This window comes from Haliotis rufescens, unplaced genomic scaffold, assembly GCF_023055435.1.
Source record: "Haliotis rufescens isolate VD_foot unplaced genomic scaffold, xgHalRufe1.0.p SCAF_21, whole genome shotgun sequence".
Lineage (NCBI taxonomy): Eukaryota > Metazoa > Mollusca > Gastropoda > Lepetellida > Haliotidae > Haliotis > Haliotis rufescens.
The window spans coordinates 8,811,645-9,388,360 of NW_025963902.1; the positions used below are offsets into that span (position 1 = coordinate 8,811,645).

At 41.5% G+C, this 576,716-nt stretch overlaps 11 protein-coding genes across 17 annotated transcripts; 7 read left to right on the plus strand and 4 right to left on the minus strand.

Annotated features, from left to right (window-relative positions):
- Positions 1-31,979: 31,979 nt before the first annotated feature.
- Positions 31,980-32,627, minus strand: LOC125382952. Its single transcript, XM_048401330.1, has one exon. The coding sequence runs from the start codon at positions 32,625-32,627 to the stop codon at positions 31,980-31,982; it is 648 nt and encodes a 215-aa protein (XP_048257287.1).
- Positions 32,628-39,077: 6,450 nt separating this feature from the next.
- Positions 39,078-58,845, plus strand: LOC125382953 (neurofibromin-like). The gene is made up of 11 exons (XM_048401331.1): positions 39,078-39,180; positions 39,946-40,041; positions 50,041-50,133; positions 53,085-53,252; positions 53,701-53,824; positions 55,079-55,225; positions 56,287-56,451; positions 56,876-56,977; positions 57,541-57,678; positions 58,367-58,429; positions 58,708-58,845. Exons 2-11 carry the CDS (start codon positions 40,025-40,027, stop codon positions 58,843-58,845), a joined length of 1,155 nt encoding a protein of 384 aa, XP_048257288.1. The 5' UTR covers positions 39,078-39,180; positions 39,946-40,024.
- LOC125382920 (neurofibromin-like) lies at positions 57,545-86,640 on the plus strand. 4 transcript variants are annotated; one of them, XM_048401224.1, is made up of 23 exons: positions 57,545-57,678; positions 58,367-58,429; positions 58,708-58,825; positions 59,180-59,363; positions 60,649-60,736; positions 61,058-61,144; positions 61,835-61,954; positions 62,445-62,562; positions 63,439-63,579; positions 64,885-65,141; positions 65,961-66,022; positions 67,461-67,575; positions 68,344-68,463; positions 71,171-71,251; positions 72,084-72,224; positions 72,837-72,963; positions 73,447-73,578; positions 74,240-74,538; positions 80,338-80,580; positions 82,708-82,808; positions 83,587-83,726; positions 84,213-84,259; positions 86,198-86,640. In XM_048401224.1, exons 4-23 carry the CDS (start codon positions 59,311-59,313, stop codon positions 86,525-86,527), a joined length of 2,802 nt encoding a protein of 933 aa, XP_048257181.1. In that variant the 5' UTR covers positions 57,545-57,678; positions 58,367-58,429; positions 58,708-58,825; positions 59,180-59,310; the 3' UTR covers positions 86,528-86,640. The 4 variants fall into 4 exon arrangements, with proteins under 4 accessions (XP_048257181.1, XP_048257183.1, XP_048257184.1 ...); XM_048401226.1 differs by having other exon boundaries at positions 80,356-80,580; XM_048401227.1 differs by having other exon boundaries at positions 64,921-65,141.
- Positions 86,641-137,369: 50,729 nt separating this feature from the next.
- Positions 137,370-155,374, plus strand: LOC124150801 (sodium-dependent glucose transporter 1-like). Its single transcript, XM_048401332.1, has 6 exons — positions 137,370-137,574; positions 138,453-138,505; positions 149,608-149,685; positions 150,912-151,197; positions 152,516-153,103; positions 155,364-155,374. The coding sequence occupies exons 1-6, from the start codon at positions 137,370-137,372 to the stop codon at positions 155,372-155,374; spliced, it is 1,221 nt and encodes a 406-aa protein (XP_048257289.1).
- An 8,107-nt stretch (positions 155,375-163,481) lies between these two features.
- Positions 163,482-167,887, plus strand: LOC124150807 (major facilitator superfamily domain-containing protein 4B-like). Its single transcript, XM_046522879.2, has 3 exons — positions 163,482-163,555; positions 164,752-165,037; positions 166,412-167,887. The coding sequence occupies exons 1-3, from the start codon at positions 163,484-163,486 to the stop codon at positions 167,437-167,439; spliced, it is 1,386 nt and encodes a 461-aa protein (XP_046378835.1). The 5' UTR covers positions 163,482-163,483; the 3' UTR covers positions 167,440-167,887.
- Positions 167,888-175,944: 8,057 nt separating this feature from the next.
- On the plus strand, positions 175,945-190,015 carry LOC124150806. Its single transcript, XM_046522877.2, has 6 exons — positions 175,945-176,355; positions 180,703-180,888; positions 184,087-184,203; positions 184,785-184,908; positions 187,205-187,340; positions 189,569-190,015. Exons 1-6 carry the CDS (start codon positions 176,182-176,184, stop codon positions 189,999-190,001), a joined length of 1,170 nt encoding a protein of 389 aa, XP_046378833.2. The 5' UTR covers positions 175,945-176,181; the 3' UTR covers positions 190,002-190,015.
- Positions 190,016-194,507: 4,492 nt separating this feature from the next.
- Positions 194,508-200,561, plus strand: LOC124150805. The gene is made up of 6 exons (XM_046522876.2): positions 194,508-194,678; positions 196,468-196,668; positions 197,379-197,489; positions 198,097-198,223; positions 198,592-198,742; positions 199,684-200,561. The coding sequence occupies exons 1-6, from the start codon at positions 194,520-194,522 to the stop codon at positions 200,525-200,527; spliced, it is 1,593 nt and encodes a 530-aa protein (XP_046378832.1). The 5' UTR covers positions 194,508-194,519; the 3' UTR covers positions 200,528-200,561.
- Positions 200,562-208,507: 7,946 nt separating this feature from the next.
- On the minus strand, positions 208,508-465,581 carry LOC124150822 (nitric oxide synthase, brain-like). Of its 4 annotated transcripts, XM_046522901.2 has the most exons (28): positions 465,295-465,581; positions 354,178-354,545; positions 262,505-263,807; positions 258,073-258,215; positions 254,584-254,746; positions 251,791-251,882; positions 250,093-250,234; positions 248,008-248,147; positions 240,653-240,827; positions 231,065-231,166; positions 228,869-229,063; positions 227,874-227,974; positions 227,360-227,504; positions 226,371-226,475; positions 224,983-225,032; positions 223,874-224,011; positions 222,676-222,850; positions 221,841-221,985; positions 221,192-221,270; positions 219,965-220,158; positions 218,872-219,041; positions 217,571-217,781; positions 216,702-216,789; positions 215,594-215,727; positions 214,076-214,233; positions 212,203-212,394; positions 210,880-211,050; positions 208,508-209,571 (listed from the first exon to the last, which is right to left on the minus strand). In XM_046522901.2, the coding sequence occupies exons 3-28, from the start codon at positions 263,696-263,698 to the stop codon at positions 209,458-209,460; spliced, it is 4,716 nt and encodes a 1,571-aa protein (XP_046378857.1). In that variant the 5' UTR covers positions 263,699-263,807; positions 354,178-354,545; positions 465,295-465,581; the 3' UTR covers positions 208,508-209,457. The 4 variants fall into 4 exon arrangements, with proteins under 4 accessions (XP_046378857.1, XP_046378858.1, XP_046378859.1 ...); XM_046522902.2 differs by lacking the exons at positions 354,178-354,545; positions 465,295-465,581 and adding an exon at positions 315,951-316,269; XM_046522903.2 differs by lacking the exons at positions 354,178-354,545; positions 465,295-465,581 and adding an exon at positions 282,655-282,868.
- LOC125382954 (agglutinin-like protein 3) lies at positions 278,697-280,643 on the minus strand. Its single transcript, XM_048401333.1, has one exon. It carries the CDS (start codon positions 280,641-280,643, stop codon positions 278,697-278,699), a length of 1,947 nt encoding a protein of 648 aa, XP_048257290.1.
- Positions 318,355-319,101, plus strand: LOC124150800 (glycine-rich cell wall structural protein 1.0-like). Its single transcript, XM_048401334.1, has 2 exons — positions 318,355-318,535; positions 318,851-319,101. The coding sequence occupies exons 1-2, from the start codon at positions 318,355-318,357 to the stop codon at positions 319,099-319,101; spliced, it is 432 nt and encodes a 143-aa protein (XP_048257291.1).
- Positions 442,948-445,638, minus strand: LOC124150798 (extensin-like). The gene has a single exon (XM_046522870.2). The coding sequence runs from the start codon at positions 445,636-445,638 to the stop codon at positions 442,948-442,950; it is 2,691 nt and encodes an 896-aa protein (XP_046378826.2).
- Positions 465,582-576,716: the final 111,135 nt, after the last annotated feature.

Consider the following 576,716-nt stretch of genomic DNA (forward strand, 5'->3'; position numbering starts at 1 on the left):
GGAGTGTGATATTTATATTAAAAATATTTCAAAGTGGCATTAGACCCAACTCACTCACTCACTAAATGAAAAATCATAAGTAACTCCCCTTTCTGTGCAGATTTCAACAACAAAAATACTGCTTAAATTTGGTAACACAATGGTAAGAAAATGTGTACTTGTTTGATTCCATTTCACATTTCTGAAGTTTCGATGTGTAAACCATGTAATTAATACAAGCAATGCCTTCAGGTGGTGATACTGTGGGAGTTATCTTAATGCAGTGGTGATTGACACCACTGCTCAAACAGTTACGTTGCTAATGACTGTTGGAAATGAAGGTTATAGAAACATTTGCTCACCAAGTAAATAGCAATATTATGACGGAGCATCTGGTGACCATAATCAAAATAGTTATTAAATAGGTAGATGTGTAATATTTTTGTTAACATTTCTGTAAAAGAGCTCTGTAATGAAATGGAGTCCGTTCTGAATTATTAGGAGTTATCAGCAGAGACACTAGCAACTGCCATGGATGCAGAGAGCCTGGGTCATCGTCAGTTTTAATATTACAGTCACCATGGAAACTGTTACTGCCATTTGTATGTCTGTGGAACTCCTGTTGTTATTTGTTATAGTGTTTACCATTATGCTTTTGTTTGCTGCGTTGTGAAATTAGTGTTATGCCATGTGACAGGCCGTGTTATGTCTGTGGTTCTGTTGAAACAATGATATCAGTGGTATGGGTGTATTGTCCATTTGGCAACTTTGTTGACCATGGAAAGTCAGTGAGAAGTAAGTACCAGTGTTATCAGAGTGAGGGCGTTGTGATATCAGTGTTGAGACATGTGATATCAGTGTTAAGACACAGTGATATCAGTGTTAAGACATGGTGATATCAGAGGACATGTTGATATCAGTGTTAAGACAGTGATATCAGTGTTAAGACATGGTCATATCAGAGGACATGTTGATATCAGTGTTAAGACATGAAGATATCAGTGTTAAGACATGGTGATATCAGTGTTAAGACATTGTGATATCAGTGTTGAGTCATAGAGATGTCAGTGTTCAGACATGGAGATATCAGCGTTAAAAACAGTGATATCACTGTTTGATAAGACATTGTGATATCAGTGTTAAGACAGTGATATCACTGTTAAGACATGGTGATATCAGTGTCAAAGCATGTGATATCGGTGTAAAGACATGGTGATATCATTGTTACGACATGTTGATATCAGTGTTAAGACATGGTGATATATGTGTTAAGACACAGTGATATCAGTGTTTTAAGAGATACTGTGATATCAGTGTTATGACATGATGATATCAGTGTTATGACATGATGATATCAGTGTTATGACATGATGATATCAGTGTTAAGACATGATAGCAGTGTAAAGAAATGGTGTTACTATTGCTGGTGATACATCATGTTTATATCATTGTTATACCATGTTTATATCATTGTTATACCGTGGTAATATCAGTGTTATTTCATGTTGAAATCAGTGGCGCTTCACGTATTCAGACAAGCTGTATCATGGTGCAACAAAGTTGTTTTAATATCAGCATAATGCCGTGGTGAGATCAATCTTATACCATTTTGGTTTCCATATATACCATGTTTTAAACCTCAAATTGGATGGCTCAAAAGCATTAAGTCAGATGTTATGGATACATATATCACGTGTAAGTACATACTTTTTCAAATACTGTTAGGGGAAGTTACAAACAAACAGGACAGATGAGACCAACATATTAGCATGGTAATTGCATTTGTGTTCAATATCAATATGTAAATGTCAAAATGTAATAGAGAAAGGAGAGTCGTAGATGCATGGTTTGCTACATTAATGTTGATATCTTTTGGAAAAAAACATGCAGGCTATTTGTTTCATCTGAAAGATAACAGTTGGTAATAAGCCAGGGACAGGGATTCCCAGCTAAGTGCCCTTGCCAGGAAATTTTCAAATAAAATATTGTTACTTTGCTCAAATTGGTCAGTGAAAGACAAGTCGTGTACAAAGCCATAGCATGAGTTATTACTACAATAACATAAGATCTTGGTGCTTGCAACAGCATTACAAAAATCTGAGGACATCCCATTTCGGGTCATGTCAGAACAACCTTTCACAAACTTTGATCGACCAGTGAAATGGACTGCCTCCGTGGTCTAGTTGTAGGACATCTGCCTGGAGAGCGGAAATGTCCGGTTTTCGATCCCCTGCTGTGTCATTCCAAAGATGGTACTTGTTGTTACCCTGCCTGGCGCTTGGCATGATGGCGCTAAAACATTGACTGATTGGCTCAGAGTCAGTATACCGTGTCTGAGTGGAGTATTCATCTTAAACTGCGGCATGGTATCTCAGTGGGCTAGTACTATATAATTGGCATCAGTCCGTTCTAGTACAAGCAGCCACACACACACACACGTGCATGCACGTCGCTATATAAGTGCAATAATCTTGGACGCGACTTTAAACCCAATTTCACCTCACCTCACCTCACCTCAAAAACGTGCATGCACGTCACTATGAAAGAGAATCATCTTGGACGTGATGCTAAACCCCATTTCAACTCACCTCACCAGTGAAATGACGAACAGTTATTCAACATAAGCCAATCAGAAAGCAGCTTTAGAGCCCAAGTTTCAAAATGGTTCCTTCCATTCCATTATGCTCTGAATAATAATTTTACAAAGTTGTGGATTCAAAATTTAGAAGTGAACAAAAGAAAATTCTGAAATGTTTAATATGTGGCCAAGAGTGTATGGTTATTCTGACAATACCTGTAATTGGGTGTCCTCAGATCTTTGCGAGCTGTAGTGAGTACTAAGATCCGATTTCCACTACTGCAGTGTGTTCACATCACTGATTAATAAAGAACTGTATTAACAGTGAAGACGCTGTGAAATATTAACTAATCGATAGAGGATAAGGGACAGTACTTTATCAGCATGTGACGTTACGGCTGTGAGAGGATAAGAGACAGTACTTTTTCGGCATGTGATGGTACGACTGTGAGAGGATAAGGGACAGTACTTTATCGGCATGTGACAGTACGGCTGTGAGAGGATAAGGGACAGTACTTTATCGGCATGTGACGGTACGGCTGTGAGAGGATAAGGGACAGTACTTTATCTGCATGTGACGGTACGGCTGTGAGAGGATAAGGGACAGTACTTTATCTGCATGTGACGGTACGGCTGTGAGAGGATAAGGGACAGTACTTTATCTGCATGTGACGGTACGGCTGTGAGAGGATAAGGGACAGTACTTTATCGGCATGTGACGGTACGTCTGTTGGAGGATAAGGGACAGTACTTTATCGGCATGTGACGGTACGGCTGTGAGAGGGTAAGGGACAGTACTTTATCGGCATGTGACGGTACGGCTGTGAGAGGATAAGGGACAGTACTTTATCGGCATGTGACGGTATGGCTGTGAGAACAAAGTCCTTTCCAACTGTTCCTGTTTGTCCTGATAAAGTACTGTGATGAGTCCTCTGTCTGTCTTGGGGTACAGGGGCCCAGTTGTCTTAGTTGGCCTGCTTCTCTGTGCAGAGTTGCGTCCCTTGGAAATGCCAGAAACCTTTGATTGTGGGTTCGAATCCCGGTTCGCCCCGATTATGTTTCTAGGTTTGTCAGCACCATACCCGTGCTCGTGGATTTCACTGAAGTGGTAAACGTCTGCGACCTGCATCACTTCAGGCTTTCCTCCCACATTAAGCTGACATGCCGCAATATAACTTGAATACTGTTAAAAGCGTCATTAAAACCCAACTCACTCACTCACTCTGTCCGACTTAGAGCACAGCCAAATACTTGAGTTCCAGAGATAACATATGAGCATATGTAGTCAACAGCAGTGATAGACACAGCCCCTAGTCCCTCCGTCCGAGACCAGTGAACATCAAGAGGGACTAGTTGTTATCTCCCCAAACCTAGTTATTTTGCATGAACAACTTGTCTGAAATGAGCTAGGACGAGTTGGATATGACCAACCCCTGGAACAGCTTGCACAAACAACACTTTTTGCTTTCCACTCAAGTCCACAGACAGGTGGCCCAAGTGTGTGTGTAAGTCTTTATGTCCATGCAGCTTGAGTAACATTGACATTAAAATAAAAAGAATGTCGATGACAGAAAATAACAAGTCTCGATTATCAACCAAAACAGATTCCATTGGGTGTAAATCCAAAGTAGCGCTGAAGACTATGTGAATAGATCATTGAAAACCAGTGATGACCTCACAAAGGGTATGGAAAGCCATTATTGGGATATGATTGTACCACACCAGACCACAGGATGAATGCCAATAGGCACAGTCTTTAGTGGTGCTTTTAAGTCCAAGATGTTCACTGTAACAATAGCTCATGTCTCAGAGAGACTATGCATTGCAGTACCTGTCATATCTTCAAAGGGCATTTCCTTATTTTGTTCCAGACTATTAGTGTTTATAACAATGGGATTTGAATAGTATGAAAGGCGATTTTTCTATTATTTAGATACTAACTTCATTGCATATTAATAACATCTCATTGGATTGATCTAAGGATGAAACATCAGCGCCAGAGAACAGTCAGTCTTGGTTATCTGCAATAACAGATTCATTTCGACGTAAATGTGAAAATAGTGATGAAAAATCTGTAAATTGATCCTTGAAAATCAGTGATGACACAAGGAGCTTGCGAAAAGGGTAAGCATGCCCGGAAGTACCTGCCACTCACAAAATTTGCATGAGAAGGTAAGAGTTTGTTGCCTTACGCGACAGGCGTATATCTATAAACAGGGTTTTGATATGATTTTGAAGTTTTGAAGATCTCTTTAATCTGAGACAGCTATCATGCACATTACTTAAGTGTTCTGTTTGGTTACTTAACATTGGTATACTTATGACTGGTTATGATGAGTTACACTGCAGTTGTATGTGCTGGTGGGGACATTGTTCCAAGGCCTCAACATATCACCTTAAGCATAGGAAGTCTTCTGTATGGTAATCAATACTGTATTCAGTTTCTGTCTTTACTGATGTCTTCGCTTTTGTCCTTAGTTCTCAGGGACCGATCATCTTATATTCAGAGGCGGGCTGTTGGGTAGCCTCGTGGTTAAAGTGTTTGCTCGTCACGCTGAAGACCAGAGTTAGATTTTCGACATGGCTATAATGTGTCAAGTTCATTTCTGGTATCCCCCCGCTGTGCTATTGGTGGAATGCTGCTAAAAGCAGCGTAAAACCACTTGCTGATATTCGGAAGGGGAGCGGGGAGTGGTGTGAGGGTACAGAGACTGTTCACTAGTTTGACACAGCTGTGTTCACAGATATCAAATAACAGTTCCCGAGGCAAACGTCTTGCAACAAATGGCTTCTGTTGCAACTATTGTCTTAGTTTATTTTGTGTTCTTTTAGATGACTTACAAATGTGGTCCAGTTCTTTCAAGTGACTACATGATACACCACCTTCTTTTGAATTATTTAATTCTGCATTGTTCTGTCCTTTGTTTATGGCTTAACTGTAAATGGACTTGTTCATGTCCTTTAAGTGGCTTAATTGTACACAACTGTTTTTTTGTGTGCTATGAGAAGGCTTAACAGTAGAACGTCCTGTTCTTTTAGGTTTCTTATCTGTAGAGGGCCCTGTTTGTTTAGGTGGCTTGTCTATACCTTGTCCTTTGCTTTTAGCTGTCTGAACAAGATCATGATCGTTTAGGTGGCTTATGTCTGCAAGGTCCTGTTCTTGTAAGTGCTTCATCTGTACAAGGCCTTGTTCATTTACGTGACTCGTTTGTGCAAGGTCCTATTCTTGTAAGTGGCTAATCTGTACAAGGTACTGTTCTTTTGGTCGCTTATCGGTACATGGTTCTATCCTTTTAAGTGGCTAATCTGTACAAGGTACTGTTCTTTTGGTCGCTTATCGGTACATGGTCCTATTCTTGTAAGTGGCTTATCTGTACAAGAACTGTTCTTTTGGGTCGCTCACAGTACATGGACCTATTCTTGTAAGTGGCTTATCTGTACAAGGTATTGTTCTTTTGGGTCGCTGAGCGGTACGTGGTTTTGTTCTGTTAAGTGGCTTATCTGTACAAGGTACTGTTCTTTTGGGTCGCTGAGCGGTACATGGTCTTGTTCTGTTAAGTGGCTTATCTGTACAAGGTACTGTCCTTTTGGTCGCTTATCGGTACATGGTCCTCTTCTTGTAAGTGGCTTATCTGTACAAGAACTGTTCTTTTGGGTCGCTTAGCGGTACATGGTCTTGTTCTTTTAAGTGGATTATCTGTGGAAGGTCCTGTTCTTTTTGGGTGGCTAATCAGTACAAGATCCAACGGTCTTTCTTTCATGTTATTAAGAATTCATCATGTGAGGGACGTTGTATATTAGTCTTACAATGGTTTTCTTGTGTTCTTTGAAGAAACTTTCACGTTGAACATATTGTTATACATTTAACATATTTTGTCAGACATTTTCAAAATCAAATAATATCATGTCCTTTTAACTGTGTTACCATGGTGATATGCTGTTGTTCATTATCAGGAGATATGCCTACATTTTCACTTAACCTTTTTTCAAATGCTCTCATTTGATCCACGTTTTTCACAAACACTATTGCCATGACAACCAGGCTGTAGATATGGTTGGTTTAACCAAGCAGTCAACCAGAATGGGTTTTATAAATGAGACTGTAGATGTATTAAGTTATAGGAGCTTTCTAGTGCAACACCTCCCAATACCCAATACTTCTTCGAGCTGATTAGTTAAGAATTGATGTTGATGAAGGTATCCAAGTAAAAAGGCAGTGTGCAGGCTGTGTGAAGTGTCCACACTGTTTTTTAACTTTATAACTCCAAAAACGCAAACAACATATAGAAATCAATTCTTATAAATAAATATACCAACAATATTAACTTTTCGTCACACCAAAAAGCTGTAGCCAATACGAAATCAGTGACATCCTTCTGAGCAATAATGCAACACAAGCTCCGCCCATTCTATTATCATCCAATCAGGAAACAGTACGTAAGTGGAAATGTGTCTGGAAACATAAGTGCACAAAAGAAATCCCTTGGTTTGCCAATCAAATGCCACGGAATCACTTGAAATGTATTTACTGATGTTCAGGCAGTGACCAGCTGCTGGTGTGTTGTCCAGCCCCAGTGGTGCCCATGCGTTCAAACCACAGGTTTACCACACTCTGGATTGTTTACCGGCCACCCACGTATGGCTGACTTCGTCATAAAGCAACATTCACTCTCCCACTCTTGCAGTAGGCCACTAGCTGTTAGGTGTTAGTATGGGCAGAATGTCAGTCGTTGTTAGGTGTTAGAATGGTGACGTTACAGGTTGGTGATTCTGTGACTTCCTTTTGATTTAGGGGTCAGCCATTCAGGTGTGCTGGTGAGTATTGTTGCCAAAGAGATATGATCAAAAGAACACTTTGCAAACATAAGCCAGCCACAATATTCTAAATACAATTGTTTTTGTTTGTTTATGAGACCCTCCCAAGTATTATATTTCAGGTTCCCTGCGTCCTTTACTGTTTTCCGGATGTTGAACCAAGGGCAGGTAAATCGAGCCTGCTTTCCAAAACACACTGTACATAGGGCACGGTGCCTCTCGTGTCTTCGCAGGTTGTCCGTTTGGGAAGATTATATCGCCTTGTGGAGTTTAGACATCACTCCGTTGAACTTTTATGGATCACTGTGAAAAGAGCATTTAATACTGAAGACGACTACGTTTGTGCTCCATGCGAATGAGCTTGTCAAAAGAAGCTGTGTTGTGTCATTTTAGGTCAAACCAAAAAGACCAGAAACATAATACCCTTTTCGGGGACCGTGTTGTTATTGAACATATTGCATTTGTTCGTGGAGGGAATGACCATTTGACATTCTAGGCAGGAGGGTTGGGACTTGTTGAAAATAGTAATGTGATATTGTTTTCCTCAAGTCTTGCACAGACATGCAGAACTGTTCTCTGGAGATGCTTGATGTACAGGACAAACTGCGTTGTAACAAAATGTTCACCCCCTTTCTGGGGAAAATACTTATATTGTTTGAAGCACTGACAAAAGATCCCATGTCATTCCCTGAATATTGAATGGTTCGCCCCCTAAGTTGTTAATTTGTAATTTGCCAAGAAACGTTTAACGAACGTATATGTAGACTGGGAATAGTATCAGTTCCAGCCAGATTTTAGAACAGTCAACTTTTTCGGGCAATCTGGTTGGCTGTTGGTTTTTGTCATGTGACAATCTTCTGCAGCCTGACTGGTTGGTTACATTGTTGGTCATCGCATGTCTGATTGGTGCATAATGATATGTTGTTCTTGTCAATGATGTCCTGTCATCATTATTTCATTGTGATCAATACTGATCAATAGGGACATTGTCGAAGTAAACCACTCAAGTCACTGGCAGCTTCTGTTATTTCTTTACCTTCATCAATTCCCAGCAAAGAATGCACATTGACTACTCCTGCAAATTCATGTGCTACCCATCTCGATTCATCAGTGAAAAGTACTGGAGACCAGTCCAGGTCCGTCCAATTGATGTGATCTTCAGCCAATCCAAAACATGCCCGCCTGTAATGTCGGGTCAGTGGGATGCGAATGCTTGCCTACCGTACACCAGCATCACGGTGATGACTACGCACCGCCTGATTTTGAACGGTAACGCCACTGGCATTCCGCAGGACATTTCTGAGTGTGGTGACCACCTGCATGTGGCTGGGAAGCTGATCCATACGGTATCAATTCCATGCCCTACTGATCACACGTTGGCTGACACCAAAGACGTTGGCAACGTGACGTTGTGTTGACCCAGTTTCAAGCATGTAAATGCATCTGCCAAATGTTGTGCTCTCTGATAATGATGTACAATGATTCGTAATACATCCAATCACAGGTTTTTATTGCTTGATGTTGGAGCACAAAGGCTGCCAGAAAAACAGATTTTCACAACCACACTGCAACATAACAAACAATACTATATTATAAACAATATACTCATGAAACAAACATAAGACTTGTCAAGATCCGGGTAGGAAATAGTTTTCTGCAACCAATGCTTGTCGTAAGAGGCGACTAACGGGATCGGTTAATGCATGTCATCGTATCCAAATTGCGTAGATCGAAGATGTCAATCACTGGATTGTCTGGTTCAGTCTCGATTATTTACAGACCACCGCCATAGAGCTGGAACATTGCTGAGTGCGGCGTTAAACAACAAACATGAAACAGCTCAAATTGGTGGAAATTTTGGTTTTCTTCTTGTACATATACACAAAGAAAAAGGTTAAGCTCCCCCTGTATATTTTACATGGATTGGTCCTGAAATGTTGGCACTGAAACCCTGATAACATAACCTCGGAAAAATGAATGTGGCTTGCAAGAAGACACCTCTGACAATAAGAAAACATTAAAAGCTTATCCTGTTTTGAGATTTTAATCATGATTCAAACAACAATTCAGAGGCACTGTATTTGTGCAAAATCTGTAGCCACAATAAGTATGTAGACGCAGTGTCAGGAACACAATTCCGCATCATGACTGATGATGAAAAATGTCATATTCAGTCCAAAGATGACATTCATGAAACAAATCATCAATAGCGGGTAAACACACCACATGCCCGGACAACAGCTTCCACTCTTCCATGCCTCCAGTAAGTTGTCTGACCTGCTGAATGGGCAACTGGAGTAATTCCCGACGAAGAGCTGCTTCCAATTGCAGCAGAGTCAATTGGTCGACGCCCAAAGAAGTCGCATAAATGGGTACATGCCAGTTTAATATAGAGAAGGTACAGGCTAGGCGCAGGCTGGGTACAGGCTAGGTACAGGGAAGTTACAGGCTAGGAACAGGCTAGTTACATGCTAGGTAAAGGCTAGGTACAGTCTATTTACAGGCTACGTACAGGATAGTAACAGGCTATATACAGACTAGTTACAGGCTAGGAACAGGCTAGGTAAAGGCTAGGTACAGTCTAGTTACAGGCTAGTTACACTCTTGTTTAATAATACGAGGTACAAGCTAGGAACAGGCTAATTACCGGCTATTTTAATACAGGTTTGTTACAGGCAAGTTACAGCCTAGTTACAGGCCTGTTACAGGCTAGGTACAGGAAAGGTACAGGCTAGGTACAGATTAGTTACAGGCTAGGTAGAAGCTAGTTTAATATAGGCTAGGTACAGCTAGTTACAGGCAAGTTATAGACCAGGTAAAGGCCAGGTACAGGCTAGATGCAGGCTAGGTGGATGCAACTTAATATAGGCTAGGTAGAAGGCTAGTTAAATGCTAGTTACAGGCGAATTACAGGCAAGGTACATGCTAGTTTAATATGAGCTAGATACAGTATAGATAGACGCTTGTTACATACTAAATGCATGCTAGTTTAATATAAGCTAGGTACAGGCTAGGTGCAAGCTAGGTACAGATTAGGTACAGGCTACGTACAGGCTAGTTACAAGCTAGTTGAATAAAGGCTCGGCACATACTAGGCACAGGCTAGTTACGGGCTAGGTTCAGGCTAGGTAGAGGCTAGGTACATGCTAGTTCAATATGGGCCAGGCACAGGCTAGGTACAGGCTATGCAGAGGCTAGGTTCATGCTAGATGTATATCGGCTAGGTACAGGCTAGCTACAGTCTAAGTACATGTACATGTTAGTGAGAGAGAAGTTACAGGCTAGGTCCAGGCGACGTACATGCTAGGTACATGCGAGTTTAATATGGGCTAGGCACAGGCTAGGTACAGGCTATGTAGAGGCTAGATGCATGCTAGATTTATATCGGCTAGGTACAGGCTAGGTTCATGCTAGGTACATGATAGGTACATGCTAGATGAATATAGGCTAGGCACAGGCAAGGTACATGCTAGTTACAGGCTAGGTACAGGCTAGGTACGTGCTAGGTACATGCTAGTTGAACATAGGTTAGTCACAGGCTATGTGCTTGCTGGATACGGGTTTGGTTCAGGCTAGGTACATGCTATTTTAATAAAAGCTAGGGACAGGCTAGGTATAGGCTAGGTACAGTCTAGTTACAGCCTAGTTACAGGCTAGGTGCAGGGTAGTTACAGGCTAGGTACAGGGTAGTTACAGGCTAGGTCCAGGCTAATTACTGTCTAGGTACATGTACATGTTAGTTAGAGGGAAGTTACAGGCTAGGTCCAGGCTACGTACACGCTAGGTACATGCTAGTTTAATATGGGCTAGGCAGAGGCTAAGTACAGGATATGTATAGGCTAGGTACAGGCTAGGTACAGGCTAGTTACAGATTAGGTACACGCTAGTTACAAGCTAGTTGAATAAAGGCTAGGCACATACTAGGTACAGGCTAGTTACGGGCTACATGTAGGTTCAGGCTAGGTAGAGGCTAGGTACATCCTTGTTTGATACAGGCTAGGTACAGGCTAGGTCCAGGCGACGTACATGTTAGTTTAATATGGGCTAGGCACAGGCTAGGTACAGGCTATGTAGAGGCTAGGTATAGGCAAGGTACATGCTAGTTACAGGCTAGGTACATGCTAGGTACATGCTAGTTGAATATAGGCTAGGTACAGGCAAGGTACATGCTAGTTACAAGCTAGGTACAGGCTAGGTACGTGCTAGGTACATGCTAGGTACATGCTAGTTGAACATAGGCTAGACACAGGCTAGGTAAAGGCTAGATAACAGTTAGGTTCAGGCTAGGCACATGCTAGTTTAATATAAGCTAGGGACAGGCTAGGTACAGGGTAGTTACAGGCTATGTACACGTTAGTTACAGGCAAGTTACCGGCTATTTTCATAAAGGCTTGTTGCAGGCAAGTTACAGGCAAGTTCCAGGCTATTTACAGGAATGTAACAGGCTAGGAACAGGCTAGTTACAGGCTAGGTACATGCTTGTTTCAAGCTTGGTAGAGGCTAGTGTAGTACATGCTAGTTACAGGCTAGGTACAGGCAAGTTACAGCCTATTTACAGGAATGTTACAGGCTAGGAACAGGCTAGTTACAGGCTAGGTACATGCTTGTTTCAAGCTTGGTAGAGGCTAGTGTAGTACATGCTAGTTACAGGCTAGGTACAGGCTAGTTTAATACAGGCTAGTTACAGGCTTGTTACAGGCTAGTTACAAAGGAAACATTGGAATAAACATACACTAGTGGTTAATATATAATGTGGATACAACCATGCATCATAACGTTTCGTTAACACTCTGTATTAAACTGGTATTTAACGATCAGAGTCTGCTTGAGGGTGTAACATATTGAGCAGAGATTATTAACTGCTTTCTTTCTCTTATCACAATTTCATTGTATTCATGTAGGCAAATTGTGGCAACCAGCGTTGAATTGACTTACAATAACTGATATTCAATTTCCCCCCACCTCTCGAATATTGAATGTCATCCCATTACTGCTCATAAGATCTCACTGTTGACAATGCCCCCCGTGGTGTTGCTGGACGTAATGACGACGTATCTCTTCCAGTCACGGAGTAGCAACATGCCCGAAGGACAGAGGGACCCGACACGGATCAGAAGACGGAACCGAACTGAAAAGTGACTTTTCATTATGAAAGGAAAGTGTCATTCGTGTCAGTGTAAATCAATCTCGTAGGAGGTAACTAATGTTATGTTTGGGATAATACTGTCACAGTACAAAGTTTGTACTTTTTCGGTTTCTGTCCGGGATTCAAACCCACACTGCCAGAGTGATGCATTAACCCGCCAGCACACAAAGCCAGCGATCTCACCCACTCAGCCACCGAGGCTTCCACAAAATTTAGATTGCTGACTTTGTGTGCTGGCGATTTGTTTCCAATCAAGGGCAGATAACTCGGAAGACCATAGCGTTGAGCTATGACAGTTCTGAAAGTTTTGTGTTTTTAAATTGTCAACTTACACTATGTTTATTCAGCGAAATGTATATATTTTCGTTTACGGTTTATGGGGATTGCTTTGTTCTGAAGATCTTAGATAAACACATACAACTCACACCTAACTTCTTTGAGTGGCATTTAGAAGTTGGAATGAGCAATAAAGAAGTTGCTCATTCATAACAATTTTGTATTAGTTAAACTCACACATATTAACACTGCTACAGCACCTACTTCCGTTACTACTACTACTACTACTACTACTGCTACTACTACTACTACTACTACTACTACTACTGCTTCTACTACTACTACCACTACTACTTCTGCTACTACCGCTACTACTACTGCTACTGCTGCTGCTACTACTACTTCTACTGCTAGCACTGCTGCTGCTACTACTACTGCTGCTACTTCTATCCATACTACTACTGCTGCTGTTGCTACTATAGAGTTGGCCTTTTATAAGTTAAGATGTGCCGAATGAAGAGACAGGCTCCCAACAGCACAACAAAAAATGGTAGCTTCTGTTGGGAAAGGATATTTACTTTTGGGTAAATGAGAATTTCCTGTAAAATATAATTACTTTTTTTATGTCAAGATGTGAGGTGAAGAGTACCAAACCACACTGCGTGCCAAAATGCCTACTTTGAGTGAAGTTGTGTCGAATTAGAAGGGTGGGCTGTGTGCGGTTCTCCAAAAAGCACAGCAATAACTGTTAACATCTGTTGGGAAAGGAACTTCGTTTTTGTTTTAAATGGGTTTGCTTCACCAATATTATTTAGGATATTAGTTTTCAAGATGTAAAGTGGATACTGCCAAAACCAATTTCAAGTCAAATTGGCCTATTTTCAGTGAAGATGTGCCGAATTAGAAAGGTGGGCTGTGTGCGGTTCTCCAAAAAGCACAGCAATAACTGCTAACATCTGTTGGGAAAGGATCTACTCTATTGCTTGAAATGAGTTTGCTTCAGCAATAGTGTTTTGGATATTAGTTATGAAGAAGTAACGTGGATACTGTGAAAACCCATTTCCAGCCAAATTGGCCTATTTTCAGGGAAGATGTGCCGAATAAGAAAGGTGGGCTGTGTGCGGTTCTCCAAAAATCACAGCAATAACTGTTAACATCTGTTGGGAAAGGATCTACTCTTTTGCTTGAAATGAGTTTGCTTCAGCAATAGTGTTTTGGATATTAGTTATCAAGAAGTAATGTGGATACTGCGAAAACCCATTTCGAGCCAAATTGGCCTATTTTCAGTGAAGATGTGGCGAATTAGAAAGGTGGGCTGTGTGCGGTTCTCCAAAAAGCACAGCAATAAGTGCTAAGATCTGTTGGGAAAGGATCTACTCTTTTGCTTGAAATGAGTTTGCTTCAGCAATAGTGTTTTGGATATTAGTTATCAAGAAGTAACGTGGATACTGTGAAAACCCATTTCGAGCCAAATTGGCCTATTTTCAGTGAAGATGTGGCGAATTAGAAAGGTGGGCTGTGTGCGGTTATCCAAAAATCACAGCAATAAGTGCTAACATCTGTTGGGAAAGGATCTACTCTTTGGCTTGAAATGTGTTTGCTTCAGCAATAGTGTTTTGGATATTAGTTATCAAGAAGTAATGTGGATACTGCGAAAACCCATTTCGAGCCAAATTGGCCTATTTTCAGTGAAGGTGTGGCGAATTAGAAAGGTGGGCTGTGTGCGGTTCTCCAAAAAGCACAGCAATAACTGCTAACATCTGTTGGGAAAGGATCTACTCTTTTGTTTGAAATGAGTTTGCTTCAGCAATAGTGTTTTGGATATTAGTTATCAAGAAGTAACGTGGATACTGCCAAAACCCATTTCGAGCCAAATTGGCCTATTTTCAGTGAAGATGTGCCGAATAAGAAAGGTGGGCTGTGTGCGGTTATCCAAAAAGCACGGCAATAACTGTTAACATCTGTTGGGAAAGGATCTACTCTTTTGCTTGAAATGAGTTTGTTTCAGCAATAGTGTTTTGGATATTAGTTATCAAGAAGTAACGTGGATACTGCGAAAACCCATTTCGAGCCAAATTGGCCTATTTTCAGTGAAGATGTGGCGAATTAGAAAGGTGGGCTGTGTGCGGTTCTCCAAAAAGCACAGCAATAAGTGCTAAGATCTGTTGGGAAAGGATCTACTCTTTTGCTTGAAATGAGTTTGCTTCAGCAATAGTGTTTTGGATATTAGTTATCAAGAAGTAACGTGGATACTGTGAAAACCCATTTCGAGCCAAATTGGCCTATTTTCAGTGAAGATGTGGCGAATTAGAAAGGTGGGCTGTGTGCGGTTATCCAAAAATCACAGCAATAAGTGCTAACATCTGTTGGGAAAGGATCTACTCTTTTGCTTGAAATGTGTTTGCTTCAGCAATAGTGTTTTGGATATTAGTTATCAAGAAGTAATGTGGATACTGCGAAAACCCATTTCGAGCCAAATTGGCCTATTTTCAGTGAAGGTGTGGCGAATTAGAAAGGTGGGCTGTGTGCGGTTCTCCAAAAAGCACAGCAATAACTGCTAACATCTGTTGGGAAAGGATCTACTCTTTTGTTTGAAATGAGTTTGCTTCAGCAATAGTGTTTTGGATATTAGTTATCAAGAAGTAACGTGGATACTGCCAAAACCCATTTCGAGCCAAATTGGCCTATTTTCAGTGAAGATGTGCCGAATAAGAAAGGTGGGCTGTGTGCGGTTCTCCAAAAAGCACGGCAATAACTGTTAACATCTGTTGGGAAAGGATCTACTCTTTTGTTTGAAATGAGTTTGCTTCAGCAATAGTGTTTTGGATATTAGTTATCAAGAAGTAACGTGGATACTGCGAAAAACCCATTTCGAGCCAAATTGGCCTATTTTCAGTGAAGATGTGCCGAATTAGAAAGGTGGGATGTGTGCGGTTCTCCAAAAAGCACAGGAATAAGTGCTAACATCTGTTGGGAAAGGATCTACTCTTTTGCTTGAAATGAGTTTGCTTCAGCAATAGTGTTTTGGATATTAGTTATCAAGAAGTAACGTGGATACTGCGAAAACCCATTTCGAGCCAAATTGGCCTATTTTCAGTGAAGATGTGGCGAATTAGAAAGGTGGGCTGTGTGAGGTTCTCCAAAAAGCACGGCAATAACTGTTAACATCTGTTGGGAAAGGATCTACTCTTTTGCTTGAAATGAGTTTGCTTCAGCAATAGTGTTTTGGATATTAGTTATCAAGAAGTAACGTGGATACTGCCAAAACCCATTTCGAGCCAAATTGGCCTATTTTCAGTGAAGATGTGGCGAATTAGAAAGGTGGGCTGTGTGCGGTTCTCCAAAAAGCACAGCAATAACTGTTAACATCTGTTGGGAAAGGATCTACTCTTTTGCTTGAAATGAGTTTGCTTCAACAACAGTGTTTTGGATATTAGTTATCAAGAAGTAATGTGGATCCTGCAAAAACCCATTTCGAGCCAAATTGGCCTATTTTCAGTGAAGATGTGGCGAATTAGAAAGGTGGGCTGTGTGCGGTTCTCCAAAAAGCACAGCAATAACTGTTAACATCTGTTGGGAAAGGATCTACTCTTTTGCTTGAAATGAGTTTGCTTCAGCAATAGTGTTTTGGATATTAGTTATCAAGAAGTAACGTGGATACTGCGAAAAACCCATTTCGAGCCAAATTGGCCTATTTTCAGTGAAGATGTGGCGAATTAGAAAGGTGGGCTGTGTGCGGTTCTCCAAAAAGCACAGCAATAACTGTTAACATCTGTTGGGAAAGGATCTACTCTTTTGCTTGAAATGAGTTTGCTTCAGCAATAGTGTTTTGGATATTAGTTATCAAGAAGTAACGTGGAGATGGTGAAAACCCATTTTGAGCCAGATTGGCCTATTTTCAGTGAAGATGTGCCGAATTAGAAAGGTGGGCTGTGTGCGGTTCTCCAAAAAGCAGAGCAATAACTGTTAACATCTGTTGGGAAAGGATCTACTCTTTTGCTTGAAATGAGTTTGCTTCAACAACAGTGTTTTGGATATTAGTTATCAAGAAGTAATGTGGATACTGCAAAAACCCATTTCGAGCCAAATTGGCCTATTTTCAGTGAAGATGTGGCGAATTAGAAAGGTGGGCTGTGTGCGGTTCTCCAAAAAGCACAGCAATAACTGTTAACATCTGTTGGGAAAGGATCTACTCTTTTGCTTGAAATGAGTTTGCTTCAGCAATAGTGTTTTGGATATTAGTTATCAAGAAGTAACGTGGATACTGCGAAAAACCCATTTCGAGCCAAATTGGCCTATTTTCAGTGAAGATGTGGCGAATTAGAAAGGTGGGCTGTGTGCGGTTCTCCAAAAAGCACGGCAATAACTGTTAACATCTGTTGGGAAAGGATCTACTCTTTTGCTTGAAATGAGTTTGCTTCAGCAATAGTGTTTTGGATATTAGTTATCAAGAAGTAACGTGGATACTGTGAAAAACCCATTTCGAGCCAAATTGGCCTATTTTCAGTGAAGATGTGCCGAATTAGAAAGGTGGGATGTGTGCAGTTCTCCAAAAAGCACAGCAATAACTGTTAACATCTGTTGGGAAAGGATCTACTCTTTTGCTTGAAATGAGTTTGCTTCAACAACAGTGTTTTGGATATTAGTTATCAAGAAGTAATGTGGATACTGCAAAAACCCATTTCGAGCCAAATTGGCCTATTTTCAGTGAAGATGTGGCGAATTAGAAAGGTGGGCTGTGTGCGGTTCTCCAAAAAGCACAGCAATAACTGTTAACATCTGTTGGGAAAGGATCTACTCTTTTGCTTGAAATGAGTTTGCTTCAGCAATAGTGTTTTGGATATTAGTTATCAAGAAGTAACGTGGATACTGCGAAAAACCCATTTCGAGCCAAATTGGCCTATTTTCAGTGAAGATGTGGCGAATTAGAAAGGTGGGCTGTGTGCGGTTCTCCAAAAAGCACGGCAATAACTGTTAACATCTGTTGGGAAAGGATCTACTCTTTTGCTTGAAATGAGTTTGCTTCAGCAATAGTGTTTTGGATATTAGTTATCAAGAAGTAACGTGGATACTGTGAAAAACCCATTTCGAGCCAAATTGGCCTATTTTCAGTGAAGATGTGCCGAATTAGAAAGGTGGGATGTGTGCAGTTCTCCAAAAAGCACAGCAATAACTGTTAACATCTGTTGGGAAAGGATCTACTCTTTTGCTTGAAATGAGTTTGCTTCAACAACAGTGTTTTGGATATTAGTTATCAAGAAGTAATGTGGATACTGCAAAAACCCATTTCGAGCCAAATTGGCCTATTTTCAGTGAAGATGTGGCGAATTAGAAAGGTGGGCTGTGTGCGGTTCTCCAAAAAGCACAGCAATAAATGCTAACATCCGTTGGGAAAGGATCTACTCTTTTGCTTGAAATGAGTTTGCCTCAGCAATAGTGTTTTGGATATTAGTTATCAAGAAGTAACGTGGATACTGCGAAAACCCATTTCGAGCCAAATTGGCCTATTTTCAGTGAAGATGTGGCGAATTAGAAAGGTGGGCTGTGTGCGGTTCTCCAAAAAGCACAGCAATAAGTGCTAAGATCTGTTGGGAAAGGATCTACTCTTTTGCTTGAAATGAGTTTGCTTCAGCAATAGTGTTTTGGATATTAGTTATCAAGAAGTAACGTGGATACTGTGAAAACCCATTTCGAGCCAAATTGGCCTATTTTCAGTGAAGATGTGGCGAATTAGAAAGGTGGGCTGTGTGCGGTTATCCAAAAATCACAGCAATAAGTGCTAACATCTGTTGGGAAAGGATCTACTCTTTTGCTTGAAATGTGTTTGCTTCAGCAATAGTGTTTTGGATATTAGTTATCAAGAAGTAATGTGGATACTGCGAAAACCCATTTCGAGCCAAATTGGCCTATTTTCAGTGAAGGTGTGGCGAATTAGAAAGGTGGGCTGTGTGCGGTTCTCCAAAAAGCACAGCAATAACTGCTAACATCTGTTGGGAAAGGATCTACTCTTTTGTTTGAAATGAGTTTGCTTCAGCAATAGTGTTTTGGATATTAGTTATCAAGAAGTAACGTGGATACTGCGAAAAACCCATTTCGAGCCAAATTGGCCTATTTTCAGTGAAGATGTGCCGAATTAGAAAGGTGGGATGTGTGCGGTTCTCCAAAAAGCACAGGAATAAGTGCTAACATCTGTTGGGAAAGGATCTACTCTTTTGCTTGAAATGAGTTTGCTTCAGCAATAGTGTTTTGGATATTAGTTATCAAGAAGTAACGTTGATACTGCGAAAACCCATTTCGAGCCAAATTGGCCTATTTTCAGTGAAGATGTGGCGAATTAGAAAGGTGGGCTGTGTGCGGTTCTCCAAAAAGCACGGCAATAACTGTTAACATCTGTTGGGAAAGGATCTACTCTTTTGCTTGAAATGAGTTTGCTTCAGCAATAGTGTTTTGGATATTAGTTATCAAGAAGTAACGTGGATACTGCCAAAACCCATTTCGAGCCAAATTGGCCTATTTTCAGTGAAGATGTGGCGAATTAGAAAGGTGGGCTGTGTGCGGTTCTCCAAAAAGCACAGCAATAACTGTTAACATCTGTTGGGAAAGGATCTACTCTTTTGCTTGAAATGAGTTTGCTTCAACAACAGTGTTTTGGATATTAGTTATCAAGAAGTAATGTGGATACTGCAAAAACCCATTTCGAGCCAAATTGGCCTATTTTCAGTGAAGATGTGGCGAATTAGAAAGGTGGGCTGTGTGCGGTTCTCCAAAAAGCACAGCAATAACTGTTAACATCTGTTGGGAAAGGATCTACTCTTTTGCTTGAAATGAGTTTGCTTCAGCAATAGTGTTTTGGATATTAGTTATCAAGAAGTAACGTGGATACTGCGAAAAACCCATTTCGAGCCAAATTGGCCTATTTTCAGTGAAGATGTGGCGAATTAGAAAGGTGGGCTGTGTGCGGTTCTCCAAAAAGCACAGCAATAACTGTTAACATCTGTTGGGAAAGGATCTACTCTTTTGCTTGAAATGAGTTTGCTTCAGCAATAGTGTTTTGGATATTAGTTATCAAGAAGTAACGTGGAGATGGTGAAAACCCATTTTGAGCCAGATTGGCCTATTTTCAGTGAAGATGTGCCGAATTAGAAAGGTGGGCTGTGTGCGGTTCTCCAAAAAGCAGAGCAATAACTGTTAACATCTGTTGGGAAAGGATCTACTCTTTTGCTTGAAATGAGTTTGCTTCAACAACAGTGTTTTGGATATTAGTTATCAAGAAGTAATGTGGATACTGCAAAAACCCATTTCGAGCCAAATTGGCCTATTTTCAGTGAAGATGTGGCGAATTAGAAAGGTGGGCTGTGTGCGGTTCTCCAAAAAGCACAGCAATAACTGTTAACATCTGTTGGGAAAGGATCTACTCTTTTGCTTGAAATGAGTTTGCTTCAGCAATAGTGTTTTGGATATTAGTTATCAAGAAGTAACGTGGATACTGCGAAAAACCCATTTCGAGCCAAATTGGCCTATTTTCAGTGAAGATGTGGCGAATTAGAAAGGTGGGCTGTGTGCGGTTCTCCAAAAAGCACGGCAATAACTGTTAACATCTGTTGGGAAAGGATCTACTCTTTTGCTTGAAATGAGTTTGCTTCAGCAATAGTGTTTTGGATATTAGTTATCAAGAAGTAACGTGGATACTGTGAAAAACCCATTTCGAGCCAAATTGGCCTATTTTCAGTGAAGATGTGCCGAATTAGAAAGGTGGGATGTGTGCAGTTCTCCAAAAAGCACAGCAATAACTGTTAACATCTGTTGGGAAAGGATCTACTCTTTTGCTTGAAATGAGTTTGCTTCAACAACAGTGTTTTGGATATTAGTTATCAAGAAGTAATGTGGATACTGCAAAAACCCATTTCGAGCCAAATTGGCCTATTTTCAGTGAAGATGTGGCGAATTAGAAAGGTGGGCTGTGTGCGGTTATCCAAAAATCACAGCAATAAGTGCTAACATCTGTTGGGAAAGGATCTACTCTTTTGCTTGAAATGAGTTTGCTTCAGCAATAGTGTTTTGGATATTAGTTATCAAGAAGTAATGTGGATACTGCGAAAACCCATTTCGAGCCAAATTGGCCTATTTTCAGTGAAGATGTGGCGAATTAGAAAGGTGGGCTGTGTGCGGTTCTCCAAAAAGCACAGCAATAACTGCTAACATCTGTTGGGAAAGGATCTACTCTTTTGTTTGAAATGAGTTTGCTTCAGCAATAGTGTTTTGGATATTAGTTATCAAGAAGTAACGTGGATACTGCCAAAACCCATTTCGAGCCAAATTGGCCTATTTTCAGTGAAGATGTGCCGAATAAGAAAGGTGGGATGTGTGCGGTTCTCCAAAAAGCACGGCAATAACTGTTAACATCTGTTGGGAAAGGATCTACTCTTTTGTTTGAAATGAGTTTGCTTCAGCAATAGTGTTTTGGATATTAGTTATCAAGAAGTAACGTGGATACTGCGAAAAACCCATTTCGAGCCAAATTGGCCTATTTTCAGTGAAGATGTGCTGAATTAGAAAGGTGGGATGTGTGCGGTTCTCCAAAAAGCACAGGAATAAGTGCTAACATCTGTTGGGAAAGGATCTACTCTTTTGCTTGAAATGAGTTTGCTTCAGCAATAGTGTTTTGGATATTAGTTATCAAGAAGTAACGTGGATACTGCGAAAACCCATTTCGAGCCAAATTGGCCTATTTTCAGTGAAGATGTGGCGAATTAGAAAGGTGGGCTGTGTGCGGTTCTCCAAAAAGCACGGCAATAACTGTTAACATCTGTTGGGAAAGGATCTACTCTTTTGCTTGAAATGAGTTTGCTTCAGCAATAGTGTTTTGGATATTAGTTATCAAGAAGTAACGTGGACACTGTGAAAACCCATTTTGAGCCAAATTGGCCTATTTTCAGTGAAGATGTGGCGAATTAGAAAGGTGGGCTGTGTGCGGTTATCCAAAAATCACAGCAATAAGTGCTAACATCTGTTGGGAAAGGATCTACTCTTTTGCTTGAAATGAGTTTGCTTCAGCAATAGTGTTTTGGATATTAGTTATCAAGAAGTAACGTGGATACTGCCAAAACCCATTTCGAGCCAAATTGGCCTATTTTCAGTGAAGATGTGCCGAATTAGAAAGGTGGGCTGTGTGCGGTTCTCCAAAAAGCACAGCAATAACTGTTAACATCTGTTGGGAAAGGATCTACTCTTTTGCTTGAAATGAGTTTGCTTCAACAACAGTGTTTTGGATATTAGTTATCAAGAAGTAATGTGGATACTGCGAAAACCCATTTCGAGCCAAATTGGCCTATTTTCAGTGAAGATGTGGCGAATTAGAAAGGTGGGCTGTGTGCGGTTCTCCAAAAATCACAGCAATAACTGTTAACATCTGTTGGGAAAGGATCTACTCTTTTGCTTGAAATGAGTTTGCTTCAGCAATAGTGTTTTGGATATTAGTTATCAAGAAGTAACGTGGATACTGCCAAAACCCATTTCGAGCCAAATTGGCCTATTTTCAGTGAAGATGTGGCGAATTAGAAAGGTGGGCTGTGTGCGGTTCTCCAAAAAGCACGGCAATAAGTGCTAAGATCTGTTGGGAAAGGATCTACTCTTTTGCTTGAAATGAGTTTGCTTCAGCAATAGTGTTTTGGATATTAGTTATCAAGAAGTAACGTGGATACTGTGAAAACCCATTTCGAGCCAAATTGGCCTATTTTCAGTGAAGATGTGCCGAATTAGAAAGGTGGGCTGTGTGCGGTTATCCAAAAATCACAGCAATAAGTGCTAACATCTGTTGGGAAAGGATCTACTCTTTTGCTTGAAATGAGTTTGCTTCAGCAATAGTGTTTTGGATATTAGTTATCAAGAAGTAATGTGGATACTGCGAAAACCCATTTCGAGCCAAATTGGCCTATTTTCAGTGAAGATGTGGCGAATTAGAAAGGTGGGCTGTGTGCGGTTCTCCAAAAAGCACAGCAATAACTGCTAACATCTGTTGGGAAAGGATCTACTCTTTTGTTTGAAATGAGTTTGCTTCAGCAATAGTGTTTTGGATATTAGTTATCAAGAAGTAACGTGGATACTGCCAAAACCCATTTCGAGCCAAATTGGCCTATTTTCAGTGAAGATGTGCCGAATAAGAAAGGTGGGATGTGTGCGGTTCTCCAAAAAGCACGGCAATAACTGTTAACATCTGTTGGGAAAGGATCTACTCTTTTGTTTGAAATGAGTTTGCTTCAGCAATAGTGTTTTGGATATTAGTTATCAAGAAGTAACGTGGATACTGCGAAAAACCCATTTCGAGCCAAATTGGCCTATTTTCAGTGAAGATGTGCTGAATTAGAAAGGTGGGATGTGTGCGGTTCTCCAAAAAGCACAGGAATAAGTGCTAACATCTGTTGGGAAAGGATCTACTCTTTTGCTTGAAATGAGTTTGCTTCAGCAATAGTGTTTTGGATATTAGTTATCAAGAAGTAACGTGGATACTGCGAAAACCCATTTCGAGCCAAATTGGCCTATTTTCAGTGAAGATGTGGCGAATTAGAAAGGTGGGCTGTGTGCGGTTCTCCAAAAAGCACAGCAATAACTGTTAACATCTGTTGGGAAAGGATCTACTCTTTTGCTTGAAATGAGTTTGCTTCAGCAATAGTGTTTTGGATATTAGTTATCAAGAAGTAACGTGGATACTGCGAAAACCCATTTCGAGCCAAATTGGCCTATTTTCAGTGAAGATGTGGCAAATTAGAAAGGTGGGCTGTGTGCGGTTCTCCAAAAAGCACAGCAATAACTGTTAACATCTGTTGGGAAAGGATCTACTCTTTTGCTTGAAATGAGTTTGCTTCAACAACAGTGTTTTGGATATTAGTTATCAAGAAGTAATGTGGATCCTGCAAAAACCCATTTCGAGCCAAATTGGCCTATTTTCAGTGAAGATGTGCCGAATTAGAAAGGTGGGCTGTGTGCGGTTCTCCAAAAAGCACGGCAATAACTGTTAACATCTGTTGGGAAAGGATCTACTCTTTTGTTTGAAATGAGTTTGCTTCAGCAATAGTGTTTTGGATATTAGTTATCAAGAAGTAACGTGGATACTGCGAAAAACCCATTTCGAGCCAAATTGGCCTATTTTCAGTGAAGATGTGCTGAATTAGAAAGGTGGGATGTGTGCGGTTCTCCAAAAAGCACAGGAATAAGTGCTAACATCTGTTGGGAAAGGATCTACTCTTTTGCTTGAAATGAGTTTGCTTCAGCAATAGTGTTTTGGATATTAGTTATCAAGAAGTAACGTGGATACTGCGAAAACCCATTTCGAGCCAAATTGGCCTATTTTCAGTGAAGATGTGGCGAATTAGAAAGGTGGGCTGTGTGCGGTTCTCCAAAAAGCACGGCAATAACTGTTAACATCTGTTGGGAAAGGATCTACTCTTTTGCTTGAAATGAGTTTGCTTCAGCAATAGTGTTTTGGATATTAGTTATCAAGAAGTAACGTGGATACTGCGAAAACCCATTTCGAGCCAAATTGGCCTATTTTCAGTGAAGATGTGGCAAATTAGAAAGGTGGGCTGTGTGCGGTTCTCCAAAAAGCACAGCAATAACTGTTAACATCTGTTGGGAAAGGATCTACTCTTTTGCTTGAAATGAGTTTGCTTCAACAACAGTGTTTTGGATATTAGTTATCAAGAAGTAATGTGGATCCTGCAAAAACCCATTTCGAGCCAAATTGGCCTATTTTCAGTGAAGATGTGCCGAATTAGAAAGGTGGGCTGTGTGCGGTTCTCCAAAAAGCACAGCAATAACTGTTAACATCTGTTGGGAAAGGATCTACTCTTTTGCTTGAAATGAGTTTGCTTCAGCAATAGTGTTTTGGATATTAGTTATCAAGAAGTAACGTGGATACTGCGAAAAACCCATTTCGAGCCAAATTGGCCTATTTTCAGTGAAGATGTGGCGAATTAGAAAGGTGGGCTGTGTGCGGTTCTCCAAAAAGCACGGCAATAACTGTTAACATCTGTTGGGAAAGGATCTACTCTTTTGCTTGAAATGAGTTTGCTTCAGCAATAGTGTTTTGGATATTAGTTATCAAGAAGTAACGTGGAGATGGTGAAAACCCATTTTGAGCCAGATTGGCCTATTTTCAGTGAAGATGTGGCGAATTAGAAAGGTGGGCTGTGTGCGGTTCTCCAAAAAGCACAGCAATAACTGTTAACATCTGTTGGGAAAGGATCTACTCTTTTGCTTGAAATGAGTTTGCTTCAACAACAGTGTTTTGGATATTAGTTATCAAGAAGTAATGTGGATACTGCAAAAACCCATTTCGAGCCAAATTGGCCTATTTTCAGTGAAGATGTGGCGAATTAGAAAGGTGGGCTGTGTGCGGTTCTCCAAAAAGCACGGCAATAACTGTTAACATCTGTTGGGAAAGGATCTACTCTTTTGCTTGAAATGAGTTTGCTTCAGCAATAGTGTTTTGGATATTAGTTATCAAGAAGTAACGTGGATACTGCGAAAAACCCATTTCGAGCCAAATTGGCCTATTTTCAGTGAAGATGTGGCGAATTAGAAAGGTGGGCTGTGTGCGGTTCTCCAAAAAGCACGGCAATAACTGTTAACATCTGTTGGGAAAGGATCTACTCTTTTGCTTGAAATGAGTTTGCTTCAGCAATAGTGTTTTGGATATTAGTTATCAAGAAGTAACGTGGATACTGTGAAAAACCCATTTCGAGCCAAATTGGCCTATTTTCAGTGAAGATGTGGCGAATTAGAAAGGTGGGCTGTGTGCGGTTATCCAAAAATCACAGCAATAAGTGCTAACATCTGTTGGGAAAGGATCTACTCTTTTGCTTGAAATGAGTTTGCTTCAGCAATAGTGTTTTGGATATTAGTTATCAAGAAGTAACGTGGATACTGCCAAAACCCATTTCGAGCCAAATTGGCCTATTTTCAGTGAAGATGTGCCGAATTAGAAAGGTGGGCTGTGTGCGGTTCTCCAAAAAGCACAGCAATAACTGTTAACATCTGTTGGGAAAGGATCTACTCTTTTGCTTGAAATGAGTTTGCTTCAACAACAGTGTTTTGGATATTAGTTATCAAGAAGTAACGTGGATACTGCAAAAACCCATTTCGAGCCAAATTGGCCTATTTTCAGTGAAGATGTGGCGAATTAGAAAGGTGGGCTGTGTGCGGTTCTCCAAAAAGCACAGCAATAACTGCTAACATCTGTTGGGAAAGTATCTACTCTTTTTTTCTTGAAATGAGTTTGCTTCAGCAATAGTGTTTTGGATATTAGTTATCAAGAAGTAACGTGGATACTGCGAAAACCCATTTCGAGCCAAATTGGCCTATTTTCAGTGAAGATGTGGCGAATTAGAAAGGTGGGATGTGTGCGGTTCTCCAAAAAGCATTGCAATAACTGTTAACATCTGTTGGGAAAGGATCTACTCTTTTGGTTAGCATGGGTTGACTTCACAAATATCATTTAAGACATTAGTTTTCCAGATGTGAAGTAGATACTGCGAAAACCCATTTCGAGCCAAATTGGCCTATTTTCAGTGAATATGTGCCGAATTAGAAAGGTGGGCTGTGTGCGGTTCTCCAAAAAGCACAGCAATAACTGTTAACATCTGTTGGGAAAGGATCTACTCTTTTGCTTGAAATGAGTTTGCTTCAGCAATAGTGTTTTGGATATTAGTTATCAAGAAGTAACGTGGATACTGCGAAAACCCATTTCGAGCGAAATTGGCCTATTTTCAGTGAAGATGTGCCGAATTAGAAAGGTGGGATGTGTGCGGTTCTCCAAAAAGCACGGCAATAACTGTTAACATCTGTTGGGAAAGGATCTACTCTTTTGCTTGAAATGAGTTTGCTTCAGCAATAGTGTTTTGGATATTAGTTATCAAGAAGTAACGTGGAGATGGTGAAACCCATTTTGAGCCAGATTGGCCTATTTTCAGTGAAGATGTGCCGAATTAGAAAGGTGGGCTGTGTGCGGTTCTCCAAAAAGCACAGCAATAACTGTTAACATCTGTTGGGAAAGGATCTACTCTTTTGCTTGAAATGAGTTTGCTTCAACAACAGTGTTTTGGATATTAGTTATCAAGAAGTAATGTGGATACTGCCAAAACCCGTTTCGAGCCAAATTGGCTGATTTTGGTCAAGGTGTGCCGAATTAGAAAGGTGGTCTGTGTGCGGTTCTCCAAAAAGCACAGCAATAACTGCTAACATCTTATGGGAAAGGAACTTCGTTTTTGGTTTAAATGGGTTTGCTTCACCAATAATATTTTGGATATTAGCTTTCAAGATGTGAAGTGGATACTGCGAAAACCGTTTTGAAGCCAAATTGGCTGATTTTGAGTCAAGGTGTGCCGAATTAGAAAGGTGGGCTGAGTGCGGTTCTCCCAAAAGCACAGCAATAACTGCTAACATCTGTTGGGAAAGGGAACCTGAGCAAGGATAATGAACCTCTTTAAGGGTTTTAGTGAGGGGGTACTCAAGAAAAGGAAAAGCACCCCTTTTAGTGTCTTAGGGCTAGGGAACCTGTGCAAGGTAGATCACTCCTTTACATGTCTTAGAGTTAGGGAACCCGAGCAAGGATAAGGAACCCCTTTAAGTGTTTTAGGGTTTGGAAACCCGAGGAAATGTAGAACACCCCTTTAAGCGTCTTAGGGTTAGGGAACCTGAACAAGGAAGATCACTCCCTTATGTATCTTAGAGTAAGGGAACCCGAGCAAGGATAAGGTTGTTGGGTTGTGTTTAACGTCGCTTTTAACAGTATTCCAGTCATATCACGGCGTGTCAGCTTAATGTGGTCGGAAAGCCCGAAGTGATGCAGGTCTGAGGCGTTTACCACTTTGGTGAAACCCACGAGCATGGGTGCTGACAAACCTAGAAACATAATCGGGGCGAACCGGGATTCGAACCCACAATCATAGGTTTCTGGTGTGCCCAAGGGACGCAACTCTGCACAGCGAATCGCCGCGCCTTAGACGACTGGGCCAACCGCGCCCCCAGCAAGGATAAAGAACCCCTTTAAATGTTTTAGGGTTTGGAAACCTGAGCAGGGGTAGAGCACCTCTTTAAGTGTTTTGGGATATCTGAGCAGGGACAAAGAAGCTCTTTAAGTGTCTTAGGGTTAGGGAACTCGAGCAAAGGTAAGGCACCCCTTCAAGTGTCTTAGGGTTAGGGTACCTGAACAAGGGTAAAGCACCCTTTCAAGTGTCTAAGGGTTAGGGTACCTGAGCAAGGATAAGGAACCCCTTTACGTATTTCAGGGTTTGGTAACCTGAGCAAGGGTACAGCACCCCTTTAAGTGGCCTAGGGTTAGGCAACCTGAGCGAGGATAGGAACCCCTTTAAATGTCTTAGGGTTTTTGAACCTGAACACGGTTATTGAACCCCTTTAAGTGTTTTCGGGTTAGGGTGCCCAAGCAAGGATAGAGCACCCCTTTAAGTGTCTTAGGGTTAGGAAAGGGTTGGCTTCCATTTTAGGGTCTTCGGGTTAGGAAACCAGGTACAATGCCCCCCTTTTTTTCTTAGGGTTAGGTCACCAGGGCAAGGGTAGGACACCCCTTATATAGTCTTAGGGTTAGGTCACCAGGGCAAGGGTAGGACACCCCTTATATAGTCTTAGGGTTAGGTCACCAGGGCAAGGGTAGGACACCCCTTATATAGTCTTAGGGTTAGGTCACCAGGGCAAGGGTAGGACACCCCTTATATAGTCTTAGGGTTAGGTCACCAGGGCAAGGGTAGGACACCCCTTATATAGTCTTAGGGTTAGGTCACCAGGGCAAGGGTAGGACACCCCTTATATAGTCTTAGGGTTAGGTCACCAGGGCAAGGGTAGGACACCCCTTATATAGTCTTAGGGTTAGGTAACCAGGGCAAGGGTAGGACACCCCATTTTGGAACCAGTTCACGGCAAGGGAACCCCTTTTTAGTGTCCCGGAATAGATCCTGAGTGATCACTGTCCAAAAGTTATGTTCTTATATTAGAGTCAGCTGTTTTTTGTTTTGTTTTTATGCATGATTACCAATGCGTGATTAGCAATATTGACACAGTAACACAGGCACTCGGTCATTGTGAAGGATGTATTTGGGTTTACCTCAGTTTTGAACACCATATAGTATCTGGCACCTCAGACGAGCTGACCCTGGCAAGTCTTTGTATCCTGCACATCTTTGGCATTCTGGATCTCTGGGCCACTTAAATATGACAGAATCTGTTGCTTTGAATTTTGTCTGATGATGAATCGTGTTTGTTATTTTCATAATTATACTACTCAAAAGAAGTTAAGGATCACCCCCATTCTTTCATATTGGTAATGTTAATCTGTCATGGCGTGAGAGATTAACTATTGTAATATGAAAGAATCAGGTGATCCTTAACTTCTTTTGAGTAGTATATATCTTATTTCATATATATACTCACACGCAAAAGAAACGCAAGTGGTTTTAAGCAAATAGGTAACAAACATGGAACCATTAATTGATACGAGTTTTAGCATGTAGTGAAGCCTGATGGTGTTATCAATATTTTTGGTTGCATTTTGGAAGCCTCGAGTAAAAACGCAACATAAAAAACGAATCGCCAAAACGCACCATTTTAATGAATATGTGGGTATCATGCACCCATTTCTCGCGAAAACGAACTGTCACGAACTGTGGTGGGTATAAAACTGTGGCCGATTCTTGGACCCACCACTCTTTGGTCAACAATGCCACGCCTAACTCAAATTCAGAGAAACCAGGCTATCGGACGTTTGGAAGCTGGAGAGTCTGTCCAAGATGTTGCCCGTCATTTCAACGTTAACATAACCACAATTTACCGTCTCCTGCATCGATACAATGCTACTCAGACCACAGATGTCCTTCCTCGGAGCGGTCGTCCTAGGGTAGCACACCTCGACAAGATCGGCAGATTACCCGTCAACACCAGCGACATCCGTTCCTTACTGCAAGTGAAAGTGCTCGACAGACCATAGGAACATAGGAACCGTTCAAACAACCTCAGATGTCACCGACCAGCACGTCGTTCTGTTCTCCAACCACGGCATCACCAAGCACGACTTCAGTGGGCACAGGGTCATCGCAATTGGCGTCATCGTGAGTGGAGGCGTGTCATCTTCTCTGATGAAAGTCGCTTTTGTGTCTCCCATGCAGACGGAAGAGTCAAAATTTGGCGGCGTCGAGGTGATCGTTTCGCTGACAGAAACGTTGTGGAAAGGGATCCATGGGGTGGACCTAGCCTCATGATATGGGCAGGGATTGGACTTAATGCGAGACTTGGACCCATGTGCTTTCTGAATGTTGGTCAAGGTCGGGGACACGGCGTCACTGCTCAGCGGTATATCGACCAAGTGATCAGACCCCACGTTGTTCCATTTTTTGCAAAACATCAACAACACATTTTCCAGCAGGATAACGCTCGCCCCCATGTTGCCAGAGCTACCATGGCCTTTCTGCAACAACACAACATCCGTGTTCTACCGTGCCCAGCCATCAGCCCTGATCTGAACCCCATCGAGCACTTGTGGGATGAGGTTCAAAGGCGTCTGCACAATGTGCGCCCAGTCCCTACAACTGCTGATGAACTACGCACAGCTGCTCTGGACCCCTAGGGCCTTCACAAATCGTCTGATCCACTCAATGTACAGGAGATGTGTGGCAGTGATCAATGCTAATTTTGGTCACACCAGGTATTGACCGACATTTTGGGTATTGACCCAAAACTGTGTAAGCCCTTAACATTTGAAAAAAACCAATTATGCCATCTGCCTTTTAATCCATTAAACTGCCTTCAGTCAAATTTTTGTCAATCTTGCCCTATTAGTATTTCTTGTCTTTACTGTTGAAAATAAATACCATGTTTACTGCATTCTCTACTTGCGTTTCTTTTGCGTGTGAGTATATATATATATATATATATATATATATATATATATATATATTTAGTTATTTGTTTTGAAAGGTGTACCGAAATTGCCCTGATTATCTTAAGTGAAATTTGTCAAGTGATGGTATTTCAAATAACTATGAGAACCCCGTATGTCTGCATCCAGTCATACAAATCAACAAATATTAAACAATTTTGCAAGTTTATTTCATCTAAGTTTTATTTATTTCCTTTTGTTGTATTTTAGACAATAACGGGGTCATTTTAAATAGTGTCATAAATATTTCAAATCAGTGCTCCAGAGTATTGGAGTATTTACTCACGTGTTATCATTCACTTAGGCGTTGATGGTTTTCTTTGGGTATTCAATATGTGATTGCTCTCTTGGGTCAAGTCTACATCGTGTATTTGTAAACCATTAAGCAGTCTTTTCAAAAATAATTCTGCTAAAATGCTTTATGTGACTTCTTATGTCATGCATGAGTTGCCAAGTCACCTGTCAAGCTCATGCCTGTCTACTTCAGCAACCCCTGCTTGCCATAAAACTATGCTTTTCGTATGAGGCAACTAACGGGGTTGGATGGTCTGCCTGCACGTGACATGTAAAAACATGGCATGGTTCACAGTGGCTGACAGTGTCAATATCAGATAAACCCATGAATTGATAACCTGTGTAACACTGTATGCATTTGACCAAATCTTAAAACTGTCCAAATTACAGATGTGTTTGTCATTTGTGACTGTGTGTGTAACTGTATGAATAGTTACATTTTGATATATATCAATGTTATAACTACTGGCAGCTCGTATGGGGCCCGGGTTAGAACAGATCCCCAGTAACCCATGCTTGTCGTAAGAGGCGACGATCCCCAGTAACCCATGCTTGTTGTAAGAGGCGACGAAATAGATCGGGTGGTCACGCTATAAAAAGATAAATACTGAGGACATTCTAGATGTTTCAATGTATATAACATAGGGGTAAACACATCATTGTTGAAGTCAATGAAAAGGGACGAATAAGAATTGATTCTAATCAAACAAGTATGTTTTTCCCATACTGATATTTTTGTATTTACAAGTTTGACAGTGTGTACAAATCAAATTCTCGTTTCAGTTTCAGTTCTTGCCTGATGTGCAGTTCAGGTGTACCTGAAGTCCACTTCCAGTGTGCCCTATGTCCATTTCCGGTGTGCCCGATGTCCCCTTCTGGTGTGTCTGTTGTCTACTTCTGGTGTGTCTGATGTTTATTTCCGGTGTGCCTGATGTCGCTTCCGGTGTGTCTTAAGTCCACTTCTGGTGTGTCTGTTGTCCGCTTCCGGTGTGTATGAAGTCCACTTCTTGTGTTCCTGAAGTCCACTTCCGGTGTGTCTGATGTCCATTTCCGGTGTGCCTTATGTCCGCTTCCGGTGTGTCTGTTATCCGCTTCCGGTGTGTATGAAGTCCACTTCTTGTGTGCCTGAAGTCCACTTCCGGTGTTTCTGATGCCCATTTACGGTGTGCCTTATGTCCGCTTCCGGTGTGCCTGATATCCCCTTCTGGTGTGTCTGTTGTCCACTTCTGGTGTGTCTGATGTCCATTTCCAGTGTGCCTGATGTCCCCTTCCGGTGTGTCTGAAGTCCACTTCTGGTGTGTCTGTTGTCTGCTTCCGGTGTGTCTGAAGTCCACTTCTGGTGTGTCTGATGTCCATTTCCAGTGTGCCTGATGTCCCCTTCCGGTGTGTCTGAAGTCCACTTCTGGTGTGTCTGTTGTCTGCTTCCGGTGTGTCTGAAGTCCACTTCTGGTGTGCCTGATGTCCTCTTCCGGTGTGTCTGAAGTCCCCTTCTGGTGTGCCTGATGTCCCCTTCCGGTGTGTCTGAAGTCCCCTTCTGGTATGTCTGTTGTCTGCTTCCCGTGTGTTTGAAGTCCACTTCCGGTGTGTCTGATGTCCATTAACGGTGTGCCTGATGTCTGTTCCCGGTGTGTCTGATGTTCGCTCCGATTTGTCTGATGTCCATTTACAGTGTGCCTGATGTCCACTTCTGGTGTGTCTGAAGTCCATTTACGGTGTGCCTGATGTCTTCTTCTGGTGTGTCTGAAGTCCATTTACGGTGTGCCTGATGTCTGCTTACGGTGTGCCTGATGTCTGCTTCCGGTGTGTCTGAAGTCCAGTTCCAGTGTGCCTGATGTCCGCTTCCAGTGTGTCTGAAGTCCATTTACGGTGTGCCTGATGTCTGCTTACGGTGTGCCTGATGTCTGCTTCCGGTGTGTCTGAAGTCCAGTTCCAGTGTGCCTGATGTCCGCTTCCGGTGTGTCTGAAGTCCATTTACGGTGTGCCTGATGTCTGCTTCTGGTGTGTCTGAAGTCCATTTACAGTGTGCCTGATGTCTGCTTCCGATGTGTCTGATGTCCATTTACAGTGTGCCTGATGTCCACTTCTGGTGTGTCTGAAGTCCATTTACGGTGTGCCTGATGTCTGCTTCCGGTGTGTCTGAAGTCCAGTTCCAGTGTGCCTGATGTCTGTTCACGGTGTGTCTGATGTTCGCTCGGATGTGTCTGATGTCCATTTACAGTGTCCCTGAAGTCCAATTCCAGTGTGCCTGAAGTCCAGTTCCAGCATGGCTGATGTCATGTACATGGTGTGGCGTGGCGTGGCGTGGCGTGGCGTGGCGTGGCGAGGTGTGGTGTGGTGTGGCGTGGTGTGGCATGGTGTGGCGTGGCGTGGCGTGGTGTGGTGTGGTGTGGTGTGGTGTGGTGTGGTGTGGTGTGGTGTGGTGTGGTGTGGTGTGGTGTGGTGTCCATTCTCAAAACAACAGAAAATGAAATGCAGTTGCAAGTAAATGTTAAGACGATATTATATTCTCATAACAGTAGGAAAGCTATAGTTGAAAAAGTGGCTTTGTAATGTACATCATTTGCATGATATGCATTCGTGATACATTATAAAGATAGAATTTCAAGTCAAGGTGTTATTCTGTATGGCAAAGTTCACCTGAGTTACAGAAAAACAATACACTAGGACTAGGCAGGATGTGATGTGTCAGCATCTTTCACAATTTGTGATAACCAAACAAAGATAATTTGGATATACAATTACATCTGGTACCTCTTGGGCCTTCGGACTGCAATCTCTGCAGGGCCTGTTAGTCCATAGCTATAGTACCTCAAGAGAGGCTAATCCCACAATTGTGCGTGCGTGCGTGCGTGCGTGCGTGCGTGCGTGCGTGCGTGCGTGCGTGCGTGCGTGCGTGCGTGCGTGCGTGCGTGCGTGCGTGCGTGCGTGCGTGCGTGCGTGCGTGCGTGCGTGCGTGCGTGCGTAAGAGAACTGCCAATATGTCCGTGAGCTCCATTTCCTCTTTTAAGTAACAACAAATTTATTGTTTGGTAGATTTATTTTCAGGAGAAATTCGTGAACAGTTTTATCTTTATTGTCCATCAAATCCAAACAATTCATTTGTTGTCGCCTTACAGAGTCTAGCAGCATGCTTTGATTTGTGAAACAACCAGATTCTAATTAAAAGCGATTTTATTTAAAGGTGACAGGTAACAAAACTGTTCATTACTTGAGATTACATTATCTAGTATCATTTTATTCAATGGAGTGGACACTGTATGTTTACATATCGTAAATTCATGTTAGTTCTATTTTCTCTGTAAGCATTGCCATGTGTAAGCATTGCCATGACGAGCGCACCAAAACAGGTGTCTGCCTGACGAAATGGTGTAGCCTACGTTTCACATTAATGGAGTCCTGTGTCTCCTGTGAGCTACATTATGGAAAGCGTTAAAAATCAAAGACATGACCAAAGTGAGCACTATAATATTTTGTGATTGCAAAACGTATTTAAATTTCATTCAGAAATAAAAGCATTAAAGTATTTGTTTTTGAGGTGTCAACAAGGCGATGGACACCACTGTCAAATTTTTACCTGATATTTACACAAACCTTTGTATTAAAGATATCACTTGAAGCCAGGCTGTCGATGTAAACAATAAATATTCAACACACGGAGTATTTCCTTGAAGAATATGGTGGTGAATATAGAGTCACGAATTTACTGTGCGTTTTACTCTTGGGGTACCTCGGGTGACCTTAACAATGACATGCGTTTCCCTTTAACTTTATACCACTTATTTGCAATATAGGCTAAACTCCGGAAAAATAATTATCTACTAAGGATTGTTATATCTGAAGTCCTTCTGACACATTGCTCAATTATTTCTTGTGCTTGAAATAAGAGAAAGCAATTAAAGGCAAAGACAAAGTTGCCCACAGACCAATGTAAATTTGAAAAGTGCAGAATTTGTGTTTGTTTTTTAGTCCAGTAACTGTCCCGTCTCCCTCAGACTGTTATGGCGGAGGTCACGTGACGTTACAGGTTATCAAAGAAACTCTTTCTTTGGCTCCTGTTACAAAAAAAGTTCCTTGTCCGTATTAATACGTGTAAATTAGGAGTATAATTATGGCACTTCTTTCATTCCAAAACATGTCACACAAACTGACGCATTGGGCACCAAACGTCCTCTCAGTTGTCTGGCCGAAATCATAAATCATCTTTTGACGGATCCAAAGTTTAGTGCCTCGCATAAATTGTGGCAGAAAGACAAAATCCTTATTTTATACTGGCTCGCATTATCCTGATTATTGACCATGTACATTTATAATTTATATGGATGCTATGTGCACTGTTCACACCTTTTGTTCATTCATTCATTCATTCATTCATTCATTCATTCATTCATTCATTTATCTATTTATTCATTCATCCAAACATTCATCCAAACATTTATTCATCCAAACATTCATTCATCCAAACATTTATTAATATTTTCTCAATCATACAAAGATCAACATATTTACTTATATATTTACTCACTCTGTTGAATCTCTTCACTTTTCTGAAACATTGTTTTAGGGTTAGTTTTAACATTTATACATAGGCCTATAGATACACACATATTACCGTGACTGTTTTGTTTTTATTGAACAAATAGTAATTTTGAAGCTGCCTCGGTATATGCAAGGCGAGGGGCGCAAAATGTATGTACTATTACCGAATGAATGTGTGTGTGTGTGTGTGTGTGTGTGTGTGTGTGTGTGTGTGTGTGTGTGTGTGTGTGTGTGTGTGTGTGTGTGTGTGTACTATAACTACATTTTAACATTTAGCATTTTTAGTTTTGTCTTTTGACAGGTCTATCGTGAATATTCTGAATCGAGGTTTTAACAGATCACCCCCTCCGCCCCCACCCCCGCCCCAAACAGATCGCGACAAGCATACTCTCAACAGCAGTGGTAACGAAAGCAAACTGTCACAATTTGTATATTCCAGTGCATTGCCGCGCTTAGGCATGACTAGGAAAATTGCAAAAGCTTTTAAAGCTGTGGTTTCAGCACAGTCGATAGCTCGTCGCATTTAAAAAATGAAAATTCATAAGTTCGAACTTGCCGTGTCGCATTTTGTTTTTTAAATGATCTTTATATAGAAATAAACGTGCACAGCTGAATGAATCGTTTACCGTGTCGTATGCATGAATAGTGCTTGTGGAAAACAAAAGTAATGTAAATTATTTGTTTGCTAGACCTCACACATAGATTCAGGCTTGAAGCCGCAATGTCAAATTTGGTCTATTTGTCAGATATTTTTCTGCCGCTTCACTCAGTTAGCAACCCATCTTATGACAAGCACAGGCTGTTGCTGGGGACGGTAAACGTCTGTTTTTAATATATTTCTTTGCCACAAATCAGTCAGTGAGACGATGAATATACCTGTCGACGCAATAACATCGTCCCAGAAAACAGCCCAGCCCAGCCCAGCCCAGTTTAAAAAGTTCTCTCAGGCACAGGATAAACGCCGCGCGTGCACCTGTCTCATATTGTCTTAACACAACCCGGGTGGTGTTATCAGGATTGAGCTTGCTGTCACCGGATCCACACCTTGGTGCATGGAAGTTGTATTTGATCAAATTTACGTCAGGATTTCACCATTAACGCAGTTCCCGTTTTTCCGCACATCTGAGCTTTAGTATAACAGCTAAAACCGTTTTACCTTTACTGTATGATATCGATAGAATCACATAATATTTCAGAATTAAGTTCAGTTAAGTAAAATGTCATCTTTTCATTTTTATCTTGTCTGGTAACCACAGGTATGACATATCAAGGCCACCAAATGCAATGACACAATGTGTGTGTGTGTGTGTGTGTGTGTGTGTGTGTGTGTGTGTGTGTGCGTGCGTGCGTGCGTGCGTGCGTGCGTGCTTGCGTGCGTGTGTGTGTTGGGGGGGGGGGGGGGGGGGGGGGGGGGGACCGGACCATTAAAGTTGCATATCCACTTTCAGAACAAAGTGAGCATGTTTTCTTCCATATTCAGTCAGTCAGTCAGTCAGTCAGTCAGTCAGTCAGTCAGTAAGTAAGTATGGTTTTACGCCGCTTTTAGCAATATTCCAGCAATATCACGGCGGGGGACACCAGAAATGGGCTTCACACATTGTACCCATGTCGGGAATCGAACCCGGGTCTTCGGCGTGACGATCGAACGCTTTAACCACTAGGCTACCCGACCCGACCGCCCCATCTTCCATATTGAAGCAGGCAATCAATACATTAAGCACATTTAATATAAGAGGCTTCTGCTGAATGATCTGAAAATGAATGAACTTTAGTGGCTATGATACCATGTCCAACATTGTGCAACATTGTTCAACATTAGAGCAAAACGGCCAATTTAGCCTCCCAACACCACACTATATGAGTTTTGGTCAACCCTTCCATTAATACAAGTTAAATACGGAGAAAGAGTATACAGCAATGTGTTTCAATGTGACATTCTGAGAGAAATGGGTCTTTCATCAGTTAGGTACTCTATTTATACAACGTGTAGTGTTGCTAATAGGTTGACATCCAACACATCAGCGCTTTCCTCACCAACAGCAAGCACAGCACATGGGAACACTTTCGTACAAATGATTCTCGAGTTTTATATCGAGTTTTATAGGATTTCAAGTAAAACGGTTCAATCAAAATTGCTAATAAAACGCAATTACTAATTTATAGTTCAAAAAGTGCGCTGGGAAATGGTACCATCTATATAAATATAACGTATGATATTCCTCAAAAATTATTCATACCCATCAAAATAAATGTTGTTCTTTCTGTTTTCGAATTGATTAATAGTATCTGTCTTTGTGGTTTGGGCATCTTTGGCGTATTTATAAAACTTGAAATACTACGCAACGTTTGGAGTCCAAAAAAGGCCCCAGGGAGAAACCCTTCACTGGTGGTTGATGGGGGATGTTGCGAGCTTATAAGCTACACATAAAATATCCCCGGGCCAGATAAGCCAGAATGTATCATTTCACAGCGCTAATGTGGCCACCAGTAGTCTTGCTAATCTCGCGTTATATCCGAACCTTTATTAATAGAAAGGGTGTTTTCCAGACAATTTACACCCGTCTGAAAATGCACTTTGGGGTACTTTGGGATCCATTTGGAAGTACTTGTGCCTCCAGGTACAGTCGGCAGTCTCGTGGCATCGCTCACTTTGGCCCAGGGGCACCTTGAGTGGGTGCAAACCCCCTTATCAGTAAGAACTCTTTTTTTAAGGAACTTCTTACAACCTACATGAACCCCAAACTCAACTCTCACCCCTCAACTCTCGCCAATCAAATCCATCCCTTTTCACCGACCGACTAATCGCTTTGCTCCCTTTCTATTCTTTGGCCCCGATTACCCGGGCTCCGCTTTTACCCCGCTTCTGCCCCGTTTTAACCCGCTCCTTCCCTGCTTTCACCTAGCATTATGGCTTCGTTTTCAAACACAATTAACTTGTCTTTCATTTCATCACTTTTATGTCAAACAAAATCACTTCAACCAAATTAAAAAAATAAAATATTTCTTTAAGGCAATACATAATTAAGTCTACTTCTAGTCATTTTACTTCTTGCACGTGCATGGCGTATTAATCTTTGCTTTTCTTGCCATTTGCTGTTGTTGCCCTTCAATGCAGCTTTAACTCTCTTTCCAATTGTCAGCATTTATTTCACAACTCGTCTTCAGGTTTTATACTGTTAATTACTTCACCTTCACATCTTCGGTTGTCTGTAAAACAAATTATTGCATTATTATGCTTTATTTTTCGCAGTAACAAATAAAGGAAATATCTTTTCTTTTATTCATTATACATGCAGTTCCATTTTAGCCAACTTCTTTCCACTTTTCACACAAATCCACCACGTGACTGCACCGGTTACACCGAGAGCATCTGGTCTTTGCACCGAACGCCAAAAAACGCAGTTTAGCCAGCCGGCACCAAGCCACCCGGAAGCAGGCAGCAAAGCACCAATCACAAGCGAGGTAACTAATGCCAAGGCCGTGATTAACCTAAGCTGACCATGGCGGCGAAAGTATCTGATTGTCGGTGGCTGGCATCACCACACCCAAGCCTGCTCGCTCGGCCTCGTCGCATCTCTATCGATGGAGACGACCATTATGCACATGCATCTCAAGGTAAGTTCAGTCGTATATTTCACTGCACATCTTTTATTTCTCGCACAGAGCGGCCAGTGTTGTCAAACAGGGACGAAGCATGTTCCAAACCTTGCCCTCCCTTGGCCAATTGCCAACTGTTTTTGCCGCTCTCTGATGCACGTTGCAAGTGTTTCCGTGGCGATGAAGCAGGCAGCGTGCTTCCTGTATTCTTGTATGTATGATAAATGCGTACCTTCACACACTGACCACGCCCTCTCACAGTCTATACGACTACGGTATTTCTTCCCACAAACCAACTGCACTTTATTATCATTAATCAATATGCACCATTCGTTGATCCATTTGTTTGTCTTTATTCCATTGCTGCTGTACAGGCCTGCCGAACCGATGTCACACGACCCCACCCCACCCCACCCCACCCCACCCCACCCCCTGGCTCCCCCTCCCAATCATGCTGCATAAAAATGCAAAAATAAATTAATTGTGTCATCCAATATTACTCCTTTAACATCATTTCTTTAAAAAAACCTAACGATTGTTAATTGACATTGTTCTATTCGTGTTACCACTTGATTGTAACCATGGTAACAGTTCTGTAATTATTTCAGTATCATGAACCAGGAAAAGTGACATTCATTGAAACCTTTACATCTAAATTTCCATGAAATTTATTTTTGTTGTTGGTTTCCAAGGTATCAGAGTATTAAGATTTGTAGTGTCATTATGATTAATCTTGTTTTGGCTGTGAATCACTTGTGCTCATTGTGTTGGACATTGTTGCAGACCCTCACCAAGATGGCTCTGTTGCCGCCGACACAATCACCTGACACAACTTACCACAGCCCCTGATATTTTCTTCTTTATGGAACATTGTGAAAGGTAGGTTATTTTATACCTAGGTCTCATTGTACTCAATAATATTTGTCATGTGGTGTACTGTATTTGCAGTATGAAGCACCCTGCTCCTACAATAGCAAGGATGTATCTAGAATTCCAAACAAGCTGCTCTTGCCAGGCAATTTTGGGGAAAAATTGTGATATTGTTCAAAATTTGATTTTTGTAATGTAACATTTTTGTTCTTTCTGAGGAATTGTGAAATTTTAATTGGGAATTTGTACAGTCATTTGCTGCAGACTTGGGGCTGAATATAGGCCTCTGGGCATGTCTTGATAACCCCGAAATAGATTTACATGACAGGTCCGTTTTGTGTGAATATGACAGCAATGGTGATGGAGTGACTGTCAGCAATGCAGTTTACTTGTCCCAGCTTAGTTAGCGCTAATTGGCTCAGGCTGTCGATTGTGGCTCTCATTTCACATTTCACAGGTATGTGTTCCTCTTCAATCCTCAGGGCAAGTTGTGTTTGTGTTAGGCTAGGTTAACCACAACTCTCTATTAAACCCTTTCCCATGAAGTAGCCCTTTATGATCATTAGGGTTAGGTACCCCTTTATGATCATTAGTGTGGGGTACCCCATCATCAACATGATCAAGCAGCCCTTTATGATCATTAGGGTTAGGTACCCCTTTACGATCATTAGTGTGGGGTACCCCATTCCAATCAACATGATCAAGCACCCCTTTATCATCATTAGGGTTAGGTACCCCTTTCCGATCAAGAACCCCTCTACTATCATTAGGGTTAGGTACCCGGTTTCCATCAAGCACCCCTATACAATCCTTAGGGTTAGGTACCCGGTTTCCATCAAGCACCCCTATACAATCCTTAGGGTTAGTTATGTGAAAGGGCATGGGTTAGCTATCTCTTTTACTTGATCCAAAGTAATTAATGCAAAATCTTTACCATTATTTTCAAGTTTCGAGCACCGCAACATCTCTGACAACAAATGTAACTTGTGGTTGGTTTCAATAAACTTTGTCAATTTGCCAAACTTCCGGGGCGTTTACTACGGCTAACATTTAGTCCTATGTTATGTTTTTTGTTTCAATTGTCTTGCAAACATGGCAAGATATCATACAAAGGATTCCAGAGAATCACTTCATTTTCAGGAGAAATGTAGATTTGCCATAGTTTCGTAGACTTGCTTGGGAGCTTTCTGATATTTCTTCTTCAGTGTCTGTAGGAGAGACGAGTGCTGTTGTTCCTGATTAAGTATGACACCAAGTGTTTCAGCACTACTTGTCCATATACCATGTCAATATACCATGTCCATTTACCATGTCCATTTACCATGTCCATTTACAATGTCCTAGACTTGATTATGTACTGCCGTGGTGAGGCTGGAATATTGCCGAAACTTTCATTCACTCACACACATGCTTACAAGACCGGCAGAGTGGAAGGTCGATGGTTCAATCCCCAGGTGGTCGTTTCATTCCAAAAGATGGTAAAGGATGGTACTTGTTGTGAGGGTTAGGGTTAGGGAAACCTCAACGATGGTTTATGTGGCTGTGTTATGTTGGTTACATACCGAGGTCCAGTTCATCAAGAACTTGTCTGTGGTTGCTTTCAGTCTTGTTATGAGTCTATGTGGTATGGGTGGCACAGTTGGTTGCTTTTTCAATTCAACTGTGCAGAGTTGTGTCCCTTAGGCATGCCTGCCAGGGAGAGAAAAGTTGGTGGTTCGAAATAATCTTGTCTCTCTTTAAGACCCCAGATCATATAAAATCACCCCCATTCTGTTCCACCCCTCATCCCTTCTCAGCTCCATTGGAGAGTACTCATCCCCTTCTCAGCTCTATCAGCCTGTAAGACATCATTCTCTCTATGACATCATTCCCACTATGATGTCATGCCCTCTATGACATTGTTGCCTCTATGACATCATTCTCCCTATGACAACATTCCTATTATGACATCATTTCCATTATGACATCAAACTCTATGACATCGTTCCCTCTATGACATTGTTCCGTCTATGATATCATTTTCTCTATGACAACATTCTCCCTATGACATCATACTTAATATGACATCATTCTCTCAATGACATCATCCCCTCTCTGCCATGTTGGTGATGAGAGGGAGGGATGGATGGAAATGGTGAGCCATTTCAGAACAAACTCTGGCTGTGAATGGGCCCAGGGTATATAACAGAATAAAAAGGAGATAACATACACTGGGTAATTGGGGGAGTTGAATATAGGCTTGTTTTGTAAATCCATTTTATTTAGAAACTGAACATGTGTTGGTACAACATGCATGGTGTATGAATGTGATGTGGTAAATATGCAACTCCTGTTTAAATATAAATATAGATATAATTCTTTTCAATTTGGGGATGAAAAAGATTTTTTTGAAAACTTGCTTTTCAGTTGTAAGGATGTTCATTAAGTTTAAACATTTCTTGTTTTATGTGCAAACATTGATTGGAAATGTGGATGTTAAGCATTATTCAGATGAATAGAAGTATCACGTGAATAAATTATAGATCTTAGATGTTTTGGTTTTCTAAAGATCACCAAAATGTGCCAATCTCATTAAAATCAGATCTTAGTGCTCGCTACACAAAGATCTGAAGACATCCCATTACAGGTCATGTCGGAATGAGCTTTTGCGAACTTTGACCCAACAATGAAGTGACTAACAAGAAGTTGACATTAGCCAATCAGAAAGCAGAATTCTGAAGCTTTACAGCACTAGTATCAAACTGACAATTTCTGTTCCAGACTGCGCTTCAAAAATATCGATTCAAAATTTGAAAAGTGAATGAATGAAAATTCTGGAATGTCTAATAGATGGCTAAGATGTTATGGCATGGGCTGTGAAAAGTCCCTTGTTTCAATTGTTTATCCCATTGAAGCGAAAGACGGACGATGATTTTGAAGGAATCCTTCGTACAGCCCGTAACTGTCATTTCGGAATAAGCCATGTTAACCTTCTCAAAGCAGCATGATTAAAACAATGTTCTGACTGTCACTGTACCAGTCTGGTAAACGACACTTTGATTGGTCAGATGAAATGTGGTTCTGACGTGTCCCATAATGGATGTCCTCAGATCTTCGCTTAGCGGCAGATCTTCTTTTAATGAGAATTTGATAAATCTGCTGAAAGAGCGGTAGTGTAAGTTTTACTCCTGTTACAGATCATGTGTTAGTGTATTTGTTGTTTACATATGAATATGGATATTGAGTTTTTGGGACATCACAGCTTGTTAGGGATGTTTCCTGTTGCATGGAACCCTGCTATTCTTGCATGACACTTGGCAATACTTTTCTTTTTTGAGCATAGGGGGAAAAAAATTGTTTGGGTAAATTATTTTCACTTCAGATATTTGTGATGAAAATTAATGTAAAAAAAGTTATAGAGGATGTTCAGATCATTTAAGAAACTTATGTTTAAAATAAAAAAATAAAAGTTAATTTTATTTTGAAAATGTAAATATATATTTTGACTTTAGATAATAAATATTTAATAACATACACTACTGTACACAGTATCAAAATATTCAATTTTGTTTCTGTTTGATGTGAAATTGTTCTGTATTTTCCATTAAGGCTAAACAAAGATTTTGGGTCCTCAGGATGTAATTTACAACAGATTGTTTTTTCGTTTGAAAAGAAATACTCCTAACATCATCCATTTGTCTTGAAGTAGAACAAAGACCTCTCATGATGGTGATGGATGCAGATTTTAAATGTCTTGGGAACCAAGAATAGAATTTTTAAGGAAGTCCAGCATGCAAGCACGCTGTGGTTTTAGATGTGCATGATGTCTATGTCTGTTTTCTGTGTGCAGAGTTAGGGCCTTGAGTGTTTGCGTACTATTAACAAATCACAATGAAGTCAGATGCTACTTGTCAGAAAACCACTGTTGAGTTAGTTTTATGTTCTAGCATCAGTCCTGTGGACACCACTAGAATCTCCATTCGTTACGTACCTGTGTTCATGGTGTACAATGTCGTGGTAGCATGTTTACATATTTTGCTGTCGTGCAAAGTATCATAAATGTGACCTATATTTTGATAACAATCATAATAATTTTTACATTTTTATATCCAAGTTTAAAAATTGAAATCATTACTATTAATCATCCATGTTCTTCCACAACCAGTATCAGTAAGATCAATTTGATCAAATTTTCTCTACATGATCAAGTGGCAGTTGAAATTTTGAAAGTTTTCATCTCATCAACATTTTATAGTTTAACATTATGTGTGATCTACCCAATTTTGCCGGTTCATCTAGAGTTGCAGCAGCATCATTGCATCATGTACTACATCCAGGATGTTTGTTTCCGTCACTAGCCATCTGTAAGCTTTCTCCAGCGGCCATTTTGAAAGTGTAACTATCTGTTGTAGTCTGGAGGTTCACACGGAGAATTACGTATGTGAGGCTGGGGACGGCCCGGCTCGCCTGTATGTATGCTAACATCATCTTGCTCTAACCCCTGCCTTCCTCTCAGCCTAGCCCCTTTCACTGCCTTTGTGTACCTGGCCATCTGTTAAAGTGCTGACTGTTGCGTTGTACCTGCTCCTGATATTAACCTGGGCCCTGTTCCACAAAGAAGGGTTAGAAATGAATTTATTTTCATTTATTTTTTAAAGTGATCTGGTCCGGAGTTGCTATTTACCTATTGGTTAAAGTGGTAGTCCACAAGGAAATGTCACTTGTCCTTCCTATATTTTACTCACCCTGTACTTCTGTACTTACCGGCATGTTCATTTCAAACCCTTCAAGGTGTTCGTAGTGATAAACTATTGTAGCTCTTTTGATTAACACTGACTTATGGGTGTATTACAGCTACGAACACTTTGTGGATTGGGGCCCTAATATTCAAGTAGTAAGAATTCAGTGGTCAACGTCATGGTTTGGAAAATGTTACAATATCCTTTTTCAGTGTCCAAAATGTATGATTAAAGTCCAGGTGTCCTTGTCATGACACTTTAAATTACAGATTTAGTGGGTCCTGAGAAATTTGTTTGTGAGCAGTAAACCACAAGGACCCAATAGCCCCCCTTGTCTAACTCTGTGAGTGGAAATTTTGAATTTTCAGTTTGATTGCCTCTGGTATTTCTATAAGTATTAAGTTTCCAAGAATGGAAATATGATAATCTTTAAGAATCATGTTTGATCAGTCAGGTCTCTAGACTGCCTCCGTGCTCTCGTGGTAGAGCGTCCGCCTGGAGAGCGGATGGTTGGGGGTTCCATCTCCTGCCGCGTCTTACCAAAGGATGTTGAAAGATGGTACTTGTTGTTTCCCTGCCTGGCACTCTGCATTAAGGGGCTAAAACAAGGACTGGTCAGCTCAGTCAGTAAACTGTGTCTGAGTGGGGTATTCATGTTAAACTGTGGCATGGTACCTCAGTGGCCTAGCACTATAAACTCGGCATTGGTCCCGTACCTAGTAACCCCCCCTCCCATATGCATGCACGTTGCTTTATAAGTGCAATAATCTTGGACGCAACGTTAAACCCCACTTCGTCTCACCTCACCTAGTATAGTTACTACCCAACTGAGAACATAAGACAACAAAATGAATGAGGGCTTGTGCAAAGAAAGTCTGTGACTTTAGCCACTAAATTTATTTTGGTCTGGTAAGCTTTGCTGATAAAGTCCATTCATTAACACTAAAATCTACTGAAAATGATGTCATGAGACAAATTCAGACCAGCAGACTCACACGTTTTTGGAACAGGTCGCAAAAATCTGGATAATTTTCATAGAATGTGTTATTGTAAAGAACTTGAATTTATATTCAGCACAGTGCTGACTGCATGTATGACTAGTTTTTGGGGAAAGACTTTGGTAATTGTTGAGCCTAGGACAAAGGCCTGGAGGGGCAGAGTGCATGTTCCCTGTAGTCGTGCATCCTGACCCTGGACTCACTGGGATGTAACCAGGCATCCAAGCATACGTAGAAGTATACCATATTTTACCCCAAAATTGTTACCAACCCCTTTGTTTATCTGCCTAATGTCAACGTGATCTATTTGTGCTGACCTATGTGATAGAGCTTTAAAGAGCTTTTAGCTTTGGGTTTGGTGTTAACATCGCTTTGAACAATATTCCAGTTATATATCCCGACATGTCAGCTTTGGAGGAAAGCCCGAAGTGATGCAGGTCTTAGACGTTTACCACTTTGGTGAAACCCACGAGCACGGGTATGGTGCTGACAAACCTCGAAACTTTATTGATGTGAACCGGGATTCGAACCCACAATCAAAGGTTTCTGGCATGTCCAAGGGATGCAACTCTTCACATCAGGCTGACACACCGTGATGTAACTGGAATACTGTTTAAAGCGGCATTAAACCCAACTCACTCTCTCACTCGGATTGTGCAGGTGATAACATGACAGCAGCAGTTGTATACAATGTTATGATAGTGAGGAGTCATTCAGTTTTGGAAGGAACCATTCTGGACAATGATGGAGGCATAGGCAACACAGTCATCTAAGGTGCCGCAAATTGCTATGCAGAGTTGCATCCCTTAGTTGTGCCAGAATCTAATGATCGTATGTTCAAATTCCAGATTTCCTTTTATCGTTTTTATTTTGTCAGCACCACTCTCATGAGTTTCACACAAGTCTTTGAATGGAGTTTAGAAGTGAAACACATAAGGAGAGAATTTATGGATGTCAACTTCTTCATTATGAGGAACACAATGTTTTGGAGTATATACTTACCCCTTCATCAGGTGAATAAATTCTATGAAGCAGAGTTTTATATGTACCTGTAAGATCAAGTCTCTAGCTAATCACCTATCAATTAGCTGTTGGCTTCCCTTGTTAAGTTTCCACCTTTGTAATGTTATTACTTTTGTTGTTCTTACAGGTACATATATATGTTCTCTGCATTTATTTACCTGATGAAGGAGTAAGTATATACTCAGAAATGTAGTGTGCCTCATAATAAAGATGTTGACATAAAAAGCAGCGAATTGCGGCTCCTTAGGCGACTGGGCCACTTGGCCCCCGGGTATGTTCAGAGCCTGCTGCACCCTGGGCTTTCCTCCCACATCAAGAGACCCGTGAAGATCTTGGTTAGAATTGGTCTTCAGCAACCCACGCTTGTCATTAGAGGCGACTAACAGGATTGTGTGGTCAGGCTTGCTGACTTGGTTGATGCATGCTCATGATGTCAATAGCTGGATTGTCTTGTCCAGACACGATTATATAACGACTGCTGTCATATAACCGGAATATTGCTGAGTGCGGCGTGAAGCAACAAACAAAACGAAAACAAAAACAAAATCACATGTCAAGCTTACCTGGCTTGATATTACAAATGTATCGTTCACAGCAGGGTACTGTGTTATAGTTATGGTGTGGACTATTGCTCACTTTCTTCGGAGCTAGAACTGAGCAACGGTTCAACCAGCTGGGATGGGGCCATGAGCAACAAATACTTTTCAGTCACATTTCGTCTACTTGAGGATCATTCCAGAAAGAAATGCTGACATTAGACGTTCGACTGAGACTCATGTTCCCAGGCAAGTGTGTCCACTAGCCTATATCAAATCCTAGTTTCTACAAGACTTTGATAAAAAGGCTAGTGGACGAACACTCTTGCCTCGGGAAGATAACTGAGACTTGACAGAATTTACTTTGAATTGGAAAGAAACTGGTGATTTTGAGACCCTCTGAAGTTCCTGGCGTGCTTGTTGTTCCTGTGGAGCTACTCTCTCTCTCACTTCATTACCCCTACAGCTGTTGTGTGCTTCTCACTCTCCTCTGCATGTGTGTAGGACTCAGATCTACGGCTCGTCTCTAATCCATGGCAGTTTGGCTAATACATGGCAGAAATATACAATATGCAAATATACTCATTGTCATATGACTTCAAGAAGATGTCAGTTCCTGCATGTCATTCCTTCTATGATGTCATTTCCAATATGCCGACCATGACATCATGCCCTTTATGACATCATACACTCTGACATCATGCCCTCTATGACATCATGCACTCTGACATCATGCCCTTTATGACATCATGCACTCTGACATCATGCCCTTTACGACATCATTCCATCTAAGACATCATTCTCTCCCTGACAACATTCCCACTATGACATAATTCTTTCTGACACCATTCACACTATGACATCATTCCTACTATGACATCATGCTCTCTATGACATCATTCCCACTTTGATGTCAAGTCCTCTATGACATCGTTCACTCTATGACATTGTTCCCTGTATGACATCATTCCCACTATAACATTCTCTCTGACATCATTCCCACTATGACATCATTCTCTCTGACATAACTCCTACTATGACATCAGTCCCACTATGACATCATTCTCTCTATGACATCATTCCCACTATGATGTCGTGCCCTCTATGACATCGTTGCCTCTATGACATCATTTTCTCTGTGACAACATTCCCACTGTGACATCATTCTCCCTATGACAACATTTCTATTATGACATCATTTCCATTATGACATCAAACTCTATGACATCATTCCCTCTATGACATTACCACTATGACAACATTCCTTCTGTGACATCAAACTCTCTTTAACAAAATTCCCACTATGACAACATTCCCTCTATGACATCATTCTCTCTATGACATCATTCCCACTATGATGTTGTGCCCTCTATGACATTGTTGCCTCTATGACATCATTTTCTCTGTGACAACATTCCCACTGTGACATCATTCTGCCTATGACAACATTCCTATTATGACATCATTTCCATTATGACATCAAACTCTCTATGACATCATTCCCTCTATGACATTACCACTATGACAACATTCCTTCTGTGACATCAAACTCTCTGTAACAAAATTCCCACTATGACAACATTCCCTCTATGACATCATTCTCTCTATGACAACATTCCCTCTATGACATCATTCCCTCTATGACATCAAACTCTCTATGACAACATTCCCACTATGATGTTATGCCCTCTATGACATCGTTCCCGCTTTGACATTGTTCCGTCTATGACATCACTTTCTCTATGACAACATTCCCACTATGACATTTTCCCTGTGACATCATACTTAATATGACAACATTCTTTCTATGACATCATTCTCTCTATGACAACATTCCCACTATGACATCATTCCCACTATGACTATGACATTCCATCTGTGACAGGCCCACTATGATGTAATTCCTTTTGTGACATCATTCTCTTAATGACATCCTTCCCTCTGTGACATCCTTCCCACTATTATATCCTTTCTTCTATGATGTCATTTCCACTATGACATCACTCCCTGCATGACATCATGCCCTCTGTACCATCATTCCCATATTAACCTTACTCCCACATGATATGATAGAGGGGATGACATCATAGTGATGCACCATTATCAAGGGATGCAGCATCGGTTTTCTGGTTCAGATTCTATCTTGTTTCTCCTATTCTACCTTACACCTGTCACCTTAACTCTCACTTAATATTTTAGAGTTAAGAAGTCGATATATATATACAACGTACATCTTCATCATTCATGAGGATTGTAGCCATGCAAATAAGTTCTGCCAAATATGAAAAAAATGTTCCATAATTCTCAGAATCCCCTGTGGATCCGAGTCCCTCGTAGATCTGAGTCTTTCACACCTGATCTAGCACTCCTCAGTGTAGTTTGCATATAGCCCTAGTCTCGACAGTAGCCTGTGTCTAGTTGCCCTGATTTAGTCCAGTAACCACTTTAGTTTGCAATTCAAAGTACCATCATGCTTTTATATTTTAGTTTGACACTGTTAAGAATTTGAAGTGATAATAATTTTCCTATTCAGGGAGCATTTGGATGTCTGTAGTAGAAGACACCTGTTCTCTCAGTCTCCGAGACAGTTTATCAGTATTGAGCAATTTGAACAAAAAGATATCATTGATGCCAATTAGAGACTTTGATGTCAAATTGGAGCCATTGTTGTAGATTGCTGTGAGTGAGACATACAAACCCAAATGCTCCCTGAGTTAGACAAGTTTATTTCAGGGATCACAAGGCTGTGGGAAGACGACCATTTGACAAAATGGCAACACTGTTGGCGTATCTGGGCCCCCCAGAGCATCGGCCCCTAGACTCTCAGTGAGTGAACTGTCTCCTTTGTAACAATGTTTCCTCCAAATAATGTCAAGTGCCAGCATATTGAGTGTATGCAGAGTGGATACCGAATTTTTAGAAGATGTGGTACACATGACCATATCACCATAATGTATGATAAGAAGGGTGTATTTGGGTGTTGGGTGGGTGGGTTTGGGTGTCGTGTGGGTGGGTTTGGGTGTCGTGTGGGTGGGTTTGGGTTACGGTGGGTGGGTTTGGGTTACGGTGGGTTTGGGTGTCGGGTGGGTGGGTTTGGGTGTCGTGTGGGTGGGTTTGGGTTACGGTGGGTGGGTTTGGGTGTCATGTGGGTTTGGATGTCACGGTTGGTCTTCTTTCTCCTTCATGAGTCTGAGAAGTGTCAGCAACACTTCAAAATCAGGTTTTACATCCATGAATCTAAGTTTAGTTGGAAACCCAATACTATTCCAAGGAGACGGTGTGAAGCTCATTTCTCGTGTACCCCCCTCCTGCGATATGGCTGGAATATTGCTGCATATGATGTCAAAGATCATTCACTCTGGTGCCACCCGTGACGATCCGGGATAGAATTGGTCTTCAGCATGGTCTTCCATGCTTGTCAGAAGAGGCGACTATCGGGATCGGTTGGTCAGGCTCGCTGACTTGGTTGATGCATGTCATCAGATTCCAATTAATTATTTACAGACTGTTGTCATGTAGCTGGAATATTGCTGAGTTAAACAACAAACAAACAAACAAACAAACACTCAGGTGCCATCATATCCATATGGCATCGATGAATGCTGACACACCTTTCTGCCACTGGTGTACTAGCAATGCAGAAGACCCTCATTTCCTCTTGAAGACCTGGGCCCACTTGCACAAATTAATCTTAGCGCTAAGACTATCGTAAGCCTATGTTAAAGTATGGGAGTTATGGTCATCTTAGCACTAAGATAGCTTTGTGCAAGTGGACCCAGAACAGTAGTGTTGTTACAAGGAAATAGAACTGTTCGCTAGATGTGTTTCTGCAGGTTTGGGATCTAGCTTGCTTCTCATTGCTTATGTAGCCCACATCTTAACATTAGTTATCAAACAGTCCCCATGTCTCACAGAAAACTAAATAGAGTCATTATATCATCATCATCATCATCATCATCATCATCATCATCATCATCCTACATACACCTGTTGGGATTCCAGTGCCCACTTGCACAAATCACTCTTAGCGCTAAGACCAACGTAAGCCTATGTTAAAGCATGGGAGTTTCGATCATCTTAGCACTAAGATCGCTTTGTACAAGTGGGTCCAGGTAAGAACACAGGTCCCCAGTAACCTATGCTTGTCGTTGAAGGCGATCGGGTGGCCGGGCTCTGTGGCTTGGTTGATTGCATGTCATTGTATCTCTTTGTTGTGTGGATCGATGCTCATGATACCAATCACTGCATTGTCTGGTCCAGACTCGATTATTTACAGACAATCTATAGCAGATATATTGTGGAGTACAACCAAACAACAAACAACAATCTTTGAGCTTTTAGTAGGCTAGGGGATAAAGTGTTCATCATGGCAAAGTCTTGGGTTGGATTCTGCCACACTAGTAATGTGTGAAGCCGATTATTGCTGTTGCCATCCATGATATGGCTGGAACATGGCTGAAAGTGTTATAAAACTCAGTGTATTTCAAAGAGCTAATAAGGAAGTGAACACATACCAATTTTCTTTGTATGTTCTTGTAGACAATATATTGATGTGTGGTCGCAGGGATGAACGTTACATTAATTTATTAAGGCAGTATCATCAAAATAGAATTCAGCACATGGAAAGGTCATATAGATTTTGGTTACATTTAAATAAGTGGTTTAAAATCCGTGATATAATTGGTCTTCAGCAACCCTTGCTTGTCATAAGGGGCGACTAATGGTCAGGTTCTCTGACTTGTTGCTGTATATCATTGTGTCCAGTGTGATCAATTCTCATGATATCAATCACTGGATTGTCCAGACTCAATTATTTACAGACCTATGTAATTTCATGGAATATTGCTGAGTGCAGTGTTATACAAGAAACTAACAAAACGAACAGTGGGAATAACGGAGGTTTTGTTTCAGTCTTAGGTTCGTAAGGGACACAGCTACACATTGAACCCCTGTGGAATCTGGATCAGAGAATGTCCTCAGCAACCTATCGTTGGTCATAAGAGGTGACATGATAGTTGGCTGGGGGAGGGGGCACTTATTGGAGCTGGGTGCTTTTAATGCACAGTCAAATAGTTACAGCCCTTCTCATATTGTCCTATAACTTTATTATATTTATATATTAATTGGTTAGTGTTGGCAGGAGAAAAGTGTTCAAAACATTTCTTCTTTTCCAAATTTGTAAAATCTTGGGTTGAATGAACGGTAGACCAAGCTCTTAAAAAGGAAACAAGCAACAGAGACTGGAAATGTGAGGTTTCTGCTGATGATAAATGTCAGGCATTTACAATAGATGGACACTACTTTTTGTCTTTTTTTATATTTTTAAGTTTTTTTCCTCAAATTCTTCTTCTTGATTTCCTCAAAATGTTAAGTAGTTTTTAAGATAAATTTTCAATAGGTTTTAATGATAGTATTTGAAATATTTTATTTAGTTTGATAGCGACTTATTTTGATACATTTTACTTATTTCAGGTCAGAAGAATTAAGAAACCCATTGCATTTCAATTTTATTTTTTTCACATTTCAGTTTTTCGAGTCGGTGGATTCGTAATCCAAGTTTGAAAAATGTCTGGCCCTAGTAAGGTTGCCAATAATGTATCGCTGTAGGGGTGGTTGGGTAGATTTGTGGTCATAGTGTTGGTTCAGCACACCAAAGGCCTGGGTTCAACTCGCCACCTGGGTATAATGTGTAACACCTTTGATATGGCTGGAATAATGGTAAAACTTTCTCACTTGTATAACTGCTACATGTATTTCCTTCCCTTGTCTGCCACAAGGTGGAGCAGTATGGACATGACAAGCACCAAGTTTGAGGAGATCATGTCCAAGCACAACATGCACGAGAAGGATGAGTTCAAGTCTCTGAAGAACCAACACATCTTCTATCAGGCAGGAACGAGCAAGGGAGGAAATCCTGTCTTCTACTACATCGCCAGGAGATACAAGTCAGTAACTGCTTGGGTCACCAGTTTAAAATTGGAAACTTAGAATACTCATTTCTACTGGGTATTTACCAGCGGTGTTCATGTATTCATGTTTTGTGATCTTTTGACTTTCTATCCATCTGTAAAACATCTGGTGTTGCCAATGTTGCTTCTTCCTTCAAAGACTGGGGTGTGGCGGGTGGCGGGGGCAGTCGCCTAAGGTGACACAATTTGCTGTGTAAAGATTTCATTTGTACCTTGGGCACACCAGAAACCTATGATGGTGGGTTAGAATGCTGGTTCGCCCTGATAGTGTTTCTAGGTCAGTACCATCGCCATGCTCGTGGGCTTCGCCAAAGTGGTAAAAGTGTGAGACCTGCTTTCCTCCCACATCAAGCTGACACGCTGTGATATAACAGGAATAGTGTTCAAAGGGACTCTAAAACCAACTCCCTCACTCCTGTTTCAGAGTGGGTGAAATTAATGGAGATCTTCTGATCTACCATGTGCTGCTCACTCTCAAGCCCTTCTACCACAAGCCCTTCGAGCTGGTCATAGACTTCACCCACACATGCTCTGAGAATCGATTCAGGGTAAGTATGGTATGTTCCACTGTTTATTCTCCTGCATGATCTTCTCTGCATGATTGGTGGTGAGTGCTGCTCTGCATGACTGGTGAGTGTTGCTCTGCATGATTGGTGAGTGCTGCTCTGCATGATTGGTGAGTGTTTCTCTGCATGCTTGGTGAGTTCTGCTCAGAATGATTGGTGAGTTCTGCTCTGCATGATTGGTGAGTGCTGCTCTGCATGACTGGTGAGTGTTTCTCTGCATGATTGGTGAGTTCTGCTCAGAATGATTGGTGATTGCTGCTCTACATGATTGGTGAGTTCTGCTCTGCATGATTGGCGAGTGCTGCTCTGCATGATTGGTGAGTGCTGCTCTGGATGATTGGTGAGTTCTGCTCTGCATGATTGGTGAGTGTTGCTCTGCATGATTGGTGAGTGCTGCTCTGCATGATTGGCGAGTGCTGCTCTGGGTGATTGGTGAGTGCTGCTATGCATGATTGGCGAGTGTTGCTCTGCATGATTGGTGAGTTCTGCTCTGCATGATTGGCGAGTGCTTCTCTGCATGATTAGTGAGTTCTGTTCTGCATGATTAGTGAGCTCTGCTCTGCATGATTGGTGAGTGCTTCTCTGCATGATTAGTGAGCTCTGCTCTGCATGATTGGTGAGTGCTGCTCTGCATGATTAGTGTGCTCTGCTCTGCATGATTGGTGAGTGCTTCTCTGCATGATTAGTGAGTTCTGTTCTGCCTGATTGGTGAGTGTTGCTATGCATGATTGGTGAGTGCTGCTCTGCATGAATAGTGAGCTCTGCTCTGCATGATTGGTGAGTGCTGCTCTGCTTGTATGTCTGGTGAAGGTTCCTCCAGAGTATTGTAATATCTGGTAAGCTTAATGCTATATTCTGGTCTTAGTGTGATGGTGACTGGATTTTGTATGAATGCAATGTACCCTGTATGCTAACAAACTAAATATTTGTCTGCTTCTTGCTAACATTCTCACCAAGTAAAGCATCAAGTGACAGAATAACTATAGTAATATGAAAGAACTGAGTGACAGAATAACTATAGTAATATGAAAAAGTATTCTTGAGTGTTCTTTAACTTCTTTGAGTAGTATATTATGTAATGTGCAAATGTTCTTTTCATTATTCTTTCATTTTGTCCTATCAATCAAACTGTAATTTTGATCACCTTCCATTTAAATGTTTTGACTGATGAGGCACTGTGGTACCGTGCCCAGGTTCAAGGGTTGTGTGAGTCTGTCTACTTGTTGTTTGTTTCAGACCGACTTCCTGTCAAAGTGGTTTGTGGTGATGCCAGAGAACGTGTACCAGAACATCGTCGCCGCCTACATCTACAACTGCAACTCCTGGGTACGCGAATACACCAAGTATCACGATCGCATCCTCGCACCTCTTCGCGTCAACTATGTAAGTAGATTAACACTTGTAACATTTGTTTAGTTTGTTTATTCTTTTACTCCGCACTCAGCAATATTCTAGCTGTATGACAGCGGTCTGTGATTGATATCATGAGCATCAATTTGGGTACGATGACATGCATCAACCAAGTCAACAAGCCGGGCCACCCGATCCTATTAGTCGGCTCTTACATCAGGCATGGGTTGCTGAAAACCTGTTCGAACCCAAATCTTGACAGGTTTGTAACATTGTTCGTTAGGGATATTACAGTTGGAAGGTGGTGTGTCAAAGTTTTGTTTTTGTCAAGCTTGTTGGCTGCTTCCGGTGAATTCACTCAACCTTTTGTTATGGCACATGTTAATTGACCTCTGCAATAATCTTGAACGTGGTGGTAAACCATTTCACCTTTTTTCACCATTTCATCTCAATTTTTTGTCCAAAATGGCGGCCTAATTTGATCAAATAATGTGGCTTGTTGACCCAAAAGGTGTGATGTGTTGCTCATGATGTCAACCACTGTTTTTGTCTTACCTAGATTTGATTACCTTTAGGATGCTGTGACATTGTTGGAATATTGCTGACTGCACTGTTAAACAACAGTCAAACTGAATTGAGCACTTTACTTTTATTTGATATACTAAAACACTGAGTGGTGTTAAATCCAGGTTCCTCAGTCTTATAACACTCACTCTGAAACGAATTATAAATGTCTACTTCCTTTGAACACCCTACCTCAATTACATCATTGCCATAAGTTCATATTTTGGCTGTCAATCACACTATACATCAATTTAAATTGTCAACAGACGTCCTCTTTGCTGTCAATCTATCTATATAGTTGTGAGGTAAGTCCTATCCCTGACAGGAAACGCAACTGCGCATGCGCAGGGCGGGAATCCATCACTTCTTTCCTGTGCGTCCAGATGTAAACAAGCAGAGAAACATTGCTGATCACATCTGAACAATTGGTTACAATCTCACTATACATCTTCAAGTTTGACTATTACTACATCGTACAGTAGCAGCTGCACTTCAAGGGGGTATAAGAATATAAGCGTCTTTCTTGACAGAACAACCGGAAGCTTAACTTCATCGATCATCCGGCCAAGTTGAACGAATACATCGACCCTGACCAGCAGAAGTTGCCAGGGACAACTGTCTCCCTGGAGGAGGATCTCAGAGTGTTCAACAATGCTCTCAAGCTTTCCCATAAAGACACTAAGGTTGCCATAAAGGTAAACTTTCATTAAATGACTCCGATGCCAACATAGCTGGACTTTTGTAAGATTCTTTTCAAAATGATCAAAGGCACTGAAGATATTTTATCCTACAATAAAGAATACTTTTTGAGTGATGTCATAATGGGGTGATGTCGTGATGCTGTTAAATTTTTAAATATAGAAATAAAAACAAAACATGTGGCAGACCTTATAATGATGCGAGCAGTGCCAAGACTATTATTTTTTTAGCCTTAGTCTTGTCAAGTAATTAGTTGTTATTTCCTGAGAAGAAGTATGGCAGGGGGTTGTCAACCAACTCCTATGCTGCAGTGTTAGATAAGTTTTGAAATAAACTTGTAAAATAAATGGTATCTGACCGCCACTGTTGATGTAAGCTCTATGTACCCTCACACTTGTTTGTGTTGCATGTGTATTCCAGGTTGGTCCAAATGCCATCCAGGTGACGTCCTCGGAGAAGAGCAGAGTGTTGGGACACCAGGTTCTCCTTAATGATGTCTACTATGCTGCGGAAATAGAGGAGGTGAGACTGCCACTGTCCATGCTGGGAGACGGCAATGTCTTTGTGTTAACCCACAATTTAGCTTTGTGGTCGGGTTTGTAGAGCCTCTGCCTGCAGAGCAGGTCAGTTTGATATCCAGCTGTATCATTGCAAAAGATGTTAAAAGACTTGTTTTGTTACCTGCCTGGAGCTTGGCATTAAGGGGATAAAATAAGGACCTGTTCCAATATACTGTGTCTGAGTGGGGTATCCATGTTAAACTGAATTCAATCACTGGAAAGTGTGGTCCAGACTCAATTTACTGGCTGCTGTCATAGCTAGAATATTGATAAGTGTTGCATTAAAAAGCAAACAAACAAACAAATCATAATATGAATCACTGGTTTGTCTGGTCCAGACTTGATTATGAACATGCAGCCTTGATACACGTGGATTATTGCTGACGGCGAAATTACACACTGACATTGGAACAGTTATGACAGCATTCAGCACTACCCAGCTATTGCTTGTGGATTTATATTCAAAGGTTTGTGAAATGGCAGCGATTTATCATGTCCTAACACAGTACTCATATTGTCTTCCAGGTGTGTCTAGTAGACGACAATCAGTTCACACTGACTATCGCCAATGAGAGTGGCCCTTTGTCTTTCATACACAATGACTGTGATAACATTGTCCAAGCCATCATACATATCAGGACTCGCTGGGAACTCTCACAGCCGGTAAGATCTAAGTACATCCAGATAGGTTAACCAACATTTACTTGTGTTATGCTATATTGAATATCTAAATTTGGGCGCATTTTTACATTGCATACAATGCAATAGTGTAAAACTAAGCTTTAAAGCATCTTCATTCCTCTTCATTGGTCCTGTGGGGCGGTTGGGTAGCATAGTGGTTAAAGCGTTCGCTTGTTACGGTAAAGATCAGAGTTCAATTCCCGACATGGGTACAATGTGTGAAGCGCATTTCTGGTGTCCCCCACCGTGATATTGCTGGAATATTGCCAAAAGCGGTGTAAAACCATACTCACTCACTCATTGGTCCTGTTGTTGGTAAAGTACAAGTCTCTACAAAGCCAGTGTAAAAAAAATCCCCAAAACGTCATTCAGACACCCAGACTGGCAACTTTGCAAATTTACCAGATGAAATACTGCCAGTCTAGAATTTTATTACACTAATGAGCACAAGTTATAAAAGGGTAAACATAAGAATAGTACTGTTTAATGTAACTTCCAAAAAAATACTAATATGGTGGATTGTCAAGTTAGTAACTTTAACTCTTGACCATCAGGCGTGCAACTTTTCAAAACGGACCCTCTGTCATCAAAATAGACTGTCATGGACTGTTGGGCAGGCGGGAGGGGCTGTTATTTGCAACTCTGTTGATTTGTGTGTTTTCCTCCTCAGGACACTGTGGCAGTTCATACAAAGATCCGCCCTAAGGATGTGCCCGGAACGCTACTGAACGTGGTGAGTAAACGTTCACGATATATATCACAGAAACGCTCTTTCACTTTGAATCCTAAAATTTGTTGCTTTTGTGGTCACATCATTGTGAGAACATCTGGTAGTAATCACTCTGTATTGTCTGACTGCTATTCTATTTTAGGGGCCATGGGGTAGGCTAATGGTTAAAGCATTCACTCGTCATGCTGAAGGCCTGGGTTCCATTCCCCACATGGGTGGTTCAATGTGTGAAGCCCATTCTGGTCACTCACTCACTCTTTGCTTTGTTTGCTTGTGTCCAGGCTCTCCTGAATCTGGGCAGCTCGGACCCCAGTCTCCGGTCAGCTGCCTACAACCTGCTGTGTGCTCTCACCCAGACCTTCGACCTGAAGATAGAAGGTCAACTACTAGAGACCAATGGTAAGAGTGACCTCCCTTAGATAGAAGGTCAACTACTAGAGACCAATGGTAAGAGTGACCTCCCTTAGTAATCATTATTGCAAGCTCCTTACAGCAAGTCTCTATTCTATTGATCATCAGAGTTACCTCAATAGAGTTACCTGCAGACTCATTCATTTACAGACTGCCATCATCTTGCTGGAATATTGCTGAGAGCGGAGTTAAGCAACAAAACAAACACTGTTTGATCGTCAGCTGACCCAGGTCATTGACTATTAACAGATTATTGACACGCTGCTGAGACATTGCTGAATTGTTTCTGACTGTTGTGTACGATGCATTTACTCACTTTCTCCTCTACCTTTGTGTGTGCAGGTCTGTGTATTCCTGCCAACAACACCATCTTCATCAAGTCCATCAGTGAGAAGCTGGCTGAGAAGGAGCCGCACCTGACGCTGGAGTTCTTGGAAGAGTGTATCCAGGGCTTTGGGAACTCCAACATTGAGATGAAGCACTTGTGTCTGGAGTACATCACACCCTGGCTGCCCAACTTGACCAGGTATAGTCACAACAGATGCCCTGGTGGGGATTGGGGTTAGGATAGTTCCCCAGCAACCAAACTTGACCAGGTATAGTCACAGCAGATGCCCTGGTGGGGATTTGGGTTAGGATAGGTCCCCAGCAACCCAACTTGACCAGGTATAGTCACAACAGATGTCCTTGTGGGGATTTGGGTTAGAGTAGGTCCCCAGCAACCCAACTTGACCAGGTATAGTCACAGCAGATGTCCTTGTGGGGATTTGGGTTAGGATAGTTCCTCAGCAACCCAACTTGACCAGGTATAGTCACAAAAGTCCTTGTGGGAATTTGGGTTAGAATAGGTCCCCAGCAACCCAACTTGACCAGGTATAGTCACAACAGATGCCCTTGTGGGGATTTGGGTTAGAGTAGGTCCCCAGCAACCCAACTTGACCAGGTAGAGTCACAAAAGTCCTTGTGGGGATTGGGGTTAGAATAGGTCCCCAGCAACCCAACTTGACCAGGTATAGTCACAACAGATGCCCTTGTGGGGATTTGGGTTAGAATCGGTCCCTAGGAACCTATGCCGGTCGCAAGAGGTGATGAAGTAGAGCGTAGAGACTTGGTTGATAGTGTGTCCTTGTACCCTGATTGCATAGGTCGTTGCTCACAATATTGGTCACTGGGCTGCCATCATATAGGTGGAATATTGCTGAGTGGGGAGGTAAACAAACAAGTAAAACAGAACTCTTGTCATAAAAGCAGAATAACATTAGGATTTCACCTGTAAAGATCCGGGTGAGAATAGGTCTTCAGCAACCCATGCTTGCCATATTCTGCGACTACTCTTATCGTAAGAGGCAACTAACGGGATCGGGTGGTCAGGCTCGCTGACTTGGTTGATGCATGTCATCGTATCCCAATCACATGGATCGATGTTCATGATGTCAATCACTGGATTGTCTGGTCCAGACTCGATTATTTACAGACTGCCATCATATAGCTGAAATATTGCTGAGTGCGGCGTTAAACAACAAACATCATCATCATCATCATTATCATCATCATCATCATCATGTTAAACTACGGCATGGTATCTCAGTGAGAAGCACTATAATAAAATGTCTGGATTGATACAAGAAACCACATATACACGTTCACTTTGCTGTGAAAAAATAAAAGTGCAATAATCTTGACATGACATTAAATCCAATTTCCCACCTTACGTAAGCTGTGGATGTCTTTGTAATCACAGGTGTGTTGTTTGTGTCAGGTTCTGTAAGCAGTGGATGTCTTTGTAATCACGGTTGTGTTGTTTGTGTCAGGTTCTGTAAGCAGTGTGATGAAAACAAGAGGCAGAAGGTGGCGCTCATACTTGACAAACTCATCACCATGACGATAGAGGAAGAAGAGGTGAGCAATGGCAGTCCTGAAGCCAGTCTCATGTTTGTCTTGTGCAAACTGGAAATCATAAATCAGTTTTCTGATTGAACAGATTTTGTATATCAATATGAAGGATGCAAAATGATGTTTGATTATAATTTTTTTAAATAATGTTTCAAAATCGTTCCAGTAAACATATAAATCAATAGATACTAAATTTCTACTCAAGCAGAGGAACAATTTTGTAGACAAAAATGACATTTGTCCCAGTGCCCAGTGCTTGCCATAATTACACTTAGTACATGTCATATGTGTTTGAGCTGTGTTATATGTGACCCTCTTCCCCGCCAGATGTACCCATCCATCCAGGCCAAGATCTGGGGCAACATCGGTCAGATCGGGGACCTCCTCGACATGGTGCTAGACAGCTTCATCAAGGTATGGAAAACCAGCAGCACTTCACATCCTGGGATTCAAGGTTGAATATGTCCCAGTGCCCCTTGCTTGTCTTAAGGGTTGACAAAGGCTGACCTGGGTATTCAAGGTTGAATATGTCCCTTGTCATAAGGGTTGACAAAGGCTGATATGGGTATTCAAGGTTGAATATGTCCCAGTACCCCTTGCTTGTCATAAGGGTTGACAAAGGCTGATATGGGTATTCAAGGTTGAATATGTCCCAGTACCCCTTGCTTGTCATAAGGGTTGACAAAGGCTGATATGGGTATTCAAGGTTGAATATGTCCCAGTACCCCTTGCTTGTCATAAGGGTTGACAAAGGCTGATATGGGTATTCAAGGTTGAATATGTCCTAGTGCCCCTTGCTTGTCATAAGGTTTGTCTAAGGAAAATGGAGTTGTTACAAGGTGTAACCTGGCTCATTATGTGCTCAAATTATTCGTTCATAAAAAATGCCGCGGCGTTATTCGATATCCATTCAGTCACTCCTTACCCAAACTGATCTGTATGATATTTCACAGGTGAGGATCGATCCAATTCTGAAATGTTTCACCTTGCACCTTGATTGTATTTATCTTGTCTAGAATGTCAGTGTAAGTTTATTTTGTGACCTCAATTGTTGAATGAGATATGGATTTGACAGACATTTTATGCTGATTGATTTGTTTTCAGAGAAGTGTCACGGGTGGTTTGGGGTCCATACAGGCGGAGATAATGGCGGACACAGCAGTGGCACTCACCTCTGCCAATGTCCAGCTGGTGTCTCGGAAGGTCATCGGTCGCCTCTGCAGGGTCAGTCTCGGTTGTTATACAGCAGGCCTGTAACCAGTGACTACATGGGACTAGATACTTTAGTGTTGTGTGATTAGAGGTTAATTTGAATCTGAATAGTTCATGCGAATATCCTACCTCGATTACATCGCTGCCTAACCCTGTATTTTGTTGTCACCACATGATAAAAATCTTTAGATTTTCAACAGAAGTCCTCTTCACTGTCAACTATCCATTAACAGTTGTGCAGACAATAGTGTCCTACTGCTAAGTGCTCTTGCAAGCGCAAGGCGGGAAATAACTTCTTTCCTGTGTGTGCTATGTTAATTTGAATTTGAATTTCTTTTTAAATGATTGCATAATAGCTTTTTGTGTTGGAATAATAGCTGTTAAGAGGTTATATATGTTTTGCTTGAATAACTGACTTTAGCGAAAGCTTCTTGTATCTTGTAGTTGTAAAAGAGCATTATGAGCAGGCCCACCCTTATGCCGGTATTTTTTGTCTCTGCAGCTGATAGACAAGACATGCACGTCACCCACACCTACACTGGAGCAGCATCTGATGTGGGACGACATCGCCATCCTGGCTCGCTACCTCCTCATGTTGTCTTTCAATAACTCACTTGATGGTAAGCAGGGCCTACAAAACCGTCTGAGACCTAAGTGGATAACACTCCCATACTTGACTGTTGGCTTCAGGGCCTCATTCCACAGAGTGATCTTAGATCTAAGAGGATAACACTCCCATACTTTACTACTGGCTTCACCTAGGGCCTCATTCCACAGAGTGATCTTAGATCTAAGTGGATAACACTCCCATACTTTACTGTTGGCTTCAGGGCCTCATTCCACAGAGTGATCTTAGACCTAAGAGGATAACACTCCCATACTTTACTATTGGCGTCACCTAGGGCCTCATTCCACAGAGTGATCTTAGATCTAAGTGGATAACACTCCCATACTTTACTGTTGGCTTCAGGGCCTCATTCCACAGAGTGATCTTAGATCTAAGAGGATAACACTCCCATACTTTACTATTGGAGTCACCTAGGGCCTCATTCCACAGAGTGATCTTAGATCTAAGTGGATAACACTCCCATACTTTACTGTTGGCTTCAGGGCCTCATTCCACAGAGTGATCTTAGATCTAAGAGGATAACACTCCCATACTTGACTGTTGGCTTCAGGGCCTCATTCCACACAGTGATCTTAGACCTAAGAGGATAACACTCCCATACTTGACTGTTGGCTTCAGAGCCTCATTCCACACAGTGATCTTAGATCTAAGAAGATAACACTCCCATACTTTACTCTCGGCTTCATGGCCTCATTCCACAGAGTGATCTTGTCAGATCAGAAACCCCCTAATTTTGGTAACAGACAATATGTTTTAAAAAAAGATCCCAGCCCAAGGATCAACTGATCTGTCAACGTGTATTTTCCAGTTCCTCCTCATGTTGGTAAGATTTGTGTCCATCAATGAGCCTGCCTATCTTCTGTTTCAGTTGCTAGTCACCTCCCATTCCTCTTCCACATCGTTACTCTGCTAGTCTCCACGGGACCGCTGTCGTTGCGGGCGTCCACGCACGGCCTCGTCATCAACATCATCCACTCACTCTGCACATGTTCACAACTACACTTTGGGGGTGAGTTCAGACCTGTGTCAATTGTGCAAGTTGTTGTTTAACTGCTTGTTTCCATTAGGCTATAAAAAATAATGAAAGAATTGGTTCTCAGGCAATGGCTCTTGAAAATATAATGTGGGTGGGCGTGTTTTGGTTTCTTTTTGGTCGTTCCAAATAATGTGACCAAATAAACAGTTATGTAACCAAATAAACAGTTATGTACAACCCACCTGGGAAAGGGTCTTCCTATATGAACGTATTCCTTGATGAGTATTCCTTGATAGTGGAATACAGAATTTGGCTACCGTTGGTCTGGAATATTTAAGTACTTATTTGAATTTTTAAAAAGGAAATAAAAACGAAACCTGTGGCGAACTTTATGTTGATGCGGGGGTGCCTGAGAACCAAGACTATTTTTTGGCCTTACAATTCTTTCTGTAGCAATTGTTTCAATACTAGCAAATGGTACATGGAATAATCTCTGGCTAAGTATCTATATTAATGAGCTGCCAGTATGAGCTTTATGACTATTCATTAACATCATACAAAATCTCCAATAAGGGAGTTTGTGATTCAGGATTCATACAAATTTTATTATGCTTTTACAATAGTATATGTTTGCTTGTCTCAAACTATGGATGATATTGCAGGGATTTATCTGAGATTCCAATATAAGTACCTCTGTCAGGCAAGGAAAAAAAATCGGTATTTTGTTCACAAGTGGGATTTTCTAAACATTACTATTTTCTTAAAGTTTGATGTACATGTGTAAAATTGATTTTGAATGAAATATCAAAACCTAAGCATTAAAGCCCCTTGCTCATTGTATGTCCTGTTGCCAGGGTAATACAAGTTACCGCTGTAAAGAGATACCATTTTAGATACAACTACTCATATTATAACTTTTATTCCAATTTGGAGGGGCGGTCGGATAGCCTAGTGGTTAAAGAGTTCGCTCGTCACGCTGAAGGTCCGGGTTCGATTTCCAACATGAGTACAATGTGTGAAGCCCATTTCTGGTGTCCCCCCGCAGTGATATTGCTAGAACATTGCTAAAAGCGGCGTTAAAACGCACTCACTCCAATTTGGGTACCTCTACTGGCATTTCTGCACATTTAGGGCCAAATGTAAGCCTCAGAGAAGTTCTAGATAAATCCCTGCATTACATTATTAGCAGGAATATGTGATTAAATCATCCTCATCACTAAAAGAGCTTCTATACTTGTGTTAGATACCCATGTCAAGGAATCACATCGCTACATGATCTGATTCCGCCAAACGCCATGCTTTTCCTGTCTTTAACAAGTATCAATATTCCACACACAGAGAGCCCAAATTCAGACAATCGATCTCTCTCCCCAGAGAGCACCCTCCAGGTACTCAAGCTGAGTCTGGCGGAGTTTTCACTCCCTAAGTTTTACCAGCTGTTTGGGATCAGCAAAGTTAAGTCAGCGGCCGTCAGTGCCTTCAGGACCAGTTACCGCCCGGGGGATAGATCATTCACCATGTCGCCGCCCGAGAATGAGAAGATGCCTCTAAGTTCTCTCGAGGCCATCGCCGACGCCTTGCTGGAGATCATGGAGGTAGGGATGTCATGGATGAAGCAGGGAGTTACAGGAGGGCCGGGGATAGTGACATCCTCTATATCTCCAGTGCTTCGGTAAACCTACACTCAGCCCTGGTTCCATTCCCGTGGTTCTCGCGATCTGAAATTATCTGCCCTTGATTTTCGTTAGCTTATTTGATTTGCTTCGCGACTTAGTCCAGTCAGAATGCAAGTTACAAACTAGCCTTAAGTTGGGCTGGCAACATCAACAACATGGTGTCCAGTCCCATGTTTACAATAGAGTTTGCGAGAAGTTCAACATTAAAAAACAGACTGACACACAAAAGAAGTGGTTATTTTATGTCCATCTCCCTTTCCCATTTTGTTCCCTTATTGTGACGTTTGATTGGTCGGTAAAATAGTAACAACAATCAAGATTTAAGATGACGAGAACCACGGGAATGGATCCAGGGGTCAAGTGTAGATTTACTGAAAGGTGAGCCCTGGAGATTCAGAAGCTGGAACGGTGGGGGGTGATGTATGATGTGTCCAAGATCTGATCTATTCCAGAGCAATCATATATATACACTGCTATTTCCACAGACTTGTATGATGTATTCAATATCTGACCTATTCCAATTTTGACCGTTATTCCCCACAGACTTTTGTGATGTGTCCACTGTAACACCTACTCCAGTGCCCTATTTTACACTATTTCTACAGTCCTGTATTATGTTTTCAAAATCCTGACCTATTCCAATGGCGTAATATTGACCGTTATTCCCAAAAGGCTTGTATGATGGGTCCACCATAATACCTATTCCAGTGCTCTAATATACACTGTTATTCCCCACAGGCCTGTATGAAGGATATCCCCAGCTGTGAGTGGTTACAGCAGTGGACAGACCTAGCCAAGAGGTGAGTAGAGCAGAGGCATTAGTGTTAGATGTTGCCTTGCCAGTATGCTGTGAGAAAGTATTGAGACTTGCTTCAGATTTAAGTCAGCCTTGTCATCATGTTTGTTGTTAGCCTGGCACATTATAGGTGCCCTGTAGTCCAGGGGAATCCAGTGGCCACGATAGCTGTTGATACCTTGGCTCAGAATGGGTCATCAGTACCCCAGGGGAATCAGATGGCCACAATGGCTGTTGGTACCCGGGCACAGAATGGGTCATCAGTAACCCAGGGGAATCCAGTGACCACAATGGCTGTTGATACCTTGGCACAGAATGGGTCATCAGTACCCCAGGGGAATCAGATGGCCACAATGGCTGTTGGTACCTTGGCACAGAATGGGTCATCAGTTCCCCAGGGGAATCAGATGGCCACAATGGCTGTTGGTACCTTGGCACAGAATGGGTCATCAGTTCCCCAGGGGAATCAGATGGCCACAATGGCTGTTGGTACCCGGGCACAGAATGGGTCATCAGTACCCCAGGGGAATCCGGTGGCCACAATGGCTGTTGGTACCCGGGCACAGAATGGGTCATCAGTACCCCAGGGGAATCAGATGACCACAATGGCTGTTGATACCTTGGCACAGAATGGGTCATCAGTACCCCAGGGGAATCCAGTGGCCACGATGGCTGTTGGTACCTTGGCACAGAATGGGTCATCAGTACCCCAGGGGAATCCAGTTGCCACAATGGCTGTTGGTACCTTGGCACAGAATGGGTTATCAGTACCCCAGGGGAATCCGGTGGCCATGATGGCTGTTGGTACCCGGGCACAGAATGGGTCATCAGTACCCCAGGGGAATCCGGTGGCCACGATGGCTGTTGGTACCCGGGCACAGAATGGGTCATCAGTACCCCAGGGGAATCAGATGGCCACAATGGCTGTTGGTACCCGGGCACAGAATGGGTCATCAGTACCCCAGGGGAATCCAGTGGCCACGATGGCTGTTGATACCTTTGCACAGAATGGGTCATCAGTACCCCAGGGGAATCAGATGGCCACAATGGCTGTTGGTACCTTAGCACAGAATGGGTCATCAGTACCCCAGGGGAATCCGGTGGCCACGATGGCTGTTGGTACCCGGGCACAGAATGGGTCATCAGTACCCCAGGGGAATCCAGTGGCCACGATGGCTGTTGATACCTTGGCACAGAATGGGTCATCAGTACCCCAGGGGAATCAGATGGCCACAATGGCAGTTGATTGTGTACATATTTGTAAGGGGATCATTTGGTCAGACCAACTTTGAGAGATCTTTCCTGTACAGATTAGGTCTAATATCGTGATTATTATTGTGATGTTCATTTACTTCTTTCATCCTAATGTGACTACACATTGGCATCCATGATGTAGGTTAAATGGATACCACTTCAACATATTGATGCTTTCCTTTTTTCAGATTTGCATTCCAGTATAACCCAGCCTTGCAGCCAAGGGCCATCATTGTGTTCGGGTGCATCAGTAAGTCTGTGACTGACTCTGAGGTGAAGCAGCTCCTTAAGATCATGATGAAGGTAAGTCTAGAAGCATCCTCTCACCTGTGTACAGGGGACCTGCCCTTCTGGGGATCCCTGGCTACATTTGGTCCCCAGCAACCTATGCTGGTCGAAAGAGGTGACTTAAAGAGTCCTGTGGTCAGGCTCAGTGACTTGGTTGATAACATGTCATCATACCCCAGTGGTGTGGATCATTGCTCCCAAGACCTGTGAAGATCTGGGGTAGTTTAGGTCTTCAGCATCCCGTGCTTGCCTTAACAGGCGATTAATGGGATCGGGTGGTCAGGCTCAGTGACTTGGTTGATGACATGTTATCATACCCCAGTGGTGTGGATCATTGCTCCCAAGACCCGTGAAGATCCGGGGTAGTTTAGGTCTTCAGCATCCCATGCTTGCCTTAACAGGCGACTAAGCTTGTTATAAGAGGCGACTAATGGGATCGAGTGGTCATGCTTGCTGACTTGGTTGATGCATGTGATCGTATCCAATTTCATGCATCGATGCTCATGGTGTCAGTCACCGGATTGTCTGGTCCAGACTCGATTATATACGGATCAGGTGACTTGGGTGATGACGTGTCATCATACCCCAGTGCTCACGATGTCAATCACTGGATTGCCTGGTCTAGACTCGATTATTTACCAATAGCTGGAATATTGCTGAGAGCTGCGTTAAACAACAAACAAACAAAACATGATGACACAGATGAACAGTAGTTGTGATAAGATGAGTTATGACACAAGGCCCTGGCCCTGATAACCCCGACCTGATTGCTCCCTTCTTCAGGGCCGTCCTCCCTATTCCTTGACCTTCACCCACACCTGTACTCTGCAAAGTTTCGGCGAGAAGTCGGACTCCCTACAGGACCAAATGGGCCCCCGACGAACCCAGCCATCTTGCATTGAGGTACACTGTTATCATGGGCTGTATCGTCATGGTCTAATACATGCTTTTGTTTCTCTTTCTATTGCAGGTGTTCAAACCTTTTAATTTTCAAAATACATGGAGCTTCCCATGTCCGGTAATCCTTGCTGCAATTCTGATAGTTCTGAACCTGATCCCTTGCTCTCCTGTTGTTCTTTCTGTTCCCCTGCTTAAGAATGACTTTCATTTTAGCTTAACATTTTGATTAATTTTTGGCTGCACTGCTCTGTGGGACCAGTAGAGCATCCGGAATCTTGTACTGTCCCTCATCCCTCCTGTCCCTTGGCAAATAGTGTGATGGAAATATGGTGTCTAGAAAATGTGTTGAAAGTTCAGTGAGACCTTATTTTGTCATACAACTCAAAAGAAGATAAAGGACACCACATTTATATCCCCCGCCAAAAAGTGGAAGAGGGATATCTATAGGAATTGGTGCTGTCCATCCATCCTTTCATCCATCCATCATGATTCCTTTCCGGAGCAGAACTCCAAAACCATGAGACATATCTTAACCAAACTTTGTACATACATAGGTCTAGTGGTGAACTGGTGCTTTTTGATGGTTTGGGATTTAAAAAAATTGTTTTCTAGCTTCCATGGCAACAACTTTGACTTAATCTGTCATGGCTGGTGGGTATTGCAACACAGCCTTCCAATTGTGGGTGTTCTTTTACTTGTTTTGAGTAGTATATAATAGGAATAAAATAAATACACCCCCATCCCCCGATATATGATAATTATGATGGCGAAACACACACGGCTAATAATCTCAATTCACATTTTGTGGGACTAATTTTAATCTATTTTTGTCAGACTAAGATCAACAAAATTAATAATAAGTAGCATATCTGGCTCATGGAAATATCGGTTTGACAGGTTAGTCAAAAAGATAATCATGTTTTTGACAAGGAAAGCTATATATTCTCTTTAGTATAGTTTACGCCGGGGCATGGCTGGCCCAGTCGTCTAAGGCGCCGCGATTCGCTGTGCAGAGTTGCGTCCCTTGGGCACGCCAGAAACCTATGATTGTGGGTTCAAATCCGGGTTCGCCCAGATTTCTTTTCTAGGTTTGTCAGTACCATACCCGTGCTTTTGAGTTTCACTGAAGTGGTAAACGTCTGAGACCTGCATCACTTCGGGCTTTCCTCCCACATTAAGCTGACACGCCCTGATATAACTGGAATACTGTTAAAAGTGACGTAAAACCCAACTCACTCACTCACTAGTATAGTTTATAATGAACTAAAGTTAAGGCAGACTCATTATCAACACTTGGTCCAATATCATCGCTCCACTTGTCTGAACATATGTTATATGTTTAATATGTTATGCAGGGGTTTAAAAGTCATACAGCTGGATTATTGCCGAGTGCAGCATTAAACGACAAACAAACGAATACCAAACCAGACTTTGTCATGTATAAATGTTGTGGGATTCATTATATGTTGTGCATGTGTTGTCAAGAATGATCAGTCAATAATGTGAGCTGCAGTGCCTCAATTAAACACTTTTTTATAGTATGGTGACATCAGCGCTACAGATAAGCTGCGTATTTGCGTAAGATACCCCCCCAAAATATAACAACCCTATTCCTTTCAACTAACTTGCGTACAGAAACACAGGTATGACAGGAAAAACTTAAATGTATAAAAACAGCACGCGTAAATACCCAACGAAGCTTTTTCAGCATGCGTACAATGGAGGTTATTTCTGAAACACAAATACGAGCTAATTTACTTTCCGAGTCAAGCCTATATTGAGAACTGTTACCTATATACATCTAAAACATTATTTCATTTTTTTTAAATCTCAAAATGTTTTCTCAGTTTAGGGAAAACCCAGAAGAGTGATGAATAGACGAGTGAAAAAATATTGGTTACCCAATGAAAATGTAATAAGCCAATTAAAATAGAAACCGTCGAGTAAAAACTCAATTGCTCGAAAAGTTATCTGGAGCTCTGTTACATGTTGAAGTATTTAGGGGTGTTTCGGTTAACATAGAAAGTGAGGCAATAGTCATTATAAAACCAGTTGCGCACAGTCCCACTTTAGAGTGATTTGTGCAACAAGATGTGTAGAGCTATCACAAGTAGTTCATACCTGTTTGCTGTTGTACTGTGGCTTCAGTAGTGTGGTTTGCTGTTGTGTGGTCTGGAGCTGTGTTTAGTTTCACAGCCTGTTGCCTGTATAGTAGCATTGTTTATAAAAAAACTTTGGAAGAAATGTCATCACAAGCCCTATATGACACTAATAATCCATGCTTTTCATTTAATGTTTTGGGCAAAATATGCATGTAAACTTTGAAATAAGTGTCAAAATGTAAAACCAGCTGATTACTTTGTTCACTTGAATCTCTCTCTCTCTCTCTCTCTCTCTCTCTCTCTCTCTCTCTCTCTCTCTCTGTGTCTCTCTCTTACTCACTCTCTCTCTCTCTCTCTCTCTCTCTCTCTCTCTCTCTCTCTCTTTCTCTCATTTGTATATCACGGATACCAGTACCAATAAAGAGGAAGATACTTTTGTACTTGGTTTTACATTGTTACTGAAGATTCAGCGTTAAAATACCTCAGAATTTAGGTAAATAGGTTTAAGCAGAGAGATATATTTGAACAAAATGTTGATTCTTTTTCCCAGTTTGCCTACAATGAGCACTAGCCTAAAGTCGTACATGAGTCAATGGTTTGGTTTGCAGGCCCTGGAGTCCTACACCGACCTGACGTTGATCGAGGCTGTCGTCATGTGTCTCACCAGGCTACAACCCATGCTGAAGGCGGTAAGTAACGCAATAATGTCCATCTCCTTGGTGACTGACCACTACAACCCATGCTGAAGGCGGTGAGTAACGCAATAATGTCCATCTCCTTGGTGACTGACCGCCACCGTGGTCTAGTGGATAGGGCGACTGCCTGGAGATGTGAAGGTTGGGAATTTGATCCCCTGCTATGTCATATCAAAAGAAGTTGATATGTGGTACTTGTTGTTACCCTGCCTGGCATTCGGCATTAAGGGGCTAAAACAAGGACTGGTCGGCTCGGGAGTCAGTGTGCTGTGTCTGAGTGGGTCATTCGAGTAGACTGAGGAATGGTATCTGAGTAGGCAAGGAATATTAAAAAGGCATTAGTCTGGACAGTCTCTCTCTCTTTCTCTCTTCAGTCACTCACTCACTCACACACAGCTATATGAGTGCAATATTCTTGAACATGATGTTAAGCCCCCCTCACCTCACCTCACCTCACCTCACCTCACCTCAACTGCTTGTCCATGTACATCCCCCTTGTTTATATATAACGCTTAGGGACTGTCAATTCGTTACTCTCAGGGAAACTTGGATTCTTTTGAATGGATGATTTCTTCATTCTTGAAAATAGTGAAAATGTAATGTTGCCTCATATACACAGTTGACAGACAAGCTCCATTCCCTCCCACCTCACCCTCCCCTCAGAATATTGAATTAGTAATTTACTATAAATGTTGGCGTCATGTTTCAAAGGTACATCAATGATAGGTTAAGTTAAATTTGATACTTCTTATCAGTTTAAAAAAACAAAGAAATTTTATTCTGCGATCAGACAAGGAGATTGGTATACTTGTGTCACATATTTCAGGAGTCTCCAATCCACAAGTTCCTGTTCTGGGTGGCAATCTCAGTACTGCAGCTGGATGAAGTGTCATTGTACGCGGCGGGACTTGCCCTGCTGGAGCAGAACCTACACACGCTGGACAACATGGGGCTGTTCGAGAAGAAGGTAGGTCGGGGAGGACAACTGAATAGGTGGGTTATGTGTGGGTGGTTGGCTGGGGAGGAGAACAGAATAGCTGGATTTGTATGTTGCTGTTAAAAGTGGAGCACATGTAAGGAGCTGTAAACTGGGGAGTAGAACAGAATAGCTGGGTTGTATGTTGGTGGGTTTTTTAAAGTGGAGGACCTGGGAACAGGTGGTAGGTTGGGGAGGAGAACAGAATAGCTGGATTGTGTGTTGGTGGTAGGTTGGGGAGGACAACAGAATAGCTGAATTGTATGGTTCTTTTATTTTTGAAACGTGGAGGATCTTTAGGGACAGGTACTTGGCTGGGGAGAACAGAATAGATGGTTTTTGTGTTGGTCGTGGGTTGGGTAGGAGAACACAATAACGAGGTTGTTTGTTGTGTGTTATTTTAAGTGGAGAACCTGTAAACAAAGGTAGGTTGGGGAGGAGAACAGAATAGCTGCTGTAGGAGAGGAGAACAGAATAGCTGTGATAGGTGATAACAGCATGATGGTGTTAAACAATGGTACACCCGTGTCGTGTTCATGTCAACGTTCATGTCATGCTTGTCATGTTCATGTCAACATTCATGTCATGCTTGTCATTTTGCAGTCCCTGGAGAAGATCATGATGGAGACGCGGGAGCCCCTGGAGTGGCACTTCAAGCAGCTGGACCACTACATGGGCCTCAGCTTCCAGTTCAACTTCAACTTTGCTCTGGTTGGACATTTACTCAAAGGTGGGGATTCTGTAATATCTTGTAGCTGAGAATTGTCATCTTGCGTGTTGCCATGATTATGAACAGGCCTGGGTGGCCCAGTCATCTAAGGCTCCGCAATGCGCTGTGCAGAGTTGCATCCCTTGGGCACATCAGAAACCTATGATTGTGGGATCGAATCCCTGTTTGACATGATAATGTTTCTTGGTTTGTCAGCAACATAACCACGCTTGTGATTTCACCAAAGTAGTAGATGTCTGAGACCTATGTCACCCCGGTCTTGCCTCCCACATAAAACTAACACGCCTCGTTATAACTCGAATACTGTTCAAAACAGCATTAAACCAAACTGACTCTGAACCAGTCGTCCTGTTTTCAAGTATATTGTGATTTGATGATGTAGCTGGCCTGTATCCCAGGTGAGACCATTTCAGGTTTGTTTTTTTGTATTTGGATCTGGATTTGACTGATTGGTCATGTAATGCACTTTTTTCTCTGTGTCAGGATTCCGACATCCATCCCCCACGACTGTGTCCCGGACAATCCGCGTCTTGCATCAGCTTCTCAGTATTACAGTGAAACCAAGTGTCAGGGACAAGTTTGAGGTGACCACACAGACTGTGGCATACCTTGCAGGTGGGTAGTACTGTGTTGTTTGTGTTGACTGGAATAATCTAGCAATATGATTCTTTGACCTTTTTAAAAAACATTTGGAACACAGATCTGCTGACCCTATTTTCCTCAAACTTTGGAAAGAAATAAAAATCCAAATTTATAAATACTTTTTCTGTCGAAACGTTGCACTCACAAAATTATTTTGAGATTACTCAGTGTTTAAAAAAAATGATCAGATGTAGAACATATGTTGCTCAATTTGACATACATATTCGGCCAACTTGTTCAGTCAAGAAATTCTTTGCATAATATGTCTAGAGTTATGTCCCTTGTGCTTGATACACAGACTTGCCGAAATTAATTCCCTTTTTCTTCCGAAATAAAAGATATTGTTATGCTCAAGTATGTTTCATAAATTGTTTTTAAATATAGCTTTGCATAAATAACTACATTGTGAATATATTAACTTGGTCTCGTCGCTATATGGCTGAAATACTGACGATGCGACCTTAATTTTAACTCACTCACACTCCAAAATAAAACAACAAAAAACAAATCTTCCAGGTGACAATGGCGCTAAAGATTGCAATTTCAATTATTTTTTTCTGCTCGTACAGGTAATATTTGTTGAAATTTTTTGTGATCCAGTTTTGAAAAATAAACATTTGATGTCTTGCTTCAGCCTTAGTGTCGGTGTCAGAAGAGGTCCGCAGTCGGTGTCATCTGAAACATCGGACAGCCAACTATATGATATCGGAGTCCCCATCAACAGAGAGTCTGAATACTGAGCTGTCCTCTTCCCAGGGGGTGTCCCCCTCTGCTCCCCCTCCCACCACCACTGTAGTCACACCCCCTCAGAATGCCCCGCCCACGACTGCCTCCACCCCTCTCCCACGGAGACAAAAGAGCTGTGACCTTCTGGACCAGAATGCAATGACGGCAGCGCGTATGGGGAAGAATGTGCAGCTCACGCAGAGTCAGGTAGGTGGCGCTGTGTTGCTGTGGCTTGCTTGCTGCTTGCTAGACTAAGCTAGTCATGTAGATATCGTAGAAAGGAAGCATGATCTATCAGCATCACGGGCAGATTGAGTAGAGCTAGAATGTACTACACAATGTAGTGTGGGCTTGGATTGAATAGCAGGCTAGATAGTGAAGGTTAGTGATGGTAGAACACAATGTGAGAGCATGGCCTGAATCTAAAGGCTAGATAATGTCTAGTATGGATCTAAAGGCTAGATAGTGGAGGTGATTGATGCTAGACCATATTGTTAGAGCTTGGCCTCAATCTAGTGGCTAGATAGTGTGGCTGAGTGATGCTAGACCATAGTTAGGGCATGGCCTCAATCTAATGGCTAGATAGTGTGGCTGAGTGATGCTAGGCCATATTGTGAGAGCTTAGCCTCAATCTAATGGCTAGATAGTGTGGCTTATTGATGCTAGACCATCATTAGAGCATGACCTCAATCTAATGGCTAGATAGTGAGGCTGATTGATGCTAGGCCATAGTTACAGCATGGCCTCAAGCTAATGGCTATATACTGAGGCTGATGATGCTAGACCATAGTTAGAGCATGGCCCCAGTCTAATGGCTAGATAGTGAGGCTGATTGATGCTAGACCATAGTTAGGGCATGGCCTCAATCTAATGGCTAGATAGTGTGGCTGATTGATGCTAGACCATAGAGCATGGCCTCAATCTAATGGCTAGATAGTGAGGCTGATTGATGCTAGACCATAGAGCATGGCCTCAATCTATCTGCTAGATAGTGTGGCTGAGTGATGCTAGACCATCGTTAGAGCATGACCTCAATCTAATGGCTAGATAGTGAGGCTGATTGATGCTAGACCATAGAGCATGGCCTCAATCTATCTGCTAGATAGTGGGGCTGATTGATGCTAGACCATCGTTAGAGCATGACCTCAATTTAATGGCTAGATAGTGTGGCTGATTGATGCTAGACCATATTGTGAGAGCATGGCCTCAATCTAATGGCTAGATAGTGGGGCTGTATGATGCTAGACCATATTGTGAGACCTTGGCCTCAATCTAATGGCTAGATAGTGTGGCTGACTGATGCTAGACCGTAGAGCATGGCCTGGAACTAAGGCTAGATAGTGTGTCCGACTAGGGCTAGACAACTCTTGTGGGCATGACCTGGAATAACAGGTTAGATAGTGTGTCCGACTAGGGCTAGACAACTCTTGTGGGCATGACCTGGAATAACAGGTTAGATAGTGTGTCTGACTAGGGCTAGACAACTCTTGTGGGCATGACCTGGAATAACAGGTTAGATAGTGTGGCTGACTAGGGCTAGACAACTCTTGTGGGCATGACCTGGAATAACAGGTTAGATAGTGTGTCCGACTAGGGCTAGACAACTCTTGTGGGCATGACCTGGAATAACAGGTTAGATGGTGTGTCCGACTAGGGCTAGACAACTCTTGTGGGCATGACCTGGAATAACAGGTTAGATAGTGTGTCTGACTAGGGCTAGACAACTCTTGTGGGCATGACCTGGAATAACAGGTTAGATAGTGTGTCTGACTAGGGCTAGACAACTCTTGTGGGCATGACCTGGAATAACAGGTTAGATGGTGTGTCCGACTAGGGCTAGACAACTCTTGTGGGCATGACCTGGAATAACAGGTTAGATGGTGTGTCTGACTAGGGCTAGACAACTCTTGTGGGCATGACCTGGAATAACAGGCTAGATGGTGTGTCCGACTAGGGCTAGACAACTCTTGTGGGCATGACCTGGAATAACAGGTTAGATAGTGTGTCCGACTAGGGCTAGACAACTCTTGTGGGCATGACCTGGAATAACAGGTTAGATAGTGTGGCTGACTGATGCTGGAGCAGAGAATGAAAACCGAGGACACACAGATCCGTTGACTGGATTTATAAGAATGTAGCACTTTGAGCATGCCTGTGTAGTGTGGATTTAGATCAATGCCAGTACTTTGAGAGTTGCCACGAAGATTGTAGAGGTCTTTCAGTACCTCAGTTTATCAACATGGTGAAACTGTTGTGCATTTCTCGATGATAAAACAGTGTAATTTCGACCCTGTGAAAGTAGGACTTTTTCTATAAATGAGTGAGTGAGTGAGTTGGGTTTGATGCTGCTTTAAACAGTATTCCAGTCATATCACGGCATGTCAGCTTAATGTGGGAGGAAAGCCCGAAGTGATGCAGGTCTCAGACGTTTACCACTTCAGTGAAACCCACGAGGACGGGTATGGTGCTGACAAACCTAGAAACATAATCGAGGCTAACCGGGATTCAGGTACAGGTAATATTTGTTGAAATTTTTTGTGATCCAGTTTTGAAAAATAAACATTTGATGTCTTGCTTCAGCCTTAGTGTCGGTGTCAGAAGAGGTCCGCAGTCGGTGTCATCTGAAACATCGGACAGCCAACTATATGATATCGGAGTCCCCATCAACAGAGAGTCTGAATACTGAGCTGTCCTCTTCCCAGGGGGTGTCCCCCTCTGCTCCCCCTCCCACCACCACTGTAGTCACACCCCCTCAGAATGCCCCGCCCACGACTGCCTCCACCCCTCTCCCACGGAGACAAAAGAGCTGTGACCTTCTGGACCAGAATGCAATGACGGCAGCGCGTATGGGGAAGAATGTGCAGCTCACGCAGAGTCAGGTAGGTGGCGCTGTGTTGCTGTGGCTTGCTTGCTGCTTGCTAGACTAAGCTAGTCATGTAGATATCGTAGAAAGGAAGCATGATCTATCAGCATCACGGGCAGATTGAGTAGAGCTAGAATGTACTACACAATGTAGTGTGGGCTTGGATTGAATAGCAGGCTAGATAGTGAAGGTTAGTGATGGTAGAACACAATGTGAGAGCATGGCCTGAATCTAAAGGCTAGATAATGTCTAGTATGGATCTAAAGGCTAGATAGTGGAGGTGATTGATGCTAGACCATATTGTTAGAGCTTGGCCTCAATCTAGTGGCTAGATAGTGTGGCTGAGTGATGCTAGACCATAGTTAGGGCATGGCCTCAATCTAATGGCTAGATAGTGTGGCTGAGTGATGCTAGGCCATATTGTGAGAGCTTGGCCTCAATCTAATGGCTAGATAGTGTGGCTTATTGATGCTAGACCATCATTAGAGCATGACCTCAATCTAATGGCTAGATAGTGAGGCTGATTGATGCTAGGCCATAGTTACAGCATGGCCTCAAGCTAATGGCTATATACTGAGGCTGATGATGCTAGACCATAGTTAGAGCATGGCCCCAATCTAATGGCTAGATAGTGAGGCTGATTGATGCTAGACCATAGTTAGGGCATGGCCTCAATCTAATGGCTAGATAGTGTGGCTGATTGATGCTAGACCATAGAGCATGGCCTCAATCTAATGGCTAGATAGTGAGGCTGATTGATGCTAGACCATAGAGCATGGCCTCAATCTATCTGCTAGATAGTGTGGCTGAGTGATGCTAGACCATCGTTAGAGCATGACCTCAATCTAATGGCTAGATAGTGAGGCTGATTGATGCTAGACCATAGAGCATGGCCTCAATCTATCTGCTAGATAGTGGGGCTGATTGATGCTAGACCATCGTTAGAGCATGACCTCAATTTAATGGCTAGATAGTGTGGCTGATTGATGCTAGACCATATTGTGAGAGCATGGCCTCAATCTAATGGCTAGATAGTGGGGCTGTATGATGCTAGACCATATTGTGAGACCTTGGCCTCAATCTAATGGCTAGATAGTGTGGCTGACTGATGCTAGACCGTAGAGCATGGCCTGGAACTAAGGCTAGATAGTGTGTCCGACTAGGGCTAGACAACTCTTGTGGGCATGACCTGGAATAACAGGTTAGATAGTGTGTCCGACTAGGGCTAGACAACTCTTGTGGGCATGACCTGGAATAACAGGTTAGATAGTGTGTCTGACTAGGGCTAGACAACTCTTGTGGGCATGACCTGGAATAACAGGTTAGATAGTGTGGCTGACTAGGGCTAGACAACTCTTGTGGGCATGACCTGGAATAACAGGTTAGATAGTGTGTCCGACTAGGGCTAGACAACTCTTGTGGGCATGACCTGGAATAACAGGTTAGATGGTGTGTCCGACTAGGGCTAGACAACTCTTGTGGGCATGACCTGGAATAACAGGTTAGATAGTGTGTCTGACTAGGGCTAGACAACTCTTGTGGGCATGACCTGGAATAACAGGTTAGATAGTGTGTCTGACTAGGGCTAGACAACTCTTGTGGGCATGACCTGGAATAACAGGTTAGATGGTGTGTCCGACTAGGGCTAGACAACTCTTGTGGGCATGACCTGGAATAACAGGTTAGATGGTGTGTCTGACTAGGGCTAGACAACTCTTGTGGGCATGACCTGGAATAACAGGCTAGATGGTGTGTCCGACTAGGGCTAGACAACTCTTGTGGGCATGACCTGGAATAACAGGTTAGATAGTGTGTCCGACTAGGGCTAGACAACTCTTGTGGGCATGACCTGGAATAACAGGTTAGATAGTGTGGCTGACTGATGCTGGAGCAGAGAATGAAAACCGAGGACACACAGATCCGTTGACTGGATTTATAAGAATGTAGCACTTTGAGCATGCCTGTGTAGTGTGGATTTAGATCAATGCCAGTACTTTGAGAGTTGCCACGAAGATTGTAGAGGTCTTTCAGTACCTCAGTTTATCAACATGGTGAAACTGTTGTGCATTTCTCGATGATAAAACAGTGTAATTTCGACCCTGTGAAAGTAGGACTTTTTCTATAAATGAGTGAGTGAGTGAGTTGGGTTTGATGCTGCTTTAAACAGTATTCCAGTCATATCACGGCATGTCAGCTTAATGTGGGAGGAAAGCCCGAAGTGATGCAGGTCTCAGACGTTTACCACTTCAGTGAAACCCACGAGGACGGGTATGGTGCTGACAAACCTAGAAACATAATCGAGGCTAACCGGGATTCAAACCCACAATCATAGGTTTCTGGCGTGCCCAAGGGACGCAACTCTGCACAGCGTGCCCCCCTTCTATAAATGAAGTAATACATACAGGTTCATACATACGTATTTGAGTGTCAGATCACCAGCTGATTATTATGAGATTTAGTTCATGAGGATCATTTTTTGCCTACGTCTATACTGAACACAAAGAAGTGAGGGATAATGAAATATTTTTATATACCGTACACATTTAAAGAAACTCAGTTTCCCCACAAACATCCCAAGAAATATTCATGATCCCCAATTAAGTTTGTTCAGTATGTCGGCATAGATCTGTCGATTGTTGCAAAATTATTGTCATCAGATCTCTAGATATTACTTTTAATAGCAATTAGCCCTAGGTAAATGAGAAATGTGAAAACACAGTTCTTACCTGTATTGTTGAATGTATTTGTTGCTACAGCTGTCAGTTAAGCCATAGGACAGCCGATTCAATATGAGCGAGGCTTTCGTCTTTGTCATGGTCTCATTTAAGTAATAAATAGACCTGTGAAGACCTGGGCTAGAATAGGTCTTCTGCAACCCATGCTTGTTGTATGAAGCGACGAACGGGATCGAGTGGTCAGACTTGGTGACTTTGTTGATGCATGTCGTCGTATCTCAATTACGTATGTCGATGCTCATGATGTCATGATGGTCCTGACTTGAGTGCGGTGTTAAACTACAAGCAAACAAAGTAATAAATAAAAGGAGAAACATGACTTACCTTTAAGAAACTTCAAGTTACTGCTGCAGAAAAATTTCTTTTTCTGCTACCAGTGAAATGAATGACATTTTCATCTCAGCAAAGTTCAAACACCTGTTGCAGGGCAAGAGCGTCAGCCTTGACCTTGATCAAAATTCACGGCCGCCGCTGACGAAGTTCCGCAGCAGTTCCATGCCAACGCCAGGCAGCAACAAGCTGGAGTCCTCCAAATCAGCAATCCAGCAGCCGCGCAGTGGGCGGAGCTCCGTGTCCAATGAGAACAACGTCCTCCTGGATCCGGACATCCTCATGGACTACCCCACACAGGCTCTTGTCCTCACGGTCCTGGTAAGTCTCTGTCTGGATGGCGCTGGGGTTAAACAGGGTGCACACAGATTTTAGAAGAGCTTTAATTTAACCATGTCCGATGAAAAGTGCTTGATTCTGACATTATAAATGAAAGTGCTGGAATTTTATTTTTGACAGTTGTTGAAAAGTGCTGGAATGTGAATAAAATCTATAACAAATTTGCTACTGAACATCATTACCGTTCAAGTTTCAATGCATTGTTTGCTTCCTGTCGCTTAAGAAAGACTTATTCTGTCAGTTATAGGTTATGTAGGTAAATTCCATTGCGCAATGTATTCCTAGGTAAAGTTAAATTAACTTGAGCGGCACTTGAAACTCTAGACTGGTTCCCAACCTGCAGCAGACCAAGAGGAGGTTCCGTGAACCTGTCATTGTGTTTTAGTCATGGGAAAGTGTGTTTTTGATTGCGGTTGCATTTTAAAGTACCAATGGGTCTATGAAACAAGGCATTGTGTTAATGCTGCAAGAAGGAAATTGATGTTGATACAATGGGGGAAAGTGCAGAATTTGGGCATTGTTAAGTGATAAAAGAGCCCTTGAAAACAAATGTTATATCTTGCCACGATACACATAACTGATTCTCATCAATGTCAAGTGTATATTTAAGTTTATCTGACATAGGTCTGATTATCCCTATCACATGTTGAGTAGTATAGAATGTGGTTTACTACATGTGTTGAAAACCAATGTTATATCTTGCCACGATACACAAAACTGATTGTCATCAATGTCAAGTGTATATTTAAGTTTATCTGACATAGGTCTGATTATCCCTATCACATGTTGAGTAGTATAGAATGTGGTTTACTACACGTGTTGAAAACAAATGTTATATCTTGCCACGATACACAAAACTGATTGTCATCAATGTCAAGTGCATATTTAAGTTTATCTGACATAGGTCTGATTATCCCTATCACATGTTGAGTAGTATAGAATGTGGTTTACTACATGTGTTGAAAACCAATGTTATATCTTGCCACGATACACAAAACTGATTGTCATCAATGTCAAGTGTATATTTAAGTTTATCTGACATAGGTCTGATTATCCCTATCACATGTTGAGTAGTATAGAATGTGGTTTACTACATGTGTTGAAAACCAATGTTATATCTTGCCACGATACACAAAACTGATTGAATCTCATCAATGTCAAGTGCATATTTAAGTTTATCTGACATAAGTCTGATTATCCCTATCACATGTTGAGTAGTATAGAATGTGGTTTACTACATGTGTTGAAAACCAATGTTATATCTTGCCACGATACACAAAACTGATTGTCATCAATGTCAAGTGTATATTTAAGTTTATCTGACATAGGTCTTATTATCCCTATCACATGCTGAGTAGTATAGAATGTGGTTTACTACATGTGTTGAAAACCAATGTTATATCTTGCCACGATACACAAAACTGATTGTCATCAATGTCAAGTGCATATTTAAGTTTATCTGACATATATCTGATTATCCCTATCACATGTTGAGTAGTATAGAATGTGGTTTACTACGTGTGTTGAAAACCAATGTTATATCTTGCCACGATACACAAAACTGATTGTCATCAATGTCAAGTGCATATTTAAGTTTATCTGACATATATCTGATTATCCCTATCACATGTTGAGTAGTATAGAATGTGGTTTACTACATGTGTTGAAAACCAATGTTATATCTTGCCACGATACACAAAACTGATTGAATCTCATCAATGTCAAGTGTATATTTAAGTTTATCTGACATATATCTGATTATCCCTATCACATGTTGAGTAGTATAGAATGTGGTTTACTACATGTGTTGAAAACCAATCTTATATCTTGCCACGATACACAAAACTGATTGTCATCAATGTCAAGTGTATATTTAAGTTTATCCGACAAAGGTCTGATTATCCCTATCACATGTTGAGTAGTATAGAATGTGGTTTACTACATGTGTTGAAAAACAATGTTATATCTTGCCACGATACACAAAACTGATTGTCATCAATGTCAAGTGTATATTTAAGTTTATCCGACAAAGGTCTGATTATCCCTATCACATGTTGAGTAGTATAGAATGTGGTTTACTACACGTGTTGATTGTTTTCCCTGTTTCAGGCAACACTTGTTCGGAACACAACAGATGAGAACGAGACTAGAATATTGTACGAGTATCTAGCTGAAGCCTCAGTCGTATTCCCTAAAGTCTTTCCTGTAATGTAAGTTGCAGCTGCTGTTTAATCGAGTACATTAGTTGGTAGAGGTTAACATTAGGGCTGGGACAGTTCCAAATTTACTACCGGGTACCCATCCCCCTATTACCCTGATACCCGCTGTAGGTCTCAAGAGGTAGGTACAAACTGTCCGATTGAGAAAAGTTTGACCGTAACCCTGGCAAAAGGTGTTTAGGTACACTTATAAAACAATCTGATGTATACACTGAAGAAGACTGAAGTTTTATTTTTATTGAAACATATTAAAGTCAGAAGGAATGGACTTCGTAGTCGGAAACATAAGTGACTTGTAGTTTAAACGTACAGTTCTAGTTAATTTTGTCTTTAAACAATATATCATGTGTCTAACCACGGGTCCGGGTAGTCCTGTGGGTACCCAGGTCCTACTCATTACGCACCCTACCCGAGTTACCCGAGTTACCCGTCCCAGCCCAAGTTAACATGATTTAAAATACTAATGAATATGTATCACAATATGTTTGGAAAGAACTGGTATATTGCATATTTTAAAATCATTCATGTTGTCATATTGTTGGCAAAGTTGAGATAAGTGACAAGACGACTTAAAATTCCCAAATTGAATTAAAAAATTACTAATTTCTCAGAATTTACAAAAATAACAGCATTACAAAAATCGAATTTTGAATTATATCACGACTTTTTCCAGTATGCCTGCCAAAGGAACATAGTTTGAAATCCTAGATAAATCCCAGCTCCAACAGTCGAGAATGTAGACTTAATCACAGTCTTCCATTTGTTACAGTCACAGTCTCCTTGACGCAAAGATAAACAATGTTCTGTCACTGTGCCACGACCAGGCCATCCTCAATGCAGTCCAGAGCATCATCCAGAACATGATCGCCTGTGAGGATGCCTCCCAACAGCAGCTGTCCTACCTCCAGAGTAAGTGTTGTCATGGTGATTGTGGGTTTGAATCCCGGTTTGTCCCGATTATGTTTCTAGGTTAGTCAGGTTTGTGCTGGTGGGTTTCACCAAAGTGGTAGATGTCTGTGATCGGCATCACTTTGGACTTTCTGTCCGACAATAAGTCTTTTCCATTTAGCTATACCAAAAAGGTGTGCCCATCACCCCAGTGGATCAGCACCTATAAGCAGGATCTCTGTTTCACTGTGGACCCATGAACACCTGTTGTAGAATAGGTCTTCAGCAACCCATGCTTGGCATAAAAGGCAACTATGCTTGTCGTAAGAGGCAACAAACAGGATTGTGTGGTCAGCTTCGCTGACTTGGTTGATGCATGTCATCGAATCCCAATTGCGTGGATCGATACTCATGATGTCAATAACTGGATTTTTTGTCAGACTGGAATTTAACAACAAAGAAACAAACAAACAAATATGGTGACTAATTGCGCACGTCTTGTTTCAGGTATTGGTTTTGGAGGTTTATGGAGGTTCGCTGGTACATTCACAAAGGTGAGCTGACATCGTTCATGATGTTCTGGACAAACGTTATGACAATGTGTTCAAAGGAAAGCAACAGGCTTGAAAATTTCGTGTTTAATGTACATCTTAAAATAATTTGAAAATTCATTAAATGTCCTTTATTAATGGCAAGATGGCTTTCCTGGGAGAGCTGGTTGTCAGTACCCCCTGCTTGATGTATGACGCGACACAATTGATTGGGTAGTCAGGATCAGTGACTTAGTTGATTGAATGTCATCCTACTCCAATGGCGTGAATTTGTGCTCAGGATACCAATCACTGGTTTGTCTGGTTCAGACTGACCCATGAAGATTCCGGGGTAGAATAGGTCTTCAGCAACCCATGCTTGCCATAAAAGGTGACTATGCTTGTCGTAAAAGGCAACTAACGGGATCGGGTGGTCAGGCTCGCTGACTTGGTTGATACATGTCATCGATCCCAATTTCGTGGATCGATGCTCATGATATCAATCACTGGATTGTCCGGTCCAGACTCGATTATTTACAGACCGCCATCATATAGCTGGAATATTGCTGAGTGCGGCGTTAAACAACAAACCAACCAACCAATCTGGTTCAGACTAAAGTAAAGATATGGAAATTTTCCTATATTCTGTAAAACCCTGATCGAGTTGCACAACGTCGTCATATAGCTGGAATATTTCTGAGTGCGGCGTTAAACAACAATCAACAACATCCAGTTGCACGAAATAGTGTTGGTCCTTTGACAATTGAAAATAAGTGTCATAGTCCTGGTGGTTTGATTGGTTTGTGCTGGTGGGCCCTGGCTGAAAGTGTTTTTTCAACCCAGGCACTTATATCTCATACCTTATTAGCAAGTTGCTGCTTAATAAGAAGAATAAGAAAAAGTGCTCTTGATCATTGGGAGGGTTCACGGGTGGCCCAGTCGTCTAAGGCACCGCGATTCGTTGTGCAGAGTTGCTTCCCTTGGCCACGCCAGAAACCTATGATTGTGGGTTCGAATCCCGGTTCGCCATGATTATGTTTCCAGGTATGTCATCACCATACCCTGTGCTCGTGGGTTTCACTGAAGTGGTAAAGGTCTGAGGCTTTCCTCCCACATTCAGCTGACATGCTGTGATATAACTGGAATACTGTTTAAAGCGGCATTAAGCTCACCTGACTCACTCACTCACACTGTACCATTGTCGAAATAAACTGAATGAGGACTTAGAACCCTATTAGTTTGGACCCTGTTGTTGCAGAAACCTGTCTTTCTGGTTGGTTACTGACACGGCGTGATATAACTGGAATAATGTTAAAAGAGGCGTTAAACCCAACTCACTCACTCACTCACTCACTCACTCACTCACTCACTCACTCACTCACTCGATCGATCATTGGCTGTCAGAAACAGATGAGATTTGAACTGTGATCTGAAGTGTTGATAGCTGTAATACTCCTACATGCGGTCCAAAGCATGTGTTCAGTTACCCATTGTTTTCTTTAGTAAAAAATCATCTATAAAACTTTGGAGCATGGGTAACCTATTTATCTATAGTACCACAACTTGCTGCACAGAGTTGCTTCCCTTTGGCTTGTGATCTCAGCACCATAACCATGCTCGTGGGTTTCTCCCGATCAGTGAACATTTACAACCTGTATGAATGGTGGCTTGTGTTAAATTTCCTCCGAACCATTTAATGATTCCCATCCAGCTGATAATGTCCAGACCCGTGAAGATCCGGGTCAGAATAGGTCTTCAGCAACCCATGCTTGCCATAAGAGACGACTAATGGGATCAGGTGGCCTGGCTCGCTGACTTGGGGGATGCATGTCATCATATCCAAATTGCGTAGATCGATGCTCATGATGTCAATCACTGGATTGTCTGAGTGCAGCGTTAAATAACAAATAATGATGTCCAGTTAATGATGTCGACTAAATGATGTCCATTTGTCTTTTTCAGTCCTCGGGCAGCAGTGACACAGCGGAACTATTTGTGAATTGTTTAGAAAAGGCAATGATGGTTGAATCGTGTCTCCCTGGTGATGACCTTGACATTCTCAATCCTTACCCAAGCTCTCTGGGAATATCCTCCAATCTGAATCTGTCTAGTTCCATGTCAAGTCTCAGTGTGGGGAGCATGCACTCCCCGACGGACAAGGACATTGTAGACAAAAACGGCACCAACGGCGGAAGGATACGCCATGCCTCTGCAAACAATCTGCCAACCAAAAATAGAGCAGGGAGTTTTAAACAGAAAGAAAAGAAAAAATTAATGGAACCAATTGAATGAGATGTTGATAAACACTGAGGTTGACTGTGATTGGCTGATGGCCACTGATGTATATGAAGTGTAGTTGTAGACAGGATATGTGAGTTGTTCATTGGTTGATGGAAGTCATGTGACATTAATCATGAATTATGATGAGCTTCTGACAGTGAGGTGGGATGATTCAGAGGCTGTGATTGGCCAAAAGCTAGTCATGTGACTTGTGGACGCTGTGTAAGGTATCTGAAGGTTACCGCGACTGCCATTGTACGCGAACTGTCGGAGGTAGCACGTTACCTGTCGTGGAAATCCGATTCTTGGGACCAGAGGGATGTGGCGAGAGATCCATAGCGATATTTTAGCTGAATGAGTTTCGAGAATATTTATGTGGGGAGTGTGTGGAGAGAGTTTTATGTACAGTTTATCAATTTTATTTTTGATTGCAGATCTGTTGCCATTGCCCATGTAGAAAGTAGATCACAGCAACCAACATATTCATAACCTGGACATAACACATGTACATTCATTGTCAATCAGCCATCGGAAACTATGCTATCATATGTGCTGCTTTACATCAGTCAGTAAATGTTATCTGTTAAACATTTTTTGGGTTATTCCTATAACTTTTACCAAAAAGAGATTTCAGTTGAGTTTTAATCAATTTAAGATGAACTTTTATCCAGTCCTTTTATTAGTCCGAAAATGGTATTGATACATATCTCTGTTTTTAAACCATGGAACAGGATAGTGATTGTTCACCTCCTCTCATAGATGTCTGTACAGTTATGATCTATTTTAAGAGATTAACTATATTTTGAAATGAAAGATATCTGTGATATTTAAACACAATGCTAATTCTTCCAGTTTCGAAATTCTATAGAATATAGGCTATTGAGGGGGCTCGAAATCCTGAAACCTACATCGATGCTATGAGAAACAACTATTGATACAGGGTTAGACACGGACACTCGTCCGAGACAAATGAAAATCCAGATGCACAAATTGTTGTCTTTCAAAAACTAGATAATTTGCATTGAACACTTGTCTGAAATAAGCTGCTTACTGGTTGCATATAACAAATGGCTTCTACCTCTGTGATGCATCAACTCTAACACATGCTGTTCAAAGTCAGATCCAGAGGGGGGTGTCCAGGGGGTCCGCACTCCCCCCTTTTCTTTTATGAAAACCAATATAGTACATGTATGTTGTAAGCAGTAACATTATCCGAGAGAGGTTTTTGATATTTTGGACCACTCCCTTTTTAAAATTCTGATCCGCCCATGCTGGTGGAATAAGAATCCTTTATGTGCACAAATTTGAAAGTTAAATGAACACGTTTTATTTTTCCCCAAAAAATAATTCTATAAAGACACCTGCTTGTTTTTGATGTATTTTAAAGAAATAATTAATGTAGATTTCAGGAATTCTGCATCTGGTGAGTATCTGATGCGGAGGCTGGTCTTGCTGGTTTTACTTGGTTTATTTATCTAATCCAAAAGAATGGGTGTAAAAGAAACTAACTAAAAGTTAACACAAAAAATATACTTTTTTGAAATTTTAGGTCAAAAGTATTGTGAGTTGGAATAAATTAAGACAAAGAAACTTATGGCTTGGAGTGTGATATTTATATTAAAAATATTTCAAAGTGGCATTAGACCCAACTCACTCACTCACTAAATGAAAAATCATAAGTAACTCCCCTTTCTGTGCAGATTTCAACAACAAAAATACTGCTTAAATTTGGTAACACAATGGTAAGAAAATGTGTACTTGTTTGATTCCATTTCACATTTCTGAAGTTTCGATGTGTAAACCATGTAATTAATACAAGCAATGCCTTCAGGTGGTGATACTGTGGGAGTTATCTTAATGCAGTGGTGATCGACACCACTGCTCAAACAGTTACGTTGTTAATGACTGTTGGAAATGAAGGTTATAGAAACATTTGCTCACCAAGTAAATAGCAATATTATGACGGAGCATCTGGTGACCATAATCAAAATAGTTATTAAATAGGTAGATGTGTAATATTTTTGTTAACATTTCTGTAAAAGAGCTCTGTAATGAAATGGAGTCCGTTCTGAATTATTAGGAGTTATCAGCAGAGACACTAGCAACTGCCATGGATGCAGAGAGCCTGGGTCATCTTCAGTTTTAATATTACAGTCACCATGGAAACTGTTACTGCCATTTGTATGTCTGTGGAACTCCTGTTGTTATTTGTTATAGTGTTTACCATTATGCTTTTGTTTGCTGCGTTGTGAAATTAGTGTTATGCCATGTGACAGGCCGTGTTATGTCTGTGGTTCTGTTGAAACAATGATATCAGTGGTATGGGTGTATTGTCCATTTGGCAACTTTGTTGACCATGGAAAGTCAGTGAGAAGTAAGTACCAGTGTTATCAGAGTGAGGGCGTTGTGATATCAGTGTTGAGACATGTGATATCAGTGTTAAGACACAGTGATATCAGTGTTAAGACATGGTGATATCAGAGGACATGTTGATATCAGTGTTAAGATATGAAGATATCAGTGTTAAGACATGGTGATATCAGTGTTAAGACATTGTGATATCAGTGTTAAGTCATTGAGATATCAGTGTTCAGACATGGAAATATCAGCGTTAAAAACAGTGATATCACTGTTTGATAAGACATTGTGATATCAGTGTTAAGACATGGTGATATCAGTGTTAAGACATGGTGATATCAGTGTTAAGACATGGTGATATCAGCATTAAAAACAGTGATATCACTGTTTGATAAGACATTGTGATATCAGTGTTAAGACATTGTGATATCAGTGTTAAGACATGGTAATATCAGTGTTAAGACAGTGATATCACTGTTAAGACATGGTGATATCAGTGTCAAAGCATCTGATATCGGTGTAAAGACATGGTGATATCATTGTTACGACATGTTGACATCAGTGTTAAGACATGGTGATATATGTGTTAAGACACAGTGATATCAGTGTTTTAAAAGATACTGTGATATCAGTGTTATGACATGATGATATCAGTGTTATGACATGATGATATCAGTGTTAAGACATGATAGCAGTGTAAAGAAATGGTGTTACTATTGATGGTGATACATCATGTTTATATCATTGTTATACCATGTTTATATCATTGTTATACCGTGGTAATATCAGTGTTATTTCATGTTGAAATCAGTGGCGCTTCACGTATTCAGACAAGCTGTATCATGGTGCAACAAAGTTGTTTTAATATCAGCATAATGCCATGGTGAGATCAATCTTATACCATTTTGGTTTCCATATATACCATGTTTTAAACCTCAGATTGGATGGCTCAAAAGCATTAAGTCAGATGTTATGGATACATATATCACGTGTAAGTACATACTTTTTCAAATACTGTTAGGGGAAGTTACAAACAAACAGGACAGATGAGACCAACATATTAGCATGGTAATTGCATTTGTGTTCAATATCAACATGTAAATGTCAAAATGTAATAGAGAAAGGAGAGTCATAGATGCATGGTTTGCTACATTAATGTTGATATCTTTTGGAAAAAAACATGCAGGCTATTTGTTTCATCTGAAAGATAACAGTTGGTAATAAGCCAGGGACAGGGATTCCCAGCTAAGTGCCCTTGCCAGGAAATTTTCAAATAAAATATTGTTACTTTGCTCAAATTGGTCAGTGAAAGACAAGTCGTGTACAAAGCCATAGCATGAGTTATTACTACAATAACATAAGATCTTGGTGCTCGCAACAGCATTACAAAAATCTGAGGACATCACATTTCGGGTCATGTCAGAACAACCTTTCACAAACTTTGATTGACCAGTGAAATGGACTGCCTCCATGGTCTAGTTGTAGGACATCCGCCCGGCGAGCGGAAATGTCCGGGGTTCGATCCGCGGCTGTGTCATTCCAAAGATGTTACTTGTTGTTACCCAGCCTGGCGCTCGGCATCATGGTGCTAAAACAAGGACTGATAGGCTCAGAGTCAATATACCGTGTCTGAGTGGAATATTCATGTTAAACTGTGGCATGGTATATCTGTGAGCTAGTACTATATAATTGGCATTAGTCAGGACTAGTACAAGCAGCCAAACGCTCACAAATGTGCATGCACGTCACTATGAAAGTGCAATCATCTTGGACGTGACGTTAAACCCCATTTCACCTCACCTCACCAGTGAAATGACGAACAGTTATTCAACATAAGCCAATCAGAAAGCAGCTTTAGAGCACAAGTTTCAAAATGGTGCCTTCCATTCCATTATGCTTTGAATAATATTTTTACAAAGTTGTGAATTCAAAATTTCGAAATGAACAAAACAAAATGTTTAATATGTGGCCAAGAGTGTATGGTTATTCTGACATTACCTGTAATGGGGTGTCCTCAGATCTTTGCGAGCTGTAGCAAGTACTAAGATCCGATTTCCACTACTCGATATTTACTAATCGATAGAGGATAAGGGACAGTACTTTATCGGCATGTGACGGTACGGCTGTGAGAACAAAGGACAAGGCAAAGCAGAGTCCTTTCCAACTGTTCCTGTTTGTCCTGATAAAGTATGGGGTCTTGGGGCACGGGGGGCCCACTCGTCTTAGGTGGCCTGCTTCGCTGTGCAGAGTTGCGACCCTTGGAAACACCAGAAACCTATGATTGTGGGTTCAAATCCCGGTTCGCCCCGATTATGTTTCTAGGTTTGTCAGCACCATACCCATGCTCGTGGATTTCACCGAAGTGGTAAACGTCTGAGACCTGCATCACTTCGGGCTTTCCTCCCACATTAAGCTGACATGCCGCAATATAACTGGAATACTGTTAAAAGCGTCATTAAAACCCAACTCACTCACTCACTCTGTCCGACTTAGAGCACAGCAAAATACTTGAGTTCCAGGGATAACATATGAGCATATGTAGTCAACAGCAGTGATAGACACAGCCCCTAGTCCCTCCTAGTCCCTCCTAGTCCCTCCGTCTGAGACCTGTGGACATCAAGAGGGACTTGTTGTTATCTCCCAAAACCTAGTTATTTTGCATGAAGAACTTGTCTGAAATGAGCTAGGTCGAAATGGATATGACCAACCCCTGGAACAGCTTGCACAAACAACACTTTTTGCTTTCCACAAAAGTCCACAGACAGGTACCCAAGTGGGTTAGTAAGTCTTGATGTCCATGCAGCTTGAGTAACATTGACATTAAAATAAAAAGAACGTCGACGACAGAAAATAACAAGTCTCGATTATCAGCCAAAACAGATTCCCTTGGGTGTAAATCCAAAGTAGTGCTGAAAACTATGTGAATAGATCATTGAAAACCAGTGATGACCTCACAAAGGGTAAGGAAGGACATTATTGGGATATGATTGTACCACACCTGACCACAGAATGAATGCCAATAGGCACAGTCTTTAGTTGTGTTTAAGTCCAAGATGTTCACTGTGACAATAGCTCATGTCTCAGAGAGACTATGCATTGCAGTACCTGTCTTATCTTCAAAGGGCATTTCCTTATTTTGTTCCAGACTATTAGTGTTTATAACAATGGGATTTGAATAGTATGAAAGGCGATTTTTCTATTATTTAGATACTAACTTCATTGCATATTAATTACATCTCATTGGATTGATCTAAGAATGAAACATCAGCGCCAGGGAACAGTCAGTCTTGGTTATCTGCAATTACAGATTCATTTCGACGTAAATGTGAAAATAGTGATGAAAAATCTGTAAATTGATCCTTGAAAATCAGTGATGACACAAGGAGCTTGCGAAAAGGGTTAGCATGCCCGGAAGTACCTGCCACTCACAAAATTTGCATGAGAAGGTAAGAGTTTGTTGCCTTACGAGACAGGCGTATGTCTATAAACAGGGTTTTGATATGATTTTGAAGATTTGAAGATCTCTTTAATCTGAGACAGCTATCATGCACATTACTTAAGTGTTCTGTTTGTTTACTTAACATTGGTATACTTATGACTGGTTATGATGAGTTACGCTGCAGTTGTATGTGCTGGCGGGGACATTGTTCCAAGGCCTCAACATATCACCTTAAGCATAGGAAGTCTTCTGTATGGTAATCCATACTGTATTCAGTTTCTGTCTTTACTAATGTCGCCGCTTTTGTCCTTAGTTCTCAGGGAACGACCATCTTATATTCAGAGGCGGGCTGTTGGGTAGCCTCGTGGTTAAAGTGTTTGCTCGTCACGCTGAAGACCAGAGTTAGATTTTCGACATGGCTATAATGTGTCAAGTTCATTTCTGGTATCCCCCCGCTGTGCTATTGGTGGAATACTGCTAAAAGCAGCGTAAAACCACTCGCTGATATTTGGAAGGGGAGCGGGGAGTGGTGTGAGGGTACAGAGACTGTTCACTAGTTTGACACAGCTGTGTTCACAGATATCAAATAACAGTTCCCGAAGCAAACGTCTTGCATCAAATGGCTTCTGTTGCAACTATTGTCTTAGTTTATTTTGTGTTCTTTTAGATGACTTACAAATGTGGTCCAGTTCTTTCAAGTGACTACATGATACACCACCTTCTTTTGAATTATTTAATTCTGCATTGTTCTGTCCTTTGTTTATGGCTTAACTGTAAATGGACTTGTTCATGTCCTTTAAGTGGCTCAATTGTACACAACTGTTTTTGTGTGTGCTATGAGAAGGCTTAACAGTAGAATGTCCTGTTCTTTTAGGTTTCTTATCTGTAGAGGGCCCTGTTTGTTTAGGTGGCTTGTCTATACCTTGTCCTTTTCTTTTAGCTGTCTGAACAAGATCATGATCGTTTAGGTGGCTTATGTCTGCAAGGTCCTGTTCTTGTAAGTGCTTCATCTGTACAAGGCCTTGTTCATTTACGTGACTCGTTTGTGCAAGGTCCTATTCTTGTAAGTGGCTTATCTGTACAAGGTACTGTTCTTTTGGTCGCTTATCGGTACATGGTCCTATTCTTGTAAGTGGCTTATCTGTACAAGGTACTGTTCTTTTGGTCGCTAATCGGTACATGGTCCTATCCTTTTAAGTGGCTTACCTGTACAAGGTACTGTTCTTTTGGGTCGCTTATCGGTACATGGTCTTGTTCTGTTAAGTGGCTTATCTGTACAAGGTACTGTTCTTTTGGTCGCTTATCGGTACATGGTCCTATTCTTGTAAGTGGCTTATCTGTACAAGAACTGTTCTTTTGGGTCGCTTATCAGTACATGGACCTATTCTTGTAAGTGGCTTATCTGTACAAGGTACTGTTCTTTTTGGTCGCTGAGCGGTACATGGTCTTGTTCTGTTAAGTGGCTTATCTGTACAAGAACTGTTCTTTTGGGTCGCTTATCAGTACATGGACCTATTCTTGTAAGTGGCTTATCTGTACAAGGTACTGTTCTTTTGGGTCGCTTATCAGTACATGGACCTATTCTTGTAAGTGGCTTATCTGTACAAGGTACTGTTCTTTTTGGTCGCTGAGTGGTACATGGTCTTGTTCTGTTAAGTGGCTTATCTGTACAAGGTACTGTTCTTTTGGTCGCTTATCGGTACATGGTCCTATTCTTGTAAGTGGCTTATCTGTACAAGGTACTGTTCTTTTGGGTCGCTGAGTGGTACATGGTCTTGTTCTGTTAAGTGGCTTATCTGTACAAGGTACTGTTCTTTTGGTCGCTTATCGGTACATGGTCCTATTCTTGTAAGTGGCTTATCTGTACAAGAACTGTTCTTTTGGGTCGCTTAGCGGTACATGGTCTTGTTCTTTTAAGTGGATTATCTGTGGAAGGTCCTGTTCTTTTTGGGTGGCTAATCGGTACAAGATCCAACGGTCTTTCTTTCATGTTAAGAATTCCTCATGTGAGAGACGTTGTATATTAGTCTTACAATGGTTTTCTTGTGTTCTTTGAAGAAACTTTCACGTTGAACATATTGTTATACATTTAACATATTTTGTCAGACATTTTCAAAATCAAATAATATCATGTCCTTTTAACTGTGTTACCATGGTGATATGCTGTTGTTCATTATCAGGAGATATGCCTACATTTTCACTTAACCTTTTTTCAAATGCTCTCATTTGATCCACGTTTTTCACAAACACTATTGCCTTGACAACCAGGCTGTAGATATGGTGGGTTTAACCAAGCAGTCAACCAGAATGGGTTTTATAAATGAGACTGTAGATGTATTAAGTTATAGGAGCTTTCTAGTGCAACACCTCCCAATACCCAATACTTCTTCGAGCTGATTAGTTAAGAATTGATGTTGATGAAGGTATCCAAGTAAAAAGGCAGTGTGCAGGCTGTGTGAAGTGTCCACACTGTTTTTTTTAACTTTATAACTCCAAAAACGCAAACAACATATAGAAATCAATTCTTATAAATAAATATACCAACAATAATAACTTTTCGTCACACCAAAAAGCTGTAGCCAATACGAAATCAGTGACATCCTTCTGAGCAATAATGCAACACAAGCTCCGCCCATTCTATTATCATCCAATCAGGAAACAGTACGTAAGTGGAAGTGTGTCTGGAAACATAAGTGCACAAAAGAAATCCCTTGGTTTGCCAATCAAATGCCACGGAATCACTTGAAATGTATTTACTGATGTTCAGGCAGTGACCAGCTGCTGGTGTGTTGTCCAGCCCCAGTGGTGCCCATGCGTTCAAACCACAGGTTTACCACACTCTGGATTGTTTACCGGCCACCCACGTATGGCTGACTTCGTCATAAAGCAACATTCACTCTCCCACTCTGTTGCAGTAGGCCACTAGCTGTTAGGTGTTAGTATGGGCAGAATGTCAGTCGTTGTTAGGTGTTAGAATGGTGAGGTTACAGGTTGGTGATTCTGTGACTTCCTTTTGATTTAGGGGTCAGCCATTCAGGTGTGCTGGTGAGTATTGTTGCCAAAGAGATATGATCAAAAGAACACTTTGCAAACATAAGCCAGCCACAATATTCTAAATTCAATTGTTTTTGTTTGTTTATGAGACCCTCCCAAGTATTATATTTCTGGTTCCCTGCGTCCTTTACTGTTTTCCGGATGTTGAACCAAGGGCAGGTAAATCGAGCCTGCTTTCCAAAACACACTGTACATAGGGCACGGTGCCTCTCGTGTCTTCGCAGGTTGTCCGTTTGGGAAGATTATATCGCCTTGTGGAGTTTAGACATCACTCCGTTGAACTTTTATGGATCACTGTGAAAAGAGCATTTAATACTGAAGACGACTACGTTTGTGCTCCATGCGAATGAGCTTGTCAAAAGAAGCTGTGTTGTGTCATTTTAGGTCAAACCAAAAAGACCAGAAACATAATACCCTTTTCGGGGACCGTGTTGTTATTGAACATATTGCATTTGTTCGTGGAGGGAATGACCATTTGACATTCTAGGCAGGAGGGTTGGGACTTGTTGAAAATAGTAATGTGATATTGTTTTCCTCAAGTCTTGCACAGACATGCAGAACTGTTCTCTGGAGATGCTTGATGTACAGAACAAACTGCGTTGTAACAAAATGTTCACCCCCTTTCTGGGGAAAATACTTATATTGTTTGAAGCACTGACGAAAGATCCCATGTCATTCCCTGAATATTGAATGGTTCGCCCCCTAAGTTGTTAATTTGTAATTTGCCAAGAAACGTTTAACGAACGTATATGTAGACTGGGAATAGTATCAGTTCCAGCCAGATTTTAGAACAGTCAACTTTTTCGGGCAATCTGGTTGGCTGTTGGTTTTTGTCATGTGACAATCTTCTGCAGCCTGACTGGTTGGTTACATTGTTGGTCATCGCATGTCTGATTGGTGCATAATGATATGTTGTTCTTGTCAATGATGTCCTGTCATCATTATTTCATTGTGATCAATACTGATCAATAGGGACATTGTCGAAGTAAACCACTCAAGTCACTGGCAGCTTCTGTTATTTCTTTACCTTCATCAATTCCCAGCAAAGAATGCACATTGACTACTCCTGCAAATTCATGTGCTACCCATCTCGATTCATCAGTGAAAAGTACTGGAGACCAGTCCAGGTCCGTCCAATTGATGTGATCTTCAGCCAATCCAAAACATGCCCGCCTGTAATGTCGGGTCAGTGGGATGCGAATGCTTGCCTACCGTACACCAGCATCACGGTGATGACTACGCACCGCCTGATTTTGAACGGTAACGCCACTGGCATTCCGCAGGACATTTCTGAGTGTGGTGACCACCTGCATGTGGCTGGGAAGCTGATCCATACGGTATCAATTCCATGCCCTACTGATCACACGTTGGCTGACACCAAAGACGTTGGCAACGTGACGTTGTGTTGACCCAGTTTCAAGCATGTAAATGCATCTGCCAAATGTTGTGCTCTCTGATAATGATGTACAATGATTCGTAATACATCCAATCACAGGTTTTTATTGCTTGATGTGTGAGCACACAGGCTGCCAGAAAAACAGATTTTCTCAACCACACTGCAACATAACAAACAATACTATATTTAAAAACAATATACTCATGAAACAAACATAAGACTTGTGAAGATCCGGGTAGGAAATAGTCTTCTGCAACCCATGCTTGTCGTAAGAGGCGACTAACGGGATCGGTTAATGCATGTCATCGTATCCAAATTGCGTAGATCGAAGATGTCAATCACTGGATTGTCTGGTTCAGTCTCGATTATTTACAGACCACCGCCATAGAGCTGGAACATTGCTGAGTGCGGCGTTAAACAACAAACAAACAAACATGAAACAGCTCAAATTGGTGGAAATTTTGGTTTTCTTCTTGTACATATACACAAAGAAAAAGGTTAAGCTCCCCCTGTATATTTTACATTGACTGGTCCTGAAATGTTGGCACTGAAACCCTGATAACATAACCTCGGAAAAATGAATGTGGCTTGCAAGAAGACACCTCTGACAATAAGAAAACATAAAAAGTTTATCCTGTTTTGAGATTTTAATCATGATTCTAACAACAATTCAGAGGCACTGTATTTGTGCAAAATCTGTAGCCACAATAAGTATGTAGATGCAGTGTCAAGAACACAATTCCACATCGTGACTGATGATGAAAAATGTAATATTCAGTCCAAGGTGACATTCATGAAACAAATCGTAAATAGCGGGTAAACACACAACATGCCCGGACAACGGCTTCCACTCTTCCATGCCTCCAGTAAGTTGTCTGACCTACCGAATGGGCAACTGGAGTAATTCCTGATGAAGAGCTGCTTCCAATTGCGCCAGAGTCAATTGGTCGACGCCCAAAGAAGTCGCATAAATGTTCCAGCGAGATCAGGACAAGTCTCATTGCGGGCCACGGCAGTGTTGTCACAGCGTCATTCCAGAGAAAAGCTGTTACTGCTCGAGAACGACGTGGCCTAGCATTGTCATCAATGTACACAGGTCGGGTGGCGAGTGAGTGTGTAAGTCATATTTTTATGCCTCCAAACTATCAGTCGGCCATCCGTGACATGGACCAGGAACCTGCTCTCATCAGACCAAAGGTGTCTTTGCAAAGTCCTCAGATTCCAAGCTCCCCAGGCCAAACGCCATGCTGGACGAATTCTCTGATGATGATCGGCGAGGGAAGAACGTTTGCTTACCCATCTTCATTCCAGTCAATTTCAGTCGATTCCTCTCTGTTCTGGTTGGCATCCGTTTATTGGGTAACCATTGTAGCTTCAGAACAGATGTTGCAAACGGTTGACGACGTTTTAGCCGAAGGAGTCATGCGAGGCCTTCCTGACCGCGGGAGATCCTGTACAGCATTGTTTTTCCCGTGTTGTCGTAGCAGCATGCAGAAAACTGTATAATGATACCCTTGTTGACGTCTTATACTTCTGTAGGTCATGCCTGTAGAATGGATACCAAGAATACACCATCTTTGCGCCTGATAACGTTCTTTGTGCCACGTTACAAAATACTGCTTTAACAATACAAGACAAATAGTTACTATATACTGATTCTGCTTCGGTGTGACCTCACAGTTGCCAGTGCACTGTCCTATCATTTCGATGGAATACTATTCTTGACATATTCATCCAAAAATTTGCAGTTGTTACAAATGGGGATATTTAAGTATTAATTATATCCATGGGTGATGAGCTTATTTCTTTGTGTCACTTGTGTATATATCGACTGGTTCTCGTCGCTATGGCTGAAATAATGGTGATGCGCCTTTAAATTGCATCACTGACTATTTCTTTGTGTGAAGATTACCTGAAAGTATTATCATATTGGGAGTTGTGGTACATGGGAAAGTGTGATTCAGTGACTGTGTCATCTGATCTGATGGTGTTTCTTCTTCTTCTTCACCATGGCTCATGATGTATGCTCCGTACTTTCTTCGGCAGCGTTTGGGGTTACAGTGCAGACTGCAGAGCAACGTTTCCCAGTGCCAGGGTTTCCCCTTCACACTGCAGGGTATCCTGGTACTCTGCAGTTGCTTTAAAGTCTCTTTGTTCAACCAAGTCAACGCTGGCGTCCTATAAGCCTAAGCGGTCGTCCTTTCGTCACCACCGGGACAAAATTTGAAAAACAGGACACCAAGGACCTTCAAGAAGAGCCTTCCGCTATCACTCACGTTCTTTGACCCGTATATCATCCGCCTCTAAAGTTGAAAACGCCTCTCACAACACCCCATCCCACTTTCAGTATTCAGACAACCACGTTCCGTGATCCTGGGGAACATCACTATTCTGCTCGACAAGAGTGCTCTACAGGAATCAGCCTTACCAGTTTCCCTAGGAAGATACAACCAATCCAATCCCACGATAATTCACAATTTCATGTTTTCAACAAACACGATATCGAGCCCTTGCCACAATTCCGGATTCTGCCTCTTGTGCAGATTCTTCATGTCATGGGCCTGGGGGATTACATGGCCTCCCTCGATCCAAAGGATGCCAACCTGCACGTCGGATTCAACCTGCTTTTCACTGGTACTTGCAGTTTACCTTCATCGGCCAACACATTGACCAGTAGACCGTTCTCCCATTTTTAATTTCTATGGCCACATGGCTAGTCACTACAACGACCTTCCTGCATCGTCACGGTCACTGGTTCAACACAGTCGCCACAGTCACTACATCTCACGTTTTAATACTACCAGCTGATCGAGTGCACATCAAGGATCGAGTGCACACCAAGGATCGAGTGCACATCAAGGCTCGAGCTCGGCACATCCCAGGTGCGACAACTGTCCAGGGAGATTCACTGTCTCGTACCTCCAAACACATTGATCACGTGATCTACCGGTGGCGGCAGCCATGAAATTGCGCTCGGACGAAAATCAGAGTTCATAACTGATATAATACAAATTAAGTTGAGTTTTGAGGTTGAACAAGTGGATAAGGACACAGAGAAGGCTCTGGAATAAGATGGGAGTCACTACTGAGGTGTGGAGGCAGAGAATTGGAACTTTCTGCCCGAGAGGCAAGCGAAGGTGCTCTGTGCACCCCGTTATAAGAACACCAAACGGGTTACGGGTATGTGTACGCCTTGCAGTTCTGACACTTACGTTATTGATAGCAGCTGGAGATGTGGAGTTGAACCCGGGACCACCTAAACCCCAACAAAGTGACAAGGTACAAACTCGTCTTTCATCCAGGAATATCAGCGGCAGCATAGAATGTGAGAGATCAACGACGCTGGAAGACCTCGCCAAAACGCTGTTCTCAATACAGGACCAAATTACCTCCCTTGACAGGAAAGTGGATTTGTTTACATCCGACTTCAACCAGAAGATGAACGCACTCGAGACTGAGAACAGAGATCTTAGATCCAAACTACATCATATGGACCTGAGAATGGATAACATCGAGGCACAGTCACGACGAAATAACCTCATCGTCCATGGAATTACGGAGGACAAGGGGGAGACATGGGCGTCTACTGAAGACAAGGTACGAAACTTTATCAACGATGTATTACAGCTTGACATATTTGATAAGATTGGGATTGAAAGATGGCATCGACTCCCGTCTAAGTCTAAATCTGGAAATCGGCCTATCATCGTGAAATTTACGGCATTTAAAGACAAAACCGACATTCTGCAAACAGCTAAAAGGGTACTTAGAGGAAGCAGCGACTACCGAGTTTCCGAAGATTTCACACAACGTGTACGAGACATTAGATCTAAACTTTTTCCTCACATGAAGAAAGCGAGATATGATGGTTCTGTTGCTTACATGACCTATGACAAGTTGATTATTGATGGTGATGTGTTTGTGTATAACCAGGAAAGTGACAGTGTCCAGAAAGTGGGACAAAGGAGGAACTGGCGACCCAGGTCACCTAACAGAATGGACAGTACAATCAACAATACAACATAGGATATTGGCAGTGGTCCCAATTACAGAAAAGCACAAAATGACTCTTACAATGTTAACGATGGTAAATTCATAAATTCAGTGTACACAATATGTTCTTGGAATATCCATGGACTTTTATCAAAGTTGATGTATCCTGATTTTATTTCATTTTGTTCACAATTTGATGTGCTCTGCTTCACTGAAACTTGGTGTGTTGATGAAAATAAGCTATACTCATTATTTGATTCTCATGATTGTTTTGTGAGTCCCCCATCAAGATTATCGAGGTATGGGCGTTACTCAGGAGGTATAGCTGTATACATAAGTCATAACATCACTTCCCAATTTAGTAGGATATACACATACTGGACAAGTTGTGTTTTCTTTAATATGCTTGATACTGAGAGAAATTGCCCACTTATACTTGGTTTTGTGTATGTTCATCCAAATAAGTCACAATTGTATACTGACTCAGATGATAATGGCATTGATATAATTGAGAAACAATTATTACATATAAATTATGATTATGGTGATGAGTGTAAATACATATTATGTGGGGACTTCAATGCGAGAGTAGGACATGGAGAGGATTTTATTCCTAATGACAGTACAAATTACCTCCCTCTTCCTGAAGATTATACTAGCGACTCATTTAACCTTTCAAGGGATGTTTGTGATAAAGATGTAAATGCTTATGGAATCTGTCTACTTGAATTATGCAAGTTATTTGGTATTCATATTGTTAATGGTAGAATGAAGTCTGACATTCCAAGCAATTTCACGTTTGTCTCGCATCTAGGCACAAGTGTTGTAGACTATTTCCTTGTGTCAACAGACATATTCCCCAAACTAGTAGATCTCAAAGTGTGTTCAAGAACAGAATCAGACCACATGCCTCTGATCTGTACTATATCTCACATGTTTGATAATGTGATTACTAATACTGACCATATAACAACAGTATCACCCATTCCTAGATATAAATTAACCGATCAACATGCTCTGAAATATAAAAAATTACTACAGTCTACTGATATATTTGAAGAATTTTACACAGCTTTACAAACAGATGTAAATACTGCAGTCAAGACTTTGGGAGATATACTGATCCACATTGCTTGTTCTATTGGAGGTTTTTGTACACTATTCAACAATAAATCCAGAAATCAACCAATTTGGTTTGACCATGAATGTACTCAACTGAAAAAGGAAAAAAATATAGGTATCTTAATTTATTTAAGCAGTTCAAATGTAATGAAAATTTGCAAAAATATGTTGCAGCCAAAAGAAAATTCAAAATATGCTGTGGTCAGAAAAAGAAACAATTTGATGGTAAAATAGTTGAAGATTTGAAAGATGCTGCAAAACATGGTAATTGTAAAACATTTTGGAACACCCTTAAACGGGTTTTATGTAGCAAACACTCTAAATGTGCAATATCTCCTGATGCTCTTCAGTTATATTTTAAAGATTTGTTAAACTCTAACAAAACAGAAGTGAATGAAGATTTTAATGTACTTGTAAATGAATTCATTGACAGTCACTCTTGTGATAATTGTGATAGCTTACCCATTACAGATGAGTTGTTATCAGATATTATTACTGATGAAGAAGTAGCTGAAGCGTTAAAAAGATTAAAACTCGGGAAATCTCCTGGTGAAGATGGAATCCCTCCAGAATTTTTCAAACTTTCAGAAACAATTCTTATTAAATACTTGAGACCTTTATTTAATAAAATATTAGATACCAGTATATTCCCTGAAGCATGGAACATTGGACTTATAATACCTATACATAAATCTGGTGTTACCTCTGACCCCAACAATTATAGAGAAATATCCCTGCTAAATGCAACTGGGAAATTATTCACGTCAATACTTGAAAAAAGACTACGATCATGGATGGATATAAACGATTTAATACATGAAGCACAAGCTGGATTCAGATCCAACTATTCAGTAACAGACAACATTTTCACACTCCAGGCTCTTTGTACTAAATATTTATCAAAGCGAGGGGGGCGATTTTATTGTGCTTTCATTGATTTCAAGAAAGCCTTTGACTTTGTGGAAAGGAAAAAAATATTATATATGCTCTTACAAAAAGGTTGCCATGGCAAGTTGTATAATGTCTTAGCTAGTATGTATTCTGCTGTTAAGGCTTGTGTAAAAACAGACAAAGGCAGAACAGATTTGTTTACAACTAGCTCCGGTGTAAGACAAGGCTGTATCTTAAGCCCGCTTCTGTTTATCTTCTTTATTAATGAGCTTGTAACTGACATTTATAAAACGTGTTGTCATGGTGTGTTTGTTTCAGAAAGTATTGAAGATATTATGCTACTACTTTTTGCCGACGATGTGACTATGTTCTCATATACAGTTATTGGTCTACAAAGACAATTAGATATCTTAAGAAAATTTTGCATTACCTGGGGCCTAAGTGTGAATCTTGATAAAACAAAAACAATTGTTTTCCGAAACGGTGGCATTTTATGAAAAAATGAAAAATGGTTCTATGGTTCTATAAATGTAAAACTTGTCACTTACTACAAGTATCTTGGAGTATTTTTCTCCTCAAGGCTAATCTGGTCAATGGCCTGTAAAAGCCTAGCATCACAGGCTTCTAAAGCCACTAGAGCCATTTATCATGTTTTCAAAAGAAATAGCTATATAACATTCGAAACAGCTTGTACAATGTTTGATTGTAAGATTGCTCCTATATTACTTTATGGGGCTGAAATCGGGGGGGGGGGGGGGGGGGGGGCAAAATATTATGAATGTATAAAAAAAGTACATACGTCCTATTTTTAAAATTATCTTTGTATCGGAAAATATGCCTCTAATAAAGCTATTCTTGGTGAAACTGGACGATTAAATATGTTCGTGTTTAGCAAAATAAGGGTACTTAAATACTGGTTGAGATTGCTACGTATGAATCAATGTCGATATCCAAAACAATGTTACAATCTACTTAAACAGTTAGATGATAATGATAAACACACCTGGGTGTCTGATGTAAGATATATTTTGCTTTCTTCAGGCTTTTCATTTGTATGGATCTCTCAACATATTGGCGATGAAAATCTCTTTTTGCTAAAAATAAAACAAAGGCTGAGTGATGTGTATTCTCAAGAGTGGCATGACTCTATTTCTTCATCAAAATATCTGTCACATTATGCAAATTTGAAATCACTTTTACAGCCAGAATTTTACATCAGTAATCTCACGAATAAATCACTCAGGAGAGCATATTGTAAATTCAGAATATCGCTACACGGTTTTAAGATTAACATGCTACGAAAGTCAAAACATACAAATGAAGACTTGAGTTTATATCTATGTACCCACTGTACAGGGAGGCAATTAGAGGATGAATTTCATGTTTTGTTTATATGTTCAAAATATTCTTCTGTCAGAAACCACTATTTGCCTTTGTTATCCAATGTCCATCATGATAATCACAGTTTATGTAATCTACTAAACTCCAAAAATATCAACATTGTAAAGGCTTTGGCCTTATACTTAAATCATGTATTTAATGTGAAATAAGACTACTTGTATTTATTTTTCTGACATCACGTGACGCAGCAATTATTGTAATTGTAATTGTACTCTAGGCCACATGGCCCAAAATACTGAATAAAGAATCTTGATCTTGATCTTGACCTCCAAACAGTCGACCATGAAAAACTACATCCAGAGGTGTTTCGTCTTTTGTGTCCACAGCTGGGCCTATTTGCCACACGGATCAATTATCAACGACCTGCTTTACTGTCTCAAGTAAGAGATCGCCTTTCTTGGGATCACAATACGTTGGTGATAAGTTGGGAATATCTCCATCCCTACGCATTCTCTCCACCCATCCTCCTGATAATTCAGAAAGTACACCAGACACGGTGGCCCGAATGCTTTTTGTCGTGCCTTACTGTCCAGCATGAAGTTGATTCTCTGATCTCATCCTACTTGCCAGAAAGCCCAGCCTTCATCTTCCGTGGCATCTTCACACAAATCAGTGGCATCCAAATGTTCTGATGTGGGATCTTAACGCCAAGGTTGAATTCCTTAAAGGAACCAATTCATTTTCAACTGGACTGGCGACCGTTAAAGCTCAACATACTTCGACAAGACAGCTTTATGGCAGGAAATTGGACACTTTTATCACTTAACACTGTCGTCACCACAAGTAATCTCCATCAATTTGCTTCCGGGGTAGAATAGGTCTTCAGCAACCTGTACTTGCCGTAAAAGGCGACTATGCATGTCGTAAAAGGCGACTAACGGGATCGGGTGGTCAGGCTCGCTGACTTGGTTGATACATGTCATCGATCCCAATAGCGTGGATCGATGCTCATGATGTCAATCACTGGATTGTCTGGTCCAGACTCGATGATTTTACAGACCGCCGTCATATAGCTGTAATATTGCTGAGTGCGGCGTTAAACAACAAACAAACAAACAAACATTACAGAGGGGGTCCACATTTCCTTAAGGATGTCAGTCGAAGACTTTCGAATATTCAAACAGTTAAATTGGGGCTGCTGTACTTTCTATAGTGCTGGAGCTAGGTGCCTTTAGTTATCAATCAACGGATTATACCAGGCAGGAAAATAACTTATTCTCACAGTACATCATGTTTAGAGTATCAATAATAGTTTTAATTCTTTGCATTTTGCTAACCATTCAGGACACTCAAGAAAACATCATAGTGTGCTTACCATAGTGTGCTAAAAATTATATTTATTGAGTAATTTGAAGTTCATACAGTAAGTTTAGTTGGTCGTTATCACTTCCGGAGGCATGGTCGACGTCCCTTTGGCGTGCCAAACACCACTGATTGAGGGTTCCAATGCCTGTTCGCTCTGCTTATGTTTCTATGTTTCAAGTAGCACGCCAGTGCTCTTTGGGTTCACTGAAATGCTAGACGGCTAAGAGTGAGTGATTGAGTTGGGTTTAACGCCGCTTTTAACAGTATTCCAGTTATATCGCGGCGTGTCAGCTTAATGTGGGAGGAAAGCCCGAAGTGATGCAGGTCTCAGACGTTTACCACTTCGGTGAAACCCAAGGGGCACGGATATGGTGCTGACAAACCTAGAAACATAATTGGGGCGAACCAGGATTCGAACCCACAATCATAAGTTTCTGGCGTGCCCAAGGGACGCAACTCTGCACAGCGAATCGCGGCGCCTTAGACGACTGGGCCACCAGTGCCCCCTAGACGGCTAAGACCTACATGTAGCTGCCAACCCCTGATATGACTAACATGAAGTGATCGTTCATTTATTGTCAAAATACTGCTCACATTCAAGGTATTTGAATTGCATGTTATGAATTATTAATGAATTCAATGTTTATGTATGGCTATTAATAATTTCCGTTGAACATTCGAGGTAAGTTAAAGGAAAAAAAAATCTATTTCAGTGTCATAAAACTTGTCATGACAAACTGCTGTTCTAATGATTCCTATTCAGTAACTATATGAGATCTGCATCTGTCTCTGTCATTACTGTTGTTTCAGGGGGGCACATGTGGTCAGTAGTCCCTTGGGCACGCCAGAAACCTATGATTGTGGGTTCGAATCCCGGTTCGCCCCAATTATGTTTCTATGTTTGTCAGAACCATACCCGTGCTCGTGGGTTTCATCGAAGTGATAAACGTCTGAGACCTGCATCACTTCGGGCTTTCTTCCCACATTAAGCTGACACGCCGTGATATAACTGGAATACTGTTAAAAGCGGCGTTAAATCCAACTCACTCACTTACTGTTGTTTCAGGTGGCAACTGTGTAACACGTTTAGTCATATTCAATTCCAGGAGATTGGGTTCTTCTTGCTATTTTAACCTTATATGCTTATGTGGTTAATGACCATCATTTGCTCAGAAACTGCTGGACCATGGGAGTTTGATGACCGGTGATGGCACCTGAATTTGATTGGGATGTAATTTTCAACGTGGACACTGTGACAGCCATATTGTAAATAAAGAAAAGCGACAAAGCCCTTCCCACAGCCACAAGATTACTACCAAAAGCAGACTCCGACTGTTTCATGAGCATGTGTTTATGAATCACTATCAAATAGTAATGATAGCAGGTGTTCTCGAAAAGGTGAGTGTATCCTACCTCACCGGTGGCGTATTTCTTGCCATGTTTATAGCTATTTGGTTTAAATTTTGATTAAATCTCTGACATATGTTTCGGTGGCCTCAACGTTAATGTTACGATATTTTATGTGAATTGACGTTTGCACTCTGATCATGCTCTTATTTTCTGGGGGGCACGGGTGGCCCAGTCGTCTAAGGCGCCGCGATTCCCTGTGCAGAGTTGCGTCCCTTGGACACGCCAGAAACCTATGATTGTGGGTTCGAATCCCGGTTCGCCCCAATTATGTTTCTATGTTTGTCAGAACCATACCCGTGCTCGTGGGTTTCACCGAAGTGGTAAACGTCTGAGACCTGCATCACTTCGGACTTTCCTCCCACATTAAGCTGACACGCCGTGATATAACTGGAATAATGTTAAAAGCGGCGTTAAATCCAACTCACTCACTTACTGTTGTTTCAGGTGGCAACTGTGTAACACGTTTAGTCATATTCAATTCCAGGAGATTGGGTTCTTCTTGCTATTTTAACCTTATATGCTTATGTGGTTAATGACCATCATTTGCTCAGAAACTGCTGGACCATGGGAGTTTGATGACCGGTGATGGCACCTGAATTTGATTGGGATGTAATTTTCAACGTGGACACTGTGACAGCCATATTGTAAATAAAGAAAAGCGACAAAGCCCTTCCCACAGCCACAAGATTACTACCAAAAGCAGACTCCGACTGTTTCATGAGCATGTGTTTATGAATCACTATCAAATAGTAATGATAGCAGGTGTTCTCGAAAAGGTGAGTGTATCCTACCTCACCGGTGGCGTATTTCTTGCCATGTTTATAGCTATTTGGTTTAAATTTTGATTAAATCTCTGACATATGTTTCGGTGGCCTCAACGTTAATGTTACGATATTTTATGTGAATTGACGTTTGCACTCTGATCATGCTCTTATTTTCTGGGGGGCACGGGTGGCCCAGTCGTCTAAGGCGCCGCGATTCCCTGTGCAGAGTTGCGTCCCTTGGACACGCCAGAAACCTATGATTGTGGGTTCGAATCCCGGTTCGCCCCAATTATGTTTCTATGTTTGTCAGAACCATACCCGTGCTCGTGGGTTTCACCGAAGTGGTAAACGTCTGAGACCTGCATCACTTCGGACTTTCCTCCCACATTAAGCTGACACGCCGTGATATAACTGGAATACTGTTAAAAGCGGCGTTAAATCCAACTCACTCACTTACTGTTGTTTCAGGTGGCAACTGTGTAACACGTTTAGTCATATTCAATTCCAGGAGATTGGGTTCTTCTTGCTATTTTAACCTTATATGCTTATGTGGTTAATGACCATCATTTGCTCAGAAACTGCTGGACCATGGGAGTTTGATGACCGGTGATGGCACCTGAATTTGATTGGGATGTAATTTTCAACGTGGACACTGTGACAGCCATATTGTAAATAAAGAAAAGCGACAAAGCCCTTCCCACAGCCACAAGATTACTACCAAAAGCAGACTCCGACTGTTTCATGAGCATGTGTTTATGAATCACTATCAAATAGTAATGATAGCAGGTGTTCTCGAAAAGGTGAGTGTATCCTACCTCACCGGTGGCGTATTTCTTGCCATGTTTATAGCTATTTGGTTTAAATTTTGATTAAATCTCTGACATATGTTTCGGTGGCCTCAACGTTAATGTTACGATATTTTATGTGAATTGACGTTTGCACTCTGATCATGCTCTTATTTTCTGGGGGGCACGGGTGGCCCAGTCGTCTAAGGCGCCGCGATTCCCTGTGCAGAGTTGCGTCCCTTGGACACGCCAGAAACCTATGATTGTGGGTTCGAATCCCGGTTCGCCCCAATTATGTTTCTATGTTTGTCAGAACCATACCCGTGCTCGTGGGTTTCACCGAAGTGGTAAACGTCTGAGACCTGCATCACTTCGGACTTTCCTCCCACATTAAGCTGACACGCCGTGATATAACTGGAATAATGTTAAAAGCGGCGTTAAACCCAACTCACTCACTCACTCACTCACTTATTTTCTGAAACTGCATCTCCCCCAAGTCCACTGGACAAATGAAGCTGAAACAACCAACGCTTGTTCCAATTAGTGATAACCCTGCATTCATTCAAGAGTTTCGAATCCGAATTTCAGTATGAACTTTAACCCAAATCACACATATGAAAAGATAGCCATTACTCGGCTATGATTGTTCAAAATGTAATGAAATATGGTGTATGTTTATTTTAGATCCATAGCACATGTTCAGTTTTCGAGACTTATTAAATTTTGAAGTTGTTTTGACGATATGCATTATTGCCTCTTTAATTATCATCTCCTCTTAAAGTTTCAGGCTGAAGAGGCTGAACTTTGGCATGTACGTTTGTCCGTATGATGACATCGTTTCTTATTCAGATCATTGGCATTTGGTGGCTTTTGTAGTATATTTTGTTATTTTATACACCTTTGAAAAGCAATGCTGACAGAAAGTTTTGTTAACTGGCGGTCTCACTTAACATTACATAATGTTGACTACACGTTCAGACTAACTACGTCATACCATAAGGCGTTAAAAGATGGTACTTGTTGTTATCCTGCCTGGCGCTCGGCATTAAGGGGCTAAAACAAAGACTGGTCAGCTCTGAAAATACTGTGTCTGAATGGGGTATACGTGATCTTAAACCCCATTTCACCTCACCTCACTTATTGTTTGTGAAATCATATTGTGAAAAGATAATGTGTAGATGAAATGACCATACCTTTCTTGTATGTGAAAAATTGTCTTGCCTTTGCATGTTTTTTTATGATGGGTGCCATCTCTGGGCCAGGATACGCTCACCTTTTCGCAACAACCTGGTATCATCACTATTCGATAGTGATTCATAAACACATGGTCATGACATAGTTGGAATCATACAATCGATTCTGCTTTTAGCAGAGATTTCTTATGAATATTGAAAGGGTTTCGTTGCTTTCCATTTAGACTACATGCTATAAACTTATTGACAAAGTTGCAATTTTTTTACCTCACATTTCTTTAAACCTTCCATACTTAAAAATATAACTTTGATTGTACCTTGTAAACTACAGTACCTTGGCTCTATGTACCTTACCCGATGTTAGTTGTGGAGGCAATAATCGTGACAATTTTATTACAGGCCATTTAATACATGGACATTAAACAGCAAGCTCACAAAAGCACGTCTATTTCATACTCAGATGAAACTTCTCACGACAGGTTTCACTGAACACGTCCATCACTGCCAGGTGTTTCACTGCCCGTTTTCCAATACTGTCACGTGTTTCACAGTCATGACTAATGATATGATTTACTGTACAATTTCACTGACTTATTGTGGTTTTTGGATATGGAATGCCGGTTGGTGTTGATTAGATTCCACAGACTTCTAAAACGGTAGGTTTGCATGCATTAGACATTAGACTTGCATCGATACTGTGGGGTCCGATACGATTCGAATCCCCATACAGACATTCCACAGGTTGACATTCTTTCATTTTGGAGGTAGACCGTCTCCGTGGTCTAGTGGTAGAGCGTCCGCCCGGAGAGCGGAAGGTCCGGGGTTCGATCCCCGGCCGCGTCATACCAAAAGACGTTAAAAGATGGTACTTGTTGTTACCCTGTCTGACGCTCGGCATTAAGGGGCTAAAACAAGGACTGGTCGGCTCGGAGTCAGTATACTGTGTCTGAGTGGGGTATTCATGTTAAACTGCGTCATGGTATCTCAGTGAGCTAGCACTATAAATCGGAATCATTCCGGACTAGTACAAGCAGCCACACAAACACACACACGTACATGCACGTCGCTATATAAGTGCAATATTCTTGGACGCGACGTTAAACCCCATTTCACCTCACGTCATTTTGGAGGTGAATCGCAACCCTGAATTATTTGCTTGTACATTCCAGAGATTGTGTAGGGCAGAAACATATAGGCTAGAGGGCACTGTGAATGTTATGCCACATATAGGCACACGAGAAATACCAGAGAATCTGCATAAAATGATTGTTGAACAGTTCTGTTCTCACATGTTTTTACATCCGAAACTTCTCGAATGATCAAGCCTCCCGTGATTGTGAGTGAGTGAGTTGGGTTTAACGCCACTGTTCACAGTATTCTAGTTATATCATGGCGTGTCAGCTTAATGTGGGAGGAAAGCCCGAAGTGATGCAGGTCTCACACGTTTACCACTTTGGTGAAACCCAAGAAAGTGGATATAGAAGGAACTATTTATTGTTCATTCACACCGTAAACCGTTGGAATGTGACAAATAACATATTGGTATTGAAAGAACAAGCCATCAGTATGATACATCAAGAAGCAACGCGCGGAGTTTTGGCTGTACCTGAATGACAATCTCCAGGCACTCTCGATGGACAGGCGAATGGCCATACTTCATCGTTGATGTGAGGTGTTGAGGTGTCGGCCCTGGCGAAGCCACAAGTAGCCATGCACCATAACAATACCCCTGAACATCTAGGAGCTTTTGTCCCCAACAGCATTTTTAAAAATAATGAAAGTCCAAGACACAGTTAAATGCATTTCTCCATCACAAAGATCAGTTTTAGCCTCAGTTTGGTCAGAATTAGGACATACACATTATCACAAACTAGGAACAGGAGACACCAGACCCATTAGACTCCCTTTTTATAGGCAAAACGCACCCATCAGGAAAGAATGTTCCAGACAGGTGCAATGTTTGAAGCTAATATCATCCAGCCCAGTTCTTCTTAATGACACTCTCCCCTCCTCATGGTTGAAAACTGTGATAGCTCTTACTGCTTTGCCGTAGACCATAGACGCCTCAATACAGTAAACAAACCTATATTTTTCCCTCTACCACCTCTGCAATATTTTAGTGTGCTTGATTGTGCTAGTGCTTTTAGCAAATACCACACCATATCCATACAGATGCAAAACACAAGTCGTCTTGTTTTTGGATTGAATCGCCTCCCTTTTGTCTTAAAAATTCATCCTATGGCATTTCTGCAAACCATTTTAGAGGCAATAAAGAAATGAATTGGCGTTACATTCTAATATATGTAACGACATAATATTTTCCGAAACGTTTTTGGAACATTTGCGTCACCTCAAGGCAGTATTCCAAAAGATCAAAGAAGCAGGACTCACTCTACAACCAAGCAAATGTAATTTGTGACAAAAAAAGTCACACAGATTCCACCCTCTAAAAATGTCCTTGACGTGTGTCAATTCTTAGATTTGGTCTCGTATTATGACAAATTTGTTGCAAACCTTTCTGGCATCGCCTCCCTCTATACAACCTTCTGAAAAAAGATACGTCTTTCAAATGGTCAAACAATTGCCAACAGGCATTCGAAAAGCTAACGCAAGCCCTTCCGCAACCCCCATCCTTGCATATCCCGACCACAACAAACTCTTCTTCCTCACAACTGGTGCATCTCAAACTGCAATAGTGTACATTTTGGGCAAACTTGATTCTTGTGGCGTAACTTGGAATGATGTTAATTCATGTCTTTTGACAGTACAAGTATCTTCCTGTTCTGTTTTAGGAACATATAATGTTGATTGGTAACGTTTTTCGTCAGTTTCCAAGTAAGGGTATATTATGCTTAATAGTCATTTCCCATCACAGTCAACAACTGTTGTGGCCTCTTGAAATGGAAGATTTGAAATGATTATTAATAAATAAGGATAACAGGCATACTGTTTCTCTGTCAAAGATTATGGCATTACTCACGAACTATTCTGTATTGATGAGGATGGCCATATTGTGATCGAGATTTTTTATTGAGTTATTTTTTTCAAGCAGATGGAGGCTGAGTTGTTTATTTATCATGAGCTGTGTTTATATGGCATTGGTGATAGTTGCGATATGTTCTAGTGAAGTGTTCCCTAAATAGCAAGGCAACCAGGCGGAGAGACAACATTGATAATTTTGTTGTGACGAATTTTACAACCAAACCATCTCGACCAGTTTCATGGATGCCACTGCTCATCTCCAGTGAGCAGGCTCTGTGGTTAGACATGTGCAACATATTGCACTAACACCAATTCCCTGGTCTCCAGCAGCACCGGTTTGAACTGTGCTCAACATGTTTTGGACTAAGACCACCAGTGCTGTTCACAACCAAGAAGACATCAACCACTTGTGCTGTGCTCCACCAAGAACAAAGACAGAAGCCAGTGCAGTGCTTCATCAAGGACAACGGCAGACACAAGTGTTGTGCTTCACCAAGAACAAAAACCAACCTGGCAGCATTTCACCAAGAACATTGACAATCGCCAGTGCATTGCTTTACCCCCCAAAATAGCAAACCACCATTGAAGTGTTTCACCAAGAACATATACAAATAACACACACACGCACGCACGCACGCACGCACGCACGCACGCACGCACGCACGCACGCACGCACACACACACACATGCGGGAATGTACGTTGCTGTATCCCTGATATAATCTTAAATGCGATGTTAAATCACATTTCACCCCACCTGACAATTAATAATGTAGGGTAGTGTCGACTACAGCAGTAGGGATTAGACACAAGATCGTTATTGTGATGAGTTTTTTATGCCAGTCGTGGTGACCTTTGTGCGTGGGTCGGTTTCATTGCTTTTCAATAGGATTCCTTTCGCTCAATGTTTTTTTTTTAGGAATGTGAACAACTGGTTACAATCCTGCAAGGTGACAGACTAGGAATGAATTTGGATGTGTTTTCTAGCGGCTGGCAATCTGGACCAACTCCTTGCATCACTTCATGAGGGGTGGCTTTATGTTTACTATCCCTCCCTGAGTACGCCTAGAGAATCTCTATATCGAGGACCACGGTCTCATATGCTTGGTGTCATATAGTTCTTGAACACACAAGTCATACCACTGATTCCCTACTCAGTTCTCGCAATCCTTTATTTCAGCTTCTTGATAAGGTTTGCAGAGTAAAAGCCACCACTTCTTTATAGCAACGGCTATATTGATAGTATTACTAGCAAACCATTGATACGAAGTCATGTCATGTCATGTTTCTCACGAGATTCAAGGAGATATGACAGTATACATTTTAACCTCTTTGGTCAGAATCCTTGCCTGACGGTTAAATAGTGTTGAGAACGTATATATATTTATAACTGAAAGGGCATTACAAGACATCTTTGCTTGGTTAATCCGGAAATTTGCTGACAGTGGCAATTTGCTCTGGAAAACTACATTCACAGACATTGATTATGTAAGAAGTATACGTATGTATACTTAAAGTTGAAGTTGAGACCTTATTTCGTTGAACTGTTGCCCTTTCTTTCCAGTTGCATTCCACCATGACATCAGATATCTCCCGTCGATCCAAGCTGATCCAAACTTTCTGGCTGTTCTGGGCCTTCAACCACAGGGTAGGTAAACTGTGGTTCATGGGCAATGCTACACTGTCTGATACTCATGATTGTATTTGTCTGAGACACATCCTGATATGAGGTACGGGGTCCACAAATTTTGCTGAACGAAATGCCTTGAGATGTGTTAAATTATCTGGCAATGATTTATTCATTGCTGAATTCTCTAAATGTACCAGTGATATCCTTTCCCCATACCTTACAGTTACATTAACTGTAATGTTTGATAATGCTTATTTTCTGGAGTCCTGGTCATCTGGAATAATTGTTACATTACACAATCATGAAGATACACATTGTCCATCCAACTACAGAGGTATATCAATTCTAGGTGTAGTGAGTAAACCTTACCTTTCTATCATTTACAGAAGATTAACATATTGGTGTGATGCTTATGGTAACAGTGTAGAACCGCAAGCAGGTGTTTCGATATGGGTTTTCGATAGTTGACAATATTTTTATATTACAGTCTGTTATTGAAAGATACCCATGTAAAAAAATGGTAAACGTTATGCACTGTTTGTGAATTTTCCCAAAGCGTTTGACAGTGTTAATCCTATGAAATTGTGACTAGTTCTAAAAGAAAGGTGTGTTCCGTCAATGCATAAATCAGTAAATTCTGTGTATGATTTGATAACACATTTTCTGAAATGTTTCAATGCCCACGTGGAGTGTGTCAGGGTGGCGTTGCAAGTCTGTTTTTCTTTTCATTTTTATTAATATGTTAGCAATCGAAATTAAGGAAAGGAATCCAGTTGCACACTCATCTTTTGCTATTCGCAGATGATATTATCCTAATTCTAGATACTATTGGGGGTTAACAGAAACAAATTGGTGTTTTGAAGAAATATTCCATTGATTATCAATAAGATGTTAATTTGGATAAAACTAAGGTGGTGGTATTCAAGATGGACGTCTATTAAGAAAAATGGTACCAGACTTAAGTGTCTCTTTACAAATACTTAGGTGTTATGTTTTCTAGAAATCTCTCATGGTCAAGACACTTCGAAAATGCAGCTTTGCAAGGGAGAAAAGCTAAATGTTACATTTTAAAGTCGTTATGTAAAGTAGATACCCTTGGTCATCAACTTTATTTTAAAATATTTGACATGAAAATATCCCCACTATTGCTTTATAGATCAGAGGTGTGGGTGTTGTATCAAAATGATGGCATGTAAGCGCTTTCTTGGTGTCGATATTTAATCTGTACAGTCATATTTGGAAGAGAGCTGTACTTTAATTGTATATCTGTTAAGTAACTTATTAAATCTACAGAAGAAACTCCAAGGCTTCATCCTTATAAGAATACAATTTATCTGGACACATGAAGTGGCACATGTATCTAGCTATGAACCATTATACTATTCTTCAACGTAAGGCAATTCTGAGGATATAATGTCATACATCTTGTGATCAATTCTTTTACTCTTCAAAAAAAAAAGAAGAAATACGCAGTTTCCGGCGTAACGTTCTCCCCGACGTCTGAAGACCCATTCTCTTCCACCCCCTTGATGGAGGGGAAATCTTGATTCATCACTGAATGCAGTTATTGTTGACGATGTTGTCGACTCAATATGACACGTCGAACAGGACGTCTTGCTCGTTTCGTATGGTCTGGTCGGAGATTCTGCGCAGTCCGGGTATTTGGGATGCGGTTGAGGTGGATGTTGTCATTCTCTCACGTAGGTGGCGCAGTAGGTTGTAGAGATCATGGGCGGAGATGGTTTCTCTTGGTCGTCCCGTCCTTGGCCGATCACGTGTTGACGCATGCTGTTGAAACTGATCCCACAGCCTTGTGATGCTGCTGGGCGCTACATTAAAAACACTGGCTACAGCTGATCGGATTTCTCCTGACTGCAAGCGGTCCATGACGTTGTTTCTTTGCACTTCTGTTAATCTTGGCACGTTGTTGAACTGTCCATGACTCTTCTGTTGATGCACTGGGTGCGTTTTTCCAAACCGTACGTGTTTCCCGACCAATAGTTTACAGGTTCGTGTTGTGTTACACCTTTTGATCCGAAACATAACTGAGACTATGACACATTAAACCTCTTCATTTTGCACCTCTTGGCCTCCTGATTTTGCTTTTATGGCCAAAGCTATACGTATTGCGTTTCTTTCTTTGAAGAGTATATATATATATATATATATATATATATATATATATGTGTGTGTGTGTGTGTGTGTGTGTGTGTGTGTGTGTGTGTAAATCAAACGTAAACAGGGCCGTTGCCCTACATATATCGAAATAAGATAATGAATACTGAACTACCCAAAGACTATTTCACAAAACGCACATGGGCACTGAATGACCGAATGACTATTTCAGGGCATCCACAACTGTATCCTAGGCCCAACTCTTCTGGACCTGCAGCTTCTCCTCCTGAAGGACCTGAATGCCCTGTCCTATCTGTTCTTGGCCACTGGTCTGGGGTCGATGCTTGGGTCTCTGGCTGCTGGCTTTCTGGCCTCCAGGTTTGATCTTCGTCTCCAGCTGTGCCTCAGCCTGATGGTCGGATCCGTGTCAGTGGCAGCCATCCCACAAGTTCATCATCTGTCCTACATGTACATCGTGGTCTTCGTGTTTGGCATCACCCGGGGGCTAGTGGTCTGCTGTGAGATATTAATTTGTTTATTAAGTTAGATTTAATCAATCTTAAGCATAATTCATTTATTGCTTGTTTTAGTGCCTTATCAGAAATATTTAAGTATGCCTCTTACAGATTATATGGAACTCTAAAAATTCTGAAGCTAGTGTTGTTTTTTAACCCTTACACAGAAAGCTTAAAAACAGTTTTCTTTCCGGTACACAAATCACATACCGCTCAAGAAACTTTGCACACGTCCCTGAGTAAATTTAGATGCCATTTGTGTTTTCACAGAAACAAGACTGCTAAAATGTTTGGTGAATTTCCAACTGATGATCAATAAAGACAATCTGATCAAATACACCGTTGCTCTTTTCAGTTGTGATGCAGATATGTGGGGATCTGTGGGAAAAGAAAGGACCACCCTTCCAGTTTGTTTCTTGTGGTACCTCAACCGGGGCAATTATAGCTCCAATAATTGCCAAGCCTTTTCTCTGTCCGTACAACACAGTTCCACTCGAATCGTCTTCCAAAATGATTGTTCCAACTGACACACCACTCAACCACACTCTGTCAGTGTACGTCCGGAATTCAACCCGCACTCTATCTGACTTTATCATTACTGAGCATACTAAAGACATGAGTACGGTGTGCACAGCCGAAGACACTCGAGTGCAATGGGCCTTCTTTGTTCTTGGCTGCTGCATGCTTCCTGCTGGTGTGTCCCAGTTGTACTATTGGTTGGCTTACCGAAGTAAGGGAACTAAACAAGAAACCAAGTCTTCAGAGTACACAGAGTTGAATCACAACGAACTTTTCAAGTTGAAACCAATTTTTGTTGTCTTTTATGTCAACCTGTTTGTTATGTATTTCTTCTCTAGCTCCCTCCCAGCAACGTACTCCGCCATCTTGACCGTGCACGGCGTTCGAGGGCCACTGCGCATGTCTAAGAGTGACATGGTGATTATGACATCACTGTTCTGGATGGGATCACTGTCTGGTAAAATCGCCAGTGTATTCCTGTCAAGGCAGCTCAGCAACTTCAAGGTCATTGCGTCTCATCTCTCAGGTCTTGTACTTGTTGGTATCATCTTCGTAAGTCTAGGGAACAGGTATCCGGTTGCGCTGTGGCTTCTTTCAGTGACAGTAGGCTATTTTTCCGGGCCTTACATCGGTGGTGTTCTTGCCTGGGTCACAGAATTGACGTCGCTTCATCCGAAAACTACGTCGCTCTGCTTTCTGGCCTCCGGTGGTGGGGCCATGATTTTCCCCTTTGTTGGAGGAATTCTATACAATAACTTTGAAGCCCAGAGCTACCTGTATTTGATATTCAATATTATAATAGCCATGGGAACAGCGTTCTCTTGCATTACAGCAATTTCAAAAGCACTTCCTCCAGCTTTAAATTAAGGTTTTTAATTCTAAATTTCAAAGTGTCAGTCTGATTGGCCCTCAGCTGTATCACTGATTTCACTGATTTCACTGATTTTCGTGAAACAGAATACCTGTACAAAGAAACGGGGATAAAATAAACCATTTTTGTCAATTGTACCAATTACTTACTAAACTTAGTCTAAAGTATATCAGTCTCACTGATTGCATTAAATAACTTATAGTACTCAGGGATAAAACCAACCATTTTTGACAATTGTACCAATTATTTACAAAACTTTGTCTAAAGTATGTTAATCTTACTGATTGCATTAAATAACTTGCAATAAATAATATTTGTGATATTAGAAATAGTAAGTGATTTATGAGCATCAATGTTATGAATGGGTTCATGTAACACTGTGTTAGGTTTCAGTGTAATGGCTGTGCACTATTTCAATCTAAATCATATTGTAAGCTTTATCTGTATGATTATTATCTAATAAATAATAATCGGAAATATTGTAAATGTGGACATGATGCTATTTAGGAAATATATAAGTTGTCTGCGTTTTGTATTCATGATCAATAATGTTCGATAGAATGTGAATGTTATTTATCATGTAGGCTACCGCATACGACATACTAGAAGGGTTGGCCGCCACTCAGACCGAAGGCTAAGCTCCCGTGTCACCGATAGGGTATGCCTTTGTTATAGTTTATTTCATCTCAATATGTTTGTCAGCCCCATACACGTGCTCGTGTGTTTCACCAAAGTGGTAAACGTCTGAGACCTGCATCACTTTGGGCTTTCCTCCCACATTAAGCTGACACGCCGTGATACAACTGGAATACTGCTAAAAGCGGCGTTAAACCCAACTCACTCACTCACTCATCTTAAAATGCCAGATGCAATAGTCATATTGTATATAGATGCCTTTTTCAATTACACCTGTATACATGTTTCGTATGCTATCAGTTATGTTCATCTGGTAGGTAATATATAGCTATTTGTTTATGAGTTAACATGATTAACTCATTATGAAATTCTAATGATGCAGATCATATATACATATGCAGGGACTTGACAATGAAATTGTAATTGTCCTTTATGCAATATTCAATTGATTTATATATTTATGTGATAGATGTGTTTAGGAATATATTATGCAATATTCAGTTGATTTATATATTTATGTGATAGATGTGTTTAGGAATATATTATGCAATATTCAATTGATTTATATATTTATGTGATAGATGTGTTAAGGAATATATTATGCAATATTCAATTGATTTATATATTTATGTGATAGATGTGTTTAGGAATATATTATGCAATATTCAATTGATTTATATATTTATGTGATAGATGTGTTTAGGAATATATTATGCAATATTCAATTGATTTATATATTTATGTGATAGATGTGTTTAGGAATATATTATGCAATATTCAATTGATTTATATATTTATGTGATAGATGTGTTTAGGAATATATTATGCAATATTTAATTGATTTATATATTTATGTGATAGATGTGTTTAGGAATATATTATGCAATATTTAATTGATTTATATATTTATGTGATAGATGTGTTTAGGAATATATTATGCAATATTCAATTGATTTATATATTTATGTGATAGATGTGTTTAGGAATATATTATGCAATATTCAATTGATTTATATATTTATGTGATAGATGTGTTTAGGAATATATTTTGCAATATTCAATTGATTTATATATTTATGTGATAGATGTGTTTAGGAATATATTATGCAATATTCAATTGATTTATATATTTATGTGATAGATGTGTTTAGGAATATATTATGCAATATTCAATTGATTTATATATTTATGTGATAGATGTGTTTAGGAATATATTATGCAATATTCAATTGATTTATATATTTATGTGATAGATGTGTTTAGGAATATATTATGCAATATTCAATTGATTTATATGTTTATGTGATAGATGTGTTTAGGAATATATTATGCAATATTCAATTGATTTATATGTTTATGTGATAGATGTGTTTAGGAATATATTATGCAATATTCAATTGATTTATATGTTTATGTGATAGATGTGTTTAGGAATATATTATGCAATATTCAATTGATTTATATATTTATGTGATAGATGTGTTTAGGAATATATTATGCAATATTCAATTGATTTATATATTTATGTGATAGATGTGTTTAGGAATATATTATGCAATATTCAATTGATTTATATATTTATGTGATAGATGTGTTTAGGAATATATTATGCAATATTCAATTGATTTATATGTTTATGTGATAGATGTGTTTAGGAATATATTATGCAATATTCAATTGATTTATATGTTTATGTGATAGATGTGTTTAGGAATATATTATGCAATATTCAATTGATTTATATATTTATGTGATAGATGTGTTTAGGAATATATTATGCAATATTCAATTGATTTATATATTTATGTGATAGATGTGTTTAGGAATATATTATGCAATATTCAATTGATTTATATATTTATGTGATAGATGTGTTTAGGAATATATTATGCAATATTCAATTGATTTATATATTTATGTGATAGATGTGTTTAGGAATATATTATGCAATATTCAATTGATTTATATGTTTATGTGATAGATGTGTTTAGGAATATATTATGCAATATTCAATTGATTTATATATTTATGTGATAGATGTGTTTAGGAATATATTATGCAATATTCAATTGATTTATATATTTATGTGATAGATGTGTTTAGGAATATATTATGCAATATTCAATTGATTTATATATTTATGTGATAGATGTGTTTAGGAATATATTATGCAATATTCAATTGATTTATATATTTATGTGATAAATGTGTTTAGGAATATATTATGCAATATTCAATTGATTTATATATTTATGTGATAGATGTGTTTAGGAATATATTATGCAATATTCAATTGATTTATATATTTATGTGATAGATGTGTTTAGGAATATATTTTGCAATATTCAATTGATTTATATATTTATGTGATAGATGTGTTTAGGAATATATTATGCAATATTCAATTGATTTATATATTTATGTGATAGATGTGTTTAGGAATATATTATGCAATATTCAATTGATTTATATGTTTATGTGATAGATGTGTTTAGGAATATATTATGCAATATTCAATTGATTTATATGTTTATGTGATAGATGTGTTTAGGAATATATTATGCAATATTCAATTGATTTATATGTTTATGTGATAGATGTGTTTAGGAATATATTATGCAATATTCAATTGATTTATATATTTATGTGATAGATGTGTTTAGGAATATATTATGCAATATTCAATTGATTTATATATTTATGTGATAGATGTGTTTAGGAATATATTATGCAATATTCAATTGATTTATATATTTATGTGATAGATGTGTTTAGGAATATATTATGCAATATTCAATTGATTTATATGTTTATGTGATAGATGTGTTTAGGAATATATTATGCAATATTCAATTGATTTATATGTTTATGTGATAGATGTGTTTAGGAATATATTATGCAATATTCAATTGATTTATATATTTATGTGATAGATGTGTTTAGGAATATATTATGCAATATTCAATTGATTTATATATTTATGTGATAGATGTGTTTAGGAATATATTATGCAATATTCAATTGATTTATATATTTATGTGATAGATGTGTTTAGGAATATATTATGCAATATTCAATTGATTTATATGTTTATGTGATAGATGTGTTTAGGAATATATTATGCAATATTCAATTGATTTATATGTTTATGTGATAGATGTGTTTAGGAATATATTATGCAATATTCAATTGATTTATATATTTATGTGATAGATGTGTTTAGGAATATATTATGCAATATTCAATTGATTTATATATTTATGTGATAGATGTGTTTAGGAATATATTATGCAATATTCAATTGATTTATATATTTATGTGATAGATGTGTTTAGGAATATATTATGCAATATTCAATTGATTTATATATTTATGTGATAGATGTGTTTAGGAATATATTATGCAATATTCAATTGATTTATATATTTATGTGATAGATGTGTTTAGGAATATATTATGCAATATTCAATTGATTTATATGTTTATGTGATAGATGTGTTTAGGAATATATTATGCAATATTCAATTGATTTATATATTTATGTGATAGATGTGTTTAGGAATATATTATGCAATATTCAATTGATTTATATATTTATGTGATAGATGTGTTTAGGAATATATTATGCAATATTCAATTGATTTATATATTTATGTGATAGATGTGTTTAGGAATATATTATGCAATATTCAATTGATTTATATATTTATGTGATAAATGTGTTTAGGAATATATTATGCAATATTCAATTGATTTATATGTTTATGTGATAGATGTGTTTAGGAATATATTATGCAATATTCAATTGATTTATATATTTATGTGATAGATGTGTTTAGGAATATATTATGCAATATTCAATTGATTTATATATTTATGTGATAGATGTGTTTAGGAATATATTATGCAATATTCAATTGATTTATATATTTATGTGATAGATGTGTTTAGGAATATATTATGCAATATTCAGTTGATTTATATATTTATGTGATAGATGTGTTTAGGAATATATTATGCAATATTCAATTGATTTATATATTTATGTGATAGATGTGTTTAGGAATATATTATGCAATATTCAATTGATTTATATATTTATGTGATAGATGTGTTTAGGAATACCTTTTGCCCATTCTGTTGTTATTACAGAGTGTTATGCAACTGTGTTGAACTGTCGCGATCATTCACTGATGACGCATTGATACATGTTCAAGTGTTCGCGGAATGATGCTGAATGATGCGGAATGATGCTGAATGATGCTGAATGATGCGGAATGATGCTGAATGATGCGGAATGATGCTGAATGATGCTGAATGATGCTGAATGATGCTGAATGATGCTGAATGATGCGGAATGATGCTGAATGATGCTGAATGATGCGGAATGATGCTGAATGATGAAGAATGATGCTGAATGATGCGGAATGATGCTGTAACGTGACTATGATATGAAGTAATGAACTCATCTAATCCTGTGCACGGGTGATGCCGATCTCCAACTTTCAACTTCGTGCACACTGTCTTTGACTTTGTTCACCCATATTAGAGCCTGATAAACAAGCAAACCCTGCGCGTAATATTTCCATGTAATACTTATTTGTTATTCTTCTAAAATGTAAAGTCTATTTAACTTGTGATTTCTTTTTCTAATTGCTTGCATTGTTCAAATATAATAATGGTGTAATTGAGTAAAGTAACTTTGAGTTTGTTGTTTTCTTTTGGTGATAAATCTTGTTTAATTTTTAGTTTACATTGTCTAATTTAACAATTTCTATGCAATATCTAATTGATTTATATATCTGTGATAATTTCTGTGATTATTAGCTAACTTGGTTTGTTGTTTTCTTTTGGTGATAAATCTTGTTTAATTTTTAGTTTACATTGTCTAATTTAACAATTTCTATGCAATATTTAATTGATTTATACATCTATGAGATAGATGTGTTTAAGAATACTATTTGCCTATTTTACTGTTATTACAGAGTGTTATTCAATAGCGGAAATAAACCCTCACACCTCGCCGCCTTGGTCCTTATTTAGCTAGACCAGCAGAGGCTGCAACAGTTTGAGGGAAAGTCTATATATATATATATATATATATATATATATATATATATATATATTAAAAAATGCAGGCCCCCACATAAATAGTAAATGACGTCATAATGGTATGCTGCAGTTGAAAAGTGACATGTTAAATCACAGAACGAAATTTTGAAATCAGTAAATGACCACAAAAAACAATGAATAATGAATACATTATATTGAAACACACAGTTTTAGGTTTACAATCACAACAGGCAATACACTGGGGCAAATACGTAGTAGCAGCAATAAAAACTCATGAATGTCCATAGCTTTGTCACTGTTGAAAGTCGTGACACAGGCCTGTCGCCTCTCTTTAGGCAGAATATTTTTGAAAGCTGGCAGGAGTTAGGTGTTCACAGTTTGTTGTCCAATCCACGCTTGGCATGCAGACACTGTACGAGTCAGGTCAAAAAAGGCCTCACATCACCCTCTTGTCGCTCTAATATCACGACTGTTCACCTATGCCTTCTTCTGTGCTATTTGGCTACAGCGCCTTCTTCTGTGCTATTTAGCTACAGCGCCTTCTTCTGTGCTATTTAGCTACAGCGCCTTCTTCTGTGCTATTTAGCTACAGCGCCTTCTTCTGTGATTATTAGCTACAGCTCTCTCCTAGCATAGATAAGACAGCAGAAATATTGCCTCAGCACTTCGCACATGAGCAGTTGGCTGTTGCTAAGGAGTGAAATGCTGTTTCAATGGTGACTATCTTTGAACATATCCTAATGGCATTAAATGCTTCTCTATGTGAGCTTCATTTCACACTATCTCAATAAACCACTTTTCACGTTTGACACTTCTAACCTCAGGTCAGCGACTTACATCAACAAACTTTGAGTTTATCAGTTAATTGGCGTCAGAACTGATATTTTCCCCTTGATTGGAGAAGGATCACATTTTATCTTGAATTGCTATTCTTTCACACAAAGTTTATTTGTTTTTGAGTCATAATGAGAAAATCTTTATCAAGAAAGTGTCAAACCTTATGTCACAAAAACAGCTCTAAACCTATGTAATAAATATTGCAAGGGTATTTTGGATTTTGATGGCATCAGTATAGATCTAACATGATCTATATTGATGAAATATGGCAAAAAGGAACTAATTGAATCAAAATAGATAGACAAGAAAATGTAAAAGGTTCTTTATGGAGATACTCCGTGGTCTAATGGTACAGCGTCCGCCCGGAGAGCGGAAGGTCCGGGTTCGATCCCCGACCGCGTCATACCAAAAGACGTTAAAAGGTGGTACTTGTTGTTACCCTGTCTAGCGCTCGGCATTAAGGGGCTAAAACAAGGACTGGTCGGCTCGGAGTCAGTATACTGTGTCTGAACGGGGTATTCATGTTAAACTGCGGCATGGTATCTCAGTGTGGTAGCACTATAAATCGGAATCAGCCTGGACTAGTACAAGCATTCACGTCGCTATATAAGTGCAATAATCTTGGACGCGACGTTAAACCCCATTTCACCCAACCTCTTTTGGTCCATTGTTTTGCATAATATGATTCGATTGCCTCCATAATAATGTTAAAGTTGTGATCCCAATTGCAATTGGTTGGAGGCAGTTAACGAATATTTTGGGACATAGTTAATAACTGTCAAGGTTGATGGTAGAGCGTCCGCCCGGAGAGCGGAAGGTCCGGGTTCGATCCCCGACCGCGTCATACCAAAAGACGTTAAAAGGTGGTACTTGTTGTTACCCTGTCTAGCGCTCGGCATTAAGGGGCTAAAACAAGGACTATTCGGCTCGGAGTCAGTAAACTGTGTCTGATTGGGGTATTCATGTTAAACTGCCGCATGGTATCTCAGTGAGTTAGCACTATAAATCGACATCAGGCCGGACTAGTACAAGCAGCCACACACACACATGCATGCACGTCGCTATATAAGTGCACTAATCTTGGACGCGACGTGAAACCCCAATTCACCTCACCTTTAAGGAGATATGATTTCCTTTCTAAATTGTACCGCAGATGCTGCAGCTGGCTTCCTACCCATGTCTGTGGCGCTTTCAGCACAAACAGCTCAAACAGAGAGAGCCATCCGAACGTGAGGAAATTGAAGGGGCACCGAAATCTCAAACGAGACCATCAACATTTTTTGAGGAAAGACATGCTCAACTGAAAATTGCTTCCAGCTATCACATAGTAATTCACAAGTCCATTCTACCAGTTCCTCTCTCCAGGGAATGTCCTCCATGTTCTCTTACAGTCCGTTTGCTGCAAAATCGTACCGATGAAATGTAAAATAGGTATAAATACGAAAGTCACAATTCGTCTTAAATGGCATGAAAGTTATTTATTTGTCCACACCAACCAAAGTTTCAGACACTGTCATGAAGTGTAGAAAAAGTTGTTTAACAAACTCTCATGTAATTGATGGAGTGCAATTGATTAATTCAGTGGATGTATTTACTATGAATTAACGCTGATACATGTGCCATTTGACTTTGTGTGATTCTGAATTGACACTATTGACTATTGCAGGTGCTCCATATGGTAGTCACATTGAGAGTAATTATTCAGTATTTAGCTATTTGAACCACTGAATACGAAACGAGTTTATTGTTATACATTATCATACAGACCCGTGAAGATCCGAGAAAGAAAAGGTCTTCAGTAACCCATGCTTGTCGTAAGAGGCGACTAACGGGATCGGGGGGTCAGGCTCGCTTACATGGTTGATGCATGAATTAAAGCTATTAAATTATTCCAGGATTTTAAATCATCAGCGTTCTGTCGCCAAGAAACCTATCTAAAGCACACTTACATAAGTTCATTGCATACCATTCTTTTTCTCCTCTGGGAGATAGCGCCACTGGAGGATCGTCAGTCATTGTGAGGCATTATGTTATTCATAGCCCTGTTAGTGCGACTTACTCTGCACGTTGCTTGTACTCTGTGCTTCTCTATATGTTTCGCCTTCTTCAGTTCTTCAGCAGTCAGATCTTCAAGCTCAATACGATCATCTCTCTCAGCCCTGAATAATCATGAGAATTTGAATAGCGACAACCAACTCGGGGGTGGTACATATTAAAACTAAAGGTCAAATACTGGATGATTTCGTATCTTTTATGACGACTCCCACACTTATCTGCATCAAGCACTTACTCATCTTTAGATTTGTCTCTGACCACTTCTAACCTACTCAACGAATTCGAAAGGTCAGTCCATGATGACCCTTGTGGACGTTTCTTTTTCCCAACTGTCCTTTCAACAGTAGACTATGTGATGTTCTACCTCCACAATAATTTGACAAGGCAAACTGGCCTTCTTTGCTCCAAACCCTTTGCTCAAATAAATTAAAACTCGAATGTTTCAGTGATGTTGCTGATTCCATTCAGCATTTTTCTGACGTTTTAAATGAAAGTGGTGATGAATGTATACCCAAACTCTCTCAAGTTCCACATTTATGTAAACCATGGTTCAACACATGTTGTAAGGAACCTGTAAGCTAGGAACCATAGGAAAAGGGCCAAGAAATATTTGCGCCACCACCCAACTTTCCATAATTTTAAATACATTTTAATGCAAAAGCTTGTCGTGCATTAAAACCGAATAAACGGCACTCTTGGCAAAGCTGTTTCTTAACTCGATTCGCAAACATCAATGTCTTATGAATGGAATATGGTGCAAAGGAGTGAAGGTTTTAAATCTATCCTTCGACATCTTAAGGAGGGTAACAGATTATTAACCAATAAATCAGATATAGCAAATAAACTAGGAGAAACTTTAGCCAAACATTCTTCATCTTCACATTATACATCAAACATTCAGAAATTTAAGAATAAGAAAGAAAAAGAAAATTATATTTAATTCTGATAATGGTGAGGACTATCATGATTTCTCCATTGCTGAACTGCAAACAGCCCCAGTGCAAGCTCATGATACTGCTTCAGGTGCTGATGATATTCATTATCAGTTTCTTAAACATTTACACGATTCATGCTTAGAAACATTTTTAAATATATTTGATCATGTTTGGAAAGCGGGAAATTTCCTTTCATCATGGCAAAATACTGTCCTAATTCCTATACCGAAACCTGGCTGGGACAATACTGATCCTTCAAATTATAGGCCAATATCACTTACTAGCTGTGTGTGTAAGACCATGGAAAGAATGGTAAATATATGCACACGATTATCTAAATATAATCAATGATTGGTCACAATGTAACCGGGGGCGGTCGGCTAGCCTAGTGGTTAAAGCGTTCGCTCGTCACGCCGAAGACCCGGGTTCGATTCCCGACATGGGTACAATGTGTGAAGCCCATTTCTGGTGTCCCCCGCCGTGATATTGCTGGAATAATGCTAAAAGCGGCGTAAAACCAAACTCACTCACTCACTCACTCACAATGTAACGGTTTCAAGTTTTCTAAATAAAATACAAATATCGAAAATATAAACAAGATAGGGACCCAGAATTTACATCAGGCGGGCACTCCATATAAAGTTGTAAAGGAAGCATTTTTGGAATAATTAATAATCATCTTACTTTCTTACAACATGTTATTTACCTGAAAGATAAATTCCTGAAGGCACTAAAAACATTAAAGGTTGTTTCTTATTCAAGATCAGTCGACCCACCTCCATTTGTATAGATCACTTATTCGTTCGAAACTTGATTATGGCTCCATCGTTTAAGGTCATGCTTGTAAAAGCAACCTTACATTACTCGGACCAATACATCATCAAGGTTTCAGACCTTGTCTTGGATCTTTCAGAACCTCTCCTATTGACAGTATGCACAGTAAGATGTCATCGCTTATTCTACCAAAGAATTTAACTTTTCATTTCTGCTGCAAATGTTTAACGTATTGAAATTATATCTCCTTTTCGCCTGCTTTCGTCTACCTCTTGGCAGTTGGCAAAGGCACAGGTGGATCTTCCCTTATCTGAACTAAACTAATCTGCAACAAATCAACTGCAATATCTAAGAGAACATGATCAGTTAAGAAAGCTACAAATCAATATTTGCAACGTGATCCAAGGATGGTGACGCTGTTGCCAGCGCCATTTTCGCTGGATCCAGAACTTTATCAGCTAGATTACTTGACAACTCTTCCATTTTAACAGCCACATCAAAGGCAATTTTAACAGCTCTAGAATGTATTTGACAGTCTAAACATAATCAATTCATTACTTTTGTCAGAAACTCTTTCCTGTGATTTAAACATATTTTATTCAGATTGAAATGGATTGGGAACAAGTTATCCAACTCTTTCCTGTGTAAATACTGCTGCAGAGGTACTGTAAGTCCCTAGTATGGTGGCCTAACTTCGACGACAACTGTTTTTATACAATCTAAATATTTTTATTATTTATGTATAACTTTCTCTCGTCATGATATCGCTGAACTATTGCCGATTTGACGTTAATTTTAAGTCAGTCACTCACTCACTCACTTAAATCTGGCACGACAGAACTTGACATTTCACCAGCAGTACAATTATCCGCAGCCTCTGACAATCACAACAAATATGGCGTGGAATTACCATCAGTCTTTTTATGACTTGAATATGTTCCCTGGTTAAATAAAAGCAACAAAACCCTTAACCTATTCATAAGAAATGCGCTTAACGCAGAGTGCAATGTACGATTCCAACTGTGTCATGAGCATATGCTTATGAATAAGTATCAGATAGTGATGGTACAAGGTGTTCGTGAAAAGAGTAGTTTATCCTGCCCGACGAAAAGGTTTGTCAGTTGTTCACCTAAAAACAAAACATGGGAACACAATGGTTCAAGTCTAAATAAAGAATTGCATTGTACATTAGTTTGTCATTGTCGCCTCAAATTTGGAAATGTCTTTCACATAGAGTTTTGTAAGCTTTATTAAGGCCTTGAATGTTCCCTGATCAAAGAACGTTTGTGGCGTATTACGTCTTTGAAATCTACGTACAAAGAGCATACTCGATTGAACCTCGAAAGTGGACATCAAAAGAGCTACTGGAATATTAATGGACTTACGAAACAATCCCTGAAGATGAAGGGATACAAAAGCCTTAGGTCATTGTGATGGAATGGACAATAAAAGATTTCATAACAAGCGAGAATCGCACAGCAGTCCTGAAAAGTCAGAACAGCCAACTTACATGGTGAAATTACTGAAATATTGTTCAAAGCGGCATTAACTCATAGTCTATGAAACGGATTCCCATACATATATATCCTACCTAATTTTGTATCCAAGTTATATATTTTTTAGCTTCAGCTACAAAACCCGATATGTTTTAATTAAAGCAATAAGCCTGAATTGGTTTAAAGGAAAACACTGTAATATCTGGCAATTTCTTTTTATTTCAAATGTCTGAAGCATTATTACTGTTTTCAAGAATTTCGGGGACAATGTATATTTTTGATTAAGACTTCTCGGCATAAGTGACTCATATTTTTCACTCGAATTTAACAAACTACATGCAACTGCTAATTAACACCATGCTTGAGGAAGTGTCCTCATTGAAACGATACAGCAGAGTGATCACAGTGATCTACTGTCACAGGGTAAAAAGGCGAACATTAATACCTCTGAAAAACGATTTTTATACATATTTACATCCAATCATAAAACCATCTGGTAACACAGATGTTCAATCAAGAGAATAGACATGAAACAATATTCGCTCCCCGTTCCTGGTCACTGATGAGTTTCGTTTATAAATTGAATAGGTCATACGAATATTGATAAAGCCACAAATCAGTGTCCTTAATTGATATATTGATGATGTCAACACCTATTTACAAAGTTACGTGGATGTAATAACACCAGAAATGCATTTACTGTTACTGTACAAAACTGCTTCTCTAGCAAATATTCTCTTCTGGGGAAAACCATTCACAATTATAACATAAATCCTTATTGTATTTCTTTGTTTGAGGATTTATTCCTTCATACCTTGTATCTGGTCGAACAAATAAATTAAACTGGACTTTGGGAAGAATAAAAAACAAATTCAAATTTTGTTTGATTCATTATATGATATGCGAAACTCAGAGATTCTGAGTGACAAAACACTCTCCACAAGACTTTATGTAGAGCAATAAAGAGCAGCTCCAGCCTTTGGTGTCAACATTTCACATTTTTTTAAATACAGTCGAGCATGCTCTTCCTGCGAAGATTTAAAAGGGTTAATCGGGGTAAAGGAATCCATGAAGACAAAGGGACATCACATGTCATTGTGATAAAATGTACACATTGAATTAATCGAAAGGACACACATCTTAACATAAACGACCAAATACAGATTTCTGAGACTTTGAAGTTTCAGCAAGTAAGTCATCCACAAAAATATTCATACATGTAAATATATAGCAAAGGTAATGAAGGTGACGGGATTGGGCTACATGCTAATTTGAAAAGGTTAATCAGTGACACGACTGTGCGAGTGGAGATCTCCATTGCGTTTAGCCATATCCCAACCAAATCACCCCATGCTTATTTCTCCATGGGTGGCTCCTGGTCAGAATAGGTTCCCAGTACCCGATAGGTTAAATATATTCAGGCTTACTATGAAAGGCAAGGCAATACAATGGTCCATGCATGTTTTAGCAGTAATAAGCCATAACAGTCCCAGAAACAGTTGCGGATGTCAGGAACACATGTCTTAATGTTTTATCCGTGCCTGGGATTGTTACTCATATAGCACATGTTCTGATCAATACAACCACACAGGTTCGTTGGTTGGTTGGTTTCTTGTTTAACGCCCCACTCAGCAATATTCCAGCTATATGACGGCGGTCTGTAAATAATCGAGTCTGGACCAGACAATCCAGTGATTAATATCATGAGCATCGATCCACGCAATTGGGATCGATGACATGCATCAACCAAGTCAGCGAGCCTGACCACCCGATTTCCTTGTCGCCTTTTACGACAAGCATAGTCACCCTTTACGGCAAGCATGGGTTGCTGAAGACATATTCTACCCCGGAATCTTCACGGGTCCCACTCAGCTTCGACTTCAAACATACATTTAATGTTTGATGGATGGATCAGGTATGGAAAGAATCCTCTTGAATTGGGAGATGTAATACTACATAATATCTGTAAAATACATTTTGACAAAGGTGGTTATTTAATACTATTGTTTATGTAATATATGCATGTATTCCGAATAGAAAGTTGACATTTTGGACCAATGTCTGTGATAAACTTGTGAAATCCGAATTTCGAATTTCGCCACGGATACTTCACCGTTGGTTATGTATTCATTTTATAGTCAGTAATTCAACGGTATTTAGCAAAGAAAAAGCGATCGTTTATTTGGCTAACAGGTGTAATTTATTGACTGTTTTTAAAAGGAGATTGGTTTCACCAAAAGGGGTTAAATGGAGTACAGGCTGCTTATAATCGAAAGCGTTCATGTGTTACGTCTAATAATATATAATATATATTCGGATATGTTTGATTGATTTGGGTGTGCGTCAGGGTTATGTCCTTGGTCCAATCATAATTTGTATGTTTATTAATGGATTAACACAGGAAATTGAATCCACATGTAAATCAGGTATCCTGTCCTGTTTGATTCATTGATGACTGAACCGTTTTTGCAATTTGCCCTCGGTGTAATTTTGAAAATATGATACAGTTTTTGGTCTGCAGAAAAAGAATATGTATTCATATAGATTCATACTGTAATAATTACCAGTCAGCAGTTTATTTTGATTAGACTAAAGTGGTTATTTTAAGAATGTTTGTATTCTCTCTATAAGTCATAAAAGTACATAACTACAAATTGAATCATTCCCAACACATAATAAAATTAATAAAATATGTTTTTGGTATCATCGAATGCAAACAAAGTGAGCCAGCTGACTGACCGCCTTGATGAACATGGGCCCAAGGCCTACATTCAGTGGGACCGCCATGAATAGCATGTAAAACGCGGATTAGAGTTCGATGCATGTCTTAAAAATGCGTTGCAGTGACATGACAGGTACTTTTAGCCAAGTATGGTATTGAGATACAATTAAGAAATATATGGCCCGCCCTGCCACATACTAACAGCGTCACAAACTTATGCGGCAGCACTTCACAATCTGGACCGACTCTTTGCATCTCTGCAAGAGAAGTGGCTCCGGGGCGCCACCTTGACCATCGTCTAGAGCATACCCAGGCGATGTCAGGAAGTTGTTCTGGTTGTATCTATGATATTACATTGTTGTTAAACATATTATTCATGACCAATGATTTTCCATTAAATTCATGCGACCCCTTATTTTAGCTTCTCGACAAATTTGCATTGTAATGAGTATATTACTAGTATCACATGCATGTGTGCATCTCACTGATTATTCCAAACTCTTGTCAAAATTTATTTATCCTCTCATGTAGTAATATGCACATCAAGGTCACAGGATGCTATATATACTGCTTCTTTTATAGTTTATCGTGGGATGTCAGTTGTAGCATTTCTTCCAAGGTTTTCTTTTCGCTACACCTGTGCAATCCACAGTGACGATATATGTTTCCCGTCGGTCCAAGCTGATCCAAACTTTCTAGCTGTTCTGGGCCTTCAACCACAGGGTAGGTAAACTGTGGTTTGAGGGCAATGTTACACTGTCTGATACTCATGATTGAATTTGTCTGAGACACATTCTGATACGAGGCACGGGTTTCACAAATGTAATGAACAAAATACATTGAGATGTGGTAAATCGCCTGGCAATGATTTATACATTGCTGAATTCTCTATAAATATACCAGTGATATCCTTGTCCCATACCTTGGTTATATGTAATTTATTGTTTATTTCCCGGAGTTGGGGTCAGGTGAAATAATTGTTAGATTACTCAAGCATGAAGATACACATTGTCCATCCAACTACAGAGCTATGTCAATTCTAAGTGTCTTTGTCTGTGTCACATCCTGACATGAGGCACGGGCACCCTAGTCGTGTCACTGAAATGTTTCTTTGCAAAGTTGTGTCCCTTAGGTTTATCAGGATCCTGATTATGAATTAGAATAACGATAATGATTCTTGGTGCTTTGGCGCCATCCCCATGTCCATTGGTTACTAAGTAGAAAACGTCTACGACCCGCGCCAGTTTTAGATTTCTGCAAATATTAAGCTATCACATTGTGAAATAATTGTTTAAACTGTTCAAAGTGATATTAACATCAACTCATTCACTCACTGATTTTAGCCAGATCAAATAAACGGTGATAGGTTCAATATGGCTTATTTGTACTTTGGCATTGTTATTAGGCAACAACTGTTTGCAAGATTTAAAGCGACAGTAGGGTCGGACAGAATGACAGTTCTCGAAAAAGCGATCCAAGTTGTTAAAACTACTATTTTTCTTCCTTCTCATACTTCGTATTCAATGCCGATGACTGTGGAACTATTAAGTAATTCCAGTCTCTCATTATATGACACTGCCCTGTAAGTGATACGTTCAGAATGTCATAAAGGCAACGGACCAGGCAGTTGAAATGACGGCGTTACAGTCCTACAGAAAGAAGCGGAAGTAATTTTTTCAGCAGGTGCACTAACCATGAAAATGACTGTTTCAAGTATTCCACGAATTTATTGACTGTTACAGTGATTATTATCAAATCCAAGTGTATTGGCCCTTTAAAGTACTGTTCATCAGTATCAGTATCAAGATGTGTACTTAATGATCCATCCAATTTCAGGACATCATCAAGTGCACTGAATGAAACATTGACTTTTTTAGGGCATCAACAACTGTAACCTAGGCCCTACACTTCTGGACCTGCAGCTTCTCCCCCAGCAGGACTTGAATTCCCTGTCCTACCTGTTTTTCGACAGTTGTCAGGGGTCGATGCCGGGGTCTTTGGCTGCTGGCTTCCTGGCCTCCAGGTTTGATCTTCGTCTCCAGCTGTCCCTCAGCCTGATGGTCGGATCTGTGTCGGTGGCAGCCGGTACATAAATCACATACGTTCAAGAAACTTTGCACACATCCCTGAGTAAATTTAGATGCCATTTGTGTTTCCATAGAAACAAGATCAAAATACTGCTAAAATATTTGGTGAATTTCCACTTGATGATCAACAAAGAAAATCTGATCAAATACATCGTTGCTCTTTTCAGTTGTGATGCAGATATGTGAGCATCTGTGGGAAAAGAAAGGACCACCCTTCCAGTTTGTTTCTTGTGGTACCTCACTCGGGGCAGTTATACCTCCAATAATTGCCAAGCCTTTCCTCTGTCCGTACCACACAGTTCCACTCGAATCGTCTTCCAAACTGATTGTTCCAACTGACACACCATTCAACCACACTCTGTCAGTGTACATCCGGAATTCAACCGGCTATTATTACTGAGCATGCTAAAGACATGAGTACGGTGTGCACGGCCGAGACACTGGAGTGGAATTGGCCTTCTTTGGCTTCTTGGCTGCTGCATTCTTCCTGCTGTTCTGTCTCACTTGTACAGCTGGTTGGTTTATCGAAGTGAGGGAACTAAAGAAGAAAAAAAGTCTTCTGAGTACACAGAGCTGAATCACCACGAACTGTTCACCTTAAAACCAATTTTTGTCTGTCAAACTGTTTGTTATGTACTTCTTCTCTAGCTCCCTCCCAGCAACGTACTCCGCCATGTTGACCGTGTTCGGTGTTCGAGGGCCTTAGCACATGTATAAGAGTGACATCACTCTTCTGGATGGGATCACTCCTTAGTAAAATCGTATGTGTGTTCCTGTTAAGGCAGTGCAGCAATTTCAAGGTCATTGCGTCTCATCTCTCAGGTCCAGTAGTCGTTGGTATCATCTTCGTAAATCTAGGGCACAGTTACCCATGCGCTATGGGTTCTTTCGGTGACTGTTGGCTATTTTTCCGGGCTTACATCGGCGGGGTTCTTGCTTGGGTCACAGAATTTCTGCAGCTTCATCCGAAAATAACTTCGCCTTGCTTTCTGGCATCCGGAGGAGATGACATGATTTTCCTCTTCGTTGGAGGCATTCTATGCAATAACTATGGAGCCCTGAGCTACCTGTATTTGATATTCAGTATGATAATAGCCATGGGAACAGCGTTCTCTTGCATAACGGCGATTTCAAGGGAACTTCCAGCATGAAACAGGCTTTTAGTAAGGGTACTCAGGAATCTGATTGGCCCGCATGCTGAAACAGTAGAAAAAATGGCAATTATCAAGTTTGTACCATGAAATAAATTAGACAACTCAAAGACCGTTTCCTATGTTCGATAATCGCACACATACTCATTTTGTAACCCCGCAGCCGAGTCAGCCTCCCTCCAGTATACAAACAAACCAATCTTGAAATGGGATTTGCCCCACGGGGCAAAGAACCCATCTCAGAATATCTTGGACGTACCAACTCAAGTCCACACATCTTGAGAGTGGGAAAGCAAAAGGATGGCCAGAAATACCACGAATAAATGAAGCAGCATTGGGACAACGCCATGCCAATGTATGCATACCTGACAGCAGAATATTCGCGTGGATCGATGCTCATGATATCAATCACTGGATTGTCTGGTCCAGACTCGATTATTTACAGACCGCCGTCATATAGCTGGAATATTGCTGAGTGCGGCGTTAAACAACAAACCAACAAACCAACCAACCAACCAACCCTCATTTCAAACAGTAACAGACCTGAAATTACAAATTGACGTTCACATTGTTCTCCCTAAATTACCTGATGCAGTTGTCACTGATGACCCACTCATGGGCTTACAATATAAAATCCCTGATGTTGGCCTCGACGATGTTGACTTTTCCTCCTCTTCCGATCCCTCTTATGTCGATGATCTTTCTGATGATCCATTGTATATTTTGTGCATGTCATTTTATACTCAAATCTGTCATTACCGATTACTGGTTCAAGAAATGATCCTTGAAGAAGCTAAAACTTACTAACGTAACCTCTCAATGTACTGGATTGACTGCTATGGATTTTGAAGTCACTTGAATGTTCTTGACCATCTGGTGGAAGGATAGGTATTCACGTACTTCGCCATGCAGGTTAGAGACAAAATCCAGAATGCCCTTATCAAAGGCAAACTTCGGGCTGAATACAAATGTAGACTTAAGAAAATCTGGAGTACAAATCTGAAGGGTCGCAATGAAGTCAAAGCCACAAATATGTATGCCGTGCCCGTCCTATCTGGTTCCTTTGGTGTTGTTGATTGGACGAAACAAGAAATTCAGGGTGTTGACACGAAGGATCATGTCAAACAATAGATCCCGCCCCGGTCGCTCTTCTCTCAATCGCTTGTATGTGCCAGTTATAAGGGAAGGGAGTGGTTCGATTAACGTGGTGGCACTTCATGATAGAATTGTTTTGTGCACTTTTGTACACATTTATTTGTCTGATGATCCTCATGTCAAGAATTATGATGTAAACAAGGTATTCCACAGTTTTCTTCAACGAGGAAAGGACGGGGAACATACTCGCAATGTCGGTGTTGATTTTGTTGATGGTTCTGTACTGCTGGACGGCAAAGAAAGGAGTGTCAACAAAACGAAGTGCCATATCAAATGGGCCCAGACTCAAGGAGAGGCTATCTGAGCGACCACTGCATCAAGTTTATGTGCAGTGTGTTGAGAAGGTCAGCAACCCCGCAGAGTCCTTCGCTTGGATGAAGTCGACTGGCCAGAAAAGTGAGACAGAAGGCTTTCTGTTTGCTGCTCAGGACCAGTCACTTCCCACACGAAACTGTCAATGTGTGATTTTGCATCAAAATGTAAATATGAAATATAGATTATGCAATGAATTTAATGAGACTGTCCAACACAAATACAAAAGTATCTTTTTTGATAAATCAAATGAAATCATTTATATTATTGAATTTTCTGTCCCTTTTGACACTTTTATGATTGACAAGATTCAGGAAAAACATGGCAAATATGCGGACCTCGCTTTCGAAATGTCACGCTTGCATCCCAAGTACTAAGTTGTCCGATTCCCCATTGTTCTCGGTGCCTTACGTTTGGTACCTCCCAATCTATTGACTGACATTGGGAGAGTACCCGGGTTTGCTACCAGGAATACAGCCCTTCTGACAATCTTGGTAATGCAGAAGGCTGCATTCTTGGGGAGTCTTCACTTCTCCGAAAAGTTCTTGGTGGGTTTGACTGGACGCTTCCTGGGAGAAGTCCCATTCGCTGTCTGGACTGCGTGTAGAGGGGGCAAGGGCCCTGAGCTGATGATGAGCCTAACCAGCCTGACCGTGCCAGGATCACCCAAACCCTCTTTTCTGCATCTTTTTGTATTAATCTGTAAATAATAATAAGTACTTCGTTGCGCTCGCCTCAATACACTCGATGGATGCCCAAAGCGCTGCAGTTGAACAATCAATTTATATAGATAGAATCGTAAAGTGGTACGTGGCACAGTGCCCCAGAACAATTTCTCCACCTACATATAGCCTTTGAGTTTAGGTTGTAAAACAGGCAAGTGTTGTGAATCTTCTGATCGCAGCTATATATCTTTGTGGCTGGTATGGATTTATAAGTGTCGACAGGTATGCTGTTTGCAGGTAAGCCAAAGAATTTATACTCGACCCTGGACTCAAACCTGGACTTGAAGCCTGTACTGTGCCTTTAAAACTGGTTTGATATGGGAGAACCTTTGTGTTTTGCACCTTTTGAAGTTTCTGTAAGTCCAAGAGTAGACTGTTTGCATAATCAAGTCTAGAAAGCACCAATTCAAATGGAGAATTAAGGAAAATAAATGGAGCAAACACACTGGAAATAATATTTCTATGCACTGTACATTTATTCTGCTCTATCATTATTCACATATTACATTGTAAAGAAATGTATATAGGAGAAGGCCTCGTAAGTGTGTCACGTGTGCCTAATGCATTTGATTTTCCGCAACAAAATATGTTTAATTAACAAAAAAAACCTGGAAATAGCGTTTGATCACTCATCCTTTTCAAATTATGCACGGCTGTTTAATGCGATGTGATGATGATCCAGACATAAACCAATTAACAAAATATCATACAATTTGCATTGCTTTGTAACTTATGGTAAGCGATGCTTGCAAATGGATACTCAGTATCAATTTTACCATAAATGTTAATGATAGCATGTAATTATAACATCATGGTAGTTACCGAAACAATGTACTTTGTCTCGACGTTAAAATGATGGTTTTAATATATGTTTTTCGCAGTGTGACTATCACAACCTCTAAATCTCATGGTGAGGTGAAATTGGGTTTAACGTCGCGTCCAAGATTAGTGCACTTATATAGCGACGTGCATGCACGTATATGTGTGTGTGTTGCTGCTTGTACTACTCCGGACTGATGCCGATTTATAGTGCTAGCTCACTGAGATACCATGCCGCAGTTTAACATGAAGACCCCACTCAGACACAGTATACTGACTCCGAGCCGACCAGTCCTTGTTTTAGCCCCTTAATGCCGAGCGCCAGACAGGGTAACAACAAGTACAATCTTTTAACGTCTTTTTGTATGACGCGACTGTGGATCGAACCCCGGACCTTCCGCTCTCCAGGCGGACGCTCTACCACAAGACCACAAAGGCGGTCACATCTCATGGTACGGAGGCAGGAAGTACAAGCATGAACTGTATAGTAATCAGGTAGGTTATGGTGGAGCAGATGTGCCGGTGTATGGCTGCATATTCAGGTAAGTATAACGAAAACCGCCTTTAGAGGATGATAAAAATATCACCACAGTGGAGTACGACGCGTATAAGCCATGAAGAACATGATGGTTATGACTGGAAAGTCCTCTGGCTCCTGGCGTCAGTGTTGATTAATGGATATTTTGAAGACGGATAATCGCATTTAAACGTAAATATGAACTGCGAGAAACTGATTTGCCTTTATATTGTGTATGTACTTAGAGAGAGCTTGTGTAGAGTTGAATGTTTGTAAGGTGACTGGGCCATTCAAGGAGACATGGCATGATATTCACGGTTATAATCAATAGATCACGTAATGCTCCAAGTTTGTACAAGGGAATGCCCTTGGGCACACCAGAAACCTATGATTGTCGCCGCTTTTAACAGTATTCCAGTCATATCACGGCGTGTCTGCTTAATGTGGGAGGAAAGCCCGAAGTGATGCAGGTCTCAGACGTTTACCACTTCGGTGAAATCCACGAGCACGGGTATGGTGCTGACAAACCTAGAAACATAATCGGGGCGAACCGGGATTCGAACCCACAATCATAGGTTCCTGGCGTGCCCAAGGGACGCAACTCGCGGCGCCTTAGACGACTGGGCCACCCGCGCCCCCTGAAGTAATATGACTTGATGTCGACGTTTTGTAGTTAATTGGTGCTAGACTTTGGAAACTACTGATACTGTATAAGGCAAGTGTGTTATATATTGGCATTACAAATAACCAAGATAAAAGAATTCCAAACCGTTTTTCCAGATCGAGAACTGACAGCTCTAAATATCCTGTCACTGCGCATACATCCCCGTAAGCGGACCACTGATAATGACATAAAACGTCAACGCCATAAAAAAACCGTCCTGATTATCTGCCGAAACAGATTCCATTTGGCGTAAAAAGCAAAATAGAGTTAAAAATAATATAATGAAATACATAAATTCAGTGATAACACCAGGTAATCATGCTATGCCCTATCTAATTATCGTAAAGGAATAACCTCTATATATTATGGAATTTCTCTAACTTTTAGCAAAGGCAACAATATCGGCATGTAAGCGGAACATGCACCAGCCAACGTTCACAACCGCTTAAAAAAAGTTGCATCAAAATTGGGAATGCTTTTATCATTACTAAAACGGAATCAGGTGTTTCAGTAAATTATTACAGCCGACATACACAACCACAATTACATTACAGGGAAAACGTGACGCTTGTCAATAGTATACGTGATATTCTATGACCTGTGGCCTTGCGCACAGTCGCAACCTGAGAAACACATGTCACATGTACTCAATGGACACCTTATTACAATGCTCATCAAAGTGACAAAACCCACGTGATATTCAACGGAGGTGGTTTCTGATTGGATTTGTTACAATATTTCTATCAATCGTGTCGGGGACCTAGTGTGATAAGACATTGATGACGAGTAGCTGGACGTCAGACTTTGCAAACTGCTGAAGCACAATAAGGTAACTGAATATCTGTATTAATCATAGCAATATTGATTTTGTTTGTTTCATACTGAAACTGACATTTTCTCAATTTATTCACCATCCTTTGTCGACAGTTATTAAAGAGCATATTATTTGCCTTCCGTGAAATACCTTATTGTATTTATGTGATGACTCTGGTTCGTTATTTCTGTAACTTTAGGTGAGGTGAGGTGAAATTGGGTTTAACGTCGCGTCCAAGATTATTGCATTTATATAGCGACGTGCATGCACGTGTAAGTGTGTGTGTGGCTGCTTGTACTAGTCCGGACTGATGCCGATTTATAATGCTAGCTCACTGAGATACCTTGACGCAGGTTAACATGAATACCCCACTCAGACACAGTATACTGACTCCGAGCCCACCAGTCCTTCTTTTAGCCCCTTAATGCCGAGCGCCAGACAGGGTAACTAGTACAATCTTTCAACGTATTTTGGTATGACGCGGCCGGGGATCGAAACCCGGACCTTCCGCTCTCCGGGCGGACTCTCTACCACTAGACCACGGAGGCGGTCTGTAACTTTAGGCAATATCAATTTGTCTGATTAAGTAAATAAAAGCGACAAAACCATTTCCATATTCATAATCTCTGCCAAAAGCAGTACGGTTCCGACTGTATTATGAGCATGTGTTAATACCAGTGTTATGCTGGTGTTTTCGCGAAAAGGTGAACGTATCTTGCCCCACCGGTGGCATCCGTCACAAGCACACGCAAAGGAAAGTCAATTTCAATTGGGAATTGCATCGGATATCATTTTTATTACTGGTGCATAAAATGCCCACCACATGTCTACCATTACACTTTTTGAAAGCGTTACTGAGGCATTGAATGTTGTAACCTTGATCAAACAACTTTTAAGCAAGGGACGCATGACGCTCTTTGAAATCTAGGTAGAAGTGAGTGAGTGAGTGAGTGGGGTTTTACGCCGCTTTTAGCAATATTCCAGCAATATCACGGCGGGGGACACCACAAATGGGCTTCACACATTGTACCCATGTCGGGAATCGAACCCGGGTCTTCGGCGTGAAGAGCGAACGCTTTAACAAGTAGGTTACCCGACCGCCCCTCTTGGTAGAAAGATCATGTTCGATTATATTTCAAATGGTGTGAAATGTAGAAATCAAAGGCTGGACCTCTTGGAATATTGCTCGACATGCAGTGTTGAGGTCTCCTATATTTCTAATTCAGGTGGGTAAATTGGCGGAAGGGAATTGCCTATTTGACCGGTATTGAACGATATCAGATCATCGATAAACCTGAAGCTGAAGTTAAAGTTCTTGGCGAGATTGCCTTGTATGACTTCGCCAATCTGAGAAATTCCGATTCATATGCATAATAAGCAGATCAGCAAAAGGGGAAAGCAAATGGTGTCCATGGAAACTGTCTAATAAATGTTTTACCCCCAATTGTACAAACACGTTATCAATGAGGAAGTCCAGCATTTTACATGTTGGTTCCTCAGAAGATGTGAGGCCCGTGCAGATCCGGGGTAGAATAGGTCTTCACCAACCCATGCTTGACGTAAAAGGCCCCTATGCTTGTTGCAAGAGGTGACGAACGGGATCGGGTGGTCAGGCTCACTGACTTGGTGGATGCATATCATCGTATCCCAATTTCGTTGATCGATGCTCATGATGTCATTCACTGGATTGTCTGGTCCAGACTCGATTGGTTACAGACCGCTGGAATATTGCTGAGTGCGGCGTTAAACAACCAACAAACAAACAGAAGATTTGAGATGGCGTGTGTGTTCATTTTGTCCCTAACCTCTGAAGATAGATACGTAACAATATCTATGGTCACTACGTTTTGTAACAAAGCCCCATGGATCAATGTATGAAGTTTCTCCTGAAGTTTGTCATGTGGGATAGAGGCGTACAAGTTTGAAAAATCAAATGTTTTGACAGAATGGAACTTGTTTTTTTTTCTGATTGCCAAAATTCAAGCACATAATTTGATTTTTGAAAATCCACATGATATTAATTCCACTTGTCTCAAATACTTTCTGTAAATTAAAAGAAATCCTCTGTGCAGCCTTGTTTTAAGGATTATGGTTATCTTTGAGACAGGGAGTGGGTGGTACATGTGTTGGTCTCAGCTATATAACTCTCGGATTTGTTTGGAGCTTTGGAAACCAGTACAAAAGAGGAATGACATGTCTTCATGTTTTAAAGTCAAGTCAAAAGTTGAAAGTACTGGTGCATGATTTTGTCAAATTTCTTCCAAGGTTAACATTCTGGCCTTATATACGGCAAATGTCTTCCAAGGTTAACATTCTGGCCTTATATACGGCAAATTTCTTCCAAGGTTAACATTCTGGCCTTATATACGGCAAATGTCTTCCAAGGTTAACATTCTGGCCTTATATACGGCAAATTTCTTCCAAGGTTAACATTCTGGCCTTATATACGGCAAATTTCTTCCAAGGTTAACATTCTGGCCTTATATACGGCAAATTTCTTCCAAGGTTAACATTCTGGCCTTATATACGGCAAATTTCTTCCAAGGTTAACATTCTGGCCTTATATACGGCAAATTTCTTCCAAGGTTAACATTCTGGCCTTATATACGGCAAATGTCTTCCAAGGTTAACATTCTGGCCTTATATACGGCAAATGTCTTCCAAGGTTAACATTCTGGCCTTATATACGGCAAATTTCTTCCAAGGTTAACATTCTGGCCTTATATACGGCAAATGTCTTCCAAGGTTAACATTCTGGCCTTATATACGGCAAATTTCTTCCAAGGTTAACATTCTGGCCTTATATACTCTTCCAAAAAAGCAGAGGTTAATAGGAAATACCTAAAAACGGACAAAATTATAAGACATATTAGTTTCTAGTAATAGTTATATGATAGTAATGAATGAATTGGGAAACAGTACTTGTTATAAGGGACATTTTTACTTATGAGAGAAAATCTCCCCTGGTACAAACCACTGACATTTTTGGGAGGGAGATGACATTTTGCTAACTATCAGAGCTATTTCGGCTTCAAACAGTGAAAACTGTATTCGATTTTCGCTCTTTGTGACTCGAATTGTGATGCAGGTAATGTTACGAGATTATGTAGATATATCCTCTGGATCCTATTTTCGAACACTTAATTTTTACACTTCGAATATGATTATGAGCATTGTGAACTGAAATATAATACTAATTACATTAATATTGTATGTTCCTGTTCATTGGCGACTTTAGGAAGAATCATTCGCGTGTACAATTATAGATCGTTTAGCAGATGTGTTTACAATGACAAGCTATTTATTTCGTTTGCATGCGGGAGACAGCAATCTGCCGTTATCAGATTTCAACATTGAGTTTTTACATGGTAGATGTAATATAATAACGAGCGAATTGGGAACACATTACAACCGACAGTGAAGTATGACCGAAGATGTTATGACCGCCAACGATCTTGAGTGAGTGAGTGAGTGAGTTGGGTTTAACGCCGCTTTTAACAGTATTCCAGTTATATCACGGCGTGTCAGCTTAGTGTTGGAGGAAAGCCCGAAGTGATGCAGGTTTCAGACGTTTACCACTTCGGTGAAACCCACGAGCACGGGTATGGTGCTGACAAAACCAGAAACATATTTTGAGCGAACCGGGATTCGAACCCACAATCATAGGTTTCTGGCGTGCCCAAGGGAGGCAACTCTGCACAGCGAATCGCGGCGCCTTAGACGACTGGGCCACCCGTGCCCCCTACTGTTCAGAGACCCTAACTTGCACAATATGTTGTGGGGTTCGGTCAGTCATTGTGTTGTCACCCCACACCATAACCGATCCACCGTCAAATCTGTCTTGAGGTCTCAGGTTGAGATTAGCTTGACTTCCAGCACGACCTCGTCTATCAAGGAAATGCAAAGTAAATCGGGTCTCATCTGAAAATATGACGCGTGACCGGGATTGAGGTAATTAACTAAGGTTACATGGTAATGACTTACCAGGTAACACCAATATAGAACGGTTTATTGGCCGGCACAATGAACTAGTGAATAACGCAAGTATTACATATTCTAAGTTACAAATATCAAGTTACATGAAAATAGGAATGAGTATTTACAATTACAAAAATAATGGAGTAGCAATATCACAGAATGGGAGACAATCAGCAGCAACTGTTCGTATCACGTGTCCATGAAGGAAGCTTCCATAAAGTCTGTTACAGTTTCTTGAGCAAGAATAGTCAATCACGAATCGGAAACTGTAAATACAGTCATAAAATTCACAAGGTGAAAGTTCAAAGTTCAAGGTCACTGCTTACTGCACAAGTATATAAACTGGGGAGGAAATTATAGTGTCAAGGAATGCGCAACTCACAATATCCACGAATGTCCATGAATATCACAAACAGATGTGGGTGTCCTGTATGGAAGTGTCAGTTCCTCACTGGGGGCACCATTGTGGCAGGGGTGGTTCATTATGAAAAATGACAAGCTGCAGTTGTGTTTGTTGAGGTGACATGGTGACATGTATTCCATTAACAATCACTTCAATTGATCAATCACCCTGTAATAGAATATATAACATTATATACTGTACATAGAATAGCATTCAAAGACACGGCTCCATATTAATTATTTCCTAGTTTGAGCGGTCACATTAATCCATGCATGCAACGCATACAGTTACACGTCACTAGTTCGTTGTAGATAACTTATATTAAATACAATTTACCGAACTTTCAAATAGTAATACGTATATTAAATGTCTCTAATCAATCACTTCAATTGATCAATCACTCTGTAATAGAATATATAACATTATATACTGTACATAGAATAGCATTCAAAGACACGGCTCCATATTAATTATTTCCTAGTTTGAGCAGTCACATTAATCCATGCATGCAACGCATACAGTTACACGTCACTAGTTCGTTGTAGATAACTTATATTAAATACAATTTACCGAACTTTCAAATAGTAATACGTATATTAAATGTATCTAATCATAACTGAATATATCAGTTACACACCATATAGTTAGAAGAATACTAGTAGCCGTGTGGCGTCATAAATATATGCATATTATCTCTAAGAGTAGGAATATATATAAAATGCTACCATGTTGTGTTAAATTATAACACATAGTTAATTATAAATTCATTCATAAGTGAGTGATAAGATAAAGGATTTATACATACCCTGTGGGTGACACCGGGGTGTGTCTATAAACCCACATCATATAGGATTATGGCATTCCTATAAAAAGTAAATAACATAACTATCATGCCTGAATATATACATACATACATACATACATACATACATACATACATACATACATACATACATACATACATACATACATACATACATACATCATGACAACCATTTCCTTAAATTATAGAAAACCAACTTCTAATTCATTCCTTACATTTAAAACTCCCAATCAAATTATGCTCTCACACACACTTACATGTTAAACACTTTATACTGATAAAATAGAAGATATCTTGATTATTTGATATCATAGGTAAGCATTTACAACATTTTACATTATTGATAACATATTTAAATGATAAGTTAGAATTCTATTTAGGAAAGAGTTATAAGCAGAGTGAATAAAAAGTGTGCAAATGTTAGGGAGGAAAGCTGTAGTTAGATAATGTTAATCAGCTAGGAAGCTGAAAGCTATTGTATTGACAAGCTAGAGAGTTGGTGACAAAGGGACAGGAATAGACTAACCTGTCCACCCTTCAATAAAATTGGACCAACCGCTTGGACTCTCAACCCAAGCATATACATTTTGTACTACAATTAATGAAGATATATACAACTACTTGAAATGAAAAAAGCAAAAAACTATATTTCTAAAACGTATATATGCAATATCCTGTTACACTTGACCTTTGAACACTGTCTTACAGTTAATGTTCCCTGAATGACACTTTCATTGTAGTCATTTCTTTTCACTCCCATGTGCTTGGTATATAACAGACTTGCTGACTTGGTTGATGCATGTCATCGTATCCCAATTGCGTGGATAGATGCTCATGGTTTCAATCACTGGATTGTCTTGTCCAGATTCGATTATTTACAGACCGCCGCCACATAGCGGGAATATTGTGAGTGCGGCGTAAAACAACAAACAAACAAACAAAGCCTATGGTGCATACCCGTGGGGATTCCGGGGTAGAATAGGTCCCTAGCAACTGCGTGGATAGTTGCTCATAATATGTTTCAACCCTTAATTTAAATTGGCCAAACTGGGCCAATGGTCAAACGTAGTAGAGAAGCATGGCGCTGTAAAACCTGATGACACAAACTGGGCCAATGGTCAAACGTAGTAGAGAAGCATGGCACTGTGTAACCTGATCCCAGAAACTGGGCCAATGGTCAAACGTAGTAGAGAAGCACGGCGCTGTTAAACCTGATGCAACAAACTGTACCAATGGTCAAACGTAGTAGAGAAGCATGGCAATGTTTAACCTGATGCCAGAAACTGGACCAATGGTCAAACGTAGTAGAGAAGCACGGCGCTGTTAAACCTGATGACACAAACTGGGCGAATGGTCAAACTTAGCAGTTGTGCATGGCGCTGTTTAACCTGATGACACAAACTGCGCCAATGGTCAAACGTAGTAGAGAAGCATGGCGCTGTTTAACCTGATGCAAGAAACTGGACCGATGGTCAAACGTAGTAGAGAAGCATGGCACTGTCTAACCTGATGCCAGAAACTGGGCCAATGATCAAACGTAGTAGAGAAGCACGGCGCTGTTAAACCTGATGCCAGAAACTGTACCAATGGTCAAACGAAGTTTTTGTTTGTTTGTTGTTTAACGCCGCACTCAGCAATATTCCAGCTATATGACGGCGGGTCAAACGAAGTAGAGAAGCACGGCGCTGTTAAACCTGATGCCAGAAACTGTACCAATGGTCAAACGTAGTAGAGAAGCACGGCGCTGTTAAACCTGATGCCAGAAACTGGACCAATGGCCAAATGTAGTAGAGAAGCATGGCGCTGTTTAACCTGATGACACAAACTGGGCGAATGGTCAAACTTAGCAGTTGTGCATGGCGCTGTTTAACCTGATGACACAAACTGGGCCAATGGTCAAACGTAGTAGAGAAGCATGGCGCTGTTTAACCTGATGACACAAACTGGACCGATGGTTAAACGTAGTAGAGAAGCATGGCACTGTCTAACCTGATGCCAGAAACTGGGCCAATGGTCAAACGTAGTAGAGAAGCATGGCGCTGTGTAACCTGATGACACAAACTGGGCTAATGGTCAAACGTAGTAGAGAAGCATGGCGCTGTTTAACCTGGTGGCATAATGTGACAGTTGTAGATCTTGGAATATCATGAATAGATACTTGTTACTGAACGCATTTTATTGAAGGAATTTTTAAAAGACTGGCGTCAAAGGAAGTCCTTGTTAACTGACTGAAATGTTTATTCATTTCACAGGTTGAATGAATTTGGAGTTTGACTGTGACATATATAACTATAAACCCTAACTTGGTAGCTGACTAAATGTTTCACAAGCTGGATTCTATATCGAAACTGAGGCACTTTGAGATATAAATACTCGGGCTTTACTTTCAGCTCTACCTCTTACTTTTTTCAATGAATATATGAGGCAATGTGATTTTATGCCGAATGAGCTAAGGCTACAGACGTTATAACGACAGCGAAATAAGTTAGTTCAAGGCTTACATTGTTAAGTGTATTTTTGAAGCTGAGAGGTTAATAGGATGTTCTTTAACCAACATGACGAGCTGCATCTAAAAGCGTAGATCTGTGCTGCTGCAAAAGGGACAAAAAGGGTTTTATTTACTCTAAATTTGCAATGCAACTACTTTTGAAAGTACCCAAAACAAACACCGTTTCCATAAACAGATTTACCTTACATTGTATCTTGATACCATTGCTCTGGCTACTCAATATATTTTGACAAAATCATTTTCTTTAAACTATCTAAGTAACGAGTTCTGCAGGAAGTATTTTCACCCCCCAAAAGGGTCAAATGTTCTATTTGGTAGGAATATTTTTATTTTGTTATTGAAGATGGATAGATGGTTTAAAATATGAGTGAGTGAGTTTATCGGATATTTCGCCTTTTTTAGCAATATTTCAGCAATATCAAGACATAGGACACCAGAAATGGGCTTCACAGACTGTACCCATGTGGGGAATCGACGCTTTATACATTAGGGGGCGGTCGGGTAGCCTAGTGGTTTAAGCGTTCGCTCGTCACGCCGAAGACCCGGGTTCGAATCCCGACATGGGTACAATGTGTGAAGCCCTTTTCTGGTGTCCCCCGCCGTGATATTGCTGGAATATTGCTAAAAGCGGCGTAAAACCAAACTCACTCACTCACTTAAACATTAGACAATCACACCGCCCCTTTTGGAAAATGATCAGTGTTTGAATAGAAATGCCGAACCAAGTCCAGGTTTCGAAAATAATATTGTTACCAATATAGACTTAATAAATGCCTAACCTCTATCTCAGATAATCAAAACCCTGTTCAATGTCTCTTTGAATGGGAACTTCAATTGTGAACCCATTTCTCTTCCTTTCTTGCAGTTCCTCATGGCAGAAGATGTCTCTCGTCGGTCCAAGCTTATCCAGACTTTCTGGTTGTTCTGGGCCTTCAACCATAGGGTAAGTACATCATCAAAAACCGTTCTGGGGTGAGTGAAATGGGTTTAACACAATACTAACAGTGGTTCAGTAATATCACAACGTGTCAGCTTTATGGATAGGAGGAGGAACGCCCAATGTGATGCGTCCTCAGACGCTCTACACTTTGGTCGAGTCCGCGAGCATGGTGCTGACAAACCAGAAACATGAATCAGTGACGTTCTTGAAGAGGGTAAGGATGTTCTGCTCTATCGGTAACACCTACCATTCAAAAAGCAATTTGCCAGTGAGTCAGGAGGTTTCAGAACTCGTCCTAATGTCTACTATAGTCGTTTTGGGATGACTTGTTCAGTTCTTTAATAGTAAAATCTTGGTCGAAAGGCTTCCTATTAGTTCCTATTAGTTTCTTCGATTTCCAACTCTGATGGAGTGAGTGAGTAGGGATAACGCTACCCACTGCCCCAACACTGGAAACATGAGGTGAAGATATACATTTATCACAGCATTTTGTGAATTGGGAATTTGACGGCTGAGATTTGTACAGCTGACAGATAGCTGTTTTAAATTAAAATTATGAGCCTAAATGTTTTGGGTAAAAAACACACATTTGTGTTGCAGACAAACTTTATTTTTCAAGAGTGTTAGGATTTGGAAAACAGTATAGGAAAACGAATTAGGAATAGATTTATTCGAAGATGTTATGGAAATTCCACGAGTAGGTACCATTATTCATTATTGTCACATATTTCACAGGTAAGTGACTGGCCTTGTGTGTTGGATGAGTAGATATCACTGCCACATTCTTTGCATAGATACTTCTTACAATGTGGTTTTGTCGTACGCTTGATTGATTGAGTGAGTGAGTATGGCTTTACGCAATCTTCCAGCAATATCACGGTGGGCTTCATACATTGTACCCACTTGAAGAATCGAACTCGGGCCTTCTGCGAGACGAGCAAACGCTTTAACCAATAGGCTACCCCACCTCCCCCTTGTTTCTAGTGGAGGGAGCAAATAGTCGAATCGTTTTATTTTGAACAATATCTGGACAGGCTGAGATTCCATACGTTTTTCTTCATTTTCTTTCTCAGCCTGATAATGTGTTATATGAAAAATAACCAACTCAAAACTCGTAATGATTCGAGATTTCATCCATTCATTCACGAGGCACAAATATTCCATAACTACTCATTTGTTATTCTGTATATCCATTCTGTATATCCATTTTAAACGTATTGTTGTTTCAGGGCATACAAACCAGTTTTCTTGGCCCAACTCTCCTGGACCTGCAGCTTCTCCTCCAGAAGGACCTGAATGCCCTGTCCTATCTTTTCTTTGCCTGTGGTCTGGGGTCTATGTTAGGAGCTTTGGCTGCTGGCGTCCTGGCCTCCAGGTTTGATCTTCGTCTGCAGCTGTTCCTCAGCCTGATGGTAGGATCTGCGTCACTAGCGGCCATCCCGCAGGTTCATCATATCGTCTACGTGTACATCATGGTCTTCGTGACGGGCACCACCAGTGGGCTGGTTATCTGTTGTGAGATATTAGTCGAGGAGTTTCTTTTGTTCAGTGGAACCAAGTGCTGAAATTAAATTGGCCCCACAAACCTATTAAGGGGGCCCGGGTGGCCCAGTCGTCAAAGGCGCCGCGATTCGATGTGCAGAGTTGCGTCCCTTGGGCACCCCAGAAACCTATGATTGTAGGTTCGAATCCCGGTTCACCCCGATTATGTTTCTAGGTTTGTCAGCACCATGCTCGTGGGTTTCGCCGAAGTGGTCAACGTCTGAGACCTGCATCACTTTCCTCCCACATTAAGCTGACACGCCGTGATATAACTGGAAAACTGTTAAAATCGGAGTTAAACCCAACTCACTCACTCACTTATTATTACGTTGCAACGTGTTTGTAATGTCATACAATTTGCAAACACTTTCAAGTTATGTTCAAGTCCCACAAACTTACAGCATGTACAATGTTTGATTGCAAGACGAAAACATCTCTCCCAAGCGTGGCTTGAACGTGGTATGAACACATACATACATGAATGAAACAACCGCAAATTCTATTAGGTCATATTGGATTGCATTGAATTGCATTATATATAGTATTGCTCTCGATTATATAGGCTGGGCTCGTATGTATAACAGCAATTAGGAAAGAAGAAAGTTTTGTTTCGAAATTTTTCAAAATTTGGATAGGTTAGAACGAGGTTGGTTGGTTGGTTGGTTGGTTGGTTGGTTTGTTGTTTAACGCCGCACTCAGCAATATTCCAGTTATATGACGGCGGTCTGTAAATAAACGAGTCTGGACCAGACATTCCAGTGATTAATATCATGAGCATCGATCCACGCAATTGGGATCGATGACATGCATAAACCAAGTCAGCGAGCCTGACCACCCGATCCCGTTAGTTGCCTTTTACGACAAGCATGGGTTGCTGAAGACCTATTCTACCCCGGAATCTCCACGGGTCGGTTAGAAAGGGGAAAACATTTGTGTCAATGAATGTATCTGAGGACATGGTTGTGTTTGTCCAATCATGTGCCAACAGTAAGCTATTAAAATACGGTATGCAGTTACAGCCAAACACTGTTGTGTCGAATTTTGATGTGTGGAACTTGCGTTTGTCTCGAAGTAAAAGTTTGGTCCCTGCGATTTCCTTCTTTATGAACCATTTTCTCTTGTGTCGAACATCGGATAACTCGAAGTATTTACGTAGGTCCTTTCAACTTCGACACAACAGTGTTTGACTGTATTTCAAAGTTCAATGGTATTGTAGAGCAGGGAAAGAATAAAAAATAACACACGATGATCGTTTGACGCAATGACATCGAGCTGATCTTTCTGGTTTCAGTTGTGATGCTTCTGTGCGGAGAGCTGTGGGAAAGGAAAGGACCGCCGTTCCACTTTGTTGCCTGTGGAATGTCAACAGGTGCCATCATAGCTCCACTAATTGCCAAAACATTCCTCAGCTCGCGTCAGCCAGTTCGGAGCGACTCTTTTTCTAACCTGACTAACGCCTTGTCAGTCAATGCAACCAGCATCGGCACAGTATTGGTATCCATCATTTCCCAGCAGGATAAGCAGGATGAAGACACTCGAGTACAATGGGCCTTCTTTGTTATTGGCTGCTGTATTCTTCCTGCTGGTCTGTCCCAGTTGTACTATTGGTTGGTTTACCGAAGTGAGGGAACTAAAAAGAAAACCGAGTCTTCAGAGTACACAGAGCTGAATCACCACCAACTGTTCAAGTGGAAACCAATTTTTGTAGCCTTCTACGTTAACTTGTTTGTTATGTACTTCCTCATTAGCGCCCTCCCGGTGACTTACTCCTCCATCCTGACCGTGTATGGTGTTCAAGGGCCATTGCACATGGCCAAGGCTTACATGCTGACAATGACTTCATTATTCTTCATTGGATCACTTTCCTCGAGAATCATAAGTATTTTCCTTACTCGACAGTTCACCAATTACCAAATAATTATAACCCACCTGTCAGGACTACTTGTAGTTGGTATAATTTTCGTTAGTCTCGGGAACAGATACCCTGTTGTTGTATGGCTATTTTCAGTCTCCGCGGGTTACTTGTCTGGCCCTTGCTTTGCTGGCGTTCTTGCATGGGTGACAGACATTCTGTCCTTGCATCCGAAAGTAACCTCCCTTTGTTTGTTGTGTTCCGGAGCAGGTATAACGCTTTCACCCTTTCTGGGTGGTCTTCTGTATGATTGGTATGGTGCCCTGAGTTACTTATATTTAATATTTAGCCTCATCGTAGGAATGGGATTAATGTTTTCTTGTATGACAGTCATTTCAAAGGCCCTGCCTCAGGATCACACACCCAATAATTGATTATACAGTAAGTCCCCGTTGTCCCGGAGACCTTTTTTCCGGACGATTACAAAGAACGGCGACATGTATGGAAAGGGACACCATTCTTGATCCCTGAACAGTTATTTCGAAAAATTCAAATTCCAGATTACCAGGTTTTTTAAAAGTCTAGGGGTAAACAGGTCTTACTGTAAACATTTAAGTGAGTTTCTGGCTTATCAGGTCTTACTGTAAACAGTTAAGTGAGTTTCCGGCTTATCAGGTCTTACTGTAAACATTTAAGTGAGTTTCTGGCTTATCAGATCTTACTGTAAACATTTAAGTGAGTTTCTGGCTTATCAGATCTTACTGTAAACATTTAAGTGAGTTTCTGGCTTATCAGGTCTTACTGTAAACAGTTAAGTGAGTTTCTGGCTTATCAGGTCTTACTGTAAACAGTTAAGTGAGTTTCTGGCTTATCAGGTCTTACTGTAAACAGTTAAGTGAGTTTCTGGCTTATCAGGTCTTACTGTAAACTGTTAAGTGAGTTTCTGGCTTATCGGATCTTACTGTAAACATTTAAGTGAGTTTCTGGCTTATCAGATCTTACTGTAAACATTAAAGTGAGTTTCTGGCTTATCAGGTCTTACTGTAACAGTTAAGTGAGTTTCTGGCTTATCAGATCTTACTGTAAACATTTAAGTGAGTTTCTGGATTATCAGGTCTTACTGTAAACAGTTAAGTGAGTTTCTGGCTTATCAGGTCTTACTGTAAACATTTAAGTGAGTTTCTGGCTTATCAGGTCTTACTGTAAACAGTTAAGTGAGTTTCTGGCTTATCAGATCTTACTGTAAACATTTAAGTGAGTTTCTGGCTTATCAGATCTTACTGTAAACAGTTAAGTGAGTTTCTGGCTTATCAGGTCTTACTGTAAACAGTTAAGTGAGTTTCTGGATTAACCGCTGTTTACTGTGCAGTGAGTCTCCGGATAAACAAGTGTTTACTGGAAACAGTTCAGTGACTTTACAGATTACCAGGTATTTATTGTAACCGGTTCTGGGTTGTATACTCCCCAGGGAGTTGAGAATGATAATTGGAATGCAAACGGATCCACTGGTCGGGGAATAAATAAAACCGCATTTGAGTAGATTCTAGTATCTGGATACCTGGGGTATATAAATGTATAATATCATAATAAATAATAATAATAATATGTTTACAGTACACAGTTCAATGAATTTCCGGATTAACAGGTGTTTACTGTAAACATTTCAATGACTTTCCAGATTAGCAAGTGTGTACAGTAAACGGTTCAATGACTTTCCGGATTTGCAACAAACGGTTCAGTTTTAGGCAGCGTAAACATCCACACAAAGCGATATTGCAGGGTCCAGCAAATGTTCCACCAAATTTTTCACAGATTAACCTTAATTCTTAAATTAATTCGTTATATGTGCAGAAGGTTTTTGAGACAAATGGAATTATTACATGTGAATTCTCAAAGGATTATTTATATATTTTAAATATATAAAAAAGAACCAAGTTCAATTCTTTTAAAGGAGAAACTCTCATACTCTCATTCCTTGGCCCACTGAACACTGGCCACAAAATGTAGTGACCAAAGATACACTTACATATATATCTTCAATGGCTCAGGACAATATTGACAAAACACTATGTGAAATGCCTGACCTAAGAGATAACATCTAAATCATAACAATATCATTGATGGATCTCAAGCTGGATGAAGACCCAACTATTCCACGACAGATCATATATTTTCAGTACAGGCCATTATCCAAAAGTATGCATGTAAAAAGAAAGGAAGGTTCTACTGCTTATTTGTAGATTTCTCAAAACCTTTGGATAATGTTGATCACAATATGCTGTTACAGAGTTTGGCTGATATTGGTGTCTGCGGAAAGTTTTTGTCTATTATTACATCAATGTACGATAAACTGTGCGCCTGTGTTAGAACACCTGCTGGGTTGTCGAAATACTTTAAGTGTAATATAGGTACCCGTCAAGGATGCATCCTCAGCCCTCAGATGTTTTTAATATTCATAAATAAACTTGTAAATTTTATGGAAAATTATGGAGCACAAACCGTCTTTATTACTAAAGACTGCCCAGCAATATATGCACTTATGTTTGCTGATGACGTGTCATCTATTGCTGATACACCTTTACATTTACAAAAGAAGATCAATGCCTTGGAACATATTTGCAATACCACAGGCATGAAAGTGAACTTGAAGAAAACTAAAGTTATAATGGTATTCAGAAATTTTTAAATGGCGGACCCCTTAGAAATTATGAAAAATGGAAATTTAATAGTGTATATATTGAAACTGTGTCGTTTTATAGATATTTGGGTATTGTGTTCACGCCCAAACTTGTTTGGACTAAGGCACTAAATACTCTTGCTGCACAGAGTAACAAGGCCATTATGACATTATATAGATATCAAAAGAAAGTTGGTAATATACCCTGTCAAGATTTATTTAAGATATTTGATGCTATGATTGTGCCTATTGTCTGTTACGGTGCAGAAGTATGGGGCATCTCATTTTGTAAAATTATTGAAGACGTACAGAATTAAATGTGTAAATGGTTTCTAAATACAGGTAAAACAACAAACAATGCAATGGTTTTAGGAGAGTGCGGTAGATACCCTCCCCAACTTGTGTATACCACAAGGGCCATCATTGGGCCTGTGTTGGTGCAGGCTACTGCGTTTGGACGAGCACAGACTGCCTCGCCAATGCTATTTAAGGCTCAAATCACTGGACCATTCTGGTCGCACAACATGGGCTACTCACGTTAAGAATATTTTGTTTAAATTAAGTTTTGGATATGTATGGTTGACACAAGATGTTGGCAATGTGAAGATAATTATTCATCTTTTTAAACAAAGATTATTTGATAACCTTCAACAATCATAGTGTAGTTCTATCAATAGTATATCTAATACCTTTTATTATAAACATTTTAAATCCCTGTTAAATGTAGAAAAATATCTTACACTCCGCATACCAGTACATCTGAGAATATGTATGACTCGTTTCAGATATAGCAAGTTTAAACTTGCAGTTGACTTCGGGAGTCATACCCTGAACGATTGTGTAAATATTATATAGAAAATGGTATATCTTTTATTGAAGATGAATTTCATGTTTTGTTTGTATGTGAGCGTTAATCAGCCCTAAGAAATATGTATCCTAAACAGTATATCAAGTTTCAAACTGTAACATCTTTTACTGAAAATATTTCATCAGAAAACTTTGATATTGTATATAACACATGTTTATATCTATATAAAGTCCAATGGCTAAGAGAAACTTAAATCGATTACTTCCTTGGCATGCGTAGTTCATGCAATCAACCTAAGGCCTTTCTACTGAATAAACTTTCTATCTGTCAATATTGCTCCAGAAGAACTTTTTCCATTTTTCATTCTATGCAACGTTTGCACACATTCATTTAATAGAGTTATATTACATTCACAGTGATCTCGTTTATCATGCTTTCGTTTAACTTCTATGTTTGAGAAGGTTTCTGAGAAAGTATCACAATTTTCGTCGTGATGACTAGCATATACATTGTTGTAGTATAATGATGATTCATCAAATATATGAAATACATCTGCACAAAAAGGATTTTATCATTAATCATATATTTCATATTTTTATTTACATAATTTCGATTTTCCAAAATCAAAAAAGATTCTGTAGTCTTTTTACCTACTTAATACCATTTGGCTTTGTTCTAAAAAAATGGTTCTTTAATTTACCTTACACTTATTGTTTCTAACTTAGCCTTTTTCTAATTAAGATCTATTTATTCACCAGTTAGGTTTAAATTTACCAATCTCAAACTTCTTCCTCTGTTTTTAAATCATATCTGTTTGACGTCTTGAAGGGAATGAATGTTATTGCTTCAGTTCCTATTTTCATTTTAAAAGTTTAAAGAAGAATTGATCATTTACTGCAAAGTTCACCTCTATTAAATTGTCAATGTTCCCCGATACGTGGTATTCATCAAATGTACTTCTAATTGTGGATTTCACCAAAGTAATATATTCTAAGTCATGTAACAGTGAAGAATTAAATTTCCAATGCCCCTGTCCTCGCGATCGTTCAAAAGGAGGCCACAATTCAAGGGAGGCCACTTAGTGGTCAGATCTATAACATATGATAACTTCAGTGACCTAACATCTTCAGAGACAAGAAAATAGTCTAATCTACTTTGTTTGACAGGGTTGTTGTGTCTCCAAGTTTATTTTTCCTTGTCTGCAATAAATATTCTCCAAGGGTCAACCAAGTCTAGTTTCTCTTTGATTTCCATTATTTTCTTTTGTGCGAGTGGAGAGAGAGTGGAGGACGATTGACATTTAAAAAAGGTTTAGGGTGCTGATAGTTGTTCAGGCATCGTCCGAATATCAAGGAAGCAGCAGTAATATAGCTATCCAGCTGTGCTCGTGATTGTTTTGGAACACATGGGATGTGAGGTGAGGTGAAATTGGGTTTAGCGTCGCGTCCAAGATTATTGCACTTATATAGCGACGTGCATGCACGTGTGTGTGTGGCTGCTTGTACTAGTCCGGATTGATGCCGATTTATAGTGCCAGCACTCTGAGATACCATTTGTTTCAAAACAAGGTTTAGTCTGGACACCAAACGTCATGAGTTGTATACATTAAAAACACACCTTTGATATATACATATGTATATATATATATATATATATATATATATATATATATATATATATATGTGTGTGTGTGTGTGTGTGTGTGTGTGTGTGTGTGTGTGTGTGTGTGTGTGTGTGTGTGTGTTTGTGTTTGTTTGTTATTCAACCACGGATGATGGTAGCTTCAATGTCATCATTGGGGTAGAACTACCTTCACTACCTTCTGCCCGCCCAGGTGTGTCTATAGATCCTTCCATTAAAATACCAAGCAATGTCGACATGGTTCCTGAGTTTGTTAATCTACATTACATTGTCGTTGCTAATCAATGTGGATGTATCCTTGATCTGTTTCCTAGCTTTTCTGACTTTAGACTTGAGACTTTAGATTGTGCTTCGGTTGATGTAAAATTTATCAATACTGGTTTAGTGATAAATTAACGTGGTTAGTTCTGTGTAGGACATATATGCCTCCTTCCTCACTGTAATATCGACTTTTGATTTCATGAGATAAGTGAATTTCCTGAGTAAATATTCTCCCTCTGTCTCTGGCGTGTTAAACACTTTAAGATGCCACTGAATAATGCTTGATTCTGATTGGTTAAAAGGAAGTTTCCTTTTTGATACGGAAACCCCTTTTAAATATATTAAGCCTTATCACAAAAAATACATATCGATTCATAAAAATGGCCGCACATCGTTCACCCATTGGAATTGTAAAATGTATTAATATTGCCCTCAATATTTCTTCTGTTACACGCTGGGTCTCCAATACAAGCCAGGGTCCCGTTCCACAAAGCCATGTTAGCGCTACGGTGATAGCAACTCCCATACTTAAACACTGGCTTACGCCAGTCCTAGCGCTAAGGTCGCTTTGTGGAACGGTGCACAGGTCTCTTGTGTACGCCGGGTCAGTGGCTTCACAGACGGCAGGGCGTCTAATAGAGGAAATACAGTAGTTTGATATCGGATGTTTTGGGCGACAATATGATGTTCCAGGCATTAGGCCTTACCCTAACTCCTTTGATTATGAGATTACAAGACTTAACTAAGGCATATATTTTGCATACAAATGATAATGTTTATGAAACTGTCAATGACATGTTCAAAGCTAACAGACTCAGGAAAGGCAACTTCCCCATTGAAACAACTGACAATGAATGTAGGATGGAACGCTATATTATCACGGTAGTTAATTTATAATGGATCGTAATGACACACACTTACTAACCTATCAAATATGTCATACGGAAAGTTTTTTGTTCTTTGTTCAACTTCTATGACACATCAAACAGCATTGATCGATGCTGATTTTCTTTACTGAGTACGGTATACAAAGTTCCTGTCATTAGTGACTCAAGGTCGGACAACTCTATATTATCGCAGTATGGCTATTTTGTGGTGTGATACGCATTTTGTGGGGTGATACGTGTGGATTGTGGTTTTCATCACTTCCTGTTTTGGATTATGCATAATCAGTATGCATACGACCTAGGTTGGGTCAAGGGACTTCGTCATAGCGTTGAAGCCAAAGACCCTCCTCCAATATGATCATGCATAACACTCATAGCGTAGACGCCAAAGACCCTCCTCCAATATTATCGTGCATTGCATTCATAACGTAGAAACCAAAGCGTCTCCTCCAATATAATCATGCATATCACTCATAGCGTAGACGCCAAAGCGTCTCCTCTAATATAATCATGCATAACACTCATAGCGTAGACGCCAAATCGTCTTCTCCAATATAATCATGCATAACACTCATAGCGTAGAAGCCAAAGACCCTCCTCCAATATTATCGTGCATAGCACTCATAACGTAGAAACCAAAGCGTCTCCTCCAATATAATCATGCATAACACTCATAGCGTAGACGCCAAAGCGTCTCCTCTAATATAATCATGCATAACACTCATAGCGTAGACGCCAAATCGTCTTCTCCAATATAATCATGCATAACACTCATAGCGTAGAAGCCAAAGACCCTCCTCCAATATTATCGTGCATAGCACTCATAACGTAGAAACCAAAGCGTCTCCTCCAATATAATCATGCATAACACTCATAGCGTAGAAGCCAAAGCGTCTCCTCCAATATAATCATGCATAACACTCATAGCGTAGACGCCAAAGACCCTCCTCCAATATAATCATGCATAACACTCATAGCGTAGAAGCCAAAGACCCTCCTCCAATATAATCATGCATAACACTCATAGCGTAGACGCCAAAGACCCTCCTCCAATATTATCGTGCATAACACTCATAACGTAGAAACCAAAGCGTCTCCTCCAATATAATCATGCATAACACTCATAGCGTAGACGCCAAATCGTCTCCTCCAATATAATCATGCATAACACTCATAGCGTAGACGCCAAAGCGTCCTCTCCAATATAATCATGCATAACACTCATAGCGAAGAAGCCAAAGACCATCCTCCAATATTATCGTGCATAGCACTCATAACGTAGAAGCCAAAGCGTCTCCTCCAATATAATCATGCATAACACTCATAGCGTAGACGCCAAAGCGTCTCCTCCAATATAATCATGCATAACACTCATAGCGTAGAAGCCAAAGACCCTCCTCCAATATAATCATGCATAACACTCATAGCGTAGAAGCCAAAGACTCTCCTCCAATATAATCATGCATAACACTCATAGCGTAGACGCCAAAGCGTCTCCTCCAATATAATCATGCATAACACTCATAGCGTAGAAGCTAAAATGTCTCCTCCAATATAATTAAGTGCAGCAGAGAAAATATCTCCTCCAAAATAATCATGCATAACACAGCAGCAAAACAATATCCAGGGTGGCGTGAAAATAAACGGTTGTGCAGTTGTGTCTTGATCAGCCGTACATGTATTTAGCACGAACTTTTGGATTTGAACAGTGCCATTTTCATCAGTTATATTCGTCTTGCTTTCATTAATCACAGTTAGCATGTATGTCGTTGTCACGTGGAGAAACTAGACAGGCAGTTGGCATTCTGTTTCTAATGTTTGGCATTTTAACGGTAGTTCTATGTGTTGGCCTACAGCCTGTTGCCAAGCGATCTGCAAGTAAACCAGATCGGACTTAAACGTAGATGAATACATTGTTGAGGTCTTCTTCAAGCACCGCCTGACGTTTCACACGCGAATAAGGACAAACAATGGTTAGCATTCATGTTTTGCATGGCAGATTCAAGAATCCACTGGATCGGAATTAATGAATCCATAATTGATCACAGTTTCAATTTATTTATAAAGGATTCAAACTTAATGTATTATTGAGAATGAATTTTCGGTGTGCATTATTCAAACTGTATGAATCAGAAAGTGCCAGAGCCATTTATATGCATTTCAGTATGAACCTGTTGCACAGCAACCGGACACCGAACCGTCACGCGCCGTCACATGGAAACCATATTTATTGTCCTCCACGTTTAACGAGGGATGATTTTGGACTCATATTCCAAGTAATTTACATAAACCAGTATGTATTATTGTAATAAACCTAAACGTGCGGTGTCCCTGATATTGCTACAGAACAAGCGACATACCTGTGGGCTGACAGCAAGGGGATGCAGCAATGCTATTAGGAACAGAAGCTTAGAAAACCAAGCTAAAGACAACAGGTAAGCATAATGATTAAATCATATATTTTCAATTAAAAAGGTTTCGTTAGTAAAAAGTTATATGTAGATGTAGTCGTGAGCATGATTTCGGTTTTCGCTTTGAACAGGATTTCAGTTATAGCAGGTGTTTCAGCTTGATCTGGGTGGAAAGTCAGAAGTAAAATAGGTACTAGACATTGATTACTTTCATGAAGGGGGCACGGGTGGCCCAGTCGTCTAAGGCGCCGCGATTCGCTGTGCAGAGTTGCGTCCTTTAGGCACGCCAGAAACCTATGATTGTGGGTTCGAATCCCGGTTCGCCCCGATTATGTTTCTAGGTTTGTCAGCACCATACCCGTGCTCGTGGGTTTCACCGAAGTGGTAAACGTCTTAGACCTGGATCATTTCGGGCTTTCCTCCCATATTAAGCTGACACGTCGTGATATAACTTGAATAATGTTGAAAGCGGCGTTAACCCAACTCACACACTCACACTACTTTCATGAAAGCTTTGCTGACAGACCAAACATCATTACGTTTTTGACACTATACACTATCATTGAGTGGCGGTGGGGTAGCCTAGTGGGTAAAGCGTCAGCTGAAGACCCGGGTTCGATTCTTCACATGGGTACAATACGTGAAGCCCAATTCTGGTTTTCCCTCACAGAGATATTACTGGAAGGTTTTTTAAAGTGTCGTGTAACCATACACTCTCAAGCGTCAAACACCACGACTTTGTAAGTATTTATGCAAAGTATTTATGTATCTACTGATCCAACACACAAAGCCAGTCCCCCGTCCTCACAGGGGTGGGCTGTGATTTCTGGTCTCCCCTCTGTGATATTGCTGGAATATTGATAAAAGCGGCGTAAAACATACTCACTCATCCATTATTGGTGAATCTTAACCCAGTTGAATGACGAAAGGCAATGTACGGGTTAGAATTGATCTTCAGCAACCTTGCTTGTCGTAAGATGTGACTAACGGGATCGGGTGGTCAGGCACGCTGACTTGATTGATGCATGTCACTGTATCCAAAATTGTATGGATCAATGCTCATGTCACTGGTCTGGTCCAGCCTCGATTATTTAGACCGCCGTCATGTAGCTGGAGTATAGCTGAGTGCGGCGTTAAACAACAAACAAACAAACTTAATTTTTGGCTGTTTCTTAAAGGCACCTCTTAGTTTGGCAACAAAACAGTACCAGAGATCACTTTCTCTGTGATTTAATATTACTGAATACATATCGCTAATTTTGTTTCCTCTGATGAACCCGGGAAGAGAATTTATACAGACCCAATATGTATCCTGACATTTAGTCAGAGGGGCGGTCAGGTAGCCTAATGATTCAAGCGTTCGCTCGTCACGCCGAAGACCCGGGTTCGATTCCCGACATGGGTACAATGTCTGAAGCTGGAATATTGTCTAAAGCGGCGTAAAACCATACTCACTCACTTTAGTCAGGGTGGGTTGGTGAAGGCAAATTAATGCATTGCAATTGTCATATTCAACATAAAAAAGTGTTCGTGGACGAATATTGAATGAACATTTATTATGGCATAACATATGAGTTATAGTGTGTCTGTGTTTGTGTGTGTGTGTGCGCGCGCATTTTATATTGGAAGTCATTCTTTCTTTCACGGGGTTATTTCATCATAATATACACGACCAGTATACGGGTACATAACGATATACACTTCATTTTCATTGACAGGTTCATGATGTTAGCGATCTCCCGACGGTCCAAGCTGATCCAGACTTTCTGGTTATTCTGGTCCTTCAATCACAGGGTAAGTCACTCATGTGCCACGCAAAAAAGAATTTGTTATAATTTGTATTCGCTATCACCATTTGCACGAAAGCCTAGTGGTGAAACTTCGGTAGCATAGTGGGGGGTTTTTAATCGCTATTTCACTAATTTGTTACTTTTTTCGAAATTTCGACTTTTTTCTCGTTACTTCGATTGTTTTCTTCTTATTTGAAGTCTATTTAAAAAACGCGAAGTTTCGAGTATTTGCTCGTTATTTCTATTATTTTCTCGATATGTCATGTTTATTTAAAAAACTCGACATTTCGATGTTTTTCTCGTTAGTTTGAATTTTCTCTCGATATTTCAAGTTTATTTTAATTTTTTCAAAGTTTTGAAATTGCGAAAATATAATTGAAGTCACGAGAAAAAAATCGAAATTTCGAAAAATAACAAATAATTAAAAAAAACGAGAATGTTTGTTTTTTTATAAAAAAGGGGCACCATTAGACACTCGTACATTTTAGATGTAAATGTATACCACATAAATTCTATTTGTACCTTACATTTGATAAGTTTTCTATTTTGGCGACTTCATCTGTTCAAAACGTAGCTATCTTTACTCTAAAGCAATAAGTAGCGACTTGTGTAAATTACACTTATATTTTAAATTGTGCTTAAGATTCACTCACCCAATATACTCTGGGAACATGAGGCCTAGGGAAATCATTTGAAAGCATATATAGAGGTATCTACAAGTGTACCGAATGACCAAATGACTATATCAGGGCATCAACAAGTGCACTGAATGACCGAATGACTATATCGGGACATCAACAAGTGCACTGAATGACCGAATGACTATTTCAGGGCATTCACATGTGTACTGGATGACCAAATGACTATATCAGGACATCAACAAGTGCACTGAATGACCAAATGACTATATCGGGACATCAACAAGTGCACTGAATGACCAAATGACTATTTCAGGACATCAACAAGTGCACTGAATGACCAAATGACTATATCGGGACATCAACAAGTGCACTGAAGAAACAAATGACTATTTCAGGACATCAACAAGCGCACTGAATGACCAAATTACTATATCAGGACATCAACAAGTGCACTGAATGACCAAATGACTATATCAGGACATCAACAAGTGCACTGAATGACCAAATGACTATTTCAGGACACGAACAAGTGCACTGAATGACCAAATGACTATTTCAGGGCATCCACAACTGTATCCTAGGCCCAACTCTCCTGGACCTGCAGCTTCTCCTCCAGAAGGACCTGAATGCCCTGTCTTACCTGTTCTTTGCCAGTGGTCTGGGGTCTATGTTAGGGTCTCTGGCTGCAGGATTCCTGGCTTCCAGATTTGATAATCGTCTCCAGTTGTTCCTCAGCCTGATGGTCGGATCTGTGTCCATAGCAGCCATTCCGCAGGTTCAGCACATTTACTATATGTACTTCATGGTCTTCGTGTTCGGCCTCACCCGCGGGCTGGTGGTCTGCTGTGAGTATTTGTAATGGAGTGAGTTAGTTAAAATGTAACGTCATGTCGGCCATATCATGAGGAGAACAGTTTATACGTGAACACTAATTATATTCAGACTACAGTAAACTACGGTTATAACGAACTCAAAGGGACTACTAATTTTAATTCGTTATAACCGTAATTCGTTATAAGCATATATACAGCATAACTACAGCATATAGTCGGGACTAAAAAGTTAGTTCGTTATATCCGTTAGTTCGTTATAAGCGTGTTCGTTATAACCGTAGTTTACTGTATATACAAACCGTCATCAATGGACAGTAAAACAACTCGAGTATCTCAGATTCACACTTAAACTAGCAAATAACCATAAAAAGATATCACTATACATAACAATGCAACATAAAAACGGGCTGTAGATCATGAGCAACGAAATTTAGGCCATCACACTAGCGAATGTTTGTAATTGAATAGTCTTTAACACTGTATGCATCCTTGGATCGATGTTCACGGAAATAAAAATAACAACAAAGAGGATGGAATTCTATTTCACATTTGCCAGCATTCTGACATGGATAAATATACCACTATTTAGTTATAAGTTTCAAACTATCTGTGTCTCCGACACGTCAGGTTTCAAATGACCGATTGTCCTTACTTCTGTAATATGAAAACGAAATTTACTCTACGACATTTCTCAAGTACACACACATTGGTTATAATGCCCCGCACGATTGGTGCGGTAAATGATTTTCTTACACAGATATGACCCTTAATTCATGTTATTTTACTACTTGCATAGAGTCTGCAATGAGGACAAGTTTTCTCAGAAGTTGTCTACGTGAATGAATCTTTGCAAGCTTAACTTAGAGGCACTTTTCAACACTGAGTTAAAAAAAATGGTCCCATAAATGATTATTGTCCAGAATAACGCCCCTCCTTACATGTTTTTTTCCGTTTTTGTGCACCCTGTCGTCAACGGGGATACGTTTCCCGGGGAACTAAATGAAAGTTTCCATGCTTATAAGAGAAACTTGTTTTACAGTTAACATTAATGTCAATGTTATTCACAACTATGAACAAACAAAAATATGTCCCCCATGGCGGGGGATAGTGATAACGCTGTTTTCTTGTTATTACTTATTTCTCTCAGCGAGTTCAATAACCTAAAGTTAACATCATTGTGACAGCCAGATGACAAAAAGACACTTTTAATTTAATTCCATTTAATTTAAGGCCCACAGATCAGTAAACTAAATCAGAAAATTGTCGTCCACCAGAATAGATGATAAGAAGAGAAGATGACTGCCCTTTTGTTTTGGTATTTGCCATCATTGTCCAACTGTGAATCAAAGCAATATTAGACGTCTATACACCCATTTTCTATTCCAGTTGTGATGCAGATATGCGGTGAACTGTGGGACAAGAAAGGACCACCCTTCCATTTCGTGGCTTGCGGAACATCAGCAGGGGCCATTTTGGCTCCATTAATCGCCAAGCCCTTCCTTTGCCCATACCAGACAGTTCCAACCAATTCCTTCAACGAGACCACATCGATGTCCCTACCCAACTCAACCAGCCTGGTGAACGTGTTGGACTCCATCATCACCGAGCAGGGAGTAGGTATGAACACTGTATGCACGGCCGAAGACACCCGAGTACAATGGGCCTTCTTGGTTCTCGGCTGTTACATGCTCCCTGCTGCTCTGTCGCAGTTGTACTACTGGTTGTTATACCGAGCTGTGAGACTTCAACATGGAACCAAGACGCCAGAGTATGTAGAGCTGAATCATGAAGAAGAGACGAAGTTCGAGTTCAAATTAATCCATCTTGTCTTCTTCCTTGCCCTGTCTCTGATGTACATTCTTCTCAGTTCATTGCCAGCAACCTACTCCGCCATCTTGACAGTGTACGGCGTTCAAGGGCCACTGCGCATGTCCAAGGATGACATGGTAACAATGACGTCACTGTTCTGGGTGGGATCACTGATCTGTAGGCTCTCAAGCGGGTTCTACACACGGCGGTTCACCAACTTTCAAGTTATAGCAGCTCACTTAGCAGGCTTGGCTGTTGTTGGGATCATCTTCGTCAGTCTAGCTAGCAGGTTTCCGATCGCGCTGTGGATATTAACACCAATAGTCGGATATTTCTCTGCACCCTACCTTGCTGGTGTTCTTGCGTGGGTGACAGACTTTCTACAGCTGCACCCGAAAATAACCTCCCTTTGTTTTCTGGCTTCCGGTGCGGGTAACATGCTTTTCCCCTTCTTTGGGGGTATCCTGTTCAATGAATACGGCTCCTACAGCTACCTGTATCTAATCTTCAGCATCATGATAACGATGGGATTAACATATGCTTGCTTGGTCTCCCTTTCTAAGGCCCTTCCCCTGTCTCGAGACAAATCTTACGACCATGACTAGAACATGACTGATAAATTTAAGCCTTACGTTTTCGACCAAGTTTATGTTTCGGATGAGTGACTGAGTAAATGAGTATGGTTTAAGGCCGCTTTTAGCAATATTCCAGCAATAGCACGGCGGGGGGCACCAGAAATGGGCTTCACACATCGACCCATGTCGGGAATCGCACCCGGGTCTTCGGCTTGATGAGGGTGTTTCGGATGAGAATTACACAGCGAGGTGTGGCGTCTTGGGCCGTTGTCAGTCTGTGCCCCCGTGATATGGGGACATGGGAAATACATGTATGATATAAGGAGCAGCCTGCTGCATACGTCCATGTTGATTTGTATAACACACATGCCAGATTATAACGTACCGTATTCGACGTAATAAGCGCCCCGCTCCAATAAGCGCCCAGGGCGATATTTGTTAATATATTGGCAAGTGAACAATCCCAATTAGCACCCCTTCCAACTGATCAGTGTACACAAGACTTATTTATTCGCGTATGATACACACTTGTGTGTTATATGCACCATTAATAATGGCCAATTTAATTCTGGAAAAATATATCTGTCGTACATAAACATTATCTTTCAACTCTGTTTTTTTCACCAAAATAATATTCTAATAAGAGCCCCCTATTCCTAATTTTGTGAGCGCCCTGGGCGCTTATTACGTCGAATACGGTATTTGTAATTGCAAGTTGTATCTTAATTGTACATACAGTGTGTTATCAGTGTATTTCGGTTCTGCATGGAAGTGGATTTGTAGGAGGTACGCGACACTGATGTAAGTAAAGGTCAGGATTGCACGCTTCTACCGACATTAGTTTTGTTTTTTTAGTACACTGAGTATATGAATGAACCAATCGATTTTATGTTGCAGAACATGCACGAACCAATCGATTTTAGTGAATGTGCATGAACCAATCGATTTCGATGTAACAGTATATGCATGCAAAATATATAATTATAATGTTGAAACATGTACGTACAGGATTCTGACAGATGGCCGCATGCATCTTCCCGAGTTTTCTGACTATAACAGTCCAGTTTCCACCCTTGCCGGCTGGTATTATGGAGTTGGCTGGACGAACGAGTCTATGCATAGTCCAATCAAAGTCGCGCAACGAAATCGAAATCCGTTTCGTAAACGGTCATGCAGAGTTCGGTCGATTGCAGGATTTGCAAGGCATGTGCACCGCCAACTCGTTGTCAACAGATATATTCCAAATCTTTTCAGGTTTTTAATCAAGGTGCTCACGTGATTTGATGCACTTCGCAAAGTAAGAACGGATTTTTCACAATAAAGATCTTGACTGTCGATCAGTCAGTTTTAAAGTCAGTTAACTCTCTTGCCTCGGGAAGATGGGCCGCAAGATGTATTAAGACAAACAATATCTGTACTTGACAACACTTCGCGAACTAATACCACTGATTACAAAGCTTGATATTGGCGGATGTCAAATAGCGATACAAAGATCGTACCATCGTGTTAAGCGATATGTCTAATGTCAGGTTCGACTGAAGAAAAATATATATCAATGAAATAGACCTTCATGGGTTATTTATTTTATCAATGGACCTGGCTCGGTGATCATGATTATCCACGTGGCAAGGGACAATGCTCATAATATCAATCATTATTTTGTCTGATCGAGACTCGATTATTTACAGGCCGCCATGTTGTAGCTGAATATTGTTGACTGTGGAGGTAAACGATAAAAAACCCATAAGGTATGAGAAAGTATCTGTGTATTTTAAGCCTGTTGCTTTAAAGGGTATTCAATATGTGTTTGGAACAAGATATAATGGTCCAGGTTATTTGTAGTCCCCATACTTGTTTTTTGTTTGTTTATGTTTAACGCCGCACTCGGCAATATTCCAGCTATATGACGGCGGTCTGTAAATAATCGAGTCTGGACCAGACTATGCAGTGATTGACATCATGAACATCGATCCACGAAATTGTGATAGGATAACATGCATTAATCAAGTCAGCGACCCTGACCACCCGATCCCGTTAGTCGCCTCCTACGACAAGCATAGTCGCCTTTTACGGCAAGCATGGACTGTTGAAGACCTATAACTATCTTCACGGGTCCTCCATACTGGTGGGGGGCGGCCGGGTAGCCTAGTGGTTAAAGCGTTCGCTCGTCACGCCGAAGACCCGGGTTCGATTCCCGACATGGGTACAATGTGTGAAGCCCATTTCTGGTGTCCCCCGCCGTGATATTGCTGGAATATTGCTAAAAGCGGCGTAAAACCATATCCACTCACTCACTCCATACTGGTGGGCACGTCTAGACCAGTCTGCTGAACAGCGTTGCGCCCCTTCGACGTGTCAGGAACGTATGACAGTGGATTCGAATCCCAGTATTTCCCTGATTATGTTTGTAGTCTTGTCAACCCAATACCCGTGCTCGTGCAAAGGGGTGAACGTCTAAGACCCGCATCACTTCGGACTTTGCTCCAACATGAAGCTGACACGCAATCTTCATGATGAATACGAGCACCATTATCTAGAACTCACAGGGTCCCAAATCTGTATAAAACATCAAGGAAATAGGAACATGTATTGTTGTTCAATATATACTTGAAAGGCTTTGAATGGATATAACCTCTGATCAATGCTATCTGTGATACATAAACATTATTCAAGCGTTTTTTGTATGACTGTGTATTCAGGGTTGACACAATTGTATGGATAACAACTTCTTTAATGGACTGTGTATTGCATGCATATTATTAGTTATGGTGTCTTAAGATGCCCTATACGGTGTCACATTAGGTTAGCAGAAACATATTGGGAGACGCACATAATTTATTTTGCCGAAAAGTTTCCACTATCTGGTATCCATATCGTACATGCCATGTCAAAACTTGACACTCACAACCGTTAACGATATGTTTCAAAGGGAGACTACTCTTCAAACCTGAGAGGTCAACCCTTATTGATAATTTTAACTTTATATAATCTTTATTAAAGTCACGAACGTGATCTAGAAAAACCCATTAACCTCCTTGCACATCAATATTGAAACACAAAACAGTGTCGAATAACGAATTTCTGTACCAGAATTTTCACGTGTAACATATGAGGCTGGTGTTGCGAAATCCAAAATGGCTGTTACTGACGGTATTCGGTCTCATATTAGGTCAGTAAGAACGATCTTGGATTTTTACTGATGGTATACGGGCTCATGTGGGGTCAGTAGTTCTGCTCTCTGATTGGTCAAACTCACTTTAAGGCATAATAAAAACATATATGAATGAAATGTTAATGTTTTCTTCCGGGTTCCGAATAATAAAATCTCAAATCTAATTAAAGACTTCATTTCATTTCCGACGCAGTTTGTTTTTGTTTGTTTGTTTGTTGTTTAACCTCGCACTTAGAAATATTCCAGGTATATGACGGCGGTCTGTAAATAATCGAGTCTGGACTAGACAATCCAGTAATTGATATCATGAGCATCGATCCACACAATTGGGATCGATGACATGCATCAATCAAGGCAGCGAGCCTGACCACCCGATTCCGTTGGTCGCCTCTTACGACAAGCATAGTCGCCTTTCACGGCAAGCATGGGATGCTGAAGACCTATTCTACCCCGGATCTTCACGGGTCCGCAGTGTTTGTAAACGCATGGGCATGGCATTTTCAGAATCGAACTATGGAATCTACTGTTGGAAGAGATACCTCATGATTATGGAAAGGTGAGGTGAGGTGAAATTGGGTTTAACGTCGCGTCCAAGATTATTGCACTTATATAGCGACGTGCATGTACGTGTGTGTGTGTGTGGCTGCTTGTAGTCCGGACTGATGCCGATTTATAGTGCTAGCTCACTGAGATACCATGCCGCAATTTAACATGAATACCCCACTCAGACACAGTATACTGACTCCGAGCCGACCAGTCCTTGTTTTAGCCCCTTAATGCCGAGAGCCAGACAGGGTAACAACAAGTACAATCTTTTAACGTCTTTTTGTATGACGCGGCCCGGGATCGAACCCCGGACCTTCCGCTCTCCGGGCGGACGCTCTACCACAAGACCACGGAGGCGGTCTGATTATGGAAAGGGTTTGGTGGCTTTTATGTATTGTCTACCTCGTCGACCGGAACCATTCTTCAGATATTGACCCACCTTTCGGTCTGAACAAACATGCATGTCAATACTATGTATGTGCATTTTTAACATTAAGATAAATCAGATGCAACACAGATGTTGAGATCTGATTGGTTCACGTGATCATGACAAAATACCACGTGTCAAGCCTGGGAGGGAAATACATTTCTGAACGGAACAATGAATCAGATTCTTCCGCCAAGAAGAAAACAGGCTCCAAGCAGAATTCTGACCGGAACAATAAATCTCTTGCACATGCTACGACGAAGCAAAAGGCTGCACGTTGTTTGTGAGTCAGTGAAAGTCACTTGACACAGCACAAGTAAACCTCAGTCCAAACAGGTACCAAAAAACACCTCACCCGAACGCGCCACCTTTGACGGCGCTCATGCGGTGACAAAAAAATGGTGAAACAGGTTTCCCGCCTATGGCATAAACTGCACGTGCATGTTCGCTGTATAAATGCGTTCGTCTGCAGGGTATAACCACACGTGATGAAAGCACACAAACGAAGTGTCACGACTGTCACAGGAGCAGAGAGAGAGAGAGAGAGAGAGACATCGGTATGGCCGAAATGGGGGCAACACAGGTCCAAATTGCCGGAAGGTTTGGTTGTACACCATTGACAGTAGCCAGGCTGATTCAACGGAACAGGCAGACAGGGAGGACACAGGACAGGCCTAGAACCGGACGACCCCGAGTGACAACACCACTAGAAGACGGTCAGATACGGCTCATTAACCTGCGATTCGTAACCGCGACGGCGACGGCAGTAACAGCGTTGGGACATCCCACTAGCCAACGTACAGTACTACGACGACTTCGTGCTGCTGTAATCCGAGCGTATCGTCCTTTCCGAGGAATGTTACTGACTGCTCAACATCGACGCCTGAGACTGCGATGGGCGAGGCAGGTTCGACGCTGGCAAGTGAGATATTGGCGACGAGTGCTGCTTACTGATGAAAGTCGGTTTAACTTGTTTCGAAACGACGGCAGAGAACGAGTTTATCGACGCGGAGGGGGACGTTTGGCTCCGGCGTGTATTCGAGAGGTTCATCCAATCGCCGGGGGAGGTGTCATGGTGTGTGGCGGTATTTGTGGAGATCAGAAGACTGATTTGGTGATTATACAGGGAAACCTGAACGCTGTGCAGTACAGAGACCAAGTGTTGCAGCCAGTTGTGCTTCCGTTCTTACAAAACCAACAGCAGGGGACATTGTTTCAACACTACAATGCCAGGCTCCATACTGCAACGTTGACGTTTTGCCCTGGCCTTCCCACTCACCCGATATGAATCCTATTGAACATCTGTGGGACAATCTTGACAGACAGATTAGAACACGCCATCAGCCTCCCGTCAACAGACAAGAATTGCGGCAGGCCCTGAGAGACGAGTGGCAACAGATTCCAGTCCACGTCATCAGAAGACTGACGTCATCGATGAGACGGCGTATCACAGCATGCATTGAGGCAGCTGGAGGTCATACACGCTATTGAAGGCAACTGTGTCGACAATGAACTTGTAGTGTGTCTGACAATTTCTTAGTGACATTACAGACAACTTTTGAAAATGAAATTTCTTACCCCACCATTGTTTACCTTGAGCTTACATTACCTGTGATTGCACAATTTCATTCAAACTGTGGTTGATCAACCATTTGGTACCCCTCCCTAGTTAATTTAAAATTATAATTCACAACAAAACATCTTCTTGTTATTTTTTTATCGATCATGGAACTTGACCTATACTATCTTTTGCCGCCCAGTTTATATATATATATATATATATATATATATATATATATATATATATATATATATATATATATATATATACATACAAAACATATTTATTAAGTTCTTTACGGTGTTGCCGTTAACGTGAATCATGTTGGATGTTTTACTCAACTGCTTTACGTGTGTTTTGACACTGGTGAACATGGCGCCTTAGCTAACCAACAAAAATACGATCTGACGTTAATAATGACCGAGTAATGATGACGATAATCTTCTTTATATCCGGAGGTGTATGTCTACTCGCTGCACCACAGGGTCCCTGAGCGACCCCTCCGGGAGTGTGGGGACTGAGGCAAGGCTCATCAATCAAGGGACTATATATGTAACAAAGAGTATTGTTTCATGTTATTTCCCTGATAACTGTCGACTGTTACTTATTTGTTGATTCATCACAGGGGAATCACAAAACTTGCAACGTTGTTGACGTAATATTTTTAAATTGTATTTCTTGCTTGACGGATGGTACGTGTGAGGTGAGTTGAAATTGGGTTTAACGTCGCGTCTATGATAATTGCACTTATATAGCGACGTGCATGCACTGTGCGTGTGGCTGCTTGTTCTCGTCCGGACTGATGCCGATTTATAGTGCTAGCACACTGAGATACCTTGCCACAGTTTAACATGAATACCCCACTCAGACACAGTATACTGGTTCCGAGCCGACCAGTCGTTGTTTTAGCCCTTAAATTACGAGCGCCAGGCAGCGTAACAAGAAGGACCATGTTTCGACGTCTTTTGGTATGACGCTGCCGGGGATCGAACCCCGGACCTTTCGCTATCTTGGCGGACGCTCTACCACTAGGCCACGGAGGCGGTCGGGGTGGGACATGTAAACACATTTTCTGGAGACAATAGGCTCCTCTATATACCTCTACCTGGAGTCTATCTATATATAAATGAAATAAAATTTCTCCAGCACAGTAGCTTGTGAGTGAGTGAGTTAAAATTTAAAGTCATATCGGCAATAGTTCAGCTATATCGTGACAATTGAGGGTTAAACATTATAAATACATTTAGACTTTATAAAAACCTGCCAATGAAGGACAGCAAAATAATTAGACATATCACAGAATCAGATCTATAACTAGTAGGTAGTAATAAAAAGGATAGCACGAAACATAACAATACATGATATAAACGCGCTACAGATCCCCAGCAACTGAAGGTAGATCACCACACTAGGGAATTAAGTGAGCGAGTGAGTTGGATTTAACGCCGCTTTTAACAGTATTCCAGTTATATCACGGCAAGTCAACTTCATGTGGGAGGAAAGCCCGAAGTGGTGCAGGTCTAAGACGTGTACCACTTCGGTGAAACCCACGAGCACGGGTATGGTGCTGACAAACCTAGAAACATAATCGGGGTGAACCGGGATTCGAACCCACAATAATAGGTTTCTGGTGTGCCCAAGGGACGCAACTCTGCACAGCGAATCGCGGCGCCTTAGATGACTTGGCCACCCGTGCCCCCTAGCTTAATAAGAATCATTCACTCTTTTATCGCAACAAAACCAACACGAATACATTTTGATAACATCAAGGAGACGTCAGCATAAGTAATGTTCAATTGGACACAGGTATTCATTGAAAATTAATGGTGGCAAAAGAAGAGAAAAGACAGATTTGGTGGGTTGGTTTGTTGTTTTACGCCGCACTCAGCAATATTCCAGCTCTATGACGGCGGTCTGTGAATTATCGAGTCTGGACTAGACAATCCAGTGATTGACAACATGAGCATCGATCCACGCAATTGGGATGCATCAACCACATGAGCGAGCATGAGTGTTCAGTGAAGAGTGAGTGAGTAAGTGAAGGGTTTTGGTTTGACGGCCCTTGAACAGCATTCAGTGTCAGACAAATCGGCTACTCTGGCCCTGACATGCGAATATTACTTTGACAAAAATTATAAGTAAACTATCTGTCGTTTAAATGCAAATAGACCACTGAGGATTAGATCTGGAGCATCTGTTTATATTCTGGGATGCAGGGGTAGCGTAATCGTCAGGTTCGATTCTCAAAATTCAAAATGTGTGAAACACACCTTTGGTGTTCCTGAAATAGCTGGAAGAATACATTAAACAACATTATATATAATACGTAATTACTAATCATAGAACATGATGATTGTTGATGTTCTACTACACGTAGGATAATTGTGTTTATGTAACTTGTTTGCTTTTAACTGAAATTATAACTGGAAAAAAATTAAAGACTATCATTTAGTATAAAAACTACAGTAAACTTCGATGATAACGAACACGCGTATAACAAACTGACCGATATAACGAACTTATTTTTTAGTCCCGGCCATTTGTTGTATATATGCTGTTTATATGCTTATAACGAACTACGGTTATAACGAACCAAAATTAGTGGTCCCTTTGAGTTCGTTATAACCGTAGTTTACTGTACTTCAGTAATTTCGTATAAATGTCCGTCTGGAAATCAAGCCGTCAAATAAAACATCGTGTTCTCTTTTGTCATGGGAGTTGAGAAGGAGGCGGGGCTTGAGCGCTAATACCAAATGGCCTCAAATAATGACTTGCCCACGATATTGCCCGACATGTGTTAAGTGAACGTGGTTTCAGCCAAGGTGTGCTGAGGCAGTGATGAAAGAGCGTCTTGCTTAATTGTATAAATAGGCGTTTGACGATAAGGTACGTAAGCCATGATACTCGGTCGCCATGGTAACCAATTGATGTAAATGCCTGGGGGTATCTCACAAAAAAGCTCCATAGACTGTACCTGGACTAGGTGTCATCCAGGTGAACTAGGGCCGGCTACCGCGAAGTCACTTCAACCATTCTGTGGATCAGTGCGTGAGACAACAGTACGGAATGACATCAGGGACAGATTCCGGAAAGCAAGTCCTCACCGACGGCGATGACGTTAGGTCGAAGCCGGGTACAAAGAAGGTACTGTTGTTTGCTGCTGGGATCCTTGCTGCTGCATCCGTAGCTGCTGTAGTCGTGCTGACGGCGTCCATACTGCACACGAAGAACGTCTGGGAGGTAGGTGAAGTGTATGAGCAGGGGTAGAAAGGAAAGAAAGGGTGAGGTTGATGACATGGTATTACGCAGGTGTGAATTGAAAACAAACTATGTCAATGTCACCACAGACAGAAAAAACAAACTGCCAATTGGTAGAATGTGCTCGTTTTCCCCACGAAAGGGAAAAGAAAAGAAAAGAGTATGTATGTGTGAGAGAGAGAAAGAGAGAGAGGGAGCATTTTAGAATGTATTTACCCAAATAACTTCATCCAAATAGATTATATATCTTAATTTAGATATTCTGAAGTGAGAAAAAATGACGTCATAGTTAATTGGCTTTAATTAAGTATATTTAAAGATATGCCGAAGAAGAAACAAATGCATATTTTCAAAAATATATTTTCACAATTAAGGCTACACATCGTTCCGATATAATGGTTCTGAACTATGGAATCCACTGCCGCTCGAACAACACTACTGTAGACTGGGCTAAAGCCACATTTGTTCAAAAGTCTATGCTTCTACATGTTGATAAACTTACATGCATCAATTCCATCTTCTATGGACCGTATCAACATTGTAGGTAGCTATTTTTCTCATGTTATCAATGTAGCAGTATGAGCATTCACTGAGTATATGGCATTTGACACCAAGGAAATGTGCTTGTTAATTATTATTAAATAACAGTCAGCATTGAGAATCGGTAAAATACACACGTTCATATATAGGATAGTTACACACGACCATTCTACCCTAATAAACACATGTATTTACACGACTTAAATCAAACTTGCCATTTGCCAAGCCTAGTTTTCGTAGGCGCCGTTTTAAATAGTATTTGTGTTGACCGATGCTGTGTTAAAATAATATGTGAATGAGTACTTGAATTGTTTGATTGGCATTACTTAGAAGTTGACGGATGACAAAGAAGGCACAATTTATGGATAGTAACTTCTTTAATACTGTAAAGGCGACGTTTGGGTATAAATCCTTTTACCGTTGTCAAGCAGGAAACGTCTCTCTAAAAGTGAAATACTGTTTCCAAGAGTCAGAGAATGATCTGTCTCCATTATCTACAGAAACAGATTTCATTGGACATAAAAGGCAAAAGAGTGTTGAAAATTATATGAATGGATCAAAAAGGCAAAAGAGTGATGAAAATTATATGAATGGATCAAAAAGGCAAAAGAGTGATGAAAATTATATGAATGGATCAAAAAGGCAAAATAGTGATGAAAATTATATTAATTGATCAAAAAGGCAAAAGAGTGATGAAAATTATATGAATGGATCAAAAAGGCAAAAGAGTGATGAACATTATATGAATGGATCAAAAAGGCAAAAGAGTGATGAACATTATATGAATGGATCAAAAAGGCAAAAGAGTGATGAAAATTATATGAATGGATCAAAAAGGCAAAAGAGTGATGAACATTATATGAATGGATCAAAAAGGCAAAAGAGTGATGAAAATTATATGAATGGATCACTGAAAATCAGTGATGACACCCAGTGTTCCCTCTGCCGGTGGGAATGCTCTTTATTTCCCCTAATTATTTTGAGAGTAGTACATACTAAAACATGACATTACTTGTCAATGACAAGGACAAGAGAGAACATAAAAATAGATACAACAGATTGAACATGATATGTCAGATCATAAGCCACAGAAAGATTAATGGTGTTTATGAAATCAGGTATTTCTATAAATACCTTGTTTTCTTACTGGATGAAGACGTGATTTGATGAGGTTCTTTGTGTAACGCCCGCAGCGACTGATGAACGGTGTGGACAGGGATTTTTGACGCGGATGTTGACTGATGCAGCGCGTGATGATCTGATTTATTTTGATTGTCATGACTATGTCATTAAGGATACTAATAGGTAGTGATTGCTTAGTTTAACGGATTTATTATTGTGGCGAGTGGCGCCTGGGTGTATTGTAAGTGTGACATGTGACTGGGTTCTGTCTACCCTCAAGAGCAGGGACTGGACGATTTCGTAGGCTTGACTAGGTTTCTGTCCAGATAGACATACGCTCCGATGTGTCGGAGGGTGCGATTGGACGACACTAAACATAGCATGCACTGGCCCTCTGTATCTTATGAAAACAAATGGAGGAGTAAAGTTGAGTAAAATGAAGTAAAGTTGCTCTCCAAATTAACATCAGCACAGCAGTTTGTTATTATTTTTATCGTCCAAACAACCTTTTGTGGTGTAGACATAACTTTATTTGTAATAGTTTTCTGAAAAGTCTATGTGACTTGATGGAAATTGAATATGGCTTTCTGGGTAATTGGAAAGAAAGAACATACATCGCTATTATTTTAAACAATTACGTATAACATGTCACATTTGGTGTTGTACTTCTCGACTTTTTGCCACTTGTTTAACTTTACTTGTATTTAAACTTTGTAATTTATGCCATTTGTTTGCGGAAGTTAACCGCAATAATGAGATGGGGGACATTTATTTATGAGAAAGCTGACGGGTAACTGAATATATATCACATGCATTTGTATCTTTTTAAACAATTGTTTATAAAATACATGTATTTGGTCCACCGGTTCTGAAATATCTCGATAAGTTGTTAGTTGGTCAGTTATACTTCCATTTAAACCCTAAAATGCATGACATTTATTTGAAAGTTCCCCGCCATCATGGTAAGAAGAGACAGCTGAATGCGGCTTGGCCTAATTTGGGCCTTAACAGTCTACTGCGCTCATATACTGTGGAAAGATATCATTTATCAAATTTAGTATGTATGGGGGGAATTCGCATTGCAGTCAAAAACATGGTTTAGGATGTAAAACAGGAAACGAAATTGATCAAATTGCTGAAACCTATTAGTGTTGATTAAATAGTTTGCGAAAGTTATTTTCTTGTACATGTAAAGAGTTTGCCACCGAAAAGCTTTCTTGTTTACATTTGGGTTTAAGTGAGTGAGTGAGTGAGTTGGGCTTTGGAGTTATGTTTAACGCCGCTTTTAACAGTATTCCAGTTATATCACGGCATGTCAGCTTCATGTGGGAGGAAAGCCCAAAGTGATGCAGGTCTCAGACGTTTACATTTCGGCGAAACCCACGAGCACAGGTATGGTGCTGACAAACCTAGAAACATAATCGGGGCGAACCGGGATTCGAACCCACAATCATAGGTTTCTGGCGTGCCCAAGGGACGCAACTCTGCACAGCGAATCGCGGCGCCTGGGCCACCCATGCCCCCCATTTGGGTTTAAAGGAAGCCAAGTAATGCACAACTATAAACGGATGTGGTACAGATGTCATTACAACTTCTTGCCGCCGGTTGTTGGTTGTTGGCTTTGTTGGTTGCGCCAGCCAGGATAAGGACCAGTTTAGTGTGTCACCAACCAAGCGATGCATGAGGGCACTGACAGGTTTTACATGACCAGCATGAACGACTCAATGACCTTAACGTAAGCGTAGATCGAATTGTATCGTCATAAATTCACCTGGCAAAAAGGTTCTATTAACATTTTGAGACGATGGACAATGCTAGCTGTAAAAACGGGTTCAATCAAATTCCAGTCATATAAATGCGCCAATGGGCGTCACACATTGGTCCCATTTGAGGAATCGAGCATAGATCTGCGGAGTGACGATCTAACGCTTTAACCTCCCACACAGAAGCCACCTTGGTCTCAGCTGTTGCGAGGCAAATTAATTACACCAAAGTGAGTATACTGCGTCACAACGTCATAATTCGTTTGGAATTTGTTTATATTAAACCATAAGTAACACTTACGAGTCTTTGGCCCAGGCCCTAACCTAGTTAACTTATATACCTACAGTACATACTAATTGATTTAATTATTAATATATTTTATTGATATCTTTTCTTTCATGCACATGTTGATAAAATAGTAGGTTAAGACTACAAACAATTTTTCTCAAAATGTTTGAAAAAAGTTCTTCTTGCAGTATAGAGATAACGATTTACGTTACCCAGTTCCTGAAAAACTTGAAAAAGGGTTCAGTAATTTGAACCTTGATTTGGCTTTGTAAAAGAATGCCACAACTTTTAAATTTGTTAATTTGTAGGGGGCACGGGTAGCCAAGTCGTCTAAGGCGCCGCGATTCGCTGTGCAGAGTTACGGCACGCCAGAACCCTATGATTGTGGGTTCGAATCCCGGTTCGCCACGATTATGTTTCTAAGTTTGGCAGCACCATACCCGTGCTCGTGGGTTTCACCGAAGTGGTAAACGTCTGAGACCTGCATCACTTTGGGCTTTCCTCCCACATGAAGCTGACACGCCGTAATATTACTGGAATACTGTGTTAAAAGCGGCGTTAAACCCAACTCACTCACTATTAATTTGTAATACTGTTCTGAATTGTCTTTCACAGGAAGATGCTTTCGTCGGTTACGACATACTTGATGCATCCGACAAGGCTTCAGTCGGTAAACTCGACTTCCTGGCTTCTGATGGACATGCGCATGAGGACCTGTATATCAATGACGTCACACAAGAACAGACGATAAAAGTGGCACACCCTCATTACGACATTTTCGTCCTCAAGAAATACCAAGAGGTAATGCGCGTGTGCGTGTGTGTGCGTGCGTGCGTGCGTGCGTGCGTGCGTGCGTGTGTGTGTGTGTGTGTGTGTGTGTGTGTGTGTGTGTGTGTGTGTGTGTGCGTGCGTGCGTGTGCGTGTGTGTGTGTGGTACACAGTGAAACTTCAACTATTTTGTTGGCTATACATTTTTGTTAACCTTTTTATACTTTCAAAGAACATATTACATGCTGAAGCATATTGGTAATTGCAAAACGGTCCAGGCTTTGGTCGCACCTGATCTAACCCGGGACGGTATGGAACATATGATAATAAAACAGACAAAAAGGTAAATAATGAAATAAGTTGACACACAGGAATAGAGTGAGATAAAAATGGAATACAATAAGAACAATAGAAATACAAGCAAAGGGAAATATAAATATGTAGTAAACTATAAAGAAATGAAGCAAATTAATAATAAAAAAATGTCTTGGTTTTAAAGGATATTTGTGTAGGGTCCAGACAGAACGAATTTCGACGCTATCGTCTAGTATCGGCACTCCGCTTGTCCCAGACAATGGATAAATCGATTTATCACAAAATGGGTAGGCTTCTCGGTGCAGAATAAAGACCACGGATACAAACAACTTCGGGGGGTTGGTGGGTGGGTGGGTAGGGGGTGGGGGCGTCATTTACGGATACATATGCACATAAAAAGGTCAGGTAGGTATGACAATGTCTTTTCAGTGTTTACAATCATGGCGTCGCCTTTGACAGTCGGCTTTCAAGTCCAGACAAAAGATTGGGATTATTGTTATCATTATAAAATTAAAAGTCTTAGATACCGAAAATGAGCGTCTACTTGAGGCACCACTGATGTCTTATACAAGTGCAGGCAACACTGGAGATATCAACGAAGGAACTTAGGGAGGACGGTAGGCGTACCAATTCCAATACCTGTGCTTGTAGACCTCAATGACTTCAGGGTCTATTCCCGAACTTCGAATAGATGGATCTGGCCGACACACGCCCGAAACTTTACTTTGTTCATGTTGTCACTGTGTGGGATATACGACAGCATTTCGTGACATGACGACAATGTAATATGACTGGGCAGGTCCTAAACAAACGTCACGTCTCATAGATTAGAGTAGCTTCCCTTTGATAAAGGACATTCATACTAGCTTGGAACACGATCACTGACGAAGTCATTTTTGTGCTTTATAAATGGCCTTTAAAAAATAATACTTTGCCTCTATGGTAGTGAAGCCATTGCCAAATGGTTTCATTTCAAAATGCCCTTTTGTCTCTGTTCGACTGACTAATCAATACCGATATTGTATGTATAAACAATGTATCCCTTATTTTATGACATTCTATATTGTGTTGCTATGGGTAGCCCAGATATCAGAGCGTTGAAATTCCATAACAAACATAACAATCTTAAGACCGAGCGAATGGTACCAAGATAAAGATGTCAGAAGTGTCACTGTTTGACGACAGCAAGTACACTTATTGTATAATACATAGGGCTTTCCCGTTTTCTGATCGAAGTGAGCCCCCTTCGAAGTGACAGTATGTGATGCACGTATGTTTGATGTGACGCTGATGGATCTGTTTCTGGTGTCTGTCACATTACAGTCACATTAAAATATAGATTTCCGTGTTTTTAAACACCATCTGCTACTATGGAGACATGCTGATGAGAATAGAATGATTTAGTTAAATGAACTATATATCGCAGTCAGCTCAATCTCATTAAAATCAGATCTTAGTTCTCGCTACCGCTAAACAAAGATCTGAGGACATCCCATTACGGGTCACGTCAGACCGACCTTGCGCGAATTTTGACCCACCAATAGCATGACCAATCAGAAGGCAGCTTTCCCGTGCTTTACGGCACTTATTTCAAATTGAATTGGCGACTACGCTTCGAAACATATTTTGACAAATTCTCGATTACAAATTTGAAACCTAAACGAAAGAATATTCTGGAATGGCTAATAGATGGTCTAGATTGTATGGATTCAGTCATTAAACCCGTAACTATCGTTCGGAATACCCCATGTTAAAGTTTTCGAGGTTGTATGATTAGAAATCACATTCCGACTGTCCCTTTCATGATCTGGTAAGCGACGCTCTTATTGGTCGGATAAAAGGTCGTTCTGACGTGACCCCTAATGGGATGTCTTCATATCGTTGTTTAGCGGTAGCGAGAACTAAGGTCTGATTTTAATGAGATTGCAGTCAGCTATAATTTCTTTCCTTCGTGACGCCGAAGACCCGTGATCGATTGACATGGGTACAATATGTGAAGCCCATTTCTGGTGTCCCCGCCGTGATATTGCTTGAAGCTAAAAACGGCGTAAAACAATACTCACTCACTCAGCTATAATTTCCACCCTTCAAGTTTATACATAGCAGTCAAACTCTTCCATGTACAGGGTACCCGTGAAGATCCGGGGTAGAAATGATCTTCAGCAACCCATGCTTGCCATAACAGGCGACTATGCTTGTCGTAAGAGGCGACGAACGGGATCGGGTGGTCAGGCTCGCTGACTTGGTTGATGCATGTCATCCATCCAAATTGCGTGGATCGATTCTTATGATATTAATCACTCGATTGTCTGGTCCAGACTTGATTATATCCAGCCCGCCGTCATATAGCTGGAATATGTTGCTGAGTGCGGCGTTAAACAACAACCAACCAACCAAATCATGTCCAGGGGTTCTAGGTCGTGAGAATTCAATCTGTAAGGGTAACACCGAAATTTACTCAAAAATACTGAGAATAGTATTGACATTGGGGGCGGTGCTGTAGCCTATTGGTATACGCGTTCGCCAGTCTGGCCGAAGACCCGGGTTCGATTCCCCACATGGTAAAATGTGTGAAGCCCATTTCTGGTGTTCCCCGCCGTGATATTGCTGGCATATTATTAAAAGCGTAAAACCATACCCACTCACCGTATTTAAATTGTTTTGATAACAGCAGAGATGATCGAAGTCATCGAATCGGACCACCCGATCCCCTTTCGTCGGATGAGACGCGACAGGGGAAGATGGAGACCTCTGCGGAATCCTCGCGGGGCTGCATCGACTTAAGAAAGGAAACATCGTGTCTCGAATAGTAAACACGATCACTCACATTAACAATGACAGCGTTAATCCACAGCGTGCCCACTTGTCACCACGTGTTACCTATGACGTCACCTGTCACGTGTTTGTCTCCTCCAGGGCCGGGAAATGCTGCTCATCACCTCCAAGCCCGAGGAGGGGCGTCCTCGACGCGTCATTCAATGTGAAGACTCCAACATGACCGACACCGACTTCGTCCCGTCGTCGTCCTTAGTGGTAAGTGGAGAGATATATCGCTCTCCAGGCAGGATGAGGCGTCATAACTCGGCCTTAATATACAGTATATTATGTTTATGTCTGCTTTATTTATATCTATGTAATAAAGCGGTTCGACCTGCCTGCCTGCCTACCTACCCACCCACCCACCCACCCACCTACCTACCTTCCTACCTACCTTCACACACGCGTGCGAGCGCAGTAAAGATCTGTTTATATATATATATAACCAAATGATTTCATCAGGTGTATAAGTATTTAATATACCAAAAAAACAGTTCAGAATACATACATACATACATACATACATACATACATACATACATACATACATACATACATGTAATTAACTCCATCAATAACCGTAATATAGGCGAATTCGCCATCCGTTCCCCCAAACCGTTACACCCCATCGACCACCACCCGTGGAGTCTACCACACCCCTGTAAGTTGTTTATATAATGCAAGTTTACTTATTATACCAATGAATGAGACGAAACCAAACTGATCTGTCTGGCTGTTCCAGGGCCATAGCTACGCCACATGTTTAATGCTCCTATTTCATGTTCTTCTTCCCCAAGGACGGGGTGCTGGTAAAGAGCCCGGATGTGACGATCGAAAATTCTTTCGAGCGGACCTGCAAGCCAATTAAACTTGTTTACAAGTCATGTGACCTGATACCACAGGAACTTTATCAGCAAGAAGGTAAAATACTTTTTTTTTTAAAAACCCTGAAAAAAACACTAAAATATTCAAAATGACCCAGTGTATCCACCGACATCAAAATAAGAAATTGACAACAAATATACCCGTCATTCACACAATATTACCTCATAATCCATGTCTGGAGATTTCGATGAAGTTGGTGGCAGACGCTTTGTGTGTTCATCAATAACCTGATGTAGACAAGCGTGATAATTTATACACTTGAGAAAGAGCCTTAAATCTGTGCTTTGAACAGCGCCTATGACAGGTGCGTGTTCGTCACGAGGTCCCTAGGTCGGTCGCCTCGGGCTACTTGAGCATGGTCTCATTGTGTTGTTGTTTGTTTGTTGTTTAACCCCGCACTCAGAAATATTCCAGTTGTATGACAGCGGTCTGTAAATAATCGAGCCTGGACCAGATAATCAAGTGATTGATATCATGACCATTATCTACGCAATTGGGATACGATGACATGCATCAACCAAGTCAGCGGCCTGACCACCCGATCCCGTTAGTCGCCTATTACACCATGCATGGATTGGATTGTTGAAGACCATTTCTAACCAGGTCTTCGCGGGGGTAGGAGTTAACACATTGTACCTATGTGGGGAATCGGACCAGAACCTTCGGCGTGAGGAGCGATCGCTTTAACAACTGGGCTACGCCGACGCCCCCGTAAGCTAGATGGCCTACTCAAGGGATATATTGGATTTATAACATACGGTGATTACATTCACGGCATGGAGGTGTTAGGATACAACAGTAAAAACATGCATTTGCAGTATAAAAATAAGTCTAGGTTTTGGGACTTGAAGGAGTATCTGTTTTTTCTGATCTGAGAGTTCTTGTAAGTTTAAGGGGGCACGGGTGGCCCAGTCGTCTAAGGCGCCGCAATTCTCTGTGCAGAGTTGCGTCCCTTTGGCACGCCAGAAACATATGATTATGGGTTCGAATCCCGGTTCGCCGCGATTAAGTTTCCGAAGTGGTAAACGTCCGAGACCTGCATCACTTCGGGCTTTCCTCCAACATTAAGCTGACACGCCGGGGATATAACTGGAATACTGTTAAAAGCAGCGTTAAACATAACTCACCCACTCACTCACTTGTAGGTTTATGCTGAAAAAGCTGCGTGGAGAGGCAATCTGGGGAAAAAAAGATATACCATGTACTTAAGTTCGATTAAACCTTGTCAAAATCCAGTTCTTGTGTGATGTGTCACTATGTGATATAACACAACGCATTTTCAAGCTGTTCTTAAAAGTCGATTGTTATCTATAACTTTGTTAATGTCTATATTATGCATAAAAGGTTGCGCAAGTCATTAAAACATATATTGCCTAAGCCGTGATGTCACAGAAACCCTACACAAAAGCACTGAAACAAATTCAGTCATGACACGATATCAGGGCAGACAAGTAAACAGTCTCTCCTTTGGAATGAAACGACATGTGTGAACTATATTTTGGAAATATTTAGGATACGTGCCAAAATGTCACATAACATATTGATCGGAAATAGGTCATAGGATAGTTTCTCTTAAAGTTTTCGATTCCTCTTTGTTTAGTCTGATACATAATAGGCTTAAACACATCTATATTTCTTCGTTAACAGCCTCCCGATATGTGGATATATGGACAGATCCGTTGTTTGAATGTTCTTCGAGCTGCGATAGAGCCTTGTAATTTAGACTAGTCCACGGACTACGGTGCGCTACTATAAAATAGGGTCGGATCGATTTCGCGATTTAGATGCGTTTTGAAACACACTCGAAATAAAAACGGTATTTAATTGGGACCCGCTTAATAATCTATATATAGTTTTGGTTATCTGATAATAATGAGTGAGTATGGCTTAGCGGCGCTTTGAACAGTATTTCAGTTATATCACGGCGTGTTAGCTTTATGTAGGAGGAAAGTCCGAAGTGATGCAGGTTTAAGACGTTTATCACTAAGGTTAAGTGTATAGTGCTGACAAACATAGAAACAGAATCGTGGCGAATCGGGATTCGAACCCATAATCATAGCTTTTTAGTGCGCTTAGGGGAGGCAACTCTGCACAGCGGATTGCGGCGCCTAGACGACTGGGCCACCCGTATCCCCTATACAACATGGATGTGATCTTAATCAGGACAAACGATATAGTTGCATGTCCGTTTAGTTTGGTTTTAAAACGCATGACCGACGCACACTGAATTACATAAAATGTATTTATGTAGTCATGTTCGATATATCGGTACATTCGAGATATTAGATCTCGAGATAACGTCTGCATGTTGAAGTTATTCTCCTTTCTTCAGAATCTACCTCACCTGCTCTTGATGCTCTCCTGAGAGAGAGGCGGGAGGCTAGTAGCTATGGCAACTGGGGTGGACGATGGAAGGGAAGCCTCTTCAGCCCTTGTTGCTGGGGATGTAATCACTATGAACGATGCACGTGAGTACCGTCCAGGCGTGTATCAATGGTAATCTGACTTCCATAGACTTACAGACTATAAATGAATGGTTATATGTGCAGGTAGTTTCCATGGCAACCTTAGGCAGGGTTCCGGGTGTGGGTTGTTTCCATAACAACAGGGTGCTATACATGAGCACATATCTCGATAAAAGTTCTCCTATGTTAGGTTGATGTGGCTATACATAATAACGAGGCGCACGGCCGGTTCTGGCACCTCCAGGTCTCCATCAGTCTTAGCTAACATCGCTCTTGCCATGTATCTAAACCTCACACTTCCAATGCATCTATCAACAGTCCTAAATGCGATCATTGCAATGAATCTATCACAGACTTAAACGTGACCCATCAAGTAAATTTATTTAACAGACCTGAACGTGTCCCCCATCCAACGAATCTAAACAACAAACGTAAACGTATCCCATCCAAAAAATCTATCAACAGACCTAAACGTGACCTATCTAATGAATCTATCAACAGACCTAAACGTGACCTATCCAGTGAATCTATCAACAGACCTAAACGTGTCCTATCTAATGAATCTATCAACAGACCTAAACGTGTCCTATCTAATGAATCTATCAACAGACCTAAACGTGTCCTATCTAATGAATCTATCAACAGACCTAAACGTGTCCTATCTAATGAATCTATCAACAGACCTAAACGCTAACTATCCAATTAATCTATAAACAGACCTTAACGTGACCTATCCAATGAATCTATCAACAGACCTAAACGTGACCTATCCAATGAATCTATCATCAGACCTAAACGTGACCTATCCAATGAATCTATCAACAGACCTAAACGTGACCTATCCAGTGAATCTATCAACAGACCTAAACATGTCCTATCCAATGAATCTATCAACAGACCTAAACGTGACCTATCCAGTGAATCTATCAACAGACCTAAACGTGTCCTATCCAATGAATCTATCAACAGACCTAAACGTGACCTATCTAATGAATCTATCAACAGACCTAAACGTGTCCTATCTAATGAATCTATCAACAGACCTAAACGTGCCCCCTTCCAACAAATCTATTCAACAAACGTTAACGTATCCCATCCAAAGAATCTATCAACAGACCTATACGCGAACCATCAAATCATCTATCAACAGACCTAAACGTGCCCCTTCCAACAAATCTATTCAACAAATGTTAACGTATCCCATCCAAAGAATCTATCAACAGACCTATACGCGAACCATCCAATTAATCTATAAACAGACCTAAACGTGACCTATCCAATGAATCTATCAACAGACCTAAACGTGTCCTATCTAATGAATCTATCAACAGACCTAAACGTGTCCTATCTAATGAATCTATCAACAGACCTAAACGCTAACTATCCAATTAATCTATAAACAGACCTAAACGTGACCTATCCAATGAATCTATCAACAGACCTAAACGTGTCATATCTAATGAATCTATCAACAGACCTAAACGTGTCCTATCTAATGAATCTATCAACAGACCTAAACGTGCCCCCTTCCAACAAATCTATTCAACAAACGTTAACGTATCCCATCCAAAGAATCTATCAACAGACCTATACGCGAACCATCAAATCATCTATCAACAGACCTAAACGTGCCCCTTCCAACAAATCTATTCAACAAACGTTAACGTATCCCATCCAAAGAATCTATCAACAGACCTATACGCGAACCATCCAATTAATCTATAAACAGACCTAAACGTGACCTATCCAATGAATCTATCAACAGACCTAAACGCTAACTATCCAATGAATCTATCAACAGACCTAAACGCTAACTATCCAATGAATCTATCAACAGACCTAAACGCTAACTTTCCAATGAACCTATCAACAGACCTAAACGTGACCTATCTAATGAATCTATCAACAGACCTATACGCGAACCATCCAATCATCTATCAACAGACCTAAACGTGTCCCCTTCCAACAAATCTATTCAACAGACGTACACGTATCCCATTCAAATAATCTACCAACAGACCTATACGCGAACCATCCTATCATCTATCAACAGACCTAAACGTGACCTATCAAATGAATCTATCAACAGACCTAAACGTGACCTATCCAATGAATCTATCAACATACCTAAACGTGACCTATCTAATGAATCTATCAACATACCTTAACGCGAACCATCCAATCATCTATCAACAGACCTAAACGTGACCCTCCCAATGCATGTGTTCCAGAGCCCTGAACTGCACCCCTCCCCTGGACGAGCTCGACCGGATATGCATGGACTACACCTTCTGCACAAAGTGCTGGCACGACACCCCCACACGTGACCTCCCTCACTGCGACTGCCTCAAGGACCTCATCACTGACCTCACCCACATCCGGTGTCCACCCAACAACTACAGAGAATGCCGCCTGTACCGCAGTGACCTCAAGGGCATCATGACTGGTCATCGGTGCTGGGGTCGACTGGTCACTAAGATGTACGAGGCCTATCACTGTGGCTACAAGCAGGTGGGCTGCAGTCGCGGTCAGTGCCAGACCAAACCAGAATACTGTGTCCGGGGAAAGACCATGGTCCGAAACAATTTCAAGTGTGAGAGTTTTATGACCTGTGAGGAATCAACAAGGAAACTTGGTGGAGCTGCTAATTTCCGATCTTATTAAATATATTTCAATTATGACCATGTTGTGTGCTCTGTTCAATGGAGGGGCACGGGTGGCCAAGTCGTTTAAGGCGCAGCATTCTGCTGTGTAGAGTTGCCTCCCTTGGGCGCGCCACAAACCTATGATTATGGGTTCGAATCCCGGTTCGCCCCAATTTGGGTCTAGCTTTGTCAGCGCCATCCGCCTGCTGGGGTTTTACCAGAGTGGTAAGCGTCTGAGACCTGCGTCACTTCGGGCTTTCCCCACACATTAAGCTGATACAGTATCTTCACCAGAACTGGGTTTTATATTTGTCAAATATTTGTTCGTCGTGACCGACTCCATGGTCTTGTAGATAAAGCCTATGCATGGAGAGCCGAGAGGGGTAGAACAAGGACTGGTCGGCTCGAGCCGGGCTCGGGAACAGGATACTGTGTTTGAGTAGGGTATCACGGTTAAATATCACTGCGATATGGGCCAACTCTATAAAACGGCATGATAGTCCGGACTAGTACAGACAGACAGACAGACACGCACGTGCAATAACCGTGCACGCGACGTTCAAATCAACGTCACCCCATCTCATTTCATGAAAAGTTCACAGGACGTGTCGGGCTGCCAGTTCTTTAGTCCATTCAATATGCGCTACACGATCACTTTTGTACTGAAACACATATTACATGCTTAAAGTTGTTATGTCGGGCTCGCTGAATTGGTTGATGCATGTCATCGTATTCCAATTGCGTAGAGCGATGCTCATGATGTCGATCATTGGATTGTCTGGTCTAGAGTCGATTATTTACCCTATAAAGCTGGAATATCGTTGAGTGCGGCGCTAAAAAATCCAAACCAAACCAAAAGCAGTACTCAAGTCTTCAAGAATGGCACACTTACTTAAGCTATCCTGGATTATCAAATCTGATAAAATACTAAATACAAGTCCGAATGTACAGTAAAATACGTTATAACGAACTGACGGATATTACGATCTTCATTTTTGGTTCCCGGCCATTTGCTGTATAGATGCTGTATATATGCTTATAACGAACTACGGTTATAACGAACTAAAATTAGTGGTCCATTTGAGTTCGTTTTAACCGTAGTTTACTAACCGTAGTGAGTTGTGTGTAATCGTGTTAAACATAGCAGTATTGTCATATGTATTATGGGAGAACACATGGCTGATAGAGAACGTCACCACAAGCAGTTCATGTGTTACTTCTGTAGTCAAACACCTAATGCATACTTGTATATAACACAATATACTCACCACCAAAAGAAACGCGAACCACAGAAACATATATATAAGTGTGTACGTTAAGAGAGATAAATGTTTACAACGTTTTCCAATAAATGATAAAACTAACAATCAGTCAAGTGTTACCACAATGTCTTTATTCTAATCATGATATGCTGCACGTGATTTCCAAACTTTACACGATAATCATGCACGAGACAAATTGTGCATCTCGAGTCATGGATCTATGACGTCACATGTGATGCGTTCATGAGCGTCGGTTCACATGAAATACCAGTTTGTTTGTTTGTGCGCCGAACCAATCTAATATCTCCTGAATATGAGTAATTCTTCATAATATATTAAATAACATGTATGATGTTCGCGTTTCTTTTGTCGGTGAGTATATAAAAATTGTATTGTGCGAGAACTTTGAACATATCTTGCTCAATTTCTTGGTGCTATTTTCTATGACACACATACGCGCTCATACACGCACATACACGCGCGCTCACACACGCACATACACGCGCTCACGCACACACGCTGATCAGAGTAGCTCCTGTATTACGACGAAAAGGACTAGACCGAATATTGCAGTAAGTTAATGTACGGTCGAATGGATTTAGTGGGTAGTGATTAAAGTGAGTGAATGAGTACGATTTTACGCCGCTTTTAGCAATATTCCAGCAATATCACGGCGGGGGATACCAGAAATGGGCTTCACAAATCGTACCCATGTCGGGAATCGAACCTGGGTATTCAGCGTGACGAGCTAACGTCACCGGGGAGTGATTTAAGCCCTATGATTATAATATTCTGCACAACATTAAGGATATTAAGAGTGTCCAGGCGATGACTGAATATGACTTTGGAGATGGCGTCATATGAATAACATGCAGGTAAATCATTGTCTTGCCTTTGCATGTGTTTGTGTCAGGTGGGGCAGGATACGCTCATCTTTCTCGAACAGCTATTATCATCACTATTTGATAGAGATTCATAAACACATTCTTATGCTATCGTACACTCGACTCTTCTTTTAGCAGATATTTCTTATGAATATGAAAAGAGTACTCCGACTTTTTTATTGCCATGGAACTAACATATTCATCTTAATTTCCTTTAAAAATAATCTGGAATCGCGTTCCTCTGCCTTTCTCAGCATCGCTATCAAGGATTGAGAAGCATATTTAAATTTTGATATCTCATTGTTTCACCCTTTACTTTCTCTTATATAAATGACAGAAAGGATTGGCATCCCTTTTTCAAAATAATATGGATTCCATCGTGGAATCTTTTTATGGAAGCTTTTTTTCCGTGGTATCAATCTGCTTTTTCACATCTTCGTGAATGGGTTTTCCTGCATCAAGTACAAGCTTGAGTGAAACAATTAAACCAGCCTGAATGAAAGGAAAGAATTAATTGAAATATCAATATTGCCCTAACAGAAACATGTAGCCAACGTGTTCTGACGTGATTTGATATTAAATTAATGAAATATTCATAATTCAAATTATCGGCGTTGCAGACACCAATCAAAGATCGGAGTGACCACTTATCTACTTCCAATCGAAATAATCACTGACACTGCATGTATGATTTCCTTAAGAATAAAACAGGTTTGACATTTTCTCCTGCATTATGTTGTGAACATAATTAACAGGCCTATTCACAGTCTCACTGTTGCCCAAACAATATCACTGCAAACCTACCCAAAGAAGACACCAGGTGTTGGGGCAGCATGTTCTGCACTGCTCGTGACAAGTCGTTGCCGAAAGATTAGACAAACGTTTTTAAATTGCAAGGACCGTTTGCACCTTTATTGAATTTAGGAATATATATAAAAGGAAATACGAATACAAAGATAACACTCACCATGTTGTTGTGTCCTCGTTGGGCGCCAAGATATGATTGCGAGGGAACGCTATACATATATTTTTACAGGAGCTTCAATAACAAATTACGAATACTGCGGAAGTTCGTTGTCTCGAAAGTGGTAGCACACACATAGACCCCCAACGCCCACCCCCGCCACACACAGACACACACACACACAGATCCCCACCCCTACTCCCTGCCGCACACACAGAGAGATCCCCACCCCTACTCCCTGCAGCACACACAGAGAGATCCCCACCCCTACTCCCTGCAGCACACACAGAGAGATCCCCACCCCTACTCCCTGCAGCACACACAGAGAGATCCCCACCCCTACTCCCTGCAGCACACACAGAGAGATCCCCACCCCTACTCCCTGCAGCACACACAGAGAGATCCCCACCCCTACTCCCTGCCGCACACACAGAGAGATCCCCACCCCTACTCCCTGCAGCACACACAGAGAGATCCCCACCCCTACTCCCTGCAGCACACACAGAGAGACCCCCACTCCCTACCCTCGCCGCACACACATATATACCACCAACCCCGTCGCTCACACACACACACACACACACACACACACACACACACACACACACACACACACACACACACACACACACACAGAGGCTCCAAACCCGAACCGCCGCTCACACACACACACACACACACACACACACACACACACACACACACACACACACACACACACACACACACACACACACACACACACACACACACACACACACACACAGGCTCCAAACCCGAACCCCCACCCCCGCCGCTCACACACACACAGACACACACAGACAGACACACAGAGGCTCCAAACCCGAATCCCCACCCTCGCCGCACACACTCACATACCCCAAGTCCTGTCTCTCTCTCTCTCTCATACACATACATACACAGCCCCAACCCCCAGTCCCGTCGCTCTCTCTCTCTCTCTCTCTCTCTCTCTCTCTCTCTCTCTCTCTCACACACACACACACACGAACAGAAAATCATTTTCAAATGCACATATTTTACTTTTACCTGAGAACTGTAATAACATGGACAGGTTACATGGGGACAAACGGCGTTGAGATGTCACGCCTGTACAATCCTCTTACGTAACATTGCTGTTTACAATCTTAACCGATTATTTATTGATCTAACATGATTGATAGCAAGTCCCGATGTTCATGCGCTACATGCACAGTGACATAAATAACTGCAGCAATCCATTCGTCACTTGACAATACTAAGAAACCAATGATCCCCCGGCCATTGTTCCGTACCACAAGGAACGCCTTTAGCTCAAGGGCATCGATGGATGCACGGCGTTACGTCACAGCTGCTTTGCCTCGCTTTGTGTGTTGCGTAATAGACATATGTTAGTTGACATAGGTATATAAGGGATAGCATGGTCAGTGATGGTCAAACCCGACACAATGGAGAAAGCAACAAAGAAGCCCAGCGCCCGGCAGTTTGGATGCTCAGGCTATCTGATTGTCCTCATCTTCTTGTTTGCATCAGCTACTCTCCTTGCAGGATCCGTGTTGGTTTATCTTCAGCATATAAGGAGAGTTCAGGTGAGCTTTTGAATCGTTGTCTATCATATATCCCCCCGTCACACGTTTGCGAGCCTCACCTTTTTTCGAACCCCTTACAAAGTGTAAAGACGCGGTTAATGACGCATTTAAGAAAGACTCTTAAACGCCCACTGAAGACGTCAAAGAGAACGCCACATGCCGCTGTATTTTTCTGTTGCGAAGCTACTCGAGGAAAAAAAGACATTGAATTAGTAATGAAAACATACATCAAAACTTACCTTTTCACTAGTCCACATTTTAATCAAATTTGATCTGGTGATAATTTTGCATGGGAACAATCGTATGTAGCGATTATTTATCCGCTGATGTTTGTAATTTTTTATGTGAATGTCATGTGACTGATCATGTGATGCATCTAACTATTAACCTAACTGTAAGTTTAATCATGTGACGGTAACAAGATGGCGCCTGATCGGCTCGTCTCCTCTGTGAATCATTGTCCTATACTATTTACAAGGAATGGTCATTTAACAGAAATAAATGTTCTAAAAGGCAATACTTTATTTAAACGTATTGGGATTGTTATCAGACACGCCATGAGAAATACTTCTTTGGGGCTCGAAGACCCATAACACCGTATTCCACTCAGTGCTTTGTGAAAATAGGAAACGCAGTCTCACAGGTGTTCTTAAAGCTAAACACCAACAACAACAGCAACAACAACAACAACAACAACAACAACAATAGTCTCCAAGTCTACAGTCTATAATACTCAATGCTAAAGGATAGTGCTGGCATATTGCTGGAAGCGGCGTAAAATCATACTCATTCACTCACTTAAGGTGAGGTGAGGTGAGGTGAAATTGGGTTTAACGTCGCGTCCAAGATTATTGCACTTATATAGCGACGTGCATGCACGTGTATGTGTGTGTGTGGCTGCTTGTACTAGTCCGGACTGATGCCGATTTATAGTGCTAGCTCAATGAGATACCATGCCGCAGTTTAACATGAATACCCCACTCAGACACAGTATACTGACTCCGAGCCGACCAGTCCTTGTTTTAGCCCCTTAATGCGAGCGCCAGACAGGGTAACAACAAGTACAATCTTTTAACGTCTTTTTGTATGACGCGGCCGGGGATCGAACCCCGGACCTTCCCATCTCCGGGCGGACGCTCACTTAAGGAGATACCGGGGTATAATTCTGACATATAACTTTTTAGTAAATTTTCTAATCGTTTTATGTCGCGCCGCACGCCCGTTTTAGATTCCAGACATGGGTACGGTGTGTGAAGCCCTTTTCCGGTGTGAGATTTCTGGAATATTGCTAAAAGCGGCGTAAAACCATACTCACTCTAACTGTTTGTTGACATGCATCCACAAAGTCCTCCCGATCCTGTTCGTCGCCTCTTTGAGTAGTTTTGAAGCTCGTTAATCGAGTCTGCTTGAAACAGATATTTCGGAATGTATTTCGTGGTTCAGAACTTGTTTAATATTTATTCGGATTTGTAACACGCTTCTCTTTTCATATCAAGTTTATGTCGAATAAAATGTACTTATACCGAGCTTTAGAGAAATAATAACGAGTTTCGTATCCTATTTTTAGCTAGGTTTTAATGAACTTTCAACAACATTACGCTATACCCATGTGTCCTTAACATAGAGTCGCTTCACTCCTAAATGCATATCAAAACATCTCTGCGAACTATATATATAAACCGCTCGATATTTGAGAAATCCAACCTGAAATGCTGTTTAAAGTGGCGTTAAACCCGGCCCACTCACTCACTCACTCACTCACTCACTCTTTACTCATTGTCTACGTCAGCTACCACACCAAGTGGTGTTCTCCCATGACGTCACGGAGCCCGACCGCTACCTCGAGGGGAAGATGACCTTCACCGACACTGAAGGCGGGAAGACAAAGGAAGTCACGCAAAATGTCTTCACGGACGAGACAAAACGAGAACAGGTTCTCCACATTTCCGGCGAGAGGATGGAAGTTTATGTGCTACAAAAGTTTGCAGAGGTAGAGCAGTTTCTCCAACTTTATATTCTCCTGTTTCTTCAACTTTATGTTCTTCAGTTTCTACAACTTATGTTCTCCTGTTTCTCCAACTTTATGTTCTTCAGTTTCTCCACCTTTATGTTCTTCAGTTTCTACAACTTTATGTTCTTCAGTTTCTCCAATTTTATGTTCTTCAGTTTCTCCAACTTTATGTTCTTCAGTTTCTCCAAATTTATGTTCTTCAGTTTCTCCAACTTTATTTTCTTCAGTTTCTCCAACTCTATGTTCTTCAGTTTCTCCATCTTATGTACTTCAGTTTCTCCAACTTTATGTTCTATATCTTCAACTTTATGTTCTTCACTTTCTACAACTTTCTGTTCTTCAGTTTCTCCTACTTTATGTTCTTTATCTTCAACTTTATGTTCTTCAGTTTCTCCAACTTATATTCTTCAATTTCTCCAACTTTATGTTCTTCAGTTTCTCCAACTTTAGGTTCTCCTGTTTCTCTAACTTTATGTTCTTCAGTTTCTACAACTTTATGTTCTTCAGTTTCTCCAACTTTATGTTCTTCATCTTCAACTTTATGTTCTTCAATTTCTCCCACTTTTGTTCCTCAGTTTCTCCAACTTTATGTTCTTCAGTTTCTCTAACTTAAGTTCCTCAGTTTCTCCAACTTTATGTTCAGTTTCTCCAACTTTATGTTCTTCAGTTTCTCCAACTTTGTGTTCCAGGGTCAGCAGATGGCAGTGGTGTTTTTGACCAACTCAACATCAGAGGGCAGTATCGTCATGTGTACTGATGCTCCGCTGGAAGGAGAATACATTCCGAAAGCTCATCTGATGGTAATTGTTTCAGCAAATGCATACCACAATCCGTCAATGTCAGTTCGAGTTCGAATAATTGGCTAAGCAAAACATATTTATCGTAGGTTCGAATCTCACACTCGCCCTGATTATGATTCTTTTTTTCTTTTTTTTTTGACATTTTTTATTCCTTTCAAAGGGTTGATTATGATTCTTTGTTTGTTCTCACCACATGCGTACAAATGGATTTGACAAAAATGGTAAATGACAAAGAACTGCACCACTTCAGGCTTTCCCGATATAACTATTTGGTTGTTTGCTGTTTAACGCCGCTCTCAGCAATATTCCAGCTATTTGTCGGCAGTCTGTAAACAATCGAGTCTGGACTAGACAATCCGGTGACCAACATCATGGGCATCGCAATCGGAATACGATGACATGTATCAACCAAGTCAGCGAGCCTGAGCACCTGATCCCGCCAGTCGCCTCTTTCGACAGGCATAGTCGCCTTTTACGGCAGGCATGGGTTGCTGAAGACCTATTCTACCCGGATCTTCACGGGTCCGATATAACTGAAACACTGTTCAAATCGGCGTAAAACTCAACTTACTTAATGTATTTCATGTCTTATTACATTCTTTTCCAGAATGCAAAAGAGCATGATTTTGAGGGAACCATGAAAATGGCAGAAAACTTCCACCCTGCTAAAAAGACGCTCGAGTTCCAGTACCGTCGCTGTGCCGACATCCCTAAGAACATGTTCAGCACTGACGGTACGTACAGGTCTTTTCTCGCACCAGCTGGGGCAGTATATGTCATTCCGTGCACTTTCCTCGGTGTTCTGGGGCAGTAAAAGTCGTCACTGGCCTTCGCATCATTCTCGTTGTCGGCCGAATTAGCCGATCCATCTCTCCCTGTGACCTCGTGGTCAAGGACGCCAAAATAGTGTTGAGCTACGTCACTAAGCCGCGTCAGGATCCGCTGGTTGTGGGTTCGCACCGATTATGATCCTTTGACTATTGGTCTCATCTTTAGCCTTCATCTCATCGGGATTTCTTCCGAATGTAAGTTAGAATATTTATTAAATACTGATATAGTACGTAAACCCTTCACACAGTCAGCATTTCGTTTCTTTTCACAGTAAGCACGTCGAACGTCGATCACGAGACACCATCTTCACCCCTAGTGAGAACGAAGCGGGACGTGCCATATGGCTCCTGGTGCGGCCCGGGTCTCGGGGGACTTGGCCTATCCTGCTGCCCTGCGTGCAACGCACCCTATCAAAGTTGCGTGTAAGTTGAAAATGTTGGAGGATAACTGACTGACTGAGTATGGTTTTACGCCGCTTTTAGCAATATTCCAGCAATATCACGGCGGGGGACACCAGAAATGGGCTTCACACATTGTACCCATGTCGGGAATCGAACCCGGGTCTTCGGCGTGACGAGCGAACGCTTTAACCACTAGGCTACCCGACCGCCCCGTTGGAGGATAAACTTTGTTTGGTTTGTTGTTTAACGCTGCACTCAGCAATATTCCATCTTCATGACAACAGTCTGTAAATAATCGAGTCTGGAACACACAATCCAGTGATTGACATCAGGAGCTTCGCTCTAGGCAATTGGGATACGATGACATGCATCAATCAAGTCAGCGAGCCTGACCAGCCGATCCCCTTAGTCGCCTCTTGCGTTAAGCATGGGTTGCTAAGACCAATTCTCCGATCTTCACGGGTCGCAGAATTAACTATTCTTACACATTGACTATTTTTAACTGACGACGCGTGTCAACACCAGAAATCATTGCGCATATGTAACGTTCGTATATGCTAGCCAGCATTTAAAACAGAATTGTTTTATTACGGCAATATTACCACTAGAGCACAAAAACCAGGCCCGCTCATGGACTAAATTGAATAAAATAAAATTGCGTTTTCAGAATGCTGGTTAGTATAGTGTCAATTTGTCTATTTTCAAAAGCTGATTGTTAAATTATAACAAAGACAATAACAATGGACACTATTACGTCATCAGATCAATAGGTTGACTGCAGTCTTTAGAGGTCCACACTTGCCCTTGTATTTTCTCTTTTAACTGTCAATGCATACAATAAGCTATAGTTACTGGCATGTGACCAATCAGTCCTACTATTCATACCCTCGGACAGAAACCGGTAATTCGCCAAAGCTGCTAACTCTTGTCGTTTGTTTGATACCTTTATGACGTGTCTTCAGTGCCAACACCTGTGCTCCCCTCACGGACGAAGTGGACGAGTCCTGTTTCACGTTTAAGATGTGCGAAGAATGTACCAGCCACAGAACATCTGGACTGCCGTCATGCTTCTGCATCAAAGACTTCAGCGATGACCTTGAGAGTTCTCGTTGCAAAGGTCGATGGGGACTTATGAATGGACCAGGTTACGGGATGAACATCGACTATCATTCCAATGGTATGAACAATGTGGTTGAGAATCGGGTGAATGCGGCGCAAGATATGGCCAAAGTCCACACAGATGTGGCCGAAGCCCACACAGATGTGGCAATATCAACGGCTGAAATAGCCAACACACAAGCTGACACCGTCAATGCTATGGCCAAGCTTCTCAGTGAAGCGGTCAACTCAGGTGGACCGTCAGATATGCCTGTACCGGACATCCCTGCTCCCGCCTATCCATCAAGCATCGGAAGTCTGGCTTCGCTTAAGACCGCTGAGGCGACTGCCGACGCCCAACGGGAGGTTCAGGGTGCGCTCGCCGATCTCGCGAAGGCTAACCTCAGGGCCAATGTCCTTGGGAGAAAGAAGCGCCAAATAGGTTATAACTCGATCCCAATGTCGTACGACCGTCGTGCATGTTTGAAATACCGTAGTCGTACCATGACTGAGTTAATGCATCAGAGATGCTGGTGTCCCGTATTCATCCGTGTTAAGTACGTCTGCGGATATCAGCAAGTGGCAGGTTCCTGCAAGACTACCGCTGATGGAGAGAAGTGCGCCGTCAAGTATCAAATCTGTAGCAGGATCATGTCCAAAAACACCCTGAATGCCGTGAGCTTTCAGAAATGTCCAAGCATCCCGTGATGCATGTTTCCAAATAAAGGCTGTTTTGACAAGATAGACATCGTTGTTTGCGTATATTTCGACACAATTTGTTTGTTTGTTTGTTGTTTAACGCTGCAATATTCCAGCTTTATGACGGCGGTCTGTAAATAATCGAGTGAACTACGCAATTGGGATCGATGACATGCATCAACCAAGTCAGCGAGCCTGACCACCCGATCCCGTTAGTCGCCTCTTACGACAAGCATGGGTTGCTGAAGACCTATTCTACCTCGGATCCTCACGGGCCATTTCGGCACAATTGAAATATTTTTTATGAGTATATTCATAGCAACGATGTGAGTGAGTGAGTGAGTATGGTTTTACGCCGCTTTTAGCAATATTCCAGCAATATCACGGCGGGAGACACCAGAAATGGGCTTCACACATTGTGCCCATGTCGGGAATCGACCTCGGGTCTTCGGCGTGACGAGAGAACGCTTTAACCACTAGGCTACCCGACCGCCCCTATTGATATTAGTACTTTAGTACGTCCATTGAACCTGTTCACAGTGGTTCGATGGAGCAATGTTATCAGTAGAGAGTGAGTGAGTAAGTTAGGTGTAACGTCGCTTTAAACACCATTCCGAGCCACCTTTGTAAAGCTGGCAATTGGTTTATTGATAATTGAAAAACCAGAGGTTTAGCGTGCGCATAACCACCCCGAACTGCAAGGTAAGGAAACACACGGCAGACAGGTAAAATTATTACATTGATACTGGTATTTCAGTCCCCCAACTAAGTTCTATCTCCACCCGTTAACGTTCTCCCGTTGTGATTTTGGGTTCGAACCCGTGTCGCGGGATCTTATACTTGGCGTCAACCTTAAAAGGGGATTGGATCGCCACGTCTTGTAATCCAGGTGCTTATTGTGGCATCGGATCCAAATGGTTGGTCTGCCTGCTCCAGAGTTTATCGGCTGGGATGTACCGTGATGGTGCTGGGTTATTCATCATGCCTGCGTAAAACAACATTCACTCATTGGTGATTCCAACGACAGTGTATTAATTGGCCGAAATCTGCACGCCACTTTGCGAACCGGATGTCGATTTCGTTACACGATTTTGATTGGAGTGTGCATAGACTCATTAGTCCAGCCAAAATAGGTCCATTGCAGGATTTGCAAAGCATATGTACCTCCAACTCGGCGTCAACAGATATTTTCCAAATCTTTTCAAGTGTTTAGTCAAGGTGCTCATGTGAATTCGCTGGGAAAGACCCGTTTCACCACAATATAGTTTTGGATTATCGATCAGATCGTCTTCACTGGGCGCCGCCATTTTGGTTAAAACAAATGCAAGTGATATGAGAGGTAGAATCTGATTGGTCAATAGGAGGGACATAGAAGGGACATAACTCGTAATAACCACTGGTTGCGATACGAAGGAGCCCAGAAATCCCAGTCCAGTACGGCATGGGTGGAAACAGGACTTTTACAGTCAGTTAACTCCCTTGCCTCGGGAAGTTGCCCGGGTAGAACGAAGTGGGCTCAAGCACCCGTTTTCGCAAAACCGAGTACCCGTTTTAATGGCAATACGACACTTTGACTTTTCTGAGCATCATCCGAGTCCAAAGCCTCAAGACGCTGTATCATTTCTCTTCCATCCGTTAAACATGCATACTAAGATGTGAGTTATCTCCCCTGTTCAGCTACACGAGGCCTTGACCCGACGCATGCTCGTGTACTCATGTGCCTAACTCAGCATCGTCCATAAACATAACAAACACTGTTGTTTGCATAAGGAAAATTTTAATTGTAAAGAAATGGTTAAAATAAGATTATAATGATAAAATACATCGTCTTATGGGGAAACATTTACAATCAAAATGAAAGTGGATGAATTACCATTCAGTGTTACTGCATCAGTTGTATCAACTGTACAATTCAAAACAGTTGTCATTCCAACTGCACAATTCAATCCGTTGGCACTCCAACTTTACAGTTAGAATTGTTGTCCTTCCAACTGCACCGTACATACAGTGTGTAAATCTCAAATACCACAGTTATAGCGTTTAAACAGTTGTGCAGCATCGATGTGGTCAACTGTTCAGTTCACTAGTAACCGACTGTACAGTTGAAACAGTTGCAGACCAACATAGTGACCAACTACAGTTAAAACAGTTGTGCACCAACAGTAACCAACTGTGATGTTGAATCTGCCGCACACCAACATTGTGACAACTGTACACTTGAAACGGTTGCCCACCAACCTCGTGACAACTGTACACTTGAAACGATTGTCCAACAACATTGTGACATCTGTACACTTGAAACGATTGTCCAACAACCTCGTGACAACTGTACACTTGAAACAGTTGCCCATCAACCTCGTGACAATTGTACACTTGAAACGATTGTCCAACAACCTCGTGACAACTGTACACTTGAAACGGTTGCCCACCAACATTGTGACAACTGTACACTTGAAACAGTTGCCCATCAACCTCGTGACAGCTGTACACTTGAAACGACTGCCAACGAACCCCGTGAAAACTGTACACTTGAAACGGTTGTCCAACAACCCCGTGACAACTGTACACTTGAAACGGTTGTCCAACAACCCCGTGACAACTGTACACTTGAAACGGTGGACCACCAACATTGAGACAAGTGTACAGTTGAAATAGTTGCCCACCAACACTGTGGCACCTGTACACTTGAAACGGTTGCCCGTCAACATTTAGACAAGGGTACAATTGAAATAGTCGCCCACCAACCTCGTGACAACTGTACACTTGAAACGGTTGCCCACCAACCTCGTGACAACTGTACACTTGGAACGGTTGCCCACCAACCTCGTGACAACTGTACACTTGAAACGGTTGCCCACCAACAACGTGGCAACTGTCCACTTGAAACGCCTGCCCACAAACCTCGTTGCAACTGTACACTTGAAACGGTTGCCCACCAACATCGTGACAACTGTACAGTTCACAACACAACTTGCCCTCAATACAGTTCAGATATAACTGCACCACCATACGTACGTGACGACACACCACATCCCACACAGTACAGAAGGTCCGTTACAACAGCACATGGTGCGTGGACCTCACAGCTGGACACTCAGTTTACTGAAAGACTCCAGAATGTGCCCTGTCCACTACATGCCCGTTGGATGTACCCGTTGACTGAGCGAACACGTATCCCACTGTACGTCCTATACCTTTGATCCAGACCAAGGAAAACCCCGAATCAACCTGTGGTATAACAACTTGTAACAACAGATGCAACTATACATAAACAACAATTATGAAAAAACCCCTTAACAGTGCTTTTTGACGTAATCCCATTTTCGATCTTAAGTTCAACACTAAATACCTTCACCGCATTTTTTTCACCTATATATTTGCTCAATGATGGAAGCCGATGCTCTCGCCACATACCAAGCATTTAAAACAATGTGGATAAGCAGTTAGTTTTACCTTAGGAACATATGAACTCATGTCAAACAGTTGTAAATCGCTGTGATGGATACATTATTCTGAAAACCTCAAGCAGCCTCTACGCCACATTGGCCAGCAACATCCGTAAAGTCCCGTCACAAACAGTTCTGTCCTGTCTTGCACTCGCTTCGTTATACAACCATGGTTTACTACAAGCGTGGAGTCCTGTCTTGCACTCCTAACACACACATGGCATATTACAAGCGTGGAGTCCTGTCTTGCACTCGTTATAAAACCATGGTTTACTACAAGCGAGGGGTCCAGTCTTGCACTCGTTATACAACCATGGTATATTACAAGCGTGGAGTCCTGTCTTGCACTCGTTATACAACCATGGTTTACTACAAGCGAGGGGTCCAGTCTTGCACTCGTTATACAACCATGGTATATTACAAGCGTGGAGTCCTGTCTTGCACTCGTTATACAACCATGGTATATTACAAGCGTGGAGTCCTGTCTTGCACTCGTTATACAACCATGGTTTACTACCAGCTTGGAGTCCTGTCTTGCACTCGTTATACAGCCATTGTATATCACAAGCGTGGAGTCCTGTCTTGCACTCGTTATACAACCATGGTTTACTACAAGCGTGGAGTCCTGTGTTGCACTCCTAACACACACATGGCATATTACAAGCGTGGAGTCCTGTCTTGCACTCGTTATACAACCATGGTTTACTACAAGCGTGGAGTCCTGTCTTGCACTCGTTATACAACCATGGTATATTACAAGCGTGGAGTCCTGTCTTGCACTCGTTATAAAACCATGGTATATTACAAGCGTGGAGTCCTGTCTTGCACTCGTTATACAACCATGGTTTACTACAAGCGTGGAGTCCTGTCTTGTACTCGTTATACAACCATGGTATATTACAAGCGTGGAGTCCTGTCTTGCACTCGTTATACAACCATGGTTTACTACAAGCGTGGGGTCCTGTCTTGCACTCGTTATACAACCATGGTATATTACAAGCGTGGAGTCCTGTCTTGCACTCGTTATACAACCATGGTTTACTACAAGCATGGGGTCCTGTCTTGCACTCGTTATACAACCATGGTATATTACAAGCGTGGGGTCCTGTCTTGCACTTTTAATACACACATGGTGTCGAGATTTTGTTCTGGATATTATATATTTTCTCATCTACTGCTACAAAACCAAATATTTTTATGTAATTTTTGTGGGAGGCAATTTTTGTGTTTTCCCAACAGCATAGTTCCTTTTTTTCCAGACTTTCTTGGACAACTTATTGTTTTCGTTAAAATCACAGCTTCCCCCAACCAATCCAGAATATCAACTGTTTGCTCCCGAAAGTAGCAAAACCTCGTTAACACGAAAAGATGAAGACAACTGCATATATGACGAGACACACGCAAATTCGTCCGATTGAAACCCTAGTGCTGGTGAGGTCTGAGAAGGGATCGTAATGTAACCTCGTCTTATATTGAGGGTGTATGAAGTCTTACGGTAATACAGTAAACTACGGTTATAACGAACACGCTTATAACGAACTTACTTTTTTGGTCCCGACTATTTGCTGTAGTTATGCTGTATATATGCTTATAACGAACTACGGTTACAACGAACTAAAATAAGTAGTCCCTTTGAGTTCGTTATAACCGTACTTTACTGTAGGTTCTCTGAGGACAAGCACTAAAACTTGCCAGAGACTGTCATAAGTTGGCGCTTTATATCCGAATTCTAAAAACAGATGGGACATGATTTCTTCAATCATTTTACAGTTTGCTTTGGATCGATAAGTGATAAAAACTGGTTTAGGTTCTTCTAAATTTTATAAATATTAAAATCTGACTTGTAACGACGCCTTATCGTTTAATCAAATTTTGCTTTAGTCATATAAAAATCCCGTGGATAATGTTTATTATCAAAGCGGTCTTTACCGTCGGTGGTTCATAAAACACCTTGTCATGATAGTATTCTCATACCGGATAAACGTGTCCTACGCATATCATCTATCTGGAAACCTACCAACTCTGAATGAAAACAGAATCTATAAATAGATAACAATACCTTTGGTTGTATCTACAGAACCTTCAAATAAAATGCATATTTGTAACATAAATCATATCGAGTGTAACAATAATAACCAATATATCATAAACACCTACCAGTGCATAAGTTCATATAAGAATAATACGTATTGTGAACAATGTAAAAGGCCAACAATGAAAAATAGTATGTACATCAATTACGCATAGTTCATGCGACTACAACATAACCAAAATTTCCCACCCGGACCAGCCAGAACATCAGCCGAGCCCGTAACAAGACTACTACATGTGTTAGAAACCTGGTTTCCTACAACTAGTGTTGAACTGCACACAACTCATCTTGGAAAGCTACAGTAATAACGTACACGCAACGCCAACGCCAACTTGAGAACCCTCCTTTGTTGACTATTGTGGATCACTAAAGCAATTGCTAGGCAATCAAATGCGTCTTTGTCATATACAAACACTACAATGATTCAGTGGGAACATACAGTCAACACCGCTGTGTCGAACTTTGATGTGTCGAACTGACGGTTGTATAGAAATAATAGCTTGGTCCCTGCGTAGTCCATATTTATTCTCTTAACCTCTGATGTGTCAAAGTTACGTTTGTCTCCAAGTCAGTTTCCAGTCCCAAACATGTACTTCCAGCACAATTGTACTCTGATAAGTCGATCTTGCATAGACGCTGTAGCGCATTTTTCGGTTGTGTCGAACCTCGGATAACTCGGACTGTTTACGTAGGTCCCTTCAACGGTGTTGAGTCTATGTTCATATGTAAGAATTCAATTTTAGTTCATTCAAAATTTCAAATTCAAACTGTGTCAAATCGCCATTTCAATGAAAACATAGGGAACAGGTTAATACATTTAGTAAACTCCATACCACTTCCTATTTTTTTTAACTAGAGAGGGTGGGACTTTTGAAAAAGGTCAGTGTCATGAATGTAGAAAAATACACAAAGTAGACGCTTAACTACTTTGTTAACAGAGCACGGGTATGACGTTGACCATTATCGAGGCGTATAGAGGGTGCAACTCTGGAGTGGACTTTAAAAAAACGTATTGAAAATGTTCCCACTGGAAACTCGTTCCCACCCTACCATCATAAATGCTCAGACCATTTGGAAAAAGAACACCCTTATTGTTGTTCCATTGGCAACAGATGGCGTTACAAACACAAATGCCTTCGAAATGATGTGGAAGTCTTGTACAACATATTGGTCCTAAAACCTAATCATGATTTAACAAACGAAAAAAAAATGTGCTTACGAAAAATAATTTTCAGCAGGACAGTTGAATGTAAAATTATCAAAATAAATAAATAGCACTGATATGTTATACATGTGATTTAAGTGACAGAGCAATTTTGTTCCGAAAATATATTTCACAGACGCTGAAAAATATGGTCAGTCAACTCCTTTAGGACACCAGTACATACGTGAATAGTCTCCTACTTCTCTACCAGAAACTAACACTGCTTGGCAACATTAAATCTACGTATAAGTTCATTATGCATAATTTTGACATAATATAGTCAACAATGATTTGAGTATGCCTAATACAATATCCATACACGCCTGAAACATATCCTTGGTATGTATATGCTGAAACATATACTTGATATGCATATGCAAATTAACGAATTGTGGAAGTTTACTCCGTATCCTGTATTGAATACCCAAGTCACAAATTATCGGACTAAAACTGAAGCTGGGATGACCCACAGTGGAAAAACCTAACGAGGAGTGAACGGATATACCGCTTGTCATCCCTTTATTTAGTTAGCAATCTCAGATCATAGAGATGCAAGTATCATTTTTCTGTTATGAAGACACAATCAAATAGTACGTGCACAATAGATTGGTCTTTAAATGGACGAAAAGATACAATGGACTTTGTTGTGTCAGAAACAGCTCCTGCCAAGTTCAGTTTGAGTTTAACACTGGACGAAAAAACTAATTTTTCATTGAAAGAAAGAACGAACACAGAATGAACACTCATTTCCAAAGTGTCAGATTGCTTTAGAGTGAGGTTAGACTGTATAACACATTTGAAAACATGGTAAATTTGTTTGCAGATATGTTGATTTCAAGTTACGGTATGTTTGGGAATTTTGTAAAGTAAACTTTTTGTCCTGTGTGAGAAATGTGTTTGAGTCTAAAGGTTATGGAAAACAGACAGGAAGGATGTGATCACAACCCTCGAACAAGGCAGTTAATAGGACCATGCAGGGTACAGGGGTTTGGGGTTTGACCCCGGGGACGGGTTGGTGGACCGGTGTCATGGAGTGGATGGTAAACCAAGAGATATGGGTTGTAGTAGTAGAAGTAGTAGCAGGAGAGGTGGAGGTGGAATGGGCCGGATGGTATGAACGAATATTCAGGTGTGTAAGGATGGGGATAGCTTGCAGCCGGGCATGTAGGCCGTGTGTGTGTGTGTTCGGGGGGGTGGGGGTGATTTGGGGTGGGGTGGGGGGTGGGGGGGGGGGGGGGGGTGGGGGGTAGGGGGGTTGCTTTAGGTGTGGTACTTCACGGTAGGTGGGAAACAGAGTGTTGGGGTGTATGTTTGCTTATAATTAATGACTTATAATTGGGTACTACGATTAACTCCACCCTGTTAACATGTTTATGGAGCAAAATGTACGTTTTCGAATGCTTACAGTTTTCGCCAATCAGATGACATTATATCACGTGACACAACTCGCGCAGTCAGAAATACGAACTCCAAGAGACTCTCATCACAATCAGTTCCTTACATCCGAAATTCTTTATGCCGCTGAACAGTTAAGTTAATGTCAACACATAGGGTTTTACAACTGATTTCATCATAAACGACTAGTTTCCTAACCGACTTCATTACATCCGAGGTTGACTGAAATTTGTCAGATTGACGTACCTTCGCATAAAGAGGACAAGGGTGAGATCTCGTCACACCATACCTAATAATTCTACCATTCGAGCACTGCTCGTTACTAGAAAGCCACCGATATGTAACAAAAACTGACATCAAACAGTGTTATTTATAAATTATGTTAAACACAACAAGAAACACATTTGCCTTGCTTTTCTACTACAGTATATTGCTGTGGGGTCCCACAAAATAGAAAAGAGTTGTAGAAATATGGCTCAACAATGCAGTATGTACATAAAATAACATCAACATGTCAATGGCACCAAGGCCTCCAAGACAAAACAGGAACACTTGGTCACCCCCCAACGTGTGCAGTGACCCATGACATAGCGTCTCTGGTAGAACCAACATTATCATAATGTAAAGATTGCAACAATAACAGCAGTTGTTCACATATATTCAGAGTTATCTCCCCTCTAAGCAACAACTACAATTGTAGTTCAAATGTAGGCAATGAAAACACGCATTTTCTACAACTACGAGATGATTTTAGAGAAAGAAAATTTATATTTTTTTAGTGACAACTTTTTTAGTGTCGACTTCAGTGTTCAGTTGGCACTTCCGGTCGGTCGACTCCTCCTTCCGGTTCTATCCTCTGCTTCATGAAGATATTCTTGGTGGGGACCTTCGGCTTACCTGGAAGAGCCTTCCGGTCCTGCAACAAGACGTGCATTTGTGTTAAAAGTCACATCGGCAATATTTAGGCCGTTTGTTTCTTTGTTTGTTTGTTGTTTAACGCCGCACTCAGCTATACTCGAGCTATGTGACGGCGGTCTGTAAATAATCGAGTCTGGATCAGAAAATCCAGTGATTGACACCATGAGCATCGATCTACGTAATTGGGATACGATGACATATATCAACCTAGTCAGCGAGCCTGACCACCCGATCCCGTTAGTCGCCTCTTACGACAAGCATGGGTTGCTGAAGACTTATTCTAACTTGGATCTTCATGGGTATATCTGGGCTGGATAGTAACTAAATTTAGAACAGGTAAGGGACCGGTCATTTAGTTCAGCGGGGTAATATACTGAAAACAATTACCCCCCCCCAATACCTGTCCGATTTTTTTGAATGTCCTTGTACATTATTTTTAAGACACTAACTCAATTTGTTATATTATAAAATGTGGTCTCATGGCCCACGTAATATGTATATTAGATTTTATAACCCTCCCGAATTTCTTTTTGGGGGGACCCTCCCCGAATCCATCTGATCTCCCTCCACCCCAAACCCCCACCCTTTATCATATATGACCGGTTCCTTTTACATTAATAATTTTTATACATTTAGACTGTATAAAACCTGTCGACAGTGGACAGTGAAATAACTAGATTACGTAAGTCTCACTGATGAGACTGAAGAGAGCTGAAGGTAGGTGGTTCGATGTGTTAATATATGACACTTGTTGTTGTCCTGCCTGGTGCTCGCATTAAGGGTCTAAAACAAGGACTGGTCGGCTCGGAGTCAGTATACTGTGCCTGAGCGGGGTATCCATGTTAAAATGGGGCATACTATCTCACCGGGCTGGTACTATCGAACCGGCATCAGTTGTGAATAGTACAACACGTGAGTGAGTGGGCGAATATTGTTTTACGCCGCTTTTAGCAAAATTCCAGCAATATCACGACGGGGAACGCTAGAAATAGGCTTCACACATTGTACCCATGTCGGGAATCGAACCCGGGTCTTCGGCGTGACAAGCGAATGCTTTAACCACTAGGCTACCCGACCGCCCCGAATAGTACATCAAGCCAGGCACGCATTCATACGTACATGCAGCTCCTTATATAGGTGTAATAATTTTGAACGCGACGTTAAACCTCAATTTCACCTTACCTCTCTCTTACATTAGCAAGTTGTAGAGTTGACCTGAGCCCACTCTAGTAGATCTAAAGTATGCAACGTTAGCTAGTCACAGGCTGTTCCAGCTAAGAAAATAAATACTAAAGGTTCTACTCACAGAGGCGGGAATGGGTGTGGCCACTTCCTTCACAGCGTCGGGCTTGGCCGGTTTGTCAGTGGAGTTGATGTACTTCAGCGCACGTTTGCTTGGGTCACGTGACCTGTCGGTGACCTCTGAACTCTTCTGAATGCTAACGCCGAAGATGTCTTCGTGGAATCGGTTTGCATCCTGGAAAATGGTGAGGTTGATTAAAATTTGGAATCCCATTAAATCTGCCTAACTACTATCATGAACATGACATCTGTTCAAGGGGACGCTACTCTTTCCCAAATGGTATGGTGTTGTTGTTCTTTGTTTAACGCCGCACTCAGCAATATTCCAGCTATATGAGGGCGGTCTGTAAATAATCAAGTCTGGACCAGACAATCCAGTGACTGACATAATAAGAATCAATCTGTGCAACTGGAATACGGTGACATGCATCGATTCTGGACCAGACAATCCAGTGATTGACATCATGAGCATCGATCCACACAATAGGGATATGATGACATGCATCAACCAAGTCAGCGAGACTAACCACCCGATCTTGTAAGTCGCCTCATACAATAAGCATAGTCGCCTTTTACTGCAAGCATGGGTTGCTGAAGAACTATTCTGATATAACCCTGGCTTCGTGGAGCACTGTCCCAATTTCAGGAAGTTGTCACGTGACATTTAAAATACCTTAGTGTTACTGACAGCTAGACCACCTCAAAGGGGGCACTAATTTTAGTTCGTTATAACCGTAGTTCGTTATAAGCATATGTATATAGCATATATACAGCAGTGGTCGGGACAAAAAAAGTTCGTCATATCCGTCAGTCCGTTATAAGTGTGTTCGTTATAAATGTAGTTTACTGTACAATGTGCAGTTTGATCAACCGATCAACCAACTTTGCATCTATCTCAATCCTTTCGATATTATTGTCAAACACATTTTTAAAAAAGATCATTTATACACAAAACGCCTGAGGCTCGGAACGTGTATTTTTCGCGAACACATGTCATCACTGATTTTCAGTGATCCATTCATGTAATGTTCCCAGTTATTTTGGCTTTTACACCAAAAGGAAATTGTTTTATTTCCATGAGAAACTCTTTGAGTGTTCTGACCACCAAGAGGTAAAGCGTCCGCCCGGAGAGCGGAAGGTCCGGGGTTCGATCCCCGACCGCGTCATACCAAATACGTTAAAAGATGGTACTTGTTGTTACACTGTCTGGCGACATGGCATCTCAGTGGGCTAGCATTATAAAATCGGCATTAGTCGCTAGATAAGTGCAATAATCTTGGACGTGACGTTAAGCCCAATTTCACCTTTCACCATATTGTCAGCTTACCCTCAGTTTGAGGACGAAGGCTCTGGCAGTGTCTGGCGTTAATCCCCCTTCCTCACAGAGGATCCGCTCCAGGGTTCGCGTGACGTCATCAGCCATCGATACGTCACCGCACACGTAGAAATGTCCGCCACATTTCATCATAGCATGACAAACATCCTTGGCGTTCGTATGGAGTATATCTTGCACGTACACCTGAAGAAACACAAAACAGTGTCAAGAGAAGCGTATGTCACGTACATCGGAATCTGTATCTCACAATACACGAGATGTGTTTGATCTCACAATACACCAGATCTGTTTGATCTCACAATACACGAGATATGAACAGTTATATCTCACAGTACACGCGATCTGATATATCTCACAATACACGTGATACGTCATATCTCACAAAACGCGAGATCTCTTATACATCACAATACACAAGATTTGTATATATAACAATACACGAGATCTGTTTTTCTCACAGTACACGACATCTTTTATATCTCACAATACACGAGATCTGTCATATCTCACAGTACACGAGATCCCTTATACATCACAATACACGAGATTTAAAAATATCAAAGTACACGAGATATCTCATATATCACAATACACGAGATCTGGCATATCTCACAGTACACGAGATGTTATATCTCACAATAAACAATATATGTTGTATCTCACAATACACGGGCTCTGTTATATCTCACAATAAACGAGAATAGTTGTGTCTCACAATACTCGGGATCTGTCATATCTCGCAATACACGAGATTTGTCTATATCACATTGCACGAAATCTGTCATACCTCACAATACACGAGACTCTGTTATGCACCTGCCATATTTCTGGAGTCATGACATCCACACAAAGAGGTGGTTCTATCAAAGGAATATTTATTTTCTCTCCAGGTTTTCTTTTCCTAAAATTAATATTTTCGAGTCGAGGTGGTACAGAAACGAAGCCGAAAAAAACATTTAGAAAGCTAGCCTCTAATTAGTTCAAGAACACACGCATTCTTCAGTTATAATTTGTGGTCAAAGCAAGCTCACGGTTCTCTGGACTTCATCCCCTATGGGTGAGTCAGTTGTGTTTAACGCCGCTTTTAACAGTATTCCAGTTATATCACGGCGTGTCAGCTTAATGTGGGAGGAAAGCCCGAAGTGATGCAGGTCTCAGACGTTTACCACTTCGGTGAAACCCACGAGCACGGGTATGGTGCTGTAAAACCTAGAAACATAATTGGGGCGAACCGGGATTCGAACCCACAATCATAGGTTTCTGGCGTGCCCAAGGGACGCAACTCTGCACAGCGAATCGCGGCGCCTTAGACGACTGGGCCACCCGTGATGTGGTATGACTTTCACGCAGAGATAGAACGTATCGGAGTAAATGATCTGGTTATAATGAGATTGCCATAACAAACTATTTGATGATTAGGTTGCGGCCCGCCCCTTAACATTCGTCACCACTCGCCCCTTTCCGTAACCAATAAGAGGACCCGTCCCCCTATCTATGAGTGTTATGTGCGGAAACACGTGAAACCAATCAGAATGCGTGTATGACTTCAAGTACTTCCGTCAAAGAATCCCTCCGGAATTTCTTTTTCATTTTACACGTTTTGCATTTAAAAATATACCCAAGGTATAGTTAATGTGTTCAATCATTCTGTATAATACTAAAACTCCCGATGTGTTTTCAATAGCATCTGGAATATAAATGATATATGGGGAAAATACATTACGCAAAGAGTTGACAAGTCTCTCAGCTATGCCCGTTTGCGCTTAGACGGAACCCAGTCGCAAAATGGCCACGAGAGCGGAACGAGTCGTTTGGGTTCGTCTCGGAATAACACAAGTTGTCACGAATGGGCCCTCACAGGTACCTTTGACTTGCCCGGCTCTCGCGAGAGGGCGACGTAATAGTTGGACATGACCCCTTCCTCCTTCAAGAGCTTCAACTCCTGCTCATAGATGTTATCCTCCGTCGACATCCGGCAGCCGAAATACATGTACATGCCTCCCCAGCCCCGCTTCTCGCCGTCTGGAAACAGTCAAAAGTTGTACATTAGAGACAAGAACCTGATACACATTGGCAGGTTTCAGTGAGAATAGTGAATGAGCGAGCAAGTGAGTTTGGTTAAACGCTGCTTTTAACAGTATCCAAGTTTTATCACGGCGTGTCAGCTTAATGTGGGAGGAAAGACAGAAGTGATGCAGGTCTTAGACGTTTACCACTTCGGTGAAACCCACGAGCAAGGGTATGGTGCTGACACACCTAGAAACATAATCGGGGCAAACCTGGATTCGAACCCTCGATCATCGGTTTCTGGTGAGCCGATAGATTTCTGTGCGACGCCTTCGACTGGGCCCCACCCCCCACCCCCCACCCCCCACCCACCCATGAAGCCGAGTGGCTCCCACTTGTTAAAGCAAGACCAACAGATCGTTGAATACAGGCCAGCGTGCTTTTGCAATTATAGTCACCTTTTCATTATGGATGATAAAGAAAAAAATCATAGTTTATTTTCTCAGGGTATATAGTACTTGGAAAGAAACCATATTTTGTTTTGTATATTGCAAAACCGATCGTACGTATCATTTCTGTTTGAAGTAGAGTAGTTTCCTTCGTTACCGTACTGAGAAAAGGTTTTGTATTTAGCTGACGGCATGACTTTATGTTTTGGAAGTTTGTTGTCGAAACTTAACTTTAAATAAATTATTATTTTAATAAATAATTATATGATATAAATTAATAATTATAACAATCATCAAAATAACTGTGAACATTACACTAGATCTATCAATAAAGCACAGCAGCTTGACTATGATATCTTAAGTGATCAGTTGTACACACCAATGAGTCAAACAGCCCTTTGGTAAAAAGGAGTAGACACTGATATGTATTATGACATCAATATTTATCTTCAACTACGGTTTACTTGTTCTTCTTCAAAAATATATATGTATGCGTGTTTAAATAATTAAAATATATATACATGCATGTTTGAATAATTAAAATTATATATATACATGCTTTTTCAAATAATTAAAAATATATATACATGTATGTTTAAATAATTATAAAAATGCATACATGAATTTTAGTATTGGGAAATTTCGGATTACACATTTTTTTGTAATCCATGAAAACATTCGGAAACCCACAGGTTATTTTCCCGCCGTCACGAAAGAGTTAACTGTCTGAGCTAAGATTAATGTCACAAGTATTGTAACGTTGCGATTGGTTCAAGAATAGCTCTTATACCAGTCGATTTTTTTGTAGTAATTTGCTGAGATTTGTTTAAGCTCACCTTCGTGAATAGGCTGCAGAGTATCGAAACGGAATGGAGATATGATTATATGAATAATCTGGGGTGTACCCGAGGTTATATTGTACTCACGTGTGGGGACCGGGTGCATGTCTCGGTCCACCTTACGTTGTTGCCAGAAGCTCCGGAAGGGTGCGATGCCGGTACCCGGACCAACCATCACCATCGGCAACGTGCTGTCCTCGGGGAGCCGGAAGTTGGGGGCGCTGTTGGCGAAAAATGTCGACCATATTATCTGACTCCTACATGATTGCCTAGACAGGCAACACCATAAAGTCAATGGCTCAGTGCTGTAGCCATCAAGTGCGAAATCAACTATGCTTGAAGCATCTCCAACTCTCACTATCGGTTTGGACAGTAACGGGATGTTGCAGAGAGTAAAGGTCTCCACTCATTATATTAAACAAATTAAACCTATGACCCATGCATGTGTGTTTGTCAGCATCCATGACAAAACAGACTCAATTAAAGTAAACTATGGTTATAACGAACTCGAAGGGGCCACTAATTTTAGGTTGTTATAACCGTAGTTCGTTATAAGCCTATGTATAGCATATATATAACAGACGTGAAATGGGGTTTAACGTCGCGTGCAAGGTTATTGCACGTATAAAGCGACGTGCATGTACGTGTGTGTGTTTGTGTGGCTGCTTGTACTAGTCCGGACTGATGCCGATTTATAGTGCTAGCTCACTGAGATACCATGCCGCAGTTTAACATGAATACCCCACTCAGACACAGTATACTGACTCCGAGCCGACCAGTCCTTGTTTTAGCCCCTTAATGCCGAGCGCCAGACAGGGTAAAAACAAGTACCATTTTTTAACGTCTTTTGGTATGACGCGGTCGGGGATCGAGCCCCGGAACTTCCGCTCTCCGGGCGGACGCTCAACCACTAGACCACGGAGGTGGTCTTTTAGAGACAGCTTCCTGCATCAGCTTGCGCATCTCCAGGTAACTTCCTGAATTCCTGACATGCGCATATCGATGTTTTGTTACAGTTGTTTGCAAACCTTATGACCTCTGCTTTTAAGATGCATATGTGGGGAATCATAGACGGTTCACATTGACACCTTTTTGTAAGGGCTAAAAAGCGACAATGAGGAACCGCGTCAACGCGACAATGTCCCTTTGAGGATTCCATACATATAATGTTATAATCATGCAAAAGACTACTCACGCTCTGATAACACAGGGAACGACCTCGCCGGTGTCACACCTATTGAGCCAACAGGAACACACGCCCTCGTGAACTGGGCCAGCACCACCTACAACACCACGACATCAACTACAGGCTTCAAATCAACGTTTATGGTTTGCTCAATATGTGCATGTTTTGTTGTTAAATACATCAGGGATGAATACAGACTTGCTCAGAGGCCGATATTGAGCCAAAAGTCTGCAACAGAAGTTTGTAAACATTTCAAAATTGGCATTTACGAATTCCCAATTCATAATATGAAACTAATATTATGGCTTAGTTTGCATTTTACCGGTAACAGGACCAGATTATGCATATTTGCTTTGGTTTAAGTTATTGAATGCCGTAACTAGCAACTGTGCTTGTCGTATGAGGCTTAAAACGGTATCGGGTGGTCAGGATCGCCGACTTGGTTGATGCATGTCACCGTATCCCAATTGCGTGGATCGATGCTCATAATGGCAATTATTTACAGAACGCCGTCATATACACATGTAGCTGGAATATTGCTGAGTTCGGCGTTAAACAACAAAGAAACAAAGAAACAAAAAAGTAATTGAATTGAATGCAATGTTAAAACACTCTGACAAAATCAAAATCAAAATTTTGTATAAAAAAGATTTTCTTTTCAAATTTCCTAATATAACCAAAACTAATATGGAAACGTCTGTTAATAGACCATTAGAAAAAAAACGAGTTTTAATTTTTCGTATTAATACAACACAAACAGATTAATATCTGTTGATTCACCACATTGCAAATAATACATCTTAAGATACATACATAATATTACGTCATGTTAAATACGCGCCCTTATTTATTTATAAGTTGATGTTCTATCAGGCTACCTTGGGTCCTGTATTTGACGACGGCGATGGTGGCGTGCACCTCCCCGGGGTAGGAGTAGGGGGAGGAGCTGATGCTGTAGTAACGCTGCTGAAGGAGGGGGAGCTGCGTCATCAGCAGTGACGGCGGGACCTTGAGGGAGGGGAACTCGTCCAGCACCTCCACCAGTGTGGGCATGTTGTCGTACTTCCAGTCCTCGTAGGCGTGGGATTCCTGCACATGAAGGACAGACTCTGTTTGAGGAATTACGGATTTTGTGTCCCAAACTTCAAGTCGGTAGGTCGAAAAATTAAATTCCAATTTAATTTTTTTTTTTTTCGTGAATCTCAAAATGTAAGTAGGTAGAAAAAACAGGTGGGGGCGGGGGAATAGGGGATCGCAATAATTCGTTGTGTTTTAATTTTTTTTACACGTTTTAATGATACAATTTTAATTTATTTGTACTGATAGGGACAGAAAATGATGGTTTATGGTAACATTTTACTTACTTCTGGTGGGGTGATTATGAAACACTGCTTTTTTAAAATTATTTTGCACATTTTTAGAGTCGGGAGAAAACAAAGTTTTAAAAGGTGTATTCATGGGTGAGTGTTTAACCGCATATCGAAAATAACATGATGTGTCAGTTTATTGAAGAAGGAAAATCTAAAGTGATGCAGATCAGGATGTGTACTATTTTGACGAAATTAACAAGAATGGGTGTGATGCTGACAAAACCAAGGTTCATATTCGGATCTAATATTGGATTCAGACACACGCAGAGCAGTCACTGGGAAACATGTGCTCTTGCATACGAAGGATTACATTTTCTTTTATATCTTTGTAATTATAAAAAACTTTATGACTACCAATAAATATGCACGACAAACACATGCTACAGTATAAAATAACACATCTGTTGAAGAACAAATCCAAGATTTGACATAAGTTACACCATGAGTGAGTGAGTGAGTTGGGTTTAACGCCGATTTTAACATAATTCCAGTTATATCACGGCGTGTCAGCTCAATGTTGGAGGAAAGTCCGAAGTGATGCAGGTCTTAGACGTTTACCACTTCGGTGAAACCCACGAGCACGGGTATGGTGCTGACAAACCTAGAAACATAATCGGGGCGAACCGGGATTCGAACCCACAATCATAGGTTTCCGGCGTGCCGAAGGGACGCAACTCTGCACAGCGAATCGCGGCGCCTAAGACGACTGAGCCACCCGTGCCCCCTCACCATGAGTTTGGCCAACATTATATATGACAAATCTTACGAGCGCTTCCAGCAATAGCTGATTTCGCTCCATGGCTACTCACGCTCGACAATAGCTCCAGCCTTTCCTTGTCCTCGTCACGTGTTGCTTGAGTAGCCAATAGCTTGAGCAGGGCCTGGGAGGGGGGCGTAGTTACATCCAAATACCTCATGAACGCCGTACGCAGTGAACACTGTGGCATCTTCTCGAACTTCATCCAGTTCTTAACAGACCCTAATCAAGATTAAGATGTCAAAATAACTACGTCATCCAATTAAATACGTGATGACTTCTAAATGGTTTTAACCCAATTCTTGAAAGATATCCACGCACGAGTCAAAAGAAGACAATGTAAATAAAGATTTGAATAGCATCCTCATCATTACTAGTTCGGGTATATTCATCGATATCCGAAGAGATTCTGTCATACGCGAAACGTGCTTGTTACATTTCTAAATGCAATAGAAAATGTTAAATGTATCATGAAGAATGGCAATTAAGTGGAAAAGTATTATTGACCAGGTTAGTATTATATTTTTCTGTCACATATGAAGATTTAAGAAGACAAATAACCTTAAAATACAATCTGCGCGCCATCTTAATAATTTAATAATTTATATCTTGTTTGGTTGTCCTTATATATATAACCATAACCTAGCACTCAGTTGGCGAGCACTATCAAACCGGTAATAGGTGAGGTGAAATTGGGTTTAACGTCGCGTCCAAGATTTTTGCACTTATATAGCGACGTGCATGCACGTGTGTGTGTGGCTGCTTGTACTAGTCCGGACTGATGCCGATTTATAGTGCTAGCACACTGAGATACCATGCCGCAGTTTAACATGAATACCCCACTCAGACACAGTATACTGACTCCGAGACGACCAGTCCTTGCTTTAGCCCCTTAATACCGAGCACCAGACAGGGTAACAACAAGTACCATCTTTAACGTCTTTTGGTATGACGCGGCCGGGATCGAACCCCGGACCTTCCGCTCTCCGGGCGGACGCTCTACCACTAGACCACGGAGGCGGTCTCCAAACCGGCAATAGCTCGGACTAGTACAAGTAGCTACACACACAACAAACAAGTTTTGCAGAAGGAAACTAGACCAAAGTCATTCAAGTGTTGCCAGACTCTAACCCTGACGTTCATACCGAGCGGAGTTGCCTTCTCCTGAAGGACCTCTGTCTTCACGACTTGGTCGGGAGGAGGCGCATTGTGCAAACGAGCCAAGATGGCCTCCACAAGTTCTGGTGAGTTTGCAGGGTAGATTCCGATGTGGTCTCCAGGATGATATAACATTTCGATGGCTCCCTGTGTATCAAGGCGAACCAAAATTGTCTGTCGGCTGGAAAACATGAGAAGGTAAAGTTAGTCAACAGATACGGAAGTGTGTGAACAGTGATTCCTTTCCTGCAATAAACCGCGATCACGACCTGTCCGAAACATCACCTTTATAAAAACAATATGATAAATAAATAAACATAAATAAAGTGTGGTGTGTGGTGAGGTGTGGTGCGGTGTAGGCTGTGGTGTGTAGTATGGTGCAGTGCGATGTAGGCTGTGACGTGGTCAGGTGTGGTGTGGTGTGGTGTGGTGTGGTGTGGTGTGGTGTGGTGTGGTGTGGTGCGGTGCGGTGAAGGCTGTGGTGTGGTCAGATATGGTGATGTGTGGTGTGGTGTAGGCTGTGGTGTGGTCAGGTGTGGTGCGTGATGTGGTGCAGTGTAGGCTGTGGTGTGGTGTGGTCAGATATGGTGATGTGTGGTGTGGTGTAGGCTGTGGTGTGATCAGGTGTGGTGCGTGGTGTGGTTCGGTGTAGGCTGTGATGTGGTGCGGTGTAGGCTGTGGTGTTGTGCAGTTTAGGCTGTGATGTGGTCAGGTGTGGTGTGGTCAGATATGGAGATGTGTGGTGTTGTGTTTGTGGTGTGTGCGGTGTAGGCTATGGTGTGATCAGGTGTGGTGCGTGGTGTGGTGCGGTGTAGGCTGTGATGTGGTGCGGTGTAAGCTGTGATGTGGTGTAGGCTGTGGTGTGTCGCGGTGTAGGCTGTGGTGTGGTGTGGTGTGGTGTGGTGTGGTGTGGTGTGGTGCTTAGTAGGCTGTGGTGTGGTCAGGTGTGGTAACAAGCATGTCGGTCCTTCCCAAGGACGACACATACATTCTCTGTGCCTTAGAATGTGAGGACACGACATGCGTTGCGGTGTGGTGTTAGTTGTCGTGTAGGACTTGGTCCGGGTCGGTGGGGTGCGGTGCGGTGCGGTGCGGTGCGGTGCGGTGCGTGTTGTGTGGTGTACAGGAGTCACAGGAAGTCGAGGGAGGCAGGTGTGTGTGGTGGGGGGGAGGGGGGGGGGGGGGGGGGGGGTATGAGGGATGCAGATACTCACGGCGACTCTTGAGTCTGCAGCTGCGTCCTCTCTATCACCTTACACGGCATCACGGCTTTACTGTGTAGCTTGGCGAGAGCTGGGGACAAGACGTTCAGATATATCAACACATACCCTAAGGATTACATCATGCTAGATTCCCGCGTTAGGGTACCCAGACGACGTCAATACATACGTCGAGCGAACGTTATAACCACTAGTCTTGAACTATTTTATTACACTCACTATTGGGAAAATTCCATTCCATGTCGTTAGACATCAAACTCCCGTATTTCCCGAAATGTGATACACCATGTTCCTACATACTATTATAAAGGACACTTACGTGGCTGACTTGTGTTACGCTTGATGTAGATGTGGTTAACACTGGTCTAGTCACAGGTAAAATTACCAATGCTGCCGATTTATGCCAGGGTTGCGTCCCTTAGGCGTTCCAGGAACTAGGGTCGTGCGTGCGACTTCCGGTTCGTCCTATTTACTTTATATTCCCCGGTCTGTCAGCACCATGTTTGTTGGTTTCACCAAATTGGTAAAGGTCTGAAACCTGCATCACTTCACTTTCCGCCCACATCAAGCTGGGACGCCGTAATATGAGTGAAATGCTGTTGAAAATGGCGTTAATCCCAACTCACACACTCACTCCACCTACCTTCACACACGTCCTGCTCCTTCTCGTGGTCCATGGGCGTGATACGGAACTTGCCCGGGGTCCACGTGTTGTCCGCACTGGACAACGCCCCCTGGACCTCCGACATGTTGATGTCGTCGCCGAGGCAGAAGGTATCACAGGCGGCCTGTAGTGAAATAGAGGTAGATTAGTCCGTACCTAGGTTAGAGTAGCTGAGCAATACACTGTTGTGTCGAACATTGATGTGTCGAACTTTGATGTGTCGAACTTATGGTTGTCTCGAAGTAAAAGCTTGGTCCCTAAATATTCCTTATTTATCTATCATACTCGGTTGTGTCGAACATCGGATAACTCGAAGCATCAACTTCGACACAACAGTGTTTGACTGGATATATTGTACTTGCTTACTGTTGCAATACACGATCCGTTCCCTGGCAACATCCCGTATAAGCATGTTTAACACTAAGCAATACTCCCCTGTATGTAAAGGATAAATGCTTGACGAGACAACCAGTGGTTGATATTAGGAACAACGACTACGCCGTCGGGTACAATGGCACACAAACAGCAAAGTCACATTAAATACCCTATTCGTCTGACTCACATTGAAGACCCCATGTCCAGTCCCTTGCTGTATCTGACTCACATTTAAGACCATATAACTAGTCCAAGGGTGTGCCTGACTCACATTTAAGACTCTATGGCCAGTCCCTTGCTGTGTCTGACTCACATTCAAGACCACATGCCCGAACCAAGGGTGTATCTGACTCACATTTTAGACTCTATGCCCAGTCCTTTGCTGTATCTTACACACATTTAAGACCACATGCCCGGTCCAAGGGTGTGCCTGACTCACCTTAAAGACCCCTTGCGCCCAGTTTCGGAAGGACTCCTCTTGTCCACACAGCTCGTCTCCCTCCCCGATGTCATAAATCTTCTCTCCCCCGAGCTCCCTCAGCACAGTGTCCACATAGTGGCCGAAGGCACAGAAGCTTGGGTAGGCCCGTGACCCCAGCCCGAACACTGAAAATCTGCAACACCAGGCGTTGACGGTAACATATGTCGAAGAATATATTTCAAACGAGCGGCTTAACTAAGCCACCAATAATTGTTATGCAGAGTTGCACCCATCAGCAGATCCCATCTTCCCGAGGCAAGGGAGTTAACTGACTCTAAAGGTGGAAACTGGAAACTTTACAGTCAGTTACCTCCCTTGGATCGGGAAGATGGTAGATCCAGGATCCGCTGGTCGGATTTTAGAATCAATTGTCCCTGTGTATGATCCCAACGTTTTGGGGGGTTCTTATTCCTCATTCTTATGTCAGCCCCACATGAAACCCATTAAAGGTGAGGTAAGGTGAAATGGGGTTTGACGTAACGTCCAAGATTATTGCACTTATATAGCGACGTGCATGCACGTGTGTGTGTGTATATGTGTGTGTGTGTGACTTCTTGTACTAGTCCGGACAGTGCCCACTGAGATACCATGGCGCAGTTTAACATGAATACCCCAGTATACTGACACCGAGCCGACCACTCCCTGTTTTATCCACTCAATGCCGAGCGCCAGGCAGGTAACAACAAGTACCATCTTTTAACGTCTTTTGGAATGACACCGGGAATCGAACCCCGGATCTTCCACTCTCCGGGCATACGCTCTACCATTAGACCACGGAGGTGGTCCATATTAATGGCAATACATTGATGTAGATGTAATATGTATGAGTGAGTGAGTGAGTATTGTTTTACGCCGCTTTTAGCAATATTCCAGCAATATCACGGCGGGGGACACCAGAAATGGGCTTCACACATTGTACCCATGTCGGGAATCGAACCCGGGTCTTCGGCGTGACGAGCAAACGCTTTAACCACTAGGCTACCCGACCGCCCCTGTAATATGTATGCCTACAGCTGCAATGATGTAGTAGTACAGTGAGTGTAGCTGTAATAATGATGTGCGAAGTCGCACTGTAGTTTAATGGTGCTGACTACGTGGTATGAAACAAGCTGATACGTTGTCGAGCACAGCAGGGGAGATGTCGAGGTAGGAGTACCTGATGTTCCCAAGAGGACCCGTCTCCATCTTGAGGTTGTCGTCATCGTTGTCGCCGTTCAAGGCGTTGTCGTTACTGGGGCGGATATCTTTGTCACTCGACGAGCTCATGCGGTACATGGACGACTTCAGGTCCCCGCTGGAGTGAAATGTGAAATATATACATGATTCTGGCAATAGAAATACCACAGATGAAAGATATTTGAATGTGAAAGACTAAGGATATTTTTAAATTGGATGCTGAAGATGAAAGATATCTTCAATTTGAATGCGAAAGACTAATGGTATTTTTAATTTGGATGCTAGAGATGAATGATATTTTCATTTTGGTGCAAAAGATGAAAGATATCTTCAATTTGGATGCAAAAGATGAAAGATATCTCAATTTGAATGCAAAAGATGAAAGCTATCTTCAATTTGGTGCAAAAGATGAAAGCTATCTTCAATTTGGATGCAGAAGATGAAAGATATCTTCTGTTTGGATGCAAAAGATGAAATATATCTTTAATTTGAATGCAAAAGATGAAAGATATCTTCAATTTGGTGGAAAAGGTGAAAGATATCTTCAATTTGAGTGCTACAGATGAAAGATATCTTCAATTTGAATGCTGAATAGTATTTCAATTCAGAAAAAAATAACTGATCATACGGCAGTTGAATAATATTGTCAATGATATCATTCAGATATGATATCCAAGGTACACATTATTGCATCTTATGTTTCACACACCAAGGGAATTCAAGGAATCAAGCTACATTCCTCGCAAAGACATTGCGTCAGGAAATACTCTGAAACTGCGTTAAAAAGATATTTTACGACACTTCATCCATTTATGAGGACGGGTCGGTTTTGTTTGTTTGTTCTTGAACATGGACTCAATAATATTCAAGCTATATCACAGCGGTCTGTAAATAATCTAATCTGGACCAGACAATCCAGTGATTGACATCATGAGCATCGATCAGCTCAAATTTGATACGATTGTAAACCTAGTCAGCGAGCCTGACCACCCGATCCCGTTAGTCGCCTCTTTCGACAAGCATGGGTTGCTGAAGACCTACTCTTACCCGGATCGTCACGGGGGAGGTCGCAGTGTCACCCGTACTTACTTGTTACTTCCTTCCGGGTGTTTCATTTCAAACAGACTCTTCGCAAAAGCCTAAAACAGATGTAACAAAAATAAATGTGATTAGGATGCAATACGATCGATGGTGGATGTAGCATTGTGAGTGAAAAGTGGTTGCCATCTTGAGAAGCAACGCCAATTACTCTAAAGGGTTTGCTTCCATTGTCTTTTGGTATTCACCCATCAGCGGATAATATCTGTTGGCCTTCCTTGCTTGTTTCCACCGTTTGTTATCTTACATGTACATATATCTGCTCTCTCTCTGCCTCATGGCATTCATTCACCTGATGGAGGTGTAAGCATATACTTCGAGACGTTGTGTTTCCTTATAATAAAGAAGTTGACATCCATAAATTCTCCTCCTTATGTGTATCACTTGTAAATGCCATTCAAAGATAATGTTAACAGCGCTCTATCTCGGAGACTTTTGGAGTGGAAATCGAACATGAGAGAACCGTACCGACGCTTATTCAGCACTCAAAGAAATCTTCCACGGTTTTGTTGTTTAAAATCTAATTTGATATAAAACTTTTAAAAATGAAAATACACAACTGCTGATAGGTATCCTAAACATCATATCTTGAAAATCAATAAAGTTGGGTTTTTAGGCAGAAATTTACATTTCAAAGATGGTTGACGAAATTGTTTTTTACCCCAGTATTCATAGATCATGAACCAATATATTTTTAGAAATTGATTCTTACCCAAGTATTCATAGAACATGAACCAATATATTTTTTAGAAATTGATTTTTAGCCCAGTATTCATAGATCATGAACCAATATATTTTTAGAAATTGATTTTTACCCCAGTATTCATAGATCATGAACCAATATATTTTTAGAAATTGATTTTTACCCAAGTATTCATATAGAACATGAACCAATATATTTTTTAGAAATTGATTTTTAGCCCAGTATTCATAGATCATGAACCAATATATTTTTTAGAAATTGATTTTTAGCCCAGTATTCATAGATCATGAACCAATATATTTTTTAGAAATTGATTTTTAGCCCAGTATTCATAGATCATGAACCAATATATTTTTAGAAATTGATTTTTACCCCAGTATCTATAGATCATGAACCAATATATTTTTCGAAATTGATTTTTACCCCAGTATTTATAGATGATGAACCAATATATTTTTCGAAATTGATTTTTACCCAAGTAGTCATAGAACATGAACCAATAAATGTTTACACAAAACTACCCACAACAGACTACAATAGATAAACTACTGCAGGAATGAGTGGTGGTTAAATAGACATAATCAAATTTAACAACAGTTCTTTCACACTTCAATTACATAAAAAAACTCGGTGTACTTTCTTTTGCCCCTCAGTTTGTGTGTAACATTGCTTTTACCTCGCCGTTCTCTGGAGGATCGCCGTTGCCGAAGGTGCTGGTAACGATGAGGACGAGGGCTTCGTGTTCGAGGTCGATGATGTCGTACTCCTCCATACACAGCACCTGTAGGAGGATGGGGAATTAGTCGTCTACGTGAGGTTTTATACACCCCAATGTATATTCATACATATTAATTTGTCTCAATCAAAGGGCTATTTACCACTTCACATAGTTATTTTTCAAATTCAAAGGGTTATTTACAACATCAAAGGGCTATTTAGGCAGTGACTGGCTATTGTTTTAAACTATATTCAGGACTAATCTGGCCTTACCATGAGGGCTGTAAATAATCGAGTTTGAGCAAGACAAACCGGGGGCTGATATCATGAGCAAAGATTCACCTGAGAGGGGTCAGTAAATGACGATCAACCACGTCAGGCATGACGAGAAACATGCACTGGAGTTCAGTTTTCACCGGAAATCCCTACTAAGGGACACGGATGAGTATAATTTTACGCCTCTTCCAGCAGTCTCACGGCGGGGGACACCAGAAATTGGCTTCACACATTGTACCCTGTGAAGAATTGAACCCGGGTCTTCGGCGCGACAAGCTAACGCCTTAACCGCTAGACTACCCCAACCCCCCTCTGAGGGACAAGGGGTGGGGACGTATTCCTCTCAGAAATTCAACGGGACTCTTCCTATCAAGTACACACAGATCTTGTAGGTATTTTCGGGACGGCCATTGTACAGAGCGTACCCGTGAAAATCCGGGTTAGAATTTGTCTTCAGCAACCCATGCTTGTCGTAAGAGGCGACTGACGGGATCGGGTGGTCAGGCCCGCTGACTTGGTTGATGCATGTTATCATATCCCAGTTGCGTGGATCGATGCTTATGGTCGATTGCTGGATTATCTGGTTCAGAATTGACTTTTTTTTTGCCGCCGTCATAGCGTGAATATTGCTGAGTGCGGCGTTTTACAATACACAAACAGAGCGACATTTACCTTAGCATCGAAGCCGTGTTTGAAGATCTCACAGAGAGTCCTGGCGAACCTCTCGGACTTGCCTGTCTCCGTGGCGTACAGAACGATACACTTCACTCTCCGCGCCAGAGCCTTACCCATCAACTTGGCCGAAAACTTCACAGCCCTGGGGACAGTTAACACATTAACGTTTTCTAAAAGTCAGTAACTATATTTGACAAATTAACATCAATTACGCAAACCGTTTCTGCTAAAAGTGACGTTTATGAAATGAGACAAGGATGTGAATTTGATAAAGCGTTGAAACGTTCATGTACCCATTTCACGTTTAAGTCTGTCATTGGTCTCAACACCTGAATATTTTAAATAAATTATCACAGCTGACGTAGCGAAAAAACACAAATGTGAAAGCCAATTGACCAGAGCCTAGGGCACCTTCTCGAGCGCCATGGATCTCAATGAAAGTTATTATTTGCGCCAATTTTAAATAATTAATTACTATCAGTTAGCGAGTTATCTCCCCTCAACCACATACCTGGCTAGTTCCCTGAAACCAAACTTCCGCTTTGGTCGGTCTAATGACTTGGCCTTGTCGCCACGATCCTTCTTCCAAATGTGGGATTTCCAGGGGTCTTCCTGAAAAGATAGCACAGAGCTAGGTTTGAACCACATGGGTGTACAAAAAAAAATTGATCTTTCGAAACACTTTCGTCGGTTCTTATTACAGAACAATATTTTCACCAACGTCATATGTACAAGAAAAAATGTCATTAAGTTTATAAAACAAAAAAGCGGCTTGTTAGAAATTTTGCGAACGCTTCCAACTTTTGTTGATTGTGTCTTTGTTGTTTGGCGCCTCACTCAGCATTTTTTTCAGATTATGACGAAAGTACGTACATAATCGAGTCTGGGCCAGACAGTCCAGTGATTGACATCATTAGCATCGACCTACGCCATTGGGATACGATGACATGCATCAACGTCAGAGAGTCTGACCACACGATCCCGTCAGTCGCCTCTTAGGACAAGCATGGGTTGCCGAAGGCCAATTCTAACCCGGATCTTCACAAGGGTAGTGCATTCGTGACCAACTCGTGTTATTCCGGGACAAGCCGAATAGCGACTCATGCCCATCTCATGGCCATTTTTGCGACCGGGTTCCGTCTCAGCGCAAACGGGCATACCTAAACAATTGTCAACTCGTTGCGTAATGGTTCACATGTATTTCCCCATATTTCAGATGCAATTTAAAGCACATCGGGACATGCGGAATTATACAGTATGATTGAACACATTTAACTGTGTCTTGGGTATATTTTTAGATGCAAGACATATGTAAAAAAATCAAAAATTATTTCTGAGGGATTCTTTGACGAAGAACTTGAAATCATACGCGCATTCTGATTGGTTTGTCGTATTTTCGCACATAACATTCATCGATAGGGGACGAGTCTTCTTGCAGGTTACGGAAAGGGGCGAGTGGTGACGAATGAAGGGTAGTGTTGCTTGAAATCCAGATACTTTACATACCTGATACTCATATGATGGTTTGAGCTTATACAGAAGCATTTCTTGGTGGAACACTTGTGTCATGCTCCCACTCATGGGTGGTACCACCCACACCCAGTCTGCCGGACACCCACCCCGGAGACGCTGTTCGTTCTCCAGGTGTTTGATGAACGACTCGGACGCCGCGTGGTGGTCAGTGATGGTCACGCCTGAGGACTGGAACGATATGCGGTTAAATAACTACCACGGCAAGGGTATGCGACGGTACGTATTAATAAGATAGTCGAGCGGTGTATGCTTTATCTGGTAACTTAATATAACATGCGGGATCACCAGCAATATCACCAGAAATGGGCTCGATCCTCGAAACTGTTTCAAGGTTTCAGTCATTTCCGAAGAGGAGACGTGAAGCCGATGCTTTCACACTGACATAACACTTGACGAAAAGCTCTCTTTACAAAAATCGAAAACCCATGGGACGAATAATATGCAAAAGCATGTGTGACGTTTCGATGAGTCTGTACTGACATCACACACGACAAAAAACTCTCTTTCCAAATTTGAAAAAGTCACAGGCCGAAATATCCATGTAATATCCAAGTTTCCAAAATCCGATTTAATTTCCAGGAATATTCCACATGTGGGATTATTTTGATTGCGAAGTCGTGTGAAGACTTGGATTGTCTGTAAGAAGACTGTTTTGATTGTCTTTGGCTGTGACGTCTTGGATTGTTTGTATTATGTAAACTGCTAGGCCAAAGAAACTACACACTTGAACACTGGATTGACCAAAACATTATACACATTATAAAAACGTTACGGGAGTGTAAACAGTCGCCAAAACATTGCAAAATTAAGTCCAAAACACAACTATGATACCCGGATGAAACACAGAACCATCGAGTAACCATTTAATGTTTGTTTCATCTTGAGCCACCGTCAAACATGTTTGGGAGTTACGATCGTCTTAGCACTAACGTCGTGTTGTGGAACGGGGCCCAGGGCACACGAGGACAAATGCACTGGATTTTATTCCATTCTGTAACAGTTGGTACACATCGTATCATTGAAGCCTTCAAAGACAGCTGAGCAAGAGCACTGAGCACCGGGGCCCAGGGCACACGAGGACAAATACACTGGATTTTATTCCATTCTGTAACAGTTGGTACACATCGTATCATTGAAGCCTTCAAAGACAGCTGAGTAAGAGCACTGAGCACCGGGGCCCAGGGCACACGAGGACAAATACACTGGATTTTATTCCATTCTGTAACAGTTGGTACACATCGTATCATTGAAGCCTTCAAAGGCAGCCGAGCAAGAGCACTGAGCACCGGGGCCCAGGGCACACGAGGACAAATACACTGGATTTTATTCCATTCTGTAACAATTGGTACACATCGTATCATTAAAGTCTTCAAAGGCAGCTGAGCAAGAGCACTGAGCACCGAAAACAAGACAACCTTAGATATTACCAATTGGAAAATTATATACCGTATTCGACGTAATGAGCGCCCAGGGTGCTCTCAAAATTAGAAATAGGGGGCTCTTATTAGAATAATATTTTGGTGGAAAAAGAGAGTTGAAAGATAAATTTCGTGGTTTATGCTGACACTCTGAAATGTTTATATGCGACAGATACATTTTTCCAAAATTTTATTGCCCATAATTAAGAATGCATATAACACACGAGTGCGTATTATACGCGAATAAATAAGTCTTGTGTACATTGATCATTCGGAAGGAGTGCTAATTTTGATTTTTCACTAGCCAATATATTAGCAAATATCGCCGTGTTCGCTTATTAGAGCGGGGCGCTTATTACGTCGAATAAGGTATATCCTTTTGTTTTACGGCAGTATATGTTTGAACATGTTCCCAACACTTGGTGTTGTCTGGTGTTGTGCTTTTGGTTGGAAAACCATGGTTTGGAAAATAAGTTGAAAGGTTTTCCATGTATCACTACTCAGATAATATATTCATGTGACTTACGTTGACAGTAGACAACTAATGTTCGGCTTTTGGAGACATTCTCCATGTATTTACGTCGAATATATGTCGTAGCATCATATATTGTGCCGAAGCCAACGCTATTGTAATATGTAATACTGTGGTGCAATGCAGCTACCAAGATTAACGCTCCTGAAACTTCTGTTTATCAGCTTAAAAGTGTCCTATGCGGTTGCGGGTTGGTTAAGCTCAAAGCAGGGTTCCTACCTGGAAGCTGTGTAAGACTGCAACGTTCACCTCCACTAGGGCTCGGTCACGCCACAGTGAGGAGCTCTTACGGACGTCCAAACCCATCTTCACTGCAACTTGCTGAAACACAGAATCACTACTTGTTGATGTATACATACAGGGATATTACTACAATATTACGTATACAATGATAATTTTTACCCCTAACAAATAACCCGCTGTGGTAGAGTGTATACAGTCTTTCACCACAGTGGAAGACAGCAACGGAATGCATCACTGTGCGGGGTTGCGTCCCTTGGGCACTCCAGAAACCTATGATTGTGGGTTCGAATCCCGATTCCCGATTATGTTTCTAGGTTTGTCAGCACCACACCCGTGCTCGTGGGTTTACCAAAGTGGTAAACGTCTAAGACCTGCATCACTTCAGGCTTTCCTCCCACATTAAGCTGACACACCGTGATATAACTGGAATACATTCTAAGCGGCGTAAAATCCGATGCATTTACTTACTGTATTCCTATGAAAAGCAAGCACCTGCGGGGGTCGGGCAGTTATTATGGGAGGAAACATTTAGTTTGAATCCTGACATATCTCCACTTTCTGACCTGATTCATTTCTTGATGTCGCAACAATATTACGACAATGGGGGCGAATCAAACGAATAGAAATAAATGTAGTTTTATTAGCAAATAAATAACTTGGTCGTACGAAATGGTCGTAATTGTTGCTGAAATAGACTCACATAGATTTTTCCTATTACTTATTACATTGTACATCTTTAATTAAAAAAAATAAAAAGGAAAATGTTAAGATTACAACATTTCCCCAAATGCCATGTACGCAAATCGATAAAAGCAAAATCCTTTTCTGTATGTCAGCGTTAGCGTCTGATATTTCAGTAAAGTACCCACTGTCACACACAATACCAGTTTACAACTAAACTAGATCAGTACTGACATCGAGCCACCAGTGTCGACATCCACGTAAGAATGAGTGGGCCTTAATGATTTAAAGTGGGAGTGTTGATTAAAAATCATACCGACATATCATAGGACGCTATTTTGGTCAGACCATGATGAACGTCAAATAAGGTCCAACCGGTAGGAAGACGGGACATTTTCTGGATAACTTTTGTATTGCCTATTTCTTGATAGATGATCTATATATACACACACGCGCGCGCGCACACATACATTCCTTCCTTCCTTCCTTCCTTCATACATGCATACGTATATATTTATGGTATGTTTTGCTCCTTAGTATATATATTGGCTTGCCGTAAAAAGCGAATATACTTGTCGTAAGAGGCGACTCAAGGGATCGTGTGGTCAGGCTCACTGACTTGGTTGACGCATATCATCGTATCCCAATTGCGTGGATCGATGTACATGATATCAATCACTGGATTGTTTGGTCCAGACTCGATTATTTAGTATAGAAATCCAAAGAAAGATGCGATCTATTAACAAAAAACACGGCATCCACCTACCGGCGTGTTCTCTACTGTGCCTTGACCCTATTATTACCCGCAAAGGACATATTGATTGTCTTATAGTTATGTTGTTACCATAGTCAGATCCTTGCCATGGCACCCAGACCCATCACTGACCTTCATTGTACTTATACTTGGCTTCTCTCACGTTAATCCCAGTGGCTTCCTCGCTATTTGGTTATATATGTACATTAATTCTACCTTGTGTATTCATATAAGCACGTATATATTATGTATAACTTAATACACTTTCAAATTTCACCTGACGAGGGGGCAAATGTAGCCCTCAAACGTCATTACAAACAAAAAAGAGCATGGTATCTATAAATGTTTCGTGTCTGCATGTTCTTCCAACTTCTAAATACCTATCAAAGACTCATCAAGATATTTGCGCGTGTAATTATCGTCCAGATGTTTAACCCCTCGGCTAACACAGTGGAGTGAATTGGTTTTGTTTAACGCCACTTTGAACAGTATATGAGTTATAAACTGAGGGGAAATAAAAAGTATACCGATTTTTTTATGCAATTGAAAACATGTTTGTAATATTGTAAGTTTGTGCCGAAAAGGGCAACTTTATTGATTTTCAAAACTATTTTTTTAAAATTTGTACAAGTTTCAAAACAAATTTTATTATAACTATAATACCATGTAGAAGTATTCTTTCAGTGCTGACTTATCACAGTGCAGTTATTTTGGGGATATGATATCGCTAACTTAAGATTTAAGGTTGAATTGAGACGCAAACATATGATAAAATTATCTCAAAGGTATAGTTTCTTTTGTTACTCAGATTATAACGACATGTCAGTCGGATGAGAAACCCAAGACATGGACATGGACCATAATCACGACGATCTGGATTCGAACTCAAGAACAGGAGCTTACCTGGATTACTGCAGAACAATAGCGAAAAGAAATCTCATTAATTTACAAAACGTCTCTTGTTGTTGAATACTTGTAAAGCACTAGAATATGTCAAACAAAACGAAATAGCGAAGTACAAAATGTCGAATTGATCATTCAGCTACTGCCTACACACACAACGAAAAGGTTAACGCATTTCACTGTTCTGTTCTATTACGCAATGAAACTACAAGGTCCAATTTCACTTTGAAATTTCACATGAAGAAGCTATATATTTTCAAAATATCGATTTTCTGATTAAAAAAGAAAGACAAAGCAGATCCATACAATTTCCAGGCAGTTGTGAAATCTATATAAATTAACTTCTCATTTAAATGTTTCACAACGATAGACAAATGACAAATGAAATATTTGATGAAGCTTGAAAAATGGAAAGAACGAATAAGGGTTGAGCAAAAACCCATTACATGTCGACAAAAATTTGACAAAAAGTGTGTCTTCTTTTCAGAAGCGAGATCAGAGAACCAAATGACTTTGAGTAAAAACAAAACCTACATTTGCAATCTTTAATCCTTTTTACTTACTGCATACAATAACGGCATACTTGCGGTCGAAGTCTCGTCATTGTGGCGTGCGTCGTCTTTCATACATTTTACATCAGGGCACGACAGCGTTTTCACTGGATGATTAAACGTGATTTCTTTGTACGTAGTAAATGCAAGCTTACAAGTTTGCTTTCCATTGTCTAAGCCTACGATGCTCATGAAATATTCATCTTATAATAAGAAAGTGTTTTCGTTCAATCTAAGGTTTATGGTTTAGTTTAATAAAAGTAAGGATGTCTTGGAAATTCTGACCTTGGGACATAATTATTTCAAAACAAAGGTATTGAACTTGACTTTAGAACCATGGCTTGTTTTCATAATGCAGTTCAGTGCTTAAAGGCGACTAACGGGATCGGGTGGTCAGGCTCGCTGATTTGGCTGATGCACGTCATCGTAACCAAGTTGCTCATGTTGTCAGTCACTGGATTGTCTGGTCCAGACTTGATTGTTTACACCCCCGTCATATAGCTGGAATATTGCTGAGCGCCGTGTAAAACAAACAATGCTAAACGACGTGAAACGTGGAACATGTAAAACATGCTATGAGTTGGGTTTTACGTTTTGAATAGTACATCAGCTCGTGAGATCACTTATCCTATCCAGGTTGGACTATGCTAACAGTCTGCTTATTAATATCAAACAGGATGTATGTAGCAAATTGAAACGTGTGCAGAATGCTGCTGCCAGATTGATATGTAGACGAAATAAGCGTGCACATGTCACTCCTTTATTAAAATCATTACACTGGCTTCCAATAAGATCTAGGATTGAATACAAAGTCGTGTGCATTGCATACCAGTGCTACTATAGTACAGCGCCTTCCTATCTGAGTGAACTTCTTACCCTACACCAGCCAGCACGAGATCTCAGATCAGCACATAAACTCCAGTTTAGTGTCCCTATGGTCTCACTCAAAGCATTCGGCAACAGAACTTTTGACGCACAAGAATCATGTCCAATGCAATTTCCCTATTTCGACTTTTACCATATGTTTTTTCAGATGAATACTTGACTCGCATTTGCATGTGTTTGTGACGGGTGCCACCGGTGGGGCAGGATACGCTCACCTGGTTTTATCACTAATTGAAAGTGATTCATCAATACAAGTTCATGATATGGTCGGAATGGTACAATGGTACAATGGTAAACCTGTGCCAATTTGGACCCCACCCCCACCCCCAACCCCCGTCAGCCGTCACGTTGTGATACAACTGCAATAATGTCCAAAGCGTTGCCAAATCTAACTGACCACCTCCAATAACGGCAGCCTATACAACTGATCATCCTGAAACCACGTGAATAAACTGCCACGTTTTAATCCTCTCATTCGTAATTCATAAACCTCTACTGGGTAAACTTGGTTGTACCTCAAACAGGTACAAGTACCTGACAGGACTTCCTTATAAATGTTGGAGTTTATTGAGGAAACGATGATCTCTCTGATAACAGCATTATTTGAGCAAATCTAGAACACAGCTAAAGGCTTTGGTTTCTGGGCCCTTAAGGCACTTGCCGCTGAACGTCGTGACTATATTTATCATGACATCTGTATCTTCAAATATTCAGGACAATTTGTCACAAATGAAAGGAAATGTCATCTGTAATTAACTGAGAAAACCGCATCATCTGTTTCAGTTTTAGATCGATTCATAAAAATGACAAGAAAGGATCTACAACATTGTGTGACAAGAGGGATGACTTCAACTTTTCAATGGTCAAGTTGCCCTCCAAATCGAGCAATATTCAAGCAGCTCCAGCCTTTGTTTAATTTGCACAACTTTTTAGGTACAATCGAGCTCTTCATTGTACGAAGATTTCAAAGGGAGTCATACGAATCATACCCACACTGTTTGATCAAGGTTACAACATAAAAGGACTTAGTAAAGCTTTCAAAACGTTTAGTGATAGACACGCGGAGGGCAATTACGCCCATGGATCGCCCAGTCGACCAACGCCCATGGGCTAAATATACGCGACAAAATCATGTCATATCTGCCAAAAGCAGTGTCCATTGTACCATTCCTATCATATCATAAACATGCATTTATGAAACACTTTCAAATAGTGTCAAGGTGAGCGTATCCTGCTCCACCGGTATCAACCGTCACAAACACATGCAGGTGCAAGTCAATATTTTTACCTGAACACGGGAACATAATTATGGTACAAGTCAAAATACGGATAGTACAGGTGAGGTGAAATGGGGTTTAACGTCGCGTATTGCACTTATATAGCGACGTGGATGCACGTGTATGTGTGTGTATGGCTGCTTGTACTAGTCCGGACTGATGCCGATTTATAGTGCTAGCACACTGAGATACCATGCCGCAGTTTTACATGAATACCCCACTCAGACACAGTATACTGACTCCGAGCCGACCAGTCCTTGTTTTAGCCCCTTAATGCCGAGCGCCAGACAGGGTAACAACAAGTACCATCTTTTAACGTCTTTTGGTATGACGCGGCTGGGGATGGAACCCCGGACCTTCCGCTCTCCGGGCGGACGCTCTAACATTAGACCACGGAGGCGGTCCGGATAGTATAGGACATTAAAGTCATACTACTTTTGCAGTAAGTTGACGTTGGTTATCCATAAATTTATTCGTGAGTTATGGCGAAGGTATGAAGAGGCTTATCGTCGGCTACAGTCGGCTCTATTCTGCAACATCTGCTTCATTAACGACCTCATCTACTTGGTATGTAAGACCGTCGCGTCATCTGAATCTCGGGCAAATGTCGTAGGTTCTTCTATGCATAATGCTTATCGAAGCAAGAGACAACCCCATATAATTGTCTATGAGTGCACAACCTACCGACAGATGGCGCGGATACAAACGAGGACCAATCAAATCTTTCATAATCCCTACCGTATGTCGGCGCTGCTGAAGTATTGATTTACGGCAAGTCGTGAAATGTTATAGTTTGTCGGGTCGGTATTCATTGATGTAACAGGGTAAAACAACCCGAGATACTAAAACAACGACGTAAATATAACGACAAATTAAACCTTCCTGTGTGATAGCTATCTCAGTTGTAGATAGAATTTACATTAAGAGCATGCGCAAACAGGCATCCAATCTTGGCGAGTGCGTAAACACCATCAAACGATGAGCAAGCGGACCATGACAATAACACGCGGTTAATTTGGACTGTGTGGCAAAAATATGAATTATGAGATGGCTCAATATTCTTTTATGGAGTCATTATTATGTATCTGTTAATGCGATAAGCCTTGATACACATGACATCTGAGTCAAATCTCGTTGTAAGCGAGATTATAACATGTTGTCGGTCCCTACGTGAGTATTAGCCTCCGGGACATATGGGACCAATATGGCGCCTTAGTTTCATTACCTCGAACATTGGGTGCCATAAATATGAAACTTGTGAGAGAAACATTTTATATCGGTTCTAATTCGCGATGGTTTTAAAGTCAATAGACAATAGAGTGTCTACTTTATCCGCTATGATATTTGATAGTATTGATGCTGTTATTTAGTTAGTCTCAAGAACAAGCAGTATGTGTTTCAAACAAGTTGTCAGGAACATCAATTTGATTACGTTTACAAAAAGTGTTTGTAGTTTGTTGTTCATCGTCCTGCAACAAGCTTACGAAACGACAGGTTGGACCGTCGCTTATATAATTTCATAAAGAGTTATCCCCCCTTGGGACGAAACGATCGCCAGTTGCAGTGAAGAGTAGATTAGGACACAATCTCATTTAATTCAGATTTTAGTTCTCGCTACCGCTGAACAAAGATCTGAGGACATCCCATTACGGGTCACGTCAGAACCCGTCAGTTTTAATGAGATTGACAATAGGGAAACAAATAAACGTCGTTGTTTCTTTGGATTAGAGTTAGTAAATGAAATAAAGCTGATTCAGCAATATTCCAACTTACCAGGGCTTGCAAATTATCGAATCGCGGTCTTGGTAGTGAGGGGAAGTGTTAGTTCAATAATCGAGTAGTAGTAGTAGTAATATATGACGTTAATTGTAACGTCGTATCTGCCATTAAAGAACTTCGACATTGTAAACGGGTGGTTGATGGCGGGATGCAAGCGATCACTGTTCAATCGGCTTTAACGGAATCTCCGCCAGCGGGAGAAGAGTGTTGGTGGGGGAGTTACCTCATTTTATTGCAATGCTATAAAGTACTGTATTTTTAGAATGTGTTTCGGGGGCACGGGTGGCCCAGTCGTCTAAGGCGCCGCGATTCGCTGTGCAGAGTTGCGTCCCTTTGGCACGCCAGAAACCTATGATTGTGGGTTCGAATCCCGGTTCGCCGCGATTATGGTTCTAGGTTTGTCAGCACCATACCCGTGTTCGTGGGTTTCACTGAAGTGGTAAACGTCCGTGACCTGCATCACTTCGGGCTTTTCTCCCACATTAAGCTGACACGCAGTGATATAACTTGAATAATGTTAAAAGCGGCGTTAAACCCAACTCACTCACCAGAATGTGTTTTTCTCGAAATCACACGCAAGTCGCTTTGAATGATAATTGCATCACGGAGGAACACCAAATGGGCATTGGTCTTGACGTTGATGACCTTTGTGAAAACTATAAGCACAGTGATGGTGCATTTGTATAATAAGGTAGAATATAGGATTCTAACCCATTATCAATTGATAACGGCTTCAGCAATGGTGTTTCCTATTGTGAATTCACTATACACGATCGCAGACTTTAGCTTCTTATCAAATGTTGAATGTCTTTTAGTATTTCCTCATTAATGACAAAAACGACATTGTGTTCCCTTTGAAAGGAAACGGCTGTGCTAAAGCATATCTTTACATCATCTGGTAAGGAAACAAGGTACTTTTCATATGACTGTCTAGGTGCTCTCGATAAACGGCTCGAAATCTAATTTTCGTCATCTATGACCAATCTCTTTGTAATCCGTAACCTCTCTAAAACGGATACTGTCGTTACCATGGCTCTACATCTATACTCCATCCACTAAAACCTATCTCTGTGTAAGTCATAACCTCATGAAACCGGCCTCCCTATAAACCGATACTCTCGATAAGATGGCTGTACATCTAAGCTGCACCCACTAAGACCAATCTCTGTGCAACTTGTAATCTCTCTAAACCGGACACCCTACAACGCGATACTATCTATAAAATGTCTGTCTGTCTAAGCTCCGCCCACTCCGTAGCTTTTTTAAACCGTCCATCCTATGATCCACACATTAACGACACGGATTTGTTACACTCCCCATGTGATTTGAAATTTATTTACAAACCTCAGTGAATTGTAATGGTATATCAGTAATTAGTCACTGTACACACGTGGACATATGTAATACACACGCGTAAAACATCATCAAAGCAGTTCGTATACATGAATTTTATACATGATAATTAAAAAATACAATTCATGATTGATCCCGATATTGACAAGAACGTCACTGCCAGAGAATAATCCGTCTGGATTATCAGTGTACAGATTCCATTGGGCGTAAATGGCGAATATGAATCATATGGATCGCTGTTATTCAGTTCTGACACCTGTCATACGATGTAAACAAGTCTTGGCCAGAACATCAAGTGACGGAGCCGACAATCCATTGACACGATAGCGCATGTGTTAAAACTACATAAAATAGGGATATAAACTTCAGAATCGTATATTTGTAATGTAATGTTCTTGAAGACGAGACTCATATCATATACAACTGCCTTTTGTATGAATATAAAGAGAGATAAATGTGAGAGATTTCGTGATTTGTTACTTAAAAAACAGCCAACCTTACAAAATGGGTACATTTGCAGATAAATAACACATTTTACTTTTGCTGAATATTTACTTTGTATATTCTAACTGAGAATGAAATATAACCTCACGAATCTACATTTATTTATTTTAATGTAATATGGGTCATATCGCCTTGATTACAATAACTTTTATATCCTCATGCGTGTTTTTCCACGTTTCGTACAAAACCAAACCATATGAAACATACGCCTGTTATATGATATGCGGTGCTAAGTCCTCTCACTCAACTTATAATGACTCATATTTGTCTGGGAAATAACACTATACTATGACGTTAATCTTTACCGTTGCGTTAATAACTGTAACAAAACACGAATAGGTATGTTATATGCCAAGTATATTGCGCAACGTAAGCACTATCTGGGGGAGAGAGGGTATTTAAGCGCCGTACAGGATATGTAACCATACCTATCACCGTACAAGCCATGTAACTAAATCAAGCTTCGTACAAGCATTGTAGTTACATCTACCGCTGTAAAGCAATGTAACCATATCTAACACCGTACAAGCAATGTAACCACATCTAGCTTCGTACAAGCAATGTAACCACATCTAGCTTCGTACAAGCAATGTAACCACATCTAGCTTCGTAAAAACAATGTAACCACATCTGGCTTCGTACAAGCAATGTAGCCACATCTACCGCTGTAAAGCAGTGTAACCATGTCTAACACCGTACAAGCAACGTAACAACATCTAGCTTCGTACAAGCCATGTTACAACATCTAGCTAAGAACAAGCAATGTAACCTCATCTAGCTACGTACAAGCAATGTAATCCTATTCAACGTCATGTAATCAATTTAAGCACATATCAGTAACAGCGGTATGTAAGCACATCTAACGTGGTTGTTCTACCTCGGTGATGTTGTAGCGGGACACGTCACAAAAATCTCTCGCCCCGATCTCTGTCCCCATATACCAGCCATTGAAGGGGGCCGCGGTGAACTCTAGACCCCCACAGTCAAACAAGATGGCCGACACGGCGGGGAGACCGTACCACCGCAGACCCAATTCGGCAAACCAGGGGTACCTGTTGACAAGAAGGAACATGTAACAGTGAGATGGATTAGAGACGATCAATGCTTCAGTTATCTCAAAGGATGTGAGTGGTTGGTTGGTTGTTTAACGCCGCACTCAGCAATATTCCAGCTATATGACGGCGGTCTGTAAATAATCGAGTCTGGACCAGACAATCCAGTGATTAATATCATGAACATCGATCCACGCAATTGGGATGGATGACATGCATCAACCAAGCCAGCGAGCCTGACCACCCGATCCCGTTAGTCGCCTCTTACGACAAGCATAGTCGCCTTTTACGGCAAGCATGGGTTGCTGAAGACCTATTCTTTGCCGGGTCGTCACGAGTAAGTGAGTGAATTGGGTTTAAAGCCGCTTTGAACAGTATTCCAGTTATATGACGACATGTCAGCTTTATGTGGGAGGGACGCCCGAGTGATGCAGGCCTAAGACGTTTACCACTTCGGTGAAACTACGAGCACGGGTGTGGTGCTGACAAACCAAGAAACAAAATCGGGGCGAGCCGGGATACTGTGCAGCGTTTGAGACCATACCATACTCTCTTAATGGGTAGACAATGCCGTTGATTGCAGCATGAGTTACTCGCGTACCTTTTTGGTGAACACCTGGTGTCGTCACTGATCTTCAGTGATCTATTTAATACTTTTCACTACTATTTTGTTTGGCAGATAATTGAGACTAACTATTTTCGGACGATGACGTTATTTATGTTTATTTATAGCAAATTAAAATATATTCAAAAAAATCTAAAACATGTCAAAGAAAGAAAAATGGACGACTCATTTACGGGTATTGGCCTATATTTTCTATTGAACTTGTATCAATTGGATGTGTTTTTAACTGAAACTTGCAACCTGTTATCAAACCTTCTGTACGCGAGACAGACAAATATCGTTGTCGTATATGAACTGACCACTGACCATCTCATTACTCTGATTAAAACACGGCCTAGTTCGACGCAAGTATCGCCAGCTGATCTAACGGCTAACACACTCGACACCTACAGAGCATCCTGGGTCAGACCAATCCATATCACGGCTTGTTAATCCTCTATCGGCTTACCAATATTGGAACCATTTCTCGGTTTATATTCAGTGTCAAGGTTACCACTAATTTAAAGTTTTCTATATCCGGATGTGACCTGGATTTAGATATTGTGATATTGGTCGCCGCAATCAAGGGGAAGCCATGGGGATTGTAGTGTTACGGGGATGCTGAATGAGGAAATGAAAGCTACGCTATCTTTTCCTGATGTCCTGATCTCAATCTGCTCCCCCCTTACCCTCCCCCTTCCCAACCCCCCTATGTGCATTTTGATATTCATCAATGTCTTTCTGTCGTACAATTTAAGAATTTAGATATGGAAATTAAATCAGTTGACTTTTAAGTGAAAATATTGAATTTTCAAGATCGTCAGATATCGCTAGATTGCTGTTTTCGTTGTACGCATGCATTCGTCATTTATAAATACTGTACGTTGATTGAAAAACGAATAGATCTAGTTTTAGATTGATAAAGCTACAGCTGAATTAATAACGTTGTACTCTGTATAGATGGATATAGAATAACCCGTAATTGTACAAACAACGAAGGGGATGTGGAAACTGTGTAGATGAAGAACATCCGCGGTTACTCCTTGTGATGATGTAGTTGTGTCAGGTGTGATGTGATGTAGTCGTGTCAGGTGTGATGTGATGTAGTCGTGTCATGTGTGGTGTGATGTGATACAGTCCTGTCATGTGTGATGTGATGTAGTCGTGTCAGGTGTGATGTGATGTAGTCGTGTCAGGTGTGATGTGATGTAGTCGTGTCAGGTGTGATGTGATGTAGTCGTGTCAGGTGTGATGTAGTCGTGTCAGGTGTGATGTTGTGTAGTCGTGTCAGGTGTGATGTGATGTAGTTGTGTCAGGTGAGATGTGATGTAGTTGTGTCAGGTGTGATGTGATGTAGTCGTGTCAGGTGTGATGTGATGTAGTTGTGTCAGGTGTGATGTAGTCGTGTCAGGTGTGATGTTGTGTAGTCGTGTCAGGTGTGATGTGATGTAGTTGTGTCAGGTGAGATGTGATGTAGTTGTGTCAGGTGTGATGTTGTGTAGTCGTGTCAGGTGTGATGTGATGTAGTCGTGTCAGGTGTGATGTGATGTAGTCGTTTCAGGTGTGATGTGATGTAGTCGTTTCAGGTGTGATGTGATGTAGTCGTGTCAGGTGTGATGTGATGTAGTCGTGTCAGGTGTGATGTGATGTAGTCGTGTCAGGTGTGATGTGATGTAGTCGTGTCATGTGTGATGTGATGTAGTCGTGTCGTGTGATGTGATGTAGTCGTGTCAGGTGTGATGTGATGTAGTTGTGTCAGGTGTGATGTAGTTGTGTCGTGTGATGTGATGTAGTCGTGTCAGGTGTGATGTGATGTAGTCGTGTCAGGTGTGATGTAGTCGTGTCGTGTGATGTGATGTAGTCGTGTCAGGTGTGATGTGATGTAGTCGTGTCATGTGTGATGTGGTGTAGTCGTGTCAGGTGTGATGTGATGTAGTCGTATCAGGTGTGATGTTGTGTAGTCGTGTCAGGTGTGATGTGATACAGTCCTGTCATGTGTGATGTGATGTAGTCGTGTCAGGTGTGATGTGATGTAGTCGTGTCAGGTGTGATGTGATGTAGTCGTGTCAGGTGTGATGTGATGTAGTCGTGTCAGGTGTGATGTGATGTAGTTGTGTCAGGTGTGATGTAGTCGTGTCGTGTGATGTGATGTAGTCGTGTCAGGTGTGATGTGATGTAGTCGTGTCATGTGTGATGTGGTGTAGTCGTGTCAGGTGTGATGTGATGTAGTCGTGTCAGGTGTGATGTAGTCGTGTCAGGTGTGATGTGATGTAGTCGTGTCAGGTGTGATGTAGTCGTGTCAGGTGTGATGTGATGTAGTCGTGTCAGGTGTGATGTGATGTAGTCGTGTGAGGTGTGATGTGGTGTAGTCGTGTCAGGTGTGATGTAGTCGTGTCAGGTGTGATGTGGTGTAGTCGTGTCAGGTGTGATGTAGTCGTGTCAGGTGTGATGTGGTGTAGTCGTGTCAGGTGTGGTTTGATGTAGTCGTTTCACGTGTGATTGATGTTGTCGTGTGAGGTGTGATGTGATGTAGTTGTGTCAGGTGTGATGTGGTGTAGTCGTGTCAGGTGTGATGTGGTGTAGTCGTGTCAGGTGTGATGTGATGTAGTCGTGTCAGGTGTGATGTGATGTAGTCGTGTCAGGTGTGATGTGATGTAGCCGTGTCAGGTGTGATGTGATGTAGTCGTGTCAGGTGTGATGTGGTATAGTCGTGTCAGGTGTGATGTAGTCGTGTCAGGTGTGATGTGATGTAGCCGTGTCAGGTGTGATGTGATGTAGTCGTGTCAGGTGTGATGTGATGTAGTCGTGTCAGGTGTGATGTGATGTAGTCGTGTCAGGTGTGATGAAGTCGTGTCATGTGTGATGTAGTCGTGTCAGGTGTGATGTGATGTAGTCGTGTCAGGTGTGATGTAGTCGTTTCAGGTGTTATGTGGTATAGTCGTGTCAGGTTTGATGTGATGTAGTCGTATCAGGTGTGATGTGATGTAGTCGTGTCAGGTGTGATGTAGTCGTTTCAGGTGTGATGTGGTATAGTCGTGTCAGGTGTGATGTGATGTAGTCGTGTCAGGTGTGATGTGATGTAGTCGTGTCAGGTGTGATGTGATGTAGTCGTGTCAGGTGTGATGTGATGTAGTCGTTTCAGGTGTGATGTGGTATAGTTGTGTCAGGTGTGATGCGATGTAGTCGTGTCAGGTGTGATATGATGTAGTCGTTTCAGGTGTGATGTGGTATAGTCGTTACAGGTGTGATGTGATGTAGTCGTGTCAGGTGTGATGTGATGTAGTCGTTTCAGGTGTGATGTGGTGTAGTCGTGTCAGGTGTGATGTGATGTAGTCGTGTCAGGTGTTATGTGATGTAGTCGTGTCAGGTGTGATGTGGTATAGTCGTGTCAGATGTGATGTGGTGTAGTCGTGTCAGGTGTGATGTGATACAGTCCTGTCAGACGCTCATGGCATGCTTAATCATTCGAGAAGTGGGGGCACGGGTGGCCAGTCCTCTAAGGAGTTGTGTCCCTAGAGGACTGGCCAAAGGAGTTGTGTCCCTTGGGTACGCCAGAAACCTATGATTGTGGGTTTGTGGGATTGTTGGTGAAATGGGGTTTAACCTCGCGTCCAAGATTATTGCACTTATATAGCGACGTGGATGCTTGTACTAGTCCGGACTGATGCTGATTTGATAGTGCTAGCCCACTGAGATACTATGCCGCAGTTTAACATGAATATCCCACTCAGACACATTATACTGACTCCGAGCCGACCAGTCCTTATTTTCGGCCCTTAATGCCGGGCACCAGACAGCAACAAGTACCATCTTCTAAAGTATTTTTGTAAGACGCGGCCGGGGATCGAACCCCGGACCTTCCGCTCTCTGGGCGGACGCTCTACCACTAGACCACGAAGGCGTCTGTTGAATAACGGACTTATACTGCAGGTAACGGATATGAAGAATAATGGCCTTATACATTACTCACAGTAGCGTGCAGCGTGCAGCTGCTGTGATCAGGGCAAAGAATATTGTATTATTGTGACGTGATAACCACATCGCTACCTCACAGCAGGACATCAATATAGAACACATAGGACGTATTCAAAACAAGTAATTGCACAAACGTTAATGGAAATGAGGTGAATTAAAATCGTTACTATTTTTTTCTGATAAACATAACATGTTTTGATTATTAGCACTATATCACTTATAAACACCACACGTTTTACCGATTATTTTGCAACACGTTTAGATGAGTTGATAACTTGAAATATAGGGATGCAACCGGTCCATATAAATTATCCTCACCCGGATATGTTACTGCCGTTTGAGGTGTCACTTCGACGGACAAAAGATTTATTTTCAATTTCAATTTCAATTTAACACTGATCTTTTCATCTTACTGTGGGGGCGGTCGGTAGCCTAGTGGCTAAAGCTTTCGCTCGTCACGCCGAAGACCCGGGTTCGATTCCCCACATCGGTACAGTGTGTGAAGCCCATTTCTGGTGTCCTCCACCGTGATATAACTGGAATATTGCTAAAAGCGGCGTAAAAACATACTCACTCATCTCACTGTGCATCCATATATTTCTTAAAACAGAACAGATTATGTCGCATATGAAATTCCTAAATAGATTTCTCGAGGTATATTCACATATTTTAACATAAACAGCCACACCATATAGCTGCAATATATGTTCAACGTTTGGGACCGAACCATACTCTCCTTATGGTACAGGGGCGGTCGGGTAGCCTAGTGGTTAAAGCGTTCGCTCGTCGCGCAGAAGACCCGGTTCGATTCCCGACATTTGAGTGAGTTAAAACTTAACGTCGCATCGGCAATTTTTCAGTCATATAGCGACTCCCGACATTTGTACAATGTGTGGAGCCCATTTCTGGTGTCCCCCGCCGTCAATGCTGGCATATTGCTAAACGTGGCTTAAAACCACACTCACTTACTCACTGTATGGTTGAATACCATTAAATTAGCAGTAAATACAGGCTGCCTGGGAACACCTTGTGTCGTCACTGATTTCCAAGGATGCATTCATTTAATTTTCACCACTGTTTTTCCTTCGGCAATTTAATCAATTTAAACAAAAACATTCATATATTGAAAAATCTGAAATATGTTACCTCACAGCGGGATAGCAATATGGAACACATTAGACTTGTTAAAAAGAAGTAATTACGGTAGCTTAGAATGGAAAAGTGGTGAATAAGAATCGATAAATATTTTTTTTCCAATGATGAATAACGTGTGTATAATTAAAAACAATGATATGTGAACACTACACGTTTTAACAAAATACTTGCAACACTGATGATGACATTGATGACTCGAAATAATTTTGAAATACATATTAAAGGATTCATCGTCTGTGAAATATTTAACGTGAGTAATATCATGTTTATGTAGATGCTGACATAGAGTGAGTGAGTGAGTGACGTCACTTTGAATAATATTTCAGTTATATGACGACTTATAAGTTCGAAATCTTAGACGTTAACCACTTTGGTGAATTTCGCGAACACGAATATGGTGGTGACAAACTTAGACACATAACTGGGACGAATTTGGTATTCGAACCCACAGCCATAGCTCTCTGGCACGCCTAAGGGACGCAACTCTGCACAGTGTACTGCGATGCCATAGACGACTCGGTCACTCGTGTCCCTAATAGAAAGCTATACAACGGCATCAACATATATGAATATGTAGTAATATAATAAGATAGATATGACATTTGCTATTTTATATTGTTCATTCATGTAGGACAATGTTTGCCATTTATCATTTTAATTTGAGAGATGTTTAGTATACTGTCTGCCAGGAAGACATAGTTTTACCTGTACGTTTTTTATAGCGATTTATCGGCGTCTATGTTCTCGCGAATCAGTAATAGCCAGCTGTTGACAGGTACCCACGTGTACGCTTCTAAGGTTACCAATTTGCAATATTACAGATAGCTGCAGCGGACGCGATGAATGTTTATGATACATGCATTTCCAGATATATATCAACATATTTTACAGTGGATTGCATCAAAACGATCTGTATCAAAAAGCATAAAACGAGTGATAAGTACACGTCGCATATTGTACGTGTTTATTTCTATTAACACTTAAAGTCGGAATGGAATATTGTTACACGTGGTGTCTCTTTAGAAATGTGATTTTGTTCGGAATATGCCTCCAGGTCCCTAGCAGTTTATTGGTACCCGGTAGAATGAGATTGTAATGTGACTCTTAACCGTCTAGCGCCTCAGATGCACTTGGGTTGTCTACTCCTTAGGGAAGGGGCGGTCGGGTAGCCTAGTGGTTAAAGCATTCGCCCGTCACGCCGAAGACCCGAGTTCGATTCCCGACATGGGTACAATGTGTGAAGCCCATTTCTGGTGTCCCCCCGCCGTGATATTGATGGACGTCAACGTCAGAGAAAAATCTGCATCACCTCGGGCTTTCCTCCCACATTAAGCTGACACGCCGCGATTTTACTGGAATACTGTTAAAAGCGGCGTAAACCCAACTCACTCACTCACTCACTCACTCACTCACTCACTCCAAAGTAGGAATACGTTTCATACTTACTTTGGATGTTTCATCTGAACTTCAAGAATAAGTTCCGGTGGAATCTCAAACACTTCCGGGTCGTGACCTCCAGCGGACAGGACAAGCGGCAGGACATCAAAGTTACTGCCCTTGCCCTTCCACCCCAGCTTCTCGCATACCTGAAGGTCAAGGACGATAAACATGGAGTATACTTGTAATAAATAAGCCTTTTTTGGCCACGTTTAGCCTAAGTTCAATATTTGAATTTCACCACCACCACTACTACTACTACTACTACTACTACTACTACTACTACTACTACTACTACTTCTACTACTACTACTACTACCACTGCTACTACTGCTACTTCTACTACTGCTACTACTACTACTGCTACTACTACTACTGCTACTACTGCTACTTCTACTACTGCTACTACTACTACTGCTACTACTACTACTGCTGCTACTGCTTCTACTACTGCTACACATCATCATACTACTTCTACTACTGTTGCTGCTGCTACTTCTGCTACTATTACGGCTGCTACTACTATTACTACTACTGCTACCACAACTACTACTACTACATGTACTACCACTGCTGCTACTACTGCTACTACTACTACTACTGTTACTACTACAACTACTTCTACTACTACTACTACTGCTGCTGCTATTACTACTGCTGTTATTACTACTCATACTGCTGCTGCTACAGCTACTACTGATACTATGTACAACTACTGTTACTACTAATACTGCTCCTGCTACTACTACTACTATTGTTACTACTAATACTGCTGCTGCTACTACTACTGCTGCTGCTATTACTACTGCTGTTATTATTTCTCATTCTGTTGCTGCTGCTGCTACTACTCCTACTACTCCTACTTCTACTACTACTACTACTACTACTACTACTACTACTGCTAGTACTACTGCTGACTGTGGTGGTGGCGTTGCTGCTACTACAACTAGTACTACTACAAAACTGCCGCTGCTGCTAATACTACAGCTGATGGTGGTGGTGGCGTTGCTACTACTACTACTACTGCTGCTGCTGCTGGTGTTGCTAGTACTACCGCTGATGGCGATGGCGCTGTTACTGTGAGTACTGCCCCTACCACAACCACTAATGCAGTTGCCGATTAATAGTATTTTACATTTACTTCTACAGCTACCAATATTGCAACAGCTACGCTAAATACAGCTTCAGGTGATCATTATAATAATGTTTCATCAATTTTAATGATTCAACTTCAACAATAAAGTCAAGGTCATGGATAGAGTGAATGAATGTTGTACGCTTTACGCCGCACTCAGCACTATTCCAGCTACATGACGGCGGTCCGTAAATAATCGAGTCTGGATCAGACAATCCAGTCCTTGACATCATGAGCGTCGATCCACGCAACTGGAATACGATGACATGCATTAACCAACTCAGCGATCCTGACCACCCGATCCCGTTAGTCGCCTCTTGCGACAAGCATAGTTGCCTTTTACGGCAAGCATGGGTTGCTGAAAGACCTATTCTATCACCTTGACCATGTAAGCCAGTGATTGATACTATGAGCACCCCTTTATTACCACCGATCCCAAATTCATCTGTACCCAGAGAGTGAGTGAGTGAGTGAGTGAGTGGGTTTAACGCCGCTTTTAACAGTATTCCAGTTATATCGCGGCGCGTCAGCTTAATGTGGGAGGAAAGCTCGAAGTGATGCAGGTCTCAGACGTTTACCACTTCGGTGAAACCCAAGAGCACGGGTATGGTGCTGATAAACCTAGAAACATAATCGGGGCGAACCGGGATTCGAACCCACAATCATAGGTTTTTGGCGTGCCCAAGGGACGCAACTCTGCACTGCGAATCGCGGCGCCTTAGATGACTGGGCCACCCGTGCCCCCGTACCCAGAGAGGGGCGGTCGGGTAGCCTAGTGGTTAAAGCGTTCGCTCGTCACGCCGAAGACCCGGGTTCGATTCCCGACGTGGGTACAATGTGTAAAGCCCATTTCTGGTGTCCCCCGCCGTGATATTGCAGGAATATTGCTAAAAGCGGCGTAAAACACTACTCATTCACTCACTCACTCACTGTACCCAGATGGAGCGTTGTGTTCTCACCTCTGTGAATTCCACGTTAGCAGGGTCACCAATGAAGCTGCCGTCGGCCTGACGGTACCCAGCGTAGCGGATCAGCTGGAAGTTCCATACCTTGAAATCATGTTTGCCGTCAGTACGGTGTGGGAAGATCGTGATAGCAGATCTGCATGGCAAATACAACAGAGGAGCTCATTGTACAAACTGTAACCACTTTATAACTGAGTAACAAAAGAAACTATACCTTTAAGTTGACTGTATAATATGATACAGCGATGTTATAACCAAAAAAATTAACCGACTGGATCCTAGTCAGCACTCAAAATTACTACTACGTGGTATTATGCGAAAACATATTTTAAGGTTTTAAGTCAAATTTTATTTTAAATAATATACTTTTAATTAAAATTTGACCTCCTAACTTAAAAATATTTTTTTCGCATAATATACAGCTGCTTATGTTGATGTGAGGTGAAATGGGGTTTAACGTCGCGTCCAAGATTATTGCACTTATATAGCGACGTGCATGTACGTGTGTGTGTGTGTGTGGCTGCTTGTACTAGTCCGGACTGATGCCGATTTATAGTGCTAGCTCACTGGGATACCATGCCGCAGTTTAACATGAATACCCCACTCAGACACAGTATACTGACTCCGAGCCGACCAGTCCTTGTTTTAGCCCCTTAATGCCCCTACCATGTTTGAAATGTAAATTTGTGCTGAAACAGCCATAAGATACCCATAAGCAGCTGGACCGCCTCCGTGGTCTAGTGGTAGAACGTCCGCCCGGAGAGCGGAAGGTCTGGGGTTCGATCCCCGGCCGCGTCATACCAAAAGACGTTAAAAGATGGTACTTGTTGTTACCCTGTCTGGCGCTCGGGTCACGTGGATGCAAATTTATTTCTGACTCCAGACCTCTTTGAACCTATTTAGTTTTACACAATATTACCCAGCCACAAAGTCCTTTTTACAAACTAGGGCAGGAAAGAGTGATGGTCTGGACTAATGCCGGTTTTATTGTTCTAGCCCACTGAGATACCATGCGAGTTTAACATGGATATCCTCACTCGAACACCGAGCCGAACAGTCCTTGTTTTATCCCCTTAATGCCGAGCGTCAGACAGGGTAACAACAAGTACCATCTTTTAACGTCTTTTGATATGACGCGGCGTGGGATCGATCCACCGACCTTCCGCTCTCCGGGAAAACACGCTATCCACTAGACCACGGAGGCGGTTCCTTCACGTAGGAAGAAAACCAGTAGTAATGAAGGTCGTAGACGATGAACACTTTGAAACTGAAGAGTTGACAATGCCTATGATCCAAGGGGGTAGCCTAGTGGTTAAAGCGTTCGCTCGTCACGCCGAAGACCCGGGTTCGATTCCCGACATGGGTACAATGTGTGAAGCCCATTTCTGGTGTCCCCCGCCGTGATATTGCTGGAATATTGCTAAACGCGGCGTAAAACCATAATCACTCACCCACTATGATCCAAGGAATCATTGGCCCAGCCAACGGACGCAACTCTCCGGGAGCTTAAACCATAGTAAAGTTATTAACATAACATTTTTACATCAGGGCCGAATGCAGACAGGTTATGCCATGTGATAGTCACGTGAAGGACACATGTTCCAATATGGATTCCTTCCGGTGCCTGCCGAGATTGCGTATTGAACTGAGTCGAGCTAATTGAAGTAAAACATGGCCAAGAGTTATTTCCACCTGATATTTCCTTTGTTGGTGCCGTATTTGATGTGGTTACACAGGGCCTCAAACATGCCTCTGGCTGTGGTGATGTGCCGGGCGTCAAACACCTGGACAGGAAAAGAACATTAGATGTGAGAAGTCCTAACATGTTATTTCCATGCTCGTGTTGATCACACGATAGCGGACTGAAATTACAAAACAGCTGCACCTTTTCTAGTCATACTTCCATCCTATGTCATGTTAGGTTTACAATTATTCACAGACCGCCGTCATATAGCTGGAATATTGCTGAGTGTGGCGTTAAACAACAAACAAACAAACAAGCACAATCGAATATATTCCAGCTTTATGATGGCGGTCTGTAAATAACCGTGCCTGGACTAAGCAATCCAGTGATTGACATCATGAGCATCGATCCACGCAATTGAGATCGCTGACGTGCATCAACCAGGTCAGCGAGGCTGACCACCTGTTCCCTTTAGTCGCCTCTAACGACAAGCATAGTCGCCTTCTACGACAAGCATGGGTTGCTGTAGACCTATTCTAACCCGGATCTTCACGGGTTATATTTCTTGTGACGAAAGTGACATACATTTAATCTCACATGTATGGATCCATCCATCCATCTATCAAACCATCCATAAATCCATCCTTCCATCGATCCATCAAAACAAAAATCCATCCATCCACCCACACATCCATCCATCCATCCATCCATTCATCCATCCATCATCCATCCATTCATCCATCCATCGATCTAGTGAAATGTCTTTAATCCGCACGGTGACATTCAAAGCGAATTCTTTCGGATTAACGAATTCCCGGGTGAACGAGTAATGCCCCTTTAAATAGATGGGCGTTCCCAAAGGTAATCGCCCGGATGTTGAGAATTCAAGATAAGACGTTTCCTGACTGACCACTGCCTCTCTGCGGATGATACCCGAATACACTGTCATTGTCAGAAACAGATCTGGAAACTACACATTCTGATTTAAACAAAGACCTGAACAGAATGGACATCAATTACTTCAAAATTGACATCGATATTTTATCGTTTAGGAGGTATAAACGTACAGTACGATATTCACGTAAATCCGTTACGCAATAAATGTTGAAGTTAGTTAAACATTGCAACAATATTAACTCCACAGAGTGTTTGTATAATCATTCAGCACAATAACGCATAATGATGATGATGATGATGATGATGATGATGATGATGATTAGCGCGACCTGGAAGTACTTGGCTAGCCACTCAAATGCCAAGGAACCATTTGCACATTGATTTACTAATAATTCATAATACTGTAAATACCGTATAAAACTGACTTAACCAGCAATAAATTGTAATACTCAGTGCTAAACGACTGGCCAGGTAATACACTAATTAACCTGGGCAGATGAAAGTGGTATTTCGGTGCTGGCTCCTGTTGTAGTCGATGTTAATCTGTGATCTGTGACGCGCCTACAGACGTGTCATCCCTGATGGATGGACCGGCCCACGATGAAGCTGGGTGATAGTCGGGTAGATTCATCACACAGGATTACACATGACAGCCGACAGTATCTGTGATTAAACTGGCCAGATAGCGCAGCGGCGGATCAGATGGGCCTTTGTGCGATCTGATAGCTTTGGTGATATATGCCGTTGTCGTGTGGTCGTTATGTGCATATTCCGCACGCTTTTCACAGTCATAAGACTGGTATATTGGTTTCAATTTCATACATATTCCGCACATAACTCATCTTCCCGAGGCAAGAGAGTTAACTGCCTATAAAAGTCCAGATTCCACCCTTGCCGATCTAGGCTGGAATTCATGGGCACGATCGTAGTGCCACCAATGGTTATTATGCGTTATGTCCCTTCTAAACCTCTCCTATGGACCAATCCGATTCCATCACTTGCATTCGTTTCCAACAAAATGGCGGCGCCCAGTCAAGACGATCTGATAGATAATCAAGATCTATATTGTGATAAAACGGGTCTTACATCGCGAAGTGCATCAAATCACGTTAGCACCTTGATTAAAAACATGAAAAGGTTTGGAAAATATCTGTTGACAACAAGTGGGCGGTGTGCATGCCTTGCAAATCCTGCAATCGACCGAAATCTGCACGGCAGTTAACGAACCGGATTTCGATTTCGGTGCGCGATTTTGATTGAACTATGCATAGACTCGTTAGTCCAGCCAAAATGTAACTCCATAATACCAGCCTAGTTCGGCAAGGGTGGAAACTGGACTTTTAAAGTCAGTTAGCTCTCTTGCCTCGGAAAGATGCTCATAGCTGGAAGTATATTTTCTGTACAGCAAAATAAAACGTCATCGCAAAGAATGGAAAGAATGAGAGGACGGTTATGACAGGTAGCATGTATCTGGTGTATTCCAGTTGTTTTCTATCAATATGAACAAATAAAACTTCAACACTAGAGAATAATCAATTTCGAATATCAACCGAAACAGACTTGTTGTGAAAAAAGGCAGTATAGCATGAACATTATTTTAATGGATCACTGAAAACCAAAGATGACAACAGGTGTTTTTAACAATGGTGCGCATGTCCTGTCCTTCTTCTGCGTGAAAATATATTTCATAGGTTTGAGAGCCTATAGTGGTTAAAGCGTTCGCTCGTCACGCTGAAGGCCCGGGTTCGATTCCCGACATGGGTACAATGTGTGAAATCCATTTCTGGTGTCCCCTGCCGTGATATTGCTGGAATATTGCTAAAAGCAGCGTAAATCCTCACTCACTCACTCACTAAAGGAAATTGTTTGTCCTGTCTATACAACACCCATTTCTGTCTACCTACCTGTAGCTTTGACCACTGTATTCTGCCGATACACCTTGGGGCATTTCTCCACGCCGTCTTGGCACCGAAGGTCAACTCAGCGAAGGTCAGATCATATGTTCCTGACTTCTCAACACTGGCGACAACTTCCGCCCACCGCTTCTGGTGGGATGCCGTGTTGGACCTACATTCATTCAAACAAGATTATTAGAGCACAACAGTTGTGGTCGGAAGCTTGCCTTTAAGAAAGTGGTTATTTAGAAACTTCGTTTAAATAAGGAAGCACTGATGGCTCGTGGTCACGTGAGCCGCTATTCTGTGTGAGTTGCGTTCCTTAGGCGAACCAGGATCCAATGAAAGCGGGTTCGAATCCCAGGGTAGCTCTGATACTGAACCTTGGTAGGTCGGCATCATTACCAGTGCCCATGGGGTTTACAAAAGCATTCGTTTCGGAAGCTGACGCACTATGAATGGTTTTTTAATATTATTTACAGACTGAAATAAACAAAAATGCAGCAAAGAGGGTTTGGGTGATACTGGCACAGTCAGGCTGGTTAGGCTCATCATCAGCTCAGGGGCCTTGCCCCCTTTACACGCACCCCTAGACAGAGAATTGGACTTCTCCCAGGAAGCGCTGCCTAGTCAATCCCACCGAGAACTTTTCGGAGAATGTGAAGACTCCCCAAGACTGCAGCCTTCTGCATTACCCAGATTGTCAGAAGGGCTGTAGTCCTGGTAGCAAACCCGGGTACTTTCCCAATGTCAGTCAGCAGATTGGGAGGTACCAAACCTAAGGCACCGAGAACAATGGGGAGTCGGACAAATTGGTACTTGGGATGCAAGCGTGACATTTCGAAAGCGAGGTCCGCATATTTGCCATGTTTTTCCTCAATCTTTTCAATCACATTTGTGTCAAAGGAGACAGAAAATTCAATGATATAAATGATTTCTTTGGATTTATCAAAAAGGACAAGATCAGGTTTGTTGGCCTGGATACGTCTGAGGCTGTATACGGGCCTATTCCAAAGGATTTTGTATTTATCATTTTCCATGACGCCCTCTACATATTCCGGGTCGTACCATGGATGGACCTCTGTGTCAAAACCACAAGCATTGCGAAGGCGGTAATACAATGATCGAGCTACCCCATCATGTCGCTTAAGATACTGTGTTTGTGCCAAAGCTGGGCATCAATGTGTTGGGCAGTCTCATTACATTCATTACATAATCTACATTTCATATTTACATTTTGATGCAAAAATCACACATTGACGGTTTCGAGTTGGAAGTGACTGGTCCTGAGCAGCAAACAGAAAGCCTTCTGTTTGACTTTTCAGGCCAGACCAAGCAAAGGACTCGGCAGGATTGCTGAGCTTCTCAACACACTGCACATAAACCCGATGCAGTGGTCGTTCAGAAAGCCTCTCCTTGAAAAACTGGGCCGATTTGATATGGCACTTCGCTTGGTTGACACTCATTTCTGTACCGTCCAGCAGTACAGGACCATCAACAAAATCATCACCAACATTGAGATTATGTCCCACATCCTTGGCTCGTTTTAGAAAACTGTGGAATGCCTTGTTTTCATCATTTCGTCTTGACATGCTTCACAAGAGGATCATCAGACCAATAAATGTGTGCAAAAGTGCACAAAACAATTCTATCGTGAAGAGCCTTTATTATATTATTTTTATTATTATAAATCTAATTTTGATATCAATCATATTTTCCTTTGCTATAGGCTGTAATGGTATCAGTCCTGCTCATGATGAGAAGGAAATTCGAGAATAAGATACTTTAGCCGTTCTGTTACAATACAACAACCAGTGTTTGTAATATGTTCTGATTAAAATGGAAGTTGAAATGGTTCTCATGCAGACATGTTTCACAATATAGTGGCAGTTGAGCGCCTTCATCACCAACGAGAAATACGTTGAAGAGGGGTTATATCGTATGTTCCAACGTGATGTCGATACACGTAAGTACAGCTTTATCATATTTCACTTAAGAAATTGTTTAATCGGCAAACTCATTTCGCAAGCAACTTGGTTTTTTTCAAAGCAGCAAAGGGATTAGAAAGCTCTCAGTAAAAGCATTTATATTTTTCTCGAAGAATCCTAAGATGAAACGTTTCTTTAAAAATATATATTGACATATGATATTCGATTTCAGACACAGGGGAAAACAATTTGTGTTTTAGAAAAAGACCAGTTGTTCTAACTTTCATAGGATTCTTCTGTTCAAGAGTATTTCAATACGTGAGGATGTCTTTATCCGTACTCACATATTGAATAGTCACAAAAACATAGATTAAAAAATGGGTTTCTATGGGGAACACAACAATCCCCATCATCGACGATCCGTTTCCAATAAAGTATCAATCTTTAGTCGCTCGTAAGTTGTTTGTGTTTAGGCTAAAATACAAATTCATGCACAAAAGGTCTGTGTTTGTTACCACATGGTTATCCAATCAATCAGGTCATTGTACATACCAGAGTACGTCTGTATTCACTAGCATTACTCATTACGTAGAGGGGCGGTCGGGTAGCCTGGTGTTTAAAGCGTTCGCTCGTCACGCTGAAGACCCGGGTTCGATTCCCGACATGGGTACTATGTGTGAAGCCCATTTCTGGTCTCCCCTGCCGTGATATTACTGGAATATTGATCAAAGCGGCGTAAAAGCATACTCACGCACTCACTCGGACACGTGGAGGACTTTGATGATTGCCTTGATCGACATGCTTGTTGTTACAGTAAACTACGGTTATAACAAACTCAAAAGGACCAATAATTTCGATAATTCAAGGCTACTTCGCCAAGGTGGAAACTGGACTTTTACAGTCAGTTAGGACCCTTGCCTCGGGGAGATGAGAACATGTTGGAATGACTGATACTCGTCAGTGAGCACTGGCTTAGTGCAGAACATGTTCTGTCCGTCTGAAAATTGGTTTCGTCAAATCAAGTGGGTGTTTCTAAAAGGCAGTGCAGGTTCCACGGAAGAAAAAAAAAATCAATCATCTGAATAGTCGAAACATCGATCGCTAAATTGGAAATAATACTTTTTTGGTTATATTTATGTAACAAACAGACGCATCGACATTCAAATCGTGGCTAGTTCGAGCCATGGCCTCACGTTGCACTAGTCTTTATCACAGGTCTACATACATCCTTCCAAGTGCAATATGCATTTCACAACGTATTAAACTCGTATGTCTATTGTATTTGTCTCTATTACATAATGACACACACCAACTCATTGATCGACGATATTTTATCACCAGTCAATATTTGCATAGATGACACCCCCCAGCCACCCCCAGTCCCCGCCGGCAGCGCCAGACAAGGGATGAAGTAAAGCTCCAGCATGGTTTTCCCCTTTGTCACGGTTGTCGTTAGACGCGTCGACATTTGGAGTAATCTTACAAATCGAATCATAACAACAGGAACATGTCTAGTGTTCTACGGAAAGCGGATTGTTGTGGAGGACAGGGGGATGTTTTGGCTACCTACCTTTTGATCGACGTGTAGTACTGATCAATGAAATCCTTGGCGTGATGCAGCAACTCCTCCCTCGGACGGGGGACTCCAGGGGGACGCTTGCCCGCCTCTGCCATGATAGATCCCATACATCGCTCGGGGGTGCAGGGCACAGGCTGAAATGAGGGTCGGTGTTAATGTGAAAATATGTGACAGTGATGTGAGGCTTATGGTATAGTTATGTGTGTTAGTTTGTTGTTGTTTTTTAATGCCGCAGTCAGCAATATTCCAGTTATATGAAGGCGTCTGTAAATAATCGAGTCTGGACCAGATAATCCAGTGATTGACATCATGAGCATCGATCCACGCAGTTGGGATACGATGCCATGCATCAAACAAGTCAGCGAGCCTGACAACCCGATCCCGTTAGTCGCCTCTTACGACAAGCACAGTCGTCTTTTACGACAAGCATGGGTTGCTGAAGACTTGTGATGTTAGGTGCATGGTATAGCCTGAAATGAACCATCGGTGTCAATGTAGAAATCTATGTACAGAGATATTAGGTGCATGGTATAGCCTGAAATGAACCATCAGTGTTTATGTGGAAATCTATGTACAGAGATGTTAGGTGCATGGTATATGCTTAAATGGGACATCAGTGTTAATGTGGAAATCTATATACAGAGAGGGTTGGGAGAATATATTGAATGGGGAACATCAGATTTAGTGTAGATATATAAATGCAATACGCCTTTTTAACGGTGGCATGTGTAGCTTCTATTCATAATGTTTCGCCAATTTGAACAAACGTTTAAAAAGGATGTTTTTTTCTTGGATCACATATATATTTTAATGAAACCAGGTCATCTCATTCGACCCAATTGAGCAGCCATAAACTTAGAGAATTGTGTATACACAAGAAACCACCCTTTTAAAGGACATTCAAAACGCCAGAGAATATTCAGTGTCGAATATCTGCCAAAACACATTCCTAGGGCGTAAAAGATAAAATGGTGAAAATCATTGATGACGCCAGGTATTTTCAATACCAAATGGACACCTGTCTCAGAGCTATCAATATCAGGTGAACACAAGATTATTTATTCATTTTCGAAACCTGATGACAACAAGTGTTAGAGTTATCGGCATTGGGTTTATACACAGCTATCCGTACTATCAATATCAGTAGACAAACAGTATATACGTACTATCAATATCAGTAGACAAACAGTATACACGTACTATCAATATCAGTAGACAAACAGTATATACGTACTATCAATATCAGTAGACAAACAGTATACACGTACTATCAATATCAGTAGACAAACAGTATACACGTACTATCAATATCAGTAGACAAACAGTATACACGTACTATCAATATCAGTAGACAAACAGTATACACGTACTATCAATATCAGTAGATAAACAGTATATACGTAATATCAATATCAGTAGATAAACAGTATACACGTAATATCAATATCAGTAGACAAACAGTATATGCGTAATATCAATATCAGTAGACGCCTTTATGCTACTATAAATATCAGTGGACACATCTATATATACTGTCAATATCAGAAGACACACCTCTATACGTATTGTCAATATCAGTAGATACTCATCTTCATGTACTATAAATACAAGTAGACACACATTTATACATACTGTTAAATCAAGTAGACACATATCTATGAGTACTGTCAATATCAGTAGACAAACAGCATATTCGTACTGTCAATACAAGTAGACACACTTCTATTCGTACGGTCAATACCAGTAGATACACATCTCTACGTACGGTCAATACGAGTAGACACACCTCTATACGTATGGTCAATACAAGTAGATACACAACTATACGTACTGCCAATACAAGCAGGCACAAATTTATACGTATTGTCAATACAAGTAGGCACACATCAATACGTCCTGTCAATAAAAGTAGACACATATCTATACGTACTGCCAAAACAAGTAGACACACTTCTATTCGTACGGTCGATACCAGTAGATACACATCTACGACTGCTGTATTATTGCTGTGACGATCAATCTAAGCGTGGAAGAACTTGTTGAACATCGATTTTAATTGCACTATCAATGCCAATAGACACTCATACGTGTACCTTTCATCGAGGTTCAACTTATACAGGGACCATATAACCAAAAGATTCCATCTAAATACTACCAATGGATACTAAAGTAATTATGCAAACTCAAGTATTATAAATTAAAAAAAATATCACTTATGTAAGTACTACCAATACCGGATGGACTCTCTTTGCAGTGTTAGCAGCCAAAACTAACGGACAACTATGAGAGTACTATCAATACCAGATTGGTTTGGTTTGTTGTTTAACGCCGCACTCAGCAATATTCCAGCTATATGACGGCGGTCTGTATAAATAATCGAGTCTAGACCAGACAATCCAGTGATTGATATCATGAGCATCCATCCACGCAATTGGGATCGATGACATGCATCAACCTGACCACCCGATCCCGTTAGTCGCCTTTTACGACAAGCATAGACACCTTTTACGGCAAGCATGGGTTGCTGAAGACCTATTCTACCCCGAATCTTATATCAGAAGAACACTCATTTGTTAAATTGACCCACACAATAAACATATGTGCATATTGATAACACATACGTCCATAAAATATTCCCAGTTAATAATCATTTATTTATGCAAACAACATCTGATTACATGTGATATTTCACTGGTGAGATTTTGAAATCCTATGTTCGAGCTGAAAGATCGTCAATATTTGTTCAACACTAACGCCTGAGTTGAGACGTACTTTGTGAACGCACTGCCACCACTACAAGCTGTGACGCTTGTAACACATCCATATCATGTTACCTTCAGCAAATTACATTTAGGGAGATACACAGGTGGTATGTGCATTTTACTTGGAGCTTGTTAACTGTTTCTGATACTTACGCCTAACGCTGTCAAGTAACACGAGGTGGTGGTGGAATTGGGTTTAACGTCGCGTCCAAGATTATTGCACTTATATAGCGACGTGCATGCACGTGTATGTGTGTGTGTGGCTGCTTGTACTAGTCCGGACTGATGCCGATTTATAGTGCTAGCTCACTGAGATAACATGAATACCCCACTCAGACACAGCATACTGACTCCGAGCCGACCAGTCCTTGTTTTAGCCCCTTTATGCCGAGCGCCAGACAGGGTAACAACAAGTACCATCTTTTAGCGTCTTTTGGTATGACGCGGCCCGGGATCGAACCCCGGACCTTCCGCTCTCCGGGCGGACGCTCTACCACAAGACGACGGAGGCGGCACAAATAACACGAGGGATGTCATGTGTGATGACTATGGTTCAAGGGCAAGGTCATCCCGACAGGTAAGGATTAGAAACAGATGGGGTACTCCTTCACACGAGACCACCCTTCGTTATGAACAACCTTCTAGGGGTGACTGTCACCTTGCAATAAGTATGAGTTAGTTCTGACGCAACAGTCAGCCATAGTCCAGGTCTGTCAGGGAGGTATTTCTCGAGGCCTCCACTTTATAAAAGTAATGTAATCCATCAATCGGACATTAAGACTAAAGAAACCATCTACAAGTCATCATCAACCAAAATTACAAAAGGTCTGTCACTGTAATAATTATCAATTATCATGAGACTATACCCACAAAGACAGTTATCCATAAGACTGACTAATTATATGAATCGTCCACTAAGATCTTTTCGAACAGCCTGGCTGATTATACAAACTGTGATGTATGTTGTCCATTCGTCTGACTAGTTATAAAATTTGTTCACTAAAACTTTATCGATTAGTTGGAATAATGACAGTTATAAATAGTGAGCAGACGCGGTTCCAAAAGAAGCCTAAAGCTAGCTGTCCAAAATTTAATCATTTGTTTCTGATGCAATAACATGTATGTCTCCTGACATCCCCTTAAATAGCAACTTACCAAACAACACTGATGAAAAGCGCAAGCACAGATGAGTTCAAACAAAACTGAGTCCACATCATTTATTTATTTATTTACGCGAACACATACGGTTCTAAATATGGAACTAGATTATGGCGCAGGAATTGGGTGAAAACGGGGCAAAATTATGTCCTTGCGTTGTTGTGATGTCATGATGACGTAAGTAGTAATTTCCCTGTATCCTCTGGACCAATTACTCGGACATGTAAGTCGGACAGTTAACAGCCACGGACAGCTAATGACCAAACAAACATGATTACATGAAGAGGTTCTAGTCTGGGACCAATTTTCTAGTCCCCGAAAATTGGACGCAAATCATTCTTACCACCCCTGATTGTCTGTTAACTCACATGTAATGAATATCAGTTTAACAGTTAATGATCTCTCTAATTGAACAGAGACAATGGCCCAATTTCAATGTCTCAGTGTAGAATGTACATGGTATTTAGCCAGGTCTCCGTCAAGTACCTAATTTGTGTACTCACCTCAATATGTTTCTGATGGAGAATGTCCATGGTGGTTTTGTCATCAATCAGATTCTTCAACTTCGTGTACTTCTTGGGACTCGGAGTTGCGGAGGAGGCCCTTCGGTCGTTCCTTCTGGACATGTTTGGGCTTGTCATGGTTGCACTCTTTCGTCGTTCGGGCTTCTTAACTACCTCCTCTTCCGACGTGTGCCCATTCTTATCCGGACTTGTGAGACTGTTCTTTCTCTTATCAGACTTCTGTTCCGACTTTTGGGGCGTCTTGTTGTGAACACAGTTACCGGGCGCGTTGTCGTTATCACTCTGAATCTTCACATCCCCCTTGACCACCACCGTGATCTCATCATTGTCCTGAAATATCTCGATACTCTTCCGAGCAGGGCTGGAGATGGCTCGAACCTTAATCTCACTCACTGCACCTTCAGAATTCATCTTGTTCATTTTCACAACACTATCTGGTCCATTTGTCTGGAACTTAGGACTACTCAGAATAATTTTGGGTGAACCGTGGGCTCCTGTATCTAAGATGGTCTCGTCAAACCTATCTGGTGTTGTCTTAGAGCGAGGAACCTCACCGTTGGGTACGTGCTGGTCTGAGGCGGTTTGCGTTATTGCATCGCGAAGTTTGGAATCTATTTCTTCTAGGCTCCCTTCTTCCATAGAACAACCCTTATCCTTCTCCACTCTGGATTTTGAACTGCCCTTTCTCCCTACTTTAGGACTCGCTTCGTCGCCGTTACACAATTTTCTAAAGCTCCGTACCGGTGACGTAAGCGGGGAAGGGGTTGTCGCAAATGTCCTCTTAATTCTGCCAACAAAGGTGTTATCTACAGGCTTAGTGACACGTATGGTCTTTGGCATACCATTTTCCTGGAAGGTGGTTTCTAGGTGGGTGGAATATCCTTCAGGTCCTCGCAGCAGCAGTACCACGGGAGCATCTGTCGGCACGGCTTTCAGTATCTCGACTGCGCTCTCGTAACTCATCTCCGTCAGGTTGATATCATTTATCCGAAGTATGACGTCACCCACCTGAACCAATCCGCTCTCCTCGGCTATACCACCTGACACGAGGTCTGCCACCACCACGTATGGTTTACTAGTCCGTTGCTTGACAAGAAAGCCAAGGCCGCCATGTTTCTGTTTGATAAGTTTCACCCGGATCGTATTGGGCTGTGGGTCAGTATTGCCCGGCATGATGACCACTGGTTATGAACACAACAAATGAAAACTTCTTACATAGGCGTCCGTCCGTTTCGAAAATAATCGGTTTCGACTTCTTAGATTATGATGCCCGCATCTCCCTCTGAAACAATAGACATTCGATTAAAACATTGTTCAGCATATTCAGTATGGCATTATGTTACATACCAGCCGATGAAGACTCACAGCATCAGTGAGGACAGGATTCAGGTTAGGCGTCTCTCGGATTTATCTACCTTATACACTTCAAGTCTGACATTTCACTGGCAACGTGAAACTAAACCTTACGCAACAAAAAGCCATTATATAAAATGATTTCAGCTTCATCTGTACTTAATTAATTTTAACCCCATACGTGGTCGTGCAAATGTAGGGCGGGCAATCCTCAAAGTGTTGCTCTGTGAAAAAGGATAAGACATTCACTGCACCTCCACAATAGAATTAAAACGATCATCTTTCTCATCAGTTGTTTATTATTTCGCCTACTTAAGTGAAGACACTTTTCTTCGTCATCTCGAGAAATGTCAGTTTGCTCGTAAGAAGAGATCAGATATCAATAATAAGCGAATGACAACTTGTCAAATCACGAAACTGTCAACTTGCCATATGCAAATGTCAGAAAAGACGAAGGTTTGGCAAGACTGTGGTGCCGTTGGCTCATATGGTACAGTTCCATAGTTATCTGCGATCGTGGGTGTATGTCCTATATTACCTTAACGTAGCATGACGCTTCGCCTCTTTGGCCGTTTGGTACCCTATTCAATGTGTAGTACAGTAAACTACGGTTATAACGAACTCAAAGGGACTACTATTTTTAGTTCGTTATAACCGTAGTTCGTTATAAGCATATATACAGCATAACCACAGCAAATAGTCGGGACTAAATAGTAAGTTCGTTATATCCGTCAGTTCGTTATAAGCGTGTTCGTTATAACCGTAGTTTACTGTACTACCAAAGTCTAAACACAGTTCTATACAAAATTGAAAACAGCTCTATACTATAATAAATGTGCAGTACTAGAATATTCTAATCACAGTTCTACACAAAAATAAGTGTGTAGTACTACTAATTTAGACACCCCTGAAAATCCGGATTAGAATTAACCTTCAGCAACCCATGCTTGTCGAAAGAGGCGACTAACGGGATCGGGTGGTCGTGCTTGGTTGAAGCATCTCATCGTATCCCAATTGCGTAAATCGATGCTCATGACGTCAGTCAGTGGCCTGCTGGTCTAGCCTCGACTATTTACAGACTGCCTTCATATAGCTGGAATTTCACGGCGGGGAACACCAGAAATTGGCCATGTGGGGAATCGAACCCTGGTCTTCGGCGTGACGTGCGAACGCTTTAACCACTAGGCTACCCCAGTGCCTCTAGGTAAAAAGAGGCTATAAGAATAGTAACCGTGGTAGATTTAGAGAATATCGTTTTACGGATGTGTAAAACAAGTTTATTTTCGCTGTGCTCGTTTTCGCAAAGTCAGAAACGAGTTAAAGATAAAATGGCTACGGGATGGGCATCGGTCGCTATTCGGCTTGTTCCAGAGTGACACGAGTTGTGCATCAGTGTATCCTTCACCTCTGTCGGTTACGAAGGCGCTGGTATATGGACAATATATCTTTCCGACTAAAGAATGATATTTTCATTTTTTGTTTTGTTTGTTGTTTAACACCGCACTCAGCGCTATTCCAGCTATATGACGGCAGTCTGTAAATAATCCAGTCTGGACCAGACAATCCCGATCCCGTTAGTCGCCTCTTACGACAAGCACAGTCACCTTTTACGGCAAGCATGGGTTGCTGAAGACCTATTCTACCCCAGATCTTCACGGGTCCCACGCAATTGGGATAGATGACATGCTTCGACCAAGTCAGCGGACCTGACCACTCGATCCCGTTAGTCGCCTCTTACGACAAGCACAGTCACCTTTTACGGCAAGAATGGGTTGCTGAAGACCGGATCGTCACGGGTCATCTGTAAATAGGTTAGGGTGGGGTGGGGTGGGGTGGGGTGGGGTGGGGGAGAGGGAGTGGTTCAGCCTTGGTGTTATATAAATTGTTTGTAAATAAGTCAATAAATCAATGTGGCTGAAAACAAATGCACGCGCATTTGTGAAAGAACAAGGTCAAAACAAACTTTAAATTGCTTGCAAAATATATTAACCATAAATGTTAATATAAATGAATTTCAATAATTTCAAGCTCTCATATATAAGCATATTCGAAATAATTTTATATTATGATATATAGTTAATGCAAAGTTCACATTTCACGGTTTGCAACGAAAAAGCTTGGTGTAAATGAAATCCATTTTGGCAATATGGGTGGTTCATTTCTTGTATAGGTGATGAGTGACAGTTTATAACCAATTCCGTTACAATTATTAATGTTCAGTAAATATCATTCAAGCGATGTCATCCGGGAATGCATGTTTTCGGACCTAGAACAGACAGAAGCGACAAAAAATAAGCTCGGGCTTTCTCGTCGGTTACTTTCAATCATGTCACTTCGTATTCTTGTTGCAGACTGTAATTGTAATTAAAAACTAACAATCACTGCAAAATGTTGTCTGACATCAGTCGTAATCTGCTATCACCTATTGGTGATGACAGGGAAACAGTGAACCGTTGTGGCTTGGCTCCGTCTCAACATGACACAAGTTGTCGCAGCGCACACTCATCCCGGAACCGGTAGGACGGTCGCTTATATCATTAAAAAAATGAGCGTTATCGCCCTTGGGGACGAAACGTGGCTGGTTGCAGTGAGTAGTTAGGCTTTTGACGGAGAAAAACACTGCGGTGCGGCTTCAGGTACCAAACACTTTTTTTCATGCAATTCGCGTGAGTGGCTGGTGTTACCGGTAGATGAGACCATGTTTTCCCTGTAAGAATGCTAATCTAACCATATTTCATATTGAAAGACATGCGAGACGTGTGTTCTAACTTATAAATTGAAAACAAATGGAAACACGAGTTCCCTTTTCGCGAACACCTGGTGTCATCACTGATTTTCTGTGATCATGTCATTAAATATTGACCTCTATTTTGTCGTTTACCCTGAACGAGATCTATTTCGAAATCAAAACTGGCGTTGACGTATTATATTTTTAGAATATTAGTGAGTGAGTGAGTGGGGTTTAACGTCGCTTTTAACAGTATTCCAGTTATATCACGGCGTGTCAGCTTAATGTAAAAGGAAAGCCCGAAGTGATGCAGGTCTCGGACGTTTACCACTTCGGTGAAACCCACGAGCACGGGTATGGTGCTGACAAACCTAGAAACATAATCGGGGCGAACCGGGATTCGAACCCAAAATCATAGGTTTCTTTCTGGTGCCCCCAAGGGACGCAACTCTGCACAGCGAATCGCGGCGCCCTAGAGGACTGGGCCATCCGTGTCCCCTTTAAGAATATTAACGCCGCAGTCAGCAATATTGAAACGTTACATCCCCTTGCAACATAAGTGGATCATTTGTGATATGTTTTCAACAAATTAGCTGAGTAACCTTTGGTAAACAAACCCAAATTGATCCTCAAATTATGTCCATTTATTTCATAAAGTCATACGCGCATTCTGAATGGTTCGTCATTGGATTGTTGCACACATGACATTCATCGACAGGGGTACGAGTCTTCCTGCAGGTTACGGAAAGGGGTGAGAGTTGACGAATGACTTCTTGCAGGTTACGGAAAGGGGCGAGAGGTGACGAATGAGCTGTTCCTGCATCGGGATCATCAGAAGGAGCTGTTTAGAGTATATGTTTATACCCCGGACAATGCAGAAGCGAATTTCAATCTTGGCCATGTGTTGTCTGCTTTTTTTCTGATGCATTCAAGGTCGCGTGATTTTACGAGGTGCGACTTTGAGTATATCGTATGACATGTGGGTGTTTAATTTCCCGTGCATGACACTTAATGAATCATTCTGCAACATGGCACACAACACATGGCGCTATAAGGATTGTGGGATTGTGGGAGAGGGGTGAGGGGGTATATTGATGAGACAGAATGGCCTTGTGTCCCTTCTGTGAGGTAGGGCAGGACATGTTTGCCCCCTTCGCGAACACCTGATCCATTCATGTAATTTTCACCACTACAGTAAACTACGTTTATAACGAACACGCTTATAACGAACTGACCAATATAACGAACTACGGTTATTACGAACTAAAATCAGTGGTCCCTTCGAGTTCGTTATAACCGTAGTTTACTGTATTTTGCCATTTACTCCCAGAGAAATGTGTTCCAGGGTATAAGCGATAATGTTAATTCTCTGGCGGCGTTGACATGCGTGGGGGTGGGGAATGGCATTGTGGTGGATGTGGTGTGGGTGGGGGATTCACAACAACAACAAAAATCAGTTTTTACAGGGAGGTATAGTTGCTTTTTTGGTACAACCTATCAAATCAATGTGTTCCATTTGTTTCTGGGACAATTTTGTTTAGGAAAGGCACCCTCCCCTCAAATACCAAATGATCCGTCCCTAAATTTGAATGATAACTCTGTCAATACAATATTTCAAACACGATAAATATCCAGGCACCTAACCACCTCTATATATATATCATAGCGCCATGTGCCGCACAGACTGTCATATTATAATTATATGTATAATATTAAACCAGATCGTGTACCTGGGGCTCACGTGCCTTACAAGGAATATTGCGGTTTCAGCACTCTTTGACAAGACCAAATATGATTAATATGTGCAATAAAAAAAGCAACTAGAAATTGAGCCGAAACTTTTTGGGGGAGCAAAAAGTACACAACAACAACAACAATAATAATAATAATATTGCGCTGAACTCCATATGCAATGGTCAATGTCAGTTGCACTCGATTAGCATACTCAGCTCCCTGGGGAATATACAAACGAAGCTGCTTTGCCATGCGCTTGAAGATTAACGGACACAATACCGTCTTATCCTGTCGGGGACCCAATTTGACTTCTTGGTGAACAAGGGGCTATTTTGAACTCAGTCACTTGCTTTCGGAGACACCACGTGTGTTACATGTACTTCAGTGTAGGTCAGGACCGAAGCCCTAGAAACTCAGGAGTCAATCTGCCGATCGCGGTCACCCATCCAACTACTCTCCGCAACCGACGTTACTTAACTTCACCTGATTTGTGACCTGCGCACTGTGCATTGGGCCACGTGCCACCACCATTTAAAAATCATATGCAAAAGGGTTATAAACACATACGCGCACGCGTTCATGTGACTGCGGACATTTATAAGTACGCACATGCACACAAACACACAGACTTTGAATACACTTTGTGTATAATTAATAACACAATATGAATAAAATTATCGTACAATAAAACCCTGTCAATATGACCAGTAAATGCATGTAAATTCAACCTAACTATCTATTTTCCGGACAAACCTTTAAATACGTAACGTTGGTTGGTTGGTTAGTTGTTAAACGCCGCACTCAGCAATGTTCCAGCTTTATGACGGCGGTCTGTAAGTAATTGAGTCTGGACCAGACAATCCAGTGATTAATATCATGATCATCGATTCACGCAATTGCGATCGATGACATGCATCAACCAAGTCAGCGAGCCTGACCACCCGATCCCGTTAGTCGCCTCTTACGACAAGCATGTAAATGTAGAAGTCACTCAAATGTCTTCATGCCGGAAGTAGAATCAACGAGCCTCGAAGTGGCGCAGTGGCGAGTTACATTTGAGTGATTTCTCCGAATGTAATTTTGTCATCGTTTATTTTATTATTTCTCCATTTAGTTGGGTCAGTTTAACGCACCCCTTCCTCCCTGACTCACTCAATTACTTACTCCATCACTCCCTCACTCACTCCCTCACTCACTCCACCACTCCCTCCCTCCCTCCCTGACTCACTCAATTACTTACTCCATCACCCCTCACTCACTCCACCACTCCCTTCCTCACCCCATCACTCCCTCCCTCACTCACTCCACCACTCCCTCCCTCCCTCCCTGACTCACTCAATTACTTACTCCATCACCCCTCACTCACTCCACCACTCCCTTCCTCACCCCATCACTCCCTCCCTCACTCACTCCACCACTCCCTCCCTCCCTCCCTGACTCACTCAATTACTTACTCCATCACTCCTCACTCACTCCAACACTCCCTTCCTCCCTGACTCACTCAATTACTTACTCCATCACTCCTCACTCACTCCAACACTCCCTTCCGCCCTGACTCACTCAATTACTTACTCCATCACTCCTCACTCACTCCACCACTCCCTTCCTCACCCCATCACTCCCTCCCTCACTCACTCCACCACTCCCTCCCTTCCGCCCTGACTCACTCAATTACTTACTCCATCACTCCTCACTCACTCCACCACTCCCTTCCTCCCTGACTCACTCAATTACTTACTCCATCACTCCTCATTCACTCCAACACTCCCTTCCGCCCTGACTCACTCAATTACTTACTCCATCACTCCCTCACTCACTCCACCACTCCCTCCCTTCCTTCCTGACTCACTCAATTACTTACCCCATCACTCCCTCACTCACTCCACCACTCCCTCCCTTCCTCCCTGACTCACTCAATTACTTACTCCATCACTCCCTCACTCACTCTACCACTCCCTCCCTTCCTCCCTGACTCACTCAATTACTTACTCCATCACTCCCTCACTCACTCCACCACTCCCTTCCTCCCTGACTCACTCAATTACTTACTCCATCACTCCCTCACTCACTCCACCACTCCCTTCCTCACCCCATCACTCCCTCCCTCACTCACTCCACCACTCCCTCCCTTCCGCCCTGACTCACTCAATTACTTACTCCATCACTCCTCACTCACTCCAACACTCCCTTCCTCCCTGACTCACTCAATTACTTACTCCATCACTCCCTCACTCACTCCACCACTCCCTCCCTTCCTTCCTGACTCACTCAATTACTTACCCCATCACTCCCTCACTCACTCCACCACTCCCTCCCTTCCTCCCTGACTCACTCAATTACTTACTCCATCACTCCCTCACTCACTCTACCACTCCCTCCCTTCCTCCCTGACTCACTCAATTACTTACTCCATCACTCCCTCACTCACTCCACCACTCCCTTCCTCCCTGACTCACTCAATTACTTACCCCATCACTCCCTCACTCACTCCACCACTCCCTCCCTTCCTCCCTGACTCACTTAATTACTTACTCCATCACTCCCTCACTCACTCCACCACTCCCTTCCTCACCCGATCACTCCGTCACTCCAATACTCAATTACTAACTCCATCACTCCCTCACTCACTCAAGGACCCACCCACTCACTCACACAGGAAGGAGCATGTACCGTTATACTTAGGTCTCATACAAACTACGACTGCTTGCATGGATATCTCATATCAAATTATACCGATTCGCCAAGTCCAAATGGAATAACAATTCAGCTGTATGTTGAGTGGTGTTGTGATGTGTTACCCGAGCTTACGTCTCCCCTGGGGATCGATCTTACATGGAAATTATATGTGATGTCTCGCTGTATCAGTTACCCAGTATACTTTACATGGCGACACATTATCACAACACAACACTACACCTGTACGTCTAGTTTTTCAAACGGTGATATTGTTGATTAAAACCAAGTGATAAAAGCGACAAAGAAGTTCCCTAATCATAAGAAATCTCTATTGTCCATTGTACGATGCATCACTATCAAATAGTTATGATACCAGGTGTTCGCGAAAAGGTCAGCTTATCATGCCCTTCCGACTTGCCGCCACACAAACACATGCAAAGGCAAGTCAATTGTGCATATGAAAGAACGCATGAACTTATGCTACAAATCACAAAAGGGGCGGTCGGGTGGCCTAATGGTCAAAGCGGTCACTCGTCACGCCTAAAACCTGGGTTCGATTCCCCTATAGGTACGATGTATGAGGCCTATTTCTGGTGTTCCCCGTCGTAGTACTGCTAAAAGCGGCGTAAACCCCAACTCACTCACAGGTCATAACAAGGAATTGCATCGGACATTAGCATGCCCACGTAACATTTGGAAATGTCCTCCACATATCTTTACAAAGCTTTTCAGCATTTATGACTTTTGGGTGGATGATATATTTCCTCTAATATCCTAACTTTCCTGCAGAGGATGGAGTTATTTTCAGAATTGAAATGTTGGTCGACACGATTGGAAATTTTTCTGTTGATATTGCTAACTCGTGTCGATAATTTCTGTTGTCTCGCCAACATAAATCAATCCACAAACATTATGTACATTCAATAACATACATGACGTTATTAGTTTCACGTGGCAGGTTTTCAAAAGGTTTTGTGCAGTATGTTTTAGCCTTATTTGAATTCAGGTTCAGAACAGGACAGGTTTTGCAATTGTTTGTGCCATATGAAGATGAGTTCGTTCGAATGATAAATGTCCTCCAACTTTAATGTCCATTTTAACGAATCTTTGTTTTTGAAATATACGGTGCCTTTATAATGTACATATATAAAACATCACCGCTCACTCACAATTATGCATCAATCACTGGACCGTCTGGTCCAAACTTGATTATTTATAGACCGCTGTTACACGGAGTTAGAATTGTCTTCAGCAACCCATGCTTGTAAAGGCGACTAACGGTATCAGGTGGTCAGTCTCGCTGACTTGGTTGATATATGACATCATATCCCAGTTGCGTAGATCGATGTTCATGAGGCCGATAATTGTATTGTTGGTATTTACAGAACTCCTCCATATAGCTTGAATAGTTCTATGTGCGGCGTCAAACAACAAACAAACAAAAACAATGATATATCCTAATATGCAAATTATTCATTCCGCTGTCGATCGAGTTTAAAGAAGGGACCGACCGGGAGACACGTATTCCTGGGATCTGCATATATATTTCCGTACTGTTGGAATGATTTCGATCAATAATAATTCATTTCATTCAGGCCAACTCGTTCGATTTCAATCAGAATTGAAAGGTGGTCTACACAACAGTTTTATCCTCTTATTAAACACATGGAGATATCAACGAACAATTTCAGCATATCGCCTCCTCTGAAACGACCTAGGGAAAGAACGGTACTCCTTCTTCAATGTGAGTGGGTGAATTGGGTTTTACGCCGCTTTTAGCAATATTCCAGCGCTATAACAGCGGGGGACACCAGAATAGGCTTCACACATTGTACCCATGTGGGGAATCGAACCCGGGTCTTCGGCGTGACGAGTGAACGTTTTACCCTGTAGGCTACCCGACCACTCTTCATCAATGTAGGGGGCACGGGTGGCCCAGTCGTCTAAGGCGCCAGAAACCTCTGATTGTGGGTTTGAATCCCGGTTCGCCCCGATTATGTTTCTAGGTTTGTCAGCACCATACCCGTGCTCGTGGTTTCACCGACGTGGTAAACGTCTGCGACCTGCATCACTTCGGGCTTTCCTCACACATTAAGCTGACACACCGTGATATAACTGGAATACTGTTAAAAGCGGCGTTAAACCCAACTCACTCACCCACTCATCAATGTAATTTATCATGACCGCAGTAAACGGCAGGTAAGTCTGAATATGTTTATTGGTCGAACATAACAGGAGTTTGCATCAATTTGTCAATCTCCATTCAGAGTGATTCCGTGAAAAATATGGGCAAGCGACATATCCAGTGAACGTATGCATCGCATCCGGCTGTAGAGTATGGGGAAATACACATGGCTTGAAGGTATTGGTATAATGTCATTATGAGTAAATTCTAAACTCGTCATAAGAAGCAGGGTTGCAATCAACCATATTCCTGCACCATGACTGGAATGTATATTTTTAAGCTTTTATTTTTACTAAATGCTAAGGCAAGTCTAGATGAAACTAACCAAGTCTAGTTTTCTTGATTCCACATTCCATAGGAAAAGGAAAAGAGGAAAGGTTCATTCGAAGAAAAGAAGTTGTTGTTTTTTTTAAATGTTTTAAATATTTTTATATTTCTGCACCATGACTGTGGAATTTATATTTTTGTATGCATTTATTTTAAATAAAAGCCTAGACAAGTCTAAATCAAACTAACCAAGTCTAGTTTTCTTGATTCCACATTCAATAGGAAAACAGCAGAAGAGGAAAGGTTCTTTCGAAGAAAAGAAGTTTTTTTTTTTTTTAAATGTTTTAAATATTTTTATATTTCTGCACCATGACTGTGGAATTTATATTTTTGTATGCATTTATTTTTACTAAAAGCCTAGACAAGTGTGGATCAAACTAACCAAGTCTAGTTTTCTTGATTCCACATTCCATATGAAAACAGCAGAAGAGGAAAGGTTCTTTCGAAGAAAAAAAAATTAAGTCCTGTTTTCATTGACTACGTGTTAGTCTAAATCACACATTGCATGGGGTATTCTTCAAAATGTGTATTATTGAGTGCGTAAGGTTAAAGGCAGGGCCAGCGATGTATTCAAGCCGTATCACATATGATGGGCTTTAAACAATGTATCGAACTATAGGGTGTAGTGTCACTATGAGTAAATTCTAAACTTGTCATAAAAAAACAGGGCTACAATCATCCATTGCTCGGGGTATTTATGGCAAATTTATTATTGAGTGGAGGAGTGAGTATGGATTAACGTCAGTTTCAGCGATGTAATCAACCCATATCACATACTTTGGGCTTTAAACAATTGTATCGTACCTGGGACTATATCCATTTAGTTCTTCGCCGCCTAATGCCTGTTATTGGGTGAGTGGGTATGGTTTTCGCAATATTCCAGCAATATCACGGCGGGATACACGAGAAATGGGCTTCACACATTGTACCCATGTCGGGAATCGAACCCGGGTCTTCGGCGTGACGAGCGGACGCTTTAACCACTAGGCTACCCTACCGCCCCGCCTATTATCGAATCATCTGAAGATCATGGTAACCGAAAGCATTTATCATGGGAGATACGGAAAATCGCTTTAAAATATTCATGATGGTATGTTTATGTGAGTATACGTGTTACACAATCATGTCCTACCTTCGACTATACCTATTGGTACTGTGGGAACAGTCACTGTATATGGGCCATCAAATTAGCTTATTAAATACCCCGATAAAGTGTAATTATACATATATATGTAACATAGCCAATGTGAATCAAAACATCGTTAAGAGGAAATGAAATATACTACACTTACTGTAAGTGTCATCCGACTCTCCTCGTCTCTGCTATTTATGTAATTGTTGGGTATGATTCGGTTCGCGTCAATCACACGATGGCAACGATAGTTCATCACTACACATGAATCAATCAATACCTGATTGATTTTTAAAACTAAAACAATATCGATGTGGTGTCTTGAACATATACGTTGCAGTTCTTGAACCTAGGCGACCGAACCGGGCGTCACTAGACGATAATACCAGTCTAAAACCAAGCATTTATCAAAATAGTGTCGTGTTCGGGAAATGCTTAAGTGTGGAAAATGGACACTTGCGTAAATAAAAGTAATTTGTCAATGTTTTAAGTATCAAAAATGAGAATTTCCGATGTTGGGTGTTCCCGTGTCTAACTCTCGGCAAGACCGTATTGCTGTCGCGTACTCATTCATGTACTAACACACATGCTAGAGTTAGTGACAGCACTCGTACAATGTTACAGTACTTACTGGCTAGAAATGACAGGATATAGATACACTGAAATTATGAAAATAATGCGTCAACAAATTAATGTCAGTACAAACCCCTGAAATTAATGCGCCCGGAAATTAATGCGCGAGCCCTTGAGTTTACGTGTGCCGCATACTTAACCGTTCCCGCTTGACCTGTGGCCTGAAGGAAATGACCTATACGACATATTCAAATGAGACAGGTCAGGTCATTTGACGATGGTTGTTAAGGCTCCAAGTGTTGTCACAGTACTCGTAGTCATATATGATTGATATAGTGTTCTATGTCATACATATGTAGGTTGTTATATTCAAATAAAATGTATGACGTTCTCTATCATTCATATGATATCCAATATCATACATGCAGTGTTTTATATCACGGCAGATCTCGTACATTTAAAGTGAGTTGGGTAAATAGCCACTTTGAATATAATTTTAATTTATTGATGACGTATTGGTAAATGTAGTAGCACAACACAAAGTGATGCTGATCTGAGACGCATACCAAACACACACACACACACGCGCAGAACCCCCCCCCCCCCCCCCACACACACACACACACACATACATACATACATACATACATACATACATACATACATACATACATACATACATACATACATACATACATACAAACACACACACACAAACACAAACACACGCTCACATTAATACAACCCAGTCATCGTGTATAGTGTATTGTTAAGTAAGTTAATAATAAAAATATTTTCGAAGTGATGAAAATCGAGGTTAACTTAAGAAGCTCATCGTGACACATAGTCGCCCTCGGATAGGTTAAAACAATAGAACTGGAATGCGGGTATGTGCACACTGGAAGTAAAACATCATCTTGCCTAAGACAGACGCGGGTTTTTGTCACTCTGTGACACTGAACAGCAACACCAAATACTGAAGTAACAGTATACAGTTTAAACACTATTCTATAGATCCATCCTCTGTGGTACTGGAGTTACATGCGACAGGCGGTGAGTTCCTCATAAATCTTCTCCAACATCCTTCTACTGATACTCATCCCATCGATGACCTCCACAGACATCACAGGGCATGACGTTACTGGACTGTCGCGAGCTGGACGGGGTGTCAGTGTTCTATCTCCGGTGCACAGCTAGAATCAGGACCATTCTAGTTAGAGGAAACAAGCAGAACTAGCCATTGTAACTGATGAAAGGACATCGGTTACAGTGCCTTCGTTTTGCTAATCATCCGTGAAGATCCGGGTAGAATAGGTCTTCATAAACCCATGCTTGCCGTGATGATCCGGGTAGAATAGGTCTTCGGCAACCCATGCTTGCCGTAGACGGCGCCTATGCTTGTTGTCAGAGGCGACTAACGGGATCGTGTGATCAGGCTCTCTGACTTGGTTGATGGAAGTCACCATATCCCAATTGTGTGGATCGATGTCAATCACTGGATTGTCTGGTCCGGACTCGATTATTTACAAACTGTATCACATAGCTGGAATATTGCTGAGTGCGGCGGTTAACAACAAACAAACAAATAATTTTGTTTATCTAGATTGTCAATAAATTAAATGAGTGAGTGAGTTAAACAGTATATCAGCCTAGTTGTGCCAATTTTATCAGCTTCATGTGGAGGAAAGACAGAAGTGATGCAGGTCTCAGACAATGACCACTATGGGGAAACCCAGGGGCGCGGGTTTGGTTCTGATCGACCATTGAACCAGCACATAACACCAGTTGAACTCTATTCACGGCAGGGACATAACTCTTCACATTGCCACGTGGATATACTACAGTCGTACGTGGTGTTACTTTGTTAAGACACAATAGGGGTTCGAACCAACGATCATAGGTTTCTAGTCTGCCCGACACGCTTCAGTATTGAGGACTTGGCCACCCATGCCTCGCAAGGCCTGGCCACCGGGTTCAGTGACAATAGCATCTACAGCGAGTTGTTACATTTAGGATAATTGTCACAAAGCAGTCAAAGCAAGTAGAAATTTGACGCTGCTTTGACAAGTATTGCAGTTATATCACGGCGTTATAGAAACAAGATCGGGGCCACAGGCATTCCTTGTACGCTAAATTCCAATCCATGTAGGTGCGGTCGGGTAGCCTAGTGGTTATAGAGTCCGCTCATCGCGCCGAAGACCCGGGTTCAATTCCCGACATTGGTACAATGTGTGAAGCCCATTTCTGGTGTCCCCCCGCCGTGATATTGCTGAAATATTGGTAAAATCGTCGTAAAACCATGCTCACTCAATCACTTACTCCAATCCATTTTCTTCTGCTAACCTTGGAGCTTTGTCTCCATTTTAGCACGTTGGTTAAACCACAAGCGTTGCAACGTTGTGGAAAAACACTGTCCTTGAATTACTTAACACGGGCAGCGGATCCTGCAAATTAAAGGGCAGCGACTTGTAGCGCCTCAGACACCTGACCGCTACTATCAATAGGTAAACCTAGTTGTTGTAATGGAATCTGAATAGCAACTGACAGCACACATGACATGGGTTATGAAGACAATATTGAACTAGAGAGAGTGAGTTGGGTTTAACGCCGATTTTAACAGCATTTCATTTATATCACGGCGTGTCAGCTTAATGTGGGAGGAAAGCACGAAGTGATGCAGGTCCCAGACGTTTACCACTTCAGTGAAACCCACGAGCACGAGAATGGTGCTGACAAAGCTAGAAACATAATCGTGGTGAACCGTGATTCGAACCCACAATCAACGGTTTCTGGCGTGCCCAAGGGACGCAACTCTGCACAGCGACTCGCTGACGACTGGGCCAGCCGTGCCCCATTATTAAACTAGAGAATTCTGTGTTGTGTTACAGACGTAATTGCGCTGAAGTAGTCGCATCAGTTTTAGATGTAGTGATAAAAATCGGATGTTATGAACACGCGACAGCTGCGGTTCAGTCGGTGGTTTAGTGTAGATGCGCGTGACAGCTATTATTGTGATGTTAGTTTACTGGTGTTGATTGTATATGTAGAGGACGACAAACGTTTAGTGTACGAAATAAAGTTATCTTATATAAAAAATGTATATTTTCAAAGTATATAATAAAATCCAACTGGAGCTCAGACAGGGATTAATTTCCTAGACCTGAAGCAATCTGGACTTGACAACTCTTTCCAGACTTGAGTTAGATTCGTTTTAATTTATTCTCTACTGTAGATGTGCACTTGGCAGATGTAACTGTGTTGATGATGTAGTGGTTATGGTTGTAGCAGTAGTTTGTTTGTCTGTTGTTTAACGCCGCACTCAGCAATATTCCAGCTATTTGACGATGGTCTTGACCAGACAATCCTGTGATTGACATCATGAGCATCGATCTACGCAATTGAGATAGGGTGACGTGCATTAGCCAAGTCAGTGAGCCTGACCACCCGATCCCGTTTACCGCCTCTAACGACAAGCATGGTTGTAGAAGTGGAGGTACACGTGGAGGTGTAATTGTGATGGTGGTTGTAGCAGTAGAGGTGTAATTGTGATGGTGGTTGTAGCAGTGGAGGTGTGATGGTTGTAGCAGTGGAGGTACACGTGGAGGTGTAATTGTGTTGATGGTTGTAGCAGTGGGGGTGTAATTGTGATGGTGGTTGTAGCAGTGGAGGTACACGTGGAGGTGTAATTGTGATGGTGGTTGTAGCAGTGGAGGTGTGATGGTTGTAGCAGTGGAGGTGTAATTGTGATGGTGGTTGTAGCAGTGGAGGTACACGTGGAGGTGTAATTGTGACGGTGGTTGTAGCAGTTGAGTTGTGATGGTTGTAGCAGTGGAGGTGTAATTGTGATGTGGTTGTAGCAGTGGGGGTGTAATTGTGATGGTGGTTGTAGCAGTGGAGGTGTGATGGTTGTAGCAGTGGAGGTACACGTGGGGGTGTAATTGTGATGTGGTTGTAGCAGTGGGGGTGTAATTGTGATTGTGGTTGTAGCAGTGGAGGTACACGTGGAGGTGTAATTGTGATGGTGATTGTAGCAGTGGAGGTACACATGGAGGAGTAATTGTGATGGTGGTTGTAGCAGTGGAGGTACACATGGAGGTGTAACTGTGATGGTGGTTGTAGCAGTGGAGGTACACATGGAGGTGTAATTGTGATGGTGGTTGTAGCAGTGGAGGTACACATGGAGGTGTAATTGTGATGGTGGTTGTAGCAGTGGAGGTACACATGGAGGTGTAATTGTGATGGTGGTTGTAGCAGTGGAGGTACACATGGAGGTGTAACTGTGATGGTGGTTGTAGCAGTGGAGGTGTAACTGTGATGGTGGTTGTAGCAGTAGAGGTGTAATTGTGATGGTGGTTGTAGCAGTAGAGGTGTAATTGTGATGGTGGTTGTAGCAGTAGAGGTGTAACTGTGATGGTGGTTGTAGCAGTAGAGGTGTAATTGTGATGGTGGTTGTAGCAGTGGAGGTACACATGGAGGTGTAATTGTGATGGTGGTTGTAGCAGTGGAGGTACACATGGAGGAGTAATTGTGATGGTGGTTGTAGCAGTGGAGGTACACATGGAGGTGTAACTGTGATGGTGGTTGTAGCAGTGGAGGTACACATGGAGGTGTAATTGTGATGGTGGTTGTAGCAGTGGAGGTACACATGGAGGTGTAATTGTGATGGTGGTTGTAGCAGTGGAGGTACACATGGAGGTGTAATTGTGATGGTGGTTGTAGCAGTGGAGGTACACATGGAGGTGTAACTGTGATGGTGGTTGTAGCAGTGGAGGTGTAACTGTGATGGTGGTTGTAGCAGTAGAGGTGTAATTGTGATGGTGGTTGTAGCAGTGGAGGTACACATGGAGGTGTAATTGTGATGGTGGTTGTAGCAGTGGAGGTACACATGGAGGTGTAACTGTGATGGTGGTTGTAGCAGTGGGGGTGTAATTGTGATTGTGGTTGTAGCAGTGGAGGTACACGTGGAGGTGTAACTGTGATGTGGTTGTAGCAGTGGGGGTGTAATTGTGATTGTGGTTGTAGCAGTGGAGGTACACATGGAGGTGTAATTGTGATGGTGGTTGTAGCAGTGGAGGTACACATGGAGGTGTAATTGTGATGGTGGTTGTAGCAGTGGAGGTACACATGGAGGTGTAACTGTGATGGTGGTTGTAGCAGTGGAGGTACACATGGAGGTGTAATTGTGATGGTGGTTGTAGCAGTGGAGGTACACATGGAGGTGTAATTGTGATGGTGGTTGTAGCAGTGGAGGTACACATGGAGGTGTAATTGTGATGGTGGTTGTAGCAGTGGAGGTACACATGGAGGTGTAACTGTGATGGTGGTTGTAGCAGTGGAGGTGTAACTGTGATGGTGGTTGTAGCAGTAGAGGTGTAATTGTGATGGTGGTTGTAGCAGTGGAGGTACACATGGAGGTGTAATTGTGATGGTGGTTGTAGCAGTGGAGGTACACATGGAGGTGTAACTGTGATGGTGGTTGTAGCAGTGGAGGTGTAACTGTGGTGGTGGTTGTAGCAGTGGAGGTGTAATTGTGATGGTGGTTGTAGCAGTGGAGGTACACATGGAGGTGTAATTGTCATGGTGGTTGTAGCAGTGGAGGTGAAATTGTGATGTAGTGGTTGTGGTTGTAGCAGTAGAGACGAATTGTGATGTAGTTGTAGCAGTAGAGGTGTAATTGTGAGGGTGGTTGTAGCAGTGGAGGGTAGACGTGAAGTTGTAATTGTGTTGATGGTGTGGTACCCGGATATTTGTTGCAGTTCATATAGCATTGCAGTTAGCATCAAGTAGCTCTGTATAACTTGGACCAAGAGAAAACTAGGCCAATATTTATAAAACAAACATTGTAAAGCGACAGAATGTTTACGGCTACGGGCTCTACACCACCATCCGCCACTCGAAAGGTCAAGGTTAATCAATGTATGGTATATACAAAAGTAGGAATAGGAGACGGAAGCCAAATTACTCTATCAGCACAACATCACCGTGTTAAACATCACATCGTATTTGTAATGATAGTTGTAACCCTGGCAAGGACAAGACATAATCTCAAAAATATTTTTGATATTTGTTTTAATGTAAGAGCATACAAGATGATATCATATCCCATCTATCTGCAATGAATGTAAATATACAAATCAATCAGATTAATCAGTCTAAAAAATGTGCAGAAAAACATTCCCTTGGGCGTAAATGGTAAAATAGTGATAAACTGGAACACTGAAAATCAATAACTAAAGTAGTCACTGTGGCTTAAGCGTTTGGTCCTCAAAGACCCCAGTTCCATTCTCAATTGGTACAAATTGTGAAGCTCCTTCTTGTTTTACTAAACGCTGAGATATAGACAAATTGTGTGTGTGTGTGTGTGTGTGTGTGTGTGTGTGTGTGTGTCTGTGTGTGTCTGTGTGTGTGTCTGTGTGTGTCTGTGTGTGTGTGTGTGTGTGTGTGTGTGTGTGTGTGTGTGTGTGTGTGTGTGTGTGCTAGAGACACACATCTTTACCACTGTTACACTCCATTTAATAATAACTGTTCTCTATCTAGAACCTATCATTAGTTGTGTCGCTTGTAGCTTGGATCAAATCAACGACACTGTCAAACCACTACCACTACATCTTTTACTCAAAGACCCCTTAGCAATGGAGCTTCGGTTCTTTGGAAGAGTTTACCTGTCAACCTGAGACTCAACTTCCCTGGACTCTTTCAAGTGCTACCTGAAGACCTTTCTGTTCTGGAAATACTACTGTCTGCAATCTAATTGCAACAGCTTTTTCTGTATAGTTGTACATATCTATGTATTTTGTAGTACTTTCAGCATACACATAGTGTGTGGAATATTATTAGTATGTACAGATTTAAATAAAAAATGTAGCAAAGAGGGTTTGGGTGCTCCTGGCACAGTCAGGCTGGTTAGGCTCGTCAACAGCTCAGGGCTCTTGCCCCCTCTACACGTAGCCCAGACAGCGAATGGGACTTCTCCCAGGAAGCGCTGCCTAGTCGAACCCACCCAGAACTTTTCGGAGAATGTGAAGATTCCCCAACACTGCAGCCTTCTGCACTACCCAGATTGTCAGAAGGGCTGTACTCCTGGCAACAAACCCGGGTACTCTCCCGATGTCAGTCAACAGATTGGGAAGTACCAAACCTAAGGCACCGAGAACAATGGGGAGTCAGACAACTTGGTACTTGGGATGCAAGCGTGACATTTCGAAAGCGAGGTCTGCATATTTCCCATGTTTCTCCTGTATTATTATGTTATATTCTTTTTTTTCTTTTTTTTAAACATCCTTTTAGAACATAAGGAGAGGATTTGAAATTTAGCACGGTACAAATACATTTTGTATTATTGTTATCAGAATAATTATTCATAAAACACATTATACTGTATACATTCTTTAAGAACATTAGCGAGAACATAACAGACCTACCTCGGCTGCAACTCACGTAAACAATACATTCTGTCTGAGTAGGTTTTTCATAAGTATTACAGCGTTTCCTGCGTCGGAGTTGAGATCGGCTTCTGACTTAACAAGGCCTACTCATTAAGCGTTTGCTTCGTACATCCACGCACTATATCTTAACGCGGAGTTTCTTTACTCAGTGACATTCATACGCCACGCCCCTCCCCTGCTGTGCACACTCAGCATGTTGTCTTTTGCTATTGTATTTATGTCTCCCATTAAAATAGACCCAAGAATAACCCTCCGCGAGACAATGTCAACCCGCGTGTGTCACCGTTCCCACCGATCCGGGCACCCGAAGAGCTTCAGCCAATCAGATGTCAATATACCACATGTATCAGCTCTAATTCCAATAACTATATCGACGTTGTATGAATATTTGATGAATTTACTCACTGCAGTTCGATGTTATTTAACCCAATAGTTCGATCAATCATGGACACTTAGTGTTGCATTATTAGATTATGGTCAATACAAAGACGAGATGTTTAATCTGCTAAATTGCAAGGCTGAAACTTGTGCGTGTGTAATCAAAATCCTTAGTATCAAATCGAAAAACAAGCCTATTAAAGGCTATCTGGTGGTGTTGATGTGCTGTGATACGTTAGCTGTCACGACCTCCCAGATATGCAAATATGTGAAGGTCACAAAATGAGTGGTTCAGTTGACTTATTACTACTTAATCACTGCGATAATAATAGTTGCGCACTTGACAAAAAGGAAGTTTGACACGCGTCCTTGTTACTACCCGGATGTAGCGGTATGACCTCTCTCAAAGGCTGAGGATTGATTTCTGTTGCCGAGATTTAATCATGTTTACGTACATTACGAAACAACATTTCATTCAACAAGTAGTATTTTGAGATTGTTCTGATAACGTGATGACGCACTTGAAGGAAAATGCATTGGACGTGTTATAAATTGAATTATTTTCGAAACGTTCAATATTGCGATGTCGGATAAAAAATTATTCTTGAGTGAGTGAGTGAGTGAGTGAGTGAGTGAGTGAGTGAGTGAGTGAGTGAGTGAGTGAGTGAGTGAGTGAGTGAGTGAGTGAGTGAGTGAGTGAGTGAGTGAGTGAGTGAGTGAGTGAGTGAGTGAGTGAGTGAGTGAGTGAGTGAGTGAGTGAGTGAGTGAGTGAGTGAGTGAGTGAGTGAGTGAGTGAGTGAGTGAGTGAGTGAGTGAGTGAGTGAGTGAGTGAGTATGGTTTTACGCATGTTACGCAATATTCCAGCAATATCACTTTTGGGGACACCAGAAATGGGCTTCACACATTGTGCATTATGGAGAATCGAACCCGGGTCTTGGGCGTGATGAGCGAACGCTTTTACCACTTGGCTATCCCATCGCCCCTAGTATTCTTTAAGTGACCCTCCCCTAAACATAGATTGGAAGAAGTGACATCCTCAAAGAGATTGTCAGAAGCGAAAAACAAACAAATCACAGTAACATTACAAACAGCGCAACATGAGTTCTAAAGCAACCGCAACGCCTACACTCCTTGCAAGGAAGTTCTGTTAATGGAACGATGGTTCTTGTACTTCATCTCCTCTAGATCTGACCCATAAGTGATGGTTTTGTTTGTTTCTTTGTATGTTTAATGTTTAACTCAGCACTCAGCACCCAACAATATTCCAGTAATATGACTGTGGTCTGTAAATGATAGAGTCTGTCTAGACTATCCAATGATCGATATTGTGAGCAACTATCCACGCTGTTGCTAGGGACCTATTCCATCCCGGAATCGCCACGGGTGTGCACCATATGCTTTCTTTGTTTGTTTGTTGTTTTGCGCCGCACTCAGCAATATTCCAGGTATATGACGGCAGTCTGTTAAACATTCGAGTGTGGACCAGACAATCCAGTGATTGACATCATGAGCATCGATCTACGCAATTGGGAAATGATGACACGTATCAGCCAAGTCAGAGAGTCTGACCACCCAATCCCGTTACTCGCCTTGTACAAGCATATTGTACACTCATATCCAGTTTAATCCCATATGGTATACGCACCTCTTATTGGTCGTTTTATTGTTTGCTCAAAACAGACATAATGATTTAAATGGAGAGCAGAGTTATTTTCCTTGACGTTAAAATTGGCAAAATGTGTATCTTATTAAACAATATTGACAAGCCTGTCACACACTGATCATGACAATACATTGCAATGTTGCCCTAAACATGTTTATTGTGATATCATCTTATATCACTTTAATTTCCAAAGTGAGTGAATTTGGTTTAAAGGTTAGAGTATCATGCTCCACGGTGGCACCCGTCACAAACACATGCAAAGGCAAGTTAATGGTTCAGCTGAAAAACATGGTAACATACGGTACAAGTCAAAATAGGGAATTGCATCGGACATCATTTTCGTCATCCACATGTCCACCGTAAAAATTTGAAAACTTTACGAAGACCTTGCATGTTGTTACCCTAATCAAACCTTTGAGCAAGAGGCGTGTGACGTACGGCATTCGGTTAAAATGTATGGGAAATGCCTGTGTGTCATGATGAGAAAATTCTAAACTCGACATTAAAAGCAGGGTTACAATCATCGATTACCTGGGGTATTCTTGAAAATGTGTCTTATTGAGTGGGTGAGAGTTAGTTCTAGCGATGTGAGGTGAGGTGAGGTGAGGTGAGGTGAGGTGAGGTGAGGTGAGGTGAAATTGGGTTTAACGTCGCGTCCAAGATTATTGCACTTATATAGCGACGTGCATGTACGTGTATGTGTGTGTGTGGCTGCTTGTACTAGTCCGGACTGATGCCGATTTATAGTGCTAGCTCACTGAGATACTATGCCACAGTTTAACATGAATACCCCACTCAGATACAGTATACTGACTCCGAGCCGACCAGTCCTTGTTTTAGCCCCTTAATGCCGAGCGCCAGACAGGGTAACAACAAGTACAATCTTTTAAAGTCTTTTTGTATGACGCGGCCCGGGATCGAACCCTGGACCTTTACGCTCTCCGGGCGGACGCTCTACCACAAGACCACGGAGGCGGTCTCTAGCGATGTATTCAAACTATACCTGGCGGGAGAGTCACATGACGCTCTTTGAAATCTTCGTAGAAAGATCATGTTTGAATGTACCTCAAAAGTTGTATATTGTAAACACAAAAAGTGAGTGAGTGAGTGAGTTGGGTTGAACGCCGCTTTTGACAGTTTTCCAGTTATATCACGGCGTGTCAGCTTAATGTGGGAGGAAAGCCCGAAGTGATGCAGGTCCCAGACGTTTACCACTTTGGTGAAACCAACGTGCCTGGGTATGGTGCTGACAAACCTAAAAACATAATCGGGGCGAACAGGGATTCGAACCAACAATCATAGGTTTCTGGCGTGCCCAGGGGACGCAACTCTGCACAAAAATACTGACTCCTAGCCGACCAGTCCTTGTTTTAGCTACTATATTCCAAGCACCAGATGTACCATCTTTTAACAAGTACCATCTTTTAACGTCATCTTGGTATGACGCGGCCGGGGATCGAACCCCGGTTCTTCTGCTCTCTGGCGGACGCTCTACCGCTAGACCACGGAGGCGGGTGTCTTCAGCCGAGAAATGTTTTCAAAACGTTTGCAATGTTTTGGTCAAATCAAGTTTTCAAGTGTGTACTTTCTTTTGCCCGGGAGTTTACAGGAACGAATACTTGAGGGACTCCCAACAGATCGGGTACAATCGGGCACAATCGAGCACAATCGGGCACATCGACTAGACATGTGTTTGGCCAATGTTTAACCCAAGAGGACGGCAAGACCCTGGAGGAACAATCCACGAGGCCGTCCTGTGTTCCCGTGTGAGTGTGCGCGGAGCCGTGGAATGAGCAGTCATACAAGTTTAACCAGATTTACACCTCTGTCACGGAGCGAGAGGAATCAATTAGGAGATACAAGGAGTTAATCAGGGTCTATGACACACATGCATTATTAATGAATGTTTGACAACCTTAGGTGCAAGGTCAAGACGAAACCATTCGTGGAGATAACGAAATTTGGCGTAGTCTTTGCACCACGACTACAAAAACATGTTTCTCAGCAGCATCTTACTTTTAAAATGGGCAGAACACCAGGTTTGTCGTCTCCTCAGTAAATAACCATGACGTATTTAGGCAAGGAAAGATAACTCCTAAAAAAAATCTTTGTGTAGAGTTGTCTTTCCTTGCAAATGGAATTTTAAAGCCCAAACCAAACAATATAAATCGCCATGAAGAAAACAAAACATCGTACTCATAGCAGGAATAAAAAAACAAGTTATAATAAGATTAATGGTAAGAAATAAGAAACATCATAAGAATAAAAAAAATGTGTTGGACTGTTTATGGCAAGAAAGGACAAAACACGTAACGAAATACCATGATCATATAACATACACGAGTCTTCCTATCATAGTGTTATTCGTGGTGTTGTATCTACATGCTACAAATATTAACTCCATGGTTATAAGGGCGATCGGGTAGCCAAGTGGTTTAAGCGTTCGCTCGTCACGCCGAAGACCCGGGTTCGATTTCCGACATGGGTACAATGAGTGAAGCCCATTTGTAGTGTTCCCCGCCGCGATATTGCTGGAATATTGCTGAAAGCGGTGTAAAACCATACTCACTCACTCACTCACGATGATTATGACAGTTACATCTCCTAAAATTAGCAACCTGAATAAGCTACAGACAATCGAGTGGGGGCACGGGTGGCCTAGTCGTCTAAGGCGCCGCGATTCGCTGTGCAGAGTTGCGTCCATTGTACACGGCAGAAACCTATGATTGTGGATTCGAACCCAGGTTCACCCCAATTTTGTTTCTAGGTTTGTCAGCACCATACCCGTGCTCGTGGGTTTCACCGAATTGGTAAACGTCTGTGACCTACATCACTTCGGGCTTTCCTCCCACATTAAGCTGACACGCCGTGATATAACTGGAATACGGTTAAACCCAACACACTCACTCACTCGCAAACATTCGACGTCTCTCTTCAATACCAATAAAAAGATAAAGTGTTCACAAGAACCACGAGATGTGAAGTCACATAAATGTCAAGGCAAGTTATGCGTTTGAAAGTTGAATAAAACATAAACATAACTTTTAGCTTAATGGTTGCAACATAATAAAAGGTGCCTTTGTTTATGTTTTGTATATTTGTATATGGCCACGATATGAGGTTGGCAACAACATAAGTGTGCTTTAACGACCCGTGAAGATTCCGGGTTAGAATTGGTCTTCAGCAGCCCATGTTTGTCGTAAAAGGCGACTAACGGGATCGGGTGGTCAGGCTCGCTGATTTGGTTGATGCATGTCATCGTATCCCAATTACGTAGATCGATGCTCATGATGTCAATCATTGGATTGTCTGGTCTAGACTCAATTATTCACAGACCGCCGTTAAACAACAAGCAAACAAACAACATACTTTAACGATATTACACCAATGGGTCCTAAAAGTCGGCGTCACGAAAAAAAACGAACCTGGTATTATGCAGACTGACATGCGCTAACAACGGAGCTACCTCACCTATAAAGTCCATCGTTACCAATCGTCGTATGTTGGTGAGTGGTAATCAAACCCGGGACTTCGGCTAGTCCAGCGAACGCTTTAACCACTGTGCGAGCCCGCCGACAGCATGACCAATTTGAGATTCCTCGAAGTATCATTGAACCAATACCAAACTCCCACATGTCAACACTTCCTTACTTAGGCTTACGAATCGCCTCCGTGGTCTAGTGGTAGAGCGTCCGCCGGAGAGCGGAAGGTCGGGGTTCGATCCCTGGCCGCGTCACACCAAAATACGTTAACGGATGGTACTTGTCGTAACCCTGCCTGGTGCTCGGCATTAAGGGGCTAAAACAAGGACTGGTCGGTTCAGAGTCAGTATACTGAGCGGGGTATCCTTATTAATCCTCGGCCTTGTATCTCAGTGGGCTAGCCCATAAAACCAGCATCAGTCCGGCCTAGTACAAGCAGCCACACTCACGTGAATGCACGTCGCTATAACAGTGCAATAATCTTGAACGTAAAAACCGCTGTGCTCACCGTAAATCTACGTAAGTCTGAACACACTTTTTACAGTTTATACCTACATAAACGCCAGAAAAAACCTATTGAAGTCGATCCTTATAAATAAAAAAATAAATCATGAATTATAGCTTCACACAATAATCCGAAATCAGTGAAATTGTTGAGCGCCATAATGCAACCGAAGCCCCGCCCACTCTGTTATCAGCCAATCAAGAAACAGAAGACCGCTATTGGGCGTGGTCTATTATTTTCGGTTAGCCAATCAAATGCCATGGAGTCACCTGCAATTTGTATTTATACAGTTAGTCTCTTGTGATGACTGACATCCAATTCAGTAAGCATGACATACCAACATAACCTGTGATTTAAGCTAGTGAGTGAGTATGTTTTTACGCCGCTTTTAGCAATATTTCAGCAATATCACGGCGGGGGACACCAGAAATGGGCTTCACTCATTGTACCAATGTCGGGAATCAAACCCGTGTCTTCGACGTGACGAGCGAACGCTTTAAACACTAGGCTACCCGACCGCCCCTGATATATATATAGAAATATTATCAGGAAAACATATATCTCTGACTTCCTTGTCCTCGGGACTATCATAAATGTCAAGTTAATCGGAGAATCGATATTATACCACAGTATCGATAAATTGCTGCTACTTCATTTTCTACGGAATGGGGAAAAATTAAAATCAATATTTTTTTTGCTAGTTTTTGTATGCCGCCCAAAGTAAATATCGTTTCGTTAATAAAAATAATCTCATGGTATTTAACATCGACTGAAATGCTGAAATGAAACACTGCCTTGGGTGCATTTTTAATAGTAAAAAACAGAATCAATAAAGAAATTGTTTAAAATACAAGTTATTAATTTAAGGGTCCAGAACAAGGGAGACCAGGTAATATTAATTTTTACCGACCCAATTAAATTTCAACGTCTCTCTAAAAATCCTGTAAAATGAATTTCATCACATTTTTTTCGACCAACCAGGTTTAAAACTTTAGGCATAAAATCCATAAACCATAATAAAACGTATGTCCTAAACTTAGATCGTCTTTATTAAATTAGGAGACAAACATGCTGTGTTTTCAATGTAGAGCTACGAAATGTATTGCCACACATCCCTGAATATTGTCATGACCGCAACCGCATTTTGTAGTCTATAATTGTACATATATTTATTTAGATATACCTACCAAACTGTAAAAAAGTACTATTCTAAAAATATTAGCTTCCTTGGTGATGCGGCCGTCAAATCGGCTGTTTCCATCAGAGGGAGGTAATTGAGATTTGATACCTCTGAATTACCAATCAAAATGGCGTAGTTTCCCGATGGTAGAATTAATTGTATTAAGATTTGAGGATCCCTCTGTACTTCAAAATTATAGAAATTTATACCAAGTTTGACAGGTTCACCTAATGAATGGTTCTGTCTGACAATACCTGAGTACTGATACTCTCATACTTTACCCGCGTACTGAATCTTCCAATACAAATACACCCATAAGTACCATTGATTCCTGATCTTATTACCTGGAGGCAATCCTTAAGATGGATGCTTTTCTTTCTCCGATCATCCTTGCAGCTTTTGTGCTGTGTATGGGCCTGGCATATATTGAGTCTAACGCTTCCCAGGTAGACAATAGTATGAGAAGCCGGACTAGGGGAATCAATAAACATTGAGGGAAGAGGAGAGACATAGTTTGAGGAGTTTCAGAGAGACAAGGCCGAACGATGGAGACCCATTTACACTAATTGGCATATACTGCCCACCGGAAGTGGTATCGGGGCACTTCCGGTTAGATGTCGTGATGTCGTGGTTGTCGTAAACCTGACACGAGAATTAACGTGGATGATATTTGACAGCAGTTGACAGCCTAGGCAGCATGTTGTTATAACCGATATAAGTGTATATATCCCCCATCGCTCACCCTACCGAGGTGAGTCGGTGCAGTTATATTGTTTGGTCAAGTACTGAGTATAAAATAACAGAAGGCACGAGCCCTGAATCAGATTGTGTCAATAAAATACCTGTACAAAACAAATGATTCTTCACACGTTCGTAAAAGATGACTTGGTTGAACAAATTATACTTTACAACATAAATATTGCGAAGCGTTTATGACCTGGTTATTGTTGCATGTTCATATTTATTGAACGTTTAATCTCGCTGTTTTGTATCCCGATGACCCAGCAGGACAAACCCTACCTGTGATTGTCTGTGTACTTTAACGTGCCGCCGTATTGGTAGACAAATCAAATTCCACCGCCCTATAATTTCACTATTTGCAAGCTACTTACGATATTGAAGCAAATTGCTGTGGCTATCATGAAAGATGTCCAGACTGCCTGTAATTACTGCGTGTGTGTAATTAGCCTAATTACTGAACGGACAAGGGATGGACATGATGGTCATTTGGGAAACACTAGACAGGATATCAGTTTCAGCTTAATTAGAACATCACCCTCCCCCTTTGCAACCCCCCCCCCCCTCCCCCATTCCCCCTCAAATCACTAATACAACTTCGTACATGTACATAGTCTGAAACTTAGCCAGCGTACAGAATCAGTACAGACAAGTAGCTTATAGCAGTTATTCATGTACTGGCTAGAGTGAGTGAGTGAGTGAGTGTGGTTTAAAGCCGCTTTTAGCAAAATTCCAGCAATATCACGGCGGGTGACACCAGAAATGGGCTTCACACATTGTACCCATTTCGGGAATCGAACCCGGGTCTTCGGCGTGACGAGCGAACGCTTTAACCACTTGCCTACCCGACCGCCCCTGTACTGGCTAGATGTGACTAAAGGGGCCATTACACGAAACGGCGATCGCTCTGCGCTCCTTCTGCGCCCTAAAATTTGACTAGAGCGCAGTGGGGTCGCTCCTACGACCGTTCTGCCTTCCTTCTGCGACTAAATATGTTACTTTTGTCAATGTCACTGCGTTCCCTGAACGACCTAGGCGTTCACTGTGCGATATCTCTGCGCTCCCTCTGCGTCTCCTCTGCGTTCCCTCTGCCTCCGTTCTGCCTCCATTGAGCGACTTACATCGACGGCGATCTCACTGCGACTGTTTTAAGCAGGTTCAAAACTTTTCAGCGACAGTGGCGCTCTTGGCGATGGCTGAACGTTCCCTCTGCCTCCCTTGTGCACTCTACGCGACCGTTCTGCGACCCCTCTGCCTTCAACGCCGACCTGGCAAAACTTAAGAACGCAGAACGGTCGCAGAATGGTCGCGTTCCGGTGTAATGGGGGTATTAACAAAGGAGATAGTTCTATGGATATACAACCTCATATAATGACGGCGACGTAGACACCAACACCGTTATCAAGCAGGTGATGTATATAGAAAAGTGAAGTAGGACGGTGATACAAATGTGGATAATTGATGTTTATACGAGGTAGTGTTTACACAACATATACCGTTAAAGTATTGTTTGTTTGTTTGTTGTTTAACGCCGCACTCAGCAAAATTCCAGTTATATGACGGCGGTCTGTAAATAATCGAGTCCGGACCCTACAATCCAGTGATTGGTATCATGAGAATCGATACACGCAGTTGGGATGTGATGACATGCATCAACCAAGTCAGCGAGCCTGACTACCCGATCCCGTTAGTCGCCTCTTACGATAAGCATGGGCTGCTGAAGACGTGTTCTAACCCGGATCTTCACGGGTGGGTTAAAGTATAAAGCCCGATTCATGGACTATTGAGGTGAATAGACACTGAAGAACAGTATGCATGTAATGTTCGCTAGACCATATTAGTAGTAAATATGTTTTCACTGTCATGGCCTGACATTGACTCGATATGCTGAACAAAACATGACAGTCAGAATATGTTTATGTCTTCTTTGAGAGGCATTTAAAAGGAATACTAAATAGGTTATCACTTGCTTGACCTCGGTGTGAACCTACACAGAAACGTCTCTCCTGACTGTAACAAAGAAGTTGTTCATCCATATATCTTATCCTTACTGAGAATATGTTTATATTAGTGGTGACAAGATAAGCAATGACAAATTTCACAGTCACGGTCATATTTTGGACATGTTAACATCTTTACCGGATACTAATCAGGATCAGATAAACTTGTGAATCGTTGCTGTGTCAAAAACGGAGATTATACCCTTGATTGATTGCTACTGACAACACGTGATTAGATGAAAACAAGTTACAAGTAACAAGGCAGGGATGATCTGATACAGACTACATGTGATTAGATATACACCAGCAACAAGGCAGAGACGATCTTATACAGACTACATGTGATTAGATATACAGTTGTAACAAGGCAGGGATGATCTGATACAGACTACATGTTATTAGACATACACCAGGAACAAGGCAGAGGTGATCTGATGCTGACTTCATGTGACTAGATATACACCAGTAACAAGGCAGAGGTGATCGGATACTGAGTAAATGTGATTAGATATACACCAGTTACAAGGCAGAGATGATCTGATACTGACAACATGTGATTAGATATACACCAGCACCAAGGCAGGGATGATCTGATACTGAGTAAATGTGATTAGATATACACCAGTAACAAGGCAGAGGTGATCGGATACTGACTACAAGTGATTAGGTACACACCAGTAACAAGGCAGAGTTGATCGGTTACTGAGTAAATGTGACTAGATATACACCAGTAACAAGGCAGAGATGATCTGATACTGACAACATGTGATTAGATATACACCAGCACCAAGGCAGGGATGATCTGATACTGAGTAAATGTGATTAGATATACACCAGTAACAAGGCAGAGGTGATCGGATACTGACTACAAGTGATTAGGTACACACCAGTAACAAGGCAGAGATGATCTGATACTGACTACATGTGACAAGATATACACCAGTAACAAGGCGGAGATGATCTGATACTGAGTAAATGTGATTAGATATACACCAGTAACAAGGCAGGGATGATCTGATACTGACTTCAGGTGACTAGATATACACCAGTAACAAGGCGGAGATGATCTGATACTGACTTCATGTGATTAGATATACATCAGCACCAAGGCGGAGATGATCTGATACTGACTACATGCGATTAGATATACACCAGTATAGGCAGAGGTGATTAGATTATGTGATACTTGTCACTTGTCACTTTGCAAGACTGAAAGATAGAAGGGTGTTCCTCTCAGCACCAAACGCTCTTACTTTACTTACAATAGTGAGTGAGTGAGTGAGTTAGGTTTTACACAGCCTTTAGCAATATGCCATCAATATCACGGTGGCGGACACCAGAAATGGGTTTCACACATTGTACCCATGTTGGGAATCGAGCCCGTGTCTTCGGCGTCACGAGCGAACGCTTTAACCACTAGGCTACCCCACCGCCCCCTCTAAACACTCTACATACTAACACCGACATGACACCGTGTTCGCGCGGAGTATGTTATAATTAATATAAATGATGCGTCTTCGGCAAAATTAATTGGCAAAACGCACGAAACTAAATAAAAATTGTTTGATTTGGTAGCCGTGAAAGATATATATACACATGTGTACGTATATGTTGTAGTAACAAACGATCGATGGATGGCATTGTACTCTTCTGTGAACGGTCCGTTCTCACAAACTGGCATCACTCCCACACAGAGCATAAAATGTCAAATGCATTAACGTGATACACGTGGTATCATCCATGAAACATTTGAACATAGCATTACGGTAATCACCATAACAGTAAGCCAATTTCGTCAATAACTGTGGTAATTCACGGAAAATTAAAATTAAATATTTGATATTACTCAAAGCAAGGACACAAAGAGATACCGTCCGCATTGTGTCAACAAGGGAGGTAAGTCTAGCGTTCTGAGGTCGTTTGATTCATTAACAGTTGAAAGAATTTTTTTTTTTATATAATGCGTAGTATTTGTTTAACTGAGGTAATTCCTCTAAGAAAACAATATTGTTTGGGAGAGTGGTCATGAATGTCTGCATTAATGAGACAATGAATGGAAAACACGTGATATTGCTAGAAACAGGAACGTATAATATTTAATGTGTTATGCTTGTTAAGGTTTATATAGTAAGTGGGTGCGTATAGTTTCACGCCGCTTTAAGCAATATTCTGGCAATATCACAATGTTTTAGGTGACTGGGTGAGGTGAAATTGGGTTTAACGTCGCGTCAAAGATAATTGCACTTATATTGCGACGTGCATGTACCTGTGTGCGTGTGTGGCTGATTGTACTAGTCCGGACTGATGCCGATTTATAGTGCTAGCACACTGAGATACCATGCCGCAGTTTAACATGAATACCCCACTCAGACACAGTATACTGACTCCGAGCCGAATAGTTCCTGTTTTAGCCCCTTTAAAGCCGTGCGCCAGACAGGGTAACAACAAGTACCATCTTATAACGTCTTTTGGTATGACGCGGCCGGGGATCGAACCCCGGACCTTCCGCTCTCCGGGCGGACGCTCTACCACTAGACCACGGAGGCGGTCTTTAGGTCACAGCTTTAAAACATACTTCTCTGAGTGAATGCGTTTGATTTAACACCGCTTTGAACAGCATTCCAGTAACATCACGGCTTGTCAGCCGAATGTAGTGATGCAGGTCTTAGACGTTTAACACTTTGGTGAGCACGGGTATGGTGCTGATAAACCTAGAACCACGATCGGGGCGAACCGGGATTCGAACCCACGATCATAGGTTGCTGGTGTGCGAAAGGGAGGCAACTCTACACAGCTAATTGCGGAGCCTTCAATGACTGGGCCACCTGTGCCCCTACTTCTCTGAAAGGAGTAACGGAGAAATCAGCCTGTTTATTATTAACACTTCAGCACACCCAGCATGTTAACGGAAAAAGTTTATTTCTTAACAAAACATGAGTCACAATTATTTGTTATAATTATTTTCTGGAACAAATTGTTCGAAAATATCCGAGCTCCTCCCGAGTATATGAAATGGAATGTCCCCTTTGTTTATACGTTAGGTTGGAATCGAGGCCTTCAATTATAGGAGTGTCATACCAGGGGTGGACACTTGTGCTGACATCGTACACTGCTTTCCTGCATTGTACATGCTTGGCATGTTGAAGGCGTGTGTTTTGAAGTGTTATGGGTGTAAATAATATTATCATTGATTCGGTAAATACTCCTGTGCTTGCGAAAACCTTGGGTTGGAGGTGAGATGAGGTGAAATTGGGTTTAACGTCGCGTCAAAGATTATTGCACTTATATAGCGACGTGCATGTACGTGTGTGTGTGTTTGTGTGGCTGCTTGTACTAGTCCTGACTGATGCCGATTTATAGTGCTAGCTCACTGAGATACCATGCCACAGTTTAACATGAATACCCCACTCAGACACAGTATACTGACTCTGAGCCGACCAGTCCTTGTTTTAGCCCCTTAATGCCGAGCGCCAGAGAGGGTAACAACAAGTACCATCTTTTAACGTCTTTTGGTATGACGCGGCCGGGGATCGAACCCCGGACCTTCCGCTCTCCGGGCGGACGCTCTACCACTAGACCACGGAGGCGGTCTACCTTGGGTTAGAAGATACACGGTCCAATACGAGTGGATACCTTAATATCCTGAATTTGTTTATTGTTTAACGATCGTTTTTGTACTTCATCTCCTTTGACCAAAAAGGGATGATTTTGTTTCTTTGTTTGTGTGTGGGGTGTGTGTGTAGGGTGTGTGTGTGTGTGTGTGTGTGTGTGTGTGTGTGTGTGTGTGTGTGTGTGTGTGTGTGTGTGTGTGTGTGTGTGTGTGTGTGTGTGTGTGTGTGTGTGTGTGTGTGTGTGTGTGTGTGTGTGTGTGTGTGCTACTTATCAGCACACCCAACAATATTCCAGTAATATGACTGTGGCCTGTAAATAATAGAGTCTGTCCAGACAATCCAGTGATCGATATTGTGAGCAACTATCCACGCAGTTGCTAGGGACCTATTCTACTCAGGAATCTCCACGGGTTTGCACTATATGCTTTGTTTGTTTGTGTGGTTGTTTGTTGTTTTACGCCGCTCACAGCAACATTCCAGCTATGTGACGGCGGTCTGTAAATAAACGAATCTGGACCAGACAATCCAGTGATTAACATCATGAGCATCGATCTACGCAGTTGGGATACGATGACATGCATCAGTCTGAGAGCCTGACCACCCGATCCCGTTAATCACCTTTTATAACAGGCATAGGTTGTTGAATAATAATGGGAATAATAATATATAGTTAACCTTTGCAATCTTCATGCCATTCGAAGAGCCTCGGGGTCGGTCGGGTAGCCTCGTGGTTAAAGCGTTTGCTCGTCACGCCGAAGACTCGGTTCGATTCATGACATGTGTGAAGCCCATTTCTGGTGTCCCCCGTCGTGATATTGTTTGAATAGTGCTAAAATCGGCGTAAAACCATACTCATTCACTCACTCACTCGAAGAGCCTCGAATACATATTGAGTATTCCAAAGAAAAGTGCCGATAAGGACATCATGGCGTAAGATAGTTATAAAATTTAAATGTATTGAGATACGCGAGCGCGAGGTAACGGTAGTTTTTTCAGTCATATTGGTATGATAACGTCCGCAGCAGCAGCCATCCACTTTCACATCATCCACCATCCTCTGATTGGCTAATTACCAAATGAGTAAATAAGTTGCAAAGAAGGTCAACAAATGGCACCATGTCGGCCTGATATCTGGAATTGAGCCGTAGGTTAATGAAATTAATTATGTTGAAATGTTTTTACGTTGAGGTCATTTGAAAGCGAAGCACAATAATGCCATTGTTATATTGTTTTTGTTCGTGTCCATAAATTTCTAATAGATTATTTTCCACTCATTGAACCCCCTTAAACAAATATTTCGTTATGCGCGCGCAATAAGAGTGAGGGGTTCCCCAAGTACAGCACTCGAGGTGAGGTGAGGTGAGGTGAGGTGAAGTTTAACGTCGGGTTCAAGGTCATTGCACTCATATAGTGACGTGTGTGTTTGTGTGGCTGCTTGTACTAGACCCGACCTATGCCTGTTTTGTAGTGATGGCCTACTGATATACCAAGCGCAGTTTAATATGGATATCCTCAGACACAGGGTACTGACTTCGAGGAGACCAGTCTGTTTTAGCCCCTTAGGTAAATTCACATGCGGTACGGTAGCCGAATGGTAAAAGTGTTAGCTAGTCACGCCGAAAAACCAGGTTCGACTCCCTACATGGTATACAATTTGTGAAGGCCATTATATGGTTGAAATTGGCCTACAAGTGGGCTAAAACCGCCTAGGCTCCTTAATTCATATCAGAGCGATCTTAGCTTTACGACTGCCTTAAGCCTATGTCAAATTATGGTTTTAACGCTAAGATCGCTTTGTGGGGCTGATGTTTACCGTAGTGGGCATACGAGCATGAACGCTTATTATGATGAATTCATCCCTGATGCGGCTGGCTGGTGACGAGCTAATTCCGCCATGCAGCCCAGTCTGGGACAGATAATGATTAATGTTCTTTCATACTTCGCGCCAACCCTGAGCAATGAAAGTGTCATTTAGCTGGTTAACACTATCAGATGGACCGACCACTTCAACGTCGGGTTTTTACGGATGTGTTTTTCATTTGGATCCCGGGACTGCAGTAGAGGTGTTCGTTGCTGCACACCTTATGGTATCAAGAGCTAGGCTGTGTATTTTGTTTGTTGTTTGTTAGTTTAACGCCACACTCACGGCGGTGTGTAAATAATCGAATCTGGGCCAGACAATCTGGTGATTTTCATCATGAGCATCGATCTACGCAGTCAGGATACGAGGACATGCATCAACCAAGTCAGCAGGCCAGAACACCCGATCGATTAAGTCACCTCTTACGACAAGCATAGGTTGCTGGGGACCTTTTTGAAAACTATTCCATATTGAGCTGTACCGAACACTCTTCACGGTGTCCGTATTTACGGGGAGACACTGTACAGTGTAGCTACGCTTTGGTGAATGGAACACAATTGAGGCATTCTGATCTCGAAATATAAACTCCCATTCGCTTTGGTTAATGAAGGATATTATGATAGAAGCGTATTGCATAGAGATCTTACGGCTCATCACGGCTATGGCGGATCTGTTGGAACACGTCTGTAATTGTTTGTAAATCTGTAAATGTCTATAAAGTCTATAAATGTCTGTAGATTTGTAAATGTCTATAAAGTCTGTAAATGTTTGTAAATTTGTAAATGTCTATAAAGTCTGTAAATGACTGTAAATCTGTAAATGTTTATATAGTCTATAAATGTCTGTAAATCTGTAAATATCTATGATATCTGTAAACGTCTGTAAATTTGTAAATGTCTATAAAGTCCATAAATGTCTGTAAATCTGTAAATGTCTATGATAACTTTAAACGTCTGTTAATTTGTAAATGTCTGTAAATCTGTAAATGTCTATAATAACTTTAAACGTCTGTAAATCTGTAAATGTTTGTAAATCTTTAACTGTTTATAAAGTCTTTAAATGTCTGTTAATCTGTAAATGTCTATAAAGTCTGTGAATGTCTGTAAATCTGTAAATGTCGATAAAGCCTGCAAATGTCTGTATATTGTTATATGTCTATAAAGTCTGTAAATGTTTGTAATTCTGTAAATATCTATAAAGTCTGTAAATGTTTGTTAATCTTTTAATGTCTGTAAAGTCTATAAATATCTGTAAATCTTTAAATGTCTATAGTATCTGTAAATGTCTGTAAATCTGTAAATGTCTATTATGTCTGTAAATGCTCGGGTAGCCTAGTGGATATACAGAGTTAATTCCAAGCCAGAATCCGTTCGAATCTCAGGTATTCCTAAATTGCTTTCCTTCGTCAGTTCTATCCCGTGCTTGTGCGCTGGAGTAGCCAGGTTGTTCACACATTAGCTCGTGCCGCCGAATAACCCAGTTGAGTGAGTGAGTGAGTGAGTGAGTGAGTGAGTGAGTGAGTGAGTGAGAGTAAATTGGTCGAATAATCAAAGCACCAAAACCCTTTCCATTTTCATTCCGAGGAGGATGCAATAATGTTTCGATGCATTGTAGGATTCCGACTATATCACAAGCATGAGGTTGTGAATCCCCCTATGTTCTCAAAAATAATATCGAATCCTTTATGGGGAAAACAATACGTCCACGTGTCTGTGAAAGCGCAAATTATACCAGGTTAAAAAACAACTCGTAGATGATGTCTGGAGCATTATACTACAATGCCGTGTAACCAATTCCAGTGCACCTGAAGACATTTCCATAAGACGTTTCAGATTACCTTCTGCAACGATCTAGACAGGGGAAATATGCTGTATCAAATACGTAAATACAAAGTAACTCTTACATTGACAAAGCATTGCACTTATTTCTTTCACTCAAAACATATTGGCGTATCGTGAATAAAGAACTCAACTACCTTTGTGTTATAGCGAACTCCATGAAGTCATCGGATATATATGGAGGAATTTTTCCAGACGTTTTAAAAAAATCCTTCAACGTTATGATCGCAGGCTATGCCTTATTGGTGAAAAGGTATGAGGTCTCGTATTATGTATATATACAGTTAACTACGGTTATAACGAACACGCCTATAACGAACTGACCGATATGGTGACATCTACTGCATGTATGCTGTAATATGCTTAAAAGGAACTTCGGTTATAACGAACTAAAATAAGGGACCCCTTTGCGTTCGTTATAACCGTAGTTTACTGTATATACATACAACTCCAGACAAACGGAATTGCGATCTTATACCATTTCACCAATAAGGATTAGCCTGCGATCATAACGTTGAAGTATTTTTTTCTCAAACGTCTGCAAAAATTACTCCAAGGGAACAATGGTGTATTGTATAGCCGGGTTTTAAATATATAATGTTAAATGTGACATATGCATTAATCAATAACTGTCAGCATACAGTAATCATAACGCTCTGTTAAAATAGAAAATGAAAATGCGAAATGCGAAATGCAGCACGTGTTTAGGGTTATCAGCGGGTCTTGTTGAAAATGGCCCCGCATTGCCCTTGTGTGTAGCCCCGAGTCTCCAAACCACTTTACCCACTCAATTAAGCTCTCGTTTGTCAGACTTACACGGCGGGCACTGCATACAGACCCTGGCTGAGAGGCCAGGCTTACCACTCATCCACTCCCATGGGCATAAAGCATGTGCGCATACCTGATGCCACAAATCTAGGTGATATATTAGAATAAGCGCGAGACATCTGTTTGGGCCATTATGCCACTATTAATTATCGCCCAATCCGATAGAGGCTATTTTCATGTGTATGTTTTATTATTAGTCATAATTCGTTGTGTGATTGTGATAAAGTGTTTTATAAATATTGTCTTGTGAGGTGGTTTCGTAATACCTGACTAGAAAAGTGAAAAAACGTCGTATTGATATTGGACGTCAATATGAACAGTCTGGAGATTAACAATGCTTTTTTGTAACACAACTTTCCTGGATTCGAATTACAGACTTTTGAAGGGGGCACTGCGTCACTTTTAGCTTAACTGCTACAGTGCTTGACCACATGAACCTGTATTTCTGATTAGTTTTGTTTGTTTGTTTGTTGTTTAACGCCGCACTCAGCAATATTTCAGCTATATGACGGCGGTCTATAAAATAATTGAGTCTGGACCAGACAATCCAGTGATTGACAGCATGAGCATCTATCCACGCAATTGGAATCGATGACATGTATCAACCACGTCAGCGAGCCTGACCACCCGATCCCGTTAGTCTCCTTTTACGACAAGCATAGTCGCCTTTTACAGCTAGTATGGGTTGCTGAAGACCTATACTACCCCGGAAGATTCACGGGTCTATTATTTCTGATTAAAACAGAAAAGGTGGCGTGTGTTGCTGGTAGAGCAGGTCATAGCAGACACAATTTATGGATAACAACTTCTTTATTTTACTGTAAAGGCGACGTTTCGGTGTATTTATTTATACCTTGCTTGACAACGGTGTAATGATCTATACCGAAACGTCCATAAATTGTGTCTACTTTGCCATCCGTCAACTTCTAAGAAATGCCCATCAAACAATTCAGAGCAGGAAATGCTTAACACCATCTTGGTGACATCGCCGAATTTCAGTGATTCATTGACATGATTTTCATAACTTCTTTGCCTTTTACGCCTTAAAGAATCTGTCTTCGAGACTGATTTTTCTCTGATGTGGGCGTTTCCAATACACTATCAACCATCCCTATATATAAGCATAAAACCTACAAGCCTATAATTGATCCCAGCAACCAATGATGGTCGCAAGAGGCGACTTCATAGAACGAATGGCCAGGCTCGGTGACTTGGGTAATCTCGGGTCATCGTACCCCGTCGACGTGGGACGTTGTTCATGATATCAATCACTCGCTGATCTGGCACAGAATCGTTTATTTACAGGCCGCCGTCATAAAGTGCAGCGTTAAATAACAAACAAAACAACTCTAAACAAACTGATCTAACAATGAAATCTTAAGCCTTTTTACCTTTCAACATCCTCTCTCTGTATAGACAATGTTTATCGAAAGGATATTTCTTTTAGATAATTGATGTAGGGTAAGTGCAAGACACTTGTACGTTTCAATCCACATCTTGCTTAGTTAGCATTAGATGTACGCTATCACACGCCTATGCATCATCTCTCCACCTCCGCAACACTCCAGACTAAGCGTGACCACAACGCCCCCATTTACCGGCTTGAACCCATAATCACTGGTCACTTTAATAGAAACGTCCCTTGACAAAACAATATTTCCATAGACTCAATGCCTTCCTCTGGTATCGCAATACGACTCTACTCCAGAAGACCTAATTCAACCCAGTGGCCTAACATGTGAGTGTGTGTGTGTGTGTGTGATTGTCTCTAATGTATTACCATACATCGGTATTTCCGACCAGATCATTTAATTGATGTAAAGCTTAGTTCAATTAATCCATTCCCTTCTCAATCCCAATAGAGGAAGGACTATCGTAAACGCGTGAGACACATTGAAGTGCTCCCCTGGACATTTACATCGAGGTTTAAATGAAATGTTAAAATTCAATATCCGTGTACCTTTTGATGTTGTTGAGAGTATCTATCTCCTCGCAGAGGTATTATCGACGGATAACGGCGGCGTCAATATCACAAGTGAACGCAGAGTTAGGCTATTCAGTGCAGGAATAAAGCCATGACGTGACCGGTTTCGAACCATGTAATTTTGACAATTAATGTGATTAAACGATAGCCTCTGTACTCAACAACTCGTGGTATTGTGAAGTTCAGGGTACTCTCTCAACTCAAACAGTTACTCTTACTTTCCTTTATTCAAGATGAAGTATGACTGCAAGTTATAAGTGATAGATCAGAGAAATCAGAAAGACTCATCATCGTCCGAAAATGTCAACCATCTTGTCAACCGATGGTGTTCCATTTGGATGTTTGCCTTGGAGCAGAGAGTGAACTCCGTGGACAGAGTTTGGCTGGTGCACAGTGATGCTGATGACACATGGCTTGTCGGTTTTGTCACTAACATAGTTTACGAGAATGGATTTAGAATTTAGGGTTGGTTGGTTGGTTTGTTGTTTAACGCCGCACTCAGCAATATTCCAGCTATATGACGGCTGTCTGTAAATAATCGAGTCTGGACCAGACAATCTAGTGATTAATATCATGAGCATCGATCCACGCAATTGGGAGCGATGACATGCATCAACCAAGTCAGCGAACCTGACCACCCGATCCCGTTAGTCGCCTCTTACGACAAGCATAGTCGCCTTTTACAGCAAGCATGGGTTGCTGAAGACCTATTCTACCCTGGATCTTCACGGGGAATATCAGGGACATTTTAACTATAATTATTAAAATTGTCCAGTCCCCTGGTAGTTTAGGTCCCCAACAACCTGTTTGTCGTGAGAGGCGTCTTAATGGATTGGGTTGTTAGTTTTGGCGACTTTTGGTTGATTGTTTGTAGTCGTTCAATCACTGGATTGTCCGGTCTAGACTCGATTATTTACATTTATTGTTGATTACCACCGCACACAGTAATTTTCCATTGTAATTATCATACTGACACCATAAGCATCGATCCGTGCACATGAGATACGATGACATGCAATCAAACATGGAACCTGATTCTACGATCGCTTTTGCGGCATTGCGTCCCTTTGGCACACCAGAAACCTTTTATTGTGGGTTCGAATCCCGGTTCGCCCCGATTATGTTTCTAGGTTTGCCAGCACCATACCCGTGCTCGTTGGTTTAACCGAAGTGGTAAACGTCTGAGATCTGGATCACTTCGGGCTTTCCTCCCACATTAAGCTGACACGCCGCGTTATAACTGGGGTGCGATTATTTGAAGCTCGCCGTCATATAGGTGGAATATTGCTGAATGGGGCGTTAAATAACAAACATAATATATCGAAAATTTCCTTAAATAATTCTTCATTCCCACTATAGATCACAAGGGAGGTTGTTAGGGAGTTAAGGGACGCATCTCTCAATATTGTCTAAACTCTTGAGAGTGAACGTCTTAATTGGATACAACATGCGTCTTCAAATAATGTCTTTTTCATTAAAAAAACCCGAATGCTAAGGCAAACGATTATCAGTATTTGTTCTCGTGTGTACCCTTTCGCGAACACCTGGTGTCATCACTGATTTTTAGCGATCCATTCATTTTTTTCCACCGCTGCCTGTATTTCGCCTTCTACGCCCAATGGAATATATTTCGTCAGAAAATCGATACTGGTTATTCTCTAACGTCGATGGAAATATTATTTACCTCCATCGTAATAAGCACAGAGAAGCGCGGCAACATGCTAACTTTCGATAACGTAACTTGACATCGATGTGATGACATATGACCAAGACTGTTTCAATGCATCGATATATCGATCAATCATGACACTCCTAGTAGCAGTATGACGATAATCGAACGGTATCGATTTCTTCTGATTATTGCATCATTGGTTCAGCTCAGCTTGAGTGAGTGAGTGGATTGGGTTTAACGCCGCTTTCAACATTATTACAGTTATATCGCGGCGTGTCAGCTTAATGTGGGAGGAAAGCCCGAAGTGATGCAGGTCTCAGATGTTTACCACTTTGGTGAAACCCACGAGCACGGGTATGGTGCTGACAAACCTAGAAACATAATCGGTACGAACCGGGATTCGAACCCACAATCATAGGTTTCTGGCGTGCCCAAGGGACGCAACTCTGCACAGCGAATCGCGGCGCCTTAGACGACTGGGCCACACGTGGACACATGCTCATGACATAGTCGGACTCGTACAATGGACTCTCGGAGATTTCTTATTTACTGTTTATTGATAAGTATTATGTTATTTTATTTCACCTTCCGACACTATTGGCGATCTGGTGTGGCATCGATGCCAGCCGATGTCACATGTGGACTTGTCATTAATCTAATTGTCATCGGGAAATGACCAAATGAAGTGCATAGAAAGTTGCATCAACCGTTATGTCCCTAATATTGCAGAAAATAACAGACCGCCTCCGTGGTCTAGTGGTAGAGCGTCTGCCCGGAGAGCGAAAGGTCCGAGGTTCGGGGTTCTATCCCCGGGCGCGTCATACCAAATGAAATTAAAAGATGGTACTTTTTGTTACCCTGTCTAGCGCAGGGCATTAAGGGGCTAAAACAAGGACTGATCGGCTCGGAGTCAGTATACTGTGTCTGAGTGGGGTATTCATGTTAAACTGCGGCATGGTATCTCTGTGCTAGCACTATAAACCGGCATCAGTCCGGACTAGCACAAGCAGCCCCCCCCCCCCCCCCCCCCCCCTCCCACACACACACACACACACACGTGCATGCACGTCGCTATATAAGTGCAATAATCTTGAACGCGACGTTAAACCCCATTTCACCTCACCTCACATCCTATAATAACAACTAAAAACGTTGTAATTCTTCATTTAAACAAATTTCGTTTATTTCTGGTGTGTAACAATGTCCAATTCCAGTAACCTTTGAATATTAGATTTGCAGTCTAGCAAAAAGTTTGATGTGTGTGCAACTCGGGCGAATCAACGTTGTTTGTCGTAATTATTGCCGGCCACGCTACTTCACTGGTGTCAGGGACACAGCTAATCTTGCTAATATCCTATAGCCATCTGTCGAGAGTCCTTTTCCTTAATCCAAATATCTGACAACAATCTCATAAAATTATTCTGACTTAGAAAATAATCAAGTTGCCGCGAAACTGGAGAGGGCCAGTTTGATTGCACACTTGCCTGACCGTATCTCGCAAACACAACATGAGAACCATGGGGAAATTAGCAGCGGTCGTAAAACCTATACCGCTGAGGATACCACAGTCTTTCATGTTGCCGTGTCGTCTTGTTACTGAACACGACGACAGCCCGTAGGATCACATGGTAGCAATCTTAGAGGGTTGTGTAACTGCGTGATGATACAGTGGCGGCGTCGGGCGGGCTGGTGTGTTGACGTGGGGAGGGTAACTCTGGCTTGAGTGTGTAAGGTGTGTGTGTGGTATTAGTGTACGTGTTACGGTAGGGTGTGTGTGTGGTGTGTGCGTGTTGTTTGTGTGTGTAGTGTGTATCTCTGTGTGTGTGTCTGTGTTGTGTGTGTGTATGTGTGTCTGTGTTGGTGCCTGTGTGAGTGTCTGTGTGTGTAGTGTGTGTGCCTATGTGTGTGTGTGTGTCTGTGTGGGTGGTGGGTGTATGTCTATGTAGGTGCCCGTGTATGCAGTCTGTGTGTCTCTGTGTGTCTGTATGCGGTGTGTGTGTGCCTCTGTATGTAGTGTGTGCCTCTTTGTGCGTTTCTGTATGTGTGCCTGTGTGTGTCGTAGTGGTGTCTTTGCCTCTGTGTGTGGAGTGTGTGTGTGTGTGTGTAGTATGTGTGCCTCTGTGTGTGCGTGTCTGTGTGTCTGTGTCTGTGTGTGGTGTGTGCCTCTGTGTGTAGTGTGTGTGCCTCTGTGTGTGAGTCTATGTGTGTGCCTGTAAATGTGTATGTCTGTTTATGTGTGCATGTGTGTGTGTGCCTGCCTCTCTACAGTGTGACACAATATGACGGTATCAAGTATGTCCTTATATCCATCTGTGCTGCAAAGTTCCCCTGTGTGTGTGGTGTGTGTGTGTGTGAATGTGGTATGTGTGCCTCTGTGTGTGCGTGTCTGTGGTGTGTGTGCGTGTCTGTGTGTGGTATGTGTGCCTCTGTGTGTGCGTGTCTGTGTGTGGTGTGTGTGTGCCTCTGTGTGTGTGTGTGTGCCTCTGTGTGTGAGTCTATGTGTGTGCCTGTAAATGTGTATGTCTGTTTATGTGTGCATGTGTGTGTGTGCCTGCCTCTCTACAGTGTGACACAATATGACGGTATCAAGTATGTCCTTATATCCATCTGTGCTGCAAAGTTCCCCTGTGTGTGTGGTGTGTGTGTGTGTGAATGTGGTATGTGTGCCTCTGTGTGTGCGTGTCTGTGGTGTGTGTGCGTGTTTGTGTGTGGTATGTGTGCCTCTGTGTGTGCGTGTCTGTGTGTGGTGTGTGTGTGCCTCTGTGTGTAGTGTGTGTGCCTCTGTGTGTGAGTCTATGTGTGTGCCTGTAAATGTGTATGTCTGTTTATGTGTGCATGTGTGTGTGTGCCTGCCTCTCTACAGTGTGACACAATATGACGGTATCAAGTATGTCCTTATATCCATCTGTGCTGCAAAGTTCCCCTGTGTGTGTGGTGTGTGTGTGTGTGTGAATGTGGTATGTGTGCCTCTATGTGTGCGTGTCTGTGGTGTGTGTGCGTGTCTGTGTGTGGTATGTGTGCCTCTGTGTGTGCGTGTCTGTGTGTGGTGTGTGTGTGCCTCTGTGTGTGTGTGTGTGCCTCTGTGTGTGAGTCTATGTGTATGTCTGTTTATGTGTGCATGTGTGTGTGTGCCTGCCTCTCTACAGTGTGACACAATATGACGGTATCAAGTATGTCCTTATATCCATCTGTGCTGCAAAGTTCCCCTGTGTGAGTGGTGTGTGTGTGTGTGAATGTGGTATGTGTGCCTCTGTGTGTGCGTGTCTGTGGTGTGTGTGCGTGTTTGTGTGTGGTATGTGTGCCTCTGTGTGTGCGTGTCTGTGTGTGGTGTGTGTGTGCCTCTGTGTGTAGTGTGTGTGCCTCTGTGTGTGAGTCTATGTGTGTGCCTGTAAATGTGTATGTCTGTTTATGTGTGCATGTGTGTGTGTGCCTGCCTCTCTACAGTGTGACACAATATGACGGTATCAAGTATGTCCTTATATCCATCTGTGCTGCAAAGTTCCCCTGTGTGTGTGGTGTGTGTGTGTGTGAATGTGGTATGTGTGCCTCTGTGTGTGCGTGTCTGTGGTGTGTGTGCGTGTCTGTGTGTGGTGTGTGTGTGCCTCTGTGTGTGCGTGTCTGTGGGTGTGGGTGTCTGTGTATGGTGCGTGTGCATCTGTGTGTGAGTCTATGTGTGTGCCTGTAAATGTGTATGTCTGTTTATGTGTGCATGTGTGTGTGTGCCTGCCTCTCTACAGTGTGACACAATATGGCGGTATCAAGAATGTCCTTATATCCATCTGTGCTGCAAATGAGGCTTGACCATGCAAGATGGTTTTGGGTCGGGTGTTAGATTAATTAAATTAAATTAATAATTTGTATAGCACATTTTCCAATTAACTGCACAAATACGCTAAGACCATGATTGATCTCGTCAAAGGCTCCCTTGAAGAGACAGGTCTTTTTAAAGTTATTTGTCACTTTGTTAGCGTGAGTTGCGGATCGCTGAATCAGGGAACACACTGGGTTCGTAGAGTGTGCTTGAGTGTTGGGCGTGTGGTCGATGAGATTGGGGGTGGGGGAGGCATGTTAAATGGGGAGGGCATGTGTTTCATTTACGATTAGGGAGTGAGCGACTTAAAGGGACTAGGAGACGAAAAACGTAGGGAAAGTGATGCCTTGGAGGGTGATGCCGGGATCGTGCATTTGTTTCATGTACTGCAACCCAGCATCCCGCCAGGATGCTGTGGGAGGAAGGAGCAGCGACGACACAGCAGCTACCTGGGCGTGGCTGGGATATTTATAGATCAGGGAGGCCCAATTACAGAAGTAATTATTTCCTGGTGTACACATTTGAAATGGGAGGATTCGATAACATAAACACATGACTGTATTGTGATAACTTTAGTGAGCTACGTGAGGCACAATATGTTGCGTGGGAGTAGTGAAATATTGAATTATAGAGTTTGGGGGTTCGAGTGTTTGGATGTTAGTTGAGGTCAGTTAGTTTTGAGTGAGTGAGTGAGTGAGTGAGTGAGTGAGTGTCCAGTTGAAACGTTTCATGGTATGTTTGTTGTCATAATGGTGTACAAAGTAACATTTTGCGTCATCAACGTGTTAATGACGATGTAACTGTCTCTCCGTTAATGAGTGAGTGAGTGAGTTGGGTTTAACGCCTCTTTTAACGGTTTTCCGGTTATTTTACGGCGTGTCAGCTTAATGTGAACGTGGGAGGAAAACCCATTTCATCACAAGGCTACCTCACCGCCCATTGCATTCAAATGCACCAAACTGACATGCTGTCGAACACTGCAATGTCTATCAAAGAGAGTCAATCAAAGCTCGTACATGTACCATGTTTAATGACACAAGCCCCAAGGATATCTGGGTTTGAGAGTCAATCAATCCTCGTACGTATACCATGTTTAATGACACAAGCCCCCAGGATATCTGGGTTCGAGAGTCAATCAATTCTCGTACATGTACCATGTTTAATGACACAAGCCCCAAGGATATCTGGGTTTGAGAGTCAATCAATCCTCGTACGTATACCATGTTTAATGACACAAGCCCCCAGGATATCTGGGTTCGAGAGTCAATCAATTCTCGTACATGTACCATCTTTAATGACACAAGCCCCAAGGATATCTGGGTTTGAGAGTCAATCAAATCTCATACATGTACCATGTTTAATGTCAGAAGCCACAAGGATATCTGGGTTGGAGAGTCAATCAATTCTCGAACATGTACCATCTTTAATGACACAAGCCCCAAGGATATCTGGGTTTGAGAGTCAATCAAATCTCGTACACGTACCATGTTTAATGACACAAACCCTAGGATATCTGGATTGGAAAGTCAATGAAATCTCGCACACATACCATGCTTAATGACACAAGCCCCAGGGATATGTGGGTTTGAGAGTCAATCAAATCTCGTACATGTACCATCTTTGATGACACAAGCCCCCAGGATATCTGGGCTCGAGAGTCAATCAAATCTCGTACACGTACCATGTTTAATGACACAAACCCTAGGATATCTGGATTGGAAAGTCAATGAAATCTCGCACACATACCATGCTTAATGACACAAGCCCCAGGGATATGTGGGTTTGAGAGTCAATCAAATCTCGTACATGTACCATCTTTAATGACACATGCACCAGGATATCTGGGTTTGAGAGTCAATCAAACCTCGTACGTATACCATGTTTAATGACACAAGCCCCAGGATATCTGGGTTCGAGAGTCAATCCAATCTCGTACACGTACCATGTTTAATGACACAAGCCCCAGGATATGTGGGTTTCAGAGTCAATCAAATCTCGTACATGTACCATGTTTAATGACACAAGCACCCAGGATATCTGGGTTGGAGAGTCAATCAAATCTCGTACATGTACCATGTTAAATGACACATTCCCCAAGGATATCTGGGTTTGAGAGTCAATGAAAACCTCGTACGCATACCATGTTTAATGACACAAGCCCCAAGGATATCTGGGTTTGAGAGTCATCAAATCTCGTACATATACAATGTTTAATGACACAAGCCCCAGGATATCTGGGTTTGAGAGTCAATCAAATCTCGTATATGTACCATGTTTAATGACACAAGCCCCAAGGATATCTGGGTTTGAGAGTCAATCACATCTCGTTCATGTACCATGTTTAATGACACATGCCCCAGGATATCTGGGTTTGAGAGTCAATCAAATCTCGTACATGTACCATGTTAAATGACACATTCCCCAAGGATATCTGGGTTTGAGAGTCAATCCAATTTCGTACATGTACCATGTTTAATGACACAAACCCTAGGATATCTGGATTGGAAAGTCAATCAAATCCCGTACACATACCATGCTTAATTACACAAGCCCCAGGGATATGTGGGTTTGAGAGTCAATCAAATCTTGTTCATGTACCATGTTTAATGACACATTCCCCAGGATATGTGGGTTTCAGAGTCAATCAAACCTCGTACGTACACCATGTTTAATGACACAAGACCCAAGGATATCTGGGTTTCAGAGTCATTCAAACCTCGTACGTATACCATGTTTAATGACACAAGACCCAAGGATATCTGGGTTTGAGAGTCAATCAAATCTCGTACAAGTACCATGTTTAATGACACTTGCTCCATGATGTCTGGGTTTGAGAGTCAATCAAACCTCGTACGTATACCATGTTTAATGACACAAGCCCCCAGGATATCTGGGTTCGAGAGTCAATCAAATCTCGTACACGTACCATGTTTAATGACACAAGCCCTAGGATATCTGGATTGGAAACTCATTTAAATCTCGTACACATACCATGCTTAATGACACAAGCCCCAGGGATATGTGGGTTTGAGAGTCAATCAAATCTCGTATGCATACCATGTTTAATGACACAAGCCCCAAGGATATCTGGGTTCGAGAGTCAATCAAATCTCGTACATGTACCATGTTTAATGACACAAGCCCTAGGATATCTGGATTGGAAAGTCAATGAAATCCCGTACACATACCATGCTTAATGACACAAGCCCCAGGGATATGTGGATTTGAGAGTCAATCAAATCTCGTACATGTACCATCTTTAATGACACATGCCCCAGGATATCTGGGTTTGAGAGTCAATCAATCCTCGTACGTATACCATGTTTAATGACACAAGCCCCCAGGATATCTGGGTTTGAGAGTCAATCAAACCTCGTACATATACAATGTTTAATGACACAAGCCCCAAGAATATCTGGGTTTGAGAGTCAATCAAATCTCGTACATGTACCATGTTTAATGACACAAGCCCCCAGGATATCTGGGTTTGAGAGATAATCACATCTCGTACATGTACCATGTTTAATGACACAAGACCCAAGGATATCTGGGTTTGGGAGTCAATCCAATCTCGTACGTATGCCATGTTTAATGACACAAGACCCCAGGATATCTGGGTTTGAGAGTCAATCAAATCTCGTTCATGTACCATGTTAAATGACACAAGGCCCCAGGAAATCTGGGTTGGAGAGTCAATCAAACCTCGTACATATACCATGTTAAATGACACAAGACCCAAGGATATCTGGGTTGGAGAGTCAATCAAATCTCGTACATGTACCATGTTTAATGACACAAGACCCCAGGATATCCGGGTTGGAGAGTCAATTAAATTTCGTACAAGTACCATGTTTTATGACACAAGCCCTAGGATATCTGGGTTTGAGAGTCAATCAAACCTCGTACATGTACCATGTTTAATGACACAAGACCCCAGGATATCTGGGTTTGAGAGTCAATCAAATCTTGTTCATGTACCATGTTTAATGACACATGCCCCAAGATATCTGGGTTTGAGAGTCAATCAAATCTCGTACATGTACCATGTTTAATGACACATGCCCCAGGATATCAAGCCTTGAGAGTCAATCAAAACCCATACAGGATATCCTTTCCAACTGGTGACACAACTCCTCATCCCTCTCCCATTCAGCATCCATGACTCTCCTGTGGATGCTGCCTACTTAATTCCCCTACACTGAAGACCCTGGGTAGCCACGAGAGTCCTTAAAACTCTGTAGGACTTACCCGAGTGTCTTCGCAAAGAACGCATCTATGTAGACTCTACAAACGTATCCGGAGTTGAGCGTCATCGCTGTTGGGCGCTGTGGCATGACAACAGTCAGTCCCACTCAGATCATTGATCTTGTCAATGTCCCGCACACGTGTCGGGGGTGAGAGTGGCGGAGAGCTGTTACAGTCTTGAGGGTCTACCTGTGTGAGTTTTACATAGTTAAAGGTGTGAATAATAGAGGTAGCGTTGCCTGGCAGAAGCAACGAGCGATAATAGTTGACCTGGCGGTGAATAACCGGTGACATGAGCCTTTGGCCACTAACTGCCTGATAATTTGCTTTTGTGTGTTATGAAACTATTGACTTGTATGTCACAACTAGCACATGGGATGCAGTGAGTGAGTGAGTGAGTGAGTGAGTGAGTGAGTGAGTGAGTGAGTGAGTGAGTGAGTGAGTGAGTGAGTGAGTGAGTGAGTGTATTGTGAATCAACCTTCCTTCGCTTATGGACATAGGACGACTACCTGTAGAGTGAGTGAGTATTGTTTTACCCCACTTTAAGCACTATTCCAGCAGTATCACGACGGGGGACACCAGAAATGGGCTTCACACAGTGAACCCATGTCGGGAATCAAGCCTGGGTCTTTAACGTGACGAGCTAACGCTTTAACCACTAGGCTACCCGACCGCCCCACTACCATTAGAGGAAAGCAACATGTTTCATAATACTTGATAGTGAAATCCATACTACATTGTTTTGAATAGCTAATGACTTCAATTGATATAATGAGGCGATAATGATCTGTGGTTTTCGGAAGTGGTTATTATAGCATGGGAGCAATTACCCTGCCAGCTAAGCGAGCCATTGCCATCGGTTCTCTGCCAGAAAATCTTACGTCACTTTGAAGCGCTGGGAGTCTTCACGTCTGAGTACTATCCAAAGCCTTGTCCATATTGTACACTTTTATAAATTGTAACAAGTGCCGTTGGAAGTGGTTACCTAAAGCGGTTTTCTCAATTGAACATCACAGACATGTGTATGTAACATAACTACCCAGCTCCCTAAGGAATCCATCAAATATTTCATTCAAAAATCAAAACAAATTTTGATTCTTTATGTCTGTTTCCGGTATCCGGTTGGCGCCATCTGGCCCTCGCTGTCTGTGTGGCCAGAAAACGTCATCTGGTGTCTCCAATGGGAAGAAACGTCTGACTTTATCTCAGAAATTGTCCTCTTGTGAATTCTCCTGCGAGGTCTGCGAGACTTCAGTCAACTAAGAACCCAATTTGTGATTGCTACCAATTAGCACTGTACCCAGACATCACCTTTATTGTGCGTCTCGGCTCAACCCCATCCCTGTGACCCACCGTAAAGTCAATGGGAAGGTTAACTGTTTAGATTTAAAAATACACTAAAAGCCCCGATATATTTTCATTCACTTATTATGAACATATGTAGTAGGGGAATACTATACCAACATGTAATGGGGTTAATGCTTCCATTATTGACCTTAATGCGGTTTCTTAGTGAATATGGAAGTTTGTTCTATTTTTGTGTGTAACTGTAAACCTCCATTTGTATGTGCTCAATCACGCGTATATAAATATTTATGTTTTTTTTCTGAAAAAGACGCACTATAAGACGACCCAGATCTTTTACACAAAGCAAGAAATGTTTTTTTATGAATTAGATTAAAAAACGTCTTCAGTCGTAGGGAAAGTAGTACCACTTGATCAAAATAGCAGGCGTTGTATTTTGATAAAAAGTAGTACCTCAGCGCGTTGAAATACATTAACATTAAAGGGCTTTATTTATATTAAAAAAAATTACATCCGTTTTGAGTAAATTATGAAGCCCGTATTGGAACATGGTGGCCTGGTTCAAGTGAGTGGGAGCGGTACTGATGCGGAAGAACGTGTTGATGAGAATTGGTCGATGATAAGTATCACGTATACAACAAACCGTTAACGGTGAAATTGCGTTTGTTAGAGTAGTGTTAGGAACATCTACATCTTCTAACGAACATAACCTGGTGACTACGGGTCTTTAATTCAGTCGATCATTTTTGGAGAAGAAAAATGTCGGATTCACGGGGTTTGTATTCTAGAAAGTTGTTTGGTTCCGTTATACTGGGGCTCTCCTTCAGATTGATGCTTATTTCGCTTCAACCCCATATATCGCAATCTAGATTAACACCTAAAACGGACTATGTGTAGTAAATTAGATTAAAATACTTTTAAACTGGCTTTCCTCCAGTTACACCTCGGTGTTGTGATCTTAATTAATAAAAGCGACGAAACCCTTTCCATGATCATAAGAAATCGCTGCTAAATGCATAGTTTGTATGATTCGGACCTTGTGAGTATGTATTTCTGAATCACTATCAAATAGTGATCACATCAGGTGTTCTCGAATAGGCGAGCTTATCCTGTCCCATCGTGGCATCTGTTACAAACACATGCAAAGGCAAGTTAATTCGTCAATTCGTTAATTTGGAAATGTCCTCCACATATCTATCATTAAACGTTCTGAAAGCCCTTCAATGTTGAAGCCCTGATCAAACAAAGTTTGAGCAAAAGCCGTAACACGCCATCAAACTTACGTAACACAGATAATCATCTGTTGATAGCTGATAGTTTCAACTAGCATCTTTAAATAAATTGATTTATTGCGACCACATCGGGATTCCTATACGGATCTCAGATTTGCTGTTACAAAACGCAAAGTTCTTAGAAGTGAAAACGAATTTTTTACAGTAGTTAAGCAGGGTAACACCATGGTCAATTTCTCCACATCTTGTTTCCCATCTCTGTATTCCCTCACACGTACGATACGAAAAAGCCCAAACACAAATAGGAAACACGCTCTCGTTAATATTGTGACGTCATCAACAGAGCTGAAAACCCCTCGATGAAAGATAGGCATTGTTTGGCGAAGCCTACAGACCTCTCTCACAACACAGGAAGGTAAACGCACTTAATTATTTTGGCGATGTGCGTATATACGTTTTGTATTTAGAAAACATAAATCAGATCTGTTCTTTGTAACTAGAAACTTCCTGAGGAAAAGCTCCAATGATGAACCTGTTTGTCGTTTGTGAAAATAACTTTTCGCCTTATATACGCAAAAAGATTATAATGTTATATAAAAGATATAACAGTGTAGGCACTTCATGTTCGTAAACCTCATAGCTGGACAAGTGGTGGACAGTGGTCAAGTGGAGTGTTTTCTTGTAAAGATATAATTTTTAGATCGCAAACAAATTTCTCCATCCCGAAACCGCCTGTCCATAGGCAAGGGTCTGGACGTTAAACCATGTGATACGGTGCCAGTGCTACTGCTACAAAAACTAATTCAATAATTTAATCAGTTAATGCTGTGAAAAAACCCACTCCAGTTCGCTGCTCAGAAGGAGAAAAAATTCAATGAAGTAAAACTCAATTTGGGAATTTTCTTTTGTACGCTTGATCTGGTTTAGTAGTACTTACTTTAAAAGTAATTGTTCCTTTGGTTAACACAGTCTCGAGGCGCTTGTGTAGATATATCCATGGCGGCACGACCTGGGGCTATAGCTCTTCTGGACAGTGTGTCACTGGACTCACAGGTAAGACTTAAAGTTTACAAGAAGCACATCAGGAATCCATTTCAGCAAGAAGGATCTGTTGACTGTATGAATGGTCTTGCGAACTACAAGCTATGCACTAAGTTTGGCGCGACTGGAGGATGCAGGGGTATTATGTCTACTGTCCCGAGACGGCCGGCCGCAGTCCTTGTGACGTCCCTCTGTGCCGCCCCTTGAAGCCGAGGCACCAACCTGCGAGGACGCATGCTAGCCACTACCATACTTTATCTGCCGGCTATCATTCAATTAGTCGCCGGGGATCGATACGAGTTGATAGCAGAACAATAAAGGGAGTTAAGCATCGCCATTGATCCTTCGGACTCTCCGGTATAGACAGATGATGTGGACGAACGAGCAGTGAGAGATGGAGGTCGGTTGGAGGGGGGGGGGGGGGGTGTGGATGGGTGGTGAGGAGGGTTGGGTAGGATGTAGGCAGGTATGAGGATGAGCCATTAAGTGGGTTTGGTTGGGAGGAAAAGTGGTAGGGGATTAATAGGCAGAAGGAGGGAGGGATGATATGAGGTTTATTCGGTGAAGGATGCTTGGATGGTGCAGGGTGGGAGAAGGGTGGAGGTAGCGAGAGGAGAATGTTTCTCTAAAGGAGGGTAGGATGGTACGGGGTGGACAGAAGGGTGGAGGAAGCGTAGGGGGCGATGGGGAGAAGGTTTCGTTGAAGGAGTGTGGGATGTAACGGGATGGGAGAAGGGTGGTGGAAGCGAGAGGAGAATGTTTCGTTGAAGGAGGTGGGATGAAGAGTGGAGGAAGCATGTGGAGAATGTTTCGGTGAAGGAGGGTTGGATGGTACGGGGTGAGAAGGATAGAGGAAGCGAGAGAAGAATGTTTCGCTGAAGGAGGTGGGAAGAAGAGTTGAGGAGGGGTGAGGAGAATGTTTCAGTGAAGGAGGTAGAGATGGTACGGTTGGAAGAAGGGTGGAGGAAGCGTGACGAGAATGTTTCGGTGAAGGAGGTAGAGATGGTACGGGATGGGAGAAGAGTGGAGGAGGCGAGGGGGAATGTTTCGTTGAAGGAGGGTGGGATGGTACGGGGTGGGAGAAGAGTGGAGAAAGCGACAGGAGAATGTTTCGGTGAAGGAGGTAGAGATGGTACGGTTGGAAGAAGGCCGGAGGAAGCGTGAGGAGAATGTTTCAGTGAAGGATGGTTGGATGGTAAGGGGTGGACAGAAGGATAGAGGAAGCGAGAAAAGAACGTTTCGCTGAAGGAGGTTGGAAGAAGAGTTGAGGAGGGATGAGGAGAATGTTTCAGTGAAGGAGGGTTGGATGGTACGGGATGGGAGAAGGGTGGAGGAAACGAGAGGGAAATTTTCGTTGAAGGAGGGTGGGATGGTACGGGATGGGAGAAGAGTGGAGGAAACGAGGGGAGAATGTTTCGTTGAAGGAGGGTTGGATGTAACGGGATGGGAGAAGGGTTGAGGAAGCGAGAGGAGATTGTTTCGTTGAAGGGGGTGGGATGGTACGGGGTGGGAGAAGGGTTGAGGAAGCGAGAGGAGAATGTTTCGTTGAAGGAGGTAGAGATGGTACGTACGGGATGGGAGAAGAGTGGAGAAAGCGAGGGGGAATGTTTCGGTGAAGGAAGTGGGATGGTACGGGGTGGGAGAAGAGTGGAGGAAACGAGAGGGTAATGTTTCGTTGAAGGAGGGTGGGATGGTACGGGTTGGGAGAAGAGTGGAGAAAGCGACAGGAGAATGTTTCGGTGAAGGAGGTAGAGATGGTACGGTTGGAAGAAGGCCGGAGGAAGCGTTAGGAGAATGTTTCAGTGAAGGATGGTTGGATGGTAAGGGGTGGACAGAAGGATAGAGGAAGCGAGAAAAGAACGTTTCGCTGAAGGAGGTTGGAAGAAGAGTTGAGGAGGGATGAGGAGAATGTTTCAGTGAAGGAGGGTTGGATGGTACGGGATGGGAGAAGGGTTGAGGAAGCGAGAGGAGAATGTTTCGTTGAAGGAGGTAGAGATGGTACGTACGGGGTGGGAGAAGAGTGGAGAAAGCGAGGGGGAATGTTTCGGTGAAGGAAGTGGGATGGTACGGGATGGGAGAAGGGTGGAAGAAGGAGGTGGGATGGTACGGGGTGGTAGAAGGGTAGAGGAAGCGAGAGGAGAATGCTTCGATAAAGGAGGGTTGGATGGTACGGGGTGGGAGAAGAGTGGAGGAAGCTTGCGGAGAATGTTTCGGTGAAGGAGGTGGGATGGTATGGGGTGGGAGAAGAGTGAAGGAAGCGAGAGGAGAATGTTTCGTTGAAGGAAGTGGGATGGTACGGGATGGGAGAAGGGTGGAGGAAGCGTGAGGAGAATGTTTCGCTGAAGAAGGTGGGATGGTACGGGATGGGAGAAGGGTGGAGGAAGCGATGGGGAGAATGTTTCGTTGAAGGAGGTAGAGATGGTACGTACGGGGTCGGAGAAGGGTGGAGGAAGCGAGAGGAGAATGTTTCGCTGAAGGAGGGTAGGATGGTAAGGGGTGGGAGAAGAATGGAGGAAGCGAGAGGAGAAGGTTTCGTTGAAGGAGGGTGGGATGGTACGGGGTGGGAGAAGGGTGGATGTAGCGAGAGGAGAAGGTTTCGTTGAAAGAGGGTGGGATGGTACGGGGTGGGAGAAGGATGGAGGAAACGAGAGGGTAATGTTTTAGTGAATGAGGGTGGGATGGTACGGGGGGGGAGAAGAGTGTAGGAAGCGTGCGGAGAATGTTTCAGTGAAGGAGGTAGAGATGGTACGGTTGGAAGAAGGGTGGAGGAAGCGTGACGAGAATGTTTCGGTGAAGGAGGTAGAGATGGTACGGGATGGGAGAAGAGTGGAGGAGGCGAGGGGGGATGTTTCGTTGAAGGAGGGTGGGATGGTACGGGATGGGAGAAGAGTGGAGGAGGCGAGGGGGAATGTTTCGTTGAAGGAGGTAGAGATGGTACGGGATGGGAGAAGAGTGGAGGAGGCGAGGGGGAATGTTTCGTTGAAGGAGGGTTGGATGGTACGGGGTGGGAGAAGAGTGGAGAAAGCGAGAGGAGAATGTTTCGTTGAAGGAGGGTTGGATGGTACGGGATGGGAGAAGGATGGACGAAGCGTGAGGAGAATGTTTCGTTGAAGGAGGGTGGGATTGTACGGTTGTTAGAAGAGCGGAGGAAGCGAGAGGAGAATGTTTCGGTGAAAGAGGGCGGGATTGTACGGTTGGGAGAAGGGTGGAGGAAGCGAGAGGAGAATGTTTCGGTTAAGAAGGAGGGTGGTATTGTACGGACTGGAGGAAGATTGGAGGAACGAAGGCAGGAAGTTTCAGTGGGGTGGATACCGATATTTATGAAGGCAACTAAACAGAGATGCATGCAGGTGAAGACCAAGTGGGTGATGGAGGTTTGGCGGGTGGGGCTGATTCAGAAGGATTATTCCCAACGACAAGAGGGTGCCCAGACTGAACAGAATAGATGAGGAAGGATAATGAGAGATGAACAGCGTTCAGATGAGTAGATAACGGTATATCACTAAAGTTAGGATGATAACAATCTATCTGGTTCGATTTTTCTATACATGTCTTATATGCAGATGTCATTCGCTCGGAGATTGATGCTGGGGTTGATACTATTACACAGGCTTGGAGCTACATATGCAGGAAGGCAGGTCCAAAGCTGTCTGTCAATGTCTAATAAAAGTGTATGATACCAACACTAATGCAGCTATTCCATTCAAGATTACCGTAACAGCCTTGCGGATTGGCTGTTTCATTTATCAAGCTTACAGCTTTGTGAGCTCAGATTATGATGGACTGGTTGTGATGACTTATTCATTCGTGTTTGCTCGTGTTATCCCGGAACAAGACGAATGTATACGGAAAGGCACGAGCGGTGACGATGCTCGACAACTCCCAAAGGTTCACATTTTTTAAGGAAATTACGCGCTGATTTATTTTCGTTGGAGGAATAACAGTGAATAATTCATTTCTTATCCCAGGCTTCATTGAACCGATTTAGTATCAAAATTAACCAGGCACAGATTGCTTTAAAAAATCTTTGCTGAAATAAGTGATGGTTCAATAGACATGATTAAATTTAACAACAGTTCTTTCAATTCTCAATTACATAAAAAATCAAACTCGGTGGATTATCAGTTTGCTCCTCAGTTTAGATGTACTATTATTGAGTGTGACGTTAAGCAGTAGAGAAATATATAATATAATTTGAGTAATACATATTCTAAATCATGTGCAAATCGAAAAACATTATAAATATTCTGTATACCTTGATCTGTTTAACAATAAACTGTTCTAGACGATTGTCTTTCCTTCGTCTGATACCATAGGAATACTGGTTTATCCTGACGTGTGAACATGATGCTCAAGAGCATATCAATAGACGAAAACAACTGGAATCCTGGTGTTTGAACATTAGTTACTACAGAACATATGCTATAGAGTAATACAACTGGACTCCTGGAGTGTGAACATTAGATATACAGAACATATGCTATAGAGTAATACAACTGGGCTCCTGGAGTGTGAACATTAGATATACAGAAGATATAAATTGAGGAATATAACTGTAATCCTGGCGTGTGAACATTTGATGCTTCAGAGAATATATTTTTGAGGAAAACAGCTGGAATCCTGGCGTATGGACATTTGATAATACAGAAGATATAAACGGAGGAATATAACTGGAATCCTGACTTGTGAACATTTGATGCTTCAGAGAATATAATATAGAGGAAAACAACTTGAATCCTTGCATGAGGACATTGGATAATACAGAAGATATAAATCGAGGGATATAACTGTAATCCTGGCGTGTGAACATTTGATTCTTCAGAGGGTATAACATAGAGGAAAACAGCTGGAATCCTTGCATGAGGACATTGGATAATACAAAAGAAATAAATGGAGAAATATAACTGACCCTGGCGTGTGAACATTTGATGCTTCAGAGAATATAATTTTGAGGAAAACAACTGGAATCCTTGCATGAGGACATTGGATAATACAGAAGAAATAAATGGAGGAATATAACTGTTATCCTGGCGTGTGAACATTTGATGCTTCAGAGAATATCATTTTGAGGAAAACAACTGGAATCCTTGCATGAGGACATTGGATAATACAGAAGAAATAAGTGGAGAAATATAACTGGAATCCTGGCGTGTGGACATCTGATGTTTCAGAGAATATAATATAGAGGAAAACAACTGGAATCCTGGCGTATGGACATTAGATACTGCGGTGAATATAATGCAGGGGAATACAGAGAATATTACACAGAGGAAACCGCCCGGAATCCTCGAGTCAGTAAGTGAAGCTGCACGCTTCATTTAGTTGGTTGGTTGGTTTGTTGTTTAACGCCGCACTCAGCAATATTCAACCTATATGACGGCGGTCTTTAAATAATCGAGTCTAGAACCGACAATCCAGTGATTGATATCATGAGCATCGATCCACGCAATTGGGATCGATGACATGCATCAACCAAGTCACCGAGCCTGACCACCCGATCCCGTTAGTCGCCTTTCACGACAAGCATAGTTACCTTACACGGCAAGCATGGGTTGCTGAAGACCTATTCTACCCCGGATTCTTCACGGGTCCGCTGCATTCAGGACATGTCCAGCACTAGTGTGACCGTGGGTATTAGTCGACTGTACCACACATCGTTACATTTGTACATCAAGCCTTAATTAATCGGTACCTAGATTATGAAAAGGCTGCTGCTTTGCGTTTCCTTCAGACCTTCACTTCATTTGAAACACCAGAATTACACACTTGCCGTCGGCAAACATCCGTCAATCGTTATTACCAGTATTGTAACCCTTAACAAAGGTACGTCAGGCGTGCTTCTGCCACACGCCGTTTCCACAGAAAACACCACACTGTAGCAACATAAGGTTTAGTTTACTGAGATATTAATAATGCATGGTAATAAAACAATTATTTGGCAATATTTATCGTGTTATGAGAGTTGTTAATCGACTAAAGAACGCACGTCACTGACTTTAACTCAAACAGTTGTGAGGAAACTGGCACCTCATTGTAAGCTTTACGAGGAAATGCGTGTAAACAGTAGGGTATCGTATCTCTTCGCAGCCATTGATTTGTGAAATATTACCCAGATTGGATGAAGTTGTAGTTTGGGTATTCCTCTGGGGTTGAAAGAAAGACATGTTCGAACTGTAGAAGGTTCAGGTTTTAAACACATGCAGTTGGTGGTAACACATTTAATATCATTCATTGTACGTTATTGATATGACACAGAGAAACGTATCAGGCTGGTTTGTCGTGATTGCGCAGTCGTGTTCATTGACTACGGGACCATAGCTTTTAATTATATCCTCAATAGAGGTAAGCTTGGAAATCATTTTTTCATCGGATCTTTTTTTATCGAGTCTCGTGATAAAAGGACAGTATGTTAATATTTCCTACTGGCAATGGGTCCATTCTAACACTTGGGAGGGTGTTGCTGCAGCTTGCTCTATTACGCCATACGGCTCCTCTGTAAATCTAGGCTAATACAACCTGTAGATGGTTTCCACGCACTTGACTAGTAAATGCTAGTTATAATAATAATAATCATCATCATCATCATCATCATTATATTCATCATCATCGTCATCATCATCATCATTATCATCATCATCATCATCATCTTACAACAGGATATAATAACAGAAAAGCTTATGATTCTGTACCTCACGAATGGATTTTGAAGTCACTGGAATGTTATAACCTCCCCGAGCGACTTCTTGTTTTACTCAAGTATTTAATGGATTGCTGGTCAACTCAACTTGAGATGTACTCGCATGAACAGGTGGTGACTTCCGAACCCATTTCTATTAGAAGAGGAATAGGGGGCACAGGTGGCCAAGTCGTGCCGCGATTCGCTGTGCAGAGTTGCGTCCAGAAACCTATGATTGTGGGTTCGAATCCCGGTTCGCCCCGATTATGTTTCTAGGTTTGTCAGCACCATACCCGTGCTCGTGGGTTTCACCGAAGTGGTAAACGTCTGAGACCTGCATCACTTCGGGCTCTCCTCCAACATTAAGCTGACACGCCGCGATATGACTGGAATACTGTTAAAAACGGATGTCCTCAGCACAGATCCCCAACACCCCTTACTCACCTCCTTTACATGGATGACCTTGAAGTTATTGCTAATGGAGGATCTACTCTAAAAAGCATATTCCTTTCCTAATGGTATGTCCTTTGGACTCGACAAATGCAACATTCTTCATCTGAATGTAGAAGAGGGGGGATCAGTCAGTTAATTTGGGGTAGGAGTTATTGACCATCTCGTGGAAAGTCAGACTTATTCGTACTTAGGGATGCAGGTTAGTGACAAACTCCAGAATGCCCATATCAAGGAAAAACAAAGGCAAAGTACAAATGTAGACTTAAGAAATTCAGTTCAGAGCTGAATGCTCGCAATAAAGTCAAAGCCACAAATACGTATGCTGTACCCGTCCTTTCATACTCCGTTAGTGTTGTTGATTGAACGAAACAAGAAAATCAAAGTATTGACACCCTAACACGAAGAATCATGTCAGACAATAGATCCCACCACCCTCGCTCATTCCTCAATAGCTTATATCTAGCAATTATAATCGGAGGGTGTGGTTTGATTAACATGGAGGCTCTTCATGGTAGAAATGTTTTATGCAGTTTTGCACACATTTTTTGTCTGATGATCGTCTTGAGAAGCATGTCATGATTCACGATGAAAACGAGGTACATGTATTCCACAGTTTTCTAAACGAGACATGGGACATACACTCAATGTCCGTGTTGTTTTTGTTGATGGTTCTCTACTGCTGAAATGAGTGTCAACCAAGCGAAGTGGCATATCAATCGGCCCAGACTCAGTTTTTCAAGGAGAGGCAACGCGTTGATGCGCAGTGTGTTGAGAAGATCAGCAACCCAGCAGAGTCCTTCGCTTGGATGAAGTCAGCTGGCCTGAAAAGTCAAACAGAAGGCTTTCTGCTTGCTGCTCAGGACCAGTCACTTATCACTGATTTTGCATTAAAATGTTAAATATGAAATGTAATGCAATGAATTTTATGACACATTGTCAGTCGATGCCAAGCTTTGGCACAAACACAGTATCTTAAGCGACATGATGGAGTGGCTCGATCATTTTATAACCGTCTTCGCCAAATTGTGGTTTTGACACGAAGGTCTATCCATGGTACGATCCAAAATATGTCGAGGGCGTCATTGAAAATACAAAATACAAAATTCTTTGGAATAGGTCCGAATGCAGCTTCTGATCTTGTCCTTTTAAATCCAATGAAATCATTATATCCTTGAAGTTTCTGTCCCTTTTGACATGTACTGTGGTTGATAAGATTAAGGAAAAACATGGCAAATATGCGGACCTCGCTTTCGAAATGTCACGCTTGCATCCCGAGTACCATGTTGTCCGACTACCAATTGTTCTCAGTGCCTTAGGTTTGGTACCTCCCAATCTGATGACTGACATTGGGAGAGTACCCGGATTTGCTACCAGGAATACAGCCCCTCTGACAATCTGGGTAATGCAGAAGCCTGCTGTGTTGGTGAGTTTTCATATTCACCGAAAAGTTCTGGGTGGGTTTGACTTGGCAGCGTACCTAGGAGAAGTCCCATTCTCTGTCTGGGCTGCGTCCCTGAACTGATGATGAGCCTAACCAGCCTGACTGTGCCAGGATCACCCAAACACTGCTGCATTTATTTCTTGGAATATGTAAATAATATAACAATAATGCCTTTTCAATACACTTTCTCAGTCCTTCATATCGTGTCTTCTTTCCAACAGATTTTCTCACACAACGAGGTGAGGTGAAATTGGGTTTAACGTCGCGTCCAAGATTACTGCACTTATATAGCAACGTGCATGCACGTGTGTGTGGCTGCGTGTACTAGTCCGGACTGATGCCGATTTATAATGCTAGCTCACTGAGATACCATGCCGCAGTTTAACATGAATACCCCACTCAGACACAGTATACTGACTCCGAGCCGACCAGTCATTGTTTTAGCCCCTTAATGTCGAGCGCCAGACAGGGTAACAACAAGTACCATCTTTTGGTATGACGCGGCCGGGGATCGAACCCCGGACCTTCCGCTCTCCGGGCGGACGCTCTACCACAAGACCACGGAGGCGGCCACGCAATAGTGAAATTGTGAAGTAATCAAAACTATGCATTTTGTAACCTATAAATAAACACATCATAATTTGAGTTCCTTTCAACAAATATCAGCTACCGCGGTGTGCGGTCGTCTAATCCGCTGTTTCAATCAGGGATGTTTATCGTAATTTGAAACCTGTGATTGACCAATCAGAATCGAATATTTACCAAATTCATGGTAATATTGTATTTATACCCAACTCTTTGACTTTAGCAACTGTGGGACATAACTCGTCATAACGATAGCATAAGCGGTAGAATTATATAGGGTTTTAATAAACATTGACACAACAATACGCCATTACTATCAACGATCTTAAGCATAAGCCTATACACATATAATACGTTAAAGATGGATATAGAGCTATCTGAATGACTGTCCCACCAAGTCTACATACCCACGCGGTAGTGATCGGGTACACATCCTGCCTTCATAGGCAAATTCCTACTCTGATGACAACATTATGGTCAATTAAAAACTCAATTAAGCCCGAACGTGCTTAAAGGGAAACGCTTCCTACTAACCAGCCGACGTATATTTAAACAAAGAATTTATTGTTGTTAGGACCAGGTTTGATATGGCACCATCATTTGGAAAGCTGGCTTACGGTGGAGCCTTAATGTATTTCCGCGTTTATCAATATATCCAACATATCATATTCGTGGTCGCCCGAGCTGATATGCTTGTGGTTCATGTTGTTTATTGATGTAATGAGTGTTTGCCTGTCTATCGTTCTGTCTGCCATTGAACACACACAGTTGGTTCCCGTCGAGCAGATGGTAATTCGTCATAATATTATGTTTCTTTCAAATCTAGAAAGCAATTGCAATACGCCGGAGAGATCAGAATCTGGGAATCAAGGCGCGGGAGATGATACAGAAATTGTGTGATTACTTCGCAGAACCGTTAAATTACGCAAGTAATCGTCCTGATGAGGATGTTCAGAAAGATGAGACGCTTGGTTTACCGTACGTGTTCAAATAATGTTCAGTGAGTGAGTGAGTATGGTTTTCCGCTGCATTTAGCAATATTCCAGTAATGGCACGGTGAGGGACACCAGAAATGGGATTCACGCGATGTATCACGCCTTCGGCGTGGCGACCGGACGCTTTTGCCACTAGGCTACCCCAATGTTAAGATTATCAGGACCGTGTTATGTAATTGCCAAAGGTGGCACATTTCACTTTGCAGGGTAGTGTCCCTTGTATGTAAGGAGGCGCTGGTTTGGGATCGAATCCAGGATTCACCACGATTATGATCTTTGATTCCCCAGAACCATTCCGTGTTCATAGGTTCATAAAGTGAGTGAGTGAGTATGGTTTTTACGCCGTTTTTAGCAATATTCCAGCAATCACGGCGGGGGAAACCAGAAATGGGCTTCACACATTGTACCCATGTGGGGAATCGAGACGGGTCTTCGGCGTGACGAGCGAACGCTTTAACCACTAGGCTACCCGACCGCCCCATAGGTTCATAAAAGTGGCAAAGGTTTACGACATTTATCGTCTTGACGATAGATTTTCAGGTAAACAATTGCCTTGGCCCTGCGTGTGTTTGTGAAGGATGCCACCGGTGGGGCAGGATACGTTCACCTTGTCGCGAATACTGGTATCACCACTTTTTGATAGTGATTCATAAACACATGCCCATCACACAGTCAGAATCGAACAATCGAATCTGCTTTATTCGGATATTTCTTACGATTATGTAAAGGGTTTTACGTTTTTATTCACTATCATGCATCTGGGTGATCTGTTACCTGTAGGTCAGATGAAACCGGCAGCATATTGGAGAAGTTAGAAATGAGAGGTTATGTCGCATTTGTACACTGCCATATATAGGAGCTGAATATCACTTCTAACTCATTACTAGCGATTATTAAGTATTGCAACGTATGTATGTATGTATGTATGTATGTATGTATGTATGTATGTGTGTGTGTGTGTGTGTGTCTGTGTGTGTGTGTGTGTGCGTGCGTGTGTATGTGTGTTTTTCTTTTGGTGTGTGTGCGTGCGTGCGTGCGTGCGTGCGTGCTTGTGTGTAAACGGTAATGTTTGGTATCGTTCAAGACTTTGGTTAAGCAGAATGGGCCTCTGTTCGCATAAACGTTACTTAATCAAATTCAAGAAAACAGTTTTTATATGATAAGTACTCGATAATGACTTTTATCATCTGATCCAACTAAGCGGTCAAGTGTTGTTTACGGGATCAGAACGGAAATGAGACTGTCGGATTATATCGGATGGGACCGCCAATTACAAGACAACTCCACGTAGCCTGTGACCAAAAAATAGGAAGGTTGAGTTTCTACAATTGGCCTGGCACATTATGTCTTGTATTGAATGGATCAGGAACGGAGAAAGCCTGTGAGACAATCTCGACTGATCTAGATTCCTGTGGGAAATCAGTCAGTGGAGCCATCAGGGGGATGATTCATTTACATAATGACGAGAGCCTGGCACACGATGAAGATGTCTTGGCACTGTCTCGCGCTGCCAACACTCCGTATAAGTCTTCCCAAGTAATCCCAGTGTTGTAGTTAGTAACATGGGACGCTGCTTACTTTAAACTGGAGCGTCGACACAATGTGAGGTGAGGTGAGGTGAAATGGGGTTTAACGTCGCGTCCAAGATTATTGCATGCGACGTGCATGTACGTGTGTGTGTTTGTGTGGCTGCTTGTACTAGTCCGGACTGATGCCGATTTATAGTGCTAGCTCACTGAGATACCATGCCGCAGTTGAACATGAATACCCCACTCAGACACAGTATACTGACTCCGAGCCGACCAGTCCTTGTTTTAGCCCCTTAATGCCGAGCGCCAGACAGGGTAACAACAAGTACAATCTTTTAACGTCTTTTGGTATGACGCAGCCGGGGATCGAACCCCGGACCTTCCGCTCTTCGGGCGGACGCTTTACCACTAGACCACGGAGGCGGTCGTCGCCACAATGTGGATTGACGTGGATAATGCTTCACGATCTTATAAACAAGGCGAGGAAGTGCATGAAGGCTCTTGTTCGGTCCAGTGGTAATGTCAAATTTGAAAGTTACGAAAAATCATCTAATATGTTCAGATAACTGAAAACTGACATTTTGCTCTTTCACACTCCCAAGATGGGATTTCTTGAATGATCAAATATATAACTATGGTTGAAATGAATGAAAAAGACGATTTTACTCTAAGAAAATCAGTGCCAAAGATAATAGTTTACTGTTATTATCTTTATCTCCATGGAGACTTGGGTCATGTTCATGTTCAAAAAGAAGAAAGGTGCTGCATAGCGTGTTCTCAGATTTGAGCCATACTTATATATTTAGTGTTTTAATAAATCTACAATATGCATGTGTTCAAATGAACAGTCTAGAGTCCTATTCAGTGCATGTACAGTGGTCATACAGTTGTCATACAGTGGTCATATAGTGGTCATTCAGTGGTCCCACAGTGGTCACTTAGTGGTCACTTAGTGGTCAGTCAGTGGTCATTCAGTGGTCATTCAGTGGTCCCACAGTGGTCACTTAGTGGTCGCCAGTTATCATACAGTGGTCATACAATGGTCGAATAGTAATGCCACAGTGCTCACATGGGGGTCACATAATTTATTAGCCACATAGGGTCATATAATGGTCCCACAGTGGTGGTATAATGGTCCCACAGGTGTCATATATAATGGTCATACAGTGGTGATATAATGGTCATACAGTGGTCATATAATGGTCGTACTGTGGTCATACAGTGTTCTTATAGATGTCACAAAGTTGTCATACAGTGGTCATACAGTGGTCTTATAATAGTCATGTGGTGGTCATATAATGGTCATACATCTTCATACAGAAGTCATACAGTGGTCACATAATGGTCATACAGTGGTCATACAATGGTCACATAGTGGTCACACAGTGGTCATACAGTTGTCATACAGTGGTCATATAGTGATCATACATTGGTCATACAGTGGTCACACAGTGGTCATACAGTGATCATACAGTGGTCATACAGTGGTCATAGAGTGATCATAGAGTGATCATACAGTGGTCACATAATGGTCATACAGTGGTCACACAGTGGTCATATGGTGATCATACAGTGGTCATACAATGGTCATACAGTGGGCATACAGTGATTATAGAGTGGTCATAGAGTGATCATACAGTGGTCATAGAGTGGTCATATGGTGATCATACAGTGATCACATAATGGTCATACAGTGGTCACTCAGTGGTCATACATTGGTCATAGAGTGGTCATATAGTGATCATACAGTGGTCACATAATGGTCATGCAGTCGTCATACAGTGGTCATAAAGTGGTCATATAGTGATTATACAGTGGTCATACAATGGTCATACAATGTCATACAGCGGTCACACAGTGGTCGTACAGTCGTCATACAGTCGTCATACGGTGGATATATAATAGTCATACAGTGGTCGTACAGTGGTCATTCAGTGGTCATAAAGTGACCGCAGTTCTTCCTCAGTTGTCATACAGTGGTCATACAGTAGTCATTCAGTGGTCCCACAGTGGTCACTTGGTGGTCGACAGTTATCACACAGCGGTCATACAGTGGTCATACAGTGGTCATTCAGTTGTCATACAGTGACCGCAGTTGTTCCTCAGCGGTCACACAGTGGTCATACAGTAGTCATCACTCTCTTTCTTAACATTTTAGAAACAAGTTTGTCTAACCGATTGAACCTTCTGGCACAGCGACGTAAGCGCCGAGCTACGGCTGTTCCCAAGACTGTGATGTATTAGCCCTGTATTTGTGTTTGACTAGAGTAATAATATCGTCCAATATCTGCCTGCAATCAGTATGCCCTATGTCCATATAGGCTTGTTCATGACACTCAATCAGGTTTGCCAAACTAATGTGTAAAGTGTGCAAACTCATTGCGCAAACAGCGTTATCAATACCATACATCATAACTGCCTGAAAACCTCGAAACAGTCAGTGATCAACAAGTAGATAAGGACTTATGGTAGTTCATACAGTGCCACAATTCCGTGTGTGACTGCTTGCATATGCTGCAGTCGATATATTTCAACAACGGATGAAGAAACGAACCTGTGGACAACCAGTGCAACTGCTACTTCTACTACTACTACTACTATCACTACTACTACTTGCACTACGACTACCACCACAACTACTACTAATACTAATACTGACCCGTATGATCCGGTGTAAAACTGGTCTTCAGCAACCCATGCTTGCCGTAAAAGGCGACTATGCTTGTTGTAAGAGGCGATTAACGGGATCGTGTGGTCAGGCTCGCTGACTTGGTTGATGCATGTCATCGATCCCAATTGCGTGGATCGATGCTCATGTTGTCAATCACAGGATTGTCTGGTCAAGACTCGGTTATTTACAGACAGTCGTCATATAGCTGGAATATTGCTGAATGCGGCGTTAAACAACAAACAAACAAACAAACAAACAGTTGACGCGTGAAGGCACAGCCTATATTCCAAAACGGTGCATGTCTCATTTGATAGTAAAATTCGAATATGGCGCACTCGATCCATTTGTGTAGTTCGAAGTGACGTCCGTATGAAAACACAAAATAATATATGATATCTTATATATTCATATGCGGATTGATCCCATTACAACGCATGGGTTTCGGGTAAGAATGCTTGTCAGAGGCCATTAGATAGATCGGGTGGTCAGGCTCGGTGACTTGGTTGATTGCGTGTCATCGTGTCCCAATTGTAGATTGAACCTCATAATGTCAATCACTGGATTGACTGGTCCAGGCTCGATATTTTATATCCTTCGTAAAGCTGGAATATTGTGTGCGGCAATGAATGACAAACCAACGCATACTGCGCAGGGTCAGGTGCAGGTCCTTTTTCCTGTGAAACAAACCTTAGTACGTTTAAAACCTATTTTCTGTGTCGGCCAAATATGACATGGTAAGAATATCACTAAACGGCTTAAAACTTAATTCACTCACTCCACTGACGCGGAACTATACTGTAGTGACTGTACAGGTGTATTCGTTGTATTGCAGACCTTATAACACACGGAACGTTCCCGTGAACGAGGATGTTAAAAAACGGAGCGATCTACGCTTTGTTCACTGTATGCATAGCGGCAATTTTTACAACTGCACTTCCGTTCTATTTCCGTAGCTCTGGTGAATTAAAGGGAGTAAATGCGTGAATTATATACAAGTTACAGCCTCTAAATAACTCGACACGCGGTTTCCGCTTGTCAAAAGGGCACGGAGACATTGAAAACGTTTCTAATAAACTGCATTTTCTCTGTTCATTCAATATCGCCGGTCGGTGAAGCTCATCTCGGGTTCCCGCAACGAGACCCGAGAATCATTGCGTTGAGACAGAGGACTAAAAACAGGCTTTGAGCAAATAGGGAAGAGCTGTTTTGTGCACGGTAGAAAAGTAAAATACTGTTTATTGGTGACCCCTAACATAAAACAGTTGGCAGATCTGGATAGTGATTTTGCCGAATTCTTTAAGTGCACGAGCTAAATATGCCCTCGGGAGTTGTGTCTTTACTGCCAGTGAACGTACGATGTCTTCAACAAAGAGCCCCGATCTAACAAGACACGGTGAGAGGGGAGGAGTGTTTTCCCGTCACTTGGCGAAGGAAAACGCTAGACAAGTGAAGATTGATCCGGTATAAAGAACGCTACATTGTTAGCGAGATGAAACTTGGACAAAGCTTGGCTTCATAACGTAACAGCCAGAGTGTGCAGTGAGTTTCCAATAAAACACTTGCGGGGCAGACAGGATTGAACAGCAACTTTCCGACAATAGGGAGAACAATGTAACAATGAGCTTCGGTCGGCTAAATTAGGCCTTCGCTAATTGAAACGGCAATGCTTCTCTTGCCATGCTGGATGCTCGGCCTCAATTATGCAGCAACATACTTGTCGTGTTTGGTATGCCTGTGAAATGAAATTACTCATCTGTGGGGTAGATTTCCATCTCCACATCAAAGTGATTAGCGTGTAATTCACTCCTATTCACGGGTCGGAAGTCAGGGGTTAATGTATGAAAAAACTCAATCAACAATACTCATGGCAGCAAAGGTAGGTGGGAGATCTACAACAGGACAATTAAGCCTTAATAATCATCCTTTGGGGACAAAAGAATTAGCCTTGTGTATTAGGAGCGGTGGATATTGTTTGAGGGAGAATATTTCATTCAGCGCTGCAACACATAACTTTTCATCGTGTGTTGCTCATGACATCGACCACTGGTTTGAATACGGCATAATAAAAAAAAATAAACGAGGAATATTTTGAATACGTAAAGACAACATTCCATCACGACTATTCAAAGCGACCGCATTGAAGATGGTACTTGTTGTTACCCTGCCTGGCTCTCGGCATTAAGGGGATAAAAGAAGGACTTGTTATCTCGGAGTCATTTTCTGTGTCTGAAGGGGTTTTCCAAGACAAACAGAAGATATGTAATTCAGTGGGCTAGCACTACGAAACCGAAGTCCGAAATAATACCAACAGCCTCACACATACGTGCAAGCACGTAGCTGTATCAGTGAAATAATCTTGAACGCGACGTTAAACCCAATTTCATTTCACCTCTCCTCAAGTCATTGTACAGAGGAGAGAAAAACGTTTTTGAAGGATGGGTCGTTAGCTCAGGTATTTAATATACATACCTCGACGTGGTTAATATGCCCCCTTCCACATAAACATTCTCTGAACCTGTCCATTCATAGAGTCCGCCAGTCGTTCTATGGATACGTCTCTTGTGCCATTTAAAGGGAGGCCAACCAAGGTCTTGGAAGTACGCTGGGCACTTATCACATAATTTACTTGAGACCACTACCGGTAATTATTTTGTCATCAACTTGAGAGATAAAAAACTAAATAGGCACAAAAATTTGGCATGTATTGTCAATGGAATGTTTCTTTCAGGACAAAAGGGAATGAAACCACCTTTTCCGATAAATCTGACTCTAAATTAAACTGTCTGAACCTGTTTCCACTTAACGAATTCCTCTCGATAACATCTTTACGTGAACAAATCTTCGATTATAAATCTTTTTAAATACATGTTTTGTCAGCGTGGTGGTTGTATTTGTACGCGGATAACTTTACAAAACCATATTTCCTTCTTTAATCCGAACACGTTTCAATTACGCATAAAAGATGTGATAAGAGGGGAGAGCGTTAAAACTTGAACCGGCCAAACAAGCGGATAAGGAGGTGCAATAAAGGAGAAAGTTACCACTGATGTATGCTTCAACATAATCGTTCTCCGCTAAGTCAATGGTGGAGACAGGGGGATGATCATTCAGAGAAGACGTGATTGGAATGTTCAACCCAAGTCAAACAGCCAAACAAGTCATTCCCATGGCACACCTAGACTCTGCGTGAAGAAATACAAGTGTTGGTGATTAGCATTGTATCCAAATTAATCTGAAAATTCGGTCTTTAGGTAAACATATCAACGAAAAGGATCAGGGAGAATCTCAAAAGAAAACTCATTTTGCCAGCGATTAGCGGTTACAACTTGTTTAGAGTTCCAAACGCTTGCTGCGCCGATATATCACCATGTTAATGTCATTATTGTAGCGCTTGGGCGCCATCTTGAGATATAAAAGTGGAACGCGGATTCCGGAAACGAGTAAGGATTTGCTGCGGAGATGTTCAATGGCTGCCATTATAGTTCATGTCTAGATCCTGTCTGTTGTACTCAAGGTGAACGATTAAGATTACAACCGGGGTGACTCTCCACGGGGATCCTTACGCTATGAATACAACATTGAACTGCGTCTTGGAATCAATATACGTCGTTCCGGGTTTTTTTGTCATGTGATCGAAGATCAATACATTGTCATCTTAACACGAGGCCATCCTTCTGGGGATAAAGTTATACTGAAATGACAACCAAGGAAATATTCAGAAAAAATGACATGACATTATCAATGTCAAGAGGATTAATTACATATTCAGCAAATCATAAAAAAGATAGAATATTCTATAAAATGGAGACCAATCTGTTTATAAAATACTTTGTACAAAATAAGCAGTACTTGTACAGCTAACCGGGTTAATGTGACTTTGGATAGTCCATTCATAGTGAGTGAGTGAGTGAGTGAGTGAGTGAGTATGGTTTTACGCCGCTTTTAGCAATATTCCAGCAATATCGCGGCGGGAGACACCGGAAAATGGGCTTCACACATTGTACCGATGTGGGGAATCGAACCTGGGTCTTCGGCGTGACGAACCTTAGTTTTTACCTTTAGACACAGACCCACCACCACCCCCAGCCCCACTCATGAATATCAATCCGGGTTTATCCCAGGAAGAAGTACTAGTGAAAGACTAGATTCGCATACAAGAATAGTCTACGATATCATGAGAAATATACCTGAAGTATGTATGAAGAAGAAATTTGACACCGTGTCTGAAGATTTTATTACTGTTTATTTTAAACTTCTGTACAAGCATGGCTTCGGGCCAAATGAGATTAAATGGATATGTATGTTAACACAAAATACCACTTCCCGCGTACACCAAAATGATCACTTACTTCATTCTTTAATAATGAACGAGGTTGTAGACAAGGATATCTCCTATTGCCATATACGTTTCTTATAGCAGCTGATATCCTTTGTCGCGTTATTAGGAAAAATAGTAGCATTAAGGTAATTTATCTACATGATGCCAAATACAAGCTTGGACATTGTGCAGACGATACGGTGATATTCTTTTACGAAACAAACGAAAACTGCTATAAATGTATTAAATATATTATTTAGAATGCCAGGTTTAAAGAGTAATGGGTATAAAACCCCAAATACAATAAACCTTCAAACATAGAAATAAGAGATATTGGTAGACTAGGGGCTAACATGGACAAAGTTTACGATATACGTAACCCTTACTGGAAAGATACGTTATAGACATATGAGACAACTTGGACAATATTGATGCGATCTTATTGCAACACCTATAGTTAAATCACCAATTTAAAAACTCAATATTCATCATTAAATTAGCAAAAAGGGCCACTTATACCATACACGATACCTAAGAACCTCAAAAATAAATAAATAGACCGCCTCCGTGGTCTTGTGGTAGAGCGTCCACCCGGAGAGCGGAAGGTCCAGGGTTCGATCCCGGGCCGCGTCATACAAAAAGACGTTAAAATATTGTACTTGTTGTTATCCTGTCTGGCGCTCGGCATTAAGGGGCTAAAACAAGGACTGGTCGGCTCGGAGTCAGTATACTGTGTCTGAGTGGGGTATTCATGTTAAACTGCGGCATGGTATCTCAGTGAGCTAGCACTATAAATCGGCATCAGTCCGGACTAGTACAAGCAGCCACACACACACATACACGTGCATGCACGTCGCTATATAAGTGCAATAATCTTGGACGCGACGTTAAACCCAATTTCACCTCACCTCACCTCAAGAATAAATATAACATAAAAAAGGACTATACACAGTTAAAAAAATAATTCTTAATATTCCAAAGTATTGGAAGGACACAGTTGAAACATTGTCAACCTTGAACTATGTATCTGCATGTATCTTTGTATCTTTGTATCTTTATAAACCCCTGGAGGAATAGTTGAAGCCGACAAAAGGATCTAGATTATGATTTGAATGAATATTATTTGTTAACTTTATTTCATCAGTAAACCGCCCTTTGTTTGTTATGAATGACACGTTCAGCAATGTTTGACAGGGAAGTCTTCTTAGGAGGTATTCACTCAATATAGAACTTGTACTAAAGATGAAAAGCTACTAGTCTTCCAGTTTAGGTTCTTATATGAAATAGTTTGCACACAAAAATGAATTGCTTAAACTGCAATTAGTTGATAATGAAAATGTACATTCTGTGAAGAGGAACAAAAGAATATATCGATCAAATATGTGGAGTGACCTGGAACATCCTAAAGAATCACGTCATTTACAATATGTTTAACAAAATAGTCAGTAGCATTTGGATACGACGCCGGTAATCCACTACTTAACCACTTACTTCCAGCTTGTTACAGATGCATCCTTATATGTAGTATTAAGGACAGGATGGCCAATTGAATGATTCTCCAAATATTTAGATATCCATATAAAGTGGAACAGTTTATAGCAAATGATTATATGATCAAGCATAAGACAAAATGTTCACCATTTTTCGTATATTTTAGTACAAGGAGAGAATGAGTCATGACTTGAGTAGAACTTGGATCATACCTACACAATAGCATGGTAATATGCACTGTTGGTAAACAGTGAGTGAGTGAGTATGGTTTTACGCCGCTTTTAGCAATATTACAGCAATATCACGGCGGGGAACACCAGAAATGGGCTTCACACATCATGTGGGGAATAGAACCCGGGCCTTCGTCGTGACGAGCGGACGCTGTAACCACCAGGCTACCCCACCGCCCCTGTTGATAAACAACATCTTTGTCACTGATTGTGATGTCCAATCACGTATATGTTGTCAACAGAGATTATTGTACCGGACAGTTACAGTTCGTAATAGTTTATTGGGTTGTATCGAAACAAATAAATTGTCCCTGAAAAATCTTGGAAAAAATAATTATGATTATTGCAGAAATAGTGTGTGTGTGTTAGTGTCTGTCTGTGCGGTGTATGTGTGTCTCTGTGTGTGTTTCTGTGTCTGTGTCTGTCTATGGTGTGTGTGTGTGTGTGTGTGTATCCGTGTGTGTCTCTGTGTGTCTGTCTGTATGTGTGTCTGTGTCTCTCTGTGTGTGTGTTTCTGTGTGTGTGTGTCTCTGTGTGTGTGTCTCTCTTTCTGTGTGTGTGTGTGTGTGTGTGTGTGTGTGTGTGTGTGTGTGTGTGTGTGTGTGTGTGTGTAATATAACTTTTGAATACACGCTTTACCTTGGCATTCTCCAACGATGCACTATTACTCACGACATACTGCAATATATTTTTATATGGTGTATGTAAGTGGATGTTTCTCAGATATGATACAGAGGCTAGTTACGGTTGACTGAAACAACAACACCAGTGTCACGGATGCGTCTCCTGTTGAAATCAAAGTGAAACTGATCGTGCAAAACGTGCAAAACATCGTTGAATCGCATTTGTCCCCCGTTTAAAACATTCAGACGTAAAAAACACGTGTGCCAGGATGGAAGGCGTGTCACTTTTTGTTCATGTTTTTAAAACACGTTTTTAAACCTACAAATCGATTATGTTTTTGAAACACGTTTCAAATATAATTAGTCTATTACTTAAGTTAGTCCCCACATCTGCATACAGTCAACGCTTAATAGGTAAACCGGAGAACAGGACGCTTAACGCTTACGTCTTGGCCGTCATACTAAGGTTGAGACTTGCTGTTTAACGTCTACGAAAAACATGGTCCTGGGGAAATTCCTACACGAAACAGAAAGCCCAATGGACCTGTGAAAATGAAGAAAAGACCACCGCGTGCTAGGAGTGTCAATATATTATACATTGTAGTGGTGTTCAGCAGGTGGAGAATTCACGACGTTAATTGAACGCTTCCAACAGAAACGACGTCCCAGGGGTACAACAAAAAGGCACAGAAAGATTTTATTAGAATGTTGAAAATTCGGAATGCATGACAGACCCTCTATCAAAATTCAAAATAGAACCGGGAGATCATGAACGTAGCGGTGGTCGTTGCATGGCACGACGACGTTTTGGCCGTGGTCGTGGCGTGTGGGTAAAATCAATCATCATGGGAACTAAGGGAGAGTCAGAACCCTCTGCGTTGGCTTTGTGGTGGCAGTTTACCTGCTACAGTGGCAAATATTTGCTGAAGAAATTTAGGAGTAATGGAAATTAATAATTGTCGTGGTTGTACAAACGCGAAAAGGGCCGATTATGGAATGAAGCTAATTGATTGCGGCGGTGTGGGGCGGCGTTGCCTGGGACGTCGTGCACGACATGACTGCCTGTATTGAAGGCGCCGGCTATTATATGCCGATAAACACACCTCTATTCTCAACACTTGCTAAACCACACATGATAAAAGCTTTGATGACGTCACGGGGCTCTTGACGCTGCGGACAGCGTTGGACGAGCACGTTACGCTCGCGAAAGGTTGTCTCGAGAGAAGGCGAGCCAACAATGAGTGCAAGTGACCCGTAGCTGAAGGGGACAAAGGGAGGTTTCATGTATAATATGTTCTCTTAGACATATCGACCCTGTTCTATGCCTTCATACTTGAAACTGGCTTACGCAAACACGAGAGTGCACATCGACAATAGAAGCTGGTGTCCCGATGGTGTTTTCAGGTCAGACTCGGATCTGCTTGTTGGGCGTCCGGGTCAGCCCCAGTTGTGATATATATACATCGCGTAAATTGGGATTTAATTGCGGATTAGTGGGTTACGATGTGTGTAATGATGTTAGAACTCACACCAGGTCATTATGACATTTCACAAAGTTAAGTATCCGCGCATTGCGTTTACCGTGGCGTTGAAAAGCACGGTCGAGTTCCAGTACTTCTTAAGGCCAGATCAATAATAGTTCGACTTGTCCGGTTTCGAGGTGTTTCAGGATCAGTGTGCGAGGAAGGCCTAAAATGACGCAAGTCGTAGTCGTTTGCTCGTTGTCAACACAGGCCTGAACACAAATTATAACTGGAAAGTATAATGGATTCGAACGAGTGACTGTCGCTCAAAAAGAAACGCAAATCTTCAAAGCGAATTGTTTGATTTTTACATAGATAGATAGATAGATAGATAGATAGATAGATAGATAGATAGAAACGTTTCATAGGGATAATAGCAATGCCATTCTATTCATATTTATTTATTAATAAACATATTATGAGAGTCAAGTTTGTGTATCATGGAAAGATACAAATATCCCTATCTAAAATGGAGTAGTATATTACGATTTGTGATTCTACGTTTCAGGTATAAAACCCAACTCACTCACTCATTCTTTGCCACGATTTCTATATACTTTGAGCCTAAATATTGCCGCTTACTATTATATAATTAATTATGGTGTTTAAAGTCCATTCCCTGCACGCTATTTACGGTACGTCAAATACACCACCAAACTAATAATAAAATAAAACTTCAACTAGACCCCTAATATTCACGAGGGGCGGTCGGGTAGCCCAGTGGTTAAAGCGTTCGCTCGTCACACCGAAGACCCGGGTTCGATTCCCGACATGGGTACAATGTGTAAAACCCATTTGTTGTGTCCCCCGCCGTGATATTCCCAGAATATTGCTAAAAGCGGCGTAAGTCCATACTCACTCACACTAATATCCACGATATGTTTACGAAGATCAATGGAATGTGTGTAGACAAATAATGACATGTCCCATGTGCTAAAATAAAATGTCCCGGATGCTACAACAAGTGTCCATCGACGATGCGCATCCACTTGGCCGTAACACAAGACTGAAATTATTCAAGTCCGACCGAAATAGTTTCATATTAATAGACTTCTTATTTTTTTAGCTTGTGTTTATGCGATATACATATATATCGGACATTTGATTTGTGGGTACGAATAATTGCCTATTAATTGTCTAGTCCTGTAATAGACAGCTGGTAGTATCAAACTGCGATTTCCTGTCTACTAGACATCAAACGGCCCGTAATGTTTACATTCAATCAGCCCCATTGGTCGTTACTGAAACATACATGTTATCAGAGCGTCCGCTTGTCTCTCGTCTCAGGTTGCGTTGGATATTTACGTTTGTGATTATTGCATCAAAACTGATCGATAAAGAGCATGCTGGTCTATGTCGTCATTGATTATTATTATGGTTTGGTTTGGTTTGTTGTTTTACGCCGCACTCAGCAATATTCCAGCTATATGACGGCGGTCTGTAAATAATGGAGTCTGGACCAGACAATCCAATGATTTACATCATGAACATCGATCCACGCAATTGGCATCGATGACATGCATCAACCAAGTCAGCGAGCCTGACCACCCGATCCCGTTAGTCGCCTTTTACGACAAGCATGGGTTGCTGTAGACTAGTTCTACCCCGGAATCTTCACGGGTCGATTATTATTATGATTGATGTAAAGACGTGAGTGAGTGAGTGAGTTGAGTTTGATGTAAAGACGTGAGTGAGTTGAGTTTTACGCCGCTTTGTCAAAACCGTATTCAAAGGAGCATCTGACGTCATCCGTGTTATATCATTTATGACGATGTTACTCGTTTATGAGTGAGTGAGTTGGGTTTAACGCCTCCTCCGGCGTGTCAGCTTGATGTGGGAGGAAAGCCCGAAGTGATGCAGGTCTCAGATGTATACCACTCTGGTGAAACCACGAGCGCGGGTATGGTGCTGACAAACCTTGGATCATCGGATCCTGATACGCCGAAGGGACGCAACTGCGAACGATTCCCGGGACCTTCAACCTTGCAACCACCAGCGTCCTCTCGGGAAAGAAGAAAGCTGTCATCAAAATGGACAGAATAACTCTAAACGGTAGGATGCAGAATATCCTCTCTTGCTGTGACGGATGCGATCAATGTACATACTGTCACCATGTAGGCTTTACATGTGTCATTGTTATTTGGATTATTAACAAACGTGGGAACATCGAAGTGATCAAACCAAACGGTCTCTCGGCCAGGGTGAAGTTGATCAAAGTAGTATCTTTCCATAATTAATTTTCTTCAATGTCCATTAAAGTATGTTTATCCTTGCGATCGAGAACGTCCTCGTCCGATAATACATTCAGCATGACTCGATCACTGCGATGAATGCGCTGAACGGAGACTCGTACAATCCTATAGGTGTTAAGTGGGACGCTGGAATTACATGCCCCGGCATGTCAAATTGATTTACGGCTTCAATTGAAACACAAATCTATCTATTCTTCAGAATATACTAGTGCACAAGAGTAAGCATACGAATTCTGGATTCTGATGGGAAAATGACGACAATGGGAGAAAGCCATCGTCCTCATCCCGTCTACCATCTGCACTCGTCCACTCAACGTTGTGAGTATAGATCTTGTCTGCGAGAGATGGTTTGTCGTGAACACTCCGCGTCTTCTGTGGTGATGGTATCCCTCATCCATTCAAATCATTTTTTTCTACTGGAGTCAACGTGTGCTTTATTTCTTCGAAGAGAACTCTGAATAAGGATTCCAGATCGAGAAATGGCCGGATTTTGGTAAACATGATGGCGGCCCACACGAAAACATTAGCGTGTTATGATTTTGATCTGGAAGTCTTATTCAGCGTTACATCCGAAGAAATAAAGTATACGCATGGAGAGAAAAGTTATTTAAGAGGAGATTGGTACGTTGATTCAGAAAATATGTTTTGCAGTCAGTTGGAGAGTGTTTTAAAAGTGAGAAGCGGAAGTAAGATGTAAAGCCAATAGCGCATATATTGGCAGACTTTTTCTGACCAGACTATCTGCAGCCCACATTACAGTAAACTACGTTTATAACGAACACGCTTATACCGAACTGACGGATATAACGAACTGTTTTAGGGGACCGTCTATTTGTTGTATCTAGGCTGTATATGTGCTGTAACGAAGTACGGTTATAACGAACTAAAATTGTTTGTCCCTTTCTAGTTCGTTATAACCGTAGTTAAATGGCCTTCTGCGACAAGTATGGATTGCTGGGTACCACGTCAAAGCTCGAATCTCCACGGGGGTCGAAGTATACGTCGGTTCTGGGAAATTGGAAATCGTCGCCCAAAAGCGGATGCATTTTACCAAACTTGAAGCTGAACGTTTCTCGGCTTGTGTTCCTTCAATAACATCAAAGGGTGTGAATTACGTTTATTGATAAACGGCAATGATGTGTAATAACAGAGTCTTGTATCAGAAAGAAAATCACGTCTAAGACACGCCCGAAATAGGAAGCTGTGTTGGCTTGAACCCATTGTTTTCTGGTCCTGGCGAGAAGTTCTGTCTCAAGGAGCTTGTACATTTTATGAATTCTTTTCCAACTTATTTGGAAACCTTTTTCTAGTTACAATTACTGTAAAATGTTTCACGCAATTCTACGGCTGTAAAATAGAACACTCTATAACATGAGCTAGACTTTTTAGAACCGCATTGTCAGAAAACAGAGCACAGTCCCTAGATGGTAGTCCAGGAGTTTTATGACAGTGTATGGAACGTCGTTCTGTCACATTGCTGCCGGCTCGAAGTACTCTGATGACATATTATGGCCCTAACAGGCTGTCGTAGTGAATCTTATCTCATCTGCGGATGGAACAGTGAGTGATATGGAGGATGGAGAAGAGTTGTAAATTCCTCGAATATATAGCCTGTTGAAAGGAACAATTAATTCCCTGCATTCTATTTGGCTGCAGGAGAAGGAATCAACCTGATCAGAGAAAAAGGGAGTGACGTTTTTATGAACACAATAAAGTGTGGTACCTTGTGCTGCAAACGAAATGCAAAAAAACAACTTGATTGAATTATCTGTGAATTATATTCCATTACTGCCAATGCGATAGTCCCTGGAACTACACACAATGCGAAGGCTGTGCTATTGATAAATTGTTGTACTTCAAGAGGTATTCAAATTCAATCAATATGTATTATAATAAGAAGGTAAGGGTTTTGTTTATCATAGACTCTCGATAAATCATATTAGAAAGAATTTTGGGTGCACAAGATAACTCTGTCATCTCACAGAGGAAGAAAATATTAGGTTAAAGAGATACAATTTGTCTCAGTTGAAGCGAATGAAGCATACAATATAAACCTTTCTCATTTGGCAAGAAATTCTTGGGGTATAGAGTAGACACCCTTATCGCATTGCAGAAGCAAATGTTTGGGGTACACACTAGGCATCCTTTATCTCATTGTAGAAGGGAATATTTGGGGTACACTTTAGACATCCTTCATCTCATTGTAGAAGGGGATATTTGGGGTACACACTTGACATTCTTTATCTCATTGTAGAAGGGAATATTTGGGGTACACACTAGACATGCTTTATCTCATTGTAGAAGGGGATATTTGGGGTACACACTTGACATCCTTTATCTCATTGTAGAAGGGAATATTTGGGGTGCACACTAGACATCCTTTATCTCATTGAAGAAGGGAATATTTGGGGAACACTCTAGACATCCTTTATCTCATTGCAGAGGGCAATATTTGGGGTACACGCTAGACATCCTTTATCTCATTGAAGAAGGGAATATTTAGGGTACACTCTAAACATCCTTTATCTCATTGTAGAAGGGAATATTTGTATTACACACTAGACATCCTTTATCTCATTGTAGAAGGGAATATTTGGGGTACACACTAGACATCCTTTATCTCATTGTAGAAGGGAATATTTGGGGTACACACTAGGCATCCTTTATCTCATTGTAGAAGGGAATATTTGGGGTACACACTAGACATCCTTTATCTCATTGTAGAAGGGAATATTTGGGGTACACACTAGACATCCTTTATCTCATTGTATAAGGGAATATTTGGGGTACACACTAGACATCCTTTATCTCATTGTATAAGGGAATATTTGGGGTACACACTAGACATCCTTTATCTCATTGTAGAAGGGAATATTTGGGGTACACTTTAGACATCCTTTATCTCATTGAAGAAGGGAATATTAAGGATACACACTAGACATCCTTTATCTCATTGTAGAAGGGAATATTTGGGGTACACACTAGACATACTTTATCTCATTGTAGAAGGGAATATTTAGGGTACACTCTAAACATCCTTTATCTCATTGTAGAAGGGAATATTTGGGGTACACACTTGATATCCTTTATCTCATTATAGAAGGGAATATTTGGGGTACACACTAGACATCCTTTATCTCATTGAAGAAGGGAATATTAAGGATACACACTAGACATCCTTTATCTCATTGTAGAAGGGAATATTTGGGGTACACACTAGACATCCTTTATCTCATTGAAGAAGGGAATATTAAGGATACACACTAGACATCCTTTATCTCATTGTAGAAGGGAATATTTTGGGTACACTCTAGACATCCTTTATCTCATTGAAGAAGGGAATATTAAGGATACACACTAGACATCCTTTATCTCATTGTAGAAGGGAATATTTGGGGTACACTCTAGACATCCTTTATCTCATTGTAGGAGGGAATATTTGGGGTACACTTTAGACATCCTTTATCTCATTGTAGAAGGGAATATTTAGGGTACACTCTAAACATCCTTTATCTCATTGTAGAAGGGAATATTTGGGGTACACACTTGACATCCTTTATCTCATTATAGAAGGGAATATTTGGGGTACACACTAGACATCCTTTATCTCATTGAAGAAGGGAATATTTGGGGTACACTCTAGACATCCTTTATCTCATTGAAGAAGGGAATATTAAGGATACACACTAGACTCCGATGTAGGGCTGACTGATGGACTGAGTGATGGACTTTTAAGTACACACCTTGACCCTATCATGGCTTCGTCATGCAGTCAGTATTGACTTGTTCCGTTGCACGTGAGTCTGGCAGTGATCGGTCAGAAACACATACACACACACACACGATATAGTCGGGGCTAATTACCTTGAGTCCACACGCGCTGCAATATTAATGAAATACCCCTTCACACGCTTCGATGGCCTCTGTTTACCAACTCTGCAGAAACTACCAACGTTTATTTCCCTCTCTGATTTATTTCTCTTGCTTTAAAGATGTAGGTTCCTTTCGACTCAAAACTAAGAGAAATGTGCTCTCACTGACAGGCTAATACCCTGAAGTGACAAACAAAAGATGTGTCGGCGTTGGGGAGATCTATAGCGGTGGCTGGAACGTGATTACCTCGGTAGTACTACCACAGGCCCCTATCACAGGTGCAGCCGACAACTGTCTGTTGTTCACTCTCGTGAACTAAACTTACATTTTCTCAATCCTTCATCTTCAAGTTATTTATTGCTTCCACACCTTCCACTGAGGGAGTAATAGGCTCAAATTAGGTTTGTGAATGTAGGTCGAAGTATTTCAAACTGGGTTCTGTCTAACGCCACCCCTTCCGCTTTTGGTTTCTGGTATACGAATTTAAATGACAGTGTACGTCCCGATATCCGTGTGAAAAGACTTTATGGAGACATGGGTGGCCCATAATTCCATGTGCAGAGTTGCGTCCCTTAGTGATGCTTTTGATCGTGGGTTCAAGTCACGTATGTTCTCTTTATGAACGTTTGTTTGTCAGCATCAAGCTGTACTTGTGGGTTTTTGTAAATGTCGAAGACCTGTATTACTTTTGGCTATCCTCCTACATGAAATACTGTTCAAAACGGAGTTACATAAACTATTGCTACTGCTACTACTACAACCACAATTACAGCAACTACTACTGCTGCTGCTACAACTACGACTTCTTCTATTACAACTGCTACTACTACTGCTACTACTACTACAAATACTACTGCTGCTATTACTACTACTACTGCTACTACAACAACTACTAATAGTACTGTTACCGACACGGACACTGCTGCTGCTACAACTACTTCTACTACTACTACTGATACGGCTACTACTATTACTACTACTGTAACTACAATTGTTACTACTACTGCTGCTACTACTACCACTACTGTTACTACCACCATTGTTACTACAACAACTGTTAAAACTATTACGACAGCCACTACTATTGTTAATACCACTAATGCTACTACTTATACCACTAATGCGACTACTACTACTGCCACTACTACCACTGCTACTACTACGACTACTTCTACTACTACTTCAACTACTATTTCTAATGCTAGTACTAATACTTCTACTACAACTACTACTACGACCATTATTACTACTTCTACTACTTAAGCTGTCATCTAGTGACAAGCGCCAGATATTTGAAACCTTCTTCATATGTCATAAGACCGCCTCCGTGGTCTAGTGGTAGAGTGTCCAACCGGAGAGCGGAAGGTCCGGGGTTCCATCCCCGGCCGCGTCATACCAAAAGACGTTAAAAGTTGGTACTTGTTGTTACCCTATCTGGCGCTCGGCATTAAGGGACTAAAACAAGGACTGGTCGGCTCGGAGTATACTGTGTCTGAGTGGGGTAATCATGTTAAACTGCGGCATGGTATCTCAGTGAGCTAGCACTATAAATGGGCATCAGTCCGGACTAGTACAAGCAGCCACACAAACCAACACACGTACATGCACGTCGCTATATAAGTGCAATAATCTTGGACGCGACGTTAAACCCAATTTCACCTCACCACCTCATATGTCATCAGGTCTCAGGCACAAATACTTAAAAAGTAAGTAAATAGGCTTTCTGACTATTTCACAGTGATGCTTGAAAACATGCCCACATGTACTCCCCCTGACAAACACTCATAGCTCCATAAAAGAAATTGCACAGTTTTACTTAAACTCTGATAAATGTTTCACGTTAATTATCAACCATGTAATTTATTAACCCCACCTGATTTCCGGAGAATGAATGAAGTGTCGAGTTCCGCTTCCGGCGGAAGTCGCGCGCGCAGCGAGACTGAGATCTGGACTCATACACGTATTCCCTCCACACTGAAATATTAACGCTGCGGTTGTGATGGCTGCATCGCACGGAACTGTCAACACCTTCATCGACGATGACACACATTTCATTACTGACAAGCGAGAAGGGAGGTGTGTCTGCCTTTCTCCCGAAGGATCTGCTTGTAACCATGATTGGATTACAGTTCTGTCCTGAGAATAATCAGCATTTGCCAGTTAATGCCTCTGCCAGGAATAGACAGTGAAACATTAATTTGACTTTTCGGTGTATTGATTGGTAAGCTGGTCGAAAGAAGAAGGTATACACACTGGCGGTTCGTGACCGGCATCTTTACTTTGTAACATACAGACTCAAGTGTTCATTGTATTGCCTGGTATCGAAACACAGCCTGCTGTATCAACTCGCATCTTTGTTTAAGCCTGTGAGTAAATCTATAATAACGTCAGCGAGGCATCGAATTTAGGCCAATTGCTATATAATTGCCATTCTCGTACTACTATTGCTGAAGATCCGGGGTAGAATAGGTCTTCAGCAACCCATGCCTGCCGTTAAAGGCGACTATGCTTGTCGTAAGAGGCGACTACGGGACTGGGTGGTCAGGCTCGCTGACTTGGTTGATGCATGCATCGTATCCCAAATGCTTAGATCGATACTCATGATGTCAATCACTGGATTGTCTGGTCCAGACTCGATTATTTACAGACCGCCGTCATATAGCTGGAATATTGCTGAGTGCAGCGTTAAACAACAAACAAACAACCAACAAACTACTATTGCTATAAAAGTGCAATGATCTTGGACGTGACCTTAAACCTAAATTTATACTCGCTGCTATTGCAGTCGTCCCGTAAATAACATATTCTCCTTGTTAACGAGTTACCTAATCCTCGTCGAGTATTAATTAGTTTAGTAGTTATTTTGCTTCAGCATAAAATACTTGTCATGTGAGTGAGTCAGTGAGTATGGTTATGTGCCTCTTTTAGCAATATTCCAGCATAACCACGACGGGGGACACCAGAAATGGATGGCTCACATTACATCCATGTTGGGAATCGAACCACGGTCTTTGGCGTGACGAGTGAATGGTGAACAACAAGGCTACCCCTTCTATGATGAGAGTTTGGTTGGTTTGTTGTTTAAAGTATTCTGTACTGTCCAATATCGGTTTAAAATATCCCTGCAGATGCCTTGATGACGTGGATCGTTGCTCGTGCTCGTCTCTCCGGCCCAGGTTTATTAATATACAGGCCCACGTGGCAATACAGGAACACTGCTGACTGCGGCGTTAAACAACATGCACATGCTCACTCAAGTCGCAATAAACTAGAGGTTAGTGTGACCTTGACCTTAGGGTCAGTTCGGGGCATGACCTGCAAATGTTAAAGTGTATCTGTTCTTGTGGTGACAATGTTTCTTTGTCCTATTGTCTCGAGGGTAATTATCCCCATGGAGTGAGTGAGTTGGGATTAACGCCGCTTTTAACAGTATTCCAGTTATATCACGGCGTGTCAGCTTAATGTGGGAGGAAAGCCCGAAGTGATGCAGGTCTCAGACGTTTACCACTTCGGTGAAACCCACGAGCACGGGTATGGTGCTGACAAAACCTAGACTCGTAATCGGGGCGTACGAGGATTCGAACCCACAATCATAGGTTTCTGGTGTGCCAAAGGGACACAACTATGCACAGTTGGTACCAGGACAACTTTTCCATGATACATTTACATTGGCAATATCTGTTCTGCATGGAAATAGTTCCACGTGGAACTGATCAACGTTGACACAAGCGCCTGGCGTCCGGGCGTCATGGCGTCATGGCGTCATGGCGTAAGTATCACAGCGATTCGTCAGTGCAGTTTGTTTAATGTGTTGCTTCCATTTTATTTGAACAAATGAACAAATCTGACGGGCATAACGAAAAATTGGATTTGATCACCAAATATAAAAAAGTCTGAACACAGCCGACGAAACACTGCAAACACAAGGTCCGAAACACAACCATGATATCAGTATCAAATACATCCCCATCGAATAACCATTTCTTGTTTGTTACATTGTAGCCACCATCTGACACGTGTGTATACTTCCATTCAGCCGACAGCTTATAATAACAGTGACTAAGCACTCTCTGTGATTATCTGGGATTCGTATGAATACAAAAGTCTTTCTAGAAGAAGGGAGTTCTTCAGTGTTCATGAGACGACTTTCAGAGCTATGTAATAGTACCCTTTCGCCTTCCTCTTGTTCACACATCACGTCGTTTTAGAAGGGACAAAATTTCAGGAGCTTACAATTATTTTTTTGTCATAGAGATAAAGGTCTGGGAACAATAATATAATTCGAACGATTTCTATTTTTTCTTTCTTCTTGCCTCTGCCATACGGTTTAGAACATGATGCTACAAATCATTACAAATAGCATTTGCACTTAACGTAATTGAATTAAGTAAAACCTAACTTTAACGTTAACAAAGCCTGAAGGAATAAGAAGGCCTACAACGTTAGAACTGATTTGTCCTAGGTGTGGATGATAATAATAGCGACAAATTCTTTCCATAATCATAGATATAAAACGACAACGCCAGAAATTAACCATCCTCAATTGACTGCCGAAACAGGTCCCATTGTGGATAAAAGGCAAAATTGTGATAAAAATGATAGGAATGGTTCTTTGAAAATCAGTGATGACACCAGGTGTTCGCGAAAAGAATAAACATGTCCTGCTCTACCGGTAGCACCCGCCACTCACACAATTTGCATAAATAGTAAGTGTATGTTTCTTGCCTCAGAAATATCTGCTAAAAGCAGAGTCCATTGTACGATTCCAACTATACCATGAGCATGTGTTTAGGAATCACTATCATATATATAGTGATGGTACTAGTAAGTGTTCGCGAAAAGGTGAGCGTACCCTGCCCGACCGGTGGCACACCTCACAAACACATGCAAAGGCAAGTCAATCGTTCATGTTCACCTACAAGAAGAAGGGAACATTTGCTACACGTCAAAATTGTGAATTCAACAAAACAAAAAAGTATCAAAGCGGTTTTCTTCGACAATAGTTTCATGATAGTTTCATGATAGTTTCATGATAGTTTCATGATAGTTTCATTGCAAATCGCACGCCTATCACGTCGTAATTCAACACTTAAGAATAATTCAAAATAGCAAATCCTTTAAAATTATTGAGTGAGAGAGCTGGGTTTCCGCGTTTAGCATCATACCAGGCGCCAGAAATAGGCACACTGTACCATGTAAGGAAACAAACCCGACCCGGCAGCTAACCCGCTGCCCCTCAAAATTATAGCTGAAATACCAAAGCTAATGGCTTTGTTAACGAGTATAGATATACACACACACAAAATAAATAAAACTGTCCATTCTGAACGTCACCTTACTATTAAATCAACCAATGAAAACAGCCGAAAGTGAAACCAACCAATCAAAACCGCCACATTAGCTATATAATCGTTCATAACAGGCAAATTAGCTAACCAGACATCATAACAGGCAAATTAGCTAACCAGACATCATATCAGGCAAATTGGCTAAGCAACCAACCAAATCAGTCAACTTATCAACCAACAAATCAAATGAGGTCCTGTATCAGAATGATCAGCTGAGCATGTTTGGTCGTACTCGGACATTCACGCCAGTACGTTCCATGGTATATATATGACCCACGGGACAAGTACAATTACTTATTTAGATGCTGGTAGTGATAGCAGTCAGAGATCAGTATCCAACATAACTAGAGTCGCATGATGTGATGATCAGGTCAATAATGCCCCATCCATTATATTGAGCTTGGTGTAGCTTCCCTTGTCATGACAGCCCTCATTGTCCAGGAGCGTCTGCCTGGAGGGCGGGAGGTCGGTGGTTCGATCCCGAGTTCCGTCATACCAACATACCAACAAGTATTGTATTCCTGGAGGACAATCTATTGTATTATCCCTGCAGTGTTCTCTAAGTATTGTTTTGCTGCAAGATACACTTTTGTCTTATCCCTGCACTGTTCTCTAAGTATTGTATTCCTGCACAGACATCTATCGTATTATCCCTGAAGTGTCTTCTAAGTATTGTATTCCTGCAAGACAAGCTATTGTATTAACCCTGCAGTGTGATCCGTGTATTGTTTCCCCGAAAGATAATCTATTGTATTATCCCTGCAGTGTCTTCCAAGTATTGTATTCCTGGAGGACAATCTATTGTATTGTCCCTGCAGTGTGTTCCGTGTATGGCTTCCCCGATAGATAATCTATTGTATTATCCCTACAGTGTGCTCCGTGTATTGTTTCCCCGAAAGATAATCTATTGTATAATCCCTGCAGTGTCTTCTAAGTATTGTATTCCTGCAAGACAATATATTGTATCATCCCTGCAGTGTGCTCCGTGTATGGTTTCCCTGAAAGATAATCTATTGTATGATCCCTGCAGTGTCTTCTAAGTATTGTATTCCTGGAGGACAATCTATTGTATTGTCCCTGCAGTGTGTTCCGTGTATGGCTTCCCCGATAGATAATCTATTGTATTATCCCTGCATTTCGATCCGTGTACGGTTTCCCCGAAAGATAATCTATTGTATTATCCCTGCAGTGTGCTTCGTGTATGGTTTCCCTGAAAGACAAATCTATTGTATTATCCCTGCAGTGTGCTCCGTGTACGGTTTCCCCGAAAGATAATCTATTGTATAATCCCTGCAGTGTCTTCTAAGTATTGTATTCCTGCAAGACAATATATTGTATTATCCCTGCAGTGTGCTCCGTGTATGGTTTCCCCGAAAGATAATCTATTGTATTATCCCTGCAGTGTCTTCTAAGTATTGTATTCCTTCAAGACAATATATTGTATTATCCTTGCAGTGTGCTCCGTGTATGGTTTCCCCGAAAGATAATCTATTGTATTATCCCTGCAGTGTCTTCTAAGTATTGTATTCCTTCAAGACAATCTATTGTATTATCCTTGCAGTGTGCTCCGTGTATGGTTTCCCCGAAAGATAATCTATTGTATTATCCCTGCAGTGTCTTCTAAGTATTGTATTCCATCAAGACAATCTATTGTATTATCCTTGCAGTGTGCTCCGTGTATGGTTTCCCCGAAAGATAATCTATTGTATTATCCCTGCAGTGTCTTCTAAGTATTGTATTCCATCAAGACAATCTATTGTATTATCCCTGCAGTGTGCTCCGTGTACGGTTTCCCCGAAAGATAATCTATTGTATTATTCCTGCAGTGTCTTCTAAGTACTATATTCCTTCAAGACAATCTGTCGGATTATCCCTTCATGGGTCTCCGTGTATTGTAACTCCCTGGCCTCTGACGCTACTGGCGCTACATTGCAAGGAGACTCAACATCGACTGAGGTGCCGGCGCCGGTGTAATTGTGTCGGTCTGGCTGTCCCAGGAGGTAACAGTAATTATCACAAGTTGTTTCATTACCGCCCCTTATTAACAATAAAGCAACCTGTGTTTAATTCAATAGTCAACACGTGTCCTACAATGAGTGCTCCCTGCGCACTGGGGCGATGACGAATGACCCATGGCGCTCCTCTCACGAGTGGGCGGTTTGTGGCAAATTGTTCTTGTCAAGCCAGACTTTTCCTATCTATTTTTTTGGTTTACAAATTTGTGGCCCAAGTACTAGTATTCAGGCAGGTAGGTCGAAAAAATATTTACACATCCAATCTCAATATAAGTTTTTAGTTTTAAGATACATTTTAACAGATTTTAAATATGGTATTTTAAAATATTCATTTAAATTGATAGCGACAGTAAATGAGGTTTCCCTTTTACATTTTATTTATTTCTGGTTGGCAAAGGAAAAGAAGTTTTTCATTTTTTTTCAAATTTCAATATTTTGGATTCGTATTAAAAAATCGTAATGCAAGTTTTACAAAATAATGTTTTAAAATACATAGCGGGAACTGTACTGGTATGATGTTGTTAACGCTAGGGGTAGAGGAATTCTGATAAAAGGTATCTACTCGTGTTTTGTGAGCATGTTTCTACATTAGGGAGAGACTTTACTTAATGACGTAATCAGTGTCCTGTGCGCAACTGTGACATTGTCCCTCTGTTATGAGGTTAATCACACGTGATAAATTGATATACGTCATACAGTTGAGTTAAAAGAAATGTAGGTTTAAATGGCTTAAATCTAATTTGCTGGGACTGGCAATTATCCAAGCCGAGCACCCCTTTAACATTAAAGTGAGTGTACTACTCAATGGCCATGTGATAAAAATATTACAGTATCTTCTCGCACAGTCGTCGAACTACGACTGATGGATTAAGTCTTGTTCTTCTATGCATATATACTACTCAATAGAAGTTAAAGAATACCCGATTTTTTCAAATGACATTGCAGATTAACTATAGGCATATGAAAAAATCGGGTGTTATTTTACTTCTTCTGTGTAGTATATTTTCTTATCAGTTTTACATTTCATATGAGATATTGTTCTTTGGTGTTACAGAGTGATATAAACGATTGTATCCATTTTAGATAAATGAATGAGTTAGAATAAAGCTACGTAGAATGTTGCTTGTGTCACGGCGTTTCAGCGTAATGGCGGAGGACCATCCCAGGTTACACGGGTCTTAGACATTTACAACGTCATGTACATTCAAAACGTCATCGCCAGAGATTAATCTCGAATATATGCCGAAACATATACCATAGGGCGTACAGAGCAAAATAATGATGACAGTGATATGAATGGATCACTGACACAGCTTCCGAAACGGTAACTCGGTTTGGGATGACATGCCCCGGATCATAATCGGGCTGAATCTGGGATTCGAACCCAGAGTAGGGTATATCAGAGGAAGGCATCATCATCATCATCATCATCATCATCATCATCATCATCATCATCATATTTATTTATTTATTTATTTATTTATTTATTTATTTATTTATTCATTTATATAGCCCATTTCCAATTCATAAGTGAACAAATATTTTCAGACCTTGATAGATCGTAGTTTTTTTACAACCGTCAATGTGCACTCGCGTTTCATGCTCAGCTCCCTGGGAAGTATAAAACCAAAGCAATTCGTGATGCGCTGGAAGGTTAACGGACACCATATCCTCCTTCCGAGTAGTTTACTGACTGAGAATTATGTATATCAGGGACTGGTTACGGTGTGTACCAAACATCATGCCCTAAAGATATACGCACTGTGAGGACATCGGACACGAGGAAGAATTATTAGACACTCACAGTTATAAAAGCCAGCTAATAATAACCTGAGTGAAAGCCAGTCATAAACACCAGGAGGACTTTAACAGAATATTTAAATCGTATATATAAATATTTATACTTGATGGACAAAAACATCAGTGGCAAAATGTATCGAATCCCTACTCCAGCAACACGTATTTTTACTCCATTCTCATATCATGGATCCATGGAGCCATATATTTCGTTTACAAGGTAATAATACAAGAAACTGTAAAAGAAAGAAAAACGAGAAAAAAAAACATAGACGAAAATATAAAATCAAAACGAACACCTACCTTTCTACTGAGTGTGGCCGCTACATGCTGTACTGGCGTATAGAGCGTTTGTATAATCCGCTATCACAGCGCAATCTCCCTGCAAATTGGCCCGGTCTGCTTGACTAGAACAACTAATTGTTAAAACTTTCCCACGGGGCGCAATCTCTCACGTGATGTTAGTTTTCTTGACAACATTGTGCATGTTTAACTTCACCAGTGTTGAGTAGTGGGCGTGTTAATGCACAGCGAGGTCGATGATGTTGATGTAGGTGGATACCGCATCGTCCACGACGTTGCTACAGCCACCTGAGTTGAATATACACATGCGGCCCATGATGAAGATGTAGGTAGTCCCGGATAGAGAGCTTTCTGAAGACCCGGAGATTCTGAAACAGAAGGGATGGATTGTACCTACATAGTGAATGTCAGAGCGTAGTAAGGCAGATGTAGAATGGGTCTTCAGCAACCCATGCTTGCCGTAAAAAGGCGACTATGCTTGTCGTAAAAATGCGACTAACGGGATCGGGTGGTCAGGCTCGCTGACTTGGTTGATGCATGTCATCGATCTCAATTGCTCATGATGTCAATCACTGGAATGTCTGGTCCAGACTCGATTATTTACTGACCGTCGTCATATAGCTGGAATAATGCTGTGTGCGGCGTTAAACAACAAACAAACAAACAAAGTATGGCATAGTTCAAAAGATTTATACATTCCTATAGAATTACATCAGATATATGCAAATGAGTCCTTTCCTCTCAATCCCTAACATCACGTGGTACATGATATCAATTTGATGAAATATATACAAATTGTGGAATAACTTTAAGAAAAATATGTTTGCGGTTATCGGTGGCGCTGTTCTTGGAAGTTTGACTATCAATGATAATACCATTCGTGAGACAGTAAATGCGGATGGCATATCGAGTTACAAAAATGCCATCTGTGTCATTCCCCAAGTGCTTTTAACATTGATGAAGCAGTAAAAAATCATCGTTTAACAAATTCAGTCGACAAAATATCGATATTTCATGATAAATTGCATTTGAATTAGTGAATCTTTAAAATTTTATTTATCATTTGGAACAAATTCTATTGTGTGATTGTTCCTAATGTTCATTGCCAACTTCGATGTGATTGATTCCAAGATGCCCTCAGAAGAAATGGCATCTTGTGACATGTGAAATTAATTTGTTTGATCGTACGGAAGGAATGACGAACTTGGCATAAATTTTTGGTATGGAGGATGCGTATACATAATTAATAAAGAATATTCACAAATGTCTGAAATATTTATCCGAAATTCCTTTACAAATATCAATATAATATCGCTTGTCAGCTCAAGCTATGCATTGGACATATCGCTTGGGCGAGATCAAGCAATGTCCCCAAGGAGATATGCTTCAATGAAAAATGCATCACAATGCCTTGCAGGCCATTGTGACGTCATCGGTTTCTATGGCGTCACAACTAAATGACAGTCCCAATCTCTCTGCCACTGAATCAGGTAAGCTTCACTCTTTACAGTAAAGACGCTGGGTATTACTCTTTACAAACTGAGAAGGTTAGAAAAGGGATAAATTAGAATCTTATCGTGTCTTTATTATATCACATATATGAAACGAGTGACATTCTCTATATATAAATGTGTGCGTTGCTCAAAAATATGCACCCATCCAAAATATATGAAAGATATCCGTCACATTTGGAGATATTTGAATAACGCAGAAACACAGACACCAGTATCTGATATTCTAAAAAACCCATTTAAATCTCAAAATGATATGCTTTCATCATAACAATATCTAAAGTTTCTTATGAAATGTAAATATATAAATTAATGTTAAAACAGATCCAAAGTGTAAAAAACATCTAAGCCAAATAGCCAAATCATTAATTTTAATTATGTTGAATCATCAACCATCTGCAAATATCAATATTGTTTATTAATATTCCAACCATGAAATATATTACATTCACACACCCACACATCTTAAAAGGCATTGGAGATTAAAAAAATACTAAAAAATCGAATTTAATAACAATCAGTCATTCTGTGAATATATCGCATAAAAATCATTGTGTTTATACAGAAAAGAAATAACTTCTCCTTTGTGGTCTCAGTATGCCCGATACAGGAAAGCTTAAGTAAATTGTGATGCAACAATATTAAAAAGAATATATAAGACAAGTTTCACAATCGACAAACATACATGACATTGTACCTCTATGTCGCAATCCCTGCAATCATGTTTACCGTTTCTTTCAGCCCTCTTCTTTCGAAATATGTAGGAGTATATGGCATGACATGTCTGTCATCATAAATCACGGCTTCACAGAGTACTAACACATTCCAGCAATAATGCTTGTCGTATATTATTCCCACTTGAGAAGAGAACGTCCTGAAAAAATCCTGTGAAGATGCGGGTTAGAATTGGTCTAAGAGGCGACTAACGGGATCGGGTGGTCAGGCTCGCTGAAGTGGCTGATGCATGCCATCGTATCCCAATTGCGTAGATCGTTTCCCATGAAATCAATCACTGGATTATCTGGTCCAAACTCTACAAGTTACAAACCGCGGTCAAAAAAGCTGGAATTTTGCTGAGTGTGGCGTTAAACAACAAACAAACAAAACACATTTTTGGAATAAACACTCTGTGAGTACAAATATCCGTACTCTTGAAACACTGCATGGGAATATTCGTATTAAGACATTCATACGTACTATCTGGTAGTACTAATGTACAACACAGAACACTTCTACCGCGTTTAACGAGCTATGCCTCTATGTAACACATAGATAGATGTTATCTGCAGGTACGTATATACTGGAATTACCTGTAATCCCAGGTGAAACACGTGGGAACAGTCGCTTGCAGAGTAGCACGAACTTCGTCCCGAAATAGGCGTTTAGAGTTTGCGGTTGGAATTCAGCTCAGTTTCTTGTTTTGACTTTTTCAATAAGGGAATTTGATTAATGTGAAAAACGGTAATCGTGTACGTGATCAACCGGCGTTCAAGTATAGCTGGTTGGTCTGGTTCTGGGTCGGGGAATTTCTAATTCTGGGCACGTCTGGGGTGATTTAGACAACGCGAAAAATCAATGTATATCAACTTGAGTTCAACTTGAAGGAAATACATAGCACAAACTGTTTTTATTTATTTAGAAGCATAAGATATCACGTTCAAATAGTCAATGATCTTTATACCTAGAGAACAGAATATTGTTTTCTCTTTTTAACAGTACACATATTCATTCATTCATTCATTCATTCATTCATTCATTCATTCATTCATTCATTCATTCATTTGTTCATTCACTCATTCATTCATTTGTTCATTCATTCATTCATTTTAATTTCGTTCTTAATGACGATAGTAGTATGTGGATGTATTACATATTTTCTATATATATATATTACGTATTTTATATATATATATATATATATATATATATATATATATATATATATATATATATATATATATATATATATATATATATATATATATATCCTTAATACAGATTAATACTTCTGCTTACAGAGAAACTGGCAATTGTCTCTTAAGATAAAGATTAAACCCTCTAATAACCTTAACATTCTTTTGGGACATCAGGGAGGCAAATCTCTGCCTTGATGGACCATGATGAACATAGCGAGGAATTAAACTATCTCTGCTTTTCTCGTAATATAGGGAAACTAGTGCAAAATAATATTCATCTTCTAATTCTAATAAGTCACAATTTTCAAAAAAAAATTAATTCAAGATTTATGAACTGTTTGCTAAACGCTATTTTTGTACTTTTAAACCATAATCATAATGTATTGAAACTATATCTGTTTACTGAACATTTAGCGCATAAAGCCAGACTTTTTAAATACTTCTTTCACGAATAAGCCGACTCTAACAAACTGAATGTGAACAAAATTATATAAATGAAATACATACATTATTTTTATTAAATAATTATTTACTCTCGCTGTCAATATAAATAAATGATTTAAAGCACTATAATTACAACCTGATAGAATCTTAAACACAACCAATTATGACAAATCTCTATTTTTGTTTATCTTCCTAACATTTTGATGAAAATATTTAATATTGAAACTATTCATTTTTTTTCGACCTACCGACCTAAATTTTTGGGCCCAAACCCCGTAAACCAACAGAGAGAACCTATAAGAGCGTGTGTGCAGTACATTTCACTACGTGACCCAAGCCACAGATGTGTACATGCGCATTAGGTGCAGGCGGTGGTTGCATTATAAGGATTAAACATGAATCGCTATACAGTGAGTTCGAGAGCAGCCCCGAGCAGTCATAACCGACGACAATCGCATGAATGCCAACGTACGTACATTGGGGAATGCGTACATCAGTTAAAACCCGTTACTCCAGACTTCGTTAAACAGAACACCCGCATGACGGACAATACGTTATGTGTACCTCTCTCTCTCTCTCTCTCTCTCTCTCTCTCTCTCTCTTTCTCTCTCTCTCTCTCTCTCTCTCTCTCTCTCTCTCTCTCGCTCGCTCGCTCTTTGTCTCTCTCTCCCTCTTTCTCTCTCTATCTCTTTCTGTTCGTCTTTCTATCTCTCTCTCTCTCTCTTTCTCTCCCTCTTACTCTCTCTCTTGCTCTCTCTTTTTCTCTCCTTTCTCTCTCTCCCGCTTTCTCTCTCTCGTTCCCTCATTCTCTCTCTCTCTCTCTCTATATATATATATATAAATATATAAATAATATATAAATATATATTTAAATAAACAATACTACACCCCTGATTCGCTAATCCAGAAATATGTTAATAATAACGAGCTCACCGGATTTTTTGTTATTAATAAGGTTTCGCTGTAAATATATTCCCTACATCGCGTGCAAATTTTTTTTAGAATTTTAATTATTTCAATGCATTGGATCATGTCTACAGTGAAAGGTATACATTGAATATAGGCTACAGAGTTAAATTACTCAGAATAAAATTAATAATTAAATTGTGTGTTTAATTTTGTTGTCAGGTTCTCTTTCCGGCATCATTGATTTGACATTAATCGGACGGCCCTCTGCGTAAACACGGGAGGGGTGGGGGGAATGTCGGCTTACAGTGCAGGTATATATGTAAATCTGAACAATGCAGGTTATATTATAACCCCAGACTAGGATCTGATTCATACAATCGCAATGCAGAAAATCATGTCAGTGCATCATCACCAACGCGACATTCAAGTACAGCGCGAACTGGAAGACATCGACATTCGGTTAATAAAAAAAAATGGAGTAACTATTTTTTAAGGAATCTTAGACGGGACATTGTCGCGTTGTCGCATTGTAGCTTTGTCGCCCATACAAAGACAAGCAGAAATTGTCAAAATTAACCACAGCGCGACAATGCGACAATGTCCCTTCTACGCTTCCATAGTTTTTAAAAACTAATTATGGCATAACTATATAAGCGCGAAAATATCCTAAGCTAATCACTTGCTTTAAACGGTTGTACGCTTTTATTCAATCGGATCTTGCAAAGGCACGCACGTACCTCGGATTTTCGAGACTGACTGAATCGAGGCATGTACACTCTTGCGTCATCGTTACCGACAAAGTTCGTGACGTTGCTGACATCGCTGTGAGCGCGTGGGAGGCCGCCATGTCTGATGAGGGCTACGAGTCTTTCGCATCCGTCATCGTTGCCTCCTCAGCAGGGTTAGTTTATTTGGCGTTAAAACACATAAAATGTTAATTCCTTAAAATCATTACTTTCCGGGGCGGGAAAGCCCATGTTGTTTATCTTACTTGAGAAACAATAATGAAGTACTACTACGAAACGTAAACAGTCTTGCATTGATATATATACAATATGCATACACAAAGGCAGAAGAAAATATACTCCGACAGCGAACAGTAAACATGGTAATATGCGACCAGTCAGACAGGTGCTACCTCATTTGCCTGTAGGGTTAAAGTTTACATGGACGGTGTGGGAGGAGGGTTGAACCATGCATCCCGTGTCACCAAGTTGGCATTCCGTGGCAGAATATGTCCCCAGTATTTACTGATTGTTTCCGCGGGGATTCAGAAACAGAATATGTCCCCAGTACCTAATCCTTTTTTTCCGTGGGGGTTCCGGGACAGAATATGTCTCCAGTTCCTAATGCTTGTTTCCGTTTGGATTCCGGGACAGAATATGTCCCCTGTACCTACTGCTTTTTTCCGCGGGGATTCCGCGACAGAATATGTTCCAAGTACCTAATGCTTGTTTCCGTGGGGATTCCGCGATAGAATATGTCCCAAGTACCTAATGCTTGTTACCGTTGGGATTCCGGGACAGAATATGTCCCCAGTACCTAATGCTTGTTTCCGTGGGGATTCCGGGGCAGAATTTGTCCCCAGTACCTAATGCTTGTTTCCGTTGGGATTCCGGGACAGAATATGTCCCCAGTACCTAATGCTTGTTTCCGTGGGAATTCCGGGACAGAATATGTCCCCAGTACCTAATGCCTGTTTCCGTGGAGATTCAAACACCATTATTTACAGGCCGCACCGATATAGCCGGAACATTACTGATTTCGGCTGATTTTGAAAACCTTCATATAAAAATACTCGCTAAGTGAGTCAACGTTCAATGATCGGGCGATACTCAATCACGCGCTATATGAAATACGATGCATAAATAATAACATATTACCATATTCGTTTGTAGAATGAACACTCACACAACTGGGCCCACCGCACGTACATTCATTGTGAATGAGGGTCATCAACAGTTCCATATTCATAATCATAATCAGCTATTCCTAATATTAATATCTTAATATAGATTAAAAACTTATAATGCTTTAGTCTAATTTCTTTTGATAAAGTACAATTAATTTCAAATCGTTTAAAAGTCGATATTTTCTAAAAATGCTGAAGGTAGGCGTAAGGAAGACATTACAGATCGTTTGCTGGTGAAATCTCGTTGTGAGATCTCGAGCTCGCTGTTCTCGTTCCATCTGTAAACTACGTGCACGTGGTTCTCGCTGATGAGGGGAACGACGGAAAGGCACACCCTGGAGATGGTATCTGAACAAAACAGTCTCACCTGTCTGGTACTTCATCCCGTCCGTGGAACCAAAGCTATTGAGTGATAAACACGGTACAGATTTTCCAATCGTTTGTTCTACACGCTTTGACTCGTTATATGTTGTATATTTAATTACTTCGAAGGCAACAATGCTATTAAGTGATAAAAATATACATAATATATAGTGAAAACATAGATTTTCTTTAAGTATCATATGGCATGTTTGAGATTATATGTTGAAACTGATTAAAGTGTGTTATCGATAGTCCAAAACATGATTTGATGACATGATTCTGTCTTTTTAAATATCAGTCGGTCGCAGTATTGACACAGTTATATTTAAACATTTTCAAGCGCCTCAACGATAAAATGATACCGAGGAAATATAATTAAGTATTTCGACGAGCGTGGAGATAACAATGCTGAAAAAACTGTCGTGAAAAGAGTAAAGTATTCACTTGAAGATTTGAATTGACTAAAAAATTACAAACGTTCGATACACTGCAAACAGCCCCATAGTACATGTGCATAATTTAGGTGAGTTGGGGGTGACATGGTGGTTTAACGTCGCGTCCAAGATTATTGCACGTATATAGCGACGTGCATGCACGTGTGTGTGTGGCTGCTTGTACTAGTCCGGACTGATGCCGATTTATAATGCTAGCCCACCAGTCCTTGTTTTAGCCCCTTAATGCCTAGCGCCAGACAGGGTAACAACAAGTACCATCTTTTAACGTCTTTTTGTATGACGCGGTCGGGGATGGAACCCCGGATCTTCCGCTCTCCGGGCGGACGCTGTACCACTAGACCGTGTGTACTTCCACAGAGGGTGCACTAAATGAGCTTGTATTTCTCATAGTCCTATGTTCTTGAACGGAGATTTATAACAGTTGGTCGATATATCTAGCATGTCTAGTTTAACATGTCACTTTCCACATACGTAGACGTGTCACTAGCAGTTGGCTGTAATCTGTTATTGGCAACCGTTCCTCACACTGAAGCTGATACATCGTATATGTCAAACAGTACACTCATAGATGATCGTGTAAATACATGCAGAATATCGCCAGAATACACACGTCCACTAGGTAATAGGAATGTATGAATGGGGCTAATTGTTCTTAACGGTGAAAAAATGTTTCACGTACTAGCATTTCATATGAATAATGAAATGACAAACTGTGACGTTTATGGGCAATATAAACTCATCTTTCATTAATTATATTTCATACGTCCAAATGCAGCTGCTGCATCTATAAAAGAGCTTATATCCATTGATGACGAATCGTATATTTATACTACTCAAAAACAGATAGGGATCATCCGATTCTGTCACATTTCTATAGGTAATATGTCAGGTCACGATATATCAACTATGGTAAAATGAAAAAATCGGATGATCCTTAAATTCTTTTGAGTAGAATATATATATATATATCTTCTCTTGAAAATCACATGCGTGAAACCAATTGAGTAAATTATACAGCTCATCTTTGGACTTTTGTATTCTCTCTCTCTCTCTCTGTGTCTCTCTCTCTCTCTCTCTCTCATATATATATATATAGCTCATCTTTGGACTTTTGTATTATATATATATATATATATATATATATATATGTGTGTATATATTAAGATTTGTTTAATGAATCAGGTGTAATTCGACGACTGTCAAAGTTTACAAAAACTTAGGTCTTAGAAAAAAAGCTTAGGTCTTCCATGCTTCACACCGTACCTCACACTGAAACTGATACATCGGATATGTCAAACAGTACACTCATAGATGATCGTGTAAATACATGCAGAATACTTGACTTAGAATACATGTTGATAATGATAGTATTACGATCATTCAGGATTATATGATACACCAGTCTTCCAATATCGTTCTCATGAAGCAACAGGTACATACAGTATACGAGCAAGTTTTTTTTAATCTTGAGGGAAGAAGAAATGTAATTGTTTTAGTATAAATGTCAAGCGTCATGATAATGCACTCAAGCCGTACGTGGATATTGTTTTTCTTCGATGCCCTTCTGCCCGCCGGTAAAACCGCTCAAGTCGAGTAAGATCGCCTCTGTCACTGCAGTGTGCATTGGCATTTGTATTAGTACGCGGCCTTTTTATCGGACTGGTTCCGACGCAGCGAAGCGATTCCGCGTCTCTATGGCATTTGTGTTAGTTTCTACATGACATGACTATATATGGCCCAGTCACAATGCTTTAAACCAAAAGACCCCGATATGCAGGATTATGTCCCTTTGCTGCCAGGATCCGCTGTTTGTGGTTCAATACGACTACATTATTGCCTGGATACGACCTACATTACGTCTCGTAGAGGATACAGGTTGTAGAGTTCTATGAGTGAGTGAGTGAGTGAGTAAGTTTGGTTTTACGCCGCTTTTAGCAATATTCAAGCAATATCACGCGGGGGACACTAGAAATGGGCTTCAAATATTGTACCCATGTCGGCAATCGAACCCGGGTCTTCGCCGTAATGAGCGAACCCTTTAACCACTAGGCTACCCGACCGCCCCTAGAGTTCTATGAACTGACTACCGCGATTTGACATTGTGCATATTAATACAAGCGACAAAACTCTTTCCATAATCAGAAGAAATATCTGCTAAAAGCAGAGTCCGTTGTAGACTTTATCATAAGTATGCGTATATGAATCACAATCAAATAATGATGACACCAGCTTATTGCGAAAAGTTGACTGTATCCTGCCTCACCGGTGGCGGGCGTCAAATCTCATGCAATGACAAGTCAATTGTTCACCTGAATATATACGGGAAGAAACCCAAACAGGACATTGCATGAGACATACATTTTTTATTTGTCAAATTTAGAAATGTTCCCACATGAATACCATAAGACCGTATGCCTCTTTTGAAATTGTCTATTAAAGACTTAGGACGTAAAAATTGGAGGGGCACGGGTGGCCCAGTCGTCTAAGGCGCCGCACGCCTGAAACTTATGATTGTGGGTTCGAATCCCGGTTCGCCCCGATTATGTTTCTAGGTTTGACATCATCATACCCGTGCTCGTGGGTTTCACCGAAGTGCCAAACGTCTTAGACCTGCATCACTTCAGGCTTTCCTTCCACGTTAAGCTGACACGCCGAGATATAACTGGAATACTTTTAAAAGCGGTGTTAAGCCCAACTCACGCACACCATAAGAACCATGTCGATTGCACTGAAGTCTCTCTTCCGTACTCTCTGAATCTATGCCAGTGCAATATGTATACATAGTATCGTCATAGTAGTGAGTGAGTGAGTGAGTACGGTTTTACGCCGCTTTTATCAATATCCCAGCAATATCACGGCGGGGGACACCAGAAATGGGCTTCACACATTGTACCCATGTCGGGAATCGAACCCGGGTCTTCGGCGTGACGAGATAACGCTTTAACCACTAGGCTACCCGACCGCCCCTATCGTCTTAGTAACTTACTACAAATTCTTCAAGGTAATTCGACATTGCAGTATTTAAATGTAAATTTTAAATATGTCAACACTTCTTTACATGTATTATCGTAAACACAATGTAATAAACAGAAGATCAACTGTGATTATGATAGTACAGTAAACTACGGTTATAACGAACTCAAAGCGACCACTAACTTTAGTTTGTTATAACCGGAGTTCGTTATAAACATATATACAGCATAACTATAGCAAATAGTCGGGACAAAAATGAGTTCGTCATATCCGTCAGTTCGTTATAAGCGTGTTCGTTATAAGCGTGTTCGTTATAAACGTACTTTACTGTAGATCCCAGGTAACGAGTGTATTCTGCTATTGGAGCAGCATGCCTAGGGATTATTTCCCGAGTGGCTCCCAGAAACCATTTATTTTAATATGAGTCGTATCAAAACGCCCCTGACGAGCGAAAGCGAGCTAGATACAATCAAGTCTCGTTAATCCGACATTGTTGGTTGCACATGATTGTGTCGGATTAACGAGTATGTCGTTATGAAACAACCAGGTGTGAGGTAAATGGTATCTGACAAGCACGAGTGCAGCAATCTGTTACTTACACACCCTAAAATCGATCGAATTTAGCATCGAATCAATACATTTTTCTATTCTCATGATCGCAGTGGCGCATTAATATATAATTCAACAGACATGAGTGACGTCATCCGGCTTACTGCTTACGACACAGACCTAGTGTGACCTTCCACAAATAGTTTCCATCATATTTCTGGATTAAGAAGGCGATGTTGATAATGCGAACGAGACAAGGCCAAAGAACATTTATTTACACTCTAAATCCATGACGTTTCGACACAGATGTAGGTGAATTCGATTGTAGCACGAGTAACTTATCAATGAATGACACTCAGGAAAGTAGTCCATCCTAATCTGACCTTAGGTCATCACCATGGAGCAGCCAATCATTGACCCGGATTTCGATTTCACACATATGTTTGGTACCAGTTATTTCAAATTGGTTTCTAAGCCACAAGAGTGCAAGAAAATATGAATATTCATTCTATAATTTCTCTCAGATCTTCCAAGGTGTTATAACACTTCAGCTCATTTGAGCAGAGAGAATATCTGGATAATATTCTAGATTCAAATGCATGATTTCTTCTCCATAATGTTGTCCAGCTGAGAAATGCGAACAAAAACGTCAAGGTGAGAATCCATTGATTAACAATTTAGGAGGTACGTGTCTATGTCTTCAGTGAGGTGTGAATGTAATTGTTTTAGTACCTGATTAAGCCAAGTGGCATCCTCTGTTAATTAGCCGCATATGCTACCTTACCTGACATCAAACAGTAAGTTTGTGCTCGGATGTTAGCCATTAGAACATACACGGTCTTGTTGTTTTGGCTTCCATTTGTGTTGAATGTGTTTCTTTTATGAGGCGGTGAGGTGAAATGGGGTTTAACGTCGCGTCCAAGATTATTGCACTTATATAGCGACGTGCATGTACGTGTGTGTGTGGCTGCTTGTACTAGTCCGGACTGATGCCGATTTATAGTGCTAGCTCCCTGAGATACCATGCCGCAGTTTGACATGAATACCCAGCTCAGACACAGTATACTGTTTCCGAGCCGACCAGTCCTTGTTTAAGCCTCTTCATGCCGAGCGCAGACAGGGTAACAACAAGTAGCGAGAGAGCGAGGTTATCACGCGAGTGTGTTTGGGGATGGTAAATATCCTGCATTAGGAATAAACATTGTATTTAGCGAGCCTTGGCGAGCTAAATACATAGTTTTTATTCCTAATATAGGATATTTACCATCCCCAAACACACAAGCGTGATAACCTCTTTATCATATAATGTCATTCTTTAATTCTGTGCTTCAAAATCGCTTTCCCTCTCCCACAAACATTACCGAAACATTGCGAGTTTTCCTGGAATGCGCGCATTAATATTTATTACGTCACAGTGATGTGTCAGTCGGACAGTGACAGTAGCCAATATAATTCCAACCGAAATCTGTTTCTTATACAGTGGCGAGGCAACATATACGCAAAACAACAATTTGTTTTTAATTGCCTTTCGCGGCAATCCATCGGTCTGCCCGCTAGAGTAACTGCCCTTTGTCAAAGGGAAGCTACTCTAACCCTAGTCTATGAGACGTCACGGCCAGGGTCAGACGTTGCTGACAGTCGGTCTGTCCTGTCATAACGTTAAGAAGTGTAGTCAGATGTACACACAGCGACAAAACGAAACAAGGTAACAATTCAAACATATTTCGGCCAAATTCAACTATTTTAATTTGTGGAGAAGGTTTCAAGCCTTAGTGGTCTACAAGCACATATATGGCTACTGATCCCGCTTGGCTAGGCCTCGTGCCCTCGCAAAATTGTTTCAAAATTTATATCTCCAAAGTTGCCAAAACTTATAAAATGTCTTAGCTACGTCACAGTTAGACACTGATTTTCAGTATATTAGACTGTTCTTTTGATAATGATAGCAATATCCCTGTAGTTTATCCAGATTCCCGATGGTTAATTGAACTTAATTCTGACGAGGGCGACGCCATGTTTGTTTATAAACAGTGAAAGTAGTCCCTACTTGACCTTTGACATTTGCATCTCTATCCGCATATGACTCCGACGGATAACGTTTTTATCCGTTGGCTTTATCCTGCCGAGAAACCTACCCATTATATGATAAATATATATATATATACACACACACACACACATATATATATATATATATATATATGTTGTCCGACACTGAATGAACAACATCGTATGTAAAATTAACTTCTAGTAAACTTCCATTTTTTAACATAAGGTCATAAAAATATTCATAAGAAAATATAAGATGAAAAGTTGTAGAACATACATTAGATGCAAGCGGCAATTGTACACCTGTGCTTATCAAGTAGGGCATCCTTGCTTCATTGTCAACGTCTGACCAGAAGAAAAACAATGCAATCATCTATGGTAGGTCGAGTTGGTTAATTTACAAAACAAACACTACAACTGATCACTGGATATCTTAAAAATGTTTGTATCCTCCTTTGAGAGAACGTAATTGGATGTCTTGAATGTCTTGCTAATCCACTTCTCACCGCCCCCCCCCCCCCCCCCCCCCCCTTCACACACACACACACACACACACACACCTCCACACACACACACACACACACACACACACACACACACACACACACACACACACACACACACACACACACACACACACACACACACACACACACATACTCCCTCCCAAACTAAATAAAGAAATATCGATACTTCTAAAGTACGTACTTACTGTTTTCATGAATACAGCGATGTAGCGGCCGGGCGGCGTTCCCTCACAACGCATCCTGTTATTAATGAAGGTGAACCCCCCATACACGGGGTGTAATGCAATGTTTCCGTTAGCCCGAGGGCTGTATTTGTGATATCTACATGTGTTCCTGTAGAGAGGTGTAAATAACACTAGAAATATTTCTATATACGCGCATTCTTGTATGGGTGAGATGAGGTGAAAAGGGTTTTAACGTCGCGTTCACGATTGTTACACGACGTGTGTGCGTGTATGTGTGTGTGTGTGTGTGTGTGTGTGTGTGTGTGTGTGGCTGCTTCTACAAGTCCGGACTGATGCCGATTGATAGTGCTAGCTCACTGAGATACCATGCCACAGTTTAACATGAATACCCCACTCAGTATACTGCGAGCCCACCAGTCCTTGTTTTAGCCCCTTAATGCCGAGCGCCAGACAGGGTAACAACAAGTACCATCTTTTAACGTGTTTTGGTATGACGCAGCCGGGGATGGAACCCCGGATTTTCCGCTCTCCGGGCGGACGCTTTACCACTAGACCGTGTGTACTTCCACAGAGGGTGCACTAAATAAGCTTGTATTTCTCATAGTCCTATGTTCTTGAACGGAGATTTAAAAACAGTGGGTCGATATATCTAGCATGTCTTGTTTAACATGTCACTTTTCACATACGTAGACGTGTCACTAGCAGTTGGCTGTAATCTGCTATTGGCAACCGTTCCTCACACTGAAGCTGATACATCGTATATGTCAAACAGTACACTCATAGATGATCGTGTAAATACATGCAGAATATCGCCAGAATACATACGTCCACTAGATAATAGGAATGTATGAATGGGACTAACTTCCTTAACGGTGAAAAAATGTGTCACGTACTAGTATTTCATATAAATTATGAAATGACAAACTGTGACGTTTATGGTTAATATAAACTCATCTTTCATAAATTATATTTAATACGTCCAAATGAAGCATCAATAAAAGAGCTTATATCCATTAATGACGAATCATATATTTATACTACTCAAAAACAGATAAAGATCATCCGATCATCTGATACTTTCACATTTCTATAGGTAATCTGTCAGGTCACGATATATCAACTATAGTAATATGAAAAAATCGGATGATCCTTACATTCTTTTGAGTAGAATATATATATATATATATATATATGTATATATATATTATATATATACTACTCTCTCTCTGTGTGTATATATATATATATATATATATATATATAATACAAAAGTAGCGCTGTAAAAGAATTTAAGGATCATCCGATTTTTTCATATAACAATAGTTGATATATCGTGACCTGACAGATTACCTAGTATAGAAATATGAAAGAATCAGATGATCGTATGATCTTTATCTGTTTTTGAGTAGTATAAATATATGATTCGTCATCAATGGATATAAGCTCTTTTATATATATATTAAGATTTGTTTTATGAATCAGGTGTAATTCGACGACTGTCAAAGTTTACAAAAACTTAAGTCTTAGAAGCTATTGTATTTGTTGGTTCCATGCTTCATGTACGTACACTGCATGTACATATAGAACTACACGCCATAATACGAATATTAAGGGAGAGAGAATATTAATCTAATCAGAACCTGACGTAAAAAGACAGGCTTTCGATGTCCATCTCAGTTCGTTAGAAGGCTACACGTTATTCAATAAGATTAATACGTATGGCAGCAGTTCATTGCATCAGGGGTAAATTCAATTTTCAAAAGAAATCTAAAGTTACAAAAGCGTCTAAGAGATGTAAGCCTATTCCAGCGGTACATGATTGCGCAGAGTCTTTGAAGTGACAGTCTAAGGGGACAGGCCCCTGTAGTGCTTGACCTCCAGCGCACCGCGAGAACGGGTTCAAATCCCATATCCTTTGCGTGCAGTGTTTTACAAGTGGTGGTATATGTTTATGACAGAAATTATTAATCAGCCGGAGTTGGGAGTAAGATGCTGCGCTCCTGTTAAACCCATTCTGAGTGATGACAATCCCCCTCATTGCCCCTTGGGATGGCCAATTGGCCCTCTTACTTAGCCTCGCGCTAGTCACATTCAGCGCACGTTATGTGTGCGTAATGAAGCGGCCATTGATCAAGCTTGCAGAATAAAAATCATTTTTATTCCATTAATGAATATCGGCGTGTATTATACGGTCAAAGCTCGAAGGATCCTCATCATGAGCATCTGATAATGCCATTTCTGCCGTTATGAAGACCTGGATTTACTGGCGCAAGACGTCGGGAGGATTACATCACGTGCGGCCTTGTTTATCGCCTACAGCATTAAAGGGGTGTTGACGCTGGGTGGGGATAGTTGACGAGTGGACGGTGGAACAACGCCTGCCTACAAATAAGTCCCACCAGACAGGCTGTGAGAGTCTGGGTTCTGTATTTGGGTGGTATTGCTGTGGGGAAATGGACAACACATATGGCATATAGATTTGAGACAGGCCGTTATAAAGTCAAACTGGTACAAGGTTCGATGTATGCAAACATGCATTTATAAAAAAAACTTAAGGCTCAAACACACTGTACAAATATATTCAAGTGGATAAAAAAGCTTACATCAATTACCACTTCCTTTATTGTCAAATTAGGAGAGTTTATACTTTGATTCATATGAGACAAGTACTTGACAGTGTTTGCCTGTGGTAAATTTAGGGTAACGTGTGTTTCTACAAAGGCCATTGCGTGTGCTGGTATGATACCGCGGTATTAACTTACAGCTCTACACAGCTGTGTACACACAGACTGTGATTGATTCCAGCGATTTGAATAATGGTAATATTACCAACAAGATAGAGGTAGTCATCGAGCGGTCATTCCAAGCGCTGCTTAATCTGCTCCAAACGAGGCTTATGTTATCTCCTATTTTAGCTTCACTGGATTTTACAAATACCTGATAGTTATAACACTGGTGTCTTGTGCGGAAAGGACCTACGCTATGGCGTTCTTAGGTCACATGCTAATTCAGATCTTCCAGCCTAATGGTATCGCTCAATGCCTTCCTTAACATATTAAACTTCAGATTTGTTTGTAGCCTGACTGAAGCCATTTTCCACTGTGCCACCTGTTTCTATTTGTCTTTCAAACTTTTGCTTAAGCTCGATATCTGCCATAAAACTTTAAAAAAAATTCACTAAGGCTTTGAATGTTGTCCCCTGATCAAACCCGCATGGATGGCATGGCTTTGACATTACTAGGATTAATATAGAGGCTATTCTAGGATTGAAACCCACAATCACCGAATCCTGGCACCTAAGGGGCACAACTCTGCAAAATGAACTGCAGCTCCTTACAATACAGGTCTACCTCTGCCCCCCGATACATTTCACAATATGGCGTTATGTAGCACCGCAGCTATACCTTTATATGGATTGTTGGTCATTAAAGAAAAATCTGCCACACGAGCAAAGAGGGGCGACTTCGTTTATTGAGGGGCGGTCGGGTAGCCTAGTGGTTAAAGCATTCGCTCGTCACGCCGAAGACCTGGGCTCGATTCCCGACATTGGTACAATGTGTGAAGCTCATTTCTGGTGTCCCCCGCCGTATTGAAAATTGCTAAAAGCGGCGTAAAATCAAACTCACACAAACTCACTCGTTTTTTGATTCGTCAAACGTTCTGCAGACAAACCGAATCACGAATACACTCAAATGCCAATACTTCAAAAGTGGTTAAAATGCCCGATCTGGTCCGTCAATGGTCCTGATACCGTGGAACGTACCGTTCCCAAAAGGCAGGGGCATATTTGTTTTTTGTTGCATCAATTAAATCAGCGAGCCTGTTAGTCGCCTCTCACGGAAAGCATGTGTTGTAACCAGTTCTAACCCGGGTCTTCCAAAGGGTCAGAGGTTTATGCATTCGCCGTGCAGAGTTGCGTCCCTTGGGCGCGCCAGAAACCTATGATTGTGGGTACGAATCCCGGTTCGCCCCGATTATGTTTCTACATGTGTCAGCACGATATCCGTGCTCGTGGGTTTCACCAGAGTGGTAAACGTCTGAGACCTGCATCACTTCGGGCTTTCCTCCCACACTAAGCTGACACGCAGCGACATAACTGGAATACTGGTCAAGGCGGCGTTAAAAACCCAACTCACACACTCAGGTTTGATTATATCCTAGCGATGATACAGCTCCAATATTGCTTACTAAAGCACATGAAATTATACTCACTCACAGACGTTATAATTAACCCATCTTCCCAAGGCAAGGGCGTTAACTGAATACAAAAGTCCAGTTTCCACCCTTGCCGAGCTAGGCAGGAATTCCCAGGCTCAATCGTAGCGTTACTAGTCGCTATTACGAGTTATGTCCTTTCTATGTCTCGCCTATTGACCAATCAGATTCACTCTCTCATATCACTTGCATTTGATTCAAACAAAATGACGGCGCCCAGTCAAGACGATCTGGTCGAAAATCAAGATCTACATTGTGATAAAACGGGTCTTACCCCACAAAGTGCATCAAATCACTTGTGCACCTTGGTTAAAAACATGAAAAGATTTGCTTAATATCTGTCTACGCCCAGTGTACGGTACACATATTTTGCGAATCCTGCAGTCGACCTAAATCTGCATGTTGAAATCTATGTTGTTTACGAACCGGAAGTCTAGTTCGTTATGCGATTTGGATTGCACTATACATAGACTCGTTCGTCCTGCCAAAATCTAGCCTAGTTCGGTAAGTGAGCGAGTGAGTATGGTTTTATGCCGCTTTTAGCCATATTTCAGCAATATCACGGCGGGGGACACCGGAAAAAAAGGCTTCACACATTGTAACCATGTTGGGAATCGAACGCGGGTCTTTGGCGTGACGAGCCAACGCTTTAACCACTAGGCTACCCGACCGCCCCTCTAGTTGGGCAAGGGTGGAAACTTGAAATTTATAGTCAGTTAACGCCCTTGCCTCAGGAAGATGTAATAATCACGGAATTTATAAGATTGGAAACACTCTTCGCCATAAGTAAAATTTGTAAATTCTTGTAGATAATATGCATGTTCCATGAGCTTACATGATCTCTTACGAGATCTGAAGCCAATGTTCAAAGCTACCCAAAGTAACACCATTGTTCGATAGTTTCACAGATAACGTGTCTCCTTTGTGCTACACGCCCTTGTCTATCGCGTACATCTGGATAGTCACTGACCACGTGATCTGTGACGTCACAACCCCGAGGCAATGTCGGATGATAGAGATGCCTCCCTACAGGTGCTGGTGATGTCTCTATGACTGATTACACTCAAAAAATACCTCTCGGTAATTGACTAAAAACTACCTCTTTGATTGGATGTCGCGTCACAACGAGGCAGCGGCCTCGACCCTAGCACGTTCTTGTACAATTGGACCGCGGGCTAACGTATGTGGCGAGATGCAGCATGGCTTTTTTTCTGTTTCAGCATCACCGTCTGATCAAAGGTATTGAGACATGTATGCATATATCATAGGCGTGGGTTCATCCACGTACGACGCAAGCGCAGGTAATCAACGCAAGCGGTACTCTTTGAACACCGCTTGATTTATTCTGAACGTGACAATGTAATTACATGCGCATTAACATTTACGACAGTGCAATATTTCAAATCGTGGAGTATTTTTCTTTCAACTTTTATTCTGTACTTGTTTGTGAATGTTAGAGTAAATTGCTCCGCAAATACGAAAATAACCAACTTGTTTGAAAGTTGACATTAGCGTCGCTCTAGACACTATTTCTGTTGTGTGCCGTCCTGACAGGCTCATATAAAACAGGTTTCACACATTTACGATTTTGTGGACATATACAATCTTGATATTAACGCGAGCGTGAATTAAATGCGAAAACTGCGAGTGGTCTTTGCTCGCATTATTAAACATCGCATTTATATCAACAATAAGACATTTTGGATAGCAGAAATACCAACTTAGACATACGCTGAAAACAAACAACTATGTATTCCACATCACTGTTTATTGAGCAGCACTTGTCACAAGTATATAAACAATGCCATTCAAACACTAATTACATCCTGTGAATTGTCAATGCTGGGGTCAAGACAAGCGTTCTACTCACTTGCGTCATCACTGATCACACCTGCAAGTCCAGACAGACGCCACCAAACACGATGTCTTTGCTCTTTGCGACTCCATCAAAGGCCGACACGAGCTAGCGCGCACGTATTGTTTTAGCTGAAGTACTCAGCGCTAATAAGCGGTTCTATTCGGTGTGTGATTGGATTAATGTAAGGTTGGATTAAGGTGAGGATTCTAAACCTGATAGAGGACATTTTCTTTAGATATAATTCCACTGATGCTTCAGAGGAGGGGGGTGTCGCTTTAATTAATTATAATCTGTTTCTTTTATAATATGATTTTGCTTTGCAGCCATTACGTCAACATAATACAGTATATATTAAAGGCATACAAGCCACTATATGGCAACATATAAAAAAACGTATATTTCATTTGTTCATAGCTTAAGTGAGTGAGTGAGTTGGGTTTAACGCCGCTTTTAACAGTATTCCAGTTATATCGCGGCGTGTCAGCTTAATGTGGGAGGAAAGCCCGAAGTGATGCAGGTCTCAGACGTTTACCACTTCGGCGAAACCCACGAGCACGGGAATGGTGCTGACAAACCTAGAAACATGATCGGGGCGAACCGGGATTCGAACCCATGATCATAGGTTTCTGGCGTGTCCAAGGGACGCAACTCTGTACAGCGAATCGCGGCGCCTTAGACAACTTGGCCATCCGTGCTCCCTCAAAGCCTAAGTAATGCCTTTGAAAAGTATAATGGTAGAAATGTGGAGGATATTTCCAAATATGAAGCATTAGTGACAAAAATGATGTCTGATGGATATTACTATTCCGACTTGTGCCATATGTTCCCGTGTTCTTTTAAGGCGAACAATTGACTTGACTTTGCATGTGTTTGTGACGGGCGCTCGCCTTCTCGCGAGAACCTGGTATCATTACTGTTTGATGGTGATTCATAACCACATGCTTATGATATAGCCGGAATCGTACAATTTACTCTGCTTTTAGCCATTCTTGTACCTTACAGTGACGGCGTGTATTATTCGCCTCAAGTACAGTAACCAGTCCTTAACTCGATACTCAAAGGTAGACATCGACATCTTGTGTTAGTGCCAAGCGCTGTTTAATTCCCAAACGAGTCTTACATTATTGTACTATTATCAGCGTCATGGGTTTATTCAACTCCTTTGTTTGCAAGAACCTTTGAATCGAGATGTTGTTGTGGTACTTATAACGCTAATATAGTGTGAAAAAGTTTCATTGTGATATATTTAGGTCACGTGTTACTTTAGGACTTCCAGCCTTTGGGCATCGCTCGATGCCTTCCTTTAATTATTGAGCGTCAAAGCCAGAGATTAACCAGTCTCGATGATCCTCCAAAACAGATTGTATTGGGCGTAAACGGCAAAATAGGGGTGACAATTATTTGAATTGATCGTTGAAAATCAGTGGTGACACCAGGTGTTTGCAATAATAATAATAATAATAATAATAAATATGACAATAATAATAATAATCCATTTGTATTGCGCTTTTAGTCGTATTTGAATTCCTATCGGTTCGGTGATCAAATATAAACACTCAAAAACTCTCGAACTGAGGATAACCCGATGATCCAAATGACTTCGAGGTCACAAGGTGTCACTGAATTCGGCATTCCACGAGTAGCAAGTCGGACTGTTGGGTCTTTTTTTTTTGCTTCAGACAGTACTCACATGCTTCATCAATACTTTATGTGCTGTTGTCGGCGTGAGGCGCCGCGAGCCCTACAACCAATGTGACGACGTCTTGTTGTAATTGACAATTAAAGGTCATAAAATGATATGAATGGTTGTAAGATTTGAGAGCTGGTCAAAGGGGCTGGCCAACTCTCATAAAATATGGCTTGGTACTTGAGTCTGCCAGCCGATGATATTAGAATCAACACCCCGAGGCCATTTATGGCGGTCTGTATCGCACGACAGCGTAGGCAGAATGATAAAGTGTCTTCTGTTGAGGTACCGCGAATAGCAGAACAATACAGCGGTCGTGTTTGTCGGCTTCCTTCCCGCTGATCGCATTTCCATATAATAATTAATACGTGCTGTGCAGTTTCATCTGGATTTTATGATTCGTTTGGAGTGTTAATTTGATTGTTTGGAGATCGCTTTCATGCGATTAATTGATGCCGCGAATCAATATTGAGGCAATTAGCTACGCCTGTCTTTGTATTACGTGGTGTTTACTGGGAAGGACTGCGCATTACGGCGAGGTATCAAATACATGCTCTATAATTTGAACAGGGAGCAAACCACTCCATGTATGGAAATAACTGAGACGAATGGGCCCATCTTCATTAGATTGCGTCGAAACGTCAGTTTGATTATCTGCAGTCTTTGGTGGGTGGGTTGGGTTTTGCGCCGGTTTTGGCTATATTCCGGCAGAATCATGGCGAGGAACGCCAGCAATAGGCTTCTAACCATGCGCCCATGTGGGAGATCGAACCCGGGTCTTCGGCGTGACGAGCGAACGATTTAACCACCAACAGTGAACACGTCTTCCAATTACTGACTGAGTATGGTTTTACGCCGCTTTTAGCAATATTCCAGCAATATCACGGCGGGGTACACCAGAAATGGGCTTCACACATTGTACCCATGTCGGGAATCGAACCCAGGTCTTCGGCGTGACGAGCGAACGCTTTAACCACTAGGCTACCCGACCGCCCCTCTTCCAATTAACGACATGTAGAAACGCTCTCCAGTAAACGTGTTCGTTACTTTCTCCTCTGTGATTGCTTCCCTGGTAGCAATTCTGTCATTCTATGTTTACAATTAACGTCTAAATGATGGAAGACCAAACAAACAAATATACAACCGGGCAAAAGTATACATCCACGTTTGATGGTGGCCAAAATGAAACGAAACAAGAAATGGTTACTCGATGGTGATGTATTTGATTCGGGTATCATAGTTGTGATTTGGACCTTATCGGCAGTCTGTACATAATCGAATCTGTACATAATCGAATTTTATACGGGTATCGTATTTTTCCCCCTTATGTTTGCGGTGTTTCGGTGACTGTTTACAGCCAATTTGGTTTGTTTGTCTGTTGTGTAACGCCGCACTCAGCAATATTCCAGCTATATGACGGCGGTGTGTAAATAATCGAGTCTGGACCAGACAATCCAGTGATTGACATCATGAGCATCGATCCACGCAATTGGGATACGATGACATGCATCAACCAAGTCAGCGAGCCTGACCACCCGATCCCGTTAGTCGCCTCTTACGACAAGCATAGTCGCCTTTTACGGCAAGCGTGGGTCGCTGATGACGTTTTCTACCCCGGAATCTTCACGGGTCTTTTCGGCCTGGTAATGTTTTGATAACGCCTGCAACTGTTTGGTCTAATCAATTTTCAAGTGTATACTTTCCCTTGCCAGGCAGTTTAAAAGACGACATGTCGACAAGCCCCCAGGTCAATGTGTTCGTTACTTTCTCCGTCATTGAATGCTTCCCTGCGAGCAAGTCTGTCATTCTATTTTTAGAATTAACTTCTCAATGAAGCAAACATAACAAAAAATGCCTAGACGGGGCTAACGAATATGTAGCACTGAGAGACCGAGGTTGTCCAGGGTGTCGGGGACGTTGGAGTTTTTTGCAACAGAATGTGTTCTTTTCTTGGTGCTACTAGTGCCCCAACCAATTATCTAAAGTGCACATTCAGATATGCGACTCAAAACAAGTTAAAGAACACTCACAATCATAACGTTGTGTGTTGCAATGACCATCAGCCATGACAGATTCACTCAATTCAAGGGGGCACGGGTGGCCCAGTCGTCTAAAGCGCCGCGATTGTTTTGACTTGTCATCTTAAAAGGGCTTACCAAGACTATGTTTAGACAATAACACACAGGTTATATGGCTGCAAGAACACCTCTCTCTCTCTCTCTCTCCCTCTCTCTCTCTCTCTCTCTCTCTCTCACACACACACACACTCACTCACTCACTCACTCACTCACTCACCCCCTCTCACACACACTCACTGATTTTCGCAGTCCGACAATACCTAATCTCATTTATGCACTGATGATATAACTCTAGCACCTGTATGAGTCGAATGTTATAAGCAGTTGCCCCATCAACAGATATATTATGGTTATATGGCTGCAAGAACACCTCTCTCTCTCTCTCCCTCTCTCTCTCACACACACACACACACACACACACACACACACACAACACACACGCACACGCACACGCACACACACGCATACACACACACACACCTGGTTTCTTTGATATATACTACTAAAACATTTATTCGTATGAAAGGTTCAAAACAAGCTGACATTCATTATGTAAACCTCATTTGGACGTGAATTATATTTAAGTTGTATAACAATTAACAAGTTTGGAATTTCCTTATCTCGATCTAGATGTGGGTCACACTAACGTTGAACTGATACGAAGCGTTATTGTAAAGAGCCAACTGAACAACGGATGTGCACGTTTGTGACAAACAATGTGTTGAAAAAGAATATATGTTTTACTTGTACATGAATACTATTGTGAAATCAGAAACAAATATATAAATGAAAATACCATAAAAATTACGTTATTATATAGAGTAAAGTACGGTTATAACGAACTCAAAGGGACTACTAATTTTAGTTCGTTATAACCGTAGTTCGTTATAGCATATATACAGCATAACTACAGCAAATAGTCGGGACCAAAAAGTAAGTTCGTTATATCCGTCAGTTCGTTATAAGCGTGTTCGTTATAACGGTAGTTTACTGTAAATTGAAAGTGTTAATGGTATCATCACTATTTGATAGTGAGTCATACACACATATAATCGGAATAGTACAATGGACAATTGAACAATTGGCAGGGATTTATTATGAATATGGACATATTTTGTCGCTTTTATTAATGTACAGAACTTGTCGATGTACATTTGTTATTCAAATCAAAAACGTCTTACTCCTCAAGTGTAACCATTATTGAAATTAAGGGCCGATGACCTACCTTACATTTTGATATTAGAGTGAGTGAGTTGGGTTTGACGCCGCTTTTAACAGTATTCCAGTTATATCGCGGCGTGTCAGCTTAATGTGGGAGGAAAGCGCAAAGTGATGCAGGTCTCAGACGTTTACAACTTCGGTGAAACCCACGAGCACGGGTATGGTGCTGACAAACCTAAAAACATAATCGGGGCGAACCGGGATTCGAACCCACAATCATAGGTTTCTGGTGTTTCCAAGGGACGCGACTCTGCACAGCGAATCGCGGCACCTTAGACGACTGGGCCACCCGTGCCTCCTTGAACTGAGTAAATCTGTCATGGGTATTGTAACACACAACTAGAAATAAAATCCCGGACGTACCGGGATTCGAACCCACGATCAAAGGTTTCTGGTGTGCCAGAATTGTGGCGTGTTAGACAACTCGACCCCCTTGTCCCTTTCTATTTGAAAAGAGGAGCAGAAAAAAATGCTAATTTATTTTAGGATATCTTGCAGTCCAACCCACAGCTTTGTGTGTGAATTTACCAGCCCTCTAGAACAGAATATCAAAAGTTCTGGACATGAAACCTATTTGTTTTCCCTGTAAATTGGTAACACGCGTACGTTAGACCAAGAGCAACATAATGGTAAAACCAGTTTAATTGAAGCACACACATGGTGGGCCGCTAGACAGGGGAAGTCAATTAGTTTGCTTTACCACTTAACAAGGAGAGACTCGAGGGGAGCCATGATTTCTGTGTGTCCGCCATAAAGAAGACAAGCTCACCATAGATCTATAGACCATCATACGCACAAACATCCAAAGGATATAGTTCCATCGCTTAGACGCCATTACACCGCATTCTACAGCCATTCACACTGACAAAGAGGCCAAACTGTTTTATCTGGTCGAGTGCAGGGAGGGAAACAGATTGGTTATTATTGAGCTGTGATTGCCTGACTTACATTCAGACATGCCAGTCCCAGTGCCAGCTGATGGGTAGCATTCGCACCCATATCGAGAGTCATCGCCAGTTATTTCTGGTGCTCGATTTAAAGATATCTAGTATTTCCTCAAAATAGCAAAAACAATCTACGTCTTTAAATCAATATGTGGACTGAGAGGAGAGTGGTTCACACTCCGGATCCGGCTTCACAGATTGAGGTGTACATGAATAAGAGTGAGTATGGTTTTAGACTGCAATATTTTAGCAAGATTATGTGCTATAAGAAATTGACATCACATATGGCGAGTCGAACATCTTCCAAAAGGCTAATTTTCTGCAGGCTCCATCTACAGGCTCCTCCCTCATCCACACATCTACAGGCTTCTCCCTCATCCACCCATCTACAAGCTTCTCCCTCATCCACCCATCTACAGGCTCCTCCCTCATCCACACATCTACAAGCTTCTCCCTCATCCACCCATCTACAGGCTCCTCCCTCATCCACCCATATACAAGCTCCTCCCTCACCCACACATCTACAAACTCCTCCCTCACCCACACATCTACCAACTCCTTCCTCATCCACCCATCTACAAGCTCCTCCCTCATCCACCCATCTACAAGCTCCTCCCTCACCCACACATCTACAAACTCCTTCCTCACCCACACATCTACAAACTCCTCTCTCATCCACCCATCTACAAGCTCCTCCCTCATCCACCCATCTACAAGCTTCTCCCTCATCCACCCATATACAGGCTCCTCCCTCACCCACACATCTACAAACTCCTCCCTCATCCACCAATCTACAAGCTTCTCCCTCATCCACCCATCTACAGGCTCCTCCCTCAAACACCCATCTACAAGATCCTCCCTCATCCACCCATCTACAAGCTCCTCCCTCATCCACCCATCTACAAGCTCCTCCCTCATCCACCCATCTACAGGCTCCTCCCTCATCCACCCATCTGCAAGCTCCTCCCTCATCCACCCATCTATAAGCTCCTCCCTCATCCAACCATCTACAAGCTTCTCCCTCATCCACCCATCTACAGGCTCCTCCCTCACCCACACATCTACAAACTCCTCCCTCATCCACCCATCTACAAGCTCCTCCCTCATCCACACATCTACAAGCTCCTCCCTCATCCACCCATCTACAAGCTTCTCCCTCATCCACCCATCTACAGGCTCCTCCCTCACCCACACATCTACAAACTCCTCCCTCATCCACCCATCTACAAGCTTCTCCCTCATCCACCCATCTACAGGCTTCTCCCTCATCCACACATCTACAAGCTTCTCCCTCATCCACACATCTACAAGCTCCTCCCTCATCCTACCATCTACAAGCTTCTCCCTCATCCACCCATCTACAGGCTCCTCCCTCACCCACACATCTACAAACTCCTCCCTCATCCACCCATCTACAAGCTCCTCCCTCATCCACACATCTACAAGCTTCTCCCTCATCCACCCATCTACAGGCTCCTCCCTCATCCACCCATCTACAAGCTCCTCCCTCATCCACCCATCTACAAGCTTCTGCCTCATCCACCCATCTACAGGCTCCTCCCTCATCCACCCATCTACAAGCTCCTCCCTCATCCACCCATCTACAAGCTTCTGCCTCACTCATCAATCTACACGCTCCTCCCTCATCCACCCATCCACAAGCTCCTCCCTTAACCATCCGTCTTCAAGCACCTCCCTCATCTATCCATCTACAAGCTCATCCCTAATCCATCCATTTACAAGCTCCTCCCTCATCCACCCATCTACAAGCTCCTCCCTCAGCAACACACCAACAAACCCCTCCCTCATCCACCCATCTACAAGCTCGTCCCTCATCTTCAAGCTCCTTCCTTATCCATCCATCTATGAACTCCTCCCTCATCCACCCATCTACAAGCTCCTCTCTCATCCACCCATCTACAAGCTCCTCCTTCGCCCATCTACAAGCTCCCCCTTCACCCATCTACACGCTCGTCCCTCATCCACACTTTTATAAGCTCCTCTCTCATCCAATCCCCTTTATTGCTCCAGTGGTTCAAATTGCTTACATTCCTATCTCTTTATTCATCCATCCATCTACCCATCCTTTCTTATCCATAAATCCATCCAGTTGTTTAAACTGTATGTCATCATCCATCTATCTGCTTATCCATACATCCATACACGCATATAATCCCATCGAGGTATTTAAACCTTTTTACCTACTGACCGAGTTATATATTTACCCATATGTCAATCCACCACCTATCTTGTCCTCCACGTAATCTAATTAGAGTGTGTTAAGAACCCCAGCGAGGCCCGATAAAGCCTTTATTTAACCAACTGTCTTCATCGTCAAAAGCAAATATTGTCAATGGCTATCATATTTAGCTTGACAATTACCCACAACTACGTGTAAGTCACACACAAATCAATAGCCTGCAAAGAAAATACCTAATTATTAATTACATGTCTCTCGGGTTTCACTGATGGGATTAGTAAGCACAACCCTATTTTTTACAATCAAGACGGCCAGTAGATCCAGTCCCATGTTGGTTCTGGGATCGATGCCGTGTATCTGACAAGCTTTAAACCCCGTCTCTTGGATCAATCCCACCTTTCACTGTGGGCACAACTGTCGAGAAAATAGATACACGCACTTCCATTCCGAGCAAATATTTGTTGTGTGAAATAGTAAATTCTTTTCAGTAAGTTCGATAATGTGTGGTTTTCGTATAATACGGTTAGAGTGACCGAAGATGGCGGACTGTGAATGAACTGTGGTATGTGTGATAAAGCTATAGGGTCAATGGTACGGTGCGCATGTGACACAGCGTATGTTGCAGCGCTTGAGAAACGGCGTGCGTGACACAGCGTATGTGACAGTGTATGTGACGTAATAAACGTGAAGCCCATTCGAGGGAGTGATTGTGACGGGGCGCGTGTGACGGAGTGTACATGCTGGAGCGTTTGTGATGAAGGTGAGGTGAGGTGAAATTGGGTTTAGCGTCGCGTCCAAGATTATTGCACTTATATAGCGACTAGTCTGTCTTACAGACCCTGATACAAATGTGTATCAAATACAGCCCATGCAAGTCTATAATGTTTGGCAAGTCTAGATCACTGCAGTATCTGAAAATGATATGTTCATTTCAGAGACTAGATGTTAGTCTAATATAGCGACGTGCATGCACGTGTGTGTGTGGCTGCTTGTACGCTCTACCACTTGTGATGAAGCGTGGGCGATGAGGCAAATGTAGTGATGGGTTCCTGATAAAACGAATGTGACAGATTGCATGTGACAGCATTTATCACAGAGGGAGTGAATGCCACAGACAGCATGTGACGGAAAGTATATATAAAATTTTAGCCAGACAATTTTAACCTTGTTTTACAAATCCGCCGACGCCTAATATTTTAAAAATAAAAACAACAACTAAAACTGCTTTTTTTCATTTCGTTGACCAGAAATATAAAAACAATTATGAAACAAATCCCCACTAACTGTCGCTATCAATAAAGATATTATTTAATACGTTGTAATAAAAACCTGTAAAAATGTATCTTAAAAAGTTCAAATCAAAACTGAATATGACGAATCCCTATTCCTCAACTTTTTTGCTACCTACTTATCATTTTGAGGAATTAAAACCATCTTTTACTTTATATTTTTGGTTTTTTTTCCACTTACCGACCTGAAGTTTAGGGCCAAAAAGCCATACACCTAAAATACCAATCCGGCCTTAGCCACCCTAACAGCAGGTATCGTTTCATTCCAACATCCAACAGATCATCTACCCAAACTATACTACTCAAAATAAGTCAAAGGACACCCACAGTTGGAAGGTTGCGTGTTGCAAACCCCACCGGCCATGACAGTAAATAGCCATATAAAAAAATCGGGTTTGAATAGTATATATGAAAAGGATATTAATCACTGGCACCACATGGAGGAAGAGTGAGTGAGTGAGTTCAGATTTAACGTCACATCGGCAATACCATTTAGGAAGATTTTGATTGTGATTGAGTCTAGTTTTTCCCAGCAATATCACGACGGGGGACATCAGAAATAGGCTTCATACGTGGTACAGATGTGGGGGGGAATCGAGACCCGGGCTTACAGCGTGATGAGCAAACGCTTTAACCACTAGGCTTCCGCCCTCATTAAGGAAAAGGTGAGGTGAATTGGGGTTTGACGTCGCGTCCAAGATTATTGCACTTATATAGCGACATGCATGCACGTGTGTGTGTGTGTGTGTGTGTGTGTGTGTGTGTGTGTGGCTGCTTGTACTCGTCCGGACCGATGCCGATTTATAGTGCTAGCTCACTGAGATACTATGCAGCAGTTTAACATGAATACCCCACTCAGACACAGTATACTGACTCCGAGTCGACCAGTCCTTGTTTTAGCCCCTTAATTCCAACGCCAGACAGGGTAACAACAAGTACCATCTTTTAACGTCTTTTGGTATGACGCGGCCGGTGATCGAACTCCGGACCTTCCGCTCTCCGGGCGGACGCTCTACCACTAGACCACGGAGGCGGTCTCATTAAGGAGGAAAAGGATGTAGTTGATATTAGTTAACTTAAAGAAAGAAAATCGCGGACCGTCTTCAAAACCGCCTTTCCACACCGCCTCTCTCGTTAACCAACTCCCACCCACTTGAATAATATTGCCACACCGCCAACTCCCATTCCCAACACAATCCCCCGCCCACTAACCACTAGACGATCCTTCCAGGACGATCACACTGGAGACTAAGTGACCCTGCTGTCGACTGTACCGATGCCAAAGTAATGTAAAGGAAATGTTCAAGACGCAACCCATCCGGAAATACAAATATATGTGCTATCAAGGGTACTCGATGAGGCTGCAATGGACGACACAAGCTCCCTCGGTGTCGACGCAGCTTCTAACAACGTTATACAGTCAACTACCGTCGCGAGCCCAGCAGGGGGTTGATTGTACGGGCTTGTAGTATCGGCGTTGGTTAATAAAGCGTACCACACGTACAATAACGGTACGTGCTTCTAGCGGATGCTGACACGCTATCATCGATTGCAGATACTGGAGCTGGGACGAGAGGGCAAATTAGAGCTAATAACACAAAACATATGTTCCATAACTAGGAACTTATGACGGAAAAAGCGGCATGTTTCAGTGATAGTAGCATTAGAGCGTGTGCTCGTCACGCAAAGGTTCCGGGTTCGATTCTGAACGTCTACAAATATATTAAGCCCTTTGTTCGTGTAACTCACATGGTTTTTTTTTCTGAATTATTGCTAAACGAGGAGTAAAACCCTACTTAACGACTAATTGATACGGCTAATGACGGATTAATATATCATGATGATGCTGATGATGATAATGATTGTATCATTGGCACATTCATGAAAACGATAAAAAATAATGTATTATATTATTATAACTTTATGAATATAACCATGACGTGGACGCTGCCATCCATGTTGTATCCACATATGGGGGTCGGGGTCGGGGTCGGGGGGGGGGGGGGGGGGGGGTCGGGGGGGTCATGGAGTCTAGTGGTTAAAGCGTTCGCTCGTCACGCGGAAGACCCGGGTTCGATTCCCGACATGGGTACAATGTGTGAAGCCCATTTCTGGTGTCCCCCGCCGTGATATTGCTGGAATATTGCTAAAAGCTGCGTAAAACCATACTCACTCACTCACTCCACATATGGGGAATCGAACCAATGTCATCAACGTGATGATCGAGCGCTTTACCCTCTGGGCTATCACACAATGACATCACCGATGAAATTATGAAGTTAGGAAAACTTGAAATACACACTCTTGTATAGAATCGAACCCGGGATTTCAGCGAAACGAAAGTCGCTTTACCCACAGGGCTACTCAACAGAAATCCCGCATATATACACATTGTAACCATATCTAGACTCGAACCCTGTTTTCAGCGACCACTTTTACCACAAGGCTACTCCTCTATGAAATCACAATCTTAAGATGAAGCTATGCAGATGAAGAACACTAGACACACATTGTGACGATGGGGGGAATCAAGCCCTTGGCGTATCGGGCGTTCGCTTTACAAACTATGCTATCCGTTATATTTTACTCAAATTATGTAGACAAGGAATTCTGGTTTAACATTGTAACCAAGTAATTACTATTAAGTTCTCCACTAAGCCCTCAAACTAGACACAGTTTTTTTCAGGAACAGCAAAAACATTATGTTGTAACCATAAGAATCGAACCCGGTCTTGTCGAGCCAACGCTTAACCAACTAGGCTACTCAACTATGACAGGAAAATCATGTATTTGGGAAACACTTGGCAAACATTGCAACCACGAGAGGAATCGAACACGGTCTCGTTGAGCCAACGCTTTGCCAACTGGGCTACTCAACTATGACAGGAAATCATGTATTTGGGAAACACTTGGCAAACATTGCAACCATGAGAGGATTCGAACACGGTCTCGTTGAGCCAACGCTTTACCAACTAGGCCCCTCTAACTATCATGTACAATGTGGCACTGGGCAAAGTAATAATGTCGTACTGAACAAGGAGAGTATCTGTGGTATTGCAACACACTCTCCTGCTGACGTACAAGCATGGTGAAAAGTTCACTCGGAGAACCCCATTACAGTAATGGAACACTTTATCTAATAGATGCCGGTCTTCGGGAATAGCACCGCCACCGAGTCATTCCTCCATTGATGATGATGAAATTATATTTTTTTCAAGATTAGGCCATAAGATCATGCTTGAAATATTAATTCCGAGGGTTGAAATAACTCCGGGGTCACACTTTCTCTAGCCTCAGACCGTTATTGTATTCCAACTGTCAACATGAAACACATGCCGTGCGCAAACATATGTAAATAGCTATTATTTTCTTCTATAAAGGTATGAGAGGGCCAAGTTGCTGTGCAGAGTTGCGTCCCTTATGTGTGGCACAAACCTAAGGGAGGGGGTTCGAATCCCAGTTCAACCTAATTTTGTTTCTAGGTTTGTCAGCTCTATATCTATGTTCGTTCGTTTCATCAAAATGGTTAACATAAAGATATACATCAACAGTTACATAACACTTTCAATTATGATACAGCCATTCAGCTTACAGTGAGGGAGGGAGGGGGTGGGGGGGGGGTGGCAGTGGGGGGGGGGGGGGGGGGGTCAAGATCAGGAGAAACAGCTAAGGGACACAACTCTGCACACAATCAATTGTTCACCTTCGACCACCCCTAAGTTGTCCCAAGTGAAAAAATGTTTTAATAATCAATTTCTTAAAATCAATTAAATATTTAGGGTTTTTGAAGAAAATGCTGTTTTTAATAATTTACCATATACTTGCATACATGTCTTTGCATATCAGAGCACGAGCATATTTTAACCATATTCATGAATGTATCAATCATTTACAATCATTCAGGAATAAAATGGGTAACATTTAATCTGCCTTCCAACTTTTTTTCTAGGATTTCTTTCATTGAGTTTTTTAGCTGAGTAATTAATTTTCTTGAATGGTTTCACAATGCTTTCCCTCTTTCATAAAAAATGCTTTCACCCACAGCGTAAGAAGTACAGCCGCCAGCACGTCTCAAACTGCAATGTCTATCGATTTTTAATAACGTGTCATTAAGAGATTTTAATTTAATATATGCAAGAATGAGAGGAAGTCGATATTTCTAAGCCGGTGTATATCTCAAAGGAACAATCAAACCAGCTGCTCTTACAATAGGTCTCGACAATAAATGTTGTGTACAGCTGACGCTAGCCATTAAAGACGGTACAGCTAAACTGCTGGGCAAAAGAAAATATACACTTAAAACAGATGTGGCCAAAAAAGGCTGAAAACAGTCGCCTAAACACTGCAAACTCAAGGTCGAAAGAAAACAATGATACCCGTATAAAATACATCACCATCGAATAACCATTTTTTGTTGTTTGATTTTTACCTTACATCCAACATGGTGTAAACTTTCTTTTGTCCGGTAGTTTAGTTTAGTTCTAACATCTCTGTGAGTCATGCCTTTTGTGAATGCTACATTTAAAAAGCAATCAATGAAATCGCATCCCTGCATGGCGATTTTGATGGTGGATGCTAATGAAGAAAGTATGGAAATAGGCGCTGATATAATACAGTAACACTTCAAACACTAGAAATGCATTAACTCGAGATCGGGTTTAAGACGATGCAGTTTTATGGAATTTTTGGAGGTTTTCTTCTTTAAAGTCTTGGAAGAGAGATTTCTATCTGGTCAGTGAAGTAGATAATTTAGCTAGCTTCTATGTTGTAAAATTCGAAATAATGAAATATTAACTTGATCGGAGATTTTGATGCATATGTAATTAGTTAGTCGTGGCGGACTGTGAAGTCACATTGCCCTTGATGTAATGAGTGAAGCAACTGGTTTAACGCAGCTAACCACAATGCGTATCTTGGGATTTACCTGGGTTATTAATTTTGGGGATTCCTCTCAACTGTTTATTATATGAGCCCCAGGTTTTAAAATGTGGCTCCCAGAGAAACGTCATTTATTGAACATAATGTGTATTCAAATAAAGTTAAATTTCCTTTTTTTGGTATTACCGTATTCGACGTAATAAGCGCCCAGGGCGCTCTCAAAATTAGAAAATAGGGGGCTTTTGTTAGAATATTATTTTGGTGGAAAAAACAGTTGAAAGATAAATTTCGTGGTTTATGCTGACGTTTTGAACTGTTTATATACGACAGATATATTTTTCAGAATTTAATTGCCCATAATTAAGGGTGAATATAACACACGAATGCTTTTTTTACACGAATGAATAAGTCTTGTGTACATTGATCGATCGGAAGGGGTGCTAATTGGGATTGTTCACTTGCCAATATATTAGCAAATATCGCCGTGGGCGCTTATAATTATTAGAGCGGGGCGCTTATTACGTCGAATACGCTATCTTATTTAATACATAATATTCTATAGTTTTTTACTCATCTCTGTGTCCACGTTAAGACGCACTCGGTTTTTCTACTCTGAAAAACATTCGCAAATCTTGTTGTTTTGCTATTCTTTGAAGCACACACTTCACTCCAATCAATACGGAGACAGAACGCTGTCGCACGGGACATACAGGTGTGTCCATAGACCGTTAGTTACACACAGGTACGTAATTCCCCAGCTGAAACAAGTGAAGCGTTTGGACAATATATTTATTTATTTTTTAAATAATTACGTACGGAAAGTTTATCAAGTGGCAGCAAATTATGACATTGCAGCATGCAACCATAAACATGTTTTCCTAAACGGAGTTCCTGTGTCCCCGGGGATGAACTCTTTATTTCTTTTGGACCGCCTCCGTGGTCTAGTGGTAAAGCGTCTGCCCGGAGAGCGGAAGGTCCGGGGTACGATCCCCGACCGCGTCATACCAAAAGACGTTAAATGATGGTACTTGTTGTTACCCTGTCTGGCGCTCGGCATTAAGGGGCTAAAACAAGGACTGGTCAGCTCGGAGTCAGTATACTGTGTCTGAGTGGGGTATTCATGTTAAACTGCGGCATGGTATCTCAGTGAGCTAGCATCAGTCCGGACTAGTACAACCAGCCACACAAACACACACACACGTACATGTACGTCGCTATATAAGTGCAATCATCTTGGGCGCGACGTTAAACTCCATTTCACCTCACCTCACCTGTATTTCTTTTGTGGCCATTTTTCAATGTTTCTACATAATAATTATAGGATGAAGGATTCTGCATCCTCTGAATCCCTGACTTTTCACTTATATCACTGACGATCTGTGTTGTTTTGTGACACAGATCAGAGAGTTACCACAAACTGGAACTACCAGTATATAAGTCGAACACCTTTGTGTCGAACTTACGGTTTTTTCCACGTAAAATTTTGATCCCAGCGGATTCGTTCTTTCTTCATCATAGTCGGTTGTGTCGAACCTTGGATAACTCGAAGTATTTACGTAGGTCCCTTCAAATTCGACACAACGGTAGTTGATTGAATACGTAAGTAACAGAACATAGGTGACAATATGCTGTAGTGTTTCTATTATTTTGGCCACTGTAAAATTCAAATGGTAACAATCAAAATAGTTATCAGACAGGTCCATATACTTGATAACTAACGTTTTTCGTTCTAAATATACCTGTTTCGATCTTCTGGAATATTCATTCTTAAACATGCATTGCAACAATGAGTAATTTTTTAAAATTAATTCGTACTGAATTTATCATACACAATTAGCTATGATCCAAGACTTGATCATATTGCAAGGGGGCACAGGTAGTCCTGTCGTCTAAGGCGCCGCGATTCGCTGTGCAGAGTTGCGTCCCTTGGGTACGCCAGAAACCTATGATTGGGGGTTCGCATCCCGGTTCGCCCCAATTATGTTTCTAGGTTTGTCAGCACCATACCCGTGCTCGTGGGTTTCACCGAAGTGGTAAACGTCTGAGACCTGCATCACTTCGGGCTTTCCTCCAGCATAAATACATTTCACAAACGGACGACAAGCGTCGTCTTTTGCTACAAGTGAGTGAGTATGGTATCACACCGCTTTTAGCAATATTCCAGCAATTATCACGGCGGGGGACACCAGAAATGCGTTTCCCACATTGTTCCCATGTGGAAAATCGAACCCGGATCTTCGGCGTGACGAGCGATTTGTTTCTTAGTTTAATCAATGTGTAGAATTCCGCTGTGGGGAGTAGAGGCCACGTGTTACATTAGGTGTTCCAGCCTGTTAGTATGAGTTGATGACTATCTTTAATGTAACGTAAGGTTAATGTTGTACAAACAGATAAGATTTGTGTCTGATACGATTACGTGATTGATTAAAGGAACATAATTCCTTGACACATGGATATCGTGTTCTCGTGATTATTATGAATTGTCATAAATGGTCTGAACATAAATTTCTATTTCAATGGAACTGGGGAACCCGATACAGCGTCCCCGCAGCAAACACAAAAGCAAGGTCTGATAACGTATCGCCGAGGAATGGACAGTTTAATTATGTCATTATCACACGTGAAGCTGTAATTGAGATGTAACCGAGACATACAGCGACAGCAACAGCAACGACATCCTCTCCATATCGGGTCGCCTTTGACATTGTCAGTTTGAACCAGGTAAGCTGTGATGAAATAGGGTTAAACGTCACGTTCAAGATTGTTGGATTTATATAGCGTCTTGTATGCACGTCTCTCTCTGTCTCTGGGTGTGTCTGTGTGTCTGTGCGTCTGTGTGTCTGGATCTGTGTGTCTTCTTGTACTTGTCCGCACTAAAGCCTGTTTTAGTGTAATCCTACTGAGATACAATGTCGCAGTTTAACATGGATACTCTCCCTGACAAAGTATTCTGACTCAGAGCCAACAAGGCCTTGTTTTATCTTCTTAGTGCCGAGCACCAGGAAGGGAAACAACAAGTACCACCTTTTAACCAGAGCTCCAGATATGCTGCGTATCTGCGTAAAATACGCATCAGAAATGCAGAAATACGCAGTAAAATAAAATCCAAGCGTATCAAATACGCAACGATCATTACAGATACGCTACAAAAATAAAACTTGTGCGTATCATCAAAATATTTTGCAGGGACTAGATGAGTAGTGTTTTTAAATATTTAACTTAAATACCCACATGTGTAAAAACTAGTGGGTAACAGAAATTTGAATACCCAAATAGAATTTCTGATACCCAATGATTTTAAAATGCATGGGTAAAATACCCACAACACCAAAAGCTTATCTTGAGCTCTGTTTAACGTATTTTGGTGACGCAGTCGGGTATCGAACTACCGACCTTCCACCCTACCTGGCAGACGCTCTATCCACTGGACCACGGAGGTGGTCAACGGCGGTCTATAAATTAACGAATCTGGACCAGACAATCCAGCTATTGATATCATGAGCATCGATCAACGCAGTGGGATACGAGTCATGCATCAACCAGGTCACCGAGCTATCAGGTGTGAGATTGGTTGGGCGGTCATACAGTAGTTTACACCCACCTGTGTGGGGGCTAAACCACCGCCCAAGGAATGCACGACACATGAAATATATGATGCTGAAATGTTTGATGGGGCTTCAGACAGTGATATACAACACCATGTTTGCGAGCTGCGACCGCCCAAGGAATGCAGGATACGATATATCAAATGTGATGTCGGCGGGTCTCCTTCACAATGGTATGCACCCGCTTGTTATGAAGGCATGAGGCGTATGATATATATGCAGCATGATATATATGTAGACATGATATATGTGAAGGCATGATATATATGAAGGCATGATATATATGCAGCATGATATATATGTAGGCATGATATATATGTAGGCATGATATATATGCAGCATGATATATGTGAAGGCATGATATATGTGAAGGCATGATATATATGAGGCATGATATACGTGAAGGCATGATATATATGCAGCATGATATATATGGAAGCATGATATATATGCAGCATGATATATATATGAAGGCATGATATATGTGACGGGATGATATATATGAAGGCTGATGTATATGCAGCATGATATATATGAAGGCACGATATATATGCAGCATGATAGTTCTGAAGGCATGATATGTATGAAGGCATGATATATATGCAGCATGATATATATGAAGGCATGATATATATGCAGCATGATGTACATGAAGTTAAAATGCCTGTTCCAGCCGCCACACAGTGATAGACCCCCGAGTGGCTGAGACAGGTGGAGTATTGATCTCACACCAGCTCACAGCTCACAGGGACTACAATTAGATTTGATCATACGCGTTTATGACTGTATGACAGCCAAGAGCCTCTGATGTGTTAACCCGCTAATCTTGGGGGTATTTGATCTTTGTAATGCTAAATGCTAAAGTGTTTCATACTTGGAGAAGATAAAGGTATGTCAGATATTGCATTTAAGGCAAAGATAGAAGAACTGAAAGGAACGTCGTAAAACTGTTGTGAAATTCAATCTCGTTATAATTGTAATTAATTTATAGTCTGTAATTAACTTGACGCATATGTTAGCGATGGGTTCGCGATAGTACGGGAAAATACACTGCCGGACAAAATAAAGAACCAAGTTGATCCATGTTGGATTTAATTATAAAATTACAAACGTAAGATACTCAGTGATATGATAAATATTGTAATATCGCCCATCACACCCGTATCAAATAGATCAGCATCGAATACCCATATTTTGTATGTTTTATTTTAGCCACCGTAAAACATGGGTGTATACTTTATCTTTCTCGGCTATTAATAACAGCTACATGTCCAATACACGTACACCTCACCGGCTTTCAGGGGGAACGGGTGGCCCAGTCGTCTAAGGCGCCGCGATTCGCTGTGCAGAGTTCCGTCCCTTGGGCACGCCAGGAACCTATGATTGTGGGTTCGAATCCCGGTTCGCCCCGATTATGTTTCTAGGTTTGTCAGCACCATAACCGTGCTCGTGGGTTTCACTGAAGTGGTAAACGTCTGAGACCTGCATCACTTCGGGCTTTCCTCCCACATTAAGCTGACACGCCGTGATATAACTGGAATACTGTTAAAAGCGGCGTTAAACACAACTCACTCACTCGCTTTCACCCACGTCCATGAAATGGACATTGGCCTTGTGAACTACCAGCTAGTTTAATTGCAGGTTTTCATTGGAATGCCGGTTTTCATTTTCATTTCTGACACGTCTTGTAAAATCGCGGCACGATGTGTCGTTATGCTTTGTTTGTTTGTTGCTTAACGAAGCTCCGAGCAATATTCCAGCTATATAACGGCGGTCTGTAAATAATCGAGTCTGGACCAGACAATCCAGTGATTGACATCATGAGCATCGATCCACGCAGTTGGGAAACGATGACATGCATCAACCAAGTCAGCGAGTCTGACCAACTGATCCCGTTAGTCGCCTTTTACGACAAGCATGGTCGCCTGAGGTGAGGTGAAATGGGGTTTAACGTCGCGTCCAAGATTATTGCACTTATATGCATGCATGCACGTGTATGTGTGTGTGTGGCTGCTTGTACTAGTCCGGACTGATGCCGATTTATAGTGCTAGCTCACTGAGATACCATGCCGCAGTTTAACATGAATACCCCACTCAGACACAGTATACTGACTGCGAGCCGACCAGTCCTTGTTTAAGTCCCTTAATGCCGAGCGCCAGACAGGGTAACAACAAGTGCCATCTTTTAACGTCTTTTGGTATGAGGCCATAGTCGCCTGAAGTTGCTGGAGACCTATATATTCTACCCCGGATCTTCACGGGTCACTTATGGTATTTATTATATTGTACTTATTGTATTCATGCAGCGGCTTACATGCGGTATACATGCACGTGCAGGTGTGCTTGTACTATGTCACATAAAGATACGATGACGTAGTTCAACATAGATACCCACTCAGACACAGCTCTCCTGGCCGTCCAGTTCAAGTTTTATTATCCCCTTAATGCCGATCGCCAGGCAGGGTAACACATTTTAACGTATGATGTTTGGTATAACATGTCCGGGGATAGAACCGCGACCTTCCGCTCTCCGCGCAGACGCTCAATCCACTAGACCACGGTGAGTGAGTTTGGTTTTACGCCGCCTTTAGCAATATTCCAGCAATATCACGGCGGGGGACACAAGAAATGGGCTTCACACATTGTACCCATGTCGGGAATCGAACCCGGGTCTTCGGCGTGACGAGCGAACGCTTTAACCACTAGGCTACCCGACCGCCCCACTAGACCACGGATTAGAGACGGATTTAATCAGATTGGAACTATGAAGACAAGCATGATTACATCCCAGAATGTTCAACATGACTTTGTAACAAGAAAAAAACGTTTATGAAAAAACATGGCACGTTAACTCGATCATATTCCTGATAGAAGTGACAACACGAAGCTTGTAACGTTGTCTGCACGACGGAATAAGGGACACGAGCACCGACGGCGAGCAGGCACAGACGTCAGCCAATCCCAACGATGCAGCCTTAAAATCTCCACGGACGCGCACGTCGGCATCACACAGTCACGTGACGTGGGGTCGTTATATAGTAAAAATAATTGACACATACTGACACGCAGTTTCAGTGAGCGTTAATGTCTCAAACGTTTTTACTTACAAATATATGAAGTATTTTTTTAAAGTTTTTTTATTAATACAGAGGAGGACAGAGATATCAATAATAATTACCAGTCACACAATGTACTTAAGTGGGGTTTGGCATGCTGCAAACTTACATTAACACAGTATACTGATATAATGTAGATTTTCAACAAAATACCTTCATGATTAAGATTGAGTGAGTGAGTGAGTGAGTTGGGTTTAACGCCGCGTTTAACAGTATTCCAGTTATATCACGGCGTGTCAGCTTAATGTGGGAGAAAAGCCCGAAGTGATGCAGGTCTCGGACGTTTACCACTTCGGTGAAACCCACGAGCACGGGTATGCTGCTGACAAACCTAGAAACATAATTGGGGCGAACCGGGATTCGAACCAACAATCATAGGTTTCTGGCGTACCCAAGGGACGGAACTCTGCACAGCGAATCGCGGCGCCTTAGTCGACTTGGCCACCAATTTCTTTTTATCAGCTTTTGTCATTATCACTCCTCATTGATCTCCATGCACACATACACTCTTCAAAAAAAGAAACGCACAGGTAGTATGCAGCTCATTGAACCTGACTACACAAAAAAACCGGTATATAAATTGGATATATGTTATTGGAAAATGTTGGTGATGTTCGACAAACGGTGCGTCTTAAACGCCATTGTTTTCACACTTGTTAAAAAATGTCAAGGAGGAAAAAAGTAAAGCAAAATGCACGTGCAAGTTATGGCATTCGTAACTCGTGTGAGTGGCTATAAAAAGGCAAGCATAAGCCAATAATTTGTCATTCAATTGTCAACATTTTTCAAGTTCGAAAATTCCGAGACTAAGAGCTGCCGATCGGAACATCGCCACAGGACGTATCCAAAGAGGCGAATCGCAGTCTTCTGTTGCACGCCACTTCAACGTCCACCACAGCACCATTTGCCGCCTTTGTGACCGATGCACACAGCTCAGTTCTACTGCAGACCGTTCGAGAACCGGCCGACCAAGAGGATCGCTACATTCGACTCTTCCACCGACGTCATCGCAATGTCACAGCTACGGAGACGGCAGGACGCATCCCTGGTTTGAGAAGGATATCGGACCATGTCCTACATCAGGAGATCTGACTTGGTTGTGGTTCAGGGAAATCTGGCAGCAAATCGCTACATGAATCAACTTCGTCACTCTCACCTTCTTCCAATCATTGACGCCAGAAGGAGGTGTTTCAACATGACAACGCTCCACCGCCCACAGCTCGTGTCATGGTAGACTACCTCCATAATGCCGACATCAACGTTATGCCCTGGCCATCAAGTTCTCCAGATCTCAACCCAATCGAACACCTCTTGGATGAACTCGATCGGCGTGTACGTCAACGTCGGAACACGCCGCAGACACTCTCACAACTGACCAACGCGTTACAAGCAGAATGGCGCAGAATTCCGCAGGACAGAATTCGTACACTTATCCAGTCAGTGCCGAGGAGATGCAGAGCCGTGATTGCTGCCCGGGGCGGTCACACGATATACTGACATGACAATGAACAGTTTTCAATGCCTTTGTACAACGACAACATGTGACTTTCGAGCTCCAAAATTTCATATCTGTATCTATGATCATATTAAATTAAATATATCGACTTTGTTAGGTACAATACATTTACTAAAAATCTACCAGTGCGTTTCTTTCTTTGAAGAGTGTATTTGCCAAGATAATGTTTCATCAAAGTATATATGTAGCGACAATCAAACTGAATCAATTATTTAGGCACGAGTGTACTAATTTGTGATCTATCATGAAAGCATTATCAGTAAGTGATTTGCCTGGCGTCTATTTTTCTCTTCAAGAACATAATTTCCATTCAGTTGAAAATAAGATACGACGAGTCTGACTCACTCAGCAGTAAATTTGCATTCGGGATCATGCTTGTTTCAACTTCTAAATGTTTGGGCGGAATCATATTAAAGCGTATCACGTTTCGTTTCTTCTGTAAAGTATTAACGCCCACACAGCGGAAACACTTTGAGACAATTACATTAGGATGGGTAATGTTTTCAGACGAAATTGTCTGTAACAAAATGTAATAATATATATCCTTTAGGTTGTGCTTGTCCTTCTTTCCAGTTTAGCATTGAGTAGACGATGGAGCTCAAAGTAATCGATGGTAATAACAAGGTTCTTGGAAATGAGAAAATGATCACGAATGCAAAGACGTTATGTTCTGCATAAGCTCGATTTTAAGTTGGCAGGGATGTTTAAGGTCAAACGTTTTAACCTTATATTGTTGACTTCTTGTGGGTATTTGCATAATCAGGCAAACTGACCTTATACTTGTGACATATACACGTACATATATCACACATTGTATTATGTACATAATTAGGTGGCATATGATGAAACGAAATTGGTATTACTGTGCGATCGATCAACTAGAACCCGATTGACTTTGAAAAGCAGTAGCCCCGAGCATATCGCTGTCAAGATAAACAGTGCGGAAAAGAACGGCTTTGTCCGAATCCTTATGCGACCTGAAGATAAGCATCTAAATTCATTGCACCTATTATAAATTATTAATATTGTTAAATCGACAATTCGTCAATATTGATGGTTATGCAATTTAATATGACTATTAAGATCTGTTAACTGATAGCTCATATTCACATGTGTGGGCAGGTTCAAATCAATCAATCATGAAAATAGACGGTCGATTTTGAATGGGGTGGCTATATATACGATTTAACAATTGACTCAAAACGTTTCTCTTTGAATACACATATAACTCCTTAGCGGTTATGTGTAGACATAAACAAGAAAGTACTCGTTCTGACAATGAAAGTTCATCACAATACCGTCCGGCTGAATAAGAATGAAGTTCCCTGTTGTGGTGGCCGTAGACAGGAATGAGGACACGAGTGGTCAAGGTATTGGCAATCAACCGCATGCCGGACATCGAGTATGTGTCTTGGACATGTGGCATGGTTGTCCAGTCAAGCGGGACTGGACATGGACAATCGTTTCCGATTTTGACCGCGTCCACAATTGACGAAAGCCAAAGGACAACTGTGGCAACTTGAAATCGATCTTGAGTTCGATCTGACAACACGAGTGAGTGTTTATCTAGTGCCAGAATTAACACTAATTCGATCTGAGGGTTTGATCGGTTTGATGACAAGACGAAGCGTAACTCACCCTACATATCTGCATTCTCCTCACAGCGGGCTTGGGAACTCGTGACAGTGTAGGATTGTTTTGTGACCCCTCTTCAGAGCCGCGCCCTGGGTCAAGGGGTGGTCGCTGATATATGACCCACTTAGCTTTGATTACTTCTGACAAATATACAAACAGCTCCACAAACAGTCAAGAGGGCTTGACAACGATGGGTTTTATTTGTGGGGATTTAAATCAATTTTAGATTTATCTACCGCATGTCTTTCTTGAACCTACCATTACGCGTTGTCCATGTTGATGACTAGAGCTGGATGGATAGAAAGATAGATGGGTAGATGATAGACAAATGATGGGGTGTGAAGAGATCATGATCTTATCTTAGCATTGAGTAGTTGAAGAGAACTAATTAAAGAGCTCGGACGGGCTGATGGGTCACATGGATGGCGGTCTGTGGCATTGGGGTGAGGTGAGGTGAAATTGTGTTTAACGTCGCAAGATTATTGCACTTATATAGCGACGTGCATGCACGTGTATGTGTGTGTGTGTGGCTGCTTGTACTAGTCCGGACCCGATGCTGATTTATAGTGCTAGCTCACTGAGATACCATGCCACAGTTTAACATGAATACTCCACTCAGACACAGTATACTGACTCCGAGCCGACCAGTCCTTGCTTTAGCCCCTTAATGCCGAGTGCCAGACAGGGTAACAACAAGTACCATCTTTTAACGTCTTTTGGTATGACGCGGCTGGGGATCGAACCCCGGAACTTCCGCTCTCCGGGCGGACGCTCTACCATTAGACCACGGAGGCGGTCTGTGGCGTTGGGACGTGTTTGGATGGGCATAACATTTTAAGTGAGTGAGTATGGTTTTACATCGCTTTAAGCAATATTCCAGCAAAATCACGGCGGGGGACACGACATGGGCCTCGGCGTGATGAGCGAACGCTTTAACCACTAAGTTACTCCACCGCCTTAAAATCATGTGGAGAGTAAGTGAGTTTAATATATGTTAGATACATGGCAGGTTGGGTTTGTGAAGAAGTACACGGAAGATGGAGAGGAAGGGGACTGTGGGTGGCGGATGGAATAGAAGAAGAATGTTGGGGAAGAAGATTGGAGTAGGGAAGATGGCTTAAATTAGGAGAAGAAAGGTGATGTTAAGGGTCCAGATGGGAAACGGGGGCTGAAGACAAGAAGAAAGAAATTGAGTTCAATAGGGGGAGAGAGAGAGAGGGAGAGGGGGAGGGAGAGAAAGAGAGAGAGAGAGCGAGAGAGGGAGAGAGAAAGAGCGAGGGAGAGAGGAGAGAAAGAGAGAGAGAGGTAGGGAGAGAAAGAGAGAGAGCGCGGGAGGGAGAGAGAGAAAGAGCGAGCGAAAGAGGGAGAGAGAGGGAGAGAGAAAGAGCGAGGGAGAGAGAAGAGAAAGAGAGAGAGAAAGAGGAGAGAGAGAGAGGCGGTGAGTGAGAGACAAACAGAAATATGAACAAAACGAAGATGGTAAAAGGCGACATACTTATAGCTATGGCTCATACATAGCATATTACCAACATTGAAGTAAATAGTCGAGTAAAGATGATACGTGGACGAACAGATTGACAGACGGAGAACCACCGAAAGACAAAAACAAACAGATAGTGACTGTCAGTCATTTATGGGTTTTGCGTCCGCTACTGATGAGGTAAATTTTACAGACAGGATAGTCGCAGCTGTGACACGTGTGTCCATACCAACACATGTCGGCATACCTGCGTATCAATATCTCCCCTCACCTGTTTAACGTAATGTAATTGTAATTGTGTGTGTGTGCGTGCGTGCGTGCATGCGTGCGTGTGTGTGTGTGTGCGCGCGCGCGCGTGTGTGCGTGCGTGCGTGCGTGTGTGTGTGTGTGTGTGCGCGCGCGTGTGTGCGTGCGTGCGTGCGTGCGTGTGTGTGTGTCTACTTAAACTAGTCCGGTCTTATTGTGCTAGCCTACTGAGATATCACACCACAGTTTAACATGAATACTCCACTCACACACAGTATACTGACTCCGAGCCGACCAGTACGTATTTTATCGCCCCAATGCCCCAATGCCGAACGCCAGCAGAGTAAGCACAAGCACCATCTATTAACATATTTTAGTATGACGCGGCAGGGTATCGAGCCAGGGACCTTCTGCTCTCACGGCATACCCCCTATCCACTAGGCCACGGAGGCAATCAACGTTGAATTACAAATTAATGTAATTTGACATATATATCTGTTTCAAGCAGGGATTGCACGGAGACAGAACACTCCAGGGACCCATTGTCCGACTCATACATGCCTTGTGACGAGTCGATGTGAGTCGTTTAAATATCCGTTACACCCATCTGTGACTTTTCATCAATACCTTACTGGGCGTGATTGACAGTGTCACATACCACGTGATTTGTACGTGACATCACCGTGGTCACGCAGTACATACTGCGCAGTGATTTGGGCTGTAGAAGCCTAGTGGTTAAAGCGTTCGCTTGTCAATTCGAACACCAGGGTTCGATTCCCCACAATGAGTGAAGCCAATTTATGGTGTCCCCCGTCGTGACATTGGGGGAATATTGCTAAAAGCGGCGTAAAACTATAATCACTCACAACCACTATTGCGTTCAAGCCGTCCTTCACAATATCGGAGAAAGTTGAATAATTTTATATTGGATAACTATAGATTTGTTTTCAACAGCAGGCATACTTTCAGTTATAAATGTAACAATTAGAGTTGTCTGTATAAATTCATTTGATGATTAAGATGCATATACATCGCCTGATGACTGTCTTTTTTAAAACGCAGTTTTATAACTGCCAAAAAGGGTGACTATGCTTGTCCTAAAAGGCGAGTAACGGGATCGGGTGGTCAGGCTCGTTGACTTGGTTCATGCGTGGATCGATGCTCATGATGTCAATCACTGGACTGTCTGGTCCAGACTCGATTATTTACAGACCGCCGTCATATAGCTGGGATATTGCTGAGTGGGGCGTTAAACAACAAACCAACCAACTTATGATTCATCCCCGTTGTCACAAAGGCTGTGAATTTGCGTAGGTGTAAATATGGATCGTCTCTCTAGTATCACGTATACTCCGTCACTGTAGATTTATTGCAATGTGTCATGCAGTGTTTATGTGGTCACACTGTAACACAACAGATCAAATGACCGCTCAAGACATCTGGTGTCATGAGAGGCGACTAACGGGGTCGGGTGGACAGGCTCGCTGACTTGGTTGATACATGTCATCGTTCCCAACTGCGTGTATCGATTCTCATGATGCCAATCACTGGATTGTCTGATCAAGGCTCGAGTATTTACAGACCTTCGTCAGATAGCTGAGATATTACTGAGTGCGGCGTTGAACAAACAAACAAGTCGACTAGTGTTACCCTCCGGATAACCACGTCGGTTGTACCGCCATGCAATTCCCTGGCAAGTCAAGTCACCACGTGACTAAAGGAATTGTGAAATATTTACGCAACAATATTTTTTTAATGTCTCGTTATATATAGTACATAACACAAGTATACGTTTTTGTAATTGCTTTCTTCAAGTGCGATGACGTAGATGAAATAATATCCATGCCTTTTCAACGTCATTGATATTCCTCCAGGTACATAAATTTCAACATAGAGAAAGCGCACTCTCATACAGAGGATTAAGTTTCAGAACATTGAGTCGAATTGCGTAGGAAGACGTTTGTCTTGAGAAACTTGATTCAGATTATCCGAGAATATGCACAGGTATCACTAACTCCGTCGATCAGTAAAAACGTAAACTGTTATCATACATATTTTCTGACGAAATCATCATACAAACACATGCAAAGGCAAGTCAATTGTTCACCTGAAAACACACGGAAACATATGGTACAAGTCAAATAGGGAATTGCATCGGGCATCATTTTCACTGATGCGTCAAATTTGGAAATGCCCTCTATATGTCAACAATCAAAGGACCGCCTCCGTGGTCTAGTGGTAGAGCGTCCGCCCGGAGAGCGGAAGGTCCGGGGTTCGATGCCCGGCCGCGTCATACCAAAAGACGTTAAAAGATGGTACTTGTTGTTACCCTGTCTCGCGCTCGGCATTAAGAGGCTAAAACAAGGACTGGTCGGGTCGGAGTCAGTATACTGTGTCTGAGTGGGGTATTCATGTTAAACTGTGGCATGGTATCTCAGTGAGCTAGCACTATAAATCGGCATCAGTCCGGACTAGTACAAGCAGCCACACACACACATACACGTGCATGCACGTCGCTATATAAGTGCAAGAATATTGGACGCGACGTTAAACCCCATTTCACCTCACCTCACAATCAAACGTTTTGTAAGCTTTACTGGGGCCTTGAATGTTGTAACCTTTATAACACAACTTCTGAACAAGAGTTGTTTGACGCTCTTTGAGATCTTTGTGGAAAGAGCATTCTCCATTGTAGACATTTCAAAGACATGATTGCGATTCATTCAGTATCATCCTGACCGAGGGTTGCCAATGGCTTTGACTGATTCTGGAAGCATGCCGTTGTAATAACAAATTGCTCAAACATCTACTTGTCTCAGGTCATGCTCTGACGGACATAATGTAATTATTCGATGAATGCTATATAAACCGCCGTGGAAAAGATAGTTTGCACAATATTTGATGATAGCTAAATATGAAACAACAAGAAATGGATTTCGATGGTGATTTATTTTATACGGGTATCGTATTTTTTCCTTATGTTTGCAGTGTTTCGGCGACTGTTTTCAGCCAATCTGGTTTGTTTGTCTGTTGTTTTACGCCGCACTCAGCAATATTCCAGCTATATGACGGCGGTCTATAAATAATCGAGTCTGGACCAGACAATCCAGGGATTGACATCATGAACATCGATCCACGCAATTGGGATTCGATGACAAGCATCAAACACGTCAGCGAGCCTGACCACCCGATCCCGTTAGTCGCCTCTTACGACAAGCATAGTCGCCTTTTACGACAAGCATAGTCGCCTTTTACGGCAAGCATGAGTTGCTGAAGACCTATTCTACCCCGGATCTTGAAGGGGCTTAGTAATGTTTTGAGAACGTTTGTAATTATTTGGTCAAATCTAATTTTCAAGCGTATGCTTTCTTTTGCACTTCAGTTTATATAGAGTAGTCTATAATGACAGGGTTTTGATTCAAATTGGCTTAATATTTTCTCTTCTTTGACGCCCGTCGTTGTTTATAAGAGATGTTTCTGTACATATTCACCGTCAGTATATCCAGGGTAGAATTCTCAACGGAATGGAGGATGTCGGCTTCAGTGATGAGTGGTTGGCTCATGGCGATTATTGTAAAATCCCGTTACTTCGGACCGATAATCAAATTTACGGATCTATTCATCATTGGTTAGAGTAATGTCCCTTTATTAATATATATTCCTTTCAGGTAAAGATTGTCTTGAAGAAGGGCTTTCTGGATCAACGGTGTCCAGTCTAACGAGGTTTCACTGTAAATATAAAAGGGCATCTCTCCGTGCTCAAAATTAGTTGTTTTCAGCAACCCATGCTTGCCGTGAAGGCGACTATGCTTGTCGTAAGAGGCGACTAAAGGGATCGAGTGGTCAGGCTCGCTGACGTGGTTGATACATGTCATCGATCCCAATTGCGTGGATTGATGTTTAATCACTGGATTGTCTGGTCCAGACTCGATTATTTACAGACCGCCGTCATATAGCTGGGATACTGCTGAGTGCGGTGTGAAACAACAAACCAACAACAACAACATAATTAGTTAATCATTTAAATCAGTTAAACATTTAATTCGGAGGATCCTTCTTGGAAGACTACCTCGGGGTTTAACAATGTGTATGTTTAATCTGCTTCAAGGTGTGAAAAAAGTAGCTATGGACAATAGGAGTGCTGTAGTAAATGTTGCGGTTTTAAAAGTGTTCAGTATATGCCTTACCACGACGCAATTGACAGCGTACGAATGTATGTCTTTGCTAAATCTCGTTACATGCGTAAATCTTTTATTTCCTTCGATGACTTCATGAATTATAAAAATATTCATTTTAAAAACCATTAAAACTAATTTCCTTGAAACACATTAAATGGTCTAGTGCTTGTTTTATGGTTCCAAGATTGTTGATAAATCGTGATTTATTGGATCTCAGCAGTGTACTTATAGGATCATTTCGCCACAAATTCTGTTTGCATTAAGACAATCAGGGAAGTAGTTGAGATTTAGTCCTCCTACGAAAGCGGAAACCAAGGATTACTCTGCATTAAGGTGTTGGCATTACAACGTCGTGAAGCCTTTGCCGGAACTGTGTTAGGCTCATCTATTCACTGAATGTTAAAAAATTACATAAATCTGTCTATTTTTAATCAGAATACAATTTTTAATGCCGAATATGCCAGTAATTGTGAATTTGATGAAGCCACCGGCCAAAAGAAAGTAAAAGCCATGATTTGTGATGGCTGAAATGAAACGAAGAAATGGTTATTCCATGGTGGTGAAATTGATGCGGGTGTCTTAGCTGTGTATATGGGCCTTTAAGAGTGTTTCGGTGACTGTTCCCAGACTAGTAACGATTCGATAACGTTTGAATCCTTTTGGTCAAGTACAAGTTTGAGTGAGTGAGTGAGTTGGGTTTAACGCCGCTTTGGTCAGTATTCCAGTTATATCACGGCGTGTCAGCTTAATGTGGGAGGAAAGCCCGAAGTGTTGCAGGTCTCGGACGTTTACCACTTCGCTGAAACCCACGAGCACAGGTATGGTGCTGACAAACCTAGAAACATAATTGGGGCGAACCGGGACTCGAACCCACAATCATAGGTTTCTGGTTCGCCCAAGGGACGCAACTATGCACAGCGAATCGCGGCACCTTAGACGACTAGGCCACCCGTGCCCCCTCCAAATTTGAAGTGTATACTTTTATTTGCAGGTAGTGTATGATAACACTTGCCAAACATGACTGACACGATGCAGTGTTTCATATTATAGCTGCTTGAACTGAAATCGTTTTTTTATATCACTTCGTAAAAACGTACTTTCCCACTAGTGAGGGAGTGAGTATAGTTTTATGCCGCTTTTAGCAATATTCCCTGAATATCACGGCGGGGGCACCAGCTATGGCCTTCACACATTGTACCCATGTGAAGATATCGAACCCGGGTCGGCAACGTGAAGAGCGAACGCTTTTAACCACGAGGCTGCAAACGTCTCTACCATCCACGCACGCCATTTAGCGTCGTTTGCAAACATACAAAGGTGGTAGCTAGTCTCAACGCCGGAACAGAATGACGCAACGCGAGCGGTCGTGTGTACTGACCTGCACACCTCCGTATAACCCTCATATCTGAGGTGTTAGGCGTTTCCGCTGCCGGAAGTACTCACCCCAACAACGGGTATGTAAGGCTTGGTATGTGGCATAGCGGTAAATCACGACTGTGTTTGCGATAAGCGTCGCGTTACTCAACTTTCACCCAATATTTGTGTGGGTTACTAATCCTGTTAAATTTCTGCTCGGATTGTCAAAATCAAAATAAGGGAATTTGACCAAGAAGGTTAACTTCAGCATTGCTTATATCGAGATCGTTAAATAATGGTCAAATAGCCCTTCCACTGATTTACCCACCAGAACTAGTGAGTGAGTGAGTGAGTTGGGTTTAACGCCGCTTTTAACAGTATTCCAGTTATATCACGGCGTGTCAGCTTAATGTGGGTGGAAAGCCCGAAGTGATGCATGTCTCAGACGTTTACCACTTCGGTGAAACCAACGAGCACGGCTATGGTGCTGACAAACCTAGAAACATAACTGGGGCGAACCGGGATTCGAACCCCCAATCATAGGTTTCTGGTGTGCCCAAGGGACGCAACTCTGTAGAGCGAATTGCGGCGCCTTGGACGACTGGACCACCTGGGCCAACCACCAGAACTAGAAATAACAGAGACCAGTGAAACCGCCTCAACTGTTTCATATTTTGATCAATGCATCAATATTCAAATTGGCTAAAAGCAATCACAAAACTGTATGGGGAGGGGGATGACTTAAACTTTCCAATAGCCAACGTTCCCTTCGAACAATATTCCAGCAGCTCCGGTGTCTAAATTTCACATTTTTTTAGGTAAAATCGATCATTCTCTTTATACGTCTTCAAAGAGCATCATACGACCCTTGCACAAAAAGTGTTTGATTAAGGTTACAACATTCAAGGAATCAGTAAAGTTTCAAAACGTTTTATCGAAGACGTGGAGAACATTTCTGAATTTGATGCAAAAGTGACCAAAATCATATCCCATGCAATTCTCAATTTTGACTTGTACCATTTGTTCCAGTGGTTTTTCATGGGTGACGCCAGATTTTCCTTTGCATGTGTTTATGATGGGTACCACCAGTGGTCAAACTGGGACACTTAACACTTGGTATCATCAATATGTTATGTTTATGGAAAGAGGCGGTCGCTCGTCACGCCGAAGACCCGGGTTCGATTCCCGACATGGGTACAATGTGTCAAGCCCATTTCTGGTGTCCCCCGCCGTGATATTACTGGAATATTGCTAAAAGCGGCGTAAATTCAAACTCACTCACTTATAGAAAGAGTTGTGTTGCTTTAAACATGGAAGTCCGACAACTAGAAGCCTCGGTGGCTGAGTGGGTTAGGTCGCTGACTTTGTGTACTCGCGATTAGGTGCCTCATTCTGGCAGGTTGGGTTCGAATCCCGGATGGGACTCAACCCCAAAAGGTACGAGAATCTGTACTTTACAAAGAAAGAGTTATCCCCAAAATAACATTTGTTACATTTGACCACTTTCTTAATGATGTATGTTCATGACCAAAATGATGTCCAATGCAGTTCCCACTTTTGACTTGTAGCATATGTTCCCTCGTCTGTTTAAGGGAAGACTTGACCTGGCTTTGCATGTGTTTGTGATTTGTGCCACTTATATTGATAGAAATCCATGAATACATGCTCATTATATATCGGAATCAAACAGTGGCCCAAGTGAGTTTGTTTCAATAGAAATAGAGACTGGATATTCTCTGGCGTGGACAGTTTATATTAAGATAGGGGGCACGGGTGGCCCAGTCGTCTAAGGCGCCGCAATTCGCTGTGCAGAGTTGCGTCCCTTGGGCATGCCAGAAACCTATGATCGTGGGTTCGAATCCCGATTCGCCCCGATTATGTTTCTAGGTTTGTCAGCACCATACCCGTACTCGTGGGTTTCAGCGAAGTGGTAAACGTCTGAGACTTCCATCACCTCGGGCTTTCCTCCCACATGAAGCTGACACACCGTGATATAACTGGAATACTGTTAAAAGCGGCGTGAAACCCAACTACCTCACTCACTATATTATGATTGCGGAAAGGGTTTTGTTGCTTACGTCATAAAGATAACTAGGTCACGAGGACCTGCCCGTGTCAAGATATCCAGTGGCTGAACACATGAGCAACAATCAACACCATCAGTACCCACAACTCAAATCGACATCTTCGGCGCGACGAATGAACGCCTTCACCACTCGGCCACCCAAAAGCCAATGCGCCCTACGAAGATATGCTAATAAGGATGAGAGTGTTTTTCAAATTAGGTAATTCCGTTTTGAAACCTTTGAGCAATCAGAATTGAATATTCTTCAAAAGCATGGCAGAAAGATATAATGGCCTTTGAATTTAAAATATCAAAAACAATTGATCATGGTGCTACTTGTATTATTTTCCTGAATTTCAAATTCAACTCAATTTCAACACGTCAGCAATTCTTTCGATCAATATTTGCAATTTCTGGAAATATTATGCAGACCAATGACAATGGTTAAAAATAATTTACATCTATCTCTAAGATAGATATAAAAATATGAGATGGATGACCTTTTCTTTGGGACTTGCATCAAAAATAACAAAGGATGCGACAATACTAAGGGGATGTGAGATCGAGGCTGTATCTTTCTATCAGTATAATGCTAATCCCCCGCTAATACACAACACTGATCACACGCGTAAGCAGTACAAGTGAGCGACTAGCTTCCCAAATTGAGGGATAATTTGTCACATATTAGGAGCCCCATCAATTGACTGATAATTGACCATTTAGAGCAGCAATTGTCAAGGATTAAAGTGGCACGTGCCATACAAATACTGGCTCAAATATCGACTGGAGCCGTACAGAAAAACACACGCTGTATCGATTAGACCAAGTATAGAAGAACAAACGAACGATATATCGATTAGTAGCTGTATAGAGGGGCGAACGATATATCGATTAGCAGATGTATGTAAGGAACAAACGATACATTGACCAGGTGGCAAATGATGCCACTGTATTTATATATGGCTAGGCCCGGTTTCACAAAGCGATGTTAGGAGTAAGACTGTCATTCGTCTATGTTAAAGCATGGAGTTACGGCAGTAGTTACCATTCGGTCGCTTTGTGAAGCGGGTCCCGGGTTTTCAACAAGGGAACGATTATGAAATCTGGTTTATGGTGTATAAAACATTGTTAATGTGTTTGTTGAGATATTGCTAAGTCAATATGTGTGTCTGGTTGATAAAGAGTCTGCCCGGATGGTCGGTAGTTCGATGTCAAGACGTTAAAAGATGGTACTTGTTGTTACCCTGCCTGGCGCTCGCCATTAAGGGGCTAAAACAAGGACTGGTCGGCTCGGAGTCAGTATACTGTGTCTGAGTGGGTGATCCATGATGAACTGCGGCATAGTATCTCAGTGGGATTGCACTTAAAAACCGGCTTAGTACAAGCAGCTACACACACACGCGCGCGCACGCACACACACACACACACACACACACACACACACACACACACACACATACACACACACACACACACACACACGTGCGTGCTCGTAGCTTTATGAATGCAATAATAGTGAACGCGACTTAAAACCCAATTTCACTTCAGCATCTCGATGTCGACAATGGTATATGTATTTATTGGTAACCTTACACGTGGAAACACATCCCGGTATTGGTGGCTCTTTCGGGGCGGTGGTTTAGCCTAGTGGTTAAAGTGTTCGCTCGTCACGCTAAAGACCCGGGTTCGATTCCCCATATGGGTACAATATGTGAAGCATATTTCTGGTGTCCCCCTCCGTGATATAGCTGGAATATTGCTAACAGCGTGTAAAACAATACTCACTCACTCGTGGATATTTTAGAAAAAAAATTGGTACTTTTTTATATGAGAGAATTAAGTTTTGGGGTTTTATTTCGTATTTGTTATCTCTGAGGGAATTCGATCGTCACGTGAAATTAAAACAGAACTATTGACTGTTCAAAACCGCCTAACTCGTATTCACTCACAGATTCATGACTACAACGAAGACGTGGTATTAGTGACAAGAACAAACAAACAAACAACAACAACAACAAAACAAAACACAAAAAACAATCAAACAAAGAAACCTACCCATTCACTCGATCACCCACACACACACCAAGCATCCAACTCACTAAATATGGTACTGTAAAATGTAAAGATTAATAATATTTGTGTTTAGATTTAGATTTAGATTTATATGGGCAGCAAAATTAAGAGTAGATTCAGCATATAATCAAACGCACCATCTAGCAATCTAGAATTGCAGTCTAGCAATTCAGTATCGAAAATATAAGATATATTTTTACATTTTGAGTCGATGTTTGAGGAAACTGAAGGCAAACATCGGGGCTCTGATTGATCTTAACAAGACAGATTGACACATGATTGACTTATATTTCCCATTTTCTAGTAGTAAATTATCCAATAATAGATTTGCCTACAGATACATCTTCTTGAAAGACGGACGCTGTTATATTCAGCCGTTGTTTTGACTCCATCAATAGATGTGTTTGAAATGTTAGTTTTGTGGTTAAGAAACCAATGTGAGTTGGGTTTAACAGTATTACAGTTGTATCGCCGCGTGTCAGCTTAATGTGGGAGGAAAGCCCGAAGTGATGCAGGTCTCAGACGTTTACCACTTCGGTGAAACCCACGAGCACGGGTATGGTGCTGACAAACCTAGAAACATAATCGGGGGAACCGGGATTCGAACCCACAACCTTAGGTTTCTGGCGTGCCCAAGGGGCGGCTCTAGACGACTGGGCCACCCGTGCCCGCAGCAGTATATGACGTCTCGTAGACTTCATGTAACAACATAGACCTGTGAGTGATGCAGGTACTAGGATCGCAGGATCCTGGCATGGCTATGAGTGTGAGTATGGTGTCACGCCGCTTTTAGTAATATTAGTGATATAACTGGAACACTGTTAACAGCGACGTTAAACACAAATCACTCACTCACTCATATACTGCCCAAGGCGGCGTTAATCCCAACTCTCTCTCACTCCAACCGAAGACAATTAAACAACTCCACTGTGCTCGACTCTCGCTTCTCAACCTAACCCAAAAAGCCACGCTCCAATTCCCAAATTCCGCCTCACACACTCCTGAAACAGATGCTCCTCAAAGAGATACTCCAGACCTAAAAGTAGCCAGTCTTTTCTTGTCCATTAACACCTTCTATAACCACCCCCTGTCCCCATATCACGTCGCCAAACACTACCCCAGATCCCCATTACAAGGCCTATCACACATCTCGAATCCCTCCCTGCTATTTCAGTGGATTCCCTTTTGGTGACATCGATCAAGCATCAACAGCGGCAGTGATGGGGGCCTCGTCTCCGCTGACTCCAGGCCGTCAATGCTTGAAGTGACACAGCATTACGTTTATTCGAGTTCAAAATAGGAAGTAATGTGTGAACAACCGTTTATTTGCAGTTGCGAACACGCTTGATCTTGTTCAATATGCTTGTACAGGCGACATCGCAGTGGTGGCTTTTATCCACCAAATTACTGCCATGGAGAATCTATAAGTTATGGATTGTGACAGTATTGTGTCGTTGTTACATCCAAAACGTCTTTGTTTTTCATAATCTCAAATTGTTATTGTGCCTGCTCCTGCTAAAAGCTGACCTCTTTCCAGACAATAGTTAAATATTTTTTAAACCAAAGAGACTGTAAGATTGTATACATTTTTATCAAGGGTGTATATTTAATAAACTTAAAAACGTCAACACAAGACAACAAACAAACAAACAGTCTCGATTATCCATTCGAAAGAGAATGCCAACATAAAGGCAAACAAAGTGGTGATAACTATATGAATGGATCACTGAAAATCAACATCCGTGGCATATATGGACACTTTGTGTCACTTCGAAAATATAAGCTCTGGATGGTGAGAACATATTGATTGTATGCATTTCTGAGAAGGTGGAAGGACGAAGTTGACACAATAAATGACACTTTTATATCACTGTGAATGCGTTTCTGTATAGCTCCTTAACTGGTGTCGCTATTACAGTTATAAAGAAGCTAATGTCCCCAAATTGTGTCTACTTTGTTATGGTGAGAATTGTGTATCTTTATATCTTCTAAATGTTCTTTGTTTTTCATAAACACAAATTGACTCAACGGTTATGCTCATTATGGTAACATTAAAGCTGACCTACTAGACATCCGTTGACTCACACGTGACAGGACAAAGAAAATGTTTCTTTAAGCCAGAACGACTATTAGACTGTGTACATCTTCATTAAGGTGTCCATTAAGCAAGAACAACCAACATTTCTCAACGTCGTCTCATCGCGTTGACTTGTGTAGGGAAGAAACAGGCAGTGTCTAATTGTGTTTCTCGACGGCCACAGCCAATCAAAAATAGTCAGATCTTTGCTTAAAGGTCAATATGTAGCTAACTTAACCACCGTTAGGTTGTTTTTAATTTTTTGTCCAGGATAGAAATTCCACAAGCGTTTTCACCACCACCCTCCCCAACAAACTGCTCTCATCTATCTGCTCTTTTATTTACCCATCACCCGTGGAGATTCCGGGAGGAGTGAGTGAGTAGATTGGTAAGTGTCAACGCCGCTTTGAACAATATTCCAGTCACATCTTGGCGTTTCAGCTTAGAGTGGGAGTAAAACCGGTAAGAATGTAGCCCCCCCCCCCCCCCCCGACAGTCTCAGCTTGTCGTATGAGGCGTCCTGGTTAACTGCCTGTCATCGTATCCCAGATGCGTCGATCGATGTTCACGACGTCAATCAGTCACTGGATTGTCCGGTCCAGGCTTGATTATTTACAGACCGCTGTAATATACTTAGTATATTGCTGAGTGCGGCGTTAAACAACAAATCAAAGAAATGTATAAACCACAGCTTAACGACCTGTTATTGTATATTCAATCACAGTCATGTCAACATCGCTCCATCCACACGAAGACTGAATACCTCGCATCAAGAGCTTTCCTTCGTTCAGCTAAATTCTTTGTTTTACAAAGCGCTTAATTTTTAAGTTTCATTTTTGCAGTGGTTCTTGTAAAACATCCTACTATTTCTACTGTCAGGAATACATTTACTTTTCCTACACTCGCTGTATAACGAAAGGGTCCTGGCCTAAATGGGGGGCTGACCCGTGAAGATCCGGGGTATCGTAGGTCTTCAGCAACCCATGCTTGCCGTAAAAGGCGACTATGCTTGTCGTAAGAGACGACTAACGGTTGATCAGGCTCGTTGACTTGGTTAATGCATGTCATCGTAACCCAATTTCGTGGATCGATGTTCATGATGTCAATCACTGGATTGGCTGGTCCATACTCGATTATTCACAGACCACCGCCATATAGCTGGAATATTGTGCGGCGTTAAACAACAACAAACAAACAAACAAACATAATGGGGAGCTACGCTCCATGTCCTGTTGCCCGTCAAGCCTAGGTTTTAATTTTGTAATTTGCGTTTAATTGTATCTGCAAAAAAGAGAGGGACCCGTGAAGATCCGGGGTAGAATTGGTCTTCAGCAACCCATGCTTGCCGTAAAAGGCGACTATGCTTGTCGTAAAAGGTGACTAACGTGATCGGGTGGTAGGGCTCGCTGACTTGGTTAATGCATGTCATCCATCCCAATTGTGTGGATCGATGCTCAAGATATCAATCCCTGGATTGTCTGGTCCAGACCCGATAATTTACAGACCGCCGTCATATAGCTGGAATATTGCTGAGTGCGGTGTTAAACAACAAACAAACAACCAGCAAAGCATAACAGAGAGGTACTGGTCACTGCTGGATTGAACTACATCTTAAACACTTGATGCAACAAACTGTACCAACATTGCGTGGACCGCCAGTCCATGAGAACCCAGTCTCCCTTTAAGGAATCTTGTTGATCCTTGACGTCTAATCATTGTCATTCAAACATTGTGTGCATATCATGTGTACTGCCAAGAGGTCGACAGGTGGAGTGGATTTCATTTCAAATCATCGTCCAAAGAGTTCATATGAAGAACAAGCAATAATATGCTGTGGCATCGGTATGAATGACACTTGTCCTTTGAGGTACAGTGATTCTAACGGTTTCCATTTGAAGCCAGTGCGTTATGATGAGGTTAATGCAGGTACAGCAATATAATAGGAGATGTGAAATGGGGTTAAACGTTGCGTGCAAGATTATTGCACTTATATAGCGACGTTCAAGCACGTGTGTGTATGTGTTGGTGTGGCTGCTTGTACTAGTCCGGACTGATGCCGATTTATAGTGCTAGCACACTGAGATACCATGCGTAGTTTAACATGAATACCCCACTCAGACACAGTATACAGACTCCGAGCCGACCAGTCCTTGTTTTGTCCTCTCAATGCCGGGTGCCAGACAGGGTAACAACAAGTACCACATTTTAACGTCTTTTGGTATGACGTCTTTTGGGGATAGAACTCCGGACCTACCGCTCTCCGGTTGGACGCTCTAAATGTCGGGTTCCAGACAGGGTAACAACAAGTACCACATTTTAACGTCTTTTGGTATGACGCGGCCGGGGATAGAACTCCGGACCTTCCGCTCTCTGGTTTGACGCTCTACCACTAGACCACGGAGGCGGATCAGCAAAAGCTGACACTGTAGACATGGGCGTTGTGATGAGGTTACATCACGTACGGAAATATGGCAATAAGGACTGATATTGCAAGCATGTTCGTCACGATAAGGTTACATCTAGTACGGCAGTATAATAGTAAGGAAAGACATTGTCAGCGTGGGTACAACCCGCGTCATCTGTGTTTAGATCTACACATAAAGATTCAGAGTGAAAAACGCTATCCACAAGACTGTATCACAGTAGGCATGACGTCACAGAACATAGAACTTACATATCCATCTTCAAAGGTTCAGGGCAATTTGTCAAAAAGAAAGCAAATGTCACCTGAAGTTTACTAAAAAAACCACACCTGAAATGCTTCGTTTCCTCATAGTTGACCTATATGTAATTTTGTGACTGGGACATTGAGGCAAGAAGCAGAGAGTGAGTATGGTTTTACGCCGCTTTTAGCAATATCCCAGCAATATCACGGCGGGGGACACCAGAAATGGGCTTCACACATTGTACCCATGTCGGGAATCGAACCCGGGTCTTCGGCGTGACGAGCGAACGCTTTAAGCACTAGGCTACCCGACCGCCCCTGGGGCAAGTAGTAGGCATCCCCATGAGAACTAACTGTACCGGCCTCTTTGACCTGTTTATGTACGCACATGAATCGGAATTTCTACTCGGATTGGCAATGTCAAAACAAGGAAATTTGGCCAAAAAAATAACTAGGCTTCAGGCGTGTCGTGATCTGGTATCGCTAAATGATGGTCAAATAGCCAATTTACTTCCACTGATTTAACCACCGCAACGAGAAATGTAAGTGACCGGTGAGACCGCATTATCTGTTTCATATTTAGATCTGTGCACAAAGATTCAGAGTCACAAGAAGACTATTCACAAGACTGTGTGACTGTGTGACAAGAGGCGACTAACGGGATCGAGTGGTCATGCTCGCTGACTTGGTTAATGCATGTCATCGTATCCCAATTGCGTGGATCGATGCTCATGATTTCAATCACTGGATTGTCTGGTCAATACTTGATTATTTACAGACCGCCGTCATATAGCTGGAGTATTGCTGAGTGCGGCGTTAAACAACAAACAAACAAACGAACTAAAGTTTTCAAATAGGGTCATGGTAGACATGCGGAGGACATTCCAAATTTGACCAAATGATGTCCGCTGACACCTGGTATCATCCCTATTCTACAGCGGTGGTTCATGAACACATGCTCGTGATACGTAGTCGGAAGTACAATGGACGCAAATGTCAGCAGAGTGAGTGGGTGAGTTGGTTTAACGCCGCTTTTAACAGTATTCCAGTTATATCACGGCGTGTCAGCTTTCTGTGTGAGGAAAGCCCGAAGTGATGCAAGTCTCAGACGTTTACCACCTCGATGAAACCCACGAGCCCGGGTAAGGTGCTGACAAACCTAGAAACATAATCGAGGCGAACCGGGATTCGAACCCACAATCATAGGTTTCTGGCGTGCCCAAGGGACGCAACTCTGCACAGCGAATCGCGGCGCCATAGACGAGTGGGCCACCCGTGCCCCCCCCCCCCCCCCCCCCTCAGCAGATGATGCTGGTTTAGTCGCTTTTATATATAAAGTTCCAGAGGGCAATTTAACAGTAAGACCGATCAACATGTTTAAGGTGGCAATGATAGGGATATTTTCAGAAGGGCAATAGATATCAGACCGATTGGCATCATCAATGTGGTAATGATAGACCTAAGTGTTATTTCCAGTACGGCAATCTAATAGAATGGACCGACATTGTAAATGTGGCAATAATAATGTTGTTTTCAAAAGGTTAAAACAATAGTTAGACCGACATTGTAAATGTGGCAATACTAATGTTATTTTCAAAGGTGAGGTGAGGTGAAATGGGGTTTAACGTCGCGTCCAAGATTATTTCACTTATATAGCGACGTGCATGTACGTGTGTCTGTTTGTGTGGCAGTGCTAACTCACTGAGATACCATGCCACAGTTTAACATGAATATCCCACTCAGACACTGTATACTGACTCCGAGCCGACCAGTCCTTGTTTTAGCCCCTTAATGCCGAGCGCCAGACAGGGTAACAACAAGTACCATATTTAAACATATTTTAGTATGACGCGGCCGGGGATCGAAACCCAGACCTTCCGCTCTCCGGGCGGACGCTCTACCACTAGACCACGGAGGCGGTCGTTATTTTCAAAAAGTCAAAATAATAGTAAGACCGACATTGTACGCGTGGCAATGATAGTGTTTTTTTCGTTGGAAAATATAACCGTAAGACAGACATGGTAAACTAGGTAACGATAATGTTATAATCAGTACGGGAATACAATAGTAAGACCGACATTGTAAACGTGGTAATTGTATTGTTATGTTTATTAGAGCAATATAATACTTCGTTCGTGACAGTATTCCTCTTTGGACAGTATTGCAGTTAGATCATTGCCTGTCACAACCCCAGTTAATTACAAAGATTACGGTATAGTCTTTAAGGGTATGTGCGTTGACCACAAAGAGGTGTCAAGGGACCGACATGTAATATCCTTGTGGAACGCTTCTTGTTGTCTATTAAAACATATTGTGCCTACTAATACAGCGGTTATAACGAACTCAAAGGGACTACTATTTTCAGTTCGTTATAACCGTAGTTCGTTATAACTATTTATACAGCATAATTATAGCAAATAGTCGGGACTAAAAAGTAAGTTCGTTATATCCGCCAGTTCGTTATAAGCGTGTTCGTTATAACCGTAGTTTACCGTAAATTCAATTTTCGCTGGACATAAGCATCTGCCAAAAGGATTTTTTCCCTACACCTTAATAAAAATAGCTAAAACTTGCAAAGTGTAAGATGACATTGTTCATTTGAGTCTTGTCAGAATACAAAATGATGCTGATCTTGATGTCCTCATAAATAATATTGTTCTGTAAACCATGCGAGATCCCTTCTGGTAAAGAATCATTCTATGGCTGTTTAACGGCATTTTCAGGAAGCCAGGCTGATCAGATACACTGTCTAGAGGTGTAAAGTGTCGTTCAGGTTAGGTTTGAGTTCGAGTTCCCAAATACCAACTAAGAGATGTACCGTTAGTGACGCAGTTAAAATGATCTATTGCATGCTGGTGACTCCAGAACCATAAGGATTATACTTTAAATCAGTGAACCAGAAAATGATGATTGTGCTAGGTAATCACGATCACTACAATAGTTACGTTACTGTTCAAAACAGATGTCCCTTCGATATCGACCGGGAAGCAATTGAATATTTTATGCCTGCCCATTTTAATGAACATTCGTTCCAAATGTTACCACATGTCATACCCATAAGCGTTCCTTGTGAGGTTAGCATACAGTGCAACCCTGCCTTTCGCCATGACATTTACTGAACTTAATGTTCCCGATAGGAACAAACCTTTAAAAACCTTATTAGAAATAAATAACATTTATTACAAAGTAAACAAATTCCGCTTCTCATAAACTGCTGGATAATATAAAAAAGCATACCCTTGAAAATTGAAAAAAATAAAGGCTCTTAAAAATTTAAAAGGCTGAAATCAGTTGCAAAAACATTGCAAACTTTCAAGTTACAACTAGTTTGTCTGTATAAACTAATACATACAGTAAACAACGTTTATATATATATATATATATATATATATATATATTTAGTAATAACTAAATAAGTGGAGTAAGATTGAACACAGTTTTAATAGGCTGGCGCTTTCAACTCGTACCACGTACGAGTCTCATCAGGCCATAACTGAATCTGAATATATATGACGTATAGTATCATGAAAGGCATTGGTATTTTTAAAATGAACTTTGTATTAAACCTTTACAAACGTTATTTATAGTATTTATATCTTGCCGGGTAAAGGTAGGTATACATTTGAAAACTGAAAGTGATAAAAAAAAATTACAAACGTTATTGAAATATTACAAGGTTGAAGACAGTCGCTGAAACACTGCAATCTTAAGGTCCAAAACACAACCATGATACCCGTCAATTACATCACCATCTAATAACAATTTCTTGTTAACATCATTTTTATCCACCATCAAGAATGGATGCATACTTTCTTTTGCTATAGAATTTACGTTATCACCCGCGTGTACTATATAATTACCTTGTACTTGCTTAGCTGAAACGAAACATCTGAACGACCTCTGATGTATAATAAATTACCATAAAAATGTATTCGATACCGTTACTAACATAAGCATTGCTATATATCGAGGGCAAATCCAATTTGCTCTCCAAATAAAAGTAGGCTGTATTTTGCTACTCACATTTTCTGTGTGGTGCCAAGCATTGGGTAAATTATTTCATAATGAATCATCAGCACATGGGAAGGCATTCCTCATCCTCCATCACTGAAAGCATCCGAGCGATTAAACAATGCGTGTAATTTAACAGCAATCAGGTGTGTTTTTCAACACACACGCTACTACAACTTCAACCATATCACTAAACTGGGTTTGAATGTCAATCGATATACATTTGCACAGATGTTATGACAGGTTTACGATTTATTGTTAAAGAAGGTCTTTGAGTAGCAGGCTGAGACAACGTCATGTATAATGACACACATATACCTGACTTTTACGTTGTACATAGAAATATTAAATTTAATAATATATGTACAAGTGTGTGTTTTAAATATCTTTGTAGGAAAAATATTTAAATTTTATTATCGGTTGTGTATTTGGACGGCCGAAATGTGGAGCAATTCTAATTCGTTTTTTTTTTCACCCGGAAGGACCCCTTTAAGTAACAAGTATACACGTACGAATCTCAGGTGAGGTGAAATTGGGTTTAACGTCGCGTCCAAGATTATTGCACTTATATAGCGACGTGCATGCACGTGTGTGTGTGGCTGCTTGTACTAGTCCGGACTGATGCCGATTTATAGTGCTAGCTCACTGAGATACCATGCCGCAGTTTAACACGAATACCCCACTCAGACACAGTATACTGACTCCGAGCCGACCAGTCCTTGATTTAGCCCCTTAATGCCGAGCGCCAGACAGGATAACAACAAGTACTATCTATTAACGTATTTTGGTATGACGCGGCCGTGGATCGAACCCCGGACCTTCCGCTCCCCGGGCGGGCGCTCTACCATTAGACCACGGAGGCGGTACGAATCTCAGAATCACTCTGGTTGTTGTTCTTGGTTTGTTTGCACCATGCTAAATTGAATGCACCTGGATTGCAACAAAGTGGCAACCGTCATTTTGGGCAGTCCACCACTATTCAGCTGACATACTACGGTGTAAGGTACTGAAAATTCAAAAGGAACTACCTCTTTGGTATTTCGGGTGAGAATAGATCCCCGGCGTAGTATGCTGGTCGTAAGAGGGGACCAAATGGTAAGGGTGGTCAAACTCGGACACTTGGTCAAGACAAATCATCTTATCCCGACAGAGTGGATCGTTGCTCACAATATCAATCACTGGATTGCCTGGTCCAGATTCGATTATTTAAAGACCGCCTCCATATTGCGCATCGTGCGGCGTTAAACAACAAATAAACAAACAAACTGAAGGATCTGAACTACTACATGACAGTGTTAGAGTCTACGTCTTAAGAAGACCCGTGGAGATTCGGGGTAGAATAGGTCTTCAGGAACCCATGCTTGCCGTAAAAGGTGACTATGCTTGTCGTAAAAGGCGACTAACGGGATCGGGTGGTCAGGCTCGCTGACATGGTTGAAGCACGTCATCGATCCCAATTGCGTGGATCGATGCCCATGATATTAATCACTGGCTTGTCTGGTCCAGACTCGATTATTTACAGACCGTCGTCATATAGCTGGAATATTGCTTAGTGCGGCTTTAAACAACAAACAAACAAACAAACAAACAAATTTCTTAAGAAAGCAGAGTATTATCTTAAATAGGAGATAAATTGAACCATGTCTTTACGGATAGGGATTGAAAACAATCCACGAAATACTCTATTGATGTAAGGACAGAACACACAAAGATGGTTCCAATTTAGACTGATTTATAATACCAGTGAAAGCTTATTTCTGAAAAATAGAACGTGTAGCATTGCCCATGTGATATTTCAGTACGCATGTACATGTACGTGTGATAGCACACACCTATCTGATAATATGTCAACTACTTTAGGAAGGATGTTCAACAATGGGTCAATAGATAAAAACTGTCTTTCGAATAGTAGTAATGTTGACAAAACCTGAATCACTACAATGTTTTCTTATGACCTTATAAATGTTATTATCGCACATAAGCGTCAAAGGTGAAGATACTGTCATTCATCGCAAACACATGCAAAGGCAAATCAAGTGCTTCCCATGAATTACCACATGTCACATTTGGGAATTGCATCGGATATGATTATGGTCACTTTGGAAATGTCCTCAAGATGTCTGCCACAAAACGTTTTCAAAGCTTTACTGAGGCCTTCAATGCTGCACAGTGTACAGCGCGACCATGTGTTTAATACTCTTATCAAATTTGTCTGTTTTGGTTCATCCATTAGCATGCGTTCGATATCTATGAAGGTTGTGCTCACTCACTCACTCACTCACTGAGGAAACCAAATATCAAAGTGCATTCAAGTGATAATCATGTAACTGACAAAGCATGTTAACCTTCAATTACTTAATTGTTTATCATTTCAGCAAGACAACATCAAGTAATAATTGACGTCATTTGTGAAAATGCCAAGCATGTATGCCTATATGTTGCAATATGTGTCACGTCCATGGACACCGTGGTCTACAGAGGGGTAAAGTCACTGACAAATATGTTATGTAGATGCATACTGTATCTTAATGTTGGGGAAGGTAATTGACAGTTTGTATAAACAACAATGTTAGCTTTGACAGAGACTCGTATCTTTACCTCTGTTCAAAGGTCATTTGTAAACACGCCTGTCACACAACCCACAGCAGAACGTGATTAATATTAATAAACACCAGTCTGATGTGATATTGTGATGGTGGATAAAGTGATAAAGGTTCATCATTCACCTCGGTTGTGTGCTAACATCATTACAACAACACAAGACAAACAGATGTATTGCAATACGCCACACATGTCACTACTGCACTTGGCAGTAACCTGTAGGTCAACTTGGCAGTATATGTAACAGTGATGCTCAAACAGCTGTAAATCCTGAGCTTGGAAGGCTTGGTCAGGGCAGGGCAGGGCAGGGCAGGGCAGGGCAGGGCAGGGCAGGGCAGGGCAGGGCAAAGGTGAGGTGAGGCGAGGTCAGGTCAGGTCAGGTCAGGTCAGGTCAGATCAGATCAGGTCAGGTCAGGTCAGTAAGTAAGTAAGTAAGGTAAGGTAAGGTGAGGTAAAGGAAGGTAAGGTAAGGTAAGGTAAGGTAAGGTAAGGTAAGGTAAGGTAAGGTAAGGTAAGGTAAGGTAAGGTAAGGTAAGGTAAGGTAAAGTTAGGTAAGGTAAGGTAAGGTAAGGTAAGGTAAGGTAAAGGAAGGTAAGGTAAGGCAAGGTAAGGTAAGGTAAGGTAAGGTAAGGTAAGGTAAGGTAAGTGTTAGGGTGAAGGGTAGGAAAAGGATTTCTAGTTAAACATTCTGTGAGAAAAGATGCTCATATAGTTTGACTTATAGGTTGGTTTCAGGTCTAGGGTTAGGGTTTGGGCGAAGGTTAGAGAAAGGGATATCTGGTTAAACAGTCAGAAAGAACGAGAGTTTATGTAGTGTGATATGTAAGCTGGTTTCAGGGTAAGGTTTAGGCTGGGGGCTGGGTAACGTCCACTGTGATAGATTCCATGTTGAACATATACTTGCCTCTAGATATCAGTGACTCAGTCTAATGTGGCCTTCTGTGTGTATTTCATCACATTTACATACTGTCAAATGGGAAATGAGAAACGATGGATGCTACGTTAAGCTGATACAATCGTGTCAATGTGATGTCTACTGGAAGATTTGATCATTTTAGCAAAATGGCCTTTTGTACAAATCGATGACTTCAGCAAGTATAAACTACCTACTTATGTAACCCTACTCTAAAGGTCATATTTTTTAAAGTCATATCACGTTGTTTTCAACACGTTTAAATAAGATGTCTGCTATCATTTTGGAGGGCTGATTGATTTCTTCTTTAAACCTACACTACATTTCATGAGAACGGCTTATCCTACTTTTTGGTCTGGATGAGAGAAGCTGATCTCAGAATAGGTTGCTTGCTTCCACCTTGACATACATGTACCAACGTTCGTGATAGTTCATCATGTCAGACATACGAGAGTCACGATCAACTCGGCATATTAAACCCATTGGGGTGTTTGGTTTAATAGGCATTTCTTTGAAGTTGACCCATGTCAAAGTCGACAACAGTTTATGGATAATAACTTCTTTATTATAAGGGACCAGTCATTTGATATTCTGTGAGGATACCTGTGATTCTGTATTGAGACCAGATATTGTTTTAGCTGCAGATACAAAACCAGATATGTTTTTTTTGCTAAAAACTATGAGCCAATATATTTTCTTCTAAAAAGAACATTTCAACATTTCATTTTTTGGAAGACAATTTCTGTTTCCTCCAACAATATGAGGCATAATTATTTTTGTCAAGAATTTTCTGAGAATATATTTTTTCGATAAAATTCCAGGTCCAACCTACCCCTACCAGAATATAAAATGGTCAGCACCTTTCGGTATACAGTAAAGTACGGTTATAACGAACTCAAAGGGACTACTTATTTTAGTTCGTTATAACCGTAGTTCGTTATAAGCATATATACAGTATAACTACAGCAAAAAAGTAAGTTCGTTATATCCGTCAGTTCGTTATAAGCGTGTTCGTTATAACGGTAGTTTACTGTAGATCCCTATACCGTTTCCCTTGCTTGACAACGGTATAAGGATCTATACCGAAACGTCGCTATAACATTATAATACAGGAGTTGTTATTTATTAACATTTGTTTACTTTGGAAAGTTGAATGTATGGACAAAGGCCTCACTAGTTATATTTCCAAAGAATCATTGATCGACACATCGCAGACATCGTATGGTCTTATGTGGTCTGTTTCCTGGAGATCTGTTGATGGGGCAACTGCTTATAACATTCGGCTCATACAGGTGCTAGTGTTATATCATCAGTGCATAAATGAGATTAGGGATTGTCGGACTGAGAAAATCAGTGTGTGTGTGTGTGTGTGTGTGTGTGTGTGTGTGTGTGTGTGTGTGTGTGTGTGTGTGTGTGTGTGTGTGTGTGAGAGAGAGAGAGAGAGTGTGAGTGAGTGTGTGTGTGTGAGAGAGAGAGTGAGAGAGAGAGAGAGAGTGTGTGTGTGTGTGAGTGTGTGTGTGTCGATTTAAGTATTTGAATATACAATTTCTTTGTTGTTTAACGCCGCACTCAGCAATATTCCAGCTGTATGAACGCGGTCTGCCAGACAGTCCAGTGATTGACTTCATGAGCATTGATCTACGCAATTATGATACGATGACCAACCAAGTCAGCGAGTCTGACCACACGATCCCATTAGTCGCCTCTTACGACAAGCACGGGTTGCTGAAGATTTGTTCTCTATCCGGTTCTTCACGGGTCCATAAATATACGAGGGTTGATAGATGAGTTTTGAACCTAACATAGAAAGTCTTGACCTCATGACATTAAAATTATGTATTTTTCGACATAACCCCCTTCCACATTGAGACACGTTTGCCGACGACGATGGAGGGATTCCATCCCAGGTTTGTACAAGTACATTAGTAAAGTACACTGTATCAATATGGTGGTTAGAATAGGAAGACAGACAAAACTGGCTACAAGAGCACTTGAGCATATGTTGTAAGAAACGTGCACAAGAGCATTTCGCTGGTGCTCTTTACTTGGTAGACTCATTTGCTAAATAAATATTTGTAACTGAATGAATTATTTCGAACAAAATGGCATTTGATGGAGACAATGATAGCAGTTTGCATTTATATTACTCTGGCTTGACATGGTTGAATATATCATTCTGTGTAGCTTTAGGAAGAGCAGTTCTGCTAACATTATATTTGCTGTCTATAAGCCAGTCTGCGATTTTCCATTAGACAACCGGTTGCAGAGAAGAAAATTACAAATGATGACGGACTACATTGCATTTGAATGTTGAACGATTAATTTCCAATTTCTAACAGATCGAGTAATATTATTCGATTGATGTTGAATATGTTTTAGAACAAAATCATAGAGAGCTTAATACGATGTCATAACCCTTACACGATATTTGAACGACTGAGCGCGTAAAATAGGAACCGAATGTTCCCAGAACATCACGCTTGTATCGGTAGGTACTTGGACGTCGTTATCTGAGTAGATTTAGGCCCCTATTGTTTTGTATGATTTAAACCTCACTCACTCACTCACTCACTCACTCACTCAGCATCAGGATAAGAAAGGGGCGTAAGAGAGGTAATGTTTGAACCGCTCCGGACGCTTCTATATACATATTCACAAAGTTATATTCCTCCATACCCGCTATTCGTTAATCGGGCAGTATGTTAATCAGGACAATTTGTTAATCCAGACAATCGAGATAAATAGGATTTCACTGTACTTGGTTCTCAGAACCTATGATCCCCATGCTAATAGGTGCACATTTTGAAAAATATTTAAATCAAATAAGATAAAAACCTTGGACAATGGTCACTTTTGGTAATGGGTTATTTATTAAAACCGTATAATGTCTCCCAGAAAGTAATTGTAAAGTATTTTAAGACACAAATGCACGCAAGACTGGATTTATTTAAAATGCGGGTTCAGTGTTTCCTTGCAGAGAAACAAATGCATATCTTGTAACAGTGACGGAAACATATTCTGTAACTGATAAAATGCCTGATATATAAATTGAAGTTCTCCTAGTTTCGAAAAAACATGGTTCTCAAAGCAATGCCAATGAATTTGGTTGAATTTGGAACAGCAACACATGTGCCGGTACTTGGGTGAGCAGTGACATGTTGGTTGTGTAACACTGATGTCTCTCCAAACGTTGAAAGATTTCCCGTTACAAAGCTGAGACATTTAAATCTTAAACCCTCAATAAAAAATCAGGATCCATTTCAATGACGCAGGAAAAGCAGATTCGTGGTTTGAAACGAGGAACATAACACCCCAAGCAAGACCCCTTCAAATAAATTGATACGCTTAAATAAACACTAAAATTCAAGGAAAGTACAGAAAAACTAAATCCATTTTCAGCCGTGATTAAAAAGGATTAATTCTCCCGTGAATGGTTAGAAAAAACGAATGCAATTTTTGAACAAAACTGGCGGTAACAACATGGTTGTCGGTGTTGTCCCGCGTTGTTGGGCTTCCGATTCCTCTGATTACAGAAGCTGACGGTTCCTGGTCGCCATTGACTGCTTCCCACTTCACGGGACGTCTGAACCCCTCTCCAGGGACAATTCCACTTGGCTGACTGCAGTGTCGCCATTCAAACAGCTAATATTGAAATTTGATGCTTTAAGCAGCGTTCTCGTGCCGCGCCAAGCGTTTGAATCTCAGAAATTACATGGCTTAATCGTTGTCCGCGTCTCCTTCTTTCCGTCGAAATGATCAGTAAAAATACAACTTGATAAGGGGAGTTTCGGAACTGACATCTTTGGGACTGGTCATCTCGTGCTGCATCTCACTATAATGTGGCAGTAATTTGGCGATGTAGGCGTCCGCGACGGTGAAGAGAGGCATATACATGTTTCCGTGTCAGTGTAGCTGCTTCGAGAAGGAAGTATTCAATATACTGTACTCTCATTACGTACAGCGCCATATTCTATGAGAAGTCTGAGCATAGGGTCACATAGTTGATGATTTCCTTCATCGAACGTTTGAGTCATTCAGCGACAGTTCATCATGTGTGTCTGAGTTGGTGGGTATAAGTGGGTTTGGGTGTGTAGGTGGTTGGGTGAGTTTTTGGTGAGTGGTTGTTAGGTGAGTGAGTGGGTGGTTGCGTTAGGGTGAGTGAGTGAACGAGGGGATGAATGGGTGGATGGGTTGGCTGAGCCAGGGAGTGAGGGTATGAACTGGTGGATGGGTTGGCTGTGCCAGGGAGTGAGGGTATGAATTGGTGGATGGGTTGGCTGTGCCAGGGAGTGAGGGTATGAATTGGTGGATGGGTTGGCTGAGCCAGGGAGTGAGGGTATGAATTGGTGGATGGGTTGGCTGAGCGAAGGAGTGAGGGTATGAATTGGTGGATGGGTTGGCTGAGCTAGGGAGTGAGGGTATGAATTGGTGGATGGGTTGGCTGAGCTAGGGAGTGAGGGTATGAATTGGTGGATGGGTTGGCTGAGCTAGGGAGTGAGGGTATGAATGGGTGGATGGGTTGGCTGAGCCAGGGAGTGAGGGGTATGGGAGTTAGAAAAGAATCCCAATGCTATACAAATGCAATGGGAATATACATTGATTTCGAAAATGTTTAATCCCACGACCAGTCCGTGATCTTTCAATGTTAAGATTGATAGCTTCTTCTTTTTTCCTTCTTCTTAATCTTCTACTCTTTCGTCTTCTTCTCCTTTTCCTTCTTCTCCTTCTTCTTCGCCTCCTTCTTCTCTTTCTTTTCTCCTTCTTCTTCTTCGACTTCTTCGACTTCTTGTTCTTCTTTTTCGTCTGCTCTCACCCTTCTTCTCTTTCTTCTCCTACTGCTTCTCCTTCTTGTCTTCTCATTATCCTTCTTCGACGTCTACTTATTTTGTTCTTCTCCTTCGTCTTCTTTACCTTCTTATACCTCTTCTTCCCCTCTTAATCTTCTACTCTTTCTTCTTCTTCGTCTTTTTCTCTTTCTTCTCCTTCTTTGTCGTCTCATTATTCGTCGTCTTTTTCTCTTTCTTCTCCTTCTTTGTCTTCTCATTATTCGTCTTCTTTTTCTCCTCCTTATCTTCTTGCTGTTCTTCTTCAGTTAAATCTTCATCTTCTTCTCCTTCTTCTTCTCCTTTCCTGTGACTGGAGATAAACTTGTATACCTTTTTAATGTGAAGTTTACTACGATATACGGCTTTTGTGTTGGACGAGAGGTCGGTCACATGACCGCGAAACTGTAGTTCGTGAGTGTATGAACGACGCATTTTTACGTTCATACGTTTTTCACGGGACTATTCGTGAAATGACATAAACACTGACGGACTACTTCCACATTTCTGGGAGAATTTCGTAGCAATTCCGAAGCACGAATAAGTACAGAAGCGTTGATTCTGATCATTTAGACCCTTTAATCTTGAACTATAGCTTTTCAGCATACAAGTCCGAGAGTTTAACTTGCATGCCCGTTCAATTATATCCCCGCAACAAACCATACTAGTGAACGAAACGGAAAAAGGCACATGCCAAACTGTCCATGGATCTGAATCCTTACAGGAACAAAAGTATGGAATCCTAGAAGGGACATTGTCGCGGTGTCGCCGTCACAAAAACAAGTAATGCAAAAAGTGTCAAAAGTAACCAAAGCGAGACAGTCCGACAATGCGACAATGCTGCGTTGACTCGCATTTTAACGCCTTTTTTAACACATTTTTGAAGGGGGGGACAAAATGCGACAACGCGACATATTTCGACCTTGAAAATGTCGCGTTGTCGCATTGTCTCCATTCTGTGAAATAGGATTATTCAAAGCGCGACAATGCGACAAATGGCCACAATGTCGCGTTATCGCATTGTTCCATAAAAAATAGTGATATATAAAATGATTACACTACATATATTGGTAGAAGCCCAAAAGTGAGCAGGCCTCAGATGTTTGCCATCTTTCTAAAACCCATGAGTACGGAGATGGTGCTGACCAATTCGGCGTGATTGCTGCCATGTGTTCGGATAACATGTCCCATGCCGAGATGCCGAGGATGCAGGGTTACAATAGATCCCAAGCAACCTATGCTGGGCGTAAGAGTCGACTAAATGAATCGGGAGGCCGGGCTCCATGACTTGGTTGTTAACATGGCATCGTGACCCAACAGTGTTGATCGTTGCTCATGATATCACCCACTGGTTTTCCATGTCTAGATTATTTACAAACCGGTGTCATACAGCCGGAATAGATTGCTGAGGACGGCGTTAACACGAAACAACTGTGAGTTGTTTGTTTGTTTGTTGTTTGACGCCGCACTCAGCAATATTACATGATGGCGGGCTGTAAATAATCGAATCTGGACCAGACAATCCAGTGATTGACATCATGAGCATCGATCCACGCAATTGGGGTACGATGACACGCATTTCACGTAATTTTGCTGAGTGCGGCGTCAAACAACACACTACCAAACCTAACAGAAATGGAGTTAATTTAACTCATAAGACATAAACATTCCACATCAACTTCCCTTGCATCTACAACCTACACCGGGAACACGGTAGTGAAATAAAATCTCATCATCGTAAATAAACCATGTCAACTTGAAACTGGTTCATCGTTCTGATCCCTTAGATTGTCAATTCTCAGCTGTGCATACAAATGTATGTCGTATTTCTAGATACATCAACGTATTCAACTCGCAATATACCTCCTACCAAAAGAAAAGAGGGGCGGCCGGGTAGCCTAGTGGTTAAAGCGTTCGCTCGTCACGCCGAAGACCCGGGTTCGATTCCCGACATGGGTACAAAGTGTAAAGCCCATTTCTGGTGACATTGCTGGAATATTGCTAAAAGCGGCGTTAAACCATACTCACTCACTCACTAACTCACTCACCAAAAGAAAAGAAAAAAACATAATGAAAATATGTCAAAAGTAACAGATATTGAACAACTACAGATTATATGAGGGCACAGCTCCTAAATTAATATTTAATATTTGGTCAATTTGGTTTAATGCCGCTTTAAACAGTATTCCACATTTTATCATGAAGTGGCAGCTTAATGTGGGAGGAAAACCCGAAGTGATGCAGGTCTCATGTGTTAACCACTACGGTGAAACCTACGAGCACGGGTATGGTCCTTCCAAACCCATAAACATAATCAGGGCGGACCGGGATTCGAACCCACGACTATAGGTTCCTGGCAGGCCCAAGGGACGTAACTCTGACGCCCTTAGACGACTGTGTCCGTGCACCCTATCCCCATATGAAGCAATAACGAGAGATCAAGTCGATCATAAATGACAAAATGCGCTATGTTAAAGATTCCCCATCAGTTGAAGGAGTGCATTTGGGATATTAAATCATACGTTTATTGCACTGTTGTGGTGTATTCTATGAAGTGTTAAAACAAAAGAATATTTGGTTTTCCACCCAAGGGTATCGCTGGCATTAAATTCTTCCGCTGTGATGAAGCAGTCAATTACTGAATAACGTGAGGCAAGAACGTGAATAAATCTATTAGCAACTGATCAATACTCCAACTTCTATTTTCGTATTGACGTGCTCGTATACATTCATTTTAATTACTAATTCAGTAGGAGTTGCCGAGATTACGAAGGAGGAAACAAAGTAGGATAGCAAAGTTAAGACTTTTGAAAAATTTACTCTTTTGATGGAAATTTTGAAGTGGTTCAATAGTTTGATATTGACAAATATTTGAGATTCCTAATGTAAAAATATAATTATAGTTATTTATAACAAAATATAAAAACGTTCTCACAAACTCTTTTTCCAAGCTTGAATAACACATGGAATAAACGTTCAATCCAAACTTCCAATGTCGAGCGTTACGAGTTTGAAATAATCCACGAGCCGAATAAGTTCTTTCTACGTTTTCTTAGTACATTTCAAGATGTGGATGCTCTGACTTGCTGGGGATACTAGAACTTCCGGGAAAACGGAAGTATACGCCCATGTTTGATGGTGGCTAAAATGACACAGAAAGAAATGGTAAATTGATGGTGATGTATTTGGTATAGGTATCATAGTTGTGCTTTGGACCTAAAGTTTGCAGTGTTTCAGCGACTGTCTTCAATTTTGTAATGTTTCAATAACGTTTGTAATCTGTTGGTCACATTCCATTTTCAAATGTATGCTTTCTTTTGCCCGGCAGTTTATGGTGGAGGTGAGGGGAAATGGGGTTTAACGTCGCGTCCAAGATCATTGCACTTATATAGCGACGTGCATGTACGTGTGTGTGTGTGGCTGTTTGTACCAGTCCGGGCTGATACCGATTTATAGTGCTAGCTCACTGAGATACCATGCCGCAGTTTAACATGAATACCCCACTCAGACACAGAATACTGACTCCGAGCCGACCAGTCCTTGCTTTAGCCCCTTAATGCCGAGCGCCAGACAGGGTAACAACAAGTACCATCTTTTAACGTCTTTTGGTATGACGCGACCGGGGATCGAACCCAGGACCTTCCGCTCCCCGGGCGGACGCTCTACCATTAGACCACGGAGGTGGTCTCAGTTTGATGAGAATTAGAAATTTGGTAACAGTGTAATATATAGTATTACTATTATTGCTATAAATAACGGTTGTAAAGATTTGAAACAAAGTTCATTTTCCAAGTACGGATGCATTTCATGATACTGTACATATATATGGTTTATACTGACATGCATATTTCACGTAACAATTGCAAACAATTGTAACTTGAAAGGATTACAAAAATTAACACATGCTCCACTGAGCATATAAAACATTTAAACCAGTCACAAAGAAATCAATAACGTACTTACTACTTCTAATATTTAAAAGATTAATAAAATAATAAATAGGTCGTTTATGTATACATAGTGCAGCTATGCGCTTATGTATATGTAATCAGTCTGTGTTGAGTGTTTATATTGTGTTTATATTGTGTTTATATTGTGTCATATGCACCAGTAGTTGTGGGCAGGGTAATGTTGAATGAAGGAAAAAGTATTTATCGCTCTTAGAACCCCGCGGACATTGCTTAAGTAAGCCCAAATACGCGTGTTCAATTGATGGTTCCGTCTCGATGCGTGTGTTACAAGCACCACCAAATCCTTTACCCCGAACACGTATAGCTGAAATAGACCTTAGTTCCATGTGTCGAGAACTTCATTCAGACGTAGTACTTGATAAAAGTTGACAAAAGACAAACCGATTTGTTTTGTAGCTTGACAGGGATACTAATGCCCGGATGTAGAGGATTAGTTCGTATTTCATGAAAACTAAAATGTTATCAGCTGACTAGTCGATCTCCAGCTCGACCTCATAATTTGCAATGAATATCTAGTTTCTTCTTATGCCGAGCGTTGGGGCATAGGCGAGAGTTTCTACACCATGAAGTCATGATGATTAATGTACTAGGGCGTAACTGATTGGTACATTCAAGCATTATGGACGTGAAGTGAATGTTTAGTCATAGTTGAACTGCTCTATATCAGCATGAGTGAGTGAGTGAGTTTGGTTTAACAGTATTCCAGTCATATCAAGACGTGTCAGCTTAATGTGGGAGGAAAGCCCGAAGTGATGCAGGTCTCAGACGTTTACCACTTCGGTGAAACCCACGAGCACGGGTATGGTGCTGACAAACCTAGAAACATAATCGGGGCGAACCGGGATTCGAACCAGCAATCATAGGTTTCTGGCGTGCCTAAGGGACGCAACTCTGCACAGCGAATCGCGGCGCCTTAGAGGACTGGGCCACCCGTGCCCCCCTATATCAGCATGCATGAACCATGCATCCATCTCGGAGAGTGGGAATACACCAGCTGACTAGTAACTGATCAGATAAACATGTGGATGTTGTTACATATTTAGCACAAATGATGTGCACATAAATTAAGTGAATGGAATGATTATCTGAACCAGAGATCGGAGTAAGTACGAGTACAAGTTTGTTTGTTGCTTTGTGTTACGCCGCACTCAGCAATATTCAAGCTATGTGACGGCGGTCTGTAAATAATCGAGTCTGGACCAGACAATCAAGTGATTGACATCATGAGCATCGATCCACGCAATTTGGATACGATGACGTGCATCAACCAAGTCAGTAAGCCTGATCAGTCGATCCCGTTAGTCGCCTTTTACGACAAGCATAGTTGCCTTTTACGGCAAGCATAGTCGCCTTTTACGACAAGCATAGTCGCCTTTTACGACAAGCATAGTCGCCTTTTACGGCAAGCATAGTCTCCTTTTACGGCAAGCATAGTCGCCTTTTACGGCAAGCATAGTGGGAGACTGGACACTCAGAGTGACTAGAAATGTTTCATATCTGACCATTGTCCTGAGCGTTCAGTCACGTCGTACGAAAGGTAAATAGTATGTACACATGCGATGTGCGTGTGGTACGTAGGATGAGACAACGAGTCTAGAGGTAGAGCGTCCGCCCGGAGAGCGGATGGTCGAGAGTTCGATCCACGGCCGCGTCATACCAAAAAACGTTAAAAGATGGTACTTGTTGTTACCCTGTCTGACGCTCGGCATTAAGGGGCTAAAACAAAGACTGGTCGGCTCGGAGTCAGTGTACTGTGTTTGAGTGAGGTATTCATGTTTAACTGCAATATGGTATGGTATCTTAGTAGGCTAGAACTATAAACCGACATTAGTACGGACTAGTACAAGCACACACACACACACACACACACACACACACACACACACACACACACACACACACACACACGTGTGCTATATTAGTGCAATAATCATGAACGCGACGCTATACCTCGCCTTACCTAGGATGAATGGTATGTACACATGAGATGTGCTTGAGGTACGAGAGATGAACTGCATGTACACATGAGATGTGCTTATCTGCAAGATGAGTGGTATGTATACATGAAATGTGCTTGAGGATAGGATGAATGGCATGTGCTTGAGACGTGCTTGTGGGTTGGATAAAAAGATAACTGTATATACGTGTCAGAGTGTTCTGGAGACATTGCTCACTGGGCGGTCCTATAAGTTTTCATTAAACAAGATGACTTCATGGATGAATGATAGAAAACGTCACTCGCCCTCTACGTGCTGTTTCACCTTCATCATGACCCTGAGCCAAATTACACAGCCAATATTCTGCCTATACCTACAAATATTTTGGCCCAGACAGATATTGATTACGCCAAGGCCAGTGATCTGGACATTATATCACTCGACTGGCGGTATATACGTCTCTGTTGAAAAGCTCCGTAGCAAACAAGACGTTAACGCGTATTTAAATGGCTGCTGTAAATAGAATTAATTCACAGACTTACTTCCCAAAAGATATAAACATACAAGCCATGCTGCTACCCAAAGGAGTGAAATACTACACAATCACGGAACGGATAAAATGTAAAATACATTTTGAAAACTAACATCTCCCTTCACACGTTTTTTTTTTGCCGCGGAGGTGCGCGTCTTAGCAGTAAATCCAGTCAGGAAGGCTGCTTACTCCTCATTCGTCAACACTCGCCCCTTTCCGTAACCTGCAAGAAGACTCGTCCCCCTATCGATGAATGTTATGTGCGAAAACACGACAAACCAATCAGAATGCGCGTATGATTTCAAGTTCTTCGTCAAAGAATCCCTCAGAAATATTTTTTTTATTTTACATATGTCTTGCTTCTAAAAATATACCAAAGACACAGTTTAATGTATTCAGTCATACTGTATAATTCTGCACGTCCCGATGTGCTTTAAATTGCATCTGAGATATTAATAATATATGGGGAAAATGATGTGAACCATTACGCAACGAGTGGACAATTGTTTTAGGTATGCCCGTTTGCGCTAAGACGGAACCCGGTCGCAAAAATGGCCACGAGAAGGTCACGAGTCGCTATTCGGCTTGTCCCGGAATAACACGAGTTGGTCACGAATGGCCTACTCCTGTGCACACTTACCACTGACAAATATCAAGCCACATTTGTTTTAAAACAAGTAAAACGAAAAGGATATCAACGTACCACCTTAACGTCATGGACGCGTTCTTTGACAAGGTTACGGAAGGAGAGACATATATTGTAAATGTTGTGAAATTCCTTTCAATTTCGTAATATTAATAGGGTAAGCAGCAGAGATGAGGTGTGGTGAAGTGGGGTTAAAGTCGCGTCCAAGATTATTGCACTTATATAGCGACGTGCATGTACGTGTGTGTGTGGCTGCTAATCCGGACTGATGCCGATTTATTGTGCTAGCTCACTTAGACACCATGCCGCAGTTTAACATGAATACCAAACTCAGACACAGTATACTGACTCCGAGCCGATCAGTCTTTGTTTTAGCCCCTTAATGCCGAGCACCAGACAGGGTAACAACAAGTACCATCTTTTAACGTCTTTTGGTTTCGCGGCCGAGGAGCGAACCCAGGGCCTTCCGTTCTCCGGGCGGACGCTCTACCACTAGACCACGGTGGCGGTCAGCAGCCGAGAAGATTGATGACAGATGTGATGTTATTACTTGCTCTATAACGGTACCAGAGTCTTACCGTTACGTCGCATTGAAGCAATAAAGATGTAGAAATCCTACTCAACTCTATCTTCGATGATAGGAATAGAATCCTTTGAAATGCAATAGAATCGTGTTAAAAGACAGTAATGGATGTCAAAATAAGTGAAAAGAAAAAAAAACATACCCCGATAGTGAATGCAATAATTAACGGTTGTTTTTGGTTGTGGATGTGTGTCCAACGTCGTGGTTCAGACCATATGTTCTCCTTATCTCAAACACAAAGTAAAAAAACTTTTGTTAAAAACAACTCACTGTAGGTCTAACGGGACTTATTATCTCGATTGCTTTAAGATCCACCACAGAGTAAATGAAAGCCGTCGAGAAATGTTTGTAAAATGGTATTTAAACGCCAACGCATTTGTGATATTGATAATCGCATGTCTTGTCATATAAAACACACACGAAGACAAAAACGGAAAGCGACAAACTCATCGATAAAATGTTCATAACAGTGGCAAGCTCAGGTGTTGAGAGCGAGACGTAGTCCAGTATGACTGTCTCAAGAACCAGATCTAGCATCAAGCTCTGTATTACGTAACCGCTGGTGTTATTGAAAATACATATTTTTGCATTTTTGTTGGTAATTTAAATATATAACACTTCAGGCATTGTGAGATTGAATTCAATTATCCGTTCTTGGTGGGTGTGTGTCAAAGGTTTCACTGTTTAAATTATCTGTAAGTTTCATTCGGAACCACTCGGCGAATTCCGTAACCTACATTATAACTCGGGCAGCAATGATGTAGTATTGTATTTCACTGTAAACGCGTATCGATCGATTTCTCCATTTGTAGTTTGTACAACATTATGGCAGATGTTGGGAAAACATCTTTTTATAGTTAATAGGAATCATAATTAGGTATATTTACCGTGTTTATTTATAACAATGCAAAACGTCAATGCTGGAAATTAATCAGTCTCGATAATCTTCCGAAACAGATTCCACTGGGAGAACAAGGCTAAATAGTGATAGTAATTAAATGAACGAATCAATGAAAAGGATACCAAAAACGTTAAAAGATGGTTCTTGTTGCTACCCTGCATGGCGCAAGGCATTGAGGGCCTAAAACAAGGACTGGTCGGCGCGAGTCAGTGTACTGTGTCTGAGTGGGATATTCATGTTGAACTGCGGGATGGTATTTCAGTTGGCCAGCACTATAAAACCGGTATCAGTCCGGACCAGTATAAGCAGCCACACACACACACACGCACGCACGTACGCACGCACGCACGCACGCAATCACGCACGCATACACACACAACACAACACAACACAACACACGTACACAACACAGGTACACAACACAACACAAACAACACGCGTACACAACACAACACACACACAACACACACACACAACACAACGCACACACACACACGACACAACACGACACAACACACACACAACACACACACACAACACAACACAACGCACACACACACAACACACACACAACACGACACAACACACAAACAACACACACACACACGACACAACACGACACAACACACACACACAACACGACACAACACGACACAACACACACACACAACACAACGCACACACACACACAACACACACACAACACGACACAACACACACACAACACAACGCACACACACAACACACACACACAACACACACACGACACAACACACACACAACGCACACACACAACACACACACAACACACACACAACACACACACACAAACACACACACACACACACACACACACACGTGCACGAACGTCGCTATGTAAGAGCTATAATCTTGGACGCGACGTTAAACACCATCTCACCTCACCTAACACTGCCCCACATGAATGATGGGATTGACGTAGGCCACTTTAGGCTTTAGACATACAACAAGATATACAACATGGCAGAAATCGAGGAACAATGGTCTCCCAAATTGGGACTTTCGTGTAAATGAGTCGTGTACAGTCTAGACGTTCATTCGGGAACTGTTCTAATAATGCTCAAGTTACCGACGTTAACGACATACGTGATTCTGTCTTCGAGACTGACCACTTGACAACATCCTGGCACATATACGTCGTGTCCTTTACAAACACAGCATTCGTACTCAAACATACACACTTTACTTATATAGAGCAACTGTACGCGACTATTTTAAATACTTGGTATTAATGGTTTTAATAGACTCTGCTTGTATGTCATCGGTACACTGTTTCCCTAGAAGTATGACATTTGTACGTCTTAAAAAGAAATTATGTCAACAGATAATCGATTATCTACCAGCGCCTCGGAAGGGCCAGAAGTCATTTTTTCATAAATCAACCAGTTTTGATTTTTGCATTAATTTGTTCATTTTTTTTTTATCAAGGATATCACCGTCGTCGTCGTCCTCATCGTCATCATCGTAACCATCACATCATCATCATCTTTGTCATTATCGCCATCATAACCATCTTCATCATCATCATCATCATCATCATCATCATCATCATCATCTACTTCATATTCTTCATCATCATCATCATTACCATCACATCATCATTATCTTTGTTATCATTGCCATCATCATCATTATTATTGCTGAATTTGCTTATACCAATTATAACTAGCATTATTTCTTCATACACACGTCATACTCAAGCACATGTAAATCACTAAGTATGCTGTTTCACTGAAGAAGGTTAAACACGTTAATGGGGCTTAACGTCGCGTCCAAGATTATTGCACGTATACATATATAGCGACCAGTCCTTGTTTTAGCCCCTTAATGCCGAGCGCCAGACAAGGTAACAACAAGTATCATCTTTTGGTATGACGCTTCCGGGCATCGAACCCCGAGCCTACCGCTATGCGGGCGGACGCTCTACCACTAGGCCACGGAGGCGGTCTTTACTGGTGCTGACAAACCTAGAAACATAATCGGGGCGAACCGGGATTCGAACCCACAATCATAACTTTCTGGCATGTCCAAGGGACGCAACTCTACACAGCGAATCTCGGTGCCTGAGACGACTGGGCCACCCGTTACATCCCCACCCCCCGCCCCTGCGATGAGGTCATCCAAATTAAGATGCATTTACACAGTGCATGTTTCAAGTATTGTGGTATTTTGAAGTTGTGCTTCGTAATCCATATATTTATTGTAATGCGTTATTGAATATAGCATCCGGGCTATTAATAGATTATACGGGTATTATTGCTGAGCCGAGCGTTCCATCAATACCTACCAGGACTTATATTCACAGACAAAACAGAAATACCTTGATTACTCCAAAATCATGAACAGATGAGTTATCAAAAGATGAAGATTCTGAAGTAATTATTGTGATGTTTTCGTCAGTGATGAATGTTTATTTTGAACTATCTCGCACTCTGTGGTAACAGTCAAATCCTAGGTTTAAGGGTGAGATTTCGAGAGTCGGTTTACAAAGACCTTTAATTTCCTGTGGTAAAAAGCAAATAATAGGTTAAGCTTTGCAATAAGAAGTCGGATTAGAAGATAAACCTACATATTTGTAAACATATCAAATTAATTAAAACACAACATGTGAAAACATTATCATTGTGAATAAATGTGACATAATTTCCACTTTGTAAATACAAATGTTCATGTCATTGTTAATTTCAACATAAATTATATATAACATGAATATTACAAAAAAAATATATTGTACATGAGATGAACGAATGCCGATCTCAATCTTCCAAACATTCAATTTTATTTGGAAACCCGCTGCTTCCCGTGCATAGTTAGAGATCTTAGAATTTCCCATGCAATGAAAATAGACAAGCGGGGTCCATCCTCGATGTTCATTGCGATGTTGGCTTGACGAAACATCGCGTTTAGATTAAATATCTGTTCTTCCACGTTGATGAAAGTCGGTGCATGGGAATTTTTTACCAGAGGCAAAAGTTGTATTTGATCGACCGAATCGTATTTCATTTCAGACTGAGGGACGCAACATTGATTTTCCAAGACTAGAATAGAGACTGGGGTATGTTAGCCATAATAAACGGCCCTAAGATAGCTAGAGGACAGCTAGTGGTTAATTATAAGGCGTCGCTCGCCACGGCGGAGATTCGGGTTCGCATTCCTGGTGTCACCCGCACCCCCTCACCCCCGCCCCCCGTGATACTACAGGAAGTGTGTCCTACTCCTCATAACATAAATAAATTTAAAAAAGTAATAACGGGTTTTTTTCTGAATTTTTCGGTATATTCAAGCAACGGACTTGTTTTGTACTATGCTCTGATTTGAATCAAACTTGTTTTAAAGTGATGTAGACCTTTGTTCTGTAAGTCTTAAATGAAATCGGGTTAATTGAAAAACAGAAGTTTTGCTGCGTGAAACACGCACATCCGTGATAGAGCGCTGAAACACTTTATTCGTAAGTATAAGCGAGAAGCACGTGGGTAATAAAAGAGAAGTAACTACGACTTGGTACAGAAATAATCCGATAAATGTGGAGTGGGAACTTTGTCTTCTTTTTTTTACCTATAAGGTGCGTTATGTCCATTGCGTCATTATTATTATTGTTATGATGATGATGATGATGATGGTTGTAGTCGTCGTCGTCGTCGCCTTCGTCATCATCATCATCATCATCATCATCATCATCATCATATTTATTTATTTATTTATTTATTTATTTATTATCGAGCCTCGGTTTTGCATCGAATCACGTTCGTGGCCCACGTGGTGTTAGTATAACCTTTAAGGAGGGCGATATACGTAGTATATTCAAGGTACAAAATGATTAACAGTACTAATTATAGTTCCAGTATCTGTGAAAAGCTCTTGTTTGGTGATGGTACTAACGTACAGCATCTCTTGAAAGAGATGGGATTATATAAAGCCTCGGTTACAAGAAGTTGAAATCAACATATCTGAGCTATTCTTGGTTTTCTTAATAAACAACCAGTCTCTCCGTACAAATACTATTTACGTTAGTATCGGCAGACACGCCGGCTACAATCACAGACAGTGTTTTACATATATCACCTGTAAAATGTCAGGTAAATATAACAAACCACGACAATAATAAAGGTCACGGACGAATGACGTCATAGATGATTCAGCAGCAGCGATGAAGATGGAGATTACGGAGAGTGCGGTGGGTAAAGCTGATGTTTCTTCCCCTTGAAACGGTTCTGCATCCGTGGGATAAGTACCAGAATAAATCCACGGTACCTCATGCTTGTAAGAACAGATTACTGGAGATCGGGAGGCCTCAGTGCGCGCAGGAGCGGGCGGATTGTGTGGCATCGTACCTGGAGGACGCGGAAGGGTGATCATTCTATTAATCACTGGTTTGTCTATCCATACTCGATTATTAACAGCAACAGTTCTGCAGGGTCACATTGTACCAGTATAGGGTGGGTCGGTGTTCATGCTATCAGCCACTAGTCTGTCCAGCTAGACTCGATTACTAACAGCCACAAATCAACAGAGTGTCATAGTAACTAGTGAGCGCGGATCTTTGTTCATGCTATCAGTCACTGGCTTGTCTGGCCATACTCGATTATAACAGCAATAGATCTACAGAGTGTCAGAGTATCTACAGAGCGTTCATCGTTGTTCGTGGTATTAATCACTGGTTTTTCTGGCCATACTCAGCTATTCACTGACATAGTTCTACAGAATGACAAAGTACCCAGATAGCATGGGTCTTTGTTCATACTATCAACCCCTGGTTTGTCTATCCATATCGATTACTAACTGTCATAGTTCTACAGAGTCATAGCAACTAGAGAGCGTGGTTGGTGTTCATGGTATCAATCACTGGTTTGTCTATCCATACTCGATTTTTAACACAGTTCAACAGAGTGTCATAGCAACTAGAGAGCGTGGATCGTTGTTCATGCTATCAATCACCGGTTTGTCTATCCATATCGATTACTAACTGCCACAGTTCAACAGAGTTATAGTAACTGGAGAGCGCTGATCGTGGTTCATGCTATCAATCACCGGTTTGTCTGGTCATACTCGATTATAAACAGCCATAGTTCAACATAGTGACATAGTACCCAGATAACATGGGTAGTTGTTCATGCTATCAATCACAGGCTTGACTAGCCTTTATCGATTATTAACTAATCGATCTACAGTGTGTCATAATTCCCGAATATCGTGGGGCGTTGTTCATGCTATCAATCACTGGTGTGTCTAGCCATTATCGATTATTAACTAATCGATCTACAGTGTCATAATTCCCGAATATCGTGGGACGTTGTTCATGCTATCAATCACTGGTTTGTCTATCCATATTCGATTACTAACAGCCAGAGATCCTAAGAGTGACATAGTACCCAGATAGCATGGGCCGTTGTTCATAGTATCAACCCCTGGTTTCTCCATCCATACTCGTTGCTAGGCGTGAAACAGAGTTGTCCCATTCATCCTGTTTTAACCCTCCTCCATTTCCCATAGTGTCTCATCTGTCTCCGTTAATGAAGAAGAATACCACAAATGCCAAGCAACATCTGCGAGTGGTTTACATAATAATCAGGAACTACCCTACAGTGAGGAGACTATGGTATGTGACTCTACCACATAACATATTCACACTTAGTTGCGTTTGCCCTGATTATGTTTCTATGCTTGCCATCACCATACCGTAAGTGATTAACGTCTAAGACCCGCATCACATATCACTTAAAGCTGACCCCTTGTTATGTACCTAAGATAGTGTTCTAATCCGCGTTAAACCAAACTCACTCACAAGTTACGTTGTAATTGTAATACTCTTTTTTTTTAGTGTGTGTGTGTGTGTGTGGGGGGGGGGGGGGGGGGCTGTTGTTGTTTGGGGTTGTGATGGTTGTGTCGCATGGGTGACGAAAGTCGTCCTAAGGGCCGAGGTGTGATAAAAAAATATACTCCAACAGTTGCACATAAAAAAACCAGGTCAGGTTGATCCTTCCTGGGCTAAATGTATTAACACTTCGTTTCAAAGTGCGATCGAATTAAGAGATGTTACAAAGCGTTCTAAACAATTAAAAAAATCCTAAAAGAGTTGCATGATTAGTAAAAAAACAATTTTTCAATTTATTTTATTTCTAGATATTTTGCCCACCCTGGTTGAGGCTGGAGATGAGAAACTTATACACAATACGGAGGGCCTAATGTGACGTTAATGTAATGTTCATTAAGAGACAGACTTATTACAATGGCTCACAATATTATATCACTCGCATTTATCTTCCGTTGGACAAGTAGATTTCTTCCCTCGTCATCCTTGTGGCAACAAGCAGATCTGTAGAACTTTCATAATTCGGTTTTACATGTACTTCTCTTCCGTGATAAACACGCATGTAGACGAAGTGAATGTTTAATTATTAATACATCAGAAGGACGGTATGGCAGTATCGCTCATACAGGAGTACGAAAAAATATTTTGCATTATTCATACTAGAATTGAAGTAGAGTTTCAGCAAGAATAACAGTAATGCCATTTTGCACGAGGCATAACCGAATTTGTCAAGAAAACAGATGCTTTTCTCGTGGTGGGAAATGAAATATGTAACATTGCATAACGGTTTTTCGCATCAGGAAAAATGCAGTATTGTGTTATGGAACAGCATGTAGCTTAATGTAATTTTGTACAGATACCCTTCCATGTGTATCGGCTTAACTGTTGTTGTTTAACCGTTGTCATGTGAATAAGTGAGTGAGTTGGGTTTAACGCCGCTTTGACAAGTATTCCAGTTATATCGCGGCGTGTCAGCTTAATGTGGGAGGAAAGCCCGAAGTGATGCAGATCGATCTCAGACGTTTACCACTTCGGTGAAACCCACGAGCACGGGTATGGTGATGACAAACCTAGAAACATAATCGGGGCGAAGCGGGATTCGAACCCACAATCATAGGTTTCTGGCGTGCCCAAGGGACGCAACTCTGCAAAGCGAATCGCGGCGCCTCAGACGACTGGGCCACCCGTGCCCCCTGGGAGGAAAGACCGAAGTGATGCAGGTCTCAGGCGTTTACCCCTGAAACCTACGAGCACCTGTATGGTGCTGATAAACAAAGAAACATATTCGGGGCGAACCGGGATACGAACGAGGAATCATTGGTTTCAGGCTTGGCCAAGGGACGCAACTCTGCACAGCGAATGTATACATGGTCAAATGCCATGGACATGTACTATTGTGATTTTAAAACCCACTGATATGATTGAATGGCCTCATTTCAACTCCATACAAACAGGAGGCTTATTCCTCAAGCATGTCACTACACATGACATTTGTGCATTGTTGGCGTATCGTGTTGGTTGTGATGTTGCGGGTTGTTTGACGTTTTGAAGTGATTTTATCGTTCTGTTTAATTTGGCTAATTAATTTGTACCCTTAATGGTGGTTTATGTGATTTGCATTAACAAACTTTAAAATATTGTAAGTGATTGTGAATTTCTTTCCTCTTAGGGGGCACGGGTGGCTCAGACGTCTAAGGGGCCGCGATTCGCTGTCTTAGACCTGCATCACTTCGGACTTTCCTCGGACACGCCGTAATATTTCTGGAATACTGTTAAAGGCGGCGTTAAACCCAACTCACTCACTCTTTCCTCTTACTTGTAACTAGTAATCAGGACATACGTTCCGTGATACGAGACGAGGAACCGGGGATGCTGGTAACGGGGAGGGAGGGGGTGGGGGGTTCAAGAAGGTGAGGTGAAGGAGGTGTTATGTGTTTTGGGAGGAGGGGGGTGGACGGAGGTGGAGAAGTGTCCAGGTGGGGGGAAGAAAGCGGGTGGAGGGGGAGGTAGAGAAGTGACCGGGTGGGAGGAAGAAGGCGGTCGGAGAAGGAGGTAGAGAAGTGACCAGGTGGGAGGAAGAAGGCGGTCGGAGAGGGAGGTAGAGAAGTGACCGGGTGGGAGGAAGAAGGCGGTCGGAGAAGGAGGTAGAGAAGTGACCAGGTGGGAAGAAGAAGGCGGTCGGAGAAGGAGGTAGAGAAGTGACCAGGTGGGAGGAAGAAGGCGGTCGGAGAGGGAGGTAGAGAAGTGACCAGGTGGGAGGAAGAAGGCGGTCGGGGAGGGAGGTAGAGAAGTGACCAGGTGGGATGAAGAAGGCGGTCTGAGAGGGAGGTAGAGAAGTGACCAGGTGGGAGGAAGAAGGCGGTCTGAGGGGGAGGTAGAGAAGTGACCAGGTGGGAGGAAGAAGGCGGTCGGAGAGGGAGGTAGAGAAGTGACCAGGTGGGAGGAAGAAGGCGGTCGGAGGGGGAGGTAGAGAAGTGACCAGGTGGGAGGAAGAAGGCGGTCGGAGGGGGAGGTAGAGAAGTGACCAGGTGGGAGGAAGAAGGCGGTCGGAGAGGGAGGTAGAGAAGTGACCAGGTGGGATGAAGAAGGCGGTCGGAGAGGGAGGTAGAGAAGTGACCAGGTGGGAGGAAGAAGGCGGTCGGAGAGGGAGGTAGAGAAGTGACCAGGTGGGAGGAAGAAGGCGGTCGGAGGGGGAGGTAGAGAAGTGACCAGGTGGGAGGAAGAAGGCGGTCGGAGGGGGAGGTAGAGAAGTGACCAGGTGGGAGGAAGAAGGCGGTCGGAGAGGGAGGTAGAGAAGTGACCAGGTGGGAGGAAGAAGGCGGTCGGAGGGGGAGGTAGAGAAGTGACCAGGTGGGAGGAAGAAGGCGGTCGGAGGGGGAGGTAGAGAAGTGACCAGGTGGGAGGAAGAAGGCGGTCGGAGAGGGAGGTAGAGAAGTGACCAGGTGGGAGGAAGAAGGCGGTCGGAGAGGGAGGTAGAGAAGTGACCAGGTGGGAGGAAGAAGGCGGTCGGAGAGGGAGGTAGAGAAGTGACCAGGTGGGAGGAAGAAGGCGGGTGGAGGGGGAGGTAGAGAAGTGACCAGGTGGGAGGAAGAAGGCGGTCGGAGAGGGAGATAGAGAAGTGACCTGGTGGGAGGAAGAAGGCGGTCGGAGAGGGAGGTAGAGAAGTGACCAGGTGGGAGGAAGAAGGCGGTCGGAGAGGGAGGTAGAGAAGTGACCAGGTGGGAGGAAGAAGGCGGTCGGAGGGGGAGGTAGAGAAGTGACCAGGTGGGAGGAAGAAGGCGGTCGGAGAGGGAGGTAGAGAAGTGACCAGGTGGGAGGAAGAAGGCGGTCTGAGGGGGAGGTAGAGAAGTGACCAGGTGGGATGAAGAAGGCGGTCGGAGAGGGAGGTAGAGAAGTGACCAGGTGGGATGAAGAAGGCGGTCTGAGAGGGAGGTAGAGAAGTGACCAGGTGGGAGGAAGAAGGCGGTCGGAGGGGGAGGTAGAGAAGTGACCAGGTGGGAGGAAGAAGGCGGTCGGAGAGGGAGGTAGAGAAGTGACCAGGTGGGAGGAAGAAGGCGGTCGGAGGGGGAGGTAGAGAAGTGACCAGGTGGGAGGAAGAAGGCGGTCGGAGGGGGAGGTAGAGAAGTGACCAGGTGGGAGGAAGAAGGCGGTCGGAGGGGGAGGTAGAGAAGTGACCAGGTGGGAGGAAGAAGGCGGTCGGAGGGGGAGGTAGAGAAGTGACCAGGTGGGAGGAAGAAGGCGGTCGGAGGGGGAGGTAGAGAAGTGACCAGGTGGGAGGAAGAAGGCGGTCGGAGGGGGAGGTAGAGAAGTGACCAGGTGGGAGGAAGAAGGCGGTCGGAGAGGGAGGTAGAGAAGTGACCAGGTGGGATGAAGAAGGCGGTCGGAGAGGGAGATAGAGAAGTGACCAGGTGGGAGGAAGAAGGCGGTCGGAGAGGGAGGTAGAGAAGTGACCAGGTGGGAGGAAGAAGGCGGTCGGAGAGGGAGGTAGAGAAGTGACCAGGTGGGAGGAAGAAGGTGGTCGGAGGGGGAGGTAGAGAAGTGACCAGGTGGGAGGAAGAAGGCGGTCGGAGAGGGAGGTAGAGAAGTGACCAGGTGGGAGGAAGAAGGCGGTCGGAGGGGGAGGTAGAGAAGTGACCAGGTGGGAGGAAGAAGGCGGTCGGAGAGGGAGGGGGAGGTAGAGAAGTGACCAGGTGGGAGGAAGAAGGCGGTCGGAGGGGGAGGTAGAGAAGTGACCAGGTGGGAGGAAGAAGGCGGTCGGAGAGGGAGGTAGAGAAGTGACCAGGTGGGAGGAAGAAGGCGGTCGGAGGGGGAGGTAGAGAAGTGACCAGGTGGGAGGAAGAAGGCGGTCGGAGGGGGAGGTAGAGAAGTGACCAGGTGGGAGGAAGAAGGCGGTCGGAGAGGGAGGTAGAGAAGTGACCAGGTGGGAGGAAGAAGGCGGTCTGAGGGGGAGGTAGAGAAGTGACCAGGTGGGAGGAAGAAGGCGGTCTGAGGGGGAGGTAGAGAAGTATCCGGGGGGTCATATTAGGAGAAGTAAGTAAGATGGAAGGAAGACACGAGGGAGAGTGGCAGAGAAGCGGAGGAAGCAAGGAAGGGGAAAGGAGAAAAGGAGGTATTTGGAGATGGCGCGGTAGAGGATGAAGAAGGCTTGGGAGGAGAAGGGACAGGGGGGAAAAGAGGAAATGATGAGAAGATATTAAATGAGGGGACGAGAAGGAACGAGGAAGAAGGGAGGAAAGGGGAAGTTGATGTGGAGGAATTGCGGTGAGAGAGAGAGGGGGGGAGAAGAAGAACCAACAGAACACTACCATAAGTTTTGTCTCCAGCTTCACTGAGTGAGTCAGACTCGACGAGACAGATGCTTGCTGCAGCCGTGTGTGGTTGGTTGCATGAAATACATCACTTGATGCGTGGCTAATTATAGGAAATGTCTAGAATATTGATTCTGAATATATGAAGGTTAAAATTTAAGGATACCAGACGTTTCAAATGTAGAATTAAAAACACTTCGTCGGTTTTAGATTGAATATAAAATAGGAATAGTTTTCTAACAGCGTTCATAAAGTCCCAATGGAGCGATGGGGCAATCACGTACTGTTTTTGATTCCCATTCCACGGAGTCGTGGAGCCAACATTCAAACTGAATGGCTGTATGAAAACGTGGCCTCGTGGCGGGGACACTCTCGTAGGACACTGCCAAGTACCCGCAATACACACAAGACGGGGAGTGTCCAAGCCTCAGCTGAAATAGTTCTGACCCTTGCGACAATATAAATAGTTCTGACCCTTGCGACAATAAATATAGTTCTGACCCTTGCGACAATAAAAATAGTTCTGACCCTTGCGACAATAAAAATAGTTCTGACCCTTGCGACAATAAAAATAGTTCTGACCCTTGCGACAATAAAAATAGTTCTGACCCTTGCGACAATAAAAAATAGTTCTCACTCTTGCGACATTTGGAACTAACACGGACTCCCTTACAGCGTGGGGGTGTTCTGAACAAGTAATACGTCAACTGAACGCAAATTGCTTCGCGGAATCATTGCATTTGTCTGGCGCTTGTATCAATGACAAAAACCTACCCTCATTTCCCCACAGGACAAAGATGACTTTGTTCCCGTGAGTAGTAACGTTTTTAGCGATTGACAAGCCTGGGTTTAAATTGAATATTAAAGTATTCGACAGTATATGTTAAGATACACTCCCGGGCAAAGAATGTTCACACCCATGTTTGACAGTGGTTTTTAATGAAACAAACAAAAAATAGTTATTCGCTGGTGATGTATTTAATACGGGTATCACAGAAGTGTTTAGCCATTTAGTTTGCGGTGTTTCGGCGACTGTAGCGTTTTGACAACGTTTGTAATGTGTTGGTCAAATGTATAGTTACTTTCTTTTACCCGTCAGATCACATATGTTTTACTGTTCTCCCTTCAAAAACCGTTTTAAAAGGGAGGGGTCCCTCTTTCAGTGTGTGTTTGGAGGGTGAGGTGAGGTGAAATTGGGTTTAACGTCGCGTCCAAGATTATTGCACTTATATAGCGACGTGCATGCACGTGTGTGTGTGGCTGCTTGTACTAGTCCGGACTGATGCCGATTTATAGTGCTAGCTCACTGAGATACCATGCCGCAGTTTAACATGAATACCCCACCTAGACACAGTATACTGACTCCGAGCCGACCAGTCCTTGCTTTAACCCCTTAATGCCGAGCGCCAGACAGGGTAACAACAAGTACCATCTTTTAACGTCTTTTGGTATGACGCGGCCGGGGACCGAACCCCGGACCTTCCGCTCTCCGAGCGGACGCTCTACCACTAGACCACGGAGGCGGTTGTTTGGAGGGAGGAGGTGGGGATTGGGGTGGGGTGGAGTGGGGGTGGCTACAATTGGTTTTCAAAAGGGGGAGGGGTCCGGACCCCTGGACACACACACCCCCCCCCCCCCCCACACACACACACACACACCCCAATCCCCACCCCCTCCCTCCAAACAACCGCCTCCGTGGTCTAGTGGTAGAGCGTCCGCCCGGAGAGCGGAAGGTCCGGGGTTCGGTCCCCGGCCGCGTCATACCCACCCCCTTCTCTCTGGAAGCGCCTATGCCATGGATTAAAACATTTCGAACGAACAGTACCCTGGGGAAAATAACGGTTAACGGCCATATACGTGCACATCAAAATTGACTTGTTACTCGGCCGGAAAGGAGAATGATTTATGTGACATAATTCTGAAACCCACAGGACACAGGTGGTCGCTGAACGCACAGTCCTCCATAATGAGAACTGGTTTATCTGAGTATTCGAGGTGATAGATGACACAAGCTTCCCTCCCAGCTGGAATCAGCGTTCATACCCTCCACCCCCACCCAGTCCCCACTGCCCTATACCGGATATTTCCTCCCGTATTGGTGTGTTTTTGACGGCTGACTGTGTGGTTGTCACGGGAGTCACGCTACTCCTATGAACCGATAACCTGGATGTTTTGGGAAACACGTGTTCACAAGGGGGCGCCTCTGAGGACCAAAATGGCGTTGGCTCATCTGGGTGGTACATGAATGTTTGTTTTAATGAATTCAGGAAGACAATAGGCAGTTGTTCTTTAAATATTTGCCGTGATGTTTCTGTGACGTGAACTCTTCTTGAGAAATGTAGGACTCGCCCTGGCCTATATAGATTCGAGGTAAAATTGTCCCATATATTCTCAACAGCTATACATCTTAATAGAGGTAGTATATCATCTATGTTTTGTCAAGCAACTAATAACATGTGTCACGGCCTTAAGCTTCGTGGTGATTTAATAACCTTCGACTAGTTAGACGTGGATTGTAATTTAAGTGAATTTTACTGGACACTTAGTACCAACAGTCTCGGCGAGCAGCATTACCGTAGGTGGGGCGGGGGTATGTTTTACGCCGCGTTTAGAAATATTCAAGCAGGGTCGCCAGAAATGGGCTTCACACATTGCATCCATGTGGGGAATCGAACCCGGTTCTTCGGCGTGACGAGCTAACGCTATAACCAGTAGGCTACCCCATCGCCTACGGCCGTCATAGATAGTGAATGCTGTTTTATGGCACAGACAATGTAATTCCACAATATCACGTCGTCGTGTTAATAATCGTGTCAGGGCTAGCTGAGCCAATGGTAGACAGCATGGCCAAATGGTTACCATAACAGTGAGTGAGTATGTTTTTACGCCGCTTTTAGCAATATTCCAGCAATACCACGGCGGGGGGACACCAGAAATGGGCTTCACACATTGTACCCATGTCGGGAATCGAACCCGGTTCTTCGGCGTGACGAGCGAACGCTTTAACCACTAGGCTACCCGATCGCCCCTGGTTACCATGACAACGGCCATGACCGTTGTAAAAACCCGATTTAGTTGGCTTTTATGATACGCATACGACCAGGGAACAGATCTTGCCTGGGATCTTCAGGGGCAGTGAGTGAGTGAACAACATTACACAGTTGCCATGTCAACTGATAGGGGTCGATAGTATGAGCACCGAGTAATATGTTATGCAGCCGAAGTGTATAACAGATGGTCGTATTTTTTGCATAGGCGCGTCCTTTAGCCATGACGGGATGCGCTGTTCGTCGGTTCGAATCGATTCGCTTTGCAATGCTTTTTGGTTTGTAAGCACCATACTTGGCCTTGCAGATTTCACCATCGTCTTAAACTTCGAAGATCGGCATCACTGCGGACTTTCTTACCCTCTCATGAGGGCGGGGGAGGGTCCAAGGCACTGCAATTCAGTGTACAGAGTTAGGGACGGTTGAGTAGCCTAGTGGTTAAAGCGTTCGCGTCCCGACTTGGGTACAATGTGTGAAACCCATTTCTTGCTTCCCCCGTCTTGATATGGCCGGAATATTGCTAAAAACGGCGTTAATCCATACTCATCACTCACTTCACTCACTCACTGTACAGAGTTGCGTCCCTTGAGAACGCGACAACGTATGATCTTATGTTTTTAGGTTTATCTGCGCCCGTGCTCGTGGGTTTCACCTAAGGCGTAAATAAGACCTGCATCATTTCGGGCTTTCCTCCAATATTAAGATAACGCGCCGTGATATAACTGGAATACTGTTCAAAGTGGCGTTAAACCCACTCATCCACACTTGCCACACAAAGCTCTCACGCCGTGATCTATTTGTACTGTTCAGAGCCACGTTCAGAACTCACTCACTAACTCCCGATTCAGTGGAGAAACCATCTTCCCGAGGCAAGAGAGTTAACTGACTTTAAAAGTCCAGTTTCCATCCTTGCCGAACTAGGCTGGAATACCTGGGCTCTATCGTAGCGCCACCAGTGGCTATTACGAGTTATGTCCCTTCTGAGCCTCTCCTTTAGACCAATCAGATTCCACCTCTCGTATCAATTGCATTTGCTTGAAACAAAACAGTGGCGCCCAGTCAAGACGATCTGATCGATAATCAAGGTCTATGTTTTGATAAAACGGGTCTTACATCGCGCAATGCGTGAGCACCTTGATTAAAAACATGAAAAGATTTGGAAAATATTTGTTGACAACGAGTTAGCGGTGCACATGCTTTGCAAATCCTGCAATCGACCGAAATCGGACAGTTTACGAACCGGATTTCGGTTTCGATGCACGATTTTGATTGGACTATGCATAGACTCGTTAGTCCAGCCGAAATGTAACTCCATAATACCAGCCTAGTCCGGCAGGGGTGGAAACTGGACTTTTTTAGTCAGTTAACTCACTTGCCTTGGGAAGATGTGGAGACACTTACTCAGCCCCGGGCCCGGTATTCTGAGTGTTGACGATGTAGTGGAGCAGGGCAGAGCTAATTCTTTGATTGACACACTCAAGATTACGCCTCATGCTCCATGTTTTAGTAAAATTGGTGTTCTATAAAAAGCACGTTAAATAGTCAAATAATTATCAAAATAATCAAGAACCCAAAATCTGGAAAATTACCACTTATTTTACCTGCGTCGATATACGTCTGATTTTATCCACAATTTATAACAATTTTCAAAACGAATTTAATTCAAAAAAATAATTGTAAATTTAAAGGAGACTCATCTCGAAAGACGACGCCGTGAAATGCCTCGACTTCCGGTAAATAGCACCCGGCTCAAACTGAGACAAGGCTGTCTACCAAAAGAATGAATCTCAATTTTAGTGAAACGAGATCCGACAAATCTCATTGTGGTTCTAATTTCTGACTGAGTGGTTTCATAAAAACGACGTGGATGTAATTGTAGACCTATTCCAGACCCTGATTAAAATGGAAAAAGCTTCGACGTGTTATTTTAGAAGGTAAGGATAAATATACATTAGGTCTAATCAGGGACAGTTTATTAATATATTTGCGGCTCCATCGTGGAGTTTCTTAAGGCATTATCATAGATACAGACCGTACGTATGGCATTGATGTAGGCTGACACTACTTAATAATGCCTTATTTAATAGATTGATCTAATAAAGAAATTAGATTTCAGTGGGAAGTAGCGGTACTAGGTAAGAGCCGTGGTTCTGCCAGACACGATGGCCCAATTAGCTTGACCAGTTAACCTGATGTTCATTCTGGGAGGATATAAGTCCATTCTGACAGCAATTAAGAAAGTGTGTGAGTAGCCATGACGCAATATGTCACCTTTCGAGTAAGAAATTCAAGAATCCTATTGAATATTTGAATTAAATGAAAAATCAATAAATGAAGGAATTATGGAGTTTAAGTGTGTTAGTCGTGGACGTATACGAGGAAGAAGTGGTAACGTTGTTAGGCCTTTGTCAATGATGATTCTGCCAGAGTGTCGCTCGGGAAACAGAAAGCGCTATGTAAAGAACAGGGGTATTTGCAATGTCTGCATCAGGGCGACTTTCTAATCGAACCAATATATCAGCCATATTTACGAAAAAGCTGATCCTCGATCAGTAATCTTCACCGAAAAGGCGATCTCAAAATGGCGTTGTTAATTCTCAGCATATGTGCATGTACATGTGACTACATGTTAAACGCTAAATAAAGCGACAAAACCCTTTCCATATCCAACAGAAATATCTGCATAAAGCAGAGTCGACTGTATGATTCCGTCTATATCATGAGCATGTGTTTATGAATCACTATCAAATAGTAATGATACCAGGTGTTAGCGAAAAGGTGAGCGTATCCTGCTCCACCGGTGACATCCGTCACAAACACATGCAAAGGCAAGTCAATTCTTCACCTGGAAAAACACGGGAACATATGGTACAAGTCAGAATAGAGAATTGGATCGGACATCATTTATGTCAGTGATGAGTAAAAATTGGAAATGTCCTCAACATGCCTACCATAAAACTTTGGATGATGCAACTTTGATCAAACTTCTGAGCAAGAGTCGTATGACGCTCTTTGAAATCTTGGTAGAAACAACATCTTAAAGGTTGTGAAATGTAAACACCGAAGGCTGGAGCTGCTTGAATATTGCCCGACATGAAGGGAAAGTTTAACTCTCTCTCTCTCTCTCTCTCTCTCTTTGATTGTTATTGAACGATATAAGATCATCGATATATCTGAAGCTTTCCACAAAGAGCGCCATATGATGCTCAAAGGCTGTTTGGTGAGGGTTACAACACTCCAGGCCCCAGCAATGCTTTCAGGACGTTTTAGGGTAGACATGATGAGGACTAGAACCCACTCTGCGAGAGTGAGGCACCTAATCGCCAGCACACAAAGTCACCGATCTAACTCACTCAGCCACCGAGGCTTCCACAAAAATGAAAGTCCGACACCTGGTAGTCTAGACTTTGTGTACCCCTCTGACAAGTGTAAACGGGCACGACCCAACCCAAAAAATACGAGAATCTATACTTTTCTAAGATTTAGCATTTGTTACATTTGACCACTTTCTAAATGGCATTGTGTTCCTAGCTTTCGGCCATGGGAGACGTGCCAATTTACACTTGATTAGGTCTTTCAAATCATCGCAGAAAGAGCATGCAAGTTGTCATCACATATGGTACAAGGCAAAAAAGAGAAGACATCGGACATCATTTTTGTCACTGATGCGTCAAATGTGGAAATTTCCTCCCAACGTAACAAATGTTATATTTGGGATAACACTTTCCTGGTCAAGTACAGATTCTCGTACTTTTTAGGTTTAAGTCCCGTCCGGGATTCAAAACCACACCGCCAGACTGGTCGGCTCGGAGTGAGTGAGTGTGGTTTTACGCCGCTTTTAGCAATATTTTAGCAATATCACGGCGGGGCACACCAGAAATGGGCTTCACACATTGTACCCATGTCTGGATTCGAACCCGGGTCTTCGGCGTGACGAGCGAACGCTTTAACCACTAGGCTACCCTGAGTACAAACACACACACACACACACACACACACACACACACACACACACACACACACACACTACAAACGGGATCAGGTTGTCAGGCCCGCTGACTTGATCGGTATGTACCATCGTAACCCAATTGCGTAGATACATGCTCATCGTATCAATAATTCGTTTGTTTGGTCCAAACTCGATTACGTACAGGCCACAGTCATGCAGCTCGAATGATGCTGAGTGTAGCTATAAAAAAACAGAGATTGATCTGTCAATAATCAAGCCGAATAAGGAACAGAGTATACTCATTATCAAACCAGCAAAGATGTACAACAGCAAAAATGACCTCATGCAGTCATGGAATTGATGTCATATTTTCTCCTAAATAAAATATGTATTCACTCATAACACTATCTAATGAGAGATAAATACGCGACGAAATTGAGCTCAGTGTCCCCGGTCTTCAATTCAAGATCAATAGAAAAGTGTATATTGCCAGCCCGACTCGTATATTTCCCATGGAATAACGATTTCTCTTCATCCCTGAATCAGATGTACTCAAGTTTGCGTCTGTAAGATAAAATTATTTCCTCACGACAAAGATATTGAAGACATCGGACGTATCGGACATTCGGAATCCACTCGGAATCTGTCGTGCGACGCCTCGTCTTGTCTCGCGTGAGCTCGGGAGATATTTTCAGGCAAGCAATAAGATAGCATATGTGGGCGCCCCGGAAATTCACCGAGATGACGAATGTTGTACACAGTGAGTTGAATGGAAACTGTTAATCTTACAGATTAAACTAAACAGAGTTTGGTCATTGGCATGGCGTATCTTCATATTCTTGCATGATGAAATCAGTGAGATGATTGACCTACAGGTGAGGTTTACTGATATGATTTGTTTGTTTGTTTGTTGTTTAACGCCGCACTCAGCAATATTCCAGCTAAGTGACGGCGGTCTGTAAATAATCGAGTCTGGACCAGACAATCCAGTGATTGACAGCATGAGCATCGATCCACGCAATTGGGATCGATGACATGTTTCAACCAAGTCAGCGAGCCTGACCACCCGATCCCGTTAGTCGCCTTTTACGACAAGCATACTCGCCTTTTACGGCAAGTATGGGTTGCTGAAGACCTATTCCACCCCGGAATCTTATTGATGTGAACTTAGGGGCAAAAGAAACTATACTTTTCAGTTGATTTTATCCTATGTTTGCTTTTCAAATAAAAACATTTCATGTTAACGGTATTATATTAAAAAAATAATTGTACTGGCGATTAGTAAATAGTCAAAGGACACTTCTACATGCCTGAATATTTTAAAATATATTTTGATTTAAAACCTTTTTATCCTTTTTTCATCTGAAACATCTTGTCTTCGAAAATCAAGAAATTTGCATATTTCGGCACAATTTGTTAGGGCACGTGGTTGCAAAGTTCCAGATTCGCCCTGATTAGAAATTTTGATTTATCAGCGGAATACCCACGATCGTAGGTTTAACTACTCTGTATATGGAAGAGATCTGCTTCATTTTCCTTTCATCATTAGCCGACATGCTCTGTAGATGATGCTCATGATGCCAATCACAGGACTGTCTAGCCCAGATTATTGAGGCCGCCTTCATATAGCTTGAATATTGCCGAGTGCGACGTTGAACAAGAAACAAACCAAATTGTAGTCAACCATCAGCCACATTCGCCGTGTACGCCTTTCTGTAATGGACGCTGGAAGTCAATGTCATCAGCCGACGAGTCACCAGTGTTTGGAAGGCGGACTTAGCTTGAGCTGGACTCTAAATCCTGGGTTGGCTAATAGGGTGCGGGGACCTCATGTCTCTTCACTTGCTGCGCCAGCCTGCCTGGATGAAGATGCATTGCCCGGATGAAGATGCACTGTCTCCAGTGGCTAGGGTGCTCATGTGCAGTACTCTGCCGCTTGTTTTGTATTATGGCAGTTTTTTTGGGAATGGTACAAATTGGTACAGGCTCAGAGAAGAACACATCACCAGATCTGACGATGTAGCAGTTGTTGCATTTCGTCACTGGCGTGGGAGTCAAATCGATGTTTCCGTACAGATGCTAATGCTAGGTCACCAACAATGGCAAGAAGATATAACGACACCTCTGACACTGAAACTGTATCTCAATAGAAATCTGGTATCTCAACAGATCTAGGCAGTTGCCATCAAGTACCTGTTGTAATACGATGAGCGGCGTTTACAAGGAGTTCTTTCTATCGTCAATATTGTTAATGATACTACGGAAACGCGGAGAAAACGTTTGGATAGAGTTACCACAGTGTCACATGACCAACACCAACAACACACTCCTGTATATGTAATTGAATTCAATTTTAACAATTCGACCCAGAATCCCATTTATCCCAGAGGACAAAATTCATGATTATTTCCTCAAAATAGGCATCGAGTTCCATGGTGTTTTTATCATGTAAAAACGTTTGTGTATGATGAGTTTCATTTTGTAAATCCCAATAATCACATATTTTCCACGATTTGTGTTAATTTTTTTATATTTGAGACGAATTCGCTCACAGTTCGTAATTTCAAGCCACCCGAGTACCTTTTGAGTGCACTCAGTGATATCAATGGGCGCTTTTATCCTCCTACAGGATCAGGATGCTGTTCCTTCCGTTCATGGCTTTAGTTTGAAGCTAAGGGAGGATCTCGCGTTAAACACCACCTTTTGGCGGCATCCGCTTGACATTGAAACGTGTTGAGATTTGAAGTAGCTTCAATGCTGTTTTAGTTTATCCACCTGTCGACATGCAGCATGTGCTAAAGAATATTTGTACTTCAAAGCTGTGTCGTTGAAATACCGATTCAATTTTGTAATACAAGGATCTTAACGTCTCACATAAATCAATCTATAGCATTACGATGACAAATATTATGTCACAATTTTTCAAATGCGTAAAAATATTGCATTTGACTTATTTATAATCGGAAAATATAAAATGTACTTCGTTTCTTTCGAAACAGAGTCTGCAATAAGATTGTCCTTACAAAAGCATCATTGCGGAAACCATTTTATGGATGTGGCTGTAATTCGCTTTAATCAAGAGGGGGCATCATCTATTGTAGCCGTTTTGGAATCAAACTCGTGTTTTCGACGTGGCGAGCAAACACTTTAACATACAGGCTATCCAAAAGGATATTTACCATGAAAATAATTTTTGCTTATGTTTTAGGAAGTACAATGGCGAAATGATGATTTGAGGGTACGTTAATTGTAACAGGACCCAATAGGCAAAATGGACCACGGTGCCCCAGTCGTCTAAGGCGCCGCAATTTTCTAGAAACAAATGATTCTGGGTTCGAGTCCCGGTTCGCCCTGATCATATTTCTAGGTTGGCAGCACCATACCCGTGTTTCTGGGTTTCACCAAAGTGGTAAACGTCTGAGACCTGCATCACTTCGGACTTTCCTCCCACATCAAGCTGACACGCCGTGATATAACTGGAATATTATCAGAGCGGCGTTAAACCCAACTCACCAAAAAAGGCAAAGTTGTTTTTTTATCATAACAATAGGCAAGCATAACTTGTTGACGGAGCCTCAATTAGTACACAACTCGTCACCATATCAGAACACATGACTGTGTGATAATTAGACTTCAGCGTCTGTTATATCTTAAGGAGGAATACACGCCACTTTACTTTGTCATCAGTCATCACCAGTTACCTCCCTTATTGTATAACGGTCCGCGCGTCTATCAGTCAGACGTAACGTCGCCGTTACCGTGGACATCCTATCATGTTTGTTGAATACTTTATCTAATATACGAATATACTGAATGTGCCTTCCATATCTAATGACATGGAATCAGAATTGATGATCACGCTGGTGTTATTGTGACCCAGGAAGGGCATATATTACGACGAACGCTACATGAATTAAGCTCTCGCTACCTGTCAATCAAGCAGAATGACTGACCAATCAGAAAGTCCGAAGTTGCACAGAATCCGCCCCTTTTTCCATCAACTTTAAACCCGTCCGACTTTATTCAAAGTGGTCGATGTTTTAAACATATATGTCACTCAGACACATCAGTATGTCCGGAGATGTAATGATTCATTATTAGACATATACAGTAGACTACGGTTATAACAAGCTCAAAGGGACCACTAACTTTAGTTTGTTATAACCGAAGTTCGTTATAAAAATATATACAGCATAACTATAGCAAATAGTCGGGACGAAAAAATGAGTACGTTATATCCGTCAGTTCGTTATAAGCGTGTTCGTTATAAACGTACTTTACTGTAGATGTGTTTAAAAATATACATACATGTTGCTTACTTATTCCCTATTTTGGCGGGAGAGGTTAACGACGCTCTGGCGATAGGTTAATTTTGGGGGGCCTTGGTTGGTGAGGTGGGGTTATTTGAAATGGGTTGTATCATCGAGATTAAGATTAATGTACACCAGGCAGGGTATTTACAATAAACGTCTGTCAACGTCTGTTGGTATAACGCGGCCGGGGATCGAACTACGACTTACCGCTCTCTGGGCTGATGCTCTATCCACTAGACCACGGAGGCGGTGCCTTGGATGTTATTAGTTGTAACGCCAACATATTACAGATGGTCATATCTGTATATATTTAAACTGAGAAGTCATCCTGGTGCCTGACTCACTTCAAATACCCAATTGCGTAGATCGATGCTCATGATGTCAACCACTGGGTTGTCTCGATTTGTAACAGACCGCCGCCACACAGCTCGATTATTGATGAGTACGGCGTTAAACAACAAACAAACAACAACATACACGACATCACGTTTTCATGAAATGGGAGATCTTGCAGCAAGAACCGTTATGTGTGAAGGTCATCGTCAAGGGTAGTTCTCTATTTTCCTGATCTACGCAGTATGATGCGAACTATCGAACTTATCACTTCATGGCAAGAGTTAAAAAAATGTTTAAGACTGGAAAAATCATTATCGAAATATGCGACAGTGTCATGATCATTAATATTTTAGAATGTGTATACATCATATATAAGACATTACCTGTGGCTATTAGCTCAAATAACGTTCGTATCCATTAGACGTTGCAGGAAATGGCCATTAGTAATATTTTCTAGTAGTCATAACGACTTATTTAAATATGTGTCTCGAAAATAAAATAAACGATTAACCTTTCCAGATGAGATTAACATCAAGATAACCCACGAAGATCCGGGGTAGAATAGGTCTTCAGCAATCCATGCTTGTCGTAAGAGGCGACTCACGGGATCGGGTGGTCAGGGTCGCTGGCTTGGTTGATGCATGTCATCGATCCCAATTGCGTGGATGAGTGCTCATGGTGTCAATGACTGGATTGTCTGGTCCAGACACGATTAGTTACAGACCCGTCATTTAGCTTGAATATTGCTGAGTGCGGCGTTAACAACAAACAAACAAACAAACAATCTGCCATCGTCCCAGATAATGTCCTCATATAACGTCCTGACGTCATATTCTGACCCGACGTCCTTATCTCAAATCCTTACTTTAATCTTTACTCTAATCCTTACCTTAATCCTTATCTGAAATCCTTATCTCATATCCGGATGTGACAGTCGTATCTCAATTTTCTCGTATTTTCATCTCACGTTCTTTTCTCATATTCTGACCTGACGTCCGTAACTCATATCTTAACATATCGTGCTTGTCGCATATCCTGACCCAACGTGCTTGTCTCATATCTTAACGTGTGAATCGTGTGCACCTGTGTCACTAGCGCTCTCCTGCACAATCCCATTCACCTCATCGCAACCCGAACACCCCGCTAGTAACTTATGTAACCATCAATATTACCAGTCCCCTAGTATTGAGAAAACTGAATGGTTGTTCGTACGCACTCGCGTTTTCAAACAAGCCGCAGCACCAACATCCAGAAATAAATCTGCTACACACACACGAAGAGCACAGTTAGCATTAGGCACGTTAGACAAGACTTGGTAATCAGGGTGAAGTCGGGGGGGGGGGGGGGGGGGGGGGGGGGGGGGGGGGGAGACATTACTTGGTATTCAGTGTGAAGGTGGGAGGGAGACATTGCTTGGTATTCAGTGTGAAGGTGGGAGGGAGACATTGCTTGGTATTCAGTGTGAAGGTGGGAGGGAGACATTGCTTGGTATTCAGTGTGAAGGTGGGAGGGAGACATTGCTTGGTATTCAGTGTGAAGGTGGGAGGGAGACATTGCTTGGTATTCAGGTTAAGGGTTGGGTAAGTCATTGCTGGATATTCAGTGTGAAGGTGGGAGGGAGACATATCTTAGTATTCAGGTTGAGGGTTGAGGGAGACATTGCTTGGTATTCAGTGTGAAGGTGGGAGGGAGACATTGCTTGGTATTCAGTGTCAAGATGGGAGGGAGACATTGTCTGGTATTCAGTGTGAAGGTGGGAGGGAGACATTACTTGGTATTCAGTGTGAATTGGTATTCTGGTTAAAATCGTTTTGATCGCGTTGACATTTAGTCAGGAAGACGAGATACATGTTTGAAGTTGGACGGGTGAGACCAAGTCACTACTTTCGCCGTGAGGAGCCGACTGAGCAGTTCTGTTAACTGACATTCAATACAACCTAGACACAGGTACAGGTTGTTAAACTAGACATTGCAGCTAAACATCAGAGGAATGTTGATGCTGCTAAAACAACTCAGTCTTCAATTATTTCCGGAAACTTAAAAGCTGTAATTTTATAATCAATGAATTCTTCCGACACACTGTAATGGTTTTTAATCCACATGAACGAAGTTACCCTGTGTGAAGTACTCTTCCAAGCAAGTGCATATTTTAGTGTTATGCTTCTAATTTGAAAAAAATATTTAATCTCTCTTCTTTTCCGTTAACATACACCTAACCTCATTCCGATCGACCGAGCTAGCCTCTTGTGGCCTACCGACGAATAAATGCTTATTTTGACACATCAGCACGCGGAGTGTTCAAAATAGAATCAAACGGTTCCCGCTCCATAGTTAGCCTGGTCAGATACTTCAGTTGATAGACTTATTACAGACATGTGTATGGGAAATGTTTGAGTGCGAACACCAGAATTAGGGTCCTTGACAGGACATGAACATCAATGATTGACAGGAATGAACTTCACTGTTTGACAGGGCATGAACTTCATTGTTTGACAGGGCATGAACTTCACTGTTTGACAGAGCATGAACTTCACTGTTTGACAGGGAATGAACATCAATGATTGACAGGGCATGAACTTCACTGTTTGACAGGGCATGAACTTCACTGTTTGACAGGGAATGAACATCAATGAATGCCAGGCATGAACTTCATTGTTTGACAGGGCATGAACTTCACTGTTTGACAGGGCATGAACTTTACTGTTTGACAGGGAATGAACATCAATGAATGCCAGGTATGAACTTCATTGTTTGACAGGGCATGACCATCAATGAATGCCAGACATGAACTTCACTGTTTGACAGGGCATGAACTTCAATGTTTGACAGAGCATGAACTTCACTGTTTGACAGAGCATGAACGTTACTGTTTGACAGGGAATGAACATCAATGAATGCCAGGCATGAACTTTACTGTTTGACAGAGCATGAACTTCACTGTTTGACAGAGCATGAACTTTACTGTTTGACAGGGAATGAACATCAATGAATGCTAGGCATGAACTTTACTGTTTGACAGGAAATGAACATCAATGAATGCCAGGTATGAACTTCATTGTTTGACAGGGCATGACCATCAATGAATGCCAGACATGAACTTCACTGTTTGACAGGGCATGAACTTCAATGTTTGACAGAGCATGAATTTCACTGTTTGACAGAGCATGAACTTTACTGTTTGACAGGGCATGAACATCAATGATTGACAGAGTATGACCATCAATGATTGACAGGACATCGTTTATTCTCATTACATAATCACGTGTAATATAACAGCCCAAGCGTCAAGCAGGCCTTTACAGCAAGACCTGGTTCACACTATCCTGTTTTATCAGCGCTGTATGTGGCAATATATATACTCACGGACAAAAGAAACGCGAATTCTATACATGCTGGTTGAAAAATGAGAGATATTAGATTGGTTCGATGCGCAAACGAATATACTGGTATATAGTGTGAACCGACGCTCATGAACGCATCACATGTGACGTCATAGAACCATGACTCGAGATGCACCATTTGTCTCGTGCAGGATTTACGTGTAAAGTTTTGAAATCACGTGCAACATATAGTGAAACGAGAAAAGACATTTTGTGGTAACATTTGACCTATATCTATTTTTGTCATTAATTAATACACTTTGGAAACATTTCTTGATTTACATACTTCTCCATGTTCCTGATACAAATATATCAAATACATCCCATGCAAGTCTATAATGTTTGGCAAGTCTAGATAACTGCAGTATCAGAAACTGAAGAGAGTCTCTGGGCTCCTTTTTATAATATGTTTATAAAGATAATTGAACAACTGTTTTTCTTCTGTACGATATGTTCATTTCAGAGACTAGATGTTAGTCTAGGTGGTGAGTATATATCAACATAAACATAAGTAATCCTGTGTTGGCTGCTTCCGGTTAACTGTAGTTTTTTGCTTTGTTTTGTTTTTTGTAGTTTTTTAGTCAGTAAATTGGACGTAAGGTTACACAGAAGTAATTTTTTGCAACCGCTGAAACATTGCCTCTACGTCATCAACTCTACGTTAAGCCAACGTAGATTAGATTACAACGAAAGGTCAGAGATGATAGTAGCGATGCTTAAGAATGTTACATGCAATACGATTAGGAAGAAATAACTTATTAAATAGTGAGAACCTTTGACTCGGAGTAAACTTGATTAGGAGCCTGTCATGAAAGGAATTAAGAGGTTACTCGCAGGTTCTGGGGGAGAGTTCACAACGCCGTGTGATTATAGAAACATTTTATTAAGTGGGAGTCAGGAACTGACACAAATAGAAAAGAATCCTAACTTGTTTCTGCGTCTCAAAAGAAGGTGTTTAAATTCCGTTTTAAATAAAATATTTATAGAGAGGCAGTTCCAGGTCAATAAGGAGTGAGTGGTTGAGCTTCTTAAGTAAGCTGGAAGGGGCTTCATTGGTCTTTGTCGTTGTTCTTGTTATATGATGCAAAATTGCCTCATTTGTCTGTCTCTCTGTGTCTCCATGTATATGTTGGTATGCATTGTCTCCATGTATGTGTGTGCATTCCCTTGTGTCTCTGTCTGTCTGTGTGTGTATTTGTGTGTCTGTGTACATGAATGATGACGTGTCTGTATATCTGAGTATACATGTGTGTGTGTGTGTGTGTGTGTGTGTGTGTGTGTGTGTGTGTGTGTGTGTGTGTGTGTGTGTGTGTGTGTGTGTGTGTGTGTGTGTGAGTGAGTGTGTGTGTGTGTGTGTGTGTATGCGTCTGTGTACAATTGTGTCGGGATGGGTATGTGTTTATGTACGTGTAAGTATGCTCTTTTGTGTTTGCATCAATATGTATATATGTATGCCTACACACCACACCAAACTACAACCACACTACGCAACACAACACCACACCACACCACACCACACCACACCACACCACAACACAACACCATACCTCACATCCTCCACACACCACAACACCTTCAGGAGTTGCATGTTTGTCTTGTTTCACAAGCACAACACACAGTCTCTGAACCATCGTCTTTTCAAACAGTTATTAAATACGTCTTATGATGACAAATCTCCAACAATGACCAATATCAAGACCCGCTTGGCGATAATCTGTGACTGACCGCAAGCAGGTCTACCTCTACCCCATTGATGACAATTGTCTCCCGAGCTGGTGCCAGGCAAGGCCTGAGCCAAGTCCACATCGACACACTGGACAGTGATTTAACTTGCCCAGCTGTCGGATAAATCAATTATATTGTAGGACGCTGTTTACTCCAAACATTGTAGAACAAACAGTCACACGTTTCCACACAAACCACAATTCTTTAGTTCCATAACCATTCATGCTTAATCACATGCATGTAACAGAAGCCGTTGTATTTTATAGTAAGATTAATTACCCAAACGGGCACCTTCTTAGATAAAAATGATTTTGCTGATATTTTCACAGCTTAAATGGAAACATACGTGATTCATGCTGGAAAGTCAGCTGGAAAGTTGCATATGTGGGATCCGTATGACATATAGATGCTAGGAAACTAGGTTATAGCCTCATCAGATTTCTTAATCAAATGTTGTAGAAGCTTCGAGAAGTGAGCCCTAAGATGGATAGCGTCTCAAGTTACAGCAATCTCTACAGGCCGTTAACTGACGGATATTATTTATTCATCAGATAACGAGCTGTACATTCAAGGTAAAGGTATTCTGGCGTTGTGCTAACATGGAGGCACTTTCACTGTGTCTGTACATGTGTACAGGTGTTCTGTCGATACCTGAATTCTGTACTTGTAGTCGTTGTACAATTACTGTACGTTGAAACGTGAATACAGTACGTGTATGTGTTGTACAAATATTCAGGCGTTCTGCCTACATAAATATTGTATTTGTATTCGTTGCACAACCTTTCCGGCGGTATGCGGAAACTAATATTGTACATGTATGCGTTGTACTCGTACATTTTTTTCGGCGAATACTGTACTTGTGGGCCTTGTTATTCTTAGTTATTCTCGCTTTCCGTGGAAACATGTAGACCTGTACCTGAATTCAATGTACAGTTATTCCTGCATTCTGCCAATACGATAATACTGTACGTACAAACGTTGTACAATACAAGTGTACTGCGGTACTTGTATTTGCTATACAATCATTTTAACGTTTAAGTGAGTGAGTGAGTGAGTGAGTATGGTTTTACGCCGCTTTTAGCAATATTCCAGCAATATCACGGCGGGGGACACCAGAAATGGGCTTCACACATTGTACCCATGTCGGGAATCGAACCCGGGTCTTCGGCGTGACGAGCGAACGCTTTAACCACTAGGCTACCCGACCGCCCCTTTAACGTTTGAGAGAAATATGACTACATATATAGATGTAAATGGTACAAAGCATTTTGACAAATACATATAAGTTATACCGTTAAAGGGTTGCGGTATAAATGCATTTGGTGTTATATATGTGAAAGAGATCATAGGAGTTTGGTTTCCCATATAACAACATTTAAACTTACTCAAAAACGAATGTGTAATACTATCCTTTACCGGTACTCGATAAACGCAGGTGTTCTATCGCCCAACAACAATTAAAAAAACATATACATGTCTTCAAAATACAAAGGTATTCTGATGTCGTCAAAGACCGGTAACACAAACCATGTATTCTCGCGTCCTGCACGAATATGAGTTAAATAAACATTTTAAAGGCCGGTTTTGTGTTATCGTACGTATTCCAGGATCCTTTGCTCGTTTTTTCACGACACACGTGATGCAGAGATGTACAGGTGTACGAATCACTTACATAAGCTGGGGCCTGCACATGTTTGTGCACGCAATGCACGATGTCGTCTTTGCTCACGTCCTTGTATTGTATATGACGCCTCTAGACAGCTGTGACACCTGAGACAATTCAGGTACACGAAGCAATAGGTGCGGTATTGACAGCGAGAAACAGCTCTGTGTCTCACAGATTGACATAGAGCGCATACAGGGAAATAATCACAGCGGCTGCTTGTACATGTATTGTCGTTTATATTTATATTTATGGCAAGAACAAAAGCGCTTTTTTATAAACGAAGCAGTTTCATTTTACCTGTTCTCGGCGATACTGTTTTCGATCATGATAATTTAGAAAATTGTTTGGTAAGACGATACTGATGTCTTATATGATATGGTCGACTCAAACACAAATAGTCATTTTGCTTTTAATAGACGCGTAGCTGATATCATTAATATGATACCAGTATATATCTGTTAAATGTTAATGCGCGCCATGGCTACACTTGACTATATACATAGATGGACAATAGTAGATCACATAGCGCGTTCCCGATTAATGTCGCTAAACATTTTAATAATCATATATAATTATGCATTGTGAATCGGGAGAAAAAGAGTCGCTACATAGATATACACAGCCGACACTTAGAGCCGACACATAGAGCCGACACATGGAGCCGACATAGAGGCGACATAGCAGATAACAGGTATATCACAAGTTGATAACACCCTCACGGCTACAACAGTTGATAAAATATTAGTACTGATAACGAAGATGACCTCGATAAACCGTATTGGGGCTCGCCACATCACTAAAGACATGTGGGCATATGACGAGAAGTCAAGCCAATTGCCAGGTGTGTGTAGGGCATTGTGTATTATCCATATACTCTGACATTTGTGTGGCAAAAATTGATACATTTATAATTTCCAAATGATGATGAGGTTATTAAAAGAGATGTACTTACCACCCACGTTGGTGAAATCCTTTTGAATGTTGACACAATGGTGAAACACCTATCAACCGCCGACTTAGACACACCTGCTTATCCTTCACAAGTTTCTCTCTCCCATCCCGGCGTTGCCATCCCGAATATCATTTATTATCAAAAATAATACGTGTTGAAATAAGGACCCCGTTAGGTCAAACTGATAGGAAGAAATATATCCATGTCGTCGCAAGGAGATTACACAGGTAGAAAAGTTGTATCAATCTAGTGTAAGTACGAGTCGAGCTCCGAACATCACCGCTCACATCGATCTGACAAGAAACTCGAAGGCTGGAAGATAGGCGGAGGTAGGGCTAAATCTCTGGTGGAGCTCGCATATGACTGGCGGTTATCCGAATTGAGGGCTGTTCCAAGCGCAGGCCCGCCACTACCAGCGTGTGTACTGTTGTTCAATAAAGTCTATTTCAAGCGGTATTGTTGATAAAGGAGACAAGCGATATTGTTAGTACGGAGAAAAAGTAGTATACGAAGGGCGTATTGATTTAAAACCTAGACAACCGTTTAGTCATGTTTATGTCTTAGGTAATTCGGCGATCACGACCGTGTTGGTTGTAGACATGAGAATTTAAATAAATGTTTAAACTTTTTGTACTGATGTAAAGAGTTAGTGTTTTAAGAAAAAAACACACGTTTGCGCAACAGATCCGAGTGATCTTTTAATAGATGATATATCGGATCGATATGAATCGCATCAATTATTTCTCCTTAGTCTGACTTCTTGGTCTGGACGCGCAGCTCTTGTGGTTGGAAAACCTGTTCATATTTTCATTCCAAACACCCAATTTTCTGTTGAAATATGACAGAAATGCAGTTACACGCTATGATTACATAATTCTTTCTATCGTATGCTGCTGGTCTTGTGCCTTCGTAATAGCGTCAGCGCATCAAAGAGGTGGACTTATTTGATTTCTGTAAATGACATGGTCATGACAATATTGCACTGCATGGCAATGCATGACATGTAAATCGGACTCAATTTGGACCTCTAAAGGTAAATAGTCGATGTTTTCAATTTTCCCCTGGCTGAAAATATTCGCCAGGATGGAAGTCACTACGATCCAGTAAGGTTAACAGACAATTGTTGCGAGGTCGTTTTTTTCGCATCTGCAAAATTAGAACAGCCTTTTTTTAACACAGAGACTGTTTACCTAACAAGATCACAGTCTTAAAAAGTCAGAGTTATTTTGGATCGATCGAAACGTTTATCTTTACAAAGCGTAGGCTGATGTGTAGACTGATTGGAGTTAGTAGGAGCAGTAGTGGTGGCAGTAGTAGTAGAAGCAGCAGTAGTAGTTGTAAAAGTAGTAGTAGAAGTAGTTGATGTAGGAGTAGAAGCAGCAATAGCAGTAGTAGTATTAAAAGTAGAAGTAGTAGGAGTAAAAGTAGTAGTAGTAGTAGTAGCAGCAGCAGTAGTAGTAGTAGTAATAGTTGTAGTAGTAGTAGTAGTAGTAGTAGGAGTAAAAGTAGTAGTGGTAGTAGTAGTAGTAGTAGTAGTAGTATTAGTAGTAGTAGTAGCAAAATGATAATAATGTGGGACCTAATCTCTCAGTTGTAAAAGTAGTAGTAGTAGTTGATGTAGGAGTAGTAGTAGCAATAGCAGTAGTAGTATTAAAAGTAGAAGTAGTAGGAGTAAAAGTAGTAGTAGTAGTAGTAGCAGCAGTAGTAGTAGTAGTAGTAATAGTTGTAGTAGTAGTAGTAGTAGTAGTAGTAGGAGTAAAAGTAGTAGTAGTAGTAGTAGTAGTAGTAGTAGTAGTAGTAGTAGCAAAATGATAATAATGTGGGACCTAATCTCTCAGTTGTAAAAGTAGTAGTAGTAGTTGATGTAGGAGTAGTAGTAGCAATAGCAGTAGTAGTATTAAAAGTAGAAGTAGTAGGAGTAAAAGTAGTAGTAGTAGTAGTAGCAGCAGTAGTAGTAGTAGTAGTAATAGTTGTAGTAGTAGTAGTAGTAGTAGTAGGAGTAAAAGAAGTAGTAGTAGTAGTAGTAGTAGTAGTAGTAGTAGTAGTAGTAGTAGTAGTAGCAAAATGATAATAATGTGGGACCTAATCTCAATTCAGTGTTGATTTTGTCGATGGTTCTGTACTGCTGGACGGTACACAAGTGAGTGTCAACCAAGCGAAGTGCCATATCAAATCGACCTAGTCTCAGTTATTCAATGCGAGGCTATCTGAACGACTACTGCATCAAGTTTATGTGCAGTGTGTTGAGAAGGTGAGCAATCCTGCAGAGTCCTTCGCTTGGATGAAGTCGGCTGGCCTGAAAAGTGAAACAGAAGACTTTCTGTTTGCTGCTCAGGACCAGTCACTTCCCACTCGAAACCGTCTATGTGTGATTTTGCATCATAATGTAAATATATAATGTAGATTATGCAATGACTTTAATGAGACATTGTCAGTGGATGTCCAGTTTTGGCACAGACACAGTATCTTAAGCGACATGATTCGCTGTCTGGGCCGCGTGTAGAGGGGGCAAGGGCCCAGAGCTGATGATGAGCCTAACCAGCCTGACTGTGCCAGGATCACCCAAACCCTCTTTGCTGCATTTTTCATTTTAATCTGTACATAATAATAATAATAATAATAATAATACCAGTAGCATTAGTAGCAGTAGTGGTAGTAGTTGCAGAAGTGGTAGTATCAATAGCAGCAGCAGTAGTAGTAGTAGCATCAATTGTAGTAGTAGTGGTGGTAGTGGTAATAGTAGTAGTAGTAGTAGTAGGAGAAGTAGTAGTAGTAGTAGTAGTAGAAGTAGTAGTAGTAGTAGTAGTAGTAGTAGAAGTAGTAGTAGTAGTAGTAGTAGTAGAAGTAGTAGTAGTAGTTATAGTAGTAGGAGTATTAGTATTATTATTAGTAGTAGAAGTAGTAGTAGTAGTAGCAGTAGTAGTAGTAGAAGTAGTAGTAGTAGTTATAGTAGTAGGAGTATTAGTATTATTATTAGTAGTAGAAGTAGTAGTAGTAGTAGTAGTATAGTAGCAGTAGTAGAAGTAGTAGTAGTAGTAGGAGTGGTAGAAGTAGCAGTAGTAGTAGTAGTTGTAGTAGTAGAAGTAGTAGTAGTAGTAGTAGTAGTAGTGGTAGTAGTAGTAACAGTAGCAGTAACAGTAGTAGTAGTAGTAGTAGTAGTAGTAGTAGTAGTAGTAGAAGTAGTAGTAGTAGTAGTAGTAGTGGTAGTAGTAGTAACAGTAGCAGTAACAGTAGTAGTAGTAGTAGTAGTAGAAGTAGTAGTAGTAGTAGTAGTAGAAGTAGTAGTAGTAGTAGTAGTAGTAGTAGTAGTAGTAGTAGTAGTAGTAGTAGTAGTAGAAGTAGTAGTAGTAGTAGTAGTAGTAGAAGTAGTAGTAGTAGTTATAGTAGTAGGAGTATTAGTATTATTATTAGTAGTAGAAGTAGTAGTAGTAGTAGTAGTAGTATAGTAGCAGTAGTAGAAGTAGTAGTAGTAGTAGGAGTGGTAGAAGTAGCAGTAGTAGTAGTAGTAGTTGTAGTAGTAGAAGTAGTAGTAGTAGTAGTAGTTGTAGTAGTAGAAGTAGCAGTAGTAGTAGTAGTAGTTGTAGTAGTAGAAGTAGTAGTAGTAGTAGTAGTAGTATAGTAGCAGTAGTAGAAGTAGTAGTAGTAGTAGGAGTGGTAGAAGTAGCAGTAGTAGTAGTAGTAGTTGTAGTAGTAGAAGTAGTAGTAGTAGTAGTAGTTGTAGTAGTAGAAGTAGCAGTAGTAGTAGTAGTAGTTGTAGTAGTAGAAGTAGCAGTAGTAGTAGTAGTAGTTGTAGTAGTAGAAGTAGTAGTAGAAGTAGTAGTAGTAGTAGTAGTAGTAGTAACAGTAGCAGTAACAGTATTAGTAGTAGTAGTAGTAGTAGTAGAAGTAGTAGTTGTAGTTGTAGTAGTAGAAGTAGTAGTAGTAGTAGTAGTAGTAGTAGTGGTAGTGGTAGTAGTAGTAGTAGTAGTAGTAGTAGTAGTAACAGTAGCAGTAACAGTATTAGTAGTAGTAGTAGTAGTAGTAGTAGAAGTAGTAGTTGTAGTTGTAGTAGTAGAAGTAGTAGTAGTAGTAGTAGTAGTAGTAGTGGTAGTGGTAGTAGTAGTAACAGTAGCAGTAACAGTATTAGTAGTAGTAGTAGTAGTAGTAGTAGTAGTAGTAGTAGTAGTAGTAGTAACAGTAGCAGTAACAGTATTAGTAGTAGTAGTAGTAGTAGTAGTAGTAGTAGTAGTAGTAGTAGAAGTAGTAGTTGTAGTTGTAGTAGTAGAAGTAGTAGTAGTAGTAGTAGTAGTAGTAGTGGTAGTGGTAGTAGTAGTAACAGTAGCAGTAACAGTAGTAGTAGTAGTAGTAGTAGTAGTAGTAGTGGTGACAGCATCAGCAGTAGTAGTTGTAATTGTTGAAAGTCTAGGTCGAACTGCTCCCACAACCAATGTCAGTAAATCTTTCATTTTCGACACGAATTCCCATTATCAGTAGGATTTGAATAGAGCAAGGAAATGGGTCTCACTGTGTGTTAGCGCTGGTGTGCAGCATATATACACGTCAATGGATCTGATCCAGTCGTTGCTGGTATCGTTTGTAATGTGTCATACATGCACGTATCAACTGTCCCACTTGGGAGTTTCAGGCTAATACTGCTGAAGACGATCGACGAGATCCGTTCAAGGATGTATCAATAGCAATCTCAGAATCTGAGGGGGAGGATGCCGAACTAAGAGAATCTGGCCTCCTCACAAGTAAAACGGCCTGAAGAGGCCATATTCTGAACATTGCATATAACTATCATACATCGACGAATAAATACACGTGTTTTCATAAGCAAGCCAGCGTTCGCGCATTCCTATTTGAGAGATTATGCACAAGCTTAGAGTGGACATGTGGAAGACGTGTCCAAGTTTGTAGCATCAGTGACAACAATGATGTCTGATGCAATTCCCTATTTTGACTTGTACAGCATGTTCCGTGTTTGTATCGATGAGCACCTAACTTGCTTTTGCATGTGTTTGTGATGGGTGCCACCGGCGGGGCAGGATACGCTCACCTTTTCGCGAACACGTGGTATCATCACTATTTGATAGTGATTCATAAATACATGCTTATGATATAGTCGGAATTGTACAATAGACTACTGTACAACAGTCTAGAGATGTCCTATGAATATTATATGAGTTTTTTTTTTTGCTTTTGGGGTGAGTGAGTGAGTTGGGTTTAACGAAACTTTTAACAATATTCCAGTTATATCGCGGCGTGTCAGTTTAATGAGGGAGGAAAGACCGAAGTGATGCAGGTCTCAGACGTCAACCACTTCGGTGAAACCCACGAGCACGGGTGCGGTGCTGACAAACCTAGAAACATAATCAGGGCGAACCGGGATTCGAACCCACAATCATAGGTTTCTGGTGTGCCCAAGGGACGTAATTATATAACTCTGCACAGCGAATCGCGGCGCCTTAGACGACTGGGCACCCGTGCCCCCGACTTTTAAGTACCAGCAGCACACGTGTAATGAAATATATAGGGTTTCCGAGATCTTAATGTGACTTTGATTTAACGCCGATATGAACAGAATTTGAGTTATATCACAGCGCGCAGCTTGATGACGGAGGAAATCTTGTACAGTGACATATCTTAACCACCCCACATACACGGGTATCGTGTCCCAGCAAGTATACAAACATAATCAAGGTCAATAGGGTTTGAAACACACAATCAGAGGTTTCTGGTTCGCCAATACTCTAGAAACAATTGTTTAGATCCTAAACACAAACTTAAACACGTTACTTGTCCCATAGTTTTGACATGTTTAGATCCTAACATGTTAAGGATTGTGTTTAACAGCTAAGCGTGTTTAGGGTCTAAATGCGTATACTCTCCTTGAAATTCATTGAAGGTAATTTAAAAAATGCGCTCTCTATGTTTTTTATTAGCGTTATAATGAGGATACAGGAGTGTGTGGGAGGGGAAGAGGGGGGTGGTGGGGTGGAGGATAGTAGCATTAATGGATTAATTTGGGGGTGGATGGGAGGTATTAAGTAATAAAACTTAAGTGTCTATCGCAGTAATCAGATTCTCATTCATTGGCAGCTTCCTGTATGAGAGAAATTCTATAAGTAAAACAGCAACACATTTATGATTAGATTTTTAAACTTCGGAGGGATACGAACCTGCAACCTCTTGAATCGTAGTCCCAGCACGCTACCACCTGTGCGAGGGAAACAGCTGTCGTCACAAGTGTCAATTGTATTAGTAACAGTTAACCGAGTTTAGTTTAGTTGTACATCTTTATGTTGATATCGTATCAAGTTCGGTGCAAGCCCTCGTGATGTATGTCTTGTAAAGTGTTTTTGGAATCTGATTTCCACATCCAATTTTACTCATGGCCTTATGAGATGTACTTGAAACATGTTTAAAGTCGAAACATTTAAATGATGGACAGCAAATGTGTGGACTATTCCGAGAGGATACATGTATATATATATATCTCAGAATTATCGGCATATATCAACATGTTTCAATCAGTGCACATCATTAGGGAAAAAGTTAAATATGGATAAGGTGTATATAAATATGAAGGTAGAACCCATTAAGTTTTCATACTAACTTTTAAGAAAACCCAACGCATTCTTAAAACTCTTTCTTTTCTACTTAACTGACGGACAAAAGAAAGACTACACTTAAAAATAATGTTTGACTTAAACATTACAACGATATTAAAACGTTATTTAAGGGTAAACAGTCTCCGAAACACTGCAAATTCATGATCCAAAACACAACCATGACACCCCTAACAAATACATTAACCGTTGTTTGTTTCAATTTTTACCACCATCAAACATGTTTATACTGTATAGGGTAGTTTATTCAACAAATTACTAGATTTTTATATGTTTTGTCTGTTGAGGAACATGTATGATATGCTTGTCGTAAGAGGCGACTAACGGGATCGGGTGATCAGGCTCGCTGACTTGGTTGATGCATGTCATTGATCCCAATTGCGTGGATCGATGCTCATAATGTCAATCACTGGATTGTCTGGTCTAGACTCGATTATTTACAGCCCGCCGTCATATAGCTGGAATATTGCTGAGTGCAGCGTTAAACAAACAAACAAACAAAACATGTATGATATGTACAATTTTCTACATGTTGTAATTGAAATGAAGACAGTGTGAGACAGCGTGTTATTTATTCCCTATTTCATCGAGGTGATTGCAGAGATGCAGCCTCTGTAGCTACTGTAAGCCTCTGAGATCAAACATAAAGTGTTTTTATTGAAGTTAAACTCTCTGCTGCACAAGGTTCCAACACTAGACTTTGGTGTGACACTCAAGTATCTACCTCAGGAAACAGCTAATGTTTACGTCATGTCGTACCTATACTCGCGATCTTCATCACCAACCGCCATCAATTAACACGCGCCGAAATGTTTAAATACTTGGGACTAAATGGCCCTTACTTTTATTATTCAATTCTGGGAGTGAAGTGTCAATGGAAAAGTTGGTTGGTCGGTTTGTTGTTTAACGCCGCACTCAGCAACATTCCAGCTACATGACGGCGGTCTGTAAATAATCGAGTCTGGACCAGACAATCCAGTGATTAATATCATGAGCACGCAATTGGGATCGATGGCGTGCATCAACCATGTCAGCGAGCCTGAGCACCCGGTCCCGTTATTCGCCTCTTACGACAAGCATAGTCGCCTTTAACGTCAAACATGGGTTGCTGAAGACCTATTCTACCCCGGATCTTCACGGGTCTCAATGGAAAAGATGTATTATGTAATAGAAGCATAAGTACGGAAAGGCGAGCTTTGTGTTTCAAATTTCCCAGGTTAAAGTCAAGTAAACGCTTTGATATTGTATTTCAAGCTTCTGGTTAACAATGAAATTGTATCATACATTTAGATGTAGAAGGAGTAGGGACCCCTTTTTTCTTTTTATTGTTTGATATTTAGCATTTGCATAATATGAACCCTACTATGCATTTGAAATTACGTAATAGAACTCCTTGAGATGGTTTTGGGACAGGTTTCCTCTCTCCTCATCCCCTCATCCCTCCCCCCCCCCCCCCCTCCCCCCCCCCCCCTCCCCCCATACACGGATTGAAAGCTGTAAGTTATAAAAAATGATAAACAAATTATTCGTTTTACCCGCAAATACTATATCTATATATCCTATTACATTTCAAGGGCACTGTGCGTTGTCAACGTCACCACGTGGACACTTCACACCTTCATAACGGCACGGCAGTATTAACGTCATCTCTCCATGTCACAGACCGCCTCTTTGTTTACGTATTGACATGTGTTATAAATTACGTGTATATAGTTATGTGCTTGTAGTATCTGACATTAACGGCCAGTACGTGCTACAGTTCGACATCCACTTCTGAGAATTGACTAGGTTCTTACAGTAGCTCCGATAACGCCACATGATATCTTCTCGTATAAACACAGCATTTCCATATCTAAAACTTTGATAAACTTACATATGCCGTGTGATGGCCTTAAAGGTCAAGGTCAAGGATCTGAACGCAGGTCAAAGTAAGGTCACGAGCTCCTTGACCCTGCCCGACCACCTGGTTGTGTTGTGGAATAAATCAGACACGTCATACCTTTTATTGATTATGATTTGGAGCAGTTTGTTACTTCAAATTGTTGAATAAAACCGAATAATATGCACGCGTCTGTTTAATAGTTCCATTAAATCTATAGACGTATTTCTGTTACAGGTCCGATGGTACATTTTGCTGGTTATATGTTGTGACAGGTATTGTTATACCGTATTGCCTCTAACAGATCGCGAGGTCGTCCCACAAACGCCAGGCCAACATTGGAAGGAAAGGGCATGGGTCTCTGAAATACGTTAGATCCGTCATACACATAAATGCCGGGTCTGTAACATACGCCGGGTCTATAAATTTACCAGGATCACTTATAAACGCCGGATCTGAAATATACATCGGGTCTCGAATATATCCAAGATCTGTAGTAAGGTCCGGGTCTATAAAATACGCCGGGTCTGTAATGACGCCGGTTCCGTAATATACCCCGGGTCTGTAAAATACGCCGGGTCTGTAATGACGCCGGTTCCGTAATATACCCCGGGTCTATAAAATACGCCGGGTCTGTAATGACGCCGGTTCCGTAATATACCCCGGGTCTATAAAATACGCCGGGTCTGTAATGACGCCGGTTCCGTAATATACCCCGGGTCTGTAAAATACGCTTGGTCTGTAATGACGCCGGTTCCGTAATATACCCCGGGTCTGTAAAATACGCCGGGTCTGTAATGACGCCGGTTCCGTAATATACCCCGGGTCTATAAAATACGCCGGGTCTGTAATGACGCCGGTTCCGTAATATACACCGGGTCTATAAAATACGCCGGGTCTGTAATGACGCCGGTTCCGTAATATACCCCGGGTCTGTAAAATACGCCGGGTCTCGAAATTACGCAGGATCAGTAATATACTCCGGGTCTCTAATACATCCCGGGTCTCTAATGTACCCCAGGTCTCTAATACATCCCCGGGTCTCTAATGTACCCCAGGTCTCTAATACACCCCGGGTCTCTAACATACCCCATGTTTCTAATATACCCCGGGTCTCTAATATACCCCAGGTCTCTAATATACCCCGGGTCTCTAACATACCCCATGTTTCTAATATACCCCAGGTTTCTAATATACCCCGGGTCTCTAATGTACCAAAGGTATCAAATATACCCCGGGTCTCTAATGCAACCCATGTCTCTAATATACCCTAGGTCTCTAATATACCCCGGGTTTCTGATATACTATGGGTCTGTAATATACCCCTGGTCTCTAATATACCCCAGGTTTCTAATACACCCTGGGTCTCTAATATACCCCGGGTCTCTAATATACCCCAGGTTTCTAATATACCCTGGGTCTCTAATGCAACCCGTGTCTCTAATATACCCCAGGTCTCTAATATACCCCGGGTTTCTGATTTACTATGGGTCTCTAATATACCCCGGGTCTCTAATATACCACAGGTTTCTAATATACTCCGGGTCTCTAATATACCCCGGGTCTCAAATGCAACCCGTGTCTCTAATATACCCTAGGTCTCTAATATACCCCGTGTTTCTGATATACTATTGGTCTCTAATATACCCCGAGTCTCTAATGTACCAAAGGTCTCTAATATCACCCGGGTCTCTAATGCAACCCATGTCTCTAATATACCCTAGGTCTCTAATATACCCCGGGTTTCTGATATACTATTGGTCTCTTATATACCCCGGGTCTCTAATATACACCGGGTCTCTAATATACACCGGGTCTCTAATATACCCCGGGTCTCTAATATACCCCGAGTCTCTAATATACCCCGGGTCTCTAATATACCCCGAGTCTCTAATATACCCCGGGTCTCTAATATACCCCAGGTTTCTAATATACCTCGGGTCTCTAATATACCCCAGGTCTCTAATATACCCCAGGTCTCTAATATACCTCGGGTCTCTAATATACCCCAGGTCTATAATATACCTTGGGTCTCTAATATACCCCGGGTCTCTAATATACCCCGGGTCTCTAATATACCCCGAGTCTCTAATATACCCCGGGTCTCTAATATACCCCAGGTTTCTAATATACCTCGGGTCTCTAATATACCCCAGGTCTCTAATATACCCCAGGTCTCTAATATACCTCGGATCTCTAATATACCCCGGGTCTCTAATATACCCCGGGTCTCTCATATACCCCAGGTTTCTAAAATACCCCGGGTCTCTAATATACCCCGGATCTCTAATATACCCCAGGTCTCTAATATACCCAAGGTTTCTAATATACCCCAGGTTTCTAATATACCCCGAGTCTCTAATATAGCCCGGGTCTCTTATATACCCCAGGTTTCTAATATACCCCAGGTTTCTAATATACCCCAGGTTTCTAATATACCCCGGGTCTCTAATATACCCAAGGTTTCTAATGTACCTCGGGTCTCTAATACACGCCGGCTTTCTAGTAACATAACCCGGGTTTCCAATACAGGCAATGTGAAGTTAAATCGCTGATAAATTATGTCCTGTCACAATTCAAAAAGTTTCGAATAACTTGGCCTCTTTCCACAAAGCGACCTTAGCGCTAAGATGTTCTAATTAACCTAAGGGGCGGTCGGGTTGCCTTGTGGTTAAAGCGTTCGCTCGTCACGCCGAAGACCCGGGTTCGATTCCCGACATGGGTACAATGTGTGAAGCCCATTTCTAGTGTCGCCCGCCGTGATATTGCTGGAATATTGCTAAAAGCGGCATAAAACCATACTCACTCACTCACTCAGTCACTCTAATTAACCTACGAGAATCGCAGCTCTAAGATGGCTTTTAATAACGATGCCCCTACTCACCTTGTCCTTAATTTCAGCCAATGCACACAAGTATATTAGGGGAAATACGGTTTATGAAACATCGCCTTAAACGTTACAGTTCTGTTGCAATCCAGTCGCTCCATGACGCACGCTCAACAATATATTCACCCAGAGTGTCAGTTACCGCTACACAAATTGGTCTCAATGTTTCTAAATTTATACGCATCTACGAGAAAACAGACCATGTGTAGAATTGCATGTTATGAGAAATAGCAACCGAGTTGAAATATTAAATCTGTTGTGTTGATGTGTTGTAGTTTCCGTATAATCGCCAGAAATATGACACATGAGGATGTCGATCTATGTTAACATCAAATCGATGCTAGGGCTACCTTCGCAATCGTCCAAGGAAAGCTGAGGCTATCTATGGTTTGATTATTTTTTTCTGTCTATACGTGGGTTTAAGAATTCATTCGTATAGTTGTATCATATATTTCTTATTCTGTAAATCAGACATTTTGCTGCTGTTTGGTCACAACAAACATTTTTCATCAATTTATCTTGAAGTATAAAACACGAACCAACTGATTACCCTGTACTCCATTTGTAAAAGGGGGTAGGGTAGCCTAGTGGATGACTCGTTCGCTCGCCACGCCGAAGACCCGGGTTCGATTCTCCATATGGGTACAATGTGTGAAGCTTATTTCTGGTGTCCCTGGTAATGATTTGCGTAAAAGCCGTACTCACTCAGTCATTCACTACTTGTGTAAATACATATGAGTCTCGAAGACAAGGATGACAAGGCGTTAAGAGATCACGGAGCTTGGGTTGTATACTTCCCAGGGAGCTGAGAATGAAAATCGAGTGCTCACTGATCCATTGACCAGGGTAATAATAGCATAGCGCTATGAGCATCCACTTGGTCAATGGAATCTAGCGCATTATAAATGCACTTATTATTATTGTTTGTTTGTTGTGGTTGTTGTTGTTTGTTGTTGTTTGTTGTTGTTGTTGTTGTTGTTGTTATTGTTGTTATTATTATTATTATTATTTTATTATTATCTGGGAGGTGTTTCTGTTTCGTGTTATGCATGATTGCAGTTATGACAAGACGACTGTCAAACCAGGTGACGATAGCATGGGCTTCAGTACATGCATTTGGGGTTCGGTGCGATACTTCGGTACAACGCGTGTTTGGGCAATCCAGTTTTGATGGAAACTCAACGGTATAAAAATATTCTCCTCTTTTTTAAAGTATTGTAGCAGGCTTTGGTGGTTAAAAGACATACATTTCTATATCATGTGTTACATGTTGACATTGGCGCTGTCATTTGCTGCTACCGCCACTTCACCATCAAACCAAAAGACGTTATGAATGGTACTTTTTGTTATCCTGCCTGGCGCTCGACATTCAGAGGATAAACAGAGGAGTCAGTATACTGTGTCTGAGAGGGGTATTCATGTTAACTGCGGAATGGTATATCAGTGAGTTATCACGATAACACCGGCATCAATCTGAACTAGTACAAGCAGCCCCCCCCCCCCCCCCCTCCCCCCCCCACACCTCCATCCCAACCCCCCCCACCCCCCCACCCCCCACAAACGTAAATGCGCATCGCAACAAAAGTGCAATAATTTCGAACGCGACGTTGAACCCATTTTCGCCTCATCCCACCTCATTTGCTGATTTGGTGATGCTAAAATGTCATCTAATGTCATCTGATGATAAGACGTAACGATGACGTTTCCATGCGTGTTATCATGTATTTCCGTTTCAAAACTGCGTAGCCAGATATTACAACCAGTTGCATCGCTAGACAACAGGATGCCCCTCAGTTATATTGTACTAGGTGCTGTCTATATTGTATTCATATCTATAATTGATGGTGATACATATGTACGAACGCTGATCCAGACCCAAGTGACTAAACTTCGTATGATGACCTTTGTTGCATATCCATGTTGACTTTGACCTTCACTAAGTTCACTTTCCTGTAGTGCCTATGACGTAACTGAAACCGTCTTTTTGAGATTCGATGGTTTTATTGATTGTTTGATGTTGTTTGTTTTTGTTGTTGTTTGTGGTTGTTGTTTGTTTGTTGTTTGTTGTGGTTATTACTATTATTATCTGGGCGAGGGAAGTGTTTCTGTATCGTGTTATGCATCATTGCAGTTATGACAAGACGACTGTCAAACCAGGTGACGATAGCATGAGCATCAGTTTACCAATACTTTTGTGATTCCGGTCCCAGATTTTAACAATAACAAACGAAATTTGTTGAAAAGTATATAAAGATAATACCATTCAATCGACAAACTCTCCTATATCTCATGAAGGGCGGTGGGGTAGCCTCGTGGTTAAAGCGTAAGCCCGTAACGCTGAGGGCCCGAGTTCGATCCCCCACATTTGTGAAACCCGTTTCTGGTGTCACCGAGTTGTATTGCGGGAATGTTGTTGAAAGCGGCGTAAAACCAGACTCACTCATCTCGTGAATGCATTCATATATGTATCTTATACACTTACTCTGAAACAAATGGAATATAAAGGTTTTCATACAACACATCTAGCGTTAAAAAGGGCCAAGAAGCTTATTTCTTAAAAACCAAAACAGACTCAACCAATCACAAGGTGGTACCTGTTGTGTTAATCTGTAGTTTAAGAATGTCTTCTAATCTCTAGAGGAGGCAAGGGTGGTCCAGTCATCCAAGGCGCTGCGATTCGCTGTGCAGAGTTGCGTCCCTTGGGCACGCCAGAAACCTATGATTGTGGATTCGAATCCCGGTTCGCTTCGATTATGTTTCTAGGTTTGTCAGCACCATATCCGTGCTCGTGGGTTTCATCGAAGTGGTAAACGTCTGAGACCTGCATCACTTCGGGCTTTCCTTCCACATTAAGCTGACACGCCGTGATATAACTGGAATACTGTTAAAAGCAGCGTTAAACCCCACTTACTCACTCTAATCTCTAGAATCGTGATACTTTGATTTTCTCTGTATTTCCGTCCACATAGGTCAATGGGTATTTCTTAGCAATATTAACGCACTGAATATCTATATCGAACTCGATTCTGATTGGTCAGTGACATGGATCAAACCTACGTTTACTTAACTTATAACAAGCAGAATCTCTGCACTTGTACATAGAAGACGTGATTCAATACTTACATATCGATCTTAGTTTCAACAAAATCAGTAAATGCATTGTCGTGTCACTGGATTTTCTGGTCGAAATGATAGATGGTCCGGTAGATGGTATTATATGATTGTAAGCCTTTTATTGCCTCACAGGCAGCTGGGGAAGTTGGGAAAGACAATTAATGTCTCCCGTTTGTCACACAACGGACGGTAATGTGACTCAACCCTAGTGCGTATGAATTGGGTTTAACACCGCCCTGCGCGCGCGTGTGGGCGTGCGTGCGTGCATGCGTGCGTGTGTGTGTATGTGTGTCTGTGTGCGTATGGCTGCTTGTACTAGTCCGGACTAATGCCGATTTTATAGTGCTATCCCACTGTGATATCATGCCGCAGTTTAACATGAATACCCCACCCAGACACAGTATACTGACTCCGAGCCGACCAGTACTTGTTTTACCCATGCAATATCGGGCGCGAGGAAGGGTAACAACAAGTACCATTTTTTAACGTCTTTTAGTATGACACGGCCGGGGATCGAACCCCCGACCTCCCGCTCTCCGGGCGATCACAATCAATTCAAACCGACGATCATAAGATGGTGACTCGTATAAAGAATGCAACTGTGCACAGAGTTTTGTAAATATAAAACGTCAACGGTGTTTAAGGTAAATAGCGGTGAAAATTTTATCGTTTGTTTGTTTGTTGTTGTTTAACGCAGCACTCAGCAATATTCCAGCTGTATGACGGCGGTCTGTAAATAATCGAGTCTGGGCCAGACAATCCAGTGATTGACATCATGAGCATCGGTCCACGCAATTGGGATCGATGACATGCATCAACCAAGTCAGCGAGCCTGACCACCCGATCCCGTTAGTCACCTCTTACGACAAGCTTAGTCGCCTTTTACGGCAAGCATGGGCTGCTGAAGACCTATTCTACCCAGGATCTTCGAAAATTGTATCGAGAATCAGAGAATCAGAGATAAACCGGGTGTTCGCGAAACGTGAAAGCATGTCCTGTCCAAACCGTAGCACCCGGCACTCATACAATTGTCATCAAAATTAATGAATGTCATACAATCCCTGTTCTAACGCTCACAGGACGTTTGGGTAGCCTAGTGGTTAAAGCGTTCGCTCGTCATGCCGAAGACCCGGGTATGGGTACAATGTGTGAAGTCCATTTCTGGTGTCCCCCACCGTGATATTGCTGGAATATTGCTAAAATCAAACTCACTCACTCAATCAGACTCTCACAAGACAGAGACGTTTGGCCGTTATTTTTTTACACATTATGCAGATCACCTCATAACAAGATAGCGAAATTATTAATTTCTTCTTTGTCTTCTTTCGGAGTTTCCATGGTAACGTCACCAGCTCCTGGCATAGTTATCCGTCAAGCATGATAGAGCAGATTGATTTGCGAAACGCTCTTGAATAAAACATTTTTAAATAAGCAGCAATTGTTCGTTAGTCTGTCACAGGGTAAATGAACAGTCACGTGATGTGAATCACGTGCTTCACTACATGTCAACTTGACCAAGTTAATACAGTGAGACGAACGTAATAGCAGGAATATCATAATGGTTTGTGTACTCAACGGTTAACGCAATTATAGCTTATTAAGGTATTGATTCTACGTATCATAAAAAAACTCCTTAATGACTATACGATCACATGCTGAAGATTAAGAATTCAATACTTTTATCAAAGATGCAAAATTAAATCATCTAAATGTGTAGTGTCCACTTGCTAGAAGTACTGAGTACGATAAATACTATGTGAGTGAGTGAGTGAGTGAGTGTGGTTTAACGCCTCTTTGAACAGTATCCCAGTAATATCACAGCGTGTCAGCTAAGTGTTTGTTTGTTTGCTTGTTGTTTAACGCCGCACTCAGCAATATTCCAGCTATATGACGGCGGTCTGTAAATAATCGAGTCTGGACCAGATAATCCAGTGATTGATATCATGAGCATCAGTCTACTCAATTGGGATACGATGACATGCACAATTATGTCAGCAGGCCTGACCACACGATCCCGTTAGTCGCTTCATACGACAAGCATAGTCGCCTTTTACAACAAGCATGGGTTGCTGAAGACCTATTCCACCCCGGATCTTCACGGATCCCGAAGTGATGCAAGTCTAAGACATTTACCACTTTAGTGAAACCCACGACACGGGTATGGTGCTGACAAACCTTGAAACAATCAGAGATATTGGGGATTCGAACTCACGGTCATAGGTTTCTGGCGTGCCAAAGGGCCGCAGCTCTGCACAGCGAACTGCGGTGCTTTGAAGACCGGGCAACCGGTACCCCTGAAGTCATATCTAGTCATTAGTCGTCATAATTCGTCAGAGAAGACGGAAATTCACGTCCTCTGCTAACCATTTATTAGCCGAACTTCAACCACAGAGCGCTAGTCTTCCTTTGGAGAAAAATGACAACTCCATATAACGGTACTCTATTAACTTGATGCTGTTCGACAGCCAACAGGCATCTGTGACTGCAATGATTAAACCAAGTGGATGTTTTGTCAGCGCACGGTACTATCTATCCCGCTCAACGTCCCTTTGAAGAAAAAGGGCAGTGGCACCAGTGGTGAGGTGACAGGTTGCAATTTGATTCCATTAAGAATAAATGACAGGAGATCGGCCCTGGTAACAGGCTATGAGGCGGAAGATGCTTGCTTGCACGGATACACAACATTAAATATTTCTTTTGTTAATTGAAGACAAACCCTCAGAACTGAGGGCTTTACGGAGGAGTTGTATAACAATATTGATGTTCCAATTATCTCAGTGTTTAATTTGGACTCGATGTCTGTTCCCAGGATGCCATGCTGCTTCTCTGATTAACCAAATCTGAAAAATGAAATCAAGTATTATTATGTATACTTGGAGCTTCGAGTATATATCGGAATATTTCTAATGTAAACACAGACTCGTGTGCGTAAGGGATAATTTTACTCCAACACATTATTGATTCTAATTGCAGTTTAATCATTCACATACACGTACACACACTGTCGAACCACCGGGTCAGAATAGGTCTTCAGCAACCCATGCTTGTCGTAAGAGGCGACTAACGGGACCGGGTGGTCAGGCTCGCTGTTATCGTTTGCCATGTTGCGTAGATCGGTGCTCATGATGTCAATCACTGGATTGTCCTGAGCCGATTATTTATTGACACCCGTCATATAGCTGGAAAAAAAACACAAACACATTACCGGATCGTTTACTGGTTATTGTACTCAATGTCATAATAAAATAAATACGATAAACACAAACATATTATTTACAAATCTTCTAGATCTTTCTAATTCCTTTTTTATCTCGATTCGTGAGAGCCGTCATACCGATATCACAACGAGTGCAATTTCACTACCATTCACCGGTATCGGTTTAATTAAAAAATTAATAAATTATAAAAAACATGATACAATGCGCATCTGTCATCTGGTGCTCGGCACTAACAGTCGTGTCAGAGCACGTGACTGAATAAAGGACTACCAAAACGGAACGGTATTATATTTCACTAACTGCATCAACACTCAAGGCCAAAATGCCTGTTGTCGCTTTTATCAGCATCTTCAGTTTAACACGGCCCCGGGTTAAATCCGGAAATTACCGAATAAAATTATCAGGTTTGGATTTTGAGGGACTATTTTTATAGTTAAACGATGTTGTTGTTTTTTTAAAAAAGATGGAGTGAGAAGAGGACGTTATGACGTTAGCTGTCTGCATTTTGCCGTTGTCTTGTCTTCTCTCTGAAGGACGTTTAACAACGTATAATACTCATTTGAATTCTGTCAGTTTAGCACATGGAAGCGAGTCTAATCCTAGATAACTCCTTATAAGTTAAAACTAAAAAATGACTTCTCAACATCGGAATTTATCAAAAAGGTCTTAAATTAAAAGGATTAAATTATTTCAATATGGCACCATTTTTGGTCATCTGATACATCTGAGACATAGACAGTACCACATGGGTGTTGGCAAGGTGCCAAAATTAGCAGAGGTGTATAGGCGCCCCATAGCCGTGTTGATCCGCTGATCACGGGTTCGAGTAGTTTTGTACACACCCGATAGTATTCGTGGGTTTTCCTTTCACAGTATTCTGACCCGCTGAAAAAAACCTGAAATACAATTAATTCTAAGCAGTGTTAAACTTAACTCACTCACACATTCCGAAATCCGCCGTTATTACACAGGAACAATTACAAATGAGATACATTAAACAACCGTTTAGTCAGCAATCAAAAATACCGCTTCATGATTTTATATTTTTAAATATCATTTGATTTAAAACTTTTGAACATTTTATATAATGCGTAATTGATGATGGGTATCTTAGACTTATCTCATCTTTGAAAATCAACCGCTTCGATAACAACATTTCAAACATTGTTGGGTGAGGTGAGGTGAAATTGGGTTTAACGTCGCGTCCAAGATAATTGCACTTACTCGTATGTAGCGACGTGCATGCACGTGTGTGTGTGTGTTGCTGATTGGACTAGTCCGGACTGATGCCGATTTATAGTGCTAGCTCACTGAGATACCATCCCGCAGTTTTAACATGAATATCCCACTCAGACACAGAATACTGACTCCGAGCCGACCAGTCCTTGTTTTAGTCCCTTTATGCCGAGCGCCAGACAGGGTAACAACAAGTACCATCTTTTAACGCCTTTTGGTATGACGCGGCCGAGGATCGAACACCGGACCTTCCGCTCTCCGGGCGGACGCTCTACCACTAGACCACGGGGGCGGTCCTCAAACATGGTAGTGCTCAGGTGGTTGCAAGTTCATTTCTCATCTCACTCTTCATTGAATCAGTTTTAGTTTACACAAAATTACATAACCACAGATTACTTTTTAGAAACTGTTTGCAGGATTGAGTGATGGTTAAAAATATACATTATCAAAGTTTACAACAATTCTTTTAATTTTCCATTCCATAAATATCAAACGTGGTATTCTTCCTTCTTCCTCTGTTTATTGGTTCTATATGACCAATACATGTAGGGTTAATTGCTCCTTAACACCTGTGTTAAAACAAGTGGGGCAGCAAGCACTTCGCCCTTCTTACAGACAGACTGCAATATAATGTCTGGAAATTACCAGAATGAAGAAATACAGATGACCATTCCAGTTCAACTTCAAATCGTATCTCCAGATCAAGTTTTGCATCTAAACATGCAACGAATGAAACAGACTCGGGTATGAAGTAGTGCTGTATTTCCCGAGGTCAGAAGCCGTCCATTTGTTGATTAATATGTGTCCCTGCGTGCGGGGTTGGCTGGATCGGGTGTCGTGTTAGAGATTAACTGTCCCCGAAAATAATAATTATGCATCAGAATAACATAAGTTATCGCCTGGCCCAGAATAATACATTGTTGCAGGATGTGTTCATTTGACATCAAATCTCAGTTATTAAAAATCTAGTTTTGCAGCTGAATTAAGAAATATATTCAGTTATTAAATATCTGGTTTTGCAGCTGAATTAGAAATATATTCAGTCTCCATTAAACCCCAACCCCAAACCCCAACCCCAAACCCCCAACCCCACCCAAATAATATGAAATGGTCGGACACTTACTATCCAGCGACTATCACATCTGCAGCTGCTGCAGTCATATGTCCATTTCATCACTGATGAATTATGTTTCATTACATTGATTTCATTACTAATGACTACTCAAGGAAAAGAACATTAAATGGATTTTGAATGAGCTACATTTCTTTACTACCAGCTGCGGAACTCTCGTTGAAAGAAGATTGTTGTCGACAGTAACAACTCTCCTTGGCGCATGTGGTAGAGTACGCGTGTTGCCTTAATAATGATTATTTCCATATTTCTGCATTCGGGGGATCGCTGTACGATTCTCGGCAGGACGAGACAACATCGAGTCCAAAGCATGTAGATATTCCTGTTACCTGTCGACTTTCAAATTGAAACAATAAGTTAACCCAGAAACGTATACGCAGAAGAATCCAATGTGAAGCCAACATATAACAAAGAAATGCAATTAACAGTTGTATTAACTAGGTTTACAAATCAATCCAAATTACTCCAAAGTAACTACAAGGGCAGCAGACAATAGAGTAGCAGTACAAAATTCAATGAGAGTACAATTACAATGACAGTATAAAATACAATAGCAGAGGTAATTGCAATAAAGTCGGCGATGATAAGGTGAGGTGAGGCGAAATGGGGTTTAACGTCGCGTCCAAGATTATTGCACTTATATAGCGACATGCATGTACGTGTGTGTGTTTGTGTGGCTGCTTGTACTAGTCCGGACTGATGCCGATTTATAGTGCTAGCCCACTGAGATACCATGCCGCAGTTTAACATGAATACTCCACTCAGACACAGTATACTGACTCCGAGCCGACCAGTCCTTGTTTTAGCCCCTTAATGCCGAGCGCCAGACAGGGTAACAACAAGTACCATCTTTTAACGTCTTTTGGTATGACGCAGCCGGGGATCGAACCCCGGACCTTCCGCTCTCCGGGCGGACGCTCCACCACTAGACCACGGAGGCGGTCTCGGAGATGATAATAGTAACATAGCTGCAGCAGTTGTCAAGCGTCCAAAATATGCTTCGGCTTGTCGTCCGGGGAGAAAGCCTGATCTTCAAACAACCGCTGGTCATGCAGAAATGTGAGATACGGGAGTCATGCGCATGCCCACGTATTAAAAGTGACGGTCAAAAGAATCGTTACCACTTTAAAAATGTTATTGCAAGAAAATAAAAACACAAGTTCAAACTAAATCAACGCTAAAACACATCGTCCAAACACTACAATGCCTATAATACCTGTCTACTGCACTTTTTTTTGTAGAAAATGCGAACAAGTGAAAAACACGTGCCGCTTTGACAGCCGAAATTATACGTGGGGATATGAATGATAAGGACAGCATGTCAGACATCCACACAAGAAATCCTACGACTGACACCCGAACAACGCTAGCGGGCCCTGGGTATGATACAGCTGGGAGCCACCCATTCCCACATTACTAGAACGTTTGGTTGCTCTGTGTTGCTGTTACTAACTTGATACAACGTTATAGACACACCGGGCACACATCGAACAGGCCACGAAAAGGCAGATCCAGGGTAACTACGCCCAATAAAGACCGGTACTTTGCATCTCCGGAATCGATTCCTGACAGTGACGTCAACAGCGACGAATGGTTAGTCGACAGAGAGTGGTCAGGCGACTCGGATTCAAGGAATTACGACTTACAGACCTTACAGAGGACAGTTATTGACAGCGCAAAATCGTCTTCAGAGATTGAGATGGTCCCGGACAGTACGTCGTTGGCAGCGACGTGACTGGCAGACCGGTTATGTCTGTTCAGAGCTGATGTGTTTACCGTCGAAAGGGAGAACGAACGGCTTCATGTTCAGGAGATCGCGACCGTGGTGGAGGGTGTTATGGTGTGGGGAGGGATTTGTGGGCAGGAGAGACCATCACTGGTCATCGTTAACGGAAATTTGACAGCTCAGCTTTACATGGATAACATTCTTCGTCCGTTGTCGTACCATTTCTACAACAGCATGACTACGCCAGACCCCATGCAGCCCGAATCGTACAGAACTTCCTTGCAGCCAACAACGTCAACGTGTTGCCGTGGCCTGCACGCTCCTTAGACATGTCCCCCATAGAACACCTCTTGGATGTCATGGATCGTCGTGGTCGACAGCGACCATATGCTCCAGCCAAAAGACAAGAAGCCTTCCTCAAAGAATGGCGACGAATCCCTCGTGACGTCTTCAGACGACTGTCTTTTTCTGTGAACCGGACAGTTTTTGCGTGCTTTGTAGCAGGGGGTGATCATACACGATTTTAATGTGACGTGTCATTGAACTTTAGCGATTTTAGATGTGCGTGTCCGTAACGCTGAAAGCATGATCTTGCTACACCGCCTCAATTCGGGCAACTGTCATGCCAATATCGGATGTCGTATGACTGTCATTTTAAACGTTGATTTCGTTGAGATTTTAATCTTTTCGATACATTTTACTTCATGCATCTATCTTTGTGATTTTTAAACTAGAGTGATGTAAAACTTTGCTAAAGTTTCTTTTGGTCGTCAGTTTAGTCAAAATAGCTTCAAGAAAGTTCCATGCCATGCTGGATTAGTTTATAGCTGTTCTAGACGATTCAAGATTACACTTGACTCCAAAAGCATCAAAATATAGTTACATCCACACAACTGCTTACATTGGATAGTATTACATTCCTGACAATTAATTATTGTTAAAACACTATGTTATGAACTTCTACTGATTCATTACAGAAACAATATAACACAATTACAATATTGTTTAACATTAAATTAAACTGCAAAATTATAAGAAGCAGTATGTGTGAGGTCATGCGGTGGTGATGGTGTGCTGGCGCACATCGCCTTACCCAGCTAGGTAAAGGGTGGCACCTTCCTTTTCTCCGCCTCTGGACCAACGGTTATATAGCCAAGGTCACCTGACATGGATTAAGTCATGAATATACAAAACGTAAATAAATAGTTTCACAGCTCGATCAGTTTGGCTTGCAGTAAATGTAAAATACACTCGGGATGACGCGAAAAACCTCACTCACTGTTTATAGGATCTGTGATACAACACATATACTAGTATGTGCAACCTGAGGCAGATCACGTATCAGAAATTATCTTCAGGTAATTTTTTTAAAGGCCCCTTGTCTAGAATTACACTCACTCACTCACTCACTCACTCACTCACACGAACCTATAAGAAACTAAATTATTTTCATTCGAAAATATGCTAATCCGAACAGTTCGTATGGTGTATACCGTGAAGTTCGGAGTAAAGTTAGGTCTTCAGCAGCCCATGCTTGTGAAAGACAGACAGACAGTTTATTCAGTATGCAAGGAAATATGGCCCATAGTACAGTTCAACTTGAACAGATACATAAAAATCAACGTGGTCTTGAACATAGCATAATTGTTTCACCTGAGTCTAAATATATGTTTCAAATACATTGCTAAAGATTTCATAATATCTTCTTTGGTCAAATTCAAGAAATTTATCATAAATTGATTGTCTTTGTTTGTAATATCTAAATTAGATAGAAACTTTAATCTCAGCGTTTTATATTTTTCACATATAAAAGGAACATGAAACTCGTCTTCAATCTCCTGATTGGTACAGTTAGAACATTTACAATTTTCAAAATAACTATCCTTGGTTCTACCATATTTATTGACAAGGAAGTTATGGAGAGATATTCAAAATATCTCTCAGGAGAGTTTTATCTTGTTATATACTTAAATATTTTTTCTAGTTGTAACAATGATTTGATACCAGCATAATGCTTGAGAAAGTGTGAAGAGGAAACATGTTGGTTTATAATCTTTGTTTAAATGTATGTAAAACTAGTTTTTCATTTCCAGTGTCTTGTGGTTGCTTGGTTGGTTTGTTGTTTAACGCCGCACTCAGCAATATTCCAGCTATATGACGGCGGTCTGTAAATAATCGATTCTAGACCAGACAATCCAGTGATTAATATCATGAGCATCGATCCACGCAATTGGGATCAATGACATGCATCAACTAAGTCAGCGAGCCTGACCACCCGATCCCGTTAGTCGCCTCCTACGACAAGCATAGTTGCCTTTTACGGCAAGCATGGGTTGCTGAAGACCTATTCTACCCCGGATCTTCACGAGTACCAGTGTCTTGCGAGATCCATACAAACGGGTCCAATATTAAATAATATGCTTCTTACACTAGACACCCGTTCGTTTTCCTTTCATCATCTTATTGCTTAAGCATCATGTAACATTGAAATGGGTACATGTGAGCATCCATTTTTAATAATTGTATCCATTATTTAACATCACGCAGCTGGCTCTGTACATATATACTACAGCGACCAGTTTCACCAAGTACTGCCTTATTTGAACCATATATTTACCAATGCATAAAAATTGCTTAAAATACAAAGTGTGAATTTTCTCAATGAATTCAAAATGTTTAATGCCCCATATTTCCGAGCCGTATAACAAAATGGGTAGAATTTTACCATCAAATATCGAATATTGCTGTGGTAAATTAGATATATTTGTTTTCCTTGAATAATTTATAAACAGGAAACATTGCGTTAGATGCCCGAAGCGCTAAGGTCTTACAAGCCTTGGACCAATTTGTATTGAGCATATTAATAGTACTAGTCCTAAATACTTCAGAATTCTAATAACTTGCAATTTTTAAGTGTTTATCACCATATATCCAATGTTCATGCTTCGATCAAATTCCACCATTTCTAAAAACAATAACATTGCTTTTCTCAGGGTTCACTTCGAAACCCGACCTAGTACAAAAGGACTGCAATACATTAAGCTGTTTCTACAAGCCTACCACATGTAGTAGAACGCCAGGGCAACATCATCCGCGAACAGCAATATCTATAATGTCTTGTGTCACAAACACGCCATGATGACATTCTTTGTAAATTTCAGAAACAATTTCTTTTATAAAAAAGATGAATAAGATTGGGCTTAAAGTGCAACCTTGACGAACACCAATGGAAGTAGTAAAACAAGGAGTTGTATCCGAGTCAGTTTTGCGAACATGCTTTGACTGAGGAATACATAGTCTTAAGAACTATTGACAGTTTTCCACGACATCCTTTAGTGATCAATAGGTACAGCAGTTGTTTTCTGTCAACGTAATCAAAAGCTTTGCGGAAATCAACAAAGGCGCAATAAAAACAACCTCTAGGTTTACATAAATATTTGGACCTAAGTGACTGTAGAACAAAGATATTGTCACCTGTAGAATACCCAGAACGAAACCCTGCTTGAGCTTCAGATATCATATAATTTATTTCAAGCCAAATTTTAAGTCGTTTTTCAACAATAAATGCAAATTGTTTTCCCGTGACATTCAAAACAGATATATTTTTTTGGTTTGATTTCGTGAACGGTGACCATGCTTGTCGTAAGAGATGACTAACGGGATCGGGTGGTCAGGCTTGCTGATTTGGTTGATGCATGTCATCGTATCCCAGTTGCGTGGATCGATGCTCATGATATCAATCACTGGATTGTCTGGTCCAGACTCGATTATTTACAGACCGCCGTCATATAGCTGAAATATTGCTGAATACGCCGTTAAGCAACAGACAAACAAACACAATCGTATTGTGTAGACACACTGGAGGAAACACTGTGGTGATGTAGCGTTTCTTTTTACCCTGTAACAGTTGGACTGTTTACCGAGACTTTGTATTGCAGGGGGCGGTCGGGTAGCCCAGTGGTTAAAGCGTTCGCTCGTCACGCCGAAGACCCGGGTTCGATTGCCGACATGGGTACAATGTGTGAAGCCCATTTCTGGTGTCCCCCGCCGTGATATTGCTGGAATATTGCTAAAAGCGGCGTAAAACCATACTCACTCACTCACTCACTGTATTGCAGACAGGCGTACATCATACATAGGCATGTCTGTCTTTCTTTTTAAGGCTTCAGTTGACGAAAAGGAAAATGGAAACTAAAAAAACAATTTCAAGTTCATACGAACACGAATCACAATAAATATGCACTGAAGACACCATATCGCCAGTGTAAAAATCATTTAGGATGATATATTTTAGTGCGACGAAGCTTTTCGTCACACGAAAATAACATTCATTAAAAAAATGTTCACTTCTGTGGAATATATTCCGTTCACTTGTAATGTAGTTGTTTTTATTTCAGCACCTGTCACAGTCAATTATGGTCAAAGTCAAAATCCTGACCTTCGCCCAAATCTAAGATCTTTGATTGGTAAAATGAGTCACGTTCCCATGATGCCCCTTGAGGACGCCAGGGTGGTCAGCATCATTGGGCACGTGCGGACGTTTGACCACTAACAATCTTGCAGTAATTAGACACAAGCGCGGAGAATACCAAACATGGAACCACCTCACATCTAAGACTTCTCCATATTTGGGAAACAGTTTAATTTGTCTGGCCAGAAGGTTCACGTTCAGGAGATGGATTAACGGAATGCAATATATCTGTCAAAGTTCATTGACTAAAACTGGGAAATATTCTTCAAAATGCATATTCCTCTTCTAAAATGATGAAAGCAGTTTTCTTTTGTGTTAATCTGATGATCATATAGAAATAGTCAGATTGAAGCTTCCATATCTTGGACGATGTTTTTAAGGTATGTATAAATGATTATTATTTCTTAAAACTTTCTTTTGTTACTTGACAGGTAGGGTGATGCTGAAGACTCGATTTCCACTCACTCACTCACTCTCACTTACACTCTCACTCTCGCTCACTCACACCGAAGACTCGATTTCCAACCGCTCACTCACTCACTCACAATTTACAAATTATGAGCATATATTGTTTTATTCCGAGTGTACACAACATAAAACTGTTGTAATCTATTGAATTAAAAGTGGGATTTTTCTCATAGGAAAGGGCAGATACTTTTTTATATCTTATGTGGTTCAGAAAACCTATTTTTATTCATGCCACTTTAATTATTTTTTTGGCAATCAGACACAGCATCGCCCATATCATGTTGCCATTGCGAGGAGACACGTGCACTGTAGTGCTGCAAAACGTGGTTTTGACCCTGTAACATCTTCCTGAGGCAAGGATGTTAACTGACCATAAAAGTCCAGTTTCCACCCTTGTCGAACTAGTCTGCAATTATGGAGTTATATTTTGGCTGGACTAACGAGTCTATGCATAGTCCAATCAAAATCGCGTCACGAAATCGACATTCGGTTCGTAAAATGCCGTGCAGATGTCGATCGATTGCAGGATTTGCAAAGCATGTGTACCGTCAAGTCGGCGTCAACAGATATTTACCAAATTATTTCATGTTTTTAGTGCTCACGTGATTTGATGGAATTTGTGAAGTAAGTTCTTTTACAATATAGATCTTGATTATCGATCAGATCGTCCCGATTGGGCACCGCCATTTTGTTTGAAGCAAAGACACGTGATATGAGAGGTAGAATCTGATTGTCATAGGGGGGACTTGGAAGGGACATAACTCGTAATAGCCACTGGTGGCGCTACGATCGAGTCTGGAAATTCCAACCTAGTTCAGCAAGGGTGGAAACTGGACTTTTGCAGTCAGTTAACTCCCTTGCCTCGGGAAAATGCAAGCTCCTTCCCAGTGCGTGACACCTTCGTTACATTCTCGGTAACATCGCTGCCACCAGTGTGGGAGCGGCCATTACAAGAATCTTGAAATTTGCCCTCTATCCCCAAATGTAGTAACGTTTATACTTTTGTTTATGTCTTTGGGAATGCCATCATATTTTGAAAAGGTTTACGACTGGCCATGTTTTCCAGATGAATTTACTTTTTTGTTTTAATAATCAGATTGGTTCGAGATTGCAGTCAAAAGGAAAATCATCCAACTTCTCCCTTACATTCTTACAATATCAATTACATGTTAGTTTTAAAGAAATAGAAATTCAAATTTACAAACAAAGAAAAGTAATTTAGCAGGGTGTGCTCGGCGTCACGACAGTCGTCACTTGTTTGTAAACATAACGGTCATTCGGTTGCGAGTTCAACTCCAAGCATGGTTCGGTCCACCTATCACAGTGAGGAGTTTTGACATGTGGCAGCGATGGTATAGAGAGCTCCGCGAACGGGCTATCGCTGTGAGGAGACTGAGGAAAATGACCCTGACGGAGGTGGACCGTACACCGAAGCTGTTGCAGATAAGAAATACACTCTCCTAATCATACAGGGGTGGTGCGTTCGGCGAATTGAACGTAAATTTGAAAGCAAAACTACCATTACTCTTTCCCCGTCTCCCCTGTACACAATGATAAATGTTTTTAGATGGAGGTGTATAGTTGCATGATAGGTAATCTATATTGATATAACAGTAAACCTAATGGTCCCAGAGGACATCTCCAGCCTCAGCGGAGTCTCAATCACTACATAATTGTATGTTGCATGTGGACTGTTGACACCGTCAGGGGTATGATACCGTTAGTGGTATTTATTACTTTTTTACCGTTACATGATTATATACCGAGATGAAAAATCACGTCCATTAATGGTGGGTATAAGTGCCAGGGTATTTATTGCAAATATATTGAGGCCGGTATCCCTTGACACTTCGGCCAATGGTGACATGTGGAAAAGCTTAGAAGTGATTAACAAGGGTTCGTCGGTATTGGATAAGATGGAATCAGTTTCGCCTGATAAAAGGAATAATGAAATAGATTTCAAATTATTCGGTTTAATGTTTATTGTAGGAACGACACAGCGAAACTAAAAAAAATTCTTCGACATAACTGAGTGAGTAAGTGAATGACGTTAACGCCACTTTGAACAGTATTCCAGTTATATTACAGCATGTCTGCTTGATGTGGGAGGAAAGCCCGAAGTGATGCAGGTCGAAGACGAGACCACTTTGGTGACACCCAGGGACATGGTGCTAGCAAAGGTAAAAGCAAAATCAGGGCGACCCATTATCACAGGATCCTGGCACACCAAAGGGACATAACTCTACACACTTTACATGACTGGGTCACCCAAACCCTTTGACATAACTTACACGACACAGCGAACTTGGAATAGTTTGATGGGACTAAATATAGCGACTATAATACGTTTACCACATGGGTTGTATCGTGTATGAGTGAGTGAGTGAGTGAGTATGGTTTTACGCCGCTTTTAGCAATATTCCAGCAATATCACGGCGAGGGACACCAGAAATGGGCTTCACACATTGTACACATGTCGGGATTCGAACCCGGGTCTTCGGCGTGACGAGCGAACGCTTTAACCACTAGGCTACCCGACCGCCCCGTATCGTGTATGATATGTACGGTGTTATAGAGAAGGTTACATGCTGCTTAGTGGTTGAAGCTTTCATTCATTTCCGTTGTCGAAACCTACGAATCCCCCTGCTGTATGGCATTTCTCGATCATTGCTAAAAGCATTCTTAACGCCAATTAATCACTTTTTCTCATGTGTGTGTTTCTCATAACGTACTATTAATCCGGAGCAAGGATTTGAATGTCTCACTTATTCATTATCTGTGTAAAATCAGTTGCACAAAGCCATTATTCAAGTGTAAAACATTTTATTTAAACCCACTTTTCAGAGACCCATGAATCATTCTTTATCGAACACGTCTTTTTTTCTGTTTCCGTGTTAAAAAGAACAAGTTAAATATTTTCATTTTTTGAACATGTTCTCTTGGCCGTGGTTTAAATTAAATCGTGTCAATCCTGTCGTTATCTACGCCTCATGGGGAATGAGATAATTGAACTTGGTTCATCTGGGGCATGGCCGTTTATGACATTTGACTTAACTTGAATAGACCGTTAATCAGTTTGGAATTGAATAACCTGCTGCTTAATGCGATTGTCATTTAACCTACTGTACATGCAGTGACGATGTCAGCGCTTTGCTATGGAATACCATAAGGAACATTATCGCAATCTTGCATTCTCGCGATCTCGACAATTGGAAACGAGCTAAATATGCCCAAAACACGAGAATGCGCGGTCGCGAGAATACATCTCGCATTCTCGTGTTTTTTGGCATATTAAGCTCGTTTCCAAAGGTCGAGATAGCGAGATCGCGAGAATGGCCCTTACAGTATTCCATACATTTCTGATATTACGGTGCGCGTAAAGAATGAATGCTGTCACACATTCACACAGACGCTATTGACACTTGACAGAAGGAAGGCGTAAGTCTGCTGTCGCGTAAAGATTCAATGACGTGCGCTGTGCGAATTTGCTCTAAAGATGTTTGCGTTTCTGAAATGTTAAATGTTCGACGTTACTTGCCATTAAAGTGGTCGACGTCGCGTCTGTCACATTGACGTCATTTATGACTGGCGCGGCATGTGATAGATGATAAGTGGAAGCTAAAATGACGTGGTATACGTCACATGGATATCAAGTGACGTATGTGTGAAGATAGACAGATGGCCTATGGGGTTTGTCCGTACATGTTTCCCTTTAACGCAACACTGTAACATGACGTAAAGGCCGCTTCAATGTAACACAGATAAAGGGTGCTACGCTGTAACGCAACACTGTAACATGACATAAAGGCCGCTTCAATGTAACACAGATAAAGGGTGCTACGCTGTAACGAAACACTGTAACATGACATAAAGGCCGATTCACTGTAACACAGTACAAAGGGCGCTACGCTGTAACACAACACTGTAACATGACATAAAGGCCGATTCAATGTAACACAGTACAAAGGGTGCAACGCAGTAATGCAACACTGTAACATAGCATAAAGGACACTAAACTGTAACACGACACAAAGGGCACTAAACTGTAACATAACCCAAGAGACACTATATCGTAACACAACCCAAGAGACACTATATCGTAACACGACCCAGGGGACACTATATCGTAACACGCCCCAAGAGACACTATATCGTAAAACGACCCAAGAGACACTGAACCGTAACACGACCCAAGAGACACTATATCGTACACGACCCAAGAGACACTATATCGTAACACGACCCAAGGGACACTATATCGTAACACGACCCAAGAGACACTGAACCGTAACACGACCCAAGAGACACAATATCGTACACGACCCAAGAGACACTATATCGTAACACGACCCAAGGGACACTAAACCGTAATACGACCCAAGAGACACTGAACCGTAACACGACCCAAGAGACACTAAACCGTAACACGACCCAAGGGACACTATATCGTAACACGACCCAAGGGACACTATATCGTAACACGACCCAAGAGACACTATATCGTAACACGACCCAAGGGACACTATATTGTAACACGACCCAAGGGACACTGAACCATAACACGACCCAAGAGACACTATATCGTAACACGACCCAAGAGACACTATATCGTAACACGACCCAAGGGACACTATATCGTAACATGACCCAAGGGACACTATATCGTAACACGGCCCAAGAGACACTAAACCGTAACACGACCCAAGAGACACTATATCGTAACACGACCCAAGGGACACTATATCGTAACACGACCCAAGAGACACTTAACCGTAACACGACCCAAGAGACACTATATCGTAACACGACCCAAGGGACACTATATCGTAACACGACACAAGAGACACTATACCATAACACGAACCCAAGAGACACGAAACCGTAACACGACCCACGAGACACTAAACCGTAACACGGTACAAAAGGCCCACTCATAGTGTGACTATGAAACGAAAAATAATCAAAGTGTCGATGCGTTGCAATCTTTAATGGCTCGATGCCAATAGATGACATTGATCACAGACAATATACTGATATGTAACGTTTTCAATAATGTATTAAAGCAAATGGAATACATGTAATCTTGTTTCAGGTGAAATGGTACACAAATGTATAGCGCTTAACTTGTTATTCTAAACGCATTTGATAAATCTACATAACGGACATCACAGGACATCTGCATCAAGTTGAAACTAATCACAATGCAGTAGCAATACTGTAGGGCGACAACTAGCTTTCACATACAATAATGAGAGACAAGTGATTCTTAGTTTCTTTAATCTTGCCAGCTCCCCTGCAATCCAGTGCACGGTGTATTGGACTTTGTAAAGGTCACGCATGCTAATTAGGATCCTAACGGTTAAAACCTTTCACCAACATGATACTCGCGGGAGACTGCTTCACACAGGCACTTTTCACTACAGAACTAAACGCCCACCAAGCCTAATATGTAAGGTATGCAATATATATCGGAATGTCCCATAAATATTTTTTATGTTATTTCATCAGTTAGAATTCATTATATTATCAGTTTAACAGAAGTTTAAGCGGTGCATGTACGCCTTTTCGTAAAAACGATTGCATTTTCAATTTCGTTCTTACCTCTTGACCTGTTGATATTAATATACTAATATATTAATATACTGAACTGGTTCACGAAGATCATGATTAAATATTTTTTATTAAACAAATACAATTAACGAAGTAATGATAACGCGTACACGTGTACAAATACTATCAGCGTTATTGTTGTGTACTAAAAATGCTAGTTTAGCATGAATAAGTTAGTTGGAAAATAATAACATATCACTTTTGCGAATAGTTTATATCCTATTGTTTCCGAAAATGCATGTTGTAAAATTGAACCAAGTTCGTAAAGAATAGATATTTTGCAAGGAGGGAAGAACAGACTATATGAGATTACGGAGAAACATCAGATAATAAGAGGATCTCACTTTCTTAAATCAAAATATACTTTATAGTCACAATCAATATAAATGTTTTGAAGATTATATCTGTTGATTTTGATTACAGAAATACTGGATATTAATGTCCTTCGTTCAAATGAATTTGTATAAGTACTAAATCCAGCAGGTCCGAAGATTAGACATTTCAGATCAAACTACACGAACCTTGCATGAGGAGGCTTTGGTTTTGTTTGTTTGTTTGTTGTTTAACGCCGAGACCAGCAATATTATGCCGGCGGTCTGTAACTAATCGAGTCTGGACCAGACAATCCAGTGATTGACATCATGCGCATCGATCTATGCAACTGGGATACGATGACATACATCAACCAAGTCAGAGAGCCTGACCACCCGATCCCGTTAGTCGCCTCTCACGACTAGCATAATCGCCTCTTACGGCAAACATGGGTTGCTGAAGACCTATCCTAATCCGGATCTTCACTGTGGCAGGAGGCTATACACGTAGCTACTGGTTATAGTGTGTTTCGTTTCACCGACGAGCCGGGATTGATTCCTTTCTATCGCGTGTGTCCTCAGTACTCGTATCAAGATCATTTGGACTTTCTCTGGAACAAATCTGGATTTAGCCAGTGGCATTGACTAGAAAAACGTCTAATTATATAACTAGCAATTCTTAGGCTTGGAACACTGCGAGTGTCAAGAGTCAATTCATTCGTATTGTCCTGACACATTTCTGATCATCTGATAATCTGTGATCATATGTGATATGTGTTCATGTATGATACATCTTTTATCAGAACCTTAAGGCTGGTGTTGCAGCAGTATCACATGGTGAAATATGTTTGAACAAAACAAACTTTAAATCATTTTTTTCCAAAATGTCTTAAAATTGGTCACAATTAGAAGAGATTTTATTAATTGAAAACATATAGACACACCCAAACAAAACAACGTACATTTCCCCCGAAACGGATATATTCAGATAAATCGTTTTTCGTCCAAATAAACGTTAACAATATGATTATGAAGCCCCTTTTATTTTATGCCACTTAAAAGAGTCTGCAGTAAATTATTACCGATGAGCGGGGGTGGGGGGTTTAGTCCAATAAGCAGTTTGTTGTGAAGTGTTTACTTGATAATAGGAATGAGGGCATGTACGAAATGCCTCACTCGTTAGTAAGTGTAATACGTATATCGTCTATTAAAAGATGTACGCCGAAAGGTGTAATTAAAACCACTTTCAAATCATGCATACTATATGTATAATTCAGTATCGCACCGGCCATTAGGTATGTCGGCGTAGGGGATGAGGGGTATTGGTTTGGGGTTTCTTGGACTGAGATTTTGTATGTTTTGCATATTACTTTTTCAGCTAAAGCTGTAAAGTTAGATATTTTTGTAATTAAAACTATGACCCTTCCTAGTTTTCAAAAACAAACGAAAAAAACAACAAACTTATAAGCTTCCTGCAAATTGCATTTTTCGTGTCAGACAAATCAAAATTTCAACAGTCGGAAGCATAATAATTTTCAAGCATTATCTGTAACTGTCGTTCGGTATCCCGCCTTAACCTTTTCGAGGTTGCATGATTAGAAAACACATTCTAACTGTCCCTTCCCCGACCTGATAAGCGACGCACGGATTGGTCAGATGAAAGGTCGTGACTCGTAATGAGATGTCCTCAGATCTTTGTTTAGCGGTAGCGAGAACTCTGATTTTAATGAGATTGTCCCTGTACCATACCTGTTTTCGTGGGTTTCATCAAAGTTGCAAACGTCTCTTCCCCGCATCACTCAGAACTTCCTTTCCACATCATACTGGAATGCGGAGAACACACACACACACACACACACACACACACACACACACACACACACACACACACACACACACACACACTCACACACACACACACACACACACACACACACACACACACACACACACACACACAATAATCTTGAAAGCGACACTATATAACCGGCATTAGTCCGGACTAGTACAAGCAGACACACACGCACGCACACACGCACGATCACACGCACGCGCGCACGCACGCACAGACACACACCTAATAATCTTGAAAGCGACTTTAAAACCCACTTCACCTCACACCACCTAATTTTAAAAAGCAGCAAATCACTCATTGGGCACTCAGTCTATAAAGCCACACATTTTTATGTTTCACGGATTTATCGCTTGGTTGTCTGGTCCAGACTCGAATATTTCCAGACCGCCGTCATCAAGCTGGAATATCGCTGAGTGCGGCGTTAATAAACAAACCTATATAAACAAGCGTATAGTCGACGAAATCATCTATATCCCCCGCCATTTTAACACGTTATGGTCCCAAACCAGGTAACTGACCCAACATTTCTCTTAGGCCATGTCAAAATAGCTGCAATGGAAATTCTAAAATAAAAATTTATAAAATTCCTAAATAGCAAAAGACACCAGTTCAGTAAGTGCCCAGTAGACATGCAAAGTTTTGTAAGAAAGTATTTAACGTTTTTTGAGTTACGCTCCGAAAACGAACAGCACCCTTATAGAACCTAAGTCCAACTTGTTGCCATGGAAACGTAAAAAATAAAAAATTATAAAACTCCTAAATAGCAAAAGGCACCAGTTCAGTATGTGTCTGGTAAACATGCAAAGTTTTGTAAGAAATTATTTAACGGTTTTTGAGTTACGCTCCGGAAACGATTTCGGGACGCACACACGCAAACACACACGCACACACGGACGGAACCCATTTCTATATCCCTCGCCAACTTCGTTGGGGCGGGGGATAAAAATATAAAAGCCAACTATAAAACACACACGTACATCCGTCTGTAGGACAAATCCCTCAACACTGTCGCCCTTTAGTACACATGATCTATATCCCCTGACGCAATCATGTCCGGCGTTATCACTGATAATAAGACAATAGAGTGGCAATACCACGGGTGTGAGGGCAGCGTCTCGAGACGTGCCGTTACCGGAGACAAGGTAGGGAGCAATTACCTGATAACATTTTACCTGTCTGCGACACTTAACACTTACACGTTCCTGATTGGTTCAGTCGAAGTGCCCGACAAAACAGCATTAATGAATGCTCCCTCGGTCAGTAGGGAGGGGTAATTGTGTTAACCGGCACACGTCGTCACGTCGCCCCATGATGAGGCTGATTGCCCTGTCTGGTGGACTTCGGTTAGGAGGCGACGGTGATGATGTCACAACACTGTTTAAATGCAATTGCAAGCACTTTTTTGAAAATATGAAACACAGTTACTTTTAAATAAGCATACGAGGTATTCAGAATCAATGATTTGAAGATAATGAGTGCAAGTCTTAACACTTCTCTTCCTCTGATGCAATGATACCTGTCTGATGAGCGCACATAATTGATATATTATTCATACAGAGAATCTTCAAGGAAACCTTTTTGACATATCTGCAATTGGAAAATGTAAATGGCCAATTTGGGGTTATTTTGATGTCGATGCTTGTGATAGGCAGATAATTGGTTCTGCTGCCATGAACACTGCCGATGTGACGATAATACAGTGTCTATCAGGTTGGTTGATTGGTTGGTTTGTTGTTTAACGCCGCACTCAGCAATATTCCAGCTATATGACGGCGGTCTGTAAATAATCGAGTCTGGACCAGACAATCCAGTGTTTAATATCATGAGCATCGATCCACGCAATTGGGATTGATGACATGCATCAACCAAGTCAGCGAGCCTGACCATCCGATCCCGTTAGTCGCCTCTTACGACAAGTATAGTCACCTTTTACGGCAAGCATGGGTTGCTGAAGACCTATTCTACCCCGGATCTTCACGAGTCCAGTGTCTATCAGGAGACAGATTGAGACTAATATATGTTACCAGCTTATGTATCCTGTTATGACAGATAAAACCAGCTATCATTTCATTGACATATATATATTCTCGGTCGAAATCTAAATCAAAGCATATATTTTCCTAGACACATACATGTATGTCCACAACGTTGATGTCAAAGAGGAATGTCAACAAGTATTCATTGTCGCTTCCCTTAGCCATATCAGGATGTGTTGACCGTGGGACGAATCCTATGTTCCTCCTCTTTAACAGATCCTTTACTTGTCAGTAAAATATCCATGAACTTGGGTTTGCGATATTTGTCAATTTGGTTCCCCCTTCTAGATTAAGATGGGACTAAGGGTGAAATAACACAAATCGGCGTAAAACCCGACTGACTCACTTGCCGACAACCCGAATATCTGCAGAATTTCGTTTCGTAATAAATGTGACAAAATAGAAAGGTCGAGGTACGATACCGGTATTTTTGAACGGAGAGAAGGAGAGACCGCCTCCGTGGTCTAGTGGTAGAGCGTCCGCCCGGAGAGCGGAAGGTCCGGGGCTCGATCACCGACCGCGTCATACCAAAAGACGTTAAAAGATGGTACTTGTTTTTACCCTGTCTGGCGCTCGGCATTAAGGGGCTAAAACAAGGACAGGTCGGCTCGGAGTCAGTATACTGTGTCTAAGTGGGGTTTCCATGTTAAACTGCGGCATGGTATCTCAGTGAGCTAGCACTATAAATCGGCATCAGTCCGGACTAGCACAAGCAGCCACACAAACACACACACGTACATGCATGTCGCTATATAAATGCAATAATCTTGGACGCGACGTTAAACCCCATTTCACCTCACCTCATAGAAGGAGACGTTAAATTGTCCCAAATCACTCAAGTGTGTGTTTGTTATGTTTGAGTGCAGATACCTAGCAATACAGGCAATCAGGAAACCCACGTGTTCTGTTAGAATCTTCTATACAAAGGACAATTGGCATGAATCGTTTATTCATAATTGTGTTAATTTTCGCCACAAACGGTACCCTTCGAACAAAAGATAAACGCGGGTACCTATTACAAACCTGGCGTGTGCTGAATCCTTTCATGTATTTGGCAATTCACAGAAGCCACAAAGTTTTGACTTAGCTTTCGATAGACGGATTATGGATGATCCAAAGACAAAATACAAAATACAAGAAATGATGATGAAATTACTGAATAGCTAATGCGAAATAATAAATAGAAGAACATTTAGTGGCAGTGCAGATTACACCAAGGCGTCAGAAAGAAATAGTGAAGGTGCAGGTTTCAGGTTTATCGATGATCTGATATCGTTCAATAACCATCAATATGCCAATTCACTTACACTGATCCACCCACCTGAACTAGAAACAAGGAGACTAGTGTTACATATTCATCTATATCATTTAGATCTTTGGTCAAAGATTCAGAGTGACAAAACACTTTCCACAAGGGTGTGTGACAAGAGGGATTACTTCAACTTTGAAATAGTCAACTTTCCCTTTATGTCGAGCAATATTCCTGCAGTTACAGCCCTTGATGTCTACATTTCACAACTTATGAGGCATAATCGAGCATGCTCTTTCTTCCGAGATTTCACAATGCGCCATACGACTCTTGCTGAGAAGTTTGATCAAGATTACAACAGTCAAGGCCTCAGTAAAGCTTTCAAAAAGTTTTATGGTAGACATGATCAGGAGGACATTTCCAAATTTGACGCATCACTGACAAAACTGATGCCCGATGCAGTTCCCTATTTTCAAATGTACCATATATAAAAATTTCTTGCCTTTGCATGTGTGTGGCCGGTGTGAGAGGATACGCTCTCCACCTTGTATCATCACTATTTGATAATGATTCATAAACGCATGCTTATGATATAGTCGGAATTGTGCAATAGACTCTGATTTCGATATTTCTTATGAATATGAATATATACTCAAGTTGAATGTTTTTTTTATAATTGTTGACATTTCCTTCAACTGCAAAAAATAAGTAATATATAGACCGTTAGGAAGGTTATATTTTTCAGTAATGGTTTTGCTTATTTACTCAAGTTGAATTTTATTAAATTGTTGGGATGGTTTTAAGCGTTGAACGGAGGTTATGTTCTCAGCAGGAATTTGCCGAGTGGATCTAAGTAACGTTCACCATATGATAAGGAAAGTAGAGTTGAGTATTGAGAATTTCACTTTTCCGGGTGGAATTTATATTTAAAGCAAAATTTCGAAAAACAACAGGTTGTTGTTTTGTACTACCGGCATGTATACTTTGTTACTTGTAATGGGATTGTTGGCTAACGGTAAAACGTGGGCAAGGAAAGCAGATCTATCGCGTTCTAGTTCATAGGATTATTCAAACCTCCTCTCGAAAAGAAATATTACAACAACATGAATACGTTTCAAGAATAAACGATTCTCAACGTTTCAGTTTGTCTTTTCAGATGAATGACAATGTTATGAAAGCATCGACTTCTCGGTGTAGAATTTTTCTTTCTCTGTTATCACACGATCGTAAAACCAGATATAAGGACTTAGGGTAACCATGGAGGCGTTGTAGCCTGTGGTACAGCTACAGGTGGAATGTTTATTTGAGCCTTACCATTTCTGTTGTTTTTTATTACTGTCAATTCATGCATATGGTTTATTGCACATATTGATGAAACACGTCAGCATATGAGCGATGGATGTCATTACTCCATGCAAAATACTTACTTCAATACATCAGTGATTACAAAGTAAAAGATTAATAAAAAAACTCAAAATGATATACTAGTATCTAGGTTTTTTTTCCAGTCTGGCTGTAATCGCTTCCGAATCTCAGCTGACCACCTGAAAAAACCCTTCTAACTTGCTCTTTCAGAGTAGTTCTACTTAAAGCAGCACCATTCCTGCAACTAGTCACATCCCCCAACAGTATTCAATTGTTACTTCGTTGTTATTTTTCAGATATTAATGCTGAGTGAATTACCCTCCCTACAATAGGCCTGTTGAGTTCCATGTGCCCTGGCGTTTGGGAGTGTAAGCTGAGCCCATATTGCCCACACGGACGCCGACTAATTGTATTTGGAGGAACAAATTCGACAATATGCCTTGCTGGTAGTGCATGTGTAGAAGACGATGTAATCTGCAACCTCATCAGGGGGCTTAACTTCCACTCCTGGGTGTTGCGGTCAGTTGTGAAGGCTGCTGTCATTGGCAATGTTGTTAGGGGACAATTTGAGAACGGTGATACATCTTTCCTATAGGCACCTTCTACAATGGAGCCGCCCATCCTGAGGAATTCTCCAAAGCATAAAACACACAGGGCATGCTGCCTTTGTATTGTTTGGCATGGTTCGTGTGAATATTTTCTTTAATCTTAAAGAAGTAGTGCAAACAACTTCGATGTTGAGAATTTAAGATGTCACTCGAAAAAAGTGATCAAACATTGGAGATAATTTCATTGGATAAAATGTCAAAGCATGAAAAAAGGTCAACCCGGAAGTTTTCCAATTTGAATTTTTGGTTTTAAGGTTCTCGTGAACGTGATGTGGCAGTGTTGTATATATGTGTATTTTCTGTATTTTATATATACTCAACAACAAAAGTTTCTGTGCCACCAATCATTTAGTGTATTTTTCAAACAAGTAAAGTTTGGTCATCAATATTGTTGTACATGTATGGAATCAAGTCACAAAAACGCAACTGCTACAGAAAAGCATGCATCCATGCACAAGTTGACTTTCATGCAAGCCCCATGTAATTTACTACCCAAGAATGGGTATAAAAACATGTGCGTTAACGGGATTCCATATGCATTGTTTAGCATCGTGCTGACAACAACCGCTCAGAAAAACAACAAAACTACGCAATTATTATATTATTACGAAATGCCACGCCTGTCCGAAAATGAGTGTCTGCGAGTCATTGGTATGCTTGAAGCAGGATCGAGTCAACATGTTGTTGCAAGACAACTTAACGTCCACAGAAACACCATTTGGTGTTATTGGCAACGTTGGCAACAGACGAATGCAGTCAGAGACCATCCTCGGAGTGGCAGGCCACGCGTAACCAATAATCGACAAGACAACTGGATTCGAACAACACATCTACGAAATCGATTCCAGCCAGCAACAGTGACTGCAAGAAGCATCCTTGGCCTTCGACGAATATCTTCACAAACCGTACGTCGTAGCCTCAGATGTGCAGGGATTGTCGCAAAGAGACCCGCCAGAGTGTCCCATTTTGACAGGAAACCACCGTCAAGCACGTCTACTGTGGTGCAGACAGCGTCTACGCTGGACGGCTATTCAGTGGGGACAAGTTCTATTCACTGACATGTCTCGTTTTCACCTCAGCCACAGCGATTGAAGGATTCGAATGTACCGACGTCGAGGTGAACGCTACGTCAATCATTGTGTGATCTAAGAAGATCGGTTCGGGGGCGGCAGCGTGATGGTATGGGGTCGGATTATAGCAAGACAGAGGACCCGTTTGATAGTGGTAGAGGGGAATCTCAATGGACAGTGCTACCGCGACGAGATCATATTGCTCGACTTGTTCAGAATTCTCTCCAACAAAACAACGTCAATGTCATCCCCTGGCCGGCTCGCTCCCCTGATCTCTCACCAATCGAGCACATGTGGGATGAGATGGATCGGCGCCTTCGACGTCAACCACGTGTATCACAGACACTCCAGGAACTTCGAAACATGCTCCAGCAGATATGGAAAGATATCCCACAGGACTTTGTGCGACGCCTGGTCCATTCGTTGAGTCGAAGATGTGTTGCTTGCATTGCAACCAGAGGTGGACACACACGCTATTGATTTGTAAATTGACATTTTGGCATGTTCATGGTTTTTGTTTATGAAATCTCGCATTTTCTGAAGTCAGTATGGCAAATTAAACCATTTGAACACTCACAGGAGTCTTTTATCTGTTGCAAACCGAAATTGTTTCAGATTTGGTAAAAAACATAACTCTGCATTAAATCTGATTCAATGTCACAGGAACTTTTGTTGTTCAGTATTGTATAAATATAAAGTTTTGTAATGAAATGATGTTTTAACCTTTTATTGTGTATTCTGTTTTCTTCAGCGCTGCAGCAGAATAATGACCTAATCTCTGCGTGGAGTTTTCTTTTATTTAACTTCTACTGGTTGTGGGGTTGGGTAGGTAGCTTCGGTCGGTCCTTTGTTAAATCCATAATACGCCCGAATGGCCTTCTTTAAAATACCAACACCCAGCATTTCACCAGTACACCAGCCACTTCACCTTGACCATGTTGACAACAAACAATATTTGCTTTGTGTAATATTTTCACCTGAGATCGCCCTCACAGCTTAGTAATGTTTTATACGTATTGTAATAATGTACTTGTATTTATTTGTGTAATCAGTTGTAGTGTCAGTTGTAATACTTATTTAGATAAGTCATTGCATATAGTCATATACTTGCAGCAATTTAAATGTTTTAACGAGGTCAGTAAGTTCCGAGAGAAATCCAGCGCTGTATATCTTCACCTTTCATAAATGTTTCCTTTGAGAATGAGTGAGCGAGTGAGTAAGTATTTATTATGTATGTGTTTGCTTGTAACGATGTTATTTATGTATAATGTAAAGCGTTCATAGGTATGTTATGTGGAACACATAATTCGTGTTTTCTGAGATTACCCATTTTAACTAAGTGAGTCTATTTGTCTTTGTATTTGTATAAAATATAAAATGACTGCATGTGAAATTGATGTGCTCTTACACATTTATGTTTGTGTATATACGCCATTAAAACCAAACACACCTGGAGAGCGCCCTAATATTAACCTTCCAAAAAACACATCTCATTAACAACCTATATAAAGAAATATTATAGCCAACACACAGATATGACCGGCTACAGGACAAACCCTTTAACACTACCGTTCTTCAGCACATATGATCTATATCCCCAGACCCAAAGCGTCAATCATGGCCGGCGATGTTATTGATGATAAGACAATAGAGTGGCAATACCCTGGGTATGTGAGCAGCGTCTCGAGATGTGCCGTTACTGTAGACAAGGCAGGGAGCAATTACCTGATCACATTTTACCTGTCTGCGACACTTGACACTTACACGCTCCCGATTGGTTCAGCCGAAGTGCCCGACAAAACAGCATTAATGAATGCTCCCTCGGTCAGTAGGGAGCGGGAATTGTGTTAACCTGTTCACGTTGTCACATAGCTCCATGATGAGGCTGATTGCCCTGTCTGGCGGACTTTGGTTAGGAGGCGACAGTGCAGATGTTGCTACACTGTTAAATTGCAATTATGAGTTCAATTACTTTTAAATAAACATACGCCATATTCAAATCCAAGGATTCGGGGATAATGTGCGCATTTTGTATTCAGGATTATATCTAATCTTGAAAGAATGTTTTTGTTCTTTCCACCAAAGGCCGACAGATGTCCATTGCTTGTTTTATCTGGTCATGGTAGTAACTTCATTCAATACTACTATTGCTTTCAGTCGAATTTTAATGCAATAAACCTGACATTTCCTTGAACTTTTTAGATTGACCCTTCTGCACATTTCAGCATATAAGGGATGGATATCATTACTCTATTCAAAATACTTAATTCAATACATCAGTGATTACAAAGTAAAAGATTAATGAAAAAAACTCAAAATGATATATTCAGGATTTTCCAGTCTAGCAGTGATCGCATTCCAATCGAAAGACTGTTGAGCAAAGAAACTTGCTCTTTCAGAATATTTCCACTTAAAGCAGCAGCATTTCGGCAACAAGTCAGATCCCTCGACAGTATGCATTTGTCCCTTCGTTGTTATTTTCCAGATATTTTTGCCGAGTGAATTACTCTCACTGGACGTGTAAGCTGAGCCCATATTGCCCACACGGACGCCGACTAATTGAATTAGGAGGAACAAATTCGACAATATGCCTTGCTGGTAGTGTATGTGTAGGAGAAGACGATGTAATCTGCAACCTCATCAGGATGCTTAACTTCCACTCCTGGGTGTTAAGGTCAATCGTGAAGGCTGCTGTCATTGGCAATGTTGTTAGGGGACAATTTGAGAGCGGTGATACATCTTTCTTATAGGCACCTTCTACAATGGAGCTGCCCATCCTGAGGAATTCTCCAAAGCATAAAACACACAGGGCATGCTGCCTTTGTATTTTGTACCATGGTTCGTGTGAATATTTCCTTTAATCTTAAAGAAGCAGTACAAACAACTTCGATGTTGAGAATTTAAGATGTCACTCGAAAAAAAACGATCAAACATTTGGAGAGAGTTTCATTGGACAAAATGTCAAAGCATGAAAAAAGGTCAACCCGTAAGTTTTCCCGTTGTATTTTTAGGTTTGTAAGGTTCTCGTGAACGTAATGTTGCAGTGTTGTATATATGTGTATTTTATATATTTGTATAAATATAATGTTTTGTAATGAAATGATGTTTTAACCTTTACTTGTGTTGCATTAAATAAACCTTTATAGCTGCTGTATTGTACAGCGATGCAGCAGAATAATGACTTCATCTCGCGTGGAGTTTTCTTTTATTTAACTGTTGGGTAGGGTAGGTAGCTTCGGTCGGTCCTTGTTTAATCCATCTTACGCCCGACTGGCCTTGTTTATAATACCAACACCCAACATTTCACCAGCACACCAGCAACTACACCTTGACCATGCTAACAACAAACAACATTTGCTTTGTGTAATATTTTCACCTGAGATTGTTCTAACAGGTAAGTCATGTTTCACGTGTAAAATTACGTGTATATCTATTTTTTTAAGTATATGTTTCAGGGCGTTTGTTCTGGCCGACAGTAAATCCCCTTCACATACGACGACACGTGTTATTTATGAACACCCCTGGTTACAGTAACACGCATTATAAACACACTGATACACCTAACACGCCATTACAACAAAATACACACCTGGAGTGGGCCCTACTATTAACCTTCCATAAAACACATCTCATTAACTACCCATATAAGGAAATATTATAGCCAAATATATAACACACTAATATGACCGGCTACAGGACAAACCCCTTAACACTGCCGGTCTTTAGTACATATGATCTATATCCCCAGACCCAAAGTGTCAATCATGGCCGGCGTTGTGACCGATGATAAGACAATAGAGTGGCAATACCCTGGGTATGTGAGCAGCGTCTTGAGATGTGCCGTTACTGTAGACAAGGCAGGGAGCATTTACCTGATCACATTTGACCTGTCTGCGACACTTGACACTTACAAGTTCCCGATTGGTTCAGCCGAAGTGCCCGACAAAACAGCATTAATGAATGCTCCCTCGGTCAGTAGGGAGCGGTAATTGTGTTAACCTGCTGACGTTGTCACATAGCTCCATGATGAGGCTGATTGCCCTGTCTGGTGGACTTTGGTTAGGAGGCGACAGTGCTGATGTTGCTACACTGTTGAATTGCAATTATGGGCAATTTGTTTTAAAATATTAAAGGATGAGTTCCATCACTTTTAAATAAGCATACGCCGTATTCAAATCCAAGGATTCGAGGATAAAGAGCGCAACTTTTAACGTTTACCTTGCTATGATACCAGTCTGATGAGCGCACATAATTGATACACTATTTGTATAGAGAAACCAATCCATTCATGAATAAAAAGGAAGACCTTTTCTTCAAGGAAACCTATTTGACATATCTGTTTGACAATCTACAATTGAAAAAAGTAAATGACTAATTTGGGGTTATCTTGATGTCGATGCTTTTGGTATGCAGATTATTGGTACAGAATCTGCTGCCATGAACACAGCAAATGTCGCGATGATACAGTGTCTATCAGTAGACAGATTGAGTATATATATGTTACCAGCTTATGTAGCCTTCTGTTACGATCATGTTATGACAGATGAATTCACTAACGATCTTTTCATTGATATATGTTCTCGGTCGACATAAAAATCGATGCATCAGTCCTCCGCTACACATAAGTCCCAGAGAATTGTCAACGAGTCTTATTTCTGTACAGAGTCGCTTCCCTTAGCCATGCCAGGATATATTGATCGTGGGCCGAATCCTATATTCGTTATCATATATATGATCTTTTGATTTGTAAACACAATATCCATGCACTTGAGATTCACCAAAGTGATAAATGTTTGTGACAAGTGTCATTTTAGAGTCTACTCCTAGATTAAGATGGGATTAATTAAACATTTCATCTTTTCTCATACAAGTCTTTGTCTCATTGTTTGAATATAAGCGAATTTTCACTTAAGAAGCCGATTTTCTTAGTACAAGTGGTAATATATCAATGCATATATATGATGACAATTTCATAGTGGGTCGCGGTCTTTCTAACAGTAGCGAGGATGTTTTCAATTATTTTAGCCATACTTCTGCACTTGATAACCTCACGAATCTAAAAATTGTAACTGATGGAGAAAAACGATTTTGTGTTGTTGTCAGTCATGTTAATAGTATTAATAAATGACTGTCATAATAGTTTCAATGACTTGAAATTTCCCGTTTCCAGAATGTCAAAATAAACCCTTATCATTCCTCGTCCAATACTGCATGACAGACCTTTCACTTTGTGAGGAAGAATTCTGGATTATATCTAATTGTGAAAGAATGTTTTCGTTAATTCCATCTAAGGCCGACATATGCCCATTGCTGGTTATATCTGGTCTTGGTAGTAACTTAATTCATTACTACTATTGCTTTCAGTCGAAATTTAATGCAATAAACCCGACAGCTCCTTGAACTTATTAGATTGACCCTTCTCCACAGTCAGCCTTTCATAAGGTGCCATGTAATTAGCCGAAATCTGTTCTTGACTGAATGTCAGCCATACGCTCGAAATTAACCTCATAATTACATTTACCCTACCTAGAACCTCATGAAGACATAACCGACTTATTACAAACATTGTTTCTGTCGTCAGTAAATATGTTTTCCACAAAGCTTGTTAAAATTAAAAACAGTTAAAATCCGTTAATTCACACGACACTGACATCATGAGGCATGGATTGACAAATGTGCGGATTAACGATCATGGATAACGAGTAATTTTCACCCTCGCTTCTCCCTCCCAGTCAGCAATATTCCAGCTATATGAAGGCGGTCAGTAAATAATCGAGTCTGGGCCAGGTAAAGCAGTGACTGATATCATGAGCATCGATTCACACAATTGGGATACGATGACATGCATCAACCAAGTCAACTCACAACCCGATCCATTTAATGGCATCTTACGACATGGATATGTTGCTGGGTACTTATATACTTACCCACAATCCCCACGGGTCTCATTCACTGGTCCAAAGGGTGTGGTTTCAGAATGTTTCATGCTTTTTACGCATGTCCTATCGTGCATTGTGACCCCACGTCATTTTCATAGAAAGAGACGTAAAATTGTCCTCACTCACTCAAGTGTGTATCTGTTATGTTTGAGTGTGCCCAGCTAACACATAATGTTTTCTGGGGTTTTCTCATGGCAATGTTTCATGAAAACATTGTTATAACGTTTTTAAAACGGTTTATTTTACGGGGTTTTTCAAAACGTTTTCAAAACGTTTCCTGTAACGCTTTAAAAACGTACCCAGAACAAAAAAAACCAAACTTTTACACACAAACGTTGTAGAAACGTTATTGACACTTTCTGCGAAGGTTTTCCTAAAGTTTGATTGAAACATAATCACAGCGTATACAACACAACGTTGTAAAAACGTTTTTGAAACATTTTGAAATAAACGTTTCATACCAACATGTCTCCGCACACTGTAGGAATGTATATGAACTTGACACTTATGATTATGCAATTACATCTGTACACAAATAATACAATGGGATAATAGTTCATGTTATTAATTACTATCACTGATTTTATTAAAACACATCAGGCATTTTATTGGAAATATAAAAACTTGCTATTCTACTGCGGGACGTTAAAGTTCATCCAACTCTGCATGGGAACTCTGCTGGCTGTTGTATCGGGGTCAACTCTGAGGAATTTCTCCAGATGTTTTTTATTAGGTCCGAGCGCGAAACCCGGTTTATTCAAAGCCGGACCCGCACACAGCAGGCGCGAAATTTTACAAGCTTCATCTCATCGCTATATTCGAACGATTATCTGTTTGCCTCTTCTGACAAGTTGACAATTTTATTCAAGAGAGGTATGTTTATTCACATAATTGTTTTAAAAGCAGCCAGCTGCACAGTCAAAATGATAAATCATAAGTAAATAATTTTTATAAAAGTCTACCGGTGCATTGTGAAAACTCTCATTCCTTGTTTGTAGGAGTACTTATTCTTGATATTTTCACAACACACATCTTATAAATATTATGTGTGCCATGTGATCTATGTGACAATTACGTTTAAAAATTTTAATTTATGTGTAGTGTTAGAATGAGGTTTTTTAGTACATCTTCGCTGTTCACATGATCAGAATCGATTATACAGGCATTATAAGAAGACATGAGCTAGCAAAGTAGTAAATTGACTAATGCACATTCATATCCAAATTATTTCTTAGTATAGTTTAGAATGTAAATATTGCATTGGCTAGTGTATGGTGATATTATTTCAATTTCAAACGAACATCTAACATTACGTTATCTAAAAAATGCCTTTATTAAATTATGAAAATGTAGAAATGTTTTCAAAGATACTTTTTTTCTTTTTCCTCGGCCCGTATCCCATCTGCCTTCACAGATTTGGTCACGTAGTCACTCTTGCTTATCTACAATCTACAGGAAATCAGGGGATAGTATTACATACGAATACTCGACTCCACTTCGTTATTATATAAACATAAACAATACGTCACTTCCCCAGCAACCAGACCATGATTCCTCATGTTATTTTATAACATAAACAATACGTCACTTCCCGAGCAACCAGACCATGATTCCTCATTACAAATGTCAGCCTCCTCACATGTAAATAAAAGATGCGACGTTTACACAAGAAATTAAGATGAGTTGTTACAACGCCACACTATTTAATAAATGTCTATTTTGGCATTAAAAGGCAACTAATCAGTTGTAATTCAAACTTAAATGGATTTATCGCGAAGAGTGTATTTTTTTAGTTTTAATTTGTATCATCAGGAGTCAATGAAATAAATAAAGATTGTGTTCTTTCAGAAGCCAACACAGTCGCAAGAAGGGTCTGATGAGTGATTATGTTTCATATGTATTGACGAAATGAAGTATTCATTGAAAAATATAATTATTTCGTTTTCATTTTACTAAATAAATGGTTGGTAGATGATAAACAATGATTCGTGAAATGATTTGCGAATAGATTTACATGTGTGTATTAGGCGAGGTCAAATGGGGTTAAACGTCGCGTTCAAGATTATTGCATTTATATAGCGGTACGCGTGCGTGCGTGTGTGTATGTCGATTCATAGTGCTAGCACACTGAGATACCATGCTGCAGTTGAACATGAATACCGCACTCAGACACAGCTATTGACTCCGGACCGACTAGTCTTTGTTTTATCACCTAATGCAGAGCGCCTGGGAGAGTAAAAACAAGTATCATCTTTTAAAGTCTTTTGACGCAGCCGGGGATCGAACCCTTGACCTTCCGCTCTCCTGGCAGGTGCTCTATCCACTAGACCATGCAGCCTGTCACATGTGTGTATAATTTGTTGTTTCTTTCTTTCTTAACGTCGCACTCAACAATATTCCAGCTATATGACGGCGATCTGTAATAATCTAGTCTGCACCAGAAAATCCTGTGTTTAACATCATGGGCATCGATCTACGCAATTGGGATGCATCACTCAAGTCAGTGACCACCCGCTTTGTCGTTATTCGCGTAGCTCTAACGACAATTGTTTAAGCCCATATGTGTATGAACTGGATGGGATTCCTAACACTATATATTGATAAACGAACTTTACAGAGATGTCTGAAGATGGCCTCACTTTATGATGTCACTAGAATCGCCAGATGCTGTCACCCATAGACTTTTTATTTAGGTTTCCATAATGTTTCTCGAAACGTTTTGAAAAGAAAATTTAGGTTTTTAAAACGGTTTTTTTCGGACGTTATTGTAATCACATGGAAACGTTTTAAAAATGTTTTAACAAGGTTTTTAGGTTTCCATAATGTTTCTAGCCAGCGTTTTTTGGAAGCGTTTTTTGGAAACGTTTTGAAAACGTAAAAGAAACACCACACATTTAGGTTTGTAAAACGTTTTTTGAACGTTTTTGTAACCATATGTAAACGATTTCAAAACGTTTTCAAAATGTTTCTGTGTTAGCTGGGTAGATGCCCAGCAATACCTCGTTAATAAGGAAACACACTATCCGGACGTTCTCTGTAAGAATCTTCTATATAAAGTACAATTGTCATGAATCGCTTATTTGCAATTTTGTTAATTTTCGCTAAAAACAATACCCTTGGGACAAAATAAACACGCGGGAAGGATTACGGATGATGAAGTTTTTAATCCTAAAGGAAAGGCAAAATACAAGAAATTATGATGAAACAACTGAACAGCTATGCACACAAAAAATAGAAGAACTTTGCATTGATAGTGGCAGTGAAGAGTACACCAAGACTTCAGAAATAAATAGTGAAGGTGTAAGTTTCAGGTGTGTCGATGATCTGATATCGTTCAATGACCATCAAATAGCCAATTCCCTTCCCCTGCGTGAAGATTCCGGGGTAGAATAGGTCTTCAGCAACCCATGCTTGCCGGAAAAGGTGATTCTGTTTGTCGTAAAAGGCGACTAACGGTATCGGGTGGTCAGGCTCGCTGACTTGGTTGATGCATGTCATCGATCCCAATTGCGTGGATCGATGCTCATGATATTAATCACTGGATTGTCTGGTCCAGACTCGATTATTAACAGGCCGCCGTCATATAGCTGGAATATTGCTGAGTGCGGCGTTAAACAACAAACCAACCAACCAACCAACCTTCCCCTGAATTACCCACCTCAACTAGAAATAAAGGTGACTAGTGTGATCGCTTCATCTGTTTCATTCAGAGCTATGTATGAATATTCAGAGTGACAAAGCGCTCCCCACAAGACTGTAAGACATGAGTTTGGGACTTAAACTTTCCTATAGTCAACGTTTCCTTTATGTCGTACAATACTCCAAAAGCTCCAGCCTTTGCTGCGTTTCACAACTATTGAGGTACAATCTTTCATCCAAGATTTTAAAGTGCGTCATACGATTCAGAAGTTGTTTAATCAAGGATACAAAATTCAAGGTCTCAGTGAAGCTTTCGAAAAGTTTTGTGGTAGACATGTGGAGGGCATTTCCAACTGAAAAAACTGATGCCCGATGCAATTCCCTAGTTTCACGTGTACCATATGTTCCCGTGATTTGTAAGGTGGACAAATAACTTGCCATTACATGTGTTTGTGACTGGTGTCGCCGGTGCGTCAGGATATGCTTACCTTTTCGCAAACACTTGGTATCATCACTATTTGATAGTGATTCATAAACACATGTTCATGTTATTTGGAGATTTCTTTCCACTGGTAAAATTAAGTGATATATAGACGGTTAGGTAGGTTATATTTTTCAGTTATGGTGTTGCTATTTAAATTATTATTTTTTTTAAATTGTTGGGTTTTTCCCTGCGTTGCACGGAGAAAATGTTCTCAGCAGAAATTTGCCGAGTGGATCTGAGTTAAGATGGAAGATACGTTAACTAAAGGTCATCTCAGAACGAAATCTTACAAAATAAATTCGTTTCAAGAATAAACAATTCTGAAAGTTTTCACTAAATATATATCTTACAAATGAAACAACTTCTTAGAGTTGGATTTTCTTTCCTTGAACATTATTACACGATCGGAAAAACACAAAATCAGATGAAAGGACTGAGGGTAAACATGGTAACATTGTAGCCTGTAGTATAGTTACAGATGTATGTTTACATGAGCCCAATTTGTATGTAAAGAGTAATAAAAAAAAACTCAAAATGATATATCCAGAATTTTTCAGTCTGGCAGTGATCGCTTCCCAATCGAAAGACCGTTGAGCAAAACAACTTCAACTTGCTCTTTCAGAATACTTCTTAAAGCAGCACGATCCGTGGCAACTAGTCAGGTCCCCCGACAGTATGTAATTGTCCCTTCTTTGTTATTTTGCAGATATTATAGCTGAGTGAATTACCTTAACCACAATAGGCCTGTTCAGTTCTATGTGCCTTGACCATTTGGGAGTGTAAGCTGAGCCCATATTGCCCACACGGACGCCGACTAATTGTATTAGGAGGAACAAATTCGACAATATGCCTTGCTGGTAGTACATGTGTAGAAGACGATGTAATCTGCAACCTCATCAGGGGGCTTAACTTCCACTCCTGGGTGTTAAGGTCAATCGTGAAGGCTGCTGTCATTGGCAAGGTTGTTAACGGAGAATTTGAGAACGGTGATACATCTTTTCTATTGGCACCTTCTACAATGAAGTACATCAATGCTGAGGAATTCTTCTAAGCAAAAAACACATGCATGCTGCATTTGTATTTTTGGGGGGATGGTTCGTGTGAATATTTCCTGTGATCCTACAGGAGTACAAACAACTTACAGATTGAGAATTTAGATGTCAGTCGAAAAATATTATCAAACATTTGACAGAGTTTCATTGAGCAAGTGTCAACGCAGATAGAAGGTCAACCCGTAGGTTTACCCATATGACTTTAGGTTTTTAAGGTTTTCATGAACGTAACACACGATATAAACACACTGATACACAAAAGATTAACGCGCCCTATTAACAATACATGTAAGTGAAACGAGACAAAATAAACAACTACATTGCACACCATAATATCCATATATATACAACGCACTAGATTAACCTTCCATAAAACAGGGGGCACCGTCGTCAGGCGGCCCAGTCGTCTAAGGCGCCGCGATTCGCTGTGCAGAGTTGCGTCCCGTGGGCACGCCAGAAACCTATGATTGTGGGTTCGAATCCTGTTATGTATCTAGGTTTGTCGGCACCATACCCGTGCTCGTGGGTTTCACCGAAGTGGTAAACGTCTGAAACCTGCATCATTTCGGGCTTTCCTCCCACATTAAACTGACACGCCGCGATATGACTGGAATAATAATAAGCGGCGTTAACCCCAACTCACGCACTCACTCCATAAAACATCTCATTAACTACCTTTATAATAAGAGGTGAGGTGAAATAGGATTTAACGTCGCGTCCAAGATTATTGCACATATATAGCGACGTGCATGCACGTGTGTGTGTGAGGCTGCTAGTACTAGTCCGGACTGATGCCGATTTATAGTGCTAGCTCACTGAGATACCATGCCGCAGTTTAACATGAATACCCCACTCAGACACAGTATACTCCGAGCCGACCAGTTCTTGTTTTAGTCCCTTAATGCCGAGCGCCTGTCAGGGTAACAACAAGTACCATCTTTTAACGTCTTTTGGAATGAAGCGGCCGGGCATCGAACCCCGGACCTTCCGCTCTCCGGGCGGACCCTCTACAATTTGACCACGGAGGAGGTCTTCCAAAGCAAGGATCATATATATGAGGACGAATATTGGATTCGGCCAACGATCAACAGTTCCTGGCATGGCTACGGGAAGCGACTCTGCACAGAAAAAGACTTGTTGACATTCATCTTGGACATATGTATAGCCGAGGACATATGCATTGATTTAGATTTCGACCGAGAATTATTTATGATAAGACAATAGAGTCGCAATACCGTGGGTGTGTGAGCAGCGTCTTCTGACGAAGGTAGGGAGCAATTACCTGATCACACTTTATCTGTCTGCGACACTTGACACTTACACGTTCCTGATTGGTTCAGTTGCCCGTCAACACAACATAAATGACTGCTCCCTCGGTCAATAGGGAGCGGTTATTGTGTTAACCGCCTCGCGTAGTCACATCGCCCAATGATGAAGCTGATTGCGCTGTCCGGTGCATTTTCATTAAGGAGAGTGAGTGAGTGAGAGAGGTTTTACGCCGCTTTTAGCAATATTCCGGCAATATCACGGCGGGGGACACCAGAAATGGGCTTCACACATTGTACCCATGTCGGGAATCGAACCCGGGTCTTCAGCCTGACGAGCTATAGCTTTAACCACTAGGCTACCCGACCGTCCCATTAAGAAGAGACAGCGATGATGTTGATGTATACAACTTTAAACGTTTCCCTTATTCTGATGCAATGATACCTGTCTGATGAGTACACATAATTGATATATTATTCATACAGAGAAACCAATCCAATCATGAATAAAAAGGAAGACCTTTTCTTCAAAGAAATCTGTAATTGGAAGATTTAAATGGCCAATTAAGGGTTAAAATTCGTGCCGATGCTTGTGATGTGCAGATAATTGGTTCTGCCGGCATGAACACAGACAATGTGGCGATATTACAGTGTCTATCAGTAGACAGATTGAGACTAACATCTGTTACCAGCTTAGGTAGCCTTCTGTTACGATCATGTTATGACAGATGAATCCACCAACGGTCATGTCATTGATATATATGGTCTCGTTCGAAATCGAAATCAATTCATATGTCCTCGGCTATACATATGTCCCAGATGAATGTAAAGTAGTCTTTTTCTGTGCAGAGTCGCTTCCCGTAGCCATGCCAGGAACTGTTGATCGTTGGCCGAATCCAATATTCGTCCTCATATATATGATCCTTGCTTTGTAAGACCGCCTCCGTGGTCAAATTGTAGAGCGTCCGCCCGGAGAGCGGAAGGTCCGGGGTTCGATGCCCGGCCGCGTCATACCAAAAGACGTTAAAAGATGGTACTTGTTGTTACCCTATCTGACGCTCGGCATTAAGGGGCTAAAACAAGGACTGGTCGGCTCGGAGTCAGTATACTGTGTCTGAGTGGGGTATTCGTGTTTAACTGCGGCATGGTATCTCAGTGTGCTAGCACTATAAATCGGCATCAGTCCGGACTAGTACAAGCAGACACAAACACACACACACGTCGCTATAAAAGTGCAATAATCTTGGACGCGACGTTAAACCCCATTTCACCTCACCTCACCTTGCTTTGTAAGCACACTATCCATGCACGTGGATTTCACCAAAGTGATAAGTGTTTGCGACATGTGTCATTTGGGTTTCCCCTCCCAGATTAAAACGGGATTAAGACTGAAATACATGTACTCGGCGTAAAACCAAACTCACAGTCTTGACGACAATGCGAATAATTGCAGAATGAGTTTAGTTTGTTTCTGATGTTAATATAGTGCTATAAAATGCAAAATGTGCTGTTACAGTCAGATTTATGATTCGTTGCTTGGTTGGTTTGTTGTTAAACGCCGCACTCAGCAATATTCCAGCTATATGACGGCGGTCTGTAAATAATCGAGTCTGAACCAGACAATCCAGTGATTGAAATCATGAGCATCGATCCACGCAATTGGGATCGATGACATGTATGAACCAAGTCAGCGAGCCTGACCACCCGATCCCGTTAGTCGCCTTTTACGACAAGCATAGTCGCCTTTTACGGCAAGCATGGGTTGCTGAAGACCTATTCTACCCCGGAATCTTCACGGGTATTTTTATCATTCGTAATATATGTAAGAAAAATAGAAAGGACGAGGAAGTAGATGGTCATTTTTCAACTTGTATTTCCACTTCTGATATCACTCTAAGAGTTATGAGGTATGATCAAATGAATGAGATTTTACACTTAGCTCTATTTAACACTTGCATGTTTAAGACGTAAATGTAGTGGTAAAACTAAAATCCGACACCAAAAAAGTAGGTTTTGTGGAAGTGTTTTGCTCCTTGAAATTAAAGTGATGTCAGTACTGATTTCAACGTCTGTTTCATGCAGTATTTATGACTTGAAATAGGTCAGTGGTAAGAATGTATGACTTCATGTGATTATTGAATTTGTATCTACATATGCTTTCCTCTCACTTCCTTTTCCACACAGCGTTTAAATTTAGTTTTTAAGGCTCAACTTGATCACAATAGTCGACATACATGTATGTTTGAATATTGTCAAATATACATGTATGGTACACATCGTCAAAGCCTTGAAAGTTTAGACCACCTCGAATAGGTCATCTGCCAAAAGATACCTTTTTATATTTTGATAAAGAGTTTTTTCTGACAACCACCTCACCCAAAATGGGTCGTTTGCAGCTGTCTCGCATGAGGTTGGATGAGGAACAGGCTGTGTCATCAAAACTTATTGCAAACCAGTTAACATTAGTGTAATTTACAAGTTGATTTTGCAATAACTATTCTTAGTGGTAAGAAAAGGAGAAGATGCGTTGAAGTGAATAATAACGGGTATAGCTTTCTTATTAAGTTTGTGTATTTCCAACGATCTGGATCATCTATCTTTGGGCAGCTTCAAACAACGACAGCTCCACCTGTCTTGGTTTAAATACGAAAGCTATTGCAAGAATGTTCTCTTGGAAAAATATATGATGAGCTGGTAGGAGTGAGTGAGTGAGTATGGTTTTACGCCGCTTTTAGCAATATTCCAGCAATATCACGGCGGGGGACACGAGAAATGGGCTTCACACATTGTACCCATGTCGGAAATCGAACCCGGGTCTTCGGCGTGACGAGCGAACGCTTTACCCAATAGGCTACCCGACCGCCCCGAACTGGCAGGAATTTTTATGGAAAACTAATTTTTATACTGATGCAAGCAAACTCCGTATATGTTATATTTTTAAAGATTGTTTTTGCTGTGAAAAATATGTCAAGAGCTGCATGCCCCGGAGTTACCATTCTGCCTGTGCAATATCTGGATGTGACATTGCACCTTTAAGAATCGAAACCGGCAGATACGTTGACTTAAATGTTGAAGACAGAGTGTGTTGTATCACTTTTATCCCTGTGGTGATCATATTGAAGATAAAGAACATGTTTTATTTTAGAGGCCATTGTACGATTTACCTGATTTACAAGAAAAATGATTAGTTATGTTTACTTTCGTTTTTCGATCTCGGGCAATAGACAAAACAATTTTCATTCAAAACAAAAGTTACGTTATTTCAAATATAAAAATGGCATCCTTCTAAATTGTATCTACATTCAACTATCCCAGACGAAAGATGACTCCACAAACAGACATAAGCGTTCCTTCTATGTTCTCCCCAAATTTGGAAAGATTATTTCCACTGCACTGGTATAATCACTCAAATTTGTGAGCATTTATGAGGTGTGAGAATATTATTGTATCAGCTGTTTTCCATCGGCGTCTTTGTGAATCAAAGTTCAAGAGAACATGAAAAACTTGATAATCATTTACTACCCGTGAAGATTCCAGGGTAGATTAGGTCTTAAGCAACCCACAAGGCGACTATGCTTGTCGGGTCCAGAATCGATTATTTACAGACCGCCGTCACATAGCTGGAATATTGCTGAGTGCGGCGTTAAACAACAAACCAACCAACCAACACTTCTGGTAGACCTTACCCAGTTTATCCCCTGACCTTTTGTCCATTGAAATTGCTTGCAATGTTTGACATATTTTTGTCCACTGACATCTTAAATGCTAAAGTTACGATTTGGTTGTACTGCTTCTTTAAGTTTAAAGGAACTATTCACACGAAGCATGTCGGGAAACACAAAGAGAGCATGCCCTATGTGTTTTATGCTTTGGAGAATTCCTCAGGATGGATACACTCGATTGAAGAAGGCGCTCACAGGAAAGATGCATCACCGTTCTCAAATTGTCCTGTGACAGCAGCCTTCACGGTTGACCTTACCACCCAGGAGTGGAAGTTAAGCATCCTGATGAGGTTGCAGATTACATCGTCTTCTCCTACACATACACTACCAGCAAGGCATATTGTCGAATTTGTTCCTCCAAATACAATTAGTCGGCATCCTTGTGGGCAATATGGGCTCAGCTTACACTCCCAAATGGCCAGGGCACATCGAACTGAACAGGCCTATTGTAGTGAGGGTAATTCATTCAGCAATAATATCTGGAAAATAACAATGAGGGACAATTGCATTCTCTCGGGGGATCTATCTGTTAACAGGAATGCTGCTGCTTCAAGCAGAACTGTTCTGAAAGGGCAAGTGTGACAGTTTCGTGCAACAGTGTTTCGACTGGGATTCGATCATTTCAAGGCTCGGGAATAATGGATAGAGCATTTGAGATTGGTATTCCTTTTCTTCTTTGTAATCACTGATGTATTAAAGGAAGTATTTTGAATGAAGCAGTTATATCTATCATTTATGTACTGACGTGTACACTGTGTAGAATTGTCATGTTAACAAGTACCGACATATGGTTAAAATAATGGAAAAAAATGAGCAGCTGTGAGAAAAAACGGCGACCCAAGATTATTTTTTTGCGATATGTCTGCACTAGTGTTACCACTTCAACTAAGAAAATCGGCTTGAGTGACAATATTTCGCTTATATTCAAATTAGGAAGACAAATACGTGCCTGACAAAGACGTACAGGCATCTGAACCAAACATTGAATTGGAAGAATATCAAAGTTGAAATCCATAAGTCAGCTATATCTTCATGGATAGTACATCTTCTCAAATGCCTCTTTAAAATAAAACATATGTTCAAAAAAAAAAAAACGTCCTAAAAGCTTCTTTGTTTGCATATTTTAGTTCTACCTCTAGATTTTGAGTTAAATGTCTAAAACATGCAAGTTTTAAATAGAGCACTCATTCATTTGGTCAGACCTTATAACAGTCATTATGATTTCTGAAGTTGAAATACAAGTTGAAAAGTGCCCTTATCGTTTCTCGTCCTTCCTATTTATTTTTCATTGTTACGACCCGTGACGATCCGGGGCAGAATAGGACTTCAGCAACCCATGTTTGCCGTAAAAGGCGACTATGCTTGTCGTAAAAGGCGACTATTCCTGTCGTAAGAGGCGACGAACGGGATCGGGTGGTCAGGCTCGCTGACTTGGTTGATACATGTCACCGATCCCAATTGCCTCGATCGATGCTCATGATGTCAATCACTGGATTGTCTGGTCCAGACACGATTATTTATAGACCGCCGTCATATAGCTGGAATATTGCTGAGTGCGGCGTAAAACAACAAACCAACCAACCAAATCTTTCATTTACATGTGTGATTTTGATATCACATTGTGCATTGTGTAGCACTGAACATCAGAAAGGAGCTATACATACTTTTGCAGTTATTCGGATTGTTGGCAAGTGAGTGAGTTCGGTTTCTCGCCGAATTGAGTTATTCCAACCTTAATCCCCCCTAATTGTAGGAGGGAAACCAAATTGAAAAAATGTCGCAAACATTAATCACTTGATGAAACCTAATATTGATTATTGTGCTGACAATCAACGACATGGGGAAATATAGGATTCGGCTCATGATCAGCAGATCCTGGCATGGTTAAGGGACACAATTCTGCACAATGAATAATCGGTGACATTCGTCTTGGACATCCACGTTGCGGACAACATATGCATAGATTACGACGTTGATGGCTTGATCTATCATAACATGATCGTTACAGAAGCTGGTAACACTTATTTGTCCTAATCTGTCTACTGATAGACACTGCATTATCACCACATTGACAGTGTTCATGGCTGGGGAACCAATTATCTGCATATCACAAGCCCCCACACCAAAATAACCCAAGATTGGCCATTTACGTTTTCGGATTGCAGATATGTGGATTGTGTTTCCTCAAGGAAAACTGCTTCCTGAATATATTCATGACTGGGTTGGATTCTATGCATGAATAATATATCAATTATGTGCGCTCATCAGACAGGTATCATTGCATCAGAAGAAGAGAAATGTTAAATATTTCACTCAATATACTCGAATCCTTCGGTTTGAATACGTCGCATGCTTATTGAAAAAGTAAAGTTTCATATTTTCCGAAAAATGCTTATGACTGCAATTAAACAGCGTCGCAACATCATCGTTGTCTCCTATTAACCAAAGTCTTCCAGACAGGACAATCAGCCACATCATGGGGCGATGTGACAACGTTAGTGAGTTAACACAATTACCGCTCCCTACTGACCGAGGTAGCAGTCATTTATGTTGTTTTGACGGGCACTTCGGCTGAACCAATCAGGAACGTGTAAGTGTCAAGTGTCGCAGACAGGTAAAATGTGATCAGGTAATTGCTCCCTACCTTGTCTACAGTAACGGCGGGTCTCCAGACTCTGCTCGCACACACGCGGCATTGCCACTCTATTGTCCTATTATCCGTAATAACGCCGGCCATGATTGACACTTTGCGTCGGGGGATATAGATCATGGTGCTAAAGAGCGGCAGTGTTAAGGGTTTTTGGCTGTGGACGGATATATTATTGTGTTATGTTTGTTGGCTAGAATATTTTCTTTATTATAGGTGGTTAGTAGGATGTGCTTTATAGAAGATTAATATGGAAGAGTAGAGATGTCTATTATGGTGTGTTATCTAGTTATTCTAGATCTGACCTGTTACATGTGGTGCAGCTGCCACAACCTGTCACTGCCACTACTGTAGTTTATGTACTAGTAGTAGTAGTAGTTGTTGTAGTAGTAGTAGTAGTAGTAGCGGTAGTAGTAGTAGTAGTAGTGGTAGCAGTTACTGTAGTTGTCGTAGTGGTAGTAGTGAAGTAGTAGTTGTAGTGGGAGCAGTATTTGTGGTGGTGGTGTTAGTAGTAGTAGTAGTAGTAGTAGTAGTAGTAGTAGCGGTAGTAGTAGTAGTAGTAGTAGTAGTAGTTGTAGTAGTAGTAGTAGCGGTAGTAGTAGCAGTAGTAGTAGTGGTAGCAGTTACTGTAGTTGTAGTGGTAGTAGGGGTAGTAGTAGTTGTAGTGGTAGCAGTATTTGTGGTGGTAGTAGTAGTAGTAGTTGTTGTAGAAGGGGTAGCATTAGTTGAAGTGGTGGTAGCGGTAAAAGTAGTAGTTTTGATTGTTTGTTGTTTAACGCCGCACTCAGTAGAAGTATACTGAACCGCAAAAGAAACGTCACATTGGATAGATATATGAGAAACCTTATTTGTCAAAACACTGTAAACATACTTTTAGACATATTAAAAAGATGAAACTTGGAAAAACTGATCATCAAAGTGGAAATAAACGTGTCAAATATTCTTAAAGTGAAACAGAACACTCGTCTCTGAGAAAATCGCATCACAAGTCAGTATCTCATGTGTCCGCCATGTGCATTGATGACTGCCGTGCAACGTCGATACATGGAATGGATGAGGCAGTTGATGAAGGTCACAGGTGCTTGAGCCTACACTCTGAGGAACGCCTGACGCAGTTCAGCTGCAGTTGTCGGCTTTGGTCGGACGTCATTCAGCCGTCTTTGAATCTCGCCCCACAGGTGCTCAATGGGACTGAGGGAAGGCCACTGTATGGGTCTGATGCCATTCTGCTGGAGGAAGTCTCTTGTTGCTCTCGCAGTGTGGGCACGGGCGTAATCATGCTGAAACTCGTGGTTGCGGCGACATGCCAGATGAGGTATGGCGTGTGGTCTCATCAATGAACCGAGCTCTGGACCGATGTTCTAGAAGACCACAGGGCAGACCCTCTGTGCAAGACCAATTCCACCCCACATCATGATGCTCGGACCACCCCACGAGTCCCTCTCAACAACACAAGCATCCGAATAACGTTCTGCTCTGCTCTCATCTGCTGTTGAGATACTGTAACGGCTCTCGTCCCGGCGATGACGTTGTGTCAGAATGGGTCCACGGTGTGGCCTGTGACAGTGGAGGTCGTCAATCGTCGACGCACGGTGTCCGCATTAATGTGTCGCTAGTGTGTCCCCATGGTCTGTCGAGCAGTTTCCGCAGCAGTAATAAAGCGATCTTGAAGACGCTGTTGCACAATCTGACGATCCTGACGTCGGGTGTTGACCCTTGGTCTTCCACTACGTGGTCGGTCATCTGTAGTGTTGGTGGTCTGGTAACGTTGCTGGACCCTGTTTATGGTCCTTACGTGGACTTGAAATGCATTGTCCTGGTTACAATCGTCCAAGGGCTTGGCGTCGCTGATATCTTGTCAATCTTGACATGTGGTAGTAATTCAATAACGAATAAATGTTATCCGATCTGGGTAGATTGTTATAGGGCAAGAAATTCATGTGCATTTCAATTTAAACGAAACTCACGTGCATCGGGTTACCATGGCCCTTGCCGTGGTGCGTCTGGGCGATCGGTTTTATTGTCATGTGCTTTGTTTTTTTATCATCAAATTTTCATTTTCGGACAAGGTAATGTTAAATTTTAGAAACTTTGACAAACATTACCGAAATATTTAAATGACAACTTTTCATGCAATGTGACTTGGGGTGACGTTTCTTTTGCGGTTCAGTATAGTTGCAGTATAAGTAGTGGTGGTAGCGGTTGTAGCAGTAGTAGTAGTAGTAGTAGTAGTAGTAGTAGTAGTAGTAGTAGTAGTAGTAACGATAGTGGTGGCTGTATGAATGAAACAGTTAACGAGATAAAAGTATGTATGATATATCGATCTACAATACAGAATACTTTCGGAAACTGTGAATGGATTATTTTACACAAAGTGGCAGTTTAATGGTAAATTATTCCAAACACACTACAGTAGGTCGTCATCAGCTGTCTTGCATGAGGTTGGATAAGTAACAGGCTATGTTATAACAAATACTTGCAAACAGTTTAGCATTTGTAAAATTGATTGTAATTAAAGTTGAATCTGCATTACATATTCCTTGTGGTCATTAAAAGAGAAAAATGTATTCAAGTGAATAATAACGGGTAGAGTTTTATTATTAAATTCGCGTGGCTTCAAACATTTTGCTGGTGCATGGTAGCGTCCCTTTGCAATGCAAGGATCCTAATATTAAAAAGTTCCGATTTAATATTGGCACTGTTGATCTTTGGTTTGTCAGCACCATACACATGCTCGTGGGTTTCACCAAAGTAGTAAACGTCAACGACCTACTTCGCTTCGGTATTTCCTCTTACATACAGCTGACATGACTGATACAAGCGGAGTTAAATCTTACTCACTGACTCTAGTAACATGACACCACAGGAAAAATTAATAATGTCCTAACATTTACAAGATATACAAGCTTTGAGTATACCATATGTTCAAAATATATACACGTATATATCAGCTTTGTGTACCAAATAACGTTTTTCTCCCCCACTGAGCTGACATGTTATGAAATAACTAAGATACCCCACTCACTTCAAATGCAAGTAAATAATGAATGTAGCATGAACATAATCATGATAAGGTGTTTGAAAATGTAATGATTTAGGCACATTCAAACCGTTTCGCTTCTTGAACTCCAACAATGGACAAAAATAGTTGATTTAAAACGTTTTCAATTATTTAACAAAATGGCTTATTTCTAAACAAAAGAATCTTTCTAAAAATAATCTACATGCCACATTCCCAGACTACGCAATAAAAACAATTCAATGGAATGTTTTCTTGGACATAAACAATTACTCCACGAATGGAAAGGTTTTAATTAGCGTTCCTTGCACATTCAACCCAAATTTGGTGAGGGTCTTTCTTTCACTTTGCTGCTATAACCACTTTAACTTCGTTACTGCGTGTTGTTCGGATAATATAGTTTCGACTGTTTTCCATCTGTGTCTTTGTGTAACAAAGTTTCAAGAGAACTTTGAAAACCTTAAAAGCATACGGGTATAACCTCTAGTTGACCTGACCCAGTTCATCCGTTGACATTTTGTCCATTGAAAATTGTGTCCAATGCTTGATATATTTTGTTGACTGACATGCTAAATTCTCAAGTTATAAGTTGTTTGTACTGCTTCTTTAAAGATTAAAGGAAATATTTACCCGAACCATGCCGCGGAACACAATGCAGCATGTCTTGCGTGCTTTATGCTTTGGGGAACACCTCAGGATGGACACACTGCATTGTATAAGGCGGCTTTTGGAAAGATGTATCACTGTTCTTAAATTGTCCTCTAACAACGTTGCCAATGACAGCAGCCTTCACGATTGACCTTACCACCCAGGAGTGGAAGTTAAGCATCCTGATGAGGTTGCAGATTACATCGTCTTCTCCTACACATACACTACCAGCAAGGCATATTGTCGAATTTGTTCTTCGAAATACAATTAGTTGGCATCCGTGTGAGCAATATGGGCTCAGCTTACACGCCCAAATGGCCAGGGCACATCGAACTGAACAGGCCTATTGTAGTGAGGGTAATTCACTCAGCAATAATATCTGCAAAATAACAATGAGGGACAATTGCATACTCTCGGGGGATCTGACTGGTTGCTGGTTGCTTCTTTAATCGGAATTGTCCTGAAAAGGCAAGTATGGCGTTTTTTTGTAAAACAGTGTTACGATTAGGATTCGATCAATGCCTGGCTTGGAAATCCTGGATTTAGCAATTGAGTTTTTTATTCCTCCTTTACCTTGTAATCAATGATGTATTGTAGATGGAGCAATGTCATATATCCTTTACGTTCTGACGTGTGTGTCGGGATATGCAAATTAAAACAACATAAAATAATATACGACTAAATTACCAGTAATATAAAATATATATAAAGGATTGCTCTCATTTATACATATCAAGCTGTAATTATAGGTCAGGCCACAATGCAACCATTAAGCCCTAGAAAATCCGGGTTAGAATTTCATGTTCAGCATCCCATGCTTTTTGTAAGGGACGACTAACGGGATCGGTTGGTCAGACTCGCTCCCTTTGTTGACTGCATGTCATCCTGTCCAAATTGCTCAACTGGATCGGCACTCGTGATGTCAATCACCGGATTATCTGGTCCAGACTCGATTATTTACAAATCGCCTTTTTTAAGATGTAGATCGCCTTCATACAGATGTTATACTGCTGAGTGTGGCGTTAAACAAGAAACAAATTAGGGAGTTAATTTCTCCTTGTGTGTGATGGTTAATCCGGTCATTTTTGTCAATCTGTGCGATTTCAGCGAGGCTGGTGCCGTCTACATTAACGTTTTTTCTAATTATATACACCATTGTGGAAAACACATGTACACTGAAATAAGTTGGTTATGTCTTCATGAAGTTCTTAGTTGGGTAAATGTAATTATGAGGTTAATTTCGAGCGTATGGCTGATATTCAGTCAAGAACAGATTACTGCTAATTACATGCCACCTCATGAAAGGCTGACTGTGGAGAAGGGTCAATCTAATAAGTTCCAGGAGCTGTCGGGTTTATTGCATTAAAATTCTACTGAAAGCAATAGTAGTACTGAATTAGGTTACCACCGATTGTGATAAGCACTTGTTAAAACCTCTTTCATTATTCATAGAACAAGCGTCTTTCACCAATCGTCTTTGGTGACCAGTTATAACCTCCAAGGGATATAAGTCGGCCTTGGGTGCAAAGAACGCAAATAATCTTCTACAAATAGATATATGCTCAGAAATTCTTCCTCGGAATCTCAAAGGACTTTCATTATTTAGAGTATGAGGAATGAAATTTATCTGGGACGTCTACGTTGCGGACATGTGTAGCGGAGAACATATGTATAGATTTCGATTTTGACCGAAGACATATATTATGTCAATAAAATAATCGTTGGTGGTTTCATCTGTCATAACATATGGACGTTAACAATGTCTACATACGCTGGTAACACATATTCGTCCCAATCTGTCTCCTGATAGACACTGTATTATCCTTACATTTGCTGTGTTCATGGCAGCAGAACCAATTACCTGCATATCACAAGCACCTTCACCAAAATATCCCCAAATTGACTATTTACATTTTCCAATGGCAGATATATGGAATATGTTTCCTTGAAGAAAAGGGCTTCATTTCATTCATAATTGGAGAAGATTCTCTGTATGAATAATATATCAATCATCAGACAGGTATCATTGCATCAGAGGAAGAGACATGTTAAGATTTGCAATTATTATCTTCAAATCCATGATTGTTAATACCTCGTATGCTTATTTAAAAATAACGTTTGTTAAGCCTTTAAAATATTTCCGAAAAATGCTTATAAATACATTTAAACCGTATGGCAACATCATCACTGTCGCCTGCTTACCGAAGTCCACCAGACAGGGCAATCAGCCTCATCATGGGGCGATGTGACGACGTGAGCCGGTTAACACAATTACCGCTCCCTACTGACCGAGGGAGCAGTCATTTATGTTGTTTTGACGGGCACTTCGGCTGAACCAATCAGGAACGTGTAAGTGTCAAGTGTCGCAGACAGGTAAAATGTGATCAGGTAATTGCTCCCTACCTTGTCTACAGTAACGGCGGGTCTCCAGACTCTGCTCGCACACACGCGGCATTGCCACTCTATTGTCCTATTATCCGTAATAACGCCGGCCATGATTGACACTTTGCGTCGGGGGATATAGATCATGGTGCCAAAGAGCGGCAGTGTTGAGGTATTTGTGCTATGGACGGATATACGTGTGTGCTATAGAGTTGGCTAGATTGTTGTTAATAAAGATGGATGATGAGATGTGTTTTGAAGAAGATTAATATTGTGCGATGTATTATATAGAGGTTATCACGCGAGTGTTTGGAGCATGGGAAATACCCTGTATCCAAGTCTCGCTTAATGCAATGCTTATTCCTAATACGGGATATTTACCATCCCCAAATACACAAGCGTCATAACCTCTTTATCATATACTCCACAACAAAAGTTCCTGTGACACCAATATTTTAGTGTATTTTTCAAACAAGTAAAGTTGGGTTTTCTTTATTGTAGTACATGTATGGAATCAAGTCACAAAAACGCAACTGCTACCGAAAAGCATGCACTCCATGCTAAAGTTGAATTTTATGCAAGCCCCATGCATTTCACTTCCCAAGGATGGGTATAAAAACATTACGTTAACGGGATTCCATATGAATTGTTTAGCATCGTGCTGACAACAACCACAAAATTACGCAATTATTCAACATTACGAAATGCCACGCCTCTCCGAAAATGAGCGTCTGCGACCCATTGGTATGCTTGACACCGGATCGAGTCAACATGATGTTGCAAGACAACTTAACGTCCACAGAAACACCATTTGGTGTTTATGGCAACGTTGGCAACAGACGAATGCAGTCAGAGACCATCCTTGGAGTGACAGGCCACGCGTAACCAATAATCGACAAGACAACTGGATTCGAACAACACATCTACGAAATCGATTCCAGCCAGCAACAGTGACTGCAAGAAGCATCCCTGGCCTTCGACGAATATCTTCACAAACCGTACGTCGTCGCCTCAGATGTGCTGGGATTGTCGGCAGAAGACCCGCCAGACGTCCCATTTTGACAGGAAACCAGCACCAAGTACGTCTACAAAGGTGCAGACAAGTTCTATTCACTGACGAGTCTCGTTTTCACCTCAGCCACAGCGATGGACGGATTCGAGTGTACCGACGTCGAGGTGAACGTTACGTCAATCATTGTGTGATGGAAGAAGATCGGTTCGGGGGCGGCAGCGTTATGGTATGGGGTGGGATTACAGCAAGACAGAGGACTCGTTTGATAGTGGTAGAGGGAAATCTCAATGGACAGCGCTACCGCGACGAGATCATCGGCCCTGTTGTTCTACCGTTTCTGCGTTTTTGCATTACCTTTACACATGACAACGCCCGGCCTCATATTGCTCGACTTGTTCAGGATTCTCTTCAACAAACCAACGTGAATGTCATCCCCTGGCCGGCTCGCTCCCCTGATCTCTCAACAATCGAGCACATGTGGGATGAGATGGATCGGCGCCTTCGGCGTCAACCACGTGTTCCACAGACACTCCAGCAACTTCAAAACATGCTCCAGCAGATATGGACAGATATCCCACAGGACTTTGTGCGACGCCTGGTCCATTCCATGAGACGAAGATGTGTTGCTTGCATCGCAACCAGAGGTGGACACACACGCTATTGATTTTGTAAATTGACATTTTGGCATGTTCATGTTTTTTTTATGAAATCACGCATTTTCTGAAGTCACTGTGGCAAATTAAACCATTTGAACACTTACAGGAGTCTTTTATCTGTTGCAAACCGAAATTGTTTCAGATTTTGTAAAAAACATAACTTTGCATTAATCTTATTCAATGTCACAGGAACTTTTGTTGTTCAGTATATAATTATATAACCTCATTCTTCAATTCTGTGCTCGAAAATCGCTTTCCATCTCCGACAAACATTACCGAAACATTGCAATTTTCCTGGAATGTGCGCATTAATATATATTACGTCACAGGGTAAGTGATGTGTCAGTCGGACAGTGACAGTTGTCAGTATAGTTCCAACTAAAACTTGTTTCTTATACAGTGGCGAAACGACATATCCGCAAAGCAACAATTTCCCACACAAATTGTTTTTACTTGCCTTTCGCGGCAATCCATCGGTCTGTCCGCTAGAGTAACTGCCCTTTGTCAAAGGGCCTGTCGTGTCATAACGTTAAGAAGCGCAGTCAGATGTACATACAGCGACAAAACGAAACAAGGCAACAATTCGAACATGTTTCGGCCAAATCTAACGATTGTAATTTGTGGATTAGGTTCTTTATAAAATGCCTTAGCTACGTCACAGTTAGACACTGATTTTGAGTATATTACACTGTTCTTTTGATAATGATAGCAATTATCCCAGTAGTTTCTCCAGATTTCCGATGGTTAATTCTGACTCAATCGCCGAATAACAAGGGCGACGATGTTTGTTTATAAACACAGAAAATAGTCCCAGCTTGAACTTTGATATTTGCACCTCTATCCGTATTACCCCAACGGATATCGTTTTTATCCGTTGGCGTTATCATGTCGAGAAACCTACCAATGATATTATAAAGATGGTTATTTGAGTCTGTTATGTAGTTGGTTATTCTGCCGTGTAGTGTAAGTGCCGCTCCCTCTCCCGCTCCTACCACTACCACTCCCATTCCAACTACCACTACAGCTACCACTACCACTACCACTACCACTCCCATTCCAACTCCCACTCCCACTACCACTACAGCTACCACTGCCACTACCCCGACCATTCCCACTCCCGCTCCCATTACCACTATCATTACTACTACTACTACCACCCCATCTACCACTACCACTCACATTACCACTCCCACTCCCACTCGCACTACCACCGCCACCACTACAACTACCACTACCACTACCTATCCCGCTCCAACTCCCGCTCCCGCTCCCATTACCACTCCCATTTCCGCTCCCACTCCCATTACCACTCCCATTACCACTCCCACTCCCGCTCCCATTACCACTCCCATTTCCACTCCCACTCCCATTACCACTCCCATTACCACTCCGACACCCGCTCCAATTACCACTCCCACTCCCGCTCCCATTACCACTCCCATTTCCACTCCCACTCCCATTACCACTCCCATTACCACTCCGACACCCGCTCCAATTACCACTCCCACTCCCGCTCCCATTACCACTCCCACGCCCAATCCCACTCCCACTCCCACTCCTACTATCACCACTACCACTCTCCCACCCACTACCACCCCCACTACCACCACTACCACTCCCCCTCCCACTACCACTCCCACTCCCACTCTCATTACAACTCCGACTCTAACTACCACTACCACTACCACTACCACTACCACTACCACCACTCCCACTCCCATTACCACTCCAACTCCCACTACTACCACTCCCGCCCCCGCTCCCACTACCACCACTCCCGCTCCCACTACAACTCCCACTACCACTCCCACTCCCACTCCCACTACCACTCCCGCTACAACTGCCCTCTGTCATTCACTACCATTGTCACACTCACAACCAGTACAACTATTGTTTACTAAATCATTTTCTGGTGTTTGTTAAGTGTTCTCAATTACAAGGTAAACAGAAACTAAATGAATACTAGATAAACAGTCATATTACTACGTGTCGTGCTCGACAAGTTCGGCGACAATGTTCTTGGCCTGTTTCCCTTATCACGTTACACTAGTGGAACTTGTAGTGGGAGCTTGCAAAGACGCGGTCAAGCCTAAGATTGGACAATCAAAACATAATTAAAGAATTAGTTTTCTGAGAAAGAATAATGCTTGTGTAACAAAGACATGCGGACATTCAGCACTCATGAGCTCAGCATAAAATCGACTGATGCACAGTTTACATCAATAATACCAAGCGTATAACTTCGCGGAAAACATCAGCGTCCAAGTGACGCCGTCTGATTTGGGCGTCAACTTGTATTTGTCAAAACCAGCGGTCAGCCGGGAGAGACAGTGAAGCAAAACCGACAATGACAGATAGTTCACTGTCCCGTTGAACCGAGCACAGGTGTTCGCTGCGTGAACTGTGCCCCGACGTCTTCGACGCCTGCGCGCCTGCGTTACTTTACATCTAGGTCCGGCGCTTCTCAACCATGCCGACGGCGCTAATGTTATTCAGACTCGCTGACCACTGATTTGGTAATCAAATCACATCGGTATAACCCAATAGCGAAATGTGATTAATTTAGCTTTCAACACTTACTTGAAATTGAAAGAGAACGCATGGCCAGTACTAACTAGATGAAGATACACGAGCGATCCTATATTTGTCTCTGCCATCGCTCTTTCTTCACCTCAAATTGAACATTTGGACATTCTGAAACCTCATTTCCTCTCTATATATGCACTGGGCATCGTTAATTTCCATATACTCTAAACGGCCAATCTAGTGCTACAGTAGAAAATAAAAGAGAGCATATTTTATTAGATTGGCGTTAAGTTTTCGTCGGTTCATGACCCTTCTTTTGAAGAATAATTCAATGTGCATTAAGGTGTAATTATGTACACTTCGCAGGTCTGTAATTACGGTTTGTTTATTTCTGGTTAGTAACTTTAAACTGATTATGTTCAATCACAAACAGGAAGTATTTCCACAGTGTTTCGTTATACCACTACGCCATGTCATGAAGGTTTTGGGTAACGTAGGTGCTCTTTGGAGGTCGAGTTCGTTCTAACTTGACCATTATCGACTCAGCTCGTCAAACGAAGACATACAAATCGACGCATTTGTCCGGTACCTTAAACGAGACAGTCAATGATGTAACACTTTGTAGATGGACATGTGACAGGATCAGATAGTTGTTTATATTTTGAGAGTTTTATTAGTTAAGATTTTTACTGAATTAAATATTCAGTCAAGTATGTTTGAAACATTATATACTTCACACTTCAGCTCTCCTAATTCTCTGTTTCAGCTTACTGCATGAGTACTTTGCCACAGCCTCAATCACCTAGGGCACTATCACTCAATAGTCTGCCCAAGCGCGCCTCTCACAGCCCCTTTGTGTTTAACTTTCTAGCTTACTGTCTCCAGTTTAAAGGGTTTAGTTTTTAGTACAGTTTATATCACATTTGATGTTAATGTCGAACACACGTATAGCATTGGGCGTTGTGGAATTCACAAATTGGACTAATTGTTGTGTTTGATTTATTGACTTTGGAATTAACTTCTAAAGATGTAGCTGTATTATTCGTGCAGAGGTCTGTGTCTGGACTGATGAACCAAGGTCCACACACTTGGGTTTAAAAATTTATCAGTAATAAACTTGGCTGTAACTGCGAACAACACCTGCGTCTGTCCTTCATGTCATGAAGCAGTCCCGGTTTCAGACACGAAGTGATATCTCAGCACAGTTCGTTGGTTTGTTTGTTGTTTAACGCCACACTCAGCAATATTCCAGCTATATGACGGCGGTCTGTAAATAATCGAGTCTGGACCCGACAATCCAGTAATTGACATCATGAGCATCGATCCATGCAATTGGGATACGATGACATGCATCAACCCGATCCCGTTAGTCGCCTCTTACGACAAGCATAGTCGCCTTTAACAGCAAGCCTGGGTTGCTGAAGACCTATTCTATCCCGGATTCTTCACGGGTCAGTTGGATGGTGAGATGAGGTACGATGAGGTTAATGTCGTGTTCAAGATCGTTGCATGTATGTAGCGACGTGAATGCATGTGTGTGTAGTAGTAGTGGTAGTTGTACGGGTAGTAGGAAGAGGAGTAGTAGCAGTAGACGTAGTAGTAGTGGCAGTGGTGGTGTCAGGTTTAACAGAAGTTGTAGTAGTAGTGGTGGTGGTGGGAGCAGTAGTAGTATTGGTAGCAGTAGTGGTATTTGGACAAGTAATAGCAGTTTTAGTAGTAACAGTAGACCCGTAAAGATCCGGGTTAGAAAAAGTATTCAGAAACCCATGCTTGTCGCAGAAAGCGACTATGCTTGTCGCGGCCGTGGTTGATGCATGCCATCGTATCCCCATTGCGTGGATCATGATGTCAATCACTGGATTGTCTGGTCCAGGCTCGATTATTTTTAGACAGCCGTCATATAGCTGGACTATTGCTAAGTGCCGCGTTAAACAATAAACAAACAAAAAATGCAGTACAAGTAGCAGTAGTGTCAACGCGCATGTTGATGGGGAATTAGCTCTTTGGGGAATCAAGGAATAAATCGACATCACTTTCCCGGAACGTTTTATGCACAACATGTAAACAATAAACAATAAATACACAATGAGCGGAATACCTGCTCTGAAAACACAAACACAGCCATGAGCGGACTCTCCAGCTCAGGCATACATGAGGTGAGCGGAGCGCCAGCTCAAACTCAGGACGTTTCCTAAGAGCGGCACATCCTGCTCGAGGTCGTCCTTGCACCAGCACTCGTAATACCAAGCCTGATTAACACCCTAGTAACAGTGTAATGGCAGCACATGTATAGTTATGAACAACAATGGACAGACAATGACGTTGCTCTGGACATGGGACTTCTGGGGGTGATGAACCTACACAGCTCAGAGGATGAACAATTAAGGCAATAAATGTCATACTATAAATAACAGTAATTAACGGGAAGTGATATAGTAGCCCAGGTTGGCTATCACTCAATATACAATGAAATGTTGGTGAGGATTAACAACGGGGATTAGGGCCTAAAACGTAATGACAATTAAGTTATGGAGACATGCACATGTCATGGCTACAGGGTAATTAGCCTTTTAAAACAAATGTTCTTCAGACAATGGTTGTCATAAATCAGTCGCTATGACAGTAGTAGTAAAAGCAGCATCATACCTTGCATTTGTGGATGGATTTCAGGGACAGTTCCCTATGGTTCCCTGTGCGTAGAAGTACACGTGGTGTGGTGAAAGACGGACATGTATGTTAACGAAACCTCATTATATCCGTAATATCACACGAGGGCTTAATACTCTAGTGGATTCAGTTGTCAAAAACATCATACCGACAATCATTTGTTGAAACAGATTTGGATTGTTTGCAGCTCGTGCTGTCTTGGCACCGCTGGCTTTGCTGCTCGGACAAACGATAACATCAATCATTATTTAAGGTCAATTATTACTGGACTATTTATTCAGTTCCGGAGCACATCTATATTTTGATTTTGTTACGTGTCAAGGGTCGGGGTAAACAACAGTAGTTGTTTAGTGAAGAACAATATCTTTCACAACACGCCGTTATTTCAGGTATAGATGTAAGGTACAAATGCATCAACTACATATTTCAGCTACACATGCATCAGTTTCAACCTTCAGATACACATGCATCAACTACACCAACATCAGCTACACATACATCAACTACACATCTATCAGCAACACATGCATCAGCAACACATACATCAACTACGCATGCATCAGCAATACATGCATCAGCAATACATGCATCAGCAACACATGCATCAGCAATACATGCATCAGCAATACATGCATCAGCAACACATACATCAACTACGCATGCATCAGCAATACATGCATCAGCAATACATGCATCAGCAATACATGCATCAGCAACACATGCATCAGCAACACATAAATCAGCAACACATAAATCAGCAACACATAAATCAGCAACACATAAATCAGCAACACATAAATCAGCAACACATGCATCAGCAACACATAAATCAGCAACACATGCATCAGCAACACATAAATCAGCAACACATAAATCAGCAACACATAAATCAGCAACACATAAATCAGCAACACATGCATCAGCAACACATAAATCAGCAACACATAAATCAGCAACACATAAATCAGCAACACATAAATCAGCAACACATAAATCAGCAACACATAAATCAGCAACACATAAACCAGCAACACATGCATCAGCAACACATGCATCAGCAACACATAAATCAGCAACACATGCATCAACTACGCATGCATCAGCAACATATGCATCAACTACAGATGCATCAACTACACATGCATTAGCTACACATGCATCAGCTACACATGCATTTGCAACACATGCATTACCTACACATCATTAGCTACACATGCATCAGCAACACATGCATTACCTACACATGCATCAGCTACACATGCATCAGCAACACATGCATTAGCTACACATGCATCAGCTACACATGCATCAACTACACATGCATCAACTACACAATCATCCGCTACACATGTATCCGCTACACATGCATCAACTACACATGCATCAACTACACATGCATCAACTACACATGCATCCGCTACACATGCATCCGCTACAAATGCATCAAATACACATGCATCAGCTACACATGCATCAGCTACACATGCATCAGCTACACATGCATCAGCTACACATGCATCAACTACACATGCATCAACTACACATACATCCGCTACACATGCATCAACTACACATGCAGTAACTACATTTGCATCAACTACACATGCATCAACTACACATGCAGTAGCTACATTTGCATCAACTACACATCCATCAACTACACATGCATCAGCTACACATGAATCATCTACATATGCATCAACAACACTTGCAGTAGGTACATATGCATCAAATACACATGCATCATCTACACTTGCAGTAGCTACACATGCATCAACTACATATGCATTAGCTATACATACATTAGCTACACATGCATCAACTACACATGCATCAGCTACACATGCATCATCTACACATGCATCAACTACACATTCATCAACTACACTTGCAGTAGCTACACATGCATCAACTACACATGCATTAGCTATACATACATTAGCTACACATGCATCAACTACACATACATCAGCTACACATGCATCAACTACACATGCATTAGCTATACATACATTAGCTACACATGCATCATTTTTACATGCATCAACTACACTTGCAGTAGCTACACATGCATCAGCTACACATGCATCAAATACAAATGCATCAACTACACATGCATCATCTACATATGCATCAGCTACACATACATCAGCTACACATGCATCAACTACACATGCATCAACTACACATGCAGTAGCTACATATGCATCAACTACACATACATCAACTACACGGGCATCAACTACACATGCATCATCTACACATGAATCAACTACACATGCATCAACTACACTTGCAGTAGCTACACATCCATCAACTACACATGCATCAGCTACACATGCATCAGCTACACATGCATCATCTACACATGCATCAACTACACATGCATCAACTACACATGCATCAACTACACATGCATTAGCAACACATGCAGTAGCTACATTTGCATCAACTGCACATGCATCAACTACACATGCATCAACTACACATACATCCGCTACACATGCATCAACTACACATGCAGTAGCTACATTTGCATCAACTACACATGCATCAACTACACATGCATCAACTACACATGCAGTAGCTACATTTGCATCAACTACACATGAATCATCTACATATGCATCAACTACACTTGCAGTAGCTACACATGCATCAAATACACATGCATCAACTACACTTGCAGTAGCTACACATGCATCAACTACACAGGCATTAGCTATACATACATTAGCTACACATGCATCAACTACACATGCATAAGCTACACATGCATCATCTACACATGCATCAACTACACATGCATCAATTACACTTGCAGTAGCTACATATGCATCAACTACACATGCATCAACTACACATACATCAACTACACATGCATCAACTACACATGCATCAACTACACATGCAGTAGCTACATATGCATCAACTACACATGCGTCAACTACACATGCATCAACTACAGATGCATTACCTACACATACATCAGCTACACATGCATCAACTACACATGCATCAGCTACACATGCATTAGCTACACATGCATCAGCTACATATGCATCAGCTACACATGCATCAACTACACCAACATCAACTACACATGCATCAACTACACATGCATCAACTACACATGCATCCGCTACACATACATCAGCTACACAGGCATCAACTACACATGCATCAACTACACATGCAGCAGCTACATATGCATCAACTACACATGCATCATCTACACATGCATCAACTACAGATGCATTACCTACACATACATCAGCTACACAGGCATCAACTACACATCTACACATGCATCAACTACAGATGCATTACCTACACATACATCAGCTACACAGGCATCAACTACACATGCAGTAGCTACATATGCATCAACTACACATGCGCCAACTACACATGCGTCAACTACACATGCATCAACTACAGATGCATTACCTACACATACATCAGCTACACATGCATCAACTACACATGCATCAGCTACACATGCATTAGCTACACATGCATCAACTACACATGCATCAACTATACATGCATCAACTACACATACATCAGCTACACATGCATCAACTACACATGCAGTAGCTACATTTGCATCAACTACACATGCATCAACTACACATGCATCAACTACACATGCATTAGAAACACATGCAGTAGCTACATTTGCATCAACTGCACATGCATCAACTACACATGCATCAACTACACATACATCCGCTACACATGCATCAACTACACATGCAGTAGCTACATTTGCATCAACTACACATGCATCAACTACACATGCATCAACTACACATGCATCAACTACACATGCAGTAGCTACATTTGCATCAACTACACATGAATCATCTACATATGCATCAACTACACTTGCAGTAGCTACACATGCATCAAATACACATGCATCAACTACACATGCATCCGCTACACATACATCAGCTACCCAGGCATCAACTACACATGCATCAACTACACATGCAGTAGCTACATATGCATCAACTACACATGCATCATCTACACATGCATCAACTACAGATGCATTACCTACACATACATCAGCTACACAGGCATCAACTACACATGCAGTAGCTACATATGCATCAACTACACATGCATCAACTACACATGCGTCAACTACACATGCATCAACTACAGATGCATTACCTACACATACATCAGCTACACATGCATCAACTACACATGCATCAGCTACACATGCATAAGCTACACATGCATCAGCTACATATGCATTACCTACACATACATCAGCTACACATGCATCAACTACACATGCATAGGCTACACATGCATTAGCTACACATGCATCAGCTACATATGCATCAGGTACACCAACATCAGTCACACATGCATCAACTACACAAGCATTACCTACACATGCATCCGCTACACATGCATTCGCTACACATGCATCAGCTACACATGCATCAACTACACCAACATCAAATACACCTGCATCAACTACACATGCATCAACTACACATGCATCCGCTACACATACATCAGCTACACAGGCATCAACTACACATGCATCAACTACACATGCAGCAGCTACACATGCAGCAGCTACATATGCATCAGGTACACATGCATCCGCTACGCATGCATCAACTACACATGCATTCGCTACACATGCATCAGCTACACATGCATCAACTACACATGCATCAACTACACATTCATCCGCTACACATTTATCCGCTACACATGCATCAGCTACACATGCATCAACTACACATGCATCAACTACACATGCATCCGCTACACATGCATCCGCTTCACATGCATCAACTACAAATACATCAGCTTCACTAGCATCAACTACACATGCATCAGCTACACTCGGTCTCGGTTCCAAATTCATTTCAGCGAGGGTAAATCACATGCATCAACTTCACATACATCAACTACACATGCATTACCTACACATCCATCAGCTACACATGCATTTGCTACACATGCATCAACTACACATGCATTAGCTACACGTACATCAGCTACACATGCATCAACTACACATGCATTAGCTGCATATGCATAAGTTACACATGCATCAACTACACATGCATTAGCTACACGTACATCAGCTACACATGCATCAGCTACACATGCATCAGCTACTTATGCATCAGCTACATATGCAACAGGTACACATATATCAGCTACACATCATCAACTAGACATGCATCAGATACATATGCATCAACTACACATGCATCAACTACACATGCATTACCTACACATGCATCCGCTACACATGCATTAGCTACACATACATCAGCTACACATACATCAGCTACACATGCATCAACTACACCAACACCGCTTCACATGCATCAACTACACATGCATCAGCTACACTCGGTTTCGGTTCCAAATTCATTTAAGCGAGGTTAAATCTACATGTAAACTAGCACCACACTGAAAACACGATATGTTTATCTCCCAAATGATTACTTCGGTATACGATTCGTCAGTGGTACAGTCGGGATCAACGGTGTTGATATACCGTATATCTACCATCACATATAGTCAAACATTAGACCATATACTTCCAACAGCATGTCTTTCTAAGCTATACCACAGGCAATAAAACGACATCAACTACACATGCATTAGCCTCATATGCATCAACTAAGCATGCATTAGCTACACATGCATCAGCTACACCAACATCAGCCACACATGCATTAGCTACACGTACATCAGCTACATATGCATCAACTACACATGCATCAACTACACATACATCAACTACACATGTATTACCTCCACATGCATCAGCTACATATGCATGAGGTACACCAACATCAGTCACACATGCATCAACTACACAAGCATTTATAATTTACCTACACATGCATCTGCTACACATGCATCAGCTACACATGCAGTAGCTACACATGCATCAGCTACACATGCAGTAGCTACACATGCATTAGCTACACATGCATTAGCTACACCAACATCCGCTTCACATGCATCAAAAACAAATACATCAGCTTCACTAGCACCAACTACACATGCATCAGCTACACTCGGTTTCGGTTCCAAATTCATTTAAGCGAGGTTAAATCTACATATAAACTAGCACCACCCTGAAAACACGATATGTTTATCTCCCAAATGATTACTTCGGTATAACGATACGTCAGTGGGATCAACGGTGTTGATATACCGTATATCTACATCACATAGTTAAACATAAGACCATATACTTCGAACAACATGTATTTCTAAGCTATACCTCAGGCAATATAAATATAATATTTCTTAGCTCCAGACATATCCGCAATTAAACGTCAGTACGTGTAAATCGACCTGGACAATTCCTATGATGAAACTGCAAAAGGTATAACACAAGATACAAATCATGAATGGGGTGTCGTTTACGAATAACCACATGTTCCTATACAGAAGTAAATCAAAACGATGCCATTGTCTTCTTCCGTTCTCTTCCACCACCTAGTTGTCACTCCGTCTTTGATGTCATCATGGTATGGGAAGGCTGGTGCAATGCAAAAGGTCATCTTCATCGCTGTTCCATATAAGAAGATAGATTGAGCGGCGTGATCAAAGTAGCGCCCGCCCGCATGTCACCTACTCAGGTGTACGACTGCTGATGTGACTGGATATAAGGAGGTATGTCTCATGTGAACCGGTAATCGGTGTTCACATGTGGTCTGGTGTTCTTGATGCGTGTTTTGTAAATAGAACCGCATAGTACGGAGTGGCTTAACCGAAGGAATTTGGTTTGACGTGGAGGATTTCTTGTCAAATCGTACATAAAAGTGATATTGATTTTGCAAATGATGGAAATAAAGAGACAAAGCTCTTTCAACGACGGAAACAACGGCCAAATGCACAATGTTCATGATCAGTCGAGTCAATTTGTTTTTATTTCTTGTAAGCAACCTGCTGTGGTTCCTCGCGTAGAGATCAACATTTGTATAAACATTGTCTCTACTACGACTACTACTACGACTTCTTCTGTTACTACCACTACCACTGCCACTACCACTACTACTACTACTACTACTACTTCTAGTACTACCACTAATATCACAACTACCACTACAACCGCCACTACTACTACTACTACTACTGTCACTACAACTACTACTACTACCACCCACTACTATCACTACTACCACTACCACTACTACTACTACTACTACTACTACTACTACTGACACTACTGCTAATAATGTCAATACTACTACTTCTACAATCTCCACTACTACTACTACTACTACTACTACTACTGTCACTACCACCCACTACTATTACTACTGCCACTACCACTACTACTACTACTACTACTACTGACACTACTACTTCTACTACTACTACCACTATAACCACTACTACTACTACCATTACCACTGTTACCGCTAATAATACTAATACTCATAACACTACTACCACTACTACTACTACAACCCACTACTACCACTACTATTACTACTACTACTACTACTACTACTCATGCGCCGTACCACAACTACCACCACCACCAACACTATTATTGATAAAGGTGGCAAATATATTTCCAAAGTCAAAAGATATCTCTGCCAAAAGCATAGTTCATTGTACGGCTCCGACTACATCAAAGGCATGAGCCTATGAATCACTGCCATACTGTGATGTTCCCTAAAAGGTAGTACCCGTTACAAACACATGCAACAGCAAGTAAATATAAAAAGGGTAAACACACTGAAAGAATGCCAGATACGTTGTAGTATCTTTTTAATTATATCCACATTCTCAAAGTAAGTGTCCTGAATGGGGAGGTTCCCGGCTAACTGTACCCTGATTAACTGGTAACCAAATATCTGGTTAAAACATAACCCCATCCTTAAATATTTTAAAGCACAAAGACCTCTCAGATAGAGAGTAAAAAAATACGTTTACCATATGACATAATTTCATTTAGTTTGAGCTGGTCTTGTTTCGTGTATACTGCTCTGATATTTATATGTAGTTTTGTAGTAAGGGATAATTTGATTCTTCACGTTTCCCCTAGGCAATTGACATTAGCGTACTATAAAATTTTCCATCTCTCAAGCTATGTTGTTGACTTCATGCCAATAAAACCTCAGCTTTCACATTTCTGGATCGCCTATTTTGAAGATGTGTTTGTTTAAATAAATACAAGCCATTCCTTTCGAGACGATATGTAAAGTTACAAAATCATTAAAAAGTAAAAATAAATTTGAACACAAGAGAAAAACATATTAAGTACAATATAGTAGGAAAATCATTATTCTAAATGGTAAAATAAATACGTTCTTGTAAAACATGATATATAGTTGTCACTAATAAAGTTTCAATATTGACCCCAGCTATGATACGACACACTTGTCTCGTCACCATGGTTACACCAGTTTGTTTCTAAGTATATTGCCCAGTCTTTTCAGGAATGTTGTTGACTTCGTTGTTAACATAAACTGTCATTTTAATAACGTATTGACGGCCCACTATGTCATCTTCATATTGTCAGCACGTAATGTCATCTTTATAATCCATTGTCAGCCCGCAATGTCATCTTGATAATCCATTGTCAGCCCGCAATATCATTTTGATAATGTGTTAACAGCCCACAATGTCATCTTGATAATGTATTGACGGGGCGCAATGTCATCTTGATAATCCATTGTCAGCCCGCAATAATATTTTGATAATCTTTTGACAGCCATCAATGTCATCTTCATATTGTATTGTAAGTACGCAATGTCATCTTAATAATTTATTGTCAGGGTGCAATGTCGTCTTAATAATGTATTGTCAGCCCACTATGTCATCTTCATAATGTATTGTCATCACGCAATGTCATCTTGATAATCCGTTGTCAGCACGCAATATTTGAAAATATGTTGTCAGCCCACAATGTCATCTTCATAATGCATTGTTACCACGCAATTTCATCTTGATAATCCATTGTCAGCCCGCAATATTATTTTGATAATGTATTGACAGCCCACAGTGTCATCTTAATAATGCATTGATGGGTCGCAATATCATCTTCATTATGCATTGTCAACCCGCAATATTATTTTGATAATGTATTGACAGCCCACAGTGTCATCTTAATAATGCATTGATGGGTCGCAATATCATCTTCATTATGCATTGTCAACCCGCAATAATTTTGATTTGATTTTGATAATGTGTTGATAGCCCACCGTGTCATCTTAATAATGTATTGACGGGGCGCAATGTTATCTTCATAATGTATCGACATCCAACAGTATCATCTTGGTAATGTATTGCAGCCCGAGATGTAATCTTGATATTGTATTATCAGCACGGGTTGTCATCTCGATAACATACACGGCACGAAAAAGCCAATTTCTTGACTTTTGAAATAGCGTTGGTATTAATGTATATGTACATATTTCCAAGTATGACAAATTGTTGGGTTATATTATCATGTACGTCTAGATTTGTAATGTGTGGAAATGTTAACGAAATGCCTCCATTTACATTTGTGTTCACACCTCCACATTATCCATGCAGTGTGTTATGTCATATATGGCAGGGGTAGCGACACAAAACCAGAGTTTACATTTTCAATCTATAGAATAAAACATTCCCCCTATATTTACGGACATTATTAGGAAATTGTAAATTTCGAATGTTTTACGCACGCATTTGTCATTTATGAGATAAAATTCGCACCTATGCGTTTGAAATACTTAAATACATATTAGCCGAATCAATGAGTTGCGGGTCATAATATTTCCCTTCAAGGCCAAATACAGGCATCAATGTTCGATCAACCCTTATGAAATGTAATGGAAATAAAGGGACAAATGACTTATTTTCTCTAGACAGGCGCTTGGTATCCCTGTAGTGTATGTAAATATACCACAGCTCGTTAGTTGGACAAATGATGCTCAGTACATAAGCGAGGGTATTTAATTGCATGTAACAATCGGGAAGATGAAGCCTTAGCTTCTTTGTAACATTATCACAGTGGATCATTTGACAAAGAGACACAACGACAGAAACGTTGTGCGTCCAATACATGTTAAGTGCTTACTTTTATGAAAAATTCAAATGTATGTCTAGATGACATTTTGTCACCCTTTTTATTGTACCATAACGTTCATGAAATACTCAGGCTTCAATCTTAGCTAAACCACTATTAATGTATATTAAGTTAAAGATGAACGTTTGTTCATCTTGCAACGTACAGAGAAGTTACAATATAACAATATAAGAAAATAAGGTAAGTGATGAAATGATAGACTTTTAGTGAGGTGAGGTGAGGTGAAATTGGGTTTAACGTCGCGTCCAAGATTATTGCACTTATATAGCGACGTGCATGCACGTGTGTGTGTGGCTGCTTGTACTAGTCCGGACTGATGCCGATTTATAGTGCTAGCTCACTGAGATACCATGCCGCAGTTTAACATGAATATTCCACTCAGACACAGTATACTGACTCCGAGCCGACGAGTCCTTGTCTAATCCCCTTAATGCCGAAGTCCAGGCAGGTAACAACAAGTACCATCTTGTAGCATCTTTTGATATGCGGCGGCCGATGATGGAACCCACGACATTCCGGTCTCCGTACAGACGCCCTACCACTGGACCAAGGAGGCGGTCCTGTTGTTCTCCTGAGTAGTTTAGGTATGTAGGCGGTTATGTAAATGGCAATTAGAAGTTGTACAATGACTCTCTTTATAGATTACTTCATCAAATAGTACAAAACACACATTTCGAGGTCACTATCCCTGCAATGCATTCGGTAAATCATGAAAAACTTAATTCCCATTGCAAGTCACAGAAAACATCGATCTAAATAAACATTCCTTTGGTTGGTTTGCATCATTAATAGACACGTGCATCAGGTTCAGAACAAAGGAATCCAAGTAGCTGCTCGTTAAGCTTCAATCTCCCCCCCCCCCCCCCCATGACAACTATCACGCTCTAAAGACATGTTGTATGATGGACAGACATTCTCAATACAATTTCATCACGTTTGAAGTATGTGGTATGTATAAATAATACTGTCATTTGCATTACTTTCAAAGCTTAATTAGCCCAGATAAGGCATGGCGTATTTTAATTTTAATTAATTTCAAACCTGTATGAAGCTGTTCACATAAACTTCATTCATTCCTTTACGTTTAAGCACTTTTGAGAATGCATTCAGATAATTACCACTTGGTATATAAAGACATAGTTGCACATGCCAAGGTCATTTTCCATAGGTGATGTCGCCTATGGGCATAGGATCCAACAATTCCACAATTCATTCCAAACACGAGGACACACATGGAAATGCACAATTACAGGCAGAGGTATTGACGGGCCACACGTTCATCTTGACAGCGTCACGTCATCCCCAAATGTCATCTCGATAATATATCGTCAGCATGCAATGGCATCTTCATAAGGCATCGTCAGCATGCAATGTCATCTTGATAATGCATTTTCAGACAACAATATCACCTTGATAATGGATTGTCAGCCTGCAATGTCATCTTGATAATACATCGTCGGGCTGTAATGTCATCTTCTTGATAATGCATTTTTAGCAGGCAATGTCGATCTTCATAATGCATTTTCAGACCACAATATCACCTAGATAAAATAAATGCATTTTCAGTCTGCAATGTCATCTTCATATAGCATTGTCAGCCTGCAATGTCATCTTCGTAATGCATCGTCAGCATGCAATGTCATCTTGATAATATATCGTCAGTCTGCAATGTCATCTTCATTATGCATTTTCAAAACCACAGTGTCACCTTGATAATACATTGTCAGCATGCAATGTCATCTTCAAATTGCATTGTCAGCATGCAATGTCATCTTGATAATATATCGCCAGCCCGCAATGTCATCTTGATAATTTATCCTCAGCATGCAATGCCATCTTCAAATTGCATTGTCGGCCTGCACTGTCATCTTCATAATGCATTGTCAGCATGCAATATCACCTTGATAATGCATTGTCAGCATTCCATTTCATCTTCTTGATAATGCATTATCAGCATGTCATGTCATCTTGATAATATATCCTCAGCATGCAATGTCATCTTCATATTGCATTGTCAGTCTGCAATGTCATCTTCATAATGCATTGTCAGCATGCAATGTCACCTTGATAATGCATTGTCAGCACGCAATATCACCTTGATAATGGATTGTCAGCCTGCAATGTCATTTTCTTGATAATGCATTATCAGCATGTCATGTCATGTCATCTTGATAATATATCCTCAGCATTGTCAGCATGCATTGTCACCTTGATAATGCATTGTCAGCATGCAATGTCATCTTGATAATATATCGTCAGCATGCAATGTCATCTTCATAATGCATTGTCAGCATGCAATGTCATCTTCATAATGCATTGTCAGCATGCAATGTCATCTTGATAATACCTTCAGCCCGCAATGTCATCTTGATAATATATACATACATATAAGTACAATACAATTGAAAAACCTTTATTCGAAATGATAAAATGAGTACGTAAAACATGTATACTAATATGAATAATACTGACTGATAAATTGATGTGTGAAGATGAAGTATATAATTGTCTATCCTGTCTTCTGTAGGATGAGGTGAGGTGAGGTGAAATTGGGTTTAACGTCGCGTCCAAGATTATTGCACTTATATAGCGACGTGCATGCACGTGTATGTGTGTGTGTGGCTGCTTGTACTAGTCCGGACTGATGCCGATTTATAGTGCTAGCTCACTGAGATACCATGCCGCAGTTTAACATGAATACCCCACTCAGACACAGTATACTGACTCCGAGCCGACCAGTCCTTGTTTTAGCCCCTTAATGCCGAGCGCCAGACAGGGTAACAACAAGTACAATCTTTTAACGTCTTTTTGTATGACGCGGCCCGGGATCGAACCCTGGACCTTCCGCTCTCCGGGCGGACGCTCTACCACAAGACCACGGAGGCGGTCTTCTGTAGGATGAACTTGTGACTGCTTGAATTCGCAAATTCCATGTAAATCCTTCCAAGTGCAAAGTGGTTAACACTTGGTTTCCATAATACCGGCCCAATGTTGTCACGGTCTGTCAGTTGTAATACATATCATGTATAGAACTAGGACAATGTGGTTAATATGATTATTCTTAACTATTAAATTGGCCTACACGAAACACGTTTAACTTGCAGACCACGAAACTGTAATTTGAGGGATTTTATTAAAATGTGCTAGGCCTGACAATTAGCCAAGCCCATTGCCCCCTTTAACGACAACGCAAGGGCTTGACAGAATATGAAGTGTTACATTTCATAACATAGCCCTTTCAAAGGTCAAAGACTAAAGTGCCTTCGTGGTCTAGTTGTAGAGAGTCCGGCCGGAGAGCGGAAGGTCCGGGGTTCGATGCCCGGCAGCGTCATACCAAAAGACGTTAAAAATGGTACTTGTTGTCACCCTGCCTGGCGCTCGGCATTATAGGCTAAAACAAGCACTGGTCGGCTCGGAGTCAGTACACTGTGTCTCAGTGGACTAACACCAGCAGACACATACACACACGCACGCACGCACGCACGCTCGATGCGTGCAATAAGTGCAATAATCTTGGACGCGACGTTAACCCCATTTCACTTCACCTCAAAGCCTCAATCGACATAATGTAATCTTGCCGATCATGTAATCATTGTATAGACGATCCTTGTAATTCATTGCCCAATTTAATTTCCTGAAAATCTTTCCATATTATTTTGATCGATTTGTTACATATTTAATGTGTGTACGTTTAACGGGAATTGGTGAGAGAATATTGTATTGTACTACAGTAATCAATTTTACGTCAGTTCCTTAGGGGGTCCACCCAATCCTGGTTATCGGGACTCCTGCGATGATAAATATGAAGGAATTGGTCTGAACCATGCGGACGAATCAGGTTATTTGGTTTCCTCGTTAAACGAAGTCTGCATTGTTTTCCATGGCGTCCTATAATATAAAATTAGGGAGAGTAATCGAACATATGAGACACGTAATGTTGTACTTACATGATTCCTGGGCAGTAATGGTCTGTAAAGGTCACAACGTTTTCCATTCGTTTGTAGAACATATATACATAAACTGAGGAGCAAAAGAAACTATACCCCCCAGTTCATTCTATCGTTTGATTTTCAGTTGAAAATATCAAGTTAGCCATATTGTATCCAGAAAAATTGACTGTACTGCCGCTTAGTCAGCACGCAAAGAATACTTCTACACGTTTTGTTCTGTTTTTAAATATAATTTGATTTTTTTTAAATATTCGCATAATACACAACTACTGGTGGGTATCTTAGACATCTTATCTTTGAAAATGAATAAATTTCGGCACACATTTACAACATTTCCATCATGGTAGGGGTTATGTGGTTGCAAATTCATTTCTTATCCCACTCTTCATTGAACCAATCTTTTTTTACAAAACATACTCAGCCACAGGTTACTTTTTACAAATTGTTGCAGTTATGAGTGGTGGTTAAATGACATAAGCAACAACAATAATTTAACAACAGTTTTTTTCATTTTCAATGACATTTAAAAGAAACTAGTTATACTTTCTTTTGCCCCTCAGTTTACCTATATATTACATCAATTCCCCTGCAATTATGCTGATGTTGCATAGAATAATAAAGATGATGACGATGATGACGACGACGACGACGACGATGATGATAATGATGCTGCTGCTGCTGATGATGATGATGATGATGATGATGACAAATCTTAAACTGTTTTAATAACTCAAAATCTCTGATCATGAATTTGAAGTCACAAGCTGGAGAGAGTTTTATGGGGACATTTGGCCGGAACACGACCATGAATACACTTGCCGTGAACCTAGAATCAATCCAGGCAGAGTTTGGTAACCAGTGGAGATTGATTCTGATGAGTGACATATGGTCAATGTCTTAGTATGAGGGACAAATCTTGCTGCTGTGTTCAGAATTAGCTGGCGTCGAAGTTGCTATTGCTGGGCAGTATCTACAAGCACGCTGCTACTGTGGTCTAGACGAGACGTGGAAACTACAGGACAAGTTTAATTGTTGCGTCCGCTGACCCTAATCTTCCCAATGTCTCCAAGATGAAAGCTGGCGCTTTTATGAATGTGCGAGAGTTGAGCTGTCATGCTGATATTAAACCACGATGGAAGATCTTTTGCTTTCTTGACTGATGAGGCTGTCTCTGGCTGTTGAGGATGTTTGCAGATAGTCCAACTGTCATTATTTATTTTTTACACTAAATACGTCGTATTCATGTTTCTGCTGATTTAGTTCGAGCAAAGTAGATGTCGCTTTCAGTTCTATACCAGGAGCGTGCCATGTTTTTTTTGACAAAGTGGTTGGCAGCAATGAAAGAAAGACAGAACTGATTGACAACAATGACTGGCTACGACGCTGCCAAAACAAATATATCGCGGTGGTCGAGCTCTTTCGACCGTTTGTCTCCTTAACGGATGAACTGTAAGCTTCATCTGTGCTATCACTATATGTTTATTTTGTGAAGTCACAGAATCGTTAAATATCTTTGTGATGCACGTTTACGAATTTTATTCTGTCATTCTGCCAATTATATGACATAGACAAAGAATTTCACTCTTTGTTTATCTGTCCTTCATTTAAAAAGGGAAAACAACTGATTCATAAATAACATATTAAACCTGACATGGAAAGAATGTATTTGCTTTATAGCCCGAGATTAGGAACGTAAAGAAAGTTATCTTGGTTTTGTGAAATTATCAAGATAAAGTTCAAACCGATGAGTGAGTGAGTGAGTATGATTTTACGCCGTTGGTAGCAATATACCAGCAATACCATGTCGGGGGACACCAGAAATGGACTTCACACATTTTAGCCATGAGCAGTACTAGTGTACGCGCAAAACATTTAAATGCAGACAGATCGGGTCATTCCCCCTTGGCTTTTCATTCTGCGGTGTGGAGTCTTTTTTTATAGGGGACCTATCGTATATCATCAAGTTATAGCCTTGGTTATTCACCTCCAGCCTCCCACATGCCTTTTGTGTGATTGTGCCGCAGGGCCTTCAAGCCACAGAAGCTGTACATTATCATCATTATCGAGGAGGAGATGCACCGGATTTTACAGGTAGCATGACACGGTGCAATTTTCATAGAATAACTTTTTTAAACAGTTACATAAATAGAACGGAAGGGACTTAAACTGCTTTAAGATGAAACTCTTGAGGACGTTAACATTTCTGACGCAAAAAGGCATGGTTGGTGTCAAGGTAACGCGAGGACCGACAACTGAGTCTGTGAGATGGTTTGACGCCGCCTCGAACAGCATTACACCCCGTGGGAGGAAGTCCAATGTGACGCAGGCCGTTTAACACCTTGGTAAATCCCGCGAGCATGGGAACGGCACACGCCTTTGCATGTGTTTGTGACGGGTGTGACCAGTGGGGCAGGGTCCGGGTGCGCTCACATTTTCATGAACACCTGGTATCATCACTGTTTGATTTTCATTCATGGCCGGTTTTTAGCAGAGTTCTTATGATTATTGAAATGGTATTGTCGCTATTCTTTACAGAGTTAGGGCCATAATGGGGCCAATATACGAACCGAGGCTATACACAAGCCACAAGCTATACACAATTTAAGAATTTGCTTCACGTAAAGGGAGAAAATGGTGTACACTGGGATTTAAATAATGGAAGCAGATTATGCCAAATCATTCACAGTCGCCTCAGGCTTGGCTGCAGCGATCTTAACGCAGATCAGTATAATAGACATATCTTTGATACAAAAACTTGTTCCTGTGGATATCATACCGAAGACGCTCTACACTTCTTTTTTGTGTGTACAAATAACTATGCTCTTCGAAATGAAATTTTAAAGTATTTTTACTAACATGGTTATTCTTTACAAACATTGCTATGCGGAAATTCGGATTTGAGTAAGGAAGAGCAAATGGTAATATTAGATTCTATTCAACACTTTATATTAAAAACTGGCAGATTTTCAGTTAAATGATTGTTTAAAATAAACTGCAAATAGATTTATAATATATACTCATTTAGCTTGGCATGTACAATGTATTTGTTACATCTAACCTTCATTTATGTATTCATTGTAATATGTCCTATGTGTAATGGAGCGGTATTAACATAAGCGCTTCGCTTGTTTACCAATCCATTTTCACACTTTTGTGAAAATAAATATGTTTAAACCAACCGAGGCAATGAAAGTAGATCCTGACACGACGAAGGGGTGTAAAATGCATGTTATGCACATATAGAAGGTAAGTAGTTCCTGACATACCTGGATGCTTACCAAATATCTTCAGCTCAGCTTGTGTGTATCGTATGCATTCCAATACATCCGTTCTATAATATGAAATCAATGGTTTCTTTAACAATTAACATTGCATCTGATCTCATGACTTGTTAAACCATTTGGTCACAATGCTGATACAACAGATCGACAGAGATTAAATCTTGTATTTTACAACCTACGATTTTACAACCTAATAGTTTTTAGTATTTTTAGTGTTTACTGTTATTGTGGATCACTGATATATATCATCACTAGTAACTAGTGGCTCCTCAGCGAACCAGTGAAGCACAGACAGGAGTTTACTCCTGACACGGAGGTTAACACAAAAATGGTTGAGGTCGTAAGTTGGTTGGTTTGTTGTTTTACGCCGCACTCAGCAATATTCCAGCTATAAGTCACCACATGTGGACGTGGTCAAGGTGATGAAGCACATGTCGCGCGGGGTTGCGTTGTTGATACAGTATGTCTTTTCTGACCGTCTTCAATTTGCCCAAACTTCCAGTGTGCGTGTTCGCGAACACGTGGCGTCATCACTGATTTTCAGTTATTCATTCACATAATTTTCACGCCAATATTGCCTTTTACGTCCAATGTAATCTGTTTCGGCAGATAATTGTGACTGATTATTCTCTGGCGTTGGCTTTTATATTTTACCAATGTTGGAAACATATTCGACCTCTAATTTGAACTTTGATACGTCGAGACAAAACGGAAATATAGCTCAAAACGGCTCCAGTAAAACTAAATGTTTCATGATAGAGACGTGGAGGACATTTCCAACTTTGACGCATGAGTGATCAAATGATGTCCGATTATGCTGACTTGTACTATTTGTTCCTGTGTTTGTTCGGGTGAACATTTGACTTGCCTTTGCATGGGTTTGTGACGGTTGCCACCGTAGGCGAAAGACACGCTCACTTTTTACACCTGGTATCATCACTAATGGATAGTGATTCATAAACCCATGCTTATCATATATTCGGAATCGTCTAATGAACTTTTAGTGGGAATTTCTTATGCTTATGTAAAGGGTTTTGTCGCTTCAATTAAACCCAACTAAAAATACAAAACAAGCTTTTGAGTACGACTGATCAATATGCCCCACTGGAACTCTTTGTGGGACACACCTCTGGTAGGAAAGGTGAGGTGAGGTGAAATGGGGTTTAACGTCGCTTCCAAGATTATTGCACTTATATAGCGACGTGTGTGTGTTTGTGTGGCTGCTTGTACTAGTCCGGACTGGCGCCGATTTATAGTGCTAGCTCACTGAGATACCATGTTGCAGTTTAACATGAATACCCCACTCAGACACAGTATACTGACTCCGTGCCGACCAGTCCTTGTTTTAGCCCCTTAATGCCGAGCGCCAGACAGGGTAACAACAAGTACAATCTTTTAACGTCTCGAACCCCGGACCTTCCGCTCTCCGGGTGGACGCTCTACCACTAGACCACGGAGGCGGTCCCTGGTAGGAAAAGGGAACTGTTAGCTTTATAACAATGAACCGCCGTCATACAGTTGGGATATTTTGTGTGTGGCGTTCAGCAACAAACCTCACTACAAAATATTCACCAGTGTATTGATCAAGGATTACGCAATTGTACCTTACATTGCATAGTCAAGAAGATGGAGAAACGTACATCTATGATATTTCGACATCGCTCAAATTCAAAGTTCACTTTTTTCGCTGGATATGGAGACGTATATTGACATATATTGTAAAATGTAGTTTCTCTAAATTATGACAGATGTTATAAATGAGATCTCTGTTGTCAGTTCCTGTACCACTTCTCGTGTACATTTCGAAATCGCTTAAATTCAATGTTTACCTTTTTCGCCGATTTTGAAAATATATATTGTATAATGTGGTTTGTCTGAACCGTGACCGGTATTATTGAAGAGATATTTTCTCTTGTTAGTTCTTGTACAATTCGTGTAGATATCAAAGTTTCAAGAGAGTTACTGCACAACCCACGGCGTCTATAGTAGCGCGACATTCTCAGCAGGAGACGTGATGTGAGGAAATCTGGGCATCACATGAGCACACAAACACGATGTTACGATTTGTAGCGCTTCAGTGAATGAAGGCGGGTGTATTAAGTGATATTGAAGAATCAGAAAAAAATGAGTGTGGAGACGAAATATTTCTTTCTATCATATTGTTCAAATACCCCACAGGCCAATCGATTACCAGATCCAAGAAAATGTAGGAATATCTGTTTTTTGTATTTACTTTCGAAGTACGTTACCCAAGAGTTCGGTAATGGTCGGAGAACTTGATTCGGGCGACCGGTTCGTGAGTATAAGGAATAGATCCTGGATGGGGAGTCTAGACTGGACCAACAGAGTAAAATAACCTTTAAAAAAATATGACATTATATTTCCCATTAACGTCGTTGGATTTAATGATGGTTTTCAAATGTGGCACATAACTGCTTGAGGCAAGACACCTTACATTTAATCTTTTTTGTGCATGACTAAACTCAGACTTCCTGATTGTCTCACATTTATTCCGTCTATCCGTTCCTAAGGGGAACGGCGGTGTTAGACTTTGTATTTAGCAGTATAACGTTTCGCATCTTAGTCAGGATCCTACATTGTATATGGTCGTCGGAATGGTTTGGTTTTGGTTTGGTTTGTTGTTTAACGCCGCACTCAGATATTCCAGCTATATGACGGCGGTCTGTAAATAATCGTGTCTGCACCAGACAATCCAGTGATTGACATCATGAACATCGATCCACGCAATTGGAATCGATGACATGCATCAACCAAGCCAGCGAGCCTGACCACCCGATCCCGTTAGTCACCTTTTACGACAAGCATAGTCGCCTTTTACGGCAAGCATGGGTTGCTGAAGACCCATTCTACCCCGTATCTTCGCGGGTCTCGTCGGAATGGATCGAGGTTTGAGCCGGTGTAATAAGTTCAAACGACCCCCCCTACATTTGACTCTAGAGTCATCTGAGTCTAGGCCCAAAAGACCCAAGAGTCATATGGGCCTAGGCTCAAATAACTCTCGAGTCGTCTGAGCCTGGGGAGTCATTTGAACCTTCTACACCGGTTACAATCGTTGTCCTTGTCCTCATCACACACGTGAACGACCAGCATCACTTTGGGATCTTTTTATCAGCATGATACATGCTTCCGCTCGTTAGATACGTTTTGACACAACTCGTTGTAAGACAAATGTTATCCGACAGACACTCGTGTAGAAATTTACACATCTGTCTATTCTGTGTGTAGAGCCATTGATCGTAGTGGTTCATCCATCTATTTGCCTTTCATTCAGCTATGTTATCTAGCAAGGACGACATCAATCAACCTATCAAACAATCACTGGTTCAATCCTCTGAACAGAACAGATTAGCACGTCAACAAAATGCGAGGCAGTGAGATGATATGAGTACCAACTGCATGGAGTCGTCACGACGGCCGTGTTTGAGATGTTTCAACAGTGGCATCAATACCTCTGGACGGGAAGGAATACAACTGTTTGGTTTTTTAAATTTACAAGCGGTCAGATATTTAAATCGTTCGACATTAACATGATTCTTAATGTTAAACTGTGTATAGCTACTTAATGACCAGGAATGACCCTTGGAAGAAAATGTTCCAATTCCACGTTTAGAAACGTCATGGTTGGTTGGTTGGTTTGTTGTTTTACGCCGCACTCAGCAATATTCCAGCTGTATGACGGTCTGTAAATAATCGAGTCTGGACCAGACAATCCAGTGATTGACATCATCAGCATCGATCATCAATTGGGACCCGATCCCGTTAGTCGCCTCTTACGATAAGTATGGTCGCCTTTCACGCGTTGCTGAAGACCTATTCTACCCCGGATGTTCACGAGTCAGAAACGTCATGGAGTTAACTGTCATTCCAAAATGATCGTTTGTGGAGTGGCCATTTATTCCAAAGTTTTCAAGTGTCATTGGATTATGTTGGATTGCTTTTGATTGTCTTGGACTGCCTTCGATTATGTTGGATTGTCTTTGATTGCATTATAGTGTGTTGGAATGTGGTGGATGGTGTTGGATTGCGTTGGTGTTGCACTGAATGGTGTTTTGAAGTTTTGTGCAGATTGCGTTGTGTAATTACGTTTGATTGTTTCCGATTGTAATGGATTGTCTTGGATTTGCATTGTATTCTGTTAGATGCTTGGATGATGTTGGGTTCATTAAATGTGAGGTTTGGAAAGGTGATCAACTGGGTAATCAAATAGACTCAATGGGGATAGGTTTGACTGTTTTGGAATGAAACTGCTTTGGTAAAAAGTTAGGGATGTGAGGTTTCATTGACCATTACGCAACCTTGGTAAGGCTTTAGTGATATGTTCATATTAATGTATGCATCCGGGTTTTCATCATCCAAATTCAATTCAATTGTCCTCTTTTGATATGCAAAAGTAATAGTTGAACTTTTCTGCATCACAAAGAATACTTTATGCCAATTTCGATAACCTATAGTTACAAACATATTTCGTAGGCCGTGATGCATCATTATACATTATGTCTCACTCGATGTGCGATATGATAGTTTGTTTTCACATGGTACCATTTACAGACGTCTTCTTCCTGCGAATTAAATTGACACATCTTTTTTCAGTCGGTAGCCTTTATTGACATAAATAATCGAGTCTGGACCAGACAATCCAGGGATTGAAATCATGAACATCGATCCACGCAAATGGGATACAATGACATGCATCAACCAAGTCAGCGAGCCTGACCACCCGATCCCGTTAGTCGCCTTTTACGGCAGGCATGGATTGCTGATCATGAAGACCTTTTCAACCCCGGATGTTTTTAATGGGCCTGTTATGTAGAAAGGGCCAGTTTTGTCAATTATGTGAGTAGTCGCTGGTTGGTTGAAATTGATTTATTTATATGAAGAAACACGTTCATCTATCAATGTCTATGAATTATTAACTGATACCAGAAACAACATACGTAAATGATGGCTTCCGAACGAATGGGGGCCATCTGGTACTCTGGTGGCGCCACCTTCTTGTCATATACAAATAAATAAATATATTTCTGGCTAAGGGTTTGTTGGAGATTATGCCTTAGCACCATTGGTATCAACTGCAGTGCAAAAGAAAGACAATAAAATACAATTAAAAATTGGATTTGACACAACAAGCGTTTTCAAAACGTTAAAAGGCTGAACACAGTCGCCGAAACACTGAACACTGAACATTTCAGGTCAAAAACACAACTGTGGTATGAAATACATCAATATGAAATAATCATTTCTTGTTTGTTTCATTTGCAACCGCAATCAAACATGATTGTATACTTTCTTTCACACGTTTTATTTTTGTTGTCTAAAATCAATTTAATATGAAAGGTCAACGCCAAAAAATAGTCAGTCTCGTTTATCTCCCGAAGCTGATTCAATTTGGCACATAAAGCACAATAGTGGTGAAAGTTATGAATGGATCACTGAAAAACAGCGATGACACCAGGTGTTCATCTTATTCGGTAAATCGATTAAGTTTGTTGGTTGTTTAACGCCACACACGGCAATATTTCATCTCTGTATATACTAGTAATCGAATATGGACAAGACAATCCAATCATTGATATCATGAACATCCATCAACGCAATTGAGTTACGATGACATGCATGAGTTGTAGAAGATCAATTCTAAGCTGTTTCTTTATCCCGGATTCATCTTATTTTTTATGCTGCTATTATACTGGTTATAAGTCGTCAGCGCCCGTGAAGATCCAGGGTAGAATAGGTCTTCAGCAACCCATGCCTGCCACAAAAGGCGACTATGCTAGTCGTAACGGGATCGGGTGGTCAGGCTCGCTGACTTGGTAGATGAATGTCATCGTATCCCAATTGTGTGGAACGATGCTCATGATGTCAATCACTGGTTTGTCTGGTCCAGATTCGATTATTTGTAGACCGCCGTCATATAGTCGGTATATTACTGAGTGCGGCGTTGGACAAGAAACAAACAGAACAAATTAGTCGTCAACGTCAATAACTTCTGACCTTCTGTCAATCTAATATTCCACATCTCTACTCTTTGCCCTCCTCCCATGCATACCCCAAAGGGAGAGGGGCGGTCGGATAGCCTAGTGGGTAAAGCGTTCGCTCGTCACGCCGTAAACCGGGTTCGATTCCCGACATGGGTACAAGCCCATTTCTGGTGTCCCCCGGCGTGATATTGCTGGAATATTGCTAAAAGCGGCGTAAAACCATACTCACTCACTCACCCAAAAGGAATGGCGAGTTGTTTGTCAACTATACATTATCTTGAACCAACATTCGAATTAATTTCCACTTAGAATAGTCGGAACTAGTTTTACATTTATTGACAAGTAAATCATTTCAATTTCTTTCCGAAAACATGTGTCGCCAGCGGGGTTCGAACCCGCACCGTTTGATTTAAGAACGTGTAATTGTCAACCTCAGCTACGGCGGCACTTGAAGGAAGCGTGTGAAATTAACCATCAAATATTTGCATAATTTTGCATAATGTCTAAAGGCTAAAAATAATATGTATATAATAATGTGTTGGAGCAGGTTACTTGCAACAATGTTCCTATTTACAGCAATTGGTTGGTTGGTTTATTGGTTGGTTTGTTGTTTTACGCCGCACTCAGCAATATTCCAGCTATATGACGGCGGTCAGTAAATAATCGAGTCTGGACCAGACAATCCAGTGATTAATATCATGAGCATCGATCCACGCAATTGGGATCGATGACATGCATTAACCAAGTCAGCGAGCCTGACCACCCGATCCCGTTAGTCGCCTTTCACGCAGGCATAGTCGCCTTTTACGGCAAGTATGGGTTGCTGAAGACCTATTCTACCCCAGAATCTCCACGGGTCTACAGCAATTGGTTAAACTTTTGACGACAAATACAAATCAGGTGATATATATATATCCTTGTATTGACAATATACAAGCGATTGATAGATACTAGTTTAGGACCCAACGAAATTATGTACCATGCATTGTAAATGTCAGCTCGCGACGGAGCTTGGCGCACGTGCAACAACGACACAGAACGCATTCCTCGTGCATCACGCAAGGGCGACTCACGCAGTATAAATACAGACAACAAAGAGTTCTGGTTTATTTTTCAAATATTTTCCACAACAGAATATTTTGTCAAAGTGTAAAAGAAGAGATGAGTTTTAAGTAGGGGAATATCTTCGTAACTCTCCATTCCTTAAAACTAATTGGCCTCGGGCCCTGCGGGACCTCTGATAGATTCTATTTAACGAATGGAAAGTGACTCTGACATTCCCCTCAACTTAACAAGTAATTATCAAAATCCACTAAAAGATGAACGTCATGTATAAATAATGCAGAGGAGTTTTATTTAGATAAAGTATCTGTGGGGTACGGACAGGACTCGTTATAATGTCTCGTAGACTGATGACGAGCACAATGGAAGCGTTCAGCGGACGATGGGCTGATGTTAAAATACGGATTATTGACAAGGTATCGCTGTCAGAAATGTCACGACTCTGTGTGTGGGGGTCACGCTATCTGCGGGCGTTACAACGTTCACGTGACACGCAAAGGGGGGTGTTTGTGAGATATCCGGGTCCAAATGATACTGGACGACGACACCATGAGTAGATGAGTAGGGGGTATTCTGAAAAGCATGCAACACAAATATACACCCAGTAAGATAAACACAGTCTCTCCAGTGCTTCCTCATTCGTATTTACTTGTCATAATGATGATATGATAAAAAGTTCATCATTGAACATTTCTCGTGCATATATATTATTCAATAATGTTGCATGAATGAATTTCAAGTGATTCTATGCCATTAAATTGGCTAAACAAACAAATGTCCCCTTAAGCTTTCAAAGTGAGTGAGAGAGTATGGTTTTACGCCGCTTTTAGCAATATTCTAGCAGTATAAAACCGGGGGAAACCAGAAATGGGTTTCACACATTGTACCCATGTGGGGAATCGAACCCGTGTCTTCGGCGTGACGAGCGAACGCTTTAACCACTAGGCTACCCCAACGCCCCCCTTAAGCTTTCATAAACCCGGCTAGACAAACTACTTGTGTTTCCTGATTGGCTTGGCTGGATGGGGGCTTGTGTATTTTCGTATCGTTATCCTCATGTTCTTTTTTTGTGTTAATGATTTAAAAAGCAGATTGTAAAGTTATTATTGTTAATAATAAAATTGACCTGAATATTCTTTTGTTTTGTTCTTGTTGGTTTTTGTTTGATTGATTGTTTTTGTATGTGTGTTTGTTTGTTAAGTGGGGATAACATATAATGAGTCAAATTAACTTCACATTTTTAAAAGTAATCCCATATATGATATACAACGGACAAATGTATCAGAGAAGGTCATTTTTAATCATTAATGTCCAAAGAAGGATTGTAATTACTGGTGGTAACCATAATTTGTTCTAAGCACCTACGGTATTCGGTAATAATATCAACATTATAAATCATAAGGCCCAAGCACGAGAATATGATGGCACACAAGTTCAGTAGCGTGTATGGCCACCATGTGCGTTGACAACTGCCACACAACGCCTCCGCATGGACCTTGTGATGCTTGTGAACACATGATTGGGAAGACGACGCCACTATTGCTGCAAAATGGTGCCAAGATCTTGCAAATTCTGTGGTTGGTTCTGGAGAGTGCGCAGACTTATGCCGAGAGCATCCCAGACGTGTTCGATGGGATTGAAGTCGGGAGACTTTGACGGCCAGTCCATGACGTTGACTCCCGCATTCTGAAGGAAATAATTGCCGTGTGGGGTCTGGCATTGTCGTGTTGGAAGATCAAACCGGGTCCATGTGCTGCCATAAAAGGCAGAAGTTCTGGTTCCAGTACCTGGTCGCGGTAAGCAGCAGCGTTGAGGTTGCAACGGATGACAAGAAGCCCGGAACGTGCATTGCCACAGAAAGCACCCCACACCATGACACTTCCGCCACGAAATCTGTCAACTTCCTGTACACAACACTGGGCGTAACGTTCATGACGGCGCCTCCACACCCTCGCCCTACCATCAGCAAATCGAAGATTTAATCGGGATTCATCACTGAAGACGACTTGATTCCAATTCCTCTGAGTCCATCGTAAGTGTTGCAGTGCCCACAATTGACGTTGTGTAATTGAGTCAGAATCGGCCCGCAGTATGGCCGTCGTGCTTGAAGGTGAGCAGTTCTCAGACGGTTTCGAACAGTTTGCGCACTCAGTCTACCCCTAAACAGTTCATTTCTGGTTGATGTAGCCGTCAAAAATCGGTTACGGAGGTGACGTAAGACAATCTGACGATCCTCTGCATGTGACGTCACACGTGGTCGACCTGGCCGAGGGCTATCAGCGGTCGTACCCGTTTGCTGTAGACGCGTCTGTAAATCATAAACAGTCCGTCGACTACAACCCATCGTCCTTGCGACTTCAGCTACGGACGTTCCCGTCTGCAACATGCCGATGGCACGTTCACGTTGCACATTTGAAAGGCGTGGCATGACAAATGGCCGTAAAGACTTTTGTTTTCTTGTGTTATTCTTTTTTCGTTAATACTTTATTGGAAAGTCAGCAGAGGGTAAACTTGATATACATTTGTGAATCCTTTCATTTTAATCTTTATCACCCTCCAAGCGCTTCTTCATCTAATGCATCCAATTCACACCTCCATGACTGACATCATCCTGGACGACTATTATCATTATGACGGCAGTTCAGGTTAAGGAGAAACACAACCATGACATTACTGTGCCATAGACGAAAGGCATCCAAGGTCTTGTATCACATTCAGAATCTTTTTCTTATCATACGCATGACAAGTTAACAAATTAACTCGACGTGTATTGCTTATACTGTGACTCAATGTACAACAGTGGGTGGTGCTTTAAGCCTCTATGAGTGAGTGAGTGAGTTGGGTTTAACACGGCTTTGAACAGTATTGCAGTTACATTACAGCGTGACAGCTTAATATGGGAGGTGAGGTGAGGTGAAATTGGGTTTAACGTTGCGTCCAAGATTATTGCACTTATATAGCGACGTGCATGCACGTGTATGTGTGTGTGTGGCTGCTTGTACTAGTCCGGACTGATGCCGATTTATAGTGCTAGCTCACTGAGATACCATGCCGCAGTTTAACATGAATACCCCACTCAGACACAGTATACTGACTCCGAGCCGACCAGTCCTTGTTTTAGCCCCTTAATGCCGAGCGCCAGAAAGGGTAACAACAAGTACAATCTTTTAACGTCTTTTTGTATGACGCGGCCCGGGATCGAACCCTGGACCTTCCGCTCTCCGGGCGGACGCTCTACCACAAGACCACGGAGGCGGTCTTAATATGGGAGGAAAAACCGAACTGATGGAGGTCTCAGACGGGACAAGGACGGGAATGATGACAAACCTGGAAGAATAATTGGGGTGAACCGGGATTCGAACCCACAACCATAGGTTTCTGGCATCCCAAAGGACGCAAATCTGCACAGCAAATTTCCTTTCATGACAGGGCGCCTGACCCCGAAGACTCTATGAACACTATGTAATATATATCACGGTACTAATACCCAATGGAGGGAGTGAGTGGTGTATTTCAGTTAAAGCATGTTAATGTCAAATGGATGGGGTGGAGAAGTATTTGTAAGTCAACATATGTAATTATCAACCTACTGTAAAATGAAAAAGTGGTTTGACTGGCCAGGGGATGATTTCCAATTTCCCCTTTACCATTCACAAAATGAAAGAGCAGTATTTCAGACACATTAAACCAGAAACGAAGCCAAAACGTTCAGGTATGACACCGACAGCCCTAAGAATATGATCAGATAGAATCTGAAAAATAGAACCCAGCAAGTACATTCTGGCACAACAAAGGGAGGCAACTTTGCACATCAAGTTCTGATTAAGTTGACAACAGATTTTGTCACTAGAAAATGTCATAATTATGTTAAAAATACTTGTCCAGCAAAGATTTTAAGCACCTGTGATATTGTTTCAGTTTGTCAGTAAACACTGTCTGATGACATTTCTGTATTAATTTCAATCCAAACAAAGTAAGAAAATTGATTAAGTTCCTATCCCGGTTCGCCCCGATTATGTTTCTAGGTTTGTCAGCACCATACCCGTGCTCGTGGGTTTCACCGAAGTGGTAAACGTCTGAAACCTGCATCACTTCGGGCTTTCCTCACACATTAAGCTGACACGCCGCGATATGACTTGGATACTGTTAAAAGCGGCGTTAAACCTCACTCACTCACTCACTCACTCACTATTAAGTTCCTGCTAACAAGTATGGCTGAAAACACGTGCGGTATTATGGCCACGTGACAGGTTGCACGTGAAAAAACACTTTTGCCACTATAGTGCTGTGCACATGATTTTGATCGATTCACCTGCACAAAAACGGGTGTTCTCTGAAGACAATACGTGGCCATTACTGTTTAAATACACAATAAGGGCCCACAATGATAACTGGTCAAAATGTTAAAATTTAAGGATTGTGAAGTTTTTAATTTGGTTCAGTATATATGGAGGAACAACTTCTTTATTACAACTGGGAGCGACGTTTCGGAGTAGGTATGGTTGACAAGTATATATACAGGATAGCAGGCAGTGTTTATACAGTTGAGAAGGTTTAAGATGCAGTTGCAATGGTTTGGTTTGGTTTGGTTTGTTGTTAAACGCCGCACACAGCAATATTCCAGCTATATGACGGCGGTCTGTAAATAATCGAGTCTGGACCAGACAATCCAGTGATTGAAAATCATGAGTACCATTGTATCGAGTACCATCAAAACAACCGGCTGAACTATGTGACAAAATGGGCGTCAAAGTTACTTTAGTTGCTGAGTGTATGATAATCGCAAGGCGATCATTCATCTTTAGTAGATCGTTATGGACTCGAACTTTCTAAACCGTAATCTTGTATAATTAACAAAGCACCATATGACCTTCAGATAATTATGTAGCATGATTATCCACAACTACCACAATTAGAGGACGACACAGCAGTTAAATATCGGAACTACGATCTATACTCACAGAGCTAGCATCGCAACCTTCAAAGTGTTATAGGCCTTTGTTGACAGTTTTCCACTTAATGCGTCGTTATTTGTCCGAGGTAATTAGCGTTGTCGTTAATAATCTTACACACCCAAGTATCCAACATTTCAATTTGCTAATGTTTACTATGATTTGTATATTGTGTATCTGGAGCAGTTTATGCACGGTGGTTCCTTGGGGCATTTACGATGCAATGAAATCAGTGAATACAATCGATATAGTGACATGGAGTTTAACGTCGCTTTCAAGATAATTGGTCTTATATAGCGACGTGCATGTCGTGTATGTGTGTGTGTCAAATTGTACTAGTCCGGACTATTGCTGGTTTTATAGTGCTAGCCCACTGCGATGTCATGCCGCAGTTGAACATGAATACCCCACTCAGACATAGAATCGTGACTCATAACCGACCAGTCCTTGTTTCGTCCCCTTTATGCAGAGCGCCAGACAGGTTTGCTTGTGTCACTTGATTGTCTGGACTGCTTGTGTGTCACTTGATTGTCTGGTCTGCTTGTATGTCACTTGATTGTCTGGTCTGCTTGTATGTCACTTGGTTGTCTGGTCTGCTTGTATGTCACTTGGTTGTCTGGTATGCTTGTATGTCACTTGGTTGTCTGGTCTGCTTGAATGTCACTTGGTTGTCTGGTCTGCTTGTATGTCACTTGATTGTCTGATCTGCTTGTATGTCACTTGATTGTCTGGTCTCCATGTATGTCACTTGATTGTCTGGTCTGCTTGTATGTCACTTGGTTGTCTGGTCTCCTTGTATGTCACTTGATTGTCTGATCTGCTTGTGTGTCACTTGATTGTCTGGTATGCTTGTATGTCACTTGATTGTCTGGTATGCTTGTATGTCACTTGGTTGTCTGGTCTGCTTGTATGTCACTTGATTGTCTGGTCTGCTTGTATGTCACTTGATTGTCTGACATGCTTGTATGTCATTTGATTGTCTGACATGCATGTATGTCACTTGATTGTCTGGTCTGCTTGTGTGTCACTTGATTGTCTGACATGCTTGTATGTCACTTGATTGTCTGACATGCTTGTATGTCACTTGATTGTCTGACATGCATGTATGTCACTTGATTGTCTGGTCTGCATGTGTGTCACTTGATTGTCTGGTCTGCTTGTATGTCACTTGGTTGTCTGGTCTGCTTGTATGTCACTTGATTGTCTGACATGCTTGTATGTCACTTGATTGTCTGGTCTTCTTGTATGTCACTTGATTGTCTGGTATGCTTGTATGTCACTTGATTGTCTGGTATGCTTGTATGTCACTTGATTGTCTGGTCTTCTTGTATGTCACTTGATTGTCTGGTCTGCTTGTGTGTCACTTGATTGTCTGACATGCTTGTATGTCACTTGATTGTCTGACATGTTTGTATGTCACTTGATTGTCTGACATGCATGTATGTCACTTGATTGTCTGGTATCCATGTATGTCACTTGATTGTCTCACATGCTTGAATGTCACTTGGTTGCCTGGTCTGCGTGTATGTCACTTGATTGTCTGGTCTGCTTGTATGTCACTTGATTGTCTCACATGCTTGAATGTCACTTGGTTGTCTGGTCTGCTTGTATGTCACTTGATTGTCTCACATGCTTGTATGTCACTTGATTGTCTGGTCTGCTTGTATGTCACTTGATTGTCTCACATGCTTGTATGTCACTTGATTGTCTGGTCTGCTTGTATGTCACTTGATTGTCTCACATGCTTGAATGTCACTTGATTGTCTGGTCTGCTTGTATGTCACTTGATTGTCTCACATTCTTGTATGTCACTTGATTGTCTGGTCTGCTTGTATGTCACTTGATTGTCTCACATGCTTGTATGTCACTTGATTGTCTGGTCTGCTTGTATGTCACTTGATTGTCTCACATGCTTGTATGTCACTTGATTGTCTGGTCTGCTTGTATGACACTTGATTGTCTCACATGCTTGTATGTCACTTGATTGTCTGGTCTGCTTGTATGTCACTTTGTTGTCGACCCGTGAAGATTACTCAGCAATATTCGAGCTATGTGACGGCGGTCTGTATATAATCCACGCAATTGGGATCGATGACATGCATCAACCAAGTCAGCGAGCCTGACCACCCGATCCCGTTTGTCGCCTTTTACCACAAGCATAGTCGCCTTTTACGGCAAGCATGGGTTGCTGAAGACCTATTCTATCCCGGATCACTGCTTGAATGTCACTTGATTTTCTGGACTGCATGAATGTCACTTGATTGTCTGGTCTGCTTGTATGTCACGTGACTTTTTTTGGGCAGCCGTCGTATGGCAGGAGTACTGCTGTGCCGCGTTGGGCAACAAACAAACACTTACTTTTTTTATCGGGTGCTACCGGTAGAGAAGGACATGTGTGGCAGGATTACTGCTGTGCCGCGTTAGGCAACAAACAAACACTTACTTTTTTTATCGGGTGCTACCGGTAGACATGCTTTTCGCAAATGCCTGGTGTCATCACTGATTTTCAGTGATCCATTCAGATATCTTTCTTTACCATTAGCCTTTTACGCCCAGTGGAATTTGTTTCGGCAGATAATCGAGAGTGGCTATTATATTTATGAACACAAGCCTAGATATCACCCTAAGCTGCCTTCCGTGTCTGCATTTGTTTATCACAATTACCGTGTCACAACAGACAGAACATGTGTAATCGATATACATTGTCTACTACATTTATCTTTGTTTCATAGTTCTGTCAAATATCTGTTTGGAAACATTTTGTTATAGGAAAATATCCATGAAGAATGTCTTAAGATATTAATATTAACTTGGGATATTAGACGTGAAAGGCTGTATGAGATCAGGAAGTAATCGCAGTAGTTGAGCGCTGCAGTGTTTCATTTGAGGGAGAGACCAATGTTTTTTGTTTGTTTGTTGTTTAACGCTGCACTCAGCAATATTCCAGCTATATGACGGCGGTCTGTAAATAATCGAACTAATCGGCCCGGTGACTTGGTTGATGAGTGAGTGAGTTGGGTTTAACGCCGCTTTTAACAGTATTCCAGTTATATCACGGCGTGTCAGCTTAATGTGGGAGGAAAGCCCGAAGTGATGCAGGTCTCAGACGTTTACTGCTTCGGTGAAACCCACGAGCACGGGTATGGTCCTGACAAACCTAGAAACCTACTCATGGTGAATCGGGATTAGAACCCACAATCATAGGTTTCTGGCGTGCCCATGGGACGCAACTCTGCATAGCGAAAGGCGACGACTCGGCCACCCGTGCCCCAACGACGAGTGTGAGTTCTTTATCGCACAATAAAACACTGCAGTGAGAATAAACTATGGGGGGCGCAGGCGAGACGTCTATTTCTTAAATGAGATATCGACATTATTAACAGTCTCTTTAAGGATGAGGACAATATGCACAAGCTTGAACAATATTTACCCAAATTTAAATAATGACTTCCTGAATAGACCTCGGCAATGTGGGACAAGTCCATTTTAAGCACAGGTTGATATTTCCCGTATTTTCTTACAATCCCCGTCGATTACCTGTACCTTTTCTCCCAATACCGGTTTTGGTGCGATCATTCGGCCATCGCGTTTATCTGAGTTGCCCAGCTTCAACTTTGTGGATCAATTCACAAGAAACTCTCCTCTCAAAAATAACGTCGTCTAATGTACGACGTCTTCAAATTGCGAGCGCATGTTCGAATCTCAAGAAATGACGTCATGATAGAACAATGTTTCATCGTGAAATAAACAACACTTTGTTCTTCTGTCGTCTTTGCGATTTATCACGTTGCTATGTTATATTTCATAACAGAATGGAGATATAGTAACCTGGAAAATCGAGGATGGTTCATACTTGCAAGACACACTGGAATGTCTTCATTCAGGAAATATAGGTGACACCATCAGAATCTGATTATTCTACTTCCGGAATCGACAAATTTGAGTGATTTCCATGAAGTATACCATGTTATGGTTGATATATAGTTTCTATATAATTTTGCATAACGACCTATTGTTGCGTCAGTTTTACTTGCACAAAATGTACGTTAAGAATAGCAAGGTCACTACGATGCTGGTCGCAACTAAAAGCAATTGTAACATCAAGACAGGCAATAGTGGCTTTAACTGGTGCCTGACTATGAATCATTTAATTTTCAAGTCTCAATATATACATGTAGATACGGTGCACCCGACTGTCAAACTCATGATTCGGGGTTCTATCAAGAGGGTATTCGGGACTCAATGAGTGGTACGCAGGACGAAAATGCAACCTATTTGGCCGATGCACCCTCTAGCCTTGGGCGATAAAAAGTAGTTCTTCAGTTTTGTTAATGCCAGATCGCGAATGCTACGAATGTCCTGTAGCTAAAAAGAAATGTATGTACGGTTTCTGCTTCATTGTTTACTTTATATTTGTTTATTTATAAGTACGAGTCATGTTATCATTATGGGAAATGTTTCCTAAAGTTTTTATCAGTGAAACATATTGTTTGAAGATTAAATAAAACAAACCAATTATTTCAAGTATGTTTGTGTCTGCTGAACACAGATCTACGTGTGTGAAAAAAACAATTATTTTTATCTCATTTACAATTCTTAATGTACAACAAGAGTTTTCTCAGCATCGAAGTACTGAACATATATTGATTAAGGATTACACAGCCACACATTCAATTGCCAACGACGTCAAAAAAAAAGAATCCATGCCATTTAAAAATCTCTCAAATAGTTTCAATAATTGTTTTTTAGATTTCTATTATGAAAGTAATATGATGAGATGCGGTTTGTCTGATTATGAGCGATTACATCAATAGCTCTTCTCTGTTCTTGAAAACTTCAAACGAGCAAACAGTCTGTCGAATCGCTTCTCGTCTACATCAAAGACTCAGGAGAGTCCTTTGGCAACACATATCTCCTTCTCATTCCTCTCCGCCTGACTGTCGCGTGTTGCAATCCAAGTGTCAGCTACAGACCACACCAGTATATCAAGTGTCGCACCATAGCGTCCATTGTTTTAGCGAAGCCCAGAGGTCTAATTGGCAAGCATAATTATTAAGCATCAGACAAGAAAAATCTTCATCGGGTCGGAAAAAATCTTCCACAAAATAAACATTATGGACTCGTCTGTTTGGTTCTGCGCAGGGCCCGTGAGAGCAGGTTCCTCGAGAGATGCTTTTAAACCTTTGTCTCACAATGAGTCTGTCATGGCAGACACTGGTTGAGGGTCGATCCCAAAGAGATCCCTGTCTTTGATGCCCTCTGGTTCCTGGTATAAGCAGTGTCCCACAGTTCATTCAAACAGTGTGTAAATCATATGGCATGCATTCAATCAATATTCAATAACTTCTTGCACAAGTGCCTGTTTGATATTTTCTAGCAGCTCGATGAGTTTCCAAGTTCAATATGGAAAAAACAACATTTATCCATATTTTATCTATCGGAAATTTGCTTGGAGTTTTCGCAAGTTATTCCATGTATTGAATCTAAAGATAGTACCGAAAAGATACTGTTTTGTTTGTCAATACTTGAAAGATTGCTTCCTCTTGGCTCATTTTTAGGTCAGCCTGTGGTTTTAATAGTGCGTAGCATATATGTCACTTAAGCTTCACCAGAGACAGGATTGACGATAATCAAACGAATTCATTATATTCTAAATAACGCACCACATCTATGATAATTCAACATCAGTATATCATTGATCTATGATGGTGTTTAAATAGTCCATGTAATTTTGGTTTCTTGAAATCGATTGTGGATTTTGAACTCAACCTTTGTGTTTATATAACATTAAACAGTGGGCAAAGTAAGTTTACTTTAATTAGTAGGTGTTCAGCAACCCATGCTTGTCGTAAAAGGCGACTATACTTGTCGTAAGAGGCGTCTAACGGGATCGTGTGGTCAGGCTCGCTGATTTGGTTGATGCATGTCATCGATCCCAATTGCGTGGATCGATGCTCATGATATTCATCACTGGATTGATTATTACTTGATTATTTACAAACCAGATCTTTGAAAGGCATTTAGAAGTGATTCACATAAGGAAGAGAATATATGGATGTCAACAGCTTTATTATGAGGAACATAACGTTTCGGAGTATGTGCTTACTGTCTTCCTTAATCAAGGAAGCATCAAGCGTCCTACGACTCTTGCTCAAAAGGGGGGCGGTCGGATAGCCTAGTGATTAAAGCGTTCGCTCGTCACGCCAAAGACCTGGGTTCGATTCCTCACATGGGTACAATGTGTGAAGCCCATTTCTGATGTTCCCCGCCGTGATATTACTGGAATATTGCTAAAAGCGGCGTCAAACCATACTCACACACTCACTTGCTCAAAAGTTATTTGATCAAGGCCCCAGGGAAATGTTTTTGATTGACATGTGGAGGACATGTTATATTTGACGCATCAGTGACGAATATTAGATCCGATGTCATTCAAAATTTGACTTGTACCATATGTTCCGGTATTCTTTCAGGTGAATGAATGACTTGCCTTTGCATGTGTTTGTGACAGCTGACACCGGTGTGGAAGGATACGCTTACCTTTTCGCGAACACTTGGTATCATCACTGATTGATAGTGATTAATAAACACATGTTCATGAAATAGTTGAAATCGTACAATGGACTCTGCTTTCAGCAGATATTTGTTTTGATTATTGACATTTTATGTCGTTTTAGTTGGTTGGTTTGTTTGTTTAACGCCGCAATCAGTAATAGTCCAGCCATATGACGGTGGTCTGTAAATAATCGAGTCTGGACCAGACAATCCAGGGATCGATCCACGCATTTGGGATCGATGGCATGTATCAACCAAGTCAGCAAGCCTGACAACCCGATGCCGTTAGTTGCCTTTTACGACAAGCATAGTCGCCTTTTACGGCAAGTATGGGTTGCTGAAGACCTATTCTACCCCGGAATCTTGACGGGGCTTATGTCGTTTAAATATAATCTTACGACCGATGTACATTTTTAACAAAAATAAAATTATCAGCGGTTACATAATTCTCTCAAAACTCTTGCAAAAGGCATACATGTCCCGATATATATACAGTGCTGGTTTGCTTTCCTGAAACCAAAATATGCCAATAAAGTATGAATATATGATAATGACATGCCAAGTATTAGGAACCAGCTACACCTGTGTGAGGCTAGATCAGATCTAACATTTCACGCTGTGAAGAACATTGCTGGTTATATATACCAACCTGTTTTCCTAACTTTAGTATTGACACCAGACACTCAGCCTCTGGAGCCTGCAGGTTAGAATCAGATGACTAACTCATCCTGGTGCAGTACTGTGAAATAGATCGCATTGCCTCATATCATTAGTTGAGATGGGAAACGATGGTGTCAAATATGGTTCAACAAACAAAGCATTTAAATGGCAAGTTTATTATTAATTTATTAACCCTTCGTCAAAATAGAGCAAGCGTCAGTTGATCGTATGTGCTCAGCATGAAGAGATCTTCCTGCTCGTGTGACAGCAGTCTATCAAGAGCAACATCTTAGAGTCTGAGAATGCAATTCACTTTTAAACTTTAAGGTAATAACATGTTGTATTGCAGCATTAATGTAAACATCTTCACACGATTTTCGGCAAAAACTGGGACTCAACTGTTTCTTTTTGCCACTCGAACACAACATTTGTAACAAGAGAAACGACTTAAACTTTCCAGTTTTAGATCACAAGTTCTATATTTAATCGACGGAAACGGGTGCAACCATGGTCAGTCGCAGCTCGGGTGTTTCATGTTTCCCTGAACACCATCACCAGCCTCTGGAATGGTTATTAAAATAAATTAAACTGAAAAATATCTCAAACACAAGTTTAATTTCGCTCTCCAAATTTAATCGACGTTAACACGCAGATAAGCTTACACAATCTATTGAAGCTGTCCTAAAACCATGTGTTGCTACTTCATCGTGAGCAAACCCTTTGGCAAATTCTGAAATGCTATTGCTTGTCGTAAATGAACCAAGTGGAAAGATTCGGTGACATTGTTGATTGCGTTATCGTACATGCGAATTCGCCACAACGTTTTCACGTGGAAACCACGTCACCATTATACGTACACGATCTGCACGTGAAACATTAACACAGGTTCTAAAAGAGCATGCTTTTTGTTTACCTGACAACTATCAACTGAAAACTATCTCACACACAAGATTAAATTTCGCTTTGGTAAAAGCAGTAATGAATAAACCACCACTGTGTAAATGAATTGTAAGAGTAATACCAATCATTTACTTGTACAACGAACGTATTCGTTCACGTCCCTGATCGTCATCGCCGACTGATATGTGTGAGGATTGTACAAGTTTCAAAAATACCAATTTGCAATAGCGAACATAAATAAATACCATAATTGAATTTCAGAACTGTCAAATATGAAAACTGACAAAAACAAGAATTATATAGATTTCCAATCAGAAAAACCTGATTGTAACAGTTGTGACATTGATTAAATATTGCGCCTCCATAATGAGAGACAGGAATCTACTCACTTAACGCCAAATGGTGAACAGGCCTAGTTACGGGAGCCCAATGCCTACAAACGTCCATCAATATCCCCTAGTTTGGGGGAGATTGTATGTGAGCGAATATGTGTAAATATTCCAATGGTATCAGGAGGGCCTTGTTGATGACGGTGAGGGGGTCTCCAGGATGTTCCTTGTGGGTCGCTGTCCTGCTGATGGTAGGTGGAAGTGTCTGACTCAGATCGGGAGATGGGTCCAACAAGCCTTTGCATCTCCCCAGGGACTTGCTCTTTCAGCATATGTACAGACCCAACTAACAAAATGGATCGCACGACTTTCCAATGTTGACTGAATTTAACACTAGATGTATGTTTCTTTGCGGCTGGCATTTGTTAACTTCTGCTTTAAAGTCATTTACATTTTCGATTCAGTACAATAGTCGAAATCTGTTGGGTCTTTTCAGCCACCATTTCACTTTCGTGTTCGGATGAATGTTTTTCCTCACTGTGTCAACATGTACCCCTGGTCTTTTACGAATGACGGCGACAGCTGGTAAATACAGTGAACTGCATGCTGGTTGAGAGATGACCTGGAGTGGTGGTGTTTAGTAGCCGTGACAGAAGAATCAACACAGGACAGATGTTTTATTTTCAATCATAAAGTATCCTAGAGGAGGGCCTGTATAAAAGTATAGGGGTTACTCGATCAAGAGGAGATTTGCCAATGTGAAAGGGAAACAAGGCATCTAACTTGATATTCTGCTCATACACAAACTGGGATGTATACGACCTTGAAGTTAATCATTACCCACATAATGCAGAGGTAATGTCCCAGTTTTACACAGTGTACTAATTCAACTTCCAGGCCGTGTCATATTGATTCAATTATTAAAACAACATCAAAGATGATTCATTCAATGAGAAAGCTTAAGTATATGCTCCGTCCTAGTGTGTTGAATAAGATTTATGTAATGTTTATCAGACCACATTTTGAATATGCATGTGAAGTTTGGGACGGTTGTACCAAGGAGCAGAGTGACAGATTAGAAAAACTCCAACTGGAAGCAGCAAGAATTGTAACTGCTACTTCCAACCTATACTTCCG

What these genes read in the sequence shown, in the direction of transcription:
- LOC124150807 (XM_046522879.2), top strand. Translation starts at nt 163,484, where the DNA reads ATGATGTTAGCGATCTCCCGACGGTCCAAGCTGATCCAGACTTTCTGG. An exon ending in TCTGGTCCTTCAATCACAGG is followed by an intron (nt 163,556 to 164,751) that starts GTAAGTCACTCA and finishes TGACTATTTCAG; the next exon opens with GGCATCCACAACTGTATCCT. An exon ending in CCGCGGGCTGGTGGTCTGCT is followed by an intron (nt 165,038 to 166,411) that starts GTGAGTATTTGT and finishes TTTCTATTCCAG; the next exon opens with TTGTGATGCAGATATGCGGT.
- LOC125382953 (XM_048401331.1), top strand. An exon ending in CATCGGCCCCTAGACTCTCA is followed by an intron (nt 50,134 to 53,084) that starts GTGAGTGAACTG and finishes GTCTGCCACAAG; the next exon opens with GTGGAGCAGTATGGACATGA. An exon ending in CCGGAACGCTACTGAACGTG is followed by an intron (nt 58,430 to 58,707) that starts GTGAGTAAACGT and finishes GCTTGTGTCCAG; the next exon opens with GCTCTCCTGAATCTGGGCAG.
- LOC124150798 (XM_046522870.2), bottom strand. Translation starts at nt 445,638, where the DNA reads ATGACCCCCCGGATACTTCTCTACCTCCCCCTCAGACCGCCTTCTTCC.
- LOC124150801 (XM_048401332.1), top strand. Translation starts at nt 137,370, where the DNA reads ATGTCGGTGTTGATTTTGTTGATGGTTCTGTACTGCTGGACGGCAAAG. An exon ending in GAAGTCGACTGGCCAGAAAA is followed by an intron (nt 137,575 to 138,452) that starts GTGAGACAGAAG and finishes TGCTGTTTGCAG; the next exon opens with GTAAGCCAAAGAATTTATAC. An exon ending in TCTGGGCCTTCAACCATAGG is followed by an intron (nt 149,686 to 150,911) that starts GTAAGTACATCA and finishes TTGTTGTTTCAG; the next exon opens with GGCATACAAACCAGTTTTCT.
- LOC125382954 (XM_048401333.1), bottom strand. Translation starts at nt 280,643, where the DNA reads ATGTGTACCTCCACTGCTACAACCACCATCACAATTACACCTCTACTG.
- LOC124150806 (XM_046522877.2), top strand. Translation starts at nt 176,182, where the DNA reads ATGACATCAGGGACAGATTCCGGAAAGCAAGTCCTCACCGACGGCGAT. An exon ending in TCCTCAAGAAATACCAAGAG is followed by an intron (nt 180,889 to 184,086) that starts GTAATGCGCGTG and finishes TGTCTCCTCCAG; the next exon opens with GGCCGGGAAATGCTGCTCAT. An exon ending in TCCCGTCGTCGTCCTTAGTG is followed by an intron (nt 184,204 to 184,784) that starts GTAAGTGGAGAG and finishes TTCTTCCCCAAG; the next exon opens with GACGGGGTGCTGGTAAAGAG.
- LOC124150800 (XM_048401334.1), top strand. Translation starts at nt 318,355, where the DNA reads ATGGGAGAAGGGTGGAGGAAGCGTGAGGAGAATGTTTCGCTGAAGAAG. An exon ending in GAATGTTTCGCTGAAGGAGG is followed by an intron (nt 318,536 to 318,850) that starts GTAGGATGGTAA and finishes GTTTCGGTGAAG; the next exon opens with GAGGTAGAGATGGTACGGGA.
- LOC125382920 (XM_048401224.1), top strand. Translation starts at nt 59,311, where the DNA reads ATGAAGCACTTGTGTCTGGAGTACATCACACCCTGGCTGCCCAACTTG. An exon ending in TGGACAGACCTAGCCAAGAG is followed by an intron (nt 66,023 to 67,460) that starts GTGAGTAGAGCA and finishes TCCTTTTTTCAG; the next exon opens with ATTTGCATTCCAGTATAACC. An exon ending in CCTAAAGTCTTTCCTGTAAT is followed by an intron (nt 82,809 to 83,586) that starts GTAAGTTGCAGC and finishes CATTTGTTACAG; the next exon opens with TCACAGTCTCCTTGACGCAA.
- LOC125382952 (XM_048401330.1), bottom strand. Translation starts at nt 32,627, where the DNA reads ATGGACATCAGACACACCGGAAGTGGACTTCAAACACACGGGAAGCAG.
- LOC124150822 (XM_046522901.2), bottom strand. Translation starts at nt 263,698, where the DNA reads ATGCCGGGCAATACTGACCCACAGCCCAATACGATCCGGGTGAAACTT. An exon ending in TACTACACGTCGATCAAAAG is followed by an intron (nt 254,747 to 258,072) that starts GTAGGTAGCCAA and finishes GAATGAATGTAG; the next exon opens with GTCCAACACGGCATCCCACC. An exon ending in TACAGTGGTCAAAGCTACAG is followed by an intron (nt 251,883 to 254,583) that starts GTAGGTAGACAG and finishes TTTCCTGTCCAG; the next exon opens with GTGTTTGACGCCCGGCACAT.
- LOC124150805 (XM_046522876.2), top strand. Translation starts at nt 194,520, where the DNA reads ATGGTCAAACCCGACACAATGGAGAAAGCAACAAAGAAGCCCAGCGCC. An exon ending in TGCTACAAAAGTTTGCAGAG is followed by an intron (nt 196,669 to 197,378) that starts GTAGAGCAGTTT and finishes TTTGTGTTCCAG; the next exon opens with GGTCAGCAGATGGCAGTGGT. An exon ending in TTCCGAAAGCTCATCTGATG is followed by an intron (nt 197,490 to 198,096) that starts GTAATTGTTTCA and finishes ATTCTTTTCCAG; the next exon opens with AATGCAAAAGAGCATGATTT.